Here is a 516501-nt window from a genome sequence, read left to right on the forward strand (position 1 = left end):
CAGTCTTCTTAGAATAGGACTCATATTTGTAATGCCTTTTTGCAAAACCAGCCTTGGTGACACATTCTCTCGCTGAAATAATGAAATCCAATGAAATGACACTGAATCTCCAAATTAATCTGAAAGACACCTATCAAGACAGTTATCTCATAGGCGTACAACATTGCTCCACTGAATTATTTATTGGAAAACCATTTTAATAGGTTTTCACCCGGTATACAGTATGTCAGGCTCAGTCATGTAAATGCGATGCGAGTGTTCACTTTGGGTGCAGCAGCCTTTAGTTTCTGTCAGATACCTAGTTTGACTATTCAGGTTTTCCCTACTTCCACCCTATTGTGTCTTAGTACAGAGACGGAAGGTACCAATGACGTTGGTTTAGTGTCCATTGGTGCCTAATTGATTTGAACCTGGCAACCTGACACTGCCAGTCCCATGGTGGTTCTATAGAAATGGAGTTTATGTGGGTCAGAACAGTGACGTCAGGATGAAGAGGGGTTGTAACCTCTTCTTTGTCTATTTGGCAGCTCCTCACTAGGCCACACTGGCACTCTCAAACAGCAACAGACAAAACAGAAACCTGAGGAAAGCCTTCACAGACTGCGGCCGGAAGGTATTAGGACACTTTTTGTTGTTTCTACACACTGGATTTGAAATTCATCTTAAGTAAGGTTAAAGCTGACTTTCAGATTCAGAGGCTCAAATAAAATTTTTATTGGATGAACAATGTTTAAACACGTAGTCCCCAAATCTTAGGAAAGTGCAGCAGGACAGGCAGGACAGTGATCTAAAATTAGAAGGACTTTAAAAAAGGTCTACAGTTGCAACACAGCTCATCTAATGTGGATGTTAATACCTCCAAAGCTGGGAGTCAGCACCGTATCCTCATTGTTTCATTTTAAATCCAGTAATCCTATAATGTGCTAGGCAGAGACAATACCAAAAATGTGTCATTGACCTAATACTTTCTGGTAGCACTCTAGTATGCACTGTGGGAAATTTATTGGAGGTGAAATCATTTCTATGTTTGTTGGCGATAAATTTGGAAAGATTTGTGTGTTTTATCAAACATCCGTGGTGGAATGCACCAGACAAAATAAGACAAAGTGAGAAGAGGAAGATAAAAGTTGCAGACTTGATTCAAAACCAGGGCATTGCTTCAGACAGATCCACCTCATGCCATTTTGCTCAGACCCTTGAACTTTATGTGGACACACTTCAGCACTATGTGGATATGGTGCATTGTGTATTGCTATAGTTATTTTTATATGCAGACGCACACTTCCTCTTCCCTTCCTCTTGGCTGACATAGCATGCAGCAAGGCCTGTGAAATGAAGTGTATTTGGGGGGGAAAAAATGGAAACCCCGGAAAAAAGATGAAAGTCAAATTACTTTATAGAGAGAAAAACATTTGTGACATAGCGAGAAAGTACAATCTCTCTGGCTGAGTGAGCTGACTAATGAGTAACAATCCCTCCAACATGCCAAACAGTAATCTGCTCCTGGAGCAGACACAAGGCTCTACACAAGGATGGGAGCAAGTCTGACTTCTAGTGGTCATTTTATGCACTACCAAAAAAGTGAATAAAAACAGTTGAACGATGGAAAAGCAGAAACTTGATGTAGATTAATCATCTGCTGGAATTCTTACCACAGCTAAAATCATTGTTAGTGACGACAGCACACGCAGGATGCACTGCACCTGTCATGGCAACAGTTCAAGCAGACCTCTTACAAAATAAGCTTCTCTTTGTTTGCCTGGTTAGTCAGGTTCTCTAACAGACTCTTGTCATCCTTATCTGGAAGAGATCACACGCAGAGAGATAAAGAATTAGTCAAACAAAGCATAATACACTTTTTTTCCCCCACACTCCCCTCCATCCCTCCTCTGTCTCTTTCAAAACCTACCAAATATCACCAGGTTACAGGAGCACTTGGCCTTCCCCAGAGGATTCTCCAGGACAAGTGTATACTTTCCACCATCTTTGACTCCACACGTGGGGATGACCAGGGTGCACACTCCATTGGCTGTGCTCTGCCAAAATCGAGTGGAGTCAGAGATCTTTGATTCGTCCTTATACCAGCAGGCCTACGAGGGGGAATTACCAATGTTATTATTAGTTTTGTTTGCTGGGGGAAAGACAGTACACACAGATGTTTCATGTAGACACAACACTAGTATCAGTAGCTATGTATATGATACCTGTGGTGTTGGCATGCCCTGATAGGCACAGCTCATGCTGCAATCGTGGCCTCTACGAACAGCGTGGTCCTTCAGTGGCAGCAGGAACGTAGGTTTCACCTGACGCGATGGTGAGGCATGTTCCTTCAACTGAAGACTGCTGATGAACTCTTAGATGTGCAAACGCATAAATACAGACATGCACACAGAAACAGATACAGGTGAATTAATCTGACATGCTGACCAATAGCATAACAAAAGCAAAGGTCTTCGCTTCTCACCTTTCTCCTTGGCGATGATGAGAGGTTCCTTCGAGTCCAAGGGATCACTGTCTCCAATAGAGTTCTGTGCAATGACTCGGAAGTAGTACTTCCTCCCAGGAAGAAGTCCAGTGACAGTATACTTGCTGCTAAAGACACACTCGGCCACAGTGAACCAAGAGGCAGTACTGGTGTCACGTTTGAGGATGACATAATGTGCTCCCTCATTGTCATCAGCCAGGTCTGGGGTGTGATCCCACTGCAGGGTCACCGTGCCCGGAACCTCTTCCTCCAGACGCAGGTTTTTCGGGGGTCGAGGAAAGTCTGCAGGACAGGGGCGAGTACAGAAGGAGGATGATAAGAAGAGAAATATTTGATTTATACATATTCAATCAAGCCTTCATCGCTCACCTGTAACCGTCACACTGACATCATAGTGAGCCTCTCCATAGTCGTTTTTCAGGTGTACACGGTAGATGCCAGAGTCAGATCGCTGAGAGGTGGAGATGAGGAACTGGGAGTGATTCTTATTCTTGGTGATGACTTCACGTCCTGTCGTGATGATGCCATCCTTGAACCAGGTCACAACAGGGGGAGGTGAGGCCTGTAAGTGTGAAGAAGGGAAGGATTGAGGAATAAGAATTCATTTGGTAAGATTGATGAATAGGACCAGTCTTACAGTGAAGCTGAGGTGAAGGCAAAGTGCCATTCCGGCCCGGACCACCATCTGGTTCTTCAGCTTACCCTGGAGATCAAACCTGGGTGGCACTGTATAGGAGACAATAAAAAAAACAACACAAAAGAGAAAAAATAAGTGAAGAAAAAAGGTAGAGGGGGAGACTACAAGAGAATTCAGTAATATTACCAGGTGGTGGCATAGCCAGTACACCTTCCTGTAGCTCAATGGGCTCCCCCAGCCCGCCTTCATTGACAGCCCGGATACGGAAATGGTACTTCATCCGCTCTTGAAGTCCTCCGACGTTAAAGGCAGTTCCAGTGATGGGGATCTTGGTGGCCTTCATCCACTCTTTTGCATCTTCAGGGCGAACTTCTAGGATGTAACCCGAGGGCTCATCTCCCTGCTCTGGAGGTGTCCACCTCAGAGAAATGGAGGAGTTTGTGGAATCAGACACACACAGGTTCCTCACCAGGGCAGGAGCTCCTACAAAGGGAGTTTTTATACATTAGATAGTCTAGATAATATAGATACAGAGAGGGAAGGAAGGGAAGAAAATGAAGGACTCACTTATTGGGTCTTTGGCCAGGACAGCATTAGAAATGGTGCTAGGACTACCTGTTCCAGCTCGGTTAACACTGGTGACTCTGAACTCATACTCCATACCATCTAGCAGCCCTTCCACCATGAATTTTGTATCTGAAAACAACATGCACATACGAATTCATCAAGTGAAATGCAAACAAAAACAGAGACAACATGAAAACCACTTGATTTGAGACATGTTAAGACACTTTCACTGAATGTCTATATTAAAAATGTGTTAACACAGCCTTAAACAGCAAGAATCACTGTAGTGAAAATATGTTAATATACTGTCCTGAGTCTGACCTGTGTGCAGCTCTCTATTGACCTGTAGCCACATGTTACTTCCCTTCTTCCTCCTCTCCAGGATGTAGCCCAGAACTGGGGCTCCTCCGTCATGGGCTGGAGGTGTCCAGCTCACTGTCATAGTGTTCTTGGTTATGTTAGACACCTGGGGCTGGGACGTTGTGCCTGGAGGCTCTGAGTGGGTGGATTTAAACAGGAGAATGGTTCTCAAATTTAAGATATGAACAGATGGGACTGTATCTGGTAAAGATAATGAAATGATCAGGTTAGTGACTGTGATTATAATGATAAGGACGCAAATGATGATGAGAGCAATGATGGTGATCACAATAATTCACGTAAAGATCACGTAAAACTCTTCTTTTACTGCACGGACACATAGAATATTTTTAGAGATGATTTTCATGATCGTTGTGTATAGTTTAAATCAGCTCTCACCAACAGGCTCTCCAGCGCGCACCTCCTCTGTCTCGAGAGGGTCACTCATTCCCTCTGCGTTGACAGCCCTGATACGATACTGGTATGCCTGGCCCTCCTCCACTTTGTCATCGCTGAAGGTGGTGGTACAGCTGTCTACATCACCAACCCTGGTCCAGGACTTTTTACCTGCCACACGTCGTTCAATCACAAAGCTTTTAACTTGCTTACCCCCATTGTCGCGGGGAGCCTTCCACTTCATCTTGATACATTTTCCCGAGAGCTCAAGAAACTCCACTTTCCCCTGTGGAGGCTTAGGATGGTCTGAGGGAATGTGGAAAAACTTGTGTTAGGTCTTTCAAAGCTATGTTAAAGAACAGCTTGTTGCCAAATATGTGTTGTCACTCACCAATCACATTGAGGTGCAGGTTGGCTACAGCAGTGCCACACTCACTCTTCAGACGCAGCATAATTGCTCCACTGTCTTCCCTCACACATCTAACAAACAGGCAAAGTGAGAGAAAACATTTAGAGGTGAGTATCTGTATCTTAATTTATGTGACCTTTAAAAAAAGATCAGAACATCTTAGTGGAGTTACCCACCTGCTGAGCACCAGCGAGGTGCTGTCGCCTGTCCGCTCCACCTTAGTCCTCTCATCCTCCATGACCTCCACGCCGTCCTTGTACCAGGTGACTTTGGGAGGCGGCTTGCCTTGAAAGGGGATCTTAATGGTGGCTGTCTGGCCAGCCTTCACAGTTAGAGGTTGGGCTCCAAACAAGTCCAGCACAGAGGAATCAATTTCTGGAGGGTCTGGGGAATGGGGTTAGAGTCTTTTGGATTTTTGGTTGCCAAAGCTTCATGGTGGCTCGTGAGATCTTTACTTCACATTCACAGGAAATAATCAGCTCAAAATTCCTCCAAATTACTCATTTTAAAACTTCATGCAGAGTGAATAAGGGAAGACTTGAGGGAGAAGAATTCATTTGATAGGGTTGATGAATAAGATCATCAGAGTCTTACAGTTACGCTGTGGTGAAGGCAAAGTGCCATTGCATTTTATCAGTTGTTCTGTAGTTTTATTATTATGCATTGAATACAATATTAAACACCAATAAATTATGTCACTTAGTCAAGGGTCATTGGTTTACTCAATGACAAAAAAAGAGGTCTTACAGAAAAAGGTTCCTTTAAGTAAAAACGTCTTCATTTGAAAATGTCTGAAATGGTGAAGAAAATACAGTCTTAAATATTAAAACAGTATTTGTTTTCATGACAAGTTGTTCGTCTTTCTGGTAAGTCTCTGGCCTATGTGTGACTACATACTCAAATATCAAATACAAACACACACCTGCAACAGTGAGTACAGCCTCGCTCTCAGCACCCTTGGCTCTGAAGGTGTACTTGCCCTCATGGGCATCAGTCACACCAGAAAAGATCAGCTTGTGGACGGCTCCCTGTTTGACCACCTGTACCCCACTCAGCTTTGAAATCTGTCAGATGTAACAAGAAGGACAAAAGGGAACAATTGCTTATATATTGTTAATGAAAAATGAGTAATCCAAAAGAGTGTGAGTAATAGAAAATGCATGTAACTTTGTAAAAAGTTTCAAGCTTCATGATTATAGCATCAAGGTTTCACTTACATACTGTGACGCTGTGTCATGCAAGCATATGTTGATTAGTACTAAACACAAACTGCTGGGCATATCATTAGTTTTGCAGGTATTTTGTCATAAACCAAAGTATTGGACAATTTGCAATTAGCAATCTTCTCAATAGACATTTCACTCAACCATAAATGTCAGCCTCATGTTAGTGCTGAATGAAATATTAGAAGGGTCACCAAAGTCATTAGGATTCATCGTCTGGGACTAATAAATGCCAAACATCCTGTATATGTCAATATATTTGACAAGGTAAATAAAAATTTTAACTAGCTGGTGGTGCGAGGAGGAAAGTTAAGGGATCAACCCTAAAGTGAGTATTTATCATCTGGGTACCATGAGTGCCTCCACAAAGTTTCATGGCATCCCTCCAATAATTATTGTGATATTTAAGTCTGGACAAAAGAGATGAATGCCTAGAGATTTGTTTGACATTTACGTATGAGCAAAAGGACCAAAGATTTGTCACATTCATTGAGAGAAGAAGAATTTGAGGAATAACATGAGGACTCCAACCCTTTGTCCCGTCTGGTATCATCTCATTACCTCCACTCCATCCTTCAGCCACACTCCATCTACCTTCTCATCATCAAGAACAACACACAGCTCTGCAGGAGAGCCTGTAGGACACTGAGCATCTGACATACCACTCTTCACTGAAGCAAAACGCTCTGCAAACACATAAAGATGTCGTATTAAAGTTATGTTCCAATGTTAGTCAAAAAAAACTCCAGACAGACAGAAATCTTTACCATCCACGGTCAGATTGGCAGAAGAGACATATTGGTGTTCATCATTGTCCTGGGTGCAGATGATAGAGTACTTTCCCTCATCTGTCAGCTCGCAGTCCTCGATGATAACCTCCGCCCTCTTTCCCTCGCGCATGAAGATGTAGCGACGGCTTGCAGTGATATCGCATCCATCTTTTAGCCAGCGTATGTGCACATCCCTGGAGCTCATCTCACACTCCAGACGGGCTTTGCCTCTCTCCTGAACACGGACATTCTTTAAGTGACTGGAAAACTTGATGGGAATCCCTGGATAGAAGAAAAAACAAACCAATAAAAGAAGGAGAGTCATTTTAGGGTTTACTTGGCTTTCACCAGCATGCTTCACCCTGACTTTTTTGGTCATTTCTGTATCAACACATCATTAACACATCTAAAATTGCAAAAACATGATTATAGAATGAAGATACTCGGTTATTGTTCTTCATATTGAGTTCCAACACATACAGCAGACCTTCATTATAGAATTATAGTTAAAACAGAAGAAGATAGAGTCTATTCATGAATAACTTTAATTAACGCAACCTCAATTACCATGCTTCTGTTCCTCCAACCCCAGAGGACAGCCACATGTCCTTGTGAAGATATTTACATGCCCCAGCTTGCACCTTGGGCAAGTAAGCATCTTGTTAGATAGAGCCGTAATAAATGAGCTTGTTGTGAGGAGGGATTTGGTTGGATTACTTTCAACTTAGCACTTGGAGGGAGGATTTATTGTGCTACCTATACATCTTCATTTCAACGATAGAGGGAAGAGTATGTTGTTTAGCATAGCCATTAAGGAACGAAAGTCTCTAATCTCAGGGGAGGGGGAAAAAAAAGGCATGAATGCTCATCTCCACTGAGTCGAGGAGTTGGGGAAGTTTTCTGTTCCTTCAGAAATTCTAGCTCTACTAAAACAAGACAACACGACCCTTTTGGGAAAAACAAAACATAACAAAGCGTAACAACAATAAAGCACACATAAAAAAAGTATTTTTATGAGGCTAAAGGCAATAAAATGCCAGTCCGTACGTTCAATGAAAAGGGGCACGGTGGCGATGAGGTCTCCGATGCTGATGGTGTAGTCTCCAGTGTCACTGACTTTCACATCTTTAATCTTCAAGGTGTAGGTCAGACCATCCTGAGACAGAGACACGTCGAACTTTTCATCTCTTTTCACCTCCTTTCCTTTTACCTGCAGGAACACAAACACTTCTGGGTGAACAATTTGTATGTTTGAACATATGTATTTCCCTGGTGTTTGCCTCAAATGTGTTGTCAGTGCTTTTCATCAGTTCTTTTCATCTGAGTTAGCCAGATGTTCCTAGAGAGCAAAATCTCAAATCTAATCCAAGATGGAACAGTGTATGCTTGTCGTAACTTGCATTTAAATCCCTGTGTGTCTTCGAGTCATGCACAAACCTTCCAGATGAGCGGTGCATCTGTCTTCTTAGACAGACGGACCTCAAACACAGCGGACTGGCGCTCTGTCACTTTCTTGGGCTTGAACTCAGACAGGAATTTCAGAGGTTCATCTGTAGCAGAGAAAAAGGCTTTTTAATTATAACGGTTATTTTAATTTGTGAGTGTGAGATTTGCATGTTCTCCCCATGTCTGCATGGGTTCTCTCCGGGTACTTCCACAATCCAAAGACGTGCATTTAATAGGTTAACTGGTGACTGGATGGATGGATGGTGACTCTAAATTGCCCGTAGGTGTGAATGTGAGTGTGAGTGGTTGTTTGTCTCTATGTGTCAGCTCTGTGATGAACTAGAGACTTGTTCAGGGTGTACCCCGCCTCTTACCCAATGCCAGCTGGGAAAGGTGCCAGCCCCGCCGTGACCCTGATGTGGATGAGTGGTTACAGAAGATGGATGGTTAGCTCCTAAGTGTATTGGCTGAGTCGTGTAAACACCTCACATGCCAAATAACAGCAGTTGTGAGCTACAAAATATGTAAATATATGACAATCTGTGCTTCAGTAGGTGGGTGTTCAGAGAAATATGAGATGAGTAAGAAAGAGAGTAAGAGAGAAAAGAAATACGATTTAAAATGATTCATTTTGTCTTGTCCTGTAGATGGAATGACAAATGAGACTGGACAAGAATCTGACAATAAATGGAAGGAATAAGCAATAATAAGAAAAAACAGACAAGCACATATGCAGATCAGTTCAACAATTTAAAACAAGCATATGAAAACACAAAGTGACACTAAGAGTAAGTAATATAGTCAATGAAGGCACTGTATCTCTGAGTTATTAGTGGTGGGAAGGACTTGAGTCCCATTCTGCACTTGCCTATGACGTTAAGCCTGGCTGACAGTTTCTTGTCTGCAACCTGCAGAGTGTAGGTGCCCATGTCACTGAGGCTCACGCTAGAAATGCACAGCATGTGCTTGGTTCCCATCTGTTTCACTTCATACTTCCCATGAGAGTACTGGATCCGCAGCAGCTCTGCCCCCTGAATCGTAAACAAAATATCTATATAAAATGAGAGCTGATGAATGTGTAATAGAAACACTCCATACATAAGTTTATATATATCTTTATATATATATATAAAGACATAAGTTTTTACCAGAAACCAATGCATCTTGGTGTTTGGATCCTTCAGCTCCAGGATGGTGTCAAAGATGGCGTTGGTGTCAGTTTTGGCAGTGATGTCCTCCAGAGGCTTCAGCACACGCACCATCTGGGAAAATATCAAATAGATTTTAAACACAACACAAAAATGACAGCATGCCACTGCAATAGTTTCACATATACACATTAGTTGATTTGGGTGTTGCTATGCGACATACCTTTGTTGCCAAGGCTGTGCTGTGTGACCCCCCCCCCCTCCCCTTTCCATTCTGCTCTATTTTAAGCATTTTCACATCACATCCCAAACCTTTTCTTCCTCATGTGTTCCTGTGCTACGTGTGACAGGCCTACCTCCACCTCCACTTTCTTCTTCATCTCCTTCAACTTCCTGAGGATGCCTCTGAAGTCGGTGAAGCCGTGCTCTGCACAGATCCTCTCATAGTCCTTCTTGTCAGCTCCAGCCAGGATCTTTAACATCTCCTCCTCTGTAGGTGGCCTCTTCTCCTCTCTCTTCTCCACACTGCTGCATGAGGAGATAGATCTCAGCCAGAAAATCATAGTTCATGTGTGTTTACATGTGCATGCCATGCCAACAAAAAGGCATCTTTCCCTGCCGCTGGAGCAACATTGCTACACAGCGGGGCTCTTTAGATCTCGTCCTGTAGATATTTCTGGATGCATGCGGGGAAAAAAACTGGGGGTGGATTAGAGAAAGCTCCATCACACCTTGACAGGTTTTGTGGATGTCACAGCCAGTATTAGACAACAAGTTCCTACCGTTTCTTCAGCATCTTTTTGAAGTCCAACGCTGGATCTGGAAACAACAACAGAGCATCTTCACCTGAGGCGCTGAGTGAAAACAGCACCTCAACTAAACTGAAAGCAAGACCAAGACAAATTCACACAAAGTATTGTAAATGACTTACTTTCTGTAACAGTGAGCGTTACAGAGTAGATAGCTTCTCCGTGCTTGTTAGAAGCAATGCACTTGTAGACATCAGCATCTTCCAGGGACAGGTTTTTGATCTGAAGCGGAGGGAATTCATTGCAGGTTGCACAAAATGAAATAAAAAGGCATGCTAAACTGTCACTGTCATTACATCATCGTCTGGTCACTCGAGATGCCACTGCAGTACTTATTTGGATCAGAAGGAGGCAGTGCCATGCTGGGAATAACCAGTAAACATTCAGTGCTGTGCAACTTAACAGTCATCCCTCACCAGAGAAACAGATGGCAAGGGGAGATGCATATGTCAGCACCCACAAGTTAATTGCTTTATAATAGCTATTTAAGCTTCACTTAAGCTCCCAGGCTGGTACAGAGAAAGTGCTAAATCCACTCCAGAGTGGTTATAGATAAAAGGATCAGAGAGTTTTTTTTTTTTCCTTCTAGCTACTTTTGCCCATGATGCATGGAGTGCTGTTGGGGTTGACATCACCAAGATGACAGTGCCCCTCTAGGCTGTACAGAGACACTGCCCTCTGCAGCAGTCTGTTATGGTCACATTCACCTTTTAAAGCCATTTATTTTCTCAGTAAATGCATTTAGATTTAAATGCCTGTGTATGATTAAAAGAAACACTTGCAGATAGTGGTCCAATCACACGCTCGTTTTCATCTGCCAGTAGTCATCAACGAAACGAGTGAAATAACACAAACACTGAGGTGACTCAATTTCTAAAATATTCATTTGATATTAGTCATTATGCAGTTGTATCAAACAGCACAATAAAGGAAAACAAAAGGCCAAGCCATCTGATTTTTCACAGAGAATGAATTAACAAAAACCTCATGTCAGTATCCAGGCTGTTGTTTTTGTTCATTTGCTTTTAAAAGCAAAAGTTGTCAGTGAGATCCTTTAATTATTTAATCACAGGGTACACTATAAACTGTACAGTTATAGTGACAAACCTTGAGTATGTGCTGATGGTTTATGTTGTCATAGAAAGATTTAGTTGTGTCAGAGAGTGGGCATCCACTGGCTCGTTCCCATTTAACACTGGGCTCAGGATTCCCTATCGCCTTGGCCTTGAACACAGCATTGTCACCTATGAATGACAGATCAGGTTAATGAATGTTAGCTTCAGAACAGTGATATGATTCTGATATCCAGAAAGAAATAAAAATACTTAGGTGGCCAGCATATGACCCTGAATTTAAAGCCAGCATCCCAGTGGATAAGGTGTGGTATTACATCATACTCTTCATTAGTAAGGGAAGGGAAATGAATGGATTTCCAGTCTGTGTATGAAAAATATGGTTTAGAGAGACAATATTTTCATAGAAACATGAAAATCCAACACTACTACGTAAATAAGGTGAAGGGACAGAGGAATAGTCTCTACACCCAGATAACTACCACAAACTCACAAAGAGACTTTTGGACTGTTGGAAGAACTGTGTGAGGTTTTTCATAACCCCAAAAATAAAATCAAAACAAACTGGACATCAGAACCAATGCTGGACACAATGTCGACAATTCATTGCAGACCATACTTATATTTTTTGGTCTTGTCCCATCTTACAACCGTTCTGGACTCTAGTGCAACCAACCCCAGATGATTCTGGGATTTGATATTGATTTTACTTGTCTCTCTTTCTACTTGGAAAACATATAGATAGATAAGAGAGGTAAGAGAATAGAAACACGTTACTTTACTAGTTATTGCACAGTAATGATTCAGTTATTGTCCGATGAATTAATATTGCACGTCAACTATGTAGTCAGTGTGTGTGTAGCACTTTTTGTGAGGCTGTATATCTAATAATATCTAATATCTAAGGAACTGGATAACAGGGACAAATGTTTATTAAAGATTCTCATGGCAGCAAGTAAAAAGGCAATAACTAGATCCTGGCTTCTCAGAGAACCTCCCACCTTGAGCCAATGGAAAGAGATTATAAACAGCAGTATGGAACACATAATGTTTAGTTTGCGTTTACAGAAGGAAAAGGGAAATAAATGAGTTACATTCATAGCTGATGAAGAGTCTAACAACTAAAGTTTTAGTCACACAACTGTGAATGTGAATGAAAGTGTATCATCCTGTGGCTCTCTATGTGTATCTTTGAATGTGACTGAGTGACCTATATAAAAAAAAAGTATAAAAAAATAACAACAGTGAGCTGCAGAGTAACTTCTGTTGCTCTCTGTTTTATGAATGATTTTTTATTACATATTAATCATATTGAAGCCATGAGAATAATATTTACTGAACATCAGATCAGTTTCCTCTCTTGTGCCTTTTCCCGTTTTCCTTTTGAGACCAATGAGTTTAAGGTCGAACCATGAATATTAATGTGACGGCTACTCTGCAGCGTTCTGCATAGTGTGTCAGACTATCTTCCACAAGCCTCTAAATTTATAATGGACAAGTAGAGTCTGGGTGAATAAGGCTCAGTTTATGCAGAACAGGCACTAGTACTAGTAGGTTTTCTTTCTGTGGAGGTCAAGCAACACACATACAATTTGTGCTTTGTGAGATCTTTATCAAGATTTTGATCAGAGTTGATTTGCAGTACCGTCACCCAAAAAGACAAATTGTTTTTCTAAAGTTTACACACAGCTGCGAACTTCCCTTGTGTCATCTGAAGTTTCTAGGTAAACTATGGGTGAGGATCTAAAATTAGCTTACACGTAGTTGTCTTCCCGTCTCTAGGGCACACAGTTGTTCATAAAGCCACGTGAAGAGAGATATTAGGGGACGCAAAGGGCGTTTCTTGAAATTTCAAGGTGTTGTGTGAGATGAAAGGAGTGGTTCACCCTCACCTTCTTGGGCAGTGATGGGGCGCAGCTTCTCGTCAAAATCTGGGACAGACTCTCCCTCGGGGATCTGTGTGGATTTCTGTACCTGGCTGAAGGACTCCATTGCAGCTGAGGTCTTACGCTGAGAACCAGAGTGCTCTAAGGGAACATATAAGACATCCACATCATAATCATGTGTTCAAAGGTGAACTATGCTGAAGTTGCCTCACAAGCGAATGTGATATCATTATGACTTTGAATGTTTTTGCGAATATGATATTTTCATCATGACATTCAATGTTTTTGTTGCACTGTAGTGCTGAATATTGTAATTAGTTTTATTGTTTGTCTGTATTTGAGCTTAAAGTGATGGCCTGACATCATTTAGTCCCCAGTGTGCCAACCAGTCCTGCATAATGGGACAGTTGAGAAATGTCAAATAAAGCTTTATTTTAACCATCTTATATTCATCAACATGACATTTGCTCATTGTAATGATGAAGGATGCCCCTTCATGCCATGTCTCATAATTAAAAAAGATTACATTAGAGAGCATGTTAGATGGGGAGAAGATGATCTTGGTGGATAGTTTCTACCTTCCATGGTCCTAGACAAGCCCTGCGAGACTTTTCGCAACTTGGTGGAGCTCATGGAGGAAGTTAAGGTAGAGGAGGTGGAAGAGGAGGACATTTGCATCTCTGACATCTGTCTCATTTGACACATCTGTTGTTCCATCTGCTCCATTCTGCCCCCAGTGGCCTGGAGAAGCTCTGCTGCCATGATGTCGATGCTAAGGTGGTGCCGATGTGTGCCTGGTTGTGACAGATGCAGATAGAGAAATCATAGATTTACAACTGGCAGACAATACTCATTTGACTCCTTAATTAACTGGGTCTTGTTGTATATCAGCTTTTTTATTGCATCCAGTAGATAAGAGGGACCAGAGGGACAGAGGACGTCGTCTAAATACAGACACAGATTCAGCTAATATCCTATAGTGTACTCAGACAGCAAAAGAGGATGTTCAGAGCAGACATACACTTGTGTTTGTGTACTTGCATGCGTGTGAGAGTGTTTTTGTGTGCGTGTATGTATTGAACACACATCTTCACTCAGGTAATTGGGTTTGTGTTTCCAGCAGCATGTACCAAAAATGATTGAAACTGGCCTCCCTTCCTCTGCTCATCCCTCACCCTTTCTGTACTCTATCATCCTCCTTTCAACAGTGACTACAATAGTCCTTTTCCTTTGCCGGGCTCACAGAAAAAGATCCAATTAAAAAGGTAATCCACACACCTCCTGTGTGAGATAAAGCATCGTGTTTGTACCACTGATGAACTGTGCTCTCCCTTTCTTACTTTAAATCTGGATTCCTCTCTCATGCCCAGTACCCATTTCTTTTATTCATTATGTGTTGAAGCTGCGCATCTTTGTTGTGTACGTGCATCTTTGCCGGAAAAAGATTACACACATTACAACTGTTCAATGCCATGTACGAGAAAAAGTGTCAAGCTCCATCTACTCTAAAAATGTATCACTCAGTGTACCTACTTATGAAACGGCAACGCTCACATGAAGCTTAGTGTGCATAATTACGTCTATACTTGGTGAGTCAGTATAACACTGTACAATTCTTTAAGCCTGGTTTTAACGTGTACATGTGGATTTACAAGCCAAAGGAACAATTAGCCACAAGATTAGTCTCTGAATGTTAAATGTAAATGTTGCTTCCTGCTGTAAATACGCCACATGTTGCGATAAGTGAGCTAATTAGTTCTGTAAGCTTTGATACCTAACAAAGGAAGTTGTTTTTAAGCTGCACCAGCAAACCCTTTGATGGTATAACTCTACAGTCAGTCTAAAAGGAGTAGCAATTGACTCAGAGCTACAAAGTGCTGAACAGGTTGCTGTCTCGCAGCAAGTGGAACACAAGAACATCTCTTTTTCCTCCCTGCCTCTCTGCCTCTTTGTTCAGTGTCCTTGATCTCTCTCTCTTTTTTTCTCGCAGCATCCAGCATGGCAAATTGCAAAAGGTTTTTTTTTTTTTTTAACTTCCCCCTTCGGCTTTATTATTTCCACCCCTCCCACCAAAAAAAAAAAAAAAAAAAAAAGACACACACCCAACTTACTTGTTACAGCAAAGCCTTTACTTCCTCACCGATTTAGTCTACGCCCCAGGTTTCTGGTTTAAATGTTTTCAGAGCAAATGTCTTCTCTTATGATGTTGTTAATCCACACAGCGCTCCCCTCGCAGTGGTCCTCCACTGCTTTCTTCGTTGCTTTTTGGTAGATGAGCCAAGGCTAGAGTACTCAGCTTTAACACCTGCTGTGTCCTGTCTCTGGACAAATAAGGCTCTGATCTGTCCTGTGTTTGCCAGGCAAGGCTGTTCTAAGCTGGACTAATGCATCATGCTAATATTTCCCACTGGTCTAGGTTTAAACGTCCACTATGGGCTGTCTCAGGCTTGTATTTTAGAACGCTAACGTTCTCCAAAAAGCATGTGGTGATGGAGAGTTCCTAGCAGGTTCTGCCTCTGATGCACATCTTCTGTGTTCAGTATCAGCGGTCTCAGTCATCATTAAAAATGCAGCAGTCTAAAACAATAAAAAAATAAATTACAAACAGTTTTATCTTATCAGTCTGTGACCTTGTTTGTACTTGCCTCTGGGTGAGGTTTACACCATCAGTTGAGAGCTTGTCAAGCACTGAAGTTATCAAGATAGGGCATCAATGGGACAACGCCTGTAACACATGATAAACCAGCAATGCAGCTAATTAGTAATCACATGTAGGTTACAGAATACACTGTAAAATAAATAATCATATGAATACAGACTGAATTTCTATCTCATATATATGTACATTTTTTTGCATGCCATTACTGCACATTATTGCATACTAATAATAATGTATCCAGTCACACTGTTACATCGATTAAATACATATTTCTTATCAAAAGGATATTTGCTGTGTTACTTTAGCTGGGAAGAAGAATTGAAGAATCAAACTTTAGTGTTAAAGTAATTTTGCTGCCAATCTAGCTACAGTTCACACACTGCAGCTAATAAAGCTAAATGTCAATAGGTTAGGCTATAGGAGATAGATTCAGAGTGATGTTTCCCACATTACTGAACTTCAGATTATGTGCAGATATTTAAAAGGCTTCATCAATATTACACATGCTGGCACATTAGCTTTCTAATCGTTTTTTATCAGTCCACTATAGGACTATGACCCTTCTCTTTATCATTCATGGTTCATGGAGTGTCTCACATTTGGTAAATGCAATATGACAGCGTACACAGAAAGCTGTAAATTGTAAGGACAGAAAGCTAAGCCAAGAAAGATGAAGTCAGCAGTTAAAGGCATGGTGGCATGAATACACTTTTTCCACTGCAGCCAGTTTGACATGAAAAAGTAATCAAGGTTCTGCTCCATTTATTGCAGAAGAGACTTTCCAGTGAGTCAACACGCACCACAGCAGCACCCTGACTCTGTTTGACTGGAATGGAACAGTACCCTAATTATTATCATTGGCAACACCTGTGTTTACCTTATGATTTCACGTCAATGAGCGTTAACAGTGTGTAGCTTTAGGCTGGTGAGTTTGACGTCCCAGAGTTTTCTGCTTCTCATTTGATGCCACTGAGAAAACTAATACCTTAGAAGTGTCCCCTGATGTCTTCAACACAGAAACACTCATCTAAGGAGTCATTTGTGGCAAAGATAGTCAAAAAAAAAAGAAAAACAGGACTGCTAACATGACTGCTCTTAAATGGTTGCGCCCAAGAGCACAAGAAGGAGACGTGACCATAACAAGCCACAGAAAGACGAGGTTTACTCTTATTTTAGGCATTTTAAAATGAAATCGTCAACTTAAGCAGGAGAAAATGTTTCACAAATTAGTTTGCCAAATGTATCTTACATCAAATTGCCCTGGCAAACATTTACTCTGTAGGGGTCTTTTGTTAAAAATTGTTGGACCACGTATCCATAAATAAAGTTGAAATAGCTCAAATTGGGTATTATTCTTTAACCAAATGAAGCAAATTTAATGTGTAGCATTTGAGAAATGTCTTATTTTACAGTCTGGGTGTAATTCAGTAGCATTTTCTGAATTACATGACACTTTATCACTGTTGTGTTTATTCAGTTACACATATCACATTCCCTTGAGGTTATGTTCTCATGTTGGCCAAACTCAACTGGATATATTGACCTTGAAGCAGTTTGTGTAAATGTTTGCTAGTACTAAGACGTTTAATGGTTGTAAATATGTCTGTAAGAGAGTGTCTACATGCAACACAAGAGCTGCTATAGGTTTTGTGGGTGTGTGTCAATGTATCTATGGGCCTGTGTGGGTACATGTAAATACATGATAATATCTGTATAACATTGAAATAATGTGGGTAGAAACATCGATATAAGAAAAACGTTCAGCTACTCCACCAGATGTTGTATTGACCTCCGGGACAAATGTTGATTGGATGTCTGATCAATGTCAACATGTTTACTGCAGCATAAAAGCCCGACCAATGTCATTTCTACTCCCACTCCTCCAGTTAAGTTACATGAGAGGCACAAATTAGAGCTACAGTGGGGCTGTAGCTTCACTGATTAATACTTGGTAGATTGTAAAATGGAAAATAACGGATTTTATTTTCATTGATTTACTGTATGGCACAGTATTATTCAAATTACAGTACATGCACCTGTTTCTGGAAAGAAAATCGAGTGTAGTTTCTTACTTAACTCCTCCACACTATGGCAGGAGATGCAACGGTTTGTCAGGCATTGCTGTTTTAATGTATTCAGACCTGAACTGGGGTGGCAACAACAGATGCTTGGTGAGACTAAAAAATTGCATTTATCACTTACCTGTGTTCTTTTTGCAGAATTCAAACCTACATCACAGTCAGTCTTTGTTTGGTGGGGACATGAATATCTTTGTGAGTACATTGTCACTTGATTTTGAATTTGAGTAACCCTATAAAATACGTTTAATGATTATTTAGGTAGGTACACGAAAAGGTGTAGTTAGGGAGGGGCATGAAAGAAACAAATCAAGAAATAATTGGCAATAATAAGCAACATATCTGACACTCATTTCTTAAATCAGACCCGTTTGACTTTGACTTCTGGTATATTGTGGCTTGGTGTAGTTGCAAGGTTCAAGGTTCAAGGGGGGTTTTATTGTCATTTCAACCATATACACAGTAAACAGTGAAACGAGACATCCATCTTGTTGAATTCTTCCTCGCTCTCATGAGCTTTTTTTTTTACAGCTTTTCCACAACGAGGTAATGAGTGCTGCTCATATCACAGACGATCGACTTCAGGCACGCACATCCAATACATGTTGACTAAATATTCCGGCCTTGGCTTTTATGGTCTCACTTAATGTCAAATTTGAAATTCAGCAAATATTCCTCATTTAATGGGATTGAAACAGGCTCATCATCTTAGCTAGGTAATACATGAATGTTTTATTACAAGCCTGGACTACTTGTCAGGGATATACTCTTTGAGGTGACAGTAGGGAGCATTTAAATGTGATTGTTTGGCTTGACAGAGTGAGTGAGAGAGAGAGAGAGAGAGAGAGAGAGAGAGAGAGAGAGAGGTTGATGTAGAGAAAGAAGGAGAGATAGACATAGAGAGCCCCATTGGCATTACTTCTCTCTAATCCTCTTTGTGCTACACCTGGCTGGCATACTAATGATGGAGAAATGACCTAGATTTCTGTCTTAGCACATTCACACTTGCAGCACAAAACATAACAAATGAGTTGGTTGAATTTATTTAGTGCAACTGCAGTTTTTTTTTAGTTTTTCTGTCATCCTTGAAACTATGAACGGATCCAAGCATGGACATTCACTTTTGATGAAAGACAGACCGTAATGCTGCTACAGTCACTTTGGTCTCAGTTCTTTGAGCTTCTTCTGTTTCTACTTCAACATGAATACAATCTGTGAAGAAGATTGTCGACAAAACTCAAATGTTTGATGTCTTTTGATATGTCCTTGTGACAGTATCCTCAGAAGGAAACACTATTATAACTAAGAAAACTTGAGAAGCCAGAATTTTACATGGTTACAGCTAATCCAGTACTGGCAGCAGATCTATTTTTACTGTTGCCATGTTTAGATACTTCACCTGTTCGGATGGGGATGTAGCTTGCAGTGTAAATCACTAAATGGCAATGCATAGCAAAGCCACTGACAAGCTCTTCCATTCCAAAGAGGAAAATTCTAGTAGCTGCAGGGCAAAGTTTAGGTCGACGAGGAAATGAGCGAGGGGACGTTACTCTAACTTTATGTAGACCCACTCAGAAAAGAAATCTGCAGAATGCTGTTTAATATGGCAGCAGCTGTAGCTATGTGATGTTAAACGCTCCATCTGAAGTGCACATCTCTGGAGACATCTAATTTTCAAATCTGTCCAGCCGTATTTGGAGAAAACAGCTGCAGATGAGTGCATGTGTCTGTTTTTGGTATGTGTTTAGTGTACGGGGTATCGGTGGCTGAATGTAGTAATGATTAAAGTCAGATTCCTAAACTTTTCACTAATGAAGCTTTAACTTTTAAAACATATTTACTGTTCCTTTGTATTTGTACTGTAAGTGTCTGTTTGCGTGTACTTGTTGCTGAAGAATATATGTACGACTGTACTGAGAGAAATATTCACATTTAACCAAAGTGTAGACAACACATTTTCCCATTTCTTCCCTCTTCCTCAAGTATGTCTCCTCTGCTCTGATCTGCACTCCTCTCAATTCACCTTTCCTCATCTCCACTCCACTTTTCTACTCATTCCTGCACTTCACCTCCCCCCATCTCCTGTTTCCCTCATTACTCATCTGTAAACACCAAGGAATGTTATTTCCCAGAAGGAAATTCAATAGGGCACAGTGAAGCAGGAAGAAATGCCATGCTGCACCTGTTTTGGGAGGAGGAAGCTCAGGCACAGAGGGTGGGCAGAACTGATCTGGTGGGGTGCAGGAGGCAAAACCCCTTAATCCCTGTGACATTTTAGCTCAGACCTCTCATCAAAGCTTGTGAGCTGCTGTGCTGCCCGGGTAAAAGAAAGGTTGGAGGGAGCAGAGGTAGACAAAGGCAGACAAGCAGATGTTGGATTAGTAAAAGGAGATGGAGAGGAGAATTTTTTTTAATGCTGAAAGTCTCGGATCAAATGAACTGTTAATTAAATCTGCAGAAGAGGCGATAAAGAGGTCAGTTTCTTCTCTCTCACTTGTCTGAGTCACATCTTCCCTGCTCAAGATGCAAACACCGTCACGCCCTGACATGATGCTCTCTGCATACTGAGTCCCCTAGTGATGCTTTCCCCTTGGTTGTGCTCAGTGGTATCATAACTTCAGTGCCACAGTTTGACACCTGTCACAGCCAGCCAGGCATTCAGTCCTCCCTGTGGGTTTGGTTTCTGTGATACAGCTCCACTATCAGTCCCCACCTTGAACACCCCTCTGCCCATATCATTCCACTGCATGCTGTCACCCCCTTCTTCTCCTCCTGGATTCATCCAAGCATTGAGATCCCTGGGGGTGTGGGTCGGGGTACGTAGGTGCTAAATGTTTCTGCAGAAATTAAAGAAAAGGGAGGTGGAGAGGGAGAACTGAAAAAGACACGTACCTGAATATGAAAGTGTTTCACAAGTGTTTCATAATATGAAAACCTTTCCCTTTGCCAATTTACACCTTCTCCTTGCACCAATATCCAATAAACGGTACCATACACACCGTGTGAAACTTCCTAATGAGAGTTAAAAGTGTGCAGGTCCCCTGCTGTGCGTTGGATGCTTGCCTGCCCTAGGATGAAACAGAAATAAAAATGCGCAGACAGACAAAATGTCAGGTACACGAACTGGGGAGAAAATAGACTTTTCTTTTTTTTTGGTCTTCTGTCTGCCAAAAACAAGTCCAATGATCAAACTGAAATGAACAGAATCAGGACCCTCAAATAGCCCATGATAATGTCCCTGCAGCCAAGGAAAAAAAAATGGTGCATGTAACTATTTGATTACACACTTTGGATGACTTTCAAACCTCAGTGTGAGTGATGAAATGCCTTCAGTTTTCCTTGCAACAGCCCAAGCAAGGTGAACGCTCTGAGGTTTTTGTTTCAGCGTAAATGATGTTTGGCTGAGGTCACTCTCTAAGTACTCATTTCAGTATGGCTCAGATGAATACCTGAACATTTCATTTATGCCCAGTGTTTGCTCTGAAGATTACATTATTAATTCACTGAGACGGAGGATTACAGTTTGTGGTCCGACTGATTCAGAAGGCAGCAGCATAGGACAAACTATATTGAGGTCGTATTCTTATAGACCAGGTTGCATGCCATTTGATCCTTTATCTACATTCAGAGTGGCATCAAGTGATTTATCATGGCTACAGCTGGGTGACTTAAACTGCATATAAACAACATATCTGGTGCATTTTATCAACCTAAGGCAAATGAAACATTTAAAAGAAGACTTGCTCTTTTGAGTTTTATCTCCCATTTGTTTTTACATCTTTTTTGCATTTTGTGTTAAAGTCCTTACACGTCCATTGCACATCACCACAGATGTTCTCACTTAATCTGCCTAATGGGACATCTTCTCATGCAGGACTGCGTGGGTGTGTAGTGATTGACATCTCCCTCAATCTCTTGTTAAGTCTGGCATCACCTGTCAGGATGGGACGATTTATACGATTTGATTTATCTCAGTGTCCTAGTTCCATAACTGTAACTAACTGTATACAGTATATACTATCAGTGCTTGACGAAGTACTCAGATTCTGAGTAAAAGTAGAAATACTATGGTCTTAAAATACTCCATTACGATTAAAAGCAATACATTTTAAAAAAAATCTAAAAATAGAGAAGTGAGAAATGTAATTTTTAAATAAGTTTTTGTATCACTAACAAATGCATGTATGAGTATTTTAATGTTGAAGTTTGTCAATGTGAAGCTAACTCTAGTATACTGTATATTACAGGGTAGATTAGTGCATCACATCATGTCAGCATATGTTTTCATGTAAAAAGTAACTACTAACTTTAAGTATTAAATAAATATAGTGGTGTAAAAAGTACATTTTCCTAAGCCACTGTAATATCTATAGGAAGGTATATTTTCTTTCTCAAGAAGTAAACACAAAATCAACAATGATAAAACAATGATACAGTCCTTGCATCATCAGGCATTGATCAGACTGCGACTTAAACTAAACTTCAGAGTTTTTCAAACCTTTTTCACAGCAGCCATTTTGACATGAAACAGATCAACACGGGTGTTTCCAATGATACCAATTAAGGTTTTGTTCCATTTAGTGCAGCAGAGCCTTTCCAGTGAACCAACATGCACCACAGCAGCACCCTGACTCTGTTTGACCTGAATGGAGCTGAACTTTCATTAGTATCATTGGTAACACCTACTGTTTCATGTCATGTCATGTGGCTGCTGTGAAAAAGGTCTATTGTGTAATCTACGATTAGTTTTAAATAGCCCAGCTGTGGAGGTTTATAGTGTTATAGAGGTGCAGGAGAATAGTGTCCATAAACAGTACACTCAGAAATCATTTTTCTAAGTCTGAGCACAGTACATACTGGAAACCTGCTTTGAATTAGTATGTAACAACTGTTATTCTATTAGTACACTGGGTTTGCTGACATCATTATTCCCAGCAGAGCTCCACCCAACACCAACCTGAGCAGAAGTCTGAAAGGCCAAAATAAATTAAAACAACTGCGAGCAAAAAGGTTTAAATATTGGTCATTTTTATAGCAGACATTTTGACTTGTCATAAAGCACAGGGGGAGTTAACGTTATTGATGGCTCGGCTTAGTTAGATATGTTCCAGATCATCTGATCTGATCTTTATTAGGAAACCTAAATGGTTTAGAGCCTTCATTAAAGGAAGCTGCCTTTTCCTGCTATGACAAAAAGGAAGAAGTAAATACATTAAAATAGAACTATGAATAAGACTACAAATCTGTGCACTCTGGAAACAGTCCAAACGGCATATGAACTTGTTATTTCTCTACTTGTTTTACTTGCTTTTTTTTTTTTTTTTAAACACAAGCAGTCTGGCTTTAACGATAAGCTCAGTGAAGACCAAAGACTGTGCTGCCTAATGTAGTCATTGCTCTTATCTTTAACCAGAGGGCGGCAGTCAAGCGCGCATCCTGAGCGCGTCTGCAGGGTGTCACACACACACACACACACACACACACACACACACACACACACACACACACACACACACACACACACACAGCAACCAGGTTACATTATGTTGAAATTACAGTGTAACGCACTGCAACCTCAATTTAGGAAATATTATTTCAGCCAAATTAAAATCATGAATATGAACATTTCGTCCTACCTTTTCTTTAACACATGGGGCTGAAGTTGAATTTAACAACAACAAAGACAAAGGCAAATGTCATGTCAGACCAATTAAAATGTCACACACATGCTCACCTGCTTAATTCAGAAGGGATTCAATGCAGTTTGAGAAAACCTTTTATTCTAAACTAGTATGAGAAATCTTGTGTGTTTTTCTTTTTAAATTTATATATTTGAGTGGCCCCGCACTCACACAAAGCGATCATCTCTATCCACAGACAATATTTCAATTCATTATATAATAATAATATAATAATTAATTAATTATAACAATTGAATTTTATGAGTTTATCTCCTGAAAAATCAATCAAATCAATGCTTGAATTCAGAGGAAAAGGTTAGAATAAAGCTTAACAAGTTTCAGGACGTGTTCAGCTATTGGATGATGGATTACACTGGTACCAAGCTACGGTGAGCGCAAACCCTTGTCATCCCGCCTCCTCTGAACCCTTTGCGGGGCTCTAATTGGACGCCTCACTTGTCATTCCCCCTCCAGCCCAGGTTAGGTTGCTCTGCACCGTTAAGATGCTCAATTGATGGGCGTACGGAGCTGTGTGCAGTGAAAGGAGATACTGTTATGTGTTTCATTGTAGCAAAACAAAACCATGTTCTATCCTGGTTCTGTCACCGCTTGTTGCAGGTTTCTCCGCGGCACCCATCCTGGAGCCCAGCTGCTTTTTCCTCCCTGTGCGCGGTGACAAGCGGGTTGGACGATGCTATTGCGGCGTTTTAAAGGGAAAAAAAGCTCCTGATAGAATAACAACACAAGGCAGTGCATCCGCCGCTAGCCCCACACATCAGTGTTGATTAGTTTAATCCGGATGAGGTTATTCGTTCGTGATCGCGTGGACTCGGACACCGCAGGTACTTTGGGGAGAATTTGGGTGAAACGCACCTGCCGCGAGAGAACGGACCAACCGGAGCACATGGACGCCCGCACCCTGGACCTCAAATCGGACAGTCACATCTGAGTATTTCTATCCAAAAAAAAAAAAAACCTCCTTGCTACGACGCCATGGAGCGTTCGCAGTTTTTTTTGAATCGGTGTAATATTTATCCGTCGCTGGGCTTCAAGCCAACCCGAGTATGAGGATGACAGCTGATCGCCCCTCCTCTCCCAGCAGGACTTAAATAAAAAACGCGCTCCATCTGAATCTGAAGCCACAGTCTCAGTTTCAGCTGTGTTTAACAATAGATGGAGCGCGCATGGGGGCTGTGACATTTCGCCGATCGCCCACCTTGACCTTTCTCTGATCGGGTTACCTTCACGCACACTTGGCATTCTTATTCCAACGAAGGTCCCCTTTATTTTTATTTTATTTTATTTTTTTGTATTTAACTTGTAAAGATTACATTGTTGTGCAGGAAAACGAAGAGATGCTCTGTCCGATCACCTCTCCTCCACACGGAAACTACATTCCTCTTCTTGCTCTTTGGTACTTTGCGCTAAACCCCCCTCTCCATGCCCGGGGATGATCCTTGAGTAGCCGATAAAATAATCAGCGTCGCGGTGTCAGCAAAGCCTTGAGCTACAAGGGATTTGTGTAGATTATCGCCGGACTGCTATTTTGTTCCTCTGGCCACACTCTCAGCTGAACTTAGCAGCTTTTGATCTGCAGCCTTTTCCTTGCTGCCCCCTCTATCTCTCTCTCTCTTTCTCTCTCTCTCTTTCTCTCTCTTTCCAGACGCCTGGGAACTCCAGCAGGGAAACCTGTTTACAAGCCACGCTATTCATAGGGAAAGGGGGGAAACCGGCTTGCATTCATAAGCAATGACTGCCACAGAGGTGTTTGGATTCAGATCTGAGGATACGACGAGTTTGTCGCCACTGTCCCCCCGTGGATCCGGGGAAATGAGACGCGCCTCAAGCTGTCTGTAGTTAACAGTCCCTGTAGTGGTCGGGTCACATGCCGTCGCTGTGACCGGGAGAGCTCCATTAGTAAAGAGCCTCGGACAGCCGGAAACAAAACACAGCAGCAGCAGCAGCAGCAGCAGCGATAGATCGACCACTTTCTCCACCCGTTTTGATTAACTACCGGGCAGCTACCGGAGGATGTTTGAGCCAGGATGCTGCGCTTCCCCGTGAAGAAGATCCGGAAGCAGTTCAAGCTCCTTCTGCTGCTGGTTCTGCTCACCTCCGCCGTGTGGTTCACCTACCTGCACATCAACCAGGGCAAGACCATCAAACTCCACTTCAACTACGGGAAAGGTAAGGTTTGATATGGATATGAACCATCAGTCCCTTAACAGACCGAGCCTTTATGAATACCTCAGGAGATAATACTATAAAGTGCTGTAACAACACTATAAAGTCACCACAGAGTACGATTGGCTCCTGCAGGAATAATATAAGAATATTAAGGTGACATAACAGGAGATAATAATGCTATAAAGCATAATAAGGCCATCATAAACCCACCACAGGAGATACAGGGGAAAAGAATTACAGATCATATAACTTATAATGAGACCAGTATAAAGATTTAATGCATATAAAGACATATTAAGTCCCTATTATAAATATTATTATTTGCATGGATGTATGACAGATGTGTCCGTGAAACAAATGACTGCCCTCCAGCCTCTCACATCCTGATTGTCCCCCCCTTGGGAATGGATGTGTTGGACCAGAGGCAGCATGTCCTCATAAATTAACAATAGTTTCCTTCTCCAGTCTAAGTAAAGTGCACTGTGGTGTTGGGTCAGGTCGAAAGCCAGATCTCCGCCTTCAACATTAATAATCAAAGAGCTGTTCATGAAGGCGGCCTCGGAGGTCACCGGCATGCCACTCAGGCTCGGAAAAATATTAGGGATTGGGGAGAGATGGCAGCTCTCCACCTGCTGCTCCGATGCTGCTGTGGATGCTGCTGTATATTATGCAGGAATAACAACTATTAATGAAAAAAATACCGGTAACAGGTGTAACGTACCATCACCTACTACTAGATATAACATGGGATGATGGTGTACTCTATTTCCTGCAGCTGTCTGTGTAAAGTGATACCCAATGATTATGATGTCCTTGAAGAGTGTACGCTGCGTGTGCGCGCGCACACACACACACACACACACACACACACACACACACACACACGATGTACTGACACACAGGGATCATTTCATTGTCTGATCTCAGCCATGGGGGTTTTCCCAGTGACAGACTGGATTTAGTTTTCTGATGATGATGAGTTCTTAGTGATACTGACGGCTGAAGGCTGCCACTCTTCGGCTTCTTGCAAGTTTGTGTCAGGTTCTCTGTGAAAAAATCCCAAACAGCTTTGCTGCAATGAGTTTAGCATTTATGAAGTGTATATTATTCTATACATCTATATATGGGTGTATATGGCAGACCTCTCTCAAGAGAAATAAACAGAATAATGTATATTATAAGCTGCATAAAGGCCAAAGTTATTGCAGGGCTGTTGCGTTGTGTTGCACTATGTTGCACAGGTGCTCAGGATATTGTTTTCACACTCATTCGATTAACTTGTACAACCAGATTTACTGGATATCACTGTGTACTATGCCAGAGAGCATGACAATCACCTTTTTATTCTCTGAGCCTGACGCATGCCGGTATTTTTAATATTTCCCTGTTCCTCATTTAAGGATTACTTATAATAGTCCCTCTTTGTGACTCGTCTGCTGCAGCGGTCTGATGAAGAAGGAAGCTGTTATTCTGTGGTGTGCTGGACTGTATGTCTAATTGACTGTCCTCCATTTACCAGGCATCTGAGCAGGTCAAGTCACTTAACCTCTTATGAATAACACGTCCCCACTCGCACCAAGGGTTTCTAAGTGAGATGTAGCCATTACTGAAAAATGGGGCTCCATGAAGTGTGTAAATATTCATATCAGGCTGGCAGTGTTTTTGCCACATGAGAATCTTCATTGATTCTTCGCACCAAGGTGGGGCAGGTAGAAAATAATGTAATTTCATTTCTGGCCCGAGTACCCCCTTATTTAAATATGAAATGACAATTTGTCAAATTTGCATTTCACTTGTCCTTGTTTTGGTGGAAATTAGATTCATCTCAGTCAAATCCTCCACTTGAGCAAACACAGGTATCAGACAGATTGCAGCGAGCGCTTCATCAAATAGATAAAGCGCTAGTTGCATGTGACCAGCACACTTATGAGAGATGTAAACATGTTGGCATAAAGTGCCCCACCGAGGCTGCATCGATCTAATTGTGAATAATGATTTGAAAAGCGCGTCGGAGACTGTTTACAGCAGAGGGTTTTGTACACAGTGTGTCAAGTGTTTCGAACTTCAGTTTACTCACCTCAATGTGCTCATGTGTTGGTTGACTGGGTCAACATAATGAGGAAGCAGAAGCCTGAAACTTTGAGAAGAGGCTTTCTTTAAGGTACCCTGTGGAGTCTTTATGACAAACTAACATGGTTTTGTGTACTTTTAATGTTTGAACGTGGTGGCACATGAAGTGAAGTTTCACAACCGTTTTGTAACCTGACTGCATCAGACATTTACAGAGTCAGTCAGACAGTCTTGCCATTGTGGTTTTTCAAGTCAACAGTCACTTGCTGGCAGGTAGATACATAACATAGACACTAACATAAGTAAAGGAAAGTATCTGGCTGAACTCTGTTGACTTGCTGATAAAAATATGGGTGTAGCCGTGAAAGGAATGCATGCTGGTTACCTTGTTCAAACTTCAAATAGAAAAGCCATTTTCCTGGCTGGTGACATTTACGTGCAAAGGATTTTTCCGGGTATAAATGAGACATGACATTAACCCCATTACATTACCTAGTCTTCACAGGCTAATGGAAAATGCATGATTAACATCACTTTACATAGTTGAATAAGTTGATGGACACATCATTACTCAGAAGTCACATGTGGTCAGTAATATCAAACTGTGGTTGATAGACAAAGGCAAATGAATTACACAGAAGTGTCATCAGGTCGGTTTGATTCAGAGTTGTCATCATTCAGAGCACTGAGCCAGCCACAGCCATATTGAAATGGACCATCATTTTCTGCCACTAAATTATTCAGCACAGGATAGAGCTGCGTGATAGACTGCTGATAGAAAAGTGATGGGCAGCCCACTCACCTTTTTGTGATTTTATAGAAAGTAGAGATGAAGACGGGAGAGAGGAATCCAATATCAGGGAGATGATAGCACACATGAACGTTAGACCGAGAAGTGAGGAACTTGACTACGTAATGATTTTTCCGAAAGGTTGAAGTTACTTCCTACCATACAAAAAGTCTCTGCTTGAGGAAAAAAAAAATGTGGATGAGGAACTTTTCCCTCCATCACATTATGATACAGACAGAACAGAACAATGTTGATTTGCTTTGTCTATGAATGTGTCATTTACATATCCCGCATGCCTCTCATTTATGAATAGGCCACTCAAAGGAATGTAATTACAGCACAATGAGCTATAGCAACATGGCTTTTATGAATGTGTAGGTTTTTCTTAGGGCATTGTAGTTTTCCTAAAAGCCAAGGTAGCAGCTTTGATGAAGGGGAAAGCCAAAAAGGTATAATTAAATAGTTTTTAGATTGCACACTGGCCAGACTGGCCTTATTTAATCAGAATTTCAATGAGAAAGTGTGTTGGCAGGCAGCGCTGCGGTGCATATTAGATGAGTGCCACATCTATGCGGCCACCCAGTTGTACAACAGCCCCCCTGTTTTCCAGCATCAACAGGTCCACTGAGGAGGAGGTGGAGGAGAAGGAGGAGGGCTGGCTGCTGCATACAGGCCTCTATTGATTAACTATGATTGCACATGTAGAGGCACGCACATATGCATACACTTAGCCGTCCCTGCACAAACACACAAATTTGTTGCCTGTATATTTGTGAAATAGAACATACACACACACACACACTTCCATATCATCTCTGCTCTGAAGGGATAAGGAGGAAGTTGGAGAGGGGAAGTCTCAGGGGCCTCGACAGATTGGCTGCTTGGTTGCCCATGGAGACAACATATGGGAGAGGAGCGTGCTGGGCCGGTGAGATGTTTCAGAGCTTATTTTATCAAGGCCGGTGCATTCACAGGTTTCGAGGAAGCTTGAATTTGTTGAATATCCGGTGAGAAACTAGAAATATAAGGGAAACAACTTGTGGATGCATCGTGTCTGTATTGTATTAATACACTGTGATGGAAAAGTATAGAATCACCCGAAGAACCACACATTCACATTTAAACACATGGATATAGTTACGGTTCAGTATCAAGTTGGATTTGGCTTGTTGTTGTATCTCAGCACCAACACCCTCAGGCTGGCTTGCTGTCATGGTAACCATGCCCTCAGATGTCACTTTTCCTAATTTTAGCTCTTGTGGTTCTCACGGTCGGTCAGCTTTACCTCGGCCAGAACCACTCTGCCGGCAAAATGGTAACAGACACCACCTTGGTGTGTGTTTGTACGTGTATGTGTGTGTGTGTACGCTCTTAAAAACGTACATAATACCTTTTCTTCTTATTATTTATTCATGGAACGATGAATATTGTCAATTTGATTTGTGAATAATGCAACTACTAGGTGCACATTGGCACCTTTGATGAAACGGAACTGTTGTTAATGGAAGAAGGAAGAACGGAACAAAAAGACGTAAACAACCTGCATGCTTAGTAAAAAGCAATTTCCGAGGCAGTCACGTTGTATATCTTAGGTGTGTTTTTGAGTGGAATTTAACCGCTTTTATAGGAACACCGAGCCCAGCGTGGGTGCAGTCTACAGGTCTGCATCAACAAAGTGGTTTGGGCATATTAAACTAGGAACACGTCTGAACCCAGCTGGGTGGTGCAGCTTTTAAAGATTGCTTCCATTTAGGAAAGCTGGTCCTTCATATCGCCGTGGAAGAGCTCTGTTAATGAAATTGAAAAAAAAAAGAAAAGCCTTTCATCGGGAGAAATTCTGAATTTAGTGAATTATAAAATTGTAGCTGTACTAATGTGGTGATTTATATTTTTTTTAGAGCCATACTGTTTGGCTGACATAACAGAAATATGTACAAGCACATCAATTGATTTCCATTTAGAAGCTGTTGCTGCAGAAACTGTGATGTTTTTAGTGCTTTGATCAGAAAATGAAGAACTAGAATATTATAATCTGATTCTTCTGTCACCTACCCATGAAAAATGATGTAGATATAATAATACCAATACAGAAACTGCATTATGTATGGAACAGTCACTTTAGTTGAAGGAATATTTGACTCCTCTCTCATTTAAAGGGCCTTGTTGTAAAATTATATGCATGGGGCAGTCACTCCATTGTTAATTCGTGTCTGGGGAGCTGGGAAGGGGACTGTCAGAAGCTCAACCATGAATCTGCCCCACAGCTTATCTGACCAACCCAGTAAATCTCTCTCTCTGGGTAATTCCACAGTGAGGATGAACGATGTCCCCATAACAACTCGTTGTGCGTCCTCAGTGTGCCGGGATGCTGGTGGAGGTGGAGACAACAGAAGGATTAAGAGAGGGACATAAAACCTCACACTCTTCTTATGTGCATATCCGTTTGCTGATATTTCATTGTTAATGTCATATTTATGCACTTACTCATTCTCATGCACACATGCATTTGTAAAAAAAAAAAAAAAAAATGTTCATACTTCCCTTTGGTCATTTAGCATTCTCTGTTTTCTCGCTAAAGCAAATGCAACAGAATTTATAACAGCCTTAAAATATTTCACACCCAGGATGTGTTACATTCACATACCCACCGAGCATTTCACAACGCAAGCGCTACATGTAAGGCTAACAGATGTGGATACAGGATTGAGAGATGGAGGGTGTCTCAGTTGGAAGGTGCACAGAAATAGTTAGATAAACACGAGTCCAGAGTGTGTTAACCTCTGGGTTAATGAAATTTCTGTTGACGTGCCTAACAAGCCACCATCAAGGTAGCAGCTCTGCCCCATGCAGATTAGAGTTTGGCTCACTTTGCCGCAGGAGATTTGTCTTGTGTGTGTTTGTGTGCGTGTGAGTTAGTGAGTGAAACGGAGAGATTTAGTGTAAAAGAGAGGCAAAGTATTCCTGTGATGTAGTTTGTTTTTTTTCCAAAAGTGTGTTATTGCATGTGTCTGCAAGTGCGCACCTCCCCGATCCCACTGCCGTCTGCACTTTAGCCCCAGTGTTTAGCCGAGCAGAAGAGGAAGCAGCTGAATGATGGCACTGTCTGCCCGCTGGCACACTCGCTGCGAATGGGGGACGAGCATTTGAGGAGGGAGGAGGGAGGAGGGACAGGGCAGAAGAAGGACGCCCTTCTCACGCAACAGGTGGGACATGGAGCAGGATGCATCAGGGGAGGATGTGGCTGTGACTTACAATAAACTCAGCCCTTCACGGTGCACGATCAGTATAATCTGTTTATACATGGAACTGCCTAGTAGGGATGGGAAACTTGTTGAGAACCGGTTCCGCGTGTTTCAATTCCATAGAATCGTTTGGCAGGTTATCTAACGATTCTCTTATCGATTCCAGAAAGCACAAATCACGTCACGTAACTTCGCTGGAATCCAGCAAGCATGACTAATTACACCACGTGGCTTACGCAAGTTTCGCAGGTGCAGTGCAATCCGTAGTAAACAATGGCACCCACCCGGTTCAAACACTCCAAAGTTTGGCTGCATTTTGCCAAAACAGATGGCAACAGGGCGACTTGCAATCATTGCAAAGTGGAGATAACAGCGTCGGGAGGGAACAGGACGAACATGCAGAAACATTTGTGCACACAACATGCAATATTTTAAAATAAATGTCGTGTTTTTGACATGCTTCAGACTGGAGATGAATCTCAACCAGCCAGGCTATGACCACCTCTGCGGTTACTACGGAAGGTAACTCTGGTTCTTGTGTATTTGCCACAGTTACACATCGTTACTATTGTCTAGGCCCCTTTTGACCTGATTGGTTTTGTAAGGTTGTGATACTTCTAACTAAACAAAGTTGATGCTGATCAAACAGTTTGTTCTCCTTTTTTCCCCAAATGAGAATCGATAAAGAATCGAATCGTTAAGCAGAATCGATGGAATGGAATCAGAATCATAAAAATCTTATCAATTCCCATCCCTAGTGCCTAATTGTGAAGGTGTACACATCAGATGAGGTTCACTGTGGTAAGCCATTCAGGTGTAGTCACCTTATACAGCAGGGGTGTCTAATAATGCAGCAATCACACTGTTAAACAGTGCCATCAAGATTTAATTAAGACCAATTTCCTCAGCAGAGACTCATAAAACCCACACAATTTGGACAATTTACTAGGACACTGCTGGGAGACACAGAGGAGGGGAGCGTGAATCAGAAAGCAGAGAGCAAGTTGGTGGTGAGTTTCAAGAAACGGGAAACAGTCAGAGAACGAGAGAGATAGAAAAGAGGGAGTGCCAGAGAGACAGATGTCAGGTGGGAGTATCGACTCTAGACGATCATGATCCTTGTCATGATGGGATTTGTCAGTTTCCCCGCGCTCGAGCTCAGTTCCGCTCTTTACTCCCTCCCCCACCTCTGCAGAAGGATTTTCTTTCATAGGGTTTCTATGCAGCGCTGGGCTGTATCAGCTCTGGTGTTGCCTTACTGTAAGTGATCCAGACCTTGCAGGATTTCAATCAATCATCAAAGAGTTGTGTGTCTGTGTGCTCCCTGCTGCTCAGAATGAGCTTTCTGTAGTGGTGGTTAATGGAAAAGGTCACCTCTCCTCGAGGCTGTGCTGGCTTGCGAAAAAGACAGAGAAAGGATCAGAAGAGGGACAGATAAACCTCTGCGACTGAGAAGAGGTTACCTATTTGGAGAGAGGCATGTTAGCTGCATTGTATTCAGCTTTTGTGGATTTTTTTTATATCTGGTTTGAAAAGTCATAAAAATGGATGCACTTGACATAAAAGAGTAAACTGACCATAACATGCCCGTCCCTGTGTGCATATCTCTTTGTAGATTTCACCTTTTGTTTTGTTTTGAAATCACCCTCATGTGCATTCTTCCTTTTCATTGCTCACTTATGAATATTTACACATTTGTGGAAGCAGATTCAGAGGTGGGATAGGAATTTCATCTCCATCTTTAAAAGGTTTGTGGAGTAAAGTTGAGCAGCGAGGGGGAAAATTTGAGTTTTCTTCACTTTGACATTTCGCTAACATATCTGGCTGCCATTTAGATGAAACTAAATCTCATGCTTTATATCCGGCTAGATATATGAAAGTATAAAAACACCAAGAATATGATTGTGGTGGTGATAAGGTTCCCTACTGCTCCACAGCAAGTCTGATGGGTCTCCCCTGCTGACAGCAACCCAATGAGAATCTCGAGCACCGTTTTTGCATTTTTCTTAGTTGAGCTGAACGGTTCCCTTTTTGACTTCCTTTCTTTTATCATGTATCTTTGCAGCATTTAAAAAAAAAAAAATCCCATCCTACATTCTATTTCCTCTCGTTCCATCTCACCTATCATCCAAGTTATCTTTTACATTTTGACTTATCTTATTTTTCTGCATGAAGCGTAGGAGTTTTTGGAGGAGGCGGGAGCAGAGAGCGAGAGAAAGAGAGAGGACAAGGGCTGCACTTTGTCATTCTTTTGTTTTGCGTCTCAAAGGCCTGCTCGCCGGCTTGATTACCATGTGAGCTGCTTTGTGAAGGAGCGCGGCATCGTTCTCCGAGGGCTGTCAAACACTGTTCCCTTTTTTCTATTGTGGCCAGTCATGAGGAAAGATATTCAAGAGAAGAGGAAAGGTTGCAGTTTACTCTGGAGCTATGTGTTTGTACAACTGTGCATACTTGCTTTGAGAGGAGTCCTGCCAACGTGCACTGAATTTTAACATCTCTTCGTTAATTTTGCTTCTCTTTAAGTCACTGTAATAATGTACCCTGCTTTAGTAGTAGTTTCTGTACTTGTCTAGACTTCTTGTCCAAGTCCCAATCACACTAATACAGTTGATGGAAAATACCACTTGTTGGTTTTGATCATTAAAAATGTACATGTTGCAAAAGTTTTTTTATTCTGCTTCTTTTACCGAAAGAAAAAACAGGGTTATAAAACAAGCTCTCACAGAAAGTTGGTTGGCTGGTGGTTGAAAAATTACAGCAAATGTGTTTGTATATTCAAGCCCATTCATTTACTTGTGCAGACTACACATGTTTTTACTTGTACTCATTTATATTCTGCCTGAAATGAAAATTAAAAAGTGATTTTTACGAGTATTTGGAACTTTTGAAGTACAGATCCATCACAGTGACCATCACATCTGCTTTAATTTTGGTGAAGGTTACATTATTGATGTGCACTCTCTCACACTGCACTCAATTTCACATCTCTGCAAGTTGATTTTTTTTATTTTGAGCAAGTTTTTGGGAAACCATCAGAACTGGTGCTTTTACAATGGCCAAAATTGTTTTAAAAATTAAAGATATGTGTCTTCAAATCCCAAAGCTTCCTCCTCTGTCACTATTAATGTTTTAAATGGAAGACAAAAGTCAAAAGTTTCAGATATACAATATGTTCATAAAAATATAGGGTTTTGGCTGTGCTGCAAATACTAAAACAAAATCAGGAAGTGACTCTTTAGTTGAGTCTTTAATTCCAATATAGATTTTATTCATTTTGGCAGGAAGTCCTGGAGAGGCCACTTCTTTCACCTTCAGATTCAACCTCTACCTGGCTGGGTTTGGGCCAGTTCAAATCTGAGATGAGAAAATCACTTATCACTCCTAAATCTCAGCACTCCATCTCTTTCCCTCTCTTGGCTTTGTCCGTAGTGTACAGTACAGTATATCAGGTCGTATTCCCAATCTACCATGATGATGGATGCTCCCAAGGACACTGATATAGATTCCTCCCTCCTGGACAAAAAAGTGACTCTGAGCTCCAAAGAGTATCAAAACCAAATATCCAACTTTTCCCCCCTACTAGTTATGTTCTTGTTTGTCATTCCAAACAACCTCTGCACACTATCATTTTCACAACTTTAAGTGATACAGTGACCACTTCCTATTCTTGTTCTGACACAGCATGACTTTCTCTCTATTACGATACAACAAGCAACTGTTGGTTTCAGATTATCTGGCTGGTTGGTTGACTTGCTGTACTTTTCAGTCTGAAACTCTGACAGCAGCAACACTCGCCAGATCCATAAAAGGCAGCAAACAGTGGCAACATAAACTAAAATAAAAGGATACTTCTGTCTCCAGTGAGCAGGAAAAAAAAAGTTGTGTGGGGATAAGAGGACGGGAATGAAGAGAAGGGTTTCATAGAAGATCAACAACATCCACAACTAAAAACAGACAATGACACTAATTAACTGAACATAGTTGTGAATTCGATCAGATGACAGCATGGCAAGTAAACATACACTATGCGCACTACCTGTAGCTGTTGTTGATGTCCTGAGCGTACATTTCTACAAGGCTTCATTTACATGATGCCACAGAGAGGACATTCTTTAAAGCTCGTCTGACAGAGATGACATTGTACGTATAATGTCACCACACTTTGTTCTACCTCCTCCTCCACCCTCCTATCCTCTTCTCCTGTTCCGTTGCACTTCTTTGTTTTGTTCCTGCTTCCCAGCCTCCTATTTCCCCCATGAAATGACACATCTATCCCACCCTGTGCTTTCTTATATCCATTTTTTGCATCTACAAATGAGATGTGGGATAAATGCGAGCTTTACATCAGGCTGCATTTGACATGGAGATTCACCTGCCTCAGCAAAGCGAGATAATTCAACTGTATTATCTCACTGTCAAACATGCTGCTGCTACCCGCCCTGCTGGTTGAAAATGAGGTGTTTTTACATTACTGGGGAGGATAGGAGGACTGGAAATGAGCCGATGCACATAATACATCCGTCTTTTCTGACCATGTTATTGTGTTTCAGAGTACAGAGAAAAGGGAGAAAACATCCAAGGACTTGTATAAATTGGCGGCTGGAGGATAGGGCAAGATTTGTAAGTGAATGTGCTGCACTGAAAGTGAGTTTTGGAAAGTGGATAATAGCTGTTTTTACATATTTTTACACATAGGGTATATACTTACTTTTACACACATAGACCCCAAGATAGAGATATATTTTGTGAAGTGAGTTGGCACTGACCCCAAGTCCAAGTTTTATTGTGTCGTGAATGAAAAATAATGCAGTTGGCCCCATTCAGTAAAAGGCTTGTTCTCTGGCTCTCTTCCCCACAAAAATGGAAATACACATTATAAAAATTAAGTGCATTAAATGTACTTCAAAACACAATAAAAAAAACACATTATAGGACATTAAAAGTGCAGTTAAAACAAGACATTAAAACAAATCCACAGCATAAAGTCATTAAAATAAGTGACAATGCAAATAAACACAGAGTCTACTAAATGTTTACCAGCCATTATTTTTTGGCCCGTGAGTGAAGCAGATGCATATTTTACCAGCATTTGGTTGGTGGCTGGTGCCAATTTTGTGCCCTGCATGCTGCTGCAAACATGTGGGGCATAGTCCATCTCACCGAAGTTTATTCACATATCTATGTTCCATTGTAAACATTTCCTGACACACAACAGGAAATAGATGCAAAAGATTAACAAATGTGTTATGCCTAGATGCTGTACATAGGTTTCACAACAGCAGTCTTGTCGCAGTAAAGTTCTCAGACATTTCCTCCTCAACTAAAGCTGCTTTGCACACAAATTGAGGTGAAAAATATGTGATATCCAGCATACTGTGAGTGTACGCTTGATTTTTCAGTGCTCATTGGTTTTCCGTCTCGTAATATCTTTGTGTACTTGGCGGTGAAGCATGACTAACTATTTTTGTCTGCTTCAGACCACACTCTGGACTGTAGCATTCCACATTAGCTGTCATTCCTCTTTCAACATAAACCACTTTGCCGCCACGTTTGAGATAACAGGACTGCAGTGCTGCTATCTCAAAGCCTCTCTATTGTTTTCCTTTAGATAAAATCAAGCCTAATCGCCATGCAGCCAGAGCATGCCCATGTAACTCTCTTATTCTTCATGGTTTGAAGTCTCAAATTAATTAACCATTACATCAACAGTTAATTCTGCTCGCCAAATTATCGCTCATTGTTTTTTGCAGCCTGTCACAAATGCACAGACGCTCTTATCAGAAGTTTTGCTTTGTTTAAAGTACTGCTGTGTGTGCTGTGTGTTCAAAGAGCGTCAACACCTCTTGCACAGTCAGTATCAGTGACAGCTGCAGTAAAAGTGTCCCTTTAAAAAATTGATTTCCCAGCGAAGGATTCCTATCATGTTTTAAATTTTGCACTTTCGCAGCCACACAGACCTATGTGTGTGTGTTTGTGTGTGTTTCTGAGCGTGCCTGAGGGTAAATGAAGGAGGAAAGAAAAGACTACTTTTTGTTTACAGTGTTTCCCACTTAAAAAGCTGAAGTTAGTGATGAAGGAAGTGATAGTGTGGTTTGACCTTTCTGTAAACAGAGTCAGTGCAGTGTGATAAAACACTATCTCTCCCTCATTTCTGCTCAGAACTGTAGGATCACTGATTATATTGCCTCTTCGTAATAATCTGCTTTCTGCCCACACATTTGTAGGACGAACACACATGGACACATTGAGGAGTAATTCGTTTTTCTTTGACACTTGCTGGTGCTTTGAATAATAATGCAAAATCTAATCAACAAAAAAAAAATCCTTGCTGTATGAACGGAATCGTTATGGGCTGAAGTGCATTCAGTTTATTACCCCTGTCATGTTGAGACATGCTCATTCAGTTCGCAGGTGAAGGCGTCACTCAGCTGGGTTGATTTAACGGAAGTATGTTTTTTTTTACCTGGTGGAAGAGCACAGTATAGATTGTATTCCCTTTATGTGTCTTTGCTCATTTTTTATATTCCGACAGACTGTATAGACAGCTTTCCAGTGTTAGAGTTTCATGAGGTTCCTTGTATTATGTGTAATTTAGTGTACTTACATGAGACAGAAAGTACAAGAGTAAAAAGTTTTTTGTGGTAAATGCGCAGGTGTGTGAAGCAATTTGATGCATTATGATTTAAATGCAATGCAGTGCAATGATGAAACAAAATCCTATGTATTTTCTTTTACCACTGTACCATTCTCTACTGACAGTGCTGGATTGCATTATTATGAATGCAATGTGTTGCAATCAGCATATGAACAGACATGAGTGGCATGCAAGATGTATTATTACTTGTTAAGTTTCTGGTTAAAGATTCAGTTTCTCCCATTAGTATGGTATGAGAGGAATGTGTAAAGAATATGTGTCAGTGACACATTGTTCTTTGCCATCTTACCCTGATGAAATCTTTCCTGTGTCTGCAACAGCTAGGTCTGTTACCGACACTTTTTGCATAGCGGCTTAGCGGCAACCTCAGAAATGCAGTTCCTTGAATGGCCACTTGAAGCTGGCTACAGAATGAGTCAATCTCCATAAGCACCCATACTAAAATGTCCAACTTCACAGCAGAAATAAACACGTTTACAACCTGGTACAAAAATGTTTTTTTTTAGCTAATTCTTTAACTCACCTGTTCAAATTATATTAAAGCTTAAAGTTCTGCATAATTACCAGCCTGGCTGCTTTGATTGCCAGGTGGGTGCCAATACAGATGGCGGCTTGTATGAGTACCCAGGCATCATTCAGCCCGCCTCGGGCTGATGATTCACGTCCTTGCTGGTTTTTAGATTAGCTGGGAGGTGGCAGTCTTTAAAACTGAGCTTCAAAACCGCTCTTCAAAAACCTACAGGTGACATCACGGATACGTCCATTCTGTCAATATTTCTGACTAGTGTTTAGTGTGAAATTTGATGAATTGGTGCACTCTTGGATTTTAAGGTTAGTTTACTGTATTTTAAAGATGTATGATGAGACAGATATACAATTTAAGGAATAAATAGCTCCACAAATGAGTCTGTCCAGAGCAATATGTGATTTATGTGATGTCTGGATGGGCTCTTTTGACTTTGACATTAAAAGTTTGTGGGACAAATGATAATAACACAAAACCTGCAGCCAATAAATCAGTTTATCAGACTATCAGGGACATATAGTACAGGTCAGCTGAAATTCACTCCGGGCTCTAACAAATTTCACCCACCATCAACTCTCTCCCAAGTCCATTTTGCTCACGTCTCTCCAACCAAGTTTTCACTCAGATGTAGATTTCTTTTCCATATCTTTTGCCTTTTTGTTGGAAATTGTATCGTAAATGAGCAACACAGAGTTTATTGATGGAAGTCATTTTGTTTGTGCAATCACGCATGAGAATTTGTGTTCTTGCAGGATTTCTGGGCGCTTGCCTGGTGCCAGAACTCTCTCTGTATGAGCTCTCTCCTCACAGAAAAAAACAAAAAAAATCTGTGTACAGTATATGGCAATACGCCACTTTTCACATTTCTTTTTTTTATTGCTCTATAGTGACACAATCAACAATAGTAAAGGGCAGTGCTGTGCAATGAAAGTGATGGTTGATAGTGGTAATATCCTTACGGATGGACAGTTGTTTTTCTTCACTTGTCTTTATTCAGCGAGAACAGTCTGTGTCTCTTTCTGTTTACCACAATGTGTGTTTGCACTCTGCTGTTGGAGCGTGGTTTGGCCATTCTGCAGGTGGTGTCCTTCCATCATTTCAATGTGCCAAGACAGGCAGCGTGCTCTGTGTCACTCTTACCCCCCCTCACCACCGCCACCACCATCACCTCTAACTATGTCTGTGCTACAGTGAGAATACTGCCTGTGTGTGATGTGTCTGTAGAATGTAGCACCTGTGTCCTGTTGCAGGCTGCTGTCCCCCCTGAGTTGGATGTACCCCCCGCACACACACACACACACACACACACAAACAAACATGCCCTCCATTCCATCCTTTCCCCTCATTCAAGCACTCGCTGCTCATTCATATGCTACGAGGGATTCCTGTTTTGCTGCCTAGATTCTATTCCTTCCGGGGTTGTGGCAGTCCGCACCTGTGGGGCACATGCACACACACACATTCGCGGGCTGAATTTGCTTGCGTGCCCCCTATTTAAGCTGCTCTGGGAGCATTCAGATTAGTCCCTCGAGTTCCAGCTGCGAGGAAAATAGGTGCAGAAGCTGCGGAGAAGACATTAAAAACAGAGGATAGCGAATATCATCAGATTCCATTTGCCATGAAATATTTGTTTTAAGAAGGCCTGTGCATGTTTTAAAGACATACACACATGTTATGCCATATCACACAGAGTTGTATTGCTTTCAACAGTGACTGCAGTTGTTTCTTTGTCATAAAGAGGAGCTTTTTATATCACTGTTAATGTTGTCAGAAACTGGTAGTGGGATGGTAGTTTTAAGCATCAGTGCAGAAAACCTGAAACCTGCTGAACCCTCAAGAAAAAATGTGCGTGGAAACGAAACAGAGAGTTGTATATATGAGTGTGTTTGTATAGGCGCAGTGTGTGTCTTTCTGTGTGCACAGGCTATTATATAAATGACAGTGAAACTACCTGAAGCCTATATCAGCTTTCCACAACTACATTTTCCTGTCAGCAGGTTGACTCACACAGCATGTGAGTCAGCTGAGTTTGACACCACATCCCTGTGGACACACACAGATGAATTAAATGGACATTAGTTTAAAAGTCAAGCTAAAAATGACTAGCATCGCTCCGCTCTGTCCACCATGTTTATACTTTACTGAGTATCTAAAGGAGTCTGGCCTCACAACCTCATCCTGGGAGCTCAGACGAGCCTGCAGCATTCAGCAACTTTGATGCATTTATTCAGGTCACAACAGAACACATCTCCCAAATGAGATTTAAATGTCCCACCCATGATCCAAAATGGTAAACATGGGGTAGCTCCATCGGCAAAAGTCTTCCCAAAGGAATTCCAATTACTGGAAAATATATCTTTGAGGGCGCTGAAGATCTCTCAAATAATCTTCCTTAAACACAGATCATGGCAAACCACCAGCATTGTGTGTAAGAACGTTTTCTTACATGCAAAACTTCTTCTTTGTCTTTTTCAGGGTTACCTTTTAAAATACAGTGATAAAGTGATCTTTGTGAACTTACATACATGTTTTTCTTTGTCAAGCTCAGTACTGAAGAAAGAAGAGAAAGGCAGATAACCCCCCGCCCCTTCCTGTTTGAGAAAATATGTCTTGCAGGCCGGGAGCTGTAAGGCCAAACTAGAATACGGAGCAAGGAGTCAATCATCGGGGTGAAATGTTCAGTTAGCGCAACCTGTAAACTTGCAAACTTCACTGGATAAAAGCAAACATGTTAGTTTGTGCATGGTTTCCTTTGTTTGTCTCTATGTGTCAGCCCTGTGGTGAACTGCCGACTTGTCCAGAGTGTACCCCTCCTCTTAGCCAATGTCAGCGGGGATAGGCCCCCTGCAGCTCTGATAAGGATAAGCGGCTATGGAAAACAGATGACTTTTATGTCAGTCTGCCTTAGATAATAATAATAATTCAGGTAGTGAGTGACTATGCTGCCCATAATGACATTCAACAACCCAGAAGAGAAGTGTCTTTTCTGAGCCGTACAACAATAATGTTGTGTATCTTTTAGCGTGTGGACAGTGAACACACTGTTAGCACCAGGAGAGTGTCGAAGAGAGGAAGTAGAGCAGGTCAGCATTAGGGACAGAACACCTGAGCAAAAAGTGTCACACTGAGTCTCTTTTCCACTTGAAGTGTTTTATAGCCGATTAAGGCTCGACTAGGACCCGCCTGTGAACGATTAACAATCACAGCTAGAGCCCATTTAACCTGCCACTCTCCCCGATTCTTGAATAGCTCTGGGAAGTCAACGTGGTCTCCATGTATCCTACACTCTTGCCCCATAGTTGACAACAAAAGCTTAGAAATGACAGTGAGTGCTCAGCCTCAATGTAATATTTCACCCCTAGAGAATGCGAAGCAATAATCTAGATTTAAACCTGAGTTGTTTGACAATCTGTCCCAGACTCCGGAAAAATCTCACTATCCTCGTTTGCCCTCTCTGCGGAGACTCGTTTATAAATCCTTTTAATATCCTGGTGAAACCAACCACAGCGGTACGTTTTTCCAGATGATAAAAGTGACAGCAGAAAGAGAAAGATGTGCAAAATAGAAAGCTGTGGTAAGGTTGCATTATGAACCAAAAGACAGCTGTCTGCGTGGTGACATTGGTGACATCTTCTCCTCTTCAATGATGGATTTTTTCCCCGGTGTGATTTTCTTGTCACACTATAGTTTGAACAATTCTCTCAGAGAGAGAAGGAAAACACACATTTGAACAACATAGGCCCACAGGTGCATGCTAAATCCCTAGTATCTGGTATTTTGACAATTTGACAACTATATTCAGACTCTAAAATGTGGATTTTCTTTCAAACCCTATCCATTGTACTTGAGAATGATTGTAAAATCTAGACATGTAACATCTTGTATGCTGGCCAACACAAAAAAGTCTTAAAAACATATAAAGAATTTCCCTTCAGTTAATTCTCTGAACATGCTCCCTCCCTTCTCTTTCTCCCTGGCCCTCTGGCGCTTTCCCTTTAAAGTTTCTTGTCTCTGCTGTTCTGTCTCTCCCAGCACTCCCTGCGGTGTTTCCTCTTTAAACGTCTCTGATTCCACTAATTGAGAGTTAGGCTGATTGGGGTGTCAGAGGGCTTTAGGGCCAGACAGACACATATAGCCCTCAGTGGTGTGCTGTGCAGATGCTGTATGGACGCACACACATGCAATCATGCGGTAACCTAACATTTTTATTACAGCCATCTGGGAGTTAAGATGTCAGGATGTGTTTGTAGCCCGCTCAAGAATTCAATTAATTAGACTGTTGTGTGTGTACATGTGGCTGTATGTGTTGTTTCTGAGATTAAAACGAGTGTTTTTTTTAATGATTTTTTTGCGTGCCTGTCCACACCCTTTTTTTTTTGGGTTTCTCAGTTACACATCAAGGGCGCAAAGAACAGTGACGCCAACGATGCAGGCGAAAATAAAAGAGGGGAATTCTTTCCTTATGTTTTCTTTTTACTACCAAGCACACTGCTCAAATACAAAACAATGCAGCCAATCCTATTCTTGACAAATGTTCATAGTAAGTTTCATTTTGTAAGTATGTGGTTATATTTACCATTGCTGGACTTAACTGAAAGAGAAAGTGGTGGCAGCACAGCATGAGATAGACAAACCTTAAGCCCTTCTGTCAATATAAATATACCTGCTCATTCAGTCATGTATTTTAATGTTGTTTTGTAAGCTCTGCTAGGCAACTGTTGCTAAGGACCTTTTCTTTGTTTGTGCAATATCTCTTTTTTTTTATACCACCTCATAAAGCACCCACTTATATATATTTTACCAGCATGTCAATTCACTTGCTGTCCTATTTTATTTATTTATTTTTTTTACCAAAAAATAATATATTCTCCCATCCCAATATTCTCTGGAGCATCTGACAGACAATATGGGGCTCAGTGAATTCCTGAACTCATAATCCAATTTCATAATTCACAATTCCCCTTTCCTACTGGCTTGACAACCCGAGAGCAGCCAAAGCTCAGAGGGATATGTGCACTGACGTGTGGACTGTCAGTGAGTGTGAGCAGAAGGGTTAGAGGTTTAGTACAGCAGGCTGCTCTGAATGTAGAATAAACTGCAGGTTTCGAAAACAGTTTTTTCTTGAGGTGACGTTCTGGCAATTGCAGGTCCCTTATCTGTAGTTTTTGGAGTTCTAAAGTGACTTCAAGGTCTTCAGCTTTCTGAATGTAAAAAAAAAGGTTGTTGTTTTTTTTAAACAGTGCCACTGGCATAGGCAGTTCTCGTAGTTCTTTATGCACCTGCCACATTGCTTCACATGAGGGTTTTGTTTACTCTCTTACTGCCATTTAATTATTTCTAAAGTCAGTTTGATTCTTACGGGAATTCTGACCCAGAACATATTTGTTTGTCATCGATTTTGCCTTATAATTCCCCTCATTTCACTTCACGGGTATATTTAAGTGCATGTTTGTGTGAACATGCATGTTCCTAAGCAGCCATGCCCCCCCATCCCCTTAGTCCTCACTGAAGCCTTGCACTTCCATGGCCCGTTCCTTGGCTTTGAACTCAAATGTCTTGGCATCCATTCATGGGTACACAAGCGTGATATTGAATCACACAAAGAGAGAGAAAGAGCTCTGATTTCCCCGCTGGATTTGCCCTCTGTGGCCCCTCATTGCCACCCCATCCCCCTTCCTCACATTGGGTGGCACAGAAACGCACCATGACCAGAGGAAGGAAAAGATGATGTAACCAAGAACCACGAGTAGTACAATGAGACAATGACAGTGCTCTCATCGCCCATGCTTTTCTTTCTTGTTGAAGATGTGACGTTTTTTGGCCCAAATGTGATTTGATAAATGCCATAACAGTGCTTTGGGGTTTAATAAATGCATAAATGAAAAGGTCTTGGAAAAAGAAACTGTAAGACCTAAAAGGCAGTGCCAGCAGATCACCCTTTTCTCTTCTTTTTTTCTTCTTAGTTAGACTTAGTATTTGCTTCTCTCTATGGAAAAGCCTGTTTGATGATCATGCTGCACTGTAGGCAAACACTGGCAAACACTGACCAGTCAATATTTCTGCCATAAGGACTGTCCCAGCATGCGTTTATTAGCATGCTGGCTCATTGACTAGCACATGGTAGGGGGGCCCAGAGTGACAAATTGACCAGGTGATGTTTAATGTGGAGCCTGATGTAGGTTAATGATCCAGCATGGAGGATGTTTTGTTATATTAATCCTTGTTGGTTAATTGTCTTTTTTGGACTTGATAAGGATTCAGTTGCATCTCAGCAGGGTGTTACTAAGATCACATTGGCAAACCAATTTCAGCTGTCCTGCATGCCAGGGTTGCATATCACCTTCACTTCTGTTTTTAATACTTGGATTTTATGAACAGATGCACATATGTGCAGATTTTTCTGTATTTATTGTTTTGCTGCAGCACTGCTGACCACTCAGATTACATCATAAGCAGCTAGTGAAGGGAAGACACAGGGTGAGGTAAAATCTGTAAAATTCAAGCAGTGGAGCAGATTCAGTCAAGCCTTTTGTACACACATTATGAGAAGACTGCATCGGGTGATTTCTGCTGCTGCTTTTGCTGGCTTGTCAACTTGATTAGTAACCCCCATCATGAGAGGAAGGAGCTAACTGTCCTTGTGTCACATTCTACGTGCCAAGGTTTCTTTCATGCCATCGGGGAATCAATGGGGACTTGTTTCTGCATGTGGCACTTTTTTTCTTTCTCCATTTCCTGCGGAGGTGGTGTGCAAATCGATGGCTTTGAACTCTGACGAACAGCAATTCAGATGGGAGCTAGGCGTTTAATGAAATCCTGCCCACCAGAGACACTCACGGCCAATTCGGCTGATGCAGAAAAAATGCAGGATCTTTACGACGTAGATATATGTAGATCCCAGATCAGATTCTTTCTTAAGCATACCCACCAATTACCCCCATAAGTGCGTTTACTTAAAATATGCTGAGATGCTAAGAATCCCATTGCATTATGTTGAACTGTTGCCCATTTAGTGTCCCCTTACAGCTCTGTAGATGTGCAAAATGTGCCAAGCCAATTACTTAACCCTGACCCAGGGTGGTAGGGAATCAGAGAGGCTCTGGACCTGGTGACTTTCTCTAATCTTGAAAGAAAGGCAGTGAAGCAGTAGTCCAGGTCTAATGTGGAAACAGAAGATGCCCTTGATTCCAAGCTGGCGCTGCAGCCAGGTCGCTACAGACTCAGAGACTACTCTTAAATGCACGGCTACACACACAATGAAACAATGATAATATGATTACTGAGGTGCTGGTTCTTAAGTCTAGACTTCAGGCCTCAGGGACATGATTGTGTGTCTCTTTTACTCCATTCATTCAACCTTTATCGCATATAGAGCTTCACAAACCTATTGTCATGAGGGCTAATAGTAGCTCTTTGTACTTTACTGAGAGGAGAGAGACGCCCCAGAGCCATCTATTCTTATTCACTTTCTACAAACCAAGCTCTCTGAGGCCATGTCCTACCTTATGTGGAAGAACTTGAAGAAAAAAAACACCATTTAGGGGTTAGAAATATTCTGTTTGTCACTGATTTCAGGTTGTTTTCTAGAAGCTCAGAATGCAGTGAGTGCCTAAACAGTGAGAAAACTTCAAAGCTCCAATAGCGACCTCTGCATTGTCTTCAGGGTAAAGGCTAAATTTATGTTTCAGTACAGGTGTTATTGTTCATTCATGTTTTTCTGTTTCTGTTTTCAGGTGACTACAAAACTGTAAAGAATGATTTATATTTCTTACTTTCTCTTCAGTGGATTGCATAAGACTTTCGTGCCTAGATCATAATAAAACTTGACAATAAAAATGTATCAAAGGCAAAAACTGTTTTGACAGTCATAAATGAGTTTGAGAAGTATTTTAAACAAATGTTTCGTTTTGGCCTCCTGGCTAATATAAGTCCAATATTTACTATATTTATTTACTGTACAGTCTTTATTCTCCGGATGCATGTCCATAAACATGGGGCAATCCTTATTGTCTTCATTAATTTTCATCTTTGTGTGTAAACATACAAATTCCAATGTGTCCTACACTGTAAATATAATAAAATATGACTTGAGGATGAACCCACATGACCAGCAGCGTGCCCGTATTGAGGTAATGCCCACACAGACGCAAACATGCTGACCCTTGTTCACTTCCACATCAGTGCATGGAGATTGCCTGTGCTTTTCATGACTGAACAATAGGTTTGAGTGGCATCGTGAGAGTTGGAGCAGGATTAGACCTAACCTCTGAGGGCTCTCTCCAAAGGCCCTTTTGTGTGTGTTTGTGAATAGAAACATGGTTCCCTGAGATTGTCTGTCTGCCTGCCAGCCAGCCGTGTCTTACATGCTGTCTGACTCTTTGCTTCATTTGAAATAAAGCATTAATGTGTGTGTTTGAGAGTGTATATTAGGGATTCTTTTATTATGTTCTCGACTGTCAGTCCAGTCTAAGTTACATGGTGATTACTTTAAGTCTGTCTAATGTGCATGGACAAAAAGGCTGCCCTTTTCTCTCTTTGCCGTTTAATTGTGCCTAAATTAAAGTGTGTGTGCCTCCATCTCCCTCTATGTTCTGTCTACAAATGGTATGATCTAGCATTTCACCGCATCCCCCTCTTGCCTTTGCCTCTCTAATCAACCATTTCAATTGGCTGAGTGCATCCGGCCAGTTGTTTGTATTTTCAGCTGGCTGAGAAAACACAGAGCGAATAAGCAAATCTTGGCAATCATGGATTCAATGTAATTGGCAGTCTCAGCCAGTAATCACACCGTAGAGCCCTCTGATAATAATAGTGACTCTCCTCTTCCTGATTGTCTAAGGACATTTCAATAAGATGTTACCCCCACCCCCTCGCCGCCGCCGCCTCTCGTTCTTACAGTGAAGAAAACGTAAGGCGGTAGAAGCTTCACCACAGGCTCAGTCGTGCATGAACAGAAAATTAGCGGGAGAAATCACTTTCCCTTTGCGTTTGATTTTAAATTTTGCAATTACCCCTTGCCCTCTATTCATCTACTGACATGGTGCGGGTTATAAATGAATACAAAGGTGGACTATGTATGTGTGTGCGCACTCCTTTGAGCATTAGTCGCTTTGTTTGCATATGAGCGTGTGTGCCTGATCAGCAGCCCTCTCCATCTTCTGAGAAGTTGACCTGGTTTCTGGTGTCAAGTGCTAGCATGGTCAAGGGTGGTGAGTAGGTGCTCCATTCATCCAGAGTATTAAGCATTTGACAGTATCGGTCCACCATTAGGCATCGTGATGGATGCTTCACAGAGAGGGAACAGATGGGTGGAGGCTGCTAAGGATGGAAATAGGATTTGTTTGTAGGCATACATTCTAGATTTACTGCAGGAATTCATTCATCCACAGCGTGCGATTTTATAACAAAATGTGCTTCACATTTCATTTTTTACAGTTATTTGCAGTGATCGCAACAGAAGATTAAGCTTCTTCTTCAAGGCTTGGAAACTGTACTGGCAAACCACAAGGGATAGTACAGTATGAAGTGAAAGAAAAATATTGGTAACTGAATTACAAACACATTTACATGTATTCATTTTGCGGGCGCTTTAGTCCGACGTACACATTTGGCTCAGATATTAAACACACCCTTTTGTCTGTTGTGTGTGTTGCCTATGTTTGTGTGCTTGTTTTACTCAGCCCTACTGTATCATTGATGTGTGTTTGCATGCCCAGAGCGGGGACCCTGCAGTGTATGCATGTGTGTTTACTATCCTCCTCGGTTGTTTGCCCCTGTTTGCACGGATGAATACAAATTGGGCCAACTTCCTTATGGCTAGAGATGCTGTAGTGAGAAAAAGTTTTACCCCCCTCCCCGTGGTGTTACTCATGTTCCCTGACGCAGCCAGGGGAAATTTGGTTTTGTGTTATGAGTAATATTGTCACCCCACTCCCCAGTGTTTTCTTGTGACCCTCAATACAAGCCCAAGTGTGAGTGCTGCTGGCCTGTTGTCCTGAGCAATGTGCATCATGAGCTTTGCCGCTCTGTATGCATCATTGCTACTTGTTTTGACCTCCAGTTCACCCTAAAGTAGTTTTGCTGCAGTTAGTGCCCCTTTGCTACTGCTGTGTATCAAACCTACTTCCTTTTTGCTCATTCTGCTTATAAATATTGAAAAGAAGTAGAGGAAAAATAGCTCTGCTGCTCCTGTGCATTGCTCAGCATGTCCTTTGACCTCTGCCACTCTGCCTCTTTCCCTTTCCCTTCCTCCTCAGCTGCACCAGCAGCATCATCCCTCCTTACTCCACTCATCCCCCCAATCTCAAACCCACACTTTCGCCTTGGCACGAGCTAGACCGGGCTTATCTCTGCTATGGCAAACATTCATTCGCCCGCCGCTGTCCTCTTTTCCTCCGTCCAGTCCTTTTACCCGCTCTTCTGCTGTCCTTCTCACCTCTTCGCGCTCTCCTCCTTTCTCCTCTTCTTTCCAATTTCCTCCTCTCAAATGAGATGTTGTGTACAGAGGAGAGTGTGTACATTCCTTATCGCCAGCTCCTGTCCGAGTATTAGGTGGGGGAAATGGGCCTGTAATGAAACAGAGAGTACTGCTGTGCAAACACACACCTGCCGAGTTTGTAGGTATTTTTTGTGTGTGTATGCATGTGCATGTGCATGTACATTCCAGCATGTGGCTGATTAAGGTCACCCTGTTTCTCATCTCATTACTTTGGCCACTGTCCTCTCTTCTCCCATCCTGTCTCGCTCCTTCAGCCTCTTCCTACTCTATTTGTCTCTTACTATTTATCTCTGTTCCACCCACTATCTGTCTCTCAGTTTCTCTCTCAGTATGATCCTGTCCACTGCCTCAATTTCCGTTCCATCCTCTAGTGTGTAAATTTGTCGAGTTCAGTTGTGCACACATTATTTGGTATAAAGAGGTGTGTCTCTTTGCATACTGTGCATGCATGTAGCATGTCTTGTCTGTCCTGCCATTTCCTCCCCAGGAGGGCAGTGACCACATTTAATGGTGGTGATCACCACCATTAAATGTGGTCAGTGCCCTCTTTGCCCCTCTGTTTCTCATGCATAGCAGATGCAACAGCAGCAGAACGACACAAGCTGTGCCTGTGTGCTGCCTCCTGCTTCCCACACTGCTGTGTTGTCTGGCATGACAATTGGATGTCTTCTGTCTTTGCAGAAGTTTCAAAGAGTGCACTCTCACTGAGCCCACGCTAAGCAGAATGGGCTTTTGTCTGTAACAGTGATGGTCTTTCTCTGTCGTTCTACAACACTCTGCAACTAAGACTGATTACTCTTCAGGAGCCTGTTTGAAATTGGCTGATAGCTTAATTGGATAGTCTAAAGACTGTGTAATGCCTATTAAAGTGTGTCAGATCACTGAGTGATACATAGTCTTACTTGTGAGACTGTGTCACCCTATGACTGTACACCACTGATCGGTACAAGCTGGTCTTCAAAACTGAGAAAAAATATCCTTTGCCAAGGGTGTGGCATACATGCAATATTTACACTCACAATCTGATATGGTTTGGTGCTGCTACAGTATATTGACTAACTCTAAGGACGCAGAAGTTGCTAAACTAACACTAAAGCATAAATAATCAGGCTTTGAAGAACGGTGTACTGAGAAAAAGGAGATGGAGAACACTACAGTGATCCAAAGAAAGAAGATGGAGAGATTTTGTCAGGTTAGTAGAAGCTCACGATTCAGTGGAGGTCTTGTTTCTGCACTACAGTTGTAGGTGTGTAGACCAGCAACAGGATAGCTTTTACGAGTGTTGCTAAGGGTAACAGCCTCTAGCTGTTTCTTGGGTCAACGTGACTGCCCAAGGCAGTGGTTTTTAACATTAAATCCTCCTACAGGGTGAATGACTAGTTGCCAAGGGAGACGACTGCAAGGGTCCACAGGCTGGTGAACGATGAGGAGAGTGGAGGCTGGTTCATATCTTTGCTCTCATTGCTTGTTATCTACCCTCCCATTAATTTGACCTTAGTTAAACATGATGAGAAAACTACTTTTTCTACGGTCTTGTGTGATTTCTATGTTTACAGAAGTGCCCATCAGGTATGTGTCGCTTGGCTCAGTGGATCATAAATTGGCTGGAAAGTGACGAGAGTTCAGATATGGGTCATAACACACTGCATATCAGTCACAGATGAATAAACCGTGGCAGCTTCTCTCCTCTCCTCTCTTCTCCCGCCTCCTCTGAAATAAGGAAGCACTTGAGGTAAAGAGGTAATAGAAAAATGAGGTCTTGTGTGTACACTTCACAACATCTTATTATGAGCAATGATTTTATTTGCGTGAAGTTAAATATCTTGTGTAGCAATTAACCGTGATGAATATGAAACATGTATACAAAGGGATAGGATAAAATGAAGAGAAGTGAAAATAAAAAACAAACAAACTGTATGAATGTAGCTGGAAGGGGAATTTGTTGCTGACAGTGTGAAGTGCTGATTGTAAACAAAAAAGAAAAATGATAAAAATGTTGTATCATTCTATGAATTTTGCGACAAAACTGCTTAAAAGAAAGCAGCTAATAGTATGATAAAACCCCCCTATGTTCACAGGCTTTTCACACATTTATTCCAAATTAATGTGACATGGCCATGTCTGTAAACCACTGAGAGTCTAAATTATTGACAACATATCTGTAAAATCACTCATACGTTTCTGAAAAGCTGTTTTGAAGCTAAGAATATGCAGCTCCGGCCACCACCGTGTTGGCAGTCCAGCCACTTCCGCCTACCAGCTAATCTAAACACCCGGTAAAGACATGGATTATTAGTGGACCTGAGGCGGGCTGAATGACACCTGGCTGCTCAAACAAGCCATCTGTAACAGCATCTACCTGTCAATCAAAGCAGCCACACTGTTTATTATGCATAATCTAAGCCTTAATATAATTCGAACAGGGTTTAGTTTCAGCCCCAGTACAGTTGTCATGAACAGGGAAATGTTACTTATTACTATAGAGACCAAAGTCATACTTTTGTACCGGGTTTAAACCTGTTTAAGTAAGGTTGGACGTTGTAATATGGGGGCTTATTGAGACTCGTTCTGTAGCCAGCCTCAAGTGGCAGTTTGAGGATCTGCAGTTTTTGGCACTTTTGCATAGACTACACTTTACAGCCAACGAGGCTGCCATTTGAGTTTGCGTGACCTGATGGCATCCAGCCAAAGACACAGACGACAAATGTATGACAACACAGTTGTATCAGCTGTTAATTTTACATCTTTAGATCAGCATTTTGCCAATTTATTCTTTGGTGTGTCTGCTTGATTAAGGACGTTGCCAAGCAGGGAGACACAGAAGCCTGAGATATTCCAACACTGTGCTTGGACACGTTGTGATCTGGCTATGCACATCAGTGAAAAAAATGCATTGATTGAGGCCCTGTCTGTGCTCAAACACTGAGCAGGCTGGACATCTGTTCAATTACGCACATTAAAATGATTTTGTTGCACCCTCTGCTCACCATGGCAGTGCCATCTCCCTTGACGACTCCTTGAAAATGGAAGTGGAGTTGTCAGATAGCTTTTTCAATTTCTCATAAACAAACATGAACATTATTTCCTTGTAGCTTTTCTGACTTGATTGTCTCATCTGATATCTTATTTGATGTTTATTAACACGTTGGGGGTTTTTTTCAGCAGGAAACTGATGCATACGCTAGATAAATGTGTCATAGAGTGTGCAGTCAAAAAGAGTTTACAAGGCAAGTAAGGAACTTACTGAACCAATATAATAAGACTTACTGTTGGTAATGTAACATTTACTGGTCAGCGACTGTTTATATAGCTATGCTTGTGATATCAAGCATATCCACTGACACTGTGTAACAGCTTAGCTTTGGATTTAGCAAGCTGGGTTCATAAACTACGTGCCTATTCACAAAACTGGTAGTTACCCCATCCGACTGCCGACATTTAACCATGGATTACTTTTCCCAGTGAGATCAGCGTATGTTTTTAATGTTGTGTCATAGCGTTGAGGAGAGGGGTAGAGTTAAATTTCTTTCACTCTCTGCTCTCTACATCCCCTCCTTTTATGTGTTGTTCTTACGTCACCCACACCTGTTAGCTCATTAGTTGCACTTTGAAAAGGTCAGCGGCACCAGAAGTCAAAGTTGAAATAATTTGAACTTTGATCGCAGCACAATGCACACAGGCGAAGGTAGCATTTTACCTTGTTGTGTGTCACTGCTCTTCTCTCTCTGCTGCTCTCTTATTATTCTTAGTTATAATATTCATAGCTGACATTTAGAATATACAGGTTTTAGTTACCCATCTATTAAAATTATGTATATGGAGAATTTATAAGCCAGTGCAGCTCACCTGGAAATCAGAAATCCAGCAAGATGAGAAATCATGGTAGACAGTCTGAAATGAAGCACAGGAGGGTCTTTAAACAATGAGAGTATAATATTGTGTTAACCAATTATGTGTTTTTTTAATGGTCAGCTTACTGAAATTCTGCTGATGAAGGACATGAGATGCAAAACAGTCGACACATACATACAAAGACACACTCACCAAGTGTTTAAATTTAGGCTGACATGAGAAGCATACAGAATTTGGCCTCTCTCTCTGTCTGCTGACTCTGTTTTTTTTGTCAAGGCTGAGCAGGACACCCTCCCTCTTTCCCTTCTTGTTAGGTTGAAATGTCTCATCCCCATACTCTCTTTCTCTCTCTCTCACCTTCCTTGTCATTTCCAAACCACCATCACAGTTGTTGATCAATGGAATCTGTTGTTGCCTTCATATTTGCAGCATGACCAGTCTCTGCTGTCGCGGGAGGATACGAAAAAGGAACATCTATGAATAATTTACGCCAAGCAGGGATACATAAACTGGTAAACAGACACAAGAAGCAAAATGCAAGCAATTGCAGGAGCCTGCATAGAATTAATTGCTTGAATCCTGTGTTTTCCTTATTGAAACCCCTCAGTCCTTCATGACTGATTCAGAGTCAGCAGGTCATGTGTGTGTAGCAGGGTAGTTGATGTGGGAGTAGAACTGCACTACAGTTTCATGTCGTTGTTTGCTCAGGTTTTATGTAATTCTGTGTACTTAAGTGAAGAGTAATACACTCTGTTGAAATATTGAATTTGCATCTTGCACCTCAAAAAGTCTGTAATTGCAAAGTATGGCTGTAATTGGACTGTTCATTAGAGAGATGCTGACTAGACAGTTCCCTTTCCAGTACCAAAAAGCAGTTTCTTAGTTTAATGAGGTTTCTGTGCTTTATTATTTAAGAACTGTGAAACATGCATGTGGCAAAGAACCCTGTAATTGAATGAATCCACTGAATGGTTTTATCTGAATCCTGTTGGCTGCTGTCACAGGTGGCTAGTTGACAGTGAAAAAATACAGAGGTATCACTGATGATGCACTAGAGAAACTGTCAGGGCGGAGGGTAGACCAGAGGGAGATGTGACGTGACAGAGCGGCCCTATTTGTGGTTGTCACTGGGTCCCAGGAGTGACGAGGAGGCCGACCCAAGACGAGACCCAGCTGGCTCCCTTGCCGGCTCGTATAAGTTGCCTGATCATAAATAGCCACGGCTGCAGTGCAGGGTGGAGGTGGTTTGTCATCGGGTCTGGCTCAGCCAGGGCACTGACTCCCCAACCAGAAGGGAATTTATCACTGTACAGTGATAAGACAAGGCTATTATTGTTGCTGTCCTCCTCCTTCTCTTTCCCCACCTCTCCTTTCCTCCCCCTCACCTCGCATGTAACACATAACCCCTTCCTTTTTGTCTGGGTTTTCCCCGCTATATTGTTCCCCCTTCCTCTGTCCTCCTTTCCCTCCTCCTGTCTTCTTTCATCTTTTATTTCTATGTTGTATCCCCTTGCACCATCACCAAACCTCTCCATTTTTTTTGGCTTTTGCCCACCCTTCTTCACCACCATTCTTCTCCTTCTATCTCTCTTTCTCTCAGCACACAGCCGATATTATCAGGAGAATAATGACTCCTTGGGACGATGATAATCATGTACCCGGTGGAGGATAATGACCACACCGGGGTTCTACACGGAAACAATATTTAAGTATTAATCACTGCAGACGCATCAGAAGGCCACAGGGAATGATTGAGGGGAAGCGAGGAAGAAAAGGGAAGAGAGAAGGAAGAAAGGATTAAAGGCGTGTAAAAAGAGTAAGCACGAGCGAGATACCGAATACAGAGGTGGCGAGGAAAGAAAGGAAAATGGAGGAGGGTGTTTGCGAGGGAGACAAAATGGGAAAAAGAGACGGTAAACAGTAGGGTTATTCAGGGGTCAGTTTTTTCTCAAGTGTTTTGAAATGCCATTTGTCTGCGTCTTTCAGTGAGGCATAGCTAAACTCTCTTTCCTTTTTGTGACACCTCTGTCTCCTTTTCTTGCTGCTCCCACATGAAAAAGTCACTTTGCTTTGTATTAAATAAAAATAAATACAAAATTTCTTGCTCACATAACTCACCGCCACGAAACTCGATGCCTGAGACGCACTTGACTCTCAAGTTTGTCTGGTGTACGTGCTTTTTTTTGTTGTTTTTTTTGTTTTTTTGGATGCAGTCCGGGCGCACGCCGCTCTCTCATTGTCTCCCAGCGCAGCAGCTCAGCTGTCAGGAACACAGAAGATGGATGAATTATCACAGAGAGGTCTCCTCCAGCGGGCCTCACCTCATTTAGATGCTCTGTTCGACGCTGACTCTCGCCGAACATCGTGACTAACGCGTTAGCCTAGCACCAAGGTCCTCTTTGCCTCTGTTTCTTTGTTTACAAATGTATGCTAATGAGCGAGAGGCTCAGGAAGCGTGCAACCCCTGCATGCTCGCTCTAATTCCTTCCCTGGCGACACGCGTTGCTGCCGTCGTGATTCTGCGGGGGCTCAAAGTCGCCTGCTTATCTCCTCTACTGTGATTGGAGTAGCTGCCTCTGGGTGTCACCGGCAACTGCGGGGATTGCGGAGTAGTGTATGTGTGCATACAGTATGTATGTATGTATGATTAACACCCTGCAGACTGTGACCTTTGTACACTTCTCATTTTTGTGATAATACGCACTGATGCGCATACAATTCTTTTAGGGTCTTTATGTTTTATTGCATAAAACACACGCAGCAGTTGCGTGTGTGTTGCGTGTGTGCATGTGTGTCACAGAATAGTCCAAACATTGAGTCAGTCTTTTTCATCTCTTTGAGAGTGGCCTTCTTTCTTAGCTATCTTCACTCCTTGCCTCTTCTTTTTTTTAATATATTGTGTCATTGAACATGATGGAAATGTTTCCCTTTTGCATCCTTGTCTCCATGGCAACACAGAGTAGGGCCAAATCAGACCATATAGGCCTTCATATAACCAATGGAGTTCACAGAGGCTTTGGGAACTGAGCAGCAGGAGGAGATGGGCAGAGGCAGACAGCCATTTAGAGTTGAGCAGGGCGAGTGGGATGGGAGGTCGCGGAGGGATCAGACTGTTTTGCTCCACGGCCTGTGGCCAAATAACAACTAGATGAGAGATTGACAGAAATATATCAGCTATTTCTTTGTCTCCTGTTTGTTGTCAATATGACTTGAGCTCCCAGCTAACTAGCCCCTGAAAGGATCTATACTATGCTCAGTCAAGAATAGAAAGCAAGATTTATCTGTGATGGAGACAACCATGAGAGAAGTAAAACAATATTATGCACATTGCTACATATTTTAGACAAACATTGCCTTTGGCTCCAACCCCCTTAGCCTTGTTTAGCTGTTAATAGTCGCTCAAAAACCTGGAGAGAAAATCAGATATAAAATATCTAATTGGAGCCCCAGATGACTTACAGATAAGCAGCACATCCTGGATTTCACAGCCTTTTTGATTGTGGATGTCCGATATATATGATTATGCTATATGATATATTGATTCCTTAATGGTGCTCTTCATATCTCTGCACTATGGTAAGTAGTAATAAAAATGCATAAATGGAGGGCCAAAGACTCTCTTTAACATTTGTTCACATACACACTGCCTTTCATTCTGAATGCAGCAGACCTCACCCTGATCCCAGTTGTTGTAAATTGCCAAACTCGTCTACTTTGAAATGCAAATGTATAATTGATTCTATTCATAAGATTTGGTTCAAAACAATGCCCTCAAAGTATCAGTGCATGTATGTGTGTGTGCGCGCGTAGCCTGACGTTGCAATAAGGCCGTTCCATTTTCTTTCAGGCTGTCTATTAATCTTTGAGTGCGCTGGACCCTGAGGCTCTGATTTTATGTTTGTCTGTTTAGTTTTTTTTTTTGTTATTTGAAATTTTCCTAAGTGGCGGCTTTAGTGAGCTATTAGTGGAGTGCAAAACATTACAGGAGCTTAGAGGAGAGAGTAGAAGAGAAAGAGAGTGAGACCTCTTTGCCCCTGACCCACATTACAGCACATTAAGCATCTCTGCAGTCTCCCTTTCTCACCGCTCTACATACACACACACAGGCTTAAAGCACACTTTTCCCCTTACAGCATGCTCTTTTGTCCCGCTTTCTGTCTTTGCACCCATCAAGTTCTCTGTATCTCTCCCTCTCCTTCATTTGCTCCTCTCTGTCACAGTCCCATTGTCTCTATTTATCTCATCTCCAAAGCCTTGTTATGCCTCTTGTCTTAATGCACTCTCGTTTTCCTCAGAAGGCTGCGTTGTTAGAGCTGAACTAAAGGCCAAGGAGTGCAGTACTCAGAGCCAGGACCTATTCATCAGTTTCACAGCAGCCCTCCACTCTGCTTCATTACTGACTGGCTAATGGCACAGATCAGTGCAGTTTATTTGCTATAATTAGCCAGCTCCATTTGGCCAGCAGAGCCCCAGTGAAGCCTGCTACACTTATGCTGCCCCCTGCCATTCAACCCTGCGTATATATGTGTGTGCGTGCGTAAACGATTGGCTGTTGGGCCGAAAAGTGTCATTAAGAAACTATACTGGCCCATCAATTTTACATCCTCCATTGCCTCGTGTCAACCATGTCTTGTAACATAATGCCTGATTGCACAGCAAAAAGCCGTAAGTCTTGTAAAACTTTATAAGCTCTGCACTTGTAAAAAGTAGTAGAGTGTATTGAAAATGTAACTGAATGAACAAATGTGGCATACAAGGAAATGGTCATCTCCGGTCCTTTGGTTCTTCTCGTTCTCTCACAAGATCTCATCCTTGCATTCCACTCAATTCAAAGTCTCCACCAGCGCTCCAATCTCCCTCTTTACTTCCAATTGTATCTCCTCCCCCATACCTTTCTGCCATTCTCCACCCTTGCACCATGTCCCCCATCTTTCGCTCACTCTTGTGTTCTTAAAAGCTGAACCTTGTGTTTTCGTCGTCCTATGCTATTTTAATCTTGTTTCCCAATGGAGGGCGAAGAGGCGAGGGTATGTAATGTTCTCCTGCGAGCTCAAAGGGTGCACAGCCTACGTCACCGGGGATGGCATTGCCCTGTACTAGTTGACTAGGGGAGATCAACTCTGTCAATAATTTAATCAAATCATGTTGTTGCTTTGCATGTGTTCACTCTTCCTATAACTCTTTGGTCTCCTTCCAAACCTTGATTCCTTCTTGTTGTTTCTCCCAATCTTCAGTAGCTATCCATCATTTCAACTCACCCTTTCTTCATCATTCACTTGATGGCTACTTTATTAGGTAAACTTGATCACTGAAGCAAAACTGCTAGCGCCTCCAAAAAGCTACTCAGTGTGACGCCTTGTAGTCAAGGTCAAGAACTTCATTTGCTGTGAAACCATGCTTTGGTCCAGGCATGACTAATAAGATAAGTGACTTTGATTGGTTGTTGCGCTGCCAGAGGTTGTTGTCTCAACACCTCTGAAACAGCTGGCCTCCTGGGATTTTAGCGTGATAAAGAGAAATAAATTGTGCAGTCGGCTGGATTTAAACAGGCAAAAACACCTTGGCAGTGAGGAAGGTCAGGGGCAGATGGCTAACAGGAGGACCACAAGTATGCAACAGCTCAGTACATCAGGGCACATCTGAATTCAGTTAATCAAATCTTGAGGCAGCAACAGCAGAAGACCATGCTGTGTCACACTTTTAGGTAACAAGCAACTTTACTGAATTATTTGGACTAGTCATCCATCATTCAGACTTGTGATAACGGTGTGGGAGAGTTTTCTTGCATAAATTAGGTCCCATGATATCAGATGATGGGCTTCATTTGAATGCCACTGAATTCCTCTAAAGCATCGTTACTGACCAGTAATCTTTTGTCACATGGCTACCTCCAGCAAGGACTCGGTTATAACAAGCATCTTTAAACTCTCCAAATGTTAGAAACTGTTAGAAATGACAATGACCTCTGTGCTCTTCTAGCCAGCACAGTCTCTGAGATTCTATCCAATAAAACATTTTTTGTGAGACTGAATAAAGGATTAGGATTAGTAAAAAAAAAAAATAAATAGTGCAAGATGCCAGTTAGACAGCACAGATCAAAATAAATTAGAAAGAGTTTCCAGCACCTCTAAAATATATTTGGTGCCTTTGATTTTAGGCTTTGTTTTTTAACAAATATCAGATTACTCCCTAATATGACAATAGCACAATCCTGAAATTATTACTCGATTAGTCAATTGACAAGATCATTAATTGATTAAAGGTCATGTATTAAGCAACATTTGGAACACTGAGTGCCTCAAGCCTAGTAAAAGTGAGAATCTTCTGCTTTTGTGTCTTTTTATTTTATTGCTCTGTTTTGGTGATTACTGGTTGGATAAGAAAAGCATCACTAATGTGTATTTTTCACTATTTTATATACATTTAATTAGTAAAATGTGTTGTAGATGTAAAGCTAGTATTGGCAATAGGACAACTCATTTGAAGAAACTTCCTCCTCCTCCCTCCAAAGGCACTCACCCTAAAACATGCACAATGATTGCAGAGAAAGGGTGTGCAGGTAGATCGTCTGTGAAATTATTGGGTGGGATTATTACAGGCCTGTGACAGCCACGGATGCAGAATTTCTTTCTTTTTTCTTCTTTTAGAGCATTTCATTTATTGATTGCTGTCAGAGTATTCCGATAAATAAAAACAAAAACAAAAAAATGCCTACCTCTAGCTTTAAGGATCAGTCGATTTATTGTAAGCATAATCGATAATGAAAGTAATTGTGACTCGCAGACCGAGAAATATGTGCTATGCACATTTGTTTGTAAGTATTTTAACCTGCATCTGTAATCATGATGCATTTTCTTTCCCTGCATGTTTTCTGCTGCTCATCCTCCTTTAATGTTGAGCATCAAGTGTGCTTCACTGCGGCTTTTCAAAGGCCACTCTTGAGATAATACAGGCAAATGGATTGTGATAACGACCGTTGGCGTTTTCTGTAACCACTTTTTGACTGTGTGCAATTATTTCCTTGTATACTGGAGGGGCTGTTACATGGAACAGATCTTGAGGGCTCCTAAACAGATTATTATTATCTAAGGTGTTAATGCTAGACTCTGTCAAATGTGTTCAAACTTAACTCCTCTTATATAACCTCTTCTATCATGTTAAATTCTCTCCTCTTCTCTCGTATAATTGCCCTTTGTTGCCATTCTCTTGGCCCCCCTGCACGCCCTTCTTTGATTCTGTGATTAGCATTCTGCTGTATCACCATCCTGTCTATCACTTAACATACAGCGGAGCACTGCCTTGCAGTGAACCTCAGCAGTTGTTGTCAGTCTTGTTCTCAGATAAAGCGGGACACAGAGATACAACGCGCACACACACATTATATATATTGTATGCATATGTGCATATGAAACCCCACACATGCATATAAATTGGCACACGTACAGCAGAGATGACACCTCTGACAGCTGCAGTTTTGCTGAAAGCTATGGAGTTTAGAATATCATTAGTTTTAAAAGGGCAGCCAGGCAAGGTGAACTTATTACTCAAAAGTAGAGGAAGCTGGAGAGTTTCCCCCAATCCTTGTCTCTATCTACAGATTTACACCCACATCAACCTTGGATAAGAATTCTGTTTATTGTGGTTTTTAAAACACTCTGTCACAGACTTAATCTACAAAACAACCCCCAAAAATGAGGCACTACCTCTGTCCTCTGGAGGTTACAGAGGTTGCTCTCCACCATCTTATCTGCATGGCGAATAGTGCTGCAGTTTTAGGTCCCAGAAACATGGACAGATTAGGCAGAACAAGAAGAGAGGATGCTGCTAGATGATTAGTATTCAGCCTAGTCTCCTGCTGGTAGTGGAGCTCGTAGTCAATTGGCTTCCATTAACCTGCCAGTCTGCTCTTCATTACTTCATTAGAGCCTGCATGAAGGTTTGAGGAAGTGCTGTCACAGTCCAGGGACTGGGACTGACTTCTGACTCGCTGCAGCTCAGCCATCAGACTTTCCTCGCCTTGTGGCTGCTATCCTCTGCATTATAATCCATTTGTGTATAATTCTTTCAGTGCACCCTGTTCTTCCAGGCCTTTTTAACTTTGTGTCAGTGTCCAAGAGTGAATCATAGCAATGTATTCGGCATGCTTAGGAGAATAGCAGTCCCAGCAGTGGATGAAAAGACCAACCTCAGTTGGTTTGTGCGGCTGATTCACCACCACAGTACCTTTTTGTTTTGTTCATCAAACCTCTGCTTCCCTCCTGCAGGGAACAATATTTATGACTCATTCCCATTGCAGCATCGCAACTTTCTATCTGACAAACTACACATAAGCGTGTGTCCACACACACATCCATACATTTAGACAGGACACACACTCACACACATACACAAACTTATCTTTTAAGAGTGTTAAGAAAAGCTACAGTAAGGCATATGTTGGCTAAGAGCGTTTGAACATTTATCCGCAAATTCTCTCTACACACACTATACGTACTTTGCCGTGCTCATTATCTTCTACCTTATGGGATTGTTAAAGAATTTATTAAAAGAATATATTAGAGGTGAATGTTCTTTTTAAATTGTCTCAAACATTTGTCCACATAAAGGGACTCTCCGCGAATGAGGTACTAAAGATTTGAATGTAATATAAAGTTTTTTTTCTCCACGTTACACCTCACTTGATAAAGCAGGGTTTCTAAGGCTGTGCATAGGCTGCAGATATACGTTTTGTACTTTTAATGCTTCTGAGCTCTCTTATTTTTTCAGGAAAGAAGTTCAGTCAAAAATTATTCTCCTCAGACTTCAAAAGACAATGCTTGAGGGCCTCGAAAAAGGAGAGAAACAATTTGAAAGTGAATTCTTTGTTGAAGTTTGCCTCCTGATGTTGGTCGACTGCTTCCTGGCATTTCCATAGGTGATTTTCTTTCCGTCTAGCTCATGCTGTTAATCCCTTCTCTATTAATTAAAGGTATTAAAATAAGTTCAGGTTCATCCATACTGCTTAAATATTTCTTTTGCATACAAAATACAAACCTGTGCATGCAGGCGGAGCTTATTATGAGTATAATATACAGCATTCAAAAGTATGACATATGTTCATATGGTTTAGTGTTTTTAAGTTGTAACTGATTTCCAAGTAGGACTAATATGTTTCTGTGTTCTGCATGCTCGTTCATATTTAGGGTGATCTCCTACATAAATGAGGCGAGGCAAAGGGGAGTGTCACCTCGCTCCCTGGGTTAGGGTGGATTTCCTGCTCGTTATAGTCTCACATAAACAGTTAAGCAGAGATGCGCTGCCAGTTGACTCATGCGGTGACGCATGCAGTGTTTACTCAGAGGGAGCACAAAAATAAACAGCGAAATGAAGTGAAAGATTAATCACAATGCATAAAGATTTTTATTTGCCATTTATTTTTCACTGAGGCAATTTTTAGTTCATTTGTTTTATTCCAATTACAGTAACATATCGTTCCGTTCGGTCGTCTTTGTGTTATTTTGACACGTGGGTTGATGTAATATTTATGAAAGAGAGAACTCCTGAGCATTCAGACACATGTCGCTGTGAAGTTTCACAAAAGACCTTTTAGTTGCGTCTTAAGATCAGAACTCAGAAGTTGAAGTGTCCTATTTTTGGCTCAACAATGGCAGGAAAGTCAGGCTTGAAGTGAGACGAAGTTGAGCACGGCTACTCTTTGGTGTTTGCTCTTTGATCTGGTGGAGCTTTGATAGACCCCTGAGGATGTACTTAGACTGTCCATGTCAAGTTGGACCTCTGGTTCCTGTGAGTCATGTGGCTCTTTTTTTTTTTTCTTTTCCCTTTTTCTCTGGTCGAGATGACCTTTCAGTGCACACTAACAGTCAGAAAACACAATACAACCTTACACAACCGGAAAGAAAGTGTGGAAGCAGTTTAGAAGGTAATACATTGTGAACATAGCCATTTTCTCCTCTGTTTCATTTATTCAACAAAGGGAGGTTGATTTTTTAGATCAAAGCCGATTTTTATTACAATTGTCTTGAATCAGTGAAATTGCAAAGGGAATGGAAGGAGACAGGCAGGATGATATCCAAACAAATGAGGAAAACAAATCATCAGCACGGATTATGTTTGCTGGAGACAGTCATGAGACATAGAACAAGTTGTACAAGAGGAAAAGAAATAACTTTTTGAAACTTCTTTTCATTTTGTGTTTTTGTCTTTGATTGTGTTCCATCGTGGTCTGCTCTTTGTCTCTTTGAATGATGAGTGAGCATGCACAAGTACACCTAGCTGTCTTTCCTCTTCTCCTTGACTGCATCAATCTCCCCACAGCTCAAACACACACATACACACACACACACCACCTACCCAAACCCCCACTCCATCTAATTCAACCCACTCAGACTCATTGTTAAGGGGACATATTGGAAAACCATTAGCTCTCATTATGCTTTATAGCGCCCGTTCTCCCCATTCTGTCTTTTAATCACAATCCATCCCCTCGTGTGTGTGTGTGCGCGCATGCCTTTTTGTGTGTGGCTGTCGGCATGTGTGCACACTCTAGCCACCCCTGCTCAGAAGACTGTAATGAACCACTTTCTCCGTAATGCATTTGGGACACCACAAAGTCCTCCCCACCCGTCCTCCTGCTTTTTATGGGGGAGTCAATAGCACAGGCGCCACCTTTTATGGCAGCTCCTCTCAGCTGCGGCAGTGTTGTGCATTTGTGAACCGTGTCAGCCAAATGGGATCGAATCCTGTGCAATACAAATAAAAAGAGATTGGAGTGAATAGGGTATGGATTCCCTTTTTATATGAACTCCTCGTAGAGGTAAAAACCCTTATAGGAAACCTTATGAGTATCCATTCGCTCCTTGTAACTCCAAATAACCAGGCTCTCGTAAAGTGTTGAATATCCTGTTACTGCTCTGTATTGAATTGTGCTCGGGTCTGATCGTCCATGACAGTGTGCGTGTGTGTGTATATTTGTATGTGTACGTGTGTGTGTTTTTCTGGCAACAGGGAAAGGTGGCAATTTTGACCATATGTTCTGTGACGGACACACAAAAACACACATACACTCGCCTGTACGTACACACACACACACACATTTGTAATGAGTGGATTTAAATTCTGGTTGTTCTCTCCCGGGCCAAGGCAACTGTCATCATTGTGCAGCAAAACTCCCATAATCCATCTGTGGCATGACAGCGTCCTAACAGCTCCACTTCGCAGAAAGAAAAGCTATTCTTTATGTCTCTCCGATTCTCGATCTCTTGATTTTTTTTTTTTTTTCCATTTTCATTTCTCCTCCCCTCATCCTCTTCACATTTTCCCTCCAGACTCTGTTTTTTATTCTCTTCTCTTGTCTGTCTTCGCTTTTCCAATTACATTTTTTTCCACTTAATCTCCTTTTTCTCCAGAAACTTTTATCCGGGTTTGATTACAGCAGAGAGGCTTAGTGGGGAAAAAAAACCCACATATAATGATAGCTTGAAATTATTGTTGACCACGATGATGATGGTAATGAAGATATTATTAATTTTAATTACACCATCAATGGTAATGATAGAGGTCTGAATGACAATGACACTATTAATGGTGATGATTAAAGTGCAGGATGAGGATGATGATAAAGACAGCGTCAATAGCTGTGATAATGGTGCTTGCTTGCTTTCTGAGCGGTGTCCATTTTTTCACCTTGGCACAGATGGAGAGAGGCAGACGGAGGGGACGGACGCCAGCCGTAAGAGGGACACTCGCTCCTCAGCCGGCCACCACAAGAGTGAGGACACCAGTGACAGCAGAGAGGACGAGGCTGCAGTGAGTCTTCTTTTCTGTCTCAACACTCTGGACAGAATATTAATGCAATACCACAACCTAAACACACGCACCCTAACCGCCCACATCCCTCTGACTAAGCAGCGGTGAGGTTTATTGCTCATGTGTGCGTGGAGGAGCTCATCAGGCCTCCAACAATCACAGTCTATGTCTTAATTATCATCTAAACCTTTGGGCTCTGTTCTTTGTGCACCCACTGATTGGTGCTCTGCAGGTTCCCCTCTCTCTGCTTAATGGAATAGAGATAAGGGACAATACAACATAAACTAGATAAAGGTTTAGATGTGTTAAATTCGCTAATGTAGGTGGGGAAAGGTTTAAGAATCTGATCAGATTTTCTGTTTTGAAACTTTTCTTTTTGTTTGTTCAAACCCATCGTGACCCACCTACTGCACTGAATTTAAATAACATTCCCAGCTCGGTGAGGGCACAGCTGAAAATATATTGTGAATACATCATGCAATCTTTCCTCCTCCTCAAGCTTTTGTTTCTGTGATAGTTTTCATGCTGAGAGATGTGAATGTAGACAGAGTGAAATCCAGATAGCAGCTCGACATGAGATGGAGTTTGGACCACCGCCAGAGATCATTAGCACTTGGTGCATGTAGCCATACACCAATGAGACAATCTGACACTGTAACTCTTTTCCCCCCCTGACACTGGGTGAATTTTTGGGTTAAGTACAGCAATTTTGGACACAGATAATTTCCAATTACTGCAGGACCTGCAGAGCACATTAGCTCTGACTGTGTGTTGAAATGACAATCTCTTGTTGTTTTCAACAAGCGGTCCAAATGAGGATTATTATCAAATGCTCCTCCAGAAAAAACTGCAAAATATGAGTGGCGATAAACAGTGTGTCTGTCTTTACTTTGACAACGCAGCTCCAAATCTGTGCCCAAACACAGTGGGTAAATGTTTATGGTCTGTCCTGAATGTCTGCTAAAAATGGATTACAAATGAGAAATATCTTGCTAACTAACAAAGCCAGGAAATGTTGGTTTTATACACAACTTCTTATTTTTGGTTGATGGATTTTGATTCCAAAATGTGAAAACCACTAAAAATAAGATCTCTGCATCTCTCTGGGTATGTCAGACCTTTGTCTATCTTTTCATACATACATTTTGTGTAGTTTTTTATGTCTGCTTCAGTCAAGTTAAAAAAAAAGAAAGAAAGAAAAAACTCTTTTAATACTCTCAAAATTCAACATTTATCTTTTGGCCATGAGGCAGACAATTTATTATTAGCCCCTCACCTCTTCTTTCAACCTCAGTTGGTTTCCATGCTAGCACTTGCCACTCATGTTGTCAGGCTGGAATGATATCTTGCCTGAGGCTCAGTTATCTGTAAACCTACCTGAGGTGCCAAAGAATCAGGCCATGCAGGAAGACAATCTGCAGTAATTAAATGTTCACCGTGTGTTATGTGGATGTGTTGAATGTTTGATATCAAAATCAGAGTTGTACAGCAAGGGATGCAGGTGGAAACAGATTAATGAGATCTATCAGATTTAGTTATTGGTATTTTGATAATAAAAAGCTTTCACCTCGCCGCCTGCTAGAGAGGATCATTACACTGAGCTATACGGGAAGTCCCTGAGAAGCTGCTGTATGTGGAATGAATTCAAATGAATCAAGCAGCCAACAGTACAGTTTATTCTATAAAATATATATTCTATAAGATATAAGATTTTTTGCTTCTATTAAAATCAAAATCTACACAACTACAGGTGATTTTTTTCATCAATATGCCACTATGTCTATCTGTCAGACAAATTTCACTGTCTCATATCACAGTGGTCACACTGATTTCTGCACCTGCACCACATCACTGATACATCTGACAGGCAGCCTAACATCACTCTAATACAAACACTTTTGCCACATGAAACATGCAGTCTGCACATTTCCACACACAAGTAGTAGCTGCGGGAGTTTAAGACCCGAACACAGTCAAAGTTAAAACCCAAATCGTTACGATAACGCTGTGTGGCTGTCGACTAGCTGAGGGTACAATCCCGAGAAGAAGACGACGATATATCTTATTCCATAAAATGCAGTCGTCTTCAAAATCGATTTATGTGAAGGCTTTAGGAAATGTGCTTGGAGAGATAAGAGTCATGAAGGGGAAGCCGGCAGGTTTTTTTTTTTTTTTTTTTTTCCTGAACGGCCCTCCTCTAAACTCTGAACCTGCCTGATAGCGTTAGGGATTCTCTTCTATAACAGTCAAATGAAAAGCGGCTCTCGGGGCGAGTAAGTCTCACGCACTGAAGCTCAAATATTCGCCTGCACTGTAAGCATTCTGCTGAAGTCACTAGATGTGTCAGAAAGTTTATGCCATGCTCTTTAGGAATTTTAATAGCGTCTCTTTGTCATTTGTTCCCTAAACGATGGGTTATAGATTTGGTTTGCTTCAAACAATGATCACTTAGATGAACTGTGTTCATACTTGGATGGTAAACACACTCTAAATCGTCCAAATTACAATATAGTAGATAGAATTGGCCTGCTGCAGGAGGTGCTTAGCTGGATTTACGATCAGTAAAGTATAAGACTGAGCTCCATTTATGGTCATCTATGATACTGCTTTATTTGTAAAAAGCACTTTTCCTTTCAAAGGTGTTTGTGTGTGTCAACATACCTCACCCTTAAGACCTTTCTGCTCAGCTCTATAACAGCATTTCTCTTCATCTATAATTTATGCCCATTTACCAGCGCCTTGTTCCAGCAATGTTTGACCTCTAAGTGTGCGTGTGTGTGTGTGTGTACCGCATGCTACATTTCACATCTCTCAAGACTTTGCCGCTCATACAGCACCAACAAACTCGAGTAAACCCAGAGCAACATAATTGACACCTTCAGTCGATGTGACGCTGCTCCGGCGAGAAGACTCCCTCACTTAGAAAATGTCAGCGCCAAAGGTCAAACCTGTAGTCCGTGCGTCCAGACCAGATAGCAAAAGATAAGTTCAACAACCAGACGTGCATGTGTGTGCGTCCAAAGAAAGACAAAGACAGAGGGAAGGATGATTTAGTGTTTATTGTGCTGTAATATGTGTCAGGCAGATGGAGCCCCCCCTGCCTTGGTTGCCTCCTCTGTTAAGCTCCTCTTGTGTTTTGTGCTGCACTAATAGCCAAACTAAAGCTGCCATTTCAGACATTTCAGACAATGAAACTAAAATGGCATGGATGAAAACAAACAGAAAAGCCCTCAAGGCTATGTGCTCTCAAAATTAATAGACAGCCTAAAAGAATATGGAATGACCTTATTGCTATTGAGCAGCACAAACACTCAGTCTGGGTCTTCTAGCAGGAAAATACAAGGACTGTCACAGACATAGATAGAGAACAATATTAGTGCTTTAATGAGAACTTTTATGAGACATGCATGTCTTATTACATCTCTAAATGACAATTTCACTCGTTCATTTCTCTGTTTCTCACAATTCCTGCCTCTTGCTTCTTCCCCTAAAAATGCAAGTGATGGAAAGAGCAAAGTGGCATGCTTGGTGTGAGCAGAGGTAAAGAAGAGGATGCTGGTTTCTGATAAAAGCCTCAAAAGTGTGGCCTGCACCTTTCTTGTTTGTTGTCAAACGGATGGGGGGAAGTGGAAAAACACAGTGAGTGTTAATCTGAGCTCATCAGAGAGCGAAGTGGGAAAGGCCGGGAGAGGGTAAAGAAGAGGACAGAGAAAAAGAAAGACATGGGCAGATGGAAGGAAACAAGAGAAAATCAGAAGTAAAGAGAGGTTAGAAGTTGAGGAGTGAGGTCTTCTGTAGAGGAAGTAATTACGTTCCTCTTTGCTTCTGTGAAAGGCTGTGAATGAGCAGCAAATGTTTGCCTCTGCACCTTTCTTTCTTTGCCTGCAAATCACTAAAATTGCAGCTTAAATAGTTGACTCTGTGTCAGAGTTTGCAATTGCAGGAACTGACTTAGGGTGCTTTTTTTATTTATTTATATATTTTGTTTTGAAAGACATATCTCTCTCTGGCCACCTGCTTTTCAAGACGAAACCCCCAATAGATTTACACGGTCAAAATGTGTGTGTGTGTGCTCCAGGTGGTTACCACTTTGTCTGACACTACGGTTATATAAAGCAAGGTGTTTTCTTGCCCTCGTGCCATTTGGCGCATACATATTACCATGTATGTGGGCATGTGAGTGTGAGTGTGAGTGTGTGTGTTGTTAATATGGATGAGATGTGGATTCTGTGCTCTACTCCCTGCTTCACCTGACAGTGGCAGATTGCTTTCGTGGGGCCGCCCCTTCATCTCACGTATCTGATGAGAAGGAAGAGTGATGAAGGCAGAAGTGGAGGGTCGGAGGAAAGTTTCAGAGTAGACAAAAAGGCTGGAGGACAAACAGAGGCAGAAGCAAAGAGCAGATTTGATTAAACTGAGAATCATTAACATTTATTGAAAGATAAATAAAACGAGGAAATGCCAGCCACTGATTAGAGATAGATGGTTATTCAGAAAGCCACACTAAGAAAATTGAGGAGGAACAAACTAAAGAATGAAAGACAAACACATTTATATTAAAAATGTGATAACTTGATTTCAGTCAGATTTATACAGCCAGCTCCTGTATTCAGCAGAAGACAGATCCTGAGCCCTGCTCTTTAAAATCGTTTGTAAATGGTGGTAGTCTCTAAATCTAGCTGATCAATTCTGACCTTTAAACCAATTTTAACTATGCTGTGTAGAACGTGTCTGGCTGCTGCTTGAATGTCTGCTCTCCTCTGCTTATTTGTTCTCCCCAGATCCTATCCTCTCACCGTGAGCTTCTATTGTTATATATTTTTTGCTGCTATGATGAGTTACCGCAGTGTGAACAACCATGTCATGATCGATCGCCTGAACCGAATCAGATTCTGATGTCACATGTCTCATAGTCAGTGTCGTACGTCAAGCTACTTCACTACTACTAACTCCTCGTCAGCAGCAACATTACATTAACTTTCAGCCATATGTGTTGTATGATAAAATAATTAAAAATATAATATATATATATATAAAATATATATATATATAAAATATATATATATATATAAAATAACTGTAGGGGAGTAAAGTAATGGATTTATGTAGTGCTGAGGTTCTTTGATAGCATCAACCTTCAGAGAAAAAAAGCTGAGATGGAGAGGTTGTGTTAGGTCGTATTCCATCACTGTCGGAAAAATTCAGTTATAATTGATTATTACTCATCATTTAAATGTTTTAATGATAATGAAACATATGTAACCATATTTTTTTTTTCAAAAACACCTACAATACCAATAACATTTAATATACAGAACTTAGAGGACGTGTGTTTCGAAGGGTATGCACAGAAAAACTGAACAGAGACACCGTGCAGTCACTTTTCATGTCAAGAACACAAGAAGCAGATGAATGATTTTAACCTCCTTGCTGCCACTTGCCTCCCCCATAACATTAGCTGTTGCTGGCTGATAAACGTTATCAGTATTACTTGCTTGTCCTTCTTCCCCCACCACATCAGTCCCTACTTTTTCACCTCCTTTATCAACCACACCACAATTAATGGGCTTTCCAAAGAAACCTAGAACTTCAGCTGCTGTGACATTTTGTGATAGCAAGACTATGTAAGGATACAGCCAACCAAGGTGGTGGTTAAAGCTAGCTAGACAACAAGGTCTTGCCTACTAGACAGTAGCTTATTAACATGCATGCCACCAACAGGACAAAGGGGGGTCTACAAGTGGTCATTGCCAGTGTTGCATGTGGATTACTTAACATTATGCTACTGTGAATCTGTCATAATCACAGACTGTCATCATATTTTTCTATCAATTGACTGCTGAGGTGCTACATCACACAACAAGGACCTTCATCTAGTACATGTACGGACCAGCCTGAATCAATCATGTATAGGTAAAAAAAAACACACTATATTATACATCATCATCATCATCATCATCATCATCATCATCATCATCATCATCATCATCACACACACACACACACACACAAAAAGAGCAGATTATTAAAGTTCAGTGCATTTTCCTAGACATTCATAAGACAGACAGAAGATCTGTTAGCCAAGGTAAAGGTCTGCAAACCAGGTCATAGTGCTGAGAGGAGAAGAGAGCACGGGAGGACGAGTGTGAGGAGATATTTCACAAGAGACTTGAGAGAAAGGGCTGCACCATTGTCTTTCACCTGACGGAGATTTTAATCATAGTGGCAATTTTACAGTGGCTCATAAACTGCAGCAGCCAGGCCTCATTGTTAACCTCCAATTGCTTTCAGGGCTGTAAATATTGTCGCCTTACATCGCTCTGGCCTTGCCGATGGTTTATGGGAGATGCGTTGGTGCTGGCGTTGACACTGGGAAACTTCCCTGAGAATGATGAGGAGCAGAGTGCATGGACTGACTAGTAAATAAACACATGGCTGATCAGCGAGACTCAATACACTCAATCAGACTTGGCCATGATGATACAATACTGTGTGCACTAGCTGGGTTTTAGAGTAGGCTCCAAGTAATCTGTAAATGGACCCAAACATGGGGATTAGCATCATTGCGGAATTGCTCAATTTGACGGTGGAGATCAGTGACTAATTTTTTCAGGTACCCATTACATTTATTGTCATGGATTGAAAAGTATAGTCAACTGGGGATTCAGTGTGAGGAATCCAGGTGGTGACTCAGTGGCTATATCTGTGACGTTTGGTTGACACGGTTCTGATTGGATATGCAGCCAACCAAGTGGAAATGGATCTCCCATGAGGCATTTGGTACATCAGCCTGAACATCCTACCGTAGGATGAGCTCACACTGCATTCGTCACCTGTGATACAAAAAGAGTACATTTTTTGTTTTTTTAATCAAGATTATGCTAACTCACTCTTGGGTGAAACAAATAAGTGCTACATGTTGACAGTCTGAATAGGAGATGGAGGGATAATAGAGCTATTATTGGTAGACTTCTCTCTGTTGCTAAGTAAGCAAGACAGTAAGCTGTAAAGTATAAACTCAGTGCTCTTAGATAATGGTGGATCAGTTCCTCCTGAGACACTTAGGAATGACTTTCAGCAGTCATAGCAGAGGAAGGTTAATATACAGAAACTGTGACAGTGAGATTTACAATACAGAAATGACAAACAGACAGTAACCAACAACAGTATAGGGCAGACAGGATTAACATTAAGTAGTATTTCTTACAGCACACAAGTCACATGGACACATGAGGTCTGATTTTTGTCACACAGTAGTCTTATTTAGGAAGTTTACTGAAATGCAGATCCAAAAATTTGAGCACAAAAGATGTTTTAAAAAAAGTCGCAGCTAAAGATTCATATGGTCGATTTTTTTCTTCTCTTAAAATAAATGCAAACAGTAAAAAATTGTTTCCTAGGTACAGACAGATTTTCTGGTTAATATACAATTTAACATATCCATCATAGTCATATAGGCACATAAGTGCAATGACATTTGGGTTGTGCTCACTTGCTGTAAATTAAATCTACCCCCAAATAAGATGGGGGTAGATTTAATTTAGGTAATCTAGCTACACTGTTGGCTTGTTTACAGCCTGGCTGATCGACTGACTGCTCGTTTTCCCTTCGTCCCAGATCTTTGGTACTGTAAGTATAGAAAATGACGCTAGTTGTAATAAGTTATAAGTAATATGTGTTTTCTATTTATTAATTCCATTTTTGTAGTCGTGGATCAAACCAAATCAAAGGAATAAGACTGTATTGAGGATTTATCTGGTGTTTACATCTTAATTCAAACCTTTTAAAGCGCTGGTCCTGATGCAGCAATTTATATCCCCTTGCTAATTAATCTATTCCCTTGGATGTACATAATTTCACTTCAAACGGTTTGGTTAAACCGGAATCCTATGATAACTAGCTGCAACCCTGCAAACAGTGAATTCTTCCCTGCTATTTTTCAAACTTGGGGCTGTTGACAGCTCCGTTATATGAGGCTATCTGAGGGTTCAGTCCAGAATTGTTTTTCCTCCGGGTGCTTCAGTGCTTTCACTCATTCTCGCTATCACCTCTCAGGCATTTGTCAGCCTGGTGTTGGTTCACAGAGAATGGAGATCCAAGCTGTGGGCCTGCAATAAACTTACAGGCAGGGCTCCAGCACTGAGGTCGGCACAGTCTTCATACTCTGCACAACCGCAATGCCAACAGAGGGGATGGCTGCGTGCTCATGCAGTACACTGTACATGCCTACAGACAGGCAAGCAACTGTGGATGATAAACTACATCCATATACCAACCAAACAATTTATCTTTCACTTTTATGAACCTAAGAGCATTTAGCTTTAATTCCATCCTCTGTATCCCTGATAGCGAAGAAAAGAATTACACAGTCACAGTTACACATCACCCTCAATCCCTTTAGGCACACTATTGAATATGCCTCCTCTTTCTTTACTCGCTGGTTCCTACCAGCTGGCTCTGTTCCAGCAGTGTTCAGTGCTAAGCTGTTACCGGCTGGCTGTTTGCTGTTGCCGATCAGTTTCATGCTGGGGCCATGCTGTGTGAAGGTCATAGGGTCAGTAGACATGACACTAGACTATATGTCTGTTTCTTTTTCCCACCTCCACCCCTTTCTCTCTGTGGGGCCGTCTGTTACACTGATATGAGAGATGCTTGCTGAGTGTGGTCAAAGTGGACTGCTGATAGAGTCAATGAGTTCAGGGCTTCAGCTCTGTCTGTAGGAAGAAGAGACATTAAGTTTTGTTTGGGACACGTTCACCGGGTTGGAATGATGAGTAAAGTTTTATGTCTATAAAAATTTTAGTTTGGCAAGTCAAACTTTGGTCAGGGTTGGCTATACAGCTGGGTGATTTATGGAAATGTATGAATAGTTTTTGCGCTGTGTAAAATGTCTCCATTACAGTTATTACAATATGCACCAGACATTTTTTTTTCAAGAAGAAACAGGTAATGGCAGACTACATTTCCTATTTGAGCAATATGAATCGTCACAGTGTATAGAAAGGAACTCGCTGCAGTTTGTGGAACCAGATGGCTAATTGGTCCTGGATATCCCACAGTGAGTGGAAAAAGGGCACTGCAAACTGATCGGAGGTCTTACATTGTTTATCCATGTGAAATTCTCAGGTCGACTGATCACTAACCATTTTAATGAAATACTTTTACATATATATATATATTTTTTTTTTTTAAAGTTGTTGGAGTTAAGGGTTGATGTATATCTTTACCTGCACTTCTTTATTATCGTTACCCTGTCGTGAAGGAATTTGTTTTTCCCTCTATTCATCCTCTGGCTTTTTACGGCACTGACATTAGGTACTTGGAAATTTGTTTATATCGTAACTACTCAGACTTCTTATACATGGTACTGCAGTGTAGGAGGAGCAGGGTCCATACAGTAAGAACACAAAGAGCTGATGGTCAAAGGCCTTTGATGGGAAACCGCATTTACTCCCTGCAAGACAAACATATTTTAAGAGTTTAGTGTTTTGAATGTATTTAGGCTGGATCATATAAAATGGATCAGTCATCGATGTGTAATTGTGCGTAGAAGATGCCTGTGAAGTGTCTGCCAGATTAAACAAGCATGTGCTGCTCCTGCTGCCATTTGATAAAGAGAAACAAAAAACATGCACACCTCCATTTTTCTCTCAAGAAAAAAGCAAAAAAAAAAACAGTTAACAATAGAAACAAAGCAGGGATAAGAACCACACTGAATAAACACTGGAGGCAAAGCATTCACCGTCTCTCTTCATCGTTCTTACCAATCTCCACCACTCAGGCCTTTACTTGACAAGAGGAAGATAAAGAAGATTTGGCAGAGTAGCACCATGGATAAGTGGATGGATGGATGGATGGATGGATGGATGGGTTGATGTGAGTAATTGAACTGGAAGCAAAATGCTTGATGTGGGCATGTTGTTTTTCTGTGGGTCTAAGGAAGAGGAGGAGCTCATTCATTTGCATTCCCGTGGGAACATTTCCTGCTTTCATCAGTATTCCCTGTTTGCCAGAGTTCGTGCGAGTGCCGTATCTGCGAAGAGTTGGAGGGGATCTCGTATTTTGCTTCAGTTTTCAGCTTTTCTCTGGGGAGTATTCTATAGGTGCCAGTTTCCAGTGCATTTTTATTTTTCTTTTAGTCTGCACTTTTATCTGAGAGTGGCCTCAAAACATTTACCACTATATGGAGAGGCGCATAAGATGGAACTGATGTCCCGTAAAGAATAAGTACCGCTGATAAAAAGAGTGGTGACAATTTAAGAAGTTAATATTTGTGTAGGTGTAAAAATTTGCTTTTACAAACGATGTTTGGATTTATATGGCCCTCACTCCTACTGCAGTAATCTATTCAGATTGTTCTCGTACAGAAACAATATGTCTGACTTCCAAGGTCAGCGTTTCACCATTTCTGTTCTTGCTCTGTTTTTTGTGTGTGTTTGTCTGACAATCCCCTCATTTTGTTGAAGTGTGTCTCCAGTCTATTATGTACAGTCTCCTGCGGTGAACCAGCCCATAGGCCGTACTCCTCATTGATCTCTACTGTCCTCACGCTGTCCGGGTTGAGACCAGACTCTCGGAGCCTGTTGATTGATCTCCTCTGTAACGTGGCCTGCCTCACCACCCTCGGTCTTCTACCTTTTTCTCCTCTCATCTTCAACTCTTTTATTTGCCTTGTCATCACTTCAATGTCACCTCTGTGTCCTCTTCTTCTGCCAGTCTTCATCGGCTCCCCTTCTAGTATAATCTGGGCCAATGTCTATATGAGGTGTACATAATAACACTTTACTTCAGCTTGCCTATTTGGCTGTTTATGGCAGTATGTGCACACTATAATGTAGGTGTAAGCAGACTGGTTAGCAGCATTGTTTGATGTAATAATAAATATTTTAATATTTTATTATCATATATCATATATATCATATATTATTTATTTGTATATATTTTTAATAAATTAATATAGACATATATAATTACCATAACACACAAATACTATATTTAATCTTTATATAAAACATAAAAAAATAGATAATACATATTGTAATCATAATTGTGTTACTGATTCATTTATTAAGAAATCTTTATACAAACATTAGGGATGCTTCAGTGGATAAATTATAATTTGATGCATTAACAATAACAACAAGTTATAATTTGAGAATAAATATATACCTAACCGTATTTAAACAAATGTAGCTTTAAAATCATCCCAGTGTCATTTGTGCCCGACGTTTCCCGAATAACAAGACGTGACTGTAAACACAACACACATTTTTTTTTTGCATATTTCCAGAGAAATGTGTCTTCTTCTCTCTGTGGGTGTCTGACAGTAAGAAGAGTACAACATAATCACAGAATCTGTCAGCACTGGGGGAAACATGTTGGCCATACTAAATAAATGTTGTTATACAGCTGCTGTTCAAACACAAGGTCTGACTGCAGAATGAAAAAGGGGAAAAAAAGTTCATCAGAAACTGGTCAGAACTACAAATGAATGCTTCAATAATGTTCATTGTAATGGATTTGTACTGACAGACATGAGCATTAATAATGTAAAACCACCACCCATGCTTCCTCCTCCTCCTCCTCACTTTCTCTATCTGCTCCATAAGTGCCTTTGCTTCCACAGCCTGCACTACTTTTCCTCCTCACCTCATATTATAGGTACGGGAGAAGTAGAAGCATTTGCATTAACATTAAAATTCCATTTTACATTGGTCCATTATATGCCGGTGTAATGATATAATTAAAATGCCATAATATTTTAGTCAATATAACCTGCTGCACTTGACAGTTACAAATCACACTGCTGTGATTACCATAGAAACCGCAGTTCAAGTTTGACCTTTAAAAGTCTTGTAGGTATACGTAGGTGGTAAATGAAACAGGCTTCATTAACCAACTTTCCCGAACATGCCACACACGTCAAGTCACATCATATGATTTTTCACTTTACGTGCTGCTATAGCAACTCCCATGTCTCAAGTAATACTTTACAGGGAAAAGGGGTTAATGGACTTGAGATTAAACCATGAATTGGCGAGATAAAGGATGGAAGGTGATTATTCTTCATGTATCTCATCCTGGGATAATGACCTAAACAGGCCAACCAAGTAGTCTATTAATCTATGCTACAGTACAGTAGTAGACAGAGCGTGCCGCTGAAGTGCTTTGTTTGGCCCTGTTGTTATTGTCAGGATATCAATTTCTTTAAGCGTCCTTCTGGATTTATTCTGTCATTAAACAACTGACTGCCTTGATTTTTCTCACTTGAGCCAGTAGAAGTTTGCAGGTATATCGATACGCTAGTCGATGCTGCTGGCTGGGAGGCATGGATGGATCCGGAGTGGCCATTTCAGATTTGTGAGATGGCAGCTGGCGGGAGAAAACCAATTTTTATTGGCTTTTTCAATTTGCGCCTGACTGGACAGGAGCAACACTATGTTAATTGCAACCAGTGAGTCAATGGCATAGTTTGAGTGAGTGTCTCTTTGTCTCTGGTGTGTGCTTGGTCGTAATTGAAAAAACAGAGGAAGATTACTTCTCCTACTACTGTACATAAAGTAGAGATTTGCTGAACTACATTAACAGGTAACTGGCACTTAGAGATATATTTTGTATTCAATGTCAAGTTCAAAGTAATTATCATCACATCTAAAGTTGGTTACCTGTTTTTTTATATGTAAATTTGATGAACTGATGCTTTTTTCTGGCACAAATACTGTCCAGGTGCTTAGGATCAATATTTATACTGTAGTTGGAAAAAAAACAACATTTTATTGATAAGCATTAGCCTGATGCCAACGTTTAAATATAAAGGCATTGTCTTTTTGTGATAGATTATATGAGAGAGACAGATGACAAAGAGCATGTACAGAGAAAATTTCTCAAGCCAGTTAAATCCACACAGAGGACAATCTCCAAATCTTCGCCAGATGGCTGAAAATTGGCAACTGTTAAAAAGTTTTCCCTGAAGTATTTAGAACCATCCAAAACACAGCCACAGCCTGCGGGGCTTGACATGCCTCCATCATCTCACATCTGTTTAGCACTTCTTTTATTCAGCTGTCATCTGTTTGGGAGGGCTACCAAAAATTTGGATAGTTACCTTGAAGAATGCAGTTTCTCTTTTCATCATGAAATTGTGTCTGCAATTCTGCACCACCTGTTTTTTGTCATTGCTTTAGTTGGCAGAAGTAGTGTCTATGCTGGACAGGTATGTACAAGTGGCAGTGCACGATGGACGATGCCATATAAAGAAAATAGTGGGGAAAAACATCAATCTGATTCTCTGTTGTTACAGATTTTCTTATGGCAATAACTTGATGAGGGTGAACATTTAATTGTAATTCACTTTAAGTTTTTTTTATTCACTTTTAGATGCAGTGCTGCACAGAAGCTGCTGAAATAAAACTCACAAAGACTGACTAACGTGATGTGCATTATTTTTGGACTTTTTGGACTTTTCAACTATTTCCCATGTGTCTAGTGTTAAAAAAGCAACAAATAAATCTGGGGGCCTGGGAGCTCAACAGGTAGAACATGAATCCCATGTACGTAAGGCTGAGTCCTTGCTTCCTTTGTATGGTGTACAAGGCAGCAAGCCTATTGTCAAGGCCTACCAATATTGCAATATTGATCATCTCATCTCATTCTGTATGCATCAAGCCTCTCACAGGGTCAAGAGAATTCATCAAAAGATTTTATGTTGCTATAATTAATGTAACCACAAGTGTTTGATTTCCAGGGGAGGTTTATGTCTTATTTGCAGATGGGAGTTGCCAAGCAGTTAATGGGACCACGTGCAAACCAAACATCTATGATAATTAAAATCTACAGCAAAAAAAAAAACCCAAAAAAACAAAACACACTCATTCACTCACACTAATTCCACATTCCACACATGCAGTTGTAAAAGGGACAACTCATTTACATTTGAAAAATCCTTTTTTCTTTATTTCTTCACGAGTTCTGTAGTCACTGGTTGTAGCACAAAACAAGAACATGAGGAAGGACATGGTTTGATGATGCGCTCTTTGATTGGATCATTTTACTTGACTATTGTGTGAAATGTAGGATGAAGAACAAACTGAAAACAGTGAGTACTTTGGCTTTTTCATGTGGAAAAACTGTAATTTTGTCACAGAAAGTTTGGTTGAATTCGTATTACACCTACAGCCATAAAAGAGGGCCTGTATATTATACATGCTAAATGACCCGTTACACTATTCCCACAAACGTATTGCTATACATAGGAGAGGGAGTGCAGACAGTTAGACAGACTGGTGGACACAGAAATTGGACATAGATGTAATGGACACAGTAACAGAAGAACAGTTGAAGAGACATAGAGTGAGATTGAGAGAGCTGACCCCGAGCAACTGCCGTGTCACAACCAATCATTACTCTGCAATGCAATAAAAGTTCAAGATGCAATCATTTCGTTACTGCACCAACCAAGTTTTCTATGAATTTCTGTCAGTATGCTGAAGACTGATACAAGGCAGGAGAAGAATATTAACTGTACAGTACACAAAGGCCAAATCCTTCACATAATAACAGAGCGTGTTTATAGAAATGTGAGAATACATCACAAGCTTTGTATCATTGTGTTGAGTACTGTAGGAGTGAGCGGCATGTTGGTGTTTCTTTATACAGTATTACAGGTGGTAGTATATGATGGTACATAAGATGTCATCTCTGATCTGACAAGACGCCTGCGCATAGATGAAATTACTACCCACACACCTGTTTTATATCAATGGAGGATCCAGAACAATGTGGGCATGCTGTAAATAGAAGAGGACGCAGTGTCCTGGAATGAGCTATAAATTACCTTTCCGCCTCCGTCCAGGTGTCCGGAGATTGGGATGGACAAGTGATGGACGGATGGCTGAATGGATAGAAATGATAAGTCGGGATTGGTATAGGGACTGAGCGAGCATGAGGTCTGAAATGCACAAACAGATATTGAAGACAAAGGGGCGGCTTGGGATTGTGGGTGTTTATGGGCGAGAGGGAAACAATGACGGACTATGATGAAGATTCATTGTTCTTTTCTAGCTGCCATCTATCTCCACTAACATGCGCAGACACCGTTGAATACCCATGCCACCAAGTTGGTTTTTTGAGTTTTTATGTGGGTGCTGAAATAGAGCTGGTGTCAGAGAGGTTAGAGGAAGAATGATGAAATGTAAAAGTGAGGCAGAGTCCAGGTGTCAGAAAAAGTGCACAGGTTGTAAAAGGTGCCGTTTATATCAGTAAACACTTAATAATGCATTTTGAGTGCAGTGTTTTTATTACTTTTTCTTAGGTGTGTACAGTTCACACAACACAACATCTGTGAAACCTGACAGATGAAGCTGTCATGTGATAAAAACATAAAACCCAGAAACAATCCACTGTCTGGACCAGCCCAAGCCCCTTCGAATCCAGAGTAGTCAAAAATATAATGGAATCTGGATGGTGTGAAAAAAAATAAAAGCTTACCTGCAGTAAGTTTTCTCTGTCAGGTTTTCTGTATAATTTTATGAATAAAATTGCATTAATGTGACCTCAGTTCAGCAGTTTGCAGCGTGCCTGTTGCATCGAATGGAGCTTGTTGCACGTTGCTGTATAGTGGCTCCAAGGCTATGTTGGGTTGACAGAAACATCAAACACAAAGCAGCAGGGGCAATTTAATTACTCTTTGTCTGTCTTGTTGTCTTGGTGACAAAAAGGAAAGAGGGATGACGACACAACATGGAGCAACACAGAGGCAAGTGAGGAGAAAGTGGGTGCATAGACTTTTTTTTTATGGAGATGAGTCTAGTCCAGACAGGTGCATATGAGGAGAGAGCCAGAGAGACATTTATTTTAAAACTGTTTATTAACCGGAGGCCTCTTCCTCAAAGCTGCTCATGTCTGTCCTGTCTATTTAGGTTGCAGTGACAGGATTATAGAGGGATAGAAACAACATGGTAGAAAAAAGAATGACTCCAGGAGAATAGCAGGTGTTTTAAAATGTGTCACAAAAGTCAAAAATGACGGTCATCTGAAACACACACATACATGTGCGAAATCCATCCATGAGTTTCTTTCTTTCTTCGAGATGAAAGACGCAGCCTGAAATGGTCTCTAGGCCCTCGGGTGACAGCAAATTTTAAAAGGAAGCAAAAAAGAAAGGGTGAGAGAAGGATAAAAAGTTAAAAATGAAAAAAAAAAGAGTATCATCCCCTGGTGCCACAGGCTTTGCTGACACATCTCTATGTTTATTGAAGTGAAGTAAAAATTGAATCTGCTGTGGCCGCGCACCTCCTCCTGTCTCCCACTGTTCAAATGAAAAGTACTAAAAGAAAGCAAAGTCAAATAAATTGAAGCTTCTTTTTATTTTTACCTTTATGCTTATTTTCATAACCTCTTTTGTATTTATCCAAGCTTTCTAAGTGGAGCTTTTTCTTTTGTCATAGTCTCTTTGTTTTTTCTGATTATCTGGCTTTAGCCAGGACGCAAAGCTAAGGATAGGATTTGTTCTGATTGATAGTTACTTACACTGCTACCATTAATCCTGGTTAGTTTGTGCTTGTACCAAGTCTTTAAGGAGACTTTAAATGGAGTGCTTGACAAACAGAGCACTTAAAGAGCTTACCTAATAAGTGTTCCTTCATACATCTCGTCAGGGAGGGGCTGGTTTTGTATTAAGCTTTCACTTAACTCTCCCTAGACTTGAAGAAAAAGTTAAATCACATTAAATTAAACTGTATTTCTCAGTAGAAACCAAGGGAGAAAAGAGCTGGAAAATTGCCAGAGGTTGAAGGATGGAGGGAAGAAAATACTAAAGCAGGACAGAGGGCTCAGGAGTGCTGGTCAGCACAAATGCCAGTTGCAGAAATCGGGAAAGCAGCAGGCAACCTACATATCACAGATACCACATGTGAAATGTGCTGCAACACACATTCTACACTCACTATGTCTTATTGCTGTAAGTTCCAGATTTAACTGCCTGTGTAGTGCAATGCTCTTAAACACGTGGGCGCGTTTCTGATTACGCAGCTTTTTCTGAATACTTCATATTTAGAAGTCATATTTATTTTTCAAGGCTTTGTAAAAAAAAAAACGCTTTGCAGTCAATATTGTCCTTGGGTCGAGAGAAGGAGAGAGAGAAATTGGCAATAACAAGTTTCTTTTCTTTTGTGTCTTATGACAAACTGACTTTGCTCTTTTTTTGGCTGATGTTTTGGTCACCATTAAGACCTGGGTACAGCGGCTGATTTACTGTAAGACAGAGCTTGTGATGGCACAGAGTAACCACTATGACTTTTACTCAGTGGATGATTGCTTTTCACACTCTAGAAAAATGTATTGTTAGATTGTCGCTCACTACACGGGAGATAAAATACTGACGAGCCGTAATTGTCAATTGACAACAGCTGAAACTGCTGCGCGGTGCCAGTCACTTCGTGCCCCGGAGTGATAACAGAAGCACACCGCTGGCACAGCCCACACTTAGCTAACCTATAGGACCTTCCTCACAGCACACATTTTGACTTGTCAAACACGTGCAACTAATTGCTCCATTTTAGGTGATGCCGCTGTGCCAGTGAAGGGTAACTGCTTTCTGGGACGTCTAAATGAAACATTGTTAGTGTTTCATTACAGCTGTGCTTCACTTTATGTTTTGACAGGGTAAACTTTTCCTTAATTGGTAATGGAGGATGAAAAATACAAGAAGGCCAACAGTCTGGGAGAGCGGAGAAGAGTGGGAAAATAGTGTCTAAGAGGGGTATTTCTGTGGATATAGAAAGTGTCTTGGCAGAATAAGGAGATAGAAAGAAACATCTGTGCGTGAGTGTGTGACGTAAAGACAATGGCTATGAAGTCTGAACTGGGCATTTATGAGACAGAGTCAGAGAAGATTTGATATTTGACTATATATTTGACTATAACTGACAGAGTTAAGACTCAGACTCAAAGAGCAAACATGGAATAGTGGACTAGAGACTTCAAGGAGACACTGAGTTAGTCATTACAAGCCCCAGGAAGTCCACAGATAAAGCTAACAGTCTTGGAAGCATGCTGGCCATGTAACAACATCCACATTTGTGACATCCCATAGGGAACAGAGGGAGATAACATCCAACAATGTATTGACAATTTTATCATTTTATCAGAAAGGAGTTAGAACCCATGACTGAAGATGGTTGTTGTACTTTCAGAAGAAAAAAGAACCGACCTTGCATCATGAAGAAATTTTAGCAAAAAGGAACGCACATGCACAGAGTAGGAGAATTCCTCATGAAAAATGGAAACATTTTTTTTTTTTTTTTAGATATTTACAAACTTGGGCTTATTTTAATAATGAGATACATTTTGTGGAGAAATGTCGTACCAATTAAATTTACATATTTATGTATAAAAAATAATGTCAAGAGTGAACTTGTTTCAAAATTATACACAAGTATTCATTAAAAAAACAGACAACAGACGAGGTTAGACTGAAATGGGAGAAATAAGATGGACTGGTCATTTTGCAGGAAGAGCGTTGGGAAATGTTTTCAGTCCAGTCCACTTCAGTCCACACAGTTCAGGTCTTTGGACAGAATTCTGCTGGCAGAACTTGATTAGATACTTTGTAACCCCCAAGTTAAAATGTGGACAGACCAGGTGGTGGATAATTTCCACATATTTTGGAGCTGCCCGGCCATCCGGTCATGCTGGCAGGGGGTAACACGAGTGATAAGATTTGTGCTGATGGCATTGACTGCTCTTTCTCTACAATCTCTATAAATATTTGGGCAGTATTGCAGCTCATATATATTGGTGCAAGATCATTAAAGATGCTGTTAGCAGCCAGCACGAAAGTTGTAACATAAATATGGATAAAAACTGTGACTAACGTGATAAATTCCTGCGATACCTGAAGACGTGTCCCGGGATAATTCCTGAGCCATCACTCTATAACCTATAAAACATATATTTCCATCAGTCTGTATGACTACATGCGTGACTAACCTTTGTGTCTACACTATGATTTCTTATATGTTTATGTTTGTTTTACAAAAAAGACATTTATTTGGTCAGTTAATGACTTTGTTCTTTTCAGTTTTATCATATGACCCACTCTGTTAGGCTTTTCTTGTGCTAATGTCTGATTTGCTTGCTCTTTACATATCCTGACGAGGAAAAAAGACACCCTGTATGAGAGTTGCTATCAGTGTATTTATTCAACACGGCTAAGATAAGAAGATGTAAGTATTGATTGTAGGCACAGCTAATCTCCTGCACAGTCTCCATAATAGCAGTTGGCATCCTCTCAGTGTTGTCTTTACTTACGATCACAGATAATGAAGACATGACCACCTCCTAGGGGTCTTGCAGTTAGTTTATTGATCCCAGCAAGTTCCCCCAAAGCCAGTTTTCATTCCAGTGAAGTGTGTAACTGTGGCGTACTGAATTTCAGTCAGTTTTACTGCTATTGTTGTGTGGAGTGGGAGCCGTTAAATGTGCTATAGATCTTCTGTATGTGTGAAAGTCATGTGCCTCTGTGTCTACTGTAAATTGGTGGTCCATATACATTTTTGATTTGAGGTCACTTCTAGATTAAATGATCCAGAACATTAATATCTCTTATTAATAAACACTACATAGGTCTTCCTTTAATTCATAATTCACTTTAGAATTTTAATGTGATTCCTTTAACTAAGTAGGTGTGGAGTGGGAGGTGGAGGGAGTGCTTTAGTATCTTACATTTATTCTTTGATGTCCTACGACCAAATGAGCTGAGGTTTCTGGTGCCGTGTGCAGTAAACATTCTCAGCACACAGACATGATTCAGCTATAGACAGAGAAAGAGGTGGAAACAGAAAAGTATATTCAGTTTGTGTTTATTTGATTTTTTTTTAGATGCTGAGCACAGTTGTTACAATACACTTTAGAAAGTATGGACATTGTATCCATCACATCACCCCATAGGTTTCTGAAGAGCCGTTGTGAAGCTCAGTGTGTGGCTGCTCTGGCCCTCACCATCTGCCTCCACTGCCTTCCAGCTAATCTAAAAGATGCAAAAAGGTGAATTGTTGGTGGATCTGAGGCAGGTTGAATGACGCCTGGGTGCTCAAACAAGCCACCTATAACGGTACCCACCTGTCACCTGTAATATCATTTGAACATGTGAGCTGTATAGAAATCCACCCTCAATATAGTCATTAACAGGGAAATTAGCTATAGAGAGCAAACCATCTTTACACCAGGCTGTAAACATGTTTTTTTCTGCTTTGAAGTTGGACCTTTTAATATGGGGGCTTGTGGAGACTGACTCATTCTGTAGCCAGCCTCAAGTTGACGTTTATGTAACTGCAGTTTTTGGCACTTCTGCACTGGCTTCATTTCACAGCTCTGAAGGTTGCCACTTGGTTGTTGCACCCTTCATCACCTAGGAATGAAAAGTGGTACCAGCAAGGAATTTAGACTTTTAAATTTGTGTAGACATATTGATATGCAAATAAGATAAACCATACACATAAAGCTGCTGTAGAAAAGCAAAGCACCAGAACAGTTGGTGGAACAAGTGACAAAACTGCTGAAGCTAATGTTTTCCTTAAGGTTCACACAATATGCACATTTATTCAAACAAGCAGACAAGTTACATGTTTAGAAAATGATGAAACGGTAGTGCGAAATAAGTAAGCGCTTCCCAGATGTTTACAAAATGTGCCAGACTTGACCCTGCACTGTCTCCTTATGCTTGACATTGTTTCACTTTTGACTGCAGGCATAATGTAGCACCTTATGTTCTCTCACTATCAGAATCAATCTCTGTATAGAGACTTTTTTTGCTTCTCTTCATTGTTGTTATTAATATTATTGAAAACACCAGTGTCTTTTTGCCTGATAAAAAAAACATTTATTATATATCTGTTTTTTTCTGCTTAGGGCTGTGAGAAGACAGTCAGGCGTAAAAAATGTACTACATACAGTTTAATACACCGTTACCGTGAACATACCTGTCTCGTTAGACTATGGCCAGTCTGTTTGTTGGTTTGTGTGTCTCTGTGTCCATTTCTGTCTGAGACTGCTTCAGTTTCTCCGCAGCGGGCTCAGTGTTGATTAGGTCAGATTGAGCACTAAGCAGGTCAGCGATGATTGGCAGTTGACTGTTTGCCTGTTCTGTTTGCCAGCTGTCCCATGTCACACCGCATCAGTAATAATCAGCCTGGACAGAAAACTCAGGCCTAATATGGATGAAAGACCTCTGTTCCTTATTCCTCTTTTTCCTCCATATCTTACAGTGATAAAAAAGGAGTATGGGGTAATGCATTTTGTTGGTCCGACAGTAAAAAATGCAGTGCTCTTCCAACAAGCGGGGAGCATGGCACAAGGCTGGATTTCAGCTCAGATGCCGACCTTCTCTTCTGTATCCTCTGCATCTGCCCCGTGTCCCCTTCCAACAATTTCTCCCTTTCCGCTAATCTGACCCGTATCTTGTCCAAGCTCTACTTACATTGAATCTGTAATGATTAAAGGCACCTTTAGCTGTCTGTCCGCAGAGTACTTTTTCCTAAGCCTGTACTGACGCACTTCTCAGACACTTTTAATTACAGTGCAAAGATTACATGCCATTAAGTAAAGGGCTTAAGCTTCGCCTGCTCTCTCTTCACCACCTAACCTAATCAGTGAGCCAGATATTTTACTATCATTCTGATGCATTGCTGGCAACAGATAATGCAGCGGTATTATCTGAAATGTATTTAGATAACACATCAACTTTGAGGGCCTGAGGTGCTAAATTTAGATCTTAAATCAGAGGACCTGGGACATGAGAAATGACAACACAGACAAATCTTTGCAGAGCACTATTGATCCTAAGAGAGATTGCACTGCTTCTCACAGCCATTGTCCTTATATGCATGCTGTATTGATGTGGACTCCAACATGGCAGAAGTCTTTCCACCTCAGACCTGAATCAATAAATGACACACTCTGTGACATACATACTATGCAACATACGAACGCATTGGTGCACACATACAAGCAGATCTTATGCTTCTATACACTAGGATACACATCATCATCACATTAATATCTGTGCTCTGTAAGTACCCATGCAGGATAATAATTGCTCACCCTCTCCTCTTTTCTCCCTCAACTGTCTGCACATTTTCTTCTCGCCAATCCGTCCATCTCCCTTCCTCTCTCCACTCCTTCTTCATCGTTCGCATCTTATTGTCTCCCTGCCATACTCATCTCTGCGCCATTAATCTTCCAACCAATGAATTGGATCCACCGACTCTATCACTCCTATTGTCGACTGCAGCCGCCCCTTATTTATGTTCCATTTTTCTCCCTCTCTTCCTCACTCAGCCTTTCTACTGTTCCATTGACCGGCATGTAATTTCTCACATGAATAATGCAAGCAGCGAGACAAAAATAGTTGCACTTCTTCTTTCTCTTGGCTGGGATTTGTTCTGCAATAGTTTAACTGAATGCGATTGGGCTGATTTCTATTCAGCAGCGCCAGCCACTTTGTTAAAAGGAATAGGGATTTGGATGTAAAAGTACTGGGGCTCCCAAAGCTGCATTCTTACTGAAATAGACTAGAACAACTGATTGTGAGATCAGGGTGCAGATATATTCAACCTCTCAGCGCTTGTGAGTGCTGATCCAGGATCACTGAGGTGGTTCCCAGGACAGTCCTATTCATTAGCCAAGCAGACCAATCAACATATGGCAGTCTGCAGGCAAAAATGTGTTTCAGTTTCCAGCAGTGTTTGCTGATGTGCCAATGTTAGATATCAAAGTGGCCCGCTTTCATCAGTAAACTTTCGCTGCTTTCCAAAACAGTAGAGGCCATTTTTAATTTATCACAGACATGTTTGTAGTTGTGCATTTCAAATATCTTAGCCACGGTATAAACACTGTACTGATCTTTTGTTGCGGAGAACAGTAACTACACAAAAAGGGATGCGCATTTGTAGCATGGATCAAAGGCCAATGACTCATTTTTCACATTTCTCTTCTTTCTCTCCTTTCAGCCTTTGAAAAGAGCATATACTTTAAAGCACAGAATAATGCCAGTGGGACAGTGTGATGAAACACAGGAATTTCATCATGTATGCCATCTAGGAACACTGTCACCAGATGATAGGCTATGTCAGACAAGTAGCAAGCCTTGCGTTACCATGGTGAGTGTGTGAAGAATCAAGTATGGGTCACACTGAAGACATTTCTAATAATCACCTTGAGTATTGTAGCACTCCTTTCCCCATGATAGCATCCAAGGACTTGCATAAACATGTTTGAATCCCCACAAGAATCACTGTGTACCTACTGTAAGGGTAATTCGGGATATTTATAACTCCCTCTGTTGAGGTGGCATAATTGGCCCTCTAAGGTTTGAACACGAGAAATAAAAGTGAGCCACATTGTCTCTGCCATTATCTGACTCCCCTCTCTCAGTCATCTTGCACAGGTTTCCTCGTTGTTCCCAGCACTGTTTGTTTTGTTACTTAAAGGATGCCAGCATTGGAAATGCCACAATATTCCTTGCACATCTGTTCTTTACAATACCACAATGCTTAGATGACTCTTAAATTAAGTTTCCCTGTTCATTAACATATTGTAAATCCCAAAGCAATTAAAATCAGCTTTAAAATCAGCCGAGGAGCGCTTCTGTAGCCAAACGGTTTTTAGTCACAACTGTCGCCGGTTTGACTTTAGCCGGGAACCTTGCGTGTCATACCCTCCCCCATTTCCTGTCTTCTCCTCTTCACTGTCGCTGTCTAAAAAACAAAACTGGACTCACCTTCATCGTCCTTTTTTCTCACTCTATGCCTACATTTTTTTTCAGTATTTCAGATGAGGTCGACTGTTAAATTTAACCTTGGGTAAGGCAAAGTACATGTGCTATGTTTTTATACCACTGAGGGCTTTTTAAGCTTTTTCTTTTTACAAAGTGGAGTGGTTGATGTAAGTGGCAAAAGAAAACCTTGCTCTAGCCACGAGAACTCGCCTTTGTCCCTGGATTGGGTTGGATTTGAATGAACCTAGCACTGAACGAGCAAAATGTATTTCAATAAAGAAGGACATGTTGAATCAGGCTGTTATCTGCATTATCCCTAACATTAACCCTCCATCTTATCAGTTGTAGTTGCATCACATGTAGATCCCTAGTGCTGATGAGTGTGTACTGCAATCACAGAAGTTTGTGTTACTGCTCTGAGACCTAGCAGGTACCGGCCTATTTGGTATGTGCAGTAAAGAGAGGCGGGAAAAGCAGGCAGTCCGGTGTTTAGACTTCAGTCTCTTTCTGCCAGAGGGATTTTTGAGGACTAGACAGGCATAACACACTCTGCACTACCAATTTTTCCTCTGTATTGCTCCATCGTTCAACTTTTTTCTTTCTATTTTTCTCTGTTCATCTGTCTTGTGCTATGTTGCTTATTCTCTATCTCCACTCTGTCTCTTTTTGTGCCTTCATTCACCATTTCTCTTTCTGCCTCTTCACTTCATTTCACCTTTTCTTTTATCTAGCTGTTTCTCTCTATAGTAATCTCCCAGCTTATATATCACAGCCAGTGCCATCCTGTCACACAGATTGGAAAATGTCTGGTCCAAGGTGATTTACTGCTACATTCTTATACAACATTGCCTGATGCACAATATGATGTATCTGAATGTATGTGTTTTTTCAATCATACAACATCACCATCACGACTGAGAGCTGTTTTTCTTTGCAGCTTTGGTGATGAATCATTGCGATTAGTCACTGCTGCAGTAATTGTCATCCAGGTATCCAACTACATGTATTAATATGAACAATGAACAGCCAGTGACCAGCAGCCGTTGTTTATTCAGCAACTGTAGGATGAAAAATGGGAAGCGTCTGTATTATTATTATGGTGGGACTAGTTAACATACTGCATATCTCTGTGCCGATTAACAGGAATGAAAAATTGAGAGGGGTGCAATTATTCCACGTTGGTCAGTTTTCACACTGCAGGTTGCTGGAAATGAAACAGTGATTTGTGTTCTTTAGGGACCGCCTGAGCTCATTCACCCAGGTAATCGTGGTGGGTAGAAGCTCCAGATCTTTGCTCTGCCCCACCTGCTCTACACCCAACCCTCAACCCCTCCGCTCCCTCACCCACTCACATGCAAACACTTCTTCCCAGCAGACTGGTGCTTGTTTGTTTTTAATAAGGGAGATTAATTAAGCTCATTGGTATTCTAGGACACTGGCTCCAGCTGTTTCCCTGGGCTAAGATCAGCAAGGTCATCCATTTCAATTGTGAACGTGTGGCGTCTGGAAGGAAACAACTAGGAGGCTAGCACCCACTAGTTTTTTTTTTTTTTTTTTGATTGGTGGGATGGATGGATATCATGGACAGAAGCTTACTGATTGGAGGGCTAATCTATCAATCAACCTTTCTGCGATGAACAACCTCTGCCATGTGTGTTCATACATAAAACAACTCAGTTTAGTTGTAATTAAAAGCTACTCTCCCTCACTCTTTCTGTCTCTGATGCATTGCTGCCTCAGCAGACAAATGCACACATTGTTATAGTCCATTTGTCATTCTATGTAAATGAAAGTCAACAAGGTAAATAGCAATGTAAACATATGATAAATAGGCAGTCTCATCAGTGTGATTGATATTCTCCGTTTGGCTTGATGCAATGTTTAATACATAAGTCCACCTGACAGGCCCCTTAGCATCAACTTTTATTATCAGTGAAACATGATAACACAGTTCTGGGCCCAATGCCAGAAAAAATGTAGATGAGGTTATAAGTTAGAGATTGTAACTTTGGCGTAATGAGTCACGCAAAAAATGTTGCAAGTATTTGTAGTGCACTTTAAGTAATGGCAACATCTCGCTGAAGTGTAAAGTCGATATATGCAGCGGAGGAAAAGAGATGCAGCTGATGAAGGATGTAGTGCAGCTTCAGGTCAATGAGTTTAACTGTGCCTTTTAGTATTGCATCGATAAGCAGACTTCGAGTTGGATCGAGCTGAGGCATCGCTTTAGGAAAGTGTTGTCTCTGTGAATTACCGTCCAAACCCAAGCAGTGATTTAGAGTTTGGTCTTTTAGGGATGACAACATATTATCTCCAGAACATTGTCTCTTTTAATCGCAATCAGTAAACACAGAGCGCAAAGTCTGTTACCTACACGGATAATCATTTCATCGTCATTCAAACAGTCATCACACCTGTTCTAATAGTGAAAGCTGATTAACAGGCAGGCTGGAAACAAAAAGCTCTCAGCTCTTGTTTTGCTCACAGTGAGAATGCGATGTCACAGAGAGTTTCAGCAAACGGTTTTGCCAAAAATCGCCAAAAAAACACGGCAAAGAAATGAATGGGTGTGTATTGCGAGAACTTTCGAGAGCCAGAGTGCGTGACGTCATCGCTACAGTGGAGAGGGAGAGAAAAAGTCGTTCAAAAATAAATTTGTAAACTGCGACTAAATAATTTATAGCTAGAAACGTAGGAAAATTCGAGGCGGTCGCAGTGATAACACTGTTGAAGCTGTCAGCTTTATAGTTTTGGCTTGAGATGTGAAGATTCGGCAGCAGCACCCATTGACACCCTCATAGACTCCCAAGTTAAAAAGGCGGGAAATTTGGAGGAAAGCAGAAGTAACATTTCTCTGAATTGCTCCTAAGGGCACATTTCTTCATTTATCGACACAAAACGACTATGTAGGCCAGGGGCCAACTGGCCAACTAGTCAGAGACTAAGAGCCACTTTTTTTTCTGTGTTACTGCAAAGAGCCACATCATACACATGGGCACACATGAACATCATCCCATTCCTTAATCATGTATGCACGCACACACAGACCTCTGCTCAGCCAGATTTATTGAAAATAACCACACCAACATGATAATATCAGTTATTTTCAACAGTTAACAGTGTGCACTGTCTCACACACACAAACTCCTGAGTTGAGGCAAGTCCACAAACAAAAATAGAATAATTTTCAATAACAGTGAGCTGAAGTGACGCTGAAGATTTGAAGCTTTGAAATGCGCTAATGCTGCGTGACATATAAGGCAGATCGGCTTGCCATTATGGTCAACAAAAAAATATAAACTCGCCCACTCTATTAAAAACGTCCTGTGTTCTTCTTCATATTTTCGTTTGGCTGTGCTTTTTTTCCCTGCCATTTTGAGAGCTAACATGACGGAAATGATGTCATGCCAAAGATTCTCTTGTCGCGCGTTTGACGTCACTCAAACAGGCTTACCTGGTCAGCGTGCCATCTAGCCGTAGGGGGAATGAATGGCAACGCCAGCCAAGCATATTTGACGCATGTCATGTGAAAGCTCAGATGTAGGCGTTCAGGAAGGGCTCAGCCTGCTTCAGGTTAAGCCGGTTCAATGATTGGAAATACGGTTTGGTCAGAGATCCTTCCTCTTCGAGGGAAGGTCTCAGCATTTTCTCTCTGCCTCTGTCAGGATTTCTAACTGACATTCTAACAGGTGCAGATTAGGTCCTGGTTGCTTGGCAACCTCAAGCTTGCCTGAAGGAGGGGAGGGGGGAGAAGCTGAGCGGCAGCCATCTTAGCAGTTTAGCACTTAATTTGAACTTGTCTGTCTAAAATGACACACAGAGACAGCAGAGCAGCTAGCGCATTAGCACTAGCCGTAAAGACATGCTATTTGCTAACATTAACGACCAATGTTAAAATTAGTGCTAATTAACATTAACCACTAGGAATTAAATACATGTTAATTTGCTAACATGCTAATGCTAACATGCTAATGCTAATTAGCCACTAAGAATTAAATACATGCTAATGTTAACATTAGCATTAGCCACTAAGAATTAAATACATGCTAATGTTAACATGCTAATGTTAACATGCTAATGTTAATTAACATTAGTTACTAAGAATTAAATACATGCTAACGTTAACATTAGCATTAGCCACTAAGAATTAAATACATGCTAATGTTAATTAACATTAGTCACTAAGAATTAAATACATGCTAATGTTGCCATGCTAATGCAAACATGCATGCAATGTTAATTGCTAGCGCATCAGCGCTAACGTGCTAATGCTAACATGCTCCTGTGTCTAAATAAACACGTTAAAAATGACCAAACATGCTCCTGTGTCTAAATAAACACGTTAAAAATGACCATTTGAGGTGTGCTTTTTAAATACAGACCCCCGGCAACAGCCCACTCGTCAGTCACAAAATTTCTGCGGGAATTTTCTAGTACTGAATTTGTCAGTAATAATGTATGGGGGCGACGGGGCCAGAGTCAGGCACACTCAAAATTTCTTTAGAAATTTTCTAGTTAAAAGCTACACCACAAATGTAAAGACTCAAATGTACAAACAGAAATTAGAGTTCCACAAACATAAATGAGAACTAAAATTTCAATGGTCATTCTTATTATCATTAATGTGTGCAAGCTTTACTAGCATTTAGTATTCTATACAAGTAAAAATGTTAAATAATGTAAATAATTTTGTGTCTATGAAATACAATTTCCATCATGACTTTATTTATTTAACATAATATCATTTTTCCCAGTTTCCCAGTGTTTGCAAAGAGTTTGCGATTTGTCTCAACTTAATATTTCACTGACCGCTGCCTCATACTTTTATTCTCTTGCTGATTTTGTTTCATGCGAGACTCCAGCTGATGCAGTATGAATGTTGTGTCCTTCAGTGAGTGGATCTATGAGTGTTTTGGATTGTATGTGTGTGTCAGACAGAGCTAGTGCTAGAGTGTGTAAGTGAGTCTGCGGGTACACATAAACATCAGGCACTTTACACTCCTCTGGTGTCAGGCAGGAGGGGAGTCTGTTGTCACATTTCTTCATCATTACTTTCCCTGCCCTCCTTCATCTCTCTCCCTTGGAAGTTAAAAAAGTAATCAAAGACTTGGCATCCGACAGCTCTGTCTCTTTGCCTCCTCCATTCTAAAAATGTATTTTTCCTTCTCTTTCGCAAACACTGGTGACTTTTCGACAAAAGCCCCTCATTTCGGGGGTGCTGAAAACCTCTCCAGCGCCCCTCTGTGGAGGTGTGCCTCTCTTTGACATTCCCGCTAAATTAAAGATGCCTTGCCACTCATTTAGCAGTTCTCCTGACTCGGTATCTCCTCTGGGAGACTGGCAGCCTTTTATCTCCTCATAGCTAGGCTGAGAACGTGCGGTCCTCTTTCGCTCTGTCCTGCCCGTCACGCCACAGCATTAACATTTACATGCCTTTTAGCGGGCCGCAGAGAAAGAGCCCTGCAGTGCTCTGGCCGGAGCATGAGAATAAATCCCAGATCAGGGGGAGAGTTCAGGCTCCCTGGAGAGGAGATCTTGGCCGGCAGGGTGGATGGTTAGAGTATGTTGGATATTAAGGCTTGGGCGAGTCAAACGTTGGATTAGGAGTGAATGGTGAAGAGAAGATTCCTCAGGGTCTTAAAAGTAGCATTCTGGGGGAAATAACCCTGTGTTTGCTCATGATAAACATGTGTGTGTGTGTGCCTGTGTGTGTGTGTGTGTGTGTGTGTGGTATTCTCAGCTCCGTGTAATTCACAGTATACCCTGCTTAATGCCTCTTAGCTAATGATGCTACTTTATCTCATATATCAGTTATGTATGAGCTTATGTGTGGATGGATGGATGGATGACTGACTTAAGCCTTTAAAAAACAATAAAAATGTGTCTTTTCCTTTCATCAGTGTCTCTTTTTGCAATGACTGATATGTGTCCTTGTTTCTACTATGTTTTTTTTTTTCCAAGGATGATGAGCCAATCACAGGAGGGGCTGATGGCAGAGACCATACCCACATCCGGAAGTTCCTCAACCAGCACCACAAGAAATTGCCATGGAAACCAGAGGTAATACAAATAATTTTCTCTCCTGTCATTTATTTTTGTTTCCTCTTTTTCAGGCTTGCTTAAGTGTCTTCTTTTTCTGACAGATAAAGATGATCATGTTGGTGTACTTCAGCTGCTTTGCTATTTGTTTTCTTTCTGTTCATCAGTTAAATTTAGCAAGGCCACACACACGCACCAAACTTTTATCAGTGATTGACCTTTGTGAAAATGATTTCATTAGGGCCGCTTCGTCACTTGCTCTGTAATTGAGTGTTTGCTTTTTGTAAAATATGATTTAGCTGCAGATGTCTCATGTCCCATTTTCTTTCAGTTGTCCTTTTAAGCAAAGTCGATATCAGAGGTCAAACAGAGGTCCAGTCATTCTCTGGTACAATTATCGTGAAGAGCAAAATGTACCTTACAGTTATGATGATGAATTATCGTGTGAGGATGATCATATTTCATCCAAAGCCATTAGCGGCTTATATTTAAAGGCACCTGTGACACAAAGATTACAAGTAGATTTGATTCATCCTAATTTTTCAGCTCACATACTGATGTAGTTTACACCCCCACTGTAACAAAGGGAGCAGCAGACAGGGCAATTAAGCACTGGATTTGTGATAAGGAAAGCGGCTCCAGATTTGTAACCTGTTCAGCAGAGTTTAATTAAAGGATTGTGTATGTGTCTGCATGCGTGTGTGTTTGTGTGCGCAAACCTAATCTGCAAAATTTGATTTATTAGTCGTTCTCTACCTGGGGTAAAGTTTAACTATCTCCAACAGAACGGCGCAGCGTGCACTTCTAGAGAATGTAACAGTTCGTACACACAGCATGCGATGAATAATCGGAATTTACTGCTGCATAAGTTATTTTTAAGTAGATCAGTTTGACTGCAGTGATACTATACTATTACAGGATTCTCTATCATTCATTGTACTCAGTTTCCTTTCTGGCCTCTCAAAGCATTATACATTGTGCACAAGGCGGCATTATAAGAGTGCTGGACACAGCATGTGTCCGATAATGTTACAGTAGCTGTTGTTTAATTTCAGCAACCATGAGACAGTCTTTTATTAGTCTTTGTGCCTTGTCTCAGCAACACAATTCATCAAACACAAATGAAAAGTTCATATATAGCACTAACTATAGCACATCCTTATTTTTTCTTACTGTCTTATTAGCTCAACAAGGCTTTTATCGCATGTGGATGACATCTGTCCTTTTGATGTCATCTGGTCGAGAAACATCTGTTGCCTAAATATTCAGGGGTCTGCATCTAAGTGTGGACGATGCTTTTGGCATAATTTAAACTGGTGATACTTTGAAAATGAGAAGTCACGTTGATATGAAACAGCCAAGCTCGGACTGCAGCCAAACATCTGAAGGTGGATCATGTCGGCTAATTGCACAAATGTAAATTAATTTCATGGCCTGATCACGGCGAGGTGCTTTATCATGAACATCCTGTTTTTTGCTGTGCTTTCTGGTTTATTATTTTATAGAAAAACTAGTGGAAACTTGTAAAACCACAGGACTTTGCACTTAAAAGACATGTACATGATTTCATTGACTTAACATAATTTCTTATTTATGGTGTGGATTGGAAAAGCGAAGCGGCCTCAATAGGGAAATAAATTTTGCAACATCCACACCAACTACATTTTACAGTACATTAAGCGTGACTAGCATCAAAGATTACTTGTAGAAGTCATCATGCTTATTTCCAGCCCACTCATAAAGCATCATGCTATTTAGCTTTCTGTGAATATTATGTAAATCCAACATAACTATCAAATGTTTCATACATCTCTATGAACATATATCCCCAAAAGTCTCTCCCTCTCCCCTTATTTCAGTTCTGCTATGTCAAACCGGAGCCGTTTCTGTCAGAAATCATGGCGCGCAGCAGCTTTTCCTCTGCTTTCCTCACTAGTATCTGTCCTAATTACCAGCACTAACTTGCTTCCCTGGTGCACAGCCAAGATGGCAGAGGTCTGAGGCGTAGACTCAGGCTGGTGGAGGTAGAGTGCTGCCATATGCCAGCTGTCACACACTGGCAGAGGTCATATCATCATCTAGAAGCATCCATTGAAGCCACACACACCAAAACCCAGCTGTTCTGCATATGTGAAATGAAACCATTGCTGACTTTATATCCTCTAACGCAAACAGCCGAGATTGGAACATACGAGAAATAAAATGAATGAATGAGGGATAAAATGCTGTGATTTCAGCCTTGACTGGTAACTGAATGAGGACTCCCAGCCGGTGAACTCACCAAGAGGTGACAGTGGATTAGCATGGACATAGGCTGCTGTAGGATGGATGTCAAGGTCTGTCCGTCAAGGACACTGGCATGTCAAGGACAGTGACACAGAATTGAGATCAGACAGAGAGCGGACCCACTTTTTAACAGTCAAGCAGAAGGAGTGTAATAAACATTTTTATTTAGTCAGGAAGAAAAAGAAAGTGATGGTAAGAGGGATTAGTGACACTTAAATTATTGTAGACTTTTATGATTTCTTTACATGTTATTGTATGTGTGAACCGAATCGTCATCCCATCCCATGTATTCTGAACATGTGCAGTGATTTTATTCTGATATTCAGAAGGTGTCAAACCGAATACAGTGGAGGATAGATGGATAGATGGAAGGTGACTGACTCAAACGTCTGGTTCTCTGGCTCATGTACCCCCACAAAACCGGAGATGTGGTATTGCAGATTTGGACAGCCTATTATTTGCCACTCAAGAGAGAAGTGAGGAAGATAGTGTGGCACAACACAGACACATGACTCAGGTGGGAGCAGTCATCACAGCTGGCTCCTCATACAAAAACACATGCAAGGACAAGACAGGAGGACAAATTAGATCTTTCTCTCGTCTCCGACCCTCCCGTCATCATACAATCAAAAGCGTGAGTGACTAGACCGGGGGAGGACGAACAGAGAAGAAGCGTGATATTTGTCTATTCTCACTGTGCCTTCGGTCTGTCTTTCTTTCTTCTATTTGTCTGTCTAAAATGCTAAACAGTCAGGCAGACAAACGGGAGGCATAAATTCGATTTCTGTTACAGGCCTCTTATTACAGCTGGACGAGTGATTGACAGCTTTGATGCAAAAAAAAAGAAAAAAAGAAATCCACCGTTCTTTGCCTTACATTTCTCACTTCGACATAACTGCTGTAGCCATATCCATCCCCCTCATGTTATATCCCTGGCATGACAGAAGACATGTAATTGTAGGACAGATGGCAGATTATACAAACCCTCATTACAGTAGTTGATGAGGCTGGAATCTAGCTCAATGCAATATGAACCTTGTCTTTCCTATTTTTTTTTTTTTTTTTGCTGCTCTCCTCTGTGTGAAATGAGTTCTCTCATTATCTATAATCCCCTTTTTAAACCTCTGTATCTTTGAAAACCCTCTTTTTCCTCTCTCTCACTAACAACCTACCCCATTTCTTCTTTCCTGTTACCTAAATTACTAATGGGCAGAGAAAGATGAGATATGCAAGGAGAAAGTAATCTTAATGCGCTCCAGGAATTTAGATGGAGAGAGTTAATAAAATGTCTTCAAGTAGTAACATTCCTGTCATATCCACAGAGGGAATAACACACGTGTAACATGTATAATATCATTATTCCTGCAGTGGTTACATTTCAACACAGCAGCTCAGTAAAACCGCTGTACAGTATGTTTTATGATGTATCAACAGTGAGGTATAATACCGTCTCTCCAACAGTATATGCCCCAGGGGAGTAGTATTGTATATACCCCGGTGTGCCTTTGCCAGGAACATCATGTCTCACTTTTCTTATCCAAAAGGGATTTACAATGTCAGTTGGTGCGATTGCTCGTCAGTGGGTGCGCCGGGCGGCCATTTGTCAGTGCCTCGCTGCCAGTGGGAATGCAGAAGGCTTCACCAGATTTTTGGTAAAGGGAGACAGCCTCCCGGAGGAGAGTGGGAGAGAAAAGAGAGGAAAGTCTGATTTGTGCGCCGGTTGATAGTGCGACCAGATGGGTGAGAGAGAGGAGATATCGGAGAGGAGAGCGGTGGAGACGGAGATATGCTGAGACAGGCCCACAGGGATGTGGGTATGTGGTGTGAGAACGATAGGCAATAACCGTGCTGTTTAGAGTGGCCTCTTAAGCTGAGCAGTTTACTCTTTTATTTCAAAACATCTTGATCAATCAGCTCTTTTCTTATCCAGCTCGTTTCTTGCGATTCTGTCATGTCCCCCTTTCTCATCTTTTCTCGCCTCACTTCAATTCTGACTGGTGACATTAATTGCTTCTCTCCATCTCCCTCTCCTCCCCTCTTACTTATAGAGGTATAGGTGCTATTTTGCTTTGAAGCAGTAGCAACTTAACACAATATATGGGACAAAACAACAGACAAATAGAGAGAAAGGTGAAAAATTGAGACCGTCCAGGCCACAACAGTAACAAATATCCAAACGATAGTTTTCCAAACTCTATTTATGAAAAAATATATATATATTACAGTTTTCTTTTCCAAGCTAAAGCTCTAGGACATTTTGTAATGTGAGCTGGAAGATTTCAGTGATATCATACAATATTTTATAATTTATAATATCTACTAAAAAATGGATTTACTGCTGATTTTTTTTGGAATGACTATGGATGCATATAGATTTTACATTTTACTGGTATAGTTTGATTTGAGCTTTCCTCATGCAGCTCAGCCTAAAGTTTATATTGATTTAAACAGTGCTTTCTGAACCCCCATGTTTGTGAATTACACTACATGCCCATAGTGGCGTAGACCTGATACAGAGGTCTGTCTATGGTTTTGGATTAATCAACAAAATGAGATTGAAGGAAGAAAAGCAGCAGCAGCCACTCTGCCTCTTATTTAGCCAATCACTGAATGTGAATGTGAGCTGGTGTTTGAAAAGACACGAGCTGCCAGAGCACAACCAAGTAAACCTCCAACCCCCCCCCCAAAAAAAAAAAAACCCAAGCACAGACGTCACCATCTCAGCACAAACTAATATAATACGCTACAGAACTATGGAATGAAAAGGGAGACACAAAAAAGAAGAAAAGAAATAGAGAGAGACAGCACAGAGAGATGACAGCCGACAGCTGAGCTCAGGGAAACTGAAGACTTGAGTGTAGAGAAATTGACAGCACATAGACAGAGATGTAGGGATGAAGAGGCAGAAATAGAGAAGTCAGAGGGAAGAGTTGACAACATTAGGGTTAGTGGCACTCAAAGAGAGAGAGAGGTAGAGACAGAGAGACAGAGAACAGCACAGGGTAAAAACCAAATGACATAACAGGAGCAAGGCAAAAGGATAACAGTGTGAGTTTAAGCCAGAGAGAGTGAAGAAAAAAAATAACTTCCTTTTTGCCCCGTTCCACATACTGTTAAGACCAGAGCACAGACAGGCCTCTTGCAGGGTTGTCACCCACAAAATGGAGCCAATTATACACAAGACTTTACAGCCTGTGGCCTTTCCAGGGCTACACAGAGATATATGTGCATGTGTGTGTGAATAATTAGAGACTTTTAAAGCCTTCCTCTGATTGCTATTTGACAAGAGGGAGGTGAGGAGGGGGCCAGGCCGAAAAAGGTTTTGCTTTTAAAACCCACAGGAAATCTATTAAAAGCTTTACATAAGGCATATTTACACAGGGACACGTCCCATCTGCTAAATCCCTTTAACCTTGCTATGCCACTGTTTGTTTTTTTTTTAAACATCAGACATTCATGCTCTTGTTTCAACTCCCCACTTTTCTCTGATACAGTTCTGTTGACCTCACAAATCCCTGCCTTTTCCTCTTTGTATTTTTCTGTCTGTTTCTCTCTCGAGAGAGAAAATAGATCTAAAATCAGGAGTCCCACTGCTTTGGACTGACATGTTTGTACAACAAAAATATCTCATGGTTAATGCATGAGCTGTAATTGCCACGCTGCTGTCAATGTGCGGGGCACATAGTTGACCGTGCACAGTCGGGAGAGAAATGAAAAGGACCACTTCAGGTCAGACCATCTGTTAGAAAATGCCTGCGCAAAGCGGAAGGAGCATGACACCCTCCATCAACATGTTCCTCCTTTAAATGTAGACATGGATGCAGAGCAGCAGTCAAAAAGGTGTTTACCCTGAAAGGCTTTCCTGTCTGACCCTTGTGATGAAAGGATGTTTTTTTCTTCTGCCATGAGGTCACTCTCACTCTCCTGATTGATTGATTTGACAGCTCATACTAGACTATACAGCTAGCAGCTACTCTACACGCACAGAAAATCTACCCTCATCGAGTGAGGGGCCAAAGTAGTGTATCCAGCTTTTGCTTTGATCCAACCAAGGAAACCCACCCCATCATTTCATACTCATTAACAAGAGTTGGCTCCCTGCATAGGTTCTGCGTGATCTTCTAAATATCTGTGGCAGCATTACAGTGGCACCCTGCTGAGACTGCTAGTCACACAGTAAAATGATGGCATATGTGTGTACAGTGTGTGCGTGTGTGTGAATGTTGGTCAGTCAGCCGGTATGAAAAGTTACAGTGTGCTGATGTATTTATGCATCTGAACCTTTTGCCCTCATGTCACACTTTGTGATTGTTGTGTAACAATAACACCGACACTGGTGTAAGTGTTTGCAGGGATATGAAAAATGATAGTCTGCCTATGTCTGGCTCTATAGATCTTTTTTTACATTGTATGTGACCCAAAATACTTACTACTCCCAAAGCAGTGTAAGTTTGACACACGAGTCATCAGAGAGTCATCTCTTCTCATATGTGAGCAGACAGACACATGGGGTGTGTGTGTCTGTGTGTGTGAGAGAGAGAGAGAGCGAGGAAACGATACCCCAAGGCAGACTGGTTTCACCATCTGTCCTTGCTGTGTCCTGTGATTTCCCTGTGTAATTCAGACAAATGTCAGACTAGGAGCAGGGGATGAGCTCTGACAAACTGCTCCAGACACCCCCCCCACCCCCCTACTCGTGACAAGCTCTCTGTCACCTTTTCTTATTCGGGACAGTGAGAACATTTGAAACTTCACGCTACATTCACGTTTCACCAGGAATTCTCCTTCATAGTGGAGAGGAATTACATACAGTCCAGCTCGTGAATGTATCTACTGAAACCAGTACAAATGCTTGCAGTCGGGATGGGAGTTGAAGTGCTGAGGCATAACCTGCGCTATTTAATAGTAAATGTGCTGCTGATGTTAGTTCATGCACTAACCTGTCTCCTCTGTGTGTGTGTGTTGGCAGTATAAGGGCCAGGCCAACCTGCATGTGTTTGAGGACTGGTGTGGCTCCTCTATAACCCAACTCAGAAAGAACCTGCACTTCCCTCTCTACCCTCATGTAAGTATTACAGAGTAGACTGGGCAACCCTCTGCCCGCTATCGTTCTGTGATTTTTGTGCATTAACACTAGTGCACATTAAATTGTCCGTTTTGCAAAACCTCTACCCCATTAGTTGCTGTTGTTACACCTGTCAAGCGTATTTTCACACAGCACATACACAGCTATCAGTTATAACAGTGGCAGAGTTACCGCAAGATATTTTTAGTCATTTTTGAAACAATACATACACTTTCACTTAAGACTGAGGTAGACGAAAATAATAAAAATTTCTCACTGCCAAATTTACAGGCTGGAATAACTAGCATAAGTCACTAGCAGATTTGATCAGCTGTTGCTAGTTACCTAATTAAGTGAACAGTAGCTTCATTGGGAAGTTGACAACTTTTATATGCTTCAATCTGACTTATTTTAACCTTGTAAATGGTCTTAGGACTCCATACATGTGCTAAAAGACTGAGGCTATAGCAGCATCTCCCAGGCAAAAGCATCCCAGCGTTCTCATCATGATTCATTTAGAAGAAATGGAACTTAGGTAACAGCATACCTCTTGTATGGCACTGTAGAGCTAGTTTGTCCTAGTATTAGAAGTATGACAATGAAAAATGGAAGGTGAGACTTATATTTCATTCTAACATAACCCTGTTGGTTTCTTATCTTATATATTCACACACACTAGACAGAAGTCTGTGTTTTATTGTGTGTATTTTTAAACGGTTTGTTTCATTTTTAATGTTACAAGAGATTTGTTTGTTGAATAAGCACAATTTGGGATAATTGGGAAGTTCGGCTGGGCTTCCTTGCGTGTAAACTTCCACAAATGTAATTAGAGCAGGACAAAGGTGCTGAAGTTACACTAAGCATGCAGGTCCACAAAATACTGTAGCGCTATTGTGAGTAACGCTTTGTTACTGTGTTTGGTAACAAAGTAGTTGACTAGTTGTGATAGCATACAAATACAGTTTCATCCAATTCTCATACTTTTGCTCTTGCGTTTTTGGTTTTAAAGGGTTAGAGTCCCATCATGTGCATACACCGCTTCAACAAATGTAGAGATCAAGTGCTTGACAGACCTGACTTGCCTAGTTACAACTGCTAACTGACTAGACCATTACTGGTTTAGTGAATGATCAATTTGTGGATGGGGTTAATAAAGCTTTTTTTCTTTGGTAATCTGTTGTTTGTTATCAATGAACTCAATTTATTTCTGTTTTGTTTTTACTGCAGACCAGAACCACGGTAAAAAAGCTGGCAGTGGCTCCGAAATGGAAGAACTATGGCCTGAGAATATTTGGTTTCCTTCACCCTTACAGAGACGGTAACTAGCTCATCTTATTAGCGAAGCTCTCCTCTGAGGCAGAAGGCCTTGGAGTGTGTGTGTCCTTTGTAAGAGTGGACAATTTCCACAGCCCTCTTAATCCAACCACTTGAGAGCCAGTAATATAGTGGATATTCACGTTTTTATTAGGGCTGAATGCCAAAGATCTCACAGCTAAATCTCACTGCAGTACCCTCATGGCCCTAACCTTGAGCCCAGTTGCTATGGGAACTGAAAAGCATTAACACCCAAGTGCCATTACACAAATTGCAGAACATGAAGTTATTAATTAGATTACCGTTACCATTTAATTCTCTTATGTAGGTGTTGCTGGAGGTATGGCTCTCTCCAGGTGATTGTTCGAAGGTCACTATAGCTTCACAATTCTGACAAGCACTCTAACAAGTGGCCTTCACTTCACACTGCCAGACACAATATTTTAGATGCTATTGTAGATTTAGTCTTAAATAACTGTTAGCTGCATAATTTTTTTCCAGATTACTAGATATAAAAACTCTAGTATTACTCAATGCCACATGAGCTGCATCTCATATGTGTATCCTTGAACATGCAGCTACTCCTTTATCATTTTAATTTACTTATTTCATATATGTGACTTAGATTTAACAAGATAACATTTACATTTAGAATGTAAAACATGTCTCTTCAGAATCCACATTAATTCTCATTAAGCAAACCCTTTCCGTATTTACAAACTGCTGTGATTTCTTTGGGATGCTGCTTTGCAGATTCACTCTTGTGGTGGTTTAGAAGGCTGACGTTTCCTCCCAGACAGTCACAGCTTCTTCTGCTGTTTTATTCATTTTCTTGTAGTACAGGCAAAGGGGAGCCGGGAGGGGCAGCCGGTAACAGTAACACAAATTTATTGGTTTCATTTGAAACAGAGAATTTATTTTACGCAATCACGGTAATCGTGTTAGCAAATGAATCAGACAATGCACAGGCAATTTAGTAATATCCCCACAGCTGTGGCCTTGACCGGTCCCAAATGCTCTTTGTCTGAGACCGAGACATGGCCGAGTAAAAATTCCAAGACAAGACCAATCCCTTAAAAAAATGGTCTTGAGACTGCTCTCAAGACCAAGACCTATTTCAAGTATAACAGCAGTGTAAGGTGCATATTAGTAAAGAGGAAATTAACTTTATGCAGCTATGACTATTAACAGTTTTATCAACTTGTACACCACCTTGTACATCATCAAATAATGTCCACATTTATGCTTACAGATAACATAAACTAACAAACTAGCTGCTCGTTTGCTTTCCATGCTTCTCTTCTGGTTTAGATCTCTGCACAAATGTCTATTCCTGTTCACAAAGTTGTTTCGTATGAATTAGAAATTCTGTTACAGTAACAATTTGGCTAAATGTGCTGTCTATGTCTAGCCTGAGCATCATATTTTAGGTACATTTTTACACCTTCAGAATCTATTTTATAAGGTCATGCCCTATCTGATTATATACTGATTATGCTTATCTAGGATCACACATATCTATTTCCACTAACACACACTTTGATCATATTTTTTTTCCCTCTAGGTGATTTCCAGTTCTCGGTATCGTCTGATGATAACTCTGAGTTCTGGCTGAGTCCAGATGAGAGCCCTCTCAACGCCAGACTGCTGGTCTATGTAGGACAGGTAAGTACTGCACTCATAATAGCTGAACCACAGACAGAGTTACTCCACTGAAAACTCAATCCACTGAGTGCATGTTTTCAAGACTGTGAATACAGTCCCTGGTTTTAACTAAGATTCCTTAGCAACAAGATTTTACTGCAGGAAAATACTGAATCACCTGGAGCCTAAATAGTTTCGAACAGCTCAATGTCATGACTTAAATAGCAAAAAAACACTTTGTATAATATATACCTCTGGGAAAAAAGCACTTCCACAATGCAGTATGTGCAAAAAAGCCGAACCCTTATCATTAGACTACATAGGGGCTTTATTATCTGATATGATATTCAGGCTGAGGATGACTCATAGCTATAAATGGCATTTAATGGATTCCCTTTTTTTGAATTTAATGGAACATGAAAGTTTGTTATGGGAAAAGTATACATATATATGCTAATTAATGTACAGGTCAAAAGCTGACTAATATACCATCTGACAGCTATACTGAGACAGTTGCTGGTCCTGACCAGTCAACAACAGAAGTCTTTTATTCTGCCAGTGCTCCAACCTACAGCAACATGAGGGACACACTGAGCGGTTTGGCCGTGTTCGTCTTAAACAATCATCCTCCCACCTCATGTCAGCACCCTAACATCCAGGGTATCACTCACCTCCAACACAGAGCTCAGAATACAGGAGACTTAAATCCTCCTGTAGAACACTCTGAAAAACACTTTTTTGTTTCCTTTACTTGAAGGGTATCCTTTAAGTACCCTCTGCCTTCAATCGAATAAAAGTCAAGCTGTGATGCTACTGCCTACACTAATAAAGTTTTCTCAGTGAGACCTTCTTAAATTTTAAAGAAGGAAAAGATGCATGAGGTTGCACGGTGTTTGAACTCCACCACGTGAGTGCTCTGGGCAAATGTGTGTTAGGAGAAAAGGTCCAGCTTTGGAGCCATCTGTATTCCAACAGGATGTGAGATGCCGTCAGGTTCCATGGGAGCTCAGATTAATTAGCTAGCAGCGAATATTGATGTGACATTTAGCAGCGGAGAAATATCATCTAGGTAATGGCAGGGGAGCAGTGCTGTGGCCAGGGATCATTCATTGTGCCACTGGCTGACAGACAGGCCTCACTGCCTCCCCTGTCTTCAGAGACTCGTTGTGTCTCACAGATGAAAATCTAACTCTCTGCTCTGTCCCTCATTATGTGACCCATCTATCTGCAAGAGTTTAGGAAAAAGAGTCTGAAAAGAAAATAATGGTTTGTCTTATTGCTATGTCCTGATTTTTTTTGTAAGAGGACTTGAAATATTGTTCACGTTTTTGCATAACTTACATACAGTATATACTGAGGTCCTTGCCCAAAACCGGTAATGCTATGCTTCGCTAATCTGAAAAGAAGGCTTAATGCCAATCCTGCTTTTAAGGCCTCTAAAAGGCCCCTACCACCGTTTTATGCTATTTAATGTCTCATAATAACTTGTAACTGCTCATGAAAATGAGCAAATTATGCTAGTACTTATATCTGTTTTAAATGAATAGCTTGGATGTAGCTATAATAATTCAGTGAACACATTATACCATAGCCATAAAACACACACACATATACACACTCTGGTATATTTATTGTTATTAGCATTTGAAAAAATGACTGAAGTGCATAGATGATGATGTGTGAGGAATCTCAATTATTTCTCAGACCTTAATAAGCGAGCTTCTGTGTTTTTAGAGGATCAGAACTGGAAACTCAACTAGTTTGGGGATGTATCCATATCCCTCCATGAGGTGTTTCTGCAGCTGCTGGAGTTATTGCAATAAGTTGAAGTTATCTAAATTTCATAAGCAATGAGTCAAATTTGACCCGGTGGTATAGTGTTTGTGTGGAGCACTTTGCTAGCAGAAACTTATGTAGCGATAACTTAAATAAAACCTTTAAATGACTGGAGTGTGTGTTCCTGCAGTATATCAAGGTCTGATGATTTGTATAGTTATCTTTGCTCACACCAATGGACTGGCTGTAATTCCTGCCCTGTTCATGACTCACTGCTCTAAAAATACACACCGTATTGTAAAAGATTGTTACTTTATGTCAGTGGTCACAGGAGTATGAGAGATGATGTGCCATTTCTGTGGAGACCCCTGTCAGCACTTCGTGGCTAGATTTTCAAATGAAGTACTAGACGTGACTAATATCTCCTGATTCCCCTGCTGGACATCTTAATGAAAAGGTGACGTCATGTACTTGAGGTTCTATGTATATGTAGACATAGACATTCTCTACAAAGGCATCCTGGTTCTCTGGTTTTTGCACTTTTGCACAGACCCAGTAAGACAAAATTGACCTTGAGTCATGGTCGGTTCCTCTGTTCCTTGCGCACCCGCTCGCTCTGGTCAGCGTGTTGGAGGAGGGGAGGACGATTTATAATAAGAACACTCTCCTCAGTCCTGCAGGGACGTTATCTCTGCGCATACGAATGTACTTAATGTGAGTGAGGACCATCCATTGTCCCGTATTTGGCATTAATCATATTTTTTGCCCACAGCTAATCTGTAATGAGATTTTCCTTCAATCAGTATGTCCAGACAGCTCCAGCTGAGCTTCCCACAGAACTAGAACAGGGCTTGTCTGATATTGAGAGAGCCTTAGGAGCAGAGTAGCACAAAGCAAGTGTGTCCAAGTTCGTGTGTATCATGCACTGGTGGAGTGCCCACGATGACGGATGAATGTTACATGTGCTGTGATACTTATTTTGTCTGGTTCAGACACAGAAAAAGACAAACAGGCAGACAGAGACACACAGGAAACTGGGTCAGGGAGTTGTAATCAATATGAGCAATAGCGACAGTAGTTGCTCATCATCAGACAGGCTAGACTTTGTCTCTAGTAATATTTATTATATATGAAGAGTTTTGCTCCAAAATGATGCCACATCAGAGAACAAAACACCCACTTTCCATATTGACTGTTAACCCACAGACGGAAAAGCACAGGTGTGAATAATAAAATAAATAATGGATGAAATCCATTCAGCTGCTTCAGTTTCAGTGTCCTGATACTGATAGTGTCATGGCTTACTAGCACACCCTTTGTTAATGTTATTAGTAACACCTGCCAGGTAGCAACATCTGTCCAAAAATAGTAAATAGCATTTTGAATTGAAAACCGTGAGACGCGTATAATTAGTTTTCGTCTTGGTTGAAGTTCCGAGTTGAAATGTGCAACCTTCATGCACCCAATAATCCATTCGGAAAGACATAAAAAATAAAAAAAAAACAAACAGGGAAGAAAATTGATGTCCCCAAGATTAAAATTTTAAACCTTCTGGAGATAGGCAATCCATCACAGCACGTCTACGTCTGCTTTTATTCATGTTGCAGTTACATTAGTGTGTACAGAATGTTCAGTTCAAACTACTCAGCTGCCCAGCCACCATGATAATGTAACTTTGACAACAATAAAAACAGACATGAGGATAATTGTGACAGATTACTATCTGCAGGTTGATTTTTATGTCTGACTAAAACAAATGAAAATCAGTGACTCCTTTGTAGGATGGGAAAAACAATTCAGAACCCTTCTCTTTATTTATATGCATTTGTCTCATGAACTACGTGGTCTCACTTGAAGACGTGTGTATTCCTGCCTAATGAGACAAGACCTGTTTACCTTTTTTTTCATATCAAGTTGATTGTAATTAGACCAGTGACACCAAACTCTATGTGGAGGTCAGGAAGTGTTGCAATCAGTATGTTTTTCTTAAGCCATTAAGTCAGTTAATTAACCGTTTTTTCCTTATATGTTTTTATCACCCGGCTAAAACACTTAGCCTTTTCAAAGAAATAAAAACAGCCATGTTCAATTTACCATTTTGTTTTTAACCTTTGTTACAATACGAATGTGTCTTCTTAGTTTTGGACCATTTATCATTTTAATGTTCAGTAACTCCTTAAAGTCTGGGGCTTGAACTTTTACCTGGGTCACTATCACTAATGACATTAATAACGACTTAACCAATGAACTAGAATGCAAAATAAGAGGGTCATAAAACTGAAACACCTAAATGCTAGGCAGCCATATTAAATGTTATAAGCTATATTTGTGCTTTTTGTATCCAGACATGCCAAAATGTTTGTTGTTCATAAGTAGAGTGATGCATCAACAGGTACAATATCTGGAATAGTTTCAGTCCCTTAATGAGTCAAAGCAGATAGAAAATGTTAAAATATAGTAATACTTTTTGCTTTGTCTTTGAAATATTATATATTTTTACTTGTGAATTATAGGATGTTTTTAATCTGCCTCTATTTATAGTTCCCAAAGCTAAAATAATGTTCACTGTATTTCTTGAGCTTTGGAATTTAAATGAGATTTCAGAGATGTCTGGCAAGCTGCAGGCTTTCCAGGTTACAAGAGACTTTTACATTGCAAGAAAAAAAACGTTATTAACTGGCAAACCATGTACAATACCAGGGTCTTGCCGTTGACCCAGCTAAATGGAATGTGGCCATTACTCCAAAATGAATGGTATCCTCGCCTCCAAATGTCAAATCTCATGTTTCTCATGAGTTGCATGAATGTAACTAGACTTGTCTCTCGGCCTCATCTTCATGCACATGCTTAATGTGAGGTAGAATGAGAGAAATAAAAACAGCATCCTGAAGTTACATGACAGATCAGCTGTTTCTCTATTACTTCTCTCTTTTATATGGAGAGAAAGAAATAGTGTATGGAAGAAAAGATGTTGACAGAGAGAGGATTAATGTCTCCATAGCTCCATTATATTATTTCTTAGATTTCTTCACCCTGTTTTCAGTTTTAGTTTTCAGTGTTTCAGGGCCAGTGGTCATCTAAAATGAGTTTTCTCAAGGTACCATATGTGGGTGAGGTGCACACAGCAAGGATGGTGCGTGTCTGGGTTGTTCGTCTGCTTTAAGTTTAAGAAATTTGGTCCCCAGGTTCCTTGCCTTATTTCTCTGAGGAGACTAAGTAGAAGCAAAATAAGACAATATGTCAGTGAGTTGCTGTGTTTTAAGATGTGTTATGAAACGTTTGTGTGTCGGTGTGTGTGTCGCACCTTATGACTCCCTGGCTTCTAGCCTTCTGATTTACTTCCCATCTACCTTGGTGAGGATATGCTGCTCTCAATAAGCAATGACTCACTGTACAGTGAAAAATGCATGTGCGTGTTTCCTGTGTCTTTACTGCATGTGCACACGTGCCTCAGAGAACGGCTGCCACCCTCGTGGGAAAACTGAGGTGCTACACTGTTATTTGTCCTTGTAACAATGTCTCTAATGCTGCCTTTGTTCACATACAGCTAATTAGCCATCTGACAAGAACAACCTTTAATTCTGGAATCTCGTCTGTCTTCTTTGTGTGAGACTACATATTTTAAAACCCTCAATTTACTTTTGAATCAAGATCAGAACAGAACCGCTGACAGATTAAAGTGATGGAAATGGATAGACAAAATAAATGTCCATGAACTATGCTGTATTATTTGTTCATTGTGTTTACAATGCACAATCACAAATGTGGAAGTCAGGCCGGCAAAGTGTGAAAGGTTTGAAAGATATAATGTTGGTTTAGTTCTCTTGAATTTCACTCGTCCGAAGCATTCATTTCTTAATTCTTCTTAGTTAATTTCTATTTCAAGGTGATATTTAGCTTCAGGCCTTTTAAAATGAGATGAGGTCACTTGTTTTTGGCTTTCACATTTCTCTTCTGAATTTAAAGTTGTTTTAAAAACAAATGAAATGATTTTTTTCTGCCTGTACAAAGGTTTCTTTTTACCGATTCCAAAAAAAGGTAGAACACAACGTCTACAATTTCCAAAAACAAATTGAAATGTGGACACTTCCAATTTTTGTCCATTCATCTCAGATGCGCTCAGGTCAGAGAAGTCAGTGATATTTCTGGATTTATGCTGTTTTTTGACTTTGCCTCTTTAGTGCAAAGATTGTTTTAATGATATTATGGATCATAGATGATGAAATTATTTGCAGTTGTGCATTAAGAAAATTTAATAGGTTAATTGGTGACTCTATGTGGTTACAGAAATGGATGGATGGTTGGATGTTCTTTATCTGTTTGCCCATGCAGATTTTCACAAAGTGGCGAACCTCGCCCCATCCTTGTGAACGACTTGAGCCTTTTTAGGATGCCTCTTTCATATGCAATCATGATACTGTTACCAATGAATCTGTTTAATTATGGACTATTCCAAATAGGTATTTCTGGAGCATTTGAGAGGATCAAATTCAAAATTTACAAAAAAACAATAAAGTTGGTCAGTTTGAACATTAAATATCTTGGGTTTGTACTGTATTTAATCGAATATGGGTTGAAAATGTCGTTTTTTTATTTACAGTTTACACAGGGCCCAACATTTTTAGAGTCAGGGTTATACTTATTTTTAAAACAAAAACTTTTATTTATTTTTATTTTTTTTTGCTGTATTGAGAGCCAGCACCAGATAACTTGCTGAGATGAATATTTTTTTTCAGTGCTGCCTCTGCTGTGTGATCACTCTCTTTTTCATCTGATCTCTTTCCATGAATGTAAACATGTAAGTAAAATAACTAGAGACATTTTTTAACAGTATTGTCTTGCAACTTTCCCCATTTATATTCTGTGCAGAGTTTTAAGTCATAGCATCTGCTTTCCTCTGTTTTGAAATATTTTAATGTTCTGCTGAGGTGCCTACTCCATTCAGCTATGATTTGTCAAAGCTATTTAACTTTCACTAAAAGTTGGCTGCTTCTCTTAAGAAACCAACAGCACTTTGCAGTGACACAGACATTTTTTTAACGGTAATTCTTTTGAGAGAGAGGAGCTTAAACGAGATTCTACTGTACTACTTTCTGCTGTCGTCCCTGTCAACAGTCAGGATGAGATGAACAAAACATAATGAAAACTTGAAGCAGACTAGGAATTAAATGAGTTACAGTTTTCATTTATTTATGTAGAAAACAAAGTGCTTCAGTACATGCACAGTGAAATGCAAGCATTGTTTTCCAAACAAAAATAATAAGAAGAAGCATAGACAGTACAAAAGAAAGTAGTGGGAGTATTGTGACTGATGCAGATAATTAACAAGCGCAGCATTTGCAGGTTACTGTGTTGGTGTGTTAATGAACTGACTGGTCTGTAAAAGCCACATTTTGCAGTACTCACAAAGCTAAGCCACATTATTGTTTGTTTTCTGACAAACATACAAATCCAGATCTGACATTTAGGAGAGGGACTAACCAGTAAAATGGGTAGCTCAAGTTTGTGTGCTGTGTTGTGTACCACTGCAGCCATATTGTTTGGAAGCTGATTCGATGCTGTGACTGGTATTTCAGACAGTCAGTGAGAGGAGCCTTCCGGTCTCTTATGGATAAATGCTTACAAAAGGGGAGGCACACTGACTTACACATCACATATACCAGGAGTACTTCTGTATATGTGGAAACAAGTTGCATAAAGCCTTTTGTGGCTCCAGGGGAAGTTGCATGAAGTCTGCCCCAGGTGATGTAATTCGAGTCAATGTTGGTTGGCACTTAAGACTACAATTTTTAAAATGGAAAAAATCTGGTGCTGTGGAGTTAGATCGAGGTTACCAGACAGATTGTAGTTTGCTGTTTATCTCTGCTTGAGTCTAGCGTCTTGAGGCTACATCAGCTTCTACTAACATAACACACTGGACTATGCCATATTGAATATATGTTATAGAGGTACAGTGCTAACTCTGCAACATGTAACAAAAACCCAGGACTATATTAGCGCCGCATCATTTTTGAGTGAACATGTCTGCCATGTAAGAGCTATTTGCTGCAATTGTTTGTATGCCAATGCACATTTAAATTTATATTGTTTTGGAAGAAATGTAAACTTCGTAGATTAGGTTTAGCTGACTGAGCTTAATTTATTACCTTTTAAACTTTTTCCATTTAAATTTCCTCTCCCAGTGATTTGACTTCTGGCATTCTTCCTTCTTCTGTGCTGGAGGAGGGATATGTGAGGAAACTGTTGGTGTGGAAATGTACTATGGCAGCAGCATGCTGGGGGCTTCAGAGTGAAGGCACAGTAGCACACATTGTGTCCTCCTCCTCGCCAGCCAACTGCTTCACAGAGACTCTCAGAGGCTTTAAGACTGCCAGGGGTCTGGTTGGTTTTGGACAGATTTCTCTGCCTGCTTTCTGAGGTTTTCTTCCCCGTAGTAGCTCTCTTCTCATGCCAGTAAATAATGTTCAGAGTTGTCGTTGACTAAGTGTCATTTCATATGTGTGTGTGCGTGTCATTATCTTGTAGGTGCATGTTGTTGTGTGTGCTGCTTTCTGTGAAAGCATTGTGGTACCCAGAGTGAGGATCAGCAGCTATTTACAAGCTTAAAGGCTCTTGTGATCTATTAGCACCACACCCAGCAATGTTTTCTGACCACTTTCAAACCCAGAAGTGTGGCCAGCACAAACAATTAAAGGCATGCCCACTGTGATCTTAGTCTTATTCTTTCATTATGGATTAGCAGCAGCGGGAGGCCTAATAAGTTGCGATGGCTTGCTGAGGAAATGAATGGGCACTGATTTGGCTGAAATGGGGGCCCCAGGGGTCCTAATGAGTCAGCTTCTTAGAGTCAGTATTGGCAGGGAATGGCTCTTTCTGATTGTCTGTCTATTTATAGCCATTAGCTCTCATCTGTTTGCTCAGTTCTTTTTGTCAGAACTTGCCTCTCCGTTGCTTCTGGGGAATATTGTGTTGCTTTCCCAATTACTCTTCATTTGCTGTGCTATCACAACCAAGGGCACCATCCAAATCTTGTAGCATCCTTTCCAGTCCATTTTGAGAATTTTCGCAATCCTACATGTTTTCAGACAGAAACCCTCTGATATACAGGGTTCCCTTAAAAAGTATCAAAAGTATTACATTTTATTTATAAAATCTAAATAAAAATTGTGAGAGGTATTTAATATTAAGATGATGCTTGGACTAACTGAAACATGTATAACTACTTAATCATTTTTACTTGTATATTACTGTACATAGAGTCTAGGTATCATTGTAAATGACTTTTGTATTACTTTTTTTTTTGGTGGATTTGCTTGTTACATCTTGCATTTACATAACCTATTGTGTGAGAGCCTCTATAAAAGAAGATAACTCTGCCAATGATATGAAATGGTATATATTTCCTGTCTCCTAAGTGGGCATGGTCCCCTTGAGGAGACAGGAAATGTTTGTTGGTAATTGGATGTGGATGTATGGAGGCATTAATGCAGATTGTGTTGCACCAGCAATGGTTCAGAGTTATTCATGTTCAAGTTATTTAAGTTTTAGTTTCTTTTCTCTGATTTAAGGAAATGTGGCTCCAATATGAAAAAGTCCTGGGAATGGTTAGACATGCTACACCTGTGTTGATGTGCATTTGTTCTGCTGTGGAAATTATATTATTCTGTATTTGTTTACTTTTTAAAAGGGTCTTGAATTTCTGAATATGGTCATAGTCAGTGCCTAAGAAGGATTTTTCCGGCGAATACTCTTCAGTCTGGCTTCAACATTTCTTATGCTGTTCTTATCCCCTGCTCGCACTCTGTATCTCTCTCACACGCTGTGATCTGTGTCTCCTGTCTTGTGTGTTGCAGCTAGGTACAGAGTGGACTGCTCCAGGCGAGTTCAGCAAGTTCAGGTCCCAGTCCTCCAAGTCTGTGCAGTAAGTACCTGTGACAACCACACACATTTCTTAACGGCACACTTATTTCACTCTCAAACCAGTGCAGAGAGCAAAAGAAAGCCCTTCTAACATCTAACAGTAAGCTTGACAAATGCACACCACCACTGGAGCTACTCTGAGGACCGTCCTCGTGGCTGTTACAGGTAAAGTGTCTCTCGCTACTTGTTAAGTAGCAGACTGCACCCATCATCCTCTGTGTAGAGTCCATTCATGTCGGCCTACAGCCTCTTTTATAACATAATTGCTTCAGGAGGCTTGTTCACTAAAAACGGGAAAGCAGGTGATGTGTCTCTTTTGTCTGTACTTCCGTCTATGTATGAGTGAACGTATAAAGAGTGCTCTCATCAGGTGTCAGAGTGTGGAGGATCGTAGCAGTTGAAAGGCCTCTCTCTCCTAATGTAAGATGAGAATGTATTAATCTAATCAGCTCCTCTCAGATTCAACATATCTCTGTCACTAATTGCTGGAAGCTGCTTGCATAAAAGCACCCTTTAGTATGAGCACTGATCTGCAGTTTGCTTCTAAAGACATTGTTAAGTTGATATGATTATGCAGCAGGAGAGAAGACCCTAAAACGGTGGTTTTATTCCTTTGGGTTCCTACAAATTGCCTGATTGGATGAAGCTGCAGAGTGCGTCCTTAAATTATTCACACACACACACACACACACACACACACACACACACACACACACACACACACACACACACACACACACACACTGCCAATGGTGTTTGTATTGAAGGTTCAGAATATTTTAGCACTTCTAAATGGTACAAGTTGGATAATGAACACGAACAAGAAAAAGGAAAAACTGTTTAGTTATTTACAGTTATGCCTCCTTCAAAAGCAGAAAGCTGTGGATGATTGTGATGAGTATGAAGCATTCTTATCATGCTTTTCTAAAAACACAACGTGAATCCTCAAAATCAGTTGTAGAGTGATAACATTACGCAATCATATCATCACCGTCAGAAAGCTGGCTGTGACATCGGCAGGGCGAAAGTAAAAACCCCAAAGGGACTAGAGTGGGCATTTGAGGCATATCCCTGTTATCTGTGTACAAATGATGACATAGCAGATGATGAAATAAACATTCAAATGGCTGATGTATCAAAGAAATAGAGAGAGGTTTACTGGTTGAAATATTCATGAATCAGGCTGCAGTGCAGTGGTGACAGGAGTGTTAATAAATGGGTGGAGCAGGCGTGTGAATGCCACTCTGTATGGTGACAGTAAGTGTGTTGTGAAACATCAGTGGTTGATGACCAAATGATTGATGACTCAGCTACATGATATTAGTTTTAGTACATCTTACTAATACATAGCACACATTTACACAGGCCCTGATCCCATTCACTATTTGTGAGACCAGTGTTCTGCTTTTACACAGGCGTTCAGTTATAATTTGAAACTAATTAAATGGAATACCCATGATACTGATATTGTTCTCTCCACAGTATCATGCAATAAATAAATAAATAATAACAGCATCAAATGAGGTATCTTGTGAATGCATTGCTGTATAATTCCCAAACATTAAAATAGCAAAAGGTTTCCAACTTTCCTGTGACATGAACAATCCTGCCCACTGATAACATACACATACTCATGTCATGTGCAAGACAGTTATGCCTGTAGTCATATTACATCAATATGGTGGTGTCCAACATCATGCAAGAAAGACCACAAGTCAAACCCTTAGAAAAATGAATGCGATGGAGCACAGACATGGCATACTATGCATTCTATGTTTTAATTTGACATCGCTGCTAATTCCCTCTGACTCACAGACTGCAAGGTCTCAGCGTGTGTTAATGTAATCATAACTGATTATGTATCACTCTGAGAAGGATTATTAAGACACATAATACTAGGCACAAGAAAATCTATAATGCTCATTAAAAATCATCTCTTGTACATTCTGCCTTACACTTAGACACACACACACAACATTTTATATAATGAATGAAAATTCATTAATGCCATCAGGGGCTGAAAGCAGGCCAGGACCTGTTGGCGAGTGTTTATGTTTGTATGTGCTTAGGCTTAACCAGGCCTGGTTAGAACAGCAGGCACAGCAGACTACAAGAAAGTAGAGAGAGATGACAAAAGATGAGATAGAAGAAGAATAGAGAGGAAGAGGAGGAGGAGGCAAGTGAAAGTTTTTCTATTTTCTCTTCTTGTCTGACAAGCATCGTGCATTCTCTGATAATAAGACAACAACGGAGTAACCAAGCGTGGAGGTAGAATACGACAGGTACATTGAAAAGGTTGTTCCACGGTTGTCACACCCACATTTCTCAAAATGTGGGTGCAACGTTGCATGTTTTGTGACCTGTTACTGTGTCTTTTGTGCCTGTGTGGGTGTGTGTGGGCATGGCTTTATTTATGCAGAAACTGCAAGGGGTTTTTCTTCAGTTTGGGAGGCTGTCAGTAATAAAATTGCCGACTTAAAAAGAACTGCTGCAGAGAACACGCCTTTGCCATGTGCTCTAAACCTCACTGAGATCTCTTACAAACGAGATATCCATCACCTCACACGCACACGCGCACACACCAGTTGTTACTCACTACCTTCTTCTCAAAATCTTTTTACAAGTTCTACTCTGATGTGTAAAGTGATTGCACTGTCAGATTATGAAATATCTTGTACCAGAGATGAAACGGATGGAAAAAATTGCAGAGTTGTAGGGGTGGAAGGGGCTAATGACTAAAGTCAAATCTGTTTTTATTTTACAACTACACTCTATCACATGCTTTAGGGGGAGCTTGTCAAAGACTTGAAAGTCTAGCTCGAGGTAATTAGGCAAAATCTAATTTGATGTCCCTGTGCAGGGGTGCACTTTATATTGCTTTATTTTTCTTGCGTGTGAGCATACATGTGTTTTCCTAAACATTTCAAATCTCTCTCTGCACCTGATGAGTTTATTGAAACATCCCACAGCAATGACTGTTTATTCGTCATCTTCCTTATGTTTCCTCTGCCGCACTGTGCAACATGAATCCCCCACACACCATTACACTCGGCCTGTTTATAGCGAAGCTGATATTCTCCCGAGCGTGGCAAATTGTGTGTGCAGCAGGATTAATCGGGATGTTTTCATAAAAAGGTATTCTTGAAATTAGATGGGATAGAATTGAAATGAGCAAATTAGCAGCAGAGAGCAGAACAAGATATTATTTTATTTACATAAAACAAAAAACTGCATCAGAGTATGTGCAGAGCAATAATAATAATCATCAGTCACTAGACAGATTTCATCACCTGCTAATTTGAAACATTTGTAAATCAGATAAAATAAAGAAATAATTACACAAGGTCTTTCTAGAATATTACACTCATTTTTATAGATGGAAAGCTAGTGTGAAAATTATTAGTCATTATACATGAAGCTACTATTAGCCCTTGGCAGCGTGAACCTCTTGTGCATTTTGTTATCGATAAAGTTCAGGGTCATTTGGGCCTACTTACAGACTCCATTCTACCACAAAGCTGCTATTTTTCACAGTTTTTGTGATACTGTTCCTGATTATTATCATATTGAGCCCAGGATAAAATAAAATGGGACAGAGGTAAAGTAAAATGGAGCATGAAAGAATGGAGCTGAATGGTCCAGGGCAGAACACAGCAACCCTTCAGAAATGTAATTGAACAAAGGAGAACAGAATGAAGCACAACAGACACTCCCACTTTAGCAAGGTTGTTCTTTTTGCGCTTTGGACTGCGGTTATTTATACGTCTCGGTTCGTTGGTGCCATACAGCCAGCTGTAGTAGAGCTGAGTGAACAGTGACTAATGGCTGCTGCAGGGTTGAATCATATTGTCAGGGAATAAAACATATTGTTGTTGAGGGGTTCACGAAACACTTCACTCGCCTGTTGCAGGTCTCAATGCGGTGCAGTGGAAGGCTACAAAAACTACCAAACACACAAACACAGTGCATATAAAATCCAAACACTTTTGTTTTTGTGGTCTTCTCCCTCCATCTCACTCTATCTATTGCCTATAATGGCATTAATCATATTAGGAGTGAATTTGAAGCTGTCAATGGAAAAGAGGTAGGAAAGGGAAACAGAAATTTTTCTTCGTTGCCACTGGGTGGGGTGTGGCCCTCCTGTTGCTGTGTGCCATGTGTAAGTCCATCCTAGGTGACGATTTAAATAGATGGGATGGACAGGAAAGTTGGATCAGTACACCTGTTAGGGAAATCTGGTTGCTATCCACACCACCTGGCCATGACCACCTGGTGTTAATGACTCACAGTATTTAGTATGTGTGTGTGTGTGTGTGTGTGTGTGTGTGTGTGTGTGTGTAAGGAAGAAATAGCCTGCATTCTAATTCTGAAGTTTCCTGAATAAAACCTGAAGATGGAGAGTATTTGTCCCTCTTGTTGCCTCAATCTGTCTCTCTTTTATTAGCTTCTTTCTTTCTGCTCTTGGAAAACACTCTCTTCTATCCTTTGTGGCTCTGCGTCATTGAAGATCCATATGAGGATTTATGCGAGAACCATATCATCAAATGATATGTAGTAACAACCATCAAAACAACATTTTATAGCCCTTGTGTCTTGTTATATTTGGCCCAGTGTTATACTGTGTATATCATAATATGGAGAAGAGTAGAAACAAGCAGGTCTTAGTCATAATTTACCAGCCGATATCTAACTTCTTTAGCAGATTTCCAGCTACTTTCACTTTCTTCAACACAAGGATTGCTACTGTTTTCGGTTTTAAATCACAGTAAATTCAAAATGTTTGTGTGCTGGTCAAAGAAATTGCTAACTCAAGATGTCAGTTTTGTTTTTTTGATGGGCTATCGTTCACTTTTTGATGGTGTTTTACTATCTAAAGGATTAATTATTTTGAGGAAAAAATAACAGTCATATTAATTGTAATTAAAAGAAATAAATCATTAGTTGCAGACCAACGAACAGCTGAATGAAACTCTGTAACAAATCATGTATTAAAAGACTGAAACTGGACTGGATCAAGAAGAAGAAGAAAAAGAAGCAACCTCATATTGATGGCACTAAAATCTCTTGTCATGTCTTTTAAAGTAACACCGATGTCAATGTAAAAGTTCCCCTTCTTTGTCCGTCTAACTCTTTGTCTCCGCCTTGGCTCATACCTGTGACTTGATAGTTTGGCAGTGCCTGCTAGTTGCTGTCACAGCAGCTTGATGAGTGACAGTGAAGTAGTCAAGAAACCCAGATAACCCTGTCAACACTGTCTCTGCTCACTGACACAGCTACCAGAGCCTTGGGCTGTATAGACAACACCACAGAGATTGACATTTGCTAAAATTCTATAAACTGAGCTGGGCTGAGTAGGATACTTAGCTAGTCTGATGCATTGCATAACATCAAGAAGCTTCTGAGCCGCTCAGACATGAAATGTGATTGACAGTGGGTTGAAGATTAGAAGGAATATTGTTTGAAAGAATTTGAAAACTAATGAGTGCTGGATGAATGTGAGGCAAAAGTCAATTAAGTCTGTGTTTCTTAAGCATTTCATGTGCCTCTGCAGATGAGTTTACAGATATGAGAGTAAGCTCGTCAGGATTTTCACCTTCGCGCGTGATGATTGAAATTAAAAATGGCTTCTGCTGACCTTTGGCAGCAGCGTGGCGAGGGGGAAAGACAGAAGAAGATTTCAAGGTTATCTGGGATGCCACAGCTGGCATTTTAAAGGAACAGCTTTCAGTTCACAAACTACTGGAAATGACATTTACGCCCAGTTCTCCACAGACATGTGGGCGGTGATTTGTGCTCTTCATGCTTTTTCTTCTCTGAACTTTCTCCTTCTCGTCTTTCTTTCCCTTTCATTCCTGCGCTTTTAACACACTGCAAACACTCCCATTTGTTTTCTATACACATGACTGAACCGAAAAACCTCCAAAGACCGATAATACTTAGACGGAGTGAGTCAACTGTGCCTTTACTGGGCTACAATGAGGGAAACCTAGTGGAGAATGACCACTATGGGATCTCTCAGTATCTATAATTGAATCGTGTAAGCACTGCCGCCTATTAGCTGGCACGGAGAATCAAGCATTTAGAGAGTATAGTAAGTATAGTACTTATGCTCATGACATCATAGGAATACTGACTGAGCGTGGAGACGGAGCTGAGTGTTGCACCTGCTCTACAGCGAGCACCTGCACTGTCTCATAATATATCTTTGCCTGCATGTGGCGGGATGTCTTTATGTTTCTATCTCTGCATGCACAAATATCCTTGATGGAGTTTCAGTGTGAATACCAACTCTAATGCGAACATTTCCGCTCAAGGTAATTGGTTGATACACTGTAGCAGTTGAATTAGAATGAAGCTGTTTGCCAGCAAGCTGCAATGACTTCTCTGTCCCACTTTCTTCCCTCAGGCCTTCACTTCGCCATCTGTTTCTATGACTGATGGGAGCCTGCTGAGACACAAATCTATGTTTGAGTGTGTGCGTCCCTATGTGTGTAGTGGCTTATGTTTAATCTTTGGGGTGTTGCGCACCTCCTGAGCTGTGAAAGCCTGTGGTAGCGGACATCTGATTGGCAGTAATGCACGAGTACAACCAAACGGTAACACAGGGCTGCCTCTGGCCAAACATGATTAGAGACAGTAATGATGACGGATGGTCAGCTCAGTTTCAGGAAATAGAAATTTCATTGTGAGCAGCTGGGGAGCAGATATGAAAGCAGTATGGAAAGTACAGGAAAGTTAGGCACACTTGCAGACAGAAAGATTTTGCTGTGTTTTCCTCATTTTCAATAAATCCGTCAAAGGAAGAAAACCAACTATGCTTAAAGGTGCGCGCTCCACTCAAAGTGCCTGTCAGAGTCTGAACCTCTGCAGCATCGCAGTCGGGGGGTGGGGGGCGGGGGTGCGTTGCGTCTCACAATTTCTGTAACTTTCCAAAAGCCATCAATCCGACATTCAGGCACACTTTAAGATTGGCCAGGTGTGCATAGGTGAGAAAATAAGCAATAAGCTTTTAGTGTGTGCAACCGAGTGCAACACTATAAATGCCTTCCAGGAGAAACTGTCTGAAAGTGTGCCCACATTTAAGCACGTCTTTTCGCCTTGCCTTCAAGCATGGCAGTTTGAAACAGCTTTAAAAACTCTTGTCTTTCAACATAATAATGAACGGGCTTGGGGTTGGCGTGCCTGTGGCTTACTGATGCGTTTTTAATAGTTTTTTCTCAAAACATCGGAGCTCTGTAGCACTGGAGAATAGGCTATATCAGGCTTTGGATACACAGACAATACTTGTTAGATCAGTTAATTGTTGTTTCATTTTCTCACAGTAATATATGTTGCTAGGCCTGGCCCCTTAATTCTCCTTCTTTGCCAAGTACAATTATGCGCCTCATCCATTTCTCCTGTAAATGCTCAGTAACTTGCACATGTTGTCGAACTTTGACATCATGTAATAATTGTAGTTTGCTGTGATGAAATGAGCATATGCTTTCCTACACCTCAGAGTAGCATGGATAAAAAACCGTGAGATACCGTAATTTCTTCCTTCACATGTCCACGCATTGAGGCCAGTAGAAGAGGAGAAGAATGTTAACACAATGTCAAAGTGAGAAAGGGGTGAAGTGGAGGCATAAAGAAGAAAAATCATTGAAGATAGTAATGCTATAACGCTATATTAGATAATTACGTACAGGGGAATTGGACACGGTAGATATAGAAGGAGAAGAGACTTGCGGGAAGCGTTTGAGAGGGGCGACAGACAAGATACAGGAGACGAGAGGGAGGAAGAGACGGGGGGGATGAAGGAGAGCGAAGCGAGGGGATGGAAGAAAGAGGATTTATTGCGGCTGCAGGGAAGAGCAGCGTGATAGCTCTCTGATGGATTAGAGGAACGCATGAGAAATGGAGTGGAGAGGAGAGAGAGAGCACAAGGGGAGAAAAGTGAAGTTTGTGCGTCTCCTTGGGGCAGCTCTAAACACTGGTATCATTAATGTAGTTGAGAGGGGAGCACTCGCCAAGCACAGTCTTTTATTTAAAGGCCACCTGTGGGTATTAGAGAGGGAAGAGTCAGGCAAGGAAGAGGAAGAGAGAGAGACGGGGCCATGGTGACAGCCCAGATAGCATTAATGAGAAATTGAGCTGGAAAAAGAGAGGAGATACTGGAAAAGTGGAATCCGGAAATTACTGTAGCCAGCGGTGCAGATAGGTGAGATGAGGGGAAGAATAAGATAAAGAGGACTGGTATTTACCAAGGGTGGGAAGTATACTGTCTCCATTTCACCTTAGCTCTGATCACTGCAAACAAGGTTAGTAATACTGAGGGCATGTGTGTGTGAATGTGTGTCAATCTGTCTGTTTGGCTCCCAGGCTTCTCTCCATATAATACGTCCATGCCAAATAAATATTTCATACTTGAAATCCAGCAGCAATGAGACTCTCTGAATATTGTTTAGCTTCAACAGTCCCATCTTGTGTTATCCAGCCAAGTCAAGCTCCTTTGTCTGTCTCCATCCGCTCAGCCCAGTGAAGGGAAACTGGAAACAAAGACTCCAATTAGTCAAGCAATTAGACTCTTGTTTTGTGTCCTCTACTCATCCTCTGAGTCACACGCTAATAGCTGTTCTTTCCTCTTCCCATCTCTCATTTGCCCTTCACTTGCTCTTTTATGTTTTGTTTTTTTTCCCCCCATCTGACACAGCATTCTGTATGAAATCACACGTCTCAGTGATATCCACTGTAATGTATTTTTCCTTTCAAGATACAGAAAGCATTTATAATTCCCCGTCTGTTTTCGCTGTTCATTTGCTATTTATCGCTCCTCCTTAATCTTTCTTTCCGCCTGTCTCTCTGTCTCTTCATCTCTTTCAACCGGCACCCGCCCCATCATCCATCACAGGGAGACTGGTGTGACCAGTGCGTGCACACACACACACACACACACACACACACTCAGACATAAAGACTCATACCAGTTCAGTTCAGAACACCTCTATCCCTCCGACTTTGTGCTCCTTTGTTTGACTCCCTCATTCACTTTTGGACAAAGCTGAGATCTTGACAATTATATTTCAAATTTGTTTCATATTTCATATTTGTCTCTAATCATATCTTTATTTGGATCCATTATGATTCATTTGCGAATGTCTGTCTTCCTCACACCAAATTGAAAACAAAAATAAAGACACTTAGAAATGATGCAGAGCTTTGAAAAAAAAAAAAGATCAGCAGACAACTGCAGTCAGTCCCATAGGACTGAAGAAACATCTCACCTCCACAGTAGACCCAAATTTACATGAACCAAATATGAAATTGCTACTCTACTGGCATACAAAACTCAAAACACAAAGAGAATATATAAAGGACATATCTAAACAAAGAAGTCTGAATATAACTTGATGTACTGTTCTCTTCATCTATTTATGACTCTCTCTTTCTCATGGTGATATGATACTTTTGCTTGTGTCTTGCTATGCTATTGTTGATAGGCCTCCTATCTATTCAGTGTGTGTGGGTGTGTGGGTGTGTGTGTGTGTGTGTGTGTGTTGCAGGTTTTGTCTTATCTGGCATCTTATAATGGGTAAACAGGTTTGTATTGGCTGAGCTGTCACAGCTCTTTGTGTTTTTTTGAAGTTCAGGCTCTTTGTGTTTTTTCTTCTGAGTTCTGAGAATGGCAAGAGACTAGAAGAAAGAGATCCTCAAATACTGATAGCTGAGGATGCATTTCGAGAGTTTTCTGCGTATATCTGTTACAGTTGTTATTTATTTGAAGCGCATCGTCTTTCTTGCCTGTGGTTGTGTTCACAGTCTAACTCTGAAACATTATGGTGGCAGACTGCATCCTCTCATCTCTGACATTAGATTATCCCCCAGATGGAGTCAGATTATGGGCTGAAACAGACAATCTAATGAAGGGTCAGGAAATGTACTACTATATCCTAAAAGCCATCTACAGTTGTTTAGGGACAGGAACTCAGTCACTTACGACTGCCAACAAATATAATTTTGAATTCTGATCTAATCTAATTGTATTGCTCTTTTCACTCTCTTTTGTCTTAGGTGATTGCCAGTGCCAAATAAGATGTACAGTGTATATTTAAAGTATGACACAAATTAATGTCTATGGTTGAATCATATGGGAAAGGGCAAGCATGGTGCCAAAAGCTGAAAGTGGCACTTAAGTTCTCTGAGTGCCGTTTCAGCAGCTGCACAAAGAGACGTTCCCTATTCATGAGAGAGTGACCTTAGCACACTGTCACTGCTCTCCTGCACCTGCAATGATTTATTGGTTACAGAACGCTGGGCAGCCGGATGATGTGGTGGCGTTTGTGCGCGGGGCAGCACGTGATCAACCCCCTTAAGCCTTTGTCCTTCCCTTTCAACACGGTCAGCCACAGCAGGAACAAAAACACACGCTGCATGTCTACTCCACAACTGTAATTTGGCAATCTTCATCTCAGCATTTCTGTCTGGCAGTGCTGAGACAATTAGTCCATTAAGCAATTAGTTGATTGACAAAAATGAATTAGCCACAATTTAAATAACTATTCAGGTCATTTACCTCTGACTTCTTAAATGGGATGCTTTTTATGCTTTTTTTCTCTTTGAGATTTGGACTTCAAAAAGTCACCTTGGGCTCTTGGAACTGCTTTAATAGGCATCTGTCACTGTTGTCTTTGTATGGACTAAAAAAGCAAATCATTTTAAACTCATAGACATACACATTCTCTCTGTAACAAGGACACCATTGTTCAACAAACAATCCTCTGTTTGCTTGCTTTTTTTCATCTTATCTCCAGTTTTTTTTTTTTTTTTTTTTTTTTTTTGTGGGGCTATTTTCAATTCCAAACACAGAGTTCATCAAAGAGGATGAGCTCGTGTTTGTTTGAGGAGACAGACAAGAGACAGGAGACCATCACACCCAGAGAAAAGAGGTACAGGAAAGCAGAAACAAAACAGGAAAAAAGAGCAAGCCGTCACATATCTCAGTGAATCAGACCGCATGAATATGGAGGAGCCAAATGACTCCAAAGTTCAGAGTAGCAAATGTTTCACAAATTACCAGGCTGTGGCAAACAGAATTAATATGATCTTGTTTAGAGGAGTGAGGCTTTTAAACATAATTTCTCTTTTGTTTAACGGTCTAGTTTGTAAGATTTATAAGGCTACCTTTACATAATAACGCAGAAATGGAATATAATATGCATAACTATAATTTAATTAGTCTATAATTGCCTGAAAATGAAAATCGTTATGTTTTTGTTATCAAGTCAGTGGAATTAACTTTTTATATCTCTAGATGCTGTGGGTCCTCTTTCATAAAGTCTGCCATGTTGAATCTCCATGTTTCTACAGTAGCTTAACAAACTAAACATTCACTTTCTTCACATGCCCCCGTAGGGCAGGAAAGCACTAAGGAATCATGCTACGAAGCAGAGGGTGTGAAGAGATGGTTGCAATCAGCAACTACACCACTTGGTGCTGCTAAATCTCACACACTGGTCCACCTGCTTCCACCGTGAATTTACACACTGTAGATGTAAAGTGCACATGCATACATGCAGTAGTAGAGATTTGCTCATTGCACAACACTGTGTGTGTGTGTGTGTGTGTGTTCATCTATGACTTTGTGTGCTTGTTTTGAGAGCTAATGATCATGTGTATCGGTGCTTGGGTGTCTCTCATTAAGCAGCAGATGCTAGCCTATTATCCAAGATGTGTTTTTGATAGAAATGAAGCGTTGTAACTTTATGCGTCCATTTCGTCAGTGCAGAGAATAACATACAAACCTTTACTCTGTCTAACCAGGAGTTCCAGAGAAATACTGGAGCCTGTATAAGTTTAAAATGTTGATTTATATGGAGCATCGATTTTTTCCTCAGTTTTTTCCTCAGTCTCTAAAGGAGTGTTTTATTCAGGACCTAAGGCTGCTAATATCCTGGCTCACTGCCGTCTTCTTTGCTATCTTGCCTGTAGCACAGAGTTATACTCTAGGCTGATTAACCTGTTTATCCTCAGGTCCATTTGACATATGTTTTTATGACTATTATGAACATTTAAAGTCAAGCTATTTACATAACTTCCTCGAAGTCTCATTAAATCCTATTTTCCTGTTTTTAGTGACCTAAAACCTTGCTCACAGTTGTATTTCTTGTATCACAGTAGCAGTCGGTATGTTTCCAGTGGGGGTTTCTGAGATCCTAAGGAAGGAGCTGCAATGGTTTACTACAGAAAGATTATTTCTTATTCATGGCCATTAAATATCTAACAATAGCTCCCTCTTTCTCTTTCCCCTCAGCCTGATTTCGTCCAGACAGTACTACTTCGAGATTCTCCACAAGCAGGATGACAAGGGCTCGGATCACGTAGAGGTCGGGGTAAGTGGACCCATCCGATCTTGGAAGCTCAATCTGTTCTGCCTTTATTCTGTTTTATCTCTTTTTTCTCCACCTGGTCATTTCATTTATCTTCACCTCGCTGACTCTTAGCATATTGAAATGCTTTCATATTGAATCTGTCTTGAGAAAGATATCACCTTTTGCAGAGACGATTTGCATTTAGTTTTATAGTTATACCCTGTGATTAACAGTGTCAGAGTGGTGCCTAAACAGAGAGAGAAAGAATCATTCTGGCTTTCCCTACCAAATGGTCTAGAGAATCAACTCATTTAAAATATCTCAGCTACTCTTCTTTTATCCTTTTTCCGTTCCTCCATCAGACATCGCTCTCCTCCTCCATCTTATTCTCCCACAGCACCTCTCGTTAGTTTTTCTCTCTCTGTATCTTTGTTCTATACTTCGTCTCGAACTTTCCGTGCTCCCCCCCCGTTCGCTTTGACTCTCCTCTGCACCACTTCCCTCTCTGTGGTGGTGTTCTGCACCTCAGGCAAAGCTCAGAGATGAGTGGGGCTTAATTTCAAGATGAAGTTTCAAACGAAAGCCCACACGCCTGTACTTTGAGTGGGAGGGAAGATGATAAAAAAGATCACTGGTGTGTGTATGGAATGAATCTCTTAACAAGCCCGGGGTTATCATCATCATGGTGACCATCATCATCATCAGAGCAACGGCAGCAGCAGTACTGCTGGAGCTGCTCTCGTCGTTCACAAAACCTCTGTGTCCTTCTGGCACCCTCAAGGTTAATGATTTTTTACTTTTTTCACAGTTTGTTTTCATCCACTGCAAACTCTGTTGCCTCTGGCTACTTTTCTCTACCTATATCTCTGTCTTCCTATTAGTTCTTGTTAGTTTATTTCTGGCTCTTAATATACTTAACTGTCCTGTCATATTTTAGTTTTTTTTTTCCCCACCACGTTTCCACAAGCCATCCATCACTTCAGTACTCCTTTAACCTTAGGCCACAGTTTCCAGCCCTGCTGCATCTCCAGCCTTCACATTTGTTCAGTGTTGTTCAGTTCAGATTGTCTGCTTCTGGATGCCAATGTTTGTTTCTTTTTAAGAGAGGAGTTGACAGAGTGATGCGAGGAGCACCATGCTGAACTTTTATAGCTCTGTGGTGCCGGGCAGTGTTTTCACACAGGCTGTATGAAATGCCCTGTTAATTGCACATCTACCAAGTGCTGTATCATTGCTGTGGGATGTTGTGGGTCGTTGATGTGGGTGTGTTATGAATATTCTGTTGATGATGTGCAAGTGCAAGACAGCCACATCCCAGTGGCAGACAAATATCTTTGCCTTTATTTGGAGAGCTTCTGAATAGAACAAACAAACTGAGTTGATGACATGTAATGCAATAAAAGCAGAGAGATACACTGTTAATCTGGTGTCAGTGTGGAGTGTGGGGTGCTAGGGCTAGATGGTGTGAACCTTAGCAGGTGTTAGGCCATGTTCAGACCACAAACACACCATCCTGACTCATTTCAGTGGGGTTCTAATGTTTCTTACACTCATCAAGGCTAAAATAGTTTCCGGTCGTGGATAACTGTACAGAATTGTGAAGTGATGTCTCTTAGTCTTGTAATCCACTGTTATTTTGATGTTGAGTAAGCCTTCCCCCCCCCCTTGAGGGCAGCACAACAAACTTTAAACTCACCATTGACATTTTATTCCCCTAAAAATTGTAGAAAGTGTTAGCAACCAACTTATTTACACATCCAGCAGCCTGGGAGCAACATTGAGTCATGTTTCTGGCAATCTGATGAATGTAAGTCCAATATTCTTTTGGCTTTTGGTTTGGTTTCCACCAATTCCCAAAGGAAGTATCTGTCTCTTTAGCTGCTAAATTCTCCACTATGTTCACTTGCTGCTGGTAAAGCTAAACTTTGTTTGCCTGTCTGGTGCTGGGGAGGTAGTATGGGGTAAAAATAGCTGTCTGTGCCTGATATTGCTGAAAACAGGGTTAGGAAAATAGGAAAATTTGCAGGCCATAAAACCAAAACAACAAGCTGATGATAAAGCACTTTGCAGAACTGCAGAGTTGGTGATAATATCTCACTTCGAGTTACCCTTATCACACTCTGTTGATTACAGCAGTAAATGGATAAAAAAAAAAATGGATACTGACTTCTTGTGTCATATTTGAATGTGTTCAATCACGTCATTGGTACCTATAACAACATACCTACAAAAATGCAAGCTATTATTTATTGTTTTAATGCAAGGAGAGACATAGCTGTCCACAGATCCATTAGCTGGATAGTGGAAGCTAGTGTTTACCATCACATTGGGAATTAGGCTTTCTAAAATGGAAGAAAATGGGGTAAACCTGTGCACTGGCAATTAGGAAACCAGTGGTCTTGGTCTCTTAATCAGATCTGAGGATCAAGACGATGAATGCAGCTGCCAAAAAGAACAAGATGAGACAGAATAAAGAAGAGGAACAAAATGGGGCAGGAGTGTGGAGGAGGATATATAAAGGGCTGTGCACTGGAGGCTTTTCTATGTTTCAAGTATTTCTATTCCATCTATCTCATGGTATTTCACATTAAAATCATCATCCTAGCAGACTCTCTGAGTCATCCAGAGAAAACTGAACATGTGATTATGTCTACTAGTGAATCAAGGTCATGCGGAAATCCGTCTTTCTCTCAGTCTCTTTCCTCCTTCCCTCAGCCAACTACTCATGAGGCCATCAAAGTGGGTTTGTACTAGTAGAAACAATTTAATGAAGCGCATAAAAGTCACGCAGCAAATCAAGATTGGGTGCGTGTATGTGTGTACGCCATGCTGTCTTAGTAAGGCCCCTGTGTGAGATTTAATGGCAGAATACATTTCACACCTTGACAAAAATAGCAGATTTACTGTGACCAGCCCACAACAGCATAAGCCCAGGGCTCACATAAATCTGCAAGAACCCAGGCACTCATTTGTTAAAGAGCAGATAGCGTGGATTTGCAGCTCTTTCTTCTGTGTTCTGTGCCAGCTGTGTATGGTCAAAGGTGGACTGCTCCTCTAGGAATATATTTGTTTAGCAGCGCTTGTTATAAAAAAAACAACAATAGGGAATAAATATCAGATTGTGCACAAGCGCAGTGTGTAAATTACCTTTTGGCAAGACAATAAGAGAGAGAGCCCTTGTTCTCTCTGTGCTAGCCCCTCTTTCCCGTCGTGCAAAGGAATTAGGGAGAATGGCTGCAGGAAGGCAAAACATAAACAGGATTGGAGACAGGAAGAGACAGGTTAGGAATACACTGTGCCTTTCTCAAGAGGATGGAAACGACTGCAGGCCAATGAATGAGGAGATTGTTGTGTTGTAAGGATGACAAGACAAGCCTGCACTCTTACTGAACCTTTCCATTACAACGCTCTAACCTCAGTGTTTTCTTTTCTTCAGTCAACTTAAACAAACTCTTTTTAGAGTGATGACTGCTTTTTAAATGGATTTCATGTGATGAAAGAAGACTCTGAGCAGCAGGTCCGTTACGTTTCTTAAATGTCATCTGGATTTTGGTCAGTGAAACACAGGACCCTTTCCACTGGCCTAATGGAAAACGTCTCCTGCTCCCACGTGACAAAATGAAGGAAAGTGTTGGCCATTAAATGGTGTGATTGAGAGGAAAAGGCAGTGAGAGAAAGAAGAGAAGAAAGTCACGCCTTAATTAGTAATGGCAAGTTTATGGAGAGCCAGGGGTGTGCGATTTAAATGCAGGATTTTAATGGCCGGGTTTTTATCACCCCTGCCAGGCCAAGCCTCAAACTGCCCACTAATTAATACACACACCCGCGTATGCACACACTTGTACTCACGCTCACACCCCATCTGACCTAATCCTGTAGACTCATGGGTGTGTTTCCAAAAGCCCAACCTTATACGCGTCTACACACAGGACTCTCAACATCTGCCTCACACTCTCCCTCCTCAGTGTAAATCAGTAGTGGTCCATGTAAGCTAGAACCAGATGTTAAAGTATATTGTGTGTGTCATTTTACTATGGAAATAATTCAGCTTTCTCTCAGTTTTTAACCACTTCAATACCTTTTAGGGTTGATTATAGTTCACCAGCTCCTAGACGTGAGTCATATTTTGCCTCAGTTCACTTTATGGTGTTTACTGCATTCTCCTTTTCAAATACTTTTTGTCCACTTCTACTTATTGTCCTATTTGTCTCATTTACTACCTTTATCTTTACCAGGCACCCATAGAGGTCTTTTGTCTTTTGGTACCTTGATTCCAAGAGGCCATGTATGCACAGCAACATTAACATTTACCTTTCCGACAATGGCTCTTTAATGGCATGGGATGCTTTTACTGCCATGTTCTTTCTAATCCGCTAGACTGCCGGTCGATAGGACTTTAATGACTGCAGGGTGATCATCCAGGGTGATCAGAGTTTAGAAAAATCATTTCACCCTCTGGGCATTTAAAGCTGTTAGGAGAGCTGATATTCATATGTGCTTTCTCTTGTCATCATGGAGATTTAATACTTATAAAGAGCACCACCCCACACAAGACATACCATTTTAACATTAAAACATGAAGTTATGTAGTGTCTTCAAATGTTCATTGCGCCCTGGTCATGTTAACTTTCATATGATATTATTGTTTATCTTGCCTTGCCAATTGCTTATCTGTGCCTATGAATCTCACAGAGACACTTGCTATCATGGGAAAGTTTAATATTTGGAAACTGTGAGCTAAGTAGTAAATTTAATTTTAAAAGCCTTGAGCTTGTAGCTGCACTGTCGGTTCTCAGTACGTCGTATTTCTGGTGAGATATGACCCTCCCACCCACTTTCACAGTTTCCATGCCCTTTGCACTTTTTCATTCATGTTTGAATCAGTTTCCAAACAGTTTGAAAGGTAGAACATGCAGGCACACTTGTACATGATCAGTTCGGTCTGTGCTGTCACTTTGTGTCCCTTTATCTACATTAATATTCAGGTTAGGCTTGTTATTCCTGTGTTATTTCTTATCCAGTAAGCATTATGTCGACCAACGTACCTGCATGTCCTTCAGGTTTTATTCATGTGGCTGCACTGCAAACACATTGGATTTTAAGGTGTGTGCTGGGACATTCTGTCATGTAAGTTTGACTTGGTGAGAGTGTTAGTGTGACTAACCGGTTTCGCCTCAGAGCACACAGGGCATCGCTGTAGGCACACTGACTACGATGCGCCAGTAATTGCTATGGATATTGGGCTCATTTGTCTTTCTGAAATGTCTGGTCTGAGAGACTTTGGCTAATGTATAATTCAACATAGAAAATCAAACACCCCGCTTCTGTATCCACCTCTTCATCTCTCTTTGAATATTGTTCCTTCATCCCCAGGCAAAATATGATATGACATCAAAAACAAGTCACTGTTTTCATGTCAGTGTGACAGGGAATGCCATTTATCCTCTAGCATGCGAGTGTTTGGTTCTGTTTAGTTGTAAATTGAAATAGGAGAATAATTAGTCAGGAGCTTTATGTCATTGTTTCCACGCTGTAGTTTTTGCTTAGCTTTTTTAATTTTATTTTTTGGAGGGGGTTAGGTGCTTTTGCAGCTCTTATTCAGCAACTGCATCCTTGTCAAGTTTCATTGTATGAAATTTCTACAACACTATCAGCAAGGCATCAAAACACCAGCAGTCTTTTGTGTCTTCTGTGCTCTGTTGGGGATGTGTCTGTTCTGAGCCTGTCAAGAGTCTTTCCTTGATGCTCTGCTGCCAGCCGCCTGTCAGTGGGCAGCATCATAACGCCATACTACAGACTTTCCATTACTGCCAATGTGAAAATTTTGTTTCTCTTCCTACCAAAGCTGTCATAACTTTTCTTGCATCCCATCAGTAAAAGGAACTTCTTCTTGTCATGCTTGTCAGCTCACATAGCTTTATTCCTCTTGTTCAGAAACAAATGTGTCTTTATTTAAAATCAGCTCTTATGCACTAAGTTGAATGACTAGCTATATCTAAGAGCAGCTTTCTTGTAAAATATTAATGTTTTGCCAGAAGTTTGTCTCAGATGCGTAAAAACCACAGAAGCAGCAGTATTTCAGATATCAGATTAATAATGCAGTGTCCCAAAGCATGTAACAGACATATCAGATTCAGCTTATAACCAGAGATGGAAAAGTGCTAAAATATTGTACTGTTACTGAATGTAAAGTAAAAGTACGTCTGTAAAAATGTCTCTTATAAAAGCAACTGTAAATTTACAGTTTACATAATTTTTAGAAGGCCTGGGTTAAGAAAATATGGTAATATATGAAAATACTGTTAAATTAAAAAAAGGCCTATAGGCTAGAAAGTAAATAGAATTAAATGTCAGTGTACTTACATTGAAATACACTACAGGAACAATATCTTGCTGCCGAGCCTTGTAGCCTGGGCATACTACTCATCAGTGATAAATATACAACTGCCTTCCTACCAGAGTGAACTAGAAAAGAAACAAAACTCAGACAATTAAACAAAAATGGAAGACAATAAATTAATAAGTCTATGGACACCACAGCCTGTCCCATAAGCAATATTAAGCTACATAATTTAAATAACATGTCTTTTCTTATAAAATCAACTGCAGCTGCAGTCAAAAACACACATACGTATTAAAGCAAAGGCAAGACGCACAGTTTAGTTTTTAGTTTTTTCTCTGTCCCACTCATACAGTCCTATTCATGCCTGGTATTAACATATGTCTTTAGTGATCTGATCACAAATGGATAATCATACCTGGCATTAAAATTTGTCTCCATATGCATGTGCTGAATTTACAAAAAAGGTTCAAATAACTTGAAATTTTTCATAGACAGCAATTTACAAAGTTAAAATTTCTCCTAACTCAGCATCTCACAAAATTGCACAATTTCTTTGAAGTAGTCAGGGGATTTTGCTGCAACAAAGTAGAACAATGTTTTGTTTTGGGTTTTACAATGAAATAAATAACTTAATGAATTGCACTTAATGCAGATTTTTACAAGGAGGCACAAATGAGTTCAGAATATTCTTTTTCTCTTCCTCACAACAACTCTCAAAATTGCTTTTAAGGCAGTCTGAGGATATTATGGTTACTAGTTCAATCATGACAGGACACAGACCACCTTTGAATGTAGTCTGAGTGATTGGGCCTTAGTGCAACTTGGGTACATTCACACCTGTACTTAGAGTTAGTTGTGTTTGGATCACCAAAGGCACATAAGCTTTAAAAAAAAAAATAAAAAGCTGAGCTGAATGAGGCTGTGCAGTCCTAACAGTGACAAGGATTCTTGTTAAAAACAGAAGGTGCAAGTTTCTCAGTGAACACAGGAGTCCCAGCTGGAGGGTCCTCCATGAGTCTGTTAGCATTTGGCCAGCTTAATTTGGGTCACTTATGGCCCTTGGGTGGCGAATTAAATTAGTGATTAATTAACGTAGATGCAACCTTTTTTCTAACTATGTCAAGGTACAATCATGCTTAGCCTAAATGACATGACCCTTAATGTTATTGTATTATTGTGCATTTTTTGTACTGTTCACTAACAACTATACTACTCCTACTATATCCCTTGTACCCCTCTGAAATTCAGCAAGTGAATGAACAGATCTTATATTTTTCCCAGAGTTAAGCTGAGTGCAGAGTGTCTCCTCTTTGGACATATCTATGTGTGTGTTATGTTTATACTACTTATGTTAAAGAAGACTAACAGCCAAACATCAAGCAACAACTCAAGACATAGCAGCCAGGTAATATTACTTACTAATCCAACAACAACAAGCCCATCTTGATGTCTGTCTTTCAACATTTAATTTCACAAAGTTCGCCAGTGAATAAAAGTCAGTCCAGATTTACTCTTGTCCAGTGGCTTCTTGCTCACTTTCTCCTTTTCTACTACCAGTCCGCATTCCCCTACTCCCCGGACCTTCTACCATACCTGGAGCACAAAATAACATAGTGTAAGAACAAGCACAGAGTGGGAAGTAGAGGCACCATTAACCTTTTTGATATTATATATATTATATTAGATTTTTCTTAAAATTATATTATGTTATATTTTATGTTTAATAAGTTACACAATTTGCTTTAAGTAAAAGCAAATTACATTTTTTTTAGAAATACAAAAAAACAAGTACACAAAAAACATCTTTGTTGCGCTGTTCTCAGTCTGCTGGAGGTAGCATCATATATTTACAGCACAGGCATAACAGTGATATGTTCTCACTGAATTCTTGGCAAGAAAGTGAATGAGCAGTTAGTTAACAAAAAGCAGATATAAAATTACACATATGGTCACAAACATTGCTGCTACATACAGTATGTTTCCACACGACTCCTAAATGATAGTAGAAGAACAAATGCAAGTATATGAAGTTCTCTCCTGTGCTTGTTAGCTGCCATTTTTCCTAGAGGACATAATTCTTTACTTGTCAGTAACATGTAATTTTCAGTGAACTGACCGTCTCTATTGTCCCACAGTTGTCTGGCAACCGTCACACAAAGACAGGTCAACAAGAGCACTTGTGTGAATGAGAAAAATGAGTGATCACAGACTGAATGGTGGGTAAAGGAACGTTTACAGGGCTTATTAATCGTCCTGGTTTCACTTCAGTAATAACCTTCACTTTATTTGTTTCCTGTGTCTTGTGCCCTGGCTGTGACAAAGTTGTCTCAGTAATCAGTGGACTTAATGTGTCATTTCTAACTGCTACATCCACAGATATCAATCACTTTGTGTGTTTAAGAAGGATTACAATAATACATATTTCCATATGCGCCAAACTGTGCAAAGCTCTCAGCTCAAAGCCGCAAAGCCTTTTCAGGATTTGGGAGATTTTTATCTCATTGGTGGGAGTAGCAGAGTTCAATTGCCACAGTCTTTTTCTCTCACAGACAGTCTTCGTTCCCTTCTCTTTCTCCATCCACTCTCCACGACTTAATTATAACTCTGAGCAGTTCACAAAAGGCACAAAAAAACAAGCCTTCTTTGAACATTATTAAACTATTATATTATTTGACACTCTGATATCCTTGATCTATCTGTAGCCCATTACTCAATATCCTCACAGCTCAGCTTGGATTATTTTATTTTATGCAGGTCACAAGCCCATCATTATAGATCATATTACATATATGTTCAGGCTGGTTTTTTTTTATATTGCCATGAAAATATCAAAAAATTTAATTCTCAATGCTTTCCAACTACCCTGAATGGGATGTGTCAGTCACAACCCCATTCAGAGTCTCTGAGTACATACAAGTTTGGTCAAAATATATACTTTTATTTTGAAATATTTTAAATACTAAAACAGTTAGGCACTGTAGCATTAAGTAATTAAGTAATTAGTGCATTTGTTGAGAACTATTTTTAGCTGTGGATTGATGCACATCAACTTAACAGTGTGGCTCATTAATGTGTTTTTAATAGTTTTAATAGTCCAACAATGGAGACTTTGGCTACATAGGCATGCCCTTCAATCTTGAACATAATTGGCAATTGCAGTGACCCTAACAGGTTGTCCTGCCCTCAAAAAATTAGGGTGAATGCAGAGAATGTACTGTCCTTCAAACAGACCCCATAGAAATAAAAGTGAAACAGTGTAGTCCCAGCCTCTTGCCTTTAACCCTCAGGCAAGTGTCGTCAGGCTTGTTAACATCTGTCTCGTTCTGCTGTCTGACTCTGCCACTGACTGTTCTCTGTTTACTCTGCCAATTTGGACTTAAGGCCAGGTGTGTGTGAGTAAGACAAAGAGAACGAGAGAGAAAATAGATAAAACAGCATGCCGTGAACTTTTCTGTCCTCTACTGAACACATGGACATGGACGACAGCTGGACAGCCTTTGTTCAGTTGAAGCTGTCTGATTCAAGGAAACATCATCCCTCTTATTCCTCTGTTCTTGGGGTATTCATTCATAATTTATCAGGAGATAATGTTTTTGGAAGATCGTGAGGGGTGAAATGAATCACATATTACAGTAAGAAAGACAAGAGGAAACTGACAAAAAAAATACTTATTCCCTAGAAAATTCAGAAGCATGGGACCACGAACTGAAAATGTTTACTTGCTGTTAATTTTACAGGGCCTCAAATCTGAATTGATTTTTACATAAACTGGGAAAGGTCAGATAGTTTCATTATGGTGCTACCTCTTAAGTGTCACACTAACAAAACAACTTCATATCCATAGCGCCTTAGGCTTTGGAGCAGCCAATTGAATTGAAGGGAACAAACATAAAAGTAGCCAGCAGTCAGCTCTCTCTGAAGCAATAAACTCCTAACCACTGAGGGATAAAAATTAACCTGTGCCTGATGAAACCGCAGGCAAACTACCTGTGTTCTATACATTTGTGACTCCAAGGCAGGCATAAAAAGACAGACTCTGACTCACTCACTTTTGTCCAGCTGTATGAAAACAATATCAAAAGCTTCTATGTCACTGGGTGGTCCTGGCATGATGAAATGTGATGAAACAACACTGCTGGCTGCCCATTGCCATTTCACCCTGTGATTGCTACTTTTTATTATTTCCCCATGGATATTGATTTTCTTTCCTCTCTGTTGAACTGGTGGGGCCAGCGAGGAGGCCTCTGCTTCTTCCTGCTGCTCCCCTGTCAACACTATTTCACAGAGGTATTCACACACACAACAAATGCTGTTTGCACATACTGTATAAGGTACACATGCAAACACACATGTGGATACACACCAATTCAATACCTCCCTTGGAGGAATTCATGACCAAATCTATGGGGCCAGACAAAGAACAGGAAGGATCCACACAAAGCTGTAAAATAGGCCACACACGTAGGTGCACACTCAGTATTTCAAGTGTTTATGTGTTAAGGCTGAGTGTTGATCTCCACTGAGACTTGAAAAAGATGGACTCTGTGATGACCTTCTCTCTACGTGCACACACACAGTTCAAACATACCTTAAACCACGTTTAAAACATCAACTGTCACTGACTCTCATTTAAAAATTAACAAAACACTTGCTTTGCACGCAGCTTTGACATGCAAAGCTGAGCTGTTTTGAGATGCATTTTGTAGCAGAAGATAGAGTCAGGTCCCCCCCCATTTTTCATTGCAGCTCCAGAAAAGCTAGTGAGTAAACTTTCACACAAAGTTGCTACTTTAAAATTCAAATAAAACTTCATAATGGTTGAAGATTTTGACGTTTTGTGGTTTGTAGTGAGCTGGACTGGCCTCCTTACCTTCTCGTATCCTCTTCCTGGGGGAGCCTGGAGTCGAGGCTCGTCGGGTGTATGTAATAAAATTAATGATGGCTGAATTCTGTTTAGCTGCTTCAGTTTAAGGGTGCTGGTATTGTGCACTGTCACATTGTGATGGCTTACTGAGACGCTTGAATACCGCAGAGCCATCATTAATGTTGTTAGCCGGCTTTTCCTACAGTGACTAGTCAAAAATGTCACCTGCTCTGACAGCCTGTGGTACTGCTTAAGCTACTGTCAATCAATCAGCCAGTGTTTCTGTCCATCCCCTCGCCTCCATTATCTTTTGGGTTTGTTTAGATATTTTTAGTTTTAACAACAATGGAAAAAAACTTTTTCACCTATGTCCTGCATCACTGCCACAGCTGATTTTGTGCCAAGACATCTCTACATTTGTTGAACTTTTCTTTAGTAGTTGGGTATAGCTGGCTGAAACTCAGTCTCTTGACTTATAACTCAGATGTGGTCTCCACCTTTTTGTCCTTCCTTGAGTCATACTGTGGCAGCCTGCTGACTTGACCTTGAGGACAATCACCATAAAATAATGACACAATGCTGAAGCCTTGAGTGGCCTGCTGAGCTGCTCCCTGCTGTTGCTCAGCATGATGTTGCAGAGTGTCCTTGTGTGTTGTTTGGGTATGTGTGCTTCTGTGTTAATGTGTCACCGTGGGTGTGAAGGACTAGCATACAATATATATATATATATGATATAAGACAAATGCCGGATAGTTCTTTTACATATCAGGAGTGGTACTACAATCAGTGCGACATGGATGACAAAATGCGAATTGCAACAGAATCTACAGCAGTAAATGCGTGTGTTTGTTGTGAGTACACATGTGGAGGCATTTGCATGAGCCTGAGGAGGATGTTTATGTTTGTATCCTCAACCCGAGGGTTGGAAAATGACCTGTCTCCTGTGATTATATCCTGGGTAACCAGAAGTGACGTGGTAATTGTGAAATCTATTTAAAAGAATTGTAGGTTCTCTCTCTCTCTTTCCCACTCTCGCCATGCTTGTCTGTGTTTTCAGGTCATTACCAGATCTTCCTTTTCACACCGACCCGTCACCGTCTTACGGCTCTGTTCTTGCTCTGCTCATGGTCCATTTTCTCTGGAGTCTTTCTTTGTTTTGTGCTTGCTTTAACACTCACAGACACCCATTTCATGTTGTCTGATCATGTGCCACACTTCTTTTTTTTTCTGCCTCCTCTCTCTCTGGTTAGCCTAAGTGTGTTTATACAAAACCCCAACATCAGATCGATCCTGTGATGTTGTTAAAATCAATAGCACAGAGCATGTCACAGTTTAGCCTGTAAACAGTGATGGATGATTTCTGCTCACCTTATACTATCCACATGTTGCCATTGAGTTTTCTCTTCTCACTCTCTTCCACAATCTCTCTTTTTCTCTCTCACACAGTGGCGTCCATTCCTCCCTGGTCTAAAATATGAAGTGATAGACTCTGCCTACATCTCCCTGTACACAGGTAAGAGTTATTCAGCCCTGATGATTCATTGCACAGATAGCTTTTCTGTCTCCCCGTCTTGGAAATTAAATCAATTTCAAGATGACTTTTAAAACGGATGTCAAAGTTTTCTGGTGTTTGTGGCTAAGATGCATGCTAGACTCTTAAATATATTTCTTTCTCTTTGTATTTCTAGTCTTTTTTGTGTAGCGGAGAGCTTGCCAAATACAAAGCGGAAATGGTGCTATAAAAAAACACCTTCATTAGTCTAGTCTGGTATCGATCAGTAGTTAAATGTCACAGAATCAGCCTTTTTTTGAACCAGGATGTGCTATTTTCTTGTCCCTCATACAAACTCACATTTTGTCCGTAATGTCATTTTTCTTTCTCATAGGGCACATGGCATATCTTCTCTATGTGGGGCTAAAGAGCAGATAGAATAAGGATCTAATAGTTGCTCTATTTTTCTCCATAGGTGTCATTCGTAGCAGAGATGAGAGCACTAGCTTCTGGGTGTCTAACCTCTATAGGTCCAAGAATAGCAGTGTGTCACTGGGATTCTGTATCGTTAACAAGGGAAAATGTCAGCTGCACAGAAAATGATGTGTAGAGTTGTCATTTTGGGCAAAGCTGCAGGTTTGCTGGGGGGGGAGGGCTTCCTCTGTTTATGACCAGCTATAACAGGGAAGAAGGAGGCCTTGTACAGTATGAGGTCACCTGCTGGATTCAAGCATCACCTTCTCCTCATTTGTCTCCTTACGCCCATCCATCCTTGCTCCTCCCTTTTTGTCATGCTCTCAGCTTGACTTTCACAGAGTTGTAGTCAGATGTTAAGAAAGTATTTCAACTGAATGGTTTTCTCAACATCCGTCTTCGTGGTTAAGAATCCTGCCGACCACAAAAAGTTCAACTGTGTTATTCAATTTTGTCCTAGTTAAATGATAATTTGTCCTGGGATAAGTGTTCATGGGGTGTTACATAACATTTTAATTTGCAGGCCAGTTCACTACACTTCCAAAATAATTTATCATGGGCCAAGCCAACTACATCTCTTTATTGCTGTGATAACAGTTCAGAATCAGTGGAAATCCAAATAAGAGTACAACCCAGATGGTAGCTGTTAATGAATTTACACCAACCCATACACACACATGCATGCACACATGCATGTGCGCACACACACACACACATGTTCTGACATTTACTACAGATGGATACCAGGTATGCGATCAACAGATGTCTTTTCGTCAGAAGAAAGATGGACTTTTCGTTTTTTTTTTTTTAAAAAAGCTTTTCTCTGTGTACCATGGACACAAAGACACACACCAAATGTGCACACTGCACCCTCTGGAGGATAAAATGATGCTGACCACCCTGTTAATTATAAGGCATTTCTCCCATCAGGCCTTGGGTCCTGACATGCCATTAATCACACATGCTCTCTCCTCCTTCCCTGCTATCGATTGGTATAATTATGACTCTGCTCTGCTCTGGTTTGTTTTCTTCCAACTTTTTTCCAGATCTTCTTACTTACTAGTTTTTGTTCCTGCTCTTGTTCTCTTCTTCGTTTGTGTCTGTCCTCTCTTCTCTTTCCCTCTTCCTTACATTGTCTCTTTTCACTCTATGGCTCTCTGTCTCTGTATCTTTCAGACGAGTCCAATCTGAAGATGAACAGTGTGGACCACATACCCCAGACCTTGGCCAGTCACATCCGTCTCCCAAAAGGGCCTCATTTCCAGGGTTTGGAGGGCAGCAACATACAGCATGGAGCAGATATGCTGAAGCCAGACCCCAGGGACACCTTCTACAGCAGTAAATGTGTCATGATTTCAGGCTGTCCCCTCTGTTTTTTTGTTCTCATCCTGGTTTTCTGTCCTGTCATTTTCTTTGACTGACAGATTGACTGTTTGGCTTAAAGTCTCTCTGGCTGTCATTTTGGCTGCATTCAGACATGTCATTTTGTCTGTCTGATCGTCTCATAGCTTTCTGACTCCTACATTTGTTGAAACCACTATTCCATTTATATATTTGTTTCTTCTTGACCTAAAATATTCACCTCCACTTCTCTCTTTCTCCTCTCTGCTCAGCTCCTATGATTGACCCTTCCCGACTGGAAAACGTTCTTCCAGCCTGCCTCTACTCTCCAACCTATGTGGTGAAAGATTTTCCCATCGCTAGATACCAGGGCCTGCAGTTTGTAAGTCACCTAGTTTTCTCACAGTCAGGATGTGTGATGATGCGTTTGTGTGTGTAAGAGTTAGTGCTTACTACGACCATGATCCAAATGGATGTAAATAAAAACAAAATACAATGATTTGAAAATCATGTAAAACTGGATTCTATGGAATATAGTACAAAGACAAGATTTTTAATGTTCAAACTGATTAACTTTATTGTTTTTTGTAAATATACACACTTTCTGAATTTGATGCCTGCAACACATTGGGCTACATGTCGGTTAACAGCTTGTCACTGTATCTACAAATTCAAGTTAACGCTCTACCATGCAAAGTGAAACCAACAACATCATCAAGAAATGCAGCAGACTTCTCTGGACTGTGCTGTTCATATTTTAAATTATGGATATCGTGTCTTCCAGCAAATTTACATTTTACACCGTGTTCCAGATTTTTAGGAATTAGGTTTATAAAATGGGTTCATCGGAAGAGCATCCGATGATGGCAGTGATCTTTTAACCTGCTGAAAAAGTAACTCTTTACAGAATCAGCTTAATATTCATATTAACTAAACAAAAAACATAATAAAAGAGAAGCCAAGTCAAAGCTGGTTTGTGTCTCTCTCTTAAATTGCATAGAAGACATAGGTGACAGGTAGTGTTGAGCACTGCTCCCCCCTTTAGGACGACACAAGTTACTGCAACAGCTGCGGAAAGAAGTGATGAGCTGGAAGTGAGAGCTACAAAAGCACAGCAAATCCCTTTTAGATTTGACAGGAATCCCCACGTCACATGGAGAAAGTGTCTAAATTTGAATGGAATGCTGCTGTCATAGATTGCTACAAACTGAGAACAAACTCCTTCACCTGTCTTTTCTGGGGTTGTTGCATTTTTGATTGACATCGAACTTTCCTTCAGGTCTATCTATCCTTCGTTTACCCCAATGACTTCACACGTCTCACCCACATGGAGCGAGAGAACAAGTGTTTCTACAGAGAGTCCCCTATCTACTTGGAGAAGTAAGGACATTATTGCTTTTATCTCTTAGAGGGCTATGGGGACATTTGTCTCTGTCTTGTATATTATGAACAAGTGCATTGATTATGCAGAATAACTGTTCGAGTGTGACTTAAATGGCAGTGATTTATATGACCTCTCACCAAGAGGTTCTTTAGTTTATTACACTGCAAGGCACACTGAAGCGTCAACCTTTTGTTAATGCATGTGTTTCTGTGCGTGTTGCCCCTTGCTGTGTTTGTCAGGTTTGGTTTCTACAAATATATGAAGATGGATGAGGAGGAAGATGACAGACCGTTCTTCTTCCCCAACCCAGATGGTAACTAATAATGAACATGAATACATGCACACATGCACATATATTTGCACACATATAAACACTCGACTTTGTGTCTCCTAAATGTCTCCAGATTTCCTTGAAGAGGAGGAGATGGTAGATACAGAGGACGAGGCAGAGATTGTTGGCACACAACCACCCAAGAAGCTCTCTCATCCCAGTCAGGCCAGCCACACCTCCAACCCCTCCCACCAGCACTCAAGGCCTGTGCCCACACCAGCTGGCAGGGAAGGGGAAGAGGAGGAGGACCCTGATGAAGAAGAAGAGGGAGCAGTCAACAGTATCATACACCGCAGAGAGAGGAGACACTTTCCTCACAGAGATGGACAGATTGGGAGGGATCTGGACAGGGACTGGGGTAGAGATCATACAAGAGGACACATGAGAAAGAAGACCAGGGGGGGACTTGAAGAGCCCCAACCCAGAGTGCTTCAGCCCGACAAGGACAGTATGGTTCGAGGCCGTTCTCTGTCTTGGATCCGCACTGGTCCTGCAGAGTTGGGCCCTGGCAGGAAAGGAGGAGGAACAGGTGGTGGTGGTGGTGGTGGTGGTGGAGGAGGAGAGAAGGGAGCTGAGACTCCGCCTAAACTAAGCAAGCCTTCACTCCTTTTCCCCCAAAAGTCCTCTCTATCTGCCCTTGCCAGCAGAGCCAAGCAGATCCTTAGCAACTCCGCCCATAGCAACAACCTCCAAATGAATAACAACAAGCTTGCTGGAGACAAGAAGGAAAAGAGGGAGGAGAATAAGATCTACATCACCAGGCCTCGACCTGCCAAGGAGCGGGAGAGGGACAGAGACAGGGAAAGGGAGAGGGAGCAGCGAAGAGAGCGGAGGGAGGAGAGGGCATCTCGCCACCCTAGAGAGGTGTTTCCGGGTGTCTTTCTGTACCAGACTGGGAAAACCACAAGGCTGGTCAACCTGGGTGTCAAAGGACATGCTGGGGGAGGCATAATAGGAGGTAAACATCTTGTTAGTGCCCCTCAGCTCTGGCCCAGTCCCCCCACAAAAGAAGGTAAAACACATCTTCACAATGGGAGCATCAACATACAAAATGAAAGTGTACAGAAGTCTGCCAACAGGGCAGCAGGGGCGAAACAACCAGAGAAAAGCAAGAGGAAAGGGGCACACGTGGAGCATTTAAAGACTACCCCTGCTGACCTACCCAGCAAAGGGGATCCACTAACCCTACTGTCCCATAATCAAGATCCCCCTCTACTTCCAGTTACACCGCCAAACTCTACAGAAAATATGCTCCCAGGTCAATCACGGGTTACCTCTTACCTCAGGACCTCTGAAATCACAGAGTCCCAGCAACAGCCAGACCCGGACCCAAACCCGGCAGAACTCGACCAGGATACAAACCGCTCTAATCCTGACCCAGACCCTGATCCTGAACCAGAACCAGAGGAGGGAGAGATGTCAGACTACAGCTACGAGGAGATCGAGGCTCGGCCAGGATGGGCAGAGGAGAGCATTAATTGGCAGAGAACCTTCTCAGTCAACCCGATGGACTTTGAGCTTCTGCGCTCTGACTGGAATGACCTACGCTGCAATGTGTCTGGCAACCTCCAGCTAGCAGAGAGTGAGGTGGTGGACGTGCTGGCACAGTACATGGAGAAACTCAATGAACGCAATGGAGGGTAAGGATAACGGGGAGGGAGTGAGAATGATGCGAGGCTAAAAGAGAGCTTTTGTTTGCCTGCAACCTTTGTAAGTTCAAATGTGTTTTTTCATGCTAACCATTATGTAAAACAAAAGTAATTTCAGAACACATTGGTCATGCCCCGGTGCTCTGACTTTATGTTAGCAGCCCACTATTTGCTGATAACTATTTTGTGCAGCAAGGCTTACAAACCTTAATATTATTTGTGTAAACTAGCTTGCCATTTTCCTCCCACATCACATCCCACAGCACATTTTTTAGTAGTCTGCCTACAGTGAAACAATAGTTAATCCAGTTGTGAAAATTCTATCTAATCTAATTCTATTCTAGAAATGTAGTTTTATATCCACTTTCTTTCTTCCATATTATATATCAGAGCATGGTCTTCCTTTCTTTAATCCTCTGGTCTGTCTCTGCCCCAGGATCTACACCCTGCTGCGAATCATCAACGTTGAGAAGCGACGCGACTCTGCAAGAGGGAACCGTTACCTGGTAGAACTAGAGCTAATGGAGAGAGGCCGCAGTGTGGTGCGTCTGTCTGAATACATTTACCTGCTGCTCCACCGCAGCAGACAAGGAGAGGAGAGTCTAGAGAACACTGACTCTGCCCCAGCCTCAGCACCGGCTTCGGCCCCATCCGCTGCCACATCGAGCCTCGCCACCCCACCGCCCCCTCCCTCCACCAGGTCCCCGGTCCGGCCTGGAGCGACCCCATGGAGCACTGCCTATGCTAAGCCACTGCTCTGCCAGCCGGTCATGCTGCAGTGGAGGAAAGATGTCATGGTGCACTTTGTAGTGCCAGGTCGGTCAAAAAGGGAACTAACTTTCAAAACTAAATAATCTATGTAGAATCATCTTATTCAAATCATTTTTACTTTATACTCACCCAGAAAAAAATCAGCACATAGACCATATGATTACTGTATGTGCCTCTTTTCGGGAGGATAGAAAACTAAAGATTCAAGATGGATTGCAATTTTAACAAGTTTATATGCATTCCTTTGGATCTGAATATTTCTTTCACTAATGGAGAAGAACCATGTCATGTTTATCATAATGCTGCAATACTATGTGCCTGTAAATCCAGCAGCCTCCCACTCAAGCTAGTAGTAACTGTCACCAACATCATTTAGCTATTTATCATACTAACAGTGAATATTCATGTATCTTATGTGCCTTAAATCTCTGGTTATTAATAAGGTTACTTGTAGCTTCAGTGCGGCCTTGGCCAATGGCACCTCATGGTGTGATGCCAGTCTGGTCTATGGAACAAATAAACATAATGAAAGGAAATGTTCATAAAGAATAATTTCTTAATATTAAGGGGGCAATAATAATTTTTTCTTACTGTCCATCAGTGAAAAATCAGGCTCGCTGGGTCCAGCAGTTCATCTCTGACATGGAGAATCTTCATCGGCAGACGAAGGATGACAATTTCAGCATCATCATTGTCGACTTTGAGAGTGAAGACATGGATGTGGAGCAGGCGCTCAGAGAAAGCAGTGTGCCAAGGTGTGTGTTTGTGCCACAGACAGCCATGTAATATGACTTATTCGAAGGGTTTCCAAGTCATGTGTCTGTATATTTTTTGTTTGACAGATATGAGTATCTGAGGAGAGAAGGAAACTTTGAGCGCTCAGCAGGACTGCAGATCGGAGTGGACACTATTGAGGTAAGAGAAACACCACACAGAACACAGAGGCAGAGACAACAATATGTGAGCTGGCAGGAAAACGCCAGTCATTGAAGGTCAGCCACTCACACCAACCACATGACCTCTACTGGTTGATGGACAGACAGAAAGAACACTCATGCATAATGAATACATCACTGCTAGGCAGGGCTGCCATGGCCTGTGGATCACTGCGCCTCCTCCTGCTTCCTTTCGACCTCTCCCGCAGAGCCCAGCTGTGGCCAACGGGGAATCGCTTAGACACTTAGCTGCATTTCCTCTGTCATGTGTATGCCATAGCTGTCACATCCATTCCCTTTCACTGGTTATTTGTGTGCATGTGGCCTTACGCCACTCTCTGGCTGTCTCTTTATCACACAAACATGCACGCCCACCCACGGGAGGCGTGGACCGTCTGGAAATTTGGACAGACGTTGATCTGTCAGTTGAGTGTCAGTGTTGTCACGGTGGGATGACAGGGCTGTCAATCATATCTGGATGACCTGCAGGCTCTGGAAGTGAAGACAAGCCTCTGATGCTGAGCTTTTTTTTAAATCCTAAGATCCCATATTAGGCGTGAACATCATACACACACATTTGCACCAGAAGATTTAGAGACTATTTAGATGTAATGAATGTGTACATGTGCTTGTTTTGTGTTTCCTCTTGCAGGATAGTCACAGTATTGTGTTCCTATGTGATCTGCACATCCACTTCCCTCTCAACATCTTGGAAAGCATCAGGAAGCACTGTGTAGAGGGACGCCTTGCTTTTGCTCCCATTGTCATGAGATTGGGCTGCGGCAGTTCGCCACACGAGCCTGATGGTAACACACACGCATGCAGATAAACATCTGTGCTCATACAGAAATAATAACGCTCATGTATTAACATAGTTTTCAAGTTTTTAATGTGACACATCACTCAAACTCATTCCCCAGTTGCAGAGAGCTACTTTGAGTAGACTAGAGGTTTTCAATTTACATGCATAATAAACTAAATAAACTACCAGAAGCACTTGTGCTGTAAATCAGACTTTCTTTTTAGCATATTCACTGTTGAAAGTGTTTAATGAAGCCAACAGTCACTTTTAACTTTCTTTTTGTTTTTTCTGTAGGTTACTGGGAGGTAAATGGCTTCGGTCTGTTTGGAATCTATAAGTCTGATTTTGACAAGATTGGAGGCATGAACACAGAGGAATTCAAAGACCGCTGGGGTGGAGAGGACTGGGAGCTGCTGGACAGGTAACCCAGCAACAAGCCAACACAATAACCTTGCAAAGCATTCTAGACAAAGCTTACAAAGTCAATCCAAGGCAAATAAAGTCACCTGTGTAAATTGGGTCGACTGACACTTTAATAAAAAGAAGAAATCATATCTTATGATGTCTTATGCTGAAAGGTTTTTTGGAACTTTGCCATGGAGAATAGAGGATTTATCAATACGCTTAATATGACATGATGCTGCCTTAGTTCAGAAGAAGCTGTCGCAACTACTCTATGTCGGTTAAATGCTCATATTCGATGCATCTCCAGTATAAGATATTTGCCAATTATTATTAGTATATTAGTATACATTAGTATATATTATGTTTACATGTGACCTTTAGTGGTCCAACATTGTTATCTGAGGCTTCTACACTATGTATCTATCTGTTGTGTCTAGGGAGGTTAGACAACTCTATAACCTCAGTCACCACAGTAATGATCAGAATAGCGCCTGCATACAGCTCACAGTTAAAAAACACAATTATGTAAAGATACCTATTTCAATACTCGTTCTTCCTCCATTTCTTTCTAGGGTACTGCAGAATGGTTTGGAGGTAGAAAGACTACGCTTGAGGAACTTCTTTCACTACTACCACTCCAAACGAGGCATGTGGAATGCGCAAAACAAGAAAACTCCTAAGGGATAGCGCCCCCGCTCCCAGACACACACACATACTGCTGGTCGGAGGATACTTTACCTGCCTGCAGATCCACTGTGTGAGAGAGAGACCTGTAGGAGCTCGCTCACTGCCTGAACTCTGCCTTCTTTTGAAACAGGCTCCGTTCAGGGAAGCCTCTGTTTTGCCATCGGCCCCTCTTGCTTGTCTTTACGAGGAAATGGAAATCTGAACGTTGCAAGCGAGCCATTTGGGCAGACAGATCTGAGTCATCACTTTGCCTCACTGACTGAACTACTGTACAGAGAGAAGAGAGTATTTTTGTTCTCCTTCTCTCTGTCCTTTTTTTGGTGCAATGTTTTCAGACAGACTGGAAAGCAGCTGTTTTTTTGTGTGTATGCGTGTGTGTGTGCGTGTGTGTGTGTGTTTGCGTGTATGCGTGGGTATGTATATATATATAGGTGTATGTGGGTGTGTTTCCGCTTGTGTGTGCTTATGAGGACAGGACGCACCTTTTTTCTAACAAGGAGATGTGAAGACAACCTAAGATCTTTTTTTCTAACCCGCTCTCACAAGGGAGCCTAATAGAATGTGTGTCAACATGTTATTCAGATGGATTCAGACATGGTGGCGTGGATTGAGTAGAGGAGCTCTGTCTTTGGTAAAACAGTATTTCTAAAATACATCAACTACTACTACCTGTTGGATATCATTAACCAGTGTGACCGAGGTGCTGAAGTTCTCCTGATATCTGATATTATGAAACAAAGAAAGTTTTTGAATCCATTTCCAAACAAATACGACATCTTTATATCTCTTTCTGTCCCTCTCTCTCTCCCTCTGGATCTCTTCAGTCTCATTTGTCTATTTGTTTCAATATCATGCTAATTTGTATGTTGAAACATTATATATAGCGCTACTGCTGTTTTGTAATATCAGTCTTACCCACCACACTCATAATGATGCTACTTATCGATTATGACTTGATTCATTTTATTTTATTAATTGAAGCAGTTGTGCTTTTGGTTATTTAAAATGGCCTTTCATTTGTCCTGACCGAGTGTGGATGCACTAACATTGGGGGTGCTATTTTCTGTTCTTACACTGAATTCGTGAGCAGTTTACACCTTTTCACTCTACCGACGATATCCTCCATTCCCTCCGGATCTCTAACCTCATTGTCAACTGGAACAAATCTCTTAACAGGAGGGAAGCAGAGGACAACAGCAGCTTTCTGACGTTGGATGATAAATTGTCACAGCATTGTTTTACTACAGCTACATTTATAAATATTGGATTTAAGGGAATAGCTCCCATATTAAAATACCACTGAGACGGGGAATTCTCAGCTTTTGAAAACATCGACACTCTTCTTTTAAGCTTGTATAAAGCTCCAACAGAAGGGAGAGCAGTTCATGCGTTGGACACAATGTGGCGAGGCATGGCTGTTTCACAAATGTGTGCCTTTATCAGGGTTTGGCTGCAGGCAGTTTTTAAACTACTCTAATGACAGAAGAAGGCAGGGACAGACAGAAATACACCGTTATTTATCAGCAGGCTGTAATGTCACTGTAAATTCAGATACACTGTACAAGAAAGCTATATGGTTCTCGTCAATGGATTACAGACATGTCAGTGTGTTCGTTATATATTACCTTAGAAGCAGGAAGAAGTGGTCTTTGTGAGCTAGTTGCCCCATCAGTGAGATGGACAAAGATAGTACTAATGACTACTGAGTGAAATCAGGAGGTGTGATAGACTCATTGGCAGCTGCAGTCCAGCAGGACCCCACCTCCTCCCATTAGTTTGGCTGGAGGCCGGGCTCCTAATGCCTCTGTATATGCAACATGGTACTTATATTGATGGGAGTGGCTGGAGGGCTAAAGGTTGGACATATATTTGGTTGAGTGGTAATGATCTGTTATTGACTATATGATTGTCAAAATGCCCTCCAAGACCCTTTCTACAAGAAAAGGGTCTATACTTAACACTGACATGGGACTATTTAAGGAACAAAAGAAACACATTAAATATAAGACTATATATATAAGAAACATAAAAATGAAAAATAGGAATATACATTCCAAGGTAATTTCTGTGAAATTGTTTTGTAGAGAAAAGGTTTTAAGAATGTATTGTACTTTTATTTTGATTTGTTGGTCTTTTGCAAATAAAATTTTATGCTTACGTCCAGAATTTTTTTCAGGTGTGTTGGTTTTTTGTTTGTTCTTTATTGTTGTCTCTTAGAGTTAGACATTTGTCAAAATATCAGCTACAACAAACTGGCATACAGAGAATAACAACAACTGTATTCCCTATTTGACCACATGGTGGTGCTCTGCTCATATATACATGCTGTACCTGTAGAGGTACAATGGTTGAATGGCTTCATACACATCAAAATGAAAAGTACAGACAAACAGTGTTTCGGTATTTTGAGCAGGGGCAGGTTGATTCGGTGTAGGAGGAAAGGCCACATAATAACGGACATACTACTTACCTGGAAGGGGATACCATTATCAAGAAGGTGGTTCACCCAGGGTGTGGCTCAGCCATTGCACTCCGGCTGTGCTGACTCCAAATGTGGGAATCTCGACTGCATAATTTCTGGTAGTGGGGGACTGCATTTGTGTTCTCCCCTGATATTATTTGGGGTGGCAGTAGTTCAGGCCATAGAGCAGGGGTGTCCAGACTTATTTTAAAGAGGGCCGGAGTTGACAATGTAAAGACGCCTGGGGCCAATACTAACATTTTAAATATGAAAAAAATGAACAATAAAACATAAAAATACACTGATCTGTAACAATTTTATTTCCATTGTCACAATATTTGTTTTTAAAAATGGCACTGTCACCAAACCTTAGCCAATCAGGTGTGAACAAATCTAAAAAACAATTCTGCCTTTCTTTCACATCTGAAGTCAGATAACACAGAACAAATTGTCTGGGATATGTTAAACTTGCATGAAGTTGTTACAAATCTTAACCTCAGGTTCATTCTAAACATGACTTATGTCATGTAAACTGACTGACCGTGGGTTGTGATTGCCTCCCGAGCTGTACTTTGGACATGCCTGCCATAAAGACTTGGCTTGGGAACCGGAGGGTGGCCGGCTCAAGTCCAGCATGGAACAAAGTATGGTGGTGGATTGGTGAGGTGCCACACTGGGCGGCTCTCTAAATTTGCATGTGAACCATGTGTACATAAACGTGTGTGTGTGTGTGTGTGTGTGTGTGTGTGTATTGTAGTGAAATCCCCTTGAGGGATTAATAAAAAGTATCTCTTCTCTCTTCTTCTAGTGTGCAAACTCCCCCTCCTACACATGAACACAGCGTCATGGATCACTTCCTTTATACAAATAATTCAACTGTTCTTAACCACATGAGTATGATGATCATTTTGACCACATGATAAAACTTTTTATGTTCCAGTATCAAGCTATATGGGTTTGTAAAAAAAGATCCACATACTTTGTAGCACAGCTAAATAGAAGTGAATGTGACACAAAAACATCTGTTGACCTATCAAACCTTTCTTGAGTTGTTTTTTATTTATTTAATTGATATGGTTTAGGGCTTTTTACTGCCAAGTTAATATGATATCATGTTTTTACTCAGTGGGGTTGACATCACCATTCAGTTACCCACTCTAAGTTAAACTGATCTGCTGATATCACATTTATTGTATTTTATGACCAATTCAGAGAGAAAAGAAAACATTAAGACACTCCTGCAGAGCAGACAGGTTTTTCGTGACCACATCTAATCATTTACAAAAACTTTTTTTTTTTTTTACATTTTGACTTGTTGATCTCTCCCTATGCATCACTGTGGTCTAGGTGGGGGTTTGGCATGATGTCTCCCTCTGATTACGCACACAGAGAGAGCATGAGGTAATCTCTGTCTATATGAGGTCTGGATGAGGCAAGTGTTAGCCTCCTGTGATCTCCTCTACGCCCTGTGTCTTCTCATTTAGAGTAGCTTTGAGTAACTACTCAGATCTGACGAGGTTATGAATGACTCAGTGAGAGGAACTGTAAAGGGAGGCACAGTTAGACTATGAGGTGCGAATGTGTGTTTAAAAGTCAGTTTTTCCACTTTAAGTACATACATATTACATACATAAATACATATAGGTCTGTATAGGCGCAAACAAACATTCATTATAGCCATTTATACAATGTGTGGCAGTCTCACAGGCATTCAATGTATGTGTTCTGCCTTTAACCCATTATGTAATGGTGTTGGACTCTGTCCAAGTGGAGACACACCCTACCTATCTATGTGAGTGCAGAGTGATGAGTAGCAGGTAGTCACAGGCCTCTTCAACATGTTTGCTTTATTTGACCTCAAGCATGTTACAGCAAAAGAAACAACAACAAGAGGCAATACAATGATCGAAAACTGAGGTTTCATAAGTGGATTTCCTTGGAACTTTATTTTGAAAGCATGAGCTGCCACTTTTTTTTGGCATTCCTTCTGCCGAATTGGTAAAGAGAGAGAACAAAGTGGTGGACTGCATTCAAACCATAAAAGCTACTCTCTTCTTGGTTTAGAAAAGAAAATTGTATATACTTGTTTAAGCTATTACAACACTTCTGTCTTCCTTACAATCCCAAGTAAGCCTTTGAAATGCACTTTCAGTAAAAACCTAAAGCCTCATTAAATCAAAGTAAACACTACGTCAATTCTTACACCATAAAAAGGGGCTTGAACTATTCAGTTTCTCATACAGGCTGCAGGTGAGAGATTAGCTAATGTACAGGCAGCAAGCCAAGTCCCCCAGAGTCAACATCAGGAGATAACTGAAGTCTGCCTTGTGTGCAATTTGATCCATGGTATATAACTAGATTAATTTCCACAGACCCATTAATATACTACTACTACTACTACTATATGGGATTTATTCTCATGCAGTAGTTAAGCAAAGGTGACAGATAAAACATTAACATATTTAATCTTGTTTTACTAACCAAACTTCCCGTCCAGCAGGTTCTCGTGGATCGTGGCTGCTGCTGTGATCCTGCACGACGTCCACTACATATATTATTACTGTCATTATTACTACCATATCTGTTACTGTAATCATTTTTATCATTCATTGTGATTCATTGTCATTTTGTCAGTTATTGTAATTGTACAATATGTTTGTGTTGATTTGTCCTGTACACATGACATCCATTGCACGTCTGTCCGTCCTGGGAGAGGGATCCCTCCTCTGTGGCTCTTCCTGAGGTTTCTTCCACCTTTTTTCCCTGTTAAAGGTTTTTTGTGGGCAAGTTTTTCCTCACTCGAACCGAGGGTCTAAGGACAGAGGGTGTCACTCCCTGTACAGATTGTAAAGCCCTCTGAGGCAAATGTACTTTGTGACTTTGGGCTATAGAAATAAAATTGATTTGATTTGATAATGATGATAATAAGAAAAAGACTGTGGCCACACGTGTAAAACAGCTGAATTAATACAAAGCCAGAACAAGAACTTCAGCGTGTAAAACTCGAGCGTAAAAGGAAATGCAGCAATATGTAGGTCACACATGTGAAGTGAGTTTGTTTGATGCTGAGGAGAAACAAAGTTTAACTTATTCTCCCAAACTTAGGAGAGATTTGGTTCGAGTCTTGATTGGCTGGCGCAAAAGTCGGCCCCTCTCCTGATTGGTTACTCGAGCCGCTTCCGTGTTGTCCTTCAGCGGCGGTCCGTCCTCTCACACATCTGCAGAGACAGAGTCTCCGTCAGGCTGCGTGAGACCGAGCGCCGGGACAGGAGAGCGATGAGGTAGACCCGGACTTTCCGACGCTTTTTCTACGAAAACGAAACAACTGGTGTGTGTGTGTGGAGCGGCTGCACGGGACTGTGGCTGTTTTATGAGAGTGTGGAGGTATTTTGCCGTGTTTTTAAAAAAAAGAAAAAAGACTGTGGACTGGAGGAAAAGTTTAACTCCGCGGGGGAAAGGTGAGACTGGTGCGGCTTTAACTTTCCAAGCTGTCCGGGTTGCTTACGCCGATATAAGGTGATTTTTTTATTATTATTATTTTTTATTTTTTTTATTTCATTGGTGCAGTCGTGTTGTTCCGCCGTCCTGCACTGAACTCTATCCAGCAGCATGTCTGACAAGTGTCGCACGGTGTAACCAGTTCATCCAGCTCGGTGGAGTTTCGACCGTTTTCAGGTGAACCGCTGACGACGCTCCCCTTAAAAAAAAAAAGAAAGAAAGAAAGAAAGAAATTCACAATAATGGCTGGTTTGAGCAACGTCCACATGAAAACCCTGGAGGACCTGACGCTGGACTCTGGCTACGGGGCGGGGGACTCCTGCAAATCCCTCAGCCTGTCCTCATCCAAGTCAAACTCCCAGGCCTTCATGACTGCCCCTCACCGGGGTAACTGGTGGTACTACTCCGGCTCCATGAACAGCAGGAACAACAGCTGGGACACGGTCAACACTGTCCTCCCCGAAGATCCAGAGGACATCTTCTCCAAGTGCCCCCGCTTACCTGACCTGGAAGAGTTCCCCTGGACCGAAGAGGAGGTGGCAAAGATACTGCGCAAAGTGGCCGAGAGTGGGAGCATCAAAGGGGGGCTCGCACCTGTGTTCTCACCTGAGGCCGTGAGGCGGTTGTCCGCCCTCCTCCGCAGGGCTCTGATCCGGATCTCCAGAGAGGCTCAGCGGCTCAGCGTCATGCACTGCCGCTGCACACGCTTCGAGGTGCAAAGCGCCATGAGACTGGTGCTCAGCTGGGCCCTGGCTGACCACTGCGTGTCTGCGACGGTCAAAGCTATCTCCATGTATAGCATGAGCGCCGGGGAGCTGCTCAGGAAGGGCAAGTCGTCCCGGTGCGGCCTCTCCTTCTCTGTGGGGCGCTTCTTCCGCTGGATGGTGGACACCCGCATCTCCGTGCGCATCCACGAATATGCGGCCATATGCTTGACCGCATGCATGGAAGCTCTGGTGGAGGAGATTGGAGCCCGGGTGCTGATGGCCGAGAGGGGTCAATCAGGGCCAGATTCAGGGTCAACATACGCCCCCGTGAGTGCAGAGACCCTGGAGGGGGTGGTGAATAATGACGCGGAGCTGTGGGGAGTCCTGCAGCACTATGAGCACCTGATCTGCGGGAAGAACGCCAATGGTAAATACATCTGAAACATTTCTTTTTTATTTCAGTGCACTTCAATCAACAAAATGTCGATTGTTCTGTGGTTGAGTGCTGCAAAGTGGTGCTTTCACTGTATGTTTTGCTAGGTGGTGATGGATGTCAAATTCAACCCCAAACTTTTATTTTTTTTCCTTGTCACACACTCTCCTCTTAGAGTGCTGGTCAACACTTTCCACTCCCTCACATGGTGGAAAAAAAAAGGACCTGTGGCATGCTGCTGGATACAATAGCAGCTCTTTGTGCCTGAACATTTGATGGATCTGTTGCTAATTTGACATGTCGGAATAGGAAAATAACGGTACAGGGACATCTGATACAAACAAAGAAAGTATTTACTCTCTGACCAGAGGCGTACACGTGTGTTGAACGGCCAAATTAGTTTATAACCACTACACTGTCTTTGGTCAGTTGCGAGATTGAATCCTCACATGTCACCTCACTGGTTCTGCTGTTGTGATTTGGGACGCAGAGAGCCTTTGAAGCACAGGCAGGAGGCTTGTCTGTTGACACAGCTCTCTGTTTGTGCTGACTTCACCTCTCATCCTCCCGCTGTGTTGGCTGCACTCAATTCAAATCCTCCCCTTCTTCCATTTCCTCATCTTGCTCTCCTCTTCTCCTCCTGTTGGATAAAATCCCTTTCACCCACCACAATCTTCACATATCTTACATCACTCCCTCCTCTCTCGCTCGGTTCCAGCTGTGCATCCCGCTCCCTTTCCATTTGTCTCTTCCACCCCTTACATCCCTCCTCAGTCAGCTCTCCTTCTCGTCTCTCTTTGTCAAACCCTGGTAGACTCGTAGCGTGGCTGTTTTGGCAACCCAGTGTTGAGTTGATTCATGAGCCAGTGTTGGGACAATGTAACCAGCCTTTGTTTGTGGCCTACTACTAGATCCCTGGAGCAGAGCTTTTTACTGCAGGACAATAGCCTTTTGTTGTGTGATCGTGCAGCTTAGCCCCAACTCAGAGGGAGTGAAAACAAATGCTGAGGAAGCTGGGCATACACATCCATGTACATACACAGTACAAGAGTGAGGGGTAGAGAGAAAATTACTGGAGATGGCCCGTATTACAGGGCTGCAGGCTCACTGCTGATTCGAGTTAAGACGTTATCATGCAGGAGCACTTCTGTATGCATGTGAAGAAGATGTTGTTGATGCTGCCAACCTCCTAAAGGTCTGAGATCAGTCAGCAAGTAACACAGAGTACTTGCACACATGCATGCACACACTCATTTCATATTCTGTGCAGCTTCCACTGGTTTCATCATAATGTGCACTACATTTAGGCTTGGAAAAACAATAGAGTGCAGTGCACTGGACTTGCCTGTTATTGGACCATATGCTTAGAGCTATTTCATTTCAAAATAAGTTAAAGAGCAGCTTTTGTCCCAGTATTTAACCAGATGTCTTTTGGTTGGGTTTTGACCGGCCTATTTTGGTGAGTTCAGTCATTGGTTTCGAGAAAGACCAGTGTGTGTGTGTGTGTGTGTGTGTGTGTGTGCATGCATGTAATAACAACAGACCATTATTCTGACCACCCTAGCTTTTTATAGGCCCGGGCTGTACAAGCCACATACCCCTCTACCACCTTACCACCTGACACCCCACACCCTAAACCTTGCTTTCAGCTCACAACCCCTCTGCTGCTGAAGACAACACAAACATACACAAAAAGCAAAGATCCACGTTCTGCTCCAAACCAGACAGCCTTTAGAAAAGGAGTGTAGACTACTGATAATATGGAAGGGCACAGTCTGATAAATCTCCTCCTTCCCTCTTGATTTCTCTCCGTCTCTCTGCCTCTTTCTCTTTCTCAGGGGCTGGCCCACATCTGGAACTCTTTAAGTCAGAAATGACTTCTACGGCTCCAATAACAATTCTGAAAACTCCCTCCCTCCTCTCCTCCTGCCCTCTCTTGCTCACTCTCACTCTTGGCTTCCTCTTTTTTTCTTTGCCAGTGCGTTCACGTCCACTTCGTCTTTATCTGTTTATTTCTTCTGGTCTACAGGGAGTGCATTAGAGGAACCCGGTTGTGATGTGCCAGGATCTTATTCATTACTCATGCACGCACTCGCATGAGCACATTCACACACACATATCCTGAAACCTATTTGGTCTCCTTTGCATGTGTTCAAATGGCTCCAGAGCGCTGGTTGAATCTACTACACAGTGCTGCTATACAGAAGAATCCATTCGTCATTCATTTCTCCACATAAGGAAATAGCACAAGCAGGCTCTTCCTGGTTTAATTTGTATTGATAGTACTGTGGAGCATTATAAAGTGCAGAGTAGTAGTTTTACTAATGGACAGTGGAAGTGGTTATGAAACCATTGATCTTTATGACTGGCACAAAGATGTCTGTTAAACTCTGGTCCGGTTGGCAGAACTGTTTTCCAAGTGAAGCCCCATTTGAGGTTTTATGGGAGCTTTTGCAATGTTCTCAGACTTTTTTGTGTCTGTGTTTTCCAAGTTAGTTGTCGAGGCAGGAACCCAATAGTTAGATATTATGCAAACTAGTGGCACGGCCTTGAGAAAGCCAGTTAACTCTCAGCAGCTCCATTGAAGCTTTGCAGTGGAAGACTGTGGTTGTAAACGGCTGCTCTTTGGCTCGAATCTAACTGTATATGGATCTGAAGCATCTGAAAGAGAGCATTCATGCATGAGAACGTGATTTACCTGGATAAATAAACTTTGATTTGGTCCAGTACTAACACAAAGTTCAGTTCCTCTGCTCCAGCTCTATAAAGGTAGTAAAAAAGGCTGTGAGTAATGGGTTTTGGGTGCACTGAGAGAGCAGGGCATATGATTTGCTGCTCAGTATTTCCCTAAATATGTATTTAGCCCAGAAAGAGGCGTGGGAACAGCGGGCAGAAAGATGCAGGGAGAGCGGCCCAGCACTGTGGTCACGCAGATGGGGAAACCAGCACTCTCAAAATACACTCCCTGCTCCACAAACCTGGAGACGGATCAAATACAGTTTTGGAAAACATATCAGGACATTAATATTATGGTGAAATTGATTTAAGTTCATCTTTGTGTGGTGCAAATTTGCCCAGGCATTAACGACAAGCTTGTATTTGGCCTGAATAACTGTACAATGAATGTAGGTTACCCTTTTGAACATTGTTAGCAGGTCAGTGTGTGTATAGAGTTAAGACCATAAGTCATATAGCTTTAGTAGATAATAAGGGCTAATCCGTCACAAAACACTACAATTTCTGTTCTGTTCTGTTTAAACACACACACACACACACACACACACACACACACACACACCACAATGACGGTCCGTGTCACTGTTTGCACTGGCTTCTTGTCCGATCCCAGCTGTAAAAACACTGACCCATTAGAGTGCTGGTGTGCACATGTGATTGAATGTGCTCATCTCATCTGTGGGTGCTCGAATGTGCCTGTGTGGGTATAAACTATTCTTGGAAAACAATGAGTAATGCTTCCATATTATCACACCGCGATGACATTGATTCAGAAACCGCTTGTTGATTTCACATCTTTTGACGCAGGTCATTTAGTTTGATGTTAATAACTATTAAAGTCAAATGACTATTACCAAAGATTGTATACTCCCCTGTGTCTAGCCTGGCTTTACTCACTCCCCTGTCTTTGTTGAAACTTCACAGTCGTTACTTTAAATTTGAGCTATGCTCCTCCTATGACATTAAAGCATTAGTCATGCTTCTTAACGCTGTTTACAGTAAAGCACTGATAAAGAGGAAGCGAAAAAAAAAGATGGGGAATTCAGATTCTCAAGGGAAAAACGCCAACAGACACAAATATAGACACAGAAGTAGTGTCAGCAAACTTGAATGCATCCGTGCCTTTTGCACCATGATGTATTCTTTCTAGTCGCATTCTTGGAGAGCAGTGATTGGATCTTTATTCTATCCAGAGAGAACAGGAGGGTTCAGATCGGTATTGAGCTTTTTTGGCTTGTTTAAATTGGAAAATGTGCAGCCAGTGTGTCACCACAGAGTCCTGGCTGTGGTTCTCGAGGGAAGCTGTCCTGCACGTTGGGTCTGGGGTTGCAGCCGGAGTAGCTAATGAGGGAAGCAGGAGGACTGGCTGGAATCTTGTACCAGACAGGCCTAGTGCATCGGCTGGATGCTAGCAATGGTTTTGTTGAACAGAACCACCATGCAACACATCATTTTCATATGAAGTCTGGCTTAGAGACAACACTGCCACATGCACCTGTGTTGGAGTCTGGTTTTGTCATTATAATGCTGAAACCTGAGTGTCGTGGGTTAGAAGTTAAAGGCCAGTGGTCGTCTAGTGTGAGCAAGTGTTTTTAATATAAAGACATACAAAAATGAAGACCTGGAGAAAATGTTGCCATTTTTGCCATGACGCCTGTGGATGTGGCTTGTGGCGATACAGTGGACTGGACTCATTTATTGCTTTTTATACATTTTTTTATTGTTTACTGGACAGTTAAGGTGGAAAAGAGAAATTGACTAAACTATGCACAGATACACAGTGAGCCTGCATAGGTTTTACACTTGTTGGTGTTCATGTAACCTTGGAGAAATTCCTTGTATGATGGAAGGACAGATTTTGAAACCTTGGACCGGGGCTGAAGGGCAAACTTTGTTTTTAGTTTGACTGACAGAAAATACTGCAGAGTCCAATCATAGCTCATGCTCCTTTGCATCATATTGGCCTTGGTTGCCACAAGTTACCAAAGTCTTTTTTTTTCTTTGTTCTTGCCCACCTAATCAGTAGCTATAGCAACAGAAATAAGTGTTAGGATGGCAACTTAATCAAAAATGATTCAACACTGGGCTGAATGTGTGTGACTGAGGTTGAGGAGAGGAGAAAATGTTATCTAACTTTACTGCCCAGACAGTGAGGACGTGAGTATCAAAGCCTTTCTTCATTTACCTTTTAGCTCCTGCAGCTCACCTTTCTTTTCTCCCACGGACTGATATGCTGCTAGACACGTCAAGAGTGGCTGATCTTCACATAAAATTGGAGTGGAAGTAGTACCAGCTTGTCTTGTGCAAGTTGTTGCTAAAACTTAGAAATTAAATATACCTAATTACATAGAGAAAAGCAGACATTTTTAGGATTGTCCTTCTCAGAATCTGACCTGACAAAGTGTGGTGTTCAATGCAAAATACACTGTGCTGTAAAGGGGCCTTAAAATGCAAAAAAAAAAGACCATGTGCATAATGAGCTACTGTTACAGTAAAAAGGGAGTCTCTTATTGTACTCACCCTAGACATAAACAGTCATTGACAGTCAACTGTCATTGCTACTAAAAGACTATCCCTGTCACAGCAACACCACCCTCTCTCTCAGTTATTAACACAGCGATGGTTTGATTAAATGTTACAGTATATGGTTTGCAAAGAAAAAGACTTATTCACTACTCTCCTCTGTGTTGTTTCTGTGGCGATGCAGATCCGTTCTGCCTTGCTTTTAAGCATTTGTACCGATCTTACAGTCAAACCACAAAACCCTACTAAAATCATCAGTTTTCCTGCTCGCTCGCCCCGAAAAATCAATGCCAACCATCACAGTCCTAATTGCTAATAGGCATTAGCTGGCATGCGTCACTTTCTCTAACTGAGGCCAGTTACTGTAGCCGATACAGAACCGTTTTGTGGGTGATTTGTGTGTAATATTTAATTACACACAATCAGATCATATGGGCAGACAGGGGTAGGGGAGTGAGTGACGAGAGAGAGCATGCAGGGGGATCAGTGAGTGTGTAATTTAAGTAGAAACAGATTTGTCTGACCAGGGATTGGATGTAATAACCCCTTGCTGTGCTCTCTGGTGAAATCTGTTGGAATCATACTGACTTGGCTGGATTTGGAGGGAGAGAACGCATTTGAGGAAGAGATGAAGCTGCAATCCCACATATCCTCACTGATTGGGATCTATGTAGCCAGATTGGCCGGAGCCAAATCTCTGCAGCTGAAGGAAGAGTTTGTGTGTATATGCAGCATTGCTCCAGCCGTACGCATGCCAAAGGAAGGGCTGCGATCACTGAAAAAAAAAGGCCATGGCCTCTTTTGGATGTTCTTCAGCCAACTAGGAAAGTGTTTTTTTCTTTCAAGTCTAAACTGTTGTTTTTGTAAACAGACTGAAAGAGGGAGCTTTTTGTGATGCTTTCAGTGACCTCTTTGTCCCGCGGAGTCAGAGCAGCAGTGTGTGGAGCCTGACCGGCGAAGCTCAGATATATTGCACTGGAAAAGTAAACACACTCGTCTGTAGACACACTGTTGTACACATGGCTTCCTCCTCCTTCGGCCACCTTTTATCTTTTTCAACCTTATGTGCATATCTACGTATGCAATACCCTAGTGCACATTTCACATCAATCTGTTATAATTCAGATAAAAACAAACACTTGCCTTACTGTAATTATAACACATTTTCAAATTCCATAGATCGGAAAACACCTCTATGCACTGCATACTTTAACAAAGACACACTAGGGAGAATCAGACTGAGAAGGTGATGCTTCTCCTGACTTGAATGACTACTTTGGTTATGAGTGTGCACAGGGTGGAGTGAGCAAACATTGTATCAGTGGATAAAGACACGCTTTGTGGGGATCCCAGTACTGCTTCTTTACTATTCGGTGCCCTTCAGTTTAGAGCTAAAAATCCATTGCAAATATGTCCATAGGACTTACTGCAGTGCTTCATATACCTGCAGTTTACACTGTGCAATCAGCACCAGCCTCACACACCATATTTTACAGGTTGAGCAATAGTTTACAGCTTGCATGATGTTTGGAAACAGTTTCTGCAACACCCCAAACAGTCAGCCAATTTTCCAGAGAGAGAGAGAGAGAAAGAGAAAGAATGGAAAAGCAAGATCAGCTTTTTATGACAAACTTGTTGATGAGTGTGCCAGGTTCAGTAGGCAAAGTGCCCATCATGACAGGTTAACTGGGGTGTGTGCATGTATGTACGTGTGTGTGGTATCTTGCCCTACAGTCATAAGTAGGCCAGTGCAGCCTTTGACATTTACTTCTGAATGTTTTTGCCTTTGAAGTCTTGCTGTTTCTCCCAACTCTGTCTCCTCTGACACTGATCCTATCTGTGCTGCCGAGAGGCCTCGACTTGCCTTTTCTGTTAGCAGAGTTGATTGAGGGATAACTGAGTGAGTTACTCAAGGCATCATCGATTCATAGAGTGAGAGACTTGGGGTCTCTAGTCCTGTTTGACTGAACGTAAAGGACATGCAGCTGTCTTTGGTAATGAAAGCACAGTGAAGAGTGGGTTTTTGCTCTTTCTCACTTTCTTGAAATCTTCCACTGACAGGAATTGATGCCGTATGCTTCCATACGTTTTTTATTGCTACTGTGAATAGGTGTTAATTCTCCCTTACTTTCTTCGCCCTCCTCACTCTCTTACCACCCGCCTCTCTCAGTCAGACACTGGAATGTGTTTGTTTGTGCGTCGAGTCTGCAACATCATCAGAAACAACGCATTCATAAACATCAAGGCTCAGCGGCTTGTTTGAATCCCTTTCTGCCCTCATCACAGACTACATTGCCCCTCCCCCAGGTTGTGTTGACAACCAAACCGCTGTGGGTTGAAGTCATTTAACGTCACTCTGATTCGAGTCTGTTTTTCTTGTTACGCTCTATCAAACCTGGTCATCTACCAAACCTCCAAAACACCACACCAGGCTCCAACTTCCTTTTGACTCTCTGTTTTACTATGTTGTTTTGAACCCACATTGATTTCAGTCTCTGGCTTACCTGTGGAACTTTGTCTGTCTGTTCATCTATCCTATTTTCCAGTACCGTGCACGTCCTCACTCTACTTCCCACTAAGTCTCTTGCAGCAAAAACATTGTTTACATATCAATTTTATTTTCCAAAACCTTTGCTTTTCCATCACCTGTTGGGTCAAGGTCACCCAGTTAGGCATGTGGTGATTAAAAGAGCCACAGTGGCACACACAGCATATTTAGACCAAAACCATGTACAGTACGGCTTGCTGGAATTCCCTCGTGGTTAGTGGAGGGAAGGGGCACATTTAGAGCAGGGCCATATGGAGAACACATGTGGGCACAGGAAAACAGACTCTGTCAAGACAGGACACCCTTGGCTGCAGCCTTTAGTCTCTTTCTGTTGATAAGATCTGCACTGCACATCCACCACATGTGGATTTCTTCTTGAACCAAAATAAACAGTTGGGATCTCAGAGGTAACCAACAAAAGGTGTGTATTATTTAGGGAAAGTTAGTAACTAAACTTTTTTGTGAAATGGAGGTGTGACTCCCCAACACACACTCATTTAGGTGTGCATGAACATGTAAAGGTTGAGATAATGTTTACGGGACATAGACCAAGCTGGAGCAGTCATCACATTGGACTGTATTTCCGCTCCATATTGCACATAAACACCATGTCTATGTGTTTCCTTTGAAAATGCTGAGGAGTGTGTTTGGGTTTGAGTCCATGTTGTGTTTGTGTGGCTGCCCATGCGTAAGGCTGGTGCGATAAGAAAACTTTGACCTGGTGCTTTGTTTACGGTACTGTGTGCCTCTACAGGATATGTCTCTTTTGGTATGTTCCCACTAATTTGGGTTACATCTGTGTTCAACTATGTACATGTGTGGGCCGATGGCCACGTAAGTACGTATGTGTTGAACTCTGTGTTTGATTGTCTTCGGCGAATTAAGGGATTCTCTCTGTTCAGCTGCATCTGATGTCTCGCTTTGTGTTGGCGTCCCTCTCTCTGACTCTGTTACTGTCTGTGTTGTGTTGGCCATCTGTGTGTCCCTGCAGGGTCGCAGACAGTGCTGGACATAATACACTCCAGTAATGGTAGCCAAGTTTCCTCTTCAGCACTGATAATCTTCCTATTGCGCATTAGAAGAGTGGAGGGTGAAGATAGAGGAGGGAATTTGTGGTGGAACGTCACACTGATGAAAGGAGGCTTTGTTTGAGGGTGTTTGGAAGAATGAACTTTTCTTTGGTTCAACTTGTGTCAGAGTCAAAGATGGGTCCACATTGTTCTCCCTATCTTAACCTTACTAAATTTCCAGTGTGCCTTGTGTCTGTTAATACACTGCATGAATATAAAACAGACTTTCCTTCTCCTCCAATACAACCTCTACAAACGGTCTCAATGCCAACATGTTCATCAGCTCTTCAACTTGACTCTGTTTAATTCTATGTAAACCCATTGGGATTATTAAACATGTTAGGATTAAACATTTGTTCCACTCACGTGGCCTGTAGACTCAAGTGTGACTAATTTCGGCTCTATTGAACAAGCATTCTCATTATTATCCATGTGTTTCACATTAGGTAACAGTCCATACAGTGCACATACTGTATATATGTGTGTCTGCGTGTCTATGGCCTGTCCTTATGGTGCTCCTGTTAAAAAGGGTCGTAAAGGCACTCTCAAAGACAGCCTTGACAGTAGTTAAATATATAATGTAAGACCGAGGCAGGCATTCACTCTGACAGAGGTCAAGAGGGAGGAAGTAGTGGAGCTGAAGAGGTCAACACACCTTTCTTCCATTAAGCAAAAGCACCAACAATTCTATGCTTTCTTTTTATTAATATTTGTGCTTTGGAAGCACAGCGAAGTCCTGGACTGGACAGCCCAGTCAGGTGCTAAGAAGGGGTGTGTGTCTGCATGATGGGGTTGAAGGGGGCAGATGTGTCAGGAGTTTGAGGGAGGAAAGGAGGGAGGGAGACAGCCTGAGGGTCAGCAAGTCATAAATACTGCAAAACCCACCCAGCTGGCCAGCTGAACCTCAGCCAAACTGTGGCGTGTTAGCAGCTTTTACTCATCGAGGTAGTTTCATAGACACATTTTGGCAAAGTTGTATTGTTTTGTTATGCCTTTTCAGCCAAAGGGATTTGTTTTTGTCACAAGGTCTGCAGACAGGATCCAAATCACAGACAATCTGATGTCAGAAAACAAAGGAAGTATGTAGAGAGGCAACCCCACATGTGTCTTTCTGCCTCTGATAACATTGTGGCTCTATCTTGGTGTCTAAATAGACAAAGATAACACACGCAAAACAGCACTTGCATGTACACACACAAAGAAAATCAAGAATCACTTGAGATAGAGACACAGACTGATAAGTAGCAAAAAGACAGACAAAGATGGCAAGGAATTTGCATTATCAGCTTGTGGTGGTCTTTTTCCCTGAATGAAAGTGTGAGAACTAGTGCTTCTTAACCTCATTAGGATGCCTGTGTGATATCAGCTTTGTGTGAGAGAGAAAAGAGGAAAAGGAAAACAGATACTCGACATCCATCGTATCTGGATGGGTGGCTATCATATCCAGCCCCATGCTGGGAGAGACAAACTTTAGTAGAGGCCCCTCTTCTTGTCCTGACCCGAAACCTCCCAAGAGGTCCATCTCTCTCTCTGTCTCCCTGCTTCCCTTCATTCTTCGTTCCACTCTTTTGTTGCTCCCTGTGTTCCGCACACGAGCCTTGAAATACCATCATCGTCTTCTGCGGAGGGGAGCACAAGGAAACCAGTAGCATAGTATTTTTGTATGTGTGTGCATGAATGACTAAGTGAAAGACAGATGTTTGTCTGACTCTGTGCATGCACTTAAATATGAATTCTTAACCACAGATGAATAGAAAAGAGATACATTTCAAAACAGTTTTATTTTAAACATTATGGACTTTTACAAGGTGTGGCACACTGCGCTGTTAAGTTAACAACTTGGCCAGAAGAGGAGAGGGGAGAAGTGTTATTAATGTGTTTTAAAATGGTTGAACATGTGGCGATTAGGACTCTCGTAGGTGCTGAAAATAGGTCTAATGTATCTACCTGGTTCTGTGCTGATAGATACACACAGGGAGCAGACCAAACTGGAAAAACAAAGGCAGGGAGGATGAATGGCAGGATGGAGAGACAGTGACAAGCACAGAGAAAGAAAAAAAAAACAGAGCAAGAGATGAACCTGCCTAGTGGTCCCTGGCTCGAGTGCACTCCTGCACTGAAGGCTGTAATTACTCTCTGACCGACTCATGTTGGTAGCAAGAGAGTGGTGAGGTCAGCATTTAGCTGGCTAGCACAATGAGGTCAAGTACTATTCATGCCCTGGCTTGTGCGTTTCTGCATGCAATTCTCCATCTAACACTCTCTGGCACTCCATTCTGTGCTATCTTTGTCGCCTATGAGTGCGTCCATGTCTGCAAGCTGGTTTGAGTGTCACCGCAGTCTGAAAATCGAATCAGTGAAAATCTTGCCTCCCCTCCGTCTGCTATCTTCCTCTTTCCTTTATTTCCCTCTTCTCTTTCCTTCTTTAGCTTTTCCTCTTTCCTTTCGTCCCCCCCAGCAGTTGTCTCTTCTTGTGCATCCTGCCAGTTCTTCTCTTGTTGAGGGTCAGCCAGAGACTTCCCGCACAGGGCCACTGTTGTATTCCAGCTTCCGGTAACTTGTAGCACAGAGACAACGGCTGGGGAAGGCATCATTAAATCCACACACACACACACACACACACACACACACACACACACACACACACACACACACCAGGAGGCTGAGGTTTGATTTTTTTTTAAATGCACGGTAATCTCTGGGTATCAAATTGTTCACTCTGGCTTTCGGCAGGAGAATTAAGGTCTTCTTTTTTACCCATTTGCTACTTAAATGCCATCACTGCCTACATGCAGAATTGCCTCTTTTCACAAGCTCTCCCCAGATCCTTCCCATCCTTATTATGGTGTGTGTTATTTTCTTCCCATGTTTCCCTCAAGAGGCAAAAGGTAAAACATAGCTAATTATCACCCTGCAGTTTTTGTAATCCCTTCTGAGACTTCACGGGCTGAAACTGGAGAATGGGAGTTGTCTTAGGGTAGGGAAAACTCTGTGTGTATGTGTGTGTGTGTTCCTAGCTTAAGGCTTTGGGTAGTCCAAAACCCAACTCTGAACACTTGGCAAAGAGTTGAATGAAATATCCCACGAGCCTCTCCTTCTGTCTGTCTAGCCATTTGTGGTCATGGGGTTTCCCGAGCGGGCAAAGCAGGGGCTGCTGTTTATATTAGAAATGGACAGGAAGTACATGAACTAAAAGTTGAAGCAACAATTTTAAAAAGGCAAATGATTGGGCAGGAGAAAAAAAAGAGATTTTCTCATGTGAAAACCTGTCAGACATGGTACATAATGCAAAAGACGGGGGTGGTTGATGGAGATCAGCAGGGCCCGCACACATGCTCAGCCATCACCATTACACCCAGACAGACCCTACAGTGGGAAAAGGAGAATGAAAACAGATTTGTCACTCAAGTCCTCTGTTTTCACAGGAGTTATGTGAGCATGTGCAAGAATAGTCCTCTCCCCCAATCTGTTGCACACAAACATTCCTCTAAAACATTCACACACCCATGCACACCCACTCCTTTTAAAGGGTGTCTGCTTGGCAGTCTCGCCTCTCTCTGGGAAGGGTAGAGGGGTTTGTGTGTTTTAGTGTGTGTGGTCAGGATGTGGCTAGCACCTCTCACTAGTCATGATTTACTAACAATGCCCATGGTGGTTAGAGCCTGACACTCAGCACATATTAGTCTGAGTGGGTTGACCATATACAACAATGTGGAAACTTTTCCAGAGTCTCTGATTCTCCCCGATTCTGTTCACATTGTAATACAATCTCACTCAAAAAATGTGCGTTGTCCCTGATTTATCGATTTTTTTTTTTCTGCCAAGCTAGGTTTTATTAATTTTTGTAAAGGGCGTAGTTGCTAATATACAATGTGGCCAGTCTAAAATTCATATGTGAGTGTGCCAGGGTGTGAGTTTGTGTGTTGGTGTATTAGGAAAGGCTTAAAGTCTGTGAGCTATTATTTAGCCATTGTGGCTTGGGAAGCATTGTGGGAACGTCAGTTGAAGCGAATTGACCGGGTCTTCTGTGATACTCAGGAAGAAGTGCATTAACACACACACACACACACACACACACACACACTCATGAGAATTACCAAGCTTCCTAAGCAGTTAAAAGGCAAATGGCCTTTGGCTTTGACATTGCTTGCACTTCTTAAAGTGCTCTGTTTGTTAAAGTGCTTTGGTTTTATAGTTGGAAGAAATATGGAGGATATTGAGAGGAACAACAGTCTCTCTTGAGGTGATATCTCCTCTCATCTGCGATCCTTGTCTTTCTTTTTCCATCTGCTGCGTAGAAGAGAGGGCTTCAGTGGGTGGTCCACAGAGACCCATGGAACAGTAGTCTCTTATGACCTGCATAACACACACACACACACACACATATATATGCACACATCGAGAGGCACAACAACACACGGGCAGACACATTAAAACAGACTACACAGATTAAACCTGTCTGAAGTTGTTTAAGATGACCTTATAAAGTATTTCAATGACACACACTGAGTCAAGCTCTTCTGCAGCACCTGCAAAGGCAACAGCTGGGAACACGCACAGCAACAAACACCACCCCTTGTACATATGCACACACACACACACACACACACACACACACACCCACACACACACCTCCCACAATTTTGTTTGTGTTGCTGCCGTGTTTGGGCTGAGGAATGTGTGAGCAGGTGACCCCCGCAGAGAAGAAGGAGCAAACAAATATCACACGTGGTATGTGAGATGTTTGCATTGGAGTTGTTACACTGTTAGCTTTGTGTTTGAATGACAATGGCATTACAGTAGTGATGACTCAGGTTGATGGGTAGAGCTATAAAAGACTCGCCTCTTGAACTTTGAAACTGAACATAATGTGTCCAGCTCAGGTCTGAACACACTAAAGTAGAGGATACATACTCAGAGGTTGATTATGTGTGCATTGAGGCAGCAACAACTGGAACTTCATTCCTTATTTTTCTAACCTGAGCCATTAAAAAAAACCCCTGAGTGCATTCATAATTGGCACTTGGCCCTGATGTGTCAAGTGTTAGTTCTTCTTCTTTTTGTTTCTCATTTAAGTCATTAATTGTATCACTTATTTTATAATTTTTCCGTAGGAAGTGGAAAGAGTGATCATTTTATCAGTCCAAACACAGAGAGACAATATAGATGTTTCCTTAACCGTCAGTTGAATGTCCTTTCACTGGAAGTATGTATGCTATGTATTGCAGACAGAATGTCTACCCCATTAAAGGTTCAACCAAAGACTGATCTACTCTTCTTAGATTGTTTCATTATAGGTTATTTATTTATGGAAACCTATAATGAAATAAATAATTGTTTTGTTTGTTTGTTTGTTTTTTGTTTTTTTTTGGGAAGAAAAACAGAAAATTTGTCCATCAAACATTTTGTGGGTTTCAGGACACCCATATAAATGTCTGTAATGATGACGTCGACACAATAAGGCTTTGTTTAACTTTTAGTGTGTCCCACCACATGGGCACTTATTTGCTCATGGATAGGGTGGCATAAGTGTGAGTGTGTGACTTTGTGTTGATGTAAATGCTTTGTGTGTGTGTGAAGATTCGTGGTCAGAAGGTGACATAATTGCATAAGAGGATAGTCCTTTTTAGCTGGCTCCTTTTGAGGTGTGGACACTCCCTCTGTGTTCAGTGTGTGTGAGGGGTGTGTACATGGTGTGTGTGAGGGTCAGAGGGTGAGCTATAAACCCCCTTAGGGTGTCAGCTGGGTCATATAGCTGGTTGAATGAGGTGACTGGTCTGGTTTAAGGTAGTTTACTGCCTGCTGCTAAAGAGGTGGACACCCTGACACGCCCTGCAGGTCCCTGTCACACCCAGGTCACACGGACACACTGAATATTTAGAGCTTCTAGCTGAGCTATGTTGTCTGATAAACGGCCACATGATTAGTGCTTTTGATGACACCTCTATGGCACATACCATTATTTGATTGTGTTGAATACGTGCATATAGTCAGACTGCACAGGGCATGAATGTCATCATGTGTGTCTGAGGTTGGGTGGTCCACTGATTTATGGCCAGTATGTCACTCTTACACATGTTCTAACAGTGGCATTGATTTCCTGACTAATTGTATTAGGTGCTCTGTCCTACTCTAACCACCCAGTGTTATGATATGCATCCCCTCCCAGCATCGAACTCTCACCTCTCTTCTGTCTGTCACAGTGGGGACAGTTGTTGTCAACAATGGCATGGACAAAGGTAGAGAGAGGCAGATGTGAATGGACCAGCCCTCCTCATTACTGCAGACTAAAGAACCGTGGGCCTTTTTAACAAAGCTCTGTTCGCTGCTGTAAAATGCTGCTAAATTGTGACGCCCATCAAATAATGCATACTCATCCACTTTCTCTTATCAATGGTGTGTTATAATGGGGTAGGATGAGCCTGTGGGTGGCTGGCAACAACACTCTTCAAATATTTTTTCAGTCTATAGAAGTAGCCTCCCTTGTTTAATGAACCGGAACTGCAGGTTTTAATCATTTAAATGTTTGTAGTCAGTAATGGAAAGTAACTTTGCGTATTTACTCAAGCAAGTTCAATTTGTGAGACTTTCAAATTTACTTGAAGTCTGTGTAAAGTAAGAATAAATGTGTTCTGACTTTGTCAGACCAAAGAAATTTTGAATGATTACAAATATCGACAAGGTGTCAAAATCAGGTAAAAATTAGCAGTATTCTCAGTCCCAGGACTGTAGAGGCTTGAGGCTTGAGGCTAGAGGCGGTGAAGCCACACCCACTCGTGAGAGTAGTCAAACAGCAATTTTGAAGCGACTGAAACGTGTCAGATGAGTTCAGAAAATGACACAACTAACTTTGAAATACACTACTAATGCGAAATGAATTCATCTCTGTCTCTCTGCTATGGGGTGCAGGGGTATGCTCAGGGTGGCCCCAGTGTGTCATCGAACCACCCTTTAGGACCGCCCAAAAAATCCTGGATTGAAAACTGGTGAAAAACTGTTTTAACCTCTAAATCCACATTTCAGTAATATATCATTCAAAGTCTTTTCATGTTTTCAGCAACAATTTTCCAACATATTTAATGTATTTTGAAAGAAATCTCCTTTACACTGACTTTAAGTACATTTTTGCATGTTTGGCTTTCCCTCAAACCAGAGCATTTTTAAGTTGTGGTACCATAGTCTGTAGTTGATGCAAGTACGGGCCACACATTGCAGCACACACAAACATACAGTACTGTAGAACACACTTGTATGTCTGTGTGAGTGAATAAAAATCCGTGGCTGCCCAGAAAGTGGTTTGCCTTTCCTTTCCTGAGCTTCTTTTCCACTCTACTGTGGGACCCAGTCCAAAGATTTAGTTTGGGAGAGTAGGAGAAAGGAGGAAAGGAGTGATTGAAAGAGTGAGTGAACCTCCAGTCCTAATCATAATCCGTCCACCAACCCCCCCCCAAAACCCTTGTTTTCCCCCCCTTTTAACTCACTCCGTTCTGCGTCATGATTTTGCTCTCTACCCTGCTGAACACGGAATGTTAATCAGCAGAAAGCTGCTTTAGATTTATAAGGGGGAATTTGGATCCAGTTCTTTGAAACGTCAAAGTCCTTAGTCTCTGTATCAAAACGGCTTGTTGGAGTGTGAGAACCATGCTACAGCAGGACAAGTTTATATCTGAACATATATGTTTGGCTGGATTTGCTGCTGTTAATTTATCTTCTGGAGCCTTTGAAAGTGAAGTACCTCTGACTGTCTGCGGACATCACTGAAGGGAAAGGCACAGCATGGCACTCTCTAAGTGTGTTAATTAATGTCTGGTCTAATGTGTGAATGTTGGTGCGTCAGAGAGGAATTAGGAGAAATATAGCTATAAATAGAGTTAAAAGCTCAATCTAATAAATAATGAGTGAGTCATAAAATGTGCTTTTTATGGATTCAGGCAGGGGTTAAAGTGATAATGAAACGGTGTCACATGCGTCTGTGTGACACAGAAGTGTCTAGTGCTGAGGTTATTTCAGTCTTGATCTGAATGTTAAATTTAAAAGTGTGAGCGTCTACTAGTGACAAATAGAAAGCATGAGACAAATGCAGCCTGTAACCAGTCAGGTCTGTCAGGAACTCACTTACATGTTAAACTAAATGCATTTAAGGCTTCTCTTACCTGGTTTGTATGAAACGGATACAAACTGCCAAAACTGAGGGTGCAACTTGGACCTGCCAGCGTAAAACAACCCACACTTTCAAATCTTCAGGCTTCATACATGTTTAGCTCTTGCCCAGTTTTTGTTGTTAATTAACTTCCCTTTTTGAAATGTCCTGAGAGTCACACTGTTTATAAGTTCAAGCCCGAAACTATTCAGTTTCATAATGCAACAACTTAACATCTGGCCACCACCGAATAACAAGAGTTCATGTTTATTTGGTGGTAAGTGACTTTAAACATCCATCACAGCACACCCTCAGAAAGTCAGAAAGGTTTCTGGTACACTTAGAAAAGTGAGAGATCCACACAGCCAACTGGCCAGTGAAACTTTACTGGAGTTTCCTCTTTTGAAAAGAATATGAACCTCCAGCTCAGTCTTGAGTACTGTGTGCCTTTTCTCAATGAACGTGTTGTCTGCCATCCAAACTGACTGGCTCTCTGTTCTCGCTCTCTCGAGGGTCCAGCTGAGAGAAAATGAGCTGATCACACAGACAGAATGGGAGCAATTAGTGCAAACACACACTCAGATACACACTTTGTGCCTCTTTGCCCAGCCTGCTGCCCATAGTGTTATTTGTCGGGAAAGCGAATAGAGGGCAGCTTGTTCCTAAAACGGAGGTTAACTGTTTCTTTTTAAAATGGGCAAATAAAACCGCCAGTCCTTGATCTGTTCCAGCCAGTAACGTCCAGTCTTAAGTGTAGTCATAGTGAGCTGATCGAGCTGATTACATTTAAAAATGAGTGCATGTATTGCCACCATTACATTCTGACTTTTTATTTGTCAAACACTTCACCTCCTGGCAGTGTTTTGGATGGTGACATCATCTCAATGGTGGATTTCATTATGAGGGGGAGGGTTTGAGGTTAGACGTTTATGTGGATGTGTTATTGCTCTGCATGTGTGTAATATCCGCTGTCCTGTGTGTCATAGAAAAAACAAAACCAGCCTCTATGTACAGTACAGGCCCAATACTATACAATATAAAACCCAGCTATACTGTCCCTCTGCTGCACACTAAGTGAAGTGGCGTCACATATGGAAATGGGGAATGTTGAATGAGACTAGATAGCCACAGGCACCACAGTTGGCCTGGAATGTAAAATATAAAACATGATTAGAGAGAGAAAGAGGGAGAGTAAAGAAGGAGAGGGGAGAAGGGGGAGAGAGCTGAAGTCATGTTTAGGATTAGGGTTAGTCGTGTAGAGGAGCTTATAGCGATATTTTTCAGGGCTGTGGGAAACCAAAGCCATCTTGAATCCTACCACTCCTAATTCGTGTGTGTGTGTGTGTGTGTGGGGGTGTATTAGTCAACACACAATAGTTTCAATACAGTTCATCCTCTAGTTGTGCAGTAATTTAATGGAATACTGTTTCAGTATTTGTCTACATAGATGGAGACCATGTGTTGATACATCAAATCTCGCATAAAGCAGTGGTGTCAGCGTTCTATCCAAGGCAGAGCAGATGGTCACACTGTGTCAGACAACAGCTACACGAGCCACAGACTTTAAACAAAAACCACATTAGCTTTCCTAAACTAAACTCTCTTATCTGACCTTAAGTAGAAACATGGGCACACATTTTGTCCCGCACCTTAGCTTGTTGATGAGCGACCAAACAAACACTTGAGAAAAGACATCGTTTTCAATTTGCATTTGAGTTTGCCTCAGATTTACTTTAGACCATTTGAAGTGATATTAAATGTTTTAGCCATCTTGCAGGTTTTCTGTAAGGGCACACCAGTGGCTCATGGTTTGCAGTGTAATATTAACAGTGTTACAAAAACCTCCATTACACAGTTTCTGAACAGAAACGGATAGCACGCACAGCTCCTTTTGAAGATTCAGCATACCCCATGTGGTGATTCAGATTTGCACTCTGAGATTTTGGGCAAACTTCTAACAGTGGACAGGTAAAAACGTACTTTCAGCCAGTGGGCAGGAATTAAATTCCACACTTTAAAATCTTAGTTTTAACCTTCTTTAAGGTTCTTTGCTTCCTAGAACACTTATTTACAAGCCAAAAAGCTTAACAGCAGCAGGAGATCAGGCACTAAATATGGTTGTTTCAAATTCACCAAATATAGGAACTTTCCTCTCTTTCCATCTTGCAGTGATTAATGAGTGTGTGGGTGTTCTGACTCACTGACTTAGGGAAGCCCGCTTTTACACAGCTGATAAGGTCACTTCCTCTTTTAGCCCCAGCTGAGCGACACATCTGACCCGTGACCCTTTGCAGCCAGGGGTCACCAGAGGTGTCAGGGGACATCGACCAGACCCCACTTCACTTGTCTATCATGGTCTCTGATTTATCAGGCTCTGACAGGCATGTGTGTGTGTGTGAGTGAAGTCCATAACTTGGATGCCATTTTAAATCTGAAACATCTCGAACCCGTTGCACAAATATTCCAGTGAAAAGTCAAGTGTACTGCAAGCAGCTCAGCTTATGAATGCTTCTCTGTGCGCCCCCAAATCAACATAGGTAGTTTGTATTTTGAAAGACATGCTTATATGCTAACTTGTCAAATGAAATTATTTTTAGTCCAAACACTAATAGACCACTTGAAGTTTCTAAATGGCCCTCTGTCCCACTTGAATTTTGTTTAGATAAGGAACGTGATGAGAGTCCACCAGAGCAAGCAAAAGCATGGATATTTTTAACCTTAAACTCTACAGTCAGATGAACAAAGCCTAGCTGGTTCCACAGACACACGTACAATAAAGCTCATTCATCATCAATCCCAATGTTATTCTCTCAGAAATCATACTCAATGCCGCCTATAAAAGACCTGTGTGTGGCACACAGTCTCTAAAAAACAGTGAATGGGGAGTGTGTGGCTGAGGTTAGATGTGTGAAAAAACAGGTGTTTTAGAGCTTTTAAGTGCGGAAAACAAGAGTCCAGGGCACTGAGTGAAGGATCACATCTGGCCTATGGATTCCACTGACATGAAATGAAGTACGAGCATGTGTGTGTCTTTTGTTGTGTGGAAGACAGAAGAGATCAGCAGACTGTGGGAGCTGTACACACACCCAGTCAACAGCCCTGTCAAACACTGTACTATTGTGTGTCTGGTGTCTCCAGTCTCCACACAGGGACAAGCATATAGCCTCCTGGCCCAGAATCAGAGCTCCTTTCTGGGCCAGGGGAAGTGCCTTTGAAGCCCCCTTTCCTTGACACCATGATCTATCCACCCTGTAATGAATGAAGAGGCTGTTAAAAGAGGCAAGGCAGGTGGTCACTTCTGTGTGTGTGTGTTTGTGTGCGTGCAGTGGTAGTTGAGTTTTTCTATCCGCTTACTGTGAGCATACCCAGCAGGAGCAAAGCTGATCATGTCCTTCTGTCTTTCACACACTCTCTCTATGGTAGACAAAACAAATCAACACACAGAGACCAATTATGGTCCAGGAATGTGCTTTCATCAGAGCTGAGAGCTGTGACAGAATATGGCAACACACAAAGAAAACGTCAAGGTCTGGATCCTTTAAACTGTTTATTGTTCCATGCTGGTTTTTGTACAACCTAGCAGTCACAGTTTTCACCAGACTGTCATTTTCTTCTGTCAAACAAGTGACTTAAGTGACTAATAAAAATAAGTAATAAGCAGTAAAAATGTTATTTACTCACAGAAGCTTGGCATAGTGAACAGTGTGTTCTAAGCAGATTCAAAATTAGGAATTCAATCCAAAGTTGATTTACAGCATGTGGTTTTGCCATGGTCACAGAATTTAGAGTTTGTTTTTTCTGGCCCGCTATTGAAGGTGAAAGCCAAATATCTTCCAAATAGCAGTAATGTCCTCCAAGCTCTGGACATTTTCAACCACTGTTACTAAGCTTGTGTGCAAAACAACACACTTAGAATCAAGTAGGACAAATTGTGACATTGATAGATAACACTAGATATCACAAGAGCAACAAAGAATGAGAATCAAGGCATGTGGGAAAGGCTATGTTGTGTTCATTTCCATTAGCTCAACTCAAACTATTTTTTCTGGCACATTCTACTTGCACGTCTTAGTTAAAAGTTCTTATGTTTTTCTGTTAATAGGTTGAAATTTAAATGTTGAAATTTGCTTTGACAGCAATGCTATTAATGTGATATGACTCATGAAATACCTAATTGTGAGTGACCGTGTTGCGGCTGTATGTTCAACATCATCATGAGTGATAGCTTGGCTGGGCTGGGAGGAGCTGTAATGGTTTTGAGAGATAGTTTGGATGGGCTGGGGGCTGGCACAGGCTTTGTGGTAAGTTTCAGCTGTGATTTGTAGCTGGGATTCCCACATGACATTTGCAGGGTCAACCTCAGAAATGGAACCATAATGGCCGCAAAAGAATGAATCCCTTGTGCCACTTGTCTTCCCCTGCCTCACCCTTTTCACAGTCTCAAATATTCCTGTCCCCCCCTCTAGTCCCTCCTCCAGTCCCTCCTCTGCATGACTCATTCGTCTCCCACCAAAGCTCTGCAACCCTCAGTCGCTCTCCTCCCCTCAGTTTCTACTCTCATCCCTTCCTCTCTGTCTTGCCTTCAGCCTCTCCCAGTGCCAGCAGCAAATGATGCATGTAGTGCTGAAGCTGCTGGTGCTCATGATATTAGTGGTGATGGTGGGGACAGGCCCTGGTTGTCTTGTGGACCTACATCAGGCCTAAATGACGCAGGCTGGGGTTCAGCGGTGAGGCAAGCAGCGGGGTGGGACTGTGGGAACTACTGAGCGTGTGGTGGTATGCGAATATGTGCCACAGCTTTGAAAGAATATGGCAGAATCAATTGAAACTACATTAACATTTCCAAGGATGTCGCTTCTGTTGAAGACATGTCTATTTTGAGGAAGCTAAGTATAGAAGTAATGACCAGAAACTTCAGGATACATCAAATTAGTGACTGTTTGAAATGTTTTATTTGAGCTGGAAATTCACCTTCTAACGTTCTCCAAGAATAGTTCTTAAGTGGCTCATTTTAAAAGCAAAGAAACAGAGCTGTGCTTTAACAGTTGCTAAATGCATTCTGCACTGTTCACTACACAGGTTTAATTAGTCCTCCAGGTATTATTAGGTTTTTGTTTTGAACCCTTATATATATTTGATGTAAATAGAGTTGGAGGACTGGAATTACGTCAATGTGACGCTCTTGGTGAATCACACTGCAAGGAGTCAGAATAACTATGTTAATCTCCCCACCGTTGCTCACTCCCATGGACACAGTCTTGCAGGCACACCCGCCGAGCAGACACATTTTTTTTTTCACACAGCCTCACCCACACTAATGAGACAGAATCTCAGAGAATGGCTCTTACACCTCAGGAGGCAGTCTGACATAAACTGGAATCGAGCCATTTCTGAGAGAGAGGTATTCACATTACATGTCATGCAGCCTACTACAACGCCTACTACTCTGTCATGGAGGCCAGTGTAGTTATGGTGGCCATTAAACATGGTGGTGTATACAGGACAAGGCAGAACTTGAGAATGTTAACACAATAATGTGTGAAACTTCTCCATTTCTCTATGAATAGATAGTCCAATGCCTTTTGAGAATAATGGGGAAAAAAGATTCACACCTGGTAAAAATGTTAGAGGCCCCAAATGCCTCACCCACGCTTTTGCATGCTTATATGTCATTTTAAGGAATATTTAACAAGCTGGAAAAGCAAAGCCCTTATCATAATTACCAAAATTCCTGAAGTGACACATCAAAGAGTGAAAACGTACTTTATATGCACAACATGAGGGTATGGGTATGGTTGTGCTTGTGCTTGTGTGAGTGAACAGGGATGTGTTGAAGCTTGTGTACGGTTTGGTTGTCTGCTGTGCAGGTTCTTTGTAGTAGTGGTACTCTGCTAGAGGCAGCCATTTCCATTGTGTTGGAAAGGAGAGTCAGCACATATTATACAAGTCAGATGGTGCAGAGAAAGTACGAGAGCGACACAGAGAGAGTATGAAAGTATTTTGTGTGAGACTAGAGTCCCTTCGGCAGCATAACTCTGCTGGATTGGACATATCTTTAATTATATCAATATGTTTTGAACTTTACTCTAGACTGAAGTGACTTTCTCTTTCTCTGCTTGGCTTTATTTTTTAAGGAAGTCAACATACCATGTTTACACACCTCTCAACTGACTTAGATAGAGCCCTTACTATGGAACATAAACCCTTTAGTATGAAATGAACAAACCATGCTAACCAGTTCAGACTGCAACATGCTGTATATCCATCACACTTTGCAATAAGGCAGTATATTTACTGTCCACAGCTTGTTTGCGAACAACATATCACAGCTGATACTTATGTCAGATAAAAACTAGACGCCCATAATAATAAATCGTTTCCATGTAAGGCCGGTGACTGAAACATAAAGGCAAGTTTATCTACATAGTTGATTACATAAACTGAGGCAATATGCAGTGCTTCACATAATGCATTCATTATAACATAACAATAACATTCAGATACATCACCCTGGTTTTAAGGGTAGTCTGGGCAAGACTTAAAAATTAGTTCCAGCTTTGGGCACAGCATATGTTTAATTTGAGCACATTAAGCCATATCTCAGACAGTTTACAATGCAGAACGAGGTTTGAAGAGAGGACAAGTATATTCTATAAAAAAAGGCTTATTGGTTAACCAATAGTTTTAAAATATTCTGCCCCTGACCCTCCAAAGTTCAGTGTGCTCATTACCTTTTGAAGTTCAGTCTCGTGTCATGGGGTGCTGAGAAGAAGATACTTCAAAGTAAGATGATGGGAATGTTTTCTAACACACAAAAGTGTTTTTTCTCTTCAGCATCCCTCTCAGATTCCAATGAGAGCACAACGCTTGCCGGAAGCACATGGGAATGTCATTTTAGGGATGGTAGCCCATCTTTTCCCTTTTGGGAGAGTAGGAAGAGGGAGAGAGGGATTTTTTCCTCAGGCATTCTCAATAAATCAGAAACCTGCACTGATCATCTTTCCGCTTTCCATTTCTCTTTTCTATCTCCCACTCATTTCCCTCTGGCCTGGCAGAGAGCTCACCTTTTGATTCTGAAGCCAAAATAAAGGTTAACCATTGGGCAGCTAACCGTGTTCAGCCAGATCGACTAGCTGCACATCCAGCAGAGAGGTACAAAGAGGCGGAAAACAGGATTCGGTGTTCTCATATTTACTTCTTACCATTTTTATCCAACAATCACAATCGGTTTACAGCAGCTAAAAACACAAGATGACATCTTTGAGTTATGTAAGAAAGATGTTATCTCCTCACCAGCAATTAGTCTGACAACCGGCTGTCATGAAAAATAAAAGAGCAAACCGCGTGTTACCTATCATAATTTATCTGAACTTATCTCCTTTGACAGATTGTGACAGTTTTTTTATTTTATTTTTATTTGACATAAAAATAAATCAGTGTTTTCTCTTCGTTCTTCTTAATGTTACTCATCCAGTTCGTCAGAGATGGCTGGGTTGGGCTGACTGGGTCTCAAGAGGGTCCACTGGAAGAGGAAATACCACACGTGTCTAAGATTGACCCTGATTACACCAGAAGATATGATAGTAGATGGAGTAGATGGAGGACCCTGCACAGAAAAATTCAGTTACTGATTTCACCCTGCTAGTCAACCATGAAATCATACTTCACTTTATTAGTCTTTTTAATGTATTTACATTTAGTGCATCAAACATGAGGTCTTCTCATCCAGAACAAAGACTTAAAGTCATCCTTACGACCTCTTCATGTGTGAGGGATGGTTAGTGTTAAAAACATCAGAGCAGCAGTCCTGGGATGCTGTCGGTCTTTGACCTCCTTCATTACTATGTTGATTGATGACATCCTAAATTTGAACCACATACCAAATTTTTATCTTACTCTACTGTAGTCATATCAGTTTTAAATATCACGTATCAACTGTAACCATCCTTATTCCACTTATTTCTTCAGACTTCTGCAAAATATCTGCGGATAAGACGAGTCTGCTTCATCAAGGAAGTACAGTAATGATTTGAAGGGAAATTAATTATTCATCTGATCATAGTCAGGATTAGTATTTCATGTCTATGAGGCCTGTTTGTTTGGTTTGTATTAGCCTGATGTCACCGTGTGCTCTGTTTATTTTCCTGAATGTGTTGAGAACAAGGCTCATGTTCCCTTGTGTGTTTAGTTGCCCTCAGCGGTGGGGGGTTACATGTTACCAGGATTATTTAAACAATATGTAAATACCACCAGTAATTGTTTGGGGACTTCTGTGGAAGCAGTGTGGATCGATGGTTGCAGAAGTTATAGAGGCTTGTTTGCATTTCTCGCAAACTTATTTCAATTATAAATGCCATTCTCTCTCTATTTTTGTCTTTGTAGGTGTTTTGTCTCTCCCAGCCCATTTCAGTCCCTACACAGAGAACCAGCAGACGTCTGTGGACAGCAGGGAGGATGCCTATGCCCAGCTGGAACTGAGGACCCTGGAACAGTCCCTGCTGGCTACATGTGTGGGCAGCATCTCCGAACTTAGTGAGTATGCATAGTCCAGAATAGTGTGTGTGTTCCTGAATATTAGCAGATTTCTTTCACATTACATGTTTAATCTTTGAAATTCTCTGGAGTTTTTTTAACAGTATTAAAGCCACAAAACATTCTTGTTATTAACATTCCCAGAAATGTTAAATTAATTGTCTTTTTTGACAATATTCTGGACACCTTGTTATCCTCACATTATCGACAGGCTTCGGTAGACAGGAAACCTTTATTCCTCCAAAAGGCTGTTAATTCAGACAAGTCCTAAGCGGCTAACTTTTTTATCACTTCTCTGTGACAAGTCTCGTCTCATGTCTAATGCGCACTCTTCTAAAAATAAGTAGTGCAATAGTTTATCTACACATAGACCTCTAGGGAGTGAAGTGATAATTCCTTTGATTTTATATTGCCTCTGTTTTGCTTGGTAGCGTGTAGCATCTCAACAAACTGGTGTTCTGAATCTTTTCTTCCCCAGTCAAGTTAGTCAACGTGGGAAAAAAACTTGGACTCAGACTTTATTCTGTTTGCTATAAAGTTGTGTATCCGCCCCTTGTAGCCTGGATTTCCTCTGTTTTGTCAGTCAAAATAAAGCTGGTCCTCCTTCTCATCTCCCCCGGATAACGACATGATTACTTAGACAGACAGATGTTTTTAGAGAAACTTTGGGTTATAATTTGTCTGACTGTAGATATATTTTATTTGGTATATGGACACAATAGTGTCTTTATTTTATATTTTAGAGAGGCTCCAATTGCATCTCTGTTCAAGTTTAAGTTATTAAAATGTCTTTTTCTTTTTTTAAAAAGTGTCTTTTTCTGTCTAGCTTTGAATGAGGAGTTTGTATGATAGCATGATATTGCCAGATCTAGATGTTCATCTTTCATGTGTATGATGGCTGGTAAACAGAGAGGCATGCAGACACACACTGTTATAATGTACTCTACTGTACATACGGTTGGCTTTTGCTGGAGGCTGTGATAGAGCTGGCAGATGATTGAGAGCTGGAATCAGGTCATTAAAAAGTGGGAAAGAGACTGGAGTGAAGGCGGTGCATAGGGTGGAGGTTAGAAAGGTAGGGATTAAGTTTAAGGATGGAGTACGTAGTGGTTAAAGCAGCGCTGAGATGTGTGCAGGCTGGGGGGATGGTCAGGGGTAATGATGGAAAGGTAGAGAGGTGAAGAGTGAGGTTGTCAGGGCAGGGAGAGGGGAGGAGGGATGGAGATTAGTGTTGGTGAGAGCCGGGATAAGTTTCCGTCTCCAAATGAGCTAACACTCTGCCATTTGTTCCACTTGCACAAGGCCACGTTCATACACCACCGCTGCTAGTGAGGCATTAAGAAAGTGTGCACACACTCTCAAACACAGACACACTCTTTCTCTCACTTGCTCACTGGTCTCTTTGTGCCACATCTCTCTGGTGGTGTGAAGCTGGGCTGTTCTGGGCAGGGCTGGCATCCTTCAGACTCATTCACGCCTATAAACACATACACATACACACACCGATACGCATACACACAACAAAAACACAGAGAGCTTGGCACTTGTCTGATCTGAGCCCAAGAGACCGGGTAGACACAGGAGCATCTGTACTAAGCTGCCCAGTCCTGCTGGATCTCCAGACTGGACTTGGACAGGCACACGAACACACAGCATGCATAAACATGATGGATAATGGATGGCAGGATACTGGACATTTCGACGAAATGTCTAAAATTGTTGGTTATATAGTATAAGCAATAGACTGGCTCTGAAAGTTGTCTTCAGACACGTTTGAATGCTTGTGGTGGTCTTCACCAGCTATGGGAAACTATGAGTGTGCGACCATCCTGTTAACTAAGGGAAATATTAAGGATCAGGATTGGACTAATCCAAATAAAGTGAGGTCTTTGCTGAAGCCTGTAAAGCTAATTGTCAAACTGGCGTCAAAGAGAGTCCAGTGTTGAATTGGCTGACAGTATATTGAACATTTTCAAATCATCTTATTCTTTGAAAATTTTCATTATCTTGCAGGTTTGACCTTAGTGGCACATTTTGTCAATATATATTTAAAATGCAGTCATGGCACAGTTTATTAGCTTTCCCAGCTTCCTCAACGACTCCGATATAATATGTGATCTAAGAATGAAGCTTTTCATATCCTTCTGACCCCTGGAACTTAGCCTCAGGGCACAATATGGGCTGCAAAGCCATGGAGAGGCTCTCCATCTTGGGCAAGAATTCCTATGAGACCTCCTGGTGAGACTGCTGGTGGTGGACAACACAAAGGAGGCCATTCAGCTTGAAGTAGGGTCTGTTTTGGGAAGGCCACTTCAATCTAACCCCCCTCGAAGTACCCCAAACCCCTTAATATAGACACACACATACACACTCACAATGCTGAACTTCCTAGCCATGCCCCCCCCTTGCACCCTCCCACTCACCGTAATCTGGTTAGAAATTAACCCAAGGGGTAATTATGCTAAATGAGCGTTGCATGATCCCAAGTTCAACCTGACTTCCCTCCTGTTCTGCCCCTCCTCTACATCCCCTGATATTTTTTTTCACCCCACTATACTATGCTATGAAATACATGGTCTTACACTAAGATTTTATCTACAAGCTTGACTTCTTGCAGCCCGCACCCCCTTTTTTTTATTCTGTTCTATCTCTTTGTATCGGTTTGGGTTAATAGAGTTTCATATATATACTAATGCAATAAGCTGAACTGGTCTTGAACCAACTGCACATAATTGTCCTCTTAGGTCACAACGTGGGTGAATGAATCCTTTGATAAGTTACATATTTCTTATGTCTTTATCTCCAATCCTTTGATAAGTTACATATTTCTTATGTCTTTATCTCCACACAGACATTTTCAACTTAAGCTGTAAGCACAGATTTCAAACCTTGCTTTTTATCATCTGACTGGCACCTTCACAGGTTGAGTGCAGTGATTAAAACACATCAATACAGAAAGAGCTGAACAGTTCATTTGAGCGTGTGATCAACTGTCTGTTAGCTCATTAACTACTTCGGTGATTAAAGATGAATGGCTATTTAGACTGGCTGTCTGGCTCTGCTCACTGATAATGACAGAGCTCATGGCAAATACCACAAGAGACATGGAAGGAGAGTAAATAATGAGTAAAGGAAGGTAGAATTTAAGTGGTTTAGGAAAAGGGGAAATTCAGTTGGAGCCCACGGGGTTTATATAGAGAACTGAGAACTCTTGTTATAGTTTTATTTTTTTAATCTACAACTTGGACCCACAGACCACTGCAGTGGTCTTTCATTCTGTATTAGTAATTCACCAAATGAAATGAACCAGCTGCATGTGTTTAGTAGAACAAATATCTGCTCAATCATCTAACTCCGACCTTTCTCATATCTCCTTTGTTCCAGGTGACTTGGTGTCCCGTGCTATGCACCACATGCAGCGCCTGAGCTCCGTGCGCCCAGGATTGAGCCCAGCTCGCCACGCCCGTCCCCAGCAGCCGGTGTCCTGGTCACCGGACGCCCTCCACACCCTTTACTACTTCCTGCGTTGCCCACAAATGGAGTCCATGGAGAATCCCAACTTAGATCCTCCACGCATGGCACTTAGCAAAGAGAGGTAGGAATCATGCATGACCGGACAAGAGCGTTTTAGATGCTCTCCAAAGTCAGCAGTCAGTGAAATAACAGATCTAATCTCAGACAATGGTGTTTTTTTCCAGTTTGGTTTCGGATCCACCCACATTAATTTAGTTTAGTGCTATTCTTCCTTCTCCTTTCATACACTGTATGCTTTGTTTTGTTTTCCTGATTACATCTGTGATTAGAAAGGATTTGATTTGGTTCATCGGGTTGAGAGAAATGTGATTAATGCCAGCACTCTAGCCATTGCAAATACACAAACTCAAATACACACAACCTCTACCCTCAGAAATTAACAAGTAGGTTCTAATCAAGTGAACATCTTTTTCACAGACCACCTTTCTTTCTCAGCCATTCCTAATCCCATTGCCCTCTGGTCATTGAAGTGTTAATTTTCTCTCTGTAAATTACAGGCGAGCAAGAGATTCCAGGTGTTAATGTTAGTGTGATAGGAGGGTGAAGTCCTTCTTAACAGTGTGAATTATGTTGAAGACTGGTGGTTTAAGGGAATTTAAGAGGTGCTAATGGTCTCTAATTCTGTTAGTGTCTCTTTAGATCTTCCTTGGGTTGCCTTTGTAGAACAATTATGGTCATTCTCATTTAGTTTCAGTCCCGAGACTTGGTTTTGGTTAGCCTGAATTCAATGTAGTCTCATTAGAATTTATTCTAATGTTTTAGTTTCAGCAGTTTCGGGAAATTACCTTTCGTGTTGTTGGGTTTCCACTGAAAGCAAGGAGTAACCCTAAGCTGACTCATGTCTCTTTTCCTCCCAAATGAACTGATAAAACTGTGGGTTGCACATGTGTGTTCACTGGACTTTCCAGTAATGTAGATATTTAGTAGTTAAATAAATGTGTGACGATATGTGTCATCAGTTATAGCGAGATTATTAGTTTCACTTGTGCGTGTGAGAATAGTACTTGCAGCCTTCCCACACATCTGTGTTCTGGCCTAAAAGAAAACACTCAGACATGTGTGTGTGTCCCAGAGTAGCTATAAGTTAAAAATGTCAGAGTAAAGTGCTCCTGTATGTGTAAAGGTTAATTGCACTTTTTTTGTGTATGGAGGTCTGTCTGAAGTTAACACTCAAGCATACAAATGGGATGCAGCTTCCACTAATGTGTGCATTTAGTTTGCTGTGTGTGTGGTTGAGTGTTTGTGTGTTTGTTTTCTTCAATTGATACTTTAACCTCAGATGCATGTGTTTGTGATTGTTAGGTTATAATGTGGGCGTGACGTCTGGGAGGTGATCATAGCGAATGTGAAAGTTTTTGTGATGAAATCAGCCGATCTCTTACCTAAACACGCATACATCCACACACACGTGTACGCACACAAAGCCAGCTGGCTCTTATACATTTAACAATAAACAGACACAGTGTGAGTGAGCAAAGGTGGAGTCCTCATTAGTGTCAAAGAGAACAGAACAGCAAATATACACCCTTCTTTTCCCTACCTTGGCCGTTTCATCTCTGTCCTCAGATGTTTTTAATGCTGGGTGTATATCAGCCTGGTTTATATGAGCAGGATGAAATGATTTAGCATCCTGTTAGACTGTATACTTTGGAACATCTGCGACATTCTGCTTTTCTTTCTAGACATCTACTGGTCTGCCTACGTGCCTCCCTCTGTGACTTTCTGTAAATGTTAGCATGCATGACAGACTCAGGTGCTAGAGTAGAGCTGTGCAAACCTGGTAGTGATTACAATGTAAGCGGCTGGTAACGATACAGACTTCTCTCCTTCAATGGGCCTCTCAATCTCTCTGGCACACCCTCTATTGAAAGCTTTATAAAAATCTTTGGTGGAAACCCAAAACCACCAAATCTGTGTGGGCCACATCATCAAACATTATATGGAGCCTGGCGAGAGCATTATTGCAGAATCCTCGAGACTAGGAAAGAGGCAATTTTTGTTATGATCCTCCAAACCTGGTGCTTAGTTATAGTTGTCATTGAAGATGATGTCTTAGACTGCATAATCTATGAGAGGGCTCTGTGTGTCTACTTATTTTTACATTCAAGTTTCTCTCTCTAAGCCACAGCATAGAACAATAGAACAATACATTTTTATTAATGCTGAAAGTTATTGACCAATCTATTCAATGGTAGAATCACAACCAAACAAGCATAATCAACACTCTGCTGAACAGACCACCCCAGCCTTCTGCTTCCTTCAGCGGGTAGAAAGGACCACTAATGGATAGATGTGTTTCTGTGATAAGAAGTAGCCAGAGGAGCTTACTTCTAACCACAGATACATCAGATATGGTTACACCCCCCCATCCCTTATGAACCCTTTATGAGAGTAATCTGACTCTAGATCAGTGGTTAACCTTGACCCATGACAAAATGGGGGTCTGCTTTAAGTTTCTTACAACGTGAACTCAATCACATTGGCTTCAGGATATAGGTCACACTGGACACATGCGATCCGATGTGTGATGTTGCCTCCTGGGGAGAAAAGCCTTTGCTTTTCATGTTGGACAGGTTAGAGTTCAAACACACCTGCCCATGATTTAAGCCGACTGTCGTTTTATGAGCAGCCAGGTGATGGTGAGAAAAGCGGCATGAATCAGAGCTAACGTTTATATGTGCATGTGCGTGTGAACGTGTGTGGGACAGTTTGTGTGTGCATGTCTGTGTGTGTGTGTGTGTGTGTGTGTGTGTGTCTACATCCCGCTGTTCTCAGTGTGTAGCCTTAGCATGTCGGGTCAGTAGGCTAGCCAGAAGTGCTATCTAGTTTCAGTGTTAACAGGCGGTTCAGCTTTGATGTTGCACTGATCTCTGATGGAGCTGAAGTTTGTGTTTCAGGCTGAGGGGCATAACCCAGACACGGGGGTCAGATGGGAAGTGTATGGTCAGATAGAGGGAGAAAGGTTTGAGGAAGGAAGGAGCGATGAATTGTGGGATAAGAACCAGAGCAGTGTGGGTGATGGTACAGACATGCTCCATCTCTCTGCAGTTGAGGGCCACTGGCAAAGGTGTGTACACACATATGGCTTCAATTGATTTATGCTGATGGTTGTTTTTTGTGTACATCCTCTCCACACACACACACACACACACTCGTACAACATTAAAGTTTAATGAGTATTCAACTACAGATGTAGTATTTTAATGGAAAACCACTATTACTTGCACTTAAAGGGAAACACTAGCTGTACTATTTTTATGATTTCTTCGTGCATGAAATCACAGGCTGTGAAATGCCAAATGATAAAGTGTGAGACAGAGAAAATCTCTCTGATGGGTCAATAAGCGTTAAGTGATAAAAGCGAGCTGCTTCAGATCTGGATTAGTGCCAGCCTGGAGGCAAGCACGCAGTAAAGTAACAGGAAGACAGACACAGACACATGAACTAAGAGTCTCCCACGCATCCCAGTTTGTGTTGAATGATGTCCATTTAGTAGGGGGTACAGCGTCAAGTCCAAAGCTCACTGCCCTACAGAAACACAACTATGTTTTATCACTCTACACCTACTATCTCCTGCCACCCAACCCCCCTTCTTCAGTACGACATACCCCACCTGCCTCCCAGCAGTTTCCCAAACACTCAAGCCCTCCTTTTATGCACCCATCAGACCCATTTAACATCCCCCTTCTGCTCCTCCTCCATCCCATCAGCCCCTTGTCTGCTTGTTAACTGTCACACCCAGGTGACAGCAGGGTCCCTCCTCCTGACTGATCACTGACAGATAAAGCACTGAAGCAATATCTGACAGACTAACTAGAAGATAAAATAGACAGAGGAAAGAGACCACAGGGTATCTGCAGGTTTTAGATTTAGATGAGAATTTGTTACTTTGAAGTCTTAAGTACAATACAATATCTGCAACGCAACTCACCCAAGACAGAATAGTGTTATGAGTGATGAAATATATATTCCTGATCATTTCTGTTTTACTGCCCACAACAACAGTTTTCCTGGAAATCTTTTTACATTGTCCAGCTATGAAAAGATCTCACTAGCTATGTTCAGATGTCTGACATTTGCTTTCAGATGAAATGGAGAGATGCACTTTACAATATACATTATTAACAAAGATGGATGAGAGGGAGTGCTGCTGTTCAGAAGGAGCTGTCCTATAGGAAATCAGTTAGTTGGGTAAAGTAAACACACTGACGAGAATAAATGGCACTGCAGGGATCCCAGTGCTCATTAACAGAAGTTACAATCCCTATAGCATGCACACTATAGAGCGATATGCTTGTGTACAGCTCATGCATTTGGCTCCATCTGTATTCATGATATGCACTGGAGCATTTGCATCTCTTCAGAACAAAGGTGAAGCCACCGCTAAGAATAACATCACAGCAGGAGGAAGGCATGTCGAGATAACATGGAGGCAACGTTCAAACAATCATTAACACACCATCACCGGGGTTCCATAAGATTAAAGGCAAACAACAATAACACTCACAATAATGTGGCATTGTTCACAGGAACACTTGATGCACACATAGTGAGAACAAGACTAGAGACAATAAGGGATTAATGCCAGATAACCAGCCAGACGTGCCGTTGCAGACAGCCATATCAGTGGTGGTTTCGAAAGAGTTTCACAAGAAGAGTTGTGAGAGGAGGACAATGACGAAACAAACAAAAAGAGTAATCCAATAATCTAGACCACTTGCCACTTTCACAAATACCACAGCACTCCCAAAGGTCTGCTCTCTGTTATTCCCCTAGTGACGTTTACTCCACCGCCTCTCCATGATTAATCTAATTTTCTCTTGTTCCCTCAGGCTCGGGTCAGTCTTGTCTATTATCTCTATTTTAAACCTTGCCTTTTTAGTTTCACTCGATTCTCATTTCTTTGTGGGGTTTTTATTTTGGCGCCATCGAAAGCAAAGGGTGATACACCTTTATTCAGCCCCTTTAGGTATTTGATTCTGCTACAGCTGGTTTAAAAATAGGCTGATTATTCAGAAGCCACTGCAGCATTTTGTTTGTCAAGCCACAGCACAAATTAAGTCACAGTCGTGTTCTCATCTCCCATGAGACAAAGAAAGCTGATATTTAACTGCACAAGCTGACTACCAACATATAAACACCGACTGGTCATATATATACATCTGTTATTTGAGTGTGTGTGTGTGCTTACGGGTATGATGACTTTAAACGAGAAAAAGAAAAACAAATGTATATGGTGTGTAAGAGCTGACAGATATGTGTGATTAGTAGAGGTGAGGTACTCTGCACAGTGTTTGTGTGTGTGTTTAAATGTGACTCACTGTGCTCTGGTCAGGGTGAGGGTAAGTACTGCCAGACATATATAAGTCATCTGGTTGAAGACATTTTATGAGTTCCCCTTCAGCATGACTGAATCATGCACCAACAGCAGTGTGCCTAAGAACATTTACCAGAAGTTGCTGTGTGCCACACCTACATTACACTTACATACAAATGTTAACTTGTAATCATATAGATGGACAGACGTGGAATTACTTATCTTTTCTATTTTACAGGCCATTCCTGTTGCTGCCACCTCTGATGGAGTGGATGAGAGTGGCCATAGTTCATGCTGAACATCGCAAGAGTCTATTGGTGGACAGTGATGATGTCAGACAGACTGCTAGGTTACTCCTTCCAGGACTGGACTGTGAACCGAGACAGCTGAAGTAAATGAGAACACACACATATACACTCACTACACGCCCTGCTGGATTTCTAGACTGGATCTGGTTCCCATGACACTACACACAACAATATGAGCTGTAACAGAAAGCGACAGAACAATGTCTGAATATCTCTAATAACAGAAATGAAATGTCTTCAGTCAATACCAAAATTTCATTTATTTTTTGACTCCAGTGCCCACTCTTTGTGTTCATGCTGTCATTTTGATTGACTGAAAAGAAAAAAACCCTACAAAGTGCTGTGCTTATAGATGAGTTTCCTTAAACCCATGCTCTATTAGGTTGCAATTTATTTGGCTCTCACTAACAAATAATTGCACACTGGATACAGTAGATTAATGACTGTTCACTGACTCTGGAATGTGCCTCATTAACCTCTTTATGAAGTGTACAATTAAAGAAACCCACCAAATGCAAATGAACTGCCTGCATGAGCCAAGAAGAAATAAATGTACTGTAGCTCTCAGAGTCTTGTGTCATTGCCTTACTCTTTGTTTGTGTCCCCACCAGGCCTGAATGTTGCTTTAGCTCCTTCAAGCGTCTTGACTCTAAAGCTGCCACAGACAAGTTCCATCTAGACTTGGGTTTTCGGATGCTCAACTGCGGACGCACAGACCTCATTGGCCAAGCCATTGATTTGCTCGGGCCAGATGGAGTCAACAGCATGGATGACCAGGTACTGAACATCTGTGTCTGTTTATATACGTGTGTTTTTATGAACTGAGAGGAATATTGCAGGTACTTTTTAAGTGGCACTTGCCATGTATTTGTTTCTCCTCTTTCATGTGTCCGTTGCACTTTTTTTCTGTTCCTCACTCAGGGCATGACACCTCTGATGTATGCCTGCGCAGCTGGAGATGAGGCCTTAGTCCAGATGCTGATCGACGCTGGGGCCAACCTTGACGTGGCGGTAAATATGCTTCAACAATTTCAGTATATTGGCACACTTGTTTAACTCATTTGTTTAAAGTGTTTCACAAACGTATTATGTTGGTGTCTAACACTGATTTGTCCCATGCTGCCAGGTTCCACCATGCTCCCCAAAACACCCCTCTGTGCATCCTGATAGTCGCCAATGGGCAGCCCTCACCTTCGCTGTGCTGCACGGACACATCTCCGTAGTGCAGGTTGGAAACACATACAATGTAGCCAGTGTGCAAACCCAAAATTTGACATGCTGTATGGCTGGTGTACTTTTTACTTGAGGGGAAATGTTCTCACGTATAGACATAATAAATGCAGGTTGTCCTGAGCTAAATGTGGATGTGATGTCATACTTACTCATATAAGTTGAGTGACAAATGTGAGGTTAGAGTTCAGGCCATAAATGAGTTACAGGATGTCAAACATTGCACAATATAACAGATGTGGTGTGTATCTACAGCTCCTGTTGGATGCTGGGGCCAACGTTGAGGGGGCCGCAGTCCGCAACGGACAGGAGAGTACAGCAGACACTCCATTGCAGCTGGCTTCAGCGGCAGGTGGGCACAAACACGCACACAGTACTACACAAGGCACAGCTGATGTTAGAGTGCTGTCTGACTTATAGTAGGTCTGTGTTTGGATCTGATTTATGGTCGCTAAATTACTACTTGCTACTAAATTATACAGGCAGAAAGTCTGTAGAAGGGTCAAGCAAATGAAGATATGAATGAAGTGAAGCCACTGTATTAACTTTCTGCAAATAAACTAATAATTACACTCACAATTATCAGTCACCAATACAACCATGGGCTAGTTTTTCCGCAAGACCACCAAGCGTAGCACAGGACTGAGTTATGGATGACACATTGGTTGGAGGAATGAAGAAATGAGAGAGGGTAAATGAAGGCATAGTGAAAGCAGCAGAGTGCTGTGGTTGTTTAGAAGTTACTGGGCAGCATTCCTCTGTGGGATCATCTAAAAGCCACACATAGCTGTAGCAGAGAAGACACATGCTCTACATAGCAGCAATGACAGTGTGTAAATAGTTCCTAATATGAATGTGTTTGCTTGTTTAAAAATGTCAAATAAAGCTTCCCGATCCCTGTGATAAAATTTAATAGTGTATAAAGACAGAAAAAAGACATCTGGGGTATATGTGCACTAATAAATGAGAACATGAGCAATAATAATAAACCATAAAAAATGTTAACAGTTCTGGGGAGACAAGAATTACAAAATACTAAGATTACTAGATTACACCAGTGAGAAACAAACACAAGAAGAATGGATTAATAAAAGCACTGCTGTGCAAACGGTGAAGATTGTTACGGTTGCTACTGATAAACTGTAGCATTTAAACGTGTTTGGGATCTTTATCTGCATGTAACTGACTGTTGATGTGCTTCCCAGGCAACTATGAGATGGTGAGTTTGCTCCTTGCACGAGGCGCGGACCCCTTATCAAAGACCCACGATGGAAACGCCCTGACGTCATCCCTCTATGAAGACATGAACTGCTTCAGTCATGCTGCCGCACATGGACACAGGTACCCCTCAGTCTGACCTGAAAACAGCTCTGCTGTCAACAGATGCTTGACAAACTGCCTCCTTTTGGCCTCTTAACTGCAGAGAAGAAAGTAAAAGAAGTAATGCAAATAGCGTGAGCACTCTCTCATACTCCACCTGAAGTTTGAGATTTGAGGAGACATTCATTCACCTTGAAAGTATAAAAGGCAAATTCAGTCTTCTGTTCAGAGCCCATCTGTCTCTGAACACCAACTGGTAGCGTAAACCTCCCCACCTGTTCACTGTGTGTATGTGTGAATACAATGTAGACTCAACACTTCACATTCCACAGTCAGGGTGACAGATTATGTAATCAGAGAGGAGAGTACAGGGTCACAGAAATGGTTGCACGTGTTGCAGTTTGAATCTATATTAATGTTCTCTTCCTTTCTTTCTTCCCCTCCTTCCTTGTCCTCTTTCTTGTCCCCCTCCTTCCTCCCATTTATCTGTCAGGAACGTGCTGAGAAAGCTACTGACTCAGCCTCAGCAAGTCAAAGAGGATGTCCTGTCTCTAGAGGAGATCTTAGCTGAAGGGGTGGAGGGTGAGGAGGCCGGTATCTGCCCTTTCCTCCCTCTGTCCCCCCTCCCTACTCCTTCCTCTGGGCCTGGGGCCCTGCCAGAGGTGGGCATAGCAAGGCTCTGCAAGGCCAGGATGAAGGCTCTGCAAGAGGCCAGCTACTACAGCGCTGAGCATGGCTACCTGGATGTCACCATGGAGCTACGAGCTATGGGTACCTATCAGACACCAAGAAGAGGATTTGCTTACTTTTCAAAATGCTTACTTTGAAAACCAAACAACATTTTTTTTCCTTTTGATGTAGGCGTACCATGGAAGCTACATGTGTGGCTGGAGTCTCTGCGCTGTGCCCAGCAGCAGTCCCGGACCGGGGTCACTCTCTCACTCCTCAGAGAGTTCACCACCATCAGAGAGGAGGACTACTGCCAGGAGTTGGTCACCATAGGCCTGCCCCTGATGTTTAATATCTTACGTACCACCAAGGTACCATCAAACACAAACCTCAATGTGTCTGCTGTCTTCCTCTTCACATTATCAGCAAGGAATAAGTTTAGATGTGTGATATAATGCCCTCCACCCTGTTTTCTCACTTGTTTCCAGAATGATGCCATCATACAGCAATTGGCGACTATATTTAGTCACTGTTTTGGCCCAGCTCCTCTTCCAGCTGTCCGTCAGATAAAGGCAACTCTTTCAGCACAGTTGGGTAAGCTCTTATTCTGACTTGATCAGATGAGTATAATGGCTTTATGTTAATATTTTTTAGATTACTTTGCATTAATTGTTTAGTTTAGTCTATAAAATGTTACAAAATAGTGATATGCCAAATAATTTGGACAGGATTTTGAAGTCTGTATCTGAGGCAATGTATCAAACAGCCAAGGGAAACAGACAGATAATGGGTATTTTAATATTTAGTGAAAGTAAAGTGAGTGAAAAGACAAACAGTGAATGGAGTTATAAGTATGTGTTTTCCTACAGATCCTCATTTCTTGAATAACAAGGAGATGTCAGATGTGACATTTTTGGTGGAGGGGAAACCTTTCTACGGCCACAGAGTCTTGCTGATCACAGCTTCGGAAAGGTGAGTGCAGGTTCACGTTGGACAGAAAGATAGTGGTCTTTTTAGAATCCTAAAAGGATTTGACAAAGATATTTGTTTTCTTTTAGATTCAAGTCTCTGCTGGCATCTTCTGGACCAGATGGAAGCCCCAACAAGGAGATTGAAATCAGTGACATCAAGTACAACATTTTCCAGGTAACAAATATGCTTTTTTCATTTTAAAGAATAAAGAATAAAAAGTATTTCTAAGTATTTATTTTCTTGCGATACAATGAAACAAGTGACAGGTGTATTGCATATGACAACACACACACATTATTCAGTTGAACTATATTGACTTGTTATTAAATGAAACCTTTGACCTCCCTGCAGATAATGATGTCGTACCTCTACTGTGGAGGAACAGAGTCACTGAAAACAAATGTTCCTGACTTGCTGGAGGTGAGAATCGCTAATGTTCACAAGATAAAATGATCACATCTCATCTGTTGACAATGGAGACAACAATATAGTAAAATCATTAGAAATAGATTAAAAAAAAAAAGACTGTACACAGTACACACACAAAAAAACAAGAGCATCTTCCTGCTCAGCCACGCCTCTCCATGTGCATCTATACAGTATTTTTTTCCGCAGTATACTATTCACATTGAGACCTCATTTATTTTTCAGTGAAGCGCTGCAAATACAGAGTTTCTCTTCTCCTTTTTAATGGGTTTTGAAGAAATGTTCAGTTTGTGGTGACGCAGATCCCCAGTTGAACAAACAAAGGGGAACATAAGACAATTACAACCCATTACAAAGGTCTATTGCTCCGTAAAACCGCATGCATGCACAGCAAAACTATTTACTATAGTTTACTAAGTGATTGGAAGCTGTAAAATGCAGTGCTTTGGCTTTCTTAGTGTTTCTGAATGCAATATGAGACAGTATTTCTCCAGTGTCAATGTTCGCTTGTATTTTCTCCTGCAGTTGCTGTCGGCTGCTAGTCTGTTCCAGCTGGAGGTGCTACAAAGACACTGTGAACTCATCTGCTCTCAGCACATCAGCCTGGATAATGCAGTCAGCATCTACAAGACAGCCAAGGTAACACGCACACTGAGAAGCCTGCATCATATTGTACTGTCATGTGAACCAAGCAATTAACATAAACAACTAAGGTCACTTACAGTTTAATGTTAACTTGTACTACAAACTATATTTCTTCAGTATAACAAGTGAGCTTTCAGACATTAAGAGAAAAATAAAAACATAATGATACATGACTAATGGCCTACATTCTACACTGAAAAGCAGTTTCCTTGGTACTTAACATTAATCGTTTTAATGTGGCAAAATACATAACCATGAATTTGTTCTCTCTTTTTCCCAGGCCCATGGCTCAGTGGAGCTGAGCTCATTCTGTGAAGGTTACTTCTTGCAGCAGATGCCTGCTTTACTGGAGAGAGAGGGCTTCAGGAGCCTGCTTTTAGGACCCCCTGGGTCCCGACAGGGAAACGGCTCCACTTCTGCGCTGGTTCACCACCGAGACTCACCTGTGGAGGAGCTGGAGGCAACCCTGGCTCAGCGACTACGCTCTCTCCACATGACCTCCAGAGTCTGAGGACAACAGGACAGCTGCTGAGGAGAAAAGACAGAAATAAGGGGAAGAATGTTGAAGCGGAAGTTTTATTTTATCACTGATAAAGGATCAGATCTCAAGAGGCTGTCTATATAGTTTGAGTACAGATGTTTTCTGATCATATCTCTGGTAACAAGCAACTTCCACAGTGCTTTGACACTGGGACACAAATCAGTGAGTTATTTGGCAGCAGTTCGACTTTGCTCTGTGGACAATCCAGTGTTTCATATTTAGTGCCAAGCACTCCATCTCGACTTTTATTGCAGTGTACAGCATGTTTATGAAGAAGATGCTTTTTCCTCTGAGGCTCGGGAAGCTTTAATGGAGAAGCAACAGATGGATGCAACAGGTGGGAACTCTGAATTATGAAACACTGCTGCCCTCCAGTGGATAAAACTGGCAAAACAACTAATCACCTTGGAGGATTGGGATCATGGCACCCTCCTAGTTCTTACTGAAGCTATGTAAAGTGATAACAGACTGAAGCATCTATTAAAGAATCAAGGGAGGCAGCCATGCTGGACTTTTGGCTTTGTCAAACTAATAACAGAGTGGGAAGAAGAAAGTAGACTCAGTGCCTGCAGCATTGATGTAAGCTTTGGATTAACAAATGTACTTTTTATGTAACTGTATGTTTTTTTGTTTTTTTTTTCTATTTTAGTATGACCGCAGAAACAAAACACTTAAAGAGTGGGATGGACATTTTCTATTTAATGAGAAAAAAAGATGTGAGAGTATTTATCGGGGTGTTCCCTTTTTATTGTTTTTTCTTTTTTTTATCCAAGCAAATTATTAATATTATTGTTGAAAAGTTGCTTTTGTGTAGCTGTTGTTTTTTCCAGGTACACTCTTAACAGTTAATTAAGCTTATGTATGCTGAGGTTTAATTGCTTCTACAAAGGTACAACAGCAGAATCCAACATGGGATTCGGAATACATAAAGTCTGTTTTAATGCTGAATATTGTAATAAACCTGGTAAATAAGCCTTGCTGTTTTTACTGTTTGTTCTGTTTGTGTGGGTCGGTGTAGACTTACCTGAATTTTTTTGGAAAACACAGCCTTGCATACACACAGATCTACAACATAAAAGTCATTACATGTGCAATAAACATGAATAAATTAAATAAATTTGTACAGAAAATACTCAGAAGATAAAGTAAAATTAAAACGAGTACACTAGAAGACAAGATGACTAAACTCTGTGGCACCATGGCAACAAATTGAGATGTTTACTTTTGGTCCACACTTACCCATACATGTACGGGTGCAAAGAAGAAAAACAACCACACCATAACTTAATGAGTTTATTTGTTTCAGCACTGAAGATGCTCACAGTTATTTTATACGGGGATTACAGCAGTCAGTTTTGTTTCTGCTCTGTCAAAAGACCGCTCTGGGCCTCAGAATCATTGGATATCCTTGGTGCTGCTAGCTTCCCATTGTAGAAAACAGAAAGGAGGGTGAACAGTAGGGTATTGCTTTGTGTTTGTGTACTGGTATCCCCTCACTGTGCCTCTTCCACCAAACAGGTAGAGAGAGCCCAGACCTCCGAGCCTTCCAGAGAGAGGTACAGAGTAAAGGAAGCATCGTTCAAAAGCTTTGTGCACAAGATAAGAGGAGGAGGAAGGGAAAGATCAGCGAGAGTGAGGGAACAATAAAAGAAAAAAGAAGGCCAGAAATAAAAGCAGAGAGGGTGAAAAGTAAGGGACAGAGCGGGAATTTAAAACGTTAAAAGGTAGTTTTGTGAAGCGAAAATCGATGAAGGCTGAGAGAAGGAGTGAGTTTGGCATGGAACATGAACACTAAAGCCATGCAAAGAAAAGCTCATGTTTGACATGCACACAGCAATACAAGCTAAAAGCATAGAGCAGGAATCCCCAGCATGGTTGAGAAGACAATCAACCCCCACGGTTTGTCTGTCTATTTACAAAGAGAAGAAGTAGATTGGGATCTGTGGCCCTTCTCCTTAGGCCTGGCCTACAAGCACAATAATATGAAACTGACAAATATCAATAGAAGAGCATATTCCCTCTCCAAAAAGAGGCTAAGTCTACATTCTTAAATTACTGGTAAATAATTTTTTTCCAAGAGTTCCCACAAATCCTCGTTCCCTCTTCAGAGAGGTGACTTGTGTTCACATAATTCTGTTAAATTCAGAACAAAACAAAAGAAAAAAAAGTTCATTTTTTCTTCAAATGTTGCCCCATTTTACGAACACACAAGAGGGTAATAAATAACATTCAACTGACCTAACAGCTTTGTTCATATAAATAGCCAAGTTATAATAAATTAGGAACTCAAAACAAACATGAATAAATAAGGACAAAAATACAAAAATATCCACAATTGCATTTATCACGTTGTCTTTTTTTGTTTTGTTTTTTTTGTTCCTTTACTCCTACTGCTGGTATGTGAGACTAAGAGAGAGGTATAAATGGAAAACTGAAGACAAAGTGCTGCAGATAACACAAACAGGAACATTTGGATCATTATTAGGTCAATCAAACAAAGACATAAATTATCATGTAACAAAAATACACAGAAGAATTTAAAAGAACAGTATGTGGCAGGCCAGGTTTACCAACCTGACCCTATGGTATCTAAACATAGTGTCACAATTAGACATTTCTTTTTCTTTTTTTTCTTTTTTTTTTTACATAAGAAATGATATCAGTCTGTACAACAGAATAGATCATTCATTTTAAATACCCACATACCCACCCGTGTCCCTCCCCCCAACCCTATACTATCATATCATCTCCCCTACTGCCCCCTGCCCTGTTCAGCTCACTCCCCGCTCCTCTCTGAAATCACAATTCCAGTCCGATTGCAGCAATAAAGTTCATTCTAATAAAGTCAGTATTTTAAACCCAGTTCTTCACAAAGAAAGTACATTAAAAAGCAAAGAAATACAATCCAGCAAGCATCCGCGTCGGCTGTTTGGGCTTTTCCATAAAACTCCTCCTTCTCTCCTCCTCTGAATCAGTCTTTGTCTCTGCACGTCTTCTTTTTTATTGTTGTTGTTCGTGTTCTTGTTAATATATCCCAGAGTTTTCTGTGCATACTGGACCTGTGCATGTATGCATGTATATGTTCTGTGTGTGTGTGCAGTGTCCTTTTGTAAAATGCTTGTTTCCAATTGATGAATGCTCCTTGAGCTCAATGGAGGGGAAAGGGGTTTGGTTGGTGAGGGAAGGTGTGCGTTCTTGTTTCGCTGGCATGTATGTGGATTACTTGTGTGTGTTTGTGTGTGTGTGTGTGTGTGTGTGTGTGTGTGTGTGTGTTTCTCAGATAGGGGAACACTAAAGGTATTTTCATCTACTTCTACTGATGGCTGCCAGAGGTGGAGAAGGGGCACAGAGGGAGATGAAGGTGGAAGTCTGCATGAAGGGTCTGTTTCCATGGTAACCCCCCCACCCTCTCAGTGCACCTCTAAAAGCAGTCCTCCGTCAACAAATGTCCGTCTCTCTCGGCACGCTCAGTGGGGGGGTGGAGGGGTGGTCGAGGGAGGGCGAGCGGATCGGGGAGCAGGAGGAGGGACTTAATAGGTTTTCTGGATAATTCCTGGTATCAGAAACAAGTCAGGTCATCACACAGGTTAGCAACAAAGGAGCAAAAAACAGAGCAAGGGCCACAGGCGATTTGATGGTTGGAGTAGAGGGGTGGTGATGATGATGGTGGAGACTGAGAGGTAATGAAGAGGGGAGTGGAAGGACAGGAGTGTTTGCAATGTAGGTGCAGTATGCTTTTTGTAAAATATCTTTTTAATTATCTCAATATATTTATATCTATATAAAGTCATTTTATACAAAAAAAGGTCCATAAATGATAATGTACATCTACTTATATACAGAGAGCATATTCTCTCTGTGCCATGGGCTTATCGTGATACTGGGATGGGTTTTTAGCACTGGCTCGACTATACAGCGTCTCAGTCTAAGACTCCTCCTGTGTCCCCACAGACGCCAGCGACAACTTGGCTCTGTCTTGGCCCGCAGCGGGAAATTTGGTGTCATTATTTTCTGGCTCGTGCCTCCAGACGTGCATGGGCGAGGGGCAGTGCTTGGAAGGCGTGCCAGGGGGGTAGGGCACCTGTCCGTTCTTCTCGTCTGAAAAAAGTTGTTTTATTACGTCAAAGAAGTTACTCAATGGGCTGCCTAGGTACACAGACGGGAAGAAAAGAGGACAAAAAAGAGGGGAAAGAGAGAAGAAAGAGAACAAACAAACTAATGAACAATGGGGTTCACAGGATAGAGACGCGGCTACGGGTAAGACAGAGCAAGCAGAGGCGAGGAGGACTCACAGACACAGCAAGGATGGGAACTGCTGGGGCGGCCATGTCGGGACTATGTAATGTGTGAGCTCCCATAAACCATGCATGTGTCACAGCACAACCAATGAAAACACACAAGTAGCCATTCAATCTAAAAAAAGAAAGCAAAATTGTGGGCTTCTGTAGACTGACGACAAAGATTACTGTAACATATAAATGAATAAGCTGAAAGAGTAAGCATAGTGTGTCATCTGTGTAGGTTGGCCTGGCCAGCCAGAAGCAGGACAGAGGGTGGAAGGAGGACAATGACAGACATCTTTATAACACCGAAGGGCAACTTGAACCTCAGCAAAGCACAGATGATGGACGCTTGTTTGTTTTGGTAGCTTTGTACCAAGTGAGGCGCATCTAACACAGTGATGTTTGGACTTCAGTCTGCCTAGAGCAAAGAGATAACCTTTGATCAACACATTTCTACACTTGAGTTCAGAGTTTTACAGTTCAGCTAACTCTAAAACCTGACCAAAGACATCAAACGCACTTGGGAGACTGCATCATCATTGTGTCGACTCTTTGAAGTAAGAAAAAGTCCAACATGTTATTTTACCAGAACAGAGTCAAACCTGTAGCGAGTTGCATTTAAGTCATAAATATTGCCTTAGTTGAGGGGTTGAGTGCTGAATAAATTGAGTGGATATGCCAAAGTTACATATATAAGTTTATTTCTTTATGCACACGCGTACAGAGTGTGTGCGTGCATACAGCAGTATGCAAATGATCTTCAGCGAAACACATTCACTCTTTCTGCAGGTTCTTAATGGTCCCATGGACACAAAATATGAGAAATGGAGCAAATAAAGAGCAAATGTTCTTTTTGTTAATGGTGCACACACAGCACATCTCTGGGAAATATCAGTCACGAACAGTGACTGTTTCTGAATACTTGGCAGAAGAGTCATTTGCACAATAGAGTCCCGTGGGCCGACAAATGAACAGTGACAACATCAGTAAAAAGAGGCAGGGGTGCTGCACAGATGACAAAACACATGCATACACACACTGGATTGGAAAGTGTCTGTGTGTCTACACTTTATAAATCTCTGTTGAAAAGTGTAATTTCTGTTATGGCTGTTTTGTGCTTTAAAAAAAAAAAAGCCTTGTTTCCAAAACTCAGCCTGACAAGAATTCACATCCAGGCAATATGCATCCAAATATTATGGCAAACTTAATCATGAATGAGTGCATGTTTTTGTTGTTGTGTTTGTCTGTGTGCGTATGTGTGTGTGACTGTTCCACAGTTGGTCTCGCCTGCTCTATTATCCAGCTGGAAAATGGTTGCAGCCAACTTCTCCCTAATGTTCCCTCATCCTCTCCCATGTGTGAAGAATTCCACATTTAGTCAATCCACCCAAATCTGCACATTTTCAAAAATGGCAGTAAACTCATGAAACTTAATGATGTCAGCTGTTAAATAAAACAGCCACTCCAGCCACTGAGTGAATGCCTCTCCTCTGTACTCCTAAAGTATGCTCACTGTGGTCTTTTTTATTGTTCCACCCCTCTATTGTCTTCCTAAGCTGGGCTCCCAGGTATGCTGCTGTTAATAGTGTTTTTAGGGGACACAATGACCAAGTCTTGATAAAGGCTTTTGTTTGACACACATTGGTATGCAAAGCCATTTCTATTCTTAATTACAGCCTTTGGCATTTTTTCAAAAGGTGGTCAGGTGGCAGAAAAGGTGTGTTAGGAGGTCAAAGCAAAGAAGGAGGTGGAGGAAATTAAGTTCAACAATGCTTTCAATTATTGCTAAGCACATGATGACCTGTTGAGATTCATGTTACAGTGTGAGATGCTCGCATAGTATAAAGACATAAAAACAACTGGCACTGATGTTAAACGTATAATCTGAAAATGGTTACAGAGTAGAATACTGTACTTTAATTTTTGGATGTTTTGTAAAATCATATTTTCTATTTCTTTAAGCAGTTCTCAGATTATACACAGATCTCTGAATTTTACTCTTACAGTGTCATCTCTGCTGCTGAAAAAACCCCACAGCAGACCTGAACCAATGCAATTTATTCTAATTTCACCCTCTCTACACCTCAGCCTGTTAATTAACTCTACAATAATATAAAAGATCAAAAGTAATTGGTAAACTTACTGAGGCAGAGCGATGATAACAGACTGTTAAAGATCACAACATCTGTGATCACTGCTGTTCGTTACTAGGTGCCATAGAGAGTAACACTCCATAAACGCTACAGAGCAAAGATACAAATCCCACTTGGAACTTATCGTACCAAGCTATATGATGGCTAAGTCTCAGTAACCTGCATCAAACTAATCGAAATGGAAATCCACTTAAAAAATGATAAAGAAAGACACAAGACACAAGAGTACGACTTGTGGATGGGATGAAAAATAAGACCTCCTCCTGATAAAAATGGTGCATTTCAGGCTGGTGGTGTTTCCCTATCTGACCAGCAGGTGGAGGTGTTGTCAAGAGGATGGCGACTGAGGCGTACAAAAACTGAGCAATGATTCACAAGGAAGGGCATGCTGAGGGGAGGAGTCGGATCCCTGTTTCTCTCTTATTTTGAATTTCATCATCCAGACTGTGCATTGAGGGAAGAGGATGGAGCCACATCGGGGGGAAAGAACAGCCTAATGCATATTGAGGGACTCAGCATCAGCCCTACGACTATTAAGAGAGCTGAACAAGATCACAGGTGAACAGCTGGTGGTGATGAAGACTGCCCGTCAGAGGTGTCTCTATCTATTCCCTCACAAGAGACTGCTGGATGGGGGTAAACAGCAGGAGGGGGGTCCTATTGTACAAGCACCCAGAGACAGAGAGAGAGCTTGTCAGGTGTGATGTGGTTGTGCCGTGCAGTGCATTGTGGGAGTGCGTTGAGGTGCAGTGGTGTTGCCATGGTGACAAGCTCCGACAATCAGTCTTGGAAGTAGGAGTAACAGAATGCAAATCAGCTTACCCTACCTCTACTCTAATCTTCACTGCCAGGGCAAAAGAGACAACGTTTGACCCGCAGTCGGTGCTTGAGAGCAACTCCCACCCATTCAAGGCAGTGAGGCACGGGCATGCAAAGGAAGCTGGTTTTCGAAAGAAGCGGCAGAGTGGCTTGGGGATTTCAAGCATGGGGAAGAGAAGGGCAGGATTTAGCTTAGCTTCAGCAGTGAGGGGGTGATTTGTCAGGGTGTGGGATGGTCGGATGAGGCGGTGGGGGTAAGAGTGAAGAGGTGTTGGAGAGGATTTTAAATTCTTTTTTTAAAAGAAAGAGGAGTTCCTACTCACCAGACAGCTGTTGGACCCCAGGCTGGTCATGTGTGCTTAACAACTGGCTCTGAATTGTCTCCACTACTCGCTTAAAGCGCCGGCTTGGTCCTAAACACAGACACAAAAAAACACGGTCAGTTGCATCAGACAGTCAGCAGAGTATAGAAATATGATGGATTAATTAAGAGTGGAAAAAAGTAAAGGTGAGAAGAAGCACTACACTGTACTGTAGACTCCAGCTGTCTGCCTACTGTATACAGTGGCCACTACACCTCAGTTTGCTCAAATGTCCTCCTCCACTTGAGTGTGTGTGGGTATGTGACTGTATGTGTGTGAGACAGAAAGGGAGCATGCATGTGTTTCTGCAAGACTAAGAATACACGCATGACCGCATAACATGTAATCTTGAACAGCCAGACCTCATCTTCTTACGCTCAGGGAGTTTTGGGTAAAATCTTATCAAGCATTCAGGATTGTAAAAACTTTGAAAATCCTCAGGCAGCCTTTCTTTTCTCGCAGCAAGTTTGAAAACACCCACCTCTGGAAAAAAACGTGGTTTATTATATATTTTGGTTGGATACAAACATAGTTTAATTTCATTAGTCTGAAGTGTGACGGCATCCCACTCAAGATGTAACGGATGCCTCTGCACTTTCCAAAAGTGAGATGGACCACATAATACTCTACGTCTGTCCTCTGTTGTCTCACAACATGAACTCTCAGGCTTTTTGTATGGACTGTCCACAAGAGAAGGAATGAAATCCCTCCTAAATTAAAGACTGCTGTATAAAAGTACAAAAATAAAACATGGTGCGTCCATTTTTTTGAATTGAAATTCCTCCTCTGGTAGAGAGCACTGATCCATGCATCAAGACTGTTTGTGTGGGTTTCCTCTGGTTGATCCAACAGCACAAACACATGTAGGTCACCTCAACCTTTTTAGATACTACTGTATGTTGTCCATGTATGTTGTGGTGGTCCCTCTACATTTCTATTAGTCCTCTGATAGATGAGAATGGACAAAATGTGGACCTCATGTCTGCAAACCAATGGGAAGAGAGTAGGGTCCACAGATGTGCTGTCTATCACTCATATGTTTTTTTTTGTTTTGTTTTTTTACTTTTTAGTTCTTTTTTTAAAGTCAGATATGAAAATGTTCTGCTCGGAAAAGATTTTTTATCACACCCATTCAGAAACGTCATCAGGGTAGCAGGGATGCTTGTTGGAGACTCTGTGGGTCAAATGGAGCCAACCACTTCCATATTTTTTGGGACTGCCAAGTAATAAAATCCTACTGGGAAGAGATCCACAAAGATATTAAAAATATATTTAATGTGAACATTCCATTAGAATGTGAAACCATGTTTTTGGGAAATATAATGTTTGAAACATGGACCATAAAGGACAAAAAAACTGCTGACTATATTGCTGGCTGCAAGTAAGAAATGTATTACTAAGAAATGGTTAAAAGTGGAACCTCCCACCATTGACGAATGGATCGATATTGTCTACGAAATTTATGTCATGGAGAAGATTTCTTTTTCCCTCAAGGTAGAGAGAGAAAAATTCTATAAGATCTGGACCAAATGGGCTCCCCGGTTTGGTTGTTTCTGTGTTATTATTTCCATCTGGAATAGTTTGGACCCAGGGGAGAAAGCTTTAGAAGGGCAGTATGTTCAACATCACTGTATTTGTGACAAACTGAGATAATGTATGTATGAAAAGTTGTATGTGATGGAGGTCTGCCTTTCTGAATAAAAAGATAATAAAAAAAAAAGAAAAAAGAAAATGTTCTGCTCAAAAGTGTGTTAAGTGTGAAAAAAATACTATGCAGAAATACTACCGGGTTGATGTTACATAAGGTATAAGCAATGTTAGCTGATTGTAGAAGCTAACTAATTTAGTTAGAACGATGTGAAACAGATTTGAATCTGCTGAAAAAAAAAGTGAAAACATAAATGTATCTTGTGTTGTTAGTGTCACTGTTTGATTCCAGTGATTTATGTGTGTCTAAACTCATACTGGCCTCACAATGCATACATATGATATAGTATTTTGTAATGAAGTAAACTCAATAACAAACACAAATTCACCAGAAACAATGAGCTGACTAATAGTGGACACGTGATGCTCTACTCTCTTCTCATTGGCTCACAGACCTGAGGTCCTATCTTGTAACAGACTGGTGAGGTGTTCATCGTTCTTCTCGCAAAATGCATGCAGGATAAGCAGGTACAGAAAACGAGTAGATGTACATAAGACGATGTGTCCTGACCTGAGAGCAGTGTGAAGGTGACAGAGTAGATGCCATTCTCCTTGGTGGCGGCTGTGCTCTCCGTGTAGGTGATATCCACCTGGAATTTGACCGGCTTCTGGAAGACTGTAGGGCCTGCTGTGGACTTGTACTCTGCTCGGAAACTGGTCTGAGAGATCACACTGTGGCTCAGGCTGGGGATCTAGGAGAAGAAAAAAAAAAGGAAGAGGAGTCAGTGAGGGGAAAATGGACAAAGAGTCAGAGATAGGAATAAAACTAGGTAAAAAGAAGCAAGTAATGGGATTATATAGCGACAGTATTGATGTTTAATTTTTCTCCCACACCTTGCAAATGACAAGGGGAATAAACCCTCATTAAAATACCCTCCACATACTACCAAGCCACAGTTGAAACTCTAAGGAGATTAATGCCTCGGGGAGTAGCCATGCATGCCAGGGAGACTTAAGCTAATGTAATCTTGAGTCATCCAACAACAACATTGCACTCTCCTACCTAAAATGAATTTGTATGCCCAATGAACAGGTGAGCTCTGAAATAGTCACGTTTCGCCGTAGTGGTGGAGAGTAGGGATGTAACGATACACTCAACTCACGACTCGATTCAAATCACGATACGATTTTTTCACGATTTTTTTAAAATCAAAATGAGCTACAGACAAATTCTGACCAAATAAAATTATCTTTTTATTTGTAGGAAAAAAATCTGTCTTTACAGAAACTCTCAAACAGTTTGTGTTCTTATTAGGGCTGCCAGCAAGCAGCTGATCTGACCATTTCAGCTTGAAGTATGAGCTAACTGAAAATAAAAACAATTAAGATGATAGCTCATTAACCCTTTAATGAGAGTCCACGGCCCCGGGAAACGGCGAGGTCCGGGCGCACACAGAAAGGCAGACGCGGCAGTGGAAGCTGCAGCCACAACGTAACCTATTTCTAATTTTAAAAAAAGACGAAAAAGAACATTTCCTACTTCTCTCGCATTCACCAAGAATCGCGATTCATTTTTTCTGTCAACCGATGCGAGTCGTCACGCATTTGTACCGATTTTAATCGTGTCACGATGTATCGTTACATCCCTACCAGGCTGTCAACATGTTTATTTCTGCTGTGAAGTTGACTAATTTTGTAGCCAGCCTCAAGTGGACGTTTGAGGAAGTGCAGATTTTGGCTTTTCTGCGCTGGCTTCACTTCACAGCCAATTCATAACACAAGTTGCCAGTTGCGCCAGTATGAAGAAAATAATGTAGTTCAAGTGTAGTTTTCAACCAACAGCAGCAGGTTAAGCAGTTAACCTGCAATGTGCCTCTGAAAATGATGGAAAGAACACTGCTCTATCATGATCCGTCCATGCCAAGGACATGATGTAGTTATGCTCAATGGTAGCTATGGTATAATGCTGTTATTGTTATTGTTACTGATATAATTAATGCTACTAACAATAATCATAAGCAGCAACAATAATAAATATACAGCTTGTTGATCAAACAGCAGAAATAAACATGTTTACAACCTGGTCTCTATAGCTAATGTTCTTGCTCATGACAACTGTACTGATATCTTTATATGACTCACCTGTTCACCTTTTCTCAGCATTTTGTCTATTAGACTTTACAACACTTTAGAGCATTTGTTTGTTTAAAAAAGTGAGACATTGTATATTTTAGATCTCTTTTTTTTTGCATTCAGGAAAATATTTCTAATCTAGAAGCCTTAATTAATAATTAAAGCATCATTTTGTAGAAATTGGTACTTTTGTCACAGTGAAATACCTCTGTCATAATTACTGTATGGACGGCTGTAAAAAGTAGCAAGTTGACCACTTTGTCTACAGCCAAACATCAAGTTAGTGCAACAGAGACAGTGCCAGTCATTAATCCATTCTACACCAATACACTGTACACTGATCATGACTTAACAGTAGACGGTTATATCTTATTAGTATCTGGGATCAATTGGGAAGTCACTACAGTATACCACAATACAATATTACACAATATTGGAAAATAAAAGGAAAAATTCCAATTTATCTTTTTTAGATTTGTTACCTTCTGATTTGTTTGTATAGAAATATAGGGCAACCATGATGAAACATGTTTTTGTTTTTGCATTTGGAAATAAAAATGTAACCCAAAGGGACATTATGTAGAAATTGGTATTTTTGCTATTTAATTCAGTTTCAGATTGTAATATCACTGTCATCAATGATAGTTTGTCCATCATATGACAAAAAAGCATTATGTGATGTCGTCTTTTTCTTTTTCACTCTTTAATTCAAATGTATTAATATTAATTATTCTTTTAAATTTTTTATTAAGATGCGGTGTGTGTGTGTGAATGTGCATGGGTCGTTCGCAGTGTGTGTTTTCTACCTATTTTATTTATCATCATGTTTTTTTTCTCGTTTTTTTTCATTATTATTTTAATTGTTTTATATTTTCTTGTCTTTTAAATGTTATTGTTTCTTCTGCTGCTGTTTTGTCTGAGTATCCTGTTTTGATAACAGTATAGGCTAAATGCTAAATGCTCCATCCAGGACCCTTCTTTTGCATTCTGCTAATCAGCAGTTCACTGTCATGATAATAAAGCTGAATCTAATTTGCATATCAGAAATAACTGCATTGCATATGATACATTTACAGAATAGGGGAAATCATTTCACTCTTAGGTTTTTTTAATTTTTATTATTTCATTACATTTTATTCTTGGTATCATCTGTTTTATGATTTTCTAAAAATAAAACAAAATCAAAAACAAAGCTATTCAGTTTCTTCTGTGTTTGTACGTAAATTGGCAGTGCTGCGATGCAAGGGGGGCACCACCTTATATCTTGTCTAGGGCGCCAAATTGGTCAGGTCTGCTTCTGAAGGTTTTTCAGATGGGTTTGTTCATATATCATTCAGGGCCTGATTGATATAATATTTCATCCATAAAAACATGGCGAACATTAATTTTCTTTTAAATAAAAGAACATTTTACTCTGATTTGTCGCCAAAATCTATGACAACTTTGATTTTGTGTTTTACTTAAAATGTCCAAATCTAAATATTTCTAATACGTCACATAAATGGACCCACTTGTTTTATATGAACATTAAATAAATCAGTAAATGGATTTCATTGTTGATATAAATCATATCAATATATATAGACAGTAATGGATTTAAAAAAGATTTCCTCTTAATAATGTTTAGTGGTGGATTGTCAGAGTGAGCATTAATTTGATGGTTTAGACTCATTTAGATGTCTTTCAGTTTGTAGTAGGACATGTGTCACATATATAGCAAATACAGCGTTTTAAAAATAGATATGTTAATATACCGTGCAATGACCATGATTCAACATGCATACATACAAAATATTTGATTATTTTTTTCTTTAATTTTTTTTTTTTTTTGCAAATTTTTTTTCAAAGTCTTTTGACAGTGGGAGCCGGAGCACCCGGAGAGAACCCACGCAGACACGGAGATGACATGTGCCGCCTAAAGTTTTTTTTTGGTTTTGCCAACACATTTCATGTGGCTCAAAGACTTTTTATTGAATCGTGGGAGCCGGAGCACCCGGAGAGAACCCACGCAGACACGGAGATGACATGTGCCGCCTAAAGTTTTTTTTTGGTTTTGCCAACACATTTCATGTGGCTCAAAGACTTTTTATTGAATCGTGGGAGCCGGAGCACCCGGAGAGAACCCACGCAGACACGGAGATGACATGTGCCTAGTTTAGTTTTTTTTGTTTTGACCCAGACTCGCATCACAAACAGGTCCCCAGACCAACCTCTCTAAGAAGATGAGGAGAAACTCCGCCTGGGAAGAAACCTCGAGGAAGGCAATTCAAAGAGAGACGGCTGGGTGTACACAAGAATGTTGATTGATGTTAATTGTGTACATCTCTGTTTGTGGTGGTCGAATTTGGAAAGATCCTTCTCCACCACTTCTTATTCTTCTTCCTCTCAATATACGCCGTAAGTTCGTCAATGTTAGTCGACAGGACAACTTCTCGATCGAGCCACTCTACCTCCTTTTCCTGCAGGGTCCTTCTGAGAGCGTTGGAGGCTAGGACAATTGACGCTTTGTCCTTTTGCCACTCAGATCTGTGATTTTCTACCTGCTGCTCGGCCGTCTTCAGAGCAGCCATGACGGTGTTGTTTGCCTGTCTCTGCTCCTCAAGCTGAGCCACAAGGAGAGTGTTTGCTTTATGGGTGTCTTCGAGAAGGATTGTTTTATCCTGAAGGCAGAGGCGCTCGATTTTAAGGAGATCCTCTGCCTTTTTTAGTGCAGTCTGGAGCTCTGCCTTGTGCTCCTCCATTTTGGCTTGCTGTGAAGCCATAGTCATGTCTTTTTCCTCCAAAGTTTCCTGAAGTTGTTGCTTCAGGGAGGTCTTGTCCTTTTCCCATTGTGTCTTGTAATTGGACAGCTGCTGCTCAGCGTTCTTCAGAGCAGCCACGTTCTTGTAATTTATCCGTGTCTGCTCTTCAAGCTGCGCAACAAGGACAGACTTCAACCTCTGAGTCTCTGCTACAGTTGAGGTCTTTTCCAGGAGGCAGAGTTGCTGAGTTTGGACGAGATCTTCTGCCTTTTTCAGGGCAGATGTAATCTTCTGAGTTTCAGCTTCATGGGAAGCGTGAGATTGTTTGAAAGTTCTCTCTGCTTCCTCCATTTGCTGTTTGAAGGCAGTCAGTTTCTCTTCCAGGTTTTCAACTCTATTTCTCTCAAATGCCAAAGCAATTTCAAGAACCTTGTTCTCTGTCTTTAATTGGTTGTTTTCATTAGAAGTCTGCTGCTCAAGCTCATGCTGAGCTTTCTGCAGCAACACTGACTGATCCTCTAGTTGCTGTTTTAGATCGTCAATCTCCTTTAAAGACAGTTTTTCCATTGCCTTAGTTTCGTTAAGTTGGTATTTTAAGTTACGGATTCCACTTTTTAACTCGCTGATCTGAAAATCAAAATACAGAAGACTTGGCCTATCTAAATAGTCTTTTAGTGCATTCTTATTCATATTTATCCTCACCCTGTTGTTAGGTCGATGGGTGAGGCTCAAGGTTTCATCACCAAAGTTCATCTGTGTCCATCTTTCCAGGTTGCGGTCAGGACAGTATTCAGCTCGGAAATTGTAATCCATGTTGTCCACCATTTTCTCCTGCTGGTTGTTTGTTCTCTGTATTCTGTGTTCTTGAATTATTGGTAACGTATTCAACTGTGACAGAAATTTGTGTCTCAACTGAAATCTGGCAGTGTCTCACTGATTCCGGAATGGATATAAGAATTTGGCTTCTAGGCTCCGCCCCCTTCAGCTATGACCCTTTGATCTTGTTGCCATGATACTTGTTGCTATGATACTTGTTGCCATGACGCTTGTTGTTGTTATGATGGTGTCCTTAATGGCCCATTAAGCAACTGGAACCTGTTGCTACTATGGACTGTGATCCATTATGTTCGTTCAACGTGTTTTGTTGTTTATTGTTCTTGTTCTTGTCTAACTGTCACATGTAATCATCATAGTGAAATGTGTTTTATCGCATTTCTAAAATGGATGACAGTTACAATTATACAAGTAGATCCAACGAAGCAATCTGATTGGTCAACCAGACATTTGGAACATGCTCTAATCGACATTACAGTACACCTCCTTGTTAATTAAAGCCACGATTCTCAAACTGGGGTCTGCGAGCCATAGGCTAGGAATAAATTAATAAACTTATGGTGCGTCGTTTAAAAAGTGCATAACTATGAATGGAGAAAAAAAAAAATCTGAGCCAATGACGCTCACTTACATTAGGCTTAGGACATTAAAAACTCCTGAAATGATTGTGTCGCACCACGTAAATCTGTTACTTTGCTCGGGACTGAACTGCACTTGGCAGTAAACATTTTTTTTATCTGCATGAGGATTATGAGGGGGTCCCTGGAAAAACGATTGAGAACCCCTGAATTAAAGTATTACTCGCCATTTACACATTATAACCGCTATCGCTGGTGCAAAAACAGATTAGAGACTCCTGGCTAATCTAAAAACGGGCAATGGCATGGAGCTGATGTGGAACCTGATTGCTCAAAAAAAGCCACCTGTGATGGCACCCACCTGTCAATCAAAGCCTTAATATAATGTGAATGGGTGAGTTTTATAAGAACTAGTACAGTTGTCATGAATGGGTAAATTAGGTATAGTGACCAAATTAGTTTTTTGTACCAGGCTGTGGGGATGTAACGATACACTCAACTCACGACTCGATTCGAGTCACGATTTTTTGTTCACGATACGATTTTTTCACGATTTTTTTTAAAATCAAAATGAGCTACAGACAAATTATGACCAAATAAAATTATCTTTTTATTTGTAGGAAAAAAATCTCTCTTTACAGAAACTCTCAAACAGTTTGTGTTCTTATTAGGGCTGCCAGCAAGCAGCTGATCTGACCATTACCTTTCAGCTTGAAGTATGAGCTAACTGAAAATAAAAACAATTAAGATGATAGCTCATTAACCCTTTAATGAGAGTCCACGGCCCCGGGAAACGGCGAGGTCCAGAGCCGGTCGCGGCGCACCGCCTCGGAGGAATTGCGCCCGGCGGGGGCCAGCCAGCGCCGGGGAGAGGTCCCATGAGGGGATCCTCCCGCACCGTGCGGCCGTCCCTGACCCGAGTTGAATCCCCCGGGCAGACAGCGCGGAAGTTGCGGTGATTGGTTAAAATTGCAACACCCCCGAATTCACGGGGATTCACTGAAGTTGCGTTGAAGTTGCAAATCGCAACATCGTAAATTCCTGGAGGATCTGTGTTATGGTATCATTTACGGTACAGTCAGGCCTGACGCCGATTACCATTACTGTGTGTGTGTGTGTGTGTGTGTGTGTGTGTGTGTGTGTGTGACACAGAAAGGCAGACGCAGCAGTGGAAGCTGCAGCCACAACGTAACCTATTTCTAATAAAAAAAAGACGAAAAAGAACATATCCTACTTCTCTCGCATTCGCCAAGAATCGCGATTCATTTTTTCTGTCAACCGATGCGAGTTGTCACGCATTTGTACCGTTTTTAATCGTGTCACAATGTATCGTTACATCCCTACTGGAGAGGGTCTGACATTCCATTAATGTGAGTGTGCTGAGAGGTATAATTCCACTGATTCAGGTGCCAATCTCCTGTCTGGAATACCAGCTACCATAACCCAGAGGGGAAAATAGCTACCTACAGGGATTGGGAAACAGGTCTGACATTGACCTACACTGGCAGAGTTTGTATTTACTTAGACTTTGTTAAATCTAACTGGGGTGAGGATAGGTTCTATTCAATTATGTACACTGAATATCAACTACCACTGCTGGATGTTTACAGATTCTGCCGCGTTTGCTAAGAAACCCTGATATTGGCTGCATGCATTTGAACATCCGTGCTATCCTAAACACACCACACGCACAGATGCAATCTACACTATTTCTCAATTTCTCGCACTACAACATCTAAATATACACACAAACACACGCTCAATACACGGTAGTGAGGGCAAAGCATCTATATGCAAATGATCCATGCTCTCTGTTGATTTTCTATTGACCTCAAGCGAGTCTGCAGTCAGAGGGAAAACAGAAGTGTTGAACACAAGCAGTTTACTGAATTGCTACATAAATCAGTAGCATGTTAGCAAACTCTCTAAGAGAGGCTGCTTCATAGCACAGCCAATCAGCACCGCTGCTGAAAAGGAAAGGTCCTACATCAGACAATAGATACACAGGTAATGCCGCTGCATGAACACAGATGCAGGTATGGAGAGACAAGTGCGTACCGAGAGAAAGGCTTGGACGATGTCTGCCTTGATGGAGCTGAGAGGCTTGTCTTTGATGACAATGAAGATCTGCTCCTCTTTTTCCAGGTTGATGAAGTTACCAAACCAGGATTTTTTGGCAAGTCTGTGAAAAAACAACAACAACAGTTTGTATATCGCTCTGCAGCTCTGGGTAAATGGAAAGGAGGAAACAGAGGGCACCTCGAGGGAAATGAGCTAAAACTGTGAAGGTGTGGAAAGTTTTCTGACTTTCACCTTCTGTGTATTTTGTAAAATGTGGGTGTGTGAGAGTGAGCGAGTGAGAGATAATTGAATCCCTCTGTGAACAGAACTCTAGGTCCAGAAGGGGCAGAGGTAGATGAATTCACTACTGGCCTCAGCCCAGGTGTACCTGCACCCTCTAATAAGCCATATGGACTTGTTTTCTGGCATATTACAGTTTCATGAGATTCTTAAAAATGTTGATGGATATGTAGGATTCAAGCTTCAACAAAAAAACAAACACACTGCAATTTCCGGCTTAATTATAAATAAATGTGTATTATTTAAATGTGAATACAGACTTACATAATGTTATAATGTCTGCAGAGACATTACGGGGTGCATTGTTCAGCAGTAAAAAGCTGGTTACAGCTGGTGTGTGACTGTGTTTCCTGTGATCAAGCCCAACCCAGCTAAAAGAAGATCTTTTCCAGCCAACTCTCCAGCTTCTTCTAGCCAGTATGTTCTTCCCAGCCAGATGGAGATGGCCAAGCCAAACAGTCGGCCAACCAAACAGGCATATCTAGGCCAACTTTGAGTTATCAGGCCCCAGGGAGCTCAACAACATCATACAAGCTACCTTCTCTCCCTCATAACCAACCTACTACCTCCTGCTACGGTGCTGCTGCTCCTCCATCCCAGACCAGACCTGAGGTCATTACAGAGAACTCAGCGGGTGAAAATCAAACATTCATGGGTGTAATACTTTCCAAAACATCATGTTATCGAGATTGAGCCTAGGGCTGACAGGTATATGCATAGTTATGTAGTAGTGGTGGCTTAAAAAAATACAGCATCTACTCACTCTGGGGAAGACTCTGGTGTGAGGCTGGACATTTCCTCTTGTGTGGGAACTGTGGACACAGGGTCAAAAGTCAGACAGAGGTGGAAGGCTCAGAGAAAGATAATAGGTAGTGGGTAGAGTAAAATTCTGGGAGGGATAAAAGTAACACAAGATCATTCTGCTTCCATGAAAATCTTACATCTGCTGTAAGCTCAGTACCTTGGAGTTTCCTGCGGTGGAAGCGTGGTGAGCCCAGGAAGCTGTTCTTGATGGAGTTGAGGCGCGTCCTCCAAGGCATGCCTCCAATGGATGGACTGGGGGGCGGCGTTGGGGTGGGGGTCCCGGCCGGGCTGTCCTTGGGAGTGTGCACTGGGGTTCCCTTTGGGGTGGGGAGGGGGCTGCCTCGAGGGGAGGGGTGAGGGGTAACCTGTATAAGTGGGATAGATTTGGGTGGGTGGTCAGTGACTGAAGAAGACACCGGCGCCACGGGGTGAAAGTGGTGCAGCCGGATGGGAGACAGGGGCACCACTGGACTGAAGGGCACAGAGAGCTGGGGGTTGGCAGAAAAAAGGGAGCGCCGTACCTGGGGGCTGTTTGGGATAGAAGGACTGGGGATAGGCGATGCAGGAAAGGGTGAGGATGGAGAGGACGGAGAAGTGGGAGTGGGGGGCACAGAGGCAGAGGGTGGCTGCAGTGGGAGCTGACAAGGAATGGAGGACTCTGATTTGGCTGTGGATGCTGAATCTGGGGCGGTATCGGGGAGCGGGTTCGATCGTGTAGCTTGGAGAGGCTTGGGGACAACTTTGGCCTTGGCTGGGAGTGTCTGCGTCTTGTTGAGTGCTGATGGCAGGGGCTCACTGTTTGGAGCGAGTGAGTTGGGGGTGGAAATACGGGGGCCTCTACGACTAGATTGGATGGGCTCAGGGGATGGGCAAGGGCTTGTGTTAGGGGACTGCGACAAGTCTGGAGATTGAGGTGGTACACAGAACTTTCTGACAGGCTGGAGTTCAGAGGACACACAGCAAAATATAGCCAAGAGCCAGAGCAGGTGGAGGAGGAGAGTAAAACAAGGAAAAACACATGGGGATGTATACAGGCACACAAACAGCAAGAAAATACGTGTGGCAGATCAAACAACCACACAGCCAGAAGCAGAGGAAAGCCAAAAAATATAGAGGCAGGTGAGATGTGTACATACACGGGAGAGATGGAGGCATTGCAAAAAAAAGAAAAGAAAGAAAGACAGAAAAGAAGAGAAACATGCAATTAGACAATTCAGTGACCTCACGTCAAAAGAAAACAAAAATGAAATGGGAACACAAACAGCATGCAATGTACACAATTTTATACAGGGCAAACAAAACACATCAAAAAGAACTTCACTTGAATAAAACACACAGAGCTCGGTTAGCAGAGACGAGCAAGCAGACACAGACAGGTGTTAGAGACGCGAGGCCAGCTTTGAGAACGATTTGGGCTGCCTTAATAACAAAAGGAACACCATTACAGTATCTCTGCTGCAGAATTTCCAGCTTCCAGGTGGGTTTATTGATTTGTTTCATTTGTAATTGTTAAACTGCAGCTACAATGGTTCACTGAAACTATTTCCCTTGGACTCCCTTTTACAGACACAAATCTGCCAAAATAACCCCTCACGGAGCCTCTTGCTGAGAGGACAATCCAGGCTTTGGGTAGGTCTGAGAAATCAATTTCCCTTTCAGATCAGCCTGAAAGAACCTGTGTGGCACAAGGAGCTCGTCTTAGGATCCCGGCTAATCTCAAGCCTTCTCAGGTTAGTCAGCTGGAAAAGTTTACTACAAGCCCCACAGCTCTGAGCAAGAAAAGTGGGATTTTCTGAAGCATTCCCTGAGCTGGATTTTCACAGAGCTCAGGCCGCAGAAAACAGAGAGAGGGATAATAAGCAGAGAGGAGAATCGAGAGAAGAGGCTTTAGGGGAGGAGAAAGTTTGCTGTGCTGTCACGTAGCCCTTGTAAGTTCATCAACGTGTTTTACTTGGAGTTGAGAGAAAGAGCCAACTATGCAAACACAGTGACGACTCATGTAAAGTCTCATCTAAAACCGGATATGAAGAGCTCATCATGGTGGATCCCTGCATCTTCAAAAGCAAACGTAGATCTGAGTAGATTGTGTGTAAAAAATAAAAAAAAGTGGAAAATATACTATATCTCAGACTAATAATAAAGTAGAACAATATTGCATGTGTAGAGAGACACGGTGATATTGCTTTCATCCTGTACTGTGTTTTGTTAAAGGTCACAAGCCTCAGCAACATAGTGGTAGCTACTCTAGCGAACATAAACAGCAATAAGATGACAGCAATAAGACAGGATAAGGCAGTAGTTGGGGTGGTCGTTATCCCTGAAGGCAAACAAGTAGGTACCTGAGAACTGGGTCAAGAGGTGTGTGGTGCATGTGTGTGTGTGTTTGAAAATGCACAGAGGGTCATGACTTACCCGTGGGCTGCTGAGGGGGCTGGTGGAGAGGCCAGAGGAGGCTCCACTAATAGACCGCGACCTGTGGCACAAACACGCAAGAACACACACACACACACACACACACACAGGAGCAGAGATGATTTAAGGGATCAGCATGTGTACCTGTTACATGTTTCATTGAACACAGGTAGAGGTGGGCAGGCTCTGAGGTTACATGTTGCACACAGTTTGAAAGCACTACAGCATATATATTACCATCATATTAAGCACATTGGTTGCTATAGAGCCCTTTGCAAACACAACTATCCACACAAAGACGGTAAAAAAGCGTCACAACACAGTAACAAGACTGACTTGACAACAGACATTACTAGCATTGACTCCGAGCAATTAGTCTCAAACCAATTAAGCTAAAAGTTCGGCTTCAAATATGTCAATTTGACTGCGGCTTCTCCTGAAAATCCATAGGCGACTTTCCACAGATTAGCACCCAAATTAGCTTTCCACCCTATCTATAGTTTGCTAACAAACCAGACATGTTGACTTATAGGCCTTTTCACTGGATCGGTAGAAAGTATTTCGATAGGGGGGAAATGAAGTGGGACATTTGGTTGAGTGCCATTTGTCATGTTTTTTCTTTTCCCCTGCAGATGCCGTCAATAACCCCTATGAGCAGAGCCCTGCTCTGAAATGAACAATCACAGGACAATCTGTCTCTATCAAGCGTGCACGCACACGTGTACACACTCACACACACACACACAAAAAAAACGGGGCCTGTCAACACTCGGAAACACCAGCTGCTCACTGTCACAACACTGCTCCTTTTTGTCATTCAATCTATTAATACCCCCCTTTCTTCTCTTGCTCTCTGCATTGATGCATTTCTGAACATGTGGTTCAGCCTACAGATCTTTTATCTCTCATTGAAGAAATTAAGAGATAAACAGTATAAGGAATGTTTTTCTTTCACTTGCAGAGGAGGACCTCCAAAAAATGTGATGGAGGAATGAGGGAGGGATGGGAGAATGAAGGATGGGAAGGCAGGGATGGAGTAATGGAGACCGATGTACATTCCTGATGCCGGGAGCTGTCCCACAGGACCACCGAGGCATCCATACATGGACACAAAACTGTGTACACGATTACAGCTACTAGCCATAAAAATGCCGCTGGTGCTGTCATAACAAAAAGCCTTGATTAAGCTCGTATGTATCTATTTTCTGAAGGTAGAAGCACTTATTAGTCATCCACCCTCTTAATTTACAACCACCTAAAGAATGAACTGATGCTAGAACGGGCATCTTTCTCCCGAGAGGCACACAAACAGAACAGAAAAGAAGTTAACAGCTTCCATGAGAGAGAGAATATAGGAACACCCACACTCGAGCTATTTTTGTCATTCTCTCACTGCCCCTTCTCCGAGTGTATTCATTGCACACACTCATGCACACATGAGTAGGCGATGTTGAGACCGCGTTGACTAGGAGTTCTTGTTTCAGTGAGCAGCTGACCAGACATTTGCTATCGTTTAAATTTAAGTCCTACGGTCCACTGAGACATGCCCACAGTCCGCTCTGCTCGCTACAGCGTCTATGCACACATAGCCAATTGCACTTCATCTAAACATGGCCAAAACACTGCGTCCTCGGGCCATCATGAGCATATTGTTAGAGGCACTCTGCATCTGTTAGTGTTGGACCAGCAGGTCTATAAAGCTAATGCTACAGATGGTTGTGCTGTACAGTAATAGGCTGTCAGAGGCTCACCCCTTGCTTCGGAGAGACGATGAAATATTGTTGACGAGTGTTTTATTTAGAGTGAACAGCATACACAACTAAGCAATCATTTATAATCTATCATAAAAACAAAGAAGCCATGTTACTAAATCAACAGAGGAAATGCTGAAGCTGGCTAAGCCCTGTGTGTTTCTCTGTGTGGTTGCTAGTTTTAAAAGGGTCAGTTCACCTTAATTAAAAACAAAAAAACGTGTTCTCTTGTAGTTTCTAGTCAGACGGAAAGTTTTAAGAGATCCACCCTTCTTTTGCAGTGCTCATAGCATTTGAAAATTACACTTAGACACCCTGAAGCAACTGAACTTTCCAGCAACAATTTCCCGCTTACGCTGGATAATCCATAGAACCCAAGGTCAACAGTTTTCATCACCAGTTCATTATTATTTGTCAAGTAACTGGGATGTTGTTTGAAGAACGACACACTGCAGTTTGATTTTTCAGTGCTGTGAGCACTATTTGCATTATACGTATACTATACGTATTTGCATTTTATATTACTTTCTACGTTTCAGGGGAAATATTAAGCAACAGTCTAATATTACTTTCTACGTTTCAGGGGAAATATTAAGCAACAGTCTAAAGCCGTTATAACTACTTCCTCTTCAGCTAAAAGATCAAAAGCAATATTAATAAAATATCTGAATAAGTAATATGTTCAATAATTCTTTAAGTACATTTTAAATATAAATGTAAATAATACTATAAAGAGTACGAGCCTGACCTTCTCTATAAGTCTTTTGTTCGGATTTTCCATATTAATGAAATTGAATTAAATTAATCAATTAATGAATTATTCTGCACGTTTACTAAAGTACACTTTGAGTGCACAATAACCTGTAATGTGTGTACCTGAGTATTTTAACATTGTGGTTGGAATACTTCATTGCTACCACTAGTAAGCACCACAAACAAAAGCAATGGCATACACCACTGGAGGTTAATAAGACAAAAATATTGTGTTGTTGTTGTTGTTTTTACATACATCATTACATGTATGTGTGTACTACATGTGTAGCTTTCTATTCCATTAGTCCTCAAGCTAACATTTCCCATAAGCCTGTTTGGAATGTGGCCCATGTCCTCAGTGTGTGACCACCGGTTGTGTCAGAGACCCGTCCAAAGCACCCGTGGGGGTCTAATGTTGGGCTGTGGGGGATGGAACGAGCACGAGCGGTTCCAGGATGAGGGCATGGACTGAAATAAAACGAAAGTGAAGCAAAATGAAATGGATGGTGCCAGGAGTCAAACGGTGAACAAATAAAACTGCCACAGCCAAAACACAATGCTATTGCCCTGCTTGTGTGATTTAAGCACAGACATTTTTTCTCTTCCTCTCTCCCTCCTCTATATTGACTTTGCCCGGCCAGTGGAGTTCTTCTATGTGGAGTAGATATTCATATAAATCAACGCACTGTTTAAATTCATTTCCTTTCCTGAACCTTGACAACTCCCGGAGGACTCAGTGTATTAATATTCACAGCTCAGCTCCCTGAAATTCCTCTAATGTAGTAAGTCTCCTGCAGTTTCTGCTGTAGATATCAGTGTTAAAGGTGCTTTATTTGTGCTTATTTGAGCCTCTTAAATAAATTAGAGTCAATAATTAGCATAAGACCCTCACTTATTAAGACTGCTCTGACTAACCCAACACATTTAAACTGCATGAAGCAACTAGAGCAGATCTGTAAAGAAAAAAAAAATCAATTGATATTCTCTTCTTCACACTGCAGCACTTTTCAATATTTCATTTACATATCATTAACCTCCCTTCATTTCTCCTGGCATGTTGTTAAGATTTAAAATGAAATCAGTGGGATTTCTCGTGCTTTGAGTTCAGCTTTAAATGTCTTTTCAAAATACTTTTGGGTATATGAAGAATGAAATGGCCATTCACATAACAATGTCTCCATGTGGATTTCTCTGCAACATTTATCCCAAATCTGTGCAATTACACTTCAGTCAAATCAACAATTGCATGTATGAAAATGCAGCCTGATCGGATTTAAGCTGCCTCCATGAGATACAGTATGTGAGGCGAAAAGCCGGATAGGGATTGAGGCATTTTTGTTGTGTAATTTTAGATTTAAACCGTTTCCCCTCTCTTCCACCATTTACGCTTGTGGAAATGTATCCTGTCAAAACACATGTTTCAAAGTCAGTCCTCTTTTTGACACCCTCTGATCTGAAGTTTCACGAATCTTCTGTGCTGTCGACAAAAGTTTGCTGTCGGGGGAAAGATAAGGTTAGGTTCAGAGAAAGTCAGTCAAATCTTTGGACGTAGTTCTGCTATGTATGTTCTTCTCCAACAGCATCATCTATATACACACACAAGCACGCAGATGATCAAACAAAGCGCACACAAGGACGTGATAAAAGGCAGAGAAGTTCAAAAACACAGCGAAACCCAGATCCACACAGACTTTGTTACTAACATCTTTTTCCCTCCACTGCCGGACAGCTATGACTGGCAATGGGGGGAATAAGAGACGTATAGCGATAGAGCGATCTGATTTGATTTGGAGGCGGAGGGGCTGCGGTATTGGACTCCCCCCCACCTCCAACCCACCACAGCTGATAGGAAGCCAGACACAGAGAAACTAGCAGCATTTCCACATTAGCATAGCAATTCCATACAAACAGAGGGGGGCGTTTGGGACTGAAGGTCAGCTGCACACAAGGGACCACAGTAGAAAGAGAAGAGAGAGAGAGAGGAGATATGAAAGGGGAGGGACGAGCCCCTGAGATTTGGGTAGAGGGGGTAAGAACAAACACACTGATTTTAAGTAGCACAGAAGTAAGATGCAGCGGAGCTTTTTTAATGACCATGACTGCTGATATATGCAGGATCCAGACACAAACCTATTTCACATGCTGCCATCTGTAGATGTGTCTCCTTATTGAGATTTATACCAGTAAACCTAAAGGTCATGTTTTTAAAATAAAGATTCAAAAACCATACTTTCAGTGCCCCTTTTGAGGTACACCACTCAAGTGTATGATTCATAAGCTGGATTTGATAAAGTATTATTAGTCATTGCGAACTGACCTATTTTGGGATTCTAGGCTTGACTGAAGAGAGTGAAGGGCAGAAGAAGACAGCTTCAAAACTAATGCAACCTTTAAATGAAGAAGAGATAAGACTAGGATCGCCTGAAGGGGTTTAGGAGCAGACTAGAGGCGTTGAAACACAAGAAGATGAATCTTAAAACTGGAATTTAGAGGCATCAGTGGACAGAAAGAATTAAGTGTTAAGTGTTTTGAGGTGGGAGCTCTTGAAATGGATTTAAAACTTCTGATGTGGCTTCCTCTGGGAAATGAGGCGGGGAAATATTTTCTTGATATTTTGTCGTTGGCAAAGCACTATAATGATTTAGAGATTGAGTTATTAATGCATTTGACATTTGGATGAATATTCAACTTTATAACTATATATTTTTTTTTATCTATATAATATATGCACTCACTGCATCTGCATTTATGCCCTATACCTCTGAAAGCTTTTTTCCAGCTCTCTGCCAATCTGCCTATCATTAGACAGATCAGGTTATCACCCCCCACCCTCAGATTCAATCTTCCCTGCTGTCACAAATGTCACTGCCTCTGAGCAGTAACATGTGGTGTGATGATATATTGCTTGTTGAAATAAGATGAGGAAATAGATTTTAAATCAGTGTGCTGCGCCTTGTGGGGGTGTGGTTCTGGCTTTTAAAAAAAAGAGAAATAGAGAAATGTTCTGCATCCACAAAAAGTGGGACACAGCATGGGAGAACTGATTATCACTGCATTCAGATTATGAAAGAGATAATTGAGCTAACGGCGGAAAAGGAGGGGTTGTAGATATTAAGGCTCTGAATTGCAAATGCGTACTGTTCCACAGTGTGAAAATTAAGTTAATTAAAAGAGTTAAGTCAAACTTTAGGTACTGTCATCCGAAAACTGTTAGACCCACCTTCTTTTTCACATGGGTTATAGCGTATTAAAATAGACTTATGAAGCCGCCACATGCTGCATATGTAATTTCACCATTTAAACAAAAGAAGTATTCTTTCAAAAGAAAGCACCGCTGCATCTTTCTCCTGCCATGGACGTCCCCTTGCGTGGGGGGGGTGAGACACGGAGCAAGAGGAGGTGAAAAGGGCAAGTGAATACCTTTCTTCTTTGCTGCATTTTGTACTGGCGTCAGGAATATCCAAGCTTTTACTGTACACTGATTTACTACAGTGAGACAGGAGACAAAGCGAGCAGAGCATCAGTCTCTGTTTATGTTTGTCCACAATCTAGCCTGCTGACACCCAGAGCCAAACTCGCTGTCAAACCTGTTGAAAAAACCATTGGGCTGCGAGATCCTCCACACGTACACAAACACACCACACAGAGCTATGTCTATCTCTGTTTGTATTTGAAAATTGTATTGATTTTTTTTTTCTTTTCTTCACCCAGCGTACCTCTGTCCATGCTGTGTCATGTCGATAGCTCGCCTGGCTGGTACGGGTGAGCCTCCATCTGTGACACTTAGGACCTCCATGGACTTCCTCTCTGGTCTCCTCTTGCCATGACGGTTCAACATTGGAGAGTCCACTCGCTTCCGTGGAGGATCTGTGTGAAACAAGCGGGACTCATCGATTCAGAATCAACACAATGCACCTGTCGTCTGCGTGCATTTCTACACATTGACTGGTTTTGTGCATATGTGTGAGTGTTTGATTGATGTTTACCACTGATCACATTGACATTTTAACTAATAGTGAATAAGTAATGGTTTCCTCCCAGACCTTGAACTAATGGCCACTGTATTGACTGTATCACATTCACTGAAGAGGGAGTCTATTCATCAAAATGTCGCTATCTCACAGCACACGCTCACACATCTGCACACAATATTCCTCTCCTATTGCGGCGCTCTTGTCAGAAAATAACTCTGGCAGAAGTCTAAGCGGAGCATCGGATTTCTGTGGGTGGAAATCTGTGCTGTACGGATTGTGAGAATACCTTTTTTTGATGTGTTAATATCTGATCCGAAGCAGTCGGAGTCAAAAAGGAAAAAAAATCTCTGGCCTATTGACACCTCCTATTTCTGTTACTATATTTCATTGAGAAGCTAGTCTATATTTGATAAACAGAAAGCCTTTTATACTGGAGAGCTGATCCACATCTACTGGAGCTGATCCAACTTCATCTAAGAGAGGAAAACACTGCAGAACAGTTCAGATACTCAGAGCATTCATGAGTTACCGTCTTGCAGTACTTATTCCTGTCTAAATTGGCTTGTTTTGTCTAACTAAACAAAAAAAACAAACATGTCTATTCAGTTATTTAGAGTTAGAAGCTAGCCTATAATTGTGTTTGTGTTTATTATGCCATCCTGTATTCACTGAATTATTTCTATTTTTCATCCTATGCTGTTTTAATGGCCTGTTTTCTTTTTCATATTTTATCGCGTTGCATTCTTTATCTATCTCTTTGGTCTGAGCCTCACCGATTTCGTTGCGAGGGGGGAGGTTCTGGTCTTCCTGACTCGGGTACCTTTCCTTACGGTCCAGTAACAGGAAATAGATCATCTTTTCTTGGTTGTCACTGCAGAGAGGAGACAATAAAACGATTACTGGGATTTTAAACAAACCTGGGTCACTCCAAACACATACAGATTAATGTAGCATTCGTATACATGAGTGCACCAGTATCTACAAGAGCTCAAAACCAAGAAACTGCAAAAACCCACACCGTGATTAATGTCCTTTAATCTTTTTGAGTTCATTGTGAAACAGCTACTAAATAGCTCCCATCATTAAAACAAAAGTCTAGCTTTACAGGTCATTAAGCCATCATATAATATTCCTCATATATTATTATTATTGTTATGCAAAGTCTGCTGGCAAGTTAGTTTGAAAGTATCAAAACATTATGAGTTCGTCCTTTTCTTTCTCTGTGAATCAGGAAGCCTAATATCTTTAGCCTCTAGGCCAACGCTCTCTATGCAAAAGGCCCAGGGATTGGCCCTCCATAATAAAGACAGATTGGAAAGCAGCAGGAGGCAAAGAGACAAGGACCTGCAACTTCAGCTAAAATGAACCAGGGGAAGGGAGATAGAGACAGCAGATTTTCCTCCGGTCCAGCACTATTACGGGATGCTCCCAGGAGAAAGGAAGCAAACGGAAGAGATGGGGAGAGAGGAGAGTGATAGAGTAATACTCATTTAGTATTAAATTATAGAGGCTGGGCAATTTTAAAATAGAGGGAAAGGAGATTTTAAAGCAAAATGAAGCTTAAAAAACCCCATCTGTAAGCACACATTAACAAAAAAAAAAGTGAAACCGCAGGGTAAGTATCCTCAGCATAAGCACATATTCACAGGAGCGAAAACACAAACTAGTGTAACTCAGACCCAGGAGCTTGTTCGTGGTGCAAGCCAGGATCAGTGTGGGGTGAATGTATTCAGTGGCAAGCGGTGTAAGCGCTGTGTGATAACAGTTAAGTGATCTATAGCTTCTGACATCTAAAGTGACAGCCTCACAGGATTTCATAAGAGCCAGAGCCAAACCAAGGCTGTCTGTGCACACGGACAACACACACCCATCCTTTCCATTGCTATAACACCACACAGCCCCGTCCTCTCTCTCCCCATCTCCAGCTGCTTTTATTTATTTATTTTATTTTCCAACACACCGTTTCACCTCTTTTCCCCTATCCTCCATTTTTATGTCCTCAATTGCACCTTTTCATTCACTGAATCGCGCCTCCTTTCTCTTCTTCATCTCACCTCTTTCTCTTTCCCATTACTTTTTTCTCCCCTCCCCACCCCGATTCACTCACTCATCTGAGAGCAGGTCTTTCAGTAGTTTGTTCTTGTCTCTGAAGCAGCCCAGGGAGTGCATGCTGTCCAGTACGTCAGGGTCGATGTCGTCTGCAGAGGGAAGGCTGCGGATGGTCACCTTCCTGGGCACAGGCTGCTCTGGCTCTGGTTCGTTCTTTCCACCTCTGGGAATAAAAAGAAATGACAGCAAAAATAAGGAGGTTTTCCAGCCATACATACTTAAATTCATATCAACATATCATTCCATATTTACCTCATGGAGGCATTCTGGACTGCAAATTTAGTACTATAAATACAATTTGTAGTATGTGAAGTATTTCAGTGTTTGTTTGCCTCGTGGTCATCTGGGGCAAGACATTTGCCGCATTATGACCCTGGTTCTCGTCATATGAAACTTTCATAGTCATGTATTTTCCGCCAGTTTAGTCATTTTGCATGTAAGATTCAGAGGGTGAACAAGGGACATCATACTCCCCAAGATGCAGACGGATGTATGAGTCATGCTGTTAAAAGTTTTGCAATGTCCCCCTCCTCTCCTTGTTTTCGAAGACTTACTTCATTATTCCCTCCTTCTTCCCAAACAACTCTCCTAGTTATGTCACTTCTCTCTGTCTCTCTTTTGTCTGTCTGTATCTAGGGTGTACACAAGCAGGACTCTTTTGGATTTAAAATGAAAAGCTAACCCGCACTGACAATTTTTTGAGGGTTTCAGGAACATTCAAGTTCTACAAACATGCCGATACACACGGACTCTGATATACATTGATATACTGTGTGTGTGTGTGTGTGTGTGTGTGTGTGTGCGTGTGTGTGTGTACACAAGCACACACACACACGCACGCACACTATATATAAATGTAACCCCCTCTACTTTTCCCTACTAATGTATTTTCCTTTTCCTCTGGTGAGCCCAGTGAAGCACAATCCCCATAGGCAGCTATTAAAAATAACCTCCACCTTTTTATATGCTGTGAACACGTGAACTGGGTCTACAATAATTGTTCAGCATACACAACCCCCAACTTCAATTTGGCAGTGGTTGTAATGAAAAAAATAAAATAAAAACAGGCCCCCTGGTTAATTCATCACCATTCATCATTAGTGTTGCTGGTGAAGACAGTTTGGCCTGGTGCTGTCCTTTCAGCACCACAGCGCAGGATGGCCTTTCTAAGAAAAGTTTGTGTGATTTGGATAGATGCCTGCACGCGTTTCCATTTTTACCCCACCACTAATGAGCTGCTCCCCAGGAAATAGCAACATTTGTCAGACAAATCCTCCCTCCTCTCTTATCCGTTCATTCATGCACTCATACGTTCACTCATTCAGTTAGACACTTGGCCATCCAGCCTGCCATGCAGAGACAGACGAGACAGGCAACTTCCTCACTGACAAAGCTCACGTTAGTCTTCTTTCCCAGCTCTTGTCTTGTCTCCTCTTATTTCCTTTATCAGTCTCGCTGTCTGTTTGCATGATCGTTCAGTGCACGGCAGAAACCATAACTCAACCCCTTCCAGGATTCACAACCTCCTCCTGTGATTCATCTTTGCCCTTGCAGGGTGAGAAACTTTAACATTCACTACGCCACAGGTCTATTACAACTTCATGCCTTTGTTCCCCATTTAAAAACCCACACATAAATGAAGTCTGACATAATTTAGGCTGACCTGAAACACACATTTTCTCAAAAGATTTATGATAGCCTAAAGAGGTGGGTACACACTGTTATGAAAGTTAAACAGTGGGTACGCTGAGGTTAGGTTCATCCTCCACTATATCCCTGGTTGTTCCCTCTCCCCTGCTCCCTGTTCAGTTGACCATATGCTGCACATCCTCTTTCATGCACTACCAATTTACCCCCACATCCCTGAGAGTGGAGTCATGCCCTGCTCAAATATACTCTCGTGTACAGGGCCGAAACTCAAAGCCATTTATCATGTGGTTTCTCCCCTCAGGACTACAACCCCTGCAGAATAGGCTATGAGAGGAGAGGAAAGGAGAGGAGAGGAGGGTGTTAAAAGGAAGGAAAGAGATAGTACTTACATGTACCATGTGTGCTTCTGGATCTGTTCTAACTGTAAAAGATAGAAGAAATTGAAGGTTAGTACACAAGCAACCTGATACATTTGATTTGACATTTTATTTATCTTTTTGGTGGTAAAAAAAAAAAAAGGTGAACGCAAAGAACATTCAATCTTTTGCCTAGTGTATAGAAATGTTTGGTGCAGTATGGGCTGAGCTTTGTGGCTCAATGGAAGCACAATAGGACAATACAGCCAATTTGAACTGTGGAAGTAAATAATGAGGCCTTCAAATATTAATACTGCCAATGGGAAAAACTTATTGAGAAAAGGAGCGAGACAGACAGAGGTGCAGCAGGAGTATGAGAGCAAGGTGATAGCGCTGAGCTATAAACAGAGAATATTATCTCCCTCACACACACTGCTGACCTTGCCAAGCCCTCTGGTTTAAAGGGAATCTCCCATTCTCATCCTCTTCCCATCTCTCTTACTCACACAAACACACACACTCACTCTCTCAATACTACTTTTGTAATAACAGTGATATGGTGTCCACTTTGTCACCAATGCTGTCAACATGGCCTTTTGCCAAGAAAGAAAAGGCAGAAAGAGACAGAAACAGTGAGAAAAAAAGGGCAACAAAGGAAGATGTCTGCTTAAATGACTTCAAAGTGTTTCAACTGCCCACAGAGGAAAACAGGATCGGTGTCACTGTTGGGGCTTTTTAATTTGCTCCTGCTGTTGTTGTGGAACCACAGGAAATACACATAGCAGCTCTAATTATCATCACTTATTCAGAGGTATAGTTCTTGGGCATGTGCCTACATCACTGTCTCAGTGTTTGCACGTTCCCAGAGGATTTACCTCTGTGCTTGAGCACTGATGAATGTGATACTAGTTCAATCACAGAAATAGCCAGACTACCGACTATAGGTGAATCTTGTCTGCTTTCACAGAGGTCACACTATTGACAGAGTCACCCTGGCTGTCGGATAGAGGCCAGTGGGTGACCTACTCTCTCCCACTTTTATTGAAGGCCTGAAGGCAAGAGACTGATACCACACAGAGGCTTGGAAGTGATGTGGTTTGAAATGCAGTATCACATCAATCAGTCTCTAAATGTGACAGTACCAATTCCAGTTGCTTTCACTCACAGGCAGAGGGGAAAGCTGCTGTAGTGCTGGTTTGGATAGGTGGGGATATGTGTGTGTGTGTGTGTGTTCCACTATGTTTCTGGGTGGTGAATAAATACATTTTTATGCCTTTGAGTATCCATAAAAATGTATGCAGCTGTTTGTGTGTGGATAACTGTCTCAATCATATGCTTGTTTTGTTAGGGCAGGGAAGGACACCGGGGTGGTGGAGCAACAGGGACCTATATTTTGATGCTACAACATGATGGAGATGGGGGAAAAAAAGGCTCAGTCCTTTCTGCAGTGGCACAGGGTTCGAGTCCGACCTGTGGCCCTTTGCTGCTTGTCATTCCTCCTCTATCACTTCGCACTTTCCTGTCAATCTTCTATCTGTATCTGTCAAAATAAAACTTAAAAAGGCAAAAAACACACACACGCACACTTCTTTCATTTTCATCCCAGCAACACGGAGACTTGCTGCGCCGTGCTGCCCCATGAATTTTTGCATTTATTTATTTTTTGTCAGTGATGAACTGCTCTTTAATTTAATAAGCTAGCCAATCCTCTTCATTAACCAGGGATCTCAAGAAGGCACATCCTTCCAGGATGTCTGTGCTCATTTGAATAGTGAAGATGAGATAACTGAGAGATGACTTGAGGAGGCTGGGCCGGATGCCTCCTGGGGCCCTGTCTACACAGACAGGAAATGAAGAGAAAGGTTTTATTGGTGCTAAGCCCCTTAAGTCCAGGTATGTGCCCTCCCACTCTGACTGCGAGGGGCATTCTCTTTGTGTGTGCACTTGTGTGCATGTACTAGCAAAACCTAATTAACAGAAGGTGAAAACAGACTGAGACGCAGCCAGTAGTTGTGGTCTGATTACCCAATCAATTTGACTCAACAAATTATGGTCAACATTATTGTAAAAAATAATTCCTCGCAAAAGAATAACATGTTCCCTTATGATGTCATTCCTACCCTAAGGTGCACATGTCTCATCACTACTAAACTCCAGGAATTCTTAATCTTAGAGGGCTATTTGACATTCTGCGAGGTTACAACACATCCCCAGAGCTCTGTTTGGAGCCTTCATGCATGGGAGGGGGGGGCGGAGAGATAGCATATTCTTTCCCAGCAACTCAGCCTGTGTGTAACCCTTTGCTGAGGATGGCGCTGGAGGCTAGACATATCTAGGGGATGTCAGGGTGACCTGTCCTCATCAGGCAGAACGAACAGGAAAATAAAGCATATAATGTACATACAGCATATCGAAGAGGTGGGGATCTTTCAAGTTCATGTTTCAACACTGCTGCTCATGCAAAGAGCTGTGACCTGTCAACTCTCCTGCAAATAAACTTCTTCTTCATCTTTTTTTGTACTGGTACTTTGTGTTTTTTTTTTTGTTTTTTTTGCATCATTCAAACACTGTGAAACATAGCTATGGCAAATGGAAATGGAGCATCAGCATCCACTTATGGGTGGTGTTACCATGTTTGCTTAAAACAAATGAAATCAGTATTGTTTACTGCATTGACCCTCAAAAATACCCGGAAAAGCCTGGAGAAGGTGTGTACATACACAGTATGTGTGTGAAAATGTGCGGTTCCTATTTTGAGTGTGTGCAGTTACAGTGCAGTAACTTGTGAACACGTATGCATCTCTGTGCGTTGTCTGAATGTGAAATGCAGGACAAGAACAAAGGGCAACACCCTTTCTCTGTGAAGTATGTACTTTCTGGAGATCTCTGGCCACTTTCATTATTCACATTTCCCTCTGTCCATCTCGCTCTCTCTCTCCCTCTCTCTCATCCCGACTCTCTGCCCTTCACATCGCTCTGTTCTTCCTCTCTCCTCCAGCCACCTTGCCAAGGTGATCAGCTGCTGTGTAGAAAGGGACTGGCATTGTGTTGAGTACACTAAACAGTGCAGAGGGAAAGTACACAAACAGCGGCCCTCTCCTGAATTCACAACCTGTACTGGAGGAAGAACTCAAACAGAATTGGAGATGAGGCGAGACAAAACACGTTTGGAACACAAGGGAGAGAAGAAGAAACAAAGAAAAAGACAATGGTTGGCTTGGCGGCGTCAAGTATATATTAGCCACTTTAGTTTGTGAATGCATATCTCTGCCGTCTCGCTCTCTACAAGTTCCCCCAGCTTGCTGCGAATCTGCAAAATAATGATTTTCCTCTCTTAACAAAGACCTGATGTGTCGAGGGTTTTTCCCATGGAAAACTGCCTCAAATAACATCTAAATGTGTTTTGCTGCTTCTGCAACATCATTAGTAAACACTACTAGTTGCAGACTATGAATATGAAATATTCAATGCAGATATAATGACTTATTGATTCACTGAGAACGTATGCATTGTGCATAGTGATGTGAAAAGAGTACCTTTATCTTGCAAAGAAACACATCAAGCATACTGCTACAAAAATATATACTACAGAAGTTCAATATACCTAAATATTTGTGTGAAACGGAGTGTGAAGGCACTATATACATATTCTCAGAGACATATTTACTAATTACACCAACACGGCTATCAATTACATAAAGGCGTTCCTTCTAAAACCATGGACAATAATATATAGTTACCTCCCTTTTACTGTAGCTTACACTCCTTTGAGAAGGTTTTCTGCAAGACTTTTGGATCTGGTTGCAGAGTTTGCTGCTAGTGCATTGTTATTATGATTAAAATATAACTGTTCCCAAACTTGAAAGCTGTTGTCTAAAATATTGAATGTTGTGGCATGACAATTTCCCTCAATTAGAACTAAAAGGCCAAGCTCAAGACAAAAAAAGTGGTGTATCCAATATCTTAACTGAACTGACCGTTAGTCTTTTGGAGGCGTCAACTTCAATCATGCCACGGAGAAGATTCTGACAGTCTGGAGGGATAAAGTGCGGCATGTGAAACACTCCCAACTTCACCTTCTCTAGCAGATTCCTCAGGTTGTCGTCATCAAACGGCAGGGCACCCTGGAGAGACAAAGGCAGTGAACAGAGAGAGAGGGGTGTAGGAATGAAAACTAAATAGAAAACAGTTTGCACTTGTTTCAGTGGCAGCATTAGAACAGAAAATAAGCCTTCACCCGACTGAGGGCAGAACAGATGATGAAGAAAAAAAGAATATGAATGACTAACAAGGCTCGCCAGGAGAAACAAAACCACATTTTGAGTCTTAATCCTGCACCACTTAAAGAACAGGCTCACTTTCTCAACTTGTTCAACTCTCCAATTAGAGCATTCTGCTCTCAGCCACGATGCAAAATAAACAGCTAAGCTGAAAACAGGGCTTTTCAAATAATTACCCAGCTTTCTCATTTAACTCGTTCATTTAGCATTCTCTCATCAGAGTCATTTATCAGTGCGAGCTGACACCTCACAGATGTGGCTTGTTTGATGAATGACAACCTCCACCAGAAAACAAGATGGAGGGGGAGAGAAGGAGGAAAAAGGCTGAGAAAGACAGAAAGAAAGGCTGAGAAATTAAGAGAGGTAGAGGAAAAGGGCTGGGGGTGGAGGGTTGTAGGGGGGGTGGGGCAGCCTTGTGTAACAGATGATCTGAGCGCAGCCTAACTGCGGGAGAGTATGCGCGTCTCCCACAATCAGACAAATGGTTATCTCACAGCCAGACAGCAGGACGAAAGAGGAGAAAGACAGTATTCATCTGCAGTCAAGTAGCAACAGGGAGAAACTTCTGTTTTGTAGCGAGATTAGTACAGTCACAATGGAGACAGTGGTAAACAATATCAAGAAGCACAAGTACAACAAGGGAGACTGTCCTTAACACAAGCGCACAAACACGCACATATGAGACAGAAAAAGACGGAGTGAGGGAAAAAGAGGCAAAAACAAAGACAAATAAACAGGGCCTGTGGCCAAAAGCCGCCCTGTCAGTGTTGGTATTTATTTTGGGCTCTCTTCTTTCAGTTGGGCTGTATGAATTATTCATGGAGCAGGAGTGTGTAGGAACTACAGTACAGCTGTTGATGAAACAAAGCTTCAGGGCTGCACGGCTGGGGAACCACAGACATAATGTAGCTAGAGAATAGACCTGATTATGGATACAGTGTTGTGTGGATAAAGGATAATGAAAAGATGCTTCTATTTTCTGATCTTCCATTATGCAAGAATATCACCTTGAAGACATTTCTGCCGCATGTTTCTGGTAAGACCCTCTAAACATCAGGATTTTCAATATAACTCTCTGAACCCAGAGTTTATGTGGCCATGTCACGATCTTTGCAGTCCAGTAAGGTCAATCTTGTGTTAGAAAGTGAACTGAAAGTTTGAAATGTCCAGTCACAAGGCACACTTGCATTCTATTTTTGATCTGGAACTGGACAAACAGGAAGGCAACACTTCATGGTTGAAGTGAATTATGATATACTTCTTTTAAGAACTGTGTGTCAGTTCAGTCACCTTCAGTTTGTAAAGAGCAAGCTGACACTTACCACCAACAGGGCAAAAAGAATGACCCCACAGCTCCAGACGTCTGCTTTCCTCCCGTCATACTTCTCTCCCTAAGGAAAGACAGAGTGTTTTTTAGCAGGTTAAGGCAGAGTGTTAGGGTTGGTTAAAATAAGACATAGGAAAATAAATAACCAATAAACAGTATTATGAATCTGTGAAAAAATGACTCACCCTGATGACCTCTGGACAGGCGTAATGTGGAGAGCTGTAAAAAATAAAAAAACAAACAAAAAAAAAGTGAATGAAGTGAGGAAGAAAACTGTTTGTTTTTTTGCACTATCTGCCAAATACGTCAGGGTTATACAATCATGACACAACAAATATTAAAACGCCATACACAGGTGTATGAAAGTGTAAAAAAAGAGCAATCTAAGCAGACAATAAATGTCTCCAGTGAGCATAGATCAAGATGTGCTTCAGGAGTTTAGACATCCTGAGGGTGTTCGGGTGTCCTCCTGCTTGCTCACTCAAGGGCATCCTCTCACAGCAGACAGTGAACAGACCCACTAATCTTTACAGCACCTGGATGGGTTGACAGTAAACCCAATGACTAGATTGACACATCAATATCGTATGAAGATTTATGGAGCTACCTCACGTTGGTTTGCTCCATAAGCCAGTGGCTATGGATGAGGGAGAGCGGCTGTGGAGTGACTTGTTATTCTATACATACGCAGTGACACTTTTGCAGCACGTTGACATTGGCAGAATGGCAAGTTCAGTACCTTGAAATAAAAAGAAAGGGGTAATAATAGGTGCTTTACATAAATCTAAATTACAGGAAGTTTCTTTGTTACCCTTTTTTTTATTTTGGGCAGCTCTTTTCGACATGTCTTGTGACTACGCACAGAAAAACAAATCAGGCACCTGTCTGACCAAACCAGCCTGGTGATGTGTCCTCCACCTCCTTCTCCCACTCAGTCTTATCTAATACCAGGACATTTGCCTCTAATGAGAGACTATCTGAAGTCTGTAAACATGGTGCCCATTAGCTTGACTGTCTTGTGTACTCATGAATACCAGCCCTGGCGGCGTGGCTTCCTCTGGCTGTCAAAATACTGGCCGATAACAAACACTGCCACCGTGTCAACGGGGAAGTTCAAATACGAGCCTATGCAAATACGGCCTTCCTGATTACAAGTGTCATAGTGCATTATGTAGATGAGCTCGAGGAATAAAAAAAAAAAAAAAAACAAGCCTGAGATTTGCACTAGTTACGCCTCTCGAGTGCCACAAACACATGAGCCACAGCTGGAACCAGCATGAACATAAACTAATTATTTGCTGAGGTTTTAGGTGGCAAACACAGGGTGAAGGTAAAGACTGGAACACAAGAATCTCAGCCTTCTGCTTGAGCTGAATACTAATTTGTCCATATTAAAACACTGAATCAGTCGACCATATCATCTATAGTATATGCTTAGAAGATCTCATCTCTCTTCGACTGACTGACACGTAATTATACGCCTTATTTTCTCTCTATATCCACACGTCGTCAGCTTGGAAACTTTTTCATACTGAAACACTCCTTAATTGTTTAATCTCTCCACTGTCAAAGTCATGTGGTGATGGTCCGTGAGTATTCATGACCCTTCTTTCCTGTTGTGTTCACCCTGCATTGAATGGCTTCCTTTAATTAGATGTATAAATAAAATTCATTCAAATGTGTCATTTTAAAATTCTGGCCACATATAAAAGCACCATACATCATGGAATTTACATAATGACAAAAAAAATCTCTTGCTGCTCCCACCAGAAGTTCAGATACTCAGGATACTAAGGATACTCAAGATAAATAGAAAGCTGCAAGAGCCACTCCCCCAGTCTTTTGAAGAAGCGTGAGTAGACATAATATCAGTCTTTTCTTGCTATTTCTGAAAGCTAATTTTCTCTCTCTCAACCCAACACCACTAGCAGCACATAAATAAAATTATCAGACAGAACAGAAAATGTGGCTTCATTCTGAATGCACCTCGTGTATAGAAATAAAGTGGGATAAAATGCAACTCAAGCGACCCAAGATTGCACTTGACACAGCTGCTGTAAAGATGCGAGAAAAGCTGTAAACTGAAGGGTTTATCAGAAATATCTGGACATGTTTACCACTGTTTCTCACAGGAAACAGTACATTGCACGCAGTTAGCATGGAAATCCTACAGAGCTGTGAATGAATCAGCAGTGTGGGTCGGCAATACAGACGAGACACGGAGACGCACAGCTCATCTTTATGAAAAATGCATCTTTTCGAACCAAATTTGTGCAGCTCCTTACCGCATACAAGATAATTTCCGTTCATCAATCAAAGTAACAGAACTAAACAAACAGCAAGCACTAATGAATTCACAGCTGGGTTTATGCATACAAGAAAGCGAGACGTTTGCGAGCTCCTTCCTGGATCCATATTTGCATGTGCTTGTCAATGCCTCTGCTCATCTATATGTCTGCATGTATGTGCACCGAGGCTCCCCTTACTCTACCTGGAGCGAGTCTCATCTTCACTCAGCTCCATTACCCGTGGCAAATGGAATACATTTGTGTCAGACTGCTGCATGGTGAGAGGGGACCAGATAAATGTGTTTAATTAAAAACTGTCATATCTACACTTAGAGATGGGACAGTCAGACGAGCATGAATAATCAATAACCGCACATAGAGTGTATGTGTATTAGGGCACGCCATAGACAGACACAAGGAGAAATGGTGCTCACACATTCAAAACAGGGCAGGATACAGTGATGGAGCTGAGCATGGAAAGAAAACAGAACTACTACTGCTTTGCTATGTGTGGGAGTTTGTGGTATATGTACCTGTGTCTCTGCAAGACTATGTTCAAACCTTCAACAAGTACCTTTAGCTCTTTGTAAGTGTGTGTGTGGAGGACTAAGCAGATGCGCTGCACCCGGATGGGATAGCTGAATTGAGTGGAAGCAGAATGCAATCAAATATAGATACAGTTGGTCTGCATGATGCTGCAAAAAGCTGAGTAAGAGCTTGTCGCATTCTGCAGCCTTTCTAGGAAAAACACTTTAGTCTGGTCATTGTGGCTGCAGAGTGACGCAATCATGCACATTTTACTTGCAGATTGCGTTGCACACTGCTCTCAGTTGGCCTGATCTCTACTGATGAGTCATGAGAGCTTAGGCACTGTGTTACTGCTGGAAAAATTATGAAACAGTCTCAGCTACATGCGTGTGTGTGTGTGTGTGTGTGCACACATTTAAATGTGCATGTGTATTATAGAGAGGGAGTCGGAGAGGGAGTATGAGGAGAGACAGGGAGTCAGAGGAGAGACAGACAGAGAGACAACCAAGCAAACAGAGGACAAAGGGTCAGAGAGGTCAGGGATGAACTAAGCCTCGCCAGTGCTGTGTGTGCATGTGTTTGCGGAATTGCGTGTGTTTAATTTCAGTTGATTTGGAGGTATAATCTGGACAGAATCAAGTCTAAGCTGGGGACAGATGTCACAGAGCCTTCTCTATCTCTCAGCCCTGCACACAGTGTCATGTGTAACCACAGAGTAAAGATTCTCCCCAAGGCATCCAGATCACCAGGAATATGCAAAAAGCAGTCTTAGGTTTACATCTAATGGACTTTTTGAAGCATGTCAGGTTTGAGTTAGAAGTCTGTCATGTTAGATGTCGTTCTCACTGAGCAGATATGTTTCTAAATCTACAGATATATCAATCCGCACCAACTCTGAGGGACACATTCTGTGACTCCCATTGGTTTTTAAACTTCAAGTCAATTGTTTAGTCTTGTATAAAGCTTTCCATATATGAATCACATAATCTGCTATGTTCTATATGTGTTTTGACTAGAATCAAAAAATAAAACAATGCTAATTTGCTTCATCAATGTGAATTTAATTCATGGTTGACTCGGCTTATGTGTTGACATTTCATCAGTTTTCTGTGATTTTATGAACCCGGAGCTGAAAAGTAAACCATCATCGACTATGCTGCTTCTTTTATTGACAAATGTGACCCTGTGCACTGTTCACTACCCTTCAGGGTTAAATAAAAAAAACTCCCACAACATGGTTGATCAGACTCAAAAGACTTTGAAAGTGACTTTTCCTGCGAGCAAATTCATTACAGTCGTAAGATTGATGGGCCTGCCGTGGTCGTGACTGCCAGGTCATAAAACCCAGAGTCAAATATGAGGAGATGGAGAGCAGTAATGTGTGGCCATGGCCCTGGCCATGCTCACAGCCAGATAGCGCTCTGTGTGAGCGACACCAACAGACTCTCCCCAAGAGATCAACACTGTGCGATAAGAGAGGCTTTGAGAACATGGCACCTAGCAGAGAGCCTGATGGCTCCACTCATCATTCTCTGTTACATCTTCAGTCTCTTCTCTGTTTCTCTCTGTTGCATATCAGCAACTCCATGCACCTTCCCATTATGACCCATTTTTACCTTTATTCTTATAGTCTTAAACTTTGTTCAGACATTGCATTAGAAAATATGCATCACAAAGTCCTATATAATACTTACCCACAGCTGGTTTCCAACAGACTGTCTCCAACCTGAAGGGAGGCCATGCCGAAGTCTGCTATCCTGATGTTGTTCTTTTCATCTAGCAACAGGTTCTCAGGCTTCAGATCCCTGTGGCTGAAAGATAGTGAGATGAAAAAGATAAACCAGTTAATGAAACATGAAAGACCTCTTCTTAAGTCATATAAACTAGTGCAACTGATGTGAAATGAAAAGGCACTCCTGAAGGCCTATCAAACACCTGTGGATCAAGCTTGGATCCACATCCAAGAATGCAACTGAGAACAACTCAGCATCTTAACCGGTTACCGAGCGACCTCCTCCTCTCTGCAACAACCTCTCTCTTTGATCAGCCCATGCTGAAACTAAGGGCCTCCCACCTCAGTTCTAGGCTAGTACGAGGTGTGACAGCCCCCTGCTGTGTCCTTTTCTCCTTCTGTTTCCCTCCCTCTTTTGCCCCTCATCCCCTTCCTCTCATCTCCCAGACAGCCACCAGCAAACTAGCTGAGCAAAGGGCATCAAGGGGAGCCCGCCACAGAGGAGGAGTTCATTAGCTGCCATTCATTATCACTAAACACAGTGAGGGGGATAATATCCAGCGGACATCGTCTCCCTAGCTAAAAAGGACCATTTAGATGAACGTTTTTCTCATATCACGTATGCTGTTGCTGTGTCGGAGGTTAAAAACTCATTTTTGATGAGTGATTGTTCAAAAGCAGAGCAGCATTAGTATTTTATCCTGCATTTAACATCTCTTGAGGTTCAGGGTTGTATTTTATCATACATATGTGATGTCTATGCATGGGCACGCACTGATATCTATCCATATTTCTTTTCTACATTCTTACATAATGCAGGGTACCTTCTTACTTCCCTCTGTGATTTTTGTAATTGGGGGTGAAAGTTATGGAGCCACAGGGCTGTCAGCATGTCACGAACAAGATTTTCATCTTCTCTTTAAACTAATGATAGAAAGGAGAGAGGAACAATAGCTGCATGTGTCTGCCTTTGAAGAGTGCCTCATCACAATGGACGTTTAACCTTAGATGACATCAGCTGCTGTACAACTCGCTTTCTGTCCTGAGGGATTAGCTGCCAGCTGGTTTGTTATCACACTGGCAGTCTCTGCGATCCCTGCCATAATTGAAATAAAACACAGATAGCATCTAAAACAGTTTGTCAATTCACACAACCATCATTTGCCACTGATGTCAGTAGCCTGAGAGTTGGTCTTTTAACTAATATTGTCAAAGCACACTAAAAGGAACAACCCCAATTGCCCAGGGGATGCCAGTGTGAGGCTGGGCATCTCTGAGGAATGTGTATAGGTCTCCCTATAGTACTGTATACGGAAGTATTCCTCTTCAACATGCCTGATTAAACGGTAATTTAAAAAATAATGATTCTCCCGGCAACAAACTGTTTAAGACAGCTGAAAGTTACAAATCACTTGTGACGGGAGGTTAAACATGACAGAAAGTCAAACAGTAACTTTGTAGCTACAGGGACCAGAAGATGTTAAAAGCATGTTAGATATAATTTGGTGTGACATCACTGACAAAAGCAGCAGCAACTAGGAGACTACTATAGTGAAGGCACTACAACTTTGCCTCTGAATGGATCGTAATCATTTTACAGTCAGGCTGGTGACAAAGCTAACAAAAATGAACATTTATTCATCTCGTATCATGCCTTATTTTAGTGGATTATAACATATGAGTTATGGAATTAATCTGCAGATGCTCCAGTTTTTTGGATGTCAGTTTTTGATCCATGTCCAAAATGTGGTCCTGCAAGAAAATAGGTAAGCCTTATTTTTAGCAAAGACAATTGCCAGAAATGTCTTTTGCTATGTGGTGACACATAACACATAAAATGACAAGTACTGTGCTGCTGCTGGCTGGTAAAGAGGAGCAAAGAGTGGTGTGAAAGGTTTTTGAAAAAAAAAAAAAAGTGAATCACCACCACCACAAGGTCTTCAGTATTAGGCTGATGGGTCCAGTAGTATGCGAGAAGACCAAATGCATGATCGCTTCCAGGCTTACACCCAGCAGAGATAATGACAGTGCTGATTGTGGCTAGTGTTAAAGACAGTGTTTAAACATTGTTGACTATTGACATGATGGGAGAGTCAACCTCCTGATCCTAACAGACCCCAATCAGAGAACCACAGCCTCAGCACAGTCATAAATATCTAACTACTCTTGAACTGTCACCCTCAGATGCAAAAAAGCATACTAAATCGTTACCTAAAAGACCTATAAAAATCGCATAAACATTGTTTAAATGCAGGCCTGTCACATGTAAAACACAAAGAGCCAGGCCTCAAGAGACCGATCCACAAAAGAAAGAAGGCAAAAGCGTATTTATCCACCAACAGCATCGAGAGGACAAATTGCATCTGGATGCTTTATTGGTTGTCAGGACCCTGGTATCCATAATAGGACATTAAACTGCCTCTCTGACACATTAGGCTGCACTTCGCTACTGTAATCTTGCTCACACAGCAGGCCTTGCAGCAGGGATATCTCTGTGTTGCACTCATATGTCATACGGGAAGAGAGATGCTGTTAAACAGCTGCAATGAGCTCAAATGTAACTGTAGTTTTTCTTTCCATAAATATGGAAGCTGTGCAGCAGTAGCTCGCAGGCCAGTCTTGGACTAATGCATTTTTTTCTACAAAACACTCTAAATGCCATGAATGTGTGCTATTTTTGCACAGGTGTTTTGTGCGGTAAATGAAATTATATAAATGTTAGTGCTATGCTCGGCCCATATAGAAAACAGGACAGGAAAAGAAATAGGAAAAAAACAAAGGACGGTCACTATTTAAGGCTGACTATTGTCATCCATCATGTTATATGTACACAGTTCTACCTTGATCTGTGGCACAGGCCTCACACTTAAATATGCACCGAGCTCTTAGGATGCCGTTCAGTGTAATTTACAGGATACACTTGTGTGTCTTTCATGCTGTCTGAGCAAGGTTTACACCCCAGTGGGACTGTTAGACATGATTCTTACAATCTAACATCAAGCTCTTAATTGCCTGTGATCATTTGCACGTATTATGCTGATGTGTTATGTTTTACAGGAGGTTGTAATGGGTCTGTCCTTTTGGGGCTCACATCCCTATAATTTGCCAGACATGTTTATCATGATGAGCAGCTCTGTAACTAAATTCTCCAGTTCAAGGAAAATACTTTTCCTAATGTGACACATTCGACATACACAGTGTTTAATATTGCTTCTCATTAGGCTTGTGTTATCACAAGATATGTGGCACTAATTAACTAAACCCGAACACTTGAAACTAACACTAATGGCTCAAATGCATCTTTTTGACATATTAACATGCCTGGAAAATAGCACACGTGTTTTTGCATTTTTATGAAGCACTAAAGCTATCCTGATACCATTATTGTTAGCTGGAGTGGGGATTTTAACCATTATTGTGGGTTGAAATACACCCATTTAGCCTCCGGCACACCTCTGTGTCATCCTCCTCTTTCTATCTTTTCTTTTTTCTCTCAAACTTTTTAGGCATCTGTTGACCCAATTAGAGAGAGACCAAGCACATTCACCAAAAAAGCTTTAGGCTAATATTCTATCACATTAGCAAAAGAGGACATTCTGACTGCTGACTTAGAAGTGGTAGACAGTGGGCACGATTGTTCATTAGCCAATGGGGTTAATAGTGTATTAAGAGCAATGAGGGATGAGAAAGATAAAGTTTTTTGCCCTTTTTTTTTGCTGTCTAATGGAAATGCATTTTGCTGAAAGCAAGCGATTCGTGAATGTGTTTAGAATTTTGCTACTATATTATTCTGTAGTTTATGTCTTTTTCTTCCTCAAAGTAGCCAAGTTAAAAAACCAATGGACATCATTTGAAAGAAAATCTGTTCAAGGCACTGATAAAACAGCATGGCCGAGTGCATGGACTGACAATGGCCTTGACTCCATCATCCTAACCATATTAACATGTTAGCTATGATATTAAAGCACCATGAAGAAATTACACATAGGCTGCACTGACTATTTATGTATATTTATTTAATGACAACTTATTTAAAAAGTGTTCAATAGCAAAAATGAACATATATGAGCTATCTAGCTAATGCTAATTTGCAGATGCCTGTCTAAAAAAATATCCACTATGTTCTGCCGTTCTACCATACAATCATTGCTCCTTGTGACAATGATTATAAAACCATAGTGGGCTAATGAAGGTACAAAAAAGTATCACACAAAGTAATATAAGAATAAGCAATAGTTACTGAACTACCACCGTCTATTGCCTGTGCTCTCGATATTGTCTGACTGTATTAACAGTCTTCAGCAGAGATTTCCCTCTAGTCAGTGCTAAAATCTCTCACATCAAATCACCTTTGTTACACTAATCACATCCTCATCATGATCTTTTAAATTCACTTAGATAGCTAAAGTACTTATTGCCTCTTTACACTGGTGCCCTACACATTTCAGTAGTCTTCTCTCGTGTAATTTGCATTTGAACTGGATTAGAATTGAGAAGAAGGAGATTTTTTTTTAACATAGAAGATGTTTGCCCCTTCAGTAACTGGTTATAAGATCTATCTATTCCTGTGGGTTTGGAGCAACACTGAATAAGTTGTATTGTTGCGTGTAATGGAGTGACTAAAAAGTGGGATTACAATGATGGCTAGATCGGTAATAAACAAACGATTTGCTTTGTTGTGCAAAATCTGTGTGGAACCCAGCATTTGCTATTAGTCCATAAGAGTTTGACTGGAGAAGATAGGATGAGCAGTGGACCTTCAAGGCAGAATAAACAGACACACTGTCAAAAACCCATTGGAGTGAAGGAGTGGCATAGATATTAGCCCAAAGCAACTTCAGGCACTAATACACATAGCCATGGTGGTGCATAATTCATCTTAAAATAGTCCATTGCATGACTTGGAAATTAGAAAAGTAAATACTCTATCATTACTTATACCTATACATTTGTCTTCAATATCTTAAACTTTAATTCTCTTCCTCTTCACTGCCATATTTTACTTTTCATTTACTCCATCATTCACTTCCATCATTTAACCAGCCTTCCCCTTGTTTGTACACTTCCCCTTACAACCACCAGCCCATTCCCCCTAGATCAAGTGCCATAAACCAGCCTACTACTTTACGTTCTCTCTCCTCCCGCTCCATTTTCCATACCCATTTTACCTATCCCATTTCCATGTCACCATTCCATCTCTCAACATCAGCTTCCCTCCTCTCACCCAGTTACACCTCAATGCTTTAACTGGCTCTGCAAGAGAGGAAAATATCAGAGAGTGTTAAAAGACAAGAGAGAAAGAGGGCGAGAGAGAGTGAGAGAAAAAAAAGAATTTCTACTCTGTGTTGTTAGCGGCCATCAGCCGTAATGATGATAGGCTATAAGTACAGGCTTTCTGTAGGGAGGCAAACAGACAGACTGTCATCTGGAGAAACTCTCCTAAGAATGTCAACAAACAGCCACAAACAGCCACAAGGCCACGTGCTGCTATTGATAAAGTGATGGACATACAGGGGGTGAAGGTTGACATATAAGAAACATTAAAACACACGAAAAAAAGAAACCGCAGTGAAGAACTTTCAAAGATTAAGGTGAATAAGTGTTGCTTTCCATCCACTACTTCTATGACAATATTCAAGGTGGTGAGGCTAATTTTCCAGTCTGGTCCCATTAAACTATTGAAGAAGAACAGGGTGCACACAATGTCATAACTAAAGACATTTATGTTTATATTTATGGGTCGGTGAGATAAAAGACCATTATATTTGTCAATTATCAAATATAATGTATAGACTATTTATCACTGTTTTAATGCACAATTACGTGCCATGGTAGAAAATCAGCCATAAACAAGAGATAAATGCTGCTCAAATAAAAAGACCTGTGGCTGGCTTTATTTCCCTCTGTGGAGCTATAAGCAAGTGATGGCATAGACAGATGCATTTGGCTGTCTGAGTCCCTGAAAGAGAGGAATAAAGCCGCTAATTATGGAGGTGGGAGACACAGTGAAAAAGAGACGTGGATGTGGATGATGTACATTATTACGCCACTGTGTGGGTTTAATGTGACTTTAGGACCAGGTGTTTGTTGTGCACATGTAGGTGGCAGCAATAACGGGCACATGAGTGTCAGGGACAAGCGGACGTGTGACTGTGTGCGTATGAGTGTGTGTGTGTGTGTGTGCGTGCACATGCATGTATGATGAAGCTATGAGCTTGAAGGACAGGGTTTATTTCCAGGGTGTAATAGCAATCCCTGTCTTACTTGGTGGAATGTTTGGAGTCACTTAGTGTGACAGATAGTCTTTATCTCTAACCCACACACAGTCACTTTCTATTAAACACACAGACATAAAGTTAACTGGGTTACAAGGAGAATTACTAAAGAGTCATTACTAAACAAACGGGTGAGGAAGAGGACATAGTGTGCAATCTTTTCTGTGGATGGTCACACAAAGAAAGTGGCGTGGTGTGATGGGAGTGGGTGGACAAAATGAGAGTTGGAGAGTTATACAGGGGTGTTTGGTGTCAACCCTGGTTCATTTGACCTTCAATCCTGGCTATAGTCTCACTGTGGCTTCAGAAATCAATACAATATATCTTCATTGCTCACATGAGAATAGAAACATTGTACATTCAGTTTATCACAGGAAATCAGAGCATGCAGTGGTTGCCATGCTTTCCATGATAGGTTCAAGTATAAAAAAGGTAAAAACAAATGTGTAGATAATGACACATGTTAAACAAATTATAGCCCCTTATCTTTTTTTGTCTAAACTCAACCTCTCAGCATCTGTTAATATGGTTCAAAATTTGGGAAAACAGACAAGCAGCTGTGTCAAGCGTTCAAGGAAAATACACTTTACTCCTCTCAATCAATCTGTGTCTCAGTTGGGTGTTTGCAGTCGTGGCAGACTGCCACATCGGCTTCTCTGGAGGGTGTATACTGTTTAGCGGATGTGTATTTTGTTGAATGTCAAAACTGACAAGATGCAGCTGCAGCTGTTGTTGGGATTCCCTCTCAGGTAAACAATTCAGTGAATTATGTGCATGAATATACTACACCTTTGAAGAAGCCATTCATTATTGTGACCTTGAGTAATAAACAGCAGGTCAAAGCAGGCTGACACTGATCTTTGACATCCCCACAGAGAGAGTGAAGGAGAAATATTTATTTAAGAATCAATAAAATATCATATCATTAAATATAGGTTGTGCTGCCATCTCTCTAACTAGTCCGTCAAGTCAGAGTATCTCAGTATCTGAGTCATACGTTTACAGATCACACACTGCAGACTTAAAAAAATAATATCTAAACACAAGACATGCATTAGTGAGGAGGAGAGGGAGGAATAGTTAGACACAGGGTCTTTATTAATATACAATGAAGGTTTTTCTCTCACTGTCATGGAATTCATTATAAATATCTTTTACTGACAATTCCTTTCCAGTCTGTTTTTCATCCTACCCTTGCCTATCTTTGCCTCATCTCCCTCGTCAGCTATCCCCGTGAGTTTCACTTTGTCCCTTTCTCCTCCTCCACGTAAAAAGAAAACTCTGCCTAAATCAGAGCACAATCGGAATCAGCAGAGGAAACTCTGAGTCATAAACAGCCCTCTACATTCTTTCATTCATATCCAGACTCACATCCCTCTGGCTCAAGCGATATATTTGGGGATAGGACGTGGGCGGAGGGCGGAAGCATGTGGCGATGAGAAGATGTGAAAACGGGAGGTGTGCAGCAGAAAAAGGAGGGTTGAGGAGCATGTGTTTACCCCCCCTCTGCATGGTGAATCACAGAGAAAAGGGAGCACTTATAATGGCCTGTGTAGGTCCCCGGCACAGACAGGCAAAAATGGAAGAAATGATTGCTGAAACGCTTTTTTATTGAGGGGATGCTGGGATCTCATTAGCGGGAATGGAACGGAGGTGAGAAAGGCTGCGTCTGTCTGTCTGTTTGCCCCTAATTGAAGTTGGGAGGAGGGAGAGTGGGTGCAGCAACATTCCCAAATAATCCTCCTCATGATAGATTTACAAGGCGACATTTTCAAGAGTGTTACAGAAAGAATTTGTGGAACTAAGACACAGAGACAGCTGCAAAAGAAAACAGGAAGGCAAAGTTCAATCTGCTGTGAACCTTACTACAAGAGAGGTGTGATAATCACTTCATGTCACTCCCAGACGCTTTCTCATAATTAGCCTAATCTTATTTACACCTACTGATATAAGACTTCTATCTTTCATTTCCCAAGGTAGGACAGTTTTGCTCTGTTTCCAGTGGTGCAAGAGTTATCGTTTTTTCAGTTCTCTCTGAGAATCCATCATCCACCTGCTAGATGGTTCAAAGCAATAAAATTAACTCAAACGCTTCATCCAGAAGTAATCAGTAAAATGTAAAGTAATTCCGACACGAGGATGTAGTAGCTCGTACTGTGTACAACAGCTCCCACAATGGCTTTATTATTAAATAGCAGCAGCCAAAATGTAATTGCCTCTTCTATAAACTGTACTGCTCAGAAAAAACAAAGCATATCAAATCACATAAATTCAGCCCTGCCTAATCATTCCATGACAAATCAGTTTAATTCTTTCCTTTTAATTGCCCGTGCTACATTATGCAAATCTATCTCCCAGGCATTTAGTACTCAGCATCAGGTTCTAGCTAATATTATACCAGAACTGTTTTTCACCAGCTTGTTTTCCCCTTCATCATCAACAGGAAGCTAGACTGTGCAGAGAAGAGTAGAAAAGCTTCTCTCTCTCTCTCCCCCGACACAATAGCCTTGGCACAAACGTTATGATGGAATCATATAAATTATAGTCACTGGCCGACTGGCTGGCTTGCAGTCGTAGTGTCACATCCATGATCAGGCCAGGGTTTTATGGTGATATCTTAATATTTAGCCCCCTGCCTGTGAATATTATAGTGTTGTGAGCAGCAACTAAAAATATGCTGCATTATGACCATGTTTTCATTGTGAGTGACCCCACTTTTCCACTAAACAATTGCATTTAAAGCAGCACCCTTGATTTGGGCTTTCTCAACAAGAAAAAAACTGATGCGGATCTAAAAAATGCTTTCTTATTTCCATGTACTCTAGTTTTACCAAGCATCTACTGCATTGCACGATCAGGCCATCCAGGTGGGTCCTGAACACCCCTGAACTGATTAGCTGAATGCAGGTGTGTTTTTGTTCCTCTCTCATCGCTTGGTTGTTTATTCCAGTTTCTGCAAAGTCGACGGAGATTCACTGATGACCAAAGTATAAATAAATACACTTGAACTCATTCTGCTCTATGGTCCGTGTGCTCTGCTCTGCGGGCACTGCAAAATGCAGAGCAAAGGCATACTCTCTCTGGAGAGGAAAGAAAAACTCACTCTTTGCCTTAGGATCAAAAGTGGATGTGGAGCTACATTACACACGTTACACTACACAGACGTACAAACGGGACGCACACGCACGCACAAGCACACACAAAAATGAGCGCTCCAAATCAGTCCCTGCTGACATGTTTGACTTCTGAAGTATATATGCCTCTAGTCTATGAGCTGGTAAACAGATAAATTACACCCTGAAGCCAAACACAATGTGTCACATTAGTTACCACCTTGAAGCTAATTTCTACAAATACATGGACTCTAGCATAGTGAAGCAAATGTACTGTGTACAAACAAAAAAACGTCCCTTCTGCTCAGCTCTTATTCCTGAGCAAATTTATCTGGAAAAGAAGTGGACCATCTGTATTTCAATCTGCCTCAAACTGTCATTGTAATAAACCACTGTCAGATGTTTCGTGATAAACAACCGTTTAGCTCCTAACTCATACTAACTCATTCTGAGTATCCATTATATGAGGCGATATGTGTCAGACATCCTCAGTTGGATGTTAAAAGAGAAACCTCAAGACGGAGGGAAAATAAACACTTTCATTACAAGCGATATCAAGTTTCCTCAGTTCTGTAATCTCCATATTGAATCATTGGCTTGAAAACTAAACAGCACTCCAAAGCTATGAATAAACTGATTGAAAGATTCACTTGAGGAAGAATCTGTATCTTTTTTTAAATTCATTATTTGAGAACTCATTATTTGTTCAATGTTGTATGACCACCAAATTGATTTTGTTACACCTCCTGGGTATGGTTGTTTATCGGTTGTCTTATCTGTTTCACTGTATGTGATTTTATGTAGATTGTAAAGTTGTTTTTAGGGTTTTAACCTCACAAATCTCCATGCGGGATCGCTTGTCTTCACCAATACCTTTCACCAGTCACAGTATATACATTAATAGCAGCTAAAAGAAGTCCTTTTTGTATGTGGATCATTTCACTTACCATATGGAATGACTGTGGCAAAAATCCAGAGCAGACATGATCTGTCTGAAGAATTTCCTGGCCTCTTTTGGTGTTAACCTTCCTTTCTTCACCAAATAGTCAAACAGCTCACCACCTGACACGTGTTCTAGCACAAGGTACCTGAGAAAAAGAGAGAGGGGAAAATCAGCCCAAGAAATGAAGATAAAACAAGGGAAAGAGCAGCAGATTTCACACAAGGAAGATTCCACTTGGAGAGGCAGTAACAAAAACCTGTGTGAAAAGAAAAAGTCCTTGAAGAAATGGAGAAAGCTGCTGACCTCATGGGTCTGTAGGAATTGGAGCACTGTAGGAAAGAGAGTTCCCTCACAGTCATTATACACAGACAAACAACCAAAGTCAATGATCTGATCTCCCCGAAGTCATATCATGTTGACTGTTTATTCTTCATTTTGTCATCTTTAAGCTGTCCCCAGCCAGAGTGTGAAGCATGCCAACAGTGTATTATAATATATGTGAAGGGTTCTGATATCTAATACACCCTGATCTCTGACAGGGGGCATAGGAGGGATGATATAGTTGCATTACACTACAGAAAGATGGAAAAGTTCTGTGAAAGCTCTTAAGGGATATATATAACGGGCCATAAGAGATTTAGGTGCTTGTGAGTTCTGCCAGGGTACAGACACTGTAATCTTTTGTGACGGTCTTTGTCTCAGCGCTGGGTTAACCAAGTGAAAAAGTCAAACAAGAAAAAGGAAGAGAGATATATCTTAGCTGTACATATAAAGTACTTGTGTTGTATATCTTTCCTTTATCTCCTCCAAACCTACATCCACACACAATATTCCCTGCCATCATATTTCTTACAGACACTCTTCAGGTGGCCTTCAAGCCTGTGTGGCTGGGCCCGCCAGGGAGACAGTCTGCTCTGGGGCTCCAAGGGGACAGGGAGGAGATGAATCTCTGCTGACCCAGACCTAAAGCTGTATCTATGGGTTGAGAGTGCCCTGCCTCTGCTCCGGACTGCCCTGCTCGTATATCCTGTGCCGAAACTCCCTCCATCTTCACTAGGACAAATTGAAACTCAGACAGGCGGTGAAATACTCTCTTTCTTCTCTCTCTCCCTTCCCTGCCGTGGATGTGTGCGTCCACATGCAATTCTTCAGTATTATTGATTACACTATAGTGTTGCAAACTGTACTGGGCCACGGAGCACGTGCATGTCACTAAACAATCCTAAGTCCTGAATGGCAGAAAAGTGGGCAAAGCCTCAATAGCTTAGTCAGAATTGACACAGTTCTATAATATGACCGGTTTGCTCTGTTTTTAGTATAATGTCATTTTAGAGAGGCACTCCTCTGATTTCACATCATCAGTTTAATTTTCATTGATAGTGCAAGTGCACCAATTAAAACTGTTGTATAATATTGTGTGTGATTCTGGAAGAGAGCTCTTAAAAGCTGCAAAAATAAAACTTGTTATGCCACCAGGGTTAGATTACAAATGCCTGTGATAACAAGGGGCGTGGAGCTAATACTAAATAGGCCTTTACCAGGTTGGTATGGTCTAATAAAGAGATGTTACCAAGTTGTGTTATGGGGATTGTAGTAATCAGCACATTTAGACCTATGCTTGACTGAGGATATCTCAACCTATGCTGTACAGATTTTGTCTCATCCTTTTTTAAATGTCTTATTTAATGTTTTCCCCCCAACTGTGATGCTTAATCAACTGCTATATATTTTGATCCTGCATTACAAATAACGATACATTTGACATTAAATCTTGTTAGCTTTATTGCTTCCAAACATCATCGCATCATGTACTCTTAAACTGAGCATTTTTCATTCACAGAGGCATAATTTATATTATAACATCATGGTGTGATTATTCATTCATTTCTAGCAATGAAACATCCATAAATAAATTATTGGTAGGCTATGTATCAAACTGCTTCCGCTTCTCCCTCACCTCTTGTACACAGTACTTTAAACAGCTTGCGGTGGGATCTGTGCCAACGGCATAATAAATCTTAAAAGCTCTGGGACTGCTAGCTCAAAAAAAAAAAAACGTGCTGTATGTCTATCATTGTTTGGATTTTAAGTCGAGAAGTAAGAGTACAAACGATATAAATTTAAACATGAGGGCACATCAGTCACTGGCGATGCTTACAAATGTAAAACAATTCGTCTTCCATGACGCTACTAGTGACCAGCTGCCAAAAGTGATGAAGCAATGGGCACAAAATGTGATTTTAATAATCCAATTACAGGATGAATCACAATATTCTGCTATTCATATCATCTGAACGGATGACATATAGAGTACCGCATGTCCGATCCCATTTGGCCTGTAAGCTCAAGATGACAACTAATTGAATTTAGTTGACAAACAGTCCTCTGTAGATCACGAGACCTGCTGTAAAGTACTGATGGGCTTGTCATTCACTGCTGTTAAACTTAGCTAATAGATTTATGTGTGTGCCTGCACGTACGTGTGTTTTTGTGCAGCCGCTGCAGCAGACTAATACGGCTGCCAGCCTCCATGGCTAATGTTTCTTAATGCAATGGTGTTGCCTCTGATAAGCATGTCATGGTGTTTACATTACGGAGACTTCCTCTCCCTATTAGCAGTCCCCCGGCGTGCGTGACCAAATAAAATGCTTCATGGCAATACTTATGGAGCATCCGCCCCCTCCAAGGCTATCATTGTTGCCCTCCAATCATAATACACCAATCACAACTGCTCTAAAATGATCAGTGTGACTGTTCAGGCATCCAAAAGAGCACCTGGTAGTAATGATATTCATTTCTATAAACAAATAATAATTTATGGTGTGTGGTATGATTTATTATATTACATATAAACGAAAAGATGGTGATACTTACAAGTATTTTTTATTTTCGTAGACATCATGTAGCTTTAAAACATGCGGGTGTTCTATGAGCTTCAAAATAGCTATTTCTCGCTCCACCTGTATGAGAGAGGGATAGACAGGGAGAGATAAGATGGAGGGAGGGAAAGAGAGAAAAGAGAGATTTGATTAATGTAACATCAACCTCCTGAAAAGCACTCTAGGACCAATTGTCCTAATCTGCCCTCTTAAACTGCAACATTCCTTTCCCTGCTGCCAAAACTGATGCACCACAGGATGACCCCAAAACAGCCTGCGATGAATTTTCTTGCCAATCCTTTTTCTGAGGTTACCTGTGAAGGTCACTGTTAGAGAGACAAATCTGAGAGGCATCAATCTGTAATAACACCAGCACAAGGGTTTAGGAGGAATAAGGAAACCTATGAAAGGAGCTGACTGGCATTTTCCACTGGCAGAAAGGGCAGAGATAAGCTTTGACCACACTCCGGTTGGCATCCAGGCCAGCAAACACAGCTATCTCAGGTGGAAAATATGGTTTGCTTCAAAAACTAAAGCAAAAACAGGTTGTGTTTGTCTTATCTTAACAAAAACGGTGTCCTCCTCCGCTCTCACAAAACAAACACTGCTGCATACTTTGCCAATCACATTTCATAATCCAGTGGTTTGCTTCAGGTGGACATAAATCAGCTTGGTTGGATAAGAAACACGAAGCGGAATAACCTGTCAAGACATCCTACATTTGAACACTTTTTTTACAGTCTGTGGATGAAATGGGGTCAAAATGTCCACTCTGGTACATCATCTCCCAGAGGAAGCACTTTTTCCTGCAGTCGGTCGGAGACAATGGCTCTACACATAACGCTGTGTCCAGAATGAGCAGACAGCTGAGTCCACACAAGTTCCTGAGTTCTTTTAGCTTACATAGCTGCTGAGAGACAGCCCACTGTGAGAACCGGTAAAAGCTGAATTTTACCAAAATCAAGCAGATCAGCTTGGATTTGTGTCAGCATCTCTGGTGGTTGTAGTCAGCATGCACAGCTGCCACTGAAAATCAGCATGGAACCCACTTCGACAGAAGCCACTGCTAATCTTCTGCCCCCCCTGTGCTCCTTTCCTGCCCTGCTTGGGCTTTATCTGCTCATCCATTTCCTCCACCTTGCTTGTCCATCCTCTCCTCTATACCCTCTCTGTCGCTATCCACGACTGACAATGATGGAGATGAAAGGACAGTGCGAGGTAAAGGCTCCTCTGTCGCATCAAAGTCAATTTCACTTTGTCACTTGACCTGTGACAGCCTTCACGCTGCTTCAACGTCACACGTCATCGCAGCTTAGCTTTATGAACACTCAAGTGGAATGACGTCGATTCGCCAGCTAGGCTGAATATGTTTTTGTTAAACACCCACAAAGTTGGTTTTGCTTGACTGTGCATAAAATCAGTTTCCTCCTCCTTAATTATGCTCTCACGTTGTTTTTCACTTCAAAACAGTCGATTATTGTCAGCTCAGGTAGGTATTGCACCCTATCTTGACACAAGCACAACTGATGTTGAAGCTGCAGCCAAGAAAAAGTCATGGGAGAACATAAAGCTGTTAAAGCAGTGGTTCTTAACCTGGGTTTGATCGAACCCTAGGGGTTCGGTGAGTCGGTCTCAGGGGTTCGGCGGAGCCTCAGCCCTGGAATTTTTTATACCATTTGTTACAACATATCTTTGTGAGCAATCGTTTTCGAGGATGCTGGACATAAAAACTAAGAAAAGGAACAGACTTTGCTGTGAAAATGACATGAGACTGGCACTTGCCAAGGTGAAGCCACGCATATCTGAACTGGTCTCTCAAAGGCAACAGCAGAAGTCACACTGAGGTAAGTTGTTGTGAGTTCATGCACTGTGTTGGTTTTGTTATTTGAACAAGGTGATGTTAATGCACGGTTCATTTTGTGCACCAGTAAAAAAATCACATTTTATTTTTTACTAAAGAAGGGTTCGGTGAATGAGCATATGAAACTGGTGGGGTTCGGTACCTCCAACAAGGTTAAGAACCACTGTGTTAAAGGCAGGCACACAACTTGTCTAAGTGGTAAATACGTAATTAGAATTAGCATGGCATATCAGTGGGAGTAACGTCTAGGCTAATCCAGAGACTAATGAGCGCTATCAGCAGTACTACCCCTTACCACTCTGTCACCTGAGGCTAAGGTGTGTTGTTAAGAATGCGCCCATGGAGGCTAGGTAGCTCGCTGGCAGCGGGGCTCCCTGCAGAGAGACTAATGCTGCCCAGGACTCAGGGAGAGATGAGCTGTCGAAAATGCTACAGAGCCAGCAGCTGGCTACCTAATCTTCCTTTAAGCGCCTTCTTTTACTTAATTGAAATAAAAGAAATGAGGCTTAATGTGAAGACTTAACTGTACAACTGCCTGCTTATTGCAAGATTAGTGGTTGATTAACACACGCGTATAAATATGTGGAACAACCCTTGCGCTTTCTAGCACTGTAGAGTGCAACAGTTTCATTTAATTATCTGATTATTAAATAATCAGACAAATAAATTGACTGCCTTCACCTGCGGAAGTTGCTATGTGTTCTGTCGGTGCATGGGCAAACAGTACATGCATGCACAATACAGAAACAGCGAGAACAACTTAAAGTCTCAAACACACACATGCGATACCTCAACAACTTCATGCTAGAGTAAATGCCAGGTGGCCATCCTCTCTTGGCCTGGCTGCTGTACATGGCTTCACACTCTCTCATTAAGTTTCACATCTGTGAGTGTGGACAGTTCTCTTTATACCTCTGTGGCACTTCATTAGGCTTTTATTAGCAGAAGCTGGGACACACACACACACACACACACACACACACACACGGACAGATGGACAGGTGGCCAGATGAACCCACACCTTCTCTTTTTATGTTTCTTGTTTCCCAGGTTCTTTCTTTTGTTTTCAGCAGTGCAGTATAAAGCCAATTCACTCAATTTTACTTAAACCAAACAAGAGGAAATAGTTAAAAAAGAAAAACACCTCGTCAGAAACCAGAGGTCGAATGAGAGAGCATGACTGACACTAATCCAAATTGGCTATTGGATGGGGAGATAATTTGTCTTGTAAAGCACGGTGGTTATCGTTGTTGAGTGGACATCATTAGCAGAAAACGTCAGTGCATGGTCTAATTGGCAATGCTTTGACCCACAGGGTTTCCTATCAGTGTCATATCCTGGTTCTCTAAAATGATCAAAAAGTTAGTACTGTTAGTAACTGTAGTGGTGATTCTTGTTAAGGTGTTAACTACAACTAAGATGGTTGCACACAATATATAAAAAAGCAAAAATTAAGCTGTGTGATGGTTGATAAAACATGACATCTTAGTATCAAGCAAACCACATTCTTATCCTTCAGATTAAAAGCTAGAGAACCATTTTCTTTTCCCTGGAATTTAATTTTGATGATGTCGTCTTTGAAAGTACGGCTGATGTGATTTATTACTTAATCACGCTGTAATTTGCAGCTGCAGGTCGTATTTTTCAACAGAAAAGTGTAACAAGCCTATGCGAGAGAGGGGGACTGGGAGGACTTGAGAATGAGGCAAAGCAGTCACTGTTGCTCACATGTGTCACGGAAGCCAGTTTAGCATAACTCCATCAGCTTCCTATTGATTCTTTAAATTACAGCCCTGGATCTGAATGGCTGAATAGACGAGCAAACAAATAACTGGTGACATCAATAGTTTCATCACCGTGGCTAAGAGTCCTGTAATAGAGGACAGAGGATCAGAGACAGACAATCAACAATAAAGACACAAAGAGATTAGATTCATGTCACACATGTCACAGAGCGGCCGAACACAGAAACCAGGCAAAAATCTCAGAGGGAAAAATATTGGATCACAGGCGCTGTCATCTCTCACTCTCCACTTATTACATCTAGTGCGCTCTCTCCCGCCTTTCTCTCTCATGCACACAGAAGGAAAACACAGACATTTCTGTCACCTCCCCCAGGCGAGTCAGTGAATGGTCCCTTGATACTGAGATCTGAGGATCAAAGTCAACAGGGCAGCCATGTGCATCAGATAAAAAATAATAAAAATGCTAACATTGGAGCTACAGTGCATGCAAGAGCTGCTGAATGGTTAAAAAAGTGGGATGAAACAAAAGGTCATGTTATTCTCTTGCGATGGAAAAAAAAACTAAAGGAGAAATGTGGAGGAGACAGACTGACAGAAAGGGAGCAGAGTGGCAGTGCCAGTCCCCACCCGCAAGTATGGAGCCTCTTTTGTTGCTAATTAACACAACACAAAGAACGGACAACCTTTTAAGCAGTGCCATGCACCAAACAGCCCACGGAGAGTGAAATCATAACAGGTGAGCTGATGAGGCGGCAATGTGAAGAGCTAAAAGAATGTGACAAGGGACCCGGAGACCACTGCACCTCTGTGGCTTTGTTCCATCTGACTGACAAAATATCTAGGGCAGATAACAACTATGGAAATATTTCAGTGCCATCTGAGTTTGAATATGAATTTCTAATACTGAATTTCTTCAGCATCAAAATAAGTGTTTTTTTTTTCCCCCCTCTGATTTTTTTTCAATGTTAAAATAAATTCTGTGTAGGAAAAAAAAAATCAATGTCTCAAAATATTCAGTTTTTCAAAATTCGACATGTAAAAAAATTCAGTGTAAAAAAAAAAAAAATTCAACATCAAAAAATTCAACATCAAAAAGTGTCACATGACCAATGGAGGGTAACTTGATTGGCTGGATGTTGGATGAATTGAGACAGGGATTGATTGCTTCTCCCTGGTTACCAGGATGTTGGGTCTGGTTCTGTTTACACTGAATTTTGAGACATTGATTTTTTTTTTTTTACACTGAATTTATTTTAACATTGAAAAAAACATTGCTTGATCTTTCAACTTGAATCACAGCATTGTGTACATTTCTTTAGAATTCACCACATTTATAGTTAATATATTATATTTTCAACAGAAGACAATTTGGCAAAAGAGTTGCCATTCTGACATTCTCTTCATATGTCAGTCTTTTTTCATACAATAACACAAATGAGTAGACTTTTCTACAACCCTTAATAAGATTTAATTCCCTCCAAACCATTTTGTAATACAGTGAAATCAATTTATGACATTTCTGTTTTCCAAATATGTATTTTACGTACAATTCAGAGTATGATATCTTACAGAAAATTTTTCTTACTCAAACAGACATCTAATCCTTATCTTTCCTAATGTCGTAGTAGAGGTCAATGTCCAATAAGACATACTGTAGTGGTCTAAACTCTTTATTTTTCAAATTTTTGCTCATGTTTTTTACCGTTAACTGGGTGTGCAGTACATACTTAGATCAGATGACATATGGGTGACAGAGAAATAAGGTATGGATGGGGTAATGGTTTAAGAGAGGGGGACGTGGCTCCAACTGCCAGTGAGCATAAGGGGAGGAGACGGCACAGCTTGGCTACTGGCTCCGTGACAAACCCAGTCAGCTTGTCATCCATTCATACTTGTGACATGTGGACACATTAACGCATGATGCACATACACACTGTAGACACACACCACTGATCACGGCAAGCCACGAGCCACCTCCATCCATCCATATGTCGGTCAGTGAGCCAGTAGGGCAGAATCGGTGTTTTCTGCCAGGAACAGAGGGTAGCCAAGCTGGTGTGTATGCATGCATGTGTGTATCTGTGTACGTTCCACACATGCATGTAAATGGTAAGGTGTTTAGTGGCTGTAGAGCACTGCATGTCAGTCTTTGAAATCAGGAGAAGGGCAGTTCCAAGGGCAAGAAACACACACACACACGCACAGTCTACGTCTTACAACCCGGAAAAAAGACAGTCACAAAGAGCCAAGCATATCCTAAGGTGTGTCTTCTATGTGCTCTTCCTCTACTTAGTGTGCATGGAATGGCCACTACCTTCAGCATGACATTAACGTATTCCTGGGAGAACTTGCTTATCCAAAAATTTTAAATTGACAGAGACATGGTCAGGGTGATGGATTTAACAGGTTTTGCTGCATTAGGTAGTTGTGTTATCTCGCACTACTGAGCTAGTCCCACTGAGAGCAAAACATAATACAAAATAAAATCAGATTTGTATGATTTCTTTCCAGTCAAAGTCGTTGAACTGAGAAAAAAAATATAATCTTCCTCTAACTTTCATCTTTTTTTCTGTTTATGACTTTTCCCTCCACCCTGTGGACCTCACAAACACTCAAATGCATGTGCGCAAAGGCAAACACACATAAATAAACAGTCAGCACAGCAGGTTTTTCTGATAATCACTGTATCAGTCATCCTTTGTGAAAAGGAGGTAAATTCCCTACACGGGGGAGTTTGATCAATGCCAGAGACATGTAAATCGATCTGGACATAGTCTCTGCTAGCTCGCTAGTCTTTATCCTTTATCCATCTCCCACCCTTTCAAATCTTACTCATTACGCCGTCCTATCCAAAACCAATTCAAACACTCCACCTGCCCTTCCTTCCTTCTCTCCTTTCCTGTCGTTTATTTATTCTCTGTTTCTTTCACTCTATCTCTCTAATAATGTCCGAGATGTGTGTCTGTGCTGCTGACAGATCCATCAGCCTGCCACTTAAACCAGTGGCAGGCCACATCATTTCACACTAACAGACATGTCCCTGGATAACCTTGGTTGTAATAGAGTCTAATGGCAGAGGTCCTCCACACCATTAGGTCAAAGGGTGTAATCATGAACCTCTTCAAATCTAGTGTTGGGGTTGATGGGTTGGATGCTGGCGAGAGGGTAAAAGCTGTGTTTATGTGTGTAATATAAGTGAATAGCTTTGCATGTGTTAGTGCAAAAACCCTGTGCAGGATGAGTGATTTATCAGTGACAGGCAGGCAGTGGATCCCTTTGGCAGCTGTGTTTTTGTGTTATTTTGTCAACTTTTTGTCCATTCCGTCACTCACTCCCTAAGCGAGAGGTTTCTCAAACGAGTGGATTGATAAGGTGACCTTGGGTTGTGCGGAGATGTGAAAATGTGGATTAATGAACTGATTCTCACACACTGGAGAGACAGCACTCAAAAGAATGCAATGATTAGATCTGAAGGTCATCTATAGCAGTTATAAAAGTGTAAATCTAACAACCTACAGTCACCTATATTTGCATGCAAGGTAGACAGAATTGTTTTAAAGTGCAGCAGTGGAAGATTAAACTGAAAATTTGTATTAAATACCATCTGCTGCCTTATCTTGCAAAAAATGTCTTTCCTTTGCTGCCCGCCTTAAATTAAAATACCTATGATGGAAATTTGGATGATTAAAATGTTGAGTGTTTCACTGAAAGCAGAAATGTTTAGTAAAAGTATAGTTCTATTACAAGATCATTTATATGGAGAAAAACATTAGACTAGGCGGATATTTAATTGATTGATCAGACTAGAAGAAACGTGACTTGACTGTATAATTCAACATAAGCAGACAAATGAACTACAACACTGGGGCTGGTTTTGTAAAGTTCTATGAAAACAAGTAAAGTGAGTAATGAATGAGTAATGAAAACTATTCAGTGCAGTCATTCAGGCAGGCAGTAATGATTAGCTAACAGTGATTCACTTACTCACTAATTATCTCCACATATGAATACATGGCCTATTCATTGACACATAAGCCTGGTCAATAGTTAGTCGGACGGAGGAGTCAATACTGGACAGACAACAGGTCAGTAGACAAGGCTGGTCAACTGAAACAGACTAAATTAACTTGCAAATAAGTTCAAAATAGCTCTAGTAGGGCAATCAGGCACTTCTTTTGGCTTCCGCTTTTGTTAATTAGGTCTTACACTAAGTGTGGGTTACACAAAAGGTACACTCTTTTGCTCTCATGGGACTGTATATGAATACCACGTACAGCATGTTAACACAACAGTCATTAGCAAACAATCCCCACAGGGATGCAGATGAAGAAGCTGATAAAGTTAAAAGTGTCTTGCTCTAGATGTTCAACACATTGGCCGCTGGAGTCCAAATATACATCAGGATCTGTCCCAAACTCATTAACACTGCCACCCCTGAGCCAATTTTGCAACAACCAAAATTTATGCCTAATTCACAAATGAATAACGTTCAAGTCTAACGCTAGTGATAACCAAAAGCTACTGTAGAGGAATGTGTTGAATAAAGAAAAGTTGGATGAGACTCTATGACTACATACATAACCCTCTACCATAATCATTTACAGAAGATAGAACTGTCTTTGTATCAGGCAGAATATTCGTCTTCACAGCAACAGAATAGGAAAACATATTTTACGGATATATCCTTTAAGTGCATCTTCATATTCTAGTAAAAATATAGTCTGAAGAACTACAGTTCACTTTGCAGAGATCAGTGCATGTCAAAACCATACATGAAGTTTATAAATGCCAGATGTTTTTTTTTTTAACATTATGATCAGCAGTGTGGTTGGCTCATTAAATGTCTTCAGTTTGAGTCTAAGTACAATTTCTATGGACACACAGTCTGTGATTTATGTGTAAGAAGGCAAGTGAGTGCCCTTTGTGACATACTTGTCCACAAGCTGTGATTCACCCCACAACCCTGCCTGTCTGGTTTGAGACTATTACAGACCCAATCCTGCAGCAAAAGGACAGACAGAACCTTAAGGGGGAGTTGTGTGTATGTGAGTGTGTTTCTTTGTTGACTCTAAACAACTAGACAATGGTCATGGAGCTGTCATTCATGGTGTCATTCCTGGTATATGTGACTTGCACGCAGACACACACAGTATGTATATGCAGTGGCAGTTACAGCGATGCCATGGTAGACTCTAGATCTCAGCGTTGCCAGTGAGATGACAGTTGTCACACACAGTGACATGCTTCATTGTCCATCAGTAATAGTATTGCAAAGCTCCACCGCAGTGCCAGTCACACTTTCACAAACACAAAGATTGAGTAGGAATCATATTAATGTTTACTCTTTTCTACAATTTCACAACAGTACACCAGCAAAAACATTTTTTTCAAAGCTGCTTTGTATGTATTTGTGCATTCAGCAATGCTAATGAAGACAAGGGCAAAGTGCTGCACGTTCATATCTCACATTAAGCCAGAGCACAGGCCAATATACAGCAGAATAAAAATCACTGACAAACACATACTGATAGGCAAAATGTTGAGCTGGAGGGCTGGAAGTTTATGCAACATGGTAAAAATGATAAAGTAAAGATGACAGGAAGTAAAAATTGAGCTTTTTTCCTCTCCAGGGGACATGATGTACCTATTCAATTATCAGTTCCTACTCAAACAAAATGGATAAAAGATGATCACAATACCCAGCGGCTGAGAAGAAACATGAACAAAATACACTTTAGTGGGTCCACAGGCAATAATATAAAGAGGTAAGAAATCCCAGTGCAAAACAAAGAAATAAACAAAGGCAGGAACTTTGCTGATCTCCCCATGAAAGCATCACTCCAGTTAAGGTTAGAAGAATTGGATAAAATGTGCCTTTCGCACACAAAAGGGAAAGCAAAAAATCTAAAAGCGACACCAAAGCAACAACAAATAATAAAAAAAAGAAGCAAACAGAGCTTTCGCATCAATCTGACAACACAGCAGCTTGCGCCTTTGAAGAGGAGAAACAAGTGCCATCAGTTTAGACTTCTGTCTGTCTCCTGTCGAGCTCAATGGGGGATCCCGCTATATCTTGTCTTCTGCTATTCTCCATTTCATTATTTCGTCTGCACTCCATCTCTGTTTTATCTCGATAAGACATATGAGAGGTAAAATCAGTCAAACAGCGCTGTGTGTGTTTGATGAGCTTTGTCACAACAGTGAGAAGCAGCGCTAACAGTTTTACACGTCTCTCCCTAGGATATTTTGGATCCCAAGCTACCAGGCAAAACTGTGTAAAACTCAATGTTTGGTGTCTTCACTCAATGGTTTTTAGCATGAAACATGATGTGACACAGGTCGGGCTGAAAGCTGTTGTTACTTCACGATCCACAAACATCTTGTGCCCTGTAGGTAAAATCTATTCCCCATTTCCGTTTCACCAGAGCTTCATCGACACTTAATAAAGACTGGGGAAAAAAGTGGACCTACAGTACATTGATTTGGGAGTGGTGATTGGAAACCAAATTAGGATGTAGAATGCTGAGTGACCTTCATATTGACTAATGACAGACAAAGGGCTTTGTAAGGCCTTACAGGTTCAGAGAAATCCATATTATTATTTAGGTACTTACAGGAACCTATGGGGGAAGACATGTGACAATAGTATGATAAAATAAAAACGTATCACTGTACATGTACAACATTGACCGAATGAAGTAATGCAACTATATTTCATGATTTAGTTTTATTGCAGGAATTTAAATTCAACCAAGATTTGAATGCAATCGTATCGACAGGTAGGAAATGTGTGAAAGAAGTGTCAAAACTTAAAGCAGCTAGAAGTCTTTCTGTGCAGTCAGCCTGTTAAGATCAAACTGTGTGCTCAGCCCTGGCTTCTGGCTCAGCGCCATATAAAGCTGATGGATCAACGCACAGGGGCTCAACATATGAAACCCATTTATTTCAAGGGGCAGCTGCGTCGTCTCTGTTGCAGCACAGATACGTGCACACAAAGACACGCGCACACATATGCACACAACATAAAGTTAAAAGAGGCGTGTGTGCGTGTTGGAGAAATTTTCTACATCCAACCCACTTGCGGCACAACAGAGACGGTGGAGAATAGCCAATCTATAATCATTAGGAGGGAAGAGTAGAGATGGCGGAGAAAGAAAGCTACAGTGCTGTCAGCGAGGTGTCGGGATAACAAGATTAGACCTTGTGTGATTCATCTGTGGCCATGGCATTCTGCTCCTCACCCGCCCACCACAATCTCTGTCGGTTGGTGTATTCAACCTTTATTCTGTGGTTTTCTCTGCTTCTTTAGCCCTAAATTGTTATTTTTTTAGATGCTATGCATTTAAAACTTGGACACCATTGTGTCACACAGTCATCCCAAATGAAACTTTTCCTCATGGTTTGCTATACAAACCACAACCACAGGTGGCTGACATAGCTTAAACAAATTAGAAGAGCCATTGTCCTCATTTATGGAAAGTCTTATATTCATATTCATTCATATTCACACATTCAGACATGAGGGGGAAGTATTGATTTTCATCCTTGCATTTCAGTCTATCTACGGTGATGCAGCTGGCTGTGGCACTGCCTTGTTGTTCTCGACTCTTACATGCAGTGTCCTTAGCATAGCACTTCAATTATTTGCTTCAGGGGGCAATTATACTGCCTGCTTCTCAATCTCCAAACTCTGTCTTTTTTTTACCCCAATTTTTCATTTGAAAGTTTTGACTGACATCAAGGACAGAGTCAGCAAACCACAAGTGACCTCACCATGCGTAAAACCACCCATCAAAAACAGCGTAGCTATGTAGAGATATCGGCTTCACAAGACATTTATCCAAAGTGTTCTAACTTCATGTTCACCATCCTTTCTAACCCTCCCCGCCACGACACACTCTTCCCTCCCCTTCTATCTCCCTTCATCCCTCACTTCATCCCTCCGCTCCCGCTCTCCATTTCTCTCTCTGGGCTTGGGGACAGTAGAGTGACTTTGAAGTTGTGCTGCTTCAGGAGGAGAGAGAGTCACTCTGGCTAATTAGTTGTCCTTATCCCAACAGCAGCAGCCGCCACCAGCTCACTGGCTCAGAGGGAGAAACAGAGTCAGCATCAACAGCAACTACCAACTGCTGCATGCTAAAGATACCCTTCTCCCACTTCTAGTTGTTAGTGCTAGGGGCTAGCAACAATTTAACTCACCCCGAGACTAAACTGTGGATTAGAAAAGTTGCTTCACTCAGCATAATGATAAGTAATATGGCATGAAATGTGGTACAATGAATCATCTGTTCTCAGGAAAAGTCTGTCAGACCACTGTTGACTGCAGTGGCAAGATTCTACTCAGTGTAACATTTTTCCACCATGTCATCATAAGTCGACGTGATCATCAGTTTGGAGGCGATGCAACAAAAGAGTCACAGTTTTCCATTGCACAGGGGATTTGCACTGTGCCCTTCAGATCAAGAAGAGCCGTTTGATTGAATCATGCAATTAAAGTCACACAAGTGCAGGGGAAATAAAGAGTCATATAAACACTGCATTAAAGTAACTAAATGAGCATTGCAAAGTCTTTCTTTGCCACTATAATAAAATTAAAGTGAATATAAATGTACCAACAGGACATTATTTGGTCAGATTTGTAGTCTTGCTTTTGATTAAGGAAATAGCTCTTATTTCAAAATACAACATTTGTCAGTTATAATTCTATTTCATTAAGGCAAAGATCTTGTGTGGCTTCACGTGTTTAGACATTCAACATTTAGAAATTTGGCTACTACTGAGAGTACTGAGAAATCATTTGGTATTGGTAAGTGCTGGTATTTTTTCAATAATAGTATTATAATAGATACACAGCTCTACTAACTAGGGTTTCTCTGGCTTGTGACCAGTGTTTTTATTTCCAAGAGTTCTCATGGCTCAAGCAATTACAGAGTTTGCCAATTGTGTGAATTTAATTTTTTATATTCTATTTTCAAGAGTGTGCAAGCAGCTTTATCCTATATAAAACCCCTGTATCACAATAGACAGGGAAAACCTACTCTGTGATCATATACATGGCAATGATTTGGCCATACCATGTGTGTAAATGTCACAATAATGCCTCAAGAACAAAACACTCCTGACAGGAAATGTGAGTAGTGTACCTACTAAAGCGTCAGTGTTATCTTGTCTCAGCAGGGTTTCTCACAGCATATCCACCTCTATCTCTCTCCTGAGTCTTGCTCTCTTTTGCCCTTCCTCCCTCTTTCTTTCTCAACCTAACGAGAGAGAGGGCTGGCTGAGTTTCAGAAACATTAACTAAACCCCTGAGATGCGCACACGCTCACACATACAGTGTTGGTTGGGCTTGTCTTTGTGTCTGATAGACACACTGCATTCTGTTTGGCCTCAGCGCCAATGACTGCTGACACACTGTCATATGTGCACATACTGTGTATTCTCTTTCTGTCTGCTCTTATCATTTTAAATATGACAGACACTTCCCACTGACGGACTCTCATATTATTATTCGACTAACTCCATTGTTAGGTTTTCTCCTTAGAAGTGAAAAAAAAAAAAAAAAAAACCTGCACTTGCTCTTTGAAGTAGTCCAGGCTTATTCGCTGGTAACAAACTGACAAGACGTTCATAGACGAATTCATTACCCAAGACAATTCAATGTCGTTTTGGTCTGCATGTGTCATAGCCTATGGGGCTGTGAAGTTCAACATTAGTTATACAAAGTTTAACACACAGTGAGTGAACGAAGGACCTCTCTGCCAGACATTCTGAGACAATTAATTCAACCCGTCATCTCTTCTCCGCAGACCCCTGACTCCCAAGGCCGGTCGTGGAAAGGACAGACGTGGAGGGATGATGTGTGTCATGGAAGATATGTTCATGCACATTCTTATGAACTCTTGTGTGCATGTGTATGGCCTGTATGTGTGTGTACACATGCATATATGTGTGTTTTTGGTATACACGCATAAACACACACACACACACACCTGTCCAGGAGAGTCAGATTCTCCCCTAATAGCACCATGGGGACCCAAGACATTAGCATATTAAAAGGTGACATTTCACAGTCTGAGCCTTGCAGTAGAGTGCAGCCCGATCACACTGACAGTCTGACAGCCACACAGGCAGGCCGGAGACCAGGCACATCAGACTGTGGAGTGCAACACATGGGAATATGGGAAAGTGGCTGGATTTGAGTCAGAAAACACCTGTCCAGCCGCAGTAGGAATCTCAGCACGGGGGGAGTGAATGTAATCTGAGACTGATGTTTTTCCAAGTGTGTCTCGATCAACGGTGTGATCTAATAGGTCATGACTCATTTTACACTCAATTTACTATAGGTGCAAAGGACACTGGCACAGCAGCTTTGAACTATAACTGAGGAATCAAGCTGCTTTATATCAGAGGCCAACAAAGAAATCGATACAAACACTGTACATGAACACAGAAATGCTGACACAAAAATAATGCCGCATGTTTACAGTACATCTCATACCAGTGAATTTTCCAGATCCGATGAAATACTGAATTTTACCTGAGTTTCAAAGGGATGACAAACACACACAACATTAACAAACAAGCACACACACATATTTGTGCACGTTATCCAAAGCTGACACTAACTGCTGCGTTCAATTTGAAAGACTCATTTGCGTGTGAAAGAATCAGGATGGGTTGTGATTTTTTGGCATGCACTCTCAAACTTACAAGAGACAAAATTGTCTCTTTCAGAGGAACTCAGTTGTCCCTGGCTTCCATATAAGTCAGTTCCTGTCCGCATATATATGAACACACACCTGCACACACACGCCAGAGCCCAGTAGTTGAGAGAAGTGTGACAATGGCTGAGTTCAGTAATTGGCTCTGAACTGCAGCTTCAGCGAAAGCCTTGGTCCTGTCGGAAACCTGTCAGTGTTTGGCATCTGTTACTATCATTTTCCTCTGCAGGACAGCCAAATGTGAAACACCTGGGTTAGGACATTATCCGGCTACCTTCCCCACCGCTGTCACTTGTTACAACGGCTCTGGCGACTACTTCTGCTACAACTAATAATACCTCTGTCAGTGCTGAGGCAACAGAAATGACCTGTCTTTCCCTCATGAAAATATTAGACTTCACGTTGAGGTGAATAAGAGATAGAAAGAGAGCGACGCCGGAGGAAGACAGCAATGAGTGAGAAAAAGTCAGGGGGATGGTGACACAGCAAGAGGCTGATTAATACCGACTGTTTATCAAACAGCAATATCCGAGCACAGAGAGCTTTTCATCTAAAGTCTAATGATGCTGCTGTAGAAATAATGCAAAACGGAGGGATTTTCCATTTGCAGATAACCTGTACGGTGAGCAAACTATCCCACTTCGTTCTTTCCAGCTCATAAGCAAACAATTACAGCAGGCGCTCCTCTCTGCGTGCGTCCTGTAAAAGACAATTTTCAGGCTGCAGCGTCTTATTGTCCTTTATCTTCCTGCTCTCTTTGGTTTCTATATAACTATTCCATTAACACAAGGGCCAATTTTGCAGAATGTCAATTTTGAGCGGACACTGAAAAGAGCTGCGCAGCAGGAGCCCTGAGACGTAATCAGAAAAAAACAAGCGCGAATTCTCAAGCCCTGCATCCACATACACACATGCATTCATCTGTTCATGCATTCACACAAACACACGGATACTCCATGATAAATATCAGCCTCCTATGGCTGCCAAAGGGTGGCGGGGGGCTTTGTGCACTGACTGACAAACCAATAAATCAAACTGTAGAGCTGCTGGTTGTGGCTAAAAATCCTTCAAAAGGGGGTTGTGGGAATGGAAATTTTCCCCCTAGATTTTAAAGTGTTTGGTGTGAGGGTAGAGTAGTTGCAGAAACCTGCTTTATTGTTGTGTTACCTCAAGGTTTCTTGGATGCTCCGACACGTGGCAGGGGACCCAAACAGCTGACTGCTTCAGTTCAGCATTTGAAAAGGGTGAAAATCAGCTGCTTCTAAAGACCCACTCTCACCAGCTCAGCTAGTGATTCCACTCCTCACAAGGCTCATCATGGTATAAATCACTCATTTTCAAACATTGTTGCAAGATCAGTAAATGATTTATGTAGAAATTTTAAATCCACTCAAGCATTCCACTCCTTCTAATTTTGATTTTTGAAATGCGAGCTGGCAGTCAGCCCAGACTTTTATGTGTCATAGAGGTGGCTCTTTCAGGGACATCACTATTTAGTCACAGTCCAACTCTTTGTGTTGTTTCAGCCAACCTGGCTACTGCATATGAAGTTTTTAAGCAGAAAAAAGGAGCAATGAAGTTCAGCAGGCACGATGTGGTTGGTTAAAGCTAGACAAATAAAAGAAAATGGTATAGATAACAAGGAAAACAAACTACAACATAAAGGGCCTTTTAAAATAATATTTTTCATGAGCAGTTGCCTTCTTCACATACATGGAAAGAAAAAAAAGAACACAGAAACTATTTTCAGAAGAGTAGACAATAGGGTTAGCAGATTAATAACCTAAATTGTAAACCTGAAAGCCACCGAAAGGACTGAAAGTTATAAACGTACCTTCATTAGTACTGACTCACTGAGCTTCTCACGGTTGACAATCTTTATAGCGACTTTCTGGCATGTTACACAGTGGACTCCGAGCTTGACCAAACCTGCGAAAACAAACAGACACAGAGGACACACATTTTAGGTCAAAGACTTTTCAGATGGATTATCACTTAGGATTAATAGCAAGACAATGTGTGTTCAGATTACACAAAGAAAGCAACTGAAAAGCAATTATGCACTGTAATGAATGTACAGTGCATAATGTGTTCCCTAGCGAGCACATTATGTGTCAAATTAAAGTTACATATGAAGGAAATCGAAGTTTTTTTGGCCATCGACAAGACTGATGTAAAATGGCTCGTGACCTCATATACAGAATGCTGATAATGTCTTCTGAAGTGTAGACAGTTGTTTAAATTAACTGCCCTCTGGGGTTTATTTGAGTCATAAAGGCAGTAAGTGAGTGGGCCATTTGTGTTATTGATTCCTATAATGTACTAAACTGCTGCTGTGATGCAGTTGTGTGGAGTTAGCTCAAACAGACAATAAAAGGTAGCAGTAACAGGCATTACAAAGCCAAAGGTCAGTTGTTGAGTGGGACTAATTATTGACTGGAGCTCAAAATGATAAGAATGAAGCAACAACGCACCAAAGTACTGTACTGTAAGAGGGCAAATTAGCATGTCGCATTTCAACAACCCAGCAGAAAACATTCCCTTTTACTTCACATCACAAACACATCGATGCATGGGGAGAGATTTGAGCGTCTGATACGCGATACTAGTCATGTCTGTTGAGATCCATACAGACAAAAACCTCTCTATTGGCGTTAGATTTGAAATCAAAACACAAACATTGTAAATGATGCGATTCGCTACAAAACCACAAAAGCATCTCCCCTGCTTTGCCACAGTAAATGTACCCAGGTATCTTTAGTTAAATGATCAGCCATAAACAATGCAGAAAACAAGCAGGGATACCCCAATGAGTGTACAGTTACAATGGAACAAACTGGTGTGTTTGTGTGTATTTGATACAGCAGACACCATGACAACATAACCAATCCATTTTCTGCCAGGGACCACAGAACTGCATAAACATTAGAAAGATGTCTGCATCAGATAGATTACTTACAAACTGAAAGAAACACACACCCATAAGCAAACAAATGTTGCCTCCCTATTATTGATTTCCCCAATGGCCCCATGGTGCTCAAGGGATTTGGAGACGACAGAGGATGATTTTTAACTTAGTGAACTACAGCATTTGGACTCTCTAATGGACTGCCACATGGAATTTACAGAACATCGAAGTGGAATAATGTGAAGGCTTTGATTTCTTGCCACTCCTGTGCAGGCAGAGACGAAGATGGTGGAATTAAGTTAAGTATTACTGTAATGTGCCCAAGACAGAAATGGTGCAGTTACTATAAGAAGAATGTCGATGATGAGAAGGAATGTCCTGCATCAAACTGGCAGGCTGACATGAACCAGACTTACGTGGGATTCTGGCTCGCTCTCTGTCTCTCACATAGTTTGATTTCTATATAAATCAGCAGTATAAGGAGAGTCAATGAGCTTTGAGGAGGCGGTGAAACTTAGGAAAGCAGAAACAAGTCTTACGACACCACAGAGACGTCAAGGGGCGAGAGAGGCATGAGGGAGGGCAAGCAGTGGGTGATGGAGAAGGAGAGAGAGAAAAGAGCATGTGAAAGATGAAGGGAAGAAGTGAAAAAAGATCAAGAATCAGGGATAGCACATTATTCAAATGATAGGCCACAGATAATTAAGCAATAATGGAAAGCGATGTGTGGGAGTGAGGCTCTGGCTTGGGAGTTGAGGGGCCGCGGGGGCAGAGAGTGGAGAGACAGTGGAGAGGAGGCATGAGAGAGAGAGAGACAGAGGGAGAATGATGGAGAGCAAGACAGAGAGAAATAGGAAGGAAGCAAATGTTAAAAAGAGGAAGATAAAAGATGAAGAAAGATTTAGAATAGGGGATGAAGCAGTTGAAGAGGAGGGGAAACAACAGACCGACCCATTAGCCCTGTGATGGTAATCATATGTTAATGGCTGCTATAGAGAAGCTCATAACTCATGATAAACACATTAAATAGAAAATATCTGCCTGCAAACACATGAAAAGTTAACCGGATTATTTGCCTCACAATCTATCTTCCTCCAGTGCCTGTGTTTTCATGAGCGGAGGGCGCATTAGCGAGAGGGAAACGTGCACTGGAAAACAGCACATTATGATTTTACAACCACTCTGTGTACAGACTGTAATGAACTCTCTTAAAGGGAAGTTCAGTAGATAATATGGAGTGACATAAGACAGAACCCTGTATTACATACAAATCATGACTTAAGCACAAGTAACAGAAAAAAAAATGTGACAGCAGCAGATAAAAGTGCCCCAATGGCTCATGCTAATGCATATTTGTCTGTTTTGAGTAAATCCTCATTATTTTACTTTTAGTCACTGATGGTGGAAAGCAAGCAAATGTCCTTTCCTAGGACAGGACTCACTAAAAAACATGATAAATGATAAATGATACTTTCACCAACCAACCCATGTAAGGAATATCTGAAAGGAGCAGTGTTGATATTGTCAGTTCTGAGGTCATCAAAATTGAAAGTGTCAATAGAACCGGCTAACATGCGGTGAAACTCTAAACCTGTTCGAATGTGATATTAAATGTAAACTTGTAAACACTCAAAAAATATACTGATTAATGCTAACATGCAAATCAAGTCAAGAGATCACCAAAGGGGATTAAAATTTACCCTGAGGAACATGAATGTTAGCAACATACTTTTGCTAAAGGCCAAAAATGTCAACCTGATGGCAGTGCTAAAGGTGGATCACCAGAGTGACTCATCCTCTGGGGGTCATGAGTGTCATGGCAGTTCATCCAGTAGCTGTTTGGATAGTTCAGTCTGAATCAAAATGGTGAACTGACAGACAGTGCTATATCTAGAGAAATTCTCCAGCATGGCAAAAAATGGTTATATTTTAAGTCACAGTACTTACACATCATTTCAAAGTATACACAAGAATCATAATCTTTTTTCCCTATTTTAACAAGAATGTTCAGCCAAACAAGAAACTGTTTTCAACACAGAATAGAGAAAATAAATCAAAATAATAAATATTACAAATCAGACAATGAATAAATAAAGAGGTCTGTGTTCCTTTTGGCTTTTGGTTTGTCTGAACAAAATATTATTTTGTTTGAAGTACAGGGTTGTAGATACAGAGACTTAAGGTTGAGGTGTGCAGCTACAGTTGCCCAGAAAACCGCTCTCTGCATTACTGCACAGAGACTTCATGTACACACTCTTCACAGAGGCATTTTCAGCCTTAACACATCACAGAAAACACCACCAGCACCTCTAAAATAAATCCCCCAACTAATATCCCACACTTCTCCACCTATCCCAGCTAATATTTTAAGTATGTTGTATTATCTTATTAAGCTCTGGCTTTCCATAACCTAAAATCAAGCCTTCTTCACTCCCCCCTCCATCTTTCACCTGTCTGTTACAATACCACAGGGGAAACCCTCTCAGCTCTGGGTGAACACACTGAGCTGAACCTGGAATGGGAGGGCTGTAGGGGAGGGGCGTTCAGGAGATACCCTGGAAGGTGCCAGAGTTTTGTCTAGATCTGGCTTGGCTGAGCAGGTAGGCTGTCTTTGAACACAGCTTCAAACGTAAGGCTTTGACTAAGAGCACCAAGGATCAGAACCTCCTGGCCAGTTGTGCATGCAATATGATGTCTTGTAGTATTTCTGGATGTCCATGGAAGTGTACAGCTGGTACATTTGTATGTGTAAAGCTCATGTGTAGGAGTGCTGTGTTGTGATTAAGTGTCACATGTACAGTGTGTAGTTTATTAACCAGGGAGAAACATGCAGACTGGTATTGTCACATACTGTACTGTTCTTTTCATTAACACACATATGGACAAAAGCAGGCTGTACGGCTGACCTGAGTTTGCAACGCCACTGAATCTGCAAGTGCATCGATCTCTCTTCTCCTTCACCCGCCTCCCAAATCAATAGCATCAAAAGCTCTCGCCTTCACAACAATGTCAGAGTAATGACACCAGCCAGGGACTTATGGGCTGGTGAGGCCACCATCGACTGACCCCAGGCCTCTGTCCTGGCTCTGGACTCTTTACTTTCCATGCTGGTCTGTGATTAATGATCTAATATGGAGGGACCTCTGGAGGAAGACAGAATGAGAACTTTGGTCCATGGCTCAGTGAGCATAAGAGCTGAGTAAAGTTTTGCCTCACTATGCTGGAAGCTGCTGAATTGCTTTGAAATCATGGTTTTAGTCATTCCCCCTCTGGCTTTTACAAACTGGGGTTGAATAATGAAGTTTTTGAGTGATAACCTGTGCTGACTGCAGCCACACAAGTAGCCATTTAGGACAAGCGGAGGGTCAGAAATAAATCAATGTAAGAGTCAATGTAAGGAAAAGAAGAAAGTAGGAAAGAAACACGGGGCACCATGATTGTGTAGTAACTTATTAATGAAAACAGTTCATCTGCACAGAGTTGTGAACATCTAACTAATCAACCTTTTTATTTAAAAATGAAAGAGTATTCTTGCTGTTCGTCTCCTGCTCTGCGTCACTGAGCCATGCACCAGTATTGATTTGGTAATGAGCTTTTTGTGTCACTTCACTGTCTCTCCATAAGTGGTTGTGCTTCATGATATCACTTGCTGACATCTGTCCTGAAAAATCATCTCTAATGTGTGTCAGGCTCTATTATTTAGGGGGAATATTTAAACTTTATAAACAAATCAACTTCCTGCAAAAGATTTAATCGACAAGTTCTTTTGGGCCTTTGAATCAAAAGAATATTCTTGACAGACTGGACATACTTACATATAACACCACATTGCCCAATTCACACATCAATAACATATGCCACAAATAATTTTAAGGAAGTATCTGTATCTTCGGGGGACAAGAACATTTTGCAGCAGTGCAGTTTATCTGAATGAGCTTGAGCACACTATAAAGTAAGAGCTGTGTATTACACTTTATTTAAATTCTTTGACTTGTTATGGGAGTTCCCAGTGGGCCCTTGTTGGCATCCGTATGTTTATGTTTGTTTCCTCTGCCTTCCCTTAAAGCTGTTTGGCCTGGCAGAGCAGCCAGGAAACCCCCCTCTCCCTGTGAGAGAAACCTTGTATCCCTCTGAGTAAACTTGTGAGAGCCCTTCCAAAGCGTGTTGATCAGTGGTCGATTCATCATCGGGCAGTGCTGGGACATCTAAGGAGGAGCAGGTAGGAGAGGGGAAGGACCCTGACTGTGAGGCTGATTTTCCCTGCCATTAATCTGAGACACAGAGGGTGAACGAAGGAAAGCTGGGGAGAGGGGACAGGAACACTCTGCTCAGCAAGGAGAGGCTCTTTATGATCTCCACCTACTAACCACACACACACACACACAGTTTTCTTCCTCATAGCACAAGCATCCATGCGGTTAAAGATCATTACTGGATAGCTTAATTTCCATCTGGAAGCGACTACTAGGAGAGGAGGGCAAAGGATGAAAAAGAGATGTCTCCACTTGCGCACCTCTCTCACTTTCAAACTTGATCTTTCAGAAGCCCTAAGCCAATGCAGGCAGATGGTAGTAGCTTATGCTGGCTTAGCTTTCTCTCCCTGAGGCACTGGGTCTGAGAAGCTCGTTGCCCTAAGGCACAGATCTGTGAGCTGCTTCCCACTTCTGCTCTCTAACCCTGAATGCTCTACGTGGGGGCTATAGCACTGCCCTCGGATCAGTGTTTGAAAGGAAACACAATGTGTTACTATTGCTTATTCTTCCAGCTTCTTCTGGCTATATGGAAAGCCCCCGCAGCAGGGCGTGGGAATCCCCTCCACCGGGGCAAAGGGCATGAGTTGAAGACCACCACAGCTCTGTATAATGTCAGATACACAAGCACACATCTCAGTTTTGTTAGCTCTACATCCCTAAACACAGACTTTCTGCAGTGTCAAATACTTATGTGGGTGGTGACTAGAATAGAAACACATGTTTTCCTTGTAGCTAGACAGTAATCCTTATTACAGTTTGTATATACTGATGCTGACAAAGTGGTTATGACAAATTAATTTCTTTATATAGTACTTGTACAATTAGAGAAGAGAAATGTAGTGAATCACTCACACACAAAAAATATCCGCTTCCTGCCAACTATCATACAGTATATTGGATTTAGTTTTATTGATTTAGTTTGGTCTGACCCCATCACGTGAGAATATGTTCCATGAACTTGTATTTATATGAAGCACAGGACTAGATATATGTATTCTTCCCAAGAAATCTTGGCCATTATCAACTATGCTTCTGTTTCGAATCAGCTTCTGCTCCCCCTTCAGTTTTGTTATTCAGTTGCCTCATGTACTTGTTTTTGCCTTGCTTATTAGTTCTTACCGAAATTATGCCCTCATTCTTTTTTCTACCCATCTGTGTTTTCTGTCTCATTTATTTCCCCTTCTCTCTTTTCATCCACCCATCTATCCAGAAAGAGAAAAAAAAGAGGGAATGCACAAGCAGAAAGCTGTTGAGTCATACTGTGCAGGAGGGAGACGGCATGTCGAAGATCAAACAAAGCTCACTCACTCCTCAATGAATGCACTCCCTGTCTGTCTCTCTCCCATTGCTTCTTCCCCTTCCTCTTCATTCACTAAATCTCTGCATCTCCTCCATTCCTCCACCTCCTCTTTCGCTCTTTTTGCATTTTTAGTCAGCCGTGACGTTCGTCTACCCAGCCTGAATTCCCCTGCAACCATCTAAACCCTTCCAGCCAAAGCAACAGCAACATCAGTAACAACAGAGGCCCAGACCCACAGAACAGCTTCAAAAGCAGGAAGAGCAGTTTAGCCCTGGAGTGCTCTAGCTAGAAGGTAGGCACACTGACGCATGCATACAGAAAACTGTTTATTTGGTCTGTATGAAATAAGACTAGTTACACAAAACAAGGAACTCTTGATAAATCCAATAATAATGGTACTTTACTGATAACAGAGACTGAAGTTATTTCTTCTTTCAATGGCAGCTATAATCTCTCACTTCATTATTACAATCATCTATCCCAATGATCGGATTCTGTTAAGTGGTTGAGAGTGCACTCAATTATTATTCCTCAATAAAAGTGATTTACAAAATTAGATCTGGTTTGGATATAATCAATCCCCTAACAACCCTCAGAATGCTCAATCTTGACTTACAGAAGCATTGACGACCCAGTGCACAGGCATTTCAGCCTCACATTCGAATAATATCCAACATGTCAGATCTAAGACAGAAAGTGTCTAATTACCATTTACCTTTAAATATTTCAACAACTGATAAAACTGTAACACTTTTATGAATCTAGCTACCTATACTGCACACCCAAACACATATTTACCAACATACTGCTTCCCCAGTGACATTTCTACCATTACTCAAGTATTCGACAGCAGCTAGCATCTGCTGCCTGTGTGGGTTTATATGCGTATGCACTGTGTTTCTGTGTGCATGTTTGTTTTTGGCTGTTTGAGTTACGGGGAGAGAGGGGATACATGGGTGTGAGAAGCCAATTCCAAACATGACTACATTTACATAATATAGCCCCAACAAACACAAACACAGAGTGAATTGCAGTGAAGGGTAATAAAGTTCTGGCTGGCTCCAAGGCAGTAATCTATTTTTCACGTTCAGAAACAAGAGTGAAAACGATTGAGAGCATCCACCAAAGGCAGCGACTACTGAGCGATCCACTTGTCTAACAAGCCCTGTGATTGGCAGATCTTACAGAATCCCCACCCCTTCACCATCAGCCTCATCAGTATGTAAACACATGCACCAATACATCCTCAAAAGCTCATCACCTGCACAGTCCAAGATGCAAGCTTCACGCACAGTCTTTTCTGCCAGTAAGGCGAACAAGTCTCATTGGCAGAGCTAACTAATGCCTAATTGCACAGTAATGAGTTTAACAGTGCAAAAAGGTCCTGGATTCTGATGACTTCCTGGACACATATGGCCCACATTTAAGTATGAAAAACTGAATTCTGCTGCTGCAGATTTCTTAGATTAAACATACAAACAAAAAAGAAAGTCAGGGGGAACTTTTCGGGTAGAGATTTTGTCTCTTGTGAGGAGACAGTGTGCCATTAAGTTGATCAGAGGCAGTGATATCTCTCCTCTTTTGAATCTCTCTGCCGGGATGTCGTCGCAGATTCAAAATATTCCACTCAAAATTCTGGCCTGATGTGACTGGAGTTCAAGCCACAGAGCCAAGTGAGAGTGACACTGTCAGAGGAATGTTCTGCCCGAAACGCAAATGGGAAGATCGGAGCAAACATGAATGAAGACTCGGTGGGCAGATACGCGAGAGACGGAAATAACAAATTAAAAGAAAAAAGAGTTGCGACAATGAGAGATGGAAGAAATACTGATAAGAATAGATAAACAGAGAGATGCTGAGAGAGACATAGTCAAAATACGGGGATAAAGTAGGCTTAGGAAGGCGGGGCATGGAGACTCAGATCTATTTTTAATGTCTCTGACTGGGGATCAGCAAAAGGAATGTATAATTACAGCCTCATGAATAATGCAAGCAGGCTTCTTTTAATTAGCCACACTAGGCCCGATACAGCAACTGCAACAGACGGGACAAACACGTACACACACACACACACTCATCTACAGTACATGCAACCAGATAGGATGTCCACAGAAAATGATATTACCTGTGTGCATATGTGTGTCACTTTTGAAACATATGTGTGTGCATGCTAAACATGTACTTGCACACTTCTCCAGGGAGACTGGAGTCAAATAAAGAGGCGAAATGATGAGCTAAGGATTGGTGCCTTGGTGATGACTCTCTGATAGGCTTCACAGTGAGAGGAGCCCCTAGACACCACTCAAAGAGCAGCACGCTGTCTGCCTGTCATGTGTTAGATAACCCCCAATATAAGAGTATGAATTATTAAACATCTGACTGGATAATATTACAAAACATCGCTGTAACCATAGAAAGACATGCTGGCTGTGGCAGTGCGGTCTTGCTGTACTTTTCACACACATTCACGTGTGGGTTAGAAAAGGACAAGGAGGAGAGGAAATCTGATTCGCAAGAAGCAATTAATCAAACCTTCCTCATCTATAATTCAGCTTGAGTTATTTCATTAATTAACAATGTTTAGGTTGTCTATGCAACATCTTCATTATCAAACATGGATTGGGCCGGAACAGACTTCAGTGAGATGAGTTCTCATCAACCTGTCTTAATAACTAGCTTTCTTCTGAATGGAGATTGAAATGGATGGTCGAGGCTCAACAAGGAAAAACTCAACTAAATCCTCTCGTACATCAAGAGAATGCAGGAAGCTAGATGCAAGTTGGAACGACACATCAAGACGCCGAACAGGATGTTATTTGGTTGTTATCTGGCAACTCGGCTTCTCCCATCTTCAGAGCCTTAATTTATAAGCTAATTTGTGGCTGGCAAAGACAGGCTTGAGTATGGGAAAGGATATTGGATGTAATTCGATGTCTCACTCCATCTTGGTTTGTTGATTGGAGTTTAATTGGCAATGAGGGTGCTGCGTTCCCACTTTGGGGCAAGCAGGGGAGATGACAGCTTGAGCACATGGACTGAAAATGAGTCTCAATATGATGTTTTAGCAAGGACGGCAAGAAGCACCCACTCAGAGGTACAAACTTCTTCACAGCTGAAGGAAAACGTATTAAACAAAAATGAAGAAAAAAATAAAACTTTAACCTAGAATTGGCTTGACATAACTTTTTGACATTCAGCACTTAAAAAAAAATAAGTGAAAAAAGAAAATAACAGCATGATGGATTGTCCAGGGTGAGCACAAACCCCACTGTTATGGTCAATATGCACAAGGTTGTTCCCATACATACCAACAGTGTGTGGATCTATCACCTTCTATAGGGGGAGAGTGTATGTGTGTGTGTGTTTGAGGTAAGGGGCCACCTCATGCTGCGTGACATTGATATACACACAAACACACACATATTGTTCAAAAACACTGGCAATTGGCTTCCTCTCATGGCTCTACCTCCTTATTACTATGTCTTTGTACAATCTTTTATTTTCTACTAGCGTAGAACAAACTCTGCACAGGAGAAAGGTCAAGGTGTCAAGGCTTCACTATTAATGTATGGTTGGAAAGACATCAAGACACAGAAACAATGAAGACAAGAAGAATGTATTTGTGCGCTTGAGAGAACTGCCTTGCAGTACAACACTGAAGGTTTTTTGTATCCCCTGTTACTTTAACTATCACCACAAGAAGAGTAAAACCTAATATCACATGCACAGACACTACAGCACAGGCAGCTTCTGTCCAGCTCTTGAATTTAATTGTGTTCATTTTACTGGCTGATAAAAACAGCTACTGCCATGATTTGAGTTGTTGGATTAATTCAGTCCACAGATTTTTCCACTTTACAACTAACACAATTGAAAACACACCAATTAAATTGAAAGCAGATCAGATAATTAGTACATTTGTGTAGATACATGCAATGCTGGGTGGGTGAAGCTTGTAGCACTGTGCCATGAGTAAAGCTAATGTACAGTATATACAATTTTATGAAAGCTTTCTTGTGTATTTATATATTTGCAAACATTTATTTTTATCCATTTTTCAGACACCACCAGCACGAGTCAACTGAGATGACTGAGCATGACTCATCTAGTTCAGAATATTGTCTTGTTTTCTCTATTTTATGTCTATGCATAACCCATGTTAAGCGCGCGTTACACTAACACATATTCATACACCATCATTCGCATGTTATCTTAAAAAGGGACACATTACGTAATCTGAGTTTTTTTTCTTCCCTTGTCACATATTTTACCTGCTTTTTCAGGTAAAGCAAGCATATATTTATGAAGAACTCCAGCTTGAGCCGCTCTATACTTCACACGCTATACTTCCATGAGGGAACCTTGCTTGTTCACAGCATATCAACTGAACACTGAGCCGATGGGAGGAGCTGCAGAACAAGGTGGGGAGGAGGTGGAGAAAGACTCTTGTGCATAAGAATGGAATACATGAGCTGAGGGAGGTGTCATGGCATGCGTTGGTAATTACCCCAGCAGCCATTGGTGGGGCTGTTGACATCTCTCTCGAGGAGTGGGATCATTTGAGTAACTCTTCTGGTTAAATCAATGCGTCAGCGGCAGCTAGCTCATTACCCAAGCCACCGCTGCATCTCAATGAGTCAACATGGGAATTTCTATTAGCCACCAAAAGCCACATCTCTGTCTGTCTGTCTGTCTGTCTGTCTGTCTGTCTGTCTGTCTCTTCTCTTTTCCTCCCTCTAGCTCGTGTCGCTCTATCATTTCCAGTCTGTCTGTCTGTCTGTCTGTCTGTCTGTCTGTCTGTCTGTCTGTCTGTCTGTCTGTCTGTCTGTCTGTCTCTCCTCTTTTCCTCCCTCTAGCTCGTGTCCCTCTATCATTTCCACTTTGTCCCCTCTTCCCTCTCCTCAGTCAATCAGTCACTCTTACTTTCCACTCAGTCTCCCCTTGTTTTTGTTGTTCCTCTCTCTTTTCTCCCCCCTCCCCCCATTTCTCCCAGGGGACATAAGAAGGGATGGCTCTGCTGTTGCATCATGTGTTCCTACCATAACAACAGCAGTTTGTGGGTGTGCGTGTGTGTGTGCGTGTGTGTATGTTTTTGGGTGTGCACGTATGTAAGTGACAGTTTGTAAGAAAAGGGACAAAAAGAGTTAGAAAAGCAAAAACCACTGACCATGTCTGAACTCTTTTATCAGTAATTATCAGTAATTGTGTGTGTTTACATGTGTGCATCTATGTGTGTGTGTGTGTGTGTGCCCACATGTGCTCCACTGGGTAACATCCCACTACTGAATGGAAATGAAAGCAGTTCTGGAGAAAAGCCAAGGCCTAGATTGCCTGCTTTCTCGGGGACAGGACTCATGTCACAGGGCTTTGGAACATTGCCTTGTACAAGAAGTGCAGATAAACACAAACTGGACACACATACACAGGGAAGTACTAAAAGAAACTACACAAGAACACCATGGGCACTTCACCAAGAGTCCATTTCACCTGGCCTTTTCGCTGAACAAAGAATCTGAAAGTGAGATGTCCAACAAAGCCCAGGGAAAAACACTGTCTGAATGGCAAAAAGCAAAGAGATGAAAGGGAAAGGGGGGGAAGAAAGATTGAAAAGTGTGTTGACTGTAGAAAGAACACTGAAACTTAATAATTTAATAGAAGAGTAAATTGGAAAGACAGAGGAGAAGACACACAAAGAAGAGAAAGACGTCAGAGTGCCAGGTCTATACGTATTATACCACCGGGGAAACTGAGAGAGCAGAGAGACATCTGTTCAACACGACTTCAGGGGTTTTTTACTCTGATGTCAGGCTGTCACTACATACAGGACTGCGGGAGCAGATACATGCTGAGAGCCTGAGTACACCAACATACACGCATACACACACACACACACCCTATAGCATACGCTGTCTCTCTTTCCCTCTCGCTGTCTCACTCTCCTCTGTGAGAGGCTCGCATCATCCTCTCAGCATAAAGCGCTTCTTTCTATATAGACTTTTGTAATTGATCTGACAAAACTATCAATGCTTCAATCAGATATTTCCATAACTCTGTGTATTGATTACTCGGAGTAGAGCTGAAACGGTCTAGAAACAATTAATCAGAAAAATAATCATCAATAACAGACTTGTACCAGTCTTGGTTGGAGCCTTAATCCGGAGTGACATTACCCTGCAGGGGGGGCAGCGAACATGAGCACTCGTAGGATTTCACCCAGTGTTAAGTAATCTGTGATATTACATAAAAGCTCATATTATATAAACCAGAGTAGGGCAGCCTAGCCCTAGCATTAACCCATTAATTGCATCAGTGTCTATATCACTTTGTCATGCTCAGCCAAAGAACAGATTACCTTTAAGAAGCACAGAGAGAGGACAGCCTCTCCAAACAAAATACAGACGAGCCTTTTGTTGAACTATAGCATTAATCAATAAACTCTGTATTGTCTTCATTAGTTGCTTGGCGTTTCCAAAATGTCACCGGCCATTACGTGACACCTGACTGCCCTCCTAGCAGCGGTGAACTTTTAGAGACCTCTGGTGTTGTTCATCTGGAAGGCCATCAGCAGGGAAAATACTGCAGTCATTAAAATGATAATGATACAGTCAGAGCGGGCTGACGATGTATTGATCAGCCACAGCACCCCCTCCATCTGTCGCACACACACAGCCATCTGAAGAGCAGGACTGTGTGTGTGTTTTTTGTGTGTATTGTCAATAATACAAGGCTCTTTACCGCTGGACATAAGGATTCAAGGCTCGCTCAAACACTCCAAGCACAGTCAATTTGTACTACTGAGTGATCAAATTGCACACACAGAGACAGTATCAAAGCCCAGTGTCAGTGCAGACAGCACTAAAACATTAGTCATGTTTTCTGGGCTGATGGTGGCTTTTATATATCATGGTAATGTTCATGAAGCTGTCACAGGAGCCTTGCAGACATGGGAGGTAACCCTGACATGCTTATTACATGCTGTACATCACTGAACCGGGACGTGTGTCCTGGCATAACGGCTATGAATGAGTCTGTCACAAGTGCATGATGCATGTTGCACTGCTGTGATTGATGTCCGTGAGTCGGTTTGGACACGTTACATCATTTGACGATCAAAAACAGACACGTGGATTTGACCAGAGACTTTTCAAAATACCTTCCCACTTATCCTTCAATAGCAAGAGTCACCCTTCATCAGGTTCCTGCTGTCCACGATGGGTAAAACTCAAGTTCAAGTCAACCAATTTCTGCATTCCTATGCTCGTCCTTCACAGGCCCATCTCATTCTGAAGCGATGCACTCTCCCGTGCATGTCTGAGCAGCAACTGCCAATCAAGATGTCAGGAGGGCTGATGGACAATCCTCTCAGCCACTGATGACAGATGGAGAGGTTTGAGAGGGGCGTGTTGGGTTCATGTCAAGGGCTCTGCTAGCAAGGGGTTGCTATGGCGTTGCTATGGAGACAAGGCGGAGGGAGAAGTCGTTTATGATGGACGCTGATGGGTGGTCCACACCAGAGGTTAAAGTAAAAGGAGAGATGTCTTTATGTACTGAAACATGCTCTCTATAATTTGCATTTATGCAAGAATGACAGTCAGATCTATCCTACATGTGCGCGTCCCTGGCCTCAAGACCGTAGTAGTAATGAGAAACACACAATTCAACTGTGCTTTGTGGATAGTTCAGGTCAAACAAACACACACGTAAGACCCACTCTGCCCAGAGCTGATGACGCAAATAGCCTCTGCCAAGCAAACTCCGGCTTGGTGCAGCATTTAAGTGCAGATGGGGAGGGACAGGAAGAAAAGATGGATGGAGAACAGAGGGAGAAGAGGAAGGAGCATGCAGATTACAGTCTGAGGAGTTGTAGCTGTACCTGTGTGTGGAATCTTAGCTGTCCTACAGAATATACTGTGCATACACATAATAAGGCCCAACCATCAGGGGAAGTGAGATTACAACTAATCTGTATGAGCATCATCTGTCAGCCTAAAGTGATAACTCTCCTCAGAGAGGTAGAGAGATTAAAAGAATAAGAAAAAAAAAGGTAAAGGAGAGGACAGAGTGTTAGGTACCAGCTCCAGCCAGTTGGGGGCTCCCTTTCACCTGCACTTTTGCCTCAATCCTCAGCCACTCTATTTTCCATCCCCTGTTTTCATTCACACTCTCCTCCTGACTCTCCTCATTTCTATGCCAGAAGGATCCTTTACATTTGCCTTGTAACTTTGTTCGTATGTAACGTCTTTCAACTACTCCCTCTCTCTTTGTGATTCTGTTTGTTTTCTCTCCACCCTTCTTTCCTACTGCTTTAAATCTCACCCCCATTCTGTCTTTCTGTCTTTATGATGTTTTTTCTTTTCTTTTTTGCAGTCACTGCAATCCTGTCCAGCCACTGTGATTTTACTGCAGAGATACTCGGAAAAGAAAGGAGGAATAGCCAACAAAACAAGACAGGGAGAATAGAGGTGTAGAAATAAGCAGAAAGATGTAAGTATGATTTTTAAAAAAAAAGACAAGATATGCCTTTTCTGGATGTGAAAGATAGACTATATGCTGAAAAATTAATAAATATGGACATGAAACCCAAAACATACAATGCAAACCAACTGGGCCGTGGAGTCACAGGGATGCTGACACTCGTGAGAAGACAGGGCTATTGTTGCTAGGAGAGGAGCAATGTGGGAGGAGGGATATACGGGGAGAAGAGGAGGATGAGGATGAAGAAAAGGGGGGTGGAAAGAAGGGTTGATGGAGAGACAGTTGGACAGAGAGAGCAACGGAGATGGAGGTGAGAAGGAATGTGGTACATGGATGGTGCCCCTGCTGATTAGAGGATGGTGGCATAGCGGAAAACCCCCAACCTCCCTCCAACACCTCCGTCTGTAATGTCAGTGATTTCACATACCATCACCTCACTGCAGAGCCTGGCTCCACTCCATCACACACACACACACACACACACACACACACACACTATACAGACACACACAACAGCAGCTAGAGCCTTAGCCAATGAAGAGGAACAATGGAAAAGAAGAATGACACAGAAGAAGAGAGCAGGGAAACAAAACTGATTGGATCAGCAGAGTAAGATGGGGAGAAAAAAAAGAAGAAATGCAAAAAAAAGAGAGAGAAGAATAAAAAGCAGTACACCTGAGAGCATACTTTTCCCATCATACCTATCAATAGAAGTACTATGGCGACCACACATGATACCCTGTCAGAAGCCCATTGACAAGCTGATGAACAACACTGCTATCATTACAGAAACATCGATAAAAGGATGAAAAACGTTACCCTCCTTTTAACTGTCAGTTCAAGAATTTTTACCGCACCCAATTTCCCTCTTAGGGTCTTTAAAATAAAGTGTTACCTGATTATAGTGAAAGATGTATTGAAAGTTTTCAGCTGTCCTCTCTCAGCTGCAGTACTAATGCAGTGTGGTACTATTTCACTGCAGTCCTGAGAACCAGAGTAGACTGGCTAACAGCGGGTAACCCGCCAGCTTTGTACATCAAGTTAAGATGCCATTTTTGGTCTGCAAAACATAATTTAAACCTCCTTTGACTTTTTTCCATAATGCAGATGAAGATTTACTCTTATTTTAATAGCTAGCCATATATTTATAGAGTAACTACTTAGCAGAAATCAAAAGATCCGAGCACAGCAGTAGTGTCAGCCTTGACATCTATATGAATTATTATTTTTTTTTAAATCAAGTCAGATAATTGTATCCTTTCTATCTCGATTATTGCAAGTCAGATTCTGCTTTTGTAAGCAGAATTGCATTTTGGTTCACTGACATGTCTCCTAAGGGTTTTTATTGCCTCTGTCCTTGGACAGAAAAACGAATTTAAGTCATTATAGCATTACATATATGTTTTTATTAGTGCATATTACCTGAAAATAAGAATCATTATGTTTTTGTTGCTTTGGAATGAGCTCTATATACCTACCAGAGAAGTTTGTCCTTCATGCTAGGAAGGTGAATGGGTTGCACCCATCAAACCACTACATGCCACTAAAACCTACATGCTGAGCCTTTGATGGAAAGAGCTTTTACTAAATTTCAACATAAAGTAGCTATTCATGTTTGACATTTGGTACAGCCATCTGTTAGGAAGCAACTTTTCATCAAGTGGTAATTCATCAACAACTGTGTCTTACCTGTTAGACAAGTAAAGAGGAGGGCATTTAGACGAGGTGTTTTGGTTCCATCCAGTCAGGAAAGTCAGGAAAGAGATAAAAGAGAGAGAAACAAGGTTAGTGATCATATACAAGATTAACAGAACAGAATAGTTTCAAGTCACACATTTCTTTGTCCTCAAAATTTTTGACCAAGCAGATCATCAAAATCACATAAGACAACAAAGTGATTAAGAAGACATGGCAGCCTTAAAAAACGTGAGTAAATTGCGTGTAGTGTGGATTTACACTGTATATGCTAATAACTGGACTTGTTGAAGCCCTCATCCCCTGCGTTTTCGTCTCTCTCTCTGATTCGAGCTCTGACAGTCCCTCATCCCCTACAAAGCACCCCTCTTCTAAACACACACACACACACACACACACACACACACACACACACATACACACATAAACCCACACCAACTGACTTCCAAAATAAAAACCGGCTGTTTACCGAGCCAGAGAATCCCGAACGGAATCACATTTTGCCTTTCAAAGGGTGTTTGAAGTTCCCGCACAGATGTTGCTGTCTTCCCTTTTTTTTATTTTATTTCATGTAAGAGATTTTCCCCTTGCTCTTTTCCCCCACCTCACTCAGCACAGTGTGACACTCTTTCACTTTCCCTCAGCCTCCCTCCATCCCTCCATCTCTGTCCCCATGATCACAGGGAGAAAGTTTTATCTGGCAGAGAGGCATCTTTTGAAAAGTTGTTGGGGTAGTCTCGATAGAGGAGAGAGGAGAGGGAATGGGATGTTGAACCTGAAAGGCAGATGTTTAGTTAGCACGCAAACCCTTGACTTTGTGTCAGCAATGCATACGGAGACACAAAATCAGAATAGATTAGAATAGATGGAACATTGGCCATACAATCACAGTCCTTTCCAGTATCATGACAGGTGAAAAATAAATGCATCTCCATCTCAGACAAAACTTAAACACCTCTCTCTTCCTGTACGTAACTTCATATTTAACTCAATCTTAGGTCAATCATCCATAGTGTAGGAATCTTTAAATAATAGTTTTAGCTCATTACAACTTGGATATTATTTTTGTATTTCTAGAGGTTATTGTACCTTTGCACTTATTGCTACTGCTGAGTTCTGGGAAATCCCAGAAGGAAACTCTTGTCTCCATAACCAGGACGTCAGGACAACAAAACGACTTGTCTTGAACTTTGACTGAGGAACAACCAAGTGTGCTATCTACAAAAGCCATGAGAAGAAATTTAAGGTTTTTCCAAATTTCACAGGAATCCAAACTGTAAACTGTGGGGTCTGAGTGTAGTGATCAAGAAGCAACATTTCAAACTAATTTTAATGGTGCTACAGCTTCTACAATAAACTGGAATTATCGTTTAAGGTTGAGGTCATGTCCCCCTTAAATAACAATCTCAAATGATATGCATTTCCTTTTCCTATAAGACCCATTCCAGGTGAGAAGGTTTGGCCTGAAAAGCCAGACTGCAGGGCATCAAGAGCAATTGTGTCAGAAGGTTTATGACCTAAACAACCGTTGGCCTCTCGAGTTGTCACGCTGCGAACCTTAGTGCCACGTCAGTCCACTCATAGGTCAACGGTGTAGTGTCACACCGTTAAACTCAATGGGTTTTTTACGACCGTTCCTATCCGTCCCCAAGGGCAGGCTGGAGAGGGGCTCTGAGAGATATCACAAGAAACAGAAGGAGGATGAGCAAGAGATGCAGCATGTAGTGAAGGAAAGTAAAAGAGGAAAAAAATGGAAGGAGGATGATTACCAATAGGATGAGTGGAAGAAACAAAAAACCTTCCCAGCAGAGGGAAAAGAGAATGATTCACCCCCCTCACTGACAAGAACGATGTGTGTTATGATTCTGACAGAGTAAAATGAGGCCAGCTTTGATTATGCCTCTCTTCTCTATTAAAATGGAGCTCTGCATCACACACATATAATATTCTGTGAAGCAATGCAGGAACGTGGGCCCGCGTGGAGAAGAACAAAGGCTGTGGTTGAAAGCTTCCTACAGGACCTAATTGCAATATTAGTGGTCCTAGCCAGGGGAAGAAGAGGAGAACAACACCACTACTAATTAAAAGAAGAGAGGCATTCTCTGATTGAGCAGCGGGAGAGAGAAAGAGGAAGAAAGAGACTGAAGAGAAGTGAAGAAAACAAAAGAGGCAGAGACCGAGGGTGGAAGAAAGTGACTGAAAAGACAGAGAGACACAGTGGAGTAGTGGGTGGATTGTTAACAGTGTCTATGTACTGTATGTGACTGAGTTTGTGTGTGTGCGTTTGTGTTAGAGTATAATCTAAATGAGTCTTGTATCTTTAGAGATTATTCCAACTGTGGCTACAGACGTCACACTCTAATCCATCAGGGTAAAATAAGCAGCACTCCAGCAACTCCACAACCAACCACTAACTTTGGATCTGATGAGTCAGATAGGCGTGGTAACATGGGGTTAGTGTGATTTGTTGCTTTTATGAAAAAAAAAATGTGTCTTTTAATCCCATTTAGAGCATGAAATGGGTAATTTTTCACTCCCACCTATAATAATTACCGCCACAATTACCTACTGTTTTTTTAGTGAACTTGTTGGTCCTGCTGTAAATCAAATCTCGCTGGAGTGACATCCTTTTAGTAATCCTAAGTGGATTTCTCAATTTCTCAAGACGAGCTACTTGTCCTATTTTTATGTGTTATCAGCTCAGTGTGAAATTAAACTTTTATGTGAAAATGGTGGAAGTTAGAAATACATATGCTAATCTTGACAAATGCTAACACGCCAAAACTGAAAACATCCAAGCCATCATCATGAGATCAAGACCCCATAAAGGAGGCTGTTGTAAAGTCAGCTACAGGTATGTACTGTTCTTCTTTTTTGAGCATTTTTTCAGCCAATATTTGTTGACATTTTGTCAAATTGGCACACACCAAATTAGCTATTAGCAGTTCATGTACCCATGATTGTTCAGACAACTATCACTGCATTACATTGACACTAAGGTAAACTTAAAAATGTGATAGTTTGTGTCTTTTTTTCCTTTAAAAGCAGATTTATAGACAGTCATTCATATTGGAAACCAGAGATAATGGTATTCTAATGCTGTCACTTAATGGAAGTCATACTGAATGGTATTAGTGTGTGTCTCATGTCTGTGTGTTACAATTTGACCGGTATGATTCCAAGGACGACCACGATCTTTGACTCAAATTCCCCTCACGCAGGACGTTAATCAAATTCACTCTCCCGTGGCCCCCTGGGGAGGCTTTTGGCTTTGTCCTGTAAAATGTCCAGATCTATTAAGGACCATATCTTATTATTATTAATATAATTTCCCAGTGGTTAAAATGCTGTCCAGAACAATGAGTTAAATGATCAAGGAGCACAGTGAATATTTAATTACCTTCCTCCCCCTGTAATGTTAATTCTGTCTGAATGGTTTTTATAGCTCATTCAGACCTTAACTGTAACGCAGGTCAAACCCTTCTTGGCACCTTCTTGCATCAGCTGACCTTGCATTGTAACCCACCTCCCTTTCTGGGTTGGATGAACGTGTGTGTCAGACACTGCCCAGCGGTGGGGACCAAGTATGGTGGCAGGTTTTTTAATGAAATTGACTGACAGGGAGAGAAATATAAGTCTGTACGTGTAAGAGCAAGGGGCTGTACAGAGGAAGGAGAGATGTGAAACTTTTATTTGGCATATACAAAATGCTACAGCTGTCTCATAAGAATGATTCCCACATAATTTGATTGGGGATTCATTAATGTGTTGTATGAAAAGGTTTCACTTCAGAACTCTACTGGAGGTATGAACACAATTCTTTCAAAAGGCGACAGTCTTTTACAAAATCTTTACAGACCATTTTACTTCAGATGTTTTTTTAGTGTCTGACTTCATCTTTTCTTCTTTATTTCTGTCACACTGGGGCACTGCTCTGATGACACATCACTGGCAGCTGTGGTAATATTTTCTAATTGTTTTGAGGCCCTATGCGACTAACAAGAGTACTAAAGTTTTTGTCTGATTGTTTCTGACGGCAGGGCTTGAAGCTTTGCGGAAATACTTTTTTTTTGTCTCTCTTGGCTGACATTTTTGTGAATGAAACTTCCACTACAAATAGAGTGGAACAAGTAGCCTTACTTAGCAATTAAGCGGCATTGATTATGGTAGTTAACAATTCTACTGAACATATCCCTACTTGAACAGGTGGCATTTATCAGGTTGCAGTGACGACGGTTTGTACAGTCACTTAAGTTTGGTGAACCGGAGTGAAAATAAGACTATGAAATCATTCTTCCATGAGACCATTGATTCAAGTTTGCCCATAGTTATATGTCTGTATATTAAAAAGTAGGTAATGGTTTACCTATTGCTCAATGACTGACACAAAATCCATGCCTACAGTCACACACAACACAAAAATCAGGACATGTCACCTGATTATTGTTGTTTTGTTTTGGTCTTTCTCACAGTACACCACACTATAGAACTATACTTCAGGGTGTCGTTTCGCTCAGTTGGTAGAGTATCCACCGCATGTACAAAAGCGGCAGCCCAGGGTCTGAATCCGACCTGTGGCTCTTTCCCGCATGTCATTCCCCATCTCTCTCTCTCCCCACATTTCCTGTCACTTTTCAGCTATCTCTATCAAATAAAGCAAAAAAAAAAAGGCCCAAAAAGATCTTTAAAAAAAAGAACTATACTTTTCTTCTAGTCATCTACTGCATAAAAATATACACCGTATTCCCCAAACACAATGCTTCATGGTGGGAGGTCACAGAGCTGCATGCTGTACATTTAAGTTGTGTGTGTGTGTGTCTGTGTGTGTGAGACAGTTAGCCTCATGTTAGCTCCGGTTGCGCACACACTATAACAGAAAATTAATAAAACCACAGGAGTAGAAAATAGCTCTAATTCTCTGCTTCCTCCTCGTCCTGTTTTTTTTTCTTTCTCTCTCTGGTGAAACCACCCATGAGACTGTAATGAAGCTTTTTCACTGGCAGAAACAGAAACCGTTGCGTGCTCTGATTCTGAAAGCATTATTGCCTGTTTCTCATCCCTCTGTGTCCTGTGTCCATCCCCCCCTCATGCCCTCATCTCCCCCTCTTCTTGTCCTCACTTCTTCTCTCCTCCAATCACCTTTAATCACCTCATCCCCTCTATTGCTCCCACCATCTGATCGTCCCCCTGCCTCTGGGCCTTGATGCGTGTTGTGATGTGTTATCATGAGGGGAAGTCAGCAGTTGGCACTTCTCCAGTCCATACAATGACACACGTTGTTCACACTGACCTGACCAGACCCTCTCACATGCACCATATGGTGTAGGATTATAGCTGTATAGTGTACACGCAGTAAAGTAAAGATCTGTTATTGGAGAACATAATCCCAAACACTGCTTTACCAAAAGGAAGCAAAAAAGTGAGTCGAGTGAATGTGTGGAAAGAGAAGCCTCACCAAATGTGTGCTGGTACATGAGAAGCAATCATAGCTGCGTCGTTGTGTTTGCATGTGTGCATGTGTCCAGCTCTACTCCTGTGCCACCTGAGATGAGGCACCTGATCTGAATCACAAGCATCTGATTGGTTGAGAGTGGGGCTCAGGTGCATCCCACCAAACTGTAGGGAACACAGCAGGGACCCGGGATTCCCTGCTCCGCCAACCACACACACTTTTTAACACATGCATGCAAACACAAATACACACACAGTGACTTTACGGAAGACGTAGCTGGTGCATAGAAGAACCGTGTATAAATCAATGCGAGGCAAATAAAACACCTGCAGAAACAGAAACACACTCCCACTCGGCTCCCCTCTCCATCTGCAAACACACAGAGAACATGCTGTAGACGCACACAGGCTAGGCTCAATCTCCTTTTAACCTTCTTTTGTCTCCTTTGTGAAAAACAGCTCTAGTACACATTAGCTGAGTGATCGATTCGTAGACTGACAGAAAATAAACTGACAATAATTTGATAATTAATTACTTGTTTAAATCATTTATCCAGTAAAATGCCAAAACCTGCTGATTCTATCTCATGAGGATTTATCCCCCCCAAGTAAAATCTGTTTTAAATAACACATTTAAGACATCACCTTGTCCATTAGGAACTCAGTTCAATTGATCGAAAATTCATTTAGACAATCAATAATGACGACAATAGTTATTTGCAGCTCTAACAGCTCTTAGACTACTCAGACTATTTTACACTTGGGACACCAGGTGAAGGCCGACTGAGAAAGGACTGAAGCCTACTGACCTCTTTCAACTGCTCCACTTCATCATTTCAACCTCACTTTCATTCATTAAGCTATTATCGACAGTTAGCTGTCTACAAAAGAGTCAAGGACGGCTCAAGAAAATGCACAGATTTGCACCCAGACTAGACACAAACACACTAAACACAAACACAGAGTAAAACACCATCCCTCTCGCTAATCATATTTTTACTACCTCATGCACTACTTCTGCTGTGCCAGATAATACAATACTATTATCTATACTACTATACTGTACTACTTTACCCATCCTTAGTCTGATTTAGCATATTTTGATAAGTTCCTGCATAACTTGTGCTTTTATGCTCCCTCTGTACCTCCACTCATCTCTACCTCAGTTCCCCTCAACTTCTTTCAAGTGTATATTTCTCATTTGAATTTTCCTTCATGACAAACAGAAGACAGAAGGCGTGCATGATGATGTTTCAAGGATAACACGATAGCCACACTGCTAAACACACTAGATTCCCCAAACTCGGGCACCGTATAATGCTCCCCGCTAAGATTATAGGTTGAAGCTTGATGGCTCTAACCCTAAAATTGATTTGTGCAATCAACATTAACTTCACTGTTTATTCTGTGAACACTTTACGCTCAATGCTTTCTTCTCCGAGATGAGATTCTTTTGTTTTCTGTGAGCCGAGACGAGTTTTTCCTCAAACGCGATTAGAGAAGCTGACATCCAGATAACCTCGCAGACACAAATCATTGGAAATAAATTTTGCTTTTGAGACAAGCAGAAAATGCCAGCATCCATTGAACTGCAACAATACTTAATGCAATAGTGATTCAGTATGAAGTGACATGATCAGACATGCTCACATCACACAGCGAGTGAAGATTTTTTTTTTACTTCAACACAAAATCTCTCAACCTAGGCAGAAAGGTTTTCAGTGGAAATAAAGTAGAATAGAATAGAATAGAATAGAATAAAAATAGAATAGAATAGAATAAAATAGAACAGATACTTAATTGATCCATCGAGGGGAAATATTTTTTTCACATTTTTCTAAATTCATTTTTTGAAATACATTCACACACAAAGGGCTCATAGACATGCAAATGAGTAGAGATGGGGGAGCGATGGGAGCTACACAGAGCGGTGCCCAGGAGGTGAACTGCCACCCTCCATACTTTGGTCCACATTGGACTTGACACCACCGCCACAGCCATCCTCCGGTTCCCAAGCCAAATCCCTACAGACTGAGCTACTGCCGCCCCATGTTTGAAAAGGTATTCGCTTGCGATATGTGAAAAGAACTTTTTATTCTAGAAACACATTGCACAGAGATAAGGGATGGATGATTTTATGGATGCCACTTAGAGCAAAATAAGTAGCTACATAAATAGAGCATCTATGTGGAAAGAGGCACCACACACAAGTTTTGACTCTTTGTCATATGAGTTTTTGCCATCTACTCCATCACATCTACATCCACTACCGAGAACATCTATACTGTAATCTGAGTTTCACACAATGCCAGTGCTTGAGTCACAGCCTACCAAGCTCTCAAGCTAAAATTAGGCTGCTATTTTCCCAGTTGTACAGTAGTTGTGTGTGAATCTGAGTGTGTGTGAGTGAGTGTGTGTATGCATGACGGGGTCCATTAGGACTCTAAGTGCTGGGCTAATTGGCAGTAATGAGTTCTTGTGCTGGGGGGCTGGTGTAGGGGGTTATGGGCTCATGTTTGGCAGCTTCTCCAAAGACCACTCCACTAAAGGGCTTCATTAACACTACTTTTCACTGTCCCATAGAAAGAGGTATGTGTGTGTGTGCATGTGTGCAAGGGTGTGCAGCTGCTGCAGCTACTACCTATTACCATGCATGGCTAAAAAAACAAAAAAAAAGTTTTGACTTTTCTCTCCGTTAACTTTTTTGCTCCTTGTGAGAGACAGCTGAGTTGATGAAGACAACCATATGGGGGGTTATGAGTGGCAACCCAACTCTGGAGCTCAACATACCTATTCACAGACTTATAATCATGCACACACGCATACAGAGGCACTGAGCCAACCCAATTTAAAGTCAATCCATCTAATTGAAGAAGGCATTCGTTTGTTTTTCAGGAGAAGTATCCAGCATTTTACGCAAATGAGCAGGTAAGCGAGAAATGGAATTTCAAGTCTTTTCAATGAATAATGGAAAGTGATATTTCTTCAGTTATGGTACACAAAGCTGCTACATGTTGAGGCAAGAAGGAAAGAGAGGTGAGAATATTGTGTATTTAAGCATGATTTCCAAATGAATGTATTTAAAGTAGTACATCTCGTGGGGCTTAGTGTGTGACGGGTTTGTGTGTTGCAAAAGGGCCACAGAAGCAGTGACTCGCACTAATGTAAATTACACCTACCAGCTCTGTGCTGCCACGTCCTTCCATCCACACGCATACCAGATAACTCATGCTTTGTCAAGCTGGAAATTTCCCATTAATTCCACACAAACACGCACAATCTGTGAAGGCTTTTTCCCCCTGTAAGCATTATATTCATTACATTTAGTTTGGGAGTGGTCCCCCCCCTCTCTAATCGATTGAATTGTGGATACTACGAACAGTACTTTCTAATGTGACCTGAGTAAGTGGGTGACAAATAGTCCAGCCAGAAATCAATGAGGGGAATTATGTATACACAGTGGGGGGAGAGGGGTAGAAATAAAGTCCAATGCAAATGACTGTATACACTGACAAGGCACGAAAGCATACACCACTCTAAGCCATGCAAACACAATGCAAACCAAATCAGTATCTCAACAAATCCTCTATTTAATCATGTGTACTCTGCGTGAGTACAATCTAATAACACAGAGAAAACAATCATGTCCCTGTATACATTATTGATGTAACATATGAGCTTGTACTTCGCAACCTGCAGTGCAAATGTAACAAAAGTGAAACCTAGGCAAGACTATAAATACACTTCTACTATTATCATTGATTAAATCACTGCAGGAAACCCAAATAGTGTCATTTTCATCTCAGGAGTGTTATTCTTGGCCTGTGAATAGTGGCGATGTGACACACGTGATCCTAAAAACTGATCCGATGAGTCTTACATTGTCAGTGTTGTATATCTCTTCCCATTTCTTTCTCTAACTCTGGCTCTCAATCACTCATGTAACACTCCGATGATGTTTGGCCATTAGGGCTGCATAATTATTCACTGGTAAGTCTAAATTAGCATTTCTAGAATTAATAGTCATGTAAATTTTGAGGTGATTATCACTTTTTCAATACCAATATTGTATATACTGTATATTTTTATGTGCAACCAATCAGGCAATGTGCACACCAAGCACCTCCATGGCCCTAAGATATAGCTAAATCATTTCCCTTACCCACTTTAATACTTTGATAAATATTGCATGAAAGCAAATAAAATAAAAAAGGCAAACACTGTCTTTGTTTGGGTGCAAAATAAGGATTATATCTTTTCCTAAACTTGCACCCCTTAGTCAGTTTTACACATTAAGTATCAGTAAGATACAAAACTATTAGACCAGTATTATTCCCATGTCTATTTTACATAACAAACTCCACAGAGATAAACTCAACCTAAACTGAATCATCTCATTGACTCCTTCCATATCTGTGGAGATGTGGTAAGCCAGGGTGGCCATTTGGCCATGGGCAGCTCCCTGTTTGAGGGGCTGGGGGTGAAGTTATGGCTGTTTTCCAGGGGAGAAAGTAGTTGTAGTAAAACGGGAATCAGAGGGATGTAGTCCAACACCACTCTACACAGAGCACAAAAAACCTGCTGGAATTCATTAGAGAAGATTACTTGCGGGAGAGTCAAACACACATGCTTGCATACAAACCCACACAGACCCAGCAATGCATGAAAACACAAGGTGTTTCTGACAGAGAGTGAAAATAATGGATACCGGTGCACAAATACACACTAACTGGCAGAGATAGATATTGCAATAAGAGTTTTTTGTGTATGTGTTCCCGTCCCACTCATAAACCAGTGTGATCTCCACAGGGGGTACTAATCAGCTCATCATTCTTAGATTTCCACCGACAACCTTAACACCCCTAAACACACACACACTCACATACAGAAGCAGCACTGCCCCTTGCTAATAGATATAGACCTCTCTTTGCTGATATTAACCCTCAGCTTACTCTTAAAACAAACACTCACACACACACATTGCTCACACTATTTGAAAAGAGAGCGTGGCTCATGATGTCCACAGAGTGCTTTAGAGGAGGGAAGCAGGGGGAAAATATGGAAGAAGCTGTGACTGAGCTGAAAAATGTGTTCATCTGTACATTGACTTGGCCCTTGTTGTGAAATTCAGCTATAATCCACTCGTGCAATGCACCTGAAAGAAAGAAAGAAATATATCTGCTTTTTCCTTAATGAAAAAAATTCTACAAAGGGCTCTTGAAAGAATTGGAAACTGTAGCAGAAAGTGAAAATCAATGTAAAAAGAGAAATTTACATTTAAATAGCAATTATCTATGTCATTCTAACATTGTTTTTGTTTAATCAATACTTGTGTGCATGTACAAGAAAATAAATTGGCCACTTGAGTTTCCAGGGCTGAATGTTTGGCTGAGCTTCACAAATAGATGTCATGTCGTTTCTATTACAATTATTCTCATCCAGTGTGTGAGATTTAGGGGGATCGATTGGCAGAATATGCCAGAAACGTGATAAGACATTCAGAAATATGGTTTTATTAGTATATAAACACTTGAAAATAGGAAAAGTTGTTTTATTCTCCTCTTTCTGGTCCCTTTTCCATGGAGTCTGCCATGTTGAACTGCCATTTTTAAGTTAGAACTGCAGTTTTTAAAAACGTAGAGTAACACTTACCCAGAGTATATTTTAACCAGCAGTGAAGGAGATATTTAGATCTTTTACATCAGATTAATCAATGGATAAGTAGCATTTTACTGCTGTAGCTGCAGGTGGAGCAAGTTTTAACTACAAGTTGCATCAGTGCTTCCAAACCTAAGGGTCAGGCCTTCTTCAAAAGGTCAGGGTTTAAATTATTCACTACCTTTAACACTCTGGTCTTCAAACAGTTAACAGTTGCATTCATCCATGTGAGACTTTTCACCTTTACCTGAGTACATTTTACACAAGTAACTTTACCTAAGTAAAAAGACTTTTCAATCCATCCCAAGGATGAAAACAATCATTGCAAAAAATTCAAACATCGTCTTTTTTTTCCCTCTCCATTCTTTTCTCAGTAAAGTTGTACAGTGCATCTTCAACACTTCCACTGCAGCTGACACCAAAAAGCTATTGATTTTTCAATTTGCTGTGCCATCAAACAATACAGTAACACTAAGGCTATAGAGTTACTGACATGAAGCGCGGAGCAGAGCCGTAAAAGACCTTATGTTTTTTTTTTTTACACAGCTCTGATGTTGAGGTCGAGAAAACAGGTGTATGCCTCCAGGGAAAACATAGCACCTACAGTACTATACTGTACAAACAAATGGTAAGTGTGTGCGTGTGTGAAGCTTATGTCCACCAAGAACCATTTATCTTTGAATTTGCTCTACTAATTTTCTACTAATCCTTAACTTCACAAAAGCCATCAAGCAAATGTGATCCATACGGGGCCTGTTGATGTTGAGCAAACAATCCCACTCATTACTCACGATGTGATCATATGCTACAATTCTGTGACACTGTGATGACAAATTGCAGATTAATTTGTCTTTCTAACTTTTTTCTTGCTTACTGTACGTTACATGATGTGATGACTGAAGCAGCAAAAACTGGTGACACTAAGTCACCCCCTGTGGCAGTCGGGATCATCACCAGTGCATAGTTCTGCTGAATCTCTCTTTCAAGAACGCACACTTCTGCAATCATCTTTATTCGCCATTCCCATCTTTTTCTCTATCCATCTGTCTCTCTTTCTCTTTTCAACAACCATCATTCAGTGAACCGTGCTTATTGTGCCCGAGTCTAAAGCAGCTGCGTCTGAGCTGTACCCTCCCAGGACGGCAGAGGAGCATTCCCTGCTTCCAAGGCAGCAACACAAAGAACCAGTCAGAACAGGCAAGGCTAGCTGGTTCACAGCTTGCAGAGAGCCACATTTCTAACAGAATTTGTCTAAAGACCTCAATATTAAGCACCATTTAACTTCCATAGCCAGGGGATATGAGCAGAGAGGCTGGAAGGGTCAGTAGGAGGAGATAGATAGAAACTAGAGAGTGGAGAGTGGGGACATAATGAGAATGAGAGAGCATGAAAGAGTGCTGTTGGGTTCGTAGCCCAATTCAGTTTTGAAAATGATGGTTTATTTCCCTGCTCAGCTGTTGAACACACTTTAAAAGGCCTTTTGGGAGCCTTTACCACAGTCCGGAGCTCAACTGAATCCTCCTGCCCAGGCCTAAAACACTCTGCCCAGCCATGACCGGCAGCCCATGGAGGCTGGAGCTCAACTAGTCCGAGTCAAATGGAAAGGAAACAGGCCAGGGAAACAGAACTGTCATGCTCGTACACAGAAATACACAAGGTAAAAGAAGACATGCGTGACTACACGCAAGCACAGATCTAACACTGTATTAAACGAAAGCTAGGTCAAGCAATAGACCAGAGCTCAAACTCAGAGCAAACTATCAGCTCTATAAATGCACCCGCTCCGTCAGAGCAAAAGCCAGGTCAGACAGTAAGAGGACCAGCTCTCTGTGTACGATGTAGTGGAAACTGGGGTCAATGGGTTTAGCTAGCAGGAGGTTAGAGAAGCAAAGTGAGGATCTGCAGAGTATTGAAAATGACAAGAGAGGAGAGGAGAGGAGAGGAGAGGGGCATGAAAAGATCAGATATTTACACCAAAGAGGACTTGAGCACAGCATGGCAGAGCATCTAAAAAACATATCCTTCAAAGAGAATGAGAAAATGTGAAGACTGAAGGATATTTAGAGGCTAATTTGACTCAGTGTATATTCTGAATGTGTGGATGTACTTATGGGCCTAAGTTGTAGAAGAGAAGAGGAAGCAAAAGAGCTCAACTAATGGGGTACCGAGAGACTCAAAAAGAGAGAGGAGGAAGGAAAGAGAACATGCAAAGGATAGGGAAATTTCCTTCCATCAATTATTTAATGATGGAAGAGAATCTTGCACAATGAGGAATGCAGATAAGATTTTTGTCATCATAGAGTATGGTGGACTTAATTAATTACTTCAATCACTGTTCTTAGTTGTTCTTAGTTGTGCAATGTTGCTGCTCTAATATCATCAAAATAAAGTTGTCTTCATGGCCTGCATAAAAAACAAAACATAAAAACAGCAGAGAAGACAAATGTGGCAAAAAAGAAAAAAAAAAGAAAAGCAGACTAATTCAAAAGCAGGCTTTTCTCTGACGCTGCTGTGACAACACCCCAGAAATTGTTACCCTACTTGATGTCACACCATTTTTTGGGGGGTTTTGTTGCTTCTCCTGCTTTCCCTTGTCACCAAAGCAAAACAAAATGAAAAGAAAACACAATCCCACACAATCAGACCACTGAGAAATATAATTCCATCCTGCACTCCTGTGTTAACATTCCCAAACTGCTGCAGCAGCTCACCCATGACTGCAGAGACAAAAAAAGGAGAGAGGGGGTGGAAGCAGGATTGGGTGCGCGCTGCAGCGCTTGTAAAAAATCTAATAAAATCACACCAACAAATGAGATCTCCACAAGAGAAGAAGGTTTTCAACAACCTTTAAAGCCTGAAGCCTCTGCTAAAAATATAACAGTTATTTCTGCACGGTGAGATAAATAACTAACCCGTCTAACTCTTCTTCTGCTTCACCCCACGGGGTGCAACATGTGCCAGTCAAGTGGGGAAACGGGGTCAAGTATTTCTTTTCACAATAACTCATTTTAGGAGAGCTAGAATAGAAGCAAAATCAGTTCAGAGAATCCTAAAAATGGCAAGGAAAGAGGACAGGAAAATAGCAAGCTAGTAAGTTCTAAATTTTAAATATGAAAACAAACTGCAACAAATCGACATCTATTTCAACACCCAACTAGCAATAAAACTGACCAGAATCCCATGGGCTCTCTTGCATTGGTTGGATAAATTATTGGATGTGGGATGTGTGCCTTCAGGGTGGGTGAAGGGAGAGGATCCACCTCAGAGATGGTGAGGTTAAGTAGTAGCAGGCGAGTCTGTGGAGGCATTTCAGTCCATTGTGGCTCCAGGGGGATTGAGTCACAATGAGACAAACACAACTGTTAAGTTTTCACATGTTGCAGAGCATCTCCATGCGCCTCCACGCCTACACCTGCACATGGACATTATGCACATCATTGCATGTGCGGCACACAGTCGCAGGTAATTTACCGCACAAGTGAACAAACAAACACTCGCAAACTCTCATTAATCTCTTTGTCTGTGTAGGAGAAAGCACAAAGCAACAGAGGGTAGATGACAACATCCCTTGTCAGACCCTTTGCCGTGTATGAGAGCTGCTTAATGCAGTCACTGGCAGTCGTTGTGGAGGAGCACTCCATCTTTCCACTCCCCTCTGTTCCTACATCCCTCGTTCCTGGCATCATTATCACTGCCACCAGATAGCAATGATGCAGGGAAAGCCGTGGAGAGGTCCCCACACCCACTACCAGAGAGAGAGAGAAAGAGCAAGATAGACATTGAGGAGAAAAAAAAAAATCACCATGCAGAGAGGAGAGGGACCGGCTGTTAGCGCTGAGTGCGGGGGGTGAGGGAGCAGTATGGACAAATGAAGAGAAGGAGATGGAGAGGAGAGAAAAAGGTAAAAGTGGAAAGAGGAGAGAGGGATGCTTGCCGTTATGGGACTGATGTGTAATAAACTGCATGAAGGAGTCTTTGGGGGGCATTATTTTCTAGCTCAACACACACCACCTCCAAGATGAGCAGACACACACATTAGACACGAGGCACACACACACGAACAACTCTGAACTCTGCATGACTCATAACCTTATTCATATTTATGAGAATTCAGACACTAGCAGACTGCACCGATAAACACAAGTTTGGTGAATTCTTCCATCGTGTCACTCTGGTTGATTAATGAGGTCTCTGCTGCAGACAGTTAGGGGGCATCTGCAGGTGACACACAGCAAAGCATTCTGGGTTCTCTGTGACATATGTCTAGTACTGTTAGTCAATAAGGTTATGCAGGGTAAACTGAGCTGATGTGAAACTTGTTTCTCTTTTTTAAGTTTGAAAGATTTAGCACTGGGGACTCAAGGGTGTAATAGACTATGCCACAATAGTCTATGTTCATTTTTAATGTGACTAGAGCAGCTTTGCTTTCATTTTAGCACAGTTTGAACATTAGACATAAAATACTGAAAGGCCCGACATTATTGCAGGCTAAGTATGGATTTAATTACATCTTTTATTGGATTGACCAAATAAGGTCAATCTGGGAGTAAGGTGGAGGGATAAAATGGAAAGAAGTTCCATATTAAATTTTTTATCCATATCAATATTTTATTTATTTTTTCACATTACTAGCAAGTCTTAAAGCAATAGTTTAACATTTGGGAAATACACTTATTCCCTTTATGCAACTTAAATTTAGACCTCTCTCATGCCTGTATGAAAAATATGAAACTAATTAGCATATTTGTTTGTTGAATCTGTACATACTCACACACACCCTGTTGCTTCAGCCATACAAAAACCAAAGTGTAAACTTCCAAAACCAGATAATAAGCATATTTGTCAAGATGTTGAACATGTTCACTATACTGAATTCTATATCCCTATTTCTGAGGCTGTGTTTTGGTTAAGCCATGTAATGCTACATTTTGTTGCATATTTTTATTTTGAAATTACTATGTTTGAGATGTTTTAGAAGGTCCTGTTCCTGAACTTACTGGTTTAATTAAGAACACATCTAATAAGTCATTATCATATTCTTATATTATTATTTTTATCATTATCATTATCATTATCATTATTATTATTATTGTTCAAAACAAGAAGTGTGAAGATCTAAAGCATCAGCCATTGTCAGTCATTTGGAAGGACAAGATAAACGCAACCTTGACAACAACACGTATAATGTACAACAGGGTCAGCTCAGCAGATCAAGCATCAGATTGAATCCGTTAGTCTTCCTTCTGAAAAAGCAAGTGGAGAGGTGAAAGAGCATGACCAGAACAGTTCTGTGGAAAAGCAGCATAACACTAGACTAACAATGTGCTAGGCCACTCCAACACACTACCCATGGGTCAGACTACCTTCAGAAGGTGAATTAATTTAATGAGTGACCGTCCTCAGTCTCAACTTGTTTCGTCCCACCAGGAGAAGTGATTCCAACTATGTGCCTCAGGTGGTTTGCCACAGCTTTAGAGACAAACCAGTAGTTTCTCTCTCTCTCTCTCTCTCTCTCTCTCATCATCCCTCTCTTTGTCTTAATCCAAATGTCTTCTCATGCATCACTTATATTTTCTCCCTCCCCACAGACCATCCATTAAATATCAGCAGGGCTTTTGAGCAGTAGAAAAAAAAAAATCAATGGCTCAGAATCCTCCCTTAAACACCAGTGATTTTCAGATCCACTTTAAGTGCAGGAGTTTTGAGAAGATTTCATTGATGATTTGAGCACAGTGTGAATCAACTCATGAATAACAGTGAGGGAAGCACATGCGTTGATGGGGGAATAAGGCTCCTGCGGCAGCTGTGGGACGTACAAACCCTTCCCAGCTTACAGAGAGGAGAGGGTGGAGGGAGAGGTGACAAGAAGGGAAAGTGGAAGCAAAGACAGATATTGTATTGGAAGAGAATTACAAAAGAGGAGGTTCAATTTTTGGAAGAGAAATTCGCTACTGTCACTACTCTTTCGCTTCTCCCACTTTCCTCAATCTTCTCCCCCTCCCAGCCTATTTTTTTTTTTTTTTTCAGAGATTACTGCACAATACATCTGCCAGTGGAGACAGCAGCAACACGTTGCTATGACCCAAATACAGCAGTGTGGTGTGATGATTGGCTAAGAGGAAGAGCAGGGGTGGGGGGTGTAGTGCAGCACATCCACAGCCGCACATCAGCAGAAGCAATTCAAACATTAATATAAGCTAGAAATGGACCCGTTCCTCCTTTTATTCAATTATTAGTTCCTCCATGTCTCCTGTCACTCATCACTCCATCATTCCAATTTCTCCTTTTTCATATCTTTTGCTCTCCAACACCTCCAGCCCCTTGTCCCATCTTTCCTCCTCCTACATCTTTGTGTTGGGTTCTCTCGGAAAAACGGGGCAGCGACAGCGAGAGAGATGGAAAGAGAAACAGAGAAATAAAAGCATGGCGCAGCAAGCATAGTCATCCATTCTTAATCAAAGCAGTGGCGTGAAATTCTTTGGTACTGCATGACAATCCAGCGAAACCCAGTACACTTGCTCCCTCATTTACTACTCCAAACTCGTCCGCAGCTTGGAAATCTTGCCATCTCTCATCATACACAGTATGCCTGCTTCATCATCACATCATTAGACAGCGAGCTGACTCTCATCTCCACTTCGCTGTAGTGGTATTTAAGCAGTGGATGTCCTCTGGGGATTGATGTCCATAAATGTCAAATTTTTCAAAAAAGGAACTAGTTACTCATCCACTGTATCATAACTCTAGTGCGCCTGTGTTTCAGTCAAAATACACAAGGGTACTTTAATCAATCGACTTTGGACCGAATGTTTTCATCTCCTTGTCTGTGGATCTTGGAGCCACTGACACACAGCAGGCTTGTTCTGGTTCACTGTCATTTTCTGCTAAATAAACGTCAACAGTGTGAATACGTTTAGTACAGTATTTCTACAAGGTTAGGGTTCTTAGAAGAGACACATTGACTACTGAAGAATTAGTGCAACAGAAGCTGAAACATCCTGACTTGAAGTCCCTTGTATGGGTGAAAAAAACAGCTGGATCCTACATTTGCCAAAATTCACCCCAAAGCTTCTCTCATGAGACTTCCCCTGCCTGGTAAATGCCAAGTTCTATAAAACTTTATGCCCCAGTTTGTAATGCCGTTTTTCTGCTGTAAATCTGTAGCCCAAGCCAAAATAATCCTGGTGATTGTTAGACAGCTCCTTCCATAACATGAACTGTTTTATGGCTTCTCACTACTTCACCACTGAGAACTGAACTTCATGTGTAAAGTTGATGGACTGGATCATATTGTAATATATTAGTATTATATTGGAAGAGTTAGAATAGGCAGTTCTAGCTACAAAAGGCTGCTCAAACTTCAAAAAAGAAAAATATTATTCAAGCAATATGCTTCAAGGATCATAAACAGCTTATCATTATAAGTTTAAAAAAACAGCAAATGACACCTACAAATAAGGTTCACAAAGCTCTATTAATCATTCACTACAGTCTGAGCACATTACACCAATGCAACCTAAAGAAAATGTATAATTAAAAACATGCAAATATGCCAATTCATCATCTATCTATCTATCTATCTATCATTCCTTTGTACTCATTCAAGTCTATCCTTTTGTGTTGCTCTCCTTGGATTCCCTACCAGGTCAACCCCTTTGTCTGTCAAATCTGTGCTGAGCGCATATCATCCTGTAGATGTAAGCAGCCTGCACGACAGCCAACCTGCTGGTGTCTTTTGGGATACAGTGACAGGCCCACGCGTCTCCCCCATGTAGCTGCACAGGGGGTAGAAAACAACACCAGTAGAGAGGCAGACAAGTGGCAAGTGTGTGCACCCCTCGTGGGACAAATATACATTTCAAGCAGAACACAACTGTGAATATACTGTGTCATATTTCAATGCTGTATGAAGTATTGAGCTCTTAGAAAACAAACAAGAAATATGTTTTATTTTTATTCACAAAATTAAGGTTTGGCATGTACAGATGGACAGACACACATTCATACAAGTGAAAATGACTGTGGTTGGCAAAAACGCACACATAACCACCAGGTATAAACTGCAGCCTGGGGTGACGCCACAGGTTAAATCCTTCCTGCGTAATCTGAGGTCCACAGTTAAACTTGCCACAATGAGACTGCAGAGACCACACACGCACACACATGCACACACACACACTATTTATAAAGCTCTTTTTCTCTGGATCCCTCCCTCTCTCCATCCTTCATTTTCTTCCCACCTCCCAACCATTTCTTCCCACGTGCTCTTAAAGCTTTTCTACCTCTGAGCAATCAAATGACAAACACGTTCAACGCGCTGCAATGTGATCACAAGGACAACTTGTTTTCTGTTTCTCCCCCTCGCTCTCTCCCCAGCCCCTTCTCCACACTTTTCCTCTCCCGGGGGAAGTAAATGAGGCCAAATTTTCTCTTTTCTCTTATGCGATTTAATCAGAGCGATGACGCCGGTAGCTGCTTATAGAGCAGGAGGAAATTCTTAACAAAGAACACCCTCTTGCACAACGTGTCCTCCTTCATATTGCCATTCATTCTGCCTAACAATATGTTTGCTGCTGTCATGTCAGAGTGAGCCAGAGAATGTGTACACAAATGTGAATAACAATGAGTTCAAATCTACAAGCAGCTTGCATCTACAAATTATTGAATGTCTGATGTACCGGCACCTTATTGTAGCCTCACAACAGAACAAATCTTACACAGCTGATGTTTGAAGGTTGCCACAGTGATATGTGTGAGATGCATTAAATCTCTGGTACAATATAGCGTTGATACATCAAGCAGAGGAGAGTACAGAGGCTATTGTTTTATTAATATTTAATACAAATTTATAAAAGAGGGTTGTATGGTGACCTTTATTCAGGTATAAAATCGAGTAGAGGTCTTGACCCTTCTACACCTTGGTATAGATACAGACATGAAAACAGACATGGAGGAATAGTGCAGCACATTTTGGAAGTTGGGAGTTATTGATTGTTGCACAGTTATTGATTAATCTTACACTGTAAAAAAACAAAAAAAACTGCGAAACCATGACAGTAAATGACCGTAAAATATGCCATGAAGTATGACTCTGTTTTCCTGCACAGTCATATTTCAAAATCACATCTGCCATTTTTTTTTTACCATAAACTACAACAGTTTATTTTTTACAGTGTAGGTTAAACAGCTACGCAAACACTAAAGTGTGAGGGTGCCACGTCTTTTTCATGTACTCATTCTATTGTTGCTATCTTTTCCTGTTCAACCGTGTACAGCCTTGCAGATCAATTTATTGATAAGTCCATGTATTCCACTTCCTCCATGCATTCAACCCTGAAGTGTGTAAACATTTAGCATGGGTGGTCACACATTCTCTCAGCAACATGAAAGAGCCACTTGGCTCAAACTTACATCAGTAGCTAGGAGAAATGCCTGAGGCGTACAAACCACAGCTACTTCTCATTCACCAACACTGCCCGCCTACTATGTGTGTTTATGGCCACCTAGAGTGTGTGCCTCTGTGGCATTTGTGCCTATCTCTGTGTACATAAACATGCAGTTATATGTGCAGGGATGCAAGTGTATTTCTGTGTGTGTGATCTTTCTGGAGCACAATATGAACCAAGATTTGGGAACACCTGCGAGGTGAATCAGTATGGACAAGGAGGTTTAGGTCACAAAGGCACCTGGAGATAGAGAGTGGTAAACGTGAAAGTGTGTGTGTGTAGTCAGTGTGGGGCTTTACCTTGTGCCTGACATATAAACCAGACACTCGGAAGACAGCAGTGACACTGTGAGAGAGTCATGAGCATAAGGAGGACAGAGAAATGGACAGAGTGTGGAGAGGAAGAGGGTGCTGTGAATTGAGAAAGAAAACCACATAAGCAGGAGAAAGAAGGAAAAACACGGCGGAACAAAGTGAAGGAAAAACAGGCAAAAAGAGGAAGAAAAAAGGAAACGGACACAAATTGGATGTGAAAGGCTCTCTAAAACATGGCCAATTTTTTCTCCTCTTTGGTCTGAATTTTGGAGAAAATAAAGCACACTTTTTCCTTGAGCATGGCGAGACCAAATCAATAGCACTCCCAGTGCATAGCTATTATTTTTCAAAGGCTCCTACAAGGAGAGCAAAGGGAAGGAAAGGAGGAGGGTGCTTGCATCTTCGCCTGTGCTGCAGAAGACGTGGCGTAGATGCGCGGCAGATTGGTGAAATGAGTTTCGCAGGTAAGAGGAGGCTCTGATTGAGACAAAGGTTGTACTCACACATACGATCAAACAACCTGACCACGCAGAACACTTAAGTGTGAATCAAGCCAATCTCTGACCTTAAAACGCCAACACAAAGATAAAGCATACATCTAGAGCTGAACATAACCATAGCTGATAGAATTCAGACAGGATGACTGCATTGATGTTTTAGTTGTCCACTAGTTTAGGTGAATGTTTGAAGTCTTTCTCTTCTATGAGGCATATCCTATAGAGCCGCTTTGAAGCAGCGTTCTGTTTGATGTGACTTGCACCTCCAGCCTTAAGGCTCCTTTGTTCAGAGTCAGAGGCTTTTAACTGTATTACCCCCCCCACCCACCCACCCCTCCCCGCCCTTTAGAATACACTGATGCACACACAGGTAAACACAGAAAGAGATAGAGACACTCCAGTACGTACTGTACATAAGAAACTGTCTCCAAACTATCCCATTCTTTCATTCTCTCAATCGCTTTCCTCTCTCGCCCTCTCTGTCTGAGCAGCACCGCAGCCAGATCACAACCTGACAGATGGGATCACATCTTCTACGCCTTAGCAACCAAAACCTACGAATCAGCTGGGTCACAGCCCGTGCCTTAGCAACTGTCCCCTCCATATCTGAGGCAGATGAGGGAAGCCTTGTGATGCTTCGGTGGTCCAGAGAAGCGTGACAGTCCAAGAAAGAATGATGTTTTCTCTCTCGCTCTCGCTCTTACTCACACACACCTTTCCTCTCACTCTCTCTCTAGCCATCTACATTAAATAAATATTCATTCACCATCACCACCAAGAATAAAGGGGAGGCACATTCGAATGACAGAGTGTTCAGCAAATTCTTTTGACGACTAGGAATAATAAAAAAAAATCTGCTTAGAGCAGAGAGCATTTTCTCTCTTCTTCCATCTTAACCTGCTGCCCTCTCTCCGCAACATGTTGACTTTTTAGCAGGAGATGCAAAGAAACAGAGTGGTGAAGTATATGAAAATGTTCAAAGAGTTTCCTGCTTCCAGTTATTAACCAGTGTTTCTCTTATGCTCCAAGTAAGTCATTGCAGAGATGAGAAGGGAGCGGTTATGTAATAGCAGCCAAAGATGAGCTCCACCAATGAACATTCTGATAGAAGAGTTCTGCTTAGTAACATAATCACACTGAACACAGAGAGGAGAAACGGAGAGCGAAGCAGTGAGAGTGTGAGGGCTGCTAACAGGTGGAGGGAAAGAAAGGGTGATATACTGTGGAAAAGAAACTGGACAAGATGGGACAATAAACCGAGAACGAGGACCCATATTTCAGCCTACTGTACAGTATTGTGTATATATTTGGGAGCAGGGTGACTGTGCCTGTGGACAAATCCTTTGTTTGATGTCAGCATGTGATCTTCAGACCTTGAGCTCCAACGGGAGGCAGGAAGGCATCGACACCCACCTCTGCAACCACCTGCAGCTACATGCCGTTGGTCTCCTGGGCAACAGGCTGTGAATAACAGCAATGAGGTGTCAGGGTGATACCCAGCAATGCTGATTCTTCATGCAAGTGTGTGTGTGTGTGTGTCTGTGCTAATAAGAGCAGCATTTGAATGCTGTAAAAACTAATTGCTTGAAATTCAATCTTTTATAAGAATACTCCACTGTAAACAGCCAATAGAAAACACTCCAGAGTCCTTGAGTTAGAAACACATATAAACATTTGACAGGGTCTCACATGAAAGGATCTTGCTGCAGAACAAATATGCACACTTTCTTACCTTGGGATACACTATGAATCTTCTGAGATAGGTAAAGCTCTGGTTCATGAATGAGCTCTATCAGCCTCTGGACAAAACTGATTTGAGAGACAGCAATTCAAGAGGGACAACGAGTTAAAGGAATAGCTGGGCATTTTGGGGAATACGGTTATTTGCTTCCTTGCCAAGGGTGATGAGAGGATTGAGACCACTCTCATATCTGTCTGGAAAATATATGGCTACAGCCAGCAGCCACTTAGCCTACCTTTGCAAGAAACTGGAAATGGCTAGCCTGGCTTTGACTAAAAGGTAACACATACCAGCACCTCTTAAGCTTACTAACACTAACTTTTAACTTTTTTCAAATCCACACAAACACAAAACTGCAAAAACAACTAATTCTGTTTTCATGAGGGGATTGTGACTTCCTGAATCCAGGATTCATCATAAAAACAATAGACCGTCTGCAGTGAACTGCACCTTCAGATCATATCAGTATAAGCAGCTTACATAACCTGTATAAGAAATTACAATTAATAGTGAATTTATTACAGATTCTGACCTTTGAAAGTGGCGTGAGATGTATTCTATTATAAAGCCGTATTAAAAATCTAATTTTGCTCACCATCACTAACCCATAACCTTAATAGCCAAATGTCCAAATAATGGAGAGCAGGCTATTATGGCTACTTGATTTATCCACCAAGGATGTAAAGAGGTCTTTTACAGAAACAAACTAAAGACGCTACACTTGAATAAACTTTATAGCCTTCTGGTTGACTGTGTGTTAGAGGCAAGCAATATGCTGAGGGGAAATGCCATTAACACGTACTGAAACATTAAAAGAAATAATTCCAAAGCCCTATGTTCACTTAGTGTATCATTTCAAGCTGTGTATAATATTCCTGTAAGAACCTTACAAGGACTTAAAGTATTTGTCAGGGTTTAGTAGTTTTACAGTGACATTATCATATTTAAACTTCTAATTTCTAATGTCACCTTAACATTTATAATAATAAGTTAGTAAGATAAGATAAGTAAGATAGCTATATTTATCAAATATATACTACTTTTACACATACTAATTTATTATTGGGCTTCTTCGAGTTATTATTGCTGTTTACTATGCCAGGTCAATCTGTGCATCCTGTTCAGAGTCTCTCCAAGTAACTGGGAAGAATTTACTTCCACATCCACTCACCCACATCCCCGCATTGAATATGGCAGTAACATATATAAATATATATATATTTTTTTTTTTCTTTAGTGCCAGAAATATACTACTGGCCGTTATTGCCACTTCTTTGCCGTCACACTAGGTGCCTATCATGAGGTGAGAGGCTCCTCAGAACAGCCTGGAGGTCTACAAAGAGATGTTGTTATCTGAATGGGATGGATGGATGGATGGATGGATGGATGGATGGATGGATGGATGGGTGGATTCCACTGGTTCTTCATCAAACAGCTCAATCACAGCAACATTATTGTCAAAGCAAACACGAAGCAGATAACATGCGTTACATGGCAACAGCATGGCTGATTTCACACTATGAAAAGGTGTCATGCCACATGTCACACGCTTCAGCTACACACTTACATTGTGCATCACAGAGAAGTTGGTGAAGGCATGTCTATACTCAAATACTGTATGTATAAAGATTATATATAAGAATTTGGCTAGGAAAAACATTTTCTGTTTTAAAACTCTATACATCAGGAAACAAATCTGTATTCAGTGTGGCTGACATTTTGAACTGAGCCGTAGAAAATTCTGCATGGGAAGTCAATGAGGCATCTTCTGATGATCGTTCTATTTAAATGTAGGTGTTTTCACGCTGCATTCACATTTACATTGCCCTCGAATAGCTATACTGAAAAACTGATGCACGATGCAGAAAAACTTTCCTGTTCTTCATTCTGTACTATAGTGACATTTTCACTCACACTAATCCCCTCACCCACTGCACCATCTGTAGTAAAAGTAAATAAATAAATACATAAAAAAATAAAGAATAGTAAAATTCCTTGTGTTGCCCGCTCTTCACCCCTTCATTTCCATGCCCTCCTCTCTCCGTCCTTTCCTCTTTCTCCTTATCACTTCGCCTCTCATCTCTGACAGGACACAGGAGAACAGCTTCCAGGTCCTGATCTGTATCTCTCCAACGCTCTCCCTCGCCTTGCTACCTCTTTTCCTCCCTTCTTTGCCTCCCCCTTATGACTCTCCCTCTCTCCCCCTATCAGTGCTCTGGTCTGTGCTCTGCGGCTCTGCGTCCATATCAGAACAGAAACACACCCTGATTCCTATCTCTCTGCTCTCTGTAGAATACACAACGTGAGACGCCCAGTAAATGATATTCACTCTCTCTGTATGTCTCCCTCTTTCTTTCCCTCCATGTCCCTGTGATGTAAGTGTAAGTGTGCATATATATTCCTTGTGATTTCTGTCTCTTGTCCCTATGGGGAAGAGAATGTAAACCCTACGCTATCCGTACAGAATAGAGGTGCTCTGTGAAGCAGAGACAGATAACCTAATAGCAGTCACATGCACATTCAGAAACACATTTATTGGCACATATCTCCTCTGCTTTAACAGCACAAGCAGGAACATTACAGACAATATGACATGAGCTGATATGTGAAAGGTACTCCAAGGCAGGTGTAAATGGCTCCCTTTTAAAAAACTGTAGATTGAAAGTCATCCGCCTCTTAAAGCCTCTTATATTGCAGAGTGCCCAGGAATTTTAATGGGTATGGAAATATGTGGTAATATGGAAAATTTGTGAGGTCAGAAATTATGTTGTGCTTGAGGCTGTGTGTATACAAGTTCTCCCTTTCTTCACCTTTACTGTTATTTGCTCTCATGTTAGTCTTCTGTGTGACTCACATGCAAACACAAGCACAGACAAATTCACACACACTCACAGGTGCTCTGGATATTGTGGCCCTGTGCCTCGCTTCGCTGGCTAGTTGCCAAGGTGACACCCCATCGCAGGGTTAGGAAACAAACAGCCCATAATATAATTGGAAACTGTACAACATGACACCGTTGCATGACCTGTCCTGTTACCCCGGAGACCTCCATCCGTCCTATCATACTCAGCTGCAAACGGACTTCCTCTTTGAAAGGATGGAGGCTCGTGATTGGTGGCTGAGGTTCTACTTCCACTAAAAAAAAGTTATGAGACGAAAACAAAATAATGAAAATTAATGTTATTTCTGGCTTCAAATTATGCTTCAATTGCAAAAATGTAATATTCTAAAGGCAACTTTTGCTTAAAAGAAAACTTAATTGCTTAATTGCTTAATTTCATGAGCTGCAATTACTACAAGCCAAATAAATCACAAGAAACACTGATTTCCTGTTAAAGTGTGAATTAGAAAATCGACATGAAAAAGGGTTCAGACAGAGAAAGGTCTCCTGGTGGCTGTGTCCTAGATTAACTCCAATGGATGACTCAAAAGTGTTGAGTGACTAAGAGAATGTACGTGTGTGTGTGTATGTAAGTGTAGGCCTATGTATGAGGGATATATAGTGAAACTCCAAGGCGCTGCAGCTGTAGCTTGCTCACGCTTGCAAAGGGTTTAATCTCCAGGCCTAATAAGGATCAATGTTAATGCAGAGTGATACTGTTCTTTCCAATGACAGGACCTGCTGCTGAGCTGAGAGGATCACCCGACACACGGCCCACTCAAACCAACATTCACAGTCCTCCAAGCTGCACAGTCCAACAACTCTGTGTGCCTATCTGTGTGTGTGTGTGTGTGTGTGTGTGTGTGTGTGTGTGTGTGTGTGTGTGTGTGCGTGCGTGCGTGTGTGTGTGCGTGCACGTGAAGCCAGTCGATACAGATGAAGTATAAGATTGCTTATGCAACAGCAAAAACATTAAGATTCCCAACAGCTCGCATATCAGGTTGTCTGTATCAATGTCATGTTTTTATACTCCTACACGTGAAGCAGGAGGGAAGCCGACACTGCATGCTAATCCAGGCCAGAAAACAATACTAATAATATCAGATTAGATCTCTGGTGTGAAAGGTAGGCAGATATCTGCAGCAATATTAAGACCACACACTATAAACGGCAGACAGATCGTATCAGACAGTAAATATGACAGATTATTGTTACAGCTCAACAGTTCACTAAGTCTCATGTAAAGAGTTTATCCAGACAAGATGCACAAGCTTGAACGTGTATTTCATGTTTGTGTGTGTGCTCCAGAGCAACAGGATATGAATAGAGCTCATGCAGACTCAACAGACACACTATTGTACTGTGATTCAGGTTAATCTACTGCTGGGTATTGAACCTCAGTCCTTTTTAGGTGTTGGAGCCCAATCCTAAGTCAGAATCTTTATTTTTGCTTACTTATTTGATTAGATGCTGAATATTTCTTTATATGAAAGCATAATTGTCTTTTTTTTAATTTGTACTTTATTTAGGCTAAATTCTTGAGGTTTCTAGCCATTAAATGAAAATGTTGTGAATTAAGTAAGGTATTATTTAAGGCATTACTTAAGGTAACATAGCTTCATAAGACTTTGGTATTGTATGGCACTTGTAGTGACATCAAAACATTTCCAGCATACACTCACAAACACATACACACAAATGATAGCTACTATATTCTAGAAAATATGTGGTACTAGTTTTCCATCAGGGCACATCATCTCTCAAAGGGACACATAAAGCAATTTGTGAGAATGTGTTACACAAAGGAAACACATAAAAGCCTTTACAGAGTTTTGCCAGCTGCATTAATTTAGTTTTTGGCTGCACGGGGGCAGTGGAGCAAGCTGAAAACACAACACTGACATATTACCTTAAAGTTGGTCTGCCCATTTACACATCCAGCAGCTTTTTTCCTATTTGTTAGTGACTGGCTGGTGAACACAGTGAAGCATTTATCAGCTGAAGTCTAACTTTTTGCCATTTGGGGCTCAGCAGGTGGCAAACAGTGAGTTTTTGCAGGTTTGCTGAAAACAGCTGCCTACTGCAGAGTCAGATGATGATTCTCTGTGGGTCTGTCACTAAAACAGCCACATACAGAATTACAATTAGTCACTGGATCTATTTTTATGATACAAACATTGATTAGAGTAGATTTAAGGTATACTTTTAGACGTGTTCATTTTTTATTTTAACTGTAGTCAGCTGTGTTTCTTCAAACTTTACCAGCTTTTCAAATACATGGATTTGAAGTTTCAGAGATGTACTCATCTACAGTGTGGTAAACAGTGCTAACTGTACACCAGGCACTTGGTAAATGTGCTCTCAGCCTGACAACGCCTCAATCCATTAAGCCAAGCGCCACTTCAGCTTAACTGCCCTCAGAAGGACCTGGCCTCAATAATGTATACAGCCATACAAGCCTCTATTACTCACAATTAATAATACATGGGCTGCCTGCCTGGCTATCCCCACCTCACTATTCTTTCCTTCTCCCCATCTCTGCCTGTTAACAGTGATGGGTTGCACCATCTGGCACTGAAGAGGGGCCGGGGCCTTAGAGGTGGAGAAGGAGAAAGAGGAGGGTGGTGAAGTTCACAGAAAGTCTGGTGATATACACACAACTTTGTTTAAAATGAAACCAAACATCTGAAAAACTATTTTGAGACAAGACGCTGCTGTGACCTTTTCGTGATATCAATAGCAGACAATGTTCATTTCCTTACAAATGAGTCCATGGGAGAAATTAAATTTGGCCATGTAGCTATTCAGGGACTGTGGGCGTATTAACTGAGTGTAGATGAATGTGTATAAACTGCACTAACCGCTGAGAAGGTCAGCCATCACGTCCCATCAGCTCTACCCGTGCTGCTGCCCATTGCTACGAGAGACTCGCTGTGCTATAATGATATTATCAAGTCGTACATTCTCTCTCCTGCACATGATTACAAAATATTCTTATATACATCTGTCCCTCCCTCTCTAACTGTGTTCCAGTGCCATATGGTGTATGGGCAGGCACTCTATGAGCCTGTCAAGTTAACAAGTAGTAGTCTCTTGTGGCAAGTACTACAGATTCTTCAGTGTGAACTGTGACAAACATGCGAGTCCCTCAGGATTACTCAAGTCACTTTCTACCATACGGTTGCAACTACACCACTGCGGTGCCTTCAAATAGCTTCTTTTGTGCCATGCCTCATTCCTGAAAGGTTTTTGCAATCTTGCCTTCATTAGGATGGTATCTCAAGTAGTTTCTGTTGTATATGGATCATATGCAATCCATCAATACTGAGGAGGAATATACATTTCTGTAAAGGCACGGTAAATCAACATTACAACCATCTGTTTAATTTAATTATCTCAAGCCATTAAAATGTAAAAAAGGGTTCTTTTTTTAAGCACATAATAGCAAGTTGTGGTGAAACTGATTTGTGATCCTTGTGTATTATCATTATATAGAATGAAACGTAAACATTCATAGTTTCATTATACTGACTAGAATTGGTTAAAAAAAATGCACGTAAGATGAGAAATCAGGGTGCAGTAAGGATGTGAAGCATCACCTGTGAGGTAAGAAGAAAGTCAGGGAGGACTTAGTGAGTGAATGAATGAGTGATCATCAATCCATGTGATCGTGGGGGACAAAAACAAGCAGCTGAAGAATGGAGGCCCGGTACAGAAACAGACAATGAGCTGCCTGAAGTGTTGGATGGAGAACGTAGAGAGTACAGTAAAGGCCTGAGCACTGTTCTTCTGTCAGAGATGGAGTGTGATTAACAGCAGCTGAAAAAAGGCTGTCCGCTCAGGGCCCGGACATCACTCACTCTACTTCTAACACACACTCTTCCACACTTCCACACTTCCACACACACACACACACACAGCCGACTCAGGCAGTCACTCAAGCAGCACTCTGGGAAATGAAGCAGCCGATTCTCAGAACAGGATGACCTTCTCCCACCGTGCACTGCTCTCCAGAGTGAAAATCTGTCCGGGTAGTTGCTTTGATGACAACGATGTCAGTGCTGTTGTTACTTCTTGTTTCTTTGACTTTCTCACTTTAGTAACTGATACGTAACTCAATGCTGCATACCTTGGTGGAACATTCACATTGGAGATGCAAATCAAACAAAGCCTCAAGCATGTGCAAGCAACTTATCAAACAGAAAAGGAAGTCTTCTCTAGAGCTGAGATCGTACCCCACTGTGTGTGTGTGTTTGTGTGTGTGTGCTGATGTGGGGATGCAGCAACAGAGGGAAAAAAAAAGATGTGAGGTCAAGGCTAACTGGACAGTCAGAAATGCCAGTGTCTACCCTCTACAGCATAACCCTGACAGCTGTAAAGAAGATACAAGCGGACATCTAATAATGCAAATACCAAGGGTTCGCTGGCCTTTACAGCCTTGGGGCAGGCTGTCTGTTACCACTCGCTTTTACACAGGGGTGCATGCAGACTAAAGACACATGCTGAGAATACTACATATTCTGAACACAGACATCCTACTGATATCTTCTTTCTCTGTCATACTTTCCTATCCTGCAGCTACAGACAACAAAGCATATCTCTCTATGACTTCCTCTCGCTCATTTGCTGTTTCCTGTTTCTCCCGTTTGCTCCGTCCACCTGCACTAATGGATAACAGAAGACAAATCACAGCCCTGAGGTCAGTTTATGTGTGTGTGGGTTTGTATACGACAGAGAGAGGGAGAGAGAGAAAGTATGTGGACACTTGCTCATGCTTGCAAGACCATGAAGGAAAATCCACGATGTGCGAGTGTTAGAGGGAGTGTTAGTGTGTGAGTGGCTTTACCAGTTAGAACATGTGTAACAACATGTGTGACAAACTCCTTCTGGGCTATGAGTGTGTATACACACAAATGTACGTGTGTGTGTGTGTGTGTGTGCACAGCGTGAAATCGCAGACTGCTGTGGTACGTGTGAGAATAGGTGGTGAAAGGGGCTGTTACTCCCTGAGCATCCCTGCTCATTCTCCTTCTCACCCCTCCGTTTTTTCTTACTTGCTTTCTTTTTTACTACAATAATTTCTTATAGATGCACAGGGCTCATTACTTTTGTTTTTGTTGTTTTTTTTACAAAATCTAACATTTTATCCATAAATTAAATGAGTGTTGAATAAATGTTAATAGTCTAATAAATTCAAATCAACTACTACTTAGAAGGACGTATAATCAGCGATTCATTAGTGTTTTCTCCCCATCTTTTCTCCTCTTTCATTATATTTTGAACTGTGCTTGTTGCAAGTGACCTTGTTTACTCTAAACGACAATGGCCAGTGTGTTCTTGGCAACAAAACAATATAAAATTGGTTGGTTTCTTTTATAACACGAACAGGAGTCTACAGCCATGCTAATGGCTTTACTTAGGCACAGCAGTGCTTTGAGCTTAATGAAACATCAGCCTGATAACCACAACGAAGCTAACATGTTTTAATGATGTTAAACCTGTTTAATGTTTATCTTTCTTAGTTTGACATGTTAGCATGCTAACATTAACACTAGAAACAATGTAAGGCTGAAGCTGATAGGAATGGTTTGCAGGTACTATATCCTCATGCTACACGGGCACATTAATGCCTTTACCAAAGTCAGAAGAGCACCAAATTCAGTTAGATTCATCCTCTGGGATTATTAATGCATGTATGAAATCCTTCCAGTTATTTAGAGATACTTTGAGATACTAGGCTGACTCTCCACCCTATCTGCTACTTTCAAATTCAACTTTCAAGACCAGAGTGCCTGCGTACTACGGTTTCAGTCTATAAAGCTTGAGGAGAAAAAGGGAAAAACAACTGTGTATATAGGAGTGTGTTTGTGCGTGCTCTGTATGTTTGTGAAGGTGTGTCCTGTGGAGAACTCCAGACACAACAGGCTTTTCCCTGCAGGACTCTGTCTTAGCGTGACAGTCTGATTAACATCACACCCACACCTTCTCACACACACACCCATACACAAATACACAAATCATCACACACTGGGAGTCACATCTCAGGGGAACATTATCACAGGTGCACACACACACACACACACACACAGACGTATGCGCACAGCCGCACAGCAAATCATTCAAGCTTATCTTCCACCTGTTTAGCATTTTCAGATATGTGCCCGCATGCGTGTGACATCATATCAGTATCAAGGAACACAAAGGACTGCATTTATTCACAGATGCACACAAAAGAGACACGTGGCGTTAATGCACAAACTGTCAACACTGTTTGTCCCAAAATAATTAGCTGATCAGGATGGGACTATAATAGTAAAAATGTAAATATCATTCCATTTGCTTCAATCGTATCAATGTCACTATCAAAGCTTTGCTGGCATTTAGGTAAATCTCTCACTCTAAGCCCCAGAGAAGGGGGGGGGGTCGCAGCACTCCCCACAAACCCCTATTCCTCTACAGAGTTCACAGACTCGCGTTAGAGATAGAGCTTGACATTTCCCTCCGAATGAAGAAGGCGAAAGTGAAAGAAAAAAATATATAGCAGGGATTAAGAGGCAACGGGCAAAGAGAGTTAGAGATCTAAGGGGAGAAAAAAAAATGGATCAATACACAAGGTCTAATAAAGGGAGGATTTATTGGCACCTTGAAATAATGTGAAGCAACGTCAATACAGCTCAGGAATTGTCTTAAAGAAGCGAAAGGACTGCAAGTGGAAGCAAAGAGAGCTCATGCTTTCTTCAGCACCACGGAGAGCTCCTAGTGTCAGCTTATGCAAACAGCACCGGGACAGCTCCTTTAAGCCTCCGTGAGCGACCTTTCACCTGCTTTCAAGTTACTACTTTTCCCGCATTCCCTGCAGACATAAACCTCCAGCCTCGTGTCTTTACCTGTTAATTTCATATCTGTTACAGATTTTCAATTTCACAACCCCCACACTCTGCCTTTTTTTTTTTTTTTGCATTACAGGCAAGTTGTAATCGCAGGGAAGGAAAAACTAATTGAGTCCAGCCCAGGATTGCTTGGATCAGCCAACTGGATAAAAACAGACATGCACACAGAGCCACATTAATAAAAAGGAAACAGCTGAAACACAGCATCCCAAGTCAGCTGGTCACACTCTTCGATTTCTCTTTCTCCAATGTAACATTTGTATATGATTGTGAATAATATCACAAGCATGAAACTACTAAACTAAATAGGACAGAAACTATAGAATCCCTTAAGAACAAGCAGGCACACAAAAGAAACAACAAAAAAAAACACTCAGTAAATAAGCCGCTGTCAGCAAAAGTTCTGAAGCTGCTGTCAGCATAGCAGGAACCACAAGGATTCATCTGAGAGTTACACACAAACACACACAGCAGAAAAAGCAAACGTTTAAACCGTTCAACACCTTCCTGAGGACTGTGTGAACACAGGCTATCCACACTTTTATCCACATTTTTGATATAATGAAAATTCCAGATCTCTCTCACACACACATACATCTAGGGACCCCAGAGGTGACAGAAGACTTGTACCCCTCTCTCCTTCATCACCTCTCCTCTCTTCAAGTCTGACGGGATCTGCAGGATACCCCCCTCTTTCCCCTATCACTTACCCTCCTCCTTCCCTCCTTCCTGCCCTTCCTCTCTCCTCCCTGTTCACACCCCTGTTCTCTGTGCCCCGGCTCTCATAGCTCCCCTGTTCCCTCCATCTCTCTCTGTCAGCTCATTAAGCTTGACTTATCTCACAGTGCAAAGCGGAAATTAAATCCTGGGCCCTGAACCCCCACCTTCACTCGCGCCCCCCCCCCATTTTACCCATGTAACCAAGTCAATGGAGGTGAATTATGCTTTTTTTCCGTGTGCAGCATTCTTGATGTGTTTGTTGCATTCATCACTATGGAAAAATCATGGTTCATTAGCTGTCAGTTTATTAATGGTTTTGGATGCAGCAGTCGCTTCTTGTAATATAGCATCTCTCTTTGACTTGACTTTGGGTTGGTCCAGCTTCTCCGCCCCTGTTTTCAACTGGGAGGGCAGTAAAAGTTAATGTATGCGATAGAAGAGTGATCAGGGTGTTCTTAACACTAAGACCATGCTGCACAGGGAATCATGACAGATTAAGGAACTGCATTTGGCAGCATTAACATGAAATTGTTCTGTAAGCTCTGCTAATTCAGCTTCACTGGAAGAGATGGGAGGTTCTCCCCTCAAATAGTCCTTGATACTGACATACTGCAGAGACACACACATGCAGTGAACCACACACACACTCCTGGACACGAACAAAAAACGACTAATCGGGCCCAGCTTCATTCTGTGTCCTCCAGCTCATTCATATCTGACAAGCTTAAGATGTAGTTAAGCATTTAGGCTCGCCTTGTCCTGGCTCTCTGCTCAGCAGTGACGCATACTACAGAATGCTGGTGATTCGTCAGCAGCCAATAGGATTAGCAGCGCAGACTGTTGCATTGTGGGTATTCTCACGCCTGGGAGGTATGGCTCACTCAGTAAAGCAGACAGTGATGTTTAGTTTTTTATTCAGCAACAGTGAATGGATACGCAACAGGAGGGGAACAGAAAATGACAGGAATGGAGAATGTGACCTGAATCTGTTAATCCATTCATTGGTAGTCATAGATTGCACCTCAATGAAAGGAAAACATGTGCCACGGGACACATACATGACATCAGTGCCCACACCCCACGTCTAATCTATTGTGTGATACTCGGCATCATAGATCATGGCACAGATCATAGATTTAGGCGACAGAGCCTTCTCTGCAGCTGCCCTCTCCCTCTGGAACTCTCTCCCCAAACACATCCATGACTGTACCGTGTTTTTGTCTCTAACAAAAACACACCTTTTTAAAATTGCTTTTAATTTAATTAAAACAGATTAAGTACCAGGTATTTTGAAAGAATACTTTGAAAAAACATCTAATATTTTAGGTTTTACACTTAACTACATATATATTTTTTTCATTTATACTACAATAACTCATTCCCGCACATTTTTCTTTTAATTGTAGTCACTACATACGATTTCGGAAGCACAATGTTTTTAAATAAGAATTAAATATTAAAATAAAAGAAGTTTTCCAAAGTCTTTGCAACTAGTTGAATTTGTAGTTCATCAGCAGCAATTCAAAAGCTATGGGAGCTATTCTTGATCAAAAAATGAAGTCAATGCAAACCTTATTGCATTTGACAGTTTTCAATACTATGTGCTACAAAGAGATTTTGGTTGTTACTGAGGTTTGTTGGCCAGCCATAGATTCAGTATTACGACTTGATCATTGTGGTATCTGTTGGTTTCTCAGTTCACTGAATCAAAGCATATTCCTTCAACATTGGTCTCTTGATATTCACTTTTGTAATTAACTGGCAGGCAAAAAAGGAAAAAGAATATGTATGAACTGTTGTGAGAAACACACTCGCAGCTCATCCTGCAGAGCTTCGGGAAGTTAAGAAACAGAGAGGAGCGACACCTGACCTGCAGTGACAAGGAGCACCCACTGTGGACCACACAGCACCAACCAGATACACACTCACACATACAAACTCTCACATGCAAAGATACACCGTCATACAAACACATAATCTACACAGAGAAACAATATTTATTCTGCGTCTGACAGAATACATTTGCTCAAATGGATATGTATATACCAGCAAAAACACACAGCCACACATCATCATGCCATTTTTACAAGATACACAGATGAACAAACAAAGACAAACAAATAAACAAACAGCAGATTCACATAATGGCTGCCACAGAAAACGGCAGACCATACAGTAGCTGTTTCTCGTTCTCTCTGGGGAAAGTAGAAATAGACAGAGTGAGGGATTTAGAGAGAGGGAGTGAAAGAGAGAGTGTGTGTGTGTGGGTGAATGCCAACACTCAACAGCAAGCAAACCCCCACCCCCAAAACATCAGAACATGTCTGAGTGGATTATAACCATACCACGTCACAGGGGAATGGAGCGGGAGGAAGGATGGAGGGAAGAAACAGGGGGAGAGATGGAGGGTAGAAAGCGGTGAAAAGAAATGAGGGGATGGGCGAGAGCGGCTGGGACTGCGCTGTCATACCTTTCAAACATTTATCACTTTGAATAAATACCTGCACATGGGACATACAGTACATAAACATACACTGATAAAGACTCAAACTATTCATTCTGTCATTCTCTGTATGACAGCCACTCCCTACACACACACACACACTGCAGAAATACTAATCTCCCTCTCTAGTTATACTCCATCCCCTCTCCACCCCTATGCCTCTCTATCCCATCCAATGGCCCCCATTTTAAAAATCTGCCTCTGCAGAGGGTGCCTTCAAAGCCCGATAATCTGTCTGGGGAAGCAGCAATGAGTGAGAAGAGGGAGTATAGCTCTGGATTAGATCCCCTTTCTTTATTTTCCAAAATAAAACCCCCTTTTCATTTACTCCCTTTGCCTCAGCTCCGGCCCATTTATTAAAGGATGTGATGTGACTCATTTTGCAGCGAGCTAACCTCCCATCCCTACTGAAAGCAATGATAATGCATGTACAGTAGATATCTGCATTTACAGTCATTAACAACAAATTATGACAAACAATCCCACACACAGTTAACAGATCTCCTCGGACAATGAAACCTAAAGAAATGAATGGATGAGATCACACCCCACTCACATAGTTGTAAAAAGCAGTAAATACATGGCTACAGGCCAGCTGGTTATCTTAGCTTAGACAGCTTAAAAAAGCTTGACAAAGCAAAACAAATAAGATATAACATGTTAATTAGTGAGCTTCATTAGTGTTACCTTCATACAGAGCCAGGTTAGCTTTTCCTCCTTGTTTTTGATAAGTTAAGATAACTTTTTAATATTGTGGTATTGATTAACACCCCTACTTAATATAATTTAGAAAAAAGCTGATTTGGAAGATTTCAATTCCCGTACATTTAAAGCACCAGTATGTAGGATTCAGTGGCATCTTCAGTGCAGTCTAGTTGCTGATTGCAACCATCTCACCTCAACCTTCCCTTCCCAGCGTAATTTAGAAATCTTGCAACTAGAGCCCCTTAAAGACACTTCTTGTGCTTGATGCTTAACATTAATATGAAACCTGCTGGTGGAGCCCCACTGAATGAAAGATGTCTAAGCCCATGACACAAGATCATAGAGTGATTATGAAATGTCTAAGTCCCAGAAACAAGCATCTTAAATAACCCCTCACAGGCAATCACAGGAGAGGTATTATGGAGTAGAGGTGTAGCTTAAAAGATTACACTCAGAAGCCCTTTAAATTAGTTTCCCTTATTGTGAACAAAGGACTAAAGGTGGTGCACAAACACAGAATTCCAGCTCAAAAAAGTTCAAGTCGAGGAAGAACTGCAAAAGTACTGCAAATATTCCAGACAAGTGACTGGCAACTTAAAAGTGGCTTTGAAAAAAGGGAAGCATGAATGAGATTAAAGCATGATGTGTGGTCAAGAGAGATATCTTTCTCAAGAAGTCAACAGCCAGAAAAGAGGATAGGGTGAAGACAGGAGACGGTTGGGGGGATGGGACTGCAGGAGGAATACCAGCTCAGTCTCCCCAGCAATTACACTCAATATTGTGGACATTTTTTTTACAATGCCTTGTGTGGATATTGTAGAAATAATTCAAAACAATAAAACTCAACATTAAAAAACATTCATTGAAAGTAATCTCGGCTTTTGCAGAATCGACCAAAATTCGTCTGCAGAGGGTTTTGAGTAATAGAGGACTGAATGCAGGACTGAGAGCGAAGACAGAGTGGGATCTGACTTGAGGGTTGGCGAGGGGGCGGATTCAGAACTTTAAAAAGCTCTGCCTCTCCTTATATCTATAGACCAGAACTGACCTCTACACCAAATCTACTCTTCCCTTTAACTATTGTGTTTTCTCATTCTTTATCTCCTCACAGAGTATCCACTTGTCTATTTGTTTTCACAGCCAAATTCTTAACTGCAGTGTTGTATGTTTTAGGAGAGAGATGTTGCTCAAGGTACTCAACTAAAAGCCTCTGAAAGAGACTAACAGCTATTTATCTACATAACTGCTGAATTTCTATCAATATTACTCAAATTAGATTTACTACAAAGCCCATACTACAATAGCACTTAAACTCTGCACTCTCTTTCCCAAGATAATAACTTATAAGCTCTTGTATTACATGTCGACCAAGGTCAAAGAATTAATTTAGGCAAAAACATCCAACATAATGTCTTGTGGCTTTTCTAAATTACAATCCATAATATGTGAAAATGAACTGCAATATGCATGCATGTGTATATACAAAGACAAGCACACTGCCGTGAAACAGGTCAGATGAGTGTACCCCTAACCCTCTTTTTTACACCTCACTTGAATATTATAAAAGTGGTGGAAAACATGGGTCATCGTTTTAGAAATCTGCTCTAATGATCCTAAACCAGGATCATCAGAGCCAGAAAATTCAAAGTTCTGCAACTGTATAAAACATCCCTGCCACAGAGGTTTCCTTGTCCGGAGTAGCAGTATTGCAGTAATGCCGCTAACATGCATTAATGGAGTCTTTGATGACTAGATCTATACACAACATGTAATCCAGTTTTAACTTCTATTGTCATTCTCTCTGATTCAGTCCTAATCTTCCAACTTTCTGTCTCCTCCTCTTCCTCCTGCTCCTTGCCTTTGTTCCTGCACCTTTAATCTTGTCCTCCCTGTCCTCAGTCTTCCTCGTCTTCCTCTCCTCCTCTGTATAACCTACTGAGGATTAAGGCGTTGTAATATGCTGTGCTGGATGTGTCGTTTTGAACACATACTTGGGTAAATCCTACCTCAGTGGTGGAACCATGACGGGAGCTGAGTAGCTTAAATCTCTGAGGACATAGACGCATACAATAAACATTTTGGGGTGTACACCTACCCATACACGTACACACAAACATGCATACTGTACAGTACAACAGAAATGGCCAGAGGTGGCCTAGAGGGGGAAGAAATGTAGCGTTTTGCATGGAAAAGAAACAAATGGCCTGCGGAGAGATAAGTGGAAAGGTTGTTTAGGAAATGTGTGTGATCATTAGCACAGGCATGGCAACAAGATTTTTCTACCCAATGAGTCTTATCACTTATCATCAGAACACATGTAGATGGGAAGGAGAAATATATGTTACTGGGAGATGTGAACAGTGTGTAACTAAGGCAACACTACAAAGTGTATTCACTGCAGACTTGATTCAATAAGCCCAAGTGTTGAGACTCCATCTAAAACTAACGGAGAGGAGAGGAGAGGAGAGGAGAGGAGAGAAATAATGCCTACCTTCTAACAATATGTGCTGATCTTAGGGGAGGGGTGTGTTTGGGTGTAGCTGTCAAGCAAAGCCCCTTGCTGTGTGCTTTGCATACGCAAGCAGGTGGTCTTCTGCACACGTCAATATATCTTGTCTAATTGAATTGAATGGGATAAGAAATGGTGTCATTCTCCATCCATCCCATCTATCTCTCCCAGCCCCCAGCCCCACATACACACACACACACACACACACACACACACAATGCATATGCACACCTTCATATTCTTGCTTGCTTCACAAACAAGCAAGCACAAAACCACAAGCATACATACATACATACATACATACATCTACACTTATCTGTGTACATTTACTGTACAGCCAAGCACAGACAAACACACACACTGCCCTCCAGACCTGTCGTTCTGAGGTAATTACCTGGCCTCACTAACTGACAGGGTTACGGCAGCTATAGACCCCAGGCATCGGGAGTCGTTAACCCTTTATTTGCCCAACACACACACACACGCACACGCACACACACACACACACACACACACACACACACACACACACACACACACACACACTGTGTCGGTCAGACTCAAGGGCCCTACCCATTTTTAATTTCTTTCTTCCCCGAGGGGTATCCTAATACAGCTCCACCCAGGTAATAAAAAAAAGAGAAAGGAGGAGGTAAAACACAGGCACAAGCACCACTACTACTGACCTCTATGTTCTCCCTTGGACCTGTTTTGCGCTAGTAAGATTTTACTGTACAATGAATGGACTCTATGAAAGCAGAAATGTGGAGTGATACTGTACTGTATTTCGTCTTTTACATTAGTATGCTTTATGTGGAATGTGACTGATTATACCTGGACAACAATCGATACACATAAAGGACTTTCAACACAAAAGCCTGCATGTAGCCATGTAGGGTTTATACACTTACAAAAGCCTGTATGGGGAGGAGGGCATGAGTGTAAAATGTATGTCCTAAACCAGTCAGCACTTCCCATTATAGACGGGATAAATGGGGACAAACAGAGAGGAGGATGGGAGGACCATGACCTTGAGAATGACTGGGACAGCAGTGTGTGTGTGTGTGTGTGTGTGTGTCGGGGGGGGGACTATGTGGCAATTACATCTATTCTATAGGATCACGATGGCCTACTTTTTGCCTGTGAATAACAAAGAAAATCATTTAAATTCTGTTTGTTACCAAGCAAATTAGTATGATGTTATCACTAGGTGGTTGTTTTCATTACAGTTATTTTATTCAAATTATTTGTTATATATATTTTTTCCCCACGAAAACTATGAGTTATGGTTGCTTTATCATAGTGTGTGTCAGACTGTATAAAAACATTGACAACAAAACAACAAAAATTCAGGAATGTTTCAGAGGAGTCATTATTGTTATTAGAAGGTCACTGTACAAGTAGGTCAGGTGAGAGACTTATTTATGGCAGAGTTTGAACTATTATTTTCCACGGGACAGTGGACCATTTTCCTGTTGAATTTGTCATTTCCATTTCTTTTGGTTTGGACCATCTTAACTTCGAAAAGACAGCCTGTCTAGACTATCTTTAATTTATTAGAATTTTAATGTAATCTTCCTCACACATACACACATAACAGAATAAATAACTGACAGCAAACAGCCATATCAGAGAATTAGGATGGGAGCTAATTCTGATTAGACACACTTGAAACAAGCAATTTGTCAGCTTATTTGAATAAGTCCCAATCAGTGCACACCTGGGCTGTTTGACTTTTGACACATTTTGACACAGTTAATCTGGTGATGGGCTCCCAAAAAAAATCCATGATCCATCATTTAAAGTTCTATTATTTTACTCAGGAAGGCAGATTAAACATACTTAATTTGCCATATTTCATCCTAAAGCCTCTTTGTCAACAAGAGCTTCCCAAGCTGGCATTACATGAACATGCTGCAGAAAACATTTAGCTATTAGGAAGGACATGCAGGCACGAGGAAACAGAGTACCAAGGCTCTGTGTTCCTTCTCCACTCCCTCCTCTCACTTCCCCCCTTTTCCCCATCGCAGTGTAAATGAGCAGGGTAATGGCTAACACATCTACAAGCTGAGAGAGAGACACGAGTGGGGGAGAGAGAGAAGGGGAGATGGAGAGGAGAGGGTTGTAATGGGCTAAAATGAATGAACGTTGATCAAGGTTTTGTGAACAGGGAACGTTCAGCTGTGGATGAAATGGGAAACATATCAGGACTAATTAATGTTCCACAGCAATACTGCTTTTGTGTGTACACACATACACAAACACACACATATATGCACACACAATCACAAAGGCCCTGTGCAGCTTTCAACAGCATATTAACCATGTAAATTGCACATGAACTCTTCGCTGCACCTGCAGGTTCTGCAAATCTGGACGGGAATATTTTGCTGATGCCCCGCCATATTGCAACTGTGTGATGTGCACCTGTCAGCACAGCTAGGAGTCAAACAGTGAAGTGGTTAAAAATGTGTTAGCATTTCATCATGCAGGCCGCAGCCAATATTTGGAGTTGTTAACTCACAATAAATTGCCTGAGAGCTGTATGCATCAAAGCAGCTATTCTGCTGCATAATGATTATTTAAAAAAAAAAAAAAAAGACTCTGTGTATGGGCTGTTTATGTATTTTGTTAACACACACACATTCATGCACAAACCCATTTCCTTCTAGGCCACTATAACCCCCTTCCACACACACCCAGGCACATGTACAAACACACACAAATTATTAAGCAGGGAGTAGTAGGGTAATCGGAGAACACTTATCAGATCTAGTGCTCAAATTAAAGCTGTGAAGCAATCTGGGAGAGGCGCGAAGCATTCACACTCTAATTTAAAGGGAATTAGCAGGTCAGGCTAGTTTTCTAGCCTGTGTTTTTGTGAAAAACTGCTGAATTTGACTGAACAATTCTTTCTGTTCCTGAAGGCGGACACAAAGAAGAATTCTTCTCCCCATTTGTGTCACATACATAAAAGAAATTACATCTTTTTATTCAATTTGAACTTCTGAATATATTTGGTCCACTTTGCTTTCATTCTCAGTGAAAGAGAAAAAGTATGCAACACTCACAAAAATCAACTCTTTCCGAATGATAAGCAGCCATTTCTTATACTAAGGTGGAAATAGGTTTTGGCTTGCACCCTGAGACATGGTAATTGTATCATTCATGTCTCCTGCTCAAAATTGCATGAGGTCCATCTGCACACAAAAAGAATAAGATGCCTCTCTCTCTGCCACCTGTGCACCGTGTTCACATCACCGCCTACCACAATATGAGTTCATCTTAAGTCCAATCTATATGCACAACAGAAATGTCACAGATAGAATGAACAAACCCTAACACTATAAAGAACATCCTGCTCTGTTGGACAGATGGAGGTCAGCCATGATCTTGTGTTTTCTCCCTCCCCTCATACTCTTTATGTATTCTCATGCTTTGGTTATGTTTGACCCCAGCACCGTAGTTCCCCTTCTTTTCCCTTTGAGGACACAGTTCTGGAAGCTTGCCACAAACCTGAACATCATCAATGCCCATGTCTCTATTTAGAGGTTTTCTCTACGCTTATCGCTGGTGTCAGCCAGCCTGCTTCCAGATGACATCAGTCTGACCCTGTCAGGTACAGCCATTCTCTAAAGGGTTAAGAGCAGTGCAATGTGCCTTCCAGTGTGATGGCTGTTGCAGGACTTCTCGAGCAAGGAATCCATAGATTCTGACAGCTTCTCACTTGAGTGCTGAATAAACCATACCATATTGAGTTAGCAGAGTTAACAGGTTAACACAAGCAGAGGTGTCTCGTTAGAGGCAATGTATAGCCATCATTGAGAAGCTGCTTTGACATCAGGGGCAACTGTTGTTTTTTTTTTTCTCCACACCACAGGTATGCATCAGACGCATGGTGAAAAATACACAATGCGTTTACGAAAAGATACAAGGCTAACATCGCATATTCTCACTTTCAAGTCCAAAAAACTTCAGAGACGAAGAGCTGAGGCTGATAGTTTGGGTGAACCTCTCCAGCAGCTCAACAAGTTCTTTACTTAGCTCTCCCTGGTATTCCCCCCCTCCCCTTATTTCAATAACTTCAAAGTGCACAGCCTTTTCTTCAGCTCCCTCTCTGGCTGTGCTCTAGCCTGCGGTTCCAGGTAAGACGGGCAGAAATTAAAACGGAGAGAAGGTCTTTTTGCCTCTTAAGTAATGATCAAAGAAGTGCTTCATCCTCATAAGGATTGGTTGTGCTGTTTCTGGAACCTCTGTTGGAACCAGAATCATTTCCCACTTGAAGGCCTGTTTAGTCGAAACGCTGAGCAAAACTCCTGTTCCTTCTTGACATAATTGTGCCTGTAATGTATATGTCACTAGGGTATAACATGTCCCGGTGGGTTTTTTTATATTTCTGTCTATTCTGTTTGAGAGACGTTTTAAACCCACTTTTCAGGCAACAACATAAAAGATAGTAACAAGGCAATTCATTTGGGAGAAACAAAGAAACTGAGGTCAGAGTGAGAATGGCAGCCTCAAGAGTAAGCTCCACTGACCATGCAGTATTTGTCTGTGACAAATTGTCCTTCTCCATCCTTCACTCTGAACTGTCAACGACTACACTGTTCACACCCGATGCATCATGGTCCGGAAACAAGGTATGTGTGTCTTTGACAGCTGCCGCGCCAGCAGCTGCGGGGTAATCATCACGCCTTCAGTTCCTGAGTGTCACTGACATGTTTATGATCACACACATACAGTAAATACACATACAGATACACTACACATATAAAAATACACATATGCTGCACATAAACCTGTGCACTCTCACGCACACACACACACACAATACTCTAAAAAACACACCCACACACGGCACATGCACACAGAATCTAAAGCTATTTGATCCAAGCTTTATACCACTCCACACTTCTGATGCTCATAGGCCCAGCTGGAAGAGGCAGATAAGACTGGTTTTGGGTACAGAGGTTTAGGGAGCTACTCAGAGACACAGCATAGCTTTTTCAGGAATATTCCTATTGATTTTTAGGCAAAGCCGAAACAGAAATAGCAATGTCTTACTCTAAAAATGTTTCACTTGCTACTCTGCAACAGAGCTGGATAATAAAAGATTGGAAAAAGAGGCTGTAAAAACCCATCAACTCAAGAGTAAAGCTATCCTCCTCTTCCTCATTTCACTCTCTTACAAAGTCAAAGTTCCACCAGAGCTCTAAAAGGGCTTCCCCTCTCCTGCTCATGCTCAACCAAGCCACGGCCATATGCCAAGAATATTGTCTCTAGGGAGCTAGTGAGAATAGACGCACAATTATTAGCCCTCAAGTTTCCTTTGCCGGAGAATGCTCGGTCTGAGAATCTTTTTCTTTTCCTTTTATCACTTTGGTTTATCCCTCCATTGAGGCGTGAATAAAAAGGGATGTTCTCCTCCGTGTGAACAGCTAATGAAGTGAGGGAGTTGTTAAGGTATGCAGGGGTTGCGGTAATAAAAGCAAAAGTAAAGCGAGAATGTCATGAGAGGGAGCAAGAAAGAGCGCGAGACAGGAAGGAGAGGCACTAGAGGGAGACCGGAATGGAGACTGACATCAAACAGATTGAACAATAATCCACAAATGGATGTAGTGGAAGATTTTTCAATATCTTTGCTCAAGCTGAAAACACAACTTGTAGTGACACCCATGAAATGATTCGCTTGCAAAATGGAATCATAGGAACATCTTGTGCTTGCAAGAAAGGAAAAGAGACGAGAAATTCACCCCGGCGTGCACAAAGCACAGTGAAATCACGCTGTTAGACACGCGCATCGGCTGTTTTAGCGGTGCCAGGTGCTGTGTGTAGCAGCTCATGTTGAAAATATGGTTTAAAGCTCAGTCACTTTTATAATAACTTTCATAAGACAGAGAACAAAAAGGAGGAGAACAGAAGGAGGGAGGCATACTGAGCTGACTGCAGAAATCAGGGATAAAAAGTTACTCAATTTACTAAGACTTACTAAAGTTCTTAAGCTAGACCCAGCTGCATTATAAAGCTATGCAGTGATTGTAAAAAGAGGACAAAGTTGAGAAATTATTTCACAGTGTTTCATAAGTATTGACTTGAGGCTAAAACTCAAAGGGGCCTGAAGCCAGCATGTGTGTACGCATGTATGTGTGGGTATATGGTGAGAGAGCAAAAGAGAGACGAAGTGACTGAGAATGGAAGCAGTGTTCTTCCAGCCTCAGGCTTCTACCGCACCTCTCCGAGGCATGAAAAGACACAGGAAAAGTGGTAAAAATATGAAGAAAGAGCAAGCAAACCCCAGATGTAACGGTGAAACAGGACAGAATAGAGAAAATCTGTTCATACAATTATTACAGAGAGTGTGTGAGAGCATGGACTTAAAAATATGCAAAATCAGTAGTCGCTAATTAGTATTAGGGTTTTAAAAGCATTTCCAATAGTTGCAATACTTTGCAACAAAGAGCTGAATTAAGTAAATGCTTTCTGCTCATAGTCCAAACAAGCTGCTGGTATTTCAGCTGCCTAACATATTTGTCTTTTCCCTAAATGAAACATTACGGTTTAATCTCTGACCCCATCTGGATGTTTATCCCTCCATAGCTCCATGTGTAAGAGAAAAAAAAAAGCCATGAGGATAAACTTCTGGTATGTGTACTACTTTGATTTATGTTGTCCTGTAAAAATGTCAGTCGCTTTAGTGGCCCTCTTTCACCACCATCCTCCACCTCACGCCCACCCCATCTTCTGCTAAACTGGGGGAAATGAGGGAAAAGTGTGATAGTGGGTTGGAAAGGCTGGCTATAATAAAAGGGGGCAGAGGGGGGGTCTGTGTGCGTAACAGTGAGAGAGAACTGTTGGAGAGGGGAGAGCGTGTGATGTTCCAGCTGCGGCAATAAGCCTGTTCAAGGACACAGTGTCTTTTACATACACACACACACACACACACACACACACACACACACACACACATACACACACTAACATCCACCATCTAAGATCTACCTCCCAGGGAAATTAATCACTGTTGCAAATAATATAAGTTAAATACATTCCTAAATACCCCAGGGACTAAATGAGAATATTAGAGATGGTGGAATTTATGATTGATCAAACAGCGAAGCCCAGAGTCTCTGATCTATATGACCTTTATCAAGGTTTATCACACCAGACATTTATAATCCAGAATAAAGAAGTCCACCAAGACTGGGATACCAATTTCAGGGGAAGCTTAATACAAGATGCAGGCAAAGTAAAGAGAATCAAAGCAGCCTTGAGACAATGATTATTTCAGTGTGACAACAGCTAGATATATGCATTGAGCAACACACAGGTCGCAGGGCACCGAGACACAAGTCCAGAGTGATAAATCACATAAACACAGTCCCTGAATTTATCATGCTGATTCTAATTGGCCGCAAAATGAAATGATGGTTTTATTTATTGTCAGTGATGCCGAGTGTTTAAGGATCTGAGATTACATTCGACACTGTCAGGAGCACCATCGAGCTATTGTTTGTCTGTCATGTGTTGAGCCTGCATTATGTGACAGCACAAGGGCAGCTTTTGTGAGTGTGTGTATGCGTGCATTGCGTGGGGTGTACAGCATAAACAATGGGTTGGGGTAACCTGGATTAATGCATCATTTGGACATGAGGGCACAGCCGGTGAGCAGGCCAGATTAACCAGGACAATGTGGAGGCAGAGTGGGGGGGGCAGAAGAGAAAGAAAAAGAGAGAGAGAGAGAGAGAGAGAGAGAGAGAGATCGAGAGAGAGAGAGAGAGAGAGAGGGAGAGAAACAAAGAGTGGCTAGAAGGATCGAGAAAGAGCTCAAAAGAGGTAGAAGTGGGAGGGTGAAGAGGCAAGGACGAAAGGAAATGAAAAGGAAATGAATCTGCATCGCAGATAAAGAGAAGGAGCGTCCAAAGAGAGGCGGCTGTCCTGTAGCCAGAAGCTTATGGTAAAAATCATGTTAAGAGAAATAGACGGATGAAAAAGGCGATAAAGAGACAAGAGGAAAAGAAATAGAGAGAGCAAAAGGCCAAATGAGAGAAAGAGATGAAAAGGAGAGGGAACATGTACCAGAGAAAATGGCAGATTGACAGAAAGACTGTGAGTGAAGATGGCAGAGAGGAATAAAGAACACTTTGACCTTGGACTGTGGGACTGTGGGACTCCACACAAACATCAGCAGAAACACACAGGGACACAGTCAAACACACTATTTCCAAATGCCTGCTAATATGTTTGGATAGATAAGTGTTTCATTAATGTTATTATGGTTGTCGTGTAGCCAGCTGGTTGATTGTGTGCTTTGTCTGCTCCAATAAAAGCCAAGTGAGTGTGAGTGTTTGTGTGTGTTTGTGTGTGTGTGTGTGTGTGTGTGTGTGTGTGTGTGTGTGTGTGTGTGTGTGTGTGTGTGTGTGTGTGTGAAAAGTGTTTTTTGTGGTTTCTTCTTAAGCCTGTGCACAATCAAACAAGGAAAACACATTTAACCAAGATAAACACACATCCACACCAGACAAAAAGTTCAACCAACAGTCCATTACAACAAGCCCACACACATGCAAGCGCACACACACGCACATAGTGAATTCACAATCTACCCCTTTTCCCCCCATCATGCTCACAAAACTGCGCACTTGCAAATGCAGCATTTCTCAGGGTCAATAGATCCATTATCATTTAAATCTTGCAGTGGCAGCCTAATTCAAAAAGTCACATTAACATGTACACACACACACACACACACACTAACACACAAAACAAATAAACATTCGTATGCTTGGACTCTCATCAACTTTGTCACACAAACACACACACAAACACACAAAACTGTTCCTTTGTCACACTGTAGGACTGATGGTCCCACGGCTTCAGTTCCCTCAAGGCCAACTCACACAGTCAATCCCCCCCCGTTCCCCACCGCCACATCACAGCCGCCCCTCTGAAGTGACAAGTCTACCCACCCCCACCCCTCTCCTGCTTTAATGGGACTTCAAGAGCGCAGAGGCACAAAAGACTCGCACATACATACACACACATTTTCTCCAAATCTCAAAGCCCCACACCAGCAGATTGGCCAGCTACAGAGATCAAACTGACCTCCCACCACACACACTCACTCCGCCACCCTGCTCGTGTTGCCAGTCATTAACCACCTGCCCTGCCCATCACCCCCAGCGACTGCCCCCCACCATCCAATCACTCTCTCACAACCTCACTGTCCTCTCATCCCATCATCTCTGTCTCTCCTGTCAGATCACTGGCATCTTCTCTTCAGACTTCCATCACCTGTCTCTCAGGTCTATTCCTCAGAGGTGCACACAGGAATCACCTGATTCAGTATGCATATATATGTGTGTATCTGCCTCTACTGTATGTGGTAGCTTATTCCAAGCAGTGGTTTGTAAAATGGGGCCAAAAACCCCCAGAGGTCCTGGAGTAAGATCCAGGGCTTTCCCAGCAAAATTTAGGAGGAGGGATTTAATGTACTAAATAACGTCAGTCACGTTTTAACACCAATATAAGTTAAATTAGTTTTACCTATGAACATATGCTTAATAAGCACTAACCATTGGTGAAACATCAAGATAAATCATGCCTGCACCTGAAGCTGGACTGACCTTTTGTTTGGTTCTGTTTCAGGTTTTCAAACAGGCTCTCAAAAGAAATTGCCTAAATGCAGCCCTAAAAATGATTATGCATGAATTCTGGTAAGAAATAGGAAATCTTCAAACAGACACTGACATTTTTACAACTTTCCTTCAGAATATAGACATAGAATATAGACATAGTTCTGGTTGTTGTTATTATCATCACCACCACTGATTGGTGAATCATCAATCTGTGAAGCCCACAGGTAGTACAACTTAAGCTTGTATGATTTTGAAAGGGTAAGCTTTAATATGTACCATCTGAGCAGTTTGTGCCATGAGTCCTAATGACGAGAATACATCAGTGATTGTGGCTTTGAGTGCATGCAGAAGTGTTCATGTGTGTATCATATACTGTACTTCAGTATCTGCTGTTACTTTCTCAAGCCTCTAGTCTTCAGGGACCCAAAAGACACAAGGTGGTAGGTCCTGGGTGAATGGACTGTGTGGGCGTCTTCAAGTGTTGCTATTATTGTTCGTGTATGTGCAGAAGTGTAAAAGGGCTTGATGAAGGTGAGTATCGATCAGAGAGTGTGGCGATTCATTAATATGTCTCATCGTTCTGAAACAGCTGAGCCAATCACAGTGATTGAAAACAAAACAAACAGCTCAACAAATGAAGAATCAAGTCTCTCCTGGAGATTATGTTGTCGTCTCGATGGTGCAGAGAGGCACAATGTGAACACACAGCACCAGAAATCTGCAGCTAGAGGCGAGGAGCTTAACAGTTAATTAGTGCAATTATTTTAAAAAACAAAACAAAAATAAAACAGTTTGGTGCTTTGGTGCCATTTTAGTCATAATTATGTATTTCATATTGCATTAGGTTGTCAAATCTTAAAATGTGATAAAGTAGCATTTGCTTTGTTATGCATTTCAAGAATAAAACACGAAACACTGAATCTGTAAAAACTTTATGAGCCCTGGTTTGTGATGATTCCAGCATACATGGGCAAAATACCAAGTAATAGCTAAACACACTGATGTGTGTAGAGGTGTGTGTGGTTATTTTGTAGCAACCTGGGCATAAAGGCACAGCAGATATATCAACATACAGTATGTGTCGAGCTGCCTTCATATGGCTGCAGGGATTTAATGAAGCGAAAAGGCTTTTCATTTTTATGCAGTGTAAAGAAACTGTGGAGAAGAGATTTTGCAAGAATCACCTATTTTAATTTACAGGTCAGTGAAGACTGCTTTACCGACATTCCTGCTTAAACCACATTTTTTAATGCTGATTTAAAGGCAACTATGTGCTAAAATTAAAATCTACATTTCAAGCTCTACTGCCTTCATTCTTATTTAGTCTGATGTTATTGACCGAATCATCTCTCTTGCTCTTTGACTCCAAGGCCAAAAGCTAGCCTTAAACCTTTCTGGCCTCTCTGAACTGCCAACACCCCTTGATGTTGCCAATTCTACACACGCACACACAGAGAGACACACACATATCTCACTGACTGACACTTCCACTCAGCCCATACTAGCGGGAAATCCTAGAGCAGTGTTTAAACGCTCGGTCAAGCCCTGTCTGAGTGTGGTGCTACTGCCTTGACAGGAATCAACTTCACTGGGGCTCTGCAGTTTCGAAGCACACGCATACAACACACACCAACAATACACACGCACACACGCACACACACACACACACACACACACACACCCTTCCACCAGCACTGGCAGCCCTGATCTAGGCCAAGAAAACAAATCTGCGACAAGAGGATTCGCCACTGATCAAACTGCAGTCTAATAATGAAAAAAACCCTCACTGGATCAAGCGCATTAAAAGGATGAGGTGTCAATCAGTAGCCACGAGTCACAATATTTTGTATATTTGATATGTTGGATCATTGGCAGAAGCTTTGCTGTGAGTTTACAGTTTGGAGTCGTAACCTGAAATGATCTGCAGTGCTAAGATGTATTCACCCGGTCTTCCTTACCTCAGCCTTCCTGTGCACCTCACTGATCACTACTGCCTGAGGCCATACTGAGCATGCCTGTCTGTCTGTTTACATGTGTGTGTGTGTACTGTGTGTGCATGCATATGTCAATCCCCAGGAGTGCTTGTACAACTTGCTGCTGTGTGTGTGTGTGCGCGCGCGTGCATGCATATGTCAGTTTGAGTAGCACCCAGGGACCACTCAGGAAGAAGCACCCCGGGCACGCACGCTCAAAACCAAGCCTAAAGAGGAGCACAGCCCGGTTTGCACGGCTGTTGAGTGTCCTTGCTGAGCAGCATCCACCCTTAAGAAGCTCTGGTTAATGCACACATAGGTCACATGTACAGCGCAAAGAGCATGTTGATCAAAGCGTTTAACTCTAGCTGAACCTGGCTCATTCAAAGTGATGTCTTAAACATAATCCTGCTCTCTTTAGGGAGGGGGCTGAGGTGCTGGAGGAGCATCTCGATTTCTCCCTCTTTGTGTGTTTTAACCTTTATTTCTCTCTCTCTTGGCTCCTCTCTTTTATTCCCCAATAGAAAATCCTGCATCTAATTAATATAAAAGGAACAACCAGCATTGAATCCTTATTTTATTTTATTTATTTTTTTACATACTCTTTAATCTCAGGAATAGGAACTAACTTGCTTCTTAGCTAAAAAATATTGAAAACAGGTGGAAACAGCTAGCCTGGCTACTGGCTGTAGTTTTATATTTACCATACAGTCATCAGGGTAGTATCAGTTATTCCTAAAATGGTCAAACTATTTACCATTTAAGGTTTCTTTAGACTTTAGGTTTCTACAAGCCATGAACGAAGATCCATACAATTAATAAACAGGTGCAGAACTCCCATCTCCCTAATAAAATTTTATTTTTTATTAAATCAAAAGTCCAATTAAACAGACATTTTTGGTTCTGCCGTCCTCAGTATGTCACACATGTTTTTAATACATAATTAATTTTTGCTTGCTCTACCTATTTCTGACCTTTAACTTTATTATCTGATATGTACGCAGTGATGACTCTGATCACACGAGAGAGCATGGTTGGCCTTTATCTCCCTCCAGCCCTTGTTGTGTTTCAGACTCTTTTACACAGAGGGGCTTTTCTGTAACAAACCCAGGACACAGACACACACGGGTCTATGACATATTAATGAGTTATCACAGTTGACAGAACTCGAGGGGGAAAGATGGAGCAAAGAGAAAGATGAGGAGTGTGGTCGGGAGGAAGGGTGAAGCAGCACTGCCTCTTTATAAAGGCAAATGTGCCTCCGTCCCTATTGTCTGCCTGGCTGACAGGCAACCATGGGGGCCCAGCGAGAGGGGTGGAGGGGGGCTCTGTCATGTCGGGGATTCACCAGTAGCAGGGGAGGTGGAAGAAAAATAGAAATACAGAAGTAGAGGTTGAAAGGGTAAGTAACATCCAACATGAGTGAGAGTGTGTGTCTGTGTGTGCACGTACTCTGACACTAAGTGATTCAGAGAGGAACAGTGATGACAGTAATGATGGTTCTCACAAAAAATGAATGGATACTAGACTATTATTATCACTCTGCAAGAGAGTTTCACTGTGCATGTGTAAGCACATATGTATGTGTACATGTGCAATGCATGGGTCCATGTGTCACCCAGATTTAACACTGTCCTCACTCACTCAGGTTGTGCACTATCCCTCACCTCCACTCTCCACAGCAAGCCCAGATCATCCCAGTACCAGTCCTTGCCTGAATATGCATGCATGTGCAGATATGTACATATAAATAAGAGATGAACTAAAACCAGAAACTAATATCAGTCAAGAATCAGACAGAGTGAGAGAAACAGTGGTTGCTGAATACGTGTTTCCCAGGAGAATCTTCACGTTGAGACAAGTAGGACATTGTGAACTAACCTTAGAGTAACCTTTGCTACATTAATGGCCAAACAGTGTACCATCAGTCAGCCCTTGTGTTCTATAAAACACTATATGACCTCTCTCAATATGGCCGATTTGATTTATCACTGCATAGGCTTTTTTTTTTTTTAATCACCCAAACCATTTCTACAGCTGAGCAATAAACCGTGTAGAAATATGTAAAACTTTTACTCAGAGTGTGTTCAGATAAGCACTCCACATAAACACTACATTCCCAAATGAGCTATCAAAGGCCTTCTAGTAGTGAATAATAAAAAAAAAAATCAATAGAAAGCTTCTAAGTTCTGGGTTCAATTCAAAGACTACTTCCTGGTTTCTTCTGACAGTAATTCTGTCTAAGCCTTCTTTATCCCCTCATATCTTGTTTTTTTTTTCCACCCACGGGTCCTTCACTGTGTCACAACATGATTTTATTTCCATTCACACCTCCTGGTCCTACACCGCAGATTAAAATGCCTCCCAATGTGAAATCTTAGCTCAAGTGTGCACCCTATTATGTCGTATTATCCTACAAATGTGGCACAAAGGTAGTGTATGTCTCCATATGATAGAGTAAGGGGCTCAAAAAAAATGATGAGCAAGTCACTTTTTGTGTGAAAACATCAGATACAGGCAATGACACTGAACATGACGTGCATCTGAGCGCATAGTTTGCGTTCCTTTGTGTTGTGTGTGTGACTACACAAATGAGTGTGGTGTCATCCAGACCCAGAGGGATTGGTTAGATCACCCCGCTGTCTATCTGTCTGTTTCTGTGATGTGTAATGGAAACCAGTGAATCATTGTGGGTAATTAGTTAGTGTTGTCTGCAGTCTCACCCCTTGAGGGAGGAGGGACAAGGGGCTGAGGAGAGAAGGGAAGTTTATGAGGCCCCTTGCCACCTAGCTGGCTGTTAATAATGAGGCATATATGGGACAGCAGGGTGACAGCAAGACAAAGAACCTCACCTAGACTGACAGAGACCTTTCTGAATGAATCACTGTTTCAAATATAGACAGGCTGAATTGGGTGGAGAAAAGATATTGGCGATTCAAGGCAAACAGCCATTGAGGCTGAGGCTGACAAATTATTAGAGAAACGTCTCTCAAAGCAGCTGCCTACACTGTAGTGACTTATTAAAGAAAATGTGTTTGACATCTGCCAAATTTTTCCTTTCCCAAAGGGCTTTTATGTTTAAAGATAAGAAAAGTAAGTAAGATTTTCTAACTGATCACACTTTTAAATAAAATTTAAACCAAATTTTACTTCCAGGTTTGACAGTGTGGTTGTAAAGTCCAGCACATTACATCTGTGAAACACCAAATTACACTTTGGTTTTTGGATAAAACAAACAAGATTTAATTTTGCGAGCTTGGTTGGTGGAACAAGGATTGTGTTTCCTTTGGACAGAGCCATACTTGCTCCTTGGGCTAAGCTAATTGTCTGTAGCCTTGTATCTAGAGGTCAGGGAGAATCTTCTGATTTAACTAATGTCTCAAAAAGGTGCTAATTTATCCCGATATTCAAATCGATATGTTGTTATTAATTAACATCTAATTTGAGCACTGGACCTCACCCAAAACCTTGTGTATAAAATGCCTGATGTGCTTATGTTTCTCTCGTACAGAGCAGAAACAAAGACCCACCACAGTTAATGGATTTCCTGCCCTACAACTGCCCCATATTGTACAATACAGACTCTCTCAATGTCAGCTTGTCAGTGAGCACTCTGAGGACCTGACTCCATCTGACTTCCCAGCACACACAGGTCCTGCCACATGCCACACACATACACACGCATATAGACAAGACCCTGGCCCCTCAACCCCTTTTCACTCTTTCAGCGGCCTCTAACATAGATTGCCATGGTGACATCAGTCAGCCCTGTTGGCATGGTGACCCTCCCATCACCTAGTCAGGTCACCTTGGCTCGCCCCAGCACCCTACTGAAAGTGTTTTGTGTGTGAGCATGCTTATCTGGCACTTCTCCAAACCTCTTGGCACCATGCCACTGCCCTCCCACTACTTGATGGTCCGTCTGTCTTCTCCATTTCTTCTCTCATCCTCCTTTTCAGTCATTCCAAGCACATTTTCTCTCAAACACTGATTTGGTGGCTCGAAATCCTACTCGTAGAGAAAGTAAGGACAAAAATATACAGCACAGTTTATGCATACCTCTGTGTTTGTGTGTATATGTGCCGGAAAAATGTGATGTGCTTGCATGTGTACTAGTTCTCAGTAAGATTACATAACACACAAAGGGCAGCCATCTGCTTCACCCCGGCCCGTGTGTTAGCAAGGCCTAATCCACTATATTGTTTGTGTGTTCATGTGCATGTACATGGGTGCGTGTGTGGGTGTGCGCACAAATGTGTGTGTGCCTAATCTGCCTGCATTTTCATAGCACTATAGTGGCCAAGTTGGTAATCTCACTGGGCAAGGCCAGAATGAGATTTAATCCTTGTACTCCCGTCATAAGTCTATCTATCCAACTATTATTTCTTTTCCACTATACTCACTTCCTCTTCCTCCAAACATTTCCTTCTTCAGTTTCCCAATCATCAGTCTTACCCTTGTTCTGGGGGTGAGCTCTTAATTATGTCAATGCTTTAATGACATTCAGGTGACAAGAACTCAAAAACACTTGCTGACTGTTGACTGGGAAAGTTGCTGTTATTTCAATAAATCTAAACATACTATTTAAAGCCAAAATTGAATTAGTTGTTGACTGGGGTTAGGGTTTGCGAACACCAACCTGATTATTCTGGAGGACTGCGAACCCAAAAGGCTGAGAGCAACTGTTCTAAATAATGGTCTAAAATCTCCCCTTATTCAGACTGGACCTCTACAACATCACTATGACTCACTCTTGGTAGTGTGGAAACAATTATTAGTTGATTGACATCAAATTGTTCCAATAATATATAACACTAAAATCATCAATTGATTTTCAAACAAATGTGAAAAGGGAACAATTTCATCTGCTCCCATAATTGTGCCTTGAATGTGTTTCTGTGGTTTTGGACAGTTTAAAGAAGCAATTTAGCGATTTATCACTTAATAGCAACAATAGCCGACAGATTAACTGATAATGACAATAATCATTAGTTGCAGCCACAGACTCTGATCTTCTGCATTTCTGTGAAATCAGCACCATTCCCCTATGGGCCTTTGATGACATAATATTCCCATCAATTAGAGACGGTCCCCCAGCAGTCATGTGGCCTGGGGTTTCAAAAGCCCGGTGAAATTTACAGTGGATTAATGGATGGGGAGCATCATCAAAGCCAAGAGCAACAGGCTCACCTATCTCTCTTTCAGAGGTCTTTGTATCTTTGTCTGTCTGTGTCTCTCTAATCATAACCATTGGTGGAAAAAAATGAACCTTGTAGCCATTATTGGAAAGAAAATGACAAATACAGGATAGGAATATCAAGAGCATTTAGAAAGAGAACAGAGAACAGGCAATGACAGTGTTTTGAGCATAAAGGCTGTCAGCAATATTCTATTCAATTACCAGCTAAGTCTGCCCATATATATATATATATATATTCAGTGTATTAGTTACCATGGTGACCATATGTGACTATAATGGTGTCCACCAAAGAGGCCAACCAGGTTTCTGAGCCTCTTCTTCTTGCACTCATGTATGATGTGAATATCATAAATGTGCATGTGTGCTTGAGTGTGTCCAAGTGGGTTTGTGTGGATCAGTGGGGTTACAGGAGGATGACTGAATAGAAGCAGGTTGGGGGGTCTGACTTCGGCGTCACTGTCTTGATTGGAACCACTTGCTGCGAGATGCTGACATGCTGTCTGAACTCACTGGGTGTGCCAGCCCATGTGGCGTATTTGTATGTGCTTGGTGCGTGTGCGAGCGTGCGGGTACATTCAGCATCAGTAAAGTGGCTTTGTGACAGATCATTTCTCCAGAGCACAAATGATCTCTATGTATTTTCCTTATTCACTAAGCCATGAGCCAAGCTACAGGCAGCATTTGTGCATAATACTGAGAGACCGGTCAGACAAGCACAAACTCAAACACGCATACGATGACAGCATTATACGTATGCACAGCCCACCAGCAAAGCCATCTGTGTGGGCAACACCATGTGTGACATTTCTGACAGGTAGGGAGGTTTGACATGATAAGCTCTGGTGCATACACACACACACACACACACACACACACACACACACACACACACACACACACACACACACACACACACACACACAGACAGCTCTCTTCTCCCTCTGTACATTACAGGTTATACAAAATGAGACTGTAGGTCATTCATAAAAGCCTAATATTGCCTGGGAGAGAAAGGAAAGCATTAAAAGAAGGCCTGGGGAGTAGGAAGGCAGGTGGTGTTTGTGCTTACTGTGCACACACATTGTGTGCATCCAAGCCTTTCCATTAGGTGAGGCAGCAGAATACAGAAATTTAAAAAGGGATTGTGGGAGATAACAATACTGATGAAAGGGAAGAAATGCATTTACGGCTTCATCGATTGTGTGCGACGAGTAGGATTAAGAGTCAGAGACGGGAGAGAGGGGAGTAAAATAATCTCGAAGTCTCGAACCACAAGAAATAAAGATTCAAAGTCAGAAAGAAGGAACAACAAGGACACAAGAATAAAGATATTTAGAAAGAGAAGGGGGTTGGGATGAAGGGATGAAGACACGGTAGGTAAGGAAGCAATGGGAGGAAGGGGTCATTCTTGTACTCCATTTCATTAACTTCACAGCGATAAGCGAGGATATCGTAGAGAGCACAGCTAGACAGGGAGACATGTTCACCGGTGATCCCATTAGGCTGAGAAAGGGTAATACAGAGAGGTAGAGGAAGAGAGAAATAGCAGGGTGGGGCGAGAGGGAAGAGTTGAATAGGCAGAAAAAAATAAAGAGAGGATGAAAATGAGGGAGGGTTGAAGGGGGCGAGCGAGAAGCTGATGGGAAAGGGAAAGCGAGCAGAGCACGGAAAAGCACCTTTGAAAAAGAATGAGGTTAGTAAAAAGCCATTAAAAAGACCTCAGCTCTTAGTTCAGTCTCACCCCTGCACCGGGCTTACGATGTGGATTTAACTCATATATCACTACAGGCTTGGAGAATTTGGGGAACCCCTATTAAAAGTAAGGCGACCAGTGATTTTAATATGGTGGGGGATCATTTGCAATTTTTGATTGGAAATATGTAAGCAGTCAACCAATTTAAAAGCTATTACAAGTCCAAATAAAATATCTCGTAGGCTAATGTGGCTTGGCTTAATTAATTTGTTTTTACTAACTGGCTAAACTAATATAAACGCAGACCATTATTTGTGTTATTATAATTGGACTAATCACTCATCCATATGATTAACATTTTAAGAACTTTGGAAGTTAAATATTGCTTTTGTCAAATAATACAAACACATTATTTTCCTTTTGTTAGAAGGCTAAAAGAATGTCACATGTCCCAGCATCAGTAGTCTTACTACACTGTACTCATCTTACTACACTGTACTCATGATGAATCAAATGTTTTATTTTACTGGAACAGGGACTGCCCCTGTCCAGTCACATGTCATGTAAACTTCTATAAATAAAGGAACAAGGAACTGCTCTGTGCCTCTCTGCTATCTGTAGCTTAGATGTTGCAGTGGCAGGGTGCCCTTTGTACAAAGTAAAGCTCTCGTGTCTGACTCTCATTTGTTCTGGTCTCTCACAGGTGTCGAGTAAGTTGGTAAACTCCTCACACCTTTCCTATCAGGAACAAGTTGGCTGTCATCATGTGCCACCAGAGACTATTTTTGAGGTTTAGGGCACCAAAATCTAATAAAAGCCATATTGACACGGGCTTGTATATTATGAGAGAAACATATAAAAGCAAATAGGGCTGTTTCAAGTAATATGGTGAATAGCCAACAGAGGCTTCAAGGCACATTTAAATTTGTTCTGCAATGCACTGCACGGCTAAATGAGGCAATCCATCACCTAATGCTTTTGCTAATAGCCGCATATTTGACTGTTTAAATAACTAGCTGTGCAAGTTTTAAAATGAATAAGCGCTGTCCTTTGGGAGAGTGCTACTCTACTATTAAATACACTATTTCAAATATACTTACTAAAAAAAACCCGGCTAAAGCTAACACATACAAAGGACTTTTTTTTTTTTTTCCCAAGACAAGAGCGTGTAAAATGTTGCTTTATTATAATATGTGAAAGACTTGAGCTCACTCATCCATGCCGCCACAGTGTTTATCAGATCAAGCAATTTACCTGGAAACAGAGACTTCAGGAGAAAGCAGAAGGAAGCTGGTTCCTACTGTGGGTTATTATGGCATCCATTCCTGATGGAGCATGGCCACTGGTTTCACTCTGATAATGCTACTGATGTCCTGGAGGGGGTGGGGCATGTTGAGGAGTAGAGCCTGATGAAGGTTAAGCCCCTCCAAACTCTCTTCTTAATCATTGTCATTAGCTCCACAGACCCCTCCATTCTGACCCCATCACCTCTGGCCCTCAGAGATTAATCACACACTAACAGACTAACACATGTGCACATGTGGACTTAGGGATATCTAAATTTAAAAAAATTTAAAAACATGTTTATGTCCATCATGTATAGTGATATAATTTTTTTTACTCCCTAAACACTGGCCACAGAAATTAAGTATCTATAGGGTGATTAAAAAAATCAGTTCATCTAGTTTATCAGATCCCTAGCACTGAACAATCCAGCCCTAATTAACCTCCATAGGAAACATTTGCATGAGGGGGTATATGCGAGTGCATGAAAGGGCTACAAAGTGGCCATGCGTGCGAAGGCAACATCTGTGTTTGAGGTTAGAACCAATGGCTACTGTACGCATAGACAAACTCATTCAAACCCTTCCTTTTCAGTAGCTAAAATACTTAAAACACATTTGAACATTAAAAACACAAACTGCCTGGAAGCTATTTGAAATAAGTACCATTCATTTTCTTTATCCATTAAAGTGTGAAAGCGCCCAAAGGGAGATCGGTAATCGCTTTATGGAGGACTTCTTATATAGAACCCGTCTCCCACTCTTCACCAACCACTCTTAAGCTCTCCATGAGAAATCAGAAACTGCAGTGTGTGAGGTGCGTATAAAGGCAAGGGTCAGAGGCAGAGAGCCTCTGTGTGATCCAGAAGAGGCCCGATGTGAGTCCTGGGACTCGCTTAATGAATCATTCTGTAGTCTGGACACACATCTCGGCCCCCAGGAGAAGGCCTCTATGAGCTTTCTGTCATCTCTGTGCCCTCATACATGGGACATCTTATACGTGACATAAAAGCTTCTACAGTATAATTCTCAGGGAACAAGAACACTTCATTAAAGAGCTCTTCAAAGGGGACAAGGGCGGTAGGGGGGTCTTTTCCTGAAGTCAAATAAGACAAGGGGGGTATATTAACTACCTCTGAGGAATGGGGTGTTTTTCAGCTCTCCTTTCATTGTGTTAGTTTCATATACAGTTTAAAGTCTATCTTTTAAAAGGGGTGACAAGTACTGTGTGTCTGTTTTGTGTCCATGGGTGGCTCAGCCTATTTATCGTGTGTTTAGGGCTGAGAAAAATGTGTCTTTTAATTAAAAGGTCTGCTTGATTTAGTGTTGTGCTCAGGGAGAGACAGACGGCGAAAGAAAGAGTTGGGATAAATAAGAGAGGAGGCCCAGAGTAAGACTATCATACACCCAGCCAACAAGCGCCTCTCTCTCTGGGCTTAATGAGCCTCATCTACTGGACTCCTCATCAGCTGGGATGGTAAATTCTGGAATAACAAATCATTATGGCAAATCAAATCATATCTGTCTGCAGGTGCATGCAAATGTGTTCCTGTGTCTGTCTCTTGTCTTGCAGCATTTGTCAGTGCTAAGAGAGAGATCAAAAACTGCTGATACATACACAGGGATGTGCAAGGATACAGAGCTGGGCGCACACACACAGAGACACCGAACTCCTCCAGGTAAAGGTTTGAATATTTCATAAAGTCTCATTAAGGAGTGAATATAAGAGGTTGAAGTATAATGACACTGGTGAAGACAAAGTAATAAATTCAGGTCCCATGCAAGCCTAATCAGCCCAAGTCGTACAGATAAAATCACAGGCTTAAGGGCATTAGAAACATGGGCCAACACACCAAGAGTTCACTATTTCCAGCTGAGAAGACGAGGCATCTCCTCAGTCTGACTAAACTTTTGAATATCTCTATTTTTCTGTGTTAAAAAAAAAAAACTCAAAATCTCTAGGTCACTAGGTTTCTACTGTCATCTCCCCCCTGTGGTTTGGCTACATGAAGTACAGGGGTAAATTCTGCTCAAATCAGTCTTTACAAGCAATTACCAGCTCTGGTCCATAAATCCAACACAGGATATGCTTCTTCTTCTTTTATTAGACATACTATGACTAATGCTCCTTTCGCATCAAATTGGCCCATTTACACAGATACTTTCACATGGCTATGTGTGCGACTTGCTATTTTTAATGCGACAAATATTATTTTTCTTTCCATCACTCAGCTAAAGACATGAGATAGAAGAACAGAAAGGGGAGAGGGTAATCTCATAACAATTTGTGCACTAGGCACATGACTGTGCTATTAAAAACACTGCAGATCGAGCCAGTTGTATGCGCATGAATGTCTATTGTACTGTGCATGTGCATTTTTTATATTCCATACTTGCTTCTGCATATGTGTGAATGTGAGTGTGTGAAACTACATGCATACTGGACGCACCGTGCATGTCTGCTGATTGGCAGGTATATACTGTAAGGGGAGTATGTATTTTTTAGATTTAATTGAATTCCTCCTGCAATTGTGCAGGTCCACAACACTCTGGCTTATCCGGCCCTGCTGCCAGTGAGATATAATCATCCTGCATGAAATGAGCCCTACCTGAGCAGAATGGCAGTACGAGGCCTGGAGGCTGCAGGGGAATACCTCCATTAGGTACGAGGCGGGGAAATGAAGGAACAGGAGGAAGAGGGGTCAAGAAGTAAGGGTGTGACAAGACGAGTGGGAAAAGGGATAATTGATGTAGAAATAGAAAAGAGAGGTAGGTTGTGCTGTGTCTATTAAGGTAACCACAATAAAACCATTTTGGAGATCAGATGTATAAAAAGGAAAGCAGCTGAGCTGATACAATAGGTTTTTTCTTTACATTAGGAAAACCAGCAAGTATGGAATATTTAGTTGTTTTATGTTTTTCATTTTACCTAAACAATATTTGTACTTTTATTGAAATGTTCTGTAGTAATTTAAATAAATCTTTCATTAATAAATGCAGATTTATCAGCTATTGAATGAGTGAGACAGGGAGCCATCCATAACTAGTAATTCCAAAACAATGCTATTACTGTTTGAGTGATGTTTCCCAGAGGTAACATGACCATATTTTCTTGAGAGAAGCATTCGGCTGAAAAAACAGAAATAGATGCAGTGAGCAGATGCAGTCCTATTTTCAAAATAAATGCCCAATAAAGCAAACAGGTGGAGAGTGCAACACACAAAGAGAACAAAAGCTGTCACAATGATCATAACATGAGTCACACGGTTTCGTCAGCTTTTCTGAAACCCACACAGGCTTGCATACGCAAGACACACTGACACAGGCAAATGGACATTCATGTTTCTCATTATAGAAACCATAATACATCCAAACAGCACTGAGGACAGCAGCTGACCAACCAAAATAACAACTTACTTGACCAGAGCTACACTCATGCCCTCAGCATGTGAAATAGCGCATGAAAATGTGTCTCAGTGTTGCTATGGCTACTGACTCTTCACATCAAAAGCATAGAGACCGAGACAGTCAAAACTCATATATGCATAAGTCAATATATTAGCTACATCTATACAGTTTTCTTTACTGACTGCATGAAATATTTTGCAAAGTTCCTGCACTGACAGATCAACACTTGATGTTAAACAGAGGACACGATTGAAGAGAATAGGATCACGCTTCCCAAATGTCCTTAAGGCATGAAGAAGTGTGCGTGTTTGTGTGTGTCCTCATGCTATCATGAGCAGTTCTTCCTGCTGTGGCTGCATTTCCTCTAGTGATGACGTCAGAGCTCTGCTGCAGTCAAAGGGAGAGCTGGGATTCCTGAGAAAACTAAAAATCATTCACTCTGGTGCTGCACAGCACATTCCTGTGTGTGTGTGTGTGTGTGTGTGTGTGTGTGTGTGTGTGTGTGTGTGTGTGTGTGTGTGTGTGTGTGTGTGTGTTCCTGGATTTGAATGATAATAGAGGCACTGACCCTGAGAGATGCTTTACTGCTGTGACTCTTTTTCCCCACTCAGAAACTATCTCCTTTTGTGAACCCAGCACCCCCCTCCTCTCGGTCTCTCTCATGTGTCCCATGAGTTACAGCTCTCAGACGCTGTGCTGTATCGGCAGAGAGCCCATAAAACAGGAGCACGCGGTGCACACTAAAACACTAGCGCGCACGCACACACACAGCAGCAACATCAGCAGCCACCTCAGAAATAAGCAGCTTTTAGTGATGAATCAAAAAAGTTAACCATTTGGGATAAAGAGATGGAACCTCCGCCTTTCTCCTTTAATCATTCCATCAGCTGTTCCATTAAAAATAAAGCTAGGGCTGCACCAAAGTATTGTTTTTTTGTTTGTTTTTTTTAATTGTCAATTAATCTGCTAATAATTGTCTAGATAAATCAAATAATAATTTTGTCTATAAAATGTAAGAAAATAGTGAAAAATGAAATATGAAATATGATGTAAAACAGAGAATCTCAGAGGCATCTATTTCATGTTTTTGAATGAAACATTCCATTTTCATTTTTGATAATCAACAATTATACAAATAGCTGCAATAAAAAGCAAAAACACAAGACAGAAAAAAAGAAGTACGAGAAAGAGATCAAATGGCACCTGAAAAAGAAAAATGTTTTGCAGTAACAGAGTGCACTCCATGGGTTGTAAAAGGCCAAAAGGTCACTGGACTGATGGATTATTCACTCTGTACAAAGGCTGCCATTACAGCTTCTGATCTCACAGAAGTAGCAAATTGGGTTTGCTGAATTTTTTGGCATCATTATTCATTACAAAACCAACATAAGTTGTTGATTGTAGGGCCTGTTTTTATAAATCTGCTAAGAACAAAAGAATTAACGTAGGAATTCTGGCCAGGTCACACAAGAGCAGTGTGAATAGTGTAAATAGTATGGTCATGCCTATTAGAGTAACTCTATAAACTCCATAATCCAAAGATCAGGTGTTGTATTTATAATCTGAGTGTACTGCAGACCACCATTAAAGAAGGTTACATCACAATACAGAGAAAAGGCTGAAAGCTTGTTGGTAAACCATCAGCCAGTAGAAATCAGGCAAAATCCAAATGGGCGAGCGTGCTGGCAGTATTAAAAGATTTATGCTGAAATACTTTCACAAACCAGTACAGCACTGCACAAACGCAAGGCCAGAGATTTGGAGGAAAGTAGCACAGGCTCAATCTACAATTCAGGCCAGATGGGGGAAAAACACAAAGACTCATTGCTGGACTCACTGTCTCAAGTATGACATCTCCCTGTGATCTGATTGTATCCTCATACATAGTCATGACAGCAGATTTGACCTGGCAGCAGACTCAAAGCACTGACCCATTCTCTGATGAAGTGGCAACACAGGAAAAGCAAACAGAAGAAACAGTTTGTCTTGGCTGGACCACTGATGCAGGAACACCTGTGATCCAGGTGGTTTTTCTGTAAACTGGCAACAACACTCCCCAGCGTCATCAGAATAGCAAACTGAACCTGCCCTCCTTCCTCTCTCTGTGAATAACAGACTCCTTGATGTTCCCAGCTGAGATAAAATAAGTCGAGCTGGCTAACATAGTGCTAATTCTCTTTAGTCTGGCCAAGTGTCAGAAGTCAGTGCCACAGAGACGAGCAGCGAGCACAGGTTGTTGGTTTGTGACCAGTCATGCTCATCTAACCTAATCTCATTGAGGGCTGTCTGCTTTCGCTTCACGTGCCAAGCCACATCTCAGGTGTTTCAGGCATGGGCGGCATTGTGCTTCATAGCCTTAAGTGCTAACAACAGAGCGAGTGGCAGTGAAAACTCCGAATGCATCACAATTACCCTTCCCCTGCCATCTGGGATGTGCTGCACACAGTAAATGAGCGCACATTTTCATTCATGTATTTTTCTTGGAAAACAGTCCAAGGGGAGTTTCCAGCAGGTCTGCTGAAGCAAAGGCATTGTTTTGTGTAATTTAAAAGTCATTCATTCACTGTATTCACACTGGAAATGCAATGATACTCTCGTAAATAAAACTCTGCAAGCAAACCGATATTATCTTAATGACAAGGCATCCCAAGTGAAATAGCCAAATTGACTAAATATGTAAATTAATTTAATCTATACTATGACACTAAACTAGAAAAAGTAAATCAAGTACAATTGATTTGCTCATTTAGTGAACAAAATTGCTTCTGTGTGCATTTTCACTACGGACTGAGAAAAAATTAAGATTTACAAATTAAAAGGAATTGCCAATGTCACTTAAAATAATAAAACAATCCTTTTTTTGGAATTTTACAATGACAGAATGAAATTTTTAAAAATTCATCACATAAACAAAAATTTAGTTTTACATTTATGTCCTGTAAGGCAATCCTGTGACAAAATGCAGCTGTGTGAACTGTCTAAGTGTGCTGCAGCATTACAAAACTGTACCAAAGTCAAGGTCACTGGCCCACCCATCTATTTGATAATGGATAAGGTACAGCGGGGCAGACAGCAATGGGGGGATGAGCACAGAGCTTCTCCCCTGATCTGAGGACAGCCTGCCAAGGCTAGCTGAGCTGACGGCAACTAAAGCCGAGGCTCCCCACATGTGCTAATCTCCCAGATTTAAATGGGAACACAGCACACAGCGTAGAGCACAGAGCAGGGCAAGCTTGTCTGATCCATGACCGTATGTCTGAGCACACACACAAGCACATAGCCTCTACAAGTATGGGCACGCGTATACATGCAGAGTGTGTGAAAACATAGTCAAACATTCATTCACAGGGCAGATAAACAGAAACAAGTCAGATAAAGACAAAGTTGTATGCATGGAAAGCGTTGGAGGATGATGATGAACTTCAGATTGCAGCCACTTAAAGAGCAGGAGAGAGAAATAAATGAGAGCATCAGAGAGAGTGAGATAGAGAGAGAGCATTCCTTTTCATTCTTCAGGAGGGCAGACTGGGAACCAGCAAGAAGCAGGGAAACCATGACAACCAGACAACCAACCTTGGCAACCAACCCAGCGTTCTCACAGTCAGAGCCAGACATGCGGCTCAGCAAGGGTTAATCTGAGCTGGGTGAGAGAGAGGAGAGAGGAGAGAAAACCAGGCTGATTACGCCTACTGCTGTGTGCACAGACGTTTAATATATACTGTACGTCTTAAATGTTGACAAAGACCAAAAGACATGGCAGCCGACTTAGTGACCAGCTGACTGACTGACTGGCAGCATAAAAAGTGCACAAAGAGTAGGGGCTGGTACAGGGATGTCTAGAAGCAAATCACCATTTGTATTTTATTGAAACAACTGTGTGAAGTCATATATAAAATGTGACAATTTGGAGCGCCGGCGAAAAGAGAAATGGTGTTGTTCTGCTTGCATTCTCTGTGCTGCGCTGGAAAACTATCACAATGAAATTTGAAATAGCATGAGGCGATAACACATTACACGGGCACCTCGGTGATAGGGTGTGCGTGTAGTGTGTCTTGGTATAAATGAGGGAAAATGGACCCTAGAACCATGTCATCCTAACCAGATTCTCCACGCTGTATGACACGGCAGAGAGATACTGACGGTGGATGCACAGTGTTAGGATGAAACCCAAATAGGATGCGATGGGGCCTGTCCAAAAGAATACACACAAAAATACACACACTCATTCATTGCCCACACACACACTGTTCCAGCAATCCCTCACTTATTCAATGACCTCCCATCTAAAGATTGAGCCCTTTCCTCCTCTGGGGGTCAGCAATAGAGAGATGAAAATAAGGGAGGAGGGGAGAGTAATAAAGAGAATGATCAATACTTTGCCTTAATTAATAACCTCCACTGCAGTCCGAACGTTCAAGACTGCTTCATGCTCTCTCAGTTCAAGGTTTTTTTTTTCCTCCTCCTTCTCCTTGCCTACATCCTTCCTTCTCTCTCCTCCACCCCCCCAGTTCTCCACATCTTTCCTCATCATTAATCTCTGAAAATCGTTGGCTACATACATTCCTCCCAATCGATGCAATTCCACCGAGGTCTTGTCTGATTTACCACATGGCTGGATCCCTGTATGAATCTTGACTGGCTAGGGGAAAAGGAACAGAGCGGCGAGAGAGACGGAGTGAGGCAGATGAGAGGACAGGAGCACAAAATGACAGAGACCATCATGATTATATAACCTCAGTCAAAGCCACAGACAGTCAAAAGACTGCGGGGTGTTCCAGTTCAGTTTACTTGAGGCATAGTTTCTGTTTGTGCACGTTCATGTCAAAAAATGGACATATGCATCAGCTGAGGTACAGACATTCCTGCCATTTAGGATACATTTCAGGGCTGATGGAGCCGGGCTTTGGCTTTAGCCAAACAGTCAAACAGCTGAGGCCATTCAGGTTTGGCGTCCTGCTCCACAGTTCTGATCCAGCTTGCTAACACAGGGTGCTACCCAGCTGGGAGCAACACGGCCCAGCCATTGGGTCAGAGCTTTTCTGACTTAAATCTATGAACTGTCCCACAGAAATATGGGTCTATCGAAGCAGCCTTTCATTTATTTCCCTCACTCACCAATTTTAAGGTCAAAGCTGACAACTTTTTTTCTGGGTAATCTTGTGAACACGGGGGAGATAGACACCTGTGTTTGAGCTCAACATGAGTATCAAGATTGTTTTAGCGGCACAGAGGCTACAGATCACAGAGAATATGAGCACCTGCACTGCTCACAAGCAACGCACACGTATATGCACACAAATGCATTTGGTTTCTGTGGATTTGCCAAGTGGTTTTTCATTGACAGCATCGACTGAGCATTCCCTTCTCACTTGTCATCATCAGGAATATCATGTGCTGCGAAACAGTATGGATCTCTTCCACCAGGACAGGAAATCTTTGGGAGAGCCCATTGATCTGAATCAACCACCCCCAGCTCACCAGCTATCAATCAACGTCGAATTAACGGTTTTACGTTACCGGGCAATGTACCAGACTCTTAGAGCATTCTAGTTAAATTGTGCATGTGTAAATAAATGAAAAGAAAGACAAATGAGAGTGTTTCTTTCACTCTCCCATGCACAGACACAAACCAAACACTGCAACAGTGAAACTCACAGTAAGAGTTACAAACTGGCTGGCCCTTTGCTGACATGGAGACAACAAAAACAGCTGGATGTTGGCTTAAATGCCTTGTAAGCCCTGTGAACACAGAACAAGAACTCTCCAGCAGATAGACAGGAACAGAGAGTGGCAAACAGAGAAAGAGAGAGCAAGACAAGCAACATCACAGACAGCTTTTTGTCAGATGAACAGTCAATATGAAAGCCCCTGAAGCACAGATGATTTCACTCTCTAAACGTCAATCAAAGAATCAAGGAGCCTCCACATCAGCCTCCAACTCTTACTCTGTCAATATCCAAGTCTCGCAAAAAACAGGGACTTACACTGGATTAACAAGGCAGTGTTTTCCAGACAATAGGCCTCTATTCCACTAATCAACAGCCTTCAGGAACAGAGTAAAAGGCGAAGCGTGGCAGTGTTTTCCGACGCATTAGTGGAACAGAGCGGTGATTCAGCTGGTCTTAAGTCACAGCATGGCAAAAACACAAATCCACAATCTTCAGCTTGTCAAACAAAGCGTTAAGATTCTGAAACACAAGAAGGCTGTTGCTACAAACCCTACTGCGATGGAGACACTCGAAGGGAGCTATAAATGTGATATCAGTTGACAAGTTGCCGTTGCATTATGGCATCAATTAGAAGCTTGTGAGGCTAATATAGAACAAGACACAACCAAACAGACATCACACGGAGGCTAATTCAGTGTTTGATAAAAGATAAAAAAGTTCATTGGAAATTTCATAGTGACAGGAGTTATAAGGAAACTGCTAGGACTCAGCTGCTGAAGCGTTCATACATAGATACAATGCCTTTGCCAGGTTTTGCCACTGAAGCGCAATGTCTGTCTTTTGCTTGAAAATGGCCTCCATGCTTCTGTGGCTTCTGCCCCAATCAGTAGGCAGCCATGCAGACACTCCATATCTATAGACCCTATCAGGCCCCAATGCACACCTGACAAAAGAGGGAATCGCCCAAAGATTTTCAAAAACCAGAGAGAAAGCAATAAAACTGAAGGGAAGCAAGAGCAGATGTGAGAGATACGGGGCATATCAAACAGACAGACAAGTCTGGTGCTCACTGAGCGCATACTTTTTCAGTATCTTCTGACTAGAAGAAAAACTGTAAAAAAAATAATAATAAATCCTACTGTTTATACTGCGACACTGCAGCAGGCAAGAAGTCAGCAGTCTTACTACCTGCTACCATTGGGCCACGTGAGTGCGTGAGTGAAAGCCATGGAGACTTTGGCTGTGTAGGGGATTAGATCAGGAAGCCAAACCAGAACCACTGAGGTGGCCATGTGTGTGTGTGTTTGTGTATGTGTCTCTCTCAGGACAAGGCCTAATCACTTAATGAACACAGAACAGCACCACTTCTCTGAGCAGGACAGCCAGATCAACCAGAGGCCTTCCGCTTTCTCTCCTCTAATAATACCAGCCAACCACAGCCTGGGAAAGCTCACAAGGGATTTAACCCACTGGACGGTCCCGACTGCCACTCATGATCGAGCCCAGCTTATTGGGCGCTCACAGTTGCCAAGCCAACCCTTTCCTTGGGCCTGGGAAAGAGATCTGACAGATTAACGAATGGTTAATGGGCGAATGGGATATTATGCACTGTCATTAATCTAAAATAGGTTTGGCGTGGAACAGCAACACAGACGCCAGTAACCAAATGATTTTTCTAACACTGAACACACACACACACACACACACACAAATATATTATACTGGGCCCGGTTATTGCCGCACATTTAAAGCCTGAAAATGTAATTGGAAAAAACCAGGCCCAAAGGATTCAAAGTGAATGAATATCATTTAATTAGAAAATTCTCTTTAAGTAAAACATCGTTGAAATTCTCCAAATTGAAAGCTGCGTGAGTGGCCACGTTGTTTGACACAAGTCATGATCCACGCTGATCTGTAGCTTACTGTGCCTCCATGGGTATGACATCTGAGGCTTGCGAGAAAAATGCATCCGAACATACCTCATCACTCACGTAAATACATCCTGAGCCATGGATGATCTCAGAGAAAACATATCATTAAACGTCTGTACCCAGCAGACCATAGTGCCAGCTCTATACTACTATAAACAGCCATTAGACACTCCTGAGAGCTATCTGGAAGAAAGTCTGGCTGTAAGTGTAACTGTAAACACAAACGATTAAATATGAGTAGCAAGTAAAAGAGAGACTAGCCATGGTGTTTTTAATGCTGCATTTGTTGTTATTCGGCTATGAAAGAACCAACTCATCTCCAGTGTTGAATCATACAGTCATCTTACTGCAGATCTTGTATCATCATCAAACTCACTGTTCATTCAACATCCTGTGCTGTCCTACAGTCAAAGAGGGGCATCAGCTAATGAGGACACACATACACCTGACACCATTAATGAACGCTGGGGACTTGCCAGGTGAATGAAGTGACCAGGAGAATATTTCAAGAAAGCATACTGTCTGAGAGAACACACAAAACATTTACACGCACACACGGCTTCTCAGCATGACCAGCTGGACCGGGTAGGCGAAGTAACGCCTATTGTAGCCGTTTTAGACAACAGATGGGAGGAAAATCTCTCGGCATAGAGGAGAAGAGAGGAGGGGAAAAGTCTCTGACTCTCTCTTTGCGCTCTTAAAAGGTGGCAAGCTTACACAGGGCATGCTGCATCACTCCTGCCATCGCTGCCTTATACACAGGGGCTGTGCCTGCCTCTCCTTTCACATGGCTCCACTGGCTGCATGTAGTTGACCGCAGAGGCTGAACTACTGTACAGTGCAAACAGGCCATACCAACACACAGGCATCACCTTACATAGCATCGTCCTCTTTTTTTTTTTTACCACTAATTGTAACATGTGCAACTTTACCAAACTGCAGTGTCATTGCTGTCTCTGCTGTAATAAAGCATGTGTTCATTATTCAAGAAGCCCAGTTTACATCCCCCTGGGGTATATGAATAAATATCAGTGTAGCTCTATATTTCCCAGCTCATGGTGTAATCTGTCAAGGTGGGACCCTCTATTCCACATCGGGAGGAAAACCCACGTATTGCAGTGAGAGCCTATAGGAGGAACGCCTGCCTCCCTGCCTCCCTTCTTGCCTGCCTGCGGACTAAGAATAGATCAATGTATCAGGCAAATCGGGATTAACAGCGCTGTGCTCCAATCACAGCACACACGCACACACACACACACACACACACACACACACGCACACACAAACGGGATACTCAGGACATAAAAAAGTTCATTTTCATAGCCCATCACACTGTCAACATCTTTGACGTCGGACGGTTTCCACGTTGCTTTTCTCCTGGATACACACACACACACACACACACACACACACACACACACACACCCAGTCCAATGCCAACGCACAAACCAGCAAACCAATGTAAACCAACATCACCTAAATCCCACCGCTCTCGTCCCACAGTGTGAACAATGATTATGTCAGCTCAGCGAATAAATAACACAAAAAAAAAAAGAAAAATCCCCACACAAGGTTTGGCAGGTGTTTGTAACTAAGCGGTTAGTTATTTATCACCTGCAGACACCCAGCCGGCCAAATTTCAACTCGCTGCGGAGCGCTCTGAAAATAAATTGTGCAATTAAAGGGGGACGCAGCGAGCAAGCTGTCCCAACTAACCTGTCTGTCCTTTCCCGAGCGTCTTCTCCAAACGGTAAGGTCCCACGTAATTGGCATGTTGGGCACCGCTGTTGTCTTTACCGGACGAGGACATGTCGAATCTGTGTGGGAAATTATGACACTTTATAATAAAGCGCAAGACAATTAAAACACTCCTTGCTGGAGGTCCAAGCCGCTGCTGTCTTTTCTTTTACTCCACAGCCTCTTCTCTTCCTCTCTCTCTCTCTCTCTCTGCCGCTTTTCTGTCTCTTTTTTTTTTGCCCTCCCTCACTCGCTGTTTGAGGAGGTGAGGTTCTCTCTTTCTCTCCTCCTGTTCTCTCCTATCGCTGCAGACGAGCCGCAAGTGCCTTGAATATCATTGTCGGTGGAAGCTGCGCTGCCGCTGTGCGTCTGAGGGAGGTGCTGCGGAGCCGTCAGGGGGGGTTATGACTGACAGTGGATTCAGCCAATCAAAGACCCGGATACCCTCTAACGTTGCCGCCCTGTTTCCTGTTGCTGGAGCAACTTTAGCTTTTTTTTTTTCCCCCAGAAAAGTTGCAGGTTGTGATCAGGAGAGTTTGAACACCACATAAATTAAAAAAAAAAAAAAAAAAAAAGAATACATAATTTAATTCAAGACGTGTGCAAACAGGATACTCAGGCCAAACAAAAGCAACACAAAGGGATAAGGACCGTTAGAGCAGAAAAAAACATGACTATATAATAATTTTAAAAAAGACTGTAAAGGCCATAAAGGCAAGTTGATAAATACACAAATAAATAAGAGAGCAGTAAAAAAAAGTCCAATGCTGCAAGTTTTGCAATGCTGTCGGACAATCGTGGTGAAATCGTTGGGCTCTTACTGACCCCTTCACACACTGCTCTCTGTACAATGTGTTAGTACCCTCTATATCACCTCCAAATTCCCATGACGTCCACTGCAACCAGTACTCCAGCTGAAATAGCACTTCATTTGTGGTTTAATTTGTGGTCATTTAAAACATTATTCATGAATATACATCATGTGGGCTTGGTTTGAAATTAAATAACAAAACCCATGAGGCAAGATTTTGACACAGGGTCCCTGCACTTTAGTGGCGCAAATTCCCCAACAAATTTAAATGATTAATCAAATTAACAAAAGCAATTGGCATGCAGTGAACCTGGAGCGTTTGGCTCCCCTGGGTTGTCCACTTTGTCCAGTTGGTAATCCAGCCTTGGGGAGAATAAAGACTGAACTAAACTGAAGTGTTGAAGAAAAACCACCATTATGCGGTGTGGTGCGGTGTTACGGTGCAACATTTACACTTTTTGCAATTGCAACAAAGTATTGTACAACAGCATCTCATCTTTGTTTTTCTGTGTGCTTTCCCAATGCTCTTTTTTCTTACCCTTCTTTCTCTCTCTCTCTCTCTCTCTCTCTCTCTCACACACACACACACACATATACAACCGCATGGTGTGTGTGTGTGTGTGTGTGTGTGTGTGTGTGTGTGTGTGTGCAGCAGGTGGAGAGTGTGTTGGCTCTCTGATTCATTTCACACCCCACTGGTCTGAGACCTGTGACTGTGGCTCTGGCCTCTGTCTGTTCCTCACACCCTGAGAGGGTACAAGTGTCAAGGGACACATGCAGGAGTAACACACACACACACACACACACACATACACACACAGATATTCATGTGCACACACAAACACGCTATATGACCTCTAAATATTCTTTAATACAATACAAGGATGAGGCAGCTGCTGAAATATTAAACAGAAAGATTTACGTCAACACCACATCATTGGTTATAACCAAAGAAAGATTCCCAGGACTTTCTCTAAGAAATACTCTACTGAATTATCATCATTGTATTTCAATAATTTATTGAATAGAAAGTAGTGTATGTAGTGTATCATCTAATTTCCATTCAACTTCCCACTGCGCACAAGACAAAACACCATATTGCTTAAATATGACACAACTGCATGGTGTTGTAAACTTAACCAGGCAGTTACAAGCCAAGTGAGGAAATGAAATTATATTTAAGGCATAAATCCTGTAGGTAGAAGAGAAATATTCACATCTAAAAATGTCTTATTCACTATGCAAGTGATGTAAGAGAGGAAATGCATTGCCGCACTTCACAAGAACATTTCCTTCCTCCTCACTTTTCATTCCTGAAGCGAAGTTTACAAACTGCACATGCCCCAGTTTAGTGCCTTTGAGGTCTGTGTTGAGCATGTGTGCCATTTCCCCTGATGCCCTTCATCACACTGGGAGCTGAGCTTGTGCAAGGAGGTGTGACCCAAAGTGTCACCCACGTGACTGCATGGTGCCAGGTGGACCGGGCATGTGATGTCAGCGCCAGGTGCCAGGTGGGCACCATCTCAATAATGCATCATGCCCAGCGCTGGCACTGGCAGGCACACCACTTTGAAGTGTTCCAGAAACATCTGTAGCTTGAGTTTTTAATCACCTTGCCTGTACCTCCCTGTGTCCCATCAATCCTTCTCCACTCCTTCACAGCCTACATCCCTCTCTCCCTCTTCCCTGCAAAGACTTTAATGAGAAGTCTTCTTAGTTTGTGTTTGAGCTTGGGTGTTAAGTGTGCGCACATTGCCATGTGTGTATGTGCGTATTTACATCCGTAACCCACAGAACCTCCATGCTGCAAAATTCAATCAGCAGGATAAACAAAATTCAAAACAGCTCCTTGTATTGTGGATGTTGTGTAATATTCAGCAAGGCGAGAATTATCAAAGAGTCCTGTTAGATAACACAAATTTACTACCGGCCAAATAGCAATCGCCTGCAACTGCAGGCTCCGGGACTCCACAGGATGCGCATACTAATAGTCCATTCCCAAACAAACGATCCAACCAAACAATGTTGTAATGAAAGGAAATCATGGGATATCGTGTACAGTGCAAAACCTTTTTGATAGAAAGTATTATCAAGTTTATCTTTTAACAAAAATCTGTTTGCTAGAGAGGGAGATGAAAGATGAGGGGGGAAAAAAACGGAGTTTACTGAAAAAGTGGAACATATTTGATGTGTGGCAAGAGTCCAATAACCTCTGGTCGCGAGAAGGAGCACAGACTGCATAATAGCTCCACCACACTACCACATAATGAATAGCTTTGTAGCAGTCTGACCAATTCAACAGGGGGGCGTAAACACATTACCTTGAACTAAATATGTGTGGGTTAAATTCCCAAACTGGTAGTATTGTAATGCTCAACCCAGGAACAACTGCTACACACACAAACACATACATGTGAACTCACAGCCCTTCAGGGTTGTACAAACTGTTTATTGCCAACTAGCCGCATGCTGGAAGCTGTTGGCTGTTATTGGATTGGCTAGCATGGTGTGCGTGATTAATTAATGTGTCATCCACATACAGAGGAGACTATTAGTGTTCATCTGCAAACATTTAGAAAGCTGGAAAGGAGATGAATGAATATAAAAGGGCAACGAAGGTTGATTTCGGGATGAGCAGACCTTTGTAGGACAAATATAAGAGTGGTCTGTTGGCTTTTTGAGCTTGAGAGCAGCACACAGGCTAATGAGAGGAAAGGGGTGGATAAAATTATAAGAGAGGAGAAAGGCCTCAGGGACAGAAACAGTGACAGCAAAGGAGAGAAAGTGAACAAATCTCAGGTGGTGCTCTTCTTTAAGATACAGTAGTGACCCTCCTGCTACAGACACAAGGAAGGACTGGGGTAGGTCAAAAAGGGCACACCCATGGGAAACAATTGGACAGGTTACTCTTTCCATAATGTCTCTGAGATGTCTGTCAGAGGAGCATGGTAGACAGAAAGGCTATTATTTCCATCCCTCACAAGCAGGTTTGTGTGCATAAGTGTAAGTGAATGCAAGTCTTGTCTGCAAAGCTGTTCTCAAGGCAATAAAGGGTGAATCATAAATAGAAAGGGTAACCAAATCCCTATACTCAACAAAGATGCAGCTTTAAGGGCAACACGACAGGATGGGTCCATGTGCACAGCAGTTATGTGTATTGTGGTCACATGTATGTGGGATAAATACCTCGTAATTAAACAGACACTGGAGGACACTAGTGCAAGGAGTATGGGACTCTTCAGCCCCAGCCACTTTTATATGTAAATGAGTTAGATGAGACATACACACACACACACAAATGTACACATTCACACACAACTACATATGTTTCACCATCCAGTGTGTTCGTGTACCATGATCAGCAGTCGACTGGTGTTCATTTTAAATGTCACTATAGTTCACTAGTTGTACACTGACATGCCCATGAGTGAAGCACTGAAGGGAATACTCACCAGAGGGAATAAGCCTCTCTCACTCTCTCTCTCTCTCTCTCTCACACACACACACACACACACACAGATTCATAGTCACACAGCTGCAGCTCCACTGCCCCCTGCTGGTTACAAAAATGCACATTCTCTCACTCATCCTCAATCCCCAAACACTCAACCTCCCCCCAAGGGGACATCCATAATGCTCTAATAATAGAATATAGAAACACTGACTGTTCCTATGCAATTATGGCAATAAATACTTTTATCTAGATTTTGTCAGACAGGATCTCAGCAGAGCAATAGAGGTTCTATCTTGGGTTTCCTCACATCATACGCTCTCACACATCTCACCTCTCTCTCCTGACATCATGAAATCACAACCACAGTCATCTGACCCACTTTACTTCTGTTTCTTCTCTGTGCTGCTGCAGCCTTCGAGCCCCAAACAGCTCTCTTAACAGCTAAGTATGTTCAAGAATAAAGGTGGAATAATCTGTTTCATTGATAGAACCCTGAAAATGAGCTTTCTTCTTTTCTACAATTAAGCAGTTGACAGAGCAAGAGGTGGACATTGGAGCTGTGATTAACGTGGTTAGCTGTGAAACAATACAGTAAAAGCAGTTTTAGTTGCATGCACATGGTTACCTACAAACACACACACACATACAGAGAGAAGCACACTAAGCAAACATTTCCTCTTTAATCATAGCTTTTTGCCATTGCAAAGAACATAATTGCAGTATAAGAAGCAAACTGTTAGTAATCATGTAGAGGGTTTGGCTGTGACATTGGATAATTAGGTTGGCTATGTGCGTCTCACTAATCACAGGGACATTTAATGGCAGCGTGGGGTGAAGGACTAAAACAACTACATTCATTTGTAATAAATTCACTGATCACTCATTCAGCATGCACGATCCTTGTTGTCTCCCCGGCTCATTATCAGCTTGAGTTTAGAGAAGCACAACACATATTTGAGTGCAGGAACACCTATTCTGTGATCACTCTATGATGTAAGCTTAATTATATCAGCAGCATTCTCTGCTGACATTTTTTACTTCACACTTTTTCAATTTAAGCCCCAGTAAATCTCCTAATGGACCATCCACCATTCCTACTTTACACCCTGTTATGTATATTTTGTTGACAAAAGAAAACACATCCCTGTTTAAAAGCACTCACCATTTGCCAATACACATTTAGTCACTAAGAGCGGTTGCTTGTGGGGCTGACTACATGGGTGACCTTTTTCTGTTGTACACCCTTGAAAATGACTCACACACATACTAAAGCAAGCTTTCCTCTCTAGCCAATTCGAAATCTGCTTCTGGCAATGTCACTCACGCTCGCCTTTAGAACCTTGCTATGTGCACCAGATCTAATGGACATAAAGGAAAACATATGGCACATCATGTATCATTTACATTATAAACCCCCCCACTCCCCAAGCCAGATCACGAACATTGTAGCAGCTAAGTGAGTCATCTTCATTATATTCATTCCACAAATCTCTATTTGGAAGCTCACACATGCCAAAGAAACACAGTAATGTATAGAACAATAACATAAAATGTTAACTCAAAGGTTCGTCACCAAAAGGGAGGTGGTGAAGGAGTTAGAGGATATGAAATGCAACATTTACAGATATCCAAAGAGATGTTTCTCAGGGGCAGTAAACCTGCCTTGTAATTGCTAAAGGCATAATACAGACGAGATATTTTCTAAAGGGAGAGAGGAGATGAAGGCTGGTTGTGAGCTTCCAATGCTGCTCGGGGCTCGTTCATATGACTGATATGAGATAGTCAACAAAGGTTTGCCTCAAGATTATTCCTGGTATTTGCTTCAAAACACAAAGCAAATCAGTGACTCATGTGGAGACTGCAATTGCTTCAATTGTGCCAATAGCATCCTTAGGTGTATGTTCTTTTGAGTTTTAGTCTAAAGGTCAAATAAATAAATCAGTAGGTCTACATCTTTGTGGGGGTGACATATGTAAATTAGGACTAGCTGAACAATGTATAACCTTAATTTAATTGTCAAGGCAGTAGACCTCTCAGATATTTAATCAACTTGTGCCAAAAACACCAAGGATGTCCTTTATTTACAGTATATGTCATGACCTGATGATGCTGAATTTCAGGGAAAAGATTCAGGACAAATACAATAACTCATGCAGTGTTATATATATTATAACATACTTTCATGGGTTGTAGACTGGTTGCCTTTTAGCTTTTTTGCATTGGGTTATTCAATACCAGTTATAGTTCTTTATTTTACAGTCAGTGTAAGCTGAACAGACATACTATAAGTACAATTAGTGTTAACTGCAAATTCACGTGCTGTGCTCACGTGTAGTGTGTGCGTTCATGTGCACGAGTGGGTTCTCCCGTGAACACGATCATGGATGTGTGCATGTGTCTGAAAGTGTCCCACTGAACGACACCATCATGGCCAAGGTCACATCACCTCTTTGTGACCGCAGCAGTAAAAGTTATTGGACGAGAGGAAATTCACATGCAGCTCCTTCACCACCCCCCAAACGTTTCTATGTTCTTCATTGGCTTTAATAGCCTGCAGGTCAGGCTGCAGAGTTCAAGTGGTCCACAGCTCTACAGAGAGCACTAAAACCCCATTAATCATCAGATAAACAGCGGTACCCTTTTATCAAATGACTGATGGCTTCTGGATGTCTGCTATTGTGCTGTTGAAGTGAACAAAATGAGGGTTTGTAGATGCGCTGACAGAGAGCAAACCACCATTTGTACACCTTTGTGTGCAGAATATGGCAAAAACCTTTACTGTATTTATGTCTTCACACGCTGTGTTTTATCCCATTTACAGTCCACAAAGGACATGGTTATATTAGCAGAAGGTACATCCAAATACAGATCTGAACTAAATGGCTTAAATTACTCCTCCCTAGACCTTTGGCATTACTCATCAGTTAAAGTAACTGCATTGTAGTTGTCACAGTATGATGACAGCATAAACTTGCCTTTGCATAATGTCTAGTAAATTACTCTTTCTTTAAGAGATTCTCAAGTACCTAACAATTCAAAACCGATGTTGCTTGACTTCCGGATAATAACAATTTGTGCTGCAACATTTATGGAGACCACTCAGACGACACAAACAGCAATATAGCATTATCCTGTTTGAACAACAGCTTCAAAGTCATACTGTAGTAACTTGCAGAGGCTTTTGTCTTTGTCTCAGAGGGAGGGATGGAGTAGGATGAGGGTGGAGACTGGAGGTGGGGTGAACAGAGAGAGATGGATGGAGAATAGGAAGGAGGCGACAGACGTGGGCGATGCAGGGGTGGCTCAGGCTGTCGGGGACGAGCGACAGTGGCAGATGCATTACCAGCGACATCTCCATCCCTGCTGATACTGGACTCTCCCTCTGTCACACACACACACATGCATACATGCACAGACACATGCATCGGAGTTGATTGAAGCCAGCGGTTTGGCCCCACACCAGGCACAGGGGGTAATGACTGTCACCCTTTTTTCCCCATCAGCCCCCTGCTTTAATCAACACACATACACATACACATGGTAACACATGTACACACAGACACATATACACATAGATGTTCTATTTTCTCTCCTGCTCTCTGAAATGTCAGGCTGGCAGGGGGTTGTGTGGGGTTCCTCCGGAGAGCAATAAAAGCTGATTGGAGTTAAAACAGTTGGTCAGGCCTCCCCGCCCCAGCATCTGTTGGATTACAGTCAGCCAACCTGTCATCTGTGAAATGAAGGCTAGTATGGGAGAAGAGGGGAAAGGGCACGGGAGGGGACAGACAGACAGACCAAGAGAGAGAGAAGAGAGTGATGTGTCAGACAGGGAGAAGAGGGGAGGAGCATGCAGATCCGTTTAGTAAAAGGTTATTGTGTAAATTAATAGGACATGCTGTAAAGAATTTGTTCATTTGTGCACATTTATCTGAAGGAAAACAAGCATAGATGAGCAGGAATGGGTGAGGGGTCGGATGGAGGGAAGGACAGACACACCTGACCTTTAGATGAATCATTTCATCTCTCCGTCCTCATGTATCACTGCCTCTGAGCACTGGGGGTGAGGAGCAATCCCTTTGACCCCCACCCACACCCCTTCCGTTTACCTCTCCATCTCATCCCTCTCTCCTGGTCGGTTTCTCCGTCACCCACGGCTGAACCCACCCACCGCCTCCACCTGCTATGCCCCCCCTCCCTGAGGGAATCATTTTCACTCAAACAACTTCAATTAACCTTACCCCTTCAGGCACGCAAACACGCATGCGCACATGTGCACACACACACACACCCATACACATCGAGTAGACCATGCCTGTACATGCACCCCCCCCTCCTATATCAATCACAGGTGTTAAGGTCACTGGACTGGGAGACGGAGGCTTCGCAGAGCCTCTCCAGTGACATGCAAAGCCTGCCGCAGTCTACAACACAGTGTATACACTGCCCTTAAACAAATAACAGCAACACTGCCATAAATCTTTTGTAATAATTAGAGTTGGAACAGCCAAAGGAAATGTATTTTATTTCACGCTTGAAGAAATTGTTTCTGCTTCTGGATTAACTTCTGGAGGTCATGAGCTGAGTCACCTCAAGGTTAGAGGAGACTTACATGTTCAAAGAAACTGAGGAAAAAAAGAAAATCCTGCTGTGTTGAGTAGTTTCTCTGTGCCAATTTTTAGAATTACGTCCACTGCCCCTCTGACACTGAAATTGCAAGAATTAATCAAACACTGCCGCGCTGTCCTTGAATCTTAAAAGAGACAAATGAAATAAGGAAAGTATAATTAGAGGTCCACTTTGATACAACACTTGGATCATTGTCTCTGAAGCCAGTTGGCGGGACTAATCTGATTCATCCGTGCACACAGTTTGGCAAATTCACTGGTATAAAGCAAATCTGGAACTGAAAGATTGGTGGGCTTCCCAGTAGCACAGCAGTAAACGGCTCACAGAGTCTTTGGTTTGCCATTAAAAAAGAAGCTCCTGCTTGTGCGTATCTACGTGCTGGCAAGCACACACAAACGTGCACCTGCAGGTGTGTACTTGCACACGTGTGAATGCATATTTGAGTGTGCAAAAACCAAAGAGGAGGGGGAGGTTAAATCCACACAGCTGTTCTTGAAATCAGACTTGGCTGGCTTGTGAATGCCTGCAGGCAGAAAACTCAAATCTACCCTTCCACTCATTTTCATCATCATTTAGCTGCTCTATAACAATGCCAGGCTGCTGTTCAGACAGTGAAGTCCAAAAACTAACAAGAGCCAACATTGTAACTGAAGTGTTTTTATATCCTGTAATGATGGGAGAAGGGATGTCTTCATCCATAATAGTACGCTCAGAGAGTAATGATAAACCATAATGATTTAAAACGTCTATTTATTCAGCTGGTTTGCTTCACTCATGCTTATAGTTTCAATCATAACTTTAAAACTACGCAGATGAGAATACAGCCTGCATGACCATGGCTTCAATTAGCACCTGATAAGGACAGAGGGACTAGGACTGATCCCACATGTGATTATAATAACATGCCCTATGAAAGGATTACTTCCGCAGGCAAAAAACAAAGTACACTCAATTAAATATACTTGTATAACACAAATAAATGTATGCGCAGACACACAACCTTTAAGTACTAAAACACCCCCAATCACTCTACAACTGCTACATCCTTCTCTGCACCCAGCAGTGCTCTCCCTGGGCTTATCAGCGCATAATTGCTGTTGATTGGTGTATTATTGCTCTGGTTAATCTGCCTGTGGGTGGCTAATAAAGGAGCTCCATCAGGGATGTTATCAATCGTAGACAGAAGGTGTGCATGGAGCGAAACTGGAAGCCAGGAACAAGGAAGGAGAGGGAGGGCTTGGAGCGGTGAAGGATAGGGGGGAAAGATATGAAGGAAATGAAGGTGAGAAGTGACTGTGGGATGAAAGGGAAAGAGGAATAAGAGTTTTTGATTCATGTTGAAAGGCAGGGAAGGACAAATTAGAGAGGGAGGGGAAAAAAAAGGAGAAATCAGACAGGATTGTGGGTTTAATATGTTTGTGGCTCAGGATGTGTCCGTCTGAGGTGAAGTAAGGTATGTCAGGTGGCTGTTGTTCTGACAGAGTTGTGAGAGTGATCTCACTCCCTGGAGAATCTTTTTATGATTGATGTGGCCTTGTTCCTCAGCCTCAGTTCTATTTCTAAACAGAGGCTGAAGGAAGAGGAGGAGGAGGAGGAGGCTGTGGCGATGTGATTAGATTGCTCTCTATTACGCGGCAGACTGAGACAGGTAGGATATCACCCACAGCAGACACACCTCGGTCCCAATGCCCTGTGCAATAACAGCGTGTTGGCAACTGACCCTGTGGTGTGAGAGGGGAAGCTAACATGACAAACTAGTGTTTCTTTATTCCACTGGGGGGTGAACAGTGATTGAATTGGCACACGCTCCAGAGACTATTGAAAGAAATGGTGGGGGATGGAGACAAAAAAACGAGTAATTCAGTAGCAAGGACATGAGGAAGTTGCTTAGAAAGTTTGGAGTACATTGCTGCAGGCAAACCGAGGACATTAAACAATGATAGATGAAGTTTCATCTCTCTCCAGCAGTGTTAGTCATAGTGTCATAGCCATACAGCACCTAAACACATTTTAGTGAAGTGTTCATTATTTTTCAAGTCAGGGCCCATGTGATGAATGTTGTTTAAACTAAAGAGCTGTGAATGCCATTTAAGGGGAATCTGCCTGGGGATTTACCTTTGATTCAATAATGAGATACAGTATAGATGTTGCAGTACCCTGCTCTAAAATCTCAAAACAGTGGGTAAGTCGATTTTCTTCAGCTTTGATCCACAAAGATAACCTAAAAGCCTCCTGGGGAGTCAGCAACTACTACTGTGGACCCTTGGTCAGTAAGTGAAGGCCTGAACTTTACACAGTGTATACTGTATGTATAAGCTGTGCATTGATTCATTCAGCATTAATGTTTAAACACAACATACTACATAATTATAAATTACTAACTGAATCTATTTATTTCATGCTGTGACTAAGGGTTTCAGTGGAATGGAAAGACTTTGTGAGATTGATTCATCTTTTTGATGCACTCTACAGAATATTGACAACCTTCACTATCAGGTAAGGCTTCATGTTGTCCAGGTAGAAACTAGTGCTCAAATTAGAATTCAAGTCCATGTGGCAATGTTACCAGAGTAGAAAAGAGCCTGGAGGTTTTCTACTGCCTTTATGATAGCACCTCCTGTTGGTGAGCTGCTTGAAGTGAGCCAGTGGTTGATGAGACATGGACATAGAAAAGGAAATTTATGTAAACAAAAATCAACAAGAGGTTGGAGCAGGTGAGAATTAGTAGTAGTGGTAAAACTCAGTAAAGTCAGAATGAGGGATGCAAAAAGGTATAAAACTATTGTATACAACTTTCATTTACTCCATTATTAAACTCATACTCTTCTATTTTGATTCCACAGACTTTTTTTCTTAGTCACATCTATTGGAATACATCATCATTTCTTCATCTGATCTGAAGTCTTCTATAATAATCTCAAATCTCAGAACTAAGAGCCATTTTACCAAACAAATCAAAACAACACGACACACAGTTCAGTCAGCCAGCTCACATGGAACGGATTATTTTTATGAATGCAGTAAATGTGCAGTGATGACCTCATCACTCCTAAATGATATACGCAGCTGAGTCAGCAAGAATTGGGGAGTGGCAATACTAATTTCCTGACTATATACTCAGAGCCCACGGGTGGGTGGGTGGAGGTGGAGCTTAACAGCAGCAAGTGACTACAGTAGCAACAGCAGAGCTTTCAGGTGAGCAGTGCCGAAGCAGATGTGACAGAGGAAAAGAAATGCAAACTAAACTGGTGAAGTGCATTGTATGAGGTTTGTCATGTGAGAGTAGCCGTGGACTGTCTGAACTACCTTACAAAGGTTCAGCACTTACTTGTAAAACTAGTTTCCTAAAATGTTGGTCTATTCAATAAAGGCTTGGCTTGTTTGGAAAGCAAAGGAATCTGTTTTATTTTCACATGGTCTGTACAACATCTGATCATTTACAGCTTTTTCCAAAAGGAGACTATGTAGCAGGATATGAAATCAACATTCAAAAATAGAAGGCATCACACTATTACTAGGTTACTAGTTGAAAATTATCAAATTTATTCAAAAATACAATATAAGAGATACATTATATTTGTATTTATTTGATAGACCTTTTAAATTGGCAGTCACCAATCAGTCACCGTTTCTGGAGTTCATCATATTATTGCCATTATGGGACATTAGTTAATTATATGTCATGATAAAGAAAACATTTTCTTTATCATGATTGACATTATGATAGAAATTTAATGAAACATAGGTATAATATGTAGATCTACAGATATTTAAGACAAAGCAACACAGAGGTAAGTTTAATCTATAATTAATGTGTATTCATCTAAGTGCAAAGTAAATGATTTTGCATCCATTTATGAATTTAAAACTGAAGGCTGTTTTTTACTCCACACCTGTGTGCACATCAGTTTGCATGATGGAAATACTAATCTACTTAGATTTGCTTCTCGAAGGATTTAAAACCAAAAACATCTGGTGTGAACACAAAGCTAGTGCCTCATTACAACATTTGATTATTAAAACAGACTGGTAAAGTATTAAATTCTTATTAATTTTAAATTTGATTTTACACTTCTCACCTGTTGACAAAATGGTTACAGGCAACGTTTTGCTGTTTCCAACATCATGAATATTAAACTAATCATAAAGATGATTTGTACTGTTTTTGGATTTGCTTTGACTAAATAAAATATTTCTTGTCGTGAATCATGACCTACCAGTCTATTTGCTCAAATACAAAGAATACAAAATGTTCTTTTTTCAAATAGTGGACAACTCAATAGGGACAATTTTAAAATCACATAACTTCACGTAAGCATAGTCTGGATAATCTGAGCACGAAATTTTGGTCCCAGTGTTGGGCAAATGTGTGTGTGTGTTTGTTAAAAAAAACTGAAAAAGATATGTTGTAACTCATATGCAACCTCTATGTCTTCTGTCAGCTCCCAGAATTCCCCAGATAGGTAACACAAAAGGCTTAGTCAAACTGGCTTTTCATTGTAATAACATAAACCAGACAGGAGGGGGCGCTAAAACGTTGTTGTGGGAGGATGATAATAGCATCTTTTCAGATTTCGTCACATTACATGCACCCTAAAGTGTTACATCAACAGCCAGATGAAATAGCACACATACAATTAAAAACTTAATTGCTTTAACGTTTTTTTATTTATTTATGTAGTTTTTTATTTATTCCAAAATTGTATTGTTTATTTTAGATCTTTCTCATGATGTTTATTTGTTGCCTCGACTGCAAGCCTTACTGTGTATATACATACAGGCTATTGTATGATGACATACACGTGATTATATGTGTGTGCAATCATCTCTTCGAGTATGTACATCATATCAGGGTCGTAAGCCAGATGTTTGACCCTCTGTACTGTGTTTATGTGTTGACAAGCAAAACAAAAACATGATTTTATTTTACCTTTCACATGACTGATTCACTCTAAATCAGATCAGACATTAAGCAAAGTTGAGGTTTGAGTCGCTTCTCCTATATGACTCATATAAGACTCGTGTAGTGAATACACGGGTTTTTCTTTTTACTACACTTGGGTATTTCACCACTTCTTACATTCATTGCACTACTACACCATGTGTTACCCAACTAGGAACTTGAGTCGTGGTGAATTATATAAAATGTTCATAGATGAAAAGAAAAAAAACATGTAAACGTGGATGAAGAGACAAACAGGCCACTGAGAAAATCTTACTCATCCTTTTCCACCATCCTTGAGCTACATCTTTTTTAAACAGATTTGTCTGACAGTGATGTAATATTAATTAAGTTATCATGTGTTTGCTTACGGAGCTCAAAACAAAGGTGCTTTTAAACATTATATTCTAAGTGATGTAAAAAGGAGAAGTACTATACTTATTTGAATTACAAAACAAACAAACAAAAAAATAGGCGAGCTCTGTTAGTTTAGAAGAAGTGTTTCACCGGAAGATCGCTGTCTCATCGCCGCATCCTGCCTGGGACGTGACATGTTACACGGTCTCATGGCAGGGACACACCCGCTTCTCATTAGCATACAAGTGCGTAACGCTGACCGAGGGGGCCGTCGTTAAATACGGGAAGACTCCCCCTCCGTGGCACCACTTCTGCGGAAAAGCTGCACTCAGGAGGAGCACACACATTCCAGCTCGCGTTTCCACGTTTTTAACTCAAAGCCTAAAGGTAAGAAAAGCGCTCTGGCTCAAACATTAGACCGTATATCACCTGTACACACCATGCGTTCCTGAAAATCAGCATTTATTTTTCAGTTGTTTAAAGTAGTTCACCAACCTGATGCGCGTTTTTAGAGGATACGGAGAGGGGCGTGTCGCCATCTCTATCAATGAGGCTCGGAACAGCTTTAGTTTTCTTCCATGTGTGTAATTATTAGTGTTATGATTTTTTATTTTTTTTTTGTAAAACAGAATATCAGGCAGACATCGAGTGTAGACTTTCATATTTGTTACAGCAACTTGCATTATCAGTTAAAAGATCATTTTTAGTGCCATGGTTTAAATGATAGATATTATAAATAAAATATACACCACACACTATAGCGCTGATGGTTTGAATTCAGTTCATCGGGGCGTTTGTGTTGATGTAATATACGCAGTGTTACACAAGAAGCTGCGCATGCCCTCTGCTGCCCGTGGTGACAACCAGCAGCCATAAGTGATCCTAGCACAGTACATGCACTGCATGAGATGATCTGGCAGTGATGTTACCACTGCTGCATGGTTGTCACTTTTAGGATCGCGTCAAATAAGCGAAATATTGATCCTCCAGCACTTTTGTGCTGCTTAATTAAACGAATGCCACATTTGGCACAGTGTTGTGGATGATCAGCTGCAGCCTGTTGGCAGCTGCAGTATGCAGTCATTGTCTGACTAGTCTATATTCAATCAAAGAGAAACAGTGGAAAGAAAATCTTGTTTTTCCTGCTGGTACAGTTCGTCCAGCATGTAGGGTTTTTTTTAAATTATTTTTTAAGGCAAATAAAATGTTAGACAGACTGGTGTTGGTGTGATCACATAGTCTTAAAGTGATTACGGGGTGCAGAAACAAGATGCATTCACAGTTGCGTGCAGAAAGGTAATGTGGAAAGACCAGATACTGAATTTCAGCTATGATATCTGATACGCCATCAGAGCTCAGTAAACCCACACCAACACACCGGCTAGTGATCAGATTAAAAATGATTGAAATGGCATAATGTACTGGGAAATATGATGATATAAGCATGCATAAAGCAGTTTTAGTTATCCGGTTTTGTGCAACAGTTACTTATGTTAAGTCCCAGAATTTCATACAATCCACAGTATGACAGAAATCACCCTTCCCCCTCTCTCTTTCTAACTATATCGCAAGTTCTTTCAACTACTTACAATCCATCTTGTAATCCTCATTCGGTTATAGAACTGTAGTAATTCGGCTGGTTTGTACAGTATGTTTTATCAGGAAAGAAAGGAACTCCCACTAGTATTAAACATCTACAGTAATCCTTTACTGTATCCTAACAAAGGATCCTCTTGTAAAGCACAAGCCGAGCTTCCCTCAGGGTCAGGTTCTGGTATGTAGTAAGCTTTCAGCTAACCTCGTAGTGACAGATAATTGGATGAAGGGATATGACTGTCCCACTTACCATTTCCTACAATTGTGTGCAAACCCACCATGGTGAGGTCTTAAATATCCTCTCAAGGAAGGTATTAGACAGTATTAAACCTTCTGAAGAATCCTCTACGTGCTCGTCTTCACATCAGCCTAGTCATGGTGATGATGTAAACGCAAATGTGAGCACTTAATTATAGCTGCCCAACCAGGAAACATAAATAGTAGTGTGTGACGCTGACTTGCCATGGTCTGCGAGACAGGCTGCAGTACTTTTTCCAGGCAGTGGTTGCCACGGAGACCGAGAGGGGCAGTGTACAGCAAGAATGATTGTACGCAAACCATTTGTAGAAGTATGCATGAGAAAGGGTGGTAGACTTTCAACTACAAAACTGGAACTTGTGGTTGTTAGAAGCCATGTTCACACTTTCACTTCTGTAACTAAGAAAATCCAAGTTTGACTCATTCATTGTCGATTGACAGAGCAGTCACGTAGGCCCTCCTGTGGGTCTGCTAGTACCCACACATTCCAGCTCACACATGCATTATGCAGCACTACTTTCCCGCCTCTCTCTCTTTCCATTCACACTCTTCACCTTCAATACTCCTTTAATACTCATCTTACCTATCGACCATCACATCCTCCTCCCCCTTTCTACTCTTTTTTTTTTCTTTCTCTTTGCGAACTCCATGTCACTCACAGGTGTTTTTCTATCCCTCGCCCTCTCACCACACCTCTTCACTTTCCACAGATGTCCACCAAGGAGAAGCTGATTGGCCATGTGATGAAGGAGGAACCCATTGGCAGCAGGAACAAGGTGACGGTGGTGGGCGTCGGTATGGTGGGCATGGCCTCTGCCGTCAGCGTACTGCTCAAGGTGAGACCAAATAGAAGAGATTAAAGAGAAAGAAGTGAAGAGAAAGATGTGAATGGTGTTTCTGTGTCTTTGTGTGACTAAAGAGTGTTGAAATGAGCAAAGAGGAAGTAGGTAGGATGAGCTAAATATGATAAATGACAGTTGACAGGTACTTGAGAAAAAGCCTTCAAAAGTCCCAACTTACAATGACTGAATGACTAAGCAAATCCAGAGCATCACTATCATTATCCATTATGAATGGAATAATGGTGTGCTGACCGTGAAATCAAATTCTAGAATGCATGGTAGAAATAAAAACCTCGTTATACAAAACTGGAGAGGAAACATTGCATTTCCCTTACATTGTCCTGTTCAATTCACAACAATAAAGTGGGATCTGTGCCAGCTGAAGAAACAACAGAGGCTAAGAGAAACCAGGTCACAGGTCTTCCAACTAACAATGCTGCTGTATAACCACAGCAGAGATGAATGGTGTTGTTCCATTGTCAGAATAGCTTATTGTATGTATGTATATACTCAGGACTTGTGTGATGAGCTGGCCTTGGTTGATGTGATGGAAGACAAGCTGAAGGGTGAGGCCATGGACTTGCAGCATGGATCCCTCTTCCTCAAAACACACAAGATTGTGGCAGACAAAGGTAAGAGTGCACAAAAGTAACTACAACCATTGACTCCTGGTTTGTTTATTGGCCCTCGCTGAAACTGTTATTCTTTAGCTCCGTCCATACATCTATCCTTTTGTCAATTTGTCAGACTACAGCGTGACAGCCAACTCCAAAGTGGTGGTCGTGACTGCTGGTGCCCGCCAGCAAGAGGGCGAGAGTCGTCTTAACCTGGTGCAGCGCAACGTCAACATCTTCAAGTTCATCATCCCAAACATCGTCAAGTACAGCCCCAACTGCATCCTGATGGTGGTTTCTAACCCAGGTAAGACAGGCAGGTTGTGAAAGAGGAGAGATGGTGTGTGTGTCTTCAAATAGTGTTGAGGTGTACTGGAAAAAACAATGCCTAAATTTTGATGTATTTTGTTTTCCAGTGGACATCCTGACCTATGTGGCATGGAAGCTGAGTGGTTTCCCCCGTCACCGCGTCATTGGCTCTGGCACCAACCTGGACTCTGCCCGTTTCCGCCACATCATGGGAGAGAAGCTCCATCTTCACCCTTCTAGCTGCCACGGCTGGATCATTGGAGAGCACGGAGACTCTAGTGGTATGCAACACTGACTTCCGCCTTCCACTGTACCTGTTGGTTTATCTGTGGCAAATCATTTGCATTGTTTTGTGTTCACATGAATACCTTTTTGTGTATACAACTTGTACTCAAGACAATCACTATCATATGTCTGTTTCTCATAGTGCCTGTGTGGAGCGGTGTGAATGTTGCTGGAGTTTCTCTGCAGACCCTCAACCCACAGATGGGAGCTGAGGGTGACAGTGAGAATTGGAAGGCTGTCCATAAGATGGTGGTTGATGGGTGAGTTTAAATGATTTTCCGGTAATGAATGAGTAAACTGATGGGCTGAAAGAACTCTCTGAACTACCCTCGCATTTGCTTTCTCATAGTCTTCAATTCGCAAAGTAGTTAGACATTTAAATACAGTTCATCTGCCCAGGCACTGAGCCATAAATACTGTACATGTTTTATTGAAGCAATTCTTTGCATGGAGTGTAATAGCCTACAGTCACCACTGATTAAAGTGAAGACTAAAATTTCCAACATGGAAAATTGAATCCACTAGAGCTGACTGGCTTTGGTGAGGAATTTGACCAGGGCTGTGGGCCAAAAAACAAGTAGAGGCGTGTACACAGTACACAACTGTATTGTAGTTTTACTAGAACCTGGCAGATATGGTATTCCCAGTAACACTATACCTGACATTAGTGCTCATGAACTCAATGCCCAGGTCTGATTTAATACATAAAAAGACACCCCTTGGTTGTGCCATTCATGAAACTAAAGTGATGCAACAGCTTAAGTAAACTTTGACATTGCGGCATTATTTTACTGTCAGCCAACCTGATTTATTTTGCAATAGCAAAGTTCTAAGGAAGGTCAGGCATGTACAAAACAATAGTGGATTTATCATTCTTTAATACTGTATGTTTGCAAAGCCCTTAGGTATGAAATGAAACATTTAAAAAGAGGGATAACGATAGGGGTAAATGTACACGATGGATGTCCCAACAGAGAACAAAAAACAGACGAGAGGGCTTATTTTATTTTAAGACATGTTTGACATTTGACAACATGAATACAGAGCTATTTTGAACTGAAGGCATACTTGTAGTGTACATATCCAGATTTAGTAACAGATTTGAGTTCATAGTAGACACTTAGCTAACTCACATGAACCCTGTTTCTTTATCTCTCACTGTGCAAACATCAAGTTCAGCACAGCAGAGATTCAGGAGTGACAGTTCTAAACTTTCTCCGCAAAACATTTGACACTGAACAAAAATGCAGGTGTCAGTCACTTCAAAATACAAAATCAAAATGCAAAATCAGACTGACAGATTAATTTTCTAGTTCATGTTCTCATTTTTTTTCTTATGTTGTGTGTGCACTGCAGGGCCTATGAGGTTATCAAGCTGAAGGGCTATACTTCCTGGGCCATTGGTATGTCTGTGGCTGACTTGGTGGAAAGCATCATGAAAAACCTGCACAAAGTGCACCCTGTGTCCACACTTGTCCAGGTGAGGATATTCGGAACAAGCCATACATTTTTCTCTTTGGAAATCTGTCTTACTATTTACTTCACACATACTACCACATCTTCTTCTATTATCCTGAAATGACTCGCTGACCCTGATCTTCCTGTGCTCTCTTCATCTTACAGGGAATGCATGGAGTAAAGGATGAGGTCTTCCTGAGCATCCCTTGCGTCCTGGGCAACAGCGGTCTGACAGATGTGATTCACATGACACTGAAGTCAGATGAGGAGAAGCAGCTGGTGAAGAGCGCTGAGACCCTGTGGGGAGTACAGAAGGAGCTCACCCTGTGAAGAGCGCTCCTCTGAATCCTCACGCTGCGTGGTTGACTCCCTCCTTCTACCATACCTCCTGTGTCCAAACGGCGAATGCAACCTCTGAATATCTAAAAAGGCAAAGTGTTTGTAGCTAAACCAGTGGAGGCTAGATTTTACCTTCAGATATTCAAACAAGGGTTTCATTTTCCGTCGCTGCCTCCCAACTGTCCTCCCTCCATTACTGAATTCTCGGAAACGCAACACGTACCTTTGGCCTTTGAGATCAGCCTGTGTTGGAGAGGTTGTATCTGTTTGTTGTCCTCTCTACACAAGAAAAGCTAGGCCTTTGCAAATTGACCGTATATACTGTATGTACTGTATGTTACTGTGCACTGTTGCTTCTTCTGTACACTCCTTGTCTGTAGTTCGTATTTATTGTCTGTATTCTGTGATTGTTGCCAGATGGTGTTTTCCACTTGGTAATCTCTGTTTATTTTGTATTTGGAGTACAATGGAGACATTCCATTCTCTATAAGGAGGGCTTCCTACCCACCTACAGTCATAACACCACTGCCGCAAAAATATCACTGGGCCAGCATCCTGTGATACCAAAGTACCTTAGCATTTAGAAAAGCAATGCTGCATCTTCTGGTTGGCATTGAAGCCTTTGTAAACCAACAGAACCACAAGTGCACTGACAGAAAACAGTGAAAAGTCAAGGTTTGAAGAACTGGCAAGAAGCAACCTGATTTCATCTGAATTAAAGGAGTTGTCATCATGGTGACTTGCTATAACTTTACTCAACATAGAGATAGCAGAGAGCCAATTTGAAAGAGTCAGCTATGATCATGACTGAGGGTCAGATTATGAAATCTAACAGAAGGTAACAATCCTGAAAAAGGTGTTGCACAGCCTAAATACCCTCAAAGGTTTTTGTATTTATTTTACTCCACCTAACTCTGGGGGGAAAAAGGATAAAGAGAACAATGATTAGTATTATTTATAACTGTTAATACTGTTAAGATCTATTTATGTATTAATGTTACAATTTTAGATGTGGTCTATCAATCACCTGACTCACTGAGGAACTGTACCCATCATGGCAGCTGGATATAGATTTTTATTTTGCTGTTGCATCAAATAAATCTGCCAGGATACTGATACAAGCTTGCACTTTGTCCTTTCCTGTGTTACTTATCCAGCCTAGAAAAAAGCAGTTTGTATGTGGTTGTATGTGTGCACAGCCATGGGTCACACAAGGCAGGTTACAGGTTTTTTATGCAGGAGATCAAATGGGGTCAGTTGCTTCTATATGTGACATTGTGGTAAGGTGAACATGTACATGTACCATCAGTAAATACCACTGCAGCAGCAGTCGAGCGTCTGCTTATTCAGAACTAACCTCTGGATTCTAAAATACTTTTACAACCAGTTCACAGATGTTAGAGAAGTACTTTCTGTGGTTGTGTGACACAGAATACACTAATAGATGTTACTTTTCTGTGATTAGTGCCATCAAACCATAGTATATAAAACTATACTGTGGCTGAGTGATTGATGTAATGATCAGAGACAAACCTTTAAATCAGATGTCTTTTATTATTACTGATTTACATAAATCTACAGATATAAAAGAACAGGTGGTCTATGGTTGAAATGGAAACAAGAAAAAAAAATAACAGTAGATATTCTATCATACAATTCAAAGTGCATTTAGTAAAAGGCTAATTTAAATGAGACCTGTTTGCAAACTTTACATAAGTTAACTTTTTGATTAGTACAATAGTTCTTTATTTTTTTTGTACCCTTGTACACTCCGGCTTTATTCACAACTTTTCTCCTTATGATTACTGAAAACCTAAACCTCTCAGCAGAATGGAGTGGACAGCACAAAGAAAACAGAAAAGTAAAGATAAAAAAAAAAGAGAATTTCCTTTGTAATACCTTAGAATAATGTCGAGGCTACTGCCAACTTTAAACAGACTGTACAGAGAAAATAAACCAGACTGAAGGGTACACCTGAGCAACTGACATACAATGAGAGAATCTCATTCATACCAATGTAAAGAGAAACACACACACACACACACAAGGGGAAAAACAAACATTAGTGAGGACAGGTGGGTACAGGAGCTCAAAATTTAGCCCATAAACACACACAGTTCAAGTCCATATTCATCGTCACCTTTACTGTATGAAAAGTGATCACTGACTCGTTACTGAACATGACCCAGACCCTTATACGTCATTAGATCCTGAAGCTGACCTTTGTCCTTCCTGAAAGGTTGCCCTGGGTATTTATATCAGAGCCTAACCTTTTCATGATGAAGGGCGTGGACATACAGGGCTCCCTACAAAGCCCCTCTCTACCAGCCTCTAACAATTTGTGCTTACTAGCCAAATGACTTTGTCTGGCAAAGAGACTGCTAACAGAACCTGTGGGCGATCCTAAAGTGCAACATACACAAGTCGACACACTGCACTGTGCATCAACCCAGTTACACTGCCAACACTGAACAGACTCACACCTCACTTCTACCAATATAGCATGTGTGTTGAGCATGATTTTGTATCAAGCGCAGTACCTGCTTCATGATGTGGTCACAGTGTTCTTGTTTTTTTTTATTTAATATGGGACACAAAGGTAATGCTCTAATGTCTTGCAAATAGGTTGGCTGTTAATGCATAATGATCTCAAAGAAGTATTTGGCCTGATCAAAATACAAATGACTGGAACTGTGGCCCACACAATTTGAAATGTCACTGTGCTAAACAAGACGGTCCAATTCTGTGTTGTTGCTGTTCAGATTTCTCTCTCACAAGAACAGGTGTTATAGAGATTGAAAAGAGGGCAGCTGTTTGACTCAACATTAAAAAAGGGAATATAACAGAGGAGGAAGAGAGGAGAGTAAGAGAGAGCATGAGAATATGAATGTTTCCAGGTAGTCGGTGTGTGTCAGTAGAGGTCACTAAGGCCAGCAGTCTTGCGGGCTTTTTGCATGAGAGCACGAAGCTGGAACTGCTTCCTGGACAGAAGGCGTACATGCTGTAACAAAAGAAACGGAGAGTCAATAAGGCTAAAACCACAAGCTCAATACCGGAGTATGTGTATTTCTGTTTGTCTCTGGTCTACACAGGATGTGTTTCAGCCACATTTTCTTATCGCCCGTCTGACAAACGCTTCTATTTTAAGTATTACAACAGTCCACAAAGACGGTGTGACAGCTCGTGTTTTGCTCGTGCTATAATGAGTTCAAACTGGATATTTTTTGCATTTCAGGTCTGTTTTCTTCCATTTCCATGAGTGCATCATAATGTTGAGTGCTGCCAAATTGCAAGTGACGCACGCTTAATACAATGCTTGACCACATCCTGTGTAGACCCAAGTGGAGGACTGAACATTATAGTATGTGGCAGCTGTGCTGTTGTGATGTGTCACCTTGAGAAAAACCTCCAGGTCTATGACGCCCCTGCGGAGAGCCTCTCCCAAGTAGAAGATAGTGTCCTCAATTGCATTTTCTTCAGCATACAAGTTCAGGATCTGTTTGTACAGCGGAGCTGTGGGAACAATGACGTCATCGATGTCATTATTTTCTGACTGATTCTCCATCTTCTCCAAGGCCTCACTCAGCTCTTCGTCCTTTCTCTTCAGCAGATCAATATTCCGGTCAACTTCAGTCTAGTGGAAAACATAATCATACCCAAAGAAAAACAGTATAAGAGGCTTGAAAATTAGAGAGGATAGAGAAAAAAAATGCAGATAAAACGTTGAAAAAAAGATTTCTCACCACTTCCTGGTCAAGTCTTGAGACCATCTCCTCCAGTTTCTGATGTCCTTTCTTCAGGTCCTCCTCTGTCCGCTTCAGGGCGTCCAGCTCCGCCTGAGCTCTGTCCATCTCCTCCTTCATCCTCCAGCGAAGCTTGTCACTTACAGCTGAAATCAGAGATGCACGGATGGTGTCTTCGCCGATGGTGCCATCTCTGCTTGGGCCTGAGACGGTGAATAAAAGAAACAGAAACTTAGCACGCAAAACACCCTGAAGATTAAAACTAAATCTGGCAAAGTGCAAGTTTACTGCCTACACTGTGTAGTTAAATAAACGATCATCCTTTAGAAAGCTGTTAAGATTAGTCCTATTTAGAATAAACATACTTTACTTTTATTCCAATTAGATAAAATTCTGACAGCACAAACACAACCTTTCTAAATGTTAAGGCTTATAGTTTATGGTAGTGTTTTACTGGAGGGCACAATATACAGGTTTTACATATATTTGATTGGATTAAATCTCTTCCCACATACGCATACTTGAGAATGGCCAAAATAATTAAATATCAAACATATCACTCAATAAAACACCTTTTAAACCAAAGCCCCAAAAACTGAGAAATACAAATGGTTATGTAAGTGACTTTAGAGTCCAGACCTCCTCATGTACAGTCTGGTGTCAGCAACACAAATGTCAGAGTTGATTCAGCTATGAGATCTGAGTAGTCTACCGGCACGCTTTACACTTCTCCTTTACTAAATATAGGAGACAGCTTAAGCTTCTCATGCATGCTGGTCACTGACCAGCATTGCGCTGGTGGTAAATGATGTTGGGATGGCAGATGGGTCCCCCGATCATAAGTCTGTCTTTGTTGTTCACATCCCAAATATAGCGCTGTGTGCTTCTGAGGCGTAGGGTATGAAAGCAGGAGGGGGACTGTTCCTTTCCCTTCAGATCCAGCCCACCCTTTGGCCTTTAATGCGCCCCGCTCTAGTTACACTAACGACCTTTCACTTGTGGCTCTGCGCGCCATCGAAGTCACACGGAGGTCAAGAAAGTTTAAGTCAAAAGTAGAGTGTCTTAGTTTAGGGATAACTCAAGACCAAGGAAAGAAGGAAAAGTATTGTTCTTTCCAGGGGTGAATTCAGTGTTCAAACATTATACTGTAATACAATGGACAATAGCAATTTCTGAGTGGACACATACATCTTTGCCTGTTGCTGTCTTTGTGCTTTGTGTAAAAACTTTTAAATCCTGTGCCAATTTAAACATGTACTCACAGGGAAAAAGAAATAAAGCACCTTTGATACTAAAAGTGATACATACCCACTGTGGAAACTGGAGGCTGGGTGGGATAGTGTGCAGGTCCAGCAGTGGCTGGGTAAGAGTTACCCCCTGGGTACTGATATCCTGGGTAGCCTCTGCAAATAGTTAAAAGGATCAACAATAAGCTAATGATTCCCATTTTCCAAAACTTTTAGATCTGCTTTGAGCCTGTTGTGTGACATTTCTGTCATAAATATACTTCTGTTTGATACGTTGCTAAAAGAAACCATGACAACAAACAGGCTAGGACAGGTTTGGTTGGACATGGTTGGTTGGAAAGTATGCATGTTAGCCAGGAGAGAAGGTGAAAAATTGCTTGGTAAACATCTTACCCTGGGTTGGGATTTGGGCCATAGGATGAGACTGCAGGCATACCAGGCATGTAGGAAGCTGAGGTACAAAGAAAGAAACATTCAGATCAGAGGACACATAGGTCAAAATGTTCTTTATTTCTTTGGTTCTTACACAAACACATTCACTTTCACTTTTCTGCTGTGTGCTATAGTAGCACCTAAGCTCCATCTGGTGCCTGAAGAAGTAACTGCATCCCTTACAACACAATGCAATAGACAGGCGAGTGTACCAAATGTGTATTATTATACATAACAGGAAATTATTCCTACCCTGATGAAGGTTTTAAAATGTTTTAAACTGTTTCAGAAAGGTGGTTCTTCAACTTTATGGACATTTTGGAAGCTGTATGTGTAAGCTGTTTATAATTTGTTTCTTATATCTATTGATATATATGGGGTGGCCAAACACATTGTAGTGTACTGGGGGCTGTTTAGTGTGTAAATGCCTCCATTAGCACCATATCATTTTGTATGGAAAAAAAGTCTGTGGGTCTCCTGTTCTTCTGACACTTTCAGACAACTCCATGGCCACTTAGATTACTCTGCTTACAACAAAAATCTGTGTCACTCACGGTTAGGGGGTCCAGCTGCTTGGAAGGCTTGGTAGGGGGCTTGATTGGTGGGGCGAGAAAACACCGGTGGCTCTTCTCCAAACACCACAATCATCACCTGAATCAGACCATACAGGTCTGACTGAGGCTGTAAGACACACAGTGCAGGGGCAAGTTTTATTAATCAAGAAAATAAACAGAGTGTTGTTTCAAATTATCTAGAGGTGAGCAACTGTTCAAATATTATCTTGAGCCATTGTTACATTTACAGCTTTTATGATTGTGCTGACTGGCTGTTATGCTGTTAATGGTGTTGTATGATTTTTAACAATGTCAAGGATGGAGGAAAATCGTCTGTAACAGCATTACACAAAGTTATTCACTTATTATTCATTGTAAATCTATAACTTGATCATTTTATACATTTCAGTTGCCTCATGTCTATAACTAAAAATATTTTTTGAACACTTACGTGCTTCCACTCGTGTAGATAAGGCAGGTAGATCTTGCCATTGGCATCGATGTGTTTGCCAGTTTTAATCATCATGGCACTGGTAGGTTTGACAAAACATATGGGGGGGTTGTAGGGGTATGTGTCTAGCAACCACAGACACACCGGGATGTTGTAGACATTGCCTACAAAAATAACACACACACACAGTGTTATAATATGACGCATACAAGATAATGTTATCATCACCCCGCCCTTCTCACGCCACACTACATTTTGAGGAACACTTTTGTTGTTCTGTTTTCAGGAAAACAGGGAACCTCTACATGAAGTTAACTACAATTATTATTAAATATAATATTATATTATTCTAATAATATAAGAAACATTCTTTACCTCTGTAACTCACTGGGACAGTTCCTGTCAAGCTCATCAGGTCTCTTGTGGAGCCATCATTAAACACTAAAATAGAAAAAAATCCCCTTGTTAACAAACAAAACGAGTTGGACTTAAATAATCATATAAGCATACAATATTCTGAGACAGTCAGGGAAAAAAAGAGATCACTATTGTTCAATTTACCGTAAGCATCCATAACTGGCTTCAGATCCTTGTATTGGGAGATGACATTGGTTATCTCGCGCACAGTCAGATCTCTGTATTTGTATTGCTGGACAGTGACAACAAAAGAAGAAAGGAGAAAAAGTAATGTTCATTTTAGACATTTTAGACAAAAGGACACTCAAGGAGAGTGTTTATAATGAAGTGACACAAAGCTTAGGTAGTAGTCTTGGCAAAGCCCAGAGTTTATATTTGTTTACTCCATTTCACAAGTGGTTTGTATGTAAAAATTAAAAAATGCAGCCTCGCCATCGAGGTAAACACAGGCTGTTATGACAGATTTGTTCACAGACATCAGACCTAAACTTGTAATTAAACCTCTGCTATGTTCATTCTGATCCTGTACATAATCCCATGACATTTAGACATCTCACGGGCCTGTATTTACAACTGATCAGTCATGAAGTACACAAAACACATTTCAGCTGGAAAACTTTGCAAGATCAAAAGAAAATGTTAATTAAAGTAATCTACACTTCACACAGCACGAACCAGTGGCCTGCCTTTAACATGGAGAACATGAATCATTTGTACTTAACACAAGAAGGAAACAGAAAGTGTTGTTGTCATTCATGATATCCGAAGAAACATGTTTGATATGAGGAACAATGGATTAAAAACATGTTCATGATTTCTATATGTACAGTAGTGATCGTGGTGAAAACGACACACGCGGATTAAAACGTGGAGCGTCAAATAACAATATCCTAATTATGTAACATGCACATTTAAAAGGTGGTTTATTAAAACAGGAAACATTAATCTGCTGACTGGGATCATGTTTGGTATCGGTGACATCAGCTAACTTTGCTACCGTCGTGCAGCAAGCACCGCGAAAGCTGAGCCGGACTCTCACCTTCAGCATTTTCTTCAGGGCTCCTTCGTTGACGACCGCCATGTTTTCTGCGTGTCTGTTTCACAGTCTTCCTTTGAACGAGTGGATCCGTGGACAGAAGAAACCGAGCTAACACCAGCCGGCTAGCAGGTCTTCAGAGGAATGCTAGGCTAAGGTTAGCCCAGACTCGGGCCCGACGACAACAGAGACCCGGACTCCGCGTCTGTGTGAACCCGACCAGACCAAAGCGAGGGACGTCGCTGATGTTAGAGAGGCCGAGGTTCAAAAATGATCAGGAGCAGAGAACTGTCAGGAGGAGCTGGTGGATAGTTTCTAAACAGGAAAAAAAAAGCGGCCGAAAAACAACACACAGCAGGATCGTCAACAAAAGGAATTTCCGGTATTCATCACAACTGTTTCCGGTCCATGTGTGACGTAACTAGTGCTTCTCAAGGTGTGGCCCGGGTGGCCCTCAGGAGTCTGAGGAGCAGCCAGGGGGGTCCACAGGAGTCTGAGGAGCAGCCAGGGGGGTCCACGGAAAGAAGAAGCAGCAATACAACTCTTTCAATTTAAAGGATGACACATAAGAAAAATAAGTATGAAGATGATGATAAACATATGAAACATATGAAGCAGTTTGAAGTATCCTGTTTATATGTTTCTAATGTTTGTATCCTATTTATTAATTATTAATTATTAATTATTAATTATTATTGTTGTTGTTGTTGTTGTTGTTGTTGTGGAGAAATTGCTGAAGTCAAAGGTCAATGGTGAGGTCAGGAGGGAAGAAAGTGTTCAGGAGCCTCTGATGTCTTAAGCTGTATTATTTATTGACGCTTGGCCGAGGAGAACTAGAGACACTCTTAAAGTTCATCAGAAGTGCCTGAGTCGGTCTCACATTCTGACAAACTCGTGATGGTGCATATACTTTAAACACAAAGATCACACCCCAAATACTATACGCCCCAGAATTAGTCAAAGAGAATGTCTTTACTCTTGGAGGTGTTATTGTCAGCATATTCTAGTCTGGAGACACAGATGTCTGCTTACGCAGATTGGAACGGCAACAACAAGCTATCTATTATGACTAGGAAGGCAGCAACAGGCCTCTTCGACCCTGGCCACCACAGTGTTGAGATATGGTGGCACCTAGTCTGAGACAAACAATTAATACTGCCAAGGACCACAAGGCCCACACGTGACCTCAAGTAACCTAAGGATAGAAAATTCCATAACAATTATTATTATTAATTATTTTATTTATTTAATGTTTGTATCCTATTTATTTATTTAATTATTATTAATTATTAATTATTAATTATTATTATCATTATCATTATTATTATTATTATTGTTATTATTATTTATTTAATTTATTTAATGTTTGTATCCTATTTATTTATTTAATCTGGTCATACAGATGATCTAGATTTCTTGAGTCCATTTTCGTGTTAACTGTCTGCATTTATCCAATGTTTAGATTTCACCAAGAACACAGCTCTTGTCCCTTATGTAATTTTAAACAATTCCTTTCTATGTCCATTCTTTATTATATGGTTGTTATATTTGTGGTCAGACTCTTGTATTTGTTCCACATGAATGGGTTTACAACAGGCGCCTTGACGTTTGACTTTATTGCACTGTGAGTATACTTTTAGATTTTACTGTAGAGAAAGCTGCAGTGGAAGCACAGACCAAATTCCAACATGACTGAACGTCCATGAGGGCAAAAGCAAACGAAAGCAACAGGGTTTATTTCATGAAGGAGCTACTACGTCTGAGTCTGACTTCAGTCTGTGCTGCAAAATAATGACAAGAAGAAGTTTAATGTGTTTAATGTTAATGTTTGAGACACACAGAGAGAGAAATACACATTTAACCTCTGTGTGTTTTGTACATGGAAGTTTTAGTAGTAACTTAATAAGCTAAATAAATTGATGCCACTAGAACAAAAACTGTTTGCTTCTTGATACAGCATCACTCCCACCAGTACAATGCCAGGTGTTTTGCGTTCACGTCTCTGTTGGGGGACTGCAGCTCTCCCTGCTGGACAGAGTAAAACACAGTGAAAATACAATTGTATTTTAAGGTTGATAAAAAGGTTTGTGTGTGCATTACTCTGTTGAGGATCCAGCATGAATAATATGGAAAATAGAATAATATTGTTTATTTCTGGCAAATTCTGCTGTCATGTCATTTCAGCACAAATTTCAGATTCAAATATAGAAAATCTAGTCTATAGCAGTCAGTCAGTTGTTATTCTAAACATTAATACACACCTGCAATGTATTTCTATAAAATAATTGTCATGGAAAAAGGCTAGGCTGGACTATTGTAACTCTTTGTTATCAGGCTGCTCCGATAAATCTCTTAGGACTTTGCAGCTAATTCAGAATGCTGCTGCACGTGTTCTGACAGGAACCAAGATCAGAGATCATATATTTCCCATTTTGGCTATCTATTAAATCTAGAATAGAATTTAAAATTCTTCTCCTCACCTACAAAGCTCTGTATGGTCAGGCAACATCATATTTAAAAGAGTTCCTATAGTTTCCAAAAGTAGATTGGGAGCCAGAGCTTTCAGCTATCAGGCTCCTCTTCTGTGGAACAAACTACCACTCTGGGTTCGGTAGACAGACACGATTAACACTTTCAAGAAGACTTTTCTTTTTGATAGAGCTTATAGTTAGGGCTGGCCCAGGTCATCCATTAGTTATGTTGCTATGGGACTAGACTGTCAGGGGACTTCTCTCCCTCTCTCTGTGCATCTATGTCTCTCTCTACTGTATTTATCTATCAAGAGAAGACCAGAAGGTGGCAGTAATTGCAACAACATAGATGTCAACTGCCATTAAAATCCAAAGAAGAAGAAGAAAACTGTTGCTTAACTGTAGTGAATTTATAAAATTCAAGAGGACCCAGATATCTTTGTGGCGTGTGAAAGAAAGATTTATTTTCTGTCCTTTGAATGAACAGATTGAGAATCTGATGGCAGACCTGCTGCAACTAGAAACCCTCAATAAAACAAAAGACTGAACAGATAAGGGCAACTCTGTGTGACTGTGAATGTATCATAGACCACACTCAACAAGACTACACTGTTGAAGGTTGACTGAGACCGAAAACCAAACTACCATGAAGAAAAGTAAGAACTATGTCAAGACCATCAGTCAAGAGACGATCCAGCTTTAATCTCAGTTAGACAAAGCTCAAGCAGAGACTGAACATCTGTATGCACAGGTTAATAATCTTGAGGAAGATTAATATATTCTTACTGAAAATATCCAGAGCCTGAAGGATGAAGTTGCCCACCTTGAATCTCCCAGAGAGAAAAACCAAGGACAGATTCAAAGTCTGACAACAGCAGTGCTTGAACTTAGGTATCAAGTAAAGGAAGCTCAGGATGTTGGAAGGGATAGAGATGAGATTCAACAGAAACTGACCCATGTCGAAAAAACAGGTCGAGGACAAAAACGTGACAAAAACAATGAGGAGTTTCTGTACGAACACAATAAGGAGATGTCTGCTGAGGTGGCTCGACTTGAGTCTCTGGTAGCCCAAAAAAATCCGAAGACAATCAAGAAAGTTGCTGTCCATTTAGCACCCTGTGTCTCTATAGAGACAACCTTTTGCTTAAAAAAACTGTACTATGGGTATACTTAGATCTTACTGTAGAAGCCACCAGAAAGCTGCAGTGGAAGCACAGACCGAAATCCATCATGATTTCAAAGAGGCCTGCTCTACCACAAAATTATTGTACTTGTACTGGATTGCCTTCAAGAGCCTTTCAGGGTAGAGGACAGCAGCAGACTAAATGTCAGATGGAGCAATCCAGCAGCACTTTACTAATATGCCTACGGCACATTGAAAACAATCTTTGGTTGCGGTCCCGTGATTGAAAAATCAGGCCCATCTCAATTAACCACAACAGTACAATTCTGCTTTTACCTATGAATCTAATGATATGTTAAATGAGAGACACTCTCCTGAGTGCTTTTACTTACAAACATTTTCTTGATTGCAGCATTTTGCAGTTGGCATCTTGGGACTTCAGGTCTGCAGCTTTAGATATTAAAGATTAACTTTATTTTAAGTTTTTATTTTCTAAGAACTCAAAATCTATAACAAAATTGGCAAGACAGAAGTGAAAGGTACTGTAGGACAAACAGTAGGCTTGCCATAAACATGTAGGTTAGCATTGCTGAAAATCAACTAAAACACTTATATATGTGGTTTTACACATGCAGTCTAGTTCTAACATTCACTGTATTAATGCATATGTGTATATATAGAAATGAGAGAGTCTCTTTAATCGATGATTGACAAAATACACTTTAAGGAACCCTGTCAAAAAGATATAAGAAGGATAAACAGCACAGGATATTTGCTGAAAAGGATAATCAATGTCTACACCATGCTGGATGAGTTTACTTCACTAATCATATATTAGTGGCATAATCAATTTTACTTTGTGATTAATACTTGGTTAGGGTTTGACAATTCTATTGAAAGTTGTTCCTGCAATAAAGCTACAATAAAGACCAAGCTTTTTAAAATAGTACTTTATTTACAATATCAGAAATAATCAGTCACTTTTCACAAGCCACAGCACACACTGAAACATTTTCACCAAATAAGTCACAGCAATTTTAAACACTGATTAAATAAACGATACATTACATTAACAAGCAGAACATGTTGGCTTACGTGTGTGTTCAACCATGCAAACTACAGCTATTCTAAACAGCAGTTTTTAACTAAAGAGTGTTCAGTGTTTATGTTCTTCTCTATCAAAATGAAATAACTCACACTCCTTTATAATGAACTATGTTTTATCGGGCTGCACCTGGGTGTGTATGTGTCGTTTAGATTACTAACCATTCTCTTAACTGGCCAAAAGTCCAATCACCCTTGTGGATAAGATGACAACAAATGCTCTTCAATGTCGTTCAGATACAGTTTTATGAATTGCTCGCTATGTTCATATGAAAAAACACTTTCAAAAATACATTCACACTAAACAGAATGATTATGTTTTCATCAGGTATGACTTTACACGTTAATTAATGAAATATATAAAAAAAAGAATGGATACCATCTGACACTGATAAAACATGTAATTACAGGCAATACTAACAGTTTGTTTCATTTGCTTGATGAAGAGGCTTGCCATCTTCTCCGACTAAATACAGATATGAACTTCCATCTGTCTTTGAAAGCCCATCTGTTTGTGTGTGAAACTGCAGCCCACCTAAAAAAAAAAATCAGCCACAATAAACCTAAACATGTTGACAAAGAGAAAGTTTTTTTTTTTTACCCTTAGTTGTGGTCTGTCTATCTTGATTCTTGGTCTTATCGAGACCAACTTGTATCTAGGACAGATGTTGGTGTCTGCATATGTGTGTGTTACTTACAAGAAGCTTGCTCAGGCTCTGGATTAGGCTGTATACAGACTGGAGGGAAATCTCCAAACGTGGCAGCCATCACCTGTATGAGGCTTGTGAGGTCACATTCTCCCTAACACGGGCAAATGAAAAGTTACACCAACGTAACATGGCTGCAAATGTCAACATTGTGCTATTCATGTAATGATGCCATTGTTCAATTCTCACATTTTGCCACTCCTCCAGGTAAGGCAGCAGAATTTCACCATTGCCGGAGATATAATTTCCTTTGATGAGCATCATCTCTTGCGTAGGTCTGACATAGCAAATGGGAGCAGTTTGTGGATAGGTTTCCTCAATCCACAGGCACACCGGGATGTTGTAAGACGTATCTCGTGTAAGAACAGGAGAAAGATTAGTATTCTGTCATATTGTGAGAGATTATGAGCTTTATCTTTCTTATTTTGGGTTTGAACTGATCAGAATTCATGTCAAAGTACAAATGCATAGTCATTGTTACCATTAAACATGATAGGGATTGTACCGCTCAGACTCATCAAGTCCTTTGTGGTTCCATCATTGTAAACTATAAAAAAAAATAATGAAAGAATGACTGTATCATTTAGAGCATTTAGAGATATTTTCCACATGTTTCAGCAAGAGATTGTTAGATGTTATTTTTGCTCCATACCATATGTATCCATTATAGGCTCAAGGTTTTTGAAGTGAGTCAATGCAAGGCATATTTCATGGGACACATATTCACGAAGATATGCCTTCAGAATAAAAGGATAAAAAGAAGCACTGAGAAAAAAATCTATACACATAATTTGTTATATTTGATTCTGAGGAAACAAATTACAGTTGTTGATGACTATTCTTACCTTGGGGAGCATTTTCTTAATCCTATTCTCATAGTGTGCCATGATCGCTGTTAATCCAAAAGGAACATATCACTTTTCCTGTGTGTCTCATCGATCACCAACACTCAATAACCCTTGCCTTTCTTCCTGTCCTGGGTTTATGGATAACCACATTTCTTTTACGACCTCTTGAAAGCCAATAACAGAACAGCCTCACAATTGTGCAAATCATATGGCCTAAAAAGCACCCAGGCTACGTGGCTTGAAAAAAACAAATGTAAATTTGCAACCTAGTAATACTCACTGTGTATTATGCTTCAATGAGCTGCTTTCCTTCACTCCACCACACAATATTTACTGCATACTTCTTCCTTCCTTTTTGGTTGCTGGTTGTCACTCATAAAACACACACACACACACACACACACACACACTTGACCTATTTTCAGTGCAATTCTGGTGTCTTCACAGTTATTTTTTAACAATCACATATCAGTTGTATGGTGAGGCAGTTATGATACCAACACACAAATTTACCAGAACAAGATGAACTTACTAACTTTAAAAACAGAGTTTGGCTATAAAGGAATAATTACAAAATCATTACACTTTTTTCCTTAGGGCATTGAAATAAAAAAAAAAGTTAACTAAGATTAAAAAAAACAAAACCCCATCTCATTATTGACACTGCTGGTGGTAAAATCTGAGTAAACACAAGATTTATGACTGTCCTTTGAGCTTTCAACACGGCTGTACTCGCCCACATGCACCACGGTGCATATCATACATTACTATCCTGCCATACGAAGAGGAAAAAATATTTGTCAAGAACATTTATATAGTTCAGCTGTATTTATAGTAGCTGAACAAGTTTATTTAGTATTTTTGTACAAGCCCCTTCTGTGTCATACTCTCAAACATGATAGACAAAGCAGCCTGTAGGTGGCAGCAAACCTCAAATTTGCAAGGAACATGATATGAAAGTTAAGACTTGATTGAAGAACCAAAGACACGGTTTCATCTTGACATCTTTATTCCTGTCCTGCAATACAATTTGCCACATTTGTCAAAGAGTAAATACATCTTAAATAGCTAAACAGTTAACATTTTCACAAATTCCTTCCACACCTCCTTTCTACAGTTTGCAAGGGAGAAACAAGCCCTTGAGGCCACTGTATCCTTTGTGCAAAACTCCCAATGGTCCGTACAGTCTTCGTCATGCTCGCCAGGTTTGCTGACATGTATACTTGTGGTTTGCTGGCTGGAGTATCCCTGCGACAACATGACGCTGAAATTCTAATGCGATGGAAATTTGAATACATAGATTTTTGGAATTCTATGGTATTATTATCACGGATGAACTGTTTAAAGATCAACAGGGAGAGGACAAGCATACTATCAGGACTGTCATAACATGTTACAAACGCCACACTTTTTTCTTTTTTTTTTATCCCAGTAATAGGTTTGAGTACAGTGGGTGAAAAATAAAAGTTAGGAACAACACAGCCAAAAGAGGGACCATGGACCAACTCCTGCATTATTTCAATATTGTAATTATTATTTTTTTAAACATGAGGCTTCTTTCAAACAATATCTAAAGACTCAAACACATTCACAGTTCATATCCTTCCTCCAAGCAGAGAAATGAACAGTTAACTGATAAAAACACATCTTTATCACTACCATCCACACAGTACTAGACTGATCAGATTTCTTTAAGCCATGTTATAAGTGAAAAAAGAGTCACTTGAACTGTACAAAATCAATTGGGTCAGAATTAAAAGCTTCCCTTGAAAGGAGACAATGGCATAATAACATTTGACGTCTTTGTGGAAGAGGTCTGAGATGTCTTTGAGGTTTGCATCCGAAAGCTTGCCTGTAGTGTCTAGAACTCCGTGCATTATCATACATAACCAATCATCTGAACTGTAAAATCTGGATTCAAAGTAATAATTTCTAGCAATCACCATCACATGATCCAGTGTAATGGGAATAAAACTTCATATAAACATGGGAGCGAGACAACTCGGCTTGTATTGGGCTTTGTCTAAGAATTCTCTTTAACCTTGTTGTTTTTCAGTCTTGTTAAACAGAATCACATTCAGACGCAAAGAAAGAAAAAAAAAAAAATCAGTGTAGTGTTTTTCAGGGACTTTCAAATTCTATACAGCGCATGTCTAACCTCAACACACATCTATATTCTTTTAGTTGCACACATAATCAAACAAAACGACGCAGCCAACAAAACACATACTCGTCTCAGGTAGAGCTCGCTGCATACATGAGGTACGAACTAGCTAACAGATAAGGCAAAGTAAACACAGAGCAGTCTTTTTCATTTAGGCAGCTAATTAATGCAGTCGTGGAGAGCACAAGCTGGTCAGTATTAAGAAATAAGCAATGCACTCCCATAACCCAATGTGCATTAACTATTACACACAATAGTCTCACATACACAGTAAATATGGTTCTGACATGAGTAGCACCTGACCTGTTATTGTTTTATTGTAGAGCTGAGGTGGCAGAGAAAAGAGCAGTTTGAGGATAGTATGGTATGAGGAAAAAAAACAACTGACGTTTGACTGAGGCAGGACTTGTGCGTTACACTCTGCAAAAGCTAACTGGTGACATCCTTTAAACCCGGTTTCCAGGACTGTTAGGCGAGACCTTCCTGGACCCCGATTCCTGAGCCTTATTATCCGCGAGGAGCGACTCTTGCAATCTAAAAATAGCTGTTTTCATCATGTAGTAAATGAGAGTTGTACACCGTACAGTTACTGAAATGAAATGCAAGAAAACTCAACTGGTTGTCATTTAGTCGTAAACAATAACCGGTCATTGTGTAACTGTACAAGTGTCTCCCATTTCTACAGGCAACCTCTCCAGCTTTAGCAACTGGAAAAACTACATTTTCATGCACGGTACCTCTCCTTCCTGAACCAAAGTAAAACAGGAAAATAAGTACACATGAGAGGTGGTTTATTCCCAATACTTTGTGGACAGTAAAGAATCCTATTGCACCAGAACCTACGTACACTAGCCATTACTATTATTATTCCACAAAGACGACTGTTAGCAAAGAAACTTCTGTAAGTAGAGAAGGCAGCTGCATTCTGGAAATCTTCTCCCATTTCATATTTCTATCCCAAAAGGAATTCAAACTAAGTCAGACAGGTCATCAAACCAGGTGCTGCCTCAAATAAACACCTTTGCTCACATATTGCTCAGTGACTTTTAAATTCTGCAATCACTAAAAGAAAGTTCCATATCAAAAACAAAATTAAAAAGATGTTGTTGTTTTTTTTTTGTTTTTTTTTTTACAGCTAGAATAACTGTTAAACAACAACAACAAATTATAGTCATTCCCATGTCAGCCTCCACCCCCTGTATCCAGTATAATGAAGGGACTACACAGCGATTTTGAGGGAAACCAAAGGCAGGTAGAGTGGGATTGGCGGGGTTATTTATGAGAGGTGTATGGGTAACTAAATGTCCATTTCCAGTCCATTCCATTCCATTTAAAATCAGTCAGTCCTTCCAGTGGGCAGGCAGGGGAGTGAAATTAGGCTTTCAAGGTGGGAGGAGGTCAGAGACACCCCCTTTTAAGACCAGTGTTGAGACTGAAAACAATAAGTTAGCAGGAAACTTGCGGAGCTACCCAGCGAGACCACACTGGAGTTGACAAAGAGTCATTAGTGGTGTTGCTCACAGGTCGACGTGTGGACCTAAAAAAGGGGCCGGACCGTTCAGGTAGCCACTTAGGCAACAGTCCAAATCCTCCTTTCCTTAAAAAGGTCTATGGTTCAGTCAGCTCTGGTGGTTTCCTTGAGAGCTTTTGCTTCAATCGTCCTCTTTTTGAAAAAAAGTTTCATGTTTCATCGTTGACTTGTTTTATCTTTCTATCTTTAAGTCCATGCTGCCACTACGAGCTGTAGCATTTCTCCTCAACGTGCACCGGTCAGCTGGGGAAAGGAGTGACACAAGAGGGAGACACAGGCGTTAGTGCTAGCTCAGGGAGAAATGGTTTCACATTTGATTTTACTTTAAAAACAGGTAGTTGTATCCATGAAAAGAAATATACGAGTTCCAGCGTAACAGACTCATTACTGTGTAGCTGTCCAAGAAGTAAAAAAAAGTCTCACCTGCATCACGATACCACACAGCGACAGCTCATACAGTCCTGACCACTCTCATCAGGTGGGTTCAGCTTTCTCAGCTTATGCTGTCTAATCTCCCTAACCAGTGTGTAGAAGGCATCCTCCACTCCCTGTCAACACAGACACACACACAGAAAGGTTACAGAACAATCCAGGCACTTACAATGGTCAATTATAAAGTAGAGTACACTGCATACACCTCTAATAACTTACAGCAAACATCTCAGGTGTGCTCGCCATTGAGAGGCTTGGCAACATCGCCATGGCAACCCCAATCATTTCAGACACCGTTAATCAAGAAATTGTGAGGACTATAAAGAAGTCATGGTTCAGTTCTTCGCATACTTCTGTTTGAATGACAGACCTCCTGAAGGGTTCAGTGATGAATGTGAGAGTCTGTATGCGGCTACATAATGTGTGGCAGTGACTCAGAGACAGTGGGAGCTGTGCGGCTACTTGTCCTTATGGAGGCCTTTTGAATACTGTAGCTCTGTTCTCAAGCCAAGGTAACCTGGCTATGAGTCATTGCCTGCGGCATAATAAAATGTTCCCCGTAACACAAATCACATCATACCGCTGGCTGTTCACTGCTCTTTAAAGTGCATGAACACACGTGCAATATGTTTAGCAAAACAGTGGGATAACTTTTTGGAGATATTTACAAAAGATGGGAGAAAAGTACAGATATCAGCAAATCTTTAATTACCAGAGATTTAGGGAGACAGAGTGACACAGTGCGTGTGTGGTACGTGGGGATGTGCTTCTTGTTCACTACCTACCTGTCGTGTCTTGGCAGAGGTCTCGATGTAAGGGATGCCGTAGGAGCGGGCGAGTTCCTGGGCTTGCCTTGTGTCCACTGTGCGTGCCGGGAGGTCACATTTGTTTCCCACAAGCACCATGGGAACGTCGTCTGAGTCCTTCACACGTTTAATCTGTTCTCTGTGAATTGCGAAAAACAAGAGACTTTTTGACATTTGATTTGCAAAACCTTGGCTGTTTCCTTTAACAGACCCTGTGTCACTGTCTTTAGTCACAGTTGGGATCCTCCCTGCTTCATAAACAACAGCAGCTCCACCACTGGAGAGCCAACCATCCAGGGAGCTCTAGGACCCTGAGGAAGAGCCAGGGCCCGCCGGTGCTGGGCTGTGCTGCACTGCTGAAGGAGGGAGGTGGAGAGGAAGGGATGGGGTGGGGTGGGGGGGATGGACAACAGGCAGGCGGCGAACAGCATTACCTCATCACTACAGCAGCCAGCGCCAAACGCCAGGCAGCCAGGGGGAACTGAGTGAGAGGAGTGGGTCAGATCAATCTATCAGCTCAGCCTGAGCCACAGTACAGCAGGATGCATCCACTACGGTCAGCCCTGCCCATCTGCAGTCAACACCGCTAATGGCATTTATGACCAGAGTTGCACTGAGTCTTGATGTCACAGTAGACATGTTACTCTGCTTAGACCATTGACTTGTTATATCCCGGTGAGTCAGGTATTTCAAGGCTGATGGGTGCATAAAAATGCCAGAAAACATCAAAAGCAGATATGACCTTATCAACCCGGTGTGTTCTTGAGTTTGATACATTACTGCTGTTTTAAATTAAAGAAAGATAAATATATAAATATGCACTGTCTAGTTTTAGCTATGCCAGTGTGTGCTAACAGAGCCTTTGACTATTTTTGCCTGTAAAATAGACAACTGATCTTTAAATAACTCAATAGCTCTAAAACAGGCCACCACCTTATTCTAGCATCCAGCCAAAGAGCCGTGCATGCTTTTCACAAGTTGCACAATGGTTTTGCAGTGATACCAACAGTTGTATTGAAGCTGGGCTTGGAAAAAAAAAAGAGGCTGGGCTGCAGTGGCAGTGAGCCAAACAGACGTGTAATAAACTCACAAACCCTGCAAAGCTGTAAGAGGAGGTGGCAAAGTTAATATTCAGCCTATTTTTCTTGCCACGTGCAAGACTGGCAAGTGCTCTTCTAATGTGATGAGAAAGACAAAATGTGGGAAAGAGAGAGAACACTGTCATCTCCAGCTGAATCTCTCCTCCCTCCCTCCCTTTCTCCTTCCCTGCCCTTGAAAGCGCTACCTCTCCCTGCTCCTCTAATTGAGTCAGGATCGATTTCATTGGCATCGTGCTGTAATCCTCCAGTTGGGGGCTAAGCTTTCTTTAGCCGTGTTAAACGCTACAGCATGACATCACCCAACTACTGCAGAGAGCTGGCACACATAGGTATACACTCCCCCACTCCAGCCGGACCCCATGGGAGTCCCTGTAACACACACTGCATTTACAAATACACATATAGAGAACATCAGAAGGGGACTAACAGGAATGATTTTGTGTCAGAGCTTCACCCGACTCAACTGCGATCTGGCCAGTGAACACAGGTTCGCAACAACAGATCCCATAATGCTCAGTATCAATGACATGACATGTGACGCCCCTGCAACCCTTAACCCTCCCTTCTTTACCTCACTCTTAAGACACGCACCTGTATTGGTGAATGTCCTCAAAAGACTTGGTGTTGTTGATGGCAAAGACACAGAGGAAACCCTCCCCTGTCCTCATGTACTGATCCCTCATGGCGCTGTACTCCTCCTGACCTGCAGTGTCCAGGATGTCCAGCAGGCAGGTCTCCCCGTCAATCACAACCTGTTTCCTGTACGAGTCCTGCAGACAAAGCGAGAAACACCCAACATTTAGAGAGGAGCTGAAGACACAAGTCAAATGTGTGAGTGAGCAATCTGTTACAAAAAAAAACAAACAACAACACACGATGGTTCAGGAGGGATTTATGGACCCATCACTGATTTTGTCACATCCTTGGCCTTGGTCACTCAGTACTAAACAGCATTTACACATACTGTGTATTAACTGGTATCTGGTATTAATTCCCAGTCCACTTCCAGGTCAAATGAACATCAAGAGATAAGAGGAGCAGGGTATCGGAGCCAATGTTTAGCCTTCCAACACGCAGCCACAAAAACATGGAGTGCCGTCCCTTTGTTTGTTAGAGCATAGGGGCCAGGAATGCAAACACACAAAAAGGACATTGTCTGGCCAGAGGCAGGCGTGGTGAGAAAGAGAGGGAGAGAGTGGAGACACAGAGGGAGAAAAAGAGAGGAGAAAACATTCTCACTGGCCTCCCTCTCCTCTTTGCAATGTCTTTCAGTGTCTTATTTTCATATGAAAATATAAGAATTACTGATGGGTGGGGTAAACATTTCTTCTTGAAAGAAAAATGCAAACTTCTTCCAAGTATAACCGTGTGGAGAACTTCCACGGCATTCGATTCATTTAATTAAATTAACTTGATTTAGACGGAGCTGTCGTCTGTCTCCTGAAAATATTGTTGGCCAGCTACTGCGGGATTGGACTTTTGACATATATATGTATCTGTATGCAGATTAATGCAAAAACATCTACTGCAACAAATCAAAGCGGACCTGGAAAAAGTTTTTTTTTTTTTTTAAACTAAATTGCCCAAAATGCCTCCCACAAGAATAATGTTTAGAACGTGCAGAAGGGATCATACCTCTATAGTAGGGTCATATTCATCCACAAAGTGGTTCTGGATGAGCTGTATGGTGAGTGCACTCTTGCCCACACCTCCAGCTCCTACCACCACCAGCTTATACTCCGTCATCTTTGCCGCCGCCGCTGCTGCTGCTGCTCACCACACACGCCACTGCTAGAGAGAAGAAAGGTGCAGGTTAGCACTCTGACGTAAAATGTACACGTTACCAGTTTTGGACAGAACAATTGACACACGCAGAGCTTTGACAAGCTATTGTCTGATGCTGAACTGGCCATGATGTGGTACACAACAAGAGGTACAGACAAAGCACACAGTTATTACCGATACTGTGCGGTGTTGAGACACATAAGTGTTTTGTGTGTGTGTGTAGTGGGGGCTGAGGTTGAGACCCTCAAAGGGGAATGTGAAAAATGTGCTGAAGGTACTCAATGTTCCAATCCTCTCCCGCTCAGTGTGAGAGTGTGTATGAGAGGGAGAGCTAGGGAGGTAGCGAGGGAGGGAAAAAAAGGAAGGGGCATGACACCGGCAGAGTGACCCACATCACTCAGGCTTCACTTTACTGATTCATACCTGTGAACCCAAAGTGACAGACGCCAGAGCCAAAATAACAACATAAAAGTAGAGTAATGAAAAACAACACATTAAAACAACACAATAAATAAAAGAGTTAGGATCTGCACCATTTTTCCTTTCAACAATACGCTAAATCACTCCTACTAACAAAGCCAGGCCATTGCCATGTACTGTTTCTTGTTGGTTTGCCTTGCTTATTCCACGGGGATCAATCCATAGCAACAGAATGAGAGGCCTAAAAGAGGATTTTATGACTCCAGGTGTGCCTGCAGTTGTCCCCTATGGACCCACTGAACGCACTTAATAGGTCTACTCAGTGTAACAGTGCTGCCCTGACTATAAATCAAGGCATGTTATTAAAGAAACATGTCGGCCTCTTGAGAAAACATAGTCATACCTGTTTTCTGCAGGCTAAAAGTTACACAACACAGGTAAACACTGCCGTTACAAGAATTTATGAGCCATGGGTATTTGAAAACAGAAGATAACAAGTAAAGAATTCCACTCAATTATTTTGGTTGGCCCAAAAGATTTTTTTTCTCCTTTGAATGTGCATTTGAAGATCAGTGATAAACATCGAAGAAGCCATTTGTTAAAAAGCAGGTTTTGAAATGACTGAGTTGTAATTCAGGTCAAGATGTTGTAAATCGACTGGGTTGTCAAACCTTAATCAAGAAGTGACAGTAGCAGAGCTCAAGGCTAGAGCGAGTGGAGGTTAGCTGTGAAGAACTAATCTGGATTTAACCCGAAACGCCCGGTCAGAAAATGTAGGAAATTTCCAATTTTTGCAATCACGGTGGAAATTACAGCATCAGCCGAAACCAAACATGTATATCCGTGCACAGGCACGAGGCAGTACAAAGACTCACGCACAGTTACCCTGACATCACCGGGACCCTTCACAACACGGCTGGCCAGTTAAATTCCTGGTGTGTTGAGTCAACTGGCAGAGAAAGTAGTCATATGGGTGTTTCCACTACACACGGTGGCAAAGTGTGACTCAGCTTATTTCAAATTTACCACAAAGTTACCAAATGAATGACCTGGAAATGACCCGACCAGCCCATCAGAAGGCATGATGGCACATGATGAGTCAGAGTTCGAAAGATGTGAAGCCACTATGGAAATTTTGCAAGATTAACTGAAATAAAAGCGATGGCTACTGGTGACCCAACCTATGGGCTAAACACAAGTAAAGTCTGCTGGAGGAACATAGCAACCTCAGGAGTGGTTACAGCTTTACTATGACAACATTCAAACAACAATGAGTGGGCAGGTGATGTCACCACAGCAATGTCATCTCTGATGTCAGGAGGAGTCAGAGGAAAAATCACCGGGACTTCAAGTACCTCGCAGGGTACAATGGCCTTCAAGAGACAGTTTAGTTTCACTTTCTGTCTGACAGAAGTGACTAAAAACTCAACTCTAGATGTTTTAATCCATGTAGCCCATAACTTAACAACGCTGGTGCCACTTAGCTAAGTGGCACAGTGGTTCTGAGAGCTTTTCTGACATGTATCCCTTTAGAAGCCAAAAATAATTCATGCCCTCCCACCCTACAAGTTTTATTAATCATTAACAATAAGAAGGGAGGCAACTCAAAAGAAAGGATTGCACCGCATCACTAGCACACTCCTGTAAATTTTCCCTACAAGATATTAATTCAACTTAGTTTCAATCTATACGTTTTCCCCGGGTCATCCATGCCACCCCCTGCAGTGGCTCTATACCCCTCAGTTTGAGAACCGCTGCAGTAATGACATCAGAATCATATTACACCCTGTTAAGGCCCTTTCAGACACAACGTGAAAACAGCACCACTGCGCTCTGAAACCCATTATTTTCAACGGCTTGCGCCACAACGAGTCGACTTTTTTCGCTACACTGCAACGGACATTCAGATGTGCACTGTACCCTGCAGTGAGCACAGCTCAAATCGCATTGTGTCTGAAAGCACCATTAGACACCGCTGTCTATATCTGCATCATCTAAACACCCAAAGCAGCTCTTTGTTTCTCTTCCCTAAAAGTATTCTTTTTCAGGTCTTGTAGTTCAGATTCACTAGAGTGTAAAAAAAAAAAAAAAAAGATCACATGGGGTTAAACATCTCGGCCTGTTTATCGACAGTATCTCACTTTGCTGAATGTTCCTTAAGTGAGCTGAAGGAGAAAATCACTAACCTGCACCACCTGCTGGACTGAGTAATCAATCTGTCAGGATTTCATGGAGTACCACGGGTCACATATGCTGTTTTATCTTTTTCCAGGGCACCAACTGTCATCCCTAACATAAAATGCGCTCCGTGTAGCTCCGTTATGCGAAGACTCTCCCACTACGGAGCAATGAACATCAGCACTTTTAGCAAGCCAGAGCAGAAGTCACACATACACACCCTCTCTCTTGTGCTTTACCTCCCAGAGGAGAACACACATACACAGCTGGAGTGAATCTCAAACTTGACTCGTAGAAAGAGAAGAGTAACAGGTGGAGAGTTTAATGAAAGGAGAACATACAAAGAAAAACAAAACAAAACTTATAAAGCTTATTCAGTCATGTGGAGTCAAAAGTGACAACATGCATCTATATTTGCCTCTGGGTGTGGTGTTGTATTAACAGAACCTGCATACACCTCTGTCAAATCTTTAGTGTCATTTGTGCCCGAGATGTGTGTGAGACTGTGCTGATGTAGGGCCCCGACTAAGATTAGCCAACACTAAGGCTGGCTCACTCATGTTAATGATTGACAGAAAAGCAGACTTGCTAACACTGCCATTTAGTGGCTCTCACTCAATCACACAGACACACATGTGTTACCGCAACTTATCCTTGATCCGGTAAGCAATTGCTTGCCTTAATGGAAACAGGTAGCTCTGAACACCATCACCAATATCAACAATGGCCTTCCTCGCTGCTATAATTCTCAAGCACAACAGGAAGGGAATTATCGTGACCCCTCAATCTTGTGGCCAAAACATTTAGCTTCCTTTTCCCCCTCACTGTATATAAATCAACCTGATACACGGCGCAGCCCGCCTTGGCTGGAGTACAGCCCGTGGCAGAGCCGCAGAGCCAGCCTTCGCTCCTCGCAGCCTCCTTTGACCAAACAAACAGCAGCTGTGCGGAGAGGAGAGACTTGTGCGGGGCATACAGACAGAGCTGGAACACCTCTGCTCACTGGAGGCTAGAGCTTAAGACAGGGCAAGGATTCACATAGTTTGAGACTAATCGAGTTTAAGCAGCGTGGACGCAAAGTAACACAAAGTTCCTCTTGAGTCACTTTACTACTGGATGAAATATCAATTAAATATTATATACACTCAGTGATTATTCAAGCGATGGTTTTAACACAAATCTGTACAATGCCATTCCCGATCCAGTCTGCTAGATAAAAAGGTGACGGGCACAATGACCAAACAGGCAGGATGACGAAGACTAGTCAGCGATATTATGAGAGATATTTGTGCCCCCCGCCCCTCCCATATTCCTCTTCTGTTGCATTTTGTGCTGATTCACTACAATAAATCTACCAAAACAATGCAACAACCCAATTTTTAACCTTAGTCAGCTGACCTTGAACTCCCCACACATGCAGCCCTGTCTAGAAACAGCTGATCTGTTATATTAGTGATATTTACTGATGAACTAGACCCTTCCAATCCTTCCAGTGTGTATACCAACATCATACCATACACCATACATCAAAGCTCAGCACCTGCTTCTTCCCTACTAAGTCTAGGCACTGGCGAATGCTCATCATGTCATATCTGTGCTTAAACGCATGCAAAAAAATAAATAAAAACATTTTAAGAACTGATATGGATCAATATTTATCAATGTACTCGCGACAGGGAGAGCGGAGGGAGGAAAACAGACAGCCATGCCATCTCCCCTCTCAAACTAGGCCATGACAGCGGCTGATTAATAATCCACACACACACATATGGAGATGAATAGCAAAATTAATCACCGATAGAGATGCTGTCTCCTTGTCTGAGCCACTTGTTGTTAGTGGGGGCACACACAGAGCTGGTCTTTGTACATAGAGAGAGAGAATGGCTGAGGACACAGCCGCTGGAGATCACAATCATCAGTGCATCATCAATCTTTTTATATATTTCATCCGCACATTTGTTTTTGTTCTGTACACACAGATGGTTATCCTACCCCTATAGCATTGTGCCCTCCTATGCAGTCCTGATTTTCATATTTTACAGTAATTACTGTCTGTGCATGGTTAACCTGTGCAGCCCTCGATTGCCCCAGATGTGCAACAGTTGCAGGCGCACACATGCACACCTGTAATAACAGTACACACAACTATGACGAGGTCACGCAATGTTTCTTCCATACAGTGTACAGACAGCAAAGTGACTTCTTCTTCTATCAAATCGGCTCAAGGGTGAATGGAGTAAGCTTCCCGCTACCAGCGCTTGTACACATGACTCATGAGACAGGCCATAGCTGCAGTGTCATCTACAAGTTGGTGACCTATTCCCGAAATTCTTCGCAGAGCTGTCCCCCTTGCTGTGATCAAGGAGCACTATACAGTATGTCTGTGTTTAGGGTTATTTTTAGCTCGCCACCTCCAGCCTGGGAAATTAACAGTTCGTTTTGAAACCCTAGAGCCTCGCCTGGACCAAGAGGATAATCTTACATGACAGCTTACGGAGGGTGTGAGTACAGCGCAGCGAGAGGGGTGATGGGAGGAGAGAGTGGCTGAGGGCGAGGGAGGGGAGAGGTCTACTCTTACTATATGCCAAGGGCACAGAAAACCACAGGAGGGAGGGGTCGACCTGGAAACTGAAAAATGTATAAAGAAATCAATAATGAAAATGCTCAACATTCTCCAGCTTTTTCCCCCTCAGCTAATACAGCTGTGTGGCTCCCATAACTACAGCTGATAAACACACGATTCCTCGTAAACAATTCCATCGCTTTAAAAAAAAACACATGACGCAAAGAGGAGGGCATACGGATGGCCATCTTCCTCAACATGCATTCTGCTTTCCATTAAAGTGCTTAATTGGTTAAAGAATCCATACTGGCAGAGCCACAATCCCACTGCAGAGATAATAGATTTTTAATGGAGAGATGATGGTAAGGAGACCCTCTCGAGGGAGGTATCACGGTCGAATACTGAGACTCCAAGACCCATCCTAAAGCCTCGATAACCCACCGCACCCTCCCACTGTTGTTCCAATGACATCATCCACCTAAACGGCATCCTAAGTGTTGATCAGCAGCTAAGGAATCACTATTGTGCTCGCTGAGGCCAATGAAACACAAGTAAGTGAGGACTTTGAGAGATAAATCTAGTTGTTAGGCTGAAGGACTCTCTATATAATTCCTACTCTAGGGTAGGAAACCAAAGAATTTACCAAACCTTGAATGAAACCATCATTTTGCTTAAAGAGAATCCTTTAATAAACTATTCCTCCACCCAGCATTTCCCGCCCATACAAACATTTACATAAAGAGTTTCTGCGTGCATCTGTGTGTGTACGTGTGCATGCTTAAACAAGCATCTCTTAAAGGCACTGGAGTCCAAGTGACCTTTTCCCCACTGGGTCATCCTTTCAGCTTGTCGGATAGGGTGAGACGGTGGAGGCAGCAGCAGAGATGAAAAGGCCAGCTGACCTCCACACAAAAGCCAGCCAGTTAGAGGAGCCATGAGGCTTATCATCGGACACCAAACACCCCGAAACTCATCAGTGGTCTTTCTCTCTTTTTTTTTTTCTCGCCACCTAATCAGAGGAATGAGTGAATCTTGTCCAGTTGTTTCAGTTTGTGACACACGTGCACAGAAAGCAACCTGTAGAAGATCCCACCCAATGTTCAGTCAGTTATCCAGAGAAAAAAAGTACCAAAACAACAAAACAACCTTCTTTTAACCTCAAGAATATATTAAAATAAAATATTAAAGTCAGAAATATGGCTTTATATAAAGAAACCCACCCCTAAAATCTGCTTCCCTGGGCCATCTTTGAACCTCTCCCAAACACACATTCGACTAAATAAAAGCCTTACACATGAAAAGCAGTATGTCATCCGTTAAAATTCTTGGTATTCAGAAGAGTCACACTTATTTTGGCATGCAGCTGGGCACCACCCAGGCTACAGCTGTTCAGAGAAAGGGACAAGAGATTAACATCACACCTCTATGACTAGCTGGACTAGCTCCAGCTGTTTTCCAGCTGCCTGAATTTGAGACTTACAGACACTGATGTCACACGACGAAAAACACTGTGGACCTCAATAATTGAACCAGTGTAGTCTACTACTATACTAAAAAAACAAAAATAGGTGGGTGACAGATCAAGCACTCACATGTGATGCAGTGGTGGTGATTCCAAAAAGCAGACACAGAACTTCACTTACATGTTTAAAATCATACAGTTCATTATGATTTATGCCAGCTTGGGATGGTCTCATCTAGCAATGTGGCAATAATTTGAGTGAACATTAGTGCTTTTTTTAAAATAAAATAAAAACTTAAACGCTCTCAGTTAGACAGCTACTAGAGTATATTTTCATTTCTTTTTTTTTCCAAGTCAGCTTTCTAAATGCCTTGTAATGGAATCTAACTTCCGCAGTGATACATTCAGTTTTTACTCAGTGTGACGGGGCGTCACCCGACTTGTCTGTGTGGCCACTCTCGGCAGCAGCAGCAGCAGCAGCAGAAAAAAAAGAAACTCATACTCAACACTGTCTTAACATTACACACAAATACAGGCCATAGAAAGTAAATCCCCTACTATTGCTATGCTCATTTAAACGCCTTCGCTTTCATTTTTCAAAGTAAGATGTGAAAGAGGGAGGGGGGGCTCTAATGTTATTCCTCCATAACCAAGTTACAACACCCGAGACTGTTTATCAAAATAGAAAAGAAAACCTAAGTGTAATTCCTCCATACGTGTACAGCATGAGTTGTTGAGCTCGATATATTTATATAAAAAGCTCGACCGGGCGTGAATTCAAATGTTATGATAGCTAGCTAACGTGTTTTAACTGTGGACCGCAGTCTCCAGCGGTGCCCCCCCCTCCCCAAAATAAAAAAAACAAAACACCGAAAGCATTTTTTAAAAGCGGTTTCATTTACACATAAAAAAACCCCCCAAACAGTCAGTGACTGCAGACATATTTCGGACACAGGAATGTGCACTGCATACTTACAACAAGCAGAGGTCTAATTAGCGACAAGAGCGACGTTTCGTCTGCCGGGGAAGAAGAAGAAGAAGAAGAAGAAGAAATCTTTCAACTCCGTTGCCTCTCAGCTGTAACCAGAAGGAAACAAAATGTTCTTGGTCTGCTTCCCGCCGTCTTCAGATATCTGCACCTTATTCTTCTCACCGACAAAGTCTTTCTGATTTTTTCAGTAGCTTAAAATGCACCAAAAGCAATTCATTGGTTCTGGGTAGAATGAGCCCGCGTTGAACAATGTGCTTCCACACACACAGAGAGAGAGAGGGAGAGAGGGAGAGAGAGAAGAGGGGATGAGGAGTGGAGCCCACGCCCAGCTCTATCAAACATAGATCCGCCCCGGTTACCATGCATGTTCCTGCTGCATTCACATGCTGTCGGAAAATATAACACTCCAACGTCAGGGACCAGCTGACACCTGGTATTTACTACTCAAATCCAAGTTTTTGTTTTTTAAAAATAAAAGTGTCACTTGCAAGGAATCCTGAATGTGCAGTAGTAATGGAGGCCTGTTTTATTATTCTGTTTTTTTTTTATTAGTCTACTGAACTGAGTTCTACTGAACTGAGTTCAAATTCCCATAACACAACCCCACCCATCCGAGAAAAGCTTCTGTAGCAATTTCTTAGCATTTATGAAAAAAGAAACAACACACACACCCACACAAAGTTTCATATTGTATGTATTGATTTCCCTTTAAATTTAAGTCTCATTATGGCCTAATTGTTGTTCAATATCGAACTTTTAAGATTTTGATTCAATAAAATAAACCAATAATAAAGGTCCAGAATTTGTAATATGTTTGTAATTGTAAATTGTGATAAAACTCCTCATGTTATATTACCTGACAGGAGGAGATTGGTTTCAGTCTTCTCCTTCTAACCAGCTGACTCTGTGATTTCTATTTTCACTTTGTTTGAACTCATCAAACCGGTTATTGTTTTCTATGTTTCCATTTGCCTGATTAAAAGATTAATTATTACAATAATTATGTGTGCTTGGCTCCTCTTCATTATGCCAGTATTTTTTTTAAACAAATAGCTACATTATCTAAAATTGCCATCACAGGAACGTTTAAAAAAACAAGAGCAACAACAACAACAAAAACAACAACAGAGTTTACAATGAACATTTGAAGGCAGCACCAGGCTAGTGTTGGTTTGTTGAGGTTATCGCAGCAGAAACAGGCTTAACCTCTGATAATAGTGTCTGATATAAGACATCTAATAGCTAATTGCCTAACCCCATGAGCTGTACTGAAGAGCTGCATGCACTACATATCCCAAGGTGCCACTGTTTTTTTTTCTGCGCCGTATCCAGGAAGTCGTCTGTGGTTGTCAAGCAAACTTTTGCTTGTAAGCAAAGTGCCTTCAGTCTGTAAAATGTTTAGCGTTAACGTTGGCTCTTTTTAGTCTGTAGTTTTCTACAACAGGTAAATATATTGTAGGAAAAAATATTGTTTTAACTCTCATGTGTAAAGTAAAAGGTTAGATAATTCAAAAGATAATTGAATTTGCCTCATTTGACAGCAGTAGTTAACGCTAGCTTTGTTAGGTAGCTAATTTAGCAGTAGTTAAGACAATATATCGATGGTTAAAAGACATGTTAGTATTTTATTCATATTGCTTTCATGTTTCAGATGAAAGATGAGTTGCTGTCATGGGTCCCAGCCCCAGGAGGTCCGGCCTGGTACAGCACGGGTCCTGGTGACTGAGCTGAGTGGATCAGGCCACATCAACCCAACTCCTGCCATGAAGCCCTGTGAGGACTCTGAAGCAGACGTGGAGCTTTACCTCTCTCCAGAGAAGCTGGTCAGTCTGCTAACTCTATTATGTCTGTTCACTGTACAGCAATGTTAGAGGCATTTATGGAGCTTAATTACAAATTGTCTGCAGAGATTGGGGTTGAGGGATAACATTGCTCGTGTCAGGCATCCTGTCTGTATCATTATGTGTGTGTGTTACACTGAAAGTAGGCTTTTATTGCCCTCCTCTATGCCTGAGCTGTAACTGTTAAGTATAACCGGTTATACGTAATAAGTGTATGTCTAAGGTAAATTTGGTATTTCCAAATCATGTTATGAGTAATGAGGAACTATACTTACATGCCAGTCCTTAGTCAGCCCACATACTGTTTCTGTTCCTTACAGGAATTGCTGTGTGGAACAAGGGATCTCTCTCACGTGACCTCACTGGAGATCTGTGTAGACACGCAGGAAAACACACTGGGTAACTTTGGTAAGATAAACATTACGTTACATTCATACACAGAAATCATGGCTTACTTTTTCAGACCGTATAGCACAGATACAAACTTTGTATGTGTACTCATTAGAGCTCTCTCTCTTTTCTTTCGTTTTATTGTTTATATCTAGTCTTTCTTTGATTTGAACATGGCCACACGCTCAGAAACGTTTAAAAAAGCAATTACACTGTGCACGATGACGATTCATAACATATGATGCTCATAATGACCACATAGATAATCACAAAGCAAAACTAGATAACAGACAATTAAACACATTACTATGACGCATGCAATGCATCCTTACTAAATTTCCTGTAAGGTGTGCCAATCTCAGAGCAAGATGACTGCGCTGATAGTAGTGCAGAAACATCTTCATTGTACTCACCTGGATTTCTCAACAAGCGCAGACATGAAAAACGTGTGGGAGTCATGCCCTGTCTGCCACTCTAGGTGCCCTTCCTTCTAGCCAATAGAGATTGAGCACCTGATGAGGTGATTTGGGAATTGTGCCAGTAGGCTGGATTAAAAACCAATAAATAATCACCCCACTGTTACATGATAGTAAGAGACATGGCTTTGTTTATCTGATCGTATTGTAGGTGCCTACTTGCCCAGGCTGGAGCAGCTCAGAATGAACAACAGTGTGATTATGTCAGTAAGGTAAGAGTAAGGTTACATAACACAAATACCATCTTCTTGTTTGCTTACTGGTTCACGTTGACATGACCTCATGGAATACTACAGATTCTTGAGAAGCTGCTAATCCCAAAACCAAAAATAAAATATGGCGTTAAACAAAACTGAATTTGTGCTAATGATGTACGCTACTTGTCACTGCGTGACCCATTTCATATTTGTTTAGTAGGTCCAGGTTTTTCTGTGAAGAATGTAATTTGACTAAGAGCAATGATGGACTCATGGGGACTACTGACATGCTTCATACTTGTGAAGTGTGTGCAAGAAGACACTTTTTTTATTGAGAGGCCATCAAAAGATCCATCAAAAGATAGTGCTTTGAAGCAGAACAGCAGGTGACAAGGAAGTGCACCTGATGGGGAAAAAAAGGTGTAGTTGCAGGTGTGGGACTCTGCTCTGCCAAGTTTTTACAACAGGGACTTGTAATACAGTGTTTTTGTATGGAAGATGCATGTTACTGCTTGTAAACCAGACACCAACAGATGTGGTGTTCGGCACAGTCTTCGGTATGGATCCACGTGGAGAACAGGTTCACCCACCTGTCTCACAATAGGACACAGATGCGTTTGTGGCGTATCAGCTATCAGATTTGTCCACTTGGACAGTCGCAGAGAAAAAACACAGGAAATATGCACAGCTTCTCCTGGATTGTCCTACCAGTTTGATTGCAGCCACAGCTGTGTCATCAAAATCGGATAGAAGAAAAGCAATAAACCTCCAGAATGTGTCACGCACACACATTGTAAATTTATTCCTTATAACAGGACAGGTGGAGAATTGTTACCCAAGAGACTGCTGAGGGATACGAGAGTACAAACAGAAAGATAGGGAGCTGCCTGCTCCACCCTGAGAGGAGCAAGCAGATCCAGCCGGACGTGCACTGCCTATGATAGCATTTCCTGCTCTGGGCTGTGGGAGCTGTTGTGGACAGAGTGTTACGGGATTGTAGATAGACTAACTGAGGCTCTGCTGGAAGGGTCAGAGCAGGGGTGTGTTGTAGAGAAAAGTGGGCGGCAGAGGAGAGGCCTCCATATTGGGGAAGAGAAAAGAGCTCCTAGCCTGAGTGGCCAAAGGGACTTGATAGCCTTTCTTGTGATTCACAGTGTTGTGTAACTCCCTTTCCTGCCTCCAAATCAAGTTTGTACTATTTTGTCTCCTTAGAGACCTGGGAACCACCCTCTCCCACCTGCAGGCACTGTGGATGCCTCGCTGCTTCCTACAAGACCTAGATGGCATTTCTACTTTCTTGTCTCTCAAGGTATAGTTTAAAGTTTACAGATTGTTCCGTGAAGACACAATTCAACAACTCAGAAAACAGTTCTGGGCTAAGGATCACAAGTGCTATGCTTTCCTAACTTTATTTTAAATATTTAAAGAAAATCAGTCATCACTGTCATGCAATATGTACTTATATGTTCTGTGTTTCAGGAGTTGTATGTGTCCTATAACAACGTGTCAGACCTGAGTCAGGTTGGCATGCTGGAGAACCTGCAGCTGATCGATCTGGAAGGGAATGATGTGGATGACCTAGTCCAGGTTCAGTATCTAGGTTTGTGTGGCAAACTCCATACACTCACGCTGGAGGGAAACCCTGTGTGTATACGCCCAATCCCCACCGCTATCCAGGTAGAGTAATGTTGTTGTAATTCTGTCTCTATCAAAGAACAAAATATTATACATTTGTCTCCTCCTGCAATAAGAAATGGCACTTGAATAAGGTTGTTCACCAGACCCATGTCCTTGTCAGGCTCTTTGTTTGTTCTTTGTGATTCAGCAGACAGAGATATTTGACAAGTAAGCATTCTCCAAAGGGAGTATAGTGGAATTGGAGACATCAGGGAGAGCAAATACTAGCTACAAAAGTCATATATCTGTCTGTACTGTACTTAAGACCAACAGTTATTACTGATCAGCAGTTGTGTCATAATCCAAGCATGATAAATCACTGATGAGAACTTTTGATGGTGGTGTGTGTGCGCATCTAACAGACTTTTAGCTGTGACATACTGCGAGCAGATACACTTAATCCTGGATTATTGCCCCCAGAGGTAGCCAATACCAAGTCATGCATAAGAGTCACAGAAATGTGGCAAAAGATATATATATATAAAAAAAAATCAAGAATGGGTGGAGCTGAATAAAAGCTTGAGCAAGGAGCTAGTTCCTAAAAAGAAAATGTCGTTTTCAGTTGATGCTGTAAAAACCACAAGTTGCAAATGCATGTAAGTAATATTCAGCTAGTTGTTTTTCCCTGTGCTAGCAGGCTTTCGGCCCTTTGTCAGATAATGACCGAAATGTAATTAGCATGCGCTGAGACATGAAAGTATCTGTGTGATCTCACCGCTCTGTATCTGGGTCTTTCAGCACAGCTGATAGGACACGGGGTGAGCAGGAGGAGGCATCAAAATAATCAAACATAGCAGCCACGTAACTGGCATGCTCTTCTGTGGAGACATCATGACACAGACATAATGTTTTATTATTACATTACTGTGCTATTTGATCTCTTCAAAAACTGGCCAATACATTTTTATTCGGATGTAAATGGCCGGCAGCTCACCATGCACATATTTAGTGATATCGAGTGAAGCTGCATATACAGGGTAGACGCTGCCTTTCCACCTTGTGCTGATTCAAGACACAGTGTGCTGTGAGTTTTTTGGGCCAATGTGAATGTGTTTATTTACACCCACCAGCAGAGCATTAATTAGGAAACTAGGGCAATGAGGGGAGATGCTGAGCTGAATATGCATTAGGCCTGTGCTTTGTAGTGAGTGAGGGGTTCTTGGGTTTGCTCTCTTGCCAAACTATCACTCTTCTTGCTCTCTCTCTTCCCATCATACACACACACAAAGACACACACACACACACATCCGCTCACTTCCTCTCACCCAGCCCTCATTCTCCTCTTTTCTCTTTCGTTTCCTCCCTGCCAGCCTTTCACTCTCTTTTTTTCATTCATTGCATCTGTGTGGTTTAGTGAGGGGCAGGAGTGCCGAGCTCTAATTTGATCGCTTAGTAGCTCAGTGAATCACTGGACTCTCTCCGCTCACCCTCTCTCTGTCTCTGTGTGTCCTGGTAAAAGACCAAATGTCCATGCAAAGTGCCCATTTTAGAGTTTGGTAGCACTAGTTGTTGTTATGCTGTTATGTTCCACTGATTCATTAAAGCATCATCAAGCCCAAAAAATATAGTGCATGTCATTCAAAATATAGAAATATAGAAAATATCGGTCATGATATATGAACACAGACAATTGTCTGTTGAGTATGGGCACTAAGGTGTAACAGTGTATGCTACTGTACATACATTTAAGTCACACTCTAATATCAGCTCCATCTACTCTTTCCTATTCTCCCTCCCTTCTACCCAGACACAAGACTATAGTTATCGGGCTGCAGTGAGGGAGTTGGTCCCTCAGCTGCGTTACCTAGACAATTTCAGGGTGGAGGAGGATGGGCGTAGTTGCAGCAGCACCATGGGAGAAGACTGGGCCATTCTCCAAAACTCCATCAGAGACTGTAACTCTTCTCAGGCAGCTACTGAAGATGGTGTGTGTATGTATATGTTGTTTTGAGTCATCCGATGTGGACCGATTAATTACAGCTCTGTATTTAATGGGCCACTCACATTTGTCTTTGTAGAGGACACAGTAGACGGTGCATGTCCTTACAGCAGACCTGCCTCAGCCAGGCGCCCTGCTTCCAGCCACTCTTCTGTCCGGTCCCTCTCCTCAGCAGGCTCCAGACCTCACACTGGCTCCAGACCTATGTCAGTAACTAGATCTGGAGTTCTCTCTCCTTCTGGATCAAGACCTGGTTCTGCAGACTCTGATCTAGCAACTGTGGAAGCAGAAACCAGCACCTTGACTCACGGTTAGGCACTCCAACAGCTGTTTTTCACTGTGACCGGACCTTCCACATACAATCAGATTGTCTTGTCTTGTCTGTTAAAAATGTGTCTTTGTTGCTGCTTTAGTGCTTTGATTAACACCTGTAAAACTACTGACCTATGAGAACCATTTATACCTGCACATTTTATTTAGTTTTAGTGCCTTTCTCATTAGCACCATTCTGTACAGATAAACAACAATCTTTACTCCACAGTGCCACCAAGAGGACTTGTTTGTGTCAGGAAACTGTTTGATTCACTGAAACTCGTTGTCTTATCTGTTGATTCTTGAAGGAGCTGGTAAGATCCTGTTCTGTGGAAACCCAGTCCAGGCTATTCGAGCAAGGCGAGAAAAGTTAAGGGTAGGTGATGTGTTTTGGATGATAAAACTCTCTTAATCAGTGTCTCTGTCAATTAGATACCAAGTTCTTGCATACTATAAAGAATTCATTGTCGACTGAGGGGAACAACAAGCTTTATTGGTTTTAAGAGGCCATTATGGCTGTTTAACACCACCAGATCCTCTGTTTAATGTCAAGTCAGTATAAACAGAAGGAGCTAATTATTAGCAGGAGTCACTGCAACAGTGTCAGGGACAGGGACAGGGACTTGACAGATGGGGCTCTCGTTGCCAATGCCATGTGATCTGTCATACTGGCATATACACACCACTTCTGTCTTCCTCTTACCTTTCCCTCCTGTTCTGTCTGCCGTGCTTGATGTTTGCTCTGCCTCTCTGTCTTACCATTATACTACTGTCTATTCATAATTAATGTACTCATTTCTAAAGGCCACATTTCTGTTATGTTTCCATCTCATAGACAGCACCCAGCAAGTCTACGTTCACCCCCCGTGACTTGCCTATTCATGTTCCGGAACATACATATGACCTTGAGGAGTCTGATGTTAGAGAACGCGTTGATGTGTTGGCTGAGCTTAGAGCCTGGAGGGAGCAGCACAGCAGGTACCAACTCCTTGTACACCTTACTGCCTTTTTGGTTCAACTGTAAACACACTAAACATACAACATAAAGCGTTTACAATCCGTGAGGACTCAGATAGTTGGGGTTAAAAGTCTTCTAGTTTGTTCCTCACTTCAGCCGACAACATGGCTTCCTCTTTAAACCTTAGGCGAATGAAACTGAATATCTTTCTACATTGTTTTTTGAGGCGTCTCCGGGCCATAGAGACAGAGAGATTACCACAGATCCTGGCTATTCAGCATAGTGATGAAGCAGAGGAGGAAGATAATGATGATGAAGAAGAAGAAGAAGGCTCTGGTGGCATAAGCAGTGACAGTAGTGAGGAAGAACATGGAGAGGAGAAGCATCGCAACAGCCTTGATACTGCCTCACCAGATTCTTCTTTCCACTCTCTTTCCCCAGGTGAACACTCACTGAATGAACATTGTATGTTGTTGTTGAAACGACTGAGAGACTGAGAGAATTTAAAAATGATAATCTATCAAGAATAACATCTGAATTAAAAAGAAAGACAACTACATACTATTAGATTACAAACTATAATGGCAGTTACTAAACTTTTTGCAATTATTAATCTTTGTTTTCAGATCTGCATCAAAGAGAAGCCTTTTCCCCTGACGTAGCTCGACTGTCCCTGTCCCCAGACACCACGCTGTCACCTTCTCCCCCTCTCAGTGCCACACCAGCTACTGGTAATCGCAAGCCACCGGGGATCCGTGCACGTAGGCTTCGACTCAGCCAGACCAATTCAGAACATTTACCTGATTTCAGCAAAGTAGGTCAACCCCCTGGGACAGGTATAACTGTAGGAGGCACAAACCTGACACTCCAGAGGGACCAGCTGTTGACCAGGACTGATGTGTTGCCCTTGTCTGCACACATACCCCTCCCGCCTCCAACAAACGCCCTTGTTGTGTATGTATTTTATTATTATTATTATTATTATTATTTTGGCTTTTTCAAGCTTAATTTTTGATAGAACAGCTGAAGAGTGACAGGAAATGTGGGGAGAGGCAGATGGGGAATGACATGCGGGAAAGAGCCACAGGTCAGATTCGAATCCTGGGCTTCCGCAGCAAGGACCGCCCCAATGTTTATGTATTTTAACAGTTTAAAAGCAATACCTTTCAGCCGTTTTGGCTGTTTAAAGCTCCTGTATCACTTATGTAGTTCTAATTGAACTTAGTTCCAAAATGCTGTGCGTTTTTAGAAACAATACTGAACTAAAGTTTTACTAAAACTGGTGAATTAAATACCATATATTGGTGAATGTTTACAAAATATGATCATGTGTTTTTACAAATGGCCGGTGCTATCATTTTACAATTAAAATCTACATTTGATTGTAACTAGTTATTAGCACTAACAGTTCAACTTAATTGTTTGTATGGGGTGGTACTAAAGAAAACTTTTTTTTCCTTTCAGTGCAGAGATGGACTTATCCGGCTTACAGTCTGGCAGGAAGCATCTTCAAAGTCCTCAGATGTCCAAACTCCAGGATAGACCGGTGATTACACGTCCTCACACAGCCAGGGCAGCTCTGCAGAAACATCACCATCACCACATACTCCAGCCCTGCAGAGGGAGCTCACACCCAGACTGACACCAGAATGGGCAGGTGTTTGGCAGCTTGGCCACTAATCAGACTGTTACATATGCATACATAAAGAGAGTGGTAGAGGCCATTCAGGGAGATCATTGTCCTTATTGCTCTGAACATCACTTACACAGTGGTTTGTTGGAATTAGCTGTTTGTTTGTTTGTTTTCTACTGAAGATCCATAAGATACTGAGAGTATTCCAACACCAACACCCAGTAAACTCAACATGAGTAAGTGTCATGTGAGATAATCCTTCAAATTCTACTGAGTTGCTACATGAAAATTAAAGAGGATGTGACTATTACCTCACATTTACATTTCTCAGGTTGAAATATTGAATTATTCTAACTAAATGCTACCTTTTTTTCTTTGATTCAATTAAAAACAAAATCAACAAACAAAATGATTTTAGATTTTCTTTCATTAAAACTGAGCTGTGAGGTTAATGAAATGCAAAGATTCATTCCATCTAAGATTTCCTGAAGTGTCAGTGATCGTTTTGATATTCATGGTGTAATAGTCAAATCCTGCCACTTGATGGCGCTATCTGTAAACATTGAATCGAATTCATTGCTTCAATCACCTTGAGCAAACTATCCTTGAAATCCTTGAAACACAAGATTCATTCCATTTAGTTGCCTGTTTATCCATATCTAAAGTGGCATTTGCATCAAAGAGAGTATAATTACGTACGTATAAAGGCATAGATGCAAGCTTTGGCCCTGCACACTGCTAATACAAGAGAACATGTTTCGTGATGTATTGACTGATACACTGCACAAGTAATGAAGTGGAACAAATCAAGTCTATTTAGAATTTATGTCCTAACTGTGACCTATCCTATCATTTTCCACAAGCTATTGGAAATTATCTGTCGTTGCAGTGTCAAGAACAATACTAGACTGTTCTGTCTCCTAGATACCAGAGAGGCAGCCAAGACTAATATCTTTGTAGTTCGTAAGCTAAAAAAATGTTGAGATTAGCGGTTTGTTTTGAAACTGTCAGGCAGATCTTAACCTGTAATTCCATTTCAGGTGAACCACTACAACCAGCATGCAGATGTTTCCAAACTTGTCTGTTCTTTTGTATGAATACCTGACAGGACCTGGCACCCACACTAAGAAAGACACATCTAAAAGCCCTTCCCATTTTTCTGTCATCCTAACCTCAGCTGTGCCCAGAGAAACAGGATGTAAATAAATGAGTCAAAGTAACAAAGCACAGACAGTCATTAAACCTTGAAAGCACTGGTAAGGCTTGTCACCACAGTGTTAGATTAAGAGATACACACACACACACACACACGTCAGACACAGATATTTATCATGTTACAATGATTCATTAATTAGTTGTCAGCTATAAAATTAATAGTTAACTTTGATACTAGATTAATCATTTTGAGTCATTTTTTTAAGAATAACTTTGATACTAGATTAATCATTTTGAGTCATTTTTTTAAGAAAACCTGTCCAGATTCTCTGATTTCAGCTTCTCAAATGGGAATATTTTTTTGGTTTCTTAAGACCAGGAAACTGAATACCTTTGGTTGTGGACAAAACAAGAATGTCACCTTGGGCTTTGGGAAACATCTTTCACCATTTTATGGCATTTTATGCACCAAATGGGCTATTAATCAAATGGAAAATCAATGAATAATGAAAACAATCGTTGGTTGCAGCCCTATCAGTGACGTAACTGTATATCTTGTTCTCTGTCAGGTGTTTTCAGCCACACTCCAATCTCGCTGTTGCTATTATGTGTCAGGACACAGATGGAGAGAAAATGAAAGGAGAGGTCTTTTATGGTGGGAAAGTGGGATACTGTCCACCTACTCTGTGAAAGAGTGTCTTATAATTTCTCTGAAAGGGATCATTGGCACAGCTGGTCAGTGCTGGGGACATAATCTGCTCTGTGTGAAGGTTTCTTCTACTCCCCAGCTATTATCAGATGCTGTGACAGACCAGAAGGGTCTACTTTTTGTTGGCTATGGTTTTGGGACATACTGTGAGAAAAGCTGAAAATCAGATTGTAAAGGAATATTATTTCCTCCCATATGTCTGATATGTAGTGAAACAGTGGCTTTAGTGCAGTAAGGATTTATTTTCTATTGTCAAGCTTCTTCCTAAAAGCTTGCCACCATGTCTCTTTTATCGAATAAAACACCACTGTTGTCAGAAAAGCCAGGGTCCATGTAGATGGTCTATTTAACCAAAAATCTAATTAAAGAGACAATTATAGCACTGCAGTGCTACCACTTCATAAATTTGCTTTGTGGAGCCTTTCCCCCAAAGATGGTTCTGAAAAACAGGGGGAGCATAATGTTATTAGGAAAATAGATACAAATACACACACACAAGGGTAAAAAAAGAAAAGCATACATTTTTAATTGTCAGGCTGTGAGTACCATGCTGTGAGTACCACTAAAACAAATATAAGATGAGGTAGATGTGATTCAATCCAAGATCATGTTGTCGTAACATTCCTCGGAAGACTATTGAAAAGCTAACAGAGACAGAAGGTTCATTTAATAAGCTGTCTCCATACAATGCTGTTGTACCTTCATGTTGTAACTGCAGATAACAAGATGGGCGTGAACAAATTACAAGGAAACGCACTGTGAACAAACATACTCACAACAACAGAACTTGTGACTGAAAAGGAATGCAAATGTTATTCCATTGGCAGAGGAAGCTTCCTTCTTGTTTTTACTTTAGACGGGTCACTTTTCACGATCAGATGCTCCGACTAGAAATACCTTGAGTATGAGTTCAGACAGGCCTCAGGAGAAGATGTTTGTACAGTACATGAGACCACAGGATCCTGCCGAAAGGAACATTCCATTCAAGATATTTAGGCATAACTCTTTTTGTGTGACGCCTTTACAACCACGTGGAGACATGCAATCCATAATGGTATTCAAAAGGCATGAAGTTAATCACAATTATTTATAGATCTGTATGCCAAGACAATGCGGTTAGAACATGCAGGCACAGTAATTGTCTTTCTGTGGGTTTCTGTGGGTTCAACTATCAATGTTGGTTTACTTTTAACATGGCCAAGTCCCTCAGCAGTTCAAAGTTCTTGTCAGAGAATTATCTTTGACTAAAACAACCATCAATTTAAAAAAAGGTTTTATGTTTTTATACATACAATGCAAAACCATTAGACATAATAGAGATTTTAAAAAAGACAATTTCACACCGTATGAAGGCTCTGACTTGTTTTGCAATGCTGAATTGATAACTGCAGCTAATACTGCATTATTCGCTCATTCTGTTTCAAGGTCATGTGTTTAGTAACTATGAGCAGCAAGAGGCACTTGGGATTTCCTTACCAAGAGGAGGAGAAGAAATGCTGTAGCACTGCACTAGGATAGAAACCTGTTTTCTGGCCTACTTAAATTGCATCAATTTTATAACACTATCTTGACTTTCTTTAAGAAGAGATGAGGGCTGAATATAAAAACACAAACAGATGTTGTAGTTTTTTGCTTTGTTGTGGGATTTTACTGTAGTTTTGCATATGTTGGCAAAGCTACATTTGACCCAATAAACATGAGTCACTAGTTTGGGGAAAGAAAGTTTTAAGACTTCCTCAATTCTTCTGGGTAGAGTGGCACATGATCAGCACTAAAGTTCTAGATTATTTTGTGAATCATGTAGCTTCTTAGAACTTTATTCATATACATTTTTGATTCAGTAACAAAAAAAAAAAGGTGTATTGAAAGTTTCATGGCATTCCAGTATAATTATAGCCAGTCTTGTTGAGGTCAGTGATAGTTATCATGTTTTATAAAAGCACACACATTATCAAAGGCAATTTTACATAATGAAAAGGTGAGTACGGAAGCAACTACAACCTTCTGCTTCTAAGACGTCCACCTCATCATAGCTGAAACGCTTGCTGCAACACGTTGTATATTTTAAAGAATAACATTATGTGCATCAGTGCATCTCCTGTTGGCCTCTTTTGAACGATGTCAATTCACCCTTTTGTAAGATAATATCAGCTTCAGTCTTGAAACTCGCAGTGCCGGAAAGTTTCATTGTATTCAATTAAAATAACACAGAGATAAAAGAACAATGAGGTCACGTGTAAGTCATCTGCTGCCATCTCAGTTAGTCATAATATAAAAAGCTTTACTGTTACTCCGTTAAGTCTGCTGCTGCCAACATGCTGTTTGTCTGGGACTTTCTTAAGACCTGACACAGGTTAGCCAGCTTTTTAGCCTAATTGTTAACTAATTCCCAAAATGTTCAACTAATTCTCCTAAATATGTTAATTTAACATGTCATCACCATCCCTGGCTGCTCCTCAGAGTGACTGAGTGACTGATCATTCTTCCTCAGATATGTTGGCTTGTCTGTGCTTTTAATGTGAAACCGCAAACCGGACACGGTATTAATTCTACTTCCGGAATACTTTGCCTTGACACCAGCAGACTCTTGACGACGGGGTTCAGAGGGACTGCACACTCTGCTGTCCGTCGTGTCAAGCTCGACTTCTAAAACCACTCGTAAGTTGTTTTTCACCTTGTATTTTATTTTCTGGCGGAATAATTCGAAATTAAAATGTTTTGTAATTTTGTCAAAGGATGCAACAAGTCCTGGCAAGAAAGCTCAGAGAGCTGCACCTGCAGACGTGACAGACTAACATACAAAAGTTTTCTCACTGACTCTGTTGTGCAACTCAGAAAAAAAGAGATAATGTTGCTTTAAAATCGGTCGGTAATACTCTTAGTAAGTCTATGCGACTTCATTTTTGTGTGATGTGTCATGTTAATGTCAGATAGTGGTTGACTATTAGTTACTTTAGCAATAAAATGTATTCAAAATATAGTTTGTGTTAACGTGACCAGTTCAATTTGTTGTTAAATTGTTATAAGTGCAACCTTAGTGTGTTAGATTCATGTTTAAAAACTTTAAAATAAAAATGACAACACTAGAAGATCATTAAAAATCTGTGAGTCAAATTATGCAAATATATTAACACTTTTGTAAAGCAGATGCTGTTAGTACAATACTCAGCTGTTGAGGGATTGATCCAGCTGATATATATATATATATATATATATATATTATTATATATATATAAATATCTATATGATGTTTCAATATGCTTAGTGCTCCTTATTGATTAGTTTTTGTGACATCTGTGGTAGTAGATAGATTTATGTTGAGGAACTTGAGGCATTATTACTTGAAAAGTTGCAACAAAAGGATTTAATCTTATTGCCTCAGGACTTTCCACATCTGTTAATTGAACCCGAGGATTTATTGCTCTGTCCAAAGACACTCAAACATCCCAACCACAGCATTCTTCAGGTTGCCCTAACATGTATTTACCACACATGTCCTACAAAAAGTCTTTTGTTTACCATACACTGTATCTGTCTTTGTTTACCTGTCAGCCCAGCTGTATTAAAAGGCCAATAATGTTTTGCAATGACCTAGGCTGTTTATATTATTACCATTATCTTGGAGATATTTATGTAAAATCATGCAAATTGCAAGCATCTGCGTACTGGCTGTAACAGTTCATTGGTGTTGCTACACTTGGATAAATAATTAGCATTCTTTGTAGGCTTTGTGGACACCACTTGAAATGTATTTCTCATTTCCTCTGTAAAAACCACACACAAACACTTGCAATGGAAAGAGAAGAGGGCTGTAACTTTGCACTGGTTCATTAAACGAATCCTAGTAGTGGACACTGTGTCATTGTGTTCTTACTGGACACACTGTAATGAGTGCCAGTCAGTCTCTGGTACAATATATAATCTAGATGACACACTTCAAAACAAGCTGCTCTGTTCAGTTTATAGTGTGACATCATATGTGTTTGTCTCTTCCTTTTCTTGATTGTGGGTCCATTGTCTGTTAACTTCTCCTCTGTTGTTGTATCTCACGCTTACTTCCTTTTTTAAAATTTTATTATATATATGTAATGTTGTTTTCTTCCCTTTTCTTTATCACATCACTGATTGACCATAAGTGAATCTGTCAACTTTTTAAAATGGCTTCTTAGCTATGTGCATTTCATACATATTTTATTTATGTCTTTAGAAGCTGTAATGTTTTTCCATTAGTGTGTGGTCTTCCATGTCTGATTAGTTTGTGGATGAATGCTTGAGATATTGTATCAGATCATGTTTGTGTGTGTTTGAGAACAAGGCTCAGATAAGATGGTTTTGCAGTATTTTTTTTTGTTTGGGTCACCTTCAACAACTACAACCCATTTTAATTCATTCAAGCAAAACTCTTAGTGGTCCTAAGCTGCTGATGAGTGAAAATAACATTTAAATGGCCGAATATTTCTGATTCAGGGAATGTATTCATGCTCAGTGCTGCAGTCCAGATTTGTTTAGCATTTTCCCATAATACTGTAGCAGCTCAAACTCTGTTCATAATTCTGGATTAAAAGGAAAAGTCAGGCTAAAAGTTGACTGTAAAGTGTTTAGTTGCTTGACCTCTTGTCCCCTTTACACTATGGAATTGCTTCATGGTGACTCATCTGTCCAGCTGCTCAACACCGACGAATAATAAAGCCTTGTCTACCAGCTTAGGATCACTCACACACACACACACACACACACACACACACACACACACTAGGGTAGTTTAGATATACTGTAGTGCAAACTAGCATGAGATCCTTCAGTTGTGCCTTTTTAATATCAGAGTTGCCTTTGACTTCCTGGTGAGCAGTGGTAGAGGGAAACTAACTATCTACTAGCAGTTGTCCAGTAATATGATAAGTACTGAATCACACATTTGATTTAGTATCATGTGAGTGCAAAATATAGCCCCACCGGCTCTGTTCTGATTGTTCTTTTCAGTCTTAAGCAGACAAGTGCAATTTAGGGAACAAAGCTGAGCAGTTTTGAACCTGTAATTTATTGTTCTCAAACCTGTGAAGCTGACTGCCTTTCCTGTCATTCCATGATTAGACCTAATCTCAACGTTGCATGCTCCATCTGCAAGAATATCCAAAGAATCTGCTTTGAACCCTGCCGCCAGAATGTACCTTTTAATCTATTGACAAGCTGATACATGATTGTTAATCCTCAGGTAGTCCTCTCCATTAGCTTTTTTTAAAAAAAAATCAATGACGGAGGCTTAGACTTGTCATTGCTGTCCATGTGTCGGATACTGTCACCTTCTCCCGCATTGGCTCATCAGCCATCCTGTCACACTCAGGCTGTAGAGAGGTAATTGGACCCCTTTTCTCTTGGTAAATGCTGTTCTGAGAACGAGACCTGCCTGCCACAGCTGAAGTAGGGTAATTTACTGGTGCTGAGGCGATATATTACAAGGCGGATGATTGTGTTCAAGTGTACAGCACATTGCTGAGAAAGTGATAGATGTGTGATTTCAGTCTGAGTAATAAACCCGCTACCTAACAATCGCAGACTGTATTGTCTTACTGTTCTGTTGGGAATGTACGCTGGAACACTTCACTCTAATTTAGTTTACTACTGTGGGTAGATGCCAGGGTACATTGTAAAAACACAATTCACTCCACATTCATAGGGACTTTGATTTTGAAGTTTATGTTTATTGCTGTAGGCTAGAAATAACACACGGTTGTAAACTGGAATAAAAGTCACTTTAAGATTTGTGGGGGGAAAAAAATTAAGTTTTCTACTTCAGCTTTTGACTTCTTAACTGAATCATTTTAGGATGAATGACTGTTGGCTGTTTATGTTTAGATATAACACTAATCTGCAAACTAGTGGCTGAGTACCAGCCTAAGGACCGTGGGGTGATTTCAGGGGTGGCAAGATTCTACTGTGCAAACTACTATTTTGTTTATGTCTTCAGCCATCTGCTATTGAATCAAATTAATCAACATGAAAAGGGATTTCTGCGTCACTGCTTTTTGCAGTTGATGTAGCTTTGCTGGCTTCATTGGGCTCTGTCCTCCACTCTGCAGGGGATGCTCGAAAGCAGGTGCAAAACGTTTGACGTGAGGGTCAGCACTTCTAAATCTAAAGCTTAGTACCGTTTTGGAAAAAAAAGTGGACTGTTCCCTTGGGTTTATGAGCAAGGTGCTGCTCTAAATGAAAGATTTCAAGTATCTTTGTGTTCTGTCATGAGTGAAGGTAAGATAGAGGGCTTTGAAGTTATATGAAATAGTGACCAAACCGTGTAAAGACAGCACTGTCGCACAGTAACTCAAATAAAATACTTTTTCCCATTAGCTTATAGTATGAAAGAAGCTGCTGTAAAATGGTAGATACATTTTTTGTCACACAACCACAAAGTCGCATAAACTACTTCACTATTAAAATTTGATCCATTCAGTCCAAAAACATCTGGAAAGAGCTGCACAACTGAATCATTTTATCCCCATTCAAGTTATCGGAAAGTAAAGTGAAAGTTAGCTGCTCAGCTGGGAGAAGTCTGCAATGTGCTTTCTCTATGGGCCCCACAATGTGGGAGTCAGAAGAGCCAGGATTTTATACCCCGAAATCCATCTTATTTGGCTCTTTCATGCACCACTCAGCAGTTACTATAAAAGAATAATGTTTGAGTCCTTTGTTTTTTATCTCTGGTGTTGTCTCACGTAAGGCAGTTGTTCCAAATAGAAAGAAGAAACTAGAAAGGACACTAGATAAATGTAGGAAAAACCTCACTTCTTTAAAAAGTAAATGTGACTCTTAATGTTGTCTTCCTTCTGACAAAATTGGCACTAAAAATATTCTGAATAATGAGCAGCGTGAAGGTTTCCAAAGACAATAGTGCCACTCTTTTAAAATCTCTTTTATGGACCTTTACAAAACCAAACATAAGACAACTCCACATTTAGCAGTGTCACTACCAATCCATCTGGTTTTTCTGCTGTAATGTAACACCACATCTGTGTCAACTTCACTCCCACCTTGGTTTGTTGTATGTGCAATTGAAAACCCGATGAGATGTCATGTGTTAAGAAGTTAATGCTCTCTGATATGACCTCTAGCACTTTTCTATCCAAAAAAAGCTAACAATAAGCCCTTTTCATGTAGAAACTAGAATACTAGGAAAGCCCTGCAGCATTTGCTGGCAACTAGCATCCCCAAAATGTGGCTTTTGGAAAGGACCTGACAGTAACAATGAACACACAATTTGGGTGTCTTCAACTCACCTACTTTATGATCAGATTTCCGACTGTGGAACTAAAAGACTACTTATCAAAGTATTAGTAATGAATACCATCTGCTTGATCAGCTGACAGGATCGTCCCCTTTGTAATTACTCACCTGTTGACAAGTTAACAACTAAAACTTGTTCGACCGCATGAGCATGATCAAAGCATTGTCAAAACACAATGCAAAGTTTTAAATACAAATGACGATAATTCAGATATGTTTCACAGTACATCATTTTATAATACAAACGTTAAAGTTATTAGCTGATAACCTATGTACACTGAGAAAACAGGGGTGAACTTGTAATTCTTGTTGATTTTACCCAATAAAACCACTTCAGTGATTTGAAAAGAGATTGTGACAAAGGTGAGTAGGAAACTTTGAAAAGAGATTTTAGTTATACATATATGGTTTGAACACAGTGTATATAGGAAGTAAATGTAGTCTAGTATGGAAGTAAGATAGGTAATGTTTGAGCGTGCCAGCTGGAGATAGAGCTGTACCATTAGTGTGACACTGTGCTGCTCAGCATTGTTCCTCTTAGAAAACAGAAATAGGCTGCAGCCAACCTGTTTTAGAAAGCTGATGTGAAGATGGGACTGTGGGGAAGATGAAGGGGAAATACTTTGTTCCTACATGCAGATAGTTACAGGATGGAGTCGGGCCTCGTGACCTTTTCCCATGTCTCTATAACTCAGCGAAACTTCTCTCACACTATCTACTTCTGTTATTCTTCCTTCTGTCCTCGCCCTTTTATTTTTCTCCTCTTTATCACCTCCACCCCCCAACTTCTTTTTTTTTTTCCTCCGTCCCTTCTCACTCTATGCATAGGGAGTGGTGTTTTGGCAGTCATGTGACTTTTTGTCTGAACACAATTGCCGGTGTTTGCCATTGGCCGATTCTTCTTTGAAAGAGCGTTGGTTTCCCGGGTGACGGGGAATGGCGGCACCACTTCACTTTTCTCTGCAGCTGACCCACCACCCCTCCCCACTGCATTGCTCTGAGCCGGTCTCTCTCTCTCTCTCTCTCTCTCTCTCTGTTGATCTGTCTCTCCCACAGATAGCCCGTGAGCACGACACAGACACAGACAGACAGTGACAGGGTTGTGAAGCTCTTCCTCCTCCTCTCACTCGTCTCCTTTTTCATCAGGCAGGCAGTCACAGAGACCATTAGGCTGCAGGAGGTGAGTGAAACAAATGGCCTTGTTTGTTGAGATTGTTTGTGGGGGTTTTTTTTCTACCGAGTTCCCACTTTTATTTTTGAGTCTTGATGAGTGGCTGAACTTGTTTTCAGTCCTGCAAATATTATCCAAGGTAAACAGCAAAGCCAGGATGGATTAGTCATTGATTAAACAATTACTTAACGTTTTAAAGTTGATCTTTAGTCACCATGGTAACATTATTTGACATTTAAAAATCTTTTTTTCTGCACCAGTCTGATTGTGTACTGTGATTTCTACTAACTTGTGTCGTGGACTTTTATTTCATACATTTGTGGTATGGCACTTGACGTAAACAACCACGGTTATGGCTTTTTAAATGTCCAACCAGATAGACTGTGACTAAAACCATGTGTGGATGACACAGTCAAAATGGGCCAAAGTTACAGTAGGCTTAGTTCCTTTTTATGTCCCATGAAAGATTCAACAGCTGTGTGCTCTTGCGCTCCACTCCGCCCGTCATGGCACAAACACAGTACGGGTTCTGTTTTGGGAATCGGGCCACTTTGGGAGGATTTTCTGGCATGGTTACCATCCTGAAGTGGTGCCCTCTCTGCCTCCCTTGTTGGGCTCCACCAACCAGGTGGTCTTGTCTGTGTTTAGTCACCGTGGTAACGCTGAAATAGGGCTCCCTGCCCCTCCCTCAGGTGCACTTTATCTGATGACCTGAAAGGTCCTCTGCACGCACACACACACACACACTCACTCTCAGACTCTCATACACAAACACACACTAGCATCTGTTTTCTGACACTTGACCCCTCACATAGACAGGGGATACATGAAAGAAGAGTGAGTGCCAGTGACACAGGTGACTGATTCTAGTAGGAATAATGTAGTCATACAGGTTGCTTATGTAACCACAGAATGTAAATAATGTTAAATTGGGCAAGGTAGTCTGAATACTTCTCTTCAACAGGTTAGCCTCCCCTAAGGCTATGCTCATGTCTCTTTGTAAACAATCAAACAAATTTCATTGTTGACCTTAGACCAGCTCAAGCAGGTGAAGGTGCAGTCTCATTGAAGGCCATGTTTAAGGTTATTCATCAGGGCTCGTTTAAAACAACTGAGCCAACCATTTACCATTTTAAGTGTTGTTATCTGCAGGCTAATACTTATGATCTGAGGCCGTGTGGTCAGATGGTGTTTTAAATGAATGATGTTTTATGACATATCATTTGCTTGTCCGTATTGAATGTTTAAAGACTTAAGAAGCGAGCAGCGCTGGTGTGGGTAGTCATTGATCCACCGCCTAGCATCACATAGCTGATGCAACCAGGAGGAAACTGGTGCTGAGGCCTTGTTGTTTGCATCTGACAGCCTGCCATGATGTCACCACTGCTGACCCGACAATCCTAACATTCTTGCTGATACGGTGTTACGCAGACGTAAAGGGGAATATGTGGGAGATACGTGGGAGAGATGCACAGATTTGCACACATATGGCCTTTGTCTAAGCGCTGATTAGTAATCTGGCATATCCACCGACACACTCACACACACACGCACACAAACACACATTAATTCGGACTCATGCACATGCCCACTTCAGCACACTCTTAGACCATCTACTCAGATGAAAATGGTGATGGCAGTCTCACCGGCCTCGTTAAAATTCAACAGGTCTTTAAGTGTCTGTCCTTGAAGTTCTGGTGAATCCGTTTTGCATATATCTTCTGCTTCAAACTGTGATGTCTGTTAATAGAATCAATGGTATGATTAGAGAGATCCAACTCCATTGTGCACTGGTATCATCATGTTGCTATGTGTGGGCGCATGCGTGCATACATTTCTCTGTTTGTGTGTGGGCTTATATGGTACGTAATGTAGCTATAAAAGACTTTCTTACTATAACACAGCTACAGCCTTCCTTTGATCGAGCAAAACCACAGGAGGAGAAAGATGACAGGCCCGGTGCAGCGAAAGCTTTTAAATGCTGTTTGTGCTGCAGGTGTTTGGATAGTCCTTTCGCCCAGACACTCCGGGAATAGACATAGCATTGTAAACAATGTTTTGAGTAAATTGACAGAAAAGTGGAGGTGACATCCTAGTCTATATGGAGGACAATTTGAAAAGCATTTAGACTCGACAAACGATGTAAGAAAACATTGTCAGACAAACAAACCACATGCAACAGAGGGTAGAGAAAGGTGTAGACAGATAGACTTAGCGTCAGCGAGCACGTCCGGGGGCCTCTCAGCCACTCTGTGTGAAGCTTACAAAGCTTTTGTTCACCTCCGACCCCTGACCTGCTCCCACCTGATAGTTCCCCTGTCACTAACTGGCATTTCCTGTGTCCCCCTCCATTGGCTTTTGTAATTACTGAGATCATCATTATATCAGCAGTTCCACTCTGTTACGGCCTCATAAAATCAAATTAATACTTGACTTAATGCTGGCTCAATGAGACCACAACATATAAAGGACACCACACAAAAGTTTAAAAGTAACCCGAAATTGATTGATATTGAAATAAAAAGGTGACGGTGGCTATGAGGCCCATGACCAACATCTCATCCAACTTTGTGTAGTAGTGAAAAGTTGAGGGTCCTTACAAAGGGTCGCCAGTTTTGTTAACCGATATGAACAGCATTGAGCTGCACAGTGTGACAATAATTGCACAACTTTATCTCATGAGACTCATGAGAGATTGACTATGAAAGAATGACTACACATTTCTAAGTAAGATGAAAACAAACTGGCTTAGGTAGAGGGAATGAAGGGATGAGATGAGACATTTTGAGGCACCTCCGCTGGACTACATTCAACATGGCTTGAAAGTGTTTAAGGACAATACTTCGGCTTTCAGATTCAGGTCCAAATTTTTTTTTCATGTAGGCCCTAAAAAATGCAACACAAGCCCACATGAGATGTAGCAGTTTTTTGTTTTTTTTTGTTTTGTTTTTTTGAATGGCACCAACTTAGTCCTGAGCCAGTCTGGACCAGTTTCGGGCATCAAGGGTGAAAGAGATGATGGAGAAAGAGTGCCGTAGTGTAGCCAAAATTCTGACAGCTTGGAAGCCGCTAAAAGCCAACTGAGATTCTCTTATGTGCTTGATTAGTGTGATCTGAAGAGAGAGAGGAACAAAACAAGACTGTATGTTGTTTTTTTTGCCTTTTCTTGTATTCTTTGTTCATAATGTAACGTTTGTTTACCAGAGGTGCATATGTTGAGTCTCCCTTCCTGTCATTTTCAAGTTGTAATTTTACCCCTCAGGTTTGGTAATGTATTTTCTATACAGCCATTGTTGTTTGTAAAAAGGTGATATAGTGACATGCGTTTGCTTCAGAAACATGAATCATCTTTTGAGCCAGGGTTCTGGGAAGAAAACAAAAGTCTTTGTCTGCCTCTGGTGTGGGATGTGCTATATTTACATCCCAACAGTGCAATTACCTTTGCTGGTGAAAGCCATCACGCTTGTCATAATGATACACAAGACATAGCTACGCTACTTGAGCAACAACATTGGCCTAACCATAATGAGACAGCAATGCTATACTTAGGCATGTTTGGCACAAACAGAGCATTACTACCTTGCGTTGCTTGCCATGAGTATGAAAACCGATGTCAACAAAAGTTCAGGATTTTTTTTTTAACTTGTTTGGGCTTCTGAAAATAGAGCTGATGTAGACTGTCCCCATTCTATACACTATCCAGGCTTTAGTCATGACCGATCTGTTGTCCACCTGTTGAAGGCTGTTTTCAAAGGCTGGGTTTAAACTAGGAAGACGGAAAGGGGTGAGCCATAGCAGCAACTTAATGCTATTCACTCTCAGTGAATAATGGCCAACAAAGGCACTATCAGCATGTATTCCCCTCACTCCTCTCCCCTCCACAGAACCTATTGAACGGCTGCCAGACCCAGCCTGTCTATTTCTCAGCCTGAGAGCCATCTTCTTGTCTTCTCTGAGTCGAGTTATGGCTGGTTCGCCACTCTTTGGACAAATTTATACCTATTACCACTTGTTGAAGTATGAACCTAGTAGCGGGTGGTGATTGAAAACAGTGAAATCGCTATGTGGAGTATGAGGGTGAGTGCATTTTCAGCCTTTGTGCAGGGGGGATAAATGGTTTAAAATGGGGAAGGATTTGTTCTTAAAGCGCAGGTTTTAAAGATGTTTAGCCCTTGTCTTTGTTTTCTTTAGCGTCTTTGCTGAATGCAGAGGGAGGGTTGGAGTAGGAGGGGGAGGTAACGGGGTTGCAAGAATGCTTGAGTCACACAGAAAAAGAGGGATGATATGTGGGGTTTGACAGGGGAGGGTGGGATGAGGGAGGCACAGCAGTGGGAGGTGCCCTGAGGAATGCCTGGAAGGTGTCAGAGAGGTCTGGGAGACTTTGGACTGATAATCCTCCACATGACATTACAATACCCTCGCCCACCACTCTGATTTCAGCCTTGTCTTTCTGTCTTCAGACACTCAAACCAATAAGGAGGATTGTTAACCTTTGCTTAGTCATGTCATACAAAAAAGGCCTTAAATGAACTTGATGCGTGTCTGACGATGGACACGCACATGGCGCACTGAGGGGTAATAGTCTGTCAGGATCCATAAAGTGTACTTACTTCTTTTCTCCTTTTAAAATGTCACTCCTCTTTGGCACCTCAGCCTTTTCTCGCTGTGGCCTTTAGTACCTAAGCAATGCTGCCTCAGGAGGTTGCCCCCCCCACCTCACTTTTTCTGGTGTGTGGTTTAAGTGATTTGTCAGACAACACAGCTCTTAGATGTGCCAAAAGCTTTGCTTTATAGACAGATAGGTGAAACAGTTCACATAGATTTAAACTGACTCTCTACGGGCCTCTTTGAGTCAGCCTGGCTAAAAGCTACAACATTCTTCACTGTGGTCTTTTGTTTGCATGATTTAATTCTTCAGATTAATGCAGTTAATCCAAGACATCTATTTTTGGACCATCTGCTTTATACATTATGTGCACACTGGTTATTAGGCGCTGTGACTGCATGTCCTCATTACTCTGCTCCGATAACAATCTGACGTCATACAAAGGCAAAGTAAACACAGGGATGAAGTAGGTATTGTCGTTGGCCTGCTGATGCTGAATCATAGCATCTGAGTTCTTATAACTACAGTGGGTTTGTGCAAAAGAAGGTAAATTTTTCTTTTTTTAAAATATCTTATGTTACTGCAGTTGAAAGTGGAAGTTTTTTAATCCCCTTCCTGGATACAATTTGAAAAACATTTGTTTTAGTTAGGTCAGGAATGCAGTGATGAACCATTTTCACTATTAACCACAGTTTAAAATGTCACAGCTTTGAGACTACAAAGGTTCAGTTCAGTTTACCGCTGTGTGTTTCTGTCACTTGAGTTATGGGCTTTCAGTCCAACATAAATCAACAGCAACAAAGCAAGAAAAGGAGCATTTATAAATCTAACACTCACTAAAAGTGAATTTAGTCCACAAAGGGGTATATCACCTGCATAAGAGGTGTTCCCGATTTCATTTTTACTTAAAACTGCAAAACAGACTAACAAACTAACAGAAATTGCTTGTGTGATTGATTGATAACTGGGATTTTTCTTTATACTATAATTGTGCCATCAAACACATTGCATTACTATTTTTAGTGTTTCTCATCCAATGGTTCTGGCTATAAATAAATATATTTTAATAAATAATAATAAATAGGCAAACAAAGTCCAACATGAAATTGAACAACAACATTAAAATATAAACCGATAAAACAGCAGATATGAACTTAACTCATTTGTACGGGTATTGCCTTATTTGCTGATAAATAACAAGAAAGAGCAGTACAGAAATGCCATGCATATTTTTGAGGTGGTTAACAAGTTTATTTTGAAGCTGTAAACTGTTCACAACCTATCTTGTCTTTTATCGAAAACATCAAAAACATTTGCTTATGTTAAGCGTTCATGTAAAAAGAATTCATGGATACATTTCTCAGATTTTGAAACATCTTTGACATCAGTATCACCTTTTAAAAAAAAAACAGTGTTAGTAGGGCTCTAGTTAACAAGTGCTGTAATAACTTTCCTGTGGCGTTATCATTGTGTGAAAAAGAAAAGAAAAAGAGGCTATTAATGGTTCAAATTCAAAGGTTAGGGAGATGTAATAACAGGGAGGAGAGGTGTTAGTAAAAAAACAAAGGGTTGGCCCACACTGTGGGGCAGCCACACATTCTGCCTGACCCATTGGTCACGCATGTCTTAGCTGTGTGTGGGAGTGGGGGCTGTAAAGATAGAGAAACACTTCAGGATTGTAGCATTGCCTAATAAAGAAATGTCAAGTAGTTTCTATAGTCGATTAGGCTTTGTACTGTACTTGTGTTGCTCTCTGGTCCGGAGTGGTCAGATTTAGGTTGCCTCATTCTCCCATTTTCCCACAGGGCGTTGTCTAACTCAAACAAAGATAGACACACACACACACACACACACACACACACACACACACACGGTTTCTCCTGGTTCACCTGGTCTGCCGGACTATGACCTCATTCCAGGAAAAGGAAGTGAAAATCACCTGACAGACTCATTTGTGTAATCAGCTGTTCTCGTGACTGCAGGCCAGAAGGTGGATGTCTATTGCCTCAGGTTATAGATCCTAAAAAAAATAGTAGAGACTCGTATGTAAATACACAAATAGTTTTGAGCGTTTACTTCCGAGCAGGCCTCTGTGTCATTGGGGAATGTGGAATACAGAGAGATACTATGTACAGAGAAAACGACTTGAGAAAATTGATACAGAGAGAGGGAGAGAGTGACAAAGCCGAGCACGCTCTTTCAGCTACCTGAAAAGGGGGAGGTACCTGATCTGTCAGCACAGCAAGAAAGGGTGGGGAGAAAGAGAGTGAGAGAGAGAGAGGAGTGACTGGGAGGGTGTGTTTCTGTGTGGGTGAGAGACAGAGAGAAGGAGGAGGGGTATAGACGAAGAGAGAGAGAGAGAGAGAGAACTCTAGCAGTCAGATCTCGGCTGTGGTGAGGACACCCAGGAGAAGTGCATTCCTGAGGTAACAAGCAAGGAGAAGGCAGCAAGATAGAGCAGAAGAGTCACGGCATCCTTTAAAATCTCACCGCCACGACCACGTCTGACCTCCGCTGGACTTGCACGCTCCTCTCACACACATAAACGCAGTCACACTCGCTGCCTCACACACACGCACGCAGACACACACACACACCAGCGGCACAGCCGGCTCTGCTGTTCCGTCAGAAGTAAAGGATTTCACAGAACGAGGAAAAGATACGGAGAGAGGCAAACAGACGGAGGAGATAAAGACACCGAAGAGAAGGATAAGATCCTCTCACTCGGTGAGTGTAAGGTCTTATTTCAGAGATTATTTGAATGTGTCGTTGCGTGTTTGAATGTCAGTGTCGGGAAGTTTCTCTGAAGTCAGCCGATCCGTCTGTGGCTCTGCTGTATGTTTCAAGGTAAATGTTATTATTAGTAAGCGTCATCTTGTGTTTTTTATTTGTTGTCAGAAACAAAGAATCTCGTGTTATGTCTTTGGGGAGCTGAGCCGTGTCTTCACATGTACCTGTTGACACTAGACCCGCCACCCAAGTATTTCTTTACGAAACAAAAGGACTCAAACCTGTTTGGGTGAAACTTCACTCCTGTGTTTTTTCACTTTTTTGTGTGTTTTTCTTTTTTTTCCCTTTCTCTTATGGCGTATGGAGTACTTTCAGTGCGAGTCAGAGAGCCGGCCTCTATGTTCAAGATTTCTGTATGTTGGAACTATGAGACAAGTGCAGGCTATCTCTTACACAGGTCTCCCAGCACACAAGCCGGAGCTCCTTTTACCACTCTAGGATTAAAGATTAAATTATGGAGGGCATGGGCAGAGTTCAGATCACTCTTTGCATGTTCCTACAGCGTTTAACTGTTAACATGCTACACATCTCAAATGCAAGCTCTCTGCAAGTCTAATGCGCCAAAGCACTCTAAGCCTTTTTAAACATTGACTCATCGTTATGCATGGCTTCGGTCTTATTTAACATTTCCCAGCGTGGTGTGTGTCAGATAGTGGAACTTGGAGCTCATTAGCAGGCTGTATTTGTTATTCAATCAGGGCCATCGATTGGAAGCCCCCCCACAACCCCTTCGGGAGGTGATTTCTTTTTTTTTTTCCTGACAAACTGTGGGAGTCGCACAGTTATACCTCATGTGTTATCTCTGTCTGTGTGTTGCACAGTAAACTTGGTTCCAGGGAGATAATGTCATTATAACTAATAGGATGTAGGGAGAAAGAGCCAAATGGGCAACTCTGTTTCAAGTATATATCATTGGTCTAACTTGGCTGATGTATTTATTTGTTTTAATTCTAGTTATCCCGTTTCATTGTTATATCATTACGTCACTCGTGTACCTGCACTTGGAAACACTTGTTCAAACATACAGTATTCGTTCCAGCTGACCTTTGCTCATTTAACCGTGTCAGGTACTCTGCATACCACAAGCTCCTTTTAGAAACCAGTTATCTCAGTATATTTAATACCTGGAAGTAAGTGTTTGCTTTAGTTTCTCGATGGACAGAGCGGATAGGTGAAGATATAATTTCCTGCTAAAAGGCACCACTGTTTGAGGCACTGAAGATCTTCTAACTGAAGCCACTATCAGATGGCAGGGTAATGATGTGGTTGGCTGCAGTCTGAACGCGTTATAAAACTTTAAACTTCCCAGCCTTGTTCAGGTAGCACTGTTTTTCTCTCTCCTTGTCTGCGTACCTCCCTCACTGTCTAGATATTTCTTATTTTCTCATGAATGAGCCTGTTCAGCATGGAGACAGCAGCATGTCCTCTGAGAGTCGTCGTGCCTCGTTCACCGCGACGTTATTTTTACTGCTCTTTCAATGCTGGAATACACAGATGGACTCCCCTCTTCTTCTGAAATAGTCTGTATGTCTGTGTCTTTGTCAGTGCTGTCACTCACTCGCACGATGAAGGAAAGCTAGTCCACCCATGTACACCGAGATATCTCTCGGGATTGTTGATGGGAATTTTCAAAGTCATTCTTCATGCTGTGAAGTGACTTAATTTCTTGCCGTCCTTATCAGGAGTGTTTTCCAACTCCTGCAGATGCACTCAGGGCCAGGCGTAATTGAAAAACGCTATGACAGCATGTCAGCGAAATAATATGTTTGCACGTTTCGGGTTGTGATTATTTTTGGGATGGTGGTTTGAGTCTCTCTCTCTCTCTCTCTCTCTCTCTCTCTCTCTCTCTCTCTCTCTCTCTTTCTTTCTTTCTTTCTTTCTTTCTTTCTTTCTTTCTCTCTTTCTCTCTCTCTCTCTCTCTTGTTTTTTCTTTCCGTGCGTCCTTTCCCTGTCTGTGCAATGTGACGGAAGGTAGTGCTGTGCTCTGCTCATGTTGGATCCATTAGGGATGAAAGCACATTGCAGTGATAAAAGATTGATCCAGTCCTCCTTGCATCACATTCACATCCCTCACACCCTGCTCACTCATCCTCCCTCACACCCCTATTTTCCAATCCAAAGTCAACCCAGTTTTTCAATTTATCAAATCATCTGTAGTCCTCTAAATAAATCATCTGCACCAAGTTTACTATGGCAAACATTTCCCAAAGGATTTCACAAATGGGAACATTCTGTTTTTCTTGTGCAGCATGTTGGATTCAGTCTGTTGTACAAGGTTATAAGTTCTCGGTGATGTAAAGAAAATATCTTCCTCCTTTTATATAATGTTCTGGGCAGTATAAAAAAATAGGACTGTTCCTACTTCCCTCCCCAAATGTTTTTGTTGTACCAGGAAGGGTAATATGTACTTGTCTTGCAGAACCAGTAAGAGACTGGCAACCAGCCCAGCACACACAGGCCCTACTTCACCTGTTGTATATGAGGAGGCAAAGACAAACACAACAGACCTGTAGTTTGTCAGCTGCGAGGCTATAATTACTGAGAGGAAGGAGGGGATTCGAAGAAGGAATTTCACTGCGGTATTGCTTTTGGATCTTTAGACATGAACTTTTTAAAGAGCACCTGAAAACACATATTTGTGTTGTAAAACTGTAGAAAATTTTGGACTGATCAGAAACAACTGTGCAAGTACTTACAAGATCCCGAAGGATGGTTTGTCATCAACTGCAAGCCATTGTTTTTTTTGTTTTGTTTTTTTGTCCTCAGTCAACCTTTTTAGGGCATGATGTTGAAAAAAGTTTTAGCACACTGAGCGGCATACCCAAAGCCTGAATCTTTCTTTCTTTATTCAATATGTGCAGATTGGAGGTTAGATTAAGCCACCTACTCTCAGAATGTCCTTACATAGCTTCTTTCGCCTGAGGACATGTTCCCAAGTGAGTCCAGCTGACTGTAAAGTTCACCCGACTGAATGCTGTCATGTCCTGTCAGGGTGAACCTGCCATAGACTTCATTGGTGTTTGCTCTGTTACGTCATCAAACCCATAGCTTGACATGTCCTGATCTGTTATAACAGTCTGAAATCACTGACAGCTTATAGTTGCCAGGGTTTTGGACGACAGCGTCTGTTTGTCTCTCTGTCCATGGCTCTCAATTCTACCGGGTGTAGTGATTGTAGCATGGTAAACATCTCTGCCAGCCCCTTGGGATAGTCATGTGATTGTGTGCGTGTGTTTGTGCGCAACTGTTGATGCGTGTGTGTGAGAGTGAGCAGCAGGTTGCTCCCTTGCTCAACCAGCCATGCTGTGTTGACTCTTTGCACACAGGCCTCTCTGGGCAGTAAATAACATGGTGCCTCAGCCAAGGGCCCCGGACAAGGCCAGAAGGGGGGTCAAGACGCCAGCAAGAAAAGGAAAATGTCTGCCTCAGGGCCCACAGATACTAAATCAGCAGACAGGACAGGAGAGCAGAGAGGCAGGTGGATTTGACAGACTCGTCCCTCATGCAGAGCAGCTTGACGTTAGACCTGTCATTGAATGTAGATGTGTTTGATGAAGCACGTTAGAAGCAAAACAAGCAAATTTTGCTCACAGGTAGAATAAACACACACTGGTGAGCAGAAGTGCACATATCTGAAAGGGCTGGGCAAAAATCAGAATTGCAGTTTTACATATTTGTTGGACAAATTTATCTTGAAAACATATAAATAAGGTGGAAGCATGTGGTACCATGAAAGATGGGTGTTGTATATTATTTAGGAGATAGTTCTCAAAAGCACCCGGGAAAAACGCTTAAGAAATAACTCAAGATGAGAAAAGTAGGCAAGCTTGTGACTCCATCGATAAATCTTTCACCGAACCCCAGTGAACACCCATCCCCACTCTGTCAGTTATTTAGTATGTACTAGGAATATACTCAAAGTCTTTCATAGGTGAATCTGTGGCAAAGCACCAAAAGGGGCACTTCATTTATCCATAGAGATCAAGAGACAAGCCATATTCTTGGTGTCAGGTTTCTCTCTTGTTTGCAGCTTAAGGTAAGATGTTTGACTCAGACCTGGGCACCCCTCCAGTGTTACTGAGTTGCCTTGATACCTTGGCAGAGCAAAACCTGGATCCTCGTCAAATGTGGTACTGCTCTAGGTTTTACAGCAAAGCTATCTGATGTGGTAAATGAAAGGCCTCAGATATCATCTCATCAAGACCAACCACAGTAACCAGTTTAGTCAGTTTCATTTTGGCAAATTTCAGACATGGTGTCTGTGTCTCTGCCTGCTGAATATACCCCTTTACAAACGCTCATTGTTATGCCATCTTGTCCAGCCTTGCCTTCATCACTCCTCCCACTCCTCTCTTTGTCGTTCTCGAGGGGTAGCCAGCTTATCTCTCGTATGTAAACTCGACAACAGCAGCCTTGTCAGCATGTATATGCATGTGTATCCATGCCAAAGATCACCGTGGTGATCTTGAGTCAGAGGGGTGGAAAGCTGCTTTCTGAAAGTGAAGGGGAACCTCAGACAGATATACTGTGTTAGTCCCAAAGGTGCACCTAGGATACTGGGAATCGGCCATAAATCTGCACCCTGCCCTCCCACCTTTTCCTTACTCATCTTGACTGTCCACACATCCTCCCCTCCAAGCTGCCCTGATAGGCGTGATCGTTGCTCAGAGTAATGACAGGGAAAGAGTCATTTGTGACACCTCCCCATCAAACTATAAATCAGGCGTATTGAGAGGCCCACCCTAAGCCTTGTGATCTGCATTCAACACAGACAGATTCCACCCTATACTATTTTAAATGGGTACACTTAAGGCTGAGTATCCAGCCTCAATATTTTTGTGGTCCCATCCAACCACTACATATCATAAACTGTCTTTTAAATGTCTGGTCTAGTTTTGTTATCATGTTTGTTTACTTTTTTTTGTTCAAAAGTTAAATATCAAAGTTCATATATGGGTGCTGATAATTATATTTAACATTAAAGCTGTTTGGCTTCTTTTGTCACATTTTAAAAAAAAAAGGGGGTTCTATTTTTTTGCATTTGTTGGGTTGGTCAGATGGGTCTGGTCTGTGTTCTACTAATGTTTCATTCATAAGAAGTTGTGCAAGACTATAAAACCTTAGCTTACATTGGAGCAGCATGATTTAAAATATTGGGAGGAAGTTTCATTATTAACCATAGTCAAAACAACGTGCATAGTTTGGTGATGTATTGTACATTCCACTGTTCTTGACGCTCAAACAGCATTTTTGTGGAGTGAATCCTTCACAGCAATGAAAAGACAACATCTTATCTCTCTGGCACAGGATTTTGCACGGTCCTGTTAGGATAGGTTACCTGGAGGTCTACACAGCACGCACACACTCGTGCCGACTTCTCTGTCTCTCTCACTCCATGGATATGTTTACCTGTATCCCTCTCTTTAAGGGGCAGGTATGTTGGAACTCCCTAGGTAAATGTTGGAAAGGTGTGAGAAGAGATGTTTTACACAGCAGTGCCCTATAGCAAAGCAGTAACATGTTTATAGTCTGTGGCTTTCCATCAAACTTCCTGGCATTTGTTCAAAGAATTTCACAGTCAGGAACTATGGCTTTCAGTTTCAAAGTTGAATCTAATCAAAAGCAGCAGTGAATGGATTGCATTAGCCACAGTAGTAGTTCGTGAACTGCCCGTGTAATGTCCATGACCTTAGATTGATGTCGTGGAAGGAAACAGACTGGAATTCTCCACTTTCATCTGTGAAAACATTCATACAGCAGACGGGTCCGTGTTTTGTTTATGTTGGAGTCATATATATATATATTGTAATATTACCACTCCTGCCCTGCACAAGAATGTGCACCTGGCCTATCCTGGATTAATAACTGCCTTATCTAAGACTGAACTTGTCTTGTGTATCACTGCAGCATATGATGTGACAGACTGAGCCATGAGATTATGTAGGTCTGTGGCTTTGCAGCAACACATTGATATTTGTTTCTTTGGGCATGCTAATGGAAATATTCCCTTTAGGTTAAATAAAGACTGGCAAGTGTGTATTGCATCACTGATTTAATTGAATTAAAGTACGATGAAACTGTATGAATTAAATTACATTTGCTTCGAGTGAAACATTGATGTTTTTTGTGCCTAATTTGAGGCTTTAGTTTGGGTTATGCTTCAAGAATAGAAGAAGGCAAAAAAAGGAAAACAAAAAAATGGGGTGAATAATTGATATGAGCAGACACGGAAGCGACCTTTAAATTACTAATGAGTTTAGCTTCAAACCTGTGACACTGGAGGCCCTCACATTCCCGAATCCTCAAAGACACACGCAGGAAGTGAGAGTAGAGCCAGCCACACATGCACCTGCAAAAAAACTCACCTATAAATAGCATGTGCTGGTAAATTTAAGGCTACTAATTTCCTCTCGTGCACTGTTTAAATTGCATACTTTTAAATTAGTGGGTTCACTTTTACAGTTCCATGTTGCTTTAGTCCCAAATTAAGCATCATCATTTAGTTTGAGTCAGCCTGTCTGCCGTCTGTCTTTCAGTTATATGTAACATATTATTTTGGCCATGTGATAACTGAATGTCTATGTGACTGATATGTATGTGTACTTCTTATCAAGTGTGTGTGTGTGCTGTGTATGAGTTTAGCTGGGAACAGAGCATTATCCTTCTTCCCTGGCAAACATTGCTGAGTCAGGTCGGGAGTATATAATTACACATGGGTGCCCATCAGCAGTCTGAGAGCCTTCTTCCCCGGCTCACCCAACAATACAAACTCCTGTGTTCGTGGGGTTCAGCCTACAGGCAGCCAAACCACTCATCCTGAGCTCTCAGTGGAGGCCAGCTCTGCTCGGCCTTCCACGGGCTATGTGCAATCCTACATTATCATTCTCACCATTAGCCGCCGGCTGTGGGCGGGATCCATGAGTCAGCACAAACAAATTCCTGGTCTCTGCTCGCCTCTGCTCTGTTTCCGGGGTTGAAGAGAACAAGTGAATGACGACTGCCAAACCAGGTATGAGTAAGTCTTTCACTTGGTGAGATGAATAATGCAGTAGTGTTTTATTGTGGCCAGGACTGTGTAAACTATTGTGGCCACATGCTTATGGGAGTGCACCTTATTTCCTTTGAATGAAATTCAAAAGTGTGCCTGGGTTTCTTGTTTTAAGTAGAATAACAAAAGCAAACCCTCTTTCTAAGCATTTACAAGAAATATACCTCTTACACGTCTTTTTCCTTTCCTTCCTTTTCTCTTGTGGTTCAGGCCAGGTTACCATCTGTCTGTGTGAGTGCTGCTGGTGATTCATGATGACTGGGATTTCACACTAAGTGCTGTTTTACACAGTGTGACTGTAGTGGTAGTGACAGCCACAGGTGATGGGCCAGACTCTAAATGTCCATGTCGAGGCCTGCTTTAGATCAACAGGAGTAATTGAGCGCAACCTTTAAACCCTCCACAATCAATCAATCATCAATAAGATTCACAGCGATTCCGCAGCTTACATGTTTAGTGACTGTACATGAGCTCAGTGTTGAGTAAGTCCATTTGTCCAGCTGATCTGGGATTTGAGCTTGCAACCTTTTACCAATGAGTCTGTGTTTTCTCTCCCCATATGTGCCTTTAATTTTGAGGCCTTAATTACCCAATGATCCACTCTTGTTGGTATTTCACTCTTCATAGAAAACGCTGAAGCGTCAGATTCTTGTATGCAAGTATAACAAGCTGTTTCTGATTCTGTTTTGGGTCGAGTCATTAGCATGTCAATAGACAAGGCAGACGAGGGACATTTTCAAAGATTTGGTTTTTGTTCTGAGGGATATTTTCTAAATTAATGTGCTGTGAAAAAATGCATTATTCATCAGGTGTGTTGAAGCATCAGTGAAGCTCTGTTAGCAGGAAACCAGGCAACCGTTCAGTCTAATTAATAAGCAGCATGTCTAGAGAGCCTGCTGCAGCCTGGCCTTCTTCTGTACAGCAACACGGTCACAATTACTGTCATAGTAAAACACACAGCTTTGCACATATGCATACACTTACTCATACAGATTAAATATTATTTTGGCCGCGCAAACAAAAAACACACATAACCCAGTTTTCTTTTCAAAAACAGAGCTACAGAAGTGGCACATGTACCACACCGTGAATAGCCTGCTGTTTGATGTTTTGTTAACACCTTCCAGACAAAATAAAGCATCCAGCTGCGACTCTATTATTATCCCTACATTTTACTGCCGTGTCACATACTGTAAAAGCCAATTATTTCCTGCATGAGACGCGTGTGTACATTGGAAAGTTATTACGTTTAAATCAGCTAATAGAAGTCCTCCCTCAGATCTTGGCTCTCGTTTCCTGACGTGCCCAATGGACCACTCCCTGCTCTTTGACCGCAAGCACCGGAGCCCTGCTGATCTTGGCTTCTACACAGGAGTTATAGTGTTTTATGAGCTCCTGGTGGCTCTTAAAAAAATGTAGAAAGATCTGATGATCCGAAAGAAGACCTGCCTGTCAGAGATACAATCGTGGGCGTATTTCATAATGTAAAGCGTCTCCCCAAATATTTCATGTATTTGCCTGAGGACTGGGTAGGTCCCAACATGCACAGATGTTTTTTTTTTTTTTACAGGGATTAGTTCTGAATAGAACTAATCTGTACTTTTACTTTTAAAAAGACTCCCGATCTTTTAAAAGGAGATGTTAAAGTGTTGAACAAAGCTTTGTGGAAATACTGTTAAATTTATTTTGAAAAAAACATTCAGATGGCAAAGAAAGGATGAAAAACTGCAGGTGCAAAGATAAAGTGGCAATTCTAAAAAGCCTTGTTCATTAAAGTGCAGTGGAGGGAGGCTTTCTTAAGCCCTGAGGCTGTGACTGCAAAAGCTGGCTTATTGTTAATAATGATGACGTTTTTTTTTTTTTTACCTAGTCGGTTGCTCCCAGCACTACCTGGATACTTCTGTTCAAATTTAAGTTTAAAATGTAAAGTATAAGATAAGTTGTTTGTATGTGTTTTGAAATAATTGTTATTTTATGTGAGTGTGAAATACCACACTATGTACTGTGTACTAGAGGACATTTAAATGTTTTTACCTTGCTGTGTAATGAAGAAGTGACTGAGAATACCCATGTGATTTCCACAGAGAACTAGTTCTAATTGCTGAAGCAAAAGGATCATTTTCTAGCATTATGAATAATTATTGTGCTGCTCTCAACTACGGGCATGTTGTGGACTTCTCCGTTTGTTTTTGGTCTCATCGGTCTTTAAGTACATAAATTGTGCTCACTGAAGCACTGGATGACGAAGATGGGGGAGGACAAATGAAGAATGCAAAGCAGGAGGCGTGGGAGGACAAAAGAAAGTATCTGTTTTCTTTTTTATTAGTTTTATCAGTGGTAACATGTGGAGGCAGCAGAATGGTACTAAAAGCTGGTGAGGCGAGGCGAGGCAGACAAACCAGCAATGCCAGGGGCCACAAAAGAGGCAACACTGTCTGCTGAGTGTGTAACCAGAACAACAATAGTGTCTCTGCAGTACAGATGAGACCAGGCTGCTCGGTGCCAGCATGGTACTGGCTCTTTGAGTGTTTGTGTGTCTTTGCCAACCTGGACCAGAGTGGCACTGAGGGCACAGCTTCTCCCAGCACTGTTCATTGTGTTCCAACAGCAATGTCTACCTATTATGTACACTTTAACCACCCAGGGACAGGGTCCTTTTTTTCTCTGTTTGTCTTACACTTGTATTTCTGTGTGTTTGTGTATCTGTCTGTGGTTCAGATCTGCGGCAGTGTGTGTGATGTACACACACTGCCCTTTACTCCTGCCATTGTTCCTTGGACTTCTGTTGCTGCACAGATAGCACAGTAATCACTCTGGAGCTGGAGCAACCTCTCATTAAGATGCCTAAATGGCATGTGTGCTTGCAAAACCACTACAGGTTTGCACATGAAGGACTCAACCCAACCTTTGACCATTACACTAGCATGACACAGTGTTCTTTACTTCCTGCGCCCAGTAAGCGTACTCTTCATGTAAGGGCTCAGCTGTTGCGAAGCTCTAGAACGGTGGAATTTTTCTTTTTTCTGCACTTGTTCAAATGCTGCTTATGACTAACAGGAAGGAATCTGAGGGTTAAGGGTGTGTCTGCATGAATACTTGCGCACGTGTCTTTTTCTTTTGTGTATTAGTGTTTCTGTATCACGTTGTGTGCATTTTTTTTCCAAAAAATGGAATGTGGGTGTCTCCCACAAGATTCTTGTCAAAGCAAGATGTGTTTATTCTCAAATAGTAAAGAAATGAAATCATAAAGTGGGTGTCCAGTGAGGGAGGGGAGTCTAATTTCACAGCTGTTCACTGTCAAACCTCATGTGCTCAAGTACACAGCTGTAGGTTTGGCATATGGACACATCTCTGTGCCCAGCTTGTCCAGCAGGGCCTATCAATTCACAGCCCGACACTGTTGCTCACACAGAGTGGCACGGAGACGAGCCGAATCATGCCCCCGCGTGTCTGCAGGGCTGTGATGCTAACCACTTCTGCCTTGAGTCTAATTCAGCAAAGACCCGGGAGGCTGTTATTGAAAAGAGACAGACAGAGGCACAGACAGGGTGATGAAAGACGCAAAGCGGGGTTAGCTGGATGGGTGAGTGATGATGAGAGGGGTAGAGAGGGAACGGCACATGGCTCCAATCACTGCTCTTTTCTCTACCACTCTTTCTTTTATGTGTCTACCTGTCAGAGTTTTTTATTTTTTCTGTATTTAATCTTTCCCTTTCTCATTTGCTCACTGTCTGTCCTCAATGTCTCTCTTTCTCTCCCTTTCATCATACAGTATGACTGGTCTGTTTTCTTTATACAAGTTAAGATCCTCTTGTCTAAGCCCGGAGTGGGAAATTTTGGATTGCTTCAGTTTACCGATTATGTCCAAAAGTGATGGTACATTTTCTTGATTTTTTTCCTCTGAGAAAACATGTGACAGGCCAGAACTCAGAGTTTCAGCTAAAACTGTTGTGCTGTGCTGTGTTGGGTTTTGGGTGGGAGGGTGACCTGAAGTCAAAAGGGTGGGGTTTGGAGGGTGTTAGTGGTTGTTGTGTGGTTAAAATGATTTGTTTTTGATAAATTTAGTGGCTTGGAGTGTTTATGTGTGCATAGCATAGCGACTCTGAGCATGTGCAAAGCAGTCTTCAGCCCGTGTTTGTTGACTTAATTTGCATGTTAACCCTGAAACCAAACATTCAGCACGCTTCCCTCTTACTTGGATAGCAAATATGTTTAGGTTGTTTGGCTTATTGTTGTTGATCCTGTACGTTGATGTACACTACATTTTACAAATCACATAAAGGTGCATCGCCATCTGTATTTCAGAGAAGTGACACAGGACTCCAGAGCTGTGCTGTGAAAAGGAGCTGGGTCAGGCGGATGTCTGGTTCTCAGTGTTGTTGTGCCTGTGACAAAGAGAATAGACGGCAACCTGAGACTCACAGGCCTGTTTGTTTCCTGTTAGTGCAGATTATCACATTTCACCAGCCAGGAGGGACGAGAACTAAGCATCATGGGAGAGTGACATTCTTAGCTGGGAGACGTTTCTGTGTTTTGTGTTCTCATTTAATGAGATTGTTACGGTACATAGAAATTCTGGACAGATATAGAAACCTTTGCGTCACGTACCGTCTGCGAGTGTGTTTGCATATAAATTGCATCCAGGCAGGTATGACCTCATTTTCCCATACACTTGTATTGACATATGTCAAATATGTCAGCAGCTCAACCTTTATTTGAGCATGGTAAACAGTTACGTAAAGGAATTTCCAGGGTATGAAGGTGTTTTTGCTTAGTGGAAAGTTTGGCCTGTAAGGTAGCATTCCACAGATCCAGGTTTGAAGATTTTTAAAATGTCTTCCTGTTAACCTCTGCAAGTGTTTATTAAAAGCCTCACAGTGAAAGGAAATGATGATCTCCTCACACTGTGACTCAACCTGTTAGTCTTAATTATGTATTGCAACACAGTACACAGTGTCCTGTCAAAGAAAAGATATTGACAATATTGGTGTGCTGAAACACTCCCTTTTCACATCAAGTTTCTTTCCAGATAAAATGACGTATCAAAAGAATTTCCACCACATGTGATCATCCGTCTCCCGCTTGCTTCCTGTGATCTCGTTCTGTGTGTTTAATCTCCAGGCTTTGCCGTCATTCACCTCTGTATGTGGTGTGCCATGTCGAGCTCTTCTCTGTGATGTTGTTGCCACATCAGATAGGCTGTTGCTCCCCAGCAGAGTTCGTGTTTGTCCTCTAAACAGCAGAGAAGTACTGGTGGTGTGGGGCAGCCAGGTCAGCAGTGGAGCAGGGCGGGGTGAGGGCTTTGTTAAGAAAAGCAGGAATTCTTCCGGCTGGCAGATGAAGTCAGTGCATTCCTCAAAAGCAGCTCCCTATAGGCAACCAGTGGAGCAGAGCCAGGCAGTGAATGAGGGGCAAGATAATGGTGGGGCTCTGTATTGAACACCTCCCATTGAGAACTGGAGAGACGGACAGAAAGGGAACACCATCTGTCTGACTGTGGGTGAAGAGTTGTCTTTTTACCCACCTAGGCTACAAAGTTTCATTTACTGTGCCAAGTTCTATAGATAATCCCAGCACTGCCCGAGGCGTTTCACTTTTTATGAGCGCTGCTGTATTTTATTACCTTGTTTTGAAGCTTAGCTGTAAAAGTACAGACAGGCGGCAGTGAAGATTGAACGTAACGATATTCATTCAGGTTAAACCTTGCTGCCCAGGTGTGTTAGGCTACCTGCTGATGTGCTCTCTGAAGTCTGATGAGACCCAGTTCTGGAGTGTGATCAAGCTGAGGGACACAAACACACATGCAGGCACACACACACACACTTGTTCTATCTCTCCTGCCATGTTTCTATGTATTTCTACCCACACAAACACCCTCTCCCAAACATAGACACACTTGAGTTGCTCCACTTTCCCTGTCCGTTTCCCCCCGGCAGTAAGCTATCATAACGGCTTTGAAGGAGGGCAGCAGAGCGTTTAATTGGGTTACAGATTGGCATTTATGCTCCCAGGTCCACAAGATACTGCCGGGGCACTTAACTAACCACTAGGAACTTAACAAAATGCTACACTGCTCTCCTCCTCAACTGCTGGTCTCGAAATTTACAATTCAATGATGCTCTCACTCAGCACAGCACATTATTGACGTCAGAACTCTTTTGTGTAAAAACTGATATTTCAGGAAAAAGACTAACAAGTCAGGGGGCTACGTATGTATGACGACTTCCATTGTGTTTTGTTTAGATTAGCAACAAGTTGTGTCATATGTTGGGAAAACATTACATCATGATCTCAATGAAGCCGTAAGATAAGCCGTGGTACCCCCCAGAGCCTTATATTGTTTCTACATTCACAGGGGTCTGTTCTTACAACTGGTAAAATTGTATTACTGGAGTTATCATCAGTCATATCAAACACTTCTAACATATTTTTACTTTTGTATTTCAGAGTCAGTGCCATGCAGTGTTGAGTTGAGTCAACCCAAGCTAAAGTGATCTGTTCTGAAGTCCCTCTTACCGTTCACCTCATCCTGCCTGGTCCCAGATGGAGCTCAAAGTTTGGGTGGACGGAGTGGTGCGGGTTGTATGCGGCCTTTCTGAAGAGACGTCCTGCCAGGATGTAGTCATTGCCCTGGCCCAGGCCATTGGTGAGTATCTCCATCTCTTTTCTGCTGTGAAATCATTGTGTCACCATGTTGTGATACCGACTCCTAAGCTGTTGGTGCGTGGCACCTTGTTTGTCTGCTTGACAGTTTATCTAAAGAAGTTTACTTTCAGTGATTAGATAACAACTCTGCAGGGAGAATTTGTTGCAGACAGAGCAAGAGTACTTGTTCATGCCTAAGGTTGCAGCAGTTTGGTTCTGCACTCACCTTTCCATTCTCCACTGACCCAAATCAAGTAGTCTACTGGATTATCAGGGGGTCAGTTTGGATTTGAGTCAGCTCTCTGGCCCTGTATCCTCCGGCTTCACTCAAGCCATACGCTGCAACAGCGTCGAGCAACATAACTCCAGATTTAGCACTCTCCTCCTTCCATAAGTGAGCTGCCTGCCAAGTCATTAGGGAGGGTTTGTCCTAATTTCAAGGTCCTTGTGGAAACTTCAGTTTATTTGAACATTTTTTACATGTTGTGTGAGTCTCACACAGCAGCCTTTTATTCCAATCCTCAGAGGCAGAGATTTAAAGGTATCAGCATCATGGTAATGCGTTTGATGTCATTTGTTCACTTGGCATTACTTGCGCAGATGCAGTGGGATGAGTCACACTAACTACTTTAAAGCACTCTGAAGGTCTTTCTCAAGTAACTCTTCAACAACTTTATGGAGAAAAAACAAGAGTGTCATGCAGCTTCCTGATATGTGTGTGTATTAGATTTAGTTTTTCAGTTTGCAGTTGCATTTCTCCGTACTCACTCACTGTCTCTCTCCGTCCAGGTCAAACAGGTCGTTATGTTCTGATCCAGCGTCTTAGGGATACAGAGAGGCAGCTGTTGGCCACAGAGAAACCTCTGGAGTCCCTGGCTAAGTTAGGCCAACATGGGAATGAAGTTCAATTCTTCTTACGCCGTACTGGCCCTAGCAGCAGCGACGGACCCAGCCCAAAACAAGACAGACCATCTCCCCTCCCACTGCCCAAGCATCCTGAGCCAGAGCCTTCAAAACGCAGCCAGCCTAAGAAAGCACTAACCTTTAACCTGGGGCCATCCACCTCTCCTAGAACCAAAGAGAAACTGTTTAAGAGGTCTCCTCGGGATTCTCCAGAGCACAGAGCCTCCCCCTCCCCTTCTTCAAGTCCAGTACCCACTCATGTGCCATCTCCCTCTCCCTCACCACCTATAGGACCATCCAAAGAGGAGGTCTTTAGGAAGGTTCTTCAGCAACAGGAGAGACTGAGGGCTTTTGAGGCCCAACTAGAAGCCTTAGAGAGGGAGTCACATACCTGGGAGCGTTCCTACCCATCTCCATGTCCTTCACCAGTCTCTGACGCTCGCTTGCAGGAAGAGATGGACGCTATGGAGCAAGCGGTGCGGAGGAACCAAGCTGAGCTTGCCCATGAGCAATACTGGGAGGAGGAATTTCAGGCAGAGGTGGAGAAGGAGCGAGGAATGAGGAAAAAGCTTGGGGATCTCCATGCCAAGCTAGACGACTGTGGACGGCGGCTTCACGAGTTCTCTGTTCGCTCTGCTCAGCTGGAGCAAGAGATCCAGCGGGAAAGTCAGGCAGAAAGGAAAGCCAGCAGACCAGAGGAGTCCCTCGATGCTGTGAAGGCAGAGCTCCAGAGCCGGGACAGTCACGGGAAAGACCTGGAGGAGCAGCTATCTGAGACTGACAAGGCTCTGGGGAAGGCAGAGTCTCTGCTGCAGGTAAGGAGAGAGGTCACGGTTCTGGAGAAAGGGCTGTAAAACCACATCAGCCCATGTGTGGTCATTTGAGGGGTGTTGCACAGACCCTCTTTTAGCTATACTGTAAAACTGTATCCCTCTCCTACCGGCGTTCTGCAGCAGACAAAATGACAGAGACACAGAGTGCAGAGACAAGAAAAAAGAATACCGAATAAAAAGGAGACATGATTTATTGTGGCATTGGCATATATACATATATAATTACTCAACAAATTACAATGACATGAATACTGTACACTCATATCCTATGTTGTATGAAAATGTTTTATTGCCCTGTCTCGCTGAACTGGTTCAGCAGGTATCAGCTTGTATGTATGTTCTGCACACATGGTTACTAATGGTGTTTATATTACATTGCCAGTATCTACATATTGTTGTATACTTTGTATGGAAAAAGAGATTAAAGAGGATTGCTTTGTAGAACAACAGCCCTTTTTATTGAATCTACTAACTCCGCTTCAAACTTAGTGTAGTTTGTGGTGTCGTTTGTTTACCTTTGGTGGTTGTCATAGATGCGCCTCTATCAATAAAAGCCTAACCCAGTTTGAAGTGAAACTCGAGTTTCCTCATAATACACATGAAACCCAGAACTCGGGTATCGGGTATGTGGAGCTCACTTCAACTAGCTCTAGCCAGGGAAATCTTTGATATGGTAGATGGTGTTTTGAATGTTTTGTCATAGAGAAATGGAGCACACTGAAACTGTGTCATCATTAGCCATTACCTTCCAGACTGAAAGACTATTGTCTCAAATCATAAATAGCAAACTGGCCGCAAAACTGATTAAAACACAATAATACGGTCAATTATATCATTAGTTATTCATCCTCGTGGGGATGTGTATGACTCTGGAGGTGAACGGATTTAGTGCCCGATTGATGGAACAGAGAGAGACTGTGTCATGATCAATTTGCCAATTATATAGAGAGCATCCTGCTGCAGAACACAGGCATTAAGCCATTGTTTTTTCATACTTAGAGGTATAATTTGTACCACCGTGCCATAACATGCACTGCAAGAGTTTAAAATTGCAAGTAACCACAGAGGCATTTTGCCACCCAGACAGTTCCTGCCTGAAAGAAAGATGTTTTTATTCCCTGACATGTCGATTACATATTAACACTGGTAACATTATACAGCATAATAAAACTCACTTCTTCATTATGGGAAGGCGCATATGTCTGGCAGTGTCAGTCATCAGACACCTGATTGTCCGTGGCTGCAAGCCGAGTGTTTAAGTGTTGGTGCTGATGAGCACAGCGTCCCTGTCATTAAGCTAATGGAGGCAGACCTGCAGGTGTGAACTGCCTCAGCAGGCTGCCTCAGTCCAACAATCAGTTATATGTATACACACACAAACAGGCGTCTGGGGTTGAGGGTTGAGAGCATACTGCTGCTGCTTTCTGTACTGTGTGCAGACACATTGATTAAGCACAAATGGATAGTCAATTAAGACTGATTCACTGCTCTGTCCGTGCGCACCACAGTTTAATCTGTGGCCGCAAAGGTGATGGCCACTGTCTTGATGGAGGAATCGCTGAACTCCACGTTTTCAATAATGAATATCTTTCTCCCTGGTGGTCTGGTCAAACAGGCAACTGGTCATGTATCCATCTATAAGTACGCTTCAGGTTGTTGGAGTGTAATGAAATCAGACAAATGCATACAGTAGTTGTTGCACTTTGATGATTCATTGTTACTGAATGCTCTGATGATGGCTGATAGGTGATGGACTCCATGATTTGAGGTTAGACTTGTAGACTCTGCTGCCCCCTTATGGTAAAGAGATGCTTGGCCTTTACAGTGGTGGTACTGTGACATGAAGGTAAAATACAGTAGACCTGCCTTTTAGATGCATGAGTAAGTTCTGCTGTTCGTGTCTTTTTACATTTCTTATTAAAATCTTTTTAAGCAGAATTATTATCGATCAACATTTTTAAGTCATACACAGTTTATATGCTGTGTCCACTTCTGTTTATAGCCAAACCATGTGTCAGTTTACACTGAGTTACTGGTGTGAGCTTTCATTTTCCTCACTGATCCGTGTTCTTCTCCGTTTCAGGCCAAACAGGAGGAGCTGGAGGAGTTGAATAAGGAGCTGAGGCAGTGCAACCTGCAGCAGTTCATTCAACAAACAGGTGTCCTGCCAGCACACACACACTCACGCACAGAGCTTCAGGAGCAGTTGGAGCAGTTAGAGTTGGCACATCTCCTGCAGGATGGATATAGTAATGGAGGTATGGAAACAAAAGTAAATATAAAAACTTCAAATCAAAAGTAAGATAAAAAGGCGGGAAGGATGTTATCAGAGGAGGAATGGGAAAAGATCAATGAACAACAATGGAAGACAACATGCTCCCTCTCGTGGAGAGAATATGGTTGGCAGAACATAGTGAGATACTTTATTACTCCAGCACAACAGAAATCTAAGGATCTTGGAGACTATGTGGAGAAAGTGAAACGGCAATCATTTTCATATCTTTTGGGAATACATGGAGAAAATTTTGAAAGTGGAACTTCCATTTACATTTTATGCTTTGTAGGACACCAGAGAATAACACATTCAAAGGACAAATATTTATTCAGAATAATATTAGTGGTGGGTAAAACCAGGAATTGGCTGAAAACGAAGGCGCCTAAAATGGAGGATTGAGTCGAAGTAATGCATAACATTCACATGATGGAAAAGTTGACTTTTTCAGTTAGACTAGAATCAGATAAATTTAAGAATTTCTGGAATAACTGGGTTGATTTTGTAACACCAGAGAGCAGACTTTATCTGGCAAAAGCAATGTATCTTATGGACCCCCTTGGGCTTTACAAGAGGGGAATGAAAATGAGGATAGAAGTGAAAAATGTACTCACCTCTAATCTACTAAACTTTTATGTTTAATTTATGCCTATTTCTGTTTTTGCTCCCCGTTGTGAAGTATTGGTATGTTCTGTATATCATATGTATGTAGATGTAAAATGCAGAATGGAACCAATATAAAAAACAAAACTCAACACAGTATGTTGTCTAATAATTGTGATATTTTCTTTCTTTCTGTCAGGCCACAGTGTAACTCTATTGGAATCACCGCCTCGCCCGACTGCCAAACAGTTCCTGGGACATCCACGCAACCTGCAAAACCCTCTAGTGTCCAGTCTCAACCCTGAGGGTGTGTATGTGTGAGACTGCTGCTTCCCAAGTCCATCCTGCTCTGCTCCTCTCCTGCCCTGCCCATCCCCTGGTCCCCAGAGCCCCCATAACCCCCAAACTTTCTACCCCAGCTTCATTGGGTTTAAGGCTACAGCTGCCGTCTTTGGTGTTGGGTAGTGGAAGCATCTGTATGGTGGAGGTCTCTTCTACTTCTCTGCAGCTCTTCCCTGTGCGCTACCTTTTAAGGCTGAAAAACTTCTCATCTGCACCTAACTCTCAGACTTCTGCTGTCCTTAACATTTTACAGTTGACTATTTTCCCACTTATCCCAGTGTGCTTTAATTCTCTTGGTCTGTCTATCCTTTCATGTCGTCTCTACTCCCAGCCCTCCTACTCTTAACTGTTTTCTTCTGGACTAACAGTAGCTGCTTTTATTATACTTTAATACATCTGGGAACCTCCTCCTAATTCCTCCCTCTGTAATACAGAGTGGCCTTCCCACCTTCAAGTCAACAATCGTCTACCGACAGCTGTTTTTTTTCATTGTATCTCCATGTAACACATCAATCGCACTGGGAATGACTGTAACAGACATTCTGATTGTAGTGCTGTTTTTCAATACTATGACATGGAAAGATATGAGACCAATGACATTTAAGTTTGCCTTTTTATGTATGGATACCATTTATATGTGAGTGGGGTGTATCTATACAATGCCTTGTACTTTGGTGACGCTTGACTTCCAAAGAGCAAGAGCCTTTCACTGAGGGCTCTGCAAAAATGTATTGCACTGTCCCATTCTCTTCCTGTGTGCAGCCTTGGCCCTTGTTTGCCTACAGAGAAATGTATCTTTCTCTTCCTTTTCTGCTCTGCTTAAAGTCAGTGCAACTTATTTTAGGAGCTTTCTAGCTTTTGCCAGTCTATTTTTGTCGAGCTCCATGCTAAAGAGAAGGGATGCATTTCAGAAGTAGTGCCACAGGGGCCATGGTTTAATATTTTTCTTTGGCCTTGTTATTTTGCTGCCATTATTCGGAACATTTGACCTGTCATGACTTGCAATGTGCCTCATTGTACTGTAGATTTAGGATGGCTTACTTACGTAAATCCTAATAGTAAACATCAAGCATGCAAGGCAATTGTTTTTTTTTTGCCATCTTCATTGCTGTTATCCACAAATCACCATCCAAACCACCTAAACCAATATTTACTTACTTATTACATGTCTCTTGATTATGCTGACAGGTCAAAGTGTTTCAGTGTGCACTCTCTCCTTACTGTCTACAGTGTGGTGTTTTCCTTTGTGGGATTATATAACCACTTCAGTGCTTGAAACCAATTCTGTCCCAAAATGCTACTCTGACTACAAGACTTTATAGTCTATGGGGTAAAAGAATTAACCCAATTACTGGTCTTGTGTCAGCTTCTCATAGGCATGTGTGAATATTTTTTGATTGATGCAGGTCTCTCCTGCTGTGTCTTAGCTGAAAAATGTTTTCCAAACAAAGGGATCATCATCCCCACTTATTTTTGTGTGTCTTGCAGTCCTGACATCCAGAGAGTCGTCATGGAGATAAAACATGGACCACAGGGCCAAGGGAAACTTGTTCACTGTTCTGTCACCGTCACCTCCTATTTAACCCCCTTTCTTTGTAACTCTTGTCATTATTTAATCTATCATGATGATATACATACTGTATATACATAAGACAAATATATTTACAGAGTTTTGCTACTGTAAACACTGCAAGGTATCTGTATGAAATGTAAAATAATCTAGAAACCTTTTACCTAGAGCAATTATTACTATGACTATGTATTTAAATATAATAAAAATGTGCATTGTGTTTTAGATAATTCTTTGTTGAGTGATTGTTTTTCATAATACTATTTATGGCCTAATGATACTATAAATTGTCCTTGTAATTACACAGTGGGAGAAGAGGTGCAGCACATCTGGAATACAGTAAATAATTAACACACCAGTGTACACTTTCTAAAAATTACAGTGCCATGAAGCTCCTATGTGAAATGCAATATGAATATATTATAGCCACTGAAATATGCATGCTCCCTCCACTGCTTGTGGAACAACAAGCCCTATGATGCACTATCATTTCTGAGCATTTTAGAGCTGATATTCACAGGTGGCTGATTGCGGTGGAAATGTAGCAAACATGTGGACATCACGCAACTGCTATTACGGATGATGTAACGCAGCATATCTACAAGCAATCCCCTTAGTTGTAAATGCACCTTGTCGACAGTTTTAAAGTTCTTTGTGTGTTCACGTTATCAGAATAATGAATCACCTCTTTGTCTTACCACCAGAGGACATCTGATTGTAGAAAATTGTGGACTTCCTCCCTCTGAATCCATGTGTGCTCTGTCTATCTTTGAATTAGACAACAAAACAAACGATTGTTTTGTTATATTCTGTCATTTGTGATTTAAAAAAAAAATCCTCTTGTCATGATAGGATAAACACTCAGTTGCACCACTAAGGGCTTCTATGCAACACTTTTGTCCTCCACCCCTTTCCTGTTTGTTTACCCGAGAGAGTAAATATCCTGGCTGCTGCACACAGTGACTTGAGCTTTCCTGCTGCTCTGGCTAACCCCTGACTGAAACCCTGTGGATTTCTATAAATACTCTCATCTACTGACACTTGCCATGTACACTCCGAAGCACGTATGGTTACACATACTCTTTTTCCATGTCCATATATACATGAATGGATATCAGAAACTTTCTCAACACATCAGAAATATATTTATACGTTTTTAATCAATCGCTTCCACTACATGCCAGTGTTGTTCATTCCGGACCATGTGTTTACAAGTAAGCTGATAGATATGATTAATTATGTAGAATTGGATTTAACTGAGAAGATTTAGAGCTGTCTGGCTTGGCAGGGGTTAGATAAGCTCCAAATCCTTGTTTAGTTCCCACTGTCTGGACAAGCCCACAGCATGGTGCAACGCTAACACCTTCCTGTGGACATAAAGGATACCAGCTAAAGTCAAATTATATATATATATATATATATATATATATAGTCTTTCTCTCTTTGTATTTCCCACCCGCTACACTCAAATAAAAAATAAAGGAGTATTCAATGCCATGTCATGTGATCCCTTATGATGTAGAGAATAAAAGATTTTTTTTTTTTTGTTCTTCCTCGTGAAACCTTCGGATCTATTCTATTTTCGGATGACCTCAGGCTAATGTTGCACACGTATTTTTTTTCCATTCTCCTACATCCAAAGTGAAATCTATCCAATCCCACCCACTTCAAATCTAGGTCTCCAATCTCATAAACAGGACATTAACAGATTACGAAGATGTTTCAGGACAGTGAGGGAATTATTTTTGCTCACACAATGGCACTCCACATGAACCCAATCCAGATCTACGTTAGGATGAATGTTGAACGCTTTTTGTTAAAAACTGATCAATAGGCGTTTGCAACAGGCAAGTCGTGTGGGCGTCTAGGAAGGAAACTCCTCAGTGTGGCCGTGAGTGAGCATCTGCACGTCCACATTACAGTGATTAATGGGGCTGTAAGTTAATGAGTCTGACATACTGCACTTATCTATTCCTCTGTGTCACAATGAATTATTATGCACTGATGGGATTCAAACATCCTCAATGGTATCAAGAAATGCATTACATGGTAAAATGGGAAGTAAAATACATGATGCCACAATAGATTTGAGTAGAAACTTTACTTCTCCAAAAAAAAAAAAAAATACATGGTATAATACAGGATGTATGGATACAGCTGATTTAGGTCAGGATTTAGTGAAAAACTTGCTTGTGTAAAAGTGTGGACACGTTACTAAATGATTATCTATTTTGTTCTATAACCAAGTTCAGCATCTTTATAGTAACACTCACTTTTGCTGGAGAACTACTGGAAACCCCCCACCACACAGGCACACACACCTCAAATTAATGCAGCAAGTATGATGATCATCATCATGTCTAAACCACACAGATGAAACAGAAACAGAAACAAAACTCACCAACAGTCTTGACAGTAGGTGGCATTAGAGAGGTCGGCTCCATAAGAGGCAATGCAAGAGCTACTGGCCCTAAATAAAAAGGGGGAAGGACGGGTGGCGGACAGTATGTGAAATATAGGAGGAAATAGGCTACAGTACACATGAACACCACTGGGAGAGCAGTCATGTTGAACAGGCCTATCCCAGCAATGTGCACATTGGGACGTGATCTACGACTGCTTGTAGATAGGTGTCTGTCTGGTCCGGTTTTGGCTGGTCTTGGACGAGTCAAAGATGAGAAGTGTTCCCAAAACCAGGTTAGCCGCTGTCACACGCACAGTGGAACTGGGAACTGGCACAATGTGCGTTAGTCAGTGGCTTACCTGCTTTTAGATCTCAGATATTATTTGTGACAGCCATAAGCACACATCATCTGTGGAGTAATACAGACAAAGGCTTGTGTAATCAAACTGTGACAAACAGTCAACATGATTAGTGCTGTATCTTGTATCCACATGACTTGTGGCATTCAAATCCAGCCACACAGCACACATTTATATCCAACACATCAATTCAATCGACAATTTACCACAACAAAAACTGAAACAAACTGAACAACACAATAAGAAATTACAACTGGCTTCCAGTACATGATGTATGCATTTAGCAACCGAAATATAAACCTACTATAATGCCTTTTATTACAATTGACATGAAAAAAGTTCCAACATAATAAATAATCTGATAATTGTGATATGAATATGATATAAATAAATCACATTACATTTCATCAACACCATATAGATAAAGGGAGCTACTTACCAGTCCCAAGTTTTCTTTTGCGTTAATTTTAAAATAGAATATATATCATCTTCTCCGATACGACCTTGCCTATCATCTGTCCAAACGTCCAACTAGTTATTTCTTTAAAAGAAATCACAGTGCACGTCTAAAGTTGGCTGCATTTAAGACTATAGTATAGCCTACACCAACGCAGAAGTTCAGTACACTTGCTCTACCCCTACCCTGCCCACTCCCCTGCATCTGCAACCCGGCCTGGTTATGTAAATTAGAAAGAAACTGGCATCTCGCACAGCCAGTGAGCTGCCGAGTTGGAGTTAAAGTACCCGCCTATTAGAGGTCATTGACAAATAAAGATCTGCTAAAGGCGGGGTTAATGAGGCCAACAGGTTAGGTTGGTCTTAGAGTTATAGTTGGGGTGCGGCGCGTTCAGTTCTGCACGTCGTACATTAGGAATGAACCATTATCGCGTTATCACTTTTCTGACCTGGTTGATTATTTATCGCGCACAGCGATGCCACACTGGTTTCTTTGCCCTTAAATAGACGTCATGTTATGCGCTCGCTGCTACAGGGTGCGATAGAAACGTGTTTAAAGCCGCTTTGTTTAAGGACGCCCCTACCCCTACAGTTTGGAGTGGTTGAACTCGGCTTACTTGTGTACAGTGTTGCCATGAGCAGAGTGTGGCTGTGCACGTACCAAGGATGCAGCATGACAGTCTGATCTGACGAGGAGGAGGAGGAGGAGGAGGAGGAGGAGGAACACTTCATTATTTACGGAATGAGAGTTCAGCACTCCCTGACATCATTAACAAGTTACATTACATCATAATCATTTCAACCCACTATTAAAATGTCAACATCACGTGAAAAAAAGGTCAAAGCGCAACACTCATTATTATTTATTTAAAGAGTACTGACAGTTTTATAGCGCAAAGGGATGCCGTAAATATTAAAATGCAATAGCATGTTATTATCAACACAAGATAAATGAATGAAATGCAAGGTAATGAATTAAAAATGTTTCAGACATAAAAAAAATAATAATTAAATGTAATTGAACTTGGTAACTGGAACATGATGTTCTTTCTTTGTTTCTCGGATATAATCAAACAACCTTATTTAAATTTAGGTAGGCCTATATCATAGTTTTTTTATTCTAAACAGCTTTTGACTGCCAAATCCCTGCAGGATTAATCACAGCCAGGATACACATAACCCCATGACACGAAGTAGTAAATCAGGATTACATTATATTATGTAACAGCTGAGTTTGTTCAAGTTAAAGTTACCACTAGGGGGAGACACTGAGTGGCACTAGGTTACCGAGTGCTTGTGGTCTTGTGACAGTCCTGACATTTTAAGATTGGAGTTACTGTTAATAGACTATAATGTAGCTTTAAATACAACACTATCATTAGATTAAATCATGGTCTCGTTCCAATTAACTTACAGTGTGATGTGCACTATATTATTATACTGAACCAGTAATTCAAAACTGTGAGACCACTTGTCAAGATACTACAGTCTACATTTGTTTTAAATGTAATACTATTTTTTAAATTACAAACATGACAATATCAGCCTGACAATTTGAGTGAAAAGTTGAATTGTTAATAAATACATATGGATTTTAGTATATCTTACTATTTGGTTTGTCCCCTTTTTTGCTTTAATGACATGTACTCTGTTGAACTGCCATGAACTCGACAAGACCGTGCACAGTCCAACGACCCATGTTATGTCAGCATGATTCGACAGTGTTAAAGTGCTTCTTGTAATTGCTTTCTCGGTCCTCAAAAATGTTCAATGTGGTAGAGGTCAGATGACTGCGTAGAAGAGTCTGTGACAGTCAGGATTACCTGGTCTTCTTTGGTCGTTCTAAGAAAGCTTTGAGGTGTGTTTGGGGTCATTATCCTGCTGCAGTATTAAGAGGGATGGCATGTTTCTTATGAATGTAGTGCAAATTCTGCATAGTCAGGATGCAATCAAGTTATTGCAGGCATCTCCTCCAGAGTAGACACCCCCAGACTTGTTTATTTTCACAACCACGTTTCACTCTAGGTACACTGTAGTACCAGTCTCTCTCCTGTTTATCACATCCTTACATACATGCTTCTGTTAATGCCATGAATCTCAAACATTTCATCAGTAGGACTTTTCCAGTCATTCACTGTGATTTAGCAGGTCTTATTCCATGCCATGTGTTTGGCTTCCTAAGAAGGGGTTTAGAAACTACTACTTGTCATCTGAAACCACTACAAGCCAGCCTTATTTTGGCAGGACTTCTGCTGTCTGGACTCTCTTTATTTAGTAGATCCTGCACTTGTGATGAACTTGCCTTTCTGTCAACTGAGGGTAAAGTATTGATCTTCTGATGGTGTGTGGTCACTTTTCATCAGGCAGGTTCATGCTTTGATCCATGTTGTGCAAAGGATTGGACACTTGGAGAATTACAGTCTGCTCTTTGCTTGATCTCTGACACTTTCACTTGCTCTTTAAATTCTCAAGCCTCATGATTATATTCCAGGATTGAATGAAAATATTAGAGATTTTCAGTGTGATTGGACACATCGTGATATACATAAATACGCACTACTTGCCACGCTAAGGCATTAATACTGCAGCTACTGTACATTCACGCGTTGTGTAATACAGTGTGCATGTCTGACTGGTGTCAAATAAACGGTTACTGTCTCTTTAAGAGTCTTCGGAGAGCACTCGGGCATTTCCGTCGATATCCAGCCGGTGGTGTCACTCAACAACCGTAGAGACTTCAAATCACTCTTAACATACCTCCCACTACTTAATAGGGTAGGTTTGAAATTACTATTGCATACTCGAGCGTGGCATTGTCCTTGTGAGGGTTGAACGGGGAGTTTGTGTACATTTCTCCACACACCGAGTGCTCTCGGTGCAGAGTCCGACGGAGCTTGTAGTTGACGCTCGCTAAATTTAGCCAGCTAACACTGAAGCTAATGTTACGAGCTAGCGTCGTTTGTTCCGCAAGAAAGCGTCGCAGGCTAGTCCCATGCTCTTGTCAAGTCTGCATATGTGTAATGCGTGTATCTACACACATGCTGCGTGTGTATTTCCTACGGGACACGGAGGACGCGCTCTGTTTGGTGCCCGGTTTTCGCCTTTGTTTACAAATGTAGCGTTAGCATTGTCTGCATGCTGTAGCTGGCTTTTCTTGTTGGTGAGCAGACAATAGCAATATTAATAAAAAAAAAGCTAAGTTGCAAAATGAAGCAAATTAAAACAGCTGTTCTGTGCGTTTAAAAGTCGTTCTTGGAGCTGTAAACAGTGTCTTGCTTGACTTGATTTGTCACTACAAGAGCACATGCTCGAGGACCATCTCTGTTTTCCCACCTTGCCAAAGCTCACCTGTGCTTTAAACAGTATGTCAGGGTTCCCACGGGTGCTTGAATTCCTTGAAAATGCTTGAATTTCAATTCAGTGTTTTCAAGGTTGTGAAAATGCTTGAATTTTTTTGTGAAGTGCTTGAAAATGCTTGAAATTTGTGTGATGTCTATTTGTCACTGTTATTGCGCTATGGTAGTTACACAATACACCGCTCACAAGCTGAGAATACAAGCCAATTCACAATTAGTTAAAAATCAAAACAGTCAGTCTACCACCATATGAAATAATGCTAATTAGACCCATATTATTATGCCATACAGTGGCACCGCTGCGCTTCCCATGACCATCATGGCAAACACAACTAGTAGGCTACCTATATAAAGGTGCTGGAAAATGGAAAAACTGGTGCTTGAAGGTGCTTGAAAAGTGCTTGAATTTGTTCATGAAAAAGGTGTGGGAACCCTGTTAACAATACACTCAGTTCAATTCATTTGAGTCAGATTTATTATTAAAATTTGTATAGTAGTAAGTAAGTATCTGTTATTTAGATACTGTCTGAACTTGTGGTGTCTCTTCTCAGTCTTCTTTTGGAGAAAAACTGCAAGAGGAATTGTTCAGCCGCTCTACTAATGGTCAGCCATGGATGACGATGACAGCCAGGATGAGCTGATCAACCGCAATACGTCCCACAGCAAAGGGAAAAGGGCTGCGTTGTGGGCCATCTCAGGTTTGTTCAGTGTGATGAGTTGAACCGAAGAAGAAAGTCCCAGAATACAACCACACACACACACACACAAAGGGCTCATAGACATGTTATTGTGGTGAGATGGTGGAGTGATGTGCAGTCACTTAGTGGCACCCTGGGAGCAGTCAGGGGTTCGGTACCTTGCTCAAGGACACCTCGGCAGAGTAAATTCTTCTATCTGCGTTCATATCAAAAATGATCTAAAAGCTCTTAAAACCTCATGCATGTTGTGTGTATTTTCACATTGTTTTTCCCGTTAGATGACTCAGACGATGTTGATGAGGAGTCTGAGGAGGGAGAATCTGACAGTGGTGAGGAAGAAGAGGAGGGTCACCTAGAGGGAGAGGATGAGGAGGAAGAGGAGGATGGTAAGCGTTACTGAAAATGCAGTTCATATTGTTTGTTCAAAGATGGTGGTCTGCTTTTAGATCATCATATAATTATTCTTTGTTCAAAGAGGGGAAATAAGCTTATGCAATACTTACTGCTACTTTGCGTTATGTTGCAATATCCTTTATGAATAAATTTCCATAGTACTGTATATACACAACAGATTTCTACCCATGTTTATCAGATGAGGAAGAGGAGGAAGATGCTAAGGCTGAGGATGAAGCTTTTGGAGGAACCTCTGCTGACCTTGCAGGGATGAGCTCGGATGACGACGCAGACAAGTGCCCCATCTGCCTTAACTCATTCAACAGCCAGCCTGTTGCAACACCAGAGAGCTGTGAGCACTACTTCTGTCTTGACTGCATCCTTGAATGGACCAAGGTGGGTTTGACTTAAGAGTTGCTGTCACTTACTAGGTTAAAGAGCACCTCATTTCCTTTGATTATCAGTATATAGTCAGCATTTCAAAAGCATTTAGGGGGGGGAAACTGAATTGCTCATGTGTGTTTTTGTTTTCCACCACTTAGAATGCAAACTCGTGTCCTGTAGACCGCATTGCCTTCAACAGCATATACCTAAGGAAATGTTTCGGAGGCAAAGTGAAGAAAATTGTGAGTGTGTTCAGTCTTCTCAAGCATAACTTCTGATACCTTTATTATTCTTTATGCATTTATATTGTGTGCATTTACTGCTTGTGTGTGATTTTGGTGATGATTGCTTCATTCAGATCACAGTGCAAAAGCCTGTGAAGGAAGGCCAAGAGGAAAGAGTTGATTTGGACCTGGAGCAGACAAACTGTGAAGTGTGTGGGGGCAGTGACCGTGAGGACCGCCTCTTGCTCTGCGATGGCTGTGATGCTGGGTGAGATTGATATCATTGTACTAAATAACCCTTTCTTAGTACGTTCATTTTTGTCACAGCCTTAAAACCTGTTGTCAGACTTCTAATCGTTAGAGAAATTTGTTGTTGTTTGTTGTTCCATAGGTATCACATGGAGTGTCTCACACCACCTCTTGACTCTGTTCCTGTAGAGGAATGGTTCTGCCCTGAGTGTGAAGCCAACAACCGAAACTCAAGTAATCCTTTAATTTATTTTGACTACTAATTATATAATAACTACTAATTTCATATTTGCTCAAACAATATTTTGGACCTGCTAGTCATTTACATACAGTAAGAAAACTAAATTTGAATATTTGAACTTAACACTATTTTATATATTTCAGTCAACTGAATGTATTTATTTTGTGATTTTCTTTGTGGAACTGCTCTGATTGAAGACATCAGAACAAAGAAGGGAAAAAAGTGTTAAACAAACCAGAATATGTTATATTTTAAATTCTCCAGAGTACCAACTTTTGCTTTGCAAACTATTGGCATTCTCTCAATCAGATTCATGAGGTTGTCACCTGGAACAGTTTCAATTTCCAGGTGTGCCTTGTCAAGTTAATCTGTGCCTTCTTAATGTGTTTGAGGCCATCATTGACTGGTAGTGTATGTAACTCACTTATAACAAAAAAACAAATTCATGTAAAAATAATAGATTTAACTATAGCTTCAAGTGGCCATGCTTCATAACTCATCTTTTCTCAAGTCGGTAATTAAAATGTTTTTGACTCAGGGGGTTCAGCTGAAGAACTTAGTGATACGGAAAGCCTACCTTCCACTGCTCATGCTGCCACCAGTCGCTCCCAGTCCCATGGTGCTGGTCCTACCAGAGCTATCGCCCGGACTCAGCAGAGCGAGAGGGTTCGAGCTAATGTCAACCGACATCGCATCACACAGGCACGCACGTCACAGGTTTGGCATGAGGCGTGATGCTTCGGTCTTGGCTTATTTTCTAACTCACATGCACATGTCCGAGGCTGGATTTTACAGTAATGTCGTGATGGTGAATGTTTTGTTGTGTAGATTAGATTTACTAATGACACTCAGAGTTGATTAAGTTGTGTATTTGGGTAATTAAACAGTTTTAGTGCTGTTGACAGCTGAAATTATAGAATGTGTTTTTGTTATTTTTTGACGTATTTGATTGTTGCTTAGCAACAGTGCATGTGTTTGGGAGTTGTGTTTAGGAAACAATGATTTGTGAAAGCGAGCCTGTGGAGTAATGCAGACTTTTTCTTACTAGCTGGCTCCAACATATATGATTCAGTCCACTTGGCTTGATGATACTATTAATGCTGTAGTGGCCGGGCTCAACACGTCTGTGTATATCAGGGACTTCACACCTCGTGCCCCATCTAGCCACAGGCGCAAGACTGGTAAGTAAGCACCCACATACAAATTACACAACAATTTTCAGATTGGGTTAGCATAATCTCGAGCACATGTAGTAGACGGAAAAAAAAGAAATAGTGCTGTGTTTTGGTGGGGAATAACTTTTTAATAATTGATTGAACAGGAAAACGCAGAAAGGTCAAAAGAAAGAAGACGTCTTCTTCACTGGGTAAAAATGGTAAAGGCGCTAGTACAGGAGTCAGGAAGAGGAGACGGAGAGTGAGGAGGACCAAATCCAGAAAAAGGCTGGTGAGTGTGTTCTCAACATCCGTCTTAAGATTGAAGTGATTCCTGTAAATCATTTCTTTTGTTGTCATGAGATGCTTCTCTGTTTAGAATAACTTCATTTTCCCATTTTCCCACTAGATGTTGAAAAAGACAGTGACTCCTCGCAGCCGTATTGCTAATAATCTTGGAATTGTGAAGGACAAGAAGGGCTCTTCACTTCCTACAGTCTACCGGCCATCGGAGCACACGCTAAGTGGCATGCGGGCTGACATAGGCGCTGCATCCCTGTCTATCTATGGAGATCCATTTGACCTGGATCCATTTGTGGATCGGTAAGAAGTCTTGTTCATATTGTATGACTGACACGCATATGATTTTACAGACTTAAAATATTAATTGATGTTTCTAATATTGTATGATAGTATATTGAGAATGTGTGTGTATATATAGCATATAGTGTTAATTATCAAGCAAATCATGCCTTACGATATTGATTTGACCAGTGAGGAAGAAGAGCAGGATGCCCGCGTTACATCACTGTTTGAGGCCAAGAGACGAGGGATCTCTCGCTCTGCTCTTCGCTCTCACCAGCCTGTAGCTCGACCAGTCACTGCAAGCCTTTCCAGGTAACATCCTCTTTTATGTAGGGTGAGATATTCGCTTATAACTGTGAGATGTCATAGCCTTTGTGATCAAGTCAGTATCTTGCTTGATGAATACTAAGAAATGTGGTTGATCTAATTCAAGTTTTCTTTGCTATCCCAGGAGGGGTATGGATGTCTCCCAATCAGGGGGTGTTATGGAGACAGCTCCTGTGCCTGACTTGCTGGGCAGCATCTTATCGGGACAGAGCATGCTCTTGATGGACAGCTCTGATGTCGTTATTAATCGAGACGGTTCCCTTAAAGCTGCAAAGCCTCGTAAGTGTGTGGCAGTGTGTGATTAGAGATCTTAGCCCACTTTTTGGTTGGGAGAGTCTGACAGAGAACCAAAGATCTGACCTCACCTTCCCTCTCATAAACATAATTGATATGATCTATTGAAACAGAGCTGTCTACACTACAAGCCCAGCTACAACTTCAAATCAACCTCAGTCTGAAATATATGTCCAGTTGTTGAATATCAAACTTTAAACTGTTTTTCCTTACTCATTCTCAGCTGAATGTGACTGACTGGATTTGTTGGTGTCACCATTTCCTGTTTTTCCTGAGCACTGGTGTTTTACTTAGAGCAGTGTACAATGTGTAAGTCAGGGTAATCTGCAGAGCAAAGCAAAGGAAGCTAAATAACCTAATTATTCTACTCGTTATATGTGTTAATGACTTGTACATTTTTTGTTTCAGTGATGCCGTCTGCATTAAAGCCAGATTGCAGCCAAAGCAGTAGCTCCGGAGATCCCAGCACCCAGATAAGCTCAGTGATGTCACCCGACCTAGGCGATAGGTCTCCCCACTACAACGGAGACCTACCAGGATCCTCACATAGCTCCACAAACAGATCTTTCTCCCAGAGCTCTTCTCGCTTACCCACCCACATGCCCTCCTTAGCCAGCCACGTCCAACCATCTCCCCATTCTGATTTACCATCACGAAGTCCTCTGAATTTACAACCACCTGGTCCAATCAGACGCCCCACCCACAATCCTGGTCACCAGGAAACCAATGGAGTTATAGCCCCTAGCCCCTCCACATCCACCCACTCCACTCTAGCCTCCAGGTCCAAGAGCAAGGGAATAACCCCATCACACTCCCAATCTAAAAAGGCACCTACAAAGCCCATGTGGGTTGATGTGTCAGTGCTTCCTAGGATACCAAAAATAAAAAGAGAGAGCAGTAGTATCTCAAAAGATGGCAGTAGTAGAAGCAGTGGTAGCAGGGGAAATAGCAGTAATAGTAATGGTTACAGCATGCCAGAAACAGGCGTGAACAGCCTTGCTGGGGACAAGGGAAGGCAGCAAAGTGCAGACCAGCAAAAGGGCAGAGCTGATAGTCAGGCCCAGAGGCAGAGGCCTGGTGGATCAGGCTCTACATCAACCTTCTCCAACTCATTCTCTTCTTCTTCTTCTTCTTCCTCCTACACTGGCTCTCCTGCCAGCCAGTCACGTTATTCCTCGTCCTCCTCGTCTTCATCGTCAGTGAGCTTCCGCATTAATGCCAGTGGGAACGCCTGGCATTCAAGGCGACTGAGTGTCGCATCATCTTCAGCTAGTGGAGGCAGCATGCAGGAGCCCTGGAGAGAAAAGGAAGATGAAGCAAGAAAGAGACAGCTGCACAGGGATAAACAGATGCTCCTGGCATCACGTTCGCTGGTCAATAGGGAACAAGACAATAACATCTATGATCCCTTTAATCCCACTCTGTCAGACTCGGGCAGCTCAGGCGATGAAGCTGAGAGCCGAAGCCAGGATAGCCGCTCTCAACAAGCCGCACATGAGGCGAAAGCTCCTAGTTTAGGAAACAAGGAGTGTTTAGTGCAAAGCAAGCAGGACCTGGTTCATGTAAAGGCTGAAACACAAGAGATTGCGATCTCAGAGGAAGAACCAAGGAGAGCTAGTGCTCAGGAAACCATATCACAGGAGGTCAGATGTTCAGAGGTCAAGGTTGAAAAAGAATCAAGACCAGTAGACACAAAGACTGAGAAACGAACAGCATTATTTAACATTAAGAAAGAGAACATTAAGAAAGAGCCAGGGTTAGATGATGCAGGGGAAGCTGAAAGGTTTGGTGACTGTTTGAATTCAGAAACAATAGACACCACGGCACCTGTTCATTACAGTTTGGACCTTGTAAAGAGAGAGACTATAGAAGAAGATAGTGTTGGGACTCCCAACCGTGCTCCCCCTAATTGTAAAAATGATTCATCAGCATCCAGCTCTGCTCCCACCAAGAAGAAACTAAAGACAGAAACTAAATCAGATTCCAAATCCTCTTCCAAGTCCCCTTCAATGGATCTGGACCATAAGAAGAAAACCCTCCAAGTTTCAAAGGAGCAACGCTCTAGCAGTCTAGAGACAGACAGAGACAAGAAGGGAGACCATCACACTTCTAGCCAGAGAGACCGACAGAAAGAAAAGGGTAAGGACACAGAAAGAAGTTCCAGGCGGTCAAGGTCCAGAGAGAGGAGGAGGGCACCCTCAACCTCAGAAAACTCTCAGTCCAGTTCCCCGGGCAGGACTTGCGGAAAGAGACAACGGGCAGGATCCAAAGACAGGAGGAGGTCAAGGTAAATTTAATGTAGTTTGTACAGTATTCCTGGTATCAACTATTTAATAAACATCTGTTTGTCGTAAAACAAGATGTTTTCTTTAAATCAGAGTTTTTTGTCGTTACTTATTTCAGATCTGGTTCCAGCTCCAGCAGCAGAGAGCATTCACGGAGGAAGAAGCATAAACAAAGGAGCAAGGAGAGAAATGATGGCAGAGAAAGAGACTGTGAGAGAAGACGGGTATCAAAGGACAAGAGACATGGTCAGTCTCGTTCAAAATCTCGTTCAAAATCACGTTCTAGGTCCAGATCCAGATCGAAAGACCATAAACGTGGTAGATCTTCCTCAAAATCACGGTCTAGATCCAGGGAAAGGAGGAAAGAGAACACACGGCCGCAACAATCGTCTCTCCCCTCCAGAGACAAGGGGGAGTCGCGGCCAAAAGACAAAAGGAGATGCAGGTCTAGATCCAGCTCAAGAGAAAGAAGAAAAGAAGGCTCATCCTCCAAGAGTTTGCAAAAATCTTCAGGCTCCTCTGTTTCCTCATCTAAAGATACACAAAATCTGCAGGCCAAGAAAAAAGAGAAGGATACCACTGGAAGCTCCCTCAAAGTGGAAAACATAATTAAACAGGAGACGCCATCCTGTAGCACCACCTCTAAAGTTAAAAGGGAAGACCTCAGGACAGAAAGCCATGCTGCAACAGCAGAAATGGTGAAAGAGGTGAAGGTAGGGAAAGAAATTAAGAAAGAAAAACAACCGTATCTTGATATGTTTGAGGATTCTCCTATTACTAAACCAATTAAGAAAGAAGAGACTGACATCTATGATTTCATGGCAGTCCAAGGCATAGATAAGGGAAATGAAGAAGACCCCATCAAGACTGAGACTTTTGAAATCCCCATTATTAAATCTGAGCCAAGTTCCCCAGAAGTATGCCACTCACCCCCTGTCACCTCATTTTCTACACCAACCACTCCTGTTACAGTAGGCAGCCTCCAGGATACAGTCTCTCACCCAGTGTTAACAGCCTCTGCCGAACAAGCAAACACCATTGGGTCAACTGTCTCTGTCAAGCAGGAAGTTCAGCTACCCTCAGACTCAGATGATGACTTCAATGTCGATACAATGCTGGACAACCTAGACTATGTGAAGTCTGAGCACACAGAGGGAAGCGCTGCATCTGTCAAACAAGAAAAGGAGGTAGAGGAAGAGAAGAATGAAGGAGGGCAGGTAGCGGCTGTAGTGGGAGCAAAATCCAAGACTCAAGTGAAGAGGGTTACCTGGAATATTCAGGAACCTGAGGGGCCTCAACCAGAGAAATCAGCAAGCAGTAAGTGTTGCTGCTAGATTGCTCTCCATGATGTCAGTAGAACTTCAATAAGTCATTGCCAATGAGTTTAAAAAAAAAATATTCTAGATCAACTTTCACACATAATCACTACACATATAACGTTTTCATATCTGGATTTCAGCTAAATGTTTGCTTCATTCACAGAACTGGCACTCTATAAATTGAGACTGAAGCAGGAAGGAGCACGTAGACCATCTTCAACAGTCCAGACAGCCAGTCAGGTAGGACAGAGTTGACATTATATTTCTGGCATCAGTTACATTTAGGAATATGTCAAGTGTGTAATTTGATAAAACACCAGAAGGTGGCAGTGTTTATCTAGAAGAATCTTCTGAATAAAATTATGTGGTCGAAACAAAACTGATACTGAGGCAATTTCAGACTAAATGAAAGTGAAAGTCATACTGTGAAACTCCAAACTGTTGTTGTTTTCACATCACTTATTCCCAAGGAAGTCCTTTATATATGTTTATGTAAATATATAAGTCTATATAAGATACATATTAGTCCTAATTACATTTGTTATTTATGTATTTATTTATCCTCATGTAATGTTTTAATCTTTTTAGTGTTTAATCTTTCTTGACTTTTCACAGGACATCACTGGAGCTGCCAGTGACCCCTCCAAGAAAGGTGCTGTTGGTCTGCTCAGTAGCTCCTCTAGACCTGATGGTGCACACCCTGAGGGGTCATCAACCACTGGACAAGGAGAGGCAGAGGATGGGGATTTGTCAAGGAAAGACAAGGTGGGTCTAACTTTTCGATGTTATATATGAATGAATATCGCAAGTAGTCACATACCATCTTTGGTTTTGAATAAATATTCTAACTCTACTACTTTGAGGATATTTGCAGGAACCATATTATGACATTTGTGTTTTCCTCCTGCTAACAGTACTTGAAGAAGCTGCACATGCAAGAGAGAGCTATAGAAGAGGTGAAACTTGCCATCAAGCCTTTCTACCAGAGGAGAGACATCAACAAGGATGAATACAAAGAGATTCTACGCAAAGCCGTTGAGAAGGTGCGTTAAAAAGTTTACATCGATACTGAAAAAAAAATTGTCACTGGGCAACAACTTCAATCCTTAATAGCGTCTGACAATAAGTTTTTACATGAGAATCACATGTAATTATCTTGTGTTCCTGGTCGTCAGGTGTGCCACAGCAAGAGCGGAGAGATCAACCCAGTGAAGGTGGGCAATCTGGTCAAGGCTTATGTGGACAAATACAAACATGCTAGGAAACACAGGAAAGGAGAGGGCTCGGAGAAGCCACAGGAAGTTCAGACTGAGGGCATGAGAATCTCTGACAGCCCATGAGGAGGTGTGAGTTTCCGGCAAGGACAGTCACTCCCATTACAAATACTTGGTACTTAGTATAACAGTGTGTTTTTATTTGTGTCCTACCACTGGGCGTGAACTCTCTGACATTGCGGTTAACGAAGGTTTTCTTACACCTTCAAGATGGAACATTTTCTCTAATGTTGAGCTTTTTACCTTGACTGAATTTCGAGGATCTTTTTTTTTTTGATCACTTGAATAACACGCATTGGTGTCTTGTGCTTGGACCGTCACTGCCAAGAACCAGTGTTTTTGTGTAGTACAGCTCAGAAACTTAATGGGCGACCTTGAGGTTGTGCCTTAAAGAGGCAGATCTCAAAAGACCCTTTCATGGAACGATAAATCAGGTAGCTTTTCACCACAGGCATATCACTGGGAGGATGCAGCGTGGGCTTTTGAGTTTTCTATGGCTTTTTTTGTTTTGTGGGAGGGAGGGGTTATTTATCAGTGACAAAACTAATTTTGTTGGTTAAGAAGTGGTTATACAAGTATGCAGAGTATGCATATTTAAGATGTTTGTCACGTTAAGGAAAGGGGCTGTTATGCAATTTTTGTAGAAGATTTATCAATAGAGTAATTAAGCAATTTTAGATTTGGTTGTAAATAATATAGATTTGTTATATCCATATGTTCCTTTCATCTGTGTTGCCTGTTGTGAATGACATAACGGTTCTAGTTTGTAGAGTTGATTGGTTTCCGTTTTGTATTTGTAAGTCTCTGTTATGTCTTCCACACCTCTAATATTCATGTCTAATTGACTAAATCTAGTCCAGTGTGTACCACAGGTGAGTTCTGGCTCAGTAGTTTGAATTGAATAACAAATAACAGTCTCTTCTCTTTAGGCACACTTGTGTTTTCATGTTCTCAGCACTATCCGTTTTTCAATCAGTGTCTGAAATGTAGAAAACCAGATTTTAGAGAACCAGGGAATATTTTGTTTTTGTGCCAAACGAGTATAAATAATACTAATAAAAAAGAAATGCACAATTTCTCTGAATAAGTGAGATTTAATTTGTTTCTGGGCATTCTGTTTTTATGGCCTTACAATATAGTAAATAATAAAGATAAAAGATTTTATTTAGGAGTGAAAAGGATTAGAACACAGACTTCATGCCTCAAAGTTTCAACCTGCATTATCTTGCAAAAATGTTTATGTGTAGATTTTGTTCCAGCCTTGTGTTCTCATGTCCACAAACATTCTTTTTGTATTTCATGTTTATTAATAAGTATTATGCTCATTTTATTGGCATAATTTTATGGTTTTGGATAAATTTGTAGTCGTTTACTGGAAATTTTATGGAACATCTCATAAAATGCAGCATTTCCAAGGTAGGTATGTGGAAGTAAGCATATGCCTTTAGTTGGGAACATTAACAGAATCTGTTAATCTGTTAATGTTAACTTTAAGATGTCTACAGACAACACTGTTGTCTTTAGCCCAAACCTGACTCTTGATGATATTCCTTACCGCTCTGCATTACTTTCTTTAACCGAAATGTTAGAAACTGATTCAGATTGTTCACCATTTTGTTGTCACTACTAGTCCCGTTTGCCTACTGTGAAGACCGATGAGCTGGATGGTTGGTCTTGCCTTGTACTTTTGTCACATATAAAGCCAAGGTTTAGGAGTGGAAGAATCAAATAAAAAAACAGGTGCTTATGTTTATCTGAATGTATTTGTATTTGTTTTCTGCATTTACTTGATCAAACAGGCCAGGTGTTTCCAAGAGGGAACACAAATGTAGTATTTGGTCATAGTTTAAGGATTTGGATCTTTAAGAGGTAATATCTGAATATAAACTATGAGAATCACATTGATGGCCATTTTTATGTTTTCTTCTGCTTATAATCACTTTGTATGTCTTGGTTCTACATTTTAAACTGAGTCAGACTGAAAAAAGCCTCTTTGTAATAATTTGTGTTTTCTTTTCAGGGACAATGTTTTAATTAAAAAAAACAAGATCTTTGTCTTCATTTATTCTGGGTTATCATGGACAAACTTTTTCTTGGATACCTCCTAGAATATGTGAGTCATACTTTGGTTCACAGCGTCAATAAATGAATCAGACCTTATTCAACTTTAAACCGTTTATTTGGAATTCAAACAATGCTTTATAAAAGTGCAAGATGACCAGCAAATCACAAAAAGGTTAACAAATTCAGAAGTGCAAAAACAATTCACCATAGATGAGTATATATGTTGCCTTCACAGGCTGTATGACACGTAATAAATATGGGATCAAAGGGCTTCACATAGAATGGATTTGCTGTCATGTAAGGCATCATTTGGTTAGTGCATACATTTATCAGCTGAAAAACTTTTCATTACAAGAAAATGTAACAGTAAAAAAAATGTATGTATGTATGTTCCTAACACAAGGTCATTGTCTTTAAGTTAAGTAACAGTCCAATAGTGGAGGAGTCCATTTCTACTTAGGTAGTGATAAAAATGTCAGTTTTTGCCTATAGTTTCTATTAATCTGAACACAAAGTGAAGAGGAGATGATGTTGCAGTTGATCAGTAATGGAACATTATGCAATAATTCATTTCTATTCTTCCACTATGACACATTCAACATGTCTGTGCTTTAGCAAAGCTTCAGGGTGTGGTGCATCATGTGGTCCCAGTTGTTGAAATAGTCCCAAAAAGGGCAAGTGCAAGGTAAGATTTCAGATTACTTCTCAATAAAGCTCAGCAGCCAGTGCTGAGTCTAGCTCAGCTGTCGGCAGACTAAAGACAGAGCTAATGAGATCATAGAGGCTGTTGTGCGAGATCTGTAGGCTGACATTGGCACTGTGAAGAGACGAAGCCCCCTCCATTTGGGCCATCTCGTGAAAGTGTCGACAGATCAGAGGGACCACCTACATGGGCAAAGGGGAAAAGACATTTTTACAGCACTTAAAACATGCAGTAAAGGGAGCTGAACTCAAATACTGCTTGTTTATTTGGGGCTCAAGAAAATTAAGAAAATTACCTTGACTACGATAAGTTTCTTCTCCAAAGCTTTTCCATCAGGAAACTTCTCTCCAAAGCACATATTGATGGTGTACTCCGGAGAACCCCCATTGTTCTCTTTAAACTGTTTTAGCTCTAAACACAGATACAAGTGATACCGTTTATTTCATGTACAAACTGGCTTTAAATAAAATGTAATGGTAAAAATGGTCTACTGGCAACGTTGTTCACATAAATGAGCAAGAAATCCACACCTACCATGCACATATTTCTCAAAGCTAAGGAGCTCCACCATGGTGTTCTGGGGAAGTTTTCTTGGATCTGGGTGAGCCACACTGGGGTCGCTGGTGCTTGCGAACACATGGCACCTGTCCTGCCTCGAGGCATAGATACCAGTGTCCCGTACTTCAAGGAGTAGACCTCTCTGGATGCTGTTAAGGATGCGGTTGGTGAAATCAATCTGGTGAAAAGAAGGTTGTGATTAGAAAGGCTTTGTCAGTTTATTATAAATAAATTTAAAGGAGAACTCTAAGTATAATATTTAGCTTTTCAGTGGTGAATGAGTCTAGCAGTTAGTTAAGTGCTGTAATAAACTGTTTTTAAATTAATTTATTTTGTTTCCTGTGAATTTATTTCTTGAAGGACTTCTGACAACCTCCAGAAAGCTGAGTGATTCCAGGTAGAGAGATCCACAGGAAGGTAAGTGGTTACTCAACAATCAAACATGAAATTTGTTCTTATATGCCATCAACTTGCAGATAGAATTAGCCTGTGCATTGCCCCTCCTTAAATAAACATGAGGTGTTGATTCTCAAAAACACAAAAGCTGGTCTCTGATAATCAAAGTTCTTGTGAAGGAGCAAACTCCAACCTTTTTACAGCTATCTTTTAATCTATTTTTAGACACCATGTGGATTTCCTGGCACGCGTCACACTTAAATACACCCTTTCGACAAATACCTGCGCTATGCTGTTTTTTTTATGACAGGAGCTAGTCATAAATGTCTTCACAGAATTGCCAGGAAAGTAAGATAAACTGATAACGGTTATGGTGTTATTTATTTTTTACTTTGTTTTTGTGGTCACTAAAATGTCGCACAAAATGTAACCATGTACCTGTTTGTGGTCCAGTAGATCCTCAGTGGAGGGGAAGCAGAGATGATGGCTATTGAGCTCAGGGACCTCGTAGCGGTAGTGGAGCTGCAGACGGTTTGTTGACAACCTGGTGTTAAGCATTTCTCTTTTCCTGTAGTGGATGGAGATCTCCAGATCGTATATGGTGGGCTGCAGAGGTGAACTGAGGACTTGTGCTGGATTTACTGTAAAAAACAAAACAAATAAAAATAACATATTAAACATCAAGTCTTTACATATAATTTCATCTATTTCAATTCAACAAAGGGATTTAGTCTTCTTTTAGGTTGAACGTACCGTCGCAGTAAACTGGCTGCTCTGGAAGCAGCTGTGGGGGAATCTCGGATGCTACAGGATAGCTTTCCAGGATGGCTGTGTTTTGTGGATCATAGTTGTCTGCCCACAGTTGCTCCCCTTTTAAAGGCATTAAAAAGCTGATTAAACTACATTTATTTTTCTTTATATACCATTTAAAAACAAAACAGGCACAGGCGGTTATGATGTCAGGGTGCGGTTAGTATAAACCTGTACAAATTAGACAGTATTTTTAGTACCTGCTGGATTGGTTCCCAGATCCAATGCCATGAGATTGTTAAGCAGATTGTGCTGTTTGGTAGAAAAAGGCAGAATGTTATCGAAGAGCACTAAAAGGGAAGCAAACCTCACAAAGAAAATGTTAATTTAAGTGAAAGTGAAGTGAAAGTTCCTGCTGCACCTCAGTTCCTGGGGGGATGTACTCTGTGGGCGAGTTGTAGATATCTGGAATCATGTTGGTATCTTCTTGTTTTGCCTGACTTTCATAGTTGTCTGCAGATAAAGAAAACATACCAACTCTTATCTGCATTCAAACTCTTATTGATTCCATGGTGGAATAGTTGGATTAATTGACTGTCGCCTTACACTCAGTGTTGACAATCTCGTAGATTTTATGAGGGTCGTCTGAATTCTTGGAATTATCCTTTATCATCTTGAAGCGCACAGAGAGGTTATTCAGAGCGCATCGGAAGTTGGTTTTCCACCTGGCCTTGTCATTGGGGAACTCGTTTATTTTACCACTTGCTACTGCCCATGCCTGTCAAACATACAAAGAGACATTAAAACAAAAATAAACAACAATATTAACAATTACAAGACTGTTTACACCTGTTATTTAAAGAACAATGCAACCCATGTGGGATTTCTTTGCCGTCTTCTCAAACTGAATGGTAATTCAATAAAGTGAATTATGATGATATACACAAATTATGATGAAAATGTTAAAAAAAAGTATTAATTACATACCTTTTACATAATTACATTAATTACTAACGCTTTTAAGTTACATACCTCGTGTTCAAACAACATGACTTGTATAGCTGAATATAAGTAATTCAACTTACATAGCAGACAATTATTACATGTTCTTGCAGTTACTTTAATTCTTTTCTTCAGGAAAAGTTTGACTGCACACTTACTTTCACTTTTATTCACACTGTGGTATTGCTTAATGTGAGTCTATTTTGATTGAAAGAAAGCAGAAGTATCGCCACCGGGGTTGGTATGCTATAATTGCCCCTGGTAACACCTGTCATACATCAGCGCTCTGACAGTAATGAAATAAAGGAATCCCTAATGAAGCAGCTACCTCAAGGAGTGTCTGCCGCACAATATTAGACCTAAATGTTTTCCCTCCACCCTTAATAATAGTACATTATGACAACAACTGTGCCAGGCTTCAACACTGTATCTAATCAGATAACACTATTACTCCAGTGATAAATAATAGAGACCCTTGAACCCACCCTGAATATTTTACTGTCCTCTTCATTGCAGTCCTTTCTGGAGTTGTGCTTCCAGGGGACTCTGAACCTGTTTTGGTCCACATAGCACAGGCCCGTGTACTGGCCCGTCTCCACCTGCTCTATAAGCCAGCTGGCAAACTGAGGCTTGGGAGGGCTGAAAAGAAAACGTGACAGATCAGTGTTTGTTTTTTAATGAAACATCCTAAACTAGAGCACAGAGAGAGAATAGAGACAAGCAACTTAACCACACACACACACACACACACACAGTCTTACTTACACAGCCAAATGTTTTTCAGTTCTTATACAGACATTCAAAAAGAAAACACCCATGCAGCAAAAACAAGCAAGCTTTACAAGGAAGTAACTCTTTCACAACATGCAATCCGCTCTCAACAAAGAAAAGCAAAGACACATAATGATAATCTCTTAAACAGGGAAGGGAGAGCAGGAGATGAGGATCTGTTTCTTCCTACCTTTGCATTGCGCAGCAGAGGAGTTACTCTCAAGAAAAGCTTTTTTCTGAGTCCTCGAAGGACCTCGGCTGCATTTATGCAGAGCAAGCTAGTGACATCATGTGGGGTTGTTATGTCTCCTCCCAACTACAGCTTCCTCCTGTATGGCATTTCCGATCAATGGGGGAGTGTTTGAATCACGGAGATAAGCGAGACTTTCGTCATCGCGCAGAGGATTTTACACTCCAAGGGCTGTTTACGCAACACTTCCAGACTGGAGGAAGTTTCTCCCTCAGACAGAAACCGAAAAATCTAAAGTGGTTTGTTGATTGATCCAAGTATAATAAACAATGGCCTGGTAAATGATCCCACAAAGGCTAAATACCTGAGTTTTCCCACATGGTTCCCAAAGTGGGGGTCGCGAGGCAGCAAGAGGGGTGGGGTCGCAAGATAATTTTCAGAAATTAAATAAAAATTTAAAAGTTTAAGAAATACCATATTTTAGCCATAGATGTAACAACACAAAAATAGTTACATTTTAAATAAAAGGCTTTAGATTTCCTTTGCCCCTTCCGACCCCTGATGTGATGACGACACATTAACGACATTAGCCAAGGTATAATATATAATATATATAATTGTTGATTGTTACATTATGACATGTAACAATCATCTGACATCTGGCGATAGTGGGGGTCGCAAATCACTGGTACTGTTGTTTTGGGTGAAAAGTTTGGGAACCCCTGCCTTCATTGATCTACAACTAAATCCAGTTTCTTTTCTCAAATGAATGGACAATCACAACACAAACAGCAGTGAACAAGCAATGAACTCACATACAAAAGCAGTGAGTGGTTGGGCATGTGTTCATGATGGGGCTAAGGATTTAAAATGGGTCATAAATGGGGTTTAAATGTTATCAGTTGTGGCGTAACAAGTAAAACTGCTCCATGACCTTTGTTGGCAACCAGATGCATGGAATGCAAAGCACATAAAAAAACATTCATTCATTTTCAATTCAACTCATGTTAAAATGACAAGACATTTAGGGTATTGTTCCTTAGTACAAGTATTTATTTAGCATCAGGACACCAAAATATCACATGTACATGGACCTCTTCTGTTCAGCAAATCACAGTCTGCAAGCAGTTAGCCACAAGCAACTTCCAAAAGACAGTGCCTAACTTCGAGTTTACACAAAGTTATATAATATGTGTGCCTATCTCATTGGTCCAAAAACTGTTGGGGAGCGGCCCTGGTTTAAACTTGGCTCTCCCTTGTTGGTGCACAGGCTGGTCCCAGCCTCTTGGCACTCAGCTGCTCCAATCGTCTTCAGCCAGCTTCCTAAAGAGGAGGAAAACCTAAACTCCCCCTTCGATGTTCAGTTGTACCTAGTCAGAGATCTGAGACATCTATCTTACAGTATGCCTCACATGACTAACTGCATACTGAACCTTTAAGGGGGTTTGACTTTTTGACCCTGACGGTATCTTGTCCCTCTGTTTTCAACCGGCTAATAATCAGAGTAGCCCTCTGTTCTACAGATCCTGTTTCAATCAACTGATGGAGGTGGTCTTCTGCTCTATGGATCTATAGAAACCAAGGTGATAAGTTGGCAACACAACTTACAGGTCACACAATACAAATATAAAATATTTTATTCTAACAGTGTTATGGTGAACCACCATGTTGTAAATGTCTCAAAGATTTTTAGGCTAACCCCTAATATGTTATCATACCATAATAACATATAATGGCTGGCCAACAACTCAGCCATATCCTGAACAGTTAATACAAACTGTTACTACATCAAACCGGAGATACGGAGTTCCACAGATGCACGCTGAGGGAATATTAAGTTCTGTCTTTACAATTCCACATGAAATGTACAGTATGTACAGTATTTGTTTCTTGTCTTTCTTTTGTCTTTTGCTGCTGTGATGCAAGAAGTTCACATGACAAATGTCAAATGCATTTAGCTGATGGGCTTTTAGGGAGATAGTCCTCACTCAAATAGTTTCCCATGAAAGCACCCTGTTCCAGTGAATTGGAGCAGTGAATCCACCAGTATCGTAGTTTATAATAATTGTGCAGAGTATATAAGTGTTTAAGGGGACTTTTGGAGGCAGAGTCCTGCAGGTGTGTGGTTGTGTCATGTGTTTGAATGAGACAGTATTATTTATAGTTGTGGGGATGCCCTTGTGTCATGACATACGTTGTAGTCTGTATCACTGAAACAAACTCAGTTTGCTCCAAGCAAGGCTTTACTTCCTCTTTCCACCATCACCGTTGCCTAACTTCACTGCACAGGAAAGCACAAGTGTAAAATATTTCTTCTCCCCGCTTGTCTTCTTATCCAACTTTGTATCCATGTTACAAAAGGTCAAAGGCACAGTGTTATGCTTGCATACTAAATGTCACTGAGCCTACTTCTCCATACCTTTTCCGGAGAAGGAGATCTGGAGATCTGCTTTCTATTTCCTTGCGTTGTGCTGCAGACCACAGACTTAATACAGATGAACTGAATCATCACAATGCTTGTGCAGTAGTCTCGCATTGTTTGAGAAATATAGGTCGTAGGGCCTATAGTACATTCCAGCATGCATGTGTCGGTAATAGGGAAGCGATACATGTTTTAATGGAGCACTTCTCTTTTCCTGCACACTTGAAATACTGCTCAGTCCTCAAAGACGGCCCCTGCAGAAAACACAGGCTCCATCACAGCCATTGAGGAAGGATGTCTGGTTATTGAAATGCCACATGGAAGGCTCATATCCTATTTCACACTTCTATTCACAATACAAAGGCAATATCAGCAGTTTGCCTGGTATGGTAATGGAATATTTTGTGTTTACGTATATACATATGTGCCACCAAAAAATCAATTGTTCTGGCTCAGAGCACATTTTCTTATCTCCTAGCATGACCTGCAAATAATACATTACAGAGATAATAGGCCTTGAGCTATGCCTGCACAAACACAGGCATGAATATGAGTCTTTGGATGACAGAACTGTGTTAAACAAGCACAATTACAGTTTAACCTTTCATGTTTTTAAATGGGGCTTTCCTTATAGAAATTATTGCAAGATTCCAGATTCTCGTCCTCAGTCCCTCTTTTTTTCTGACACTCAAACACAGAAAGATGCACAAAGACTTTATTGTCCTTATCTAACTCTCACCATGTGTTGCATAAGAAGCACTGCAACTTGAGTTTCAGCTCGTGTAAAAGAACCTGTTATTGTTCTCATAAACAGCCACACCCTTACCTATGATTAAGACTTTGGCAGGCTTCAGCTTGTTTGTGGGTATTTGTTAACTTGTTACTGTAATATCTGCTGTTGAGTCATAGCAATTAAATCTTTATCCACTTCCGTTGTATTCTATATATATATACACAGCATTATTCTCCTTTTTTTTTAGATATAGTGTTTACATTTGAAGTATGAATCCATACATCAGTATACACATACAATCATGTTTGTGCACTATTCCAGATACTTCACGCCTCTTTATGGGTTTTAAAGACTGTCCATAATTCATTGTTGAATGAAAAAAATTGTTGAAAAACATTTTCCTTTTGTGCTTTTCGATGTGTGTTTTCGGTTGTTGTCTGGTTAAAGGTCCCATGATCTATGATTGTACCTGAAAAAGGTTTTTTTCAGTCCATGATGATAATAATGTCTCTAAGTGTGAACATGTGACTAGTTGTTTGTGATATTATAAATTGATATCTGGTCATAGACAATTGATATATCAGGAAATGTATCTTTCTCTTTGTGTACTGCAGGTCCTAACAAATATTCCAAATAAAAAATGAAGACATTTCTTTGATACAGTCAGAGAATTGCTACAAGAATTGTGGCATAGAAGGATGGTTGTGGGTTGATATTTTTTCGTGATAATTGCTACACAAAAACACAACAGCGGCGTGCAGTTTGTTCTATGAGACTTATTATTCATTAGCTCAGTTATTATAGTACATGTAATGACAATAAAACTGATTTGGAGGTAGCATTGGGGAAGATGCCATTTCAGGATACACAGTATTCATCATTATTATGATGAATGGACTAGTTTTTCCATTATGAGGTTTGCACTTCTATTTGCTTCAGCGCCCTCTGCTGTTGAGAAAGAAGAGAAAAACCAGGCAGAACTGAAGTGAAAGGGGAAAATCAAAGAAGGTGAAAGTGGGGATTGCCACACAAGGCAGAAACTTTTTAAAGCATAAAAAGGCACACAAGCCAATGTAATTAGGCAACAATACTGTACAGTTCAATTATTTTACACAGAGAACACACACACACAGGAAAATACTTTTGCAGCAGGTAATATGAATAAAGAAAAAGATGATAATGAATGAAGGTCTTTTATTCAAGAGAATGATGTGTCTTCGTCAGAAATGAGTAAGTATGATATAATAAAGTGTCATACTGAGTTTGAACACAAGTGGTTTGAAAGTGTCTTGCCAAAGCCAAAGGCGAAGAATGTATACATATTAAACAAAAGTTTGCCCTGAATTACATGCTGCATATAGAAGTAAAAAATCTAGAGCTGATATTCTTCCTCTGGCCATTGATGTGGGTGGATTTAAAATATTCAGATGAAAAACAGATGGTGTGAGCTGTGTGATCTGGGATAAGTGGAAAGTCCCCTTTTCTTTTGTATTGTACTATAATGCTTTAAGAGTGTCAAGTTTCCATGAAATGGATTGACAAAACACTGAAATATTTAAGTTTACAGATGATCAAAAATGTGAACGTTGTTTCATTTTGATATATTAAAATGTTTTAACTTTGAAAATGAACTTTTTTCTTTTTAATCAGTGATTTAGGCATTTTGTTGTAGCAAGTGGAGGTCTAAAGATCTGTGGGAAAGAAATGTGGAAAGTTTTTGTATTTGTATACAATACAATTTGTATTTGAATGTGTTGTCTCTTGGACGTAGTTCAGAGCAATCTCACACAGCCCAGATGAAGAGATGTTAAACCACTAACTGCCAGGGAATCCCCCATCTTCCCTGAAACACACACAGCAGAACAAAGTGGAGTTTCGGGATGTAGTTGCAATTGTTTTTCCACCAGAGGCCGCAAGTGTTTCATTTTTATTGGGCGATGGTCTGCGTTTCTACACAGACTGTCTGACAAACAGATGTTGCTGGTAAGTGAGACTTTTCCACAAACAAAACGTATGCCAGAGATCTTTTTAACAACCCTGAAAGAGACTACGTGTGACTGAAACAACAACAACAAAAATGTTGGGAAAGGCAAAAATAGAGGATAACAATGCTGTTGGGTGATAACTGTCCAGTCCGATGTGGTGCTGAAATTCTGCATCTGCACTCTGAGCTGGGTTTTACTGGACAACGTGATCCATGAGTTAAAAACAACTACCAGCGTATGAAACCAAAGAATGCATTCATAGTGGAGTTAAAGAGACTTCCCAGACTTTTGAATTTTCAGAAGTCATAATCTGTCATGCAAACTGGATCCTGCGGAGCTCTGAGTTGAGAGGTAACTCTGGACGCCTTGCGTGTCATAAACATGATGTTTGCTTTTAAATGAATCGCGTCCCTGCGCTTGCTTTATAATTGCCAATTATTGTGCTCAGAGACACGCTTGCAATTTATTTTTCTCTGTAAAGCTGTAGCCTGGATACAGGAGAGAGCGTCCTTGGTATTTGTGATTGTAAAGAGCTGGAGGAGAAAGATGGCCAAGGGGGGAAGACTGATAATTTGAAGACTTGCCAGGGGTACATTGTCAAATTCAAAAGGCATTTCAAAGAACCAAACCATTCACTTTTTTTTATTCTCTCTCCTTTTTTTCCTCTTCTTTCGCTGTCTTTTTTTCTCCTTTCTTTCTTTTCGCACGGTTGCAGGCCGTTTGAATCGACCAATGGGCCTTCAAGTTAGAGACATTGGAATGTAAATGAGCCCAGCGCGTGCTCCCGGCGCAGTGAAAGCTCGGGATTGTTTATTGAGCTCCCGGAGCCACGCGCCTGGCCCGGGGGAGTCGGCGTGCAGAAGAATCACACAGCGGGGGCGGGGCCTCGCGACGAAGCGTGCGTCTCCAAAAAGGGGTGGGTGGGGTGTGTGTTGGGGCGCGTGTTGAAAAAGAGGAGTGCTGCCAAAGTTTGGGTCAGATCGGCTCGTGGAGTAAGCAGTCAAGAGAGACTTGGACTAGAGTTAGCCACACGGTCCCCCACGCGAAAGACACGAGAGCTGTACACTGCCAAACCCTTTCCGCTCTTCTTGTCCCACTGTTAGAGGCTGCGCTCGCCCCTCTGCATCCATCACTTCAGACGAACTGTCAGCGAGATGGAAACTACGACCATCACCACCACGCAGACTGCATTCACCTTTGGACTTACTGAAAGACGCGCCAGCCTCAGCCTGCACGCTCCGGCGCAGGACTGCACTGTCCCAACCGTGCTCCCCAACACCACCAGCGCTGCCGGCTTCCAAAGCAAAACCAAGGTGCTGAAGAGACAGCGCTCCAGTTCGCCGGAGCTTCTGCGCTGCAAGCGGCGACTGAGCTTCAACGGTCTCGGCTATTCCATCCCTCAGCAGCAGCCAGTGGCCGTGGCCCGGCGGAACGAAAGAGAGAGGAACCGGGTCAAACAAGTCAACATGGGTTTCCAGACGCTGCGTCAACATGTGCCCAACGGCGCCGCCAACAAGAAGATGAGCAAAGTTGAGACCCTGAGGTCTGCGGTGGAGTACATCAGGGCTTTACAGCAACTTCTGGACGAACATGATGCCGTGTCAGCTGCTTTCCAGTGCGGGTTGCCATCCCCGACTCTTTCCAACAGCTACTCCGCCGACCCGGAGTCACCTCACTCCACCTATTCATCAGATGAAGGTGGTTATGAGCCTCTGAGCTCTGAGGAGCAGGAGCTGTTGGACTTTACAACCTGGTTCGACAGGTATTGAGGCTGGACAGCATCCAAACCACACAGCGGCTGTGCGTAAAAAAAAGCGGCTGAAATGCGCTGACAAAGACTTGATAAAGGCATCAGATCAGTCTTGCCCTCCGTGCTGGGAAGTGATCTGTTGCCTCCCTCCCTCACCCGGGCTGCTTCTGCAGGAGCAAAGCAATAGTGAGAAAGAGAAAGAGAGAGAGAGAGTGTGTGTGTGAGAGAGAGGGAGCCTCTTGTTGCATAGAGCATGAAGACCCTGAAGTCCCCCACAAGGAGGAGGGAGTTGTACTCGGTGTCACGTTGACGCGTGGAAGTAAAGAACTGTTGATGTTATGTTTGAATAAGTGCAATTAATACGTGACACAGCAGGCTCTGCAGACACGGTGCTGCAGCTCCAGAGGACTTGTTTGATGAGTGTTTCATCAGAGCAGGACTGCCTTCCTCAGCTGCCACGTCTGTTGGAAAAGGCACAACACAACAAAGATGACGCGTCAACAGACAGACAGTTTCCGTGATGTACATGCCCCCCACCCCCCACCACAATTTCATAACAAAATTGTATAATACAACAAATTGTTTTAACATGAAGACATATTTTTGTACATTGAGTCAAACAAACAATGTTCTTGAACAAACAACAGTCACTGCCACTTTTCCTGACAGTGTTTTGAGAGCCAGCTGTCAGTGAGGCAGTGAGATGGCATGTATGAGTTGTGTGTGACTGGACAGCAATATCAAGGCTACTACCTGTGACAGATTGTAGTTGTTTTGTTATTTTTCAAATAGGTGGTTATAAGGAGACATTTATTAATGTATGCACTTGTTCTCCGTTTCCCGTAGCCTATACATGTAAATATTCGATTTTAACAGATATATTTTGTGTAAAACAAGTTTTATAAATAAAGATGAATATATTTATATTATATGCTTTTGTAGTGGGTTTGGGTTCTTCAGCTGATGTTGCACACATTTATGAGAGAGAGAGAGAGAGAGAGAGAGAGAGAGAGAGAGAGGTGTGTGTATGTTGGTGCCGGTAATTGAGCAAACTAGGGAGCTTCTCTTCTATTCAAAGCCGCTACGTGACCTTTTCCCGACATGGTTGGGCACACGGGGGAAAATTGCGCAGCTGGGTGAGCACTCAATAACCATTATAGACGCGCACCTTCCACAGCGCTTTGTCTGCATTCATGACGGGGAGATTAATATTACGTTTCATGCATTGCATTGTTTCTTTTGCATACTCTGCCTTTACCCAATAGCCCAGAGGGCCTGCAGCGGAGGGAGAGAGGGAGGGGTGCAATTCACTCCACTCAAAGGGTATAGACACTTTGAAATACGGCCTGGGGAAAGTCAGCAAGACAATGAGGCGGGTCAAAATTCTTATTGCCCGATTGAGATCAATCTAAATAAAACCTGGGGTTGTAGACTAGTTGTATCCCCAACTGTGTTTTTCATGGCGCACACAGCCCAATCAAAAAGCCCATCTCCATCGAAATGGGGAGTGCAACACCACATTGTGAGCACCATTGTGTGCGCCTATGCGCCTCATTATGCCAATTATGGACGATCCTCTATTGTAATTAAACACTGATGCCAAATTCAGCGAGGCAGAACGAGAAATAACGAGTTTTAATTTCACCTGGTGCTCTCTGTGGGAGTGGAAAATTAGGAACAAGAGAGACTGATTGAAGCTGGTCTTATAGTATTTTAGAATAAATCCAAACAAACTGTGTAAGCCTACATTCATCCAATACAAAAAAAAGATATGATGGTGGGTCAAAACAGTATAACTTCTGGACTATCTTACCAAAATGTAACAAACTTAAAGATGTTTGGGTTGTTTTCATCTTGCACCTGAAAAGTGTGCCACACGCATATGCACTCTCCATCTCGCTCTCTACTCTCTATCTTACACACACACACACACACACACACACACACACACACACTGCAGCCTGCAGGTGTAAGCCACGTGCCTGTACTGGGTGACAAATGCTCTGGCGCTCCCATTGGTTAATGGCTCGCGTATGTGAGCCATGTCGGTGAAGGGAGTGACAAAATCAAACAAGTGATAAATGACATTAATTACGCTCTGCTTTATAACCTCCTACGTCAGCAGGACTCAAAAAGACAAATCAATGTTGGGCGCAAAATACCCCGCTGCTCCATTATTGTACGGTTGAAATGGTGCTTCTGATGTCCTTCAGTGTCAGGCAGAGGCCAGGGCACCAAGTGAAAATAAGCGCTTGTCTCTTGTCCTCTAAGATGGATATGCAATTTTCTCCTCAGCGATATAGAGAGGAGCAGGGGCGAAAATAGATTTATTCATGTCACTTTGTTCGTGGGTCAATTTCACTTTGACAATACATAAGGGCGATGTAAATTTCAGCGTAATCCAATGGTGAATAATCAATCACATGCAGCTCATTTATGCACGCGTTTTCGTGCGCAAAGCCGTGATGTATGCGTAAACCATGGAAACACCAAATGAGCACATACCTAGACTATATTACAGGGCTAAACTGGCCAAGAGTGGGGTGGTGAGAGGTCATCTTTTGCTCCGAAGTAGTCAGCAGAGTGCCTGGTGGGTTTTTAGACTTTTTTTGCATATGAAGGAGGGCCCCCCTTTTTTCAGCCTGTGCGTAAATTGCTTATTGCTGAACTAGTTTGGGTACGAACCGTCGTTGCTTTAATGTTTTGACCCCATCGGCAAAGAAACGTTTGTCAGTATATGCCCCACCACATGAATCATTTCAGACGTTGACAATATTTACATGATAACAGTCTAACTGTCACTAATAACACAACCATTTTTTTTCTTTTATTACTTTTCACTTCCATCAAAGTGTCATTCAAGATATGTAAACATATATTATAAAAAACAACAACATACACTTATTTCAGAATCAAAATATAGGTGGCCCAGCTGCCCTAAACTGTAGGATCACCAAATGCTGAATATTTTGTTTATCCTCCAGTTGTTCTAATGTAGTGTCAAAATGACTTCTCAGATACACGAATGCAAAGCCAAACAGCAGTTCTCTTCATCAGGTGCTAATAAGCTCGATGATGATCCTAACAACATATGTTAAGAAGATTAAAAAAAAGTAGCATTTTACTGTGTTAAAATGAAAGCAAATAAAAATATGTCGTGAAAATGGCTGCAGGAAAGTTGCTGGTTGCATCAAGAGTCAGTGCTTCATTCAATCACAGCTCAGAGTCACATCAGCCTGCAGAGCAACAGGTGCATCAAAGACTGTAAAGATTCAGCTGCTGAGTTTATAACATAGGGAAAGTACAATCACACCTGTCCACCTATTTTTTAATAATTCCCCATTATCACAAATCAAGCCATTTCAAGACATTTTATCTCATTTTAACAGAGTCAATATAAAACTCTGCACTCCATAACATATGACGTTTGGTGGATACAACAACTCATTTGAGCTAACACGGGACATACACAACAGAATTGCTCCAATAAAACAGCTTCAGCTGATAAAAAAAACACATTTAAACCACCAGTTGCTCTGTGGAACACTGATCAGAGTTACAGCCGTGAAGATGCAAATATGATAAACACACTTCAGACAGAGGTGTGATGACCTGAGACAGAGCACTGATGTGGATGAATGGAGAGATGGGGCATAACCTTGAGCGATGCTTACAGAGGTGTTAATGTTTAAGCAGAGGCGCTGACACGTTTATATTTAACACAGGCAGAGAAAGAACACTGATTTGAAGTAGACTCATTTAAACACAAGCACACACACATACAGGGTCATGCAGCTGGTTCTGCTGACCTCTTGGCTATTGATTGAGGAAGGTCCCGGACACACTAGTATTTTGCACTTATTAATGCTGGTGTTTTAATGAAGTTATGGTCAGTTACTGCAGGTCACATTGGTTCTGAGCCCCGATAATAAAGACCTTTTAGACTTAAAGCTTCAAGTCTCTTTTCTCATTACTAAATTTAGAGAGTTTCCGCTGCTGTGGATGCTGTCTAAGCTTTTTTTCCCCTCTCACTAGGGAGTTTTCTTCACAGAACAAGTTCTTTTCCTTGTCATATTTTTCTTAAAAGAGACTCTTATCTAGTCTAACCACACAGGAGCTGACATTTTGCACCAGTACACAGGCTAATATTTTCTGTATTGAAGTAGGCCCCTAAACTGAACATTCTCAATAGTTTAGTTTCTAGGATTCACATTCAGACTTCATTATTGAGATTTTCGATTTCCAGAGTTTAAAATGTACCTTAGTGAGTGCTGAACGTGTTATGCAGTCAGTTTGCTCATCACTGTGATGAAGGAATAGATACGTGCATTAACCTTCTCTGTGCCAAAATGAGCCCATCACTTTTTATTCTAACATTTCTTTCAATGCAAGTTATACCATAGCATCTCCCCAGTGTGATGGAAGTCCCCGTCCCTACACCAGAAGTCTTACCAAAGAGGAGTCTCTCACACAAGCGCCAAGTCACTCTTACTTTCTGACAAAAAAGTCAGTCATACGACTCGTGTTTTTCTTCTATCTTCCTAAAAAAAAAGAAACCTTTAGCTTTTCAGATGACCGTTTGAATGCGTGCAGCTCAGCACTCCTAACTGACACCTCTGTATGTGTGTGTGAATAGGCCCTAAACTTCAGACGACCCAGCAGAGGAGGAACCAAGCTCAGGCCTGAAGGGTGGAGGGATGGAAGAGGTGGGGATATGTGGTAGGGTGGAGGTGGCGGGGGCTGTGATTTGCATGGGCCATTGTGCTGCACAAGTTTGGGTGCTTTTTTTTTGGCCTGGGCCCTTTTGGCCATTTACTTCCACTCTGGCTGGCTGTGGCGGGCTGTGAATAGTCTCTGCTCGGAGGAGACACAAAGGCGCTTTTGTGCTATGGCCGCACCATATTCATCATGTAATGCCTGTAAGACAAATCTGATTGGACGTCTCTGTCACTTTGATGTGGGTCCAGAGTGCGAGTGGCCCTGAGATTGCTAACTTCACTCTCTATTGCCTATTCTGAAGCATTGATATGGGGGTGGAGGCAAGGGGGAGAGAGGAGAGGTGGCTCAGGGTGGGAGAAGGAGGAGGGAAAAGGGAGAGCAGGCAGGGGGTAGTCCTCATTATTTGCAGGAGCAAATTCATAATAAATTTCACCATTCTACAAAACCGGGTCGAGATGATTGACACTACTTTACGCCAGGCTGAACAAAAGCCCTGATTTGAGCAGAATGCCAAATGAATGGGGCCAGCGTGGACTCAATTCAAACAATTTTAATCTCTCCCTGTCCTCCCTTATTTCTCTTCTCCTCCTGTCCCCCCTTTCCTCACACTTACCCTCTTTTTTTCAACTCCAACTCTCCTGCCTCTTTTGTCCAGAGCATTCTCGTTTTACAGGGTAATTCTACTCCAACGGATGTGCTAATTGTGCTGGGTTAAACTGGATGCTGGTGGACTCCTGTGATACAGAGCTTATTCTTGCCTAATGACTGTAATGATGGTTCAGAGAGACTGCAGCCTGTAGCCTGGAGTGGGCTGCTTGTCCAGAGTTTGAGAGGGAGGTGATTTTTTGTTTGTGTGTGGGCTGACGGGGAAGGAAGAAGAGCAGAGCTGGAGCTGGTGTCTGAAGGTTAGGTGTCTGAAAGAGGATGGTGGACACAATGATGGGACCATAAACAGGAGCTGCTACTGAAACAATAGCACGGGATGAAGCCTGTAAGTGCAGGATAGATATGAGGAAAACATGTTCTGGAGTCATGAAAACTAAGTTAGCGAGTGATACAAGGGTTAGAGATGGTAGGAACCATCTCAGGATCTGCCCCTGCCTATCTCAGCGTCTTACTAAAGGCTCACGTCACGACCAGGGCGTTACGCTCCGCTCATACAAACTGTCTAGCTGTACCCTCGCCTCTCGCAAAGCGAGGTCACTCTAAACTCTTCTCTGTGGTCGTCCCCAAATGGTGGAATGACCTACCAACGGCTACTAGAACAGCAACATCCCTTCGACTTTTAAAAAACTTGTAAAAACCTTTCTGTTTCGAGAATGCTTCCCTGCCTAACAAAACTAACAAAACTGACAACTACTCTGTGCTCCTTTACACCTTTCTCAGCTTATGTCCTCCTCTGTAAGTCGCTTTGGATAAAAGCGTCTGCTAAATGCAATGTAATGTAATGTAATGTAATGTAATGTAATGTAAAGGAGGAAAATGCAGGATTCTTGCAAAAGTTTCAGTGTGCAAATGAGGATAGGAAGATTAACTGCAGCGATTTCGACTGTATCATCTACAGTCTGCATACTGATGACTTTAATGTTAACAGAGAATATTAATAGAGATCTCTTGGCTGCAATAGGCCCTTTAACTCTGTCTCTTTAAGCCTGATGTTTAGTTTCACTTTCAGTTACAGGAGCCACTAAAAACACAAATTTAGGCAATGGTATGACACCTTGGTGGAGCTGTGGTGGGAGAAGCCGAAGCAGCTATCACAGCTAAAATATGATAGATGGAGACACCTGTTACAGAAGACACTTTTGTCCATCTAGTGACGGTACAATCCAAGGACTTTAACAGAGCAATAATTGTTAGTAACATTAGAACAGACACACATTATATCACATGATATCAAGTATCAAGACCAAAAGTTTAATGTGAACAAATAAACATACACTGAGGTTGGGAGTTTAACCCAATCACCTTGATGCAATCCAACTTTTCTTTAAGCCAGCATCTTGTGGCCATTATAAGAACTGCACCTCCACACTTTCACATTAGATTAATCACTCAGCTGTTGCTTCATTAAAACTCGACTAATTCCTTTAATGTATTCTTTCGTGCTCGCAGTAGAAGAGTCGTGTCAGTTCATTTCACTTTCAGTGTCACTTAACATTATGTTTGCTGTTGTGCAGACCTCCTGTCACCTCATTACAAACTCATTGCGTGATGATATGAGATGTTAAGTCATCAAAGAAAAAAAAACGGTAACTCCCTTTAACTGTCTTTCTAAAAACATGTTATGTGCGGGCTTGCTGTGTGTGTGCTTGCGTGCTTTTATCTTTGTGTGTGTGTGTGTGTGTGTGTGTGTGTGTGTGTGTGTGTATGTTTTTGTTGAAATAGCTTTCATCCATGCTTCTGTTAAGATCAGGTGCATTCCTTCACTCAACAATACAAGTGTGTGAATGCGTGGGTTGGTGTGCACATTTTATGATTGTCTGCATGTCAGAGGTCACACCCCTAACCCTAAACACTTTTCTACTCTCTGTTTTACTCAGATTCACCCTCCCAACACACACACACACACACACACACACACACACACACAGTCATGTCCTAGGGTCCTCAGCAGGTTGGAGCCTGCCCCTGAAGAACCTGTTCACAGTGACACACCACGGCCTCATCAGCCCCTGACACGCATCGCCCTCAGCTTCAGATCACATGCTTCATTCTTTCATTGTTCAATTGAGACAGACAGCACCACACTTAGATATTTTCTTTTATATGTCTTGTGAATATCTCTGCATGACACAATAGAAGTGCCTTCTTTATGGTATCAAAGCTTAGTGTACACTAGCTTCTGGTAATGAAAGGTTTGTGTGTAAAGTCTCTGAATGGAGACATGAAAGCACACGCAGGATTAGGATAAAAACAAGAAATCAAGTTAAGGAGGTTGAGGTGACTACAGTCAACTTTTGTCTAATTTGTTCTTTTTTCTATTCATAGAACTACAGTTTATCTATCCCCATATATCTCTTGCACTCTTTCATATTTTTTGTAACCCGTGCATGAATTGAAGTGTGGTATATCTATCTGTACTGTGCTTAATTGAATGTACATTTTTGACATAATAACGTGAGCATTTCAAATGACTCCAGTTTATTTTCAGTGCAAATATTTACTTAACTACATTTATCTGACAACTATCGTGTATACATTTTTATCCACTGTCCAATAATAAAGCTATGCTACAACAGTAAAATGCTTTTACTTGTAATAGATATGTTCACAATATGAAATTAATTTGTCTTTCTTCTCTTCTTGCTGAACTTGAGCTCCGTTGGGGATTTTATAAATATCCTGAAACAGGGAAAACACCCCCCACTCCACTCCTAAAAGACGTATGATTATATAAAGCTAATTTGCATTAGAGCAACTGAAAGATCACAACTTCCTGGTACCAGTTTCACTTCTTTTTAGATAAATACGTTTTTTTTGTGATTAAATGAGATGTTGAGATGGAATGTAACTCTCTCTCTCTCTCTTTATCACAAACACACACACACACGGACACACACACACAGAGACACATATACATACACACAAAAATCCATAGTCCCAGGTTCCCCTGCACCCCACAACCTATTATGAACAGAGATGCCCTGGCTTACAGAGTCCTGCCCCCTCCCTAAAACAAGGTAAAAGGAGGATTAGTGAGCACCATTTAGGGGTTCCTTTCAGCCCTGCATTTCATTTCATTAGCTTGTGACCTCTCCAGTTAATTATTTTGATCTGGCCAAAGGCTCGGCCTGCTTTTAATGATCCTGACTGACTCACCGCCCCCATCAGAATGCACAATACTTAACACACCCATTGAAGGCAAGGAATAGGAGGAGTGAAAAGGAAGGAGGAGAGAAAAGGAAAAGATTGAAAGTGGCATTTACCAGTCACCGGCAGTGGCTGTATGGAAGGGAACCTGGTGACGGCAGGGTGGCGTAACGCCCTCAGACTTTTTGTCAGAATATACCATTGTCCCTCATTGATGGAGTGGCTCTCCTTTTTAAGGGAGAAATCGTTGCAGAGCTTTAAGCTGATTTCAGTAGGAAAAAAAAAGAAAAAGAAAAGAGAAGGAATAAAAGAATCCACTGCACCTCCTTCTTAAAAATAACAGTGATGGCCGGTCTTTAGAAATCATTCATCTGAAGTGTCATGGCTGTGAGGAATTGTTCAGTTGTTACTGGGCCATTCAGAGGTTACAGATACAGTTTTGTGATAGCAGTTACATCCAAGTGTTGTTGTGTTTGGTAGCAGAGAGAGCATACACACAACTGATAATATGAGAAATGTTGACAATGAAAACATGTCCACCTGATGTGTAGACTTTCAGGTACATTTAAAAAAAATATCAAGAGAGTATATCTCTCCTCTCCTCTCCTCTCCTCTCCTCTTCTCTCCTCTTCTCTCCTCCTCTCCTCTCCTCTCCGTCCACCTGTCTCTCTGTTGCTGTGCTGCACTAATTGCCTGTATTTGTTCATCCTGTGGGTGTTTGCAAAGGGATAGCTTCCGTTTACCCATGGCCACACAGCTCCATATTGAATGCAAACACAATAAAATCGAAGCAGCTTGTACAATTTAACGCCTTATAAGCATGCCATACGATACATTTCTGATTTTACAGTAACCAAACATGAAGGGATGAAAAGTTTAAGAGGTGGAGCAAGCTGATGGTTGGGTTAGTCCGATATTTCGTTTATTTTTCTCCTTCTTTCCGTTTTCTCTAAGTCTGTTTTTGTGCCTTGTATTTGCTGGCAGCGCTGCTGGCCAGTTTACTCTGTCTGGCTATGCATGTAAAGAGTGTCCCCTCTTTGTTCCAGCCTTGGGCTCACAGCCAAGCTCCCCCTTCAAAACTTAAGCCACACACACACTTATACACACACACACACACACGCACACACACAAACACACATGCACACAGTACCCCACTCACCCCTTTTTACTCTCTCAAACAACTCTCTCCCTCTCCCCCTGTGCTGCCCTCAAATTGCAAATAACAAAAACTGAGGATAGAGCCGCAGAGACAAGCATCACTTTAAAAAGCAGGTGTCCAGAACTTTTCAGTGCTCGTCGATTTCAAATGGAGACCCTTTAACCTCCATGCTTTTCTAGCTGGTGGCTGAGGTAGCCAGTCAGAAGCCTAATCAGTCTCGTCTGACAATACTGGGAGGTTGAGGGCTGTCAGTCCTTCTTTCAGACAGGGGCTCCAATGAAGCCGTGGCAGGGGAACCCCTGATTGATTAGTGCCTCTTCATTGAAGTGTGTGTGTGTGTATGTGTGTGAGCAAGAGAGTGTGTGTCTATAGGGGCCCGGCCAGGAAGCTTTATTTAAATCCAGCCAGAGAGAGTACTATAATTATGACTTTTTCTTTCTGTTGGCCGGTTAAAGCTGACAGAGAGGGTTCTTATGGCTCACTTCACCCTCTCAGCCTCCTAAAGAGAGATTATTACTGGCCCTAAGAGCTCGGGCCAGTCAGGCTCATCAGCGTGGCTTTATAGACCTGAGAGAAGGGCTGGGTCCAGAGCAAAAAAGAAAGAAAAAAAAAAGGTGGAGGCATGAGATGAAGACAAGTCACTGCGTAATCTCATTTCAGCCTTTTTCACTGATGCCAGGAGACTGAACACTATATGTGCCCAGTATGTCAAATCAATGAAACCAGGCAAAGTTCTAACAGAGAGCAGTGTGCCAGTTCATCACTGGCTTTTAGATGCATAACCCCCCGCCCCCAATACCAAACAAACAAATAAACAAACACACACCGACTGGGGGTCTGATGAATTAGCAAAATATGGCCTCTTCTGTGTGGCCTTGTTGGTAGGAGGTCTTCCTCCTCTCACTTTCTTTATCAGGTCATCCACTATCAGTATGTGCCTGCATCTCTCTGCAGTTGCTGGAGCCTCTGCCCTGCTTCTATTGTTCAGTGACAACTCCTATCTGCTGACCATATTGAGATGTGTGTGTGTACACTCACCTGCACTGTAGGTGGCCTGCCATATAATTTAGACGTTTTACTTCACTTTCATTTGCAGATAAGCACATTCTAATACATTTTAAGGGACCACATGGACCGCATAAAGCCACTAAAGAGAGATTTTAAAGCTGTAATTTGTACCAGACTATAGAGAAGAGTGACTTGTTCAACACAGGTCTGTAATTAAATTAATAATTGAGTGGGTAAATTGGCATCGTTAGTGTGTACAGATAAGGAACAAGAAGAACTGAATGTAGTATGTGAACAGGACAAATAAATATTGAGATCCTTTAAATAACAATAAGCACCATTACGAGTAAAAGTTATTTAAATATCATTAGCCAATGCAGTTATATCAAAGGTTACTCTGCAGACAGTGAATACTACTATTTTACTGATGTAGTCTTAGATTTTTCTAATTTTAATAACTTGGAATCTGTACTTTAGGTTAACAATACACTGCATTTTATATGGTCATCATATGTTTGTAAAGGCTTAATTCAGAAGTCACGACTAAGTATAGCTGCCAAATAAATGTAGCCGAGTAAAAAATACAATTTTTCCACTTAAATGTGTTAAATTTGTTAAAGTAAAAGTAAGTAGCACAACACACACTTGGGTACACATGCCTCCTAAATAGTAGTAGTGTAGTTTACCCTTTCAGATACTCCGAGTCACTATGTGTGCGTCCACATGTGTTTGTGTCCTTTGTATGTGTGTGTAAGTCTGTTCACATTGTGCTTTATAACATGCACCTCTGGGTGCAGTGAGACTTTAGTTGTACTGACTGTGTCGCTTTTTACATGTGCAGACTCATGACACACACACATGCTAGACCTTCAGGTTATCCTGGAGTCCTTGAACCACATTGTGTTGCCATGCCCCTGTGGTACTGACATAACACATCACAATTACTGTCTCTCCTCAAACTTGACCAATTTATTGTCTGTACCTGCATGAAGAAGAGTTTCTGTGTGACATTTGGTCTTGGACAGCCTTAACAGCATTCAGAGATGTTTCTGATTTGTGTTTTTATAATAACTTCCCTGAAGTTCTGCACTTTCATCTTGAATAACCTTGTTCTTGTGTGAATAGCAGTCAAGCAAACCTAGACGCAGTGACAGACCTCAGAATCAATATTCAGACTCAGGTAGAGAGTGCATGGCTTTCTCCCCTTGTGTTTTTGTGGCTTGTGTCATCCTATGCAAACAGGACTTGCAACTTCTGTCATATGACTCCTAGGATTAGCAGAAGCAAAGAGTCTAATCCTAACACTTTGAAGTGTGCAAGATCTTAGTATCTGACATCACACAACACCCAAAAAGACCTATCATTGTCATTGATCTAAAGAAACTGCTTTCAGCTTTGAACATCACTTGATTTTCTTTTCGCCTTTTTAGTCATTGAGAGGAATGTTAGAGGCATTTCTTGAAGGGTTACAAAGAAAGAAAGACAGAAAAGAAAAGGAATGACTCACCACATTCATTCAATTTAATTATCCACCTCATAATAAGCATAAACATACTATTTCTCTTTGAGTTTTTGTGTGTGTGTGTTTGGTTTGAAGTTCATTTCCATGGCGTGTGGCAGCAGGTCTGCTCTGTTCACCATTAATCACAGTTCGTTAGATAAGAACCCCATTCTCTCTTTCCTTTTTATGTCCTGTCCAGGTTCATGGCCTCCTCAGATATAGAGCATCCACAGATAAACACACAGGCATCAATACACACACCTACACCTGCTTAAGCATTAACCACGTCAGCCATAAGTGAATAAATGCACAGGTCCTCACATATACTCTATCTGTCAAACACACAGGCATGCACGTGCACGTGCGCGCGCGCACACACACACACACACACACACACACACACACACCTGTGTTTAGCATGTCTTTTAGTTAGAGGGGGAAAATTCCAACATGAGCCCATTTATCAGGGGGAGAAGGCGAGCGATTAGATATTGGTGATAAAGATTTTGAGTCAACATCCCAGCAGGTGTCGAGCGCTTTTTACTGCACACAAGTGACTCCACTCCTGGGGCTTTATGGGCAATAAAGGATGAAACCCTTCTTCCCTTCACCCCTCCGTCCTCCCCTCTTCTCTGGGCAGAGTCCAGGTTGGGGGCTTTACCACCCTGTAGAGAAGCAGAAAGCACACCAGCTTGTGGTTGTGACACTACCTAACTAACCAGTTCAAATGAGCCTCCACAGCAATGATATAATTGTCCTGTTCTTGCAGCGATCTCTGTGATTCATAACCTGTTTGGCTAATTAGATATATAAGTAGCCTGTTATGACCAATGAAGCAAATCCATTTTAAAGGTCATTACAAAGTAAATAGTATATAGTATTATTTATCACAATGGACTATTTATCTTCACATGAAATACTTTTCAGCTGAATGTCCTTATGAATGCTAAAATAGATGTTGAAGTGTAGCAGTAAGTTAAGATCTGTGGTTCCAAACTGAAAGTAAAGCCTCTAACACGTTAGCAGCTCGTTACTTTGTCAGTTGCCTGGTTCAGTAGTTTCTTCAGAAAAAAAAACACACAGAAGACACAGAACACACACAGCGCTGGAACTCTAAATTGCTATCAACGGAGCAGAGATTTGCTCTCCTGAGGCTCACTAGAATAGTACTCAACAACTTAGTACATATGGTACGAGCATACGCCATAAGGTATTCTGAGTGATATTGTCACTGAGGGGCACTGAGAAGATTTCTATTGTTAACAGAAAGTCAATCAGTATCATATTTATGTTTATTTTTGTTAACTAGTTGAACTAAATGAAAAGTCTCACAAGTATTCTGGTCCCTTTTCATGGAGTTGTTGTGAAAGGACACTTTGACTAAACCTGTTGGTTACTTGCACACTGTAATTATGAGTGATTAAAAAGTGCCTATGGCGTAATTTATATCTATATTCCTCCATAACACAAACCCACACTGGTACCTACAAAATACACAATATTTAATAACATTAAATTGACTGGTTGCGGAGAGGTCTTGCGATTGTGTGTACTGGTTCACTATGACTGTTGCTTAATAAAGTTGTCACTGTTATTCAATTGACCTTGTGTTTTTTCTGGCTTTGACAAGTCAAAATGTCTGCTGTGCATCCATGATGAAAGCATATATTCCCGAAAAACAACTACAATTGCTCCCTCTCTTTATCTTTCAAATATCAAAAATGTGTTTTAATACAGTATTACAGTAATATAATATTCAATAGAGATATTTACAGTCAGTGTATCTTCAGTCTATTTTCAGGCTTGGTAGCTCATAAAACCTGTGAAGGCATTGAGTGTTTGATGCCACAGAGAAGCCCAGAAGCACATATGTTTTTCATGCTGTAACAGGTTCTTACTCAGAAACTACAAATCACTCAGCTAAAATAATGTGACATATACAATGATTTGAGCTGGTGCATCGACTTGTTCTGATGCTGAGGGAGCTAAAGTTTGCATCTTTTTTGTACCAATATATAGAAATCAATGCATCAGGTCACTCAGTGACAGAGGTGTACTGCTCCAGAGGTTTGACCCAGAGGCGTCCAGTGTCACTACAGTGATAACTAATCTCCTTGTAGACGCAGGAATGTGTGACGTTCTTTCACCTCTACTGGGGGGTCCGCATTCACTCACCTTAGAGACAGCAGCGAAGACCTACAGCAGCAGCAGTAGCATGTACATATAACCCCCCCCAGTCATTACGAGCCACCTACTGAAACCAGCTACTCCATCAGACTTTGACAGGGATGAAGCCACAGGCCGTAGAAATTAACTAAGTTAGCCATTCAGATGCTAGTCTGCAGTCAGGGAGAATCTGGTCCATTTGTTCCCTGATCAATCAAAGGCCATTCCTGGCCTTCTTTTTGGTTTGGGATCAGAGAATTAGGTTCGATTGTCTTCCTAGTGATCAATTCCTGTGAGTTTCATCACAATAGACAACAGAAGAATGCCAGTTGGTTTTCCTGCAGGGATTCTTTACTGTATTGGACAAATACAGATGGATGGACTGGGAGCTATTGTTATATGGTTGGGAGGTTGTACTGCATCTGCTGCCCACTGGGACCAGTTACTCTACTAATAGTCCAAAAAAAGTCCATCCATTCAGCCATTGTCTGTATTTTGTGGTACCCTCGTCTGTCAACATATGCACGTGCTGTTTCCAGTTTCTGTCCTCAAGATTCAGAAACTGGAAGTAAAACTCTATTTTATTTCATTTTAAGCCATATCTCATATTTTTCATTAAGCTATTTATTTAATTTTCAAGACATACTATATATGTGGGAAGAGAGTGAGTTCTTTGTCCTTACTTCATTTTTACAGGGCAAACATGACAAAAGACAAATAAAAGGCATATCTCATTATTTACTCTGATTTTCTCTTCTTCTATTCCTCCTGACCTCATTTAAGTAAAAGTACCTAAACACACATGAACACACACAGACACTGTGTCTTGGTTCGCTTGTAAATAAGAAAGATGCATCTTTAATAGCTCTCTTCAAGATAGGTGAAGGAAAGGAGAGTAAATAGGAACACGATAAAGCAAAGAGGAACCAATAGCTGGTGGTCTGGTGTGCTGCCACAGTTTACTCAATGTTAAACCAATAAGATAATGCAGGGACCATGTAGTCTGGACTCACTCCATTCAAAGATAGAGCCTGGACTGGGCACTGTGTGGCGTGTGGTCTTAGTCTCTGTATCAGTGGCTCTGATTTTCAGTTAGATAGTGAGGCAAAAATGTGTGTGTGCTAAGTTAAAGATAGTGTTTACAGCAGCCGCTTGTTGGCAGGTGTAACTTTAAAGCGAGTGTGTAGCCCTGTGAACTTTGCTCCTCAGACTACGGGTGTGTTTTTTTTTCTTTTTGTGAGACAGGTGAGACACCCTTTGGATCAAGAAATGGAAGAGGAAGGAAGGTGAGGAAGAAGATGCTGAGTTTGAAAAATGGTTGATCGAGAGATCTAAATATTTAAAAGAAAGTACCAAAGATAGAGAAGAGAAGCAGGCATGTTTGTTATACTAGAATGTGCTGTATGTCCATCATTACTGTCTCCAGAGGTGACCTCCCCACCCACCACTCAGCTTCCTCACACCTCTCTACCACACAGCACAACCCCCATGGTTTGTGCTCCATTTACCATCCACATGTGTGCTTCAGGGATGCTGATGTGCAGCTGAGTGAACGGGGACTTTGTGACCCATGTGGAAGTGAAGCAATGATGGTCGGGCGTCGGTCGAGCAATTTGGTCTGAGGCCGGAGGGAGTGGAAACTTGTTCAAGCAGTGGCCCTTCACAAATGTGTCACATACCCACAGGCTCAGGACTTTAGAGGGGGGTGAATGAAGAAGGAGAAAAGACAACAGAGCAAGGAAGCTGATCCATGTGCATCTGATGCCCTTTTACTGTGAAAACAAATGCAATATTTAATGTGATTCTTGGCATATCTCATGTTTGATCAAGTCAATGTGTTTGCATGCATAATAAAGAAAAGCGCTTGCTCAAACTTTGCACTGTGTGTGTTTGTCATATATGCTGAACACCAGTTGAGGTACACAGTGAAAAGAAGAGTGTGAAACCTGCTGTCCCCCAAGGCATCACTGCACACACACATGCAGACACAAACACATTATTGTTTTCCCTCAAACATCTTGGGATTTTGTGTTGCTGTGCTGGCAAATCAAGATTCCCAAGTACCAAAACAATTTTCCATTTGATAGATGGAACACAGCTCTTTGTTTATTCCCTGCTTCATTCAATTACCTCCTCTTTGGTTTGTTTAACATTTCATACTCATGATCTAATTTTTTGTTTGGTTGCTCTTCAGATCTGTAAATTAATGCCTCAGCTGAGTGCAGAAGCTGCATGTGGTGTAGAATTCATTAAACCTCCTTGTCCCCTGCGTGTGTGTGTGTGCACATCACAGAACATCGGCATCCCCGGAAAGTAAGTGTGAGTGTGTGTGTGTGTGTGTGTGTGTGTGTGTGTACATGTGATGCTACGGTGAAAGGCACCATCTGTTCCATGTGACAGTAATGAAGTGAGGGGCATTGTGGTACAAAGCCTCAGACCCATTCATCACAGCTGTAGGCGGGCCAAGCATATTCCCCCTGTCTTATAGGGATACCTCTACGTACACACACACACACACACACACACACACACACACACACACACACACACACACACACACACACACACACACACACACGGGACAATCCCACATATAACTGTATATTTCCAGTTTGCTATCGCCTTAATGGTGGGTGTATGCAAACACTTGTAGAACAGTTTTTCTGAGTCACTTGAATATGAGTAACAAGTGTTGAAGTTCATTATCAGTGAAATCATGACTGTGGTATTCATTTGCATGTTATCTGCCATATCTGCTATGCCATTCCACCTCATTTACCTGACATACTTAGGCAGGGACTGTACAGCCAGATCGTTTTGAATTCACAGTTACAACCTTGGGCTCCTATTGTACTAGAAAAACTTGTAAATAATTTGGTTTAAAACAAACTGTCAAACCCCAGCACCACACTCACACTGGTACGCTCTCTCAGGTCTACACATAAATCATTCAGCACTAAAAGACAATATTGAAAGTAAAACATGATGATATCTCTCCATGAGACACATGTTTTCACACCTATGGTCTACTGAGGTAGGTGTTTTCACACACAGTTTTTCACAATTGCAAAGATACATTTCTTGAAACCACCCCTTTTCTCAGAACTGTAAAACACAAGACCCAAACTTTAAACTTTGTTAAAAAAAACATTTTATCTGTGCTCAAAATCCAAAATGTTTTCAGATCATATGAGCACATGTAGTATATAAACACTACTGAGAAAGGTGTAGCTAAAGAAAAACACTTCCTAAAACTATTACAGAACATATTGTATACTGTAAGTACTGCAAGAAAAATTGTTATACAGAAGAGATATTTATTCTGACTCATCAGCACATTTATGGTCTGTGACAGACCAGAGGACTGCTCTACATTACAGACAATGTTTTTCCTTGTCAGGCAACATGGGAAAAACCCTCTGTTGTGCCAGATTCAGGCCTGACAAGACTTTGATACAAATCTTAACCTCATGTTCATTCTAAATATGACTTATTATGAGTAATGCAAAGTCTGTTTTAAGTTTAAAATGTATCACCATTGCTCTTGTCTTTAACAAAATCATTCAGAAAGTAATATTTTGTGTCACATCTACAAGTACATAACACCAGCAGTTATGTCCTTAAAGGTTCAAATGCTTCTTTATGTCAACCAAAAAAAAAAAAAGCCATACAGTATCTGACAATATTAGCGGGCCATAAATAATATATTATAAAAATGAAGCTTCGGGCCGCATGAAATCTGACCTCGGGCCGTGATTGGCCCCCGGGCCGTACTTAAATTAAAGCATAATATATTTAAAGTCACAGGAACATTAAAAAAAATATATATAAGTTTTGTGTTTCTCTTCATGTGAGTTGTTTAATTTTCATCCTCACATTTTGAGCATCATCAACAAGTATATATAGATTTTTAATTAATATTGTATCTAAATGTATCTGTAGTGTTGACTGGCTTTAAATTACATTTGAAGCTGGGCCTTTAAATAAACAGATAAACAGGGAATGATACACAATTTTCAGAGCTGACATTAGTTAATTATCTGTGAATTCCATTTAACTATATATTTTCTATTTAACTTCAGTACCCTGTTACATTTTATTCAATTTCCTAAATCTTACACACTGGACCTTACTTACCAATAACTATCTTTAAGATAATTAGAGCTGAAATTGCATATCATAACTGTATTATTGCTATAATATGAAATTAAATACTGCTGCTGTAGGAGTAATCGCTTTCAAACAGTGATCAGTTGCTGCTGCTCAGTGTTGTTGGTGTTCCAGATTTGGACTCTGCAGGGGGTAAATCTGCTGCTACTCACTCCATCTGAGTCTACCCATAGTTTTCCTAAATAATAGAGGTTGCCTCTGACTCGTTAGCTGCTGCTATCTTTACTTTATTGGCCCATCCAACTTTGAGGCTGGAGGTTACCCCAATTTCTAAAATTGATATATTATTACAATTGTGAAGAAGTGGCAAATAATTTACTGTACCTGTAAATGAGCTCCCCATAGTTTTCTAGTTGTTCTCTCTCTGTCTTTCCTGACAGAACTGCTGTCATTTTTATATATTGGAGGCAGCAGTCATCATCATCTAAAGGTTTAATATAAGGCCCTAGTGTGCAGTGCAACACCACGAATGCTTTGGGGAGATACTGTCTGAACATGTGCTCTGTCCCCATTTGTGCAGTTAATTGCGTTGAGACTATGTAGCCTACAAAGACAGAATTCTTTCCGAGGGGTCGGGGAGGAAGTTGGATGGCTGTTCAGAACAGGTACAAACCCTTTTGCCTTTAGATGCGGTCAAACAACACATGTTATACACTTTATCTTTTATTAGAAAGCTATTCTGCCTCCTCTTACTATGCAGGGTTTTCTATCAGCCCCACACCAGCTCCTGATCTATTAGATAAACCAAGGCGGTCTACATCTCTGTGCAAATGATTAGAATCATTGTTCAAACATTGACATCAGCTGGAAATGCTTTATTCCCTGTTCTGTTTAACCAGACAGGGCTTTCCTAATGCCACCAACACTAATATTGACTCTTACAGCCTAATCCCTCAACGTCTTGCCTTGCCTCAAAACTATGAATGCTCACATTAAACAGCCCATTTATCATATTTTCAGGGACTCACTAGAGGTGTCTCCTCTGTGTAACCTCCCCTCCCTCCTTCCTCTGCCTACTGATTGTTCTGTCGGAGCACAAATCAATGCCAGCATGCACTTTTGATTTTGTTGTTTAGTTTAAGACCTCCTCCTCCTACCAAAACCACCACCATCACCACCACTACCAGCATCAGCAGCAACCCTCCATGCACTGCATCTCCCTAACATTGACATACAATAAGGTCCATTCTCTCCACTTGTTGCCCTCACCCTGCATGAGTTGCTTGTGTGTCCTCCATCTTTGCACTATATCAACACCCGCTTTGTACATAACTGCCCTCTGTGACCCCAGAGAGGCTACTTCCTTCATCCTCCACCCACACACATTTGCATGTTTACATGACCACAAATGATTGTGCTTGTATTTGGGTTTGAATGTACGCTGGCTGTTTGTTTGTGGGCGTGTGTGTGTTTAGAATTGTGATGCTTCCTGTGCGGACTCTTTCTCTCCAAACTCGGCGTGAAGTGTTGGTCAACTTGTTCTGCACAGGTTAACCCCTCCCATCCTTTTGTACCTCATCACTGTATCCTCTGCTCAAGCATCCTTCCCTGCTTTCTTTCTTCACTGTGCATGAAAAGGTAGAAATCTTCAGGACTCACTCACCGTCTCAAACGATACATTTTAATTATGATATGGGATTCTGTCCTGGAATTACAGAGCAGTGCAGAGTGGAACATTTGCAGCTTTAATAGAGTGACATATACAAAAAAGAAGGTATAAACTCCTTTCTTCATGCTTGCAAAGCATTGTTGTCACTTGCAGTTTTACAAATTGCTCCTTACATCTTTTAATGGTTCTCCTCTTCTTGGTCTGTTGTGAGCGAGTTTAATTCTCCTCTCTCTTCATCACCCTCCTTCACTTTCCGACCCGCCCTCTCTCCGACCCGCCTCCTCCTCCTCCTTATTTACTGGGTCGCTGGTGTGCCTCACGCTCTGTATAGGGCCCCACTTTGCATTTCCCTGCCTATCAGAGATTGTGTGTGTGTGTCTATGTATAGGACCCCCCCCCTCCCTCCCTTCTCCCGCAAGCTGAAAGCGTAGAGAGAGCGTCCCTCTCCTTCAGCCCCGAAGCTAAGTCTACTATCATGCTAATGCCCATGTCCTGAGACTAATAGGTCCTTTTACACTGGAGGTTTTCATTCCTCTTGCCTCACTAAAGGGTTTAGTGCCAAGGCCCTTTCTCTCCTTCCTAAACTTTTAAACAGGATAAATATTTCTGTGATTCCTCCGCCTGGACGATGGGTTTGGAGACCGTTCTTTGTATAATTGGCTCCAATGGCCTTGTTATGCTTTCTGTAAATACACCAGGCGAGATGCAGGAATGCACAATTAAAAAAAGCTGATAAAAAAAAAGAAAAAAAAAAAGATACAGGATTGTGCTATGCATTTATGCAAGAGTGTGTGCCCATACGTGTATGTGTGTGTGTGTGCATGCCTGTGTTTATGTTGGAAGGATTTCAATGAGGCTCTTGGCTTCTCCTCCTTGCTCCATATAGATTAGTTGTTATCATGACCATCACAGCCACTAATTTGAATAAAAATCATTGTTTTATTTTAAATCAAAAGATAACTTCAGGTCCATAATTTCCTAGTACTTTTTTTTTCTCTCTTTTTGGCAAGTGCACTATTTGGCAGATAGCAGCATGACGTTCAATTTGTAGTCAGGAGGCCAAAGTATAAAACCTAAAAAATTACAGAAGGGAATGGGAAGATTATTCAGACCTGAAGCTATGCATAATACCGTCTAAAGATGATGATACAAAAGCTCACCGCAAATTCTGCAACACAGACTTTGAAGGATTTAAAGGACCATGCCAAGAAGAAGGATGCTACACCTTCCCACAGTTAAGGCTTTTACCACAACATAGCAACAGATGGAGCAAGCACCATATCAAGAGCAATCACAATCAAGATCAGCCGAATTTACAGTTAATCAGATATGTATGTATGTCCATGCATACTGTGGACAATGTCGCTCAAAAAGCAATGTACCATGACGCTGGTAATTTTTAATCAGGGAGACTCACAACTGGCCATTCAGATAAGTGTCAGCTTTACAATCAAACTCTTTGTGATCAGCAAAGGATGTTGCTTTCTCCAAGTCTGAATTACTGGTTAGTGACAGCAGATTGCATTGACAGAATCCTTGATCAAGAAGACGCACTTGCCTTACATTGCAGTCTGGCAGCAAGCCCTGAACAAACCCTGAAGGAAATGTCCAAAGACAAAATCAACAACCTTTACCTGCATTCCTCTGTCCTGTACTGTTGTAGATAAAAGCTGTGTTTTTATTTAGAGCCCTGGGATATCCTTGCAATTTTTCGGGACCTCAACTGGTTGTACATGTCAGCAATGAGATATATAATCAAACCAAGCATTTTCTGTATGAATGATGAACAGCAACTTGGTCAACTGCAAGATATTAGACCTAGAATCCAGTATATACCTCTCACCTGTAGATGCTGATGTTTGTCTGCATTTCTACAGAAACTTGAGTTCCTGTGTCCTACTTCTGTTGTGTCCTACAGGTCACTGGTCTAAGAGTTGCCTAAGAAGTTCTTTTCAGCCTCAGCAGATTTACTTGAGACTTAGTTGAGAAATGTTGCCTCAGCAGGTTTCTCTCCTCCCCAGACCAATACATTTGGCTGGAGGAGGAATCTTTTCAAGATGCCAGAGGAAACCGCTTTCAGGACTTAGCTTGGTGCAATTGCTCATTCTCCCCATATTTAAAGCACACTTCTTAAAGACGACACCAGAAATGAAATGAGATAACCACGGAATGGATGGACATTGGCTACATTCATCCATCCATGTACTAGACAGCCCTGCCAGGCTGTTCATAGTTCTACAAAGTTATGTTCAGGTGTTTAGTAGCCTCTTCAAGTTGCAAACAACAGCCTGTTCTGCATTTAAAGGTAAGATCTCACACATTCGCCTATCTGTAAATAATCAATTTGAACATGAATCATTATATTACATGTTTAAAATAATCAAAGTCTGACATATGAAAGTACACTGTGTGTTCCTGTGCAATGATGAACATTGCTTCATATGAGCAGTAGTTGTCTGTAGTTGCTGTGGTCAGCTCTTTGTTTGCAAACCAGTGCAGTCATATCCATACTACTACAACTACGACTCAGACACAATAACTTAACTGTCAGTTGCTAAGCAACTTGATCTGATGATTCCAAAGATTTTTCGTTCCTCTATCTTTGTGCGACGCAGAGAAGGTGAATGGATGTATCTGCATGTGTGGTTCCCATAGTGAAGCATGGAGGAGGAGGTGTGATGGTACTCAGACACAATAACTTAACTGTCAGTTGCCAAGCGTCATATATATAATATATATATATATATATATATATATAGTATATATATATCTATATATATAATATATATATATATATTTACCAATAATAACTGTCTGCAAGCCATGTTTTTTTGTGGATAGTGAATCAATTCCATTGAAATGAATTGTTTTCAAACGCTCAACCACCTCTGAACAGATTCACAGATTTTTTGGTGTTAGTGTTATTTAAACTTTTCTTATTTTAGACTCTAGCCAAGGTCACTAATAATATGAAATATGTCATATAAATATATTACGATATAAAATATTGCACATCTAGATTTTTCTATATGATGCCCACTCATTAAGTCAAAACCTACCTCACAGGCTTCAATGACATCACCTTGACAACATATCAAACAGTTTTGCTCTGTTGCAATAACAACTCTTCCCCTTCCTACTTGTCAAAAAACTGATTGCCTTCTGAGAAGCTAATGGTATTCCAGAGAAAAGGATGAGTGTTGGAACATGCTGAGCGTTTACTATGTTTTGGGTTTCGCTTATCTCATTGTACAATAAACAAACAGACAAGGCGTTGGCAGCAGACAATCAAAGTGCACGCCAACCGTTCCATCCTTCTGTTTGTGAAGCTTCCAAACATACACACAAAACACTGGAGCAGTAATGGCGCCTCTTGCCAGTGTTTATATTTACACCAAGCATGAAGAATTCATGTACCAGTGTGTTTTTGTTGTGACATGCCACCAGTGATGATTCCAGCCTGGTGATATATTTTATGAAAATTTGGGCAACGACTTTACATTTCCAGTTTATTGTTCTGTTACATGCAGGTCGACGAGAACAGGGGATCTTTAACTTGCTGTGATTCATAATTAAACCAATACTTCTTTCCCTGTGATCAGTACATCTTCTCAAAATTCTGCACTTGACATTTAATCAAACATATTCACAGTCATTAGTATGAGTTATGTGTGTTTTTTATTTCAGTTATGGAAAAGGATTCAACTTCAAGGAATGTGTCATGATAGTTGTTAGGTATAATTTATGAACTTGACCCTTGGCAATAGGTTCACTTGCAGTTATATAATGTATTAGTCGCTGAGACAGGAGTGAAAGCTATACAATGCTGCTTATAAACAGTATGTAAAACACGTTGCCTGACTTAGTCTACAGTTATTCAACACATCCATATACTGTACTACACATTTACATACACACAAAAACATATTGGAAGTCAGTTGGTGGTTAAGGGCATTTTCTTACAATAATTTGGCTTTAGATGTGACAGGCAGGTCTGCTCACGTCTCAGCACACAGCAGAGAATGAAAGTAGCCTGGAGCAAGGATGGATTTGACTTTCTGAGCATGTGTCAGAAAGTTGAAGGAAGCACATAAGGCTTGAACTGTGTTTTTTACTGTCATTGTTTAGCATAACTTCCAGCACTTTTTAAAACTTCAGTGTAGTTACATTTGCTTTCTAAAGTAAAAATGTCCAGTTATGTATGCCAGGTTTGGCCTTTGTGTCGGATACCGACCGAGGTGCATTACTGTGACTAACACAAGGGATGGCTCACAGGGTCCTTCTGCTCTGGCTCAGACTGTCAGATTCTGTATGTTTACAAGTCTACCGTACCTTTCTTTGTGTGGATCTGTCTGTCCCCATGGATGAAGACACCTCCCAGGTCTCATCCATCCATTCTCTGATGAAAGAATGCATGCCCTGCGCTCCTGAAAGAGAGGGGTGCGAGCCGATGCATTCTGACAGCTCTGTCAAGCAAAAAAAATGGCTGCTGGCTGCCCCTGGTGCTACTTGGTGCACCCCCCCACCCTGTTCAGGCACTTGAAAGAGTGTAGATGTACATGCATGCACATATGTAATATGTTCTCTCTCTTTCTATTTCTCTGGTCTTTTCTTTCCTCACACATAAAAACAAGTCAGGGAGCAGGTTGAGGCTGAGTAACAGCAGTTTAAATACTTGTCAATAGAAAAAGATGAAGCTGAAAGCATGCATTGTTTTATATTGATCCTGACAGTATACATGCATATATACATGCATATCTATATATGTGTATGTATGTATAGAATATATAGATGAAAGAAATTATAGATGAACACATTGGAACTGTGGACACAATGCCTTGTCATCAGTGCCATCAGTAGTGTTGTTCAGGGCTTGTGTTGGCGAACTCAAGAAACTGAGAGTTATCTCTGCTGCAGAAGATCAGTTCATTACAGTTACCAGATTCAGAAATCATTAATTAACACACCTACAGAGTACATACATGCTGAGTTCAAGTACACACATATCATGTTCAGAGGATACTGTGTGAATCAGGCCTTCATGGTCAAATTACTCCAAAGAAAAGATGACTGAGGGAGGAATGGACATTAGAACAGTAAAATCAGTACTTGATCTGATGAGTCCAAATATTTTTGGTTCCTGTATCTTTGTGAGAAACAGAGAAGGTGAATGGATGGTATCTGCATGTGTGGTTCCCACAGTGAAGCATGGAAGAGGAGGTGTGATGGTGTATAGGTGCTTTGCTGGTGACACTATTGGTGATTTATTTAAATTTCGAAGCCAACATGGGGAAATTCAAGGCCAGCATGATTGCTTTAGCATTGTTCCGTGACAGCCATCTCATCGGGTTTGCGTGTAGTGGGATCAACATAATAAAGACCCAAAACACACTTACAAGTTGTGTAAGGGCTATTTAACCATGGAGGAGAGTTAAGACATGTGCTGCAATAGATGGCTTGGTCTCCACAATCACCCGACTCAAACCAAGTGAGATGTTTTGGGATGGGTTTGACGTAGTTGGAGGGTGGAAAAGCAGCCATCAAGTGCTCAGCATATATGGGAACTCCATCATGACTTTTGGAAAACCATCCCAGGTGTCTATCTCATGAAACACACTTCATATCATAAAAGAAAAGATGCCAAGTGTGATAAAAGGTAAGGAGTTGCTCTTATTTCCTCTACCTGTCAAGCAGTGACCCACACACGCATCAAAAGGCTTCATACCATTAACAGATTTGCATCGATCCACACAGACCAAAACACAAGCTTTAATTGTATTATCTCTATCAAAATATTGAAAGGGCACTGAGTTCAAGAAATGACACCATCTATTTAGAGACTATACTAAATCTGGGATTTCTATGAACTACTTTATAGAAAAGCAAACCAGATGTTCTCCTGTGCTAAATCTATATTCATGGCTGCTATCTAGTGCTCTGAAATGTCACGCACTGGTTTAAGTTCCCCTGAATTGATGATTATTTGGCTGTTTGGCTGATCTTGAAAAATGGACTAAGAAAAGTGAGAGGAGAGAGGAAAGATGAGAAGGCACTTATGAGGAAATTAAGTGACCCTCTGGGCAGTTGTTCGTTTATTTTCCCACCGAAGATTTCTCAAGGTGAAGCATGAGTGGTGAAATATGACAGATAACAGCGGTGTCTTCTTTACATCTCTGACCTTTTAACTTTCTCTTACTAGGCTAGCTTCAGGCCATGTATGAACTCTAACTGAAAATGCAAAATCTGTAGTAGAAGTGACCAGTATTATCTGTTAGTGTTATCTGCTGGGTGATCTACTCCTAAAATTCCTTTATTTTCTTGTCCTTGAAATTACACCTATCTATTACTTTTCATTTCGGTCGTAAAACATAATCCCCAGTTCCATATACCCCCCTAGGAAACACACTTATACATAGTGGAACATTGCATTGCACATGCATTTCATGAAAACAAGCAGATTTTAATGAACAATAACTCAAATTTACATTATGTATAAATATAATTATAATAAGAATGAACTTATCACATCAACACAACAGTCTCTTAGTACTTCACAGTAACATGAAATATGAAATTACAGGTGAAGTTAAAGCAAACTTGCATTATAAAAGAATTCATTTTGACAAAATATAATCGTTATAATAGTAACTAAAGTAGAATTCTGTATATTTATCATGATTGTAGCATAAGAGTAGTTAATTATTGACTGCAGTTTTATGTGACTTAAGTAACTGAGATTATTAGTGCTATGTAAGCTCTAATGTCTAGTTTACTCAACAGTGCTGAGGGTAGCCTCTGTGAGCCGTGACATGCTGTGACTGACAGGTAACCTGCAGGGGAGAGGACCAGGTATGCGCACGGCTCGTCCCCCCATCTTCACATGTGTGAACACCTGATACCTAGTGACAGGCAACAGCACAGCACAAACTTTGTTTTCTGTAATTCTGTTGTGTTGTTGTGTGTGGTTTGTGTGTGTGTGTGTGTGTGGGTGTAGACCAACGACAACCACTGCGGCAGCAGAAATGTCTTAATTTATCATCTCCACCTCTATGTAGGAGCACGGTAAACAGTTGGAGCTTCTGGAAGTAACTTCATTGTGGCTGAACTAATGATTTCTCATTATGACAAGAATAGCTATGGGCTTGGTAATCCTGACATCCTCCATTACAAGCCATTACCTCTCACATGCCAATCTCCAAGCCAGTGTGAAAAAGTCCACACACACAGACAGACACACAATTTTACAAAGGGCATGGGAACAAAAATGATATGTGGTGCGTGTATAATTTGTGTCGTCAGGGTATTTGTGTTGACAGATGGATCTTGTCTCTAAGTCTGTTTGTATTAAACACATGTGCATGTGCACACAAAAACACACACACTACTGTCACCGTTAACAGCTTTAAGTGTGCGGTTACAGGTACTGAAGGAATGGGAGACGGGATTTAAGAGGAAAGACGGTAAAAGGATATTGACAGGTGTAAACAATGTTCAAGCCTTCCTCTTTTTGTGTGCAAATGGGTGTGTGTGAGACTCAGAGAGACATGATGACATCTTATGCAAATAAATAAGAGAACAGAATTATAAGAGAACAGAATATCCTGCTTGACCCTGCACAACCTGCATCCGTCTTTGGTGAAACCAGCATTTAAACATCAAATCTATCTCAGAATACCAGTTTACTGAGTGTCTGACCAATCTGAGCCATACAAGCTCAGCATGACTGTGGTCAGTCAGGGGAAAAAAGCCTAAAAGGTGATGTTTCTTTTCTGCTTCTGAACACGACAAGACAGTCTTGTCACTTTTCTGCCCAACTGATATGCTCAACCACATTTCCTGTATTCCCATGGCATTGCCATATACAGTATATACACTATTTTGCATGACTCTATGTAATGACACAGACAGATGCGTATACAGGCTCAAAAATGATTTTTATCCATTTAGCCAATGATCTGAAAAAAAAAAAATAAAACCTCAGGTTTAGTGGGCATGTGTATGTATGTGTGTGTATGTGTTTGTGTCCAGAGAATCTAACTCAATTATGCCATAAAGGTGACATTGTGAAGTGAGTGACAGACAGCAATAATGTATAATTTTACAAAGAGATTACAGAGCTGTGGGAATGAACGCTGGCTAAGTAAAAGTTTGTTTGGGAAGAGCAGTGTTTCTGAGCTCTTCCCTGAGGGGAGAATCTGCAGCACAGCTCTCTATTTTAGATTGTTTTTAAACCCTAGAGAAGAGGAGGTTTTAATAGTTTTTTGCCTGCCTTGCACTATGCAAGGGTGGCGTCTGTGGAAACTAAAAAAGTAAAGTAAAAAAAGTTTTGGAAACATTTAGTCTTTGAATATATATATATACTAACAAGCAAAAACAGAATGCTTACTCTCTATCCCGAACCATAATACCCCACAAAGAAGACAAGACACTGAAAAAAGAAATGCTTCTGATGACACCCCGTCATTAAAAGTAATAAGAGCTCAAAAGAAGAAATCTTACAATGATGGGGTGCCAATTTTGTATTAAAGAAAACATATGGATGCAGCTATTCGGATACTTTGAAACAAAAGAAGACAGATGCACAGATCAAAGAATATTACAAGCATAATATGCCTAAATGCTGTTTGAATATCTATTACAATGACTTTTCTGATTCAGCCGAGAAGTCACAACAAAGCACAATTTATTTTGGGTCACACTGAAAGAATCACATGTTGTGTTATTCTAGTATGTTCACGCGCCTTCAAGTATCACTTATGTCATATGTTGTGGGTTATAGTTTTTTAGGTTTCAGCCTGAGTTACACAAATTCCCTCAATGAATTGTTCTTTTGAATGACTGTCTCAGACCTCAGGTGTGCCCTACTTTAATACCCACACCCTACCCCAAATAAATAAGGTCTACTTAGAGTGCATATGATAGTTTCTTTTGTTTTTTCCACAGTCATAAATCACTAGAGAAATTCTCTCAAGCACTAAAGATTCTGATTCTACAAATGTAGTAACAAAGCTCATATATAGGTTGCTCATCATCCAGCTGTGCTATAAGATAAATTAAGGTATCATGTTTTCTTTTACAAATTTTATTATCTTCTCCACCCCTCTGTATGCTGTATTAACCTCTCCTGCCGCTTCTTATCTCTGGTTTCCGTTGTGTTTGTGAGGCTGCGGTGATCTGACCTCAGGCAAACGCCTTTTTTACTGCAGCATTATTAAGACACCCAGCACAATGGCTAACCCCTGCCCACACCGTTGTTTACTTTGCATATTTTGTGGACCATTGTGATCCACTGTGGTTTTCCCCAAGTGGAGAATTTGATACCTTGCCAACTTCAGTTGAAGCAGATAAAAAAAAAAAAACAGCAAAAAAACAAAAAAACAGCCACTCCTTAGAAACACAGACTAAGAGGTATAGGCAAATGAGATGGCGGGCAGAAGAACACACACCTTTTCATTCCTGTAGATGTTACTTTGGCTGTTTGGTTGTGAATGTACTAAGCCACTTTGATCCAGTCACTAAGGAGAATGAGTAAGAAGCAGACTGTGACAGACAAGTACACACATCATGAGATGTGTTTAATGCTCTTGAACTCAGGCATGTCCTCGGAAGAATATAATTACTGTAGGACAGATTATATAACAGTGATTCGTCTTATTCAGAGGTTCTGTCATATACAAACGGATCACTTGTGTGCTCCCTTCGTGCAGCGGAATGCTATTAAGATGACATATCAGGGCACAGTGTCAACATGAGGCACATTAATGCGTCCATTTTCTCCTTCTCTCTTCAGCTCTCTTACTCTGCGGTTGATGGAGGTGATGTGAAAGTAGACAGATGGGGTTGGCAGCCAGACAACAGGCTGTTGTCCTCTGCGTCTGTTACCGGGCTCTCGTTCTTCGCTCCCATGTATCTCATGTGCCCCCTCCTCTCCATCTCCTGATATAGCTCTGTTCTCCCTCTATTTCCGTTTACACCCTTTCCTCACCACAGTTTCTCACCATATAAGCCTTTTCTCACTTTTTACCCCAAATTCCATTATCAATACATTTCCCCCATATTTCTCCCATTCCGCTCTTTTCACCCCATTCCCCCTTTCTCTATTCTTTTACCCAGTGCCATTATGGCCCCACGCTAACAGAGGCCTTCATTAAATGTCAATTATACACCAGAGACCACACAGTGGAAGGACAGGACACAATGATTTCTGACCCCTAAAGGTCAACATGCTTATGGGCATTCAGTTCTTGCTGGAGAACAGTCTGTCAAGCACTGCGGTCTTAGCTGGAATTTGTAGAGCTAGACAAAAACTCTAACTAAATATCTAATATGTAAAAAAAAAAAAAAAAAGAAGAAAAGAAGTATCATACACAATGAACACATGCTGATAAAAATAGAAACATCACAAAAGCAAAAGGCAAAAGAGGCTAGATTTGATAGTGCCAAGTCCAAGGGGGGAAAAAAAACGCTCCATATGTGCATGAGCATGGGAATATTTTGATCACACATCTGTGCACTCTGTGTACTCCCTAGCGTGTTGCTGTTCATGGGTCTAATACCGCAGAGAGGACCAGGCCAGATGGTGAGTGTGTTGGTAGGGGGGTGCGCCACATGTTGTGAGTCTCCATTCAGACAAGCTGTGCAGTGTGGACATGCCCCCAGCTCTAAATAAACCTGTGGCAGCACCCAGGGTGGAGCCTATAGCACCGAGCGCTGTAGGTAGGAGGGTGAGACGGAGGATAGAGTGAGAGAAGAGGTTTCTCCAGGGAGCACATAATGCAAGCCTGTATGTTGTTTTGGTTGCGTACTGTGCGCTGTCACATATTTTGTCCTGAACTCCATGTCGCTCTTTGTACAGCTTTTACCTCCACATAACTGGACTTCATCTTCATCCTCTGACCCTGTGCGAGCCAAAATCCCCTTGTGTTTTATGCATTCAAACTACATGAGATTATTTTTGCAAGACTTTATTCGTGTGTGAGACATGGGGGGAAAAATGGTGTGCATTTGCAGGAAACAAATGTGAGACAATAAATGTTAGGGAGGGATAGAAAGATAGAGAGCCATCTGGCAATTTTTAGCTGGCTGCTATGAAAGAAAAGGGGGGCAAAGAAAGATTTGGTGCACAGCCCCAAATGAGTGCAGGATATTTCTGAAGGAGTATAAACCACAGCAAAACTGAAATTCACTTAATTTCTGCCAGAGCAGGCTGTATATAGATAAGAGCACCTCTATCACAGGAAAGCTGTACCATTGGGAGGTTTGTGGAGAAACTTCCTGGGGCACATGTAAACCCACCGGCACAGCAGTTTTATCTTTTCCCCTTCTTTCCAGGGAAGTACTCCCAGATTACTAATGCATCTCCCTGTCAGCAAGGGCTGAAAATAGGTGAGCGCTGACCCATTTAATCAGACTTGTTCTGACCCCTAACTAAGGTGAGAGCAAGCGTTTGGTCAGGAGCTACAGGAACGGCTCAGATCATGCGTGCCCTGCGGTCTTTCATCTGAAATTAAAGTGAGGTGCAAATTACAGGTAACATCTGAATGGGGCTGGTTGACTTTGGGATAATCTAATGTTTCAACACAGAGGTCATGGCATCCCATTTGCAACACTTTCCCACCCTCTCTGCTCGTTTAAAGGTAGGATTCCCGACTCTAGATCACAGATTATTTGTCCAGCTAACTGGTTTAATGCTTTCTGAAAGGTGGAGAGACGTGCCAGAGGGTAGATTCTCGTGGGAGACTGATGGTTAAGTTCAGCTGACTCGTTGACCCACGTCCACCCTCTCTATCTTTCCCTCTGTCCTTCTTGCTGCCCCTCTGTGGCCCCTGATCGCCACCTCTGGCCCTCTGGCCCCTGATGTCCACCCCTAGTGTGCTCCTGTCCACCCACAGCATGCCCTCAAAGAGCCCAGGGGTCAAACCAGCAGCAGTGAAGGTGAAAACACATCTCGTCACTGGCCCGTTTGTTCTAGGCTGCTATTATGCTGGCTGTGATCGAGCAACCAAGTTCAGCTCCAAGATAAACCAACCCCCCACTACCTCCCTCACCCTCTGTATCCCTAGGGAGATGCACCCCCAGGCAAAGTGTCTTCTCTCTTTCATTGCACCCCATCTCTGGCAGAGGACCTGCTCCCTGTTTATTCTCTTTCAATGCCCCCGCTTTTGTACCCTCCTTCTTTTTGGTCTAACGCTATCCTGCCTGTGCTCTACTCTTTCTCATAACCCTTACCCATTTTTCAGTTCTCCATCCTCCACCTTCCCTCCTCTTTCTCCCGACTGTTATTTCGACATGCCTCTTTACTCCCATCTCATCTTTTCCCCTCTCTTTTATCTTTAATCTTCTGCCTCTCTATCTCCTCTCTGATCTTCTTTCCTCCTTCTATCTCTCTTTCAGTTTGGCCTAGACATCCCATAGTCTGGAAACTGGCCCATCCCAGCCCTGCCCCTGAGGCCCTCCACACGGCCCCGTGGGTAATGGGCATTGTGTATTCCCACTGATCCCTGACGGGGCCATATTGTGCCTCGGCGGGATGTCAGGAGCACAAAGCCAACCGGCCTGCCACATTGTCTCACACTCCAAATGAAGAAGTTCCTCCTCTGGCTCCCAACACAGCCTTGAAATGTCAGCAGAGAGGGAGGAGGTGTAGGGTGGTGGTGGTGGTGGTGTGTGTGAGAGAAGGGGTGTTGCATGTGGAAGAGAATGGATGTGTGTATAGGGGGGTTATTGTTGGAGATGAGGGTTGTGTGTTACTCATTAATGCACCAACACTCCACTCATTTGGATCTAAATCCCACAGGCAAGTCCAAGAGACACACACTCTTGGGTGCTCATTCTTACTCTTAAAAGGCTTACATACATGGGGATGAATGCACACACACACACACACACACACACACACATGCTTAGATTCTGGCTGGGAAACAAAGTATGGATTTATGAATGACAGCTGTTTTTCTTTTTTTCGGACTAACTATCAAAACAACATGACTTTCAGAGCATAGATAGTCAGAACAGGTTAAAGTGCTGCATTATCTTTTCACTCCCATAGGCTCCTCTTTGAACTTGAACACAAGTTCACTGGCAATCTATCTGCTCAGTCATGCTGTCACACTTACACACCGTGACTATCAAAGGTATGATTCAGATGCTGCTGATGTGCAGCTAGATAAATAGAGATAAGGAGCTTCACAGACAGGTCTTCACCTTTACAGCTATCACAAAGCAGGAGTGATCGAGAAGAGACGTGCCGTTCGGGGCTCTCTGTCTGCCCGTGTCTGTCTAATACAGGTCAATATTAACTGTCTGGAGATAAACTGCTACTTCAACACAGCCCACCCCTTCTAATTTCCTGTAGAAATAGAAGGGGTAAAATAAATATATATATGTTTGTCAGTTTTACCAAGGTGACTGATTTCTCTTGGCTTTATTTCTATGACTCACTTTGATGGAAAACAAATCTTACTTTGATATACAGATTTTATAAAAACATATATTCCTTTGATCCCTAAAGGGCTGGTGATTAAATGTAGCCACCATTAGCTGGATTGGAGGGATAGAGGCTGGCTTTGACACACGACACTGTGTTTTTAACCATGAAGGTGACCTGACTTTATAGAAATAAATGCCAGAAGAGGATCTGTGGCAAAACAACACTTTTTATTTTCAGGTTATTATACACTAATGAAAAAATAGTTATACCTATTATATTTAATTTCTGCCATATTCTATAAATAAAGCCCCCTAAATCTTACATGCTTCCTCCTTGTTTTTCAGTCTTGAAAAATCAAGTTAACTACATCGAAGTAATTAGGTACAGTGTTAAATTCATTAATGACCTT

The 516501-nt window shown here is 41.5% G+C and overlaps 13 protein-coding genes and 1 pseudogene across 22 annotated transcripts; 8 read left to right on the forward strand and 6 right to left on the reverse strand.

The window, feature by feature from the left end:
• Positions 1–1429: 1429 nt before the first annotated feature.
• Positions 1430–13906, reverse strand: LOC104920487 (immunoglobulin superfamily member 22). Its single transcript, XM_019278596.2, has 25 exons — positions 13788–13906; positions 13216–13350; positions 11358–11494; positions 10373–10472; positions 10224–10260; positions 9798–9969; positions 9442–9555; positions 9162–9324; positions 8285–8397; positions 7895–8057; positions 6845–7129; positions 6639–6763; positions 5777–5918; positions 5031–5238; positions 4837–4925; positions 4449–4751; positions 4011–4184; positions 3690–3818; positions 3309–3605; positions 3123–3211; positions 2855–3047; positions 2465–2767; positions 2205–2353; positions 1910–2090; positions 1430–1800 (listed from the first exon to the last, which is right to left on the reverse strand). Exons 1-25 carry the CDS (start codon positions 13903–13905, stop codon positions 1733–1735), a joined length of 3987 nt encoding a protein of 1328 aa, XP_019134141.2. The 5' UTR covers position 13906; the 3' UTR covers positions 1430–1732.
• An 11352-nt stretch (positions 13907–25258) lies between these two features.
• On the forward strand, positions 25259–149250 carry b4galnt4a (beta-1,4-N-acetyl-galactosaminyl transferase 4a). 2 transcript variants are annotated; one of them, XM_019278602.2, is made up of 20 exons: positions 25259–25814; positions 65140–65252; positions 94987–95085; positions 102320–102415; positions 103643–103733; positions 105294–105394; positions 115003–115070; positions 127359–127437; positions 140070–140136; positions 141766–141927; positions 142203–142312; positions 143210–143310; positions 143554–143627; positions 143719–145285; positions 145731–146110; positions 146667–146820; positions 146908–146980; positions 147653–147806; positions 148097–148223; positions 148780–149249. In XM_019278602.2, the coding sequence occupies exons 1-20, from the start codon at positions 25673–25675 to the stop codon at positions 148892–148894; spliced, it is 3873 nt and encodes a 1290-aa protein (XP_019134147.2). In that variant the 5' UTR covers positions 25259–25672; the 3' UTR covers positions 148895–149249. The 2 variants fall into 2 exon arrangements, with proteins under 2 accessions (XP_019134147.2, XP_027128688.1); XM_027272887.1 differs by lacking the exon at positions 25259–25814 and adding an exon at positions 56416–56515 and having other exon boundaries at positions 148780–149250.
• A 2106-nt stretch (positions 149251–151356) lies between these two features.
• On the forward strand, positions 151357–151506 carry LOC113744251 (uncharacterized; annotated as a pseudogene).
• Positions 151507–154493: 2987 nt separating this feature from the next.
• On the forward strand, positions 154494–197478 carry abtb2b (ankyrin repeat and BTB (POZ) domain containing 2b). Its single transcript, XM_010732735.3, has 17 exons — positions 154494–155987; positions 181393–181542; positions 184927–185137; positions 190632–190784; positions 191313–191478; positions 191623–191712; positions 191828–191929; positions 192187–192283; positions 193137–193272; positions 193745–194022; positions 194113–194291; positions 194409–194514; positions 194790–194892; positions 194979–195066; positions 195244–195312; positions 195844–195957; positions 196244–197478. The coding sequence occupies exons 1-17, from the start codon at positions 155096–155098 to the stop codon at positions 196472–196474; spliced, it is 3165 nt and encodes a 1054-aa protein (XP_010731037.2). The 5' UTR covers positions 154494–155095; the 3' UTR covers positions 196475–197478.
• A 516-nt stretch (positions 197479–197994) lies between these two features.
• On the reverse strand, positions 197995–356775 carry brsk2a (BR serine/threonine kinase 2a). 4 transcript variants are annotated; one of them, XM_027272573.1, is made up of 19 exons: positions 356368–356775; positions 267751–267845; positions 251585–251670; positions 248715–248855; positions 238342–238458; positions 234017–234050; positions 233827–233895; positions 232202–232348; positions 228258–228289; positions 226217–226381; positions 224883–224980; positions 223852–224002; positions 217632–217692; positions 215377–215584; positions 215179–215227; positions 214113–214236; positions 206340–206520; positions 204083–204172; positions 197995–200057 (listed from the first exon to the last, which is right to left on the reverse strand). In XM_027272573.1, exons 1-19 carry the CDS (start codon positions 356459–356461, stop codon positions 200035–200037), a joined length of 1965 nt encoding a protein of 654 aa, XP_027128374.1. In that variant the 5' UTR covers positions 356462–356775; the 3' UTR covers positions 197995–200034. The 4 variants fall into 4 exon arrangements, with proteins under 4 accessions (XP_027128374.1, XP_027128372.1, XP_019134148.1 ...); XM_027272571.1 differs by having other exon boundaries at positions 197995–200602; XM_019278603.2 differs by having other exon boundaries at positions 197995–200650.
• Positions 356776–370824: 14049 nt separating this feature from the next.
• Positions 370825–377404, forward strand: ldha (lactate dehydrogenase A4). Its single transcript, XM_010732732.3, has 8 exons — positions 370825–370965; positions 373143–373268; positions 373789–373906; positions 374022–374195; positions 374305–374478; positions 374625–374742; positions 375839–375962; positions 376106–377404. The coding sequence occupies exons 2-8, from the start codon at positions 373143–373145 to the stop codon at positions 376268–376270; spliced, it is 999 nt and encodes a 332-aa protein (XP_010731034.1). The 5' UTR covers positions 370825–370965; the 3' UTR covers positions 376271–377404.
• Positions 377405–377813: 409 nt separating this feature from the next.
• tsg101a (tumor susceptibility 101a) lies at positions 377814–384563 on the reverse strand. The gene is made up of 10 exons (XM_010732731.3): positions 384163–384563; positions 383268–383355; positions 383082–383147; positions 382707–382870; positions 382256–382382; positions 381663–381720; positions 381331–381425; positions 380023–380225; positions 379674–379913; positions 377814–379280 (listed from the first exon to the last, which is right to left on the reverse strand). Exons 1-10 carry the CDS (start codon positions 384202–384204, stop codon positions 379191–379193), a joined length of 1173 nt encoding a protein of 390 aa, XP_010731033.1. The 5' UTR covers positions 384205–384563; the 3' UTR covers positions 377814–379190.
• Positions 384564–388141: 3578 nt separating this feature from the next.
• Positions 388142–390813, reverse strand: zgc:123278 (tumor susceptibility gene 101 protein). The gene is made up of 7 exons (XM_019278601.2): positions 390410–390813; positions 390217–390301; positions 390046–390111; positions 389754–389917; positions 389556–389658; positions 389279–389392; positions 388142–388203 (listed from the first exon to the last, which is right to left on the reverse strand). The coding sequence occupies exons 1-7, from the start codon at positions 390449–390451 to the stop codon at positions 388142–388144; spliced, it is 636 nt and encodes a 211-aa protein (XP_019134146.2). The 5' UTR covers positions 390452–390813.
• Positions 390814–391403: 590 nt separating this feature from the next.
• LOC104920460 (GTPase HRas) lies at positions 391404–406212 on the reverse strand. Of its 2 annotated transcripts, none has more exons than XM_010732730.3 (6): positions 405830–406212; positions 398081–398233; positions 397037–397215; positions 395325–395484; positions 394531–394655; positions 391404–394350 (listed from the first exon to the last, which is right to left on the reverse strand). In XM_010732730.3, the coding sequence occupies exons 2-5, from the start codon at positions 398189–398191 to the stop codon at positions 394536–394538; spliced, it is 570 nt and encodes a 189-aa protein (XP_010731032.1). In that variant the 5' UTR covers positions 398192–398233; positions 405830–406212; the 3' UTR covers positions 391404–394350; positions 394531–394535. The 2 variants fall into 2 exon arrangements, with proteins under 2 accessions (XP_010731032.1, XP_010731031.1); XM_010732729.3 differs by having other exon boundaries at positions 398081–398236; positions 405830–406211.
• A 916-nt stretch (positions 406213–407128) lies between these two features.
• On the forward strand, positions 407129–416561 carry lrrc56 (leucine rich repeat containing 56). 2 transcript variants are annotated; one of them, XM_027272527.1, is made up of 13 exons: positions 407129–407211; positions 407496–407667; positions 408006–408093; positions 408703–408763; positions 409961–410057; positions 410228–410425; positions 412173–412350; positions 412444–412674; positions 412985–413052; positions 413512–413654; positions 413861–414075; positions 414261–414588; positions 415099–416561. In XM_027272527.1, exons 2-13 carry the CDS (start codon positions 407503–407505, stop codon positions 415274–415276), a joined length of 1950 nt encoding a protein of 649 aa, XP_027128328.1. In that variant the 5' UTR covers positions 407129–407211; positions 407496–407502; the 3' UTR covers positions 415277–416561. The 2 variants fall into 2 exon arrangements, with proteins under 2 accessions (XP_027128328.1, XP_010731030.3); XM_010732728.3 differs by having other exon boundaries at positions 407155–407288.
• Positions 416562–419696: 3135 nt separating this feature from the next.
• rassf7a (Ras association domain family member 7a) lies at positions 419697–454574 on the forward strand. Of its 3 annotated transcripts, XM_027272849.1 has the most exons (7): positions 419697–419789; positions 425466–425589; positions 446472–446670; positions 447459–448387; positions 450489–450663; positions 451480–451587; positions 453111–454573. In XM_027272849.1, the coding sequence occupies exons 3-7, from the start codon at positions 446568–446570 to the stop codon at positions 453140–453142; spliced, it is 1347 nt and encodes a 448-aa protein (XP_027128650.1). In that variant the 5' UTR covers positions 419697–419789; positions 425466–425589; positions 446472–446567; the 3' UTR covers positions 453143–454573. The 3 variants fall into 3 exon arrangements, with proteins under 3 accessions (XP_027128650.1, XP_019113876.2, XP_019113874.2); XM_019258331.2 differs by lacking the exon at positions 425466–425589 and having other exon boundaries at positions 419704–419789; positions 453111–454574; XM_019258329.2 differs by lacking the exons at positions 419697–419789; positions 425466–425589 and adding an exon at positions 432522–432913.
• Positions 454575–459098: 4524 nt separating this feature from the next.
• phrf1 (PHD and ring finger domains 1) lies at positions 459099–470128 on the forward strand. 2 transcript variants are annotated; one of them, XM_010732725.3, is made up of 19 exons: positions 459099–459186; positions 460319–460465; positions 460744–460851; positions 461058–461254; positions 461401–461484; positions 461601–461734; positions 461858–461949; positions 462495–462673; positions 463005–463137; positions 463278–463402; positions 463520–463713; positions 463885–464007; positions 464147–464301; positions 464725–466603; positions 466720–467918; positions 468084–468160; positions 468536–468685; positions 468835–468963; positions 469096–470128. In XM_010732725.3, exons 2-19 carry the CDS (start codon positions 460378–460380, stop codon positions 469258–469260), a joined length of 5211 nt encoding a protein of 1736 aa, XP_010731027.3. In that variant the 5' UTR covers positions 459099–459186; positions 460319–460377; the 3' UTR covers positions 469261–470128. The 2 variants fall into 2 exon arrangements, with proteins under 2 accessions (XP_010731027.3, XP_027128460.1); XM_027272659.1 differs by having other exon boundaries at positions 466732–467918.
• A 1228-nt stretch (positions 470129–471356) lies between these two features.
• Positions 471357–475683, reverse strand: irf7 (interferon regulatory factor 7). The gene is given in 10 exon segments (NM_001303350.1): positions 471357–472143; positions 472257–472372; positions 472496–472697; positions 473354–473556; positions 473669–473785; positions 473926–473977; positions 474087–474178; positions 474272–474443; positions 475153–475306; positions 475629–475683. Coding segments are annotated over 10 exon segments (1296 nt in total). The 5' UTR covers positions 475637–475683; the 3' UTR covers positions 471357–471963.
• A 4803-nt stretch (positions 475684–480486) lies between these two features.
• ascl1b (achaete-scute family bHLH transcription factor 1b) lies at positions 480487–483355 on the forward strand. The gene has a single exon (XM_019258322.2). It carries the CDS (start codon positions 481923–481925, stop codon positions 482535–482537), a length of 615 nt encoding a protein of 204 aa, XP_019113867.1. The 5' UTR covers positions 480487–481922; the 3' UTR covers positions 482538–483355.
• The last annotated feature ends 33146 nt before the right edge of the window (positions 483356–516501 follow it).

The sequence above is a fragment of the Larimichthys crocea genome, chromosome XXI (genome assembly GCF_000972845.2).
Source record: "Larimichthys crocea isolate SSNF chromosome XXI, L_crocea_2.0, whole genome shotgun sequence".
Taxonomy (NCBI): Eukaryota; Metazoa; Chordata; class Actinopteri; family Sciaenidae; genus Larimichthys; species Larimichthys crocea.

Bases quoted from the DNA above. Each gene is read 5' to 3' on its own strand.
- LOC104920487 (XM_019278596.2), bottom strand. From the start codon at position 13,905: ATGAGACAGATGTCAGAGATGCAAATGTCCTCCTCTTCCACCTCCTCT. The intron at 2,768-2,854 runs GTGAGCGATGAA...CCTGTCCTGCAG, and splicing joins TGTCAGTGTGACGGTTACAG to ACTTTCCTCGACCCCCGAAA. The intron at 2,091-2,204 runs GTATCATATACA...TCCCCCTCGTAG, and splicing joins AGGGCATGCCAACACCACAG to GCCTGCTGGTATAAGGACGA.
- b4galnt4a (XM_019278602.2), top strand. From the start codon at position 25,673: ATGCTGCGCTTCCCCGTGAAGAAGATCCGGAAGCAGTTCAAGCTCCTT. The intron at 65,253-94,986 runs GTGAGTCTTCTT...TTTTTTTCCAAG, and splicing joins GCAGAGAGGACGAGGCTGCA to GATGATGAGCCAATCACAGG. The intron at 127,438-140,069 runs GTAAGTGGACCC...TCTCTCACACAG, and splicing joins CGGATCACGTAGAGGTCGGG to TGGCGTCCATTCCTCCCTGG.
- abtb2b (XM_010732735.3), top strand. From the start codon at position 155,096: ATGGCTGGTTTGAGCAACGTCCACATGAAAACCCTGGAGGACCTGACG. The intron at 194,023-194,112 runs GTACCTATCAGA...CTTTTGATGTAG, and splicing joins CATGGAGCTACGAGCTATGG to GCGTACCATGGAAGCTACAT. The intron at 195,313-195,843 runs GTGAGAATCGCT...TTTCTCCTGCAG, and splicing joins ATGTTCCTGACTTGCTGGAG to TTGCTGTCGGCTGCTAGTCT.
- brsk2a (XM_019278603.2), bottom strand. From the start codon at position 356,461: ATGTCCTCGTCCGGTAAAGACAACAGCGGTGCCCAACATGCCAATTAC. The intron at 233,896-234,016 runs GTGAGTCATTTT...GTCTTTCCTTAG, and splicing joins CCTGTCCAGAGGTCATCAGG to GGAGAGAAGTATGACGGGAG. The intron at 226,382-228,257 runs GTAAGTACTATC...TTTTATTCCCAG, and splicing joins CAGAAGCACACATGGTACAT to AGGTGGAAAGAACGAACCAG.
- ldha (XM_010732732.3), top strand. From the start codon at position 373,143: ATGTCCACCAAGGAGAAGCTGATTGGCCATGTGATGAAGGAGGAACCC. The intron at 374,196-374,304 runs GTAAGACAGGCA...TTTGTTTTCCAG, and splicing joins GATGGTGGTTTCTAACCCAG to TGGACATCCTGACCTATGTG. The intron at 375,963-376,105 runs GTGAGGATATTC...TTCATCTTACAG, and splicing joins CTGTGTCCACACTTGTCCAG to GGAATGCATGGAGTAAAGGA.
- tsg101a (XM_010732731.3), bottom strand. From the start codon at position 384,204: ATGGCGGTCGTCAACGAAGGAGCCCTGAAGAAAATGCTGAAG. The intron at 381,426-381,662 runs GTAAGATGTTTA...AACTATTTGCAG, and splicing joins GGCCCAAATCCCAACCCAGG to AGGCTACCCAGGATATCAGT. The intron at 380,226-381,330 runs GTATGTATCACT...TCACCGTCTCAG, and splicing joins GCCTCCAGTTTCCACAGTGG to GCCCAAGCAGAGATGGCACC.
- zgc:123278 (XM_019278601.2), bottom strand. From the start codon at position 390,451: ATGGCACACTATGAGAATAGGATTAAGAAAATGCTCCCCAAG. The intron at 390,302-390,409 runs GTAAGAATAGTC...TTTATTCTGAAG, and splicing joins TTAAGAAAATGCTCCCCAAG to GCATATCTTCGTGAATATGT. The intron at 389,659-389,753 runs GTGAGAATTGAA...TGCCCGTGTTAG, and splicing joins ACCTGGAGGAGTGGCAAAAT to GGAGAATGTGACCTCACAAG.
- LOC104920460 (XM_010732730.3), bottom strand. From the start codon at position 398,191: ATGACGGAGTATAAGCTGGTGGTGGTAGGAGCTGGAGGTGTGGGCAAG. The intron at 397,216-398,080 runs GTATGATCCCTT...CTTTGTCTGCAG, and splicing joins AATATGACCCTACTATAGAG to GACTCGTACAGGAAACAGGT. The intron at 394,656-395,324 runs GTAGGTAGTGAA...CTGTGTTGACAG, and splicing joins CCTCTGCCAAGACACGACAG to GGAGTGGAGGATGCCTTCTA.
- lrrc56 (XM_027272527.1), top strand. From the start codon at position 407,503: ATGAGTTGCTGTCATGGGTCCCAGCCCCAGGAGGTCCGGCCTGGTACA. The intron at 407,668-408,005 runs GTCAGTCTGCTA...TGTTCCTTACAG, and splicing joins ACCTCTCTCCAGAGAAGCTG to GAATTGCTGTGTGGAACAAG. The intron at 414,589-415,098 runs GTATGTATTTTA...TTTTCCTTTCAG, and splicing joins CCAACAAACGCCCTTGTTGT to TGCAGAGATGGACTTATCCG.
- rassf7a (XM_027272849.1), top strand. From the start codon at position 446,568: ATGGAGCTCAAAGTTTGGGTGGACGGAGTGGTGCGGGTTGTATGCGGC. The intron at 446,671-447,458 runs GTGAGTATCTCC...CTCTCCGTCCAG, and splicing joins TGCCCTGGCCCAGGCCATTG to GTCAAACAGGTCGTTATGTT. The intron at 450,664-451,479 runs GTATGGAAACAA...TCTTTCTGTCAG, and splicing joins GGATGGATATAGTAATGGAG to GCCACAGTGTAACTCTATTG.
- phrf1 (XM_010732725.3), top strand. From the start codon at position 460,378: ATGGATGACGATGACAGCCAGGATGAGCTGATCAACCGCAATACGTCC. The intron at 463,714-463,884 runs GTAAGAAGTCTT...TGATTTGACCAG, and splicing joins CTGGATCCATTTGTGGATCG to TGAGGAAGAAGAGCAGGATG. The intron at 464,008-464,146 runs GTAACATCCTCT...TTGCTATCCCAG, and splicing joins GTCACTGCAAGCCTTTCCAG to GAGGGGTATGGATGTCTCCC.
- ascl1b (XM_019258322.2), top strand. From the start codon at position 481,923: ATGGAAACTACGACCATCACCACCACGCAGACTGCATTCACCTTTGGA.